The 576,716-nt window shown below is 37.0% G+C and overlaps 9 protein-coding genes, 4 non-coding genes and 1 pseudogene across 17 annotated transcripts; 6 read left to right on the top strand and 8 right to left on the bottom strand.

Moving 5' to 3' along the window:
- Positions 1-101,601: 101,601 nt before the first annotated feature.
- On the bottom strand, positions 101,602-102,114 carry LOC149068965 (dynein light chain Tctex-type protein 2B-like). Its single transcript, XM_089250331.1, has one exon. The coding sequence runs from the start codon at positions 102,112-102,114 to the stop codon at positions 101,602-101,604; it is 513 nt and encodes a 170-aa protein (XP_089106457.1).
- Positions 102,115-104,080: 1,966 nt separating this feature from the next.
- Positions 104,081-104,152, bottom strand: TRNAH-GUG (transfer RNA histidin (anticodon GUG)). Its single transcript has one exon. It is a non-coding gene; the product is annotated as a tRNA-His (tRNA).
- Positions 104,153-110,610: 6,458 nt separating this feature from the next.
- TRNAH-GUG (transfer RNA histidin (anticodon GUG)) lies at positions 110,611-110,682 on the bottom strand. Its single transcript has one exon. It is a non-coding gene; the product is annotated as a tRNA-His (tRNA).
- A 15,374-nt stretch (positions 110,683-126,056) lies between these two features.
- LOC149068961 (puratrophin-1-like) lies at positions 126,057-281,279 on the top strand. 2 transcript variants are annotated; one of them, XM_089250415.1, is made up of 27 exons: positions 126,057-126,293; positions 146,434-147,090; positions 175,584-175,775; positions 230,787-231,432; positions 236,403-236,666; positions 237,898-238,018; positions 239,549-239,648; positions 247,088-247,189; positions 251,033-251,149; positions 252,188-252,435; positions 255,884-256,022; positions 261,782-261,904; positions 263,510-263,692; positions 265,258-265,461; positions 266,446-267,119; positions 269,125-269,328; positions 270,302-270,377; positions 271,462-271,635; positions 271,969-272,058; positions 272,265-272,408; positions 272,991-273,068; positions 273,214-273,393; positions 273,974-274,151; positions 274,268-274,384; positions 274,508-274,714; positions 275,009-275,169; positions 280,876-281,279. In XM_089250415.1, the coding sequence occupies exons 1-27, from the start codon at positions 126,270-126,272 to the stop codon at positions 280,897-280,899; spliced, it is 5,427 nt and encodes a 1,808-aa protein (XP_089106541.1). In that variant the 5' UTR covers positions 126,057-126,269; the 3' UTR covers positions 280,900-281,279. The 2 variants fall into 2 exon arrangements, with proteins under 2 accessions (XP_089106541.1, XP_089106542.1); XM_089250416.1 differs by lacking the exons at positions 126,057-126,293; positions 146,434-147,090; positions 175,584-175,775 and adding an exon at positions 196,412-196,807.
- On the bottom strand, positions 250,659-250,777 carry LOC149068962 (5S ribosomal RNA; annotated as a pseudogene).
- A 6,958-nt stretch (positions 281,280-288,237) lies between the features above and the next one.
- On the bottom strand, positions 288,238-301,502 carry LOC149068960 (low-density lipoprotein receptor-related protein 12-like). The gene is made up of 10 exons (XM_089250597.1): positions 301,376-301,502; positions 298,772-298,830; positions 295,771-295,872; positions 293,393-293,522; positions 292,905-293,134; positions 292,314-292,442; positions 291,971-292,160; positions 291,617-291,771; positions 289,674-289,793; positions 288,238-289,480 (listed from the first exon to the last, which is right to left on the bottom strand). Exons 2-10 carry the CDS (start codon positions 298,794-298,796, stop codon positions 288,651-288,653), a joined length of 1,911 nt encoding a protein of 636 aa, XP_089106723.1. The 5' UTR covers positions 298,797-298,830; positions 301,376-301,502; the 3' UTR covers positions 288,238-288,650.
- A 313-nt stretch (positions 301,503-301,815) lies between these two features.
- On the top strand, positions 301,816-321,957 carry pch2 (pachytene checkpoint 2 protein). The gene is made up of 11 exons (XM_089251079.1): positions 301,816-301,921; positions 303,374-303,545; positions 306,499-306,690; positions 308,552-308,642; positions 309,572-309,708; positions 309,820-309,906; positions 311,121-311,230; positions 314,045-314,198; positions 314,477-314,607; positions 316,151-316,220; positions 320,603-321,957. Exons 1-11 carry the CDS (start codon positions 301,881-301,883, stop codon positions 320,717-320,719), a joined length of 1,302 nt encoding a protein of 433 aa, XP_089107205.1. The 5' UTR covers positions 301,816-301,880; the 3' UTR covers positions 320,720-321,957.
- Positions 321,958-330,310: 8,353 nt separating this feature from the next.
- Positions 330,311-387,307, top strand: LOC149068958 (sialin-like). 2 transcript variants are annotated; one of them, XM_089251244.1, is made up of 10 exons: positions 330,311-330,597; positions 357,730-357,929; positions 366,541-366,771; positions 367,706-367,889; positions 374,336-374,469; positions 374,591-374,740; positions 378,039-378,171; positions 380,492-380,647; positions 383,466-383,551; positions 385,253-387,307. In XM_089251244.1, exons 1-10 carry the CDS (start codon positions 330,408-330,410, stop codon positions 385,487-385,489), a joined length of 1,701 nt encoding a protein of 566 aa, XP_089107370.1. In that variant the 5' UTR covers positions 330,311-330,407; the 3' UTR covers positions 385,490-387,307. The 2 variants fall into 2 exon arrangements, with proteins under 2 accessions (XP_089107370.1, XP_089107371.1); XM_089251245.1 differs by lacking the exon at positions 330,311-330,597 and adding an exon at positions 348,123-348,305.
- Positions 387,308-478,653: 91,346 nt separating this feature from the next.
- On the top strand, positions 478,654-499,609 carry LOC149068957 (tribbles homolog 2-like). The gene is made up of 4 exons (XM_089250852.1): positions 478,654-479,025; positions 480,691-481,228; positions 487,691-487,979; positions 497,432-499,609. The coding sequence occupies exons 2-4, from the start codon at positions 480,949-480,951 to the stop codon at positions 497,922-497,924; spliced, it is 1,062 nt and encodes a 353-aa protein (XP_089106978.1). The 5' UTR covers positions 478,654-479,025; positions 480,691-480,948; the 3' UTR covers positions 497,925-499,609.
- A 46-nt stretch (positions 499,610-499,655) lies between these two features.
- On the bottom strand, positions 499,656-531,539 carry LOC149068954 (endoplasmic reticulum-Golgi intermediate compartment protein 3-like). Its single transcript, XM_089250851.1, has 13 exons — positions 531,313-531,539; positions 528,541-528,699; positions 525,037-525,156; positions 522,115-522,143; positions 520,633-520,694; positions 519,305-519,470; positions 517,750-517,807; positions 516,288-516,319; positions 511,937-512,033; positions 503,886-503,950; positions 503,643-503,779; positions 500,002-500,057; positions 499,656-499,893 (listed from the first exon to the last, which is right to left on the bottom strand). Exons 1-13 carry the CDS (start codon positions 531,410-531,412, stop codon positions 499,817-499,819), a joined length of 1,158 nt encoding a protein of 385 aa, XP_089106977.1. The 5' UTR covers positions 531,413-531,539; the 3' UTR covers positions 499,656-499,816.
- On the bottom strand, positions 508,776-508,847 carry TRNAP-CGG (transfer RNA proline (anticodon CGG)). The gene has a single exon. It is a non-coding gene; the product is annotated as a tRNA-Pro (tRNA).
- TRNAS-GGA (transfer RNA serine (anticodon GGA)) lies at positions 521,731-521,804 on the top strand. The gene has a single exon. It is a non-coding gene; the product is annotated as a tRNA-Ser (tRNA).
- A 302-nt stretch (positions 531,540-531,841) lies between the features above and the next one.
- LOC149068953 (ankyrin repeat family A protein 2-like) lies at positions 531,842-541,864 on the top strand. 2 transcript variants are annotated; one of them, XM_089250911.1, is made up of 7 exons: positions 531,842-532,273; positions 535,291-535,422; positions 535,684-535,756; positions 536,840-536,893; positions 537,961-538,190; positions 538,492-538,639; positions 541,728-541,864. In XM_089250911.1, exons 2-7 carry the CDS (start codon positions 535,300-535,302, stop codon positions 541,775-541,777), a joined length of 678 nt encoding a protein of 225 aa, XP_089107037.1. In that variant the 5' UTR covers positions 531,842-532,273; positions 535,291-535,299; the 3' UTR covers positions 541,778-541,864. The 2 variants fall into 2 exon arrangements, with proteins under 2 accessions (XP_089107037.1, XP_089107036.1); XM_089250910.1 differs by having other exon boundaries at positions 532,196-532,339.
- A 1,135-nt stretch (positions 541,865-542,999) lies between these two features.
- LOC149068952 (U6 snRNA-associated Sm-like protein LSm6) lies at positions 543,000-550,815 on the bottom strand. 2 transcript variants are annotated; one of them, XM_089250592.1, is made up of 4 exons: positions 550,707-550,815; positions 547,892-548,044; positions 547,123-547,236; positions 543,000-543,150 (listed from the first exon to the last, which is right to left on the bottom strand). In XM_089250592.1, exons 2-4 carry the CDS (start codon positions 547,980-547,982, stop codon positions 543,116-543,118), a joined length of 240 nt encoding a protein of 79 aa, XP_089106718.1. In that variant the 5' UTR covers positions 547,983-548,044; positions 550,707-550,815; the 3' UTR covers positions 543,000-543,115. The 2 variants fall into 2 exon arrangements, with proteins under 2 accessions (XP_089106718.1, XP_089106717.1); XM_089250591.1 differs by having other exon boundaries at positions 550,702-550,788.
- Between the last annotated feature and the right edge of the window lie 25,901 nt (positions 550,816-576,716).

Here is a 576,716-nt window from a genome sequence, read left to right as displayed (position 1 = left end):
CTGCTGTGTGTGTGTCTGTGAATTTCTTGCCCTCTTCTTTTTTTCGGAATTTCTGGCCTTTCTGCTATTTTCTGAATTTCTGTGATTTCTGCTCTGTGTCTGTGTGTGTGTATTTCTTGCCCTCTTTCTTTTTCCGAATTTCTGGGATTTCTGCTCTTTTCTGAATTTTTGGTCTTGTTGCTCTTTTCTGAATTTCTGGCCTTCCCGCTCTGTGTGTGTGTGAGAGAGAAAATTTCTTGCACTCTTCCTTTTTCTGAATTTCTGGGATTTCTGTCCCTTTCTGTGTGAATTTCTTGCCCCTCTTCGCTTTTCGTATTTTATGCCACATTCTTCCCTTTTTTGAATTTCTGTGAATTTTATCTTTTCTCAATTCCTGTCTGCTTCTGCCCCCCTCTTAATTTCTCCCCCTTACCTTTTATGAATTTTTCTGCCGTCTTATCCATTTTTTTGAACTTTTGCCTCTTTTGCCTTTCGGCTTTCTTCTTTTCTTAAATATAACATCCTTTTTAGTTATTTAGTTGTGTTTTTCTCAATAATCTGTCAGAATCTGAGCTAAAACAATTGGAGTAAGCTGCGTCGTAGACACGGCCGCATGCTTTGGCGTGAATACGTATTTTGTGCCTTGAATTGCGTGGTAGGTACTGACTTAATGAAATGGGTATCATCGGATTTGTCTTTGGAATACCGAACAGACGATTCCAGTGTCGTCTATTTGAGCTGCGAAACTCTCGAGGTATAGCGTAAAACAATTTAATTACGAAAGCGGGCCGCGGGTCGGTTGCCGAGACCAGAAAAGTTATTAAAACCGGAGTGGTATCACTGGATTTGTTTTAACGAGATCTGCCCAAAAACACTGATATATATTCTGAATACTTCCTGAGATATGAGCGTTTAAAGGATTTCATTATGTATGCAACTGTTTGGGAATGCACCCAGTATCGTCAGATGATTTAAAAGACGGATTCACGTCAAAAATTCATAACATATGTTTCTTTTCCCCATATTGATTTCATTTCAGAACAGTGTATTCACCAGTGTCGCGTTTACTTGTCCCCCTCCCCTCCCCTAAATGAATGAATTCAAATTTCAATAGTATGTTCGGCGTTTACGAAGACCATCTCCTGAATGTAGTGTAATCCTGCTATGTTAATTTCTGTATTATTTTTATAAACACGAAGTCACCATTTTATGATAGCATGTGATAATATTGTTTGATTCCTGGCAATATCTGAAGCGTCCAAAAAGACTGCATGAATGAAGAGATTGTTGTGGAGCTCGAGAGAACATTCTATTAACAATTACAGCACAGCACACAGCTTTCTGTTAACAGTTTTGGTAGACGATTTCGTTGTCTCGTGGATTCACGTTGTTACCCTATAACCGAGTTAGACAGTACATTGAAGTAGTGAACGAGCACCTTTTAAACTCTGTACTAAATTTACGCCTTTAATTTAAAATCCTGAAGATATCCATCTTATCCTGATACGCAAAACAAATAGGCCGAAGAATAGATGGATTCGTATATACATATGAATGTGTGTATCTAATCTCTCTCAGAAGATCTCTGTTCCATCCACACGCAAGATAAATGACGGAATGCGGGATAGAGGATATCTTATTTTTGGTGGGCCTTGGGAGGCCTTATCTTCCCTGATCTCTGAGAGGTGATTCATTAAGCTAAACTCACCAGGTAGAATGCAGTTGAAGGCAACTCCTTAATTCTCCATCTCTTTCACAATGAGAAATAGCGAAAGATTGCTTATCCAAGAGATTTGTCTTTGTGGTACCACCTATTCAGTTTTTTGTATGTTTACGTGCTGTGTGACACGGGCATTGTTGCAAGAGCCTGTAGTCATGACTTCAACCATTACCTCCTAGAGATACAGGAGGAGTGTATCTAGGAGGTAATGCCTCTAGTAGTGCTGTCTCGTAACAATGGCTTCTTTGGATTCTGCCCAAAAAAAGAAAAACTGCATTTATTTTAACATTTTCGTGTCAAATCTGGATGATGCCTTGAAAAACCAATAAAAATTTTCGAACTGAACTCTTTAAAGTTTCCGTCTAGCTGACACAGGGCTGTTACAAGATACGGTAACATAGCTACCCGGGTAAAGCATGTATGCTATGCAACATACCCTCGTAAGGGACACACCGTGTGTAGGAGGTGCACAAAATTCATGTTGGCACTCTGTGGCTCCAGAGTTGAGTGTGGATTTTCCTGGGTATTCGAGCTATCAATATAACTGTAAAAAATGATCATTTACGTTCCACAAAATATTGGAGAAATATTCATCTTTGTTTGGGTTCCGTGTGGGACGCTTTCATTATTTCATCAAGCGTTACACGTGAAGTGAAACGTTTGAAATCTCTGCTTCAGTCAATAATAATTAGTGGTCTGAAGTCGTGGTTCTCAACCTTTTAAGATTCAAGTGATCCTTGGAAATGTGTAGGAGGTTTGTGTACAGTACCCACAGATATGCATGAGAAGCCAGCGTACGGCTTGAAGTACGTAGAAGGCTTCATCGATCTTAGAAATGCGTAGGTGAGAACGTACCGCTTGAAATATGTAGGAGGTTTGCATATCCCTAGAAATGCGCAGGTGGATTGCTTGCTTCTAAACATGTATACGAGGATTTATTATCCTCTGAACATGAGTACAGGGCATGCAACTTAGAATGTGTAGGGGTGTGCGAATCCCTAGAATCCTATCATGGTCTGCGTTCACCTTGAAATTCGTAGCAGGCTTTGATTGCTCCTAGAAATAAGTAGGGAGCGTACCATTTGAAATGCTTAAGAGGTTTGCGTATCTGTAGAAATGTGTAGGGGGTTTGCGTATCTCTAGAAATGTATAAATATGTAGGAGGCTTGCGTATCCCTAGAACTGTGCAGGAGTATTGCTTAATGTGACGTGCGTAGGAGGACTGCTTGCCTTTTAAACATGCGTAGGAGGATTGTTTGCCTTTTAAACATGCGTAGGAGGATTGTTCACATATAATCATACATAGGAAGATTGCTTGCCTTTTATACATGCGTAACATGATCGCTCACCTCTAATCATGCATAGGAGGATTGCTTGCCTTTAAATATGAATAGGAAAATTTCTTACCTCAAGAATATCGTAGAATTATTGCTTATCCCTAATCAATTTATACGAGGCTCACATACTCCTAGAAATTTGTGAAAGGAGTGCGTGCCCCACACTCTCCCATGTTGTTCTATTAACGTTATGTGCTTTTTATCCGTAATTATCGGTCCATGATAATTTTGTTAGAGTACACCTGAGTGGCCCGTTTTAAGAGACCATGTAGTGCGAGCATAACAGGCTGGGAGCCCCTGGTGCGAAGGTAAGGAGACTGCTACTATGCGGGGAGTTACCCCGATTAGCCTTCAAAATCGGAAGTATTTTTGGTAATTACCCAACGTATAGGACTGCAATTGAAGGTGACGCGATCCAATCATTGCCGACTTACATCGGATATCTCAAGATATGACTTGAATCTTCATGTAACAGATATACCCATGATTTTTCCGGTACGTACCAGATTATTCAGACGCCCGGTGATATTGCTGTAACGTTAAGATTACCGTTAGGCTCGTCAAAATTTGAAATTCGAACGATACTAATTCCTTCTAAGATGCGGATGAACTTTATTTAAATATTTCTCACGGTTGGAAGAACACATAATCGTAATTCTAGTATTTTATGGTCAAGATAAACCATACATCAAGAGTCCATCCACCATGAAGAACTCGTTCTTCATTTCAAGAGGGTTAGTTTACAGCCATATCCATAACATAAAAACCCCGCGTCACAGCTGTTATGCACGCCGGATCCGGGAGAAAAAGGAGTCGGGAGTGAAGAACCAACCCCCACAAGAGTTCAATAGATAATGTAACGAACCATGCCACAATTGTATCCGAAAAAAAAAAAAAATCGATGGGAGAAAGACCAGCAGCGGATTATAATCCTTAATAATCCTTACTCTCCTACTATAACTACTGAGTCTCCTCTGTGCCTTCGGGGAACGAAAAAGGCGGGAGTGACTTAAGGCTTGAAGCCTAGGACGGAGATTTGTGGGCTTCACGGATGGTTGTCGATTTATTTTATTACGAATACGGGATTAGGAACTCCAATGGCAAAAAAAAAATAGGGGTGTCTTCAATAATATTTATATGCGAAAGTGGCGCAAATATCAGTCTACCCGTAAAGAGTCAATCGTCGCTGATTATTGATGTACAGGGTGATTATAATTAAAGTTCCCGTATTCTGAGTAGTTTTTGTCAAAAATGGGTGCTTATACAAATACAGCCAAAATTTTTAGGATATCTTCATGAGACCATGGGAGAGAGAGAGATATCTATGAAATAAATAAAAAATTCAAATTTTGACCACCAGGTGAGAAAAAGTGGCGCTTTTTTATTGAATTTTTCTTTCCCCTCCATGGACCATATAGCGTATATATATATATATACCAAGTTTCAATGGAATACGTCCTCCAAAACGGGCGCTACATAGGTTAGAGCAGTGTCAGTCACAGAGTAATAATACTATAGAGTGCGCGCGAGGGGTTACAATGTGAAGCAAAGATCCGGAGTCACGTGACTCCAGTCGAAATACTGGTCAGGGAATCTCGCTGGCAATGCTTTCCTTATGGCTACTCGTATGACGATCTACACGCGCTGTCTTATTTTTGATTAGAATGGCCAACACTTGCGCAGCTTTCGGATGTTCTGAGCGGTTTAGGAAAGGGGGACCAGTATCCTTTCACAAGGGAATACTTTTTTGCTTATTCCTCTTCTTATAAATTAAAAATTGGAATATTAAATTGACGATGCAATGGATTTCTGACGTAATCTCAGTTTTTAACGACTCCATTTTGGATTTAATTCAATTAAAGTTCCAAGTTTTGGTAAAATTCAAATGTCATGAATCATTATTAAATGTTTTAATAGAATTTTTGGCAATAAATGATTAAAATTGTGAGTTTTATGAAGTTTTAACTGAAATATACGTCTCCGCAAGATTTGGCGAGATTTGGCGAGCTAGTGAGTTCATTCGACTTTTGCTCAACTTGGAAGAAAATATGCTTTTCAGGAGGAGAAATTTATGAAAAATATGCTATTTAAATAGAATGTGAGGAAAACTCCCCCCCCCCCCCACTCTAGACAATTGCAGTTTTGCATAAAAGTGCATAACAACCTCTAAAAATAATAGTATTTTTACCCCTCTTCACACCTGAGATAAAACTATTACAGAAAAGAAATTTTTTTATTCATTAATTTATGTTTGTTGTATGTGAAATTGCCGCTTCAAACAAGAAAATTAATTATTCAATTGATTTTTTGAGTCAATATCTGTACTAAGACCTGAAGTCATATATTGTGTACCTCAGATGTTATCTTGAAAAAGAATCATTCTAAAAACGATTTAATACCTTAAATTAAGATTAACATATGCATACTTTTGGAGCGAAGAGATTACATATGTCATATATATATATATATATATGTGTGTGACGTGTGTAAATATTATATTATATATATGAAATTTTATATCCTAAAATATTATATATATATATATATATATATATACACTTTAAATTATTACATATATACTCTACATGGAATTTTAATTCTTATAATTTAGAGAAATTGATGATGAGATTCTGTAATTTTCTTGAGTAAAATCTATTTTAATCCTGAAATATTATGTAAGTGTTTACAGTTTTGTGTGATGAGGTTATAAAAGGTTTTTCAGGAATGTTAGAAATGAAACTTTTTCTTATTGTTTGAATATTATTTCATGACTGAATATGGTATGAGTGTGAATGTGTTACATTATATAACATAATATGATGCATTATAATTAATTATACATTAATTATGAGTATATAGAGTAATTGTAATGTTCTGGAAAGATATATTTTTGTTTTAATAACCTCTAGTATAAATAAATTTTCGAAATTAAAAGCGACAAAGTGAATGAAGAGAATATTTAAAAATATAAATGAATTAGGCTTTACAACATATACGTTGTTCCGTTTTCCAATATTTGTTTATTTTATAGAATTTATTTTTTCAAATCTGATACTCTCTAAATATTTCACATAAAAATGAGTGAAATTCATTGAAAAAATGAAGGAAAGTTTTCATCAACTTGATCGAATTGAGTCAAATTTCGTTACAGCAACATCCTAGCTTCTGCGAAAACGCGCCAAATGTAATAGCGCAGAACCTGTTCTTTCCCCGACAATACTGCTCATCTTTTCTTCACGTTCGACAAGTTTTATGAATAGCGTGCGCGGTCTATTTATATCTTAAGTCTATGGTGTCAGTATACTGAAACTACTCAGACTTATGTAGCGCCTGTTCTGGTAGAAGTACATATTCCATTGAAACTTGGTATATGCCATACATGGACCATGGGAAAATGTAAAACGCAATAAAAAAAAAGAGCCACGTTTTCACCTGGTGGTCAAAAGTTGAACTATTATTTTTTTTTATTTCACAAATCTCTCTCCCATGGTCTCGTTAAGATATCCTAAAAAATTGGCTGCATTCGGATAAGCAGTTCTTGAGAGAAACTACTCATAGTACGCGAATTTCAATTATAATCACCCTGCATATGATAGAATATTGAATATGATAGATCGCCCCCCCCCCTCCGCCGGTTCATGCGTCGCGGCCCCCACCACCCTCTAATTTGCATGTACAGAGCTACCGCTATCTTGTGAAAGTGCCAGGAAACTCTTCAGAACCATTCAGTCGACTACTTGCAGTGATGCAGTTGCTCTATTTCTTTGTTATTTTCATTTACGTTTTAATTTTTCAAAAATAGTTTTTGTTATAACTTGTTACAGTGCGTGAACAGTTATTATTTACGCCTTACGGAAAGTTTTTTTTTTTTATCAGTTAGCGATTAATAGTTATAGATCACTACTTGATGCATTGCATACTCGTGTAGCTGTAGTCGCGTTTAGTCAGGTGACTGGTCCTGACTAAAAAGGCGGGAGTGACTTAAGACTTGAAGGACCAGTCACAAAATTGTAACTGGTCCTTCAAGCCTTAAGCGTGAATTTCTAAATATAGCTAATATAGCCGAATTTCTAAATACGTCGCCTCTGAGCATCAGAGAACAATCATCATGTACGTTCTTATGATAGTCATGTTACCACTACAGCCCGAAATTGGCCAAATCGCGATGGGGCCGACAACTTCGCGAACTGGCTAATTTCGTTAAATATTGACCCTGCCAAATTGATATATTGATTCGTTAAATATGTCCGAATGGTCGGTCAGTTCGCGAAGAGCCCGCTGATCCCTAGCTGAATTTCGATAACAAAAGAAATGCTTCGGGATCATCGCCAAGTTAGCGTTATTTTTTCGTGATAATTATGCCCTCATTAGTTATGGCGACCCATCAAACCAGTCACGATGCGGTAATCATTTTCTCTCTCCAAAAATTTAGCAAGAAAAACTGTGTTGTTTGTACACGTTGGCGATTAAAAAAAAAAATGGATTTGGATACATCAGCGACTCGAGCTTTGGCCAGGGATCTCTGGCCACTTCGCGAAATGGCCGGTCAAAGTTCGAATCATTTCTGCAATTCGGGCTTTGGCCAAAAATCTTGGCCAATTTACGAAGTGGCCGGCCCCGTCGCGAATCAGCCGCACTTCGTGCTTCGGCAGTATATATATTTTTTCCTGACTACACTTAGATTTATTTTGATTGATGTATGAGCACTTGTCGACCTTTTTATATTGTATTTAACATTTCTATGTCTTATTCATGGAAAGGAGGAACGGAGTTAGAGCACCTTTGATGAAAATCAAAAATTTGCGTTGTTTTGATTATTTATTGATTTGTTTCGGTTAGAAAACATTTATTGAATATGTTCACACTTGCAGAGCTATTAGGTATGGAGTTGAGTTACTTAAAAAAAAAATCAGTTTTTAAATTATTTTTAACTCTGAACAAATTTTCAGAATTAAATTTTTTGCTTGGAGGGACCCTTGCCGTTAATACTGAGTTGTGAATAGTCTGTGTGGGATTCAAAATTTTGTTAGTGATTTTCGAGATTTTTACTTGCGAGTTTACTTGTTCACAGGAGATTTAAAGTTGTGAGGTTTGGTGATCAGAGAGAATCAAAAAGAATGAGGTTTGGTAATCAGTGAGAATCAGAATTGTGAATTTATAGTGGTCTGTGGGATTCAAAGTTGTGAATTCATAGCAACCTGTGAGATTCAAAATTGGAAGTAAATGATTCAAGAGAATCGAAATTTAGAGTTTAGTGGGTCGACGGGCAATTCAAAATGATGAGGTTTGGTGATCAGCGAGAATATATATATAAAAACTGTGAGGTTTGGTGATTAGCGAGAATCACAACGATGAGGTTTGGTGGTAAGTGAGAATCGGAATTGTAAGTGTTCCGCGAGATTTACGATTTACTTGTTCACAGGGTATAAAAAAATTTCGAGTTAGGTGATCAGTTGGAATAAAAATCATGGGGTTTAGGATTCGAAATTGTCAGTTTGAGAGTCCACAGATGATTCAAAAATCACGAGTTTGTTGTCAGTTGGATTCAAAACCATGTTTAGTGGTCTATGGGATTGAAAGTAGAGTTTGGGAATTCAAGAGGTATATAATGTGTGTGTCAGCTGGGATTGAAGAGTTGTTGACGGAAGAACACACAAAAAAAAAAAAAAAAAAAAATGTTCCTTTTAATTATTTTTTTACTCGCGCGGCCCTATTTTTCTGTACACGGTGTAGTAATATGCTTTGTATAACGGTAAGCGGTGTTGTATCCAGACTGACCACGTCGTACCGCGCTGAACTAGACAAAAACCAGTTCGGAAGATATCCTCAACCAGTGATGGTAACTTCGTCAAGCAAAATTTCCCTTTTGACTAAATTTTTCTCACACATTCCGAAAATTGTCCTGGCATCTACCGGTGGAAATATGCAGTCAAGTATTTTACACTAGAGAGAGAGAGAAAAGCATTGTTTTGCATTTACATATATTTTTTTCAATAAAAATTGTTTTGTTTGATGAACTCTCAAAATTTCCCACAAACGCCACGAAATTTCCCGTGTGGACCAATTTTAGCCAATTTTTCCCACGAATATGGGAAATTTCCCACGAGTTACCACCAATGTCCTCAACACATCACGGTTGGTTCTGACGGCGAACTGCGCATCTCTGCGCTCAGACGAACAAGATCTAGTCAAGGTCGCCGACACATCAAAGAAATTTTCAGTTTTGTGTGCGCCTTACGTGATCGGCATGGATCCGGATTTAGAAGGAATAGTGCTGAGGAGTGTGTATATGAATATATTAGTCACATTAATACGGTCGCATCCGGTTATGTGACAGCGTATGCGCTGGTATTCGAACACCGAGAAGAACTGTCTTTATGTTAAGAATGTTTCATCAATGCCCGATCACGTATACGGCGACATCAAATTATCCATGACCCCCTCGAATAACTGTCGACAAGAGCTGGGTGGGAAGAGAATTGACGAAGCGGTGCAGATTATGATAATGATTATGACATTGCATCTGCATTGTCATAATCAGTACACAGTTATGAATACGATTTAGTACTTTTTCACGGTCAGCATAATTATTATATATCTTTTATCATGGAAACATGTCGCGTGCATCTCATGAATGAAGTTTATCTTCAGAGAAAATCATCAAAAATCGATATGTTTTTGTCTTGTGCGCAGATACATATTTACGTGATGTAATTCAATGGTCCAAGTTTTGAAACAATGCTCTTGACTAGTGTTTCAAAACTTTGCCCATTGAATTACATCACGTAATTATGTATCTGTTTTAACACCAGTAAATTAATAACACAAAAATGACCATTATATGATATTATCCCCACATATTGTTCATTTTAATGTAGTATATCGGTTCAAAACCAACAACCAATGCTACTTTGTGTTTTATGAAGATAATTTTATAATTATTTGATAGGTGGCAGCAGGGTTCCCAGCAAAACGCCATTTTTCGTATTTAATAACAGAGTAAAGATGAAATATACGATAAGTTAGTAATTGGAAGAAAAAAAATTTCTCCTATCTATTTTCCCGCAGGTATACAAATTATTTCTTCCATTTATGCCGGTCTGTAAAAATTTTTTTTCATTTAGTTTTAACAGCCCGCAATTAATAAAGGCTCATGAACATTGCTTTTGACAGATCATGTGTGCATTAGTGATTGTTTAAATTAATTAATGAGTATGTACTTGCAAAAATTGTTGGTTAAACGTCCATTCGGAGTGCTAATTTTAGCGAGAATTGCCAAAAAAGTCTGTGCATTAATTACATATCACGTTATCTCCGCTTAAAGTTTTGCTTCCCGTCGTATGAAATTTGAACTGAGCCTAAACCAATTGTAGTTCTAAATTTATACATCACATCCATATTTATCATGGGCATCTTTTTCTCAGCCATCTCGTTGGGCATTTTGCCTGTTGTGGCCTTGTATTTGTATTTGTATAAAAGTGATGCAGCTATTTTTTTTATCAGCCATGGGTAAAGACGTGCTCTAGGTGTCTATGGTCGGGCTTTACGGTCTTCAATGGGTTAAATGTTTTTATTCAGCTTATTATCCCTTTCCCTAACGAGCTTGAGGCGACCATCAATAGATGGCACTTTTATTTGGTACCACAGTAAATTGCGATATAGAGATATATCCGGAGCTGGTGTTTGGTGAAGTAGTAGCTTACATTCCTCATGGGAACAGAGCGGGGGGTCGTGGGTCGGTTTGTAAAATGTTGATGATGTCTTCAAATTACTTGAAATGTCTTCAAAAAATGACAGACACGCTGGGCCCAGTGCATACAAGTCAATGAGAACCATTTCAAAAGAAGGCTACGGGAAGCTGGATATTGACTAATAATAGTTGGTGAGCAATAGTTATTAACATCAAAATACTGAAAAATACAAAATGCTAAAAACTCTTGTAAGTGATTTTCTCACATATCTGGTGTAACACTTAGACTGACTTAATCTTATAATTTCAAATACACAAATTCTCAGTTTACCCTTCAGGGCAAGGTGGATATAACTATTGTCATTATCTATAATAACTTATCTTTTTTATGTGTATTGTTGGAAGTGCCTGTATCTTTTTTGCGCGCAACTTGTATAATCGAAGGGGGCTAGAGAGAGAGCCGTGGATATTAAAAGATAACTACGGGGTCCTGGGACTGAAAAGCGTGTCTCTTGTCGTCTTTTGCAACGGAACTTGTCGGCTCACAAACGAATCGAAACACGATACCAGGAGCTTCAAACGGACCCGAAAAGCAACAACATGTACATTCTGGTATAAACAAACACAAGTCCATAATTAACCAGAGATTTATAAACCAAACTCGAGACAAAACAAAACACAAAGGGAGGGTTCGCCGGTCGTTTCTTTAAGGAGAAGAACGTCGAGAGGTAAATTACCTGGACGTAATTCACTCTCGCAAGAACAAAAGAGTAATTTACACGTCTAATTAAACAACGTCCAAAGAAGAAAGCCGTTCGGATAAAAATACAATTTTAAGCTTTAAGGAAGACCTTTTCCTCCTCCTCCTCCCCATTGAAGTATGTGGAGAAAAGGATCGTTTCTTCGAGCGAGCAAAACAGAGGAAAAACCACATAAAACCCTCCTTAATCTCCTCTTTTTTTTTTTTTTTACGAAGCCATTTATAACGCGCCAACCTTCAGTCTACGTGCGGTCTAACAAACGAATTACTCTCGAAAACCCCAAGACTGTTTTGGAATCACTTTAATCTGATTTCTGTTTTGTGGGGATTTTTGAGAGAGAGGAAATGGTATCGTGTGTGGAAAGATGTCCCGTTCTGTGACACCGACTCATCGCATTGGCTTGATGCCGTGATGTCACTTCACATATACAGATAGACAGACAGACATGACCGCTGACCACCCAGAGAGACCATCTTGGGATGGTTTGCGTTCTTTCCTGAAGGGATGGATGGTCTCGGAGAGCTTCACATATACAGTCAAACTCGGTTGTAACGATAACGTCAACTCTTGACGGTATGGCTGATTCCTATAGAATAATATTAAGGAGTCTTGCCTATAACGTCGATGAAATCGCAGCGACCTCGGGTATAGCGACACATTCTTCACCACTTTAGCGTTTGTGCTTTTTTGTTTTTGAAAGAAATTCCTAAAATTAGTTGGAAGTGATCGATTCCAATACCAAGGTTTCAGCAACTTTCATTCAATACAGTGATTTCCAAACTGTGGTACGCGCGCACTTGAGGGTATATGTCGGGATATTAAGTAGTACGCAAAAAATAATCAAAATGTTGGAAAAGAAAACGGATAAAGTAGTAAAAAAAAAAAAGCAAAATATTTTTTAGCAAGCTAACTTACACAAACCCACCATTCTCAATGATACGAAAGCTTCCTACACATGTGAAGTCAATTACTCATGCCTTATACACATTCGTTGGGATATTCAAACCTCATACGCATTTCTGAGGGATTAAGCAATCATCCTTCGTGTTCCTAGTTATGCGCCAGCTTCCCGTGCTTTTCAATAAGCATGCCCACTTTCTGTGCATTTCAAAAGTGTATGGCCCTCACACGGGGAGATTGATACTTACACCAACCATGGCTCCCGCTCTGTCTCCATAGTGGATGTAAGCTGAATACCTCGACGGGTGTGAGCCATTGCCAACGCCCTAACCGAAGAAATCCCCGAACCGAGAAACAGGGAGATTTGCAGGGCTTCAGCTCTAGATTGTGGATGTAAAATCTCATTTTTTTTACATTAGAAATGTATAGGCATCCGTCAAAAATCTCAGAATAGGAGGCCCGGCTCCAAAACGGCCATTCTGTAGGTACACAATCCACACACGTCTTGAGCAGTGATCTTCAAACATTTGCCATCTGTTGCTTCCTTGCTATGTATGATAAGTATTTAACCGCGCTTCCCCAGGGTAGTCTAAAAGACCCACTTGAAAGAACTGAATAGAAAATCATCAATGTCAATCACCATGACACAGGTTGACCTCTAAAAGAGCCGCGACGCACAACTTGAGAAACTCGTCCACGAGACGTACTTGAAGTATTGAGGTTGAGCGTTGGGAACCTCTGAGCGTATAATAGGAGTAAATAATGCATGGCGATTAATTATTTCAAATCGCCTGAGAATCTTAATAATTCGAGCCCACCTCGAGCAACAACATGTTGCCTGCCAATGTCGTTTCTTCAATGCAAATGATCATCTGACTCGAGGCCTAACGAGTTTTAGTTAATGAGTGAGTTTTGGAAGGTAACTCCCCCTCGTAATTTTTTAATTACCTGGTTCATTAGCTGTTAATTACGGGTCCCCTTCATAAGTATAAAGTTGCCTTTTTCTTCGTAATTAGGTTGGCGCCGTCGCGATGGAAGCATTTAAACGGATATGCGACAGGTTTCGGTAATGTTATGGAGAATCACACATGACTCCTTGAGTAATTATTTAAAGTGGTAATAAATTTCACACACACTCACACGTAAGGTGCGCCGAGAATAAATACTCGGATTTTAAATAGTAAAGATATACACACATTGAGCAAGTTGTGCAACCATTTCTAAATAAATTGCGCTTACACAGTGCACACATATAACATCAATTGATAGAAGAGACGTACCGTTGCCAGTATCATCGTTGTGAGGAAAAGAAATGATCTGGCTCAGAATTGGCGATTTCTATGCCCCACATCCAGTCACAATGCGATATTTGTGAGCCAATCAGGAAGATTCTACGTCGAAATAAGAAGAAACGAAATAGGATGCTGTGTTTCAAAACGTGGCAAACTTGCTAGGCAGTCTCTGGCAACCCGTGCGAAGGCTTTCTATCTGTAGGAGGTACTGGTTAAATAAGGCTCACCGAAGGTATTCTGGTGTGGGAAAAAAAGTACGAATACATACACGTAACGTGATATGTACATAGTGTCCTACAATCGACTGATGGTTTTCAAAATGGAATAGCAAGAAAACGGTGATAGACATTAAAGTCATTCTTGCGGAACATAAATTCGTGAAGTCAGGAATTTCAGATACGTCATTCATGTTACAAGGGGTTGTGTAGTCATTGGAATAAAAATTAATACTTTTTTTTTGCGGACACTCTGTTTTGGTTGCCCTGTCTCTGCCAACAAAACAAAAAATTCCGCGTTTCTAAGTGCAATATTCGCAAAGAGATTCAAATTCGAAAAACGGAGAAAATAAGCGTTGTCCGTTACTTTCCGTTGTTCTCTTCCAATTTGCGAATCCAAATACGTATATCGACGAATATTGGGCTTAGAAACATGGTTTTTTTTGGTCTCAGGTGAGACAGGACAACTTTGTAATCCTGTTTCTGAGGACAGGAAGTCCGTACAAAAAGTTATTTTTATTTTAATAACTATATAACACCTTGCAACATGAATGACGTATCTGAAATTCCCGACTTCGCACATTTATATTCCACAAGAATGACTTTAATATCTGTCCCGTTTTCTTGTTATTCCCCTTTGGGAACCATCAGTCGATTGTAGGACACTCTGTACTTAGGATGACCATATTTCCTGCATAAAAATACAGTCAATAACGACAAAAAAGGGCAAAAATGAGCAGTTGTCTGAAATCACCATAACATCGTCAAAGGAGCCAAATAAAGTTCTAATGAATTCTTATATGACTGTAAGGATACCCCTTAATAGTTTAATTAGTGATCACGCCAATAGTGATCTCCAAGATGAAAGAGATGAAGGCCGTTGAATAAAAATTGGGTCTGGTGCTCTACATCACAGTTCACGGCCACGGTCACTGTAATGAATAACAGAGCTAGGAAGTTCAGGAAAAAATGTCGTATAATGCAAAATTCCTTTTTTTTTTCCTATTTTCACTTTTTTTGTAATTTTTTTTTTCCTGCCGTAAATGTCTATTTCGATATTGTTTTATGTTTATTCGTGAATTTAGAGGCCTATATATATATATGGGAAGAACGAAAGGAGATGACGCATAGCAATCCAGTGGTTAGGGAGCTAGCTTCTGATTGTTCAGGTCTGGGTTCGTTAACGGGAAATGTGCACTGACGAGGAGTGTCCGAGGGGGGTTTCAGTTTATAGGAATTAAGTGGAAAAATAATGCATAAAATATCAATTTGGTGCCAATAATTTTGTACAAATTTAATTAGTTCGGATAACTGGATTCCCCATCCTTAGTAGAGACTTGAAGAAAATCCAGACACGGAGAAAATGCAGACTTCTGAATACAAGCGTAGGTTCCCGCCTGATTTTGGCAACTTATTAGTCAATAGATATACTTACTTTTAGGGAAAAAACATAACGTATCCGTATTATTATTTCTCAAGAGAAGTAATCCTCTCTCCCGCTCTAACACGAGCAATAATAATGATAAGAAGGACGGACCGATATTGGTCAATCGCAGATTGACCGGAAACGAGAAATAACAGGGGTTGGTCATGGGGAGTTCTCGAAATGAATGGATCTCTTCCGTCCCGTAATGTTTCCGTTTGTCGTGAAGGAAACAGACACTTCCGGTCAGTGAATGGCCAGTCGAGTGGCTATTCTGGTCCATACTTCATACGTAGTACCATGCACTCCAAAATACAGTATATAAAAGCCGGCCACTCACGTATATGTTGGGTATAAGAGGCTATTTCCACCGATAGGAAATAAGTTCTCCGTCCATCTTTGATGCAGGGCCCTCTTTTTTTGCTGTTTGTGTGTCCTTCCTCGTATATAATTCTTTCTTGCGCGCCCTCCCCCTCCTAAGTGGCTTCATCCTCTCCATTTTAGTTGGACAGGAAATTTATTATTTATCAATTTTTTCATAGGAAAGGCAATTAGATGGATCTCCGATCTATCTTCGAATTTTTTCTGGAATTTTCATCATTAAAAAACTAATATTTTTTTAGGGGACATCTTGAATGGACAGATATCAATAGACCCAATATACGAGGTTTGTACAAAAGTATCCGACCATAATTTTTCGTGCGTAAACCAATGAAGCTAGGGAGACGTCGTTTATTGCAGTGTTTCTTAACCTTTTTTTGCCCGTGGCGCCCTTTGAACCATTTTTTTTTTTTAAGTGGCGCCCTTGTCTTATCCAGAGTCTTCAACTCTCATCTAGAAGCAAGATCCTTTATACGTATTGAAATGATTTTTTCAGTGAATTTATACTGAACGAAAATTTTGCAAAGAAAATTGTCCTCCAGACCACTGGCTTGGAATTTATTGACCTCCCCGCTAGTCCGAGTTCTATTCAGGACCGCCTCAACATCATGGGCCCCCCAGACAAAGTGATGCTATGGTAGTCTCGTACTTAGCTGGAAATAAACAGCCTACATATTTCCTACTTATTTTCAAAATTAATTGTACTATACAAAATATCATAGGGTGAGATCACTTATGGACATGAGGCCCCCGGGCATGACCCCTCACAAGAATGGGACTAACAGAGCTGCAGCCCTGTTAGTCCCATTCTTGATAGCCATTCAGCCCTGCCTGATATGGTTTTCATCATTTTTTGTTTTTCACACTATAATTTAATGTAGAGAAGGGGTCTGTGAAAAAAATCCATCCGGGGATCCGCGAAAAACCCTATCCTAGGGAACTTGTTGCAAAATGTCGGCGGCGAGATCCGGGTGGGTCCATGCCCTAAGACGGCCCTGGTTTAAGGGATTGTTTTGTTATATTCTGCAAGTGTATAGTCACTAATATAAAAGCTTTATTTCTTCACATCTTAATTTTTCTTTTCAGCTCTCTACAGAGCTGTAGAGAGCTCAGCAAATCACCTGTTATGATCCCCTTTCCCCATTTCCTTCTGTGGCCCCAGTTGAAGTATCCACTGACATATGGCGCCCGGTTGAGAACCACTGGTTTAGTGCGCGCATGTAGGCAATCCTAAGGCGCATGCTTGAATTTTTTCCCTGCTAGCAAAAGTTGCAAGTCGGCAGGCCGCCGGTGAGTGAGCGACGTCACGTTTTCGTTTTTTGACAAAAAATGGCAGGAAAAACTTGAACAGCGCTACTGCATTAAATTTTGCGTGACGTTTGGTGATTCCCAAGAGGAAACAATCCGCAAGATTCAACACACCTTCTTAGATGAAGAAATGGGCACCATACCGAGATAAAGGAGTGGTATATCCACTTTAGAGATCCCCGAACAGGAAGACATAGGCCGAACAGAAACACATGGAGAGTGAAGCACGTTCTGCTAGGCCAGAGGTCTTCATTCTTTTTCTAGTCGCAAGCACTGCCTGTATCATCATCAAAACAAGAGCAACCATAAGGCAAGTTTGGAATACGAATATATGAAATCAGGATGATTTTAATCCTTAAAGGCAATTTGTACCACGTGTTTAGTTAAAAACGTTGATCAAGTGCTCTCGATCACGAAATAGAACACGAGAATCGAGCACTCTGGGTGCTTCATGGAGCATCCTGGTGCTCACGAGCAATGGGTTGAAGATGTCTGTGATAGGCCCTCAACATCCAGAAATGAGATCGTTATTGACTGAGTGAGTACTGTGGTGATGGGGGATCATCGAATCACGATCACAGAACTTGCAGAAAAGGCGAGAATCCGCACTCTGGGTTCTTTCATTCTATTTTGACTGACGATTTCGTCTTCGGATGATCCCATGTCAAAAGTCATGCTGTCCGTCTTCTATGACTCCAGTCGAGTGGTTCACCACGAGTACGCACCGCGCACGGCACAACCATCACCAATGAGTACTACCAAGAGGTTCTGCGTCGCAATTGATCCATCATAATTAATGCAGTAGCGTTGTTCAAGTTTTTCAAAAATTTTGTCAAAATTACAGGAAAAATTTTGTCAAAATGCGCCGGGGCTCTCATTTACACTTCCTCAGTCATCGGCGATCTGCCTGTGACTGGTAGTTTTTGCAGAAGGGGAAAAAATTCACGCGTGCGCACTAGGATTGCCTACATACATACACTATATAAACCACGCTTCCCTAATTTCATTGGTTCACCCACGAAGAAATATGGTCAGATACTTTTTGAAAAAAACCACATATACTTGATAATACGCCATGAGTGCGAATTTTTTTTTTTCAATTGCGATTTTTTATCACAAGAACGGTATATTTGCAGTGCACCATCATCATGTGTATATAATCTACATATTTCACTCAATTTAAATCAGTTTTGATCATTGTGATTGTTTTTACTCGGTCCAAAAATCTGTTTTTAACTTCACTAGTTTGAAAAATTGGTGGCAGATGGCAGCATTATAACAAGCATTACACAAAAATAGGGTTCACGTTAGGTTCGCAACACATGCACGCACATTTCCCAGCATGGACCAGGTCTTCGACCACCTGCTATAATCTCTTCATTGAGACAGAGCGGCGAGCCATGATCTGGTTAGCAGGAGGAGGATGTCCAAATCTGTTTCGATTTGACTTTTCTATCGTTCGATTGCCATTGTTCGAGTTGACCCGGTCCTCAATTTTTTTTTTTGGCCATTTTTATTCCGTTTGAAAAGAGTTTCAATTAGATAACGGTTACATATTCACTCATTCCCAACCAGTTTCGATTTGAAATTCCTCTCCGCCCAAATACATTTTGATTTGAAATGGTCAATTTCATTGTTTGAATCAGTTTAGATTTTAAACGGTCGATTTTTCACTCTGCCAACATCAGTTTCAATTTGAAATTGGCATTTTTACTCAGCCCTAAAATTTAAAAAATAGTCATTTTTATTCTGTCCAAAACAGTTCAATTGGACATGGTCCTTTTTACTAGTGAAAGGATGAACGTGTATATCCTCATTGTCATACATACTGCCAAACTTAGTTTAAGACACAATGTGCTCTCAAACGAAGAATACTTGTGCTATTAAGTATGCTCACTCTAGTCTCAAACAAAATGAAACGATAGTGATTTGAGAATTCATAAAAATAACACCATGAGGTTTGAATAATTAGGCTCCTTGGAGACAAAACATAGCTAGACAGCCCTACTCTGAAAAGTCTAAAAGCTGAACGAAATGACACCCCCCCCCCCCGCCCCGTCTGAATTTTCCAGTGTGTTTTCCCCAGAGGAATTCTTAAGAATATTTATGTATAAGGATAAGGGGATTCCCGAATTGAATTTCAGGGGAGGAAAAAAGGGGGCCTTTCTGGAAAAGATTGCGCAATCGTATTTAAAATAAGAACCGCAAAGATACCATCGACGTATACGTCAGTTCAAAAAGGCAATAAAAAGAAAACAATGGTGACATGTTTTTCCGACCTATAGGTTATCCCGCGTGTCGCATAAAAGAAACAAAAAGTGGGAATTTAAGAGGGAATTTGAAACGCAAAAAAATACTTTTCCCCCCATCTTTTGCCCCTAAAATGGTGGCCGAAACCCCGTATTTTTTCTCCCCTCCCTTTTTTCTATTATACGTCGCTCTTTGATTTCAATTTTGTAGGACCCCGTAGTGATTTTTTTTTTTTGTTTCAGCCTTAACATACACAAACGCTTCTCACATCTACCATTTCTCGGTGTAGCTTTGTGTGTGTGTGTAGGTGGGTGCGTGTGTGAAAATCGAACAGGTTTAGGAGTTGCCAATCACTGATATAGAAATACCGGAGCAAAATTGAATTTCCGAAATCTGCTGTGTTTTTTGATTTTTCCGTTTCATTTTTTTTTTGTTCTTTTCCCTTTGTCTCTGACTCTTCCCTATTTCTATTTTTTCTTTCTCATAGCGTTCATTTTTTGAAATTTCAATTAAATTAAATGGATCTTCCACAGAAAAATATATAAAAAAATATGTCTGTGGTGTTTGGTCAGAACATGATAACTGCAAAATCACATTTTTGAGATATAAGCATTTTCATTGTCATTTAAAAATCAAAAATAAAGCACATACACAAATACAAATGAAAATATCATACATCAGCATGTTTTTTAGCCGTACGCACGTATTTGTGCATTTATCTCACTTCTAATTAGTTATAATTAGCAAGACTTACTTTTAGATCAAAATGCCATTTTTTGGAGATATCATGTTCTGACCAAATACCACAGAAATATTTACTTGCTACATGTTATTTCGTGAAATATTTGAAAAGTAGTTAATATTTACTAGGGAGGACTTATATTTTTGCTGAGAACAGGGATTTCAATGCTTATCGACCATTGGTTAATGAAAATATTAATTTTTAGGGATGTTAGTCCGTACGACCTATTTCATTTGGACTTGGTTATTTTTAACCTAATAAGAGCCAGTTCGAATCAGGCAAGGTCATTTCCATACAGGCTTAATTATACAATTTTATCCAGTCCGAATCAGCTTCAATTTGCAATGGCCGTTTGTATTTAGTTCGAATCTGAATCTGACATAAGCATTTTCACTCAATCCTTTATTTCGGATGATCATTCTTGGTCATTCCAAGACAGTTTCAATTGGACATGATAATTTTTAGTCAGGTCTTGATTGGCACATGGTCAACTTTAATCAGTCCTTTACATGATCTATTTTACTCGATCCTCCACATTCGATTCAATGGGTCTCTGTTTTTACTTAGTTAAATTTTTTTCCCGATTTCATGTTGCCAATTTTATTTATTCCCTTAATATTTTAATGGTAATTTTTTTCATCCAATCCAAAACAGTTGCAGTCAGGTATGTTTACTCAATTCAAATCCGTTTCGATTTCAAATGGTCTATTACACTCGGTTCGAATCAGTTTCGATTTGAAAAACGGGCAGTTTTACTCAGTTCAACTCAATTTCAGTTGGACATGATCAGTTTTACTAGGTTCAAATCAGTTTCGATTCGAAATGACCGATTTTACTCTGTTCAAATCAGTTGAAATTTAAAACGGGAAATTTTACTCAGCCCAAATCAGTTTCGATTTAAAATGGGTAATTTTTATGAAGTCTAAATCAGTTTTGATTTTGCATTGCTACTTTTACCCAGCCTTGAATTTAAATACTCATTTTCATTCTGTCCAAAACAGTTCCAGTTGGACATGATCACTTTTACTCTATCATAATCAGTTTCAGTTGGAGATTGTCATTGCAACTCTGTCTAGATGAGCACCCACTGTAATTATGAACGTAAAATCGGACGCAATGCCAACTCATTTTGAAACATTTGGACTTGTTATTTATTCAGTTACTGAAAATTAAGTATTGAAAAAATGCATCGTTACTCATATATGTAAGTAATTCAGAGTTATTTCAGATGATTACTATCGTAAAGAAAAACTCTCTTAAAATTTATTATGAATTAAAATTGTGATTCATAATAAATTTCGAGAGTTTTTCCTTTACAATGGCAATTATATGAAATAACTTTGAATTACGTAGTTGACTAAAGTGACAGATTCGGATTCGATTTTTTTAAAGAAGAATATTACATAAATAATTGGATAGCAAGCATTATTTCTCAAAATCATCATTGGAGGAAAAAGAGCCATAATCGATTCTACCCTTACTGTAGCTCGATTAAAATATTGCTATCGAAAGCCATAACTTATTTATATATATTAATTATGTATAATTTATTCCACGTAAATTAAAATGAAATAAAATCCTCAATTTCCCTAAAAAGAGCCTCATCAATTTCCAAAATATTTTCCTTCCTTAATTAATCTTTACACACACAACACACACACACGTTGTTACTTAAATACTTACAGTATTCACACACAAAAATGATATCATTCTTCCAGTAAAGAAATTTAATTTCTAATTTTTTTTTTCCTGCTCAAAACGCTTGTAATTTGAATCTAGAACGCAACAAACTCGTAACCCTACCCAACATGGCTTCTCTCCGCCATTTAACTTCTAATTAACTTCCCATTTTTTAAGTAGAAAAAAGAAATTACGTCGTTTTATTACATCGTTGGCTACTCATTATTCTTAATTGCTACCTTATACACATATTTCTTTCTTAAGTCTCTCCCCCCCCCCTTTTTTACTTTCCTCTAGTACTAAAGTATATTTAAAACACCGGAAAAATGAATATACACCGCAATTATTTAATGATGCAAAACTAAAGAAACAAAATATGGGGGCGGCACAAAAGAAAAATATAATAATTATACACTTTGGCGTTATTTATATATAAAGAGTCAGCAATTTCTCAGTTTTGTGAAAACTGTAATTTATGTTTTATTAAGCGAATGTTGGTAGTAGAGTGAAGTCAATTAGTCTATACCAAGTTTCACTTAAAAAAAACAACAACATTTGGTGTTTTATTTAATTTTTGGCGTCATTTTTAGCAAGATTTGCTAATTTACCAGCGTTGTTAAGCTTGGATGGCTTTGTTTGGTCCCACTTGTATACATTTGTATACATACCAAACGGAAATGTGGATCCATTCTTAGCCGCTCATTAGCAAGAACAGTTTTTTAATTGCCAACATTAATGCTAATGACTCATTGTAATACTAAAACGGAGGATCAGAGGGACGCAAAGTCGCCAACTAGCTCCAAAAACAGCCAAAGGCGAGAAACCTTTAGAAGAGAAACCTATACGGAATGAGGAAAGGCGATGGGGGGAAAATTTTAATTGGTGGTTAATTAACACGAAACGACATCATTTACGTGATAATGGTTATTTTATTAACATCTCACCACAGGAAAAATGAGAATACAATTTAAAAAAAAAAAATAACGGAAATTTCGCCAACGTATTTTTAAGGGAAAAGTGAAAAATACTTCCATCCAATAGGGAAGTATGTTAATGACTGTTCCAGTGCGGGCTCTAGGGACATGTTGGGGAAATTTTGATGGATGTTTTTACTTCCATATCATTACCTTTTTAAAGTATGGATGAGAAAGTTGAGAGAGAAAGGAGAAAAAAATGACTCTTTTTCTGAGAAACTAGCATTTTCAGCGGTTTCAAATCAAATTTTAAAATAATAATAATAATAAAATGTGTTAAGTTTCGAATTAGTGGCAGCAGCAGCAGCAACACTATAAAGTTCCATTTATCGAGGAAAGAGAGAGAGAAAGACGGTTCAGAGATCCGTATCGAAACCTTAAGAAGAATTATAACACAATTAATGTCAACGGCGGAAAAACCCATTTGCGTTGCGGGAAATGATGAATTTACCTTTGGAGGAGTTGGAAATTTTTTTGTTTTTAAAATTGGGGATTTTTCCGGAAAACCATCGAGATCATTACGCGAGGGAAAGATTACGTCATTCAACATGGTACATGAAAAAGAAAAGGATTTTTTTAAAAAAAGATAATATTTATTGGAGACGGTGGTTATAACATGAATTATTTTTTACGTCTCATTCTAATAGCGGAACTGACGATTTATTAACGCTCTCTCCATGGAATTTGTGATGTTATTTTTTGGTGTTTTGTGTGTTGGCGGGGAAAAAAATTGCTCATTTGTGGAATTGGAATTGTTATCGATGCTTAATTTACTTGTTCGATTGTTCGTGATTAACTTATTGCCTATTGGGATTGTTCGTGTCTGATATTAAAAGTTCATGAAATGTTGTTATGGGCTGGGAGATTTATTGGTTGTAAATATTGAAGCTTTACTTATATTTGGGTATCAGCATAAGAAAAGTGAATGGATATACATTGGGAATTATTTGAAAAAAATATCCTATTTATGAGATAAGGTTTTAGGCAATTATTAGACATTTACGATCGTGATGGTTTTTTTGCATCGTAAATAGTAGTTTGATCCCTTCTTTAACCGACAACTCGGGTTAATCGCTTGAAGCAATTTACGACTTGTTGCAGAATGGGCTGAGTTGCAATGGAAAAAAATTTGCCACATGTTGAGGGAAGGGGGGTAGGAAGAAGATGGGACAGTGTATGAGCATGTTACAGGAAAAGAAAAAAGAACATGATGCAAATAATAATAATAATAAATAACATTACACACAATTACAAACTTTTAATGAAAATTCGCAATTCTACAAGAAAAATTCACCTCGTATTAATATTTATAACTTGTCTTAGAACATGGGTCTTCAACGCTTGACCCATGAGCCTCGTGTGGCCCCTCAGAGCTTTTTACCGTGGCCCGCCGACGAAAATTCTCACAAAATTACAGAATTCACAGAAATGTGTGCTGTCAGAAACCTTAATGAAAGAAGTTATATACTTCAAAATTCGTTGAAAATTCATAATTAATTTTTAAAAAAATGTAATGCCAGAATCCACGAAAGATATAAGTTTACAATCGGTGGAAAAAATTATTTCGCGATTGATGAGAGAGAGAAAATTCATAACTAATGAAAAATGTTTCCAGAATTATTGAAAGGGATTTCGTCAGAACTAATGAAAATTAATTTAAAATAATTAATGAAAAATTATTTCAGATTAAATTAAAACATAGGGGCTCTGAACCCAAGGCGTGTTTGTTCCTCATAAGTTCGGGCTTTAGGTAAACATGGCTTTTTTGGGGAGGCTTTATATATGCTTCTTTGAGGCAGAGGCGTACGGCTCACGTGCCCCCATTTGCCCACGCGAGAAACAAGCACAGTGCCCTAACATAGCCCCCGTTGGAACACCTAGATGCTATTGTCCATTAAATCTAGTCCTTATGAATCCAGGGGGGGGGGGAATCTTAACTAGTCCGATGGCTCCGAGCTCAAACATTTTAAGCCCACCTTCGAGCGCAGAGATTTTATAACTTTCTTTTGGGGGTATCATAAATATCATCCATAGCTATTGAATGCAAAGGAATGCTGAAAAACATCGGCTCAAAAACATCCCTACCCTGAACAGTTAATCAAATTTTAGAATCGACAAAAACAATTTCAGAATTAATAAAAAAATTTTGATAATGTAAGGACTCCTGTATGCATCTGGACCTCGTTGACCCATGAGTTAAGACCAGGGCTGGGCAAATCCCAGGCGCCAGGCCACCATGGCGACCAAAAAAATTGGTATTGGTGCTTAAAATTTTCTTTGCGTAGTTACTAAAATTGCATGCGGAGAGCAGCATAAAATTTTAGGAATTTATAGCAGCACTAGCCATAATATCCGGCAATGCCTGGGCTTTCTTCATTTACTGGGAAGATTGAAAAAGTGACAAAACATTATAATAAACTATTATAAATAATACTGGCAGCATAAAAGAAGTGACAAACCATTGTAAAGGCAGATACATGTCTGAAACGCATTGTTAGGGAACCACGGTAGCCGAAGCAAACATTCCGAAAGTGACTGTTGGGGGCCAGGAACCGTTGTTGCCGGACGGTTTTTTGTCCATTTCAGTCATTCGCCCTATTCTGACAAACTTTTAAAGTAGCCAATTATTAAAGTAGTTTAAAATTATTCATTCATTCACTCATTTCTGAAATATAGATGACAGCACTGAAAAATCGGGCACAACGCTAGATACGCACTCACATTGTTAGGTATATACGCTTACACTTCCGGCACTAGGTATTAAATTGGCCATGGCGATAGACCGGAGATGAGCTTGGTTTTAAAGTTGGGGTTTTTTTTTTATTGCATTTCCCTTTTCCCCAGGATCCGTACAGCGTATATAGACCATAGTTTCCCCAACATTTTTCGTCCCACACACATCATCTCCTTCTTCAGAAATTTTTTTCTCACAGCGCCCCCCAACGCAATCTAACCCATAGAATCTCATGCTATACTCGTAGCTTCTACCGCCCCCCTGGAACAGTCCATCGCCCCCAGGGGGCGTTAACGCCCACGCTGGGAATCACTGGTATAGACCAAGTTTGAGCGGAATACGGTCACAGGACGGGCGCTGCACAGGCCCAAGTAATTTCAATACTTTGACACTGCTCAGACCAATAGAGTGCTCGTCAGTATACTGACACGGATCAGACTAATGTAGCGCCCGTTTTGATGGACGTATTTCATTGAAACTATGTATATACGCTATATGAATCATGGGGGGGTAGGGGGACCAATAAAAACCACCAACTTTTCACCTCGCGGTCCAAAATCGAACTATATTTTTATTGCATAAATCTCTCTCTCAAGGTCTCACTGAAATTTTGAGTATATTCGGACGAGTACGGTAACTTTAATTATAATGATCCGGTACTTTAAAATGTTGTGTACAGTCGCGCGAAACCCTCTCTGCTATCCACGGTTTACTAGATGGCTCCGAAACCGCTACTTTTTCGCTCTCCGAGGTAGTGGTCAGTTTGAGTTAAGAGGAGAATAAAGAAGTAGTAAAAGAAAAAAACGAAGGGTCATTGCTGATTCGGCTCTTTTCTTGCCGTCAGCAGTCTCCTTCGCTGCTAAAGGTGAAGGAGATCCGGATCAATGGACGCTTTTTTTCTCCCTCACAACTCTTATTTTCGAAGCTTTTCTCAATCCCCGTGACAGTATCGATGCGTGAACAGTCAATATACATATATTCGAGGAAACTAATATTTTTGCCGAATTTATAAACACTGAGGAATACGCCGTGTGTGGAGTTATCACACACAATATTTGCTATTATTAGTCTAGTACGATTGTATCGATTGAACGATCCGGTGAATCGATCACAGCTAAAAATTTTAGTTGAGTTAATCGATTCAATCAATCCAATTCAAAATTTGCGTGAAAAGCTTTGAAATTCAACTTGATTTTTGTGTAACTTCTTCAAACCCGAAGCTTCAAAAACAGTTAAAAAAATATTTGTCGATTCTATATCTTTCTATAGTGTTTGTAGACTGTTGTTGAAAATTTTTCTGTAAATATTCGGGTAGGGGGACCTTAGGAATTTTAGATACGCATATGTGAGGATTTAAATGAGTAGAAACACTTTTAAACATAGTGAAATGTATACTTATAGATGTATACTTATTGTTTACAAATTAAAAAAAAACCATTATATGGCATTAAGTCACAACAGGCATAAGGAACAGACATGTGTTAGTTTTATTACACAGTATGGAGCGATCTATTGTATGCTATACATTATATCGTATGACATTTCTCGAAACAATTATTTTTTAAAACACACAAATACATTTGACATCTTCTACCGATCACCTTGGTTCTTGATTTGCATCCTGGTAATCTGCATTTCGATGCATTTTCATCGTCTGTGTATCGGGGGAAAGTGATTCACTCCATCCCAGGTGAATATGGGTTGGGGGAATAACTTTCCGCTGCTTTCACTTAAGCTCTTCCTGATCTTCAGAACTATCCAAAAGAGAGTGGTGGCCTTTCTCTGCGTGGAACTTCATACTTGCAAAGGGCTGACGCAACAACCATTCTATATTCAATTAAAGCCTCATAGGCACTTATCCATTTTTTTTTTTGACACCTAACACACATTACCCAACATTTCAGCCACCTCGTTGGGCATTTTTCCTGTTGTGGCGTTGTATTTGTATTTCGAAATACTGTAGAACCTCTCGATAACGAACACCCATGGGACCAAAAGTTTTGTCCGCTAATGGGGAGGAGGTACGGTATACAATGGGACCTCGTTTATACGATGTTTGGCGCTCCGGGTGCAATTGCTTCCTATATATTTTGAAGTTAAAAATGTATATGTACCTGTAAAAGTGATACAACGGTGGTTATGCATAATCACAAATCGTCTCGATAAAGAAAATTCGATTACTTTTCACTACATTTATCATTTTTACCAGTGATTATGCGTAATTTCCAAGTAAAGTTGGAAAGCCTGATGAATATTGAAAAATTTATAATTTATCTTCTCTTCATTCAACCAATTAATTTCTTTCACCCGCACATCATACGTACACTGCACATATATTTTGCAATACAAATTATATTAAAATAAGTGTGAAGAAGATGAAAGCATTCATAACAGCATTGTCAGTCTTGTAATGTTGGCTTTCTTCACAGGTATCAACAAACAAAACCAACACATTACCATTCGAATTCACCATCCTGGACCATAGTTATGCTCAGTTAATCAAGTAATAAATTGAAGATTTATTACTGATAACGATAATACTTTGAGATTGAAATCTCAAGTTCATGTTAAACATAACCTTAGTTCGGTGTTTCCCAAAGTGGACAATAATCGCTCGTATGGGTCCGCACCTTTGGGTCCGGGGGCGATAGAAGTTACGGGTATAACATGAGATTCTATGGGTTGGCTTGAGTAGGGAGGCGATGAGAGAAGAAAAATTTCTGAAGAAGGGGGCAATGGAACAAGAAGTTTTGGAAACTATGCCTTAGTTGAACATGATAAATTCTTGGTTAATGACCAAAAATGACTAAATTACGGTTTGGGGGAAAAAAAATAGTTTGCTTAATTTTACTGTCTGCTAACGGGGAGTTAAATACATTAAAGTCCTATCCCTCGGGACCGGGGATCAGAAAAGTGTCCGCTAACGGAAGGTGTCCGTTAGGGGAGGTTCCACTGTAACAAGATTGACGAAGTGAGTGAAAACTCTAATAGGTCATTTGTTTGTTCTTAGCACACACCGATGATATATGCCAAGTATCTATCGCACAGATCTATTTCTCCCATGGATGTATTATAGGCTTTGACTATCGCAGGCTGAGGAATGCCAATTTTTTTTCAATGTGAGATCCTTGGCTTTTTATTTATGCTGCTCTTATCAGCAATTGTTTCATCATCTGAACCACATTTATTAAAGTCATCCGCCTCACTAAAAACTGTAGGCCAGTCATCTTCACTGTCATCACAAACACTTGAAAGATCACTCACTATGTTGCAAAATAGCTTCTATTTCACCAGGAGAGACTCATAAAATCTAAATAAATAAAATACATCAATCTGATGATTTCAGTGACTGATAAAGTGCACAATGTGTATGAATTTTTATTTAAAAAGAGGGGCATTGCAATAATATCAGACAGGGCAGTCATTTCAACTTTTTTCGGGGGGGGGGGGCTAAGAACATGTACTCAATGTATTTATAATTATATATATACGTCCCCCCCCCGACCCCCTAAATGACGGGCCTGATATCAGAAAGCTGAGATGACAAAATTCATATAAATTAAAGTATACATATATACTTATAAGTACTTTACTTAATTATAGCATAATAAATCCACATTTGATTTAACCAATTGTTGTAACAATGTATTGCATTTCTTAAGAAAGGTAATATGCATTTCAACAACATAAGCCATGAAAGAGTTGATCGACTTTGCCCAAGAATATTAAGAAGACACCAACGAATAAATCAAATACACGAAAATACAAAAATCCTAATGCATTTCGACTCCAATGGGTGCGTCTTCAGAGGAAAATATTTAACCACTAGCTATAATACCCGGCGTTGCCAGGGTTTTCTTCAATGAGGCTTTTTTGGATCACGTGATATCTCTCTCTTTCTTTGAGGGACATGCAAACCGTGTCTAAGTTCACCAATATGGCGATTTCCTGCGCGACTCATGAAAGAAACAAATCTAGATTTAAAGAAACTTAAAAATAAATAAATATATATATTTTTTCTTTTTTCAAAGGGTGCTAGGTATTTCGATTCCCTCCCCCCCCCCGAACTTCAAGTTATCCATCTCTGCCTGTTTCTGCTTCAAAAAATGCTTAATTAAAGCTGCGGAATTTTTCCGATGTACTTTTTACGGGCCCATAATTAATTTTAAAGCAACCTAAACTATATGAATTTATGCAGTTGAATATCAAAAGACAATACGGAGACATTAATTTTCATGCTTGAGAAGATATAAATAAAAAGTTGAAATCAATGTTATTGTGCATGGATATCCAACTCGAAAGTAGGTCCGGCTAAATACTTCATATCCAATTTTCTGGGCTACGTATATCGCTAAGCGAACTCAATATTTCAAAAATCGAGTATTTAATACAATTTTTAAAATTATTGATATGACAGAAAACACCACCAAATTTCCGCATTTCTACATTAAAATCGGCAATTTTAACACTGATTTCTATGAGAATCACCCTTTTTCTGACCATCAAAGCGATGCTGATGATGATTACGACGTCTATTCAAAAAGCCTCATTACTGGGAGTATTGAAAATGTGGCAAACCATTATAATGGCATAAATATTATACATACATTGGCAGCGTTGAAGAAATTACAAACAATTGTAAAGGCATATACACGTCTTAAACGCATTGCTAGGGAACCACGGTAACCAAAGTAAACGTTCGGAAAGTGATTGTTGAGGTTCAAAAACCATTGTTGCCCTACAGTTTTTTGCCCATTTGGGGCATTTCCCTGCTCTGACGAAATTTTAAAGTAGCCTATCGTTCGAGTCGGGCCCCATTTGGTATATATGCAAAATTTGGCGACGATCGATTTAAAATTGTAGATTTGTATAGAGAACATACACACGCACACACAGATAGAAAATCAATTTTATATATATAGATAGACTAGTCACGCTGACCGAGTTTCCCATTTGGGTTGAATACCAAATCATAACGCTCGGTTGCTCAGCGGAAAAAAGTACGTCTGTGACCAACTCTGACTCTTCACTTTCTAAACACGACGTTCTGAAGGGTCGTGAAGGATAAAGGGACTGTTGACCTATGCACCCTGTATATTATATGGATATTTCTTTCGGACACTTTTGATGAAGCACCCCGTACGTAATAATAAAGTGTACATTTTTGTTTTGAAATGCCGCAAACGGAGGTTTTTCACAAACACCAGGCCAGGGTACGGTCGGTAATTCATTAGGCGGCCCTGATTACTCCCAGACCTGTTAGAAAGGCGTTTTTTAGCTGTGATTCGAACGTAGAACTGTTAAACCAGCGGTCTTCAACACATGACCCGCGGACCACATTTGGCCTTCAGAGCTTCCTGTCGTGGTCTGCCGATCATTTTCAGAAAATTGTTGAAAACTTTAAAAAACGATTTTGTCCCTTTTCTTTAAAATGGTACTGGAGTGAACATTAATAACATTTTTTTGATAGAAAGTGTCTCGAAATGGTGAACACTGTGATAAATTTTGGTCTACCTATGACATTTTCTATGAAAACGTCGTTTTTATGTCAAATTTTAGGCAAAATTCGTGTAATATTCGAAACATGATTTCAAAAGATTTTGTTAATGAAATGCTTTGTGATCTTCACAGTGCATTTAGCTAGTACCGTTGCAGGTTATGAATCAAAATTTAAAGGATTTCATGATATGCTCATAAGTTACATCAAAATATGTTTATGTACGTGTGAATTTTTTGAAATTTCATCCTACATTTTGTCTATAAAACACTGTAGTTCAAAAAATATATGTGATAGACCTTAGATTTTGGTTCATAACCTCAACAATGAATAACAAAATATCACATTAAAATTTCGTAATGATGCAATGAATCAATTTTTTGCAAATCATGTCACAAACTCAAGTAAAATGTCAAAAAAATAGCATTCTTCGTAAAACACGTTTAAAGTCTTTATTCGCGTATTACTTGTATGTAAAAACGCAACACTAAAGTGAACGTAACTTTCGAAGCATCATATAAAAAAAAAACAAGGCCTGTTTTGAAATTACAACAAACAGGGCTTTTATAAAAACTAAAACAATGAAAATCTATATTTTCTTCCAAAATGACGTTTTCAACGTAGTTGGATACCTTAATTCTAGAATTAATTAAAGAGATAGTTTTGGAATGAACGACAGAAATAGTTCTTCAACAAATGAAATAATTCTAAAATAAATAAATAAAAATATATTCCGGAGCAAAACAATGGCAGAACTACCTAAATAAATTATTACAGAAGCATTTAAACTAATTTCAGATTGAAATTAATCTCAAAATGAATTAATCTAATCATAATTATTCAAAAACTTTTGTCAGAGTTATTGAAAAAAAATTATTTCAGAACTAATCAAAATTGATAAATAATTAATAAGTGAAATAATTATAAGCCTGAGAATAAAAAAGGATAAATGAATGCCTTCAATTATTTATGGGCATCTTTTTATCAGCCACCTCGTTGGGCATTTTGCCTGTTGTGGCGTTGTATTTGTATTTCTTTTGAGCCTGTTTAATCCTGGGCCCCGTTTGCCCGCCCTTTCAATTGAGATGTCACTAAATTACACGAGTTGGTGGCCCGCGGGACAAGTGGGGAAGTCAATTTGTCCCGAGTCTGGAAGTTCGAAGACCTCCATGTTAAATCGTAGACAGGGCCTCTGAAGCAATCGAGAAGAGTAAAGTAAGATGACATTTGGAAACTTTGAATTGACAATTGCATTTGTACATCCAATAAATAATGAAAGGCAAATCATGAAATATGATTCCCAAACTGCATTCGCGCCTCACTTTCTCGTCCATCCTTTTCGAAATAGAGGAGGAGGATGATAAGGAAAAAAAGAAGAAGAAATCAAGGAGAGGATGAAAAGATATATCCAGAAGTCCATCTTTCCTTTTGTGATCAGATATAAAATTCTGTTCCGGACAAGTATGAACGGAAAGTTCCGGAGAGATAGAGGGAAAGGGGGGGGGGGGGTCAATGGGTGAAATGCACGGACACACCGGACAGGAGGAGAAGTAAAAAAAAAAAAAAAATGGACAACTGATTCACTTCTTGTCCCTTTTCACTGTGGAAGGCCTTTCGTGTATCCAGTCATGCAAGATCTTAGAAAGGGACTTATACATAATTCCTCTCATCACTTCCGGATATTCGGACACTCGGTCATTCTACCGGAAATGCGGACGTCCATCGTGTGTCCATCTCCTGTCCCTCCTCCTTCCTCCCCCCCCCCCAACACATGATATAATATTCGCTACTGAACTCTCTTTATACTTGTCGAATTTTAAAATGCCTACTATTTTTATCAGGTCTGAAGCCATATTTTAGTGTATACATACATACGTACTCACGGGGTCTTTTACGAATGTTCAATGTCGTGATAGTCATTGGGTTGATCAGGGCTGGACTTCGGCGGGCGCGAACGGTGCAGTCACACTAAGGCCGCGAAATATTCGGGGTAAAAATACATTGACGAAGGCGTATTTAATTTCGACTTTTAACTGCTTTGTATTCTATCAGTTTATGAAAGTGGTTGTCAAACTTTGGACACCCACGGGCTTCCTTGCCTTTGCGGCAATTTATCCACGGCACCCTTGCCACAGGTCATTTTCCTGTAGATACTTCCGACTATTGGTAATTTAACCGTTGTTACGTTGGTCATTTATTTGCGTCCTATCGCCATTTATCCATGAATCCGTTGCCTCATCCTTCATCCATCGATGGGTTCTTTGTCCTATCTGCCCGCCATTTATCCAGAGCTCCCTTGCCCTAGGGGTCATTTATCTTTGACTATATAGCCCTAGTGGTCATTTAACTATTGTATCCTTGTTCCGCAACGCCTTCATGGCAGTGACCAGTTGCGTAAATAGGTAAAGTCCTATTCCTATCAATTACATGTCAGAATACATGAATAATGTGAACCCGGCTGCCTGCGACACCCTATACTTAGTTTGGCGATGCTTCTGCGATCCGTGATGCTCAGTTTGAGAACTACTGGTTAATGGATGTGTACGTACATCATTACAAAAATACGTGTCTGTTGTTTAACTGCTCCAAACCTTTTGGTCCGTACACCGCCCAGGTTCAACAGTTTTAGACATTGCCTTGTTTAAGGTTACCAGTCTTCCTTTTTTTAGGAGGACATGCCTTCTTTTTTGGTGTAATTTAAAGCGTCCTCCTACGTTTCGGAAAATTCGATTTTTTGTCCTTTTTTTCAATTTTAAGGAATTATTTTCTCTTTTTCTGAGGAATTTTTTTTCCCACTTTGAAACATATATTTTCATTCCAACGAGTGTGTTTTTTCCTTCATGGCATTGACCGATAATCGTCGATATTTCTAGAATTTTTTCTGTTTTTGCTTTTTTTAGCGGCTCTGTTTTAAACAGTTGAGAAAAATTATTATTGTGGCCGGTTTTATATTGATCGGAACAGTGGCGCCATCTGTTGTCGAAATTCGAGAGAGTGACGTTACTAAGGAGCCACGCGCCAGCGTCCTCCTTTCTCTTTCTGAATATGATAATCCTAGGTAAAGGGGCTGGATGACGTCGGGTACATTATTATTATGGTTCAAGTGCCGCCACCTATCCTCTAAATACGGAACCGGAAATGAATAAGTATTCTTATGAGTGCAAATGCGAGCTGATCTCCCCGTTAAAAGTCTCGCCACAGAGAGCAACAGTCCTACAACGATAAATCATTCAATCATAACACTTTACTCATAGTTAGAAAACTGGTGGCAGATGGCAGCACTACACATAACAAGCATTACAGAGAAACAAAAAACTTCACGTCAGGTTTCACTACACGTACACGCACATTCCCGCATGTACCGATTCGTTGGGGGTTCCGCGGGGGGGGGGTTGTGTGGGCGGGGTGCATGTGTGGTGTAGCAGTAGTAGGTAGGGCCTCCAAAAAAATGGCTCGGGGATCCATGATGTTCTTAAGTCAGCCACCTCGTTGGGCAATTTGCCTGTTGTGGCGTGGTATTTGTATTTGTAATTTGAATGTTACAATGCCTGTTACGCCCGCTGATCCATGCCATGGTTTTTCGTTTGAAAACGTTCTAGCTTATCAACACGAATTCAAATAATCCCGAAACATACAATGTATTGGAAGGAGAGGAACCGACTCCTTTATTGCTTGACGTCCTGTTGTTCTTTATCAGTTTCCAGCATCTACGAATGACAATACAGTAATTCCAGAGCCACACTACAAAACGGTCCAGGACTTTCCCTTCTCTTGTATATATATATATATATATAATTTTATTTCGCTATTGTGTCTTGTCTAAAGGAGGGAAGGGAGACGACTCACTGGGCGAGAACTAATTGCCTCGAAAATTCTCATCTCTATTGCGGATCCTGATGAGGGTAATGGGCCATGCCCTGGCGTTGTTTCAAAGGCATTGTCACACACAAAAGACAAGAAGGAAGCACAAGAAAACACTCAAAACGCAAAGAAGAAAGAGTAGACAGAAATAAAAGCAACAGAAAGGAAGGAGGACCGGAGAAAAAAAAAGACTAATTCCAGTTAAGAAGACTTCTTGTTGCATGTGGTTTTTTTTTTAAATGTGTTAACATTACCTGTGGCTAACACGTGTAGTACCGAGGACATCCAAGATAGACTTTTTAACATGTCTAAAAAAGAAGAGAAATGGGAATTCCTCGAGGATCCAAAAATGTTCCTCAAAGGAAGATCCCAAAAGGCTGAAAAGTATTCTTTCGAGAATGCGAAGATTCCTGTCTCGTGGTATTCGGTTTGATTAATTTGGCTGTTTTTACAAGGAAGCCTCTACTTTTGTCTCCAAACGGCCCCCCCCCTCCTCCCTCTCCCCCGTCATCAATTGGGTACCAGAGCCCAAGATTAAGTTCACGTTAAGGACTCACCTGATGGTTTTAGTTTCCTTTATTTTTAGGATATTTTTTTTTTTTGTCCCATAAAGAATTGGAATTCTCGTCTTCCCCGTAAGATAAAGCGTCCAAACTTGCGCATGCCAGAGATGGTAAGTTCATATCTTAAGATGGCTTTATAGTCTTTGGGAAGAATTCCTTGTAGATCTCTTTGAGGTTTATAGAGCAAGGTTGTTCAACCTCTAGAAGAGTGCGGGGCCACTTCATTGATTTGAAAACGTGTCGCTTGATCAAGTGATATGAAACTGTGCTGGAAGTCACGTAAATGAATCTAAGAATGTGGCGCGGGACATTTATGTGATCTGGAACAGTGTCGTGGATCACTGAAGTCATCTGGAACTGTATCGCGGTCATCTGTAAACATGGCAGAAGTCCCTTAAATGATCTGGGAACGTGCCACTGGGCACTTGATTAGGTGATATGGAAACTGGAAACTGTGTCGCAAGTCACTTAAATGATCTGACAATGTGCCCGGGACATTTAAGTGATCTGGAGCTGTGTCGCAAGTCACGTAAGTGATCTGAAAATGTGGTGTGCAACGGAGCGCTTAAGTGGCCTAGAAATGTGGCGCTGGACACTTGCATGCTCTGGAACTGTACTGAGACGATCTGTAACGAAGCCGTGAACCGCTAAAATGATCCGGAACCGTGGCGCGGATCACTTGAGTGGTCTTTAAATTTTCTGCGGTTGACTTCGGTGCTCTGGAACTATGTTCTGGAAATATGTCGCTTATTTCATTTTAATGAAATCAGGTTTGAGGACACGGGCCACATCAGATCACTCCGAGGGTCACATTTAACCCATGGGTTGAGCACGTATGGCATTGAAGTTACAATGAAAAAGCCTCAGTATTATTCCTTTTGGAGTTGATTATTTGCTGAATCATCATTTAATGATGTAGCCCTTCCTAAATAGAAGACTTAACTGTGCAACTGTGACTATAACTCTTCCTGGTGAGAAATGCGAGACCTTAACATTGAACGTCTTCAAACCGATCTTTACAAACTCGGTTAGTGAAAGTGACAAAACCACTAAGAAAGGCTTTAACAACGGACATTTCCGTCGGACGGCAATGCATCAACTAAAATGCCTGTTGCCAGAGATAATACACATCCGTCTCATTCTCCTTCTCCTCCTCCGATGATGATGATGATGAAGAGGACCATAATCATCACCATCGGACCATGTTGTTCATCTATTCCATCCTCCCTTTCCCTCCTTATAAACATTTCTCTACATTTGTCCGGGAGGGACTAAAACCCTTCGTCGTTTACAGCAAGCAACCATCTCATCCACACCACCCTTCCGTAGCGTACTAACCACGTCCTTCAGGAGCGATTCCGACTGTTGCTCACTCGCGCAACATCACAAAAGAGAATGGATGGCGATGGTAGAATAGCCAAGAAATTGGCGTCATTCCCCCGTTAGTTCTAAACAATATGCTTTCTCTGAGAAATCTCTCTCTCTCTCTCTCTCTCTCTCACATACACATACAAAGATACAAGGCGAGAACTTTATTTCCTCCAGAACTATGTGGCTTGTGAAGGGAACAAGGGATGCATGAAGAGTGGATGGTGGATGGTAGGCATAAAAGTTATGGATGGATGGATGAACCGCTTGTGCAAGAATTCGTCTTGTGTCTTGTTGTCTGGGATGAGGAGAAGGACAACGACGATGATGACGAACAAGACGGTGATGACGCTCCACTTGGAGGCTGGGGGATCTATTGTTGATCGTCGTGATAGTGAGTCGCGAGGCGCCAGTCACGGGTCCCAGAGGTCAAGAACGGGACTGACCGTTAAGGGGACGACCGTGAAATATATGGCAGGGAGGTCTTGCGTGTGGCCTCCTAGTGCCATGTTTTCAGCGTTTCGTTCTACGAAAATACGTATAATAGAGATGGGGAAAGGTGTTGGTGTGATTGAATGCGATCTCGCTCGCGGCTGCGATTTATCTCGTACTTTTACGACACATTGTCTAAATTAATTCCAAGTATTTTTCCTCGGAATATAAGCTCCAGCCATGAGCGTATTTGCTGGATTTTTTCCTTTCCAGGATGAAGTTTTGATTTAAATATTGTTAATTAACGTTTTACAAATAAATATTTGTTAAAAAAAATGCTTTGCTGATGAATACTTAAACCCAATTTCTACTAGTTGCAAATATTTAGTCACGGTCGTACTCGGTAATAACGACCTAGGTTGTAACGTCAACTCGGCTATAACGTCAATAATTGGCAGTCAGGGCTAATTTCCCTTGGAAAATAATGTTGACCCTTTATGATATTCACTCCAACAAAAAAAAATTGAACAAATAAAATTACGAAAACGGATGTAAATTGGTTCTGTTAGCATGTTTTTAATTGAAACATTACATCCCACACAGCCATTTCATTAATTTGAGTGTCTTTTTTTTAATTAGCTGAAATGGTTAACAACGGGTAAAATGTAGTTTCCCTTTATTTCACCGTCATCTATAAATTGATAAAATCTTGCTTAGTGAAGTCAAATAGTTGTTTTTCCTTGAATTTTTTTATTTCAGATTCCCTAAATAATATTTGGTACGATTTTATAAATCTCTAAACAAGTAAAATTTCAGCTGCTACCAAAAACAAATTGACACCGACAAGGAATAAACTCTGTTTAGATGAAAAAGTAATTGGACTTGTACAGCCATATCTTCTACTGAAGTGGTGCTGAAAGATGCGGCTTGCGAAAAAAGTTATTCGAACGAAGGGGGATTTTTTTCTCCGGCACTGAAAAAAAAAAATTAGTTCAAATTTTCGTCGATAGAGAGCGTTGCATGGAAGTAAATCACTGTAAAGCGCAGGGAGTACAATTAACCATTTCTGAATCCTCCTGTTGCTGGCGCTTACATAAGGTTCTTCATTGTGATGTTGACATTATTGGATAAAGCACTATTTGAGAAAATGCTTAACCTCAGCCACGAATCTGCGGCTGCGGCTTTACGAACGTTTCCGACACAAAAGAGATTAAAGAAAGGTTTCGTGAAGGAATCCTGTGATTTTATTTCGTGAAGCGCTCTCTATCAACAAAAATTTGAACTATTTCGTGCCAAAAAGAAAAACAGAAAACCCTTCGCGAGATTAAACTTTTTTCGCGAGCCGCATTCAAAAATATACCAGTTCCTTCAATTTTTATGAGTTTTTAAACTAATTACGAATTTACGACACATTCAAATATTTCTGTGGGATCGCATTTTCTGAAGATGAATTCAATTAACAGAATTTGATATGGACGTAATGCATAGATAATGCACTTTGCTTTCATTATACATATCAAATTGGCATTCAAGGAATGATGCCATAATTTTCAAAAAAAAAAATTCTCGAACGTCTTCTTGCATACCGACCGAACGCTAACAGACGTATTTCCATGATGTCATTCCCAGACAAGAACAATTTAGCAAAGGTGAGACCTAGGAAAAAAAAATCGATCCAGACACACCACTAAGGAGTTGAAAAAAAAAAGGTAGATGGCGACGCCCATCGTCTCTGTGTAATCCGAGTTGCGCGGCTCAAAAAGACGTACACGTTGGTGACTCTTTGCCAGGTGCCTGTCTCAATAACTGTCATTTGGACAACAACTACTATTCCGGAACAAGATGAGAAAAAATGGGCGACACCTAAGAAACAAAACGAAAACAACGCAAGATGAATCCCTCGAAGGGCGAGCGACTCTTTCGGCCTTAAGCCAAACATTCCCCTTGACGTGTAAAATCTCCCTAATAACTGACAAGTGGAAATGCGTGACATCACAATACGGTACTCTCTCTAGGTGGTATTCAGTTCTCACAAATTCAAAACAGTAAAAAATTGCGAGAGAAATGGTTCCTGTCATTCTGTGGTAGGGTGCTTCAGACAATCTAGAATCGAAATTTTAAACACTCGAGACAGATCAAATGTTTCCATCTTGAGATCAATCCTTCAGACTTATATGGAGGTAAATGGCCGTGAGGAACGTACAAGGTGGGTCAGAAAGTTTCCTTTGCTGGTTTTTAGAGAGGCTGTGATGCAAAATTTGAATGAGCTCGAGATTTCTGGTATTCCGTCACTGCGATGCGCCGGGCCTTATCCGATTGCCGAGATATCTTCCAGGGAACTCTCGAGCACGTGCTAATAATAATTTTTTTCCCTTCAAATTTCAAATCACGGTTTCCCGCGCTGTGATTCGAAACCAGCAAAGACATTTTTTGACCACCGTGTACGTTCCTCACGGCCATTTACCTCCATATAAGTCTCAAGGGTTGGTCTCAAGATTAAATTGATAGAAACATTTGATCTGTCTCGAGTGTTTAAAATTTCGATTCTAGATTGTCTGAAGCACCCTACCACAGAATGACAGGAAATATTTCTCTCCCAATTTTTTACTGCTTCGAATTTGTGAACTGAATACCACCTAGGGCAGTGTTTCTCAACCGCCAGGGCACGGCCCGGTACCGTGCCCTGATCTTATTCATACCGGGCCGTCAGCCAGTGTGATTGGCGTTTAATTTCCCCTTATTCATTTTCCGTTGTTCATGTATTTGACCGGGCCTTCGACTCACAAAAATGAATGAAACCGGGCCGCAGGGCTCGAAAAGGTTGAGAGCCTCTGATCTAGGGAGTACAGTATTGTGATGTCAGGAATTTCTAAGTCTGATCAGTCTTGTCAGTTATTAGGGAGATTTTACACGTCAAGGGGAATGTTTGGCTTAAGGCCGAAAGTCTCGCATCTTTCGAGGGATTCATCTGGTTTTGTTTTTTTGTGAACAACTACTACTATTGAACCGTACATGCACCTCGTACACATTCACCTACGGAATTTCTGATGAATTGGTACATATCGGAATGTGTTCGTACGCATTGTGAACCTAACGTGAAGTTCGCTTCTGTGTAAAGCTTTTGTTATGTGTAGTGCTGCCATCGATTTTTTAACTATGAGTGAAGAATGTGATGATTGAATAATTGTACCGTTGTAGAGAACTGTTACTCTCTCTGTGGCGACACTTTTTAACGAGGAGATCCGCTCGCATTTACGCCTCGAAGTTGGGAACCACAGAGAATGAACTTCAGTCGAACACCACTCCGGCCAACTGCAGTAGGCAGTGGTTATGGTTAAGGTTACGAAATTTCGAAAAAAATACAATTGGCCACATCCAAATTTACCGTAGAATCGGAAGAAGTGTATTGTGAGAAATCATCAAAAAAGGGCATTAGAATTTTCGCTCCTTTTCACAGCAAGGTCTCCACTTTTCACTCACATCTACCGTGTAGCTCTCACCAGAATGTGGTAAAGAAAACCTAGCGAGCTAGTCTGGAGTGAAATAGTCTTAAGTTCAGGGGTCTTCAACGCCACGAGCCTTTTAAGACTTCTGAGTTTTTCGTAGTGGCCCATTTTTAGAAAATAGCTGAAATGGATTGAAAGACGATTAAAAGTAAATTAAAACACATCGCACTTTTCGCAATCGCATTTCCACAACCGTGGACTACTATACATTACCACGGCCATCTTTAAAAACAAACAATTTTTGAAAGCCTTAAAGGGAGTTCGGCATCTAAAAAGGTGTATGTGTAATTATATAAACACAAACATGTTTGAAAACCCCTCATTAAAAAAAACTCTGTTTTAGAATTTTATGAAGAAATAATTTGAGAATCAGTGGTATAGAAATAATATGAGAATGAGTTACAGAAATAATATGAGAATGAGTTACAGAAATAATTTGAGAATTAGGGACAGAATTAATTTCAAAGAATCAGTGACAGAAATAATTTGAGAATTAGTGACAGAAATAATTTAAGAATCAGTGACAGAAATAATTTTAAAGAATCACTGACAGAAATAACTTGAGAGAATCAGTGACAGAAATAATTTGAGAATTAGTGGCAGAAATAATTTGAGAATCGGTGACAGAAATAATTTGAGAATCAGTGACAGAAATAATTTTAAAGAATCAGTGACAGAAATAATTTTGAAGAATCAGTGACAGAAATAATTTTGAAGAATCAGTGACAGAAATAATTTTAAAGAATCACTGACAGAAATAATTTGAGAATCACTGACAGAAATAATTTGAGAATCAGTGACAGAAATAATTTGAGAATTAATGACAAAAATAATTTGAAAAATTTAGTTAAAAAACCCTCTGGTTCCCGCACTTTATTTCACAACTTTTTCGGTGTTTTATGCAGACCTTCTGGACTTGGTGCGAAAATTCCAACGCTCCCAATGGATTTTCCACAGCCTTTATTCCGATTACGAAATAAATCTGAGAGTTACCATTTCAATTTTTCGAATTTTTTTTTTCTACGAATGCCAGATATCTCGAGCGCATGCTAAACAATCCATTAAACCAACACTAACCCAAATTTCGCATCAATCCATCCATTCTCGTGCGGCCTTTCTAACCAGCAAAGAGAATTTTTCTGACCACCCTGTATTTTATACCTCAAAAAAAAAAAAAAAAAAAAAAAAAAAAAAAAATTGTGACAAAATAAGCCTAATATTATACCAAGAGTCCTTCTTTTTAACCCAAAATTGGATATTTTTGTGCCTCTCTCTCTCTCTCTGGTTGTTTACTTGCCGGCAACATCTTTTTGTAATTGCAACTGGCAGTTAGGAATGTTGAAAAGCGCTTGCTCCATTGGTCAATTTTTTTTTTTTTTGGCCTTAGAGATGACGACCGTCCCAATTACCGGACCCTGCAGGTATATGTATCAATGAAGGGATTCGATCTGTAAAAAAAAGTTCCCACATATTTTTTTTTTGTCATGTCTATCGATATATACTTGTAAGAGGGAGTTTTTTGGTATTGACAAAAAAAAAATTGTCTTTTTTTTGGTAGGAGAACTTATGTGGCTTGTTATACGCATCTGAAGTTGTAAGAAAGTTGCGGGGAGAGAAAAATGGATCAGCTCGTGTGGTGGGAGAAAAAGCTACCTAAAAAAAAACGGATTCGAAAAATGTACTGTATTTCACTGCAATACTACGAGAGAGAGGCATTAATTAGAACTCGCCGCGATAAAGCAATGTCTCTTTAATTTTGGCGAGTTGGAAGTGGTGTAAGATAGATTCGATAGGGCGAAGATCTCCACACACACACGGCAGTGCATTGTTTCTTGGTCAATATTCGAACTGTGACTTTCATATATACGTCCATAAATTTAAAGACTATAGCGGAACCTCCCCCTAACGGACATTCCCCGTTAACGGGCAATTTTCTGACCCCGGAATAGGGAAAGATGTGTTTCACTGCCCGTTAGCGGACACTCTCGATAGCCGAGAATTTATCATGTTTAGCTAAGATTATGCTCAATTCCAAGCTCGTGTTGGCACAGATTATAAATCGCCAATAAATTACTTAATTAACTGAACATACCTAACTGTGGATAGTAGATTCGAATGGCAATGTTGGTTTTGTTCGTTAATACATGTAAGCCATCATTACAAGACTGATAATGTTGTTATGAAAATGTTTTTATCTTCTTCATACATATTTTAATTACACGTATCATATACGGATAAAAGTTAATAATTGGTTTATTGAAGAGAAGAAATAGGTTATAAATTTGTCCATATTTATCAGATTTTACAATTTTATTTGGGATGCATAATCGCAGGTAAAAGTGATAAATGTAGTGAAATTTAAACAAACTAACTTTATGGAGACGATTGGTGATTATGCATAACCACTGGCGTATCCCTTTCACACCACAGTAACATCAATAAAATGTATGGGAACCAAATGCAGCCTATCATTAAAATGTATGGGAACCAATTGCGATCGAAGCCAAACGTTGTATAAATGTGAAAGTCTTATAAACGAGATTCTACTGTACATCGTACCTCCCAATTAGTGGACACTCACTACTAGCTGACAAACTTTTGTCCCATGAGTGTCCGCTATCGACTGGCTCTACTGTATATGATTGGCATAGGAATTTCTGATTATTATGCTACAAGAAAATTAAAATTATATTGTCGTTTTCAACGAGAATCTTCAACGGGTAGGGTCTTTATAATTAAAGTTCCGCTTTGAAATGGCCATAAAAGAAAAACTACTGGACAAAATGTTATCAAACTTGGTAATAGTTTACAAGAGGTCATAAGATTCAATTTTCTGCAAAATAAAAAAAAAAATAACCACTCACCACCAGCGGGGAATGGCGTGTATGCAATATTGTTGAACGAAATAAGACATGAAGACATCGGTTTAAAATGTTTTTAATCGCTTCTTAACTTAACGAGGAAAACACGATCTTGCATTTATACAGACATCGTCGACTCGTAACAATGAGAGCTCTGACGAGGAGGCTAAATTTTATAGCTGAAAAACAAACGATGTGTAAAGCGCATTTGCATAATTCTAATTTGCATTCCTTCTGCCGCCGTAAGCCATATAGCTATTGCGATTTTGCATAACTCCACGAACGGTTTCGTTTTAGAAACGATTAAAAACATTTCAAACCGATGTCTTCATGTGTTATTTCGTTTAACAACATTACATTCAGCGCCATTCCCCACTGGTGGTGAATTTTTTAACTTTTTTTTGTGGAAAATTGAATTCCATGACTTCCAGTTTAATTATCAAGTTTGATAACATTTTGTTCAGTAGTTTTCCTTTTATGGTCATTTCATAATACCGGTTACTATCCCTTTATGCAGACATTTTTTTATCCATAGCAAAAAAAAAAAAAAAAAAAAAAAAAAAAAAAAAGCTCTTGTACACCTGCTGCCACCTATGAAATAAAAACAAAACTATTTGTTATGATTCTTCCAGTAAAATGTTGTTGTTTGTTTAAAACCAGTGTGGAGCATGAGAATAAATAGTACATGGTGTGGTAGCATACATTTTTTTATTTTCATGCTACATATTGGTGTAAATTTTATGTGTCATGTATAATACTGGTCACTATATTTTTATGCTTATCACGAAATAATTTGCGGCAAACATAAAAAATAGAGTAACCGATATAACATGATGCGTACGATTTATGTCGATATGCAGCAGAAAAATAAACTATTTTATGTTATCGTGACAAGTTTCCGGTATATAACCAACAGTGAATTTTACATTCAAGAATTTATAATATAGTTTTGTTCCTATTAAATAGGTGGCAGTAGGGGTCCCAGCGCAAAGATTTTCTATTTCAGTATTTATATTTGCCTTTCTCTTCTATGCCTCTTCTCCGCCCCAGATTTTTAATGGTTTTCAATGATTGCTGTTTCAAGACCTGAGGTACACATACGCGTATCCAACTCAAATGATCTTAGTATTATAGATAAAGTATTAAAAGATATAGACCGAAATTAATTAATGAATTAAAAATTTTGTTTTCTTTACGAAGAGCAGTTTGACGTACACAAATCAATCAAATTTTGTTTTGATTGTAAAGCGGATACAAAATTGGTGGTGCGGATTGGTTGGTGCGAAGAGGGTACAAAAATATCGGAGCTCATTCATCGATGTATTAGGGTGCATAAGTTATCATTCTGACTTAGCAATTCCTTCATGTAGCGTAGCATCAATACTTGCATCATCATCCCATGTTTTTAATTTTGTTCCCGAGGAGGTGAGTCTGACAACTCCCGGAGTTGAAATGTACTTTCAGCCAGAAAATTCTCATTTCTTCTTCACCTTATCCATCATTTGATGGTGTGAGATGGCTCTTAAGTTGTCATCATCCCTTTCAATCCTCCCAGCAACGAGAGCTTTTTGAATAGACGCCATCATCACCATCGCTTTGAGGGTCAGGCAAAGGATGATCCCCATATAAATCAGTGTTCAAATTCCCGATTTTACTGTAGAAATGCGGAAATTTACTTGGGTTTTCCGCCACATAAATAATTTTAAAAATTGTACTGAATTCTCGATTTTTGAAATATTGAGTTCGCTTAGAGATACGAAGCCCAGCAAATTAAGTATGTAGTAATTAGTAGGACCTTCTTTCGAGTTGGGTATTCATGCACCAATAACATTAATTTGAAATTTTTATTTGTATGTTCTCAAGCATGAAAATTGAAGTCTCGGTATTGTCTTTTAATATCCAGCTGCATAAATTCATTCATAGTTATTTTTCATATCAACCATGGCTTTAACGCACTACTGCATTTAATGAGCGGAGCGATGATGGAGAGGTATATGAGCTGTTACAGGCTCATCTACGCTACACCGATACACGAATTGAGGTTCACGGTTCCAATTTTTTAGTAGTTGAACATCCGTGTTTCTTTGTTTAAAAAATATATATATTCACGGCTTCAGCGCTGTTTCTGAGATATAGCGCGACAAATTTTCCATTCGATTCCTTTATTTGGTTTTCATTATTAACATGACGACTACTACTGCTCAATCGTACATGCACCTCGTTCACATTCCTCTACGGAATTTCTGCCACATCCCGGAATGTACTTGTTTTGAACCTAACGTGAAGATTGTTTCTGCGTAATGCTTGTTATGGGTGTGGTGCTGCTATCTGCCACCAATTCTTGAAGTGTAATGGTTGAATAAGTGTACCGTTGTAGACGTGTTGCTATCTGCGACGAGACTTTTTAACGTGGAGATCGGCTCGCATTTGCTTCTCGAAGTTGAGAAAACGAGAAAGTTTACCATCACGGCTGCACAAATTTGTTTAACATGGACTAAAACTTCAAAAGCATCTTTCTCATCTCCCAAAAATGCAGCTTTTCCAATCATGTTCAGAAATTTGGCGATATTTATTTATTTTTTGCTCTGTCCACAGATCATAGTTCCTCCCATTTATTTAATTTTTGCGGGTCCCCAAATTATTCTTTCTATTATATATTTTTTTTACCGTCCGCAAATTATTATTTTTATTTTTTTTCGTGGGTTCTCTCTCTCTCTCTCTCTCTCTCTCTCTATATATATATATATATATATATATATATATATAGGGGTTCTCTAATTATTCTCTCTATTTATATATTTTTTTCACCTACCGTCCGCAAATTATTCCTTCTATTTATTCATTTGTTACTGTTCCTGAAATTATTCTTCCTATTAATTTTTAGCTGGTCCCCAAATTGACCCTCCTATTTATTTATTTCTGCTGGTCCTCAACGTATTTCACCTATTTATTATTTTGCCTGTCCGCGAATCATCATTCCTCTCATTTATTGCGGCTCCCCGAATTATTCTCTTATTTATATGGTATTTTACTGCCCACAAATTACTATTCTTATTTATTTATTTTTTTTCGTGGGTTCTCTATAATTATTCTTCCCATTTATTTATATTTTGTGGGTGCTCAAATTATTCTTCCCATTTATTTATATTTTGTGGGTGCTCAAATTATTCTTTCTATTCATATATTTTTTACTGTCCGCAAATTATTCCTCCCATTTATTTATTTTTTATTGGTGTCCTCAAATTATTTCTTATATTTATTTATTTTTTTTATGATCCCCAAATTACTTTAATTAAGCCGATCCGCATATTATTATTTTTCCCTTTTCCGACAGCCCGCCAAATTGTTCAACAACTTTCACCGGCCCACAATTGTAAAGACGTTGAGAAACACTGTTCTTGATATTCTTTCATAAACAAGAGAAAGGAAGCCTGAGATTTAAACTCAGATCGTCCACGGGATCAGTTTTTTGTTTAAAAGTGGGTGGTTCCTTGAAACACATTCGCGCACACGTGTTCAAATTCGTTCATGTGTTCGATTCAACATAAAACGGGAATAAGAAATCAACGGAGAGGATCTTGGAATCTTAATATACGCGGGGTTTGGGGCCGTCTTATGTCGTAAGAGAAGTTGATTTCTTTCTTTTCCATATCTTAAATGACGAGAGAAAGGATCCCGTTGTCGTCGTCGACCTTTCTTTTATATATAAAGGGATTCATTCTTATTTTTAGAAATTTTCTCGTCTAGAAGTTTCTGAGAAATCTGTGAATGAGAGATAAGACTTTTACTTGTCATCTCCAGATGATTTTTTTTTTGGTTTTTAAGATGTTCTTGTATGTTTTACGGAAGGCGGGACTCGACTCTCTCTTTTCTATCATTATCTGCTGAAATAGTTTACATCTTTAATGCGGAAAGCTTTGTTATCCCTTCTCCATACAAAATAATAATATTTTTTTTTTACTATGGAATTAGAATTTTATACCTCACTAGCAATAATTTTCTTTAATGAGGCTTTTTAGATCACGTGATATCTCCCTCTTTCTTTGAGGGACATACAAACTGTCCACGTTAACCAATATGGCGACGTCCTGTGCGACTCGTGAAATAAACAAATCTAGATTTAAAGACGTAGAAATGGAAATATTTTTTTCCCTTTTTCAACTTTTTCCCTTTCTCCTAGGTTGAACTTCAAGTTATCCATATCTGCCTGTTTTAGCTTCCAAAAATGCTTAGTTAAAGCTGTGGAATTTCTGCGACTTCCTTTATGGGCCCATAATTGATTTTAAAACATCCTAAACTATATGAATTTATGCAGTTGAATATTAAAAGAATATACGGATACATTAATTTTCATGCTTGAGAAGATATAAATAAACGGTTGAAATCAATGTTATTGATGCATGAATATCCAACTCAAATGAAGGTCCGGCTAATTACTTCATATTTAATTTTCTGGGCTTCGTGAGTGATATAATGAACATCCCAGTGAGTGAGTAATGGGATGAGCTACCTAGTGAGTGAAAAAGTGATATAATGAACAACCTAGTGAGTGAGTGATATAATGAACAACCTAGTGAGTGAGTGATATAATGAACAACCTAGTGAGTGAGTGATATAATGAACAACCTAGTGAGTGAGTGATATAATGAACAACCTAGTGAGTGAAAGAGGGACCAACCCAGTGAGTGAATAATGGAATGAGTTACCTAGCGACTAACTGAGTGACCATGTGAGTGAGTGAGTGAGCGAGAGCGAGCTAGAGCTCTAGTCACAGGCCGGTTTCGCTCATGTCAAACTGATGCCGGTTAATTTTCTCAGCGATGAATTTTCCATTCAGTGAATTATTGCAGGTGAATTTTCCGGACACCGTTGGTACGTACTATATTTTGAGAACATCCACGTTGTATTTCATTTCTACCTTAATTATGGAATTACAATTGCATACCTGAATCATTTTAGTAATTTTTCATGTACTTTCGATATAAACGTTGAAATGCTTAATCTTTTAAGGTGTAATATTTTTTCAGTATCATGAAAATTGGAAAAAAAAACCCATTAATTTAAAAATTGGTTTTAAAAAAATCTTAATAAATTGAATTAATTAATTTTATTCTGATGTTCGTTTTTTTTTCTCTTCACGTACAAACTGATCTACATGCCCTGTTTGAAAAAGTTTGGAAATTTTTCTGTACAATGATATCAGCGAAATCAATTAAATTAAGCAAAAATTTATGCATGTTCATACATCATGTATCATAAATTTTCAAAATTCCTCAGAAGATTCCAAAACAATTTTTATGCAGTATTAAATTTAATTACGTACTGCATAAGCTTATTTTGTACGCGATAATCTCGATAATGTACTTTATGCTTATATACAACTGTTATAGAAGCTAATTTCAAAAACCTCGCTTATAACATACACCTCGGTTGCAACATACACTTCTCGAATCATCATGGGGGGGGGGGGTACATTATAAGTCAGAGGTCTTCAACCTTTTTGCAGTCGCGAGCACTGCCTGTACTCATCATCAAAAGAAGAGCACCTTCACGGCAAGTTTGGCATACGAATGCGTGCAATCAGGATGTTTCAATCCTTGAATGCAATTTGTACAGAGTGGTTTAATCGGGACGTAGGCCAATTGCTCGCGAGCACGAAATCGGACAAGAGCATCGAGCACTCCGGGTACTTCATGGAACAGCACTGTGTACTCACGAGCAACGGGTTGAAGATGCCTGTTATAAGCGAACTCAACTGCATATGTATAGAAAAAAATAATTTAATTCAAAGATTTCGGGACAAAAACACTCCGAGAAATTATTTTCCCCTCATCACAGGAAATCCAAAAATATAAAGGTGTTTAATTAATTAACAAAAATTCCTGAATTTTCTTAAAAATAAAAATGAGTAATTATTTATACCATCCGTCACCAGAGACGACGTTATTTGAAAAAACCCCTGGCACCAAAATATGACGTATAAATCAATCTCGGCCCACCCACGTCCAAAAAGAAAAACCCCCCATTATACAATGACTTCATTCTCCGAAAATTCACGAAAAATAAGAGTATAATTTAATTTCAAAAAAATCCGAAAATTTCAAGAATTACAGTGTATTTATATGTGGGGAAAAATTGTTTCATGATCGTGACGTCATTATCTTAGTAAGAAAAAAGCAATGCGTATAAGACAAGGAGTTCTGTTTCTTGAATCTTTCCAACAAAACAAAAATATATCCTATTTTCTTACACTTCTTAATTTTTCAACGTCTTCACGGTGGCTTGACATCTTCTGGAAGAACCAGATGTTGCTCCTTTGCTGGATCTAATCCAAGGGGGGAAAAAAAACCATGGATTTATTTTTTATATACATATATAGTTTTTGCGCCCCCGTGGGTACCACCAATCCGACAGCTGAGGTGACGTTCATCTGAAACAACTTGAACCGTGTTTAGATATAAAAGAACAAGAAGTTTGAGATGATGATGAGGAGGAGGAAGGATGTATGGATGAGACTAATATTTCATCATGGCGTGTTTCTTCATCTCTCTCTCTCTCTCTCGCCTTGTTTTTAATTGGCACCTCTTGGATGTCTTTGGTCAGAGAAGTTGACTACGTTGACGAATCGCTTCCTCTTCACTTCGCACTTCATTATGGAATTAAGTTCTTGCAGATTCGGTGGCCAAATATTCTAACTATCGGAACGTGTTTCCTGTCCCGTTTTTTTTTTTAATGAGATACGTGCCTATGGGAAAATATACACCCCATCCCCTCACTCCTGATCCGTCACGCTTATGAATTTGCAATGGTTTAACCGAATTGATGGCCATGACAAATGTTTGTGCACGTGCCAATTTTTTTTGTTTTATTACCTGTTTGGAGTTATTAATGAACTGTTGTCGATGCCAGTGGGGTGCGCAAACTTTTTGAAGCAGGACCCTCTTTTTGACCGAAAAATTTTATCGGCGACTCCTTTACAGGCTGACCATATGTACTGGTTTTCCAGGACATTCCAAATTCTTGCTGGTAAATGTGCTCTACCGAAAGCATCTTTCTTAACGCTTGTTTCAATTTAAATCAGGCGATATTGACTTCCAAAGATATTTAATTTTTTTAATATCATATTAATATTTATTTGATATTTTGATGTACTTGGTGTCCCTTATGCAAGATGGAAGTGTAGCGAGGCGTATGGTCCTTGATTTTTGTAAAGAAAGAATCACCCGATTTCAAAATGATTCTACACTTGAAATCAACCATTAACAAAAATTGTTCATGATACGTAGACACATTTTCCCCCGTATATTCACATATTACTTATTCTATATTCTGTGTTTTTAATTTTTAAGAAATATACAATTTTGAGAAATCGGGTGAATCTCTCTCTTAGTCACCCTGTAAAAGTATTAACTTGATATCATCCGCCGCCTGCCAGAAGCACGAATGTGTAAATTTTCCTTTTTTTAATCAGCTGTTTGTATACCTTGTTTTGCTATCTAAGTTGTGCCTGAAACGCGAATGTGTATCCCTATTGAAAACCAACTTTACAAAGTATTTTAGGGAAAATAACTCCCACACGGAGCATAGCGTTCGAAATCATTGGTGGCCCGATGGTCCGAGACCAGTGATCAAAAAATTGGACCACCGAGAAAAAGATTGTGGTGGTCCGCGGGACCAGTAGCGAAAAACCTCGTCAGTCAGTTTGACACCTGAAAATGCCTTATTTTTTGCTGAATATACTAAAAAAAAAGAACACGTGCATTTAATGTGAAGATATTTTGTTTTAATTATTTCGCAATCAAGTCACTGTTTGAGTTTTCGCAAAATATTTTCTGAAAATGTAATTTAAAAAGGAATTCCTCTTCAAACCTCCACGCCTGTATATCGATAAATTATCAGAATGAAATGAATTTTTTCTATCAAAAAGAAAACAATTTTTGTGAATTTAGATAAATCAGATTTTTTTGAATCCTATCAGACATTTATTTTTTGGAGAAATAGAATAAATAATACTTATAACCATGAATAATACATGTTACATGTACACCCGAAATTATATACTATCAATAGTTTTTTTTTACTTATCGATCAATACAGGCTGTGTCAAATTGTTTGCAAGCAGATATCTTTGCAACCGTTAACTTTAGAAACACTTTCAATTACAAAAAGTTTTCAAATGACGTGCAGTTACAAATCTCAAAATCTGTTTGAGGGGTTACATTACATAAAATGTAAAAAAACTTAACTTTCAACCTTCTGCGCTAAAACTTCCAATTAGTAAAACGTAAATGCGTCTCTGAGAAGTCATGTACGAAAAAATTGAATTTTTTTTAAACGCAATATTAACGGAGATATTTGACTTGTCTCCAATGATTGAGGGTGGGGTTCACGCAAATGACAATTTTTTAACAAGCATAAAGCAAGCTGGTCATAACACAAGCAGATATCTCTGCAACAGTTGACTTTAGAAACATACTTTCAGTTTTTTACAAAAAGTTTTCAAATGACGTGCAATTACTTAAAATCTCAGAATTTGTTTGAGGGGTTACATGCATGAAATATACATAAAAAATTACTTTTTATACAGTCCCCGTGTGCTAAAAGTTCCAGTTATTTAAATATGGATCCCGCTGTGAAACGTCATTGGCAAAGCATTTCATATTTTTAAATGCAATATTTTTCAAGGTATTCAAAAATTTCAAAATACTTAATCACTATATTCTGGTAAATTATCAATCCGTGACCAAGTTTTCTTTGTCTGAAAAGTTGCCAGTTTCAGGGACTGTACACAAATAGAACGAGATCAACCATTTCATTTTTTTATTCACGATTAATAGCATTCACATTTTTGTGACCGTTATTTTGGCAATTGCAGAATTTTCACAACTTTCAATCGTAATTTGTGAGAACTACACCCTTAGTCATTGGAGACATCATTGGAGACAAATGTTTCAAAGTCAAATATCTCCGTTAATATTGCTTTTGAAAATAACCAATTTTTTTGTACATGACTTCTCAGAGACGCATTTACATTTTACTAATTTAAAGTTTTAGCATACAAGGTTAAAAGTTAATTTTTTTCCTTTTTTTCATGTATACGACCCCTTAAAGAATTTCAAGACCTCTTAGAGTTTGAAAACTTTTTGTAATTGAAAAAGTATCTTTCTGAAGTCAATGGTTGCAGAGATATCCACCTTTGCAAACAATTTGGGACAGCCTGTATTTTATGGTTAAAAAACACACACACACAACATCTATATTTTTCGTTCTTTCCAACGTTTGAAATCACAGTGAAAATTTCAATACAATTCAAAATTTTAGAAGAATTCAATTTCTCATAGAAATTCAATTCATTCTGGAGACGTTGCATAAATAAATCTGAATATCGAAGGGGGAAAAAACGGGAAGAGAAGCCATTTCTTTTTCGTAAATGTTTCTCCAGATGTTTCTTATGGTCACCAGAATGAATTCTTTGTTATATTTCGCCGAATATGATGGTCATTTTCGAGATCAACTCATATTATAGTAGTGGTAGTAACCGTCCGGTGGTGGGAAAAGCGGACATTTAAGGCTAGAATACCGATTGTGGTCACTCTTCTTCTTATCCCACTGTTCGGAATGGCCTCTGGTCAGACACAAATGCCTTTGGATACGTGCTTGAAATAAAGTTATTTTTGCTTTTATGACTATGCTGTGATTTTTCATCGTAACTGCCACTTAAGTTACGGCAATAATTTCCCGCGCCTTCCGAAAATAATTTGTGTATCTCAATATCATTTATGGATATGCAGGTACGTTCCAGATACAGGGTGTGTTGTCGGAATAGGTATTTTTGCATGGTAAGCGATCATGGGAATGCATATAAATAGCCAGGCAAATTTTAGCAAAATTTATATTTGATCGGGGGTCATATGCTTATTGTGTAGTATATTTTAGAGCATTTCGTGTGTGTTCATGGGCAAGGGTTTTCAAAGCATGACCCGATGGCCTACTGACGGAAAGGCTTAAATAGTTACAGAATTTATTGAGAAATCAGGAAAAAAATACCTTCAAAGGAAAAAATGTCTCTAGAATTGAGGAAAAAAGCAAGTAATTTATAATTTACTTTTGGGAACGTTTCATAACTAACGAGAGAAATAGTTTCAGAATTAATGAGAAATATTTTCAGAATTAATGAGAAATATTTTCAGAATTAATGAGAAATAGTTTCAGAATTAATGAGAAATAGTTTCAGAATTAATGAGAAATAGTTTCAGAATTAATGAGAAATAATTTCAGAATTAATGAGAAATAATTTCAGAATAATTAAGAAAGTTTCAGAATTTATCAGGAACAGTTTCAGAATTAATCAGAAATAGTTTTAGAATTAATATGAAATAGTTTCAGAATTAATCAGAAATAGTTTTAGAATTAATATGAATTAGTTTCAGAATTAATCAGAAATAGTTTCAAAATTAATCAGAAATAGTTTCAGAATTAATCAGAAATAGTGTTAGAATTAATATGAATTAGTTTTAGAATTAATGAGAGAGAGAGAGAGTTTCAGAATCAATGGGAAACAATTTCAAATTTATTGTAACAAATAACTTCAGAATTATTGGGAAAAAAGCATTTCGCAATTCATGAAAATTCAGAGCAATTGAAACGTATTCCCAGAATTAATGAAAAATATTTCCAGATTTAATAAAAAGTATTTCCAGAAATAATGAAAGTTATTTCCGGAATTATTGAAAAAAATAATTTCAAAATTAATGAAAATTTATATTTACGGAAAAAAAATCACGAGATAAATAAAATTCTCAAGTAATATAGAGACCTCTCTTTGAGTCTTCTGCCTCGTCGAGCCCACCCTTAAATACGCCACTGAGTGAATCTAGATATCGCAGTATGACTTGTTGACCCTCGGGCTTCATGGATCTTTTTTTGGTCGATCTTCAATTTTCATTCATCGTGTTCATAGAAGTGTTTCACCAGCAAAACACGTTCTTGTAAATTCAATGCCATTCTATTTATTGGAGAAATGATAATTAAATAGGAATGCCTTTGCACGAGATGTTTAGGTAACTTGCTTATTAAACTTGAGCGATTTGGTTACAGGCTTGCAAAAAAAAAATTAGCATTTATACTACAATACAGGAAACACCCTCTATTGGTGAATATCTTTTGTGTTCTCTCAATATATTTCTTTCCCATCTCTTCATTAATACATTCTCAAAGTTTTATAGTTTCCCGATTGGCAATTGGGGCAACTGAGGCTTTAGACAGCCCCGAACACACGCAAGTTTCGTTGTAGACACTCACTATAAGAGACTCTGTTAATTGTAACTTTTATTTTACGGAAAAAAACGTGAGCATTAAATAAAAAAATTTCAAGCCTTTCCGAAGTTTATTCTTTGATTAAAACAATTACAATCGATCGCATAGTACTTGAGTGAAGTACGAGCTCCAACAGAAACCCTAACGAGCAAACAACGAACTATTTTACCGAGAATATCAACTTTAATTCGGTTTTACGACGTGCTCTTATTAGCTTTGGTCTGGTATCAAGACGTGTAGGGTATTGATTAACTTTAAATGAAAAACTCTCTCTTTCTCTATAGCCTCCCATGCAAACAGGATATTCGATGCCATAGATATCTATCATTTATGTCAGGGTTGCTCGACCTTTTCCAAATAGCGGGCAGCATACGCGGTTTGATAACTACACCATGGTGTTACATACTTTAACGCGAGCTTTTAGGATTTTAATTGTTGGTAATTTTTTTTATCGAATTTTAACTCCAACAACATGCAACTTTTTTCAAAAATCACCAAAATTTACCCATATTTTGCGCCATAAAACTTTTTTAAACAATCTTAATAAAAAAAATCCTCATGCTAAAGTATGTAACACCATAGTTTTGAGAGACACACAAATCTTCAAGACATTTGAATCAGTGGTGATAAAAAATGTTCCTTATCTAACAAAAAACTTAGTTTTGCGAAAAACGCATTTTAGTGAAAAAACATTAGCATGTGTAATGCCTGCCAGCAATTTATATTAAAATATTTTAAAATATTTTCAGTACACAGGTAGAACAAAAAACTTGAACACAGTTAGACGCAAAACATTTCATAGTATTTAAAAATTGAAAAATGTGTTTTTTGGAAAATTTACGTGCACCAACCCCTTTAATTTACATGCCCGACCGGACAAGTAAATTTTTTCAGACTTGTCTAGCCCTGGTAGCGAGCCATAATGAAATGAACCGACTTATAATTTTCAAAATATTTTGTCCCTATTTTAACTTAAATAACGACGATTTTTAAGCAAAAACAAGCGCTTGTTTTATTGAACTTGTCCCGTGGGCACGACCAACCATTCTGCTAGGGAAATGCGAGCGGCACTGAACTGGACGGTACCGAATTTTGCGTACACCTTGTTCTTTCAGGCAGCAAAATGGATGCTTGCTCGGTATATGCGAGTAAATTTCTTTTCTTAACTGCGGCTCTACAGTTAGACTTTTTTGCAGCATTCATTTATCGCCAGGGCCGTATTAAACGCATGGACCCGTTTGAGTCCAGCTCATGGAGGGCCTTTGATAACCTTGCATAGCAATCCACATGAATAGTGTCGAACTCGCAATGACTCCGGTGCATTACTTTTTCCCTGGGACCCATCATGCTGGTAGAATGGTTCATCAGAAGCCTCTAGCCATCTAAATTAAAAATTACAACGAAAGGCCCTAATTATGATTATCTGTGTTTAATCAAACAGACTCTGGTTCACATTTATAGACTGTCAATACATACTCCCATTTGTTTCGATCAATAATCAAATTAGAGTCTAGGTCACTGGTCATGAATTGAGCATTGTGTGATTTATGTGAGCATCCAAAATAGGGTTACACAACCGTTCTAGTCCACGGGCCAGACATGCGGTATTTCTGCCTTCCGTGGGCCAGAAACTTATATATATATATAGCGTGGGAAAACGAGCATCTTACAACTGCGCTACTCGGGTGATAGTGTACAATGCCTGGTGTAAGTACTGAAAATAAGAGAATTTTGAGAACATTGTATAAAATATCACAAAAAGTTGCACAAATAATTCATAAATGGCACTGGATTTTCTTGTTTTATGCGGTATTATGATTGAAACCACACGTTTTGTAAAAACCCACATTATTTAAAAAAAACAGTGTCCGCACCTAGTCGGTTGTCTTAATACTTTTCTACTGGAACACTTTTCGCGGGCCGGATGGAACTACTTAAAGGGGGCCGCATTTGACCCGCGGGCCGGACGTTATGCAACCCCGTGATCAAAAAACTTCGACAAGCCCAGCTAGATTTTTAAAACACGAAACAGAAATCGTCGCTTTTTCGTTAGATATTCCAGCTCCTCAAGAACTAAGGAGGCAATCCCAAAAGGTGACGAGGTAAGATGATTCTTTTTGAGCAGTTATAACGCGTCAATGAGTTTCTCTTTCCCGTGTTGGGGGAATCTTGGAAACTGGATAAAAGTGTGTGCGCGTGTGTGTGTGTGTGTGTGTGTGTGTGGTAGAGGATCAATCCCTTCAATTCACTGCTTTCCTCACTTCTATGTGTCTCACTTGGAAAAGAACAAAAGTCTTTCCGGCGGGATACACACTCGTCGAAACTCAAACACGAGGAGGCGAGAAGATCAAGCAAAAAGACATTGTTTAAAAATGCATGATTCCATCTGTCCATTAGCAAGAGGAACGCTTGAAAATGTCGGCTGCAAAGCCAGGAAACAGTAGTCCTTTACCTCTCTTTTTCCTACATCATAGCCCATCTCATCATCCCTTCTGAATGTCAATAAATTCCAGAAAGTTCCATCTATCTCCCTTTTTTTCCCTATTTCCGAATAAAGGACTTTTCCGTCCTGGTGTCTCGGGTGAAGTGTGAACTGTGCGTGTGTGTGTGTTCTTTGAAAAGGTAAAGATTCAAGATTCCCATCAGAAAATTTTACATTTATAACTATCTAAGTAAACTTTCTTTGTGAAAGCCATTTTGAATCTTCAGGATTTTGTCGAAAAGTATCGAGATTTTTTTCCCTTTTTACTCTACGAAGAGAGAGAACATGTAAAATCTTTTCTATTTTCACACACTGAATTCTTAAAAGAATTCATTGAAGTTGGATTCATGAATATTTATAGATCATGAATCTGTCGGAGATAAAAATTTCTAAGGTTTTTGAAAGAAGGAGCTGTTTCACTTGAACGGGCAGAGCAAGAGATATATTCGAGAAAAAAATCATAAAAGTCACTATTATCAACTCTTTTATAAGAAATGAAGCAAGAAAAATGTTACTTTGCTTGGTTTCTTTCTTGAAATTGCTTCATAAAATGTCCAAGAATATCAAAAAGATTAGAAAAATTTAAAAAAAAGTCATAGAATATGAATCTTGAAATATTTTATATAGATGCAATCATTGATATTAAGTTTCCTGTCCGCCATCAGATGGCATTGAAGTAAAAACATCTATAGGACCTGTATGATGTCTTTTTAGCAGTGTAGTCATTTATGCAGCAAAGCTCAACTTACAGTAGAATATCATATGTACAGAAATATTTTATACAGTCGATGCTCGTCGTAACCAGTGTTCTTCAGCCTTTCTACAAATGTGGACTGGTTAAAGTAGCTGAACAGTTTCGACAATTAAGAAAAAATATTTTGCGGAATTGCAAAAATTAAATGAGAGGAAGGAAAACGTTGAAAGACCGTTACATTAGATACATTGTCATGCACATATATTGGTTGTAATTGCATTTTTAATTGGGTTGCTGTATTTTTGAAATATATGACATCCATGTTTGTTATGGGCATCTTTTTCTCAGCCACATCGCTGGGCATTTTGTCTGTTGTGGCTTGGTATTTGTCTAAAAGTTATTAAATAAGGGAAACAATTTGTAGACCCGCAAAAAATTAATGAATGGAAGTAATTCTCAGATCTGCCGACGTCTAAGACAAGAATAAAATATAAGACAGTAAAACCCCTTTCACTACAACGACATCCAATATAACGATAAATCCTTCTACGGCGAAATTTTTTCAAATTTTATTTGGAATTGCCTATACAGTGAGTCTAATGTTAAACTCTTCTCAATACAACGATATCCTTTAGCACGGTAAATCACTCTATAATGAAATTTGCTGCTTTAACTGCTACACCGATATTTTTCTTATTCTGCTCAAAATCACCTCCAATATATTTTTTAATTCCTCACCAGTTTTTGTTCTTTAGAAGGTGTCTAATAGTATCGGTATATGCAATATCTATCCTTGAAAGTGTTCATGAAGCTACTTTCTGTGTAGTACGCAATAGCGCTGTGCGGTAAACTACCTCACAAGTAGGTCAACCCTTTAAACTCCATTGACGAAATATCTCGTCTCCTCAAAGGCCACTCATTTCAATATTGACAAGCCGTGAGATAGTTTGTAAAGTTGATTTCTCAATGAAACTTTTCCCAAAACTCACTTGCTTTGCACCTGCTGGAAATCGAAAAAAAGGCTATTTCATTAAAAAAGATATGACATTTCGAAGGGAGTTTAGGGATTTTTGCTATGTCGCTTAAAGGGATAAACTGAATTTTAGTCATCAACAAATGATTAAATTTTTAATTTTTTAACATTTTTTATTTTATATTAACTTTTAATAAGCACTCACAAATGGATTTTGTGGAGGTACTAACAACGCCAATTCAAACGAGATGTCAATAACAGCATAAATTTGGAGGCGTCTGATGGTAATGCTACACCTTCCGATATAACAATAATCTCTCTACAACGATATATTTTTCTTGGTCTACAGAGAGAGTATCTCTATATCGAAGTTTCACTTTATTTATTAAATTTAAAGTTATATAGCAACTACGTGAATTTGTGAAATGTTTTTCGGACCAGCAATAAATTCCCACGGACCAGCGGTTTAAGAACATTGGTTATACAACGAATCCTTGGGGGGACTCCTCATATTCAGAGGTCGTTATATCGAACGTTTAAAACATTAGCTTCTTAAGAGAATTCACATTTGGACGAAATATGAAATTATATTATCAGTTTTTGTTATAATACAGGCAGTTGCAGTGAGAATGTATCTGGCTAGAAAAACAGTAATAAAATTGAGTAATATTAATTACACGCCTGCTTCTGTGTACTGAATTCTCAAACATCAAGAGGTCAAGGTCAAACACAGTCTTAGCAAACAAATAACACGATTTTATTCATTTTTTTCCAAAAAAAGAGGTGGATCAGAGCTGAGTTGGGACGTTGCATTGAATTTGTAAGTAATTATCAGGGATAAGATTTCGATTAATTTGCATAGTTCACTATTTTGACGATAGAGCATATTTTAATGATTTTTTGAGGCATTGCAGCGAAACTTGCACAGGTGGCCACCTCTATTCCCCGTCCAATTTCCCCTTCATGGTCAGTTTTTCTCGGAACGGACAATGGACTCCATAGACGTAATAAAAAAATCAACCCTATTCCGCGGATACCTCTGTATGTGGTCAGCGGTCAACCTGTCCGCGGCCGCTCCCAATGCATTCAGAACTGATGGTTCTCTTTGCATAACCTTATAATCTTTATGCATCAGCATGAATACCTTTTCGGATCGATCTTCGGATTTTCTGTTCATGTGTGATGTTATCAGGTTGGAAATACTTGTAAATAGGATGTGTAGGAGATGGCGAAGGCTAATGTTGTTTCTAGTTGATAACACACTTTGAAAATTTGCCCCCTGGGTGACAGGGTAAAAAAGAGACAAATAACCAATGACTTTTACTGAATAGGTGAAGGACGTGGTAGTTTTAGCTTTGCGGGTACTTTCTTCACTTTTTACTACGCAGAGATTCAGTAGAACAATAGTGAGGGAGTGAAAGAAATGTAGGGGACAGAACATGTATAACTTGTTATTATAAGAAAAGAACAGATCCCTGATAATATAGATTAAGAAATTGATAGGATGATCTAGTATTTCGAGTTACGCATAAAATACAGTGAAACCTCGCTATACATATCGATACCTGACCAAGAGAAAATATCATTGCAGAGGTGTTATCGTTGTATGGAGAGGCAACACTATCATCACTTGTCATCAGATTTATGCTGCTGTTGGCAACTTTTCTAAATCGGCGTCGTTAGTAAAACCAGTACGCATGCATCATAGTCGAAAGCTCGTTATAACGACTCCACGTTACAGTGACCACCCCATTACGTCGACCGGTAGGATAAGTCCCAAATATTTTCATAGAACGACTGTCATATACGTTTTACTTCCGATATAACTACTCTCCCAATATAAAGTCCGTTTTCGGCAGGACAAAAGGGGTCGTTTTATCGAGCGTCGACTGTATTATCGAAACAATATATTGTTACTTTCATGCAAGTGATTATTTTGTAATTGATTATTTAGATTATAGTTTAATGCGAATAAACTAACACAGTTCAACTTCGTTTCACTTCAACTTCGAACAGTTCTTCCTTTTTGTTCGGTTTTTTTTTTTGCAAATATGTAGTCATATTTTCTGCCCTCAATTGAGGAAACTTGTTCAGTGTATTTCCTGTCGATGTATTTAAAAAATTTCGTGCAATAATCATAATTTGTGCAATTTCAACAAAATGTCATATTGAAATGGAATTCAAAGCGCATCAAGGTACGGGCCATAAACTGATTAATTTCGTACTGAACTAAAATTCTCTGTGTAAAAGAAGAGGGGCTTGTAGAAGGGAAAACAGTTCGAAAGTTGAAAGTCTTCGGTTTCCAGATGGAAACTGATTTCCTTAAAATTGTGAAGCGGCTTCCTTAAGATGTTTCGTCATTCCACACACGGTTAATGAGGGGTAGAAGAGAAAAGTAAATGCACTGGAAAGCTTTTTAAATGGCTGGAAGATAAGGATTAATCATCTCTTTCTCTCTCTCTCTTCCACATCTATATTCTGTGTTGTCAAATATACGGTAAACTCACACACACACATACACGGAGAGAAAAAAAGATTGCATCAACACTGCATTCTTTCTGGTGGAGGGGTCTCGAGTACAAACAGATCATTTTCCAGTATCGAAGGGAGAAGTTGAATTTTTTCAAGATAGGGAGCGGCAAAACATCTCTCATGTCTCAAAGACTAATGTTTCTATATTTTGAAACGCCAACCCAAGGTAAATCGTCTTAGGAGGTCCCTGCTCTGGTTTTTTTTTTCAACCATAATTACCGGAAATAATCACCAGGTGCTAAGCGTTTTTTGATGTCGCACATGTGACTTGAATACACTAAAGATATTTTCAATGATATTTCTATATTGATTCCGAAATTTTCAATAATTATGCTCATAATTCAAGAAAAGATTTTCAGTTCATGAAAAAGATGCCAAGGTTTATTGGCTACTAGCTATAATACCCACCGCTGCCCGGGTCTTCAGTCAATTACTGGTAGGATTGAAAGAGCGACAAATCATTATAAAAAGGAATAGACTATTATGCATAATACTTTGCAGCATTAAAGAAGTGGGGTGCGGTAGCCAAGGTCGATAAGATCCTCGCTTGAATTACCAAAGGATGTTTAGAGGTGTCGCGAGTTCGATACCCGGTTCGTCCTTGTCAGAAAACTTTCCTGGCACAAGGCTGCAACAGAAACGGCGAAATGACCGCAGAAAAAACTGCTACCCCATCAAGGGGTTATCGCACCAACCTCTCGATGAGTATTAAAAAAAGGCTGCCGTTCGGATTCGGCACTAAATTGTAGGTTCCGGTCTAATTAGCCCTCGTGTGCAGAAAATGTTCGTGGTGCGACAAAAATGATCAAATGATCATTAAAGAAGTGACAAACCATTGTAAAGGCATATTCATGTCTGAAAAGCATTGCTAGGGGACCACGGTAGCCAAAGTAAACATTCCAAAAGTGATTGTTGAGGCCCAGAAGCTATTGTTGCTCGACAGTGTTTCGCCGCCCATTTCAGGCACTTGCCTTGCTCTTACGAACTTTTAAAGTAGCCTATCGTTCAACTCTGGCTCTGTTTGGTATATATACAAAATTTGGCGACGATCGATCTAAAATTGTAGATTTGTATAGAGAACACACACACACAGAAAATAAATTTTATATACACTGAAGAGCGAAAAAAACTGGCCCACCTGCCTAATATCGTGTAGAGCCCCGCGAGCCCGCAGAAGTGCCGCAACACGACGTGGCATGGACTCAATTAATGTCTGAAGTAGTGCTGGAGGTAATTAACACCATGAATCCTGCAGGGCTGTCCATAAATCCGTAGGAGTAGGGGGGGGGGGGGAGATCTCTTCTAAACAGCACGTTGCAAGGCATCCCACATATGTTCAATAATGTTCGTGTCTGGGGATTTAGGTAGCCAGCGAAAGTGTCTAAAGTCAGAAGAGCGTTCCTGGAGCCACTTTGTAGGAATTCTGGACGTGTGGGGTGTCGCATTGTCCTGCTGAAATTGTTCAAGTCCGTCAGAATGCACAATGGACATGAATGGGTGCAGGTGATCAGACAGGATGCTTACCTGTCACCTGTCAGAGTCGTATCTAGACGTATCAGGGGTCCCATATCACCCCAACTGCACACGCCCCATACCATCACAGAGCCTCCACCAGCTTGTACATTCCCTTGTTGACATGTAGGGGTGTCGCATTGTCCTGCTGAAATTGTTCAAGTCGTATCTAGACGTATCAGGAGTCCCATATCACGCCAACTGCAGACGTAAGACCAGGCAGCGTGTTTCCAGTCCTCAACAGTCCAATGTCGGTGTTGTCGAGCCCAGGCGAAGCGTAAAGCTTTGTGTCGTGCAGTCATCAAGGGTACACAAGTGGGCCTTCGGCTCCGAAAGCCCCTATCGATGATGTTTCGTTGAATGGTTCGCACGCTGACACTTGTTGATGGCCCAGCATTGAAATCTGCAGCAATTTGCGGAAGGGTTGCACGTCTGTCACGTTTAATGATTCTCGTCAGTCCCGTTCTTGCGTGATCTTTTTCCGGCCGCAGCGATGTCGTAGATTTAATTTTTTACCGGATTCCCGATATTCACGGTACACTCGTGAAGTGTTCGCACGTGAAAATCCAAATTTCATCGCTACCTCGGAGATGCTACGTCCCATCTCTCGTGCGCCGACTATAACACCACGTTCAAACTCACTTAAATCTCGATAACCTGCCATTGTAGCAGCAGTAACCGATCTAACAACTATGCCAGGCACTTGTTGTGTTATATAGGCGTTGCCGACCGCAGTGCCGTACTCTGATTGGTTCCATATCTCTTTATTTGCATACGCATGCCTGTGTACCAGTTTTTTTGGCTCTTCAGTTTATATAAATCGCGAAAATAATGATTCTGTTCTATACATAACCGCCGTTACACCTACCTATTTTGACACCTACTTATTCCTGGAATGTCGTTATAGACATTCCAGGGAAAAATTTGATTCCGTATAGTCGATAAAAATAAGAGAACATTCTGAAGAGATTGGAACACAAATTTCGCTCGTTATAAATCAGGGGTGGCCAACCCACGACACGCGTGACACAAATCGCACGCCGTGGTATCAGGAGTGGCACGCGATCTATTTTCAAAAAAGTAAAAAAAATTCTACTCTATTTTCCAATCAAAGAAATTCTCTCCAATTTTTAAGCACCTTTTTCTCAGACCGGGATTACACTATAAAAGCTCTTTAAAAGTTGTTTTATAAAACTTGATTCGCGCGCAACCAATAAGTGAATCGGTAACATTAGAGCGAATGTAACCAATAGGCGTATTGGTGTGCTCAAGTTCCTATGGTGTCCTCAGGTGTCTATGTCCAATATGGTATAGGTAAAATCGATTTATCTACTGATATACGTACATACACAATCTGCATTGCGATAATCGAATTTATGACTCAAAAATAAAAGCAATTTTGAACTAAAAAGGGACAAACGCAGCGTTTTTTTTTACGAAAATAAGAGGACATTTTAGAGAACATACTCTTCAAGAACGCTCGTGTCCCATAAAACGGGACGTATAGTCTGCATGTAAAAATACATAGAGTTTCACGCGTATCGAAAATGATCTTGGTTATGGCACCTCTTGGAAAAAGGTTGGCCAATCCCCTGTTATAAACAGTGTTCGCTATAGCGGGGAACAATCGATACTTTAGTAAATTTTTTGGATTGCACAATAAATATATATTTACCCTTTTATTCTATTCTCTAAAGTTTTTCCTTTCACTTTTATTTTCAGGTTTGCTGAAAAAGTGAAGATGGACATTAGAAATAGACAAATGAAAAATACTTTTAAATATTTTTAATAGAATTTGAATTTAAAAATTTTTATAATTGAAATTTAAAAATTTTTATAATTGAAATTTAAAAATTTTTGGTATGGTTTGAAAATAATTCAGTAAAACCTTTTAAGTATTTTTAATTAAAAATTATTGCATTTAATAACTTTTCAACATCTTTTTAACGCTCTAAAACAAAACCAATGGTGCATTGCTGTAAAATTCTGGATTTACTTGTAGTCTCATACCTTTTAGCATAGTGGAAAACTATGCTCTAATAGAAATAGCATTAAAACACTATTTAACTATCGATTTATTTCAATTTTTTTACACATGTTCTTGATTGTATGTGCTATCCTATGCTGGTATAATGTTTTGCATATCTTTGACACTTCATTTTTTGTAAATTTTCAAAAAAATTCATTTAAAACAGCTTGCTCTTATGATGAAATACCAATGTAATTGAATAAAAATCGATTAAAAATATAGGAAACTGTTCAATTCATGAAATGAAATTAAATAGTTTAATTAAATTTTAATTAAAAAAATTTTTGGAATTTAAAATTTAATTTTAAATAAGATTGAGTCATTGAAATCTCAACCTTTTGCTTCATCTCATGAATTGAACAGTTTCCTTTATTTTTAATCAATTTTTGTTCAATTACATTGATATGGTATATTATCATGCACGCAAAAGCTGGTTTTTAATACATTTTTTTTGAAAATTTACAAAAAATTAAGTATTCAAGATATGTAAAACTTTATACCAGCATAAATAGCAAATACAATCAAAAATATGTGTAAAAAATTTGAAATAAATCGATGGTTAAATAGTATTTTTAATGATATTTTTATTAGCGTATAGTTTTTCACCATGTTAAAAGGTATGAGGCCCCCCTTAATGTTTTCTTATGCGTGTGTTTGTTTTTTATGAAAAAAATAAAATATTTTATTCATTCATGTTTCATTGTATGTTTTGTGTGATATTTCCGAACAATAATAATTTCCTCATTGTCTCAAACACATTACTGAGAAAAAAATGAGAAACCTTACTTTCCATACAAGTTTGAAAAATTGAAGGTTAAAAAATTATAACAATATTTAACGAAATTGAAAATTTTTATAATTTAGATTTTTTTTTTTTACACTTTGAGTTCTATGTTGAAAAAGTACCGAAAACAAAGCTTTTTTTGTGTTCCAAATTCCAATATTTCTATCATAGCAACTAACAAAAATATTTCAAGATAATTTGGAAAAGTTTAAAAATTGAATTGAGATTTTTTTTAAAATATTTTCCAGAAATTTTGTACTTTTTTATATGATTGGTAAATATACCAACAAAGTATTTTGCATTTTGTGCATTTCTAACAAAATTCAACTGTTTATTGAATTCAACATATTTGTAAACAATCATTTTTATATTCAAAATATATTAAAATATTTTCTTTTTTAAAAGTAATGTTTAAAAGTCTAAAAATTTCGATAACTTTTGTTAAAACTATATAATGTTAATATAAGTGGCATGTATTTGAATAATACTTGAACAAAATATATCATATTCTGTTTTACGAAATTCTTACATATTTAAAATGATAATGAATTTAAATAATTTTATCATAATTTGAAAGAAGTTTTAATCCATTAACGACGATTTTGATTTAAAAAAATAATAATAATGAGTGGAACCACTTCCACCATTTATTGGCAAAGAAAACATTTAAAATTTAGAATGGCAAATTTCCTTACCAACCGGCGTTAATGGGTTAATAAAAATTTGAACACCGTTTAACGTTCCGATAAAATATCAACATTTGTGAAATTGCAACAAAATTTCAACATTTGTGAAATTTCAACATCTGTAAAATTGCAACAAAATTCCAACATCTGTGAAATTGCAACAAAATTTCAACATCTGTGAAATTGCAACAAAATTTCAACATCTGTGAAATTGCAACAAAATTTCAACATCTGTGAAATTGCAACAAAATTTCAACATCTGTGAAATTGCAACAAAATTTCAACATCTGTGAAATTGCAACAAAATTTCAACATCTGTGAAATTGCAACAAAATTTCAACATTTTTAGGATTGAAAATAATTTCAACATTTTTAGGATTGAAAAGAATTTCAACATTTTTAGGATTGAAAAGAATTTCAACATTTTTAGGATTGAAAAGAATTTCAACATTTTTAGGATTGAAAAGAATTTCAACATTTTTAGGATTGAAAAGAATTTCAACATTTTTAGGATTGAAAAGAATTTCAACATTTTTAGGATTGAAAAGAATTTCAACATTTTTAGAATTGAAATTATTTTTAGCATTTTTACGATTGAAAAACATTTCAACATTTAGAATTCAAAAGCATTTCAACATTTAGAATTCAAAAGCATTTCAACATTTAGAATTCAAAAGCATTTCAAGATTTAGAATTGAAACAGCATTACAACAGTTTTAGAATCCCTACCAAATTTCAACAGTTTTAGAATCCCTACGAAATTTCCACTTTTTTAGGAATTATCCAAAATTTCAACAATCTTAAAATTGGAACAAAATTTCAACATTCTTAGCATTTCAAAAAAAATTAACATTTTTAATATTTGATATTTGAAAAGAAGGAAATTTTTTTTTTTTTGGCATTTTCAAGATACAAAAAAAATTTGCGCTTTTTTAAAACAATATAAATACTGTTTTTTTAACAGTAATATTGTTTTTTAACAGTAATATTGTTTTTTAACAGTAATATTGTTTTTTTAAACAATAATATTGTTTTTAGCAACAAACAATTTGAAGTTTAACTGAATTTAAAACAATTTCAACATTTCAAAGAAATTTTATTTCTTGTCAAAATTAAAACATTTCCGACAAGGCTCGATAGTTAAAAAAAACAGCATTAAATGAGGGTAAACCGTTTTACCCACATTTAACGCTGAATTTTCCTCTTAACTTTCCTCCGGTTTTCGACTACGAATATCTCGGCCAATATTGCACTTAGAAACGTGGATTTTGTTTTGTCGGCATCAGGAGAAACAAGGCAAGAACTTTTCAATTGGGTTTTTGGGCACGGTGACCGTATAAAAAGTTAATTGTTTATTTTAATAACTATACAACCCTCTTGCAGCATAAATGACGCGTATATTAGTTCTACAACTAATTTGGATACTTTTCCTTAATTGGAAGTATGCGGTTCGCCAGTAAAATGCAGTGCGTACCGAGTGCGATATATAATATATATGCATACCATAAACTATGCAACATCATATCAAATACAACTGAGAATTTATAATTATTAGTAATATGTTTCACATGTCAAAGAGCTACAGTGGATCTCGTTTACAACGTTTCCGCTTATTGCGATTTATTTTTTCGTGGTTTTCAAACTCTCACTACAATAGAACCTCTCGATAACGGACATCCATGGGACCAAAACTTTTGTCCGCTATTGGGGAGGTACGATATGCAATATAACCTCGTTTATACGACGCGACGTTTGGATTTGTTAGCAGTTGGTTCCTATATGTAAAAGTGATACACCGGTGGTTATGCATAATCACTAGAGCCCGGATTATATGCACTAAAAAAGTGGCAAAATATGCTCTAAAAATATGCAAATATGCACTTAAAAATGTAAAAATATGCACTTGAAAATGCAAAAATATGCACTTAAAAATGCAAAAATTTGCACTTAAAATACAAAATGTGCACTGAAAATTCCAAAATATGCATTAAACACCCCAGAATATGCATTAGAAATCTTGAAAAAGTCAAAAATTCCGAAATATGTATAAAAAAAGAGAAAATATCATTAAAAAATACACCATCCAAAAAAAAACGAATGTGTTTTTAAAATACATGTTTTCTATTAGTGCATATGTATTTCATTTTTACCAAAAAATATTCCCTCATATATATGTATACAGCATATGCAAATAACTTCTACATATTTTTTATTCAGGCATTTTTTTAGTTTTCAGTTTGTTGTAGCTGCTCAATAACGAAAATAGCAGTAATAAAAGAATTTCGACACTATTTCTAAAAACAAAATTAACATTTTGACACATCTCTAGAAATAGCCTTACAATAAAACAGTTAGTAGTCGTAAAATACTTTATAAATATGTATTAATTCACTAAATTTCACATACGGGGAAAAAAATCGATGTTATGAAAATATTATGAACAATATTTATTTGGAAAATTATAAAAAAAAAATTGAGTGAGCTTAAGTAAACCTTCAAAAATATGCACTTATACTGGAAATTCTTTGATTTTATGCATTTATATGCATTAATGCTAAAAAAGGCCAAAATATGCATATGCACATATGCATTTGCATATAATCCGGGCTCTAATAATCACCAATCGTCTCGATAAAGAAAGTTTGATTAAATTTCGCTACATTTATTACTTTTACCGGCAACTATGCATAATTCCCCAAACAAAGTTGGAAAGTCTAATAATTATAGAAAAATTTATAACCTTCCTTCTCTTCATTAAACCAATTAATTATTTTTTACATGACACTTGCACTGCACATACTTTGCAATAAAAATTGAATTAAGTGTGAACAAGAAATAAACGTTCAAAACATTATCAGTAATGTTAGCTCTCTTCACACGTATCAACATATGCAAATAAAACCCACCATTACCATTCGCAATCAGCATTCTGGATAATAGTTATGTTCAGCTAATCAAGTAATTAATGGACGGATTACCATATTTACAAATACGAGCTTGGGATTATACATAATCACCTTTGAATACGATAAATTCTCGATCTATGAACAAAAATTCACAAATTAGAGTTTGGAAACAAAAATTAGAGTTTGCCTGATTTTAATGTTCGCTAACAGGGAGTGAATTACACAATTGAGTGAGTTAAAGTCCTATTCCACGGAATCTGTGATCACAAAAGTGTCCGTTAACGGGAGGTGTCTGCTAATGGGGGAGTGTTCCAGTGTAATACTCATCGAAATCTTCAGTTTCAAGCGTTTTCCCGATTACAACGTTTATTTTTTAAGGCGGTAAAACAAAAGAAAACGTTGTAAGCGCGATCTATTGTATAATTCAAAATTTTTATTTTTCCAATTCCAATAAAAATTGCCTAAAATAAATAAATTCACATCTCAAACTGAAATAAAATATAAAAATATTTTATCCTCGATATAAAACGACGTAAATATTACATATAAATGCGCATAAAGACATTTCGAGAATGGAATGCCGCCATGTTTTTCTTTCCAACTGAATCATATTCTTTCCAAGCGGCGAAGACATGTTACAAAAACAACATTCGAAATCGATCATATCATTTTTAAATTATATTTTATATGTCAGTCAGCTGTTCAACCATGTATTGATTCCCCGATGACACACACACAAGTAATATAAAAAAAACATTAAAAAAAACCATAATCTGAAGAAAAACGAAACTAATGTCAAATATTAAGTCGACTGATCGGAAAAGAAATTCCATAATTCAATAAAAGAAACTTAATGAATATTAAATTTATTCGTATATTTTTCTTTTCAATTTACAATGGTTATACTCGCACGATGTATTTCTACGAAGAGTGTCGGAAAGGAATAAAATTTTCACGGTTGTTTCTAAAATTTAGATGAAATATCGAAAAATTTCAGTGAAGCAAAAAGAAAGCAATTAATAATTAAAGCCTATATCCGTGAAATAATAATTTAAATATAAAATTTTTTACGAGCCCCTAGTGGTTAGTTAAAATTACAATTAGTAAAATTTTACACATCTTTTTATAGTACTGAAATAATTTCGTTCCATAAAATTCGGAAAGACATCGGTGATTGAAATTCTTGAACGTCCAAATTTTCACGTTGATATCTTGGAAAAATTTTAGAACTTGTTATTTTCTGGCTTAAAAAAAATTGCAAAATTCTCAATTTTCTAATGACGAACATTTCGACAAATGTACACACAAATTTTTATGTATAATTACGAGAAGAATAAATTAGCTAATTATTATTTTGGTTGATTGGAGGTAGATGTATAAAAATCATAATTTTTTTTTCACTCAATTATAATTTTACTAAAGTACTAGTCTTCTTACCAGGTGAATTTTTTTTTTGCTTTGTCGATAATTTATTATTTTACTGTAATTTTAGAATCGATAGTAGAATTTTTAAGGGTGTCTTTGATTGCAACGATGTTTTTCGAACAATTTCCGTGAAATTTCCTGTATCTATCCGTGAAACATAAATAAATCCGTCTGTTTCCTGAGAAAGCGCACCAAAAATTTGAGATAAGATAATTTTATTCCAAAATACAGATACTGAATACTTTGTGACTAAGCTGGCTTGGAAGCTTCAAAAAACAATCGTTATATGTAAGCCGGTACAATACTTAATATATTAACCTGTTTGCGAGTGACTCCCAAATGGTGTGCCAATGCGAATTAGGAGCCAGTGACCCTACGTGATATTGTGGGTGTAAAAATGATCCGAAAGCACAAATTAGGGGATGTGATTGTGAACCAGTACAAAGTAGAATTTTAATATACTGGGAGATTATGATAGGCCACGATTACACTATAAAATTTATATAAAAGTTATTTTATAAAACTAGATAAGTGCAACCAATAAGCTGATCGGTTGCATTTGCTTGAATATAACCGATAATCTTATTTTTCGTATTTTCAAATTTTATAGAAAAATTCTATAAAACTTGAGAAATGCAATCAATTAGATCATCAGTTTCATTTGCTCGAATGTAACCGATGTGCGCTTATTGGTTGGATTTTTCAACTTTTATAAATCAGTTTTTATCAAACTTTTACACTGTAATCCCGGCCTAAGACATACTTTATTAATTTTAATCCAACTTTCATGGATGCCTCCATATAAAAAAACAATTAAAATCCGTGATTAAAAACTTCATTGCATCAATTTAAAAATAGTTATTGACATCCGATTTTTTATTTATTTTAGAACTTAATGTCATCAATAGTTTTAATTACAGGTCTAAAGGGTTTTTCCGATAACTTATATCAAACTATTGAAACTTTCTTTTTCATTAAATTGAATGAAAAATGATTGTTTTTAGACTTTTAAACATGAACTAAATTTTTCAAATCTTTTCTGTTTGACAATTTTGTTATTTTTTGAATGAAAAATCGGTAATAAATGAAAAGAAAAATTTATATATATATTTTATTTATGATATATATACATATTTGAATTGAAATTTTAAAGAAGTGTATGTGTTCTTCACAATTAAAAAAAAAAACAAAAACTTCCGATTGGGTAATTTGAAATTATTTAAATTCAAATTATATAGTTTAAGACGGGAAAAAATTGAGTAGTTTATAATTTTAGAATTAAATTTGAATATAAAAATCTTTATTTTTATACGAAAAATAGAATTTTATATGACACGTAGGGATACGTAATTGTCGTATTTATTAAATAGGTGCTATAAATGAGAAATTTACAAAAATTTGATTTTTACTACTTTTCCACGAAATCTCAATAGTTTACACTTTCTAAGTGGAAAACGATTGTAATTTTGCTTAGCGCACAATCGACCATGTTCATTCGAACCACTGCTTAAATAAATGGAATCTTTTACCGCCTTATGTTAATTGACTTTTTTATACTTTCACAAATATTACGCTTTCACACGTCAACTACTAATACCATCAACCACAATACACATGTTTTTATTGAATGAAACATTTAGAATTATTGTAAATCATGTTTTTAAATTTGGATAAATTCATTTAGAAGTAGGTACTGTCTTCCAAGTATTCAAGTCGCCTTTTATACGTACACTAAATTATTTTATTTTTGTTCTGGGTTGAGCCAATAGAGAGCGCCACCTTTCTTAATACAAGTAAAAAAAAAAAATTAGGTATTGTGATCATTGTAATTAAATATGATTTTCATTTCATTTTTTATCTCTGATTATTCGAGAAATTTATTTATATCGATCCTTTTTCCATCAGTTTTCAATATGGCAACTATACTAACGTTTCAAGATGGCAATCGAACTGTTTCTTCGCATAAGCGGATGTCCCGCTTGATCAGATATTATGTGCTGAAATCGTTGCGTCGTGCGTAATATAGTGTGCTTAAAAGCAAAGATTTTATTTATGAACTGGATTACCGTACGCGGTTATTTTGCAAAATATGCACCTGGTTCAAGTAACCTTCCTTTTAAAAATGCTTAATATACGAGTTCAGTCGACTTTCGTTTCTGAGCTCTGTACGAAAATTGTGCAATTAATCGACAATTTGGAATGAACAAACAAAAAAAGTTGAGCGTATATATACCAAGTTTCAATGGAATACGTCCTCCAAAATGGGCGCTACATGGGTCGGAGTAGTGTCAGTATATTGACGGGTGCTACATTGGTCTGAGCAGTGTCAGTATAGTGAAACTACTCTTACCTATGTAGCGCTCGTTCTGGAGGACGTATTAAATTGGAAATTTGTATATACGCTATATGGACCATGGAGAAATTAAAAATTCGATAAGTAAGCTCCACTTTTTCCCCTGGTGGTCGAAAATCGAACATTTTTTTTCATTTCATAAATTTCTTTCCTATGGTCTCATTAAAATATCCAAAACATTTGGCTGTATTCGGGTGAACAATTTTTGAGAAAAATTACTCAGAGTACACGGGAACTTTAATTGTAATCTCCCTTTATATTATTGAAAAATTTCTCCAGATTTTTATCGAAGACGTTCCATGGCTCATCATTTTAACAGACAGCTATTTCCAGTAGTGAACCAAGAGACCTCTGTTCATGTCATGCACACGTCAAATTAAAAGAAAGGGTGGTATTTGAAATTTGCAAAGGCTATTCAAAGGCTATTCAAGACTATTCAAAGCCTTCGTTGTCCCTAATACCGGGATGTGTCCATATCCTGGATGTAGAGAGATATTTTAAAAATCTACAACGGCGTTATTACTCGGGAAGGCAAAGGGCTAAAAGCTACTACAATATCAGTTTTTAACTAATTACTGTAATTACATATATATATAATTACATATATATAAAACTTGAAAAAATTGTTCTTTTTCTGAATTTTTCCTTGGTCAATCATACGGCCAATCGCTCAATAACTAACTTGGCCATTCATACGTCACTCACTTGTGACTCATGTGGTCAATCACTCGGTCACTCACTTGGTCACTCATGTGGTCAATCACTCGGTCACTCACTTGGTCACTCATATGGTCAATCACTCAATCACCAACTTGGTCGTTCATACCGTCACTCACTTCGTCACTCATATGGTCACTCACTCGGTCACTCATATGGTGAATCACTCAGTCACTCACTTTGGAACTCATAGAAGAAATTACTAGGTCACTTATATGGTCAATCACTTGGTCACTCATATTGTCAATCACTCGATCATTCGCTTTGAAACTCATACCGTCACTCACTTGGTCACTCATATTGTCAATCACTCGGTCATTCGCTTTGAAACTCATACCGTCACTCACTTGGTCACTCATATGATCAATCAGTCGGTCACTCATTTGGTCACTCATACGGTCAGTCATTTGGTCACTCATACGGTTATTCATATGGTCAATCACTCACTTGGACACTCATACGGTTAATTGCACACTCACAGATACGGTCACTCACGTGGGCAGTCCTTCTGCCACTCACTCATTTGTACTGTCTCTAACACACTCCTGCAGTTTTCTGAACTTTTATTTTATCGAATTCATTATTTGATAATCCGAACATGAATTTGCATATAAGAAGGAGAAGTATATAGTATTTCTGAGAAAAAAAATCTCATCAGTTATTTAAATTTTTTACTTGAATGTGCTTTTTATATGAAATCGAAAAAAATGAAATTAATTACAAGTAAAGCGCACGCTATTGGGACTCTGAATTTCTGAAGAATCGATTGATAATTCTATCCAAAAAACTTCCGGTTGTATGTACGTACAATATGACCCGTTTGATCAAACGGGACGTATGGAAACGAGACAATTCAGTTTTTCTTTCCAACATAACAAGTTACAAAATGTTAAATTGTACATTTGTACAAATGTACAAAAAATGTAAATGTAAAAAAAACTAGCTAAAAAATTGGTTGCATTTAATTTCCTGTACTGCTCTAATTATGGTTATTATCCAAGTTAAACTGATTACAAGTCCAAAATAAAATGCTCGTATACCCTCAGGATGAGGTTAATTACAGGGCTACCATTACCACAGACGCGGAGCCCGTAGGGAAAATGATCTGTGGGGCTCCTTCGAGTTACGAATAATTCTTGTTGTTTTATTTGGAATAATCATTATCACTTGTATAGTTGGAACATAGCTACCTTGTTTTATATTGTGGTAAAAAAAATGTAACTTCTTTTACACTACCACATATGCGAGACTCCTTCAAGCGTGGGGCCCTGTGTGGCCGCATCTGTCGCACACCCCTGACGGCAACTCTGGTCAACTTAATCGAATACTAATTATGTATGTATAATAAATAGCCATGGTTGTGTGCGTTTTTTTATGGTGTAAAAATATAAATAAATAAAATCAGAACAACATGGGCTCCAGAGCCCTGTCTGCTCCTACCCCGCTTGGGTGAGCCATGACATCAACTGATGACCTCTTGGGACAGTCATTGGTCAGCTATGTATATACAATGCAGTTCAATTTTTCTAACACATATGATTCATTTTTCTTTTTTCTTTGAGATAAAATCCTTTTTTTCCAATTTAGAAATTTTGAGAAGTTAAAATAGAACCGTCTAATGTGTACTGCGATTTTTATAATGTGACGTGTTAATATACACGATGAATAGGTAACTGGGCGTATAGCCTTTCACTGGTGAAGCATTGATGCCAGAGGCTTACTTCCAATTAGAAAAAAATATCCAAATAACGTATAGTACGCAGATATGTCATTCATGTTGTAAAGGGTTGTATATATATATACGGACACCCTGTGCTTGAGAACCCAACAATCTGATACCAAAGAAAAAAAAAAGATCCACGTTTCTAGGTGCAATATTGGCTGAGATATTGGAATTCGGAAGAATGGTGGAAAGTTGGGGAAAAAACAGCACAGCGTTAAATACGGGTAAATCGTTTTTTCTTTGGTTAACGCTGCTTTTTTTTTAAACTTTCCTCCGTTTTTTGAATTCGAATTTCTCAGTGAATATTGCATTCAAATACAAATACAAATGCAACGCCACAACAGGCAAATTGCCCAACGAGGTGGCTAACTTAAGAACATCATGGATCCCCGAGCCATTTTTTGGAGGCCCTACCTACTACTACTACACCACACATGCACCCCGCCCACACCCCCCCCCCCGCGGAACCCCCCAACGAATCGGTACATGCGGGAATGTGCGTGTACGTGTAGTGAAACCTGACGTGAAGTTTTGTTGTTTCTCTGTAATGCTTGTTAGGTGTAGTGCTGCCATCTGCCACTAGTTTTTCTAACTATGAGTGAAGTGTATGATTGAATGATTTATCGTTGTAGGACTGTTGCTCTCAGTGGCGAGACTTTTTAACGGGGAGATCGGCTCGCATTTGCGCCTTGAAGTTGGGAACCACAGAAAACCAACTTCAGCCGATCACCACTGTGGGGTTCGAACCCGGATCCCGGATTCGGAGTTATGGAATTTTTTCTGTTGGCATCAGAAAAGACAAGGCCACAACTTTGTAATTGGGTTTTTGAGCACAGTGTCTGTATAGAAAGTTAATATTTTTATTTTAATAATATACGAAAGGAACCATTCAAGTATTACGTCAGCATCGATGGAAGGGGGGGGGGGTTGAACGACGCTTACGTCATCAAACACCCTTTATATAAAATATGAAATATTTTTAATGGCATATCTACTCGCCATTAGAAATATTACTCGCACATCTTACTCGGTGCTCCAAAAATGAGAAAAACATTTCGATAGTTTTTGGGCACTTGAAGTAACATCCCCCCCCCCCCCACAATTGATAAGTGCCCTACAGAACCACTTTAGTGGTCTCTAAATGTCTCGCGGATCCAAGTGACCTGGTAATGCGTCTGGGCCGCTTAAGTGATCTGGAACGGTGCCACGCATCACTCAAGTGATCCGTAATTATACGCCACGAATCACTTAAATGATCTGAGAATGTGCCGCTGGTAACTTGAGTGATGTAGAACCGCACTGGGGGGCGGGTCACTTAAATGCTCTAAAACTACGTCATATGTCACTCAAGGGATCTCTAAATGTGTCAGGGATCGCTTAAGTAATCTGGAACTGTGTCCCGGGTCATTTAAGTGATCTGAAAATGTGCCGCTTAGTTCATTTTTACAAAATTAGGTTTGAGGAGGGGCAGGCCGCAACAGAAACCCCAGGGCCATATTTAGTCCGCGGGCCAAGGGCGTTTATGCGATTTATCATTATCTCTGTACCCCATCTCTGTACGTGTCTGATCCCACCAATATGCGTTAGGAATAAGAGGGGCAGAGCTGATGACGAAATCTTTCTGACGGGGGGGGGGGTCAAAAATGGCTAAAAATTTGCTTACGTAATACTTGAAAAAGTAAAACATAATGACATATACATGCTATTACTACTAGTAAGTATTAGTACTACATGCTATTTGGAGATTTTTCTAGGTGGGATTATGTAGGATAAACGGCTCGCCAGTTAAATACCATACGCCCTGTTACCTATGCACCCTGTATATACACGGAACGTTCAAAATGTATTATTTACACACGTACATATACGGAACCTTCCCTAGAGTCCCTTGTGAAAGTCTTCAGCCCGAAGAACTGCGAATGTGGTCAGCTGGAAGGAACTGGCCGCAAACCGAAGAAAGAAATGAACTTTTTCTTATGTTACACATTCCTTCACTACAGGAAAACCATTGCAAAAAAAAAAAATAATAAAATCGCTACGCATACATGGATCATAGCGACTGTAACATCCCGAGAAGAACACTGTGAAAATGAGCACGAAAATTTTTGAAAGCTTTCTGGACTCCTACATGGTCTTGCAGATTGATAACGATAACTTATACTGGAAAAAAATAAGTCTGTTTCAACATTAACTTCAAAAAATATGCAAAAAGAAAAAACTTTCGACGAAAAAAAAATTGATAACAAAAACCGAAGTACTGAAAACTAAAACCAAATTTTTTCCAAAGTTATAATACTAGTATGTTCCTTACATAGCGGAAATGATAACGACACTCGAATGGCAACATTATCCATGATTCTAATAAGCGGTGTCCATGGTATTGAAAAACTTCAACTGATAAATAACTCAGAGTGAGTGAGAGATTTGCTAACAGGTCTTTGTAATAGACGACACACAATACGTGATTTAAACTTCGAAAAAAAAGAGGACGTTAGTTTCTGATCTCGGTCCACGAACGACCAAAGAACTGAGACAAGTACGTGATTTAAAGGGTTTCGAAGATGTCTATTTTTTTTGTTCGCCTCCTATATGTATTAAGTACGAAAAAAAAGGAGCATAAATCTCTTTATTGTACCAGTAGTAACGTCAATGGAGCTTGAGACCGTTCCAAGAGGATTCTGGCGATATTTATGTTGGATGGGAAGTGATTAAGTGGTGGATGGACCGTTGAGTCCCGCGGACCACAAGCGGAACACCCTCCATCCCTTAAGCTGTCATTCTTACGTCACAGCCATTCTTACATCCTCCGTCCCTTCACTACCATCCTGAGTAATGACCGTATTGTGCAATTTCACCTACGTCGGTCGCTTCTCCCGCTTGAAGCATTGCTTATTGACTCATAGTCGAACCTATTGCTTTATTCCTCTCAACTACGCAATCTGGAACCGTAAACATTAATGATTTATTGCCAGTACTTTTTATACCCCCCTTTTTTGCCCTTTCTTTGATAATACCTATAAATATACTAATGCGATATAGGTATTCAACGTGTAAGCACTTTTCGGTTGCAGAAAAATCCCTTGAATATTTCTAAGTGTTGAAATCCGGCGTTGTGAAATATTATACGCCCGGGGGGGGGGGGGGGGTTGTCACAACCTTTTCAGTCCACGGGCCAGATATGCGGTATTTCTGCCACTGTAGGGCCAGAAAAACTGGAATATGTATAGAGTGGTTATATTTAGTATAGGACAGGGGTCTTCAACCAGCGCGTCTGTTTTGTGTTAGAAAGTGCACTTTCTCTCTCATATCAGCGAAAACGTTCATGAGCCGAATCCGTATTCGTTAGCCGAGGCAGAAAATTTACGAAAAAAAATCTTCGTTTAGGCGAAAAATTCAATATTAGCTTCAAAATATGCGAAAAGAAAAACTTTCCACGAAAAAAAAATTGATAACAAAAACCGAAGTATTGAGAACTAAAAAAAAAGTATAGAAACTAACGTGTGATCTAGGGCTAAAACATAGGCTCCTCTTTTTTTATTTTCAATGCATTTCTTATTAGCTGAATCTTTCGTTTTACATGAAATGGTTCAAAAACCTGTGAGTGACAGTAATTCCGATGATGATTGGATGATGACTAAAATTCAGCTCACGACGCGTCTGTTTTTTGTTAGTGCATGCATTCATATCAACAAAAATGCTCACGAGCCTAATCCGTATTCGTTGGCCGAGGCAGAAAATTCACGAAAAAAAAAATATCTCCGTTAGGCGAAAAATTTATAAGCCAAGGTATTCGTTAGCCGAGATATCACTGTACTCATTAAAAAATTAGACATAATCGTGGAGTAAAAATGATCATAACAACTGATTAGAATTTCCCAAATTATCAAATTAATAAAAAGTTATTGGATATCCCATGGTTTTAAATTACCCAAAAGAGTTATCGTTAACATTTAAAGCCGTGTGAACCGAGAGCTTTATTACAGAAAATTACAATGGTATTAAATTTTTGCGGAAAATTTTTTTCAAAATAATTTCTCTCTCAAGTATCTATTTATTCTACCATATTTTTTCATGTATTTCCTTTGAAGTACGAAACACGAAATGAACAATGAATGACTTTTGAAAAATTTCAAAGAAAATTATTCATTACAATAAAAAAATAAATAAAAAGAATGGATAAACAATTGAATTTTCCTTTGATTTCCTTCTCTTTTGGAAATTATCCGTGAATCGAAGCGTATTAAAAGCGCCAGTTTCGCCCGGGGTTGCACAAATTACCGCGATTCGCCCTTTCAAGTAACTCATTTAAGCGGTTCGAAATACGTACATACTGCTATATCCAATGTCTTTGACTGTTAGATTGGAGTTAATAGCTAATCGCCGAATTTCCGCCTTCATGAATCTCTTCTATGTATGTAACTGGAAGAGAAATGAGGAGAGCTAAACTCATATTACACGAAATATACCCCGGAGGAAACAAGCGAGTAAAGGGAGGAGAGAGAAATTTGTTTCCTCTCATCACTCCCCGTGTCTCCTGTACGTTAGTTTCGGTTTCGGGGCCGCGCCTGTACAACTACTTTCACGGCATCCTTTGATGTCTTGAGGAAGAAGCCAACTTACAGGATGAAGAGGGAAAAATTATCGCTTGAGATGCTTACGAATGGGAAAACAAATTATAAAAGAAAACAATACCGATTATTTTTTTGGTATTCCCATCATCCTTTGATTCGTCACCCGAAGAATAAATAATTTCATGGATGAATTATCATGATTTTTAAGATTTATCTTCGAAAATTAAGATTATCATTAAACACTCCAGAGTTAAGTGAACCAGAAATTTTATCTATAAGAGGTTTTTTTTTTCAGAAATAACATATCGAAACAATTGAAAAATTCCCTAAAAGAATATTTTTCATGAAATATTATCATATCCTATTTTTGCTGATAACGTTAAATGACACTTATACTTTTTTTTTTTTTTGGAAAAATTTCATCAGGAATCTCAATAAAAGAATCTATTTGTAGATTATAATTTGAAATATATTTCAAATACCTTTTCTTTTTAGGATTTTGATCCCTTTCAACATTGTCTTATGCCCATTAGCTTATAAAACCTTTGAACATCTTTTTTTTTTTACATCTTGGCTTATCCATTAAAATACATCTGAAGGTATAAAGCATTTTATGGGGAAATGCGATTTTTTTCCCTCAGGAATATTCCCCGTCGTTTACTGAGCTTGGAAATGTTTCGAATATTCGAAAATAACCCTTTAGATTGATTGTACGAATTAATCCTTTGAGCTCGTAATCCTATCAAATATTGTTAAATCATCAGGACATGGAATTCCCATAAATATTGAGGAATATTATGATTTAAGAATCATTTTAAATAAATTTTTAAAACATTACATTTTTGAAGGTTTATCCGAATGATTCAAATATTCATTCAATTTTGTAATTTCTCTGTAATTTTTGAGAGATGTTTGAAAATATTTTTGTGTTACTATTTCGTGTATTCTGCTATATTAATATTCATAAGTTTATTGTGGTACGTAGTTAGAACGCGGTAGCCCTTGTCGATAATATACCCATCCAAAGTACCAAACGATGATTAGAGAAGTCGCGAGTTCAATACCCGAATGGTCCAGAAACTTTCATGACGCAGTCGTACGACGGAAACGGTGATGATCACAGAAAAAGATTGCTGCAGCAGGGAGTCCCACACAGAGGGCTAAGCCGCCACCACCACCTACAGAACACACAGAGGGGTTAGCCAACAACATCTACAGAACACACAGAGGGGTTAGCCAACACCACCTACAGAACACACAGAGGGGTTAGCCAACACCACCTACAGAACACACAGAGGGGTTAGCCAACACCACCTACAGAACACACAGAGGGGTTAGCCAACACCACCTACAGAACACACAGAGGGGTTAGCCAACACCACCTACAGAACACACAGAGGGGTTAGCCAACACCACCTACAGAACACACAGAGGGGTTAGCCAACACCACCTACAGAACACACAGAGGGGTTAGCCAACACCACCTACTCTGTAGATGGTGTTGGGTTAGCGCACCAATATCTCGATGAGTATAAAAAAAACAAACTGTCGAACGCTGCCGTTTGGAAACGGCAATAAACTGTAGGTCCCGGTGTACTTGGCCCTCACGTGCAGGAAATGACTGGTGTAACAAAAATGATTAAAATATGTTGTTATTTTTAATAGTAATTTTCCCCATGATGTTAAAATATTAAAATATCATTTTTCAAGTGTCGAACTGTTATAATTCCCTTGGAGCGAGTATAATTTTAATGAAATTTGTTTGTAAATTTCCGACGATGAATTGTTAGTGGGTGAATTTTCCCAGCGTCGAATTTTTCTAGCGGTGAATTTTCCAACGATGATTGTTGGTGTGTGAATTTTCCAACAATGAATTGTTGGTGTGTAAATTTTCCCAGCGTTAAGTTTTCCCAGCGGTGAACTTTCCTAGCGGTGAATTGCATGGGGGTGAATTATTGGCGGTGAATTTTCCGTAAACCGTTAGTACTTGATTACTGCATACATTAAACCGAATATGGGTTAACGATTCGGTTACATGTAATGTTCTGGAATTGAAGATGTTGGCTCTTCTTTCCCCTATCAAATATAATAAACACCATCGATTTCCCCCCCCCTCCAATAATAAATAGAGGGATACTACAGATACGGTTATTTAGGGGGAGGTAGGGGGATTGGCTCGTGTATCTTCTCAGTGATGTTTTCCCCAAGGGTAACGCTATAAGAGGAGAGAGTATATTCACTCTGTATAACAAAAGAACTAAACAACAAAGAAACAGATTGTGGATGGAGGGGTTGAAAGTCGTGTTGTGTGTTATCAGGTTTGGATGCCGTCAATTGGGCTAAATTCGATTGTGCTGTTACTGTTAGGGCGGTACCCCTCACCCCCCCCCCCTTTCGTATGAGCAATTGTTTGCCCTCTTCCCATCCGGGAATATAGGCTCTCGGATCGGGGGAATCGAATGGTTATGCGTTCTGAAAGAATGATGAGGGAGGCCATCGACGCTTTATATGACTAAGATCGTCCATGTTTTTTTGTTTTTTTTCGTTGAAATCATAGAGGACTGGCAATTTATACGTTCAAACTTCGCTATCTTTATCACGTGTTTAGCCCGTATTTCTACCATAACGGGAACATAATCGTTTCAATGCGTGATGTTGTTTTCTTTTTCATTTGACATTAGCCAAGAGATGTGAAGTTGGCTCATTTAGCTTGGCTGTGAAATGCCATCTAAAGAAGTGTTCTTCAACCTTGTTTACAACTACGGGCCCTTGAAAAGAAGTTGAACAGTATCGTAAAACCGGCGCAAATAAGAGAAACAATCTGTAGACCTGCAAAAAAAACCAATAAGCTTGGGGGCCAGCAAAAAATAAACAGCAGAAATAATTCACCGACGGCAAAAGGAAACAAATACAAATGGCAGTATACAGGGTGTCCCGTAAGTGCTAATGCAGCCTTTATCTCATCAATCGTCCGTCGCAGAAGTATAGTTTCAATTTAAAAAATGCTCAAAATGCATTCAAAAACTACCCTGTACCAGTTTTGACAGTGAAAATGCAGTGTGTAACAAAATATAAATCTAAATTTTTATACTGTTCCCCCTGTCCTCTAACTTCCAATTATAAAGCTGTTGCCCTGTTTCTCCTGAGGCCAACAGAAAAAAATTCCAAGTTTCCAAGTGCTGATATATTCGATGAGATATTCGAATTCGGGGAAAGTTCGGAAAGGACAGCATAAATGAGGGAAAGGAGAGTTATGGGTTAGATTTTGATGCTTTTCATAACTTTTCTGATTATTAATTCTAATATCTTTGCGAATATTGCACTTGGAAACATGGGGTTTGTTTTTGTTGACCTCACAGGGGTAGACAGGGCAACAACTTTCTAATTGGAAGTTAGAGGACGGGGGGAGGGGGTTTAAAAATTTATATATTTTTTTATTTTGTTACACACTGTAAAAACTGGTCACCCTCAAATCTGGTACAGGGTAATTTTTTAATGCCTTTTGAGAATTTTTTAAATTGGAATCATACCTCTACCGTGGACAGTTGATGACAGGAAGATCGCATTAGCACTTGCAGGACACACTGTATAAATGATTTGCAGACAGATGAAAAATAAGTAAATAGAAGAAAACATTTGAGGACCGATGTCCTCAAATGTTGTCGTAAAGCTGTTGAAGAAGAAAAATAATATTAGGACCCAAAAAAAAAAATGAATAGGAGAAATAATTTGTGGACCTGCAAAAGATAAATGACTCAGAGAAATAAACTCCGGACTGGTAAAAAGTAAATAAAGAGCAGAAATAATTTGATAATTTGCGGACCAGTTGAAAATAAATAAATACAAGGAAGGATACCTGTAAAAATAAATAAATGAATCCTCAGACCTGTGCTGAGACAGCCGAAGTAAAGATAAAATATAAAAGTCGTATATTATTAATTAAATCTGAAATAACGTGAATATATTACTAAGATTATGTTCAGCTAAATACTGTATTTGGCGGACCAGCCCCGGTCTATGGACCAGAGGATGAAGAATACTACAGATTGAAGAAGCTAAGTCCCAGAGGTTTTAGAATACTAAATCTTGGAGAATGAAGAATGCCAAGTCCTCTTGCAAACCGGGCAAGTGCTCTTTCCCGATTTGCAAGAGAACTGAGTTCGATTTCCGCCGGAGACCAAATTACTTTTCTTTCCAAGAACACATCTCGGTATAATGTCCAGGAAAAAGCCTTTCCTACACAACATCTTTTACCAGAAGTTTTCACCAAAGATAGACAGTTGGATTGCTGAGAAGGTGGTTATCATTAATGTGACTTGATGCATACAATTATTAAATCAAATCAAGCATTTATTTACATACAGGCCATTGGCCCGTTACAAAGATTGGCAACACCTTTTAAACATCATAATTGTTCAAAAGAGGGGAAAAAATTAAATATCAATTTTTCGAACAAAAGTAAACCTTGTTGAAAAAATTGTGAATATTTTAAATAAAATTTCTATTGAATGAATTAGTGTATAAATCCATCTGCGAGGTAAAATTAATAAATTCACTTCGAGGCAATATTTTGTTGTGGTGAAAGGGAGAAAAGAACAATCAAATAGGACATGTACAACATTAACATTGAGTACAGAATTACAAAGTGTACAGATCTCGTCATAATTATGATAGAATGGAATTTCATCTCTATTACTCAAAACTTATAAACCAGATCTTATTCAGAAAAATGTGCGAACAACTTCAAAAATGACAACTTAAAATTCAAATATGGCTCGAGTAAAAAATAAAAAATTAAACGTTTATAGTGTGGGAAGTTTGATGAGTTCAGAATATATAGTTATACGGTTAATCCTTATGGTAATTGAAAGTTACAGTATGATTTAAAATAGAAAGAATGGTACGCTTAATTTCGGTAATAAACAGAGATCACACGTAAGAATGGCCATATTCGGATAACATAAAATATGTTTTACTTGAAGACATCCGGTTGAAAATTGTATTATTACTTTTCTGATTGTTAAGAGCAATATAAAATTTCTTGGTCAGCCATTAATTTCTTAATAATAAAGATTAAGAATACGGACCCATGAATCTATAAATTTAAAATTAATTTAATTACTGATTGCTCTAGAGAGAGTAGCTCGTTCGTTTTGTATCGTATTATACTAGGTGGGGAACAAAGTTCTTGACAGAAATGGTAGGTAGCGCTATACGAGCTGCAGTAGTCGTGTTTACAGTCTAATTTATATAATAATTTGGGGACGTTAAAGTGTGTTCTAGTAGTACGGCAAAATTTTGTTTATTGTTTGCAACTTTTTAGATGCAATACGGGACGTGTAAAATGTCTGTAGAAAAATCTAAAATTCATTTGGTTCCACTGGAAATTCAAACTTAGTGCTTTCAGGGCTGCAACCGCGATAGATTCAGTTTTAGGAGCGTAAACTGTTAGTGCCAGAACAGTTGGATACTGTTTCTACTATGGACATTCCAGTCCCATAATAACCCATCTGGAAAATGCCCGATGCGAGGTCTAACGAGGTCTCCAGACACACACTGACACACGAGAGGGTCATATTGTCTGTCTGGTGGGATCACCGTGGAATAATCTTTTATGAATTTCTTCCGAAAAGTTATTTCTTGCACTTTTTCTGCACCTTTTTTTCCAAACAATAAATTTCTGGCAAAGAACTTTGTTCCCCTCCAAATATTCGATCCCAATTGAAAAATTCCCTTTAAGAAAGTTAAAAAAATTAACCTTTTTCAATTTCATCTGGCACACAATTACTGTTTTCGAACGATACTACTCGAAACGGGTCTACCTGTCACACACTCATTGATACTTCTACTGCAGTTTTTCGTAAAACATAAGTTACTAGTAATACACTATGCGCACCTCCTAATCATCATTGCCTTGGAAAATGAGTTCTCCAGAGAATTTGATTAACACTATGAATGCTCCAAAACTTATACGAACGGAAGAGGATCCTACGTAGAAGGTTATGAATAATTAGACTCCTCAAATGTTTTCTTAAAAAAAGCTGACACTTAGTACAGACAGCGCATATTTCACTCAAGAAAAGCGAAACCGACGGAAAAAAAAACAACTAAAAATTCCTCAAACATCTTAACAGAAACGAATGGTGAGAAAAGATCGAATCGATTCGATTTTCCGCTGAGCTGTTAAAACACCCGAAAGGTAGAGAAATATCCTCACAAAGGCATTCCCAAGGATCACAATTTCCTTCAAAAAAAAAAAACCTCCAATTGAATTGAAAATTTTCCCACACCCACACACACACACATACAATTCTTCGGTATCTTAAAAACATTTAAAGTTTTCACCCCTTTGCTCACCAAAGCGAGCAACCAAAGAAGCCGATGCACATCATCACATCTACTTCTGTCGATTCCAGAAAATAGAGAATAAATAAATAAAAATAGAAACAGCCGGAAAAAAAATGCTCTTTTAAATTGAGGAGATGCCCTATTACAGTTGTTTTTTTTTGGAAGAGGTTGGGTACGTACTGGGTACTGTACCTCACATAAAACACTTCCAAGAGAGAGAGAGAGAGAGACCCTCCCTACACATACACATAAATCAGCAGTTCTCGGAGGTTTGGGTAAAGGCCATAAGAGGTATCGTGGTATGTTATACTGGAACGTGCTTAGGCTCTATAAATCAATGAGTGGGGGAGGGTTAAAATCTCCTCCATCGTACAGTATAACACGGAGGATACAGTAGGAGAGTCGGGCGGGTGTAAGATGTGAAAAACAACTTCTTGTCGTGATATTTCATGCATACCTGACTTGATCTGTTAGAAGAATCGAAAAAAAATAGAAGAAAACTCGTATCGGTGTGTGTATATATATGTATTGGAATTGGAAGTATATAAAGTGAAGTTTGACTGGTCCTCGAGGCGGAAGACTGTTGGTGGATGCCTTGGCTTCTTCAAGGAGGAGGAGGGCTTCCACTCCGTACGTCCTCTCTGGTACTGTTGGGAAAAAATTTCTATTCACTCTAGGGTGAAGTTGCTCAAGTCTCTTACTTGGAGGAGAAGTTAATGGAGAAGAAGTTTTTTGTGTGGTATATAGGGGGGAAAAAGAGAAAGAGATTGAACAATTTGTTGTAGATTTTTGTTTTTTTTTAAGTCAAATGTCTTTTTCTTTTCCTCCTGACTATATTTATGACAATGGTGAATCAAATATGATTTTTTTTCTTCTTCTAGGATCATTATCTTTTTATGAGTAAATATTCCGTGGAAATTCACGGAATTATCCAGAAGTGAATTAGTCCGATTCAATTTTTTTGTTTTTATTCAACTCCTTTACTACTAATGACTAATAAATATTCGTTATTATGCACTAGTGGCACCCGCGGCTTCGCTCGCGTGGATTTGGTAATCTGGAAATTGATAAAAATTGTTTTTTCGGGTTCGAAGACCGTCGTCCGTTTAACGGACGACCCGCGAAAACCTTATCAACAATCTGGAAATTGTTCTGCAATGATTTCCTTCATATAAAATTTGGATCCCCTAGGGGGGGGGGGGTAAATTTTCAGAAATCCCGTCGCAGTGATTCTCTGTATTATAATACTGACCAAATTTCATATCTATAGCTTCTACTGTTTGGACTCAGCGATGTAATTGGGCCATATAACCGTTGAAACCCCTCCCCTCCACATATGATCTTCTTAGATGTTGAATTTTGAAAAGTTCCTTTTTAGTGTGTGTTGTGTGTACATTACAAACTAAAACTACTGGCCAAAATTTATATTTATAGCTTCGGTGATATCGGTCTGATTTCTCTATATAACCTTTGAACCCCCTTATGATCCCTTTATGAGTCGAATTTCGAAAAATCTTTTCTCTCTTAGTAGGTCTTTATTTCATTCTATGAAGTAAAGACTCTTTATGAAAGCCATATTCTTTACGATTCCAAAACAGATCTTGTTTTTGCTATGTAATGCTCAGAACCGAAGTTACGTCCACTTCAGTGTTGCGTTTTTTACGTACAAGTAATCCGTTAATTAAAACTTAAAAACATGTTTAACGAAAAATGCTATTTTTGGCATTTTGCTTTAGTTTGAAATATGAGGACTAAAAATCTTTTCATTGCACATCATGACGAAATTTTAACACGATATTTTGATATATTAAATTGCTAAAGTTATGAACCAAAATATAAGGTCGATCACATATATTTGCCTAATTACAGTGTTATACAGATGAAATGTAGGATAAAATTTCCAAAAATTCACACGTAAATTAGCAGATTTGAGTGAAACTTATGAGCATATCATACAATCCTTTAAATTTTGAAAAAATTAGAACCGTAATTCTTCCACATTTATAGCGTTTATTATCGTCATATTAGTGTCATTTATAGCGTTAAGGGGTTTTATTCGTGATTTCTTACAACATCCAACTCATTATAGGGCCCGAATTCAGCGAAAAAGCCTGTAGCGTTAAATCGTGATTCCACCATATGTAATAACATAATATCAGAGGAAAAAAAAAAGACGTTTTTTCCCTGATACTGGTTATGATACTGCTTTATCATCCATACATACAGGCGCTCTGGCCAATTGCTTCATTTACTATCATTTTATTACCGAAGAGGTGGCTGTGAAAGAATTAATTATCGTGGAGACGAACTGCGTACTATTTGCTTCTAAGTTTCAAACCTCCAGTTTTGCTTCTTATTCGTATTCAGGTTCGGCCATCTATCTTTGATAAGCAAAACTGGAAGTGAATGAATATTCCTTCCAATGTCGGAAGGTTCTGTCAGTCACTGTGGAGAGATTTTCACTCATGGGTGATTTATTTTCCAATGACCAGCAAATCCATTGAATGTATAAATCTTTCTTTACCAATACAAGGTGATTATAAATAAACTGACACTACCTCGACCTATATAGCGCCCGTTGTGGTGAACATATTTCATTGAAACTAGGTATATACCAAAGCTGGTTAAAGAGTAACTCTTTGGTGTATACGTTATTTGGAAAATGGGAAAAAAATTACTGCCATAAAAGTGCCACTTTTTCACCTGGTGGTCAAAAATCGAATTATATTCTTATTGGGTCTTTCTTTTTACCCATGGTTCATATATCATATATACCAAAGTTCATCAGAATAGGCGTTGCATACGTCTGAGTAGTATCAGTTTTTCTATAACAGTTTATTTTCCAGATGACCTATAAATTTATGTATGTCTTATTGTTTGTGTCCATTCGCCTACGTCTATGGTGAAAATGTACAGAAAAATCACTTCCGGAGATCAATATACGTATATCGGGCAAGTAACAAACCTCTTGGCAGAAATCTGCAGTTTTTAGACGAATGGATAAGAAGAGGTTGGGTCAAGGATATTCGAAACTGAAAAGAACAAATGTGACGGAGGGGGTTAAAGTATCGATGAAAATCGGGTATTTTGAGGTTTAACTCGGAGATCACCCCACAAAAAGGGAAGGGACGATAAAAGGAATGACACTTCACTTCTCCTCGGTACCACAATTGCGTTTCCACGTGATGTGATTCACCCAACAAAGCTGTCAACTCGAATTCTAAACTCAATCTCTCAACTGGTAAAAGATTCGGCCGCATTGATGCACGACCCACCCGTCGTCACCAACCATTCCAAAGTAAATAAAAACCACAATTCAGATATTATCCGTTCTACCATTTTTACAATATATCTCAGGAATAAAATACTTACTCGGTGAGGGTCCATATTAAATATTTAGTGTTGTTAAAATTTAACAACACTAAGTAGAGACTATTTAAGTAGAGACTATTAATAGTCGATAAGTAGAGACTATTTAATAGTCTATACTTATCAACTAGGAGGAGATCCTCACTGTTGATATTTTAATAGGCTTGAAGAAATCGATGAAAACTGGGAACTGATTGAGGTTCAATTCTCACTGTCTCGTGGTATATCTACAGCCCGTAAATAATCATGAGGGGTACGGGGCCTGGGGTCATGATCACGAAAAGTCAAAATCCTGATGAAGCCAAAATCCAAATCAAAATTTGGTAGACAAAAATCTTGACTAGTCAAAATCTCGACAAGCCTGAAATCCCGACAAATTAAAATATTGACAAGGCCGAAATCCTCCAAAGTCGAAGTTTTGAGAAGGCCAAAATTCTGTGGGCAAAATCATGACAAGGCCAAAATTCTATCTGTGGCCGAAATCTCGACACCGGCCGAATCCTGACATGTACCAATTCGTAGAATCAGGCTGGTTCTTCCTTAAGGATGAAAACTCGAGCGATTTTAGCTCCGTTTTCAATCTGATCGAATCCTTTATAAAGGATGAGAAGCTGGTGCGCACTCGGGTTTCTGCCATAATCCCAACGGTCGAAGTTTCGATAGATCAAAATCCCATGTTTAGATTTTAGCGTGAGGATTGTGAGGATTTCGATTTTTCGGGATAAATAGGATCGGTTGGGATTTCGGCCATGTTAGGACTTTGACTACTAAGGATTTTTTTTGGCCTTGACGAAACTAATGATTGAAATACATTTAATTTATCAAAACTATTACTGAAATATATTGATAAAAATAAAAAAAAACAAAATTATTATTAATACAAAATAATGATTAAACAAAGATTAACAAAATTTGAAGAAAAAACTAATGATTAAAATAAGAAAATTTACCAAAATTATTAATAAAAAATAATGATTAAAATGGGGAAAAAAATACCAAAGTTATTGATAAAAATAGTGATTAAAATAAAAAAGTTACCAAACTTATTAACGCAAAATAATAATCAAAGTAAAAAAATTTCTAAAATAATTAATAAAACATTCACCAGACAAAAAAAATCTACCAAAACTATTTAAAATAGTAATAAAATAGAAGAAATACCAAAATTATTGATAATAAATAATGATTGAAATAAAAATTTACCATAATTATTAGTTGAAAATAATGCTTTAACTTCAGCAGGGACTAGGAAAAAACACATACTGAGGAAAATAATATAATAACATATAGTTCAAACAAGGTCAAAAATTTTCCTGAAATTTTTAAATCAATCTGGAAAAAAACCAGAAATAATCCAAAAACCAACTCAAATTTTTAATAGAAATTTTTCCCATAATAATGATAATTACATTCATTATTTTTTGAAAAGGAAAATTAATGAACATACTTTCTGAAGGAATATAAAAATTCCAATACATGTATTTCGAAAATGAAAGTTCTCTTTCAAGTTATTCATATAAAAGAAAAAGGAAAATCGGGAAAAGGGTCCTTTTAGTCCTGGAAAAGGATTTAGTGCTTTTCAGAGACTTCCCTCGGGGACGATCTATCCCTCTTTTTTTTTTACACAAAGGCGACTACACACACACTACTCCAGATTAGCTTCGTGAATGCACCGCTCCAGGGCGTTCGTTCCATACTTTTCCCGTATCTTTATCCAGGACAAAAAAAAAGGGGAGATATACCTCCTCTTTTTACATCGAGCCCCATTACTTTATTTTTTGATTGGTCGATATGCGGTCGCGTGATGAGGGGAGAAATGGTCCAGAAAAGTGGCCCTTCAAACAACGTGTGTATATATGTGTGTGTGTGTGTGTGTGTGTGTGTGTGTAAGGACGCATATATACGTTCGCTCTCAAGATATGCCGATATAGGAGTTCTTGTTCTTTTCCTCCTTTAGAGAAAGCACGTACGATTTCTCGAGTGGGCTTTTCGAAAGAGTCCTCTAGCGTGGATGCTCTTTTATACGGAACTGACCATCCTTTTAATGGACGCGAGACTGGTGACTCGAGTGGACGATTTTGGAGGAAAAATGCGCCAAATTGTTAACCATTTCGTCTTACTTAAATATGCAGTGCATCTAAATTAAATCCGTGGAGTTGTGGAGAACGTTCTACTGGTCCAAATGACATCGAATTCGGACAACAGACGCTCCAGATTTATTCAATAAAAATACACTGGAACATGGCTAATTCGGATTTTGGATAATTCGATAATATTGTCACAAAAATCAGAACTTTGCCTGGTTTTAATTTATACAAAAATTTGACACGCTTTTAAGACAAATAAAATTTTAATTGGTGGACGCGTTTCGGCTCTCCATTGTAGAGCCGAAACGCGTCCACCAATTAAAATTTTGTATTAAAAGCGTGTCAGTTTTTTTGTAAAAATTCCATAATAGAAAACTCCCCCTTGAGTTTTCTATGTATTTCAATGTCAAAATTTTGTTGCTCATAATTCAATCTATTTTTCGAATTTTTGGATAACTCGATGAATTTGTTAAACAACAATTTTTCAAAGTCAAACAAGAGCTTGAAAATTCTGTTTTTCTTTTATTCTTTTTTGATAAAATGCCAAATTTTAACATTGTTCAGCTGGAGTTCACCGACAATGTGTACCACTTAATACAGATTTTTTTTAACCTATAGATCAAGGCGTATCATTGAAAATCTGATTATTTTTGTCGTCATTAAGAGTATGGAAAGTCTGAGAAAGTTTCCAGATTGTAATACGTTAATGAAAGTATATTCCCTCGATAGCATAAGTATGATAAGCAAAATTTGGGAAACAGTTTCGTAATGGATGATCGTCAACAGTTTCCGTAATGACTTTGAATATGGTCAAGAGATTCTGCAGTGAAGCCGATTCTTCAGAACAGTGGAATAAAGTAACAGCTAAGATTAATCATTAAAATGACAAATTATTAAAATTTGAGAAAAAGTTTCATAATTAAATGATAAAATTGCAACGATTGATGATTATTATCCTACGTGAATGCTGTTGATTAAGTTGCACAATTTGTAGTCATTTTACAGATCCAGGATTGATTAATTGGGTGTGTTCCGAATTTTGGATAATTCGAACTTTTTTCCACCGTGACTTCAATTCACCAAGTTCGACTGTAGTATAAAATATCACCGACAGGTGGTATCATCACTGTACAAATAACTAACTAATAACTAACTCCTGCTTTCGTTTCCCACCCAACTCCACTGGGTGGAAATTGCCGTAAGGCGATATATAACCGGAGTTCGTGTGTGGTAAACTAGTCAGCTTTCCGAATTCAGTTTCATTTGGACCAGTAGAACGCTCTCTCCAATTCTTTGAATTGGGTAAGTTTAATCTTGATTATCAATTCTGTATAAATAAGGACAGTGTTCTTCACAATGGTCTCCCCTCAAATTATTTCTCCCACTTATTTATCAAAGTACACTGAAGTGCCAAAAGTCATGGGATACCTCTTAATATTGGGTAAAAGGAGGTCCCACACGATATTAAGAGGTATCCCATGACTTCTGTCATTTCACCACTGAAGTCATGGGATACCTCTTAATATCGTGTGGGACCTCCTTTTACCCGGTGAAGTGCAGCAATATTAAAGAGGTAACCCATGACTTTTGGTACTTCAGTGTACCAATTTGTTTTTCTGCTCATTTTTCCAACACCTTATTTCCATTACAAAGAAAGATTTTTTTTGGTATTAAAAAGAAATTACATTCATTTTAATCCAATTTTAATCATCCAATCTTGTTAGTTGATGCAACCCCCCCATAGCTAGAAAAGCTTCTCAATGTTGCAAAAACCACAGAAAACCAACTTCAGCAGACCACCGCTGCACCGCCAAAAGGGTTCCAGTGATGCGAGTTCATCCAACACCACACTAAATATATATATCTAGTGTGGTGTTGGTTCATCACGATGCCCACACGACCGGAAAAAAACCAAAAAAACAAGCGGCCATTTCTCACTCTTCCTGGTGTTTATGATAATGGAAACCTCTCGCCAAAACATAAACCTATCATCTCTCCTAGGCCTAGCTTTTTTACCCAGAGCCGCAAAAAAAATTTCCCTGAGTATTATTATATTTTATACGGTATTCCTGCGATGGACGAGCAAATTCAATATTGCCGGGCACGAGAGAACAAAGACCGCTCGAGTGATTCCTTACACCATTGTGCGTTACACTTCCACCCACCGTCCCAACAACACATTTTGGTCTTTCTTCTTCTCTTTCCCCCCCCCCTTTAAATGCTAGGCCAGTGGTCAGTTACGTGTTTGTGTGCATTGCCTGCCTTCTATTCCCCCTCTCGGATGGACGATAGACGCAATGTCCAGTTTTCATCGAATTTAAGCTTTTCTTTCCACCCCCCAAAAAAAAAATGCTTTCCGTGTAACACAATCTATATATGTATACGGTTATACGGGAAAGATTACGGGACCGTGAACGTCTCTACCCGCGGACGTGGTCAGTTTTACTGATGGGACTCGAACTCGGCGTTGAGGAATAAACAAATAAAATGAGTCGGTTGAATAAAGTACCAGAGGTGTGTGTGTGTGAGAGAAAGGTGTATCGATATATCCTCTAACCCAGTGTTTCTTAATATTTTTTTGCTCGTGGCACCCCTTTGAACCGCCTACCCAGAGTCTTCGTCCCTTATCTAGAAGCAAGATCCTTTATACGTATTGGATTTTTTTCACAGTGAATTTATATCGAACGAAAATTTTGCAAATAATATTGGTCTCCGACCACTGGGCTAGAATTTATTCAGCTCCCCGCTAGTCTGATTTCTATTCAGGGCCGCCCGCCCTGGTAAAGTGATGCTACGGTGTCACACTTAGGTGGAAATAAAAAGCCTACATATTCCCTACTTAATTTTCAAAACTTATTGTACTATACAAAATATCACGAGGTGGGGCCACTTATGGACATGAGAGTTCCCCCCCCCCTCTTCACATGAGTGGGACTGACAGAGCTGCAGCCCCGGGGGGGGGCGCGCTGATATGGTTTTCATCATTTTTTGTTTTTTCACATTATAAATTTAATACAGGGGGGCCTGCAGAAAACCCCTATCTCCTAGGGAACCTGCTACAAAATGTAGGTGGTGAGGCCCGGGTGGGTCCATGCCCTAAAATGACCCTGGTTTTATGGGTAGTTTTGTTACATTCTGTAAATGTCCAGTCACTAATATAAAAGCTTTATATTTCTTCACACCTTAATTTTTCTTCTCAGCTCTCTGCAGCGGCCCTCCAAACCACCTGTCATGGCCCCTTTCTCAATTTTCTTCCGTGGCCCCCTTGAAGTTTCCCAATACCACCAGGGGGCCATATGCCCCCCGGTTGAGAACCACTGCTCTAACCCAAGCATTACTCAACCTTTTTCTGAATGAAGACCAATAAAATGTCTGAAACATTTTGAAAGGCCCACTAAGGAAACAGCATGAGATCGATGTGGCCTTGTGACCCGTATTTTCCGGGACGTTCCCGTGTGTCCCGTAATTTCGCCATTTTTCTCTTTGTTTTGAATACGCAAATTTTAATTCTTTACTGAAATCAAGGGATTGAATTATTTTCCCAATTTTTGTCAATCACAGGGTGTCCCGTGAATTCGTAAATAGTTTAACAATTCAGAAAAATTGGTAAGGAATCGGGTGATGGTTTTTTTGCTAGGCCAAGGTACGTGAAATCAATAAGCTACCTGGATATTATGCCGAGTGAACTTCGGGGGGAAAAGTGTCGTTCTCTCCTCCGGGGATCGAACCCAGGGCCTCTTGCATACCACGGAAACGCACCTAAGCGACCCCCCAGTGCGGCTTTACATCATCCAAGTTACCCCCGGCACATTCCCAGATTATTTAAGTGACCCGCGGCATAATTACGGTTCACTTGAATGATGCGGGGCACAGCTCGAGCGTACTTAATCGGCCTAAACACATTTCTAGATCACTTGAAGAGAGGATCCACGAAACATTTAAAGATCACTAAAGTAGCTCTCTGGAAGACTTGTCAATAGGAGATTGTTCAGGTTCCCGCAAACCACAGTTCGGGATGCCATTAAGAATATTTCATATTTTCATAAAGGGTGGTTGATGACGTAAGCATCATCCAAATCCCCTCCACCCCCCTGTCAGCAAATCGGAAACCCCCATCGATGCTGACGTAATACTTCAATGACCCCTGTTTAGAGGGCACGGTAGCCCAGGGTCGATAAGATACTCGCCTGAAGTATCAAAGGATGTTTAGTGGTGTCGCGAGTTCGGTACCAGGTTCGTCCTTGTCAGAAACTTTCCTGACACAGGGGTACAACAGAAACGTCGACATGACCACAGAAAAAGATTGCTACCACAGAGTGTCCCGCATCGAGGGCGTGGGACACCCTGCGGTAGTTTTCTTAGCAGTTTTTCTTATTTAATAGCAAAGTTTAAATATGCAGTCGAATCCCGTTTTAACGAATACCGATATAGCGAAAATCTCGTTTTAACGTACACTTTTCTAATCCGCCATATAAGTTTACATAGCAACTATGCAAAAAACCTGGAATTGCTTTATAACGAAATTTCGTTTTAACGAAGTGATTTCTCTGGTCTTTTGGAGTTCGTTATAACAGGATTCGGTCATGTAAAATATTGATTTGGGCATCTATTATTTTGAGTTACATGCCATTTACATTTTCGGAGGTATATTCAGCCCTGCCCTCTAGGATGAACGATTCACCAGCGTGGGTGGAGATACGGGGGCGTGGGGGGACATTGCCCCCAGCGTCAAAGGTGTAGTCGGCTGATCTAATGTATATATGCATATATGAATTGACATCATCATCATCATCATGCCCCCCAGCAATAATGAACGTGCCCCCCCCCCAGACCTCGAAGTCTATCTCCGCCTATGTTCACCATTAATTAGTGGCGAGAGGAGCTCGATATGCACCCTGTATGCATTATTACAGGGGCGTAGCCAGAAATTTTTTTGGGGGGAGGGCCACATTTCGAGGGGGGACGAAAGTGATAGAAAAATAGATTTGGCCATCTTCCCCTCCCCCTTTTCGGTCATTTTCTCACATTTCGAGCGGGTACCCAAGTCCCCCCCCCCATCTCGCTACGCCCTTGCATTATTACATATTGAAATGATTCTTATACAAATCTCACAGGTGAGACGAAGAAAAAAAACCTTATTTTTATCCCGTCCAAATATCACGTAAGGCTTCCCGAAACCATAATAACGAGCCTCATGACGTGCGGCCTAAAAATAAGAGATAACGGAAAATCCATTTTTTTTCCCCCTAGCGGTTTTCCCATATTTTGTCACGGTTCAATTTTTTTTTTTCTTGTATTGTTCCGCCATTATCCGGTTATTAAGGTAGAAACCTTTAAGGTATCTTCATGGATATGTGGTTATAGGACGGGAATGCCTAATTTTTTTAAGTACTTGTCCAGAACTTGAGGATAATTCTCCGGGACGACAATGAAGTTTTAGTTGTCTTTTTTTAGAATTTGTTCTCTGGCTTTTTAGATAAGATAAACGGTAAATTTTTGGCTGTTCCTGAATTTTCCTGAATCCAGGTAATCGATTTCTGGGGGTTTTTTTCGCCAGTAGATCTTGAAATAGAGTGTTACTGGCGCATACAGGGTGTTCTGTAAGTGCTAATGCGGCCTTTCAACCGTCCGTCGTACAGATATGATTCCAATTTTAAAAAAAAAATGCTCGAAAGACATTCAAAATTACTCTGTACCAGTTTTGAGGGTGAAAATACGGTGTGTAAAACACAATAAAAATACAATATAAATTTTTATACGGTCCCTATCCTCTAATTTCCAATTAGAAAGTTGTTTCCCTGTCTCCCCCGAGGTCAACAAAAATCAAATCCCATGTTTCCAAGTGCAATGTTCGCAAAGATATTTGAATTAAAAATCATAAAAGTTATGAAAATACATCAAAAACTAACGCATATAACGCTCTTTTCCCCCATTTACGCTGTCCTTTCCCAACTTTTCTCGAATATTCGAATATCTCATCGAATATATCAGTACTTGGAAATTTGGATTTTTTTTTTCCTGTTTGCCTCAGGAGAAACAGGGCAACAGCTTTCTAATTGGAAGATAGAGGACAGAGGGACCGTATAAAAATTTATATTTTATTACACACTGTATTTTCACTGTCAAAACAAATACAGGGTGATTTTTTGAATGCCTTTTGAGCCATTGTTTTAAATTGAAACTATACCTCTACGACGGACGTAGTAAAATACAACGTATGTAACAAAATAAGAAATCAAAATATTTTTTTTATACGGTTCTCCTGTGCTCTAACTTCCATTGAGAAAGTGGTTGCCCTGTATCTTCTGAGGCCAACAGAAAAAAATTCCATGTTTCTAAGCGCAATATTCACTACGATATTTTTTGAATTCCAAAAACCGGAGAAAATTTTTGAAAGAACAGCAAAAACTTACGGACGACTCCCCTTTTTCCCCCCTCATTTATATGCAGTCTTTTCCCAACTTTCCTTAGATTTTTGGATTTGAATATCTCAGCGAATATTGCGCTTCGAACTTGGATATTTTTTTTTTTTTGGTTGACCTTAGGAGAGACACAGCAACAATTTCCTCGATGGAAAACAGGGGGACCGTATAAAAATTTAGATTTTTTTTACGCACTGTATTTCCCACTCTCAAAACTAATACAGGGTAATTTTTGAACACCTTTTTGAGAATTTTCCTTGAATTGGAATCAAACCTCTACGATGTACTGTTAAAAGGCTGCATTAGCCTTATACAAAACTTATACAAAAGTTTGTGGAAAACTGGATGACAGGCACGAGTGCGCTGCTCATACGTTGGTCACCTAATGAATCTGGATCATCTGTCATGAAAAGCTTTCTAACATCTATTACCATTCACGACATCCTATAACTACATTTCATCAAGGAAATATATGTAATTGTGATACTAAATACATTAAGATATACACACGACGTTGCCAATTCTCGCTAAAAAATGTTGCCAAAAAAATTGCTAATGAGCTAGGAATTGAAGACTCTATTATGATATGTTACGGGTTCTCCGAGACGGTACCGTCCTTTAGGAAAGAACACAAACCATCCCAAAATGGTCTCTCTGGGCGGTTAATGGTAGTGTCTGTCTGTAGGTTAAGGAGTGCATGGCTCGCGAGCCAAGTAGGGCCCTCGGAGTCATCTGATGTTTCCCGTGACCTTAAACCTAATTTTGTAAAAATGAACTGAAAATGAACATAACATATTTATGGATCACTCGACACACACAATGACCCGCGGCGCATTCACAGATCACTCAAGTGACCCCCACGGTGCGGTTCCACGTCATCTAAGTGGTCCGCGACACTATTTCTAGATCACTTAAAAGACAAGAGGTGTATCTACAAATGACCAACAACACGGCACCTCACTCCCCGAAAAATTGATCACCCTTGGCATGGGCCCTATATCTCTCTTTCTCTCTCTCTCTACAATACTTACACTATGAAAAGTTGAAAGTGTTTCTTGAGACACCCGGTATATTGAACTTTAAAATAATACAATACACAATGTTATTATCATATATCAATCTAGAGGATCCATTGGACATACAATCCATGGGCTCGACCATCTAATCGGAAACACCCTTTTCTCCCATGGTTTATCCTGTCCTGTCTTTTTGGTCTTCCTTTTCACTCACGGACGATTGGACATTGAGCGGACTTCCGATATATTTGGGGAGAGAGAGAGAGTAAAGAGCCCCCCCCCCTCCCCCGGAATGAGGAAATAACAGGAAATCGCGAGTAAGAGCTCCCACAAAAAAAAATGGAGAGAGTATTTTTGAAAGGTTTCGACGTTCTTTTGAGAAATTAAGTGTCCGAAATGGAGAAATATAATTCGTCTCCAGATGAATTATTTTATTCCCAAGATCGCCAAATAGAGACGCCGAGCTTAGCACGGTGACAACAGGGGCCCCTCAGCCCCTCCACCACCCGATTCTTCGACGGGGCAAACGGTGAAAGAGTAAAAACGATTATGTATTTTTTTTCAATAACTTGAAAAAGTACGAAGATCTAAATCAGTGTTGTTCTTTTTTGCCCCATGAACCCTTCGGTTCATATTGATTTACTAGCTATAATACCCGGCGTTGCCCGGGTTTTCGATGAGGCTTTTTTGGATCACGTGATATCTCCCTCTTTCTTTGAGAGACATGCAAATGAACAAATCTAGATTTAAAGAAACGTAGAAATGAAAATTGAAAATTTTGCCCCTTTTTTGAAAGGGCGCCCAGTATTTCGATATCCCGAACTTCAAGTTATCCATCTCTGCCTGTTTCTGCTTCAAAAAATGCTTAGTTAAAGCTGTGGAATTTCTTTGATGTTCTTTTTACGGGCTCATAATTAATTTTAAAACATCCTAAACTATGAATTTATGCAGTTGAATATATTAAAAGACAATATGGAGACATTCATTTTCATGCTTGAGAAGACATAAATAAAAAGTTGAAATTAATGTTATTACATGGATATCCAACTCAAAAGTAGGTCTGGCAAATTACTTCATATTTAATTTTCTGGGCTAAGCAAACTCAATATTACAAAAATCGAGAATTCAATACAATTTTTAAAATGATTGATGTGGCAGGAAACCCCACTAAATTTCCGCATTTACACAATAAAATCGGCAATTTTTACACGGATTTCTATATGGAGCACCCTTTGCCTGACCCTAAAAGTGATGCTGATGATGATTCAAAAAGCCTCGTTACTGGGAGGATTGAAAATGTGGCGAAAATAATTTCGGGTCTTCTCAGCCCCAATTTTATATATATAAGTGTTAATTATCAATGAAAATTAAACATTCTTCAGAGAAAAATATTCCGGAATTGATGAAAATTCATAACTAATGAGAGAGAGAGAGAAAAAAAACATCCAGAATTGATAATAATGAGAGCAAATAATTCCAGAATTGGTAATAATGAGAGAAATATTTCCAGAATTGATAATAATGAGAGGAAATAATTTCAGAATTGATAGCAATAATTGATAATAATGAGATAAATATTTCCAGAATTGATAATAATGAGAGGAAATAATTTCAGAATTGATAATAATGAGAGGAAATAATTTCAGAATTGATAGCAATAATTGGTAATAATGAGAGAAATAATTCCAGAATTGATAATAATGAGCGAAAAAAAACGGAATTGGTAATAATGAGAGAAATATTTCCAGAATTGATAATAATGAGAGGAAATAATTTCAGAATTGATAATAATGAGCGAAAAAAACGGAATTGGTAATAATGAGAGAAATATTTCCAGAATTGATAATAATGAGAGAAATAATTCAAGAATTGCAAAAAATTCGGAATTAATGCGAGGAAAAATCCCAGAATTGAAAATATAAAATATGTAAAATATTTTTTTTTTCACTTCTGTTATCGCAAGTGCGGCCCCCACCAAACCACATGACCCCACCCCCGGTGTGACCACACCTAGCTCACACTTCTAAGGGCGGCTCTGGATTTGGGTGCAATGAGAGAACGTTAGAAAAATTCCAGGAATGCGAGTCTGAATTTCACTTGAGACAACACAATGCAGCTTTAATCGACGTCTGCGGAGACACTCCAGGGTGACACAGATTATTACCAACACTCACACCGCCGGTCAGTCTTTGTAGATAACAAAAGCGATGGCCGTCGCGAAAAATTCATCCGGCCTGGAGTACGAACACTCGACGTAATGGTCCCGGTCGGGGCTCCACAAATAACGGAAAGCCATCTCGATTCCCTGGTCCTGCATCTGACCGATGGTCACGCAGCAAACGAACCTGTAGCGGCCGTAACGGAGGCCCTTGAACTCCTTCCGGATCAGGTTGGACATGTCTCCGGCCAGCCGTTTCGCCGAGGACGCGTCGTAGCTCCACCCGGACAGGTTGTCCTCGAGGACGCGGGTCATGATGGACGCTATCTTGTCCCGTTTGATCTCGGCCGTCGGTTCGAGCCTGTAGCTGTTGTCCGCGTCGGTCTTCTTCTTCAAGAGGTTCTCTTCGGACGTGGACGGGCCGAGTTTGACGTAGTAGTAGGTGCCCGTGTCTTCGACTTCTGGTTCGTAGGCGTCCGGGTCGAACATGCTCGAGTGTCGACGGACATTTACTTCGTCCACTGTAAGGGTTGACATGGTGTCCGAAATCCCGTTTAGAGCGAAACGATTTCAAATAAGAAAATATTTAACGACGATTCTTTCTCCCAAAAACAAAACCACGGTCTCACGAAAAAAGGAGAGGATCGAGCAAATATCGACAGTTGAAGAACCGTTACCATGGAAACGTAAACAATGATTGCCTTTACAACGACTGAGATTAACAACAACAAAAATTATTTAGAAAATAATTGTCAAATAAAAAGTCCAAAATGACTCCATATTTGCGATTTGTGTAATGACCGTTTACTAGTCATTCACGTAAAAAGAAAAGTGCAAGAAATTCAAAATATATCCGAAAACTTTCCAATTTCTAGTGCTGCCATCTATTTTTCGCGGCAGAAGCTACTTGTGACATTGGTCTCCAAAAAATGAGAATTTCTGGATTTTAAAGCCGAGGTGAACTCGGAAATAAAAGTCTTATTCGGTATCCGCCGGTACAGGAACCCGGGCGAATGAATTTATTGCATAGGGGAAACAAAATGGTGTTGATTGTCTCGGATCCCGAGGGCTAGACTTATCAGCAGCACCCTTCCGGCGCGGGGGCGATGAGCAGTGCCGTCATAACGCATGGGCCCACCCGGGTACCTCAGAAAAATGAGTTGAATTTTCTGAGTTTCTGCCACGTAGGGCCTCAGAAAAATCACTCGGCTCTGGTTTGGGGGGGGTGGCATAATGCTCTTGACACGGCCCTGGAGATAAGTGCAGGGCCGTCTTAAGAGCGCCCACACCCCAAGTGATTTTTCTGAGGCCCTAGCAGGCATACGCATCAGAAATTTCAACTATATCTCATTTTTGTGCATACCCCTCTTCTGTTGAGGCTCCCGGGACGTGCCCAAGTTGATCTATGCAGTGCCGTTGATGACGGCACTGCATAGATGCAACGTGTAAATCTTCGGAAACTCATCTCAAATGTTTTAGTGATACTTTATTCATTTAAACGAGACAAATCAAATAATCACATTAATTATTGGGCGGTCGATAGTATCCACCCTGTAGGTACTACCAGCAAGACCGTCTTAAGAGCATCACGGGTCCCCCCGGGCAAAGTGATTTTTCTCAGGTCTTACCGGGCAAGTTTACATGCTTACTCTCAAAAAGTTTGACCAGATCCCAATTTTGTGAGTCCCTCTTCTCTTAATGCCCCCTAACCGTACTCGGGGTGAGCCCACGCGTTAAGACGGCAATGACTTCCTAGTTTGGTAAGGGGTCTCAGGACTTCATTTTGCCCAAAGACCCAAAATACTGTTAGGAATGCGCTGACTTCAGGCCCGTAGAGAGAAGTTTCGTTCGGGGGGGGGGGGGGGACCAAGGCAACAGATCGGTAGATTTGGCCATCTTTCCATCTTTTTCGGACCAGACCCCCAAGTCCACCCCCCCCCCCCCCCCGCAACGGCCTTGGCTGGCGTACAGGCAAGGACGCAACTAGATATCTTGTCGACCGGGGCTCAAAGCCGGAATTTTGGGTTCCCCTTGCATGTAGGAGAAGCAATTAAAGGTGAATTCGGCGCAACTTCTGGTCCAGCGTCCTGGGCACCAGACCCGTCTTCTCCCTCTAGTTGCGACCAGATATTCAGAGGATTATTCCAATCTCATTATTTTAATTTATTACGCTATAAATTTTCATACAGAAGAGCCAAAAAAATGTGAAACATAAATTCAGGTTTTTTAACCTATCGGCGTTTTCATTCTGCACTAAAGGAAATCACGGCTTAAGAGCATCATGGGCCTCCGGGCCAAGTGTTTTTTCTGAGGCCCTGCCTGATAAAGTCTAGGAAATTTCAACCGAATTTCATTTTTGTGAAGCCCCCCGGGCCGTGTCGAGTGGGCCCATGTGTTAAGATGGCACTGCGTGAGAGCTCTTGAAAGAATGACCTACAAGCTACAACCTCTGGTTCGTAGTATTCTGAACTCGTACCTATAAAGGAAAAAAAGAAGCGCCTCATGCCGTGACCAGGATTCGAACCTGGGTTATTGCGGCCACAACGCAATGTACTAACCACTATACGATCACGGCCCAATAACTACTATCGTTCCCATGACAAATAGTAATCACAATAAACTACCAGAACCTAGAACCCATACGTGGTCTCTACTGAGGGTCCCAATTACCGCTGTAATAGCGGTTCATACCCCCTTCGTCTAGGTCCGCCATCTGCTAGCGATTTTGCGTGAAGCTATATTTCTTTTGTGCTGATTAATTATATTGTTGGTACTAGGGCCAGCCTAGAAGCTTGGTCATCCTGGGCAAGCACGCATTTTGGCAACCCCTTGTAATGTCGAAGGAGAGGTTAAAGAGTGAAATTTGCCGCCCCCCCCCAAGTCCGACGCCCGGGCACCAGATCCGCCTGCACTCCCCCACCCCCAGTTGCAGCGCTGGTTGGTACTCCCCTTTATGGGATCGTAATAAACTAGAGCATTGTTGATTGAGCGTGACCGTTATCGATAGAAAAATAACTCAAGATTTGTTTGTGGTTAGCTTTGTGACACACAGGTGGCAGCACTACACGTGCGATTCTCGGAAAGGGTTAACAACTGCCCTCCTTTAGGTCATGTCTCCTTTTTGATGTTATTTCAACAGTCCTCCTACGTTTCGGAAATATTTCGCCTCTTCTCAGGTTTCCGGTGAAAAAATTTTTTCTTCCATTTTGAAACACAAATTTCTTCGTTGATATCAGTGATGTGTTTGTGGTTTTATTTTTTTCCCGACACGCATTCACCAATTAGCCGCCGAAATTCCCGGAATTGTTCCATTTCTGCTTTATTAGCAGTTCTGTTTTAGAGTTACGAAAAATTGATTGCTGTGGCGAGTTTTACTGGTCGGAATACTGGCGCCATCTATTGTGAAAACTGGAATAAGTGACATCACCAAGGGTGAGCGCACAGGCGTCCGTAAAACTGACCACAATAATAATTTTTCCCAACTCTAAAACATAACCGCTAAAAGAAACCGAAACGAAGAAATTCTGGAAATTTAGATGACTATTGGTGAATGCTTGTGAAAGGCGAATTTTCCGAAACGTTGGAGGACGCTTGAAAAGACATAAAAAGGGAGGACATATCCTTCTAAAGGAGGACGGTTGGAAACCCTAAACCAGAGTTTATCAATATTTCCAAACCCAGAAACTAGTAAAATATGTGAGATGATTCGACGGACGGTGCCATCTTAACGCATGGGCCCCACACGATCATGGCCCGGGGCCTCAGAAAAGGAGAAGTAGTTGAATTTTTCGAGAATTAGCCAGGTAGGGCATCAGAAAAATCACTTGACACGGGGGTCCATGATGATCTTAAGACGGCCCTGTCGATGGACCTCTGTTCTTTGAACCAAGCGGAAAATTTGGAAACGCAGACGAACCCCTGGCTTTGTCAAATGTTTTTCTTGTCATCACATAATGTACTTACATGCACACACAAACTGAATCACAAACACAGTCTATACTTTTACCCTCTTCATAGGCCTGACTGGGCCCGTCTGTAACCCAACTAACGGTCCGTAAGGTAGGGCACTGGAGCAAAAGTCTCATGCTGGTCTGAGGACAGATCCTGGCAGTAAATTTTCTCATTCCGGATCCCTAACTTACAGCATGTATTACGTGACCATGTGTCCCGTATTTTACTGGACATTTTTGTATTTTTGTCCATTCCGACTTTACACACAAACAATTGTCCCTTTTTTTTCAACGAAGCAAATTCGAATTTGTAATCTTTACTTGAAATATTGAATGAAGATGTGACTTTAACAACTTATTAGTTATACTATGACAATAATGACTATTAAAAATTAGAATTTCATACTTAGGGTAACCATATCTAATCGAAGAAAATGTTGTAAATTGCAATAGTGAATATGGAGTAAATTGTAGCCAAAAAATGCAATTTGTGACAGATTTGCTGATTATTACTTAAATTGTTGAAGAGCGAGGAAAGTAAAAGTTCCAACATAAAGTTCCAGCAGTCCTTTATTTTCCACTCATTCATAATTTTCAGCTATTACAACAACAATTGGTGATTTTTCCGATTTCTGGCAATGTTGAAAAGGAAACAATTCACAATATCCCGTGTTTTGCCGTACTTCAGGTCACAGATTCCCGTATTTTTCTCAATGAAAATATTCCTGAGCCGTGATGGATGCTTTTTCACGACATACGTTCAAGTTTAATGCGATTTGCCACAGTCCTTTATTTCCCCAATATTCAACAATTGCTGAAAATTGGGGAAATACATTTTATTTTCCAGAACAAATTTCCGCGTTTTCTTTTATTTTACCTGTTGTTTCTCTGCGTACAGAACGTGTGCGTAATGAGAAAATAACACACCACCTTATAAAACATAGGGAACTTTTTTCTGTAAAGTTGCAAAAAAAAAAAAAACCTTGCTATGGAAGCATTCTCAGACGGGGGCCTCACAAAAATGAGATTTGATTGAAATTTTCTAGAATTTACCTGTTAGGGCCTCAGAAAAACCACTTGGCCCGGGGGCCCATGATGCTCTTAAGACGGCCCTGTTCTCAGACCCTAAAACAGACCGTGCTTTGTAAACTTATTTCCCATGCAAAAATAGAGCCTTCCTTTGATACTTCTGTCCATAACCGAGAAAACTAAAAATAAAAGTTTTCAGTAAAAATTTGCTTTCTAAAGAAATAAGTATACGGTATAGGTTAGAAACATCATTGAACTGAAACCTCTTCTGCTACCTATCGAATAAAAATGTTACGATTCTTCGATTAGAATCGGTAAACGCTTTCTGAATCATGTGCTGCAGTAAAAAAAACCAATGCAGTTCAATATTAATCAGTATTTTTTACAAACAATAATGTTAGCTTAATTGTCAGGTTTGCTTTGAAATTTTAGCTGTTGTTATTTGTGTACGGTAAGTTAATATCAGTAATTTCGACAATGTCTTTTAGTAATCGAAGTAAGCTTCCCAGATAATTTTATATTATTCTTCCACAGGCAATCTTTCAGGAAGAATATTATCACACGTGCACCCGGTGCGAGCCTCAGTTCTTCTTACTTTAAGTAACGACATTCCTGCACCTCTGGTAGGAAACATAGCACTTTTTTGCTGACGATGCCATCATACTCACCAATAATAGGAAATCGTCGAGACCATTGAGAATCGGTGTGGCATCAACGCCATTGAGCTCAATCACAGCAAGTGCCAATTTATTTGGTTCACAAGAAAAACGGACCCAGCAAACGCTCCCATCTATATTGGTGGATCGGCCGTGGAACCAGTGAGAAAAGTAAAATACCTAGGCTGTATTCTGGACCGGTCAATGACTTTTGGTCCGCAGATTGACTATGTCAGGAACAAGGCCACCCAAGCCCTAGGCATGTTCTCCAAAATGACATTTCCTCAATCTCGTCTCTCCTTAAATAATAAAGTCATACTATATAAATCTATACTTCGACCAATTATGACATATGCAGCCCTGGTCTGGGCCTACGCAAGTCATAGCAACATGCAAAAACTACAATCTCAGCAAAACAAGATCCTAAGGTCTCTTGTGAGGGCACCTACTAAATTTATACGGGGAGCTGACATTAGGAAAGACCTGGATATACCCTTTACACTGGACTTCATCAAGGAGCTATCTACGACCCACTATGACAAACTACAGAACTCTGAATATGGCCATCTCAATGAGATAGTGGATTACGACCCATTACAGAGAACAATATACCATAGGCCTAAAAGGGTATTGCACTCTCACTAGACTCTCTACTGATAAAAAAAATTATGTATTCTATTATTACGTTTGTTATAAGTGTTTTCGAGAAAAAGAAGGAATTAATTTTAAAAAAATTGAATTGAATTAGAAAAAAGAGGAGATAGATTTGAAAAAATATATATTTATATATATACTGTGCATTTTTTCTATTTTTATTGTTCTGTGTAAGTCATACTATTATATCCCACTTTATCTCCTTTGCCACTGGTATATGGTACTCATTCTTGTATGTGTTATATGGTTTTTGTCTACCAACGATTTTTTTTTTTAAATATTGAATATTTCAATTTTTCCCCCTTATTGTGATCTTTTAGAGCGCATACTACATTTGTGCTTTGGACATGACGTTGGACTGTTGTTTACTCTACACAAACACACACTCATGCTTTACACATACATGTACAAACTTGTGTTTCTCCTTCACAACGCCTCAGAAAGGCTATTTGTAAGTCGTCAAGACAGCCTCATTGGGCTGGGAAACGACAAAATAAATTAAATTCTGTTCTTAGTAGTTGGCATTACTGAGTTTGGAATAATCAGCAACTACCTGATAGTGGGTTTGTTTCCTTAAAATTATCTAGAGGTTTTCATATTCTCAACAAGTTGAGTGATTGTGCTCATGTGTTTGGAGATTACTTATGTTGTAATGGCCATGTTGACTCTGTGCAAAGAGCTTACTGAAAATATAATTGTCTCTTTTTCCAGGATTTTATAATATTCTTATTTTTCTTACATACATCCTTCACAAGCATGGCAATGGAGTTTCCTTCGGGCTACCGACGAACCGTGATATTCAGTCAGTCTTGGTAATTGGAATATATCCTGGATACCAATTTGTTCACAAGGAGAGACAGAAAACGAATCACTTGGATAAGGAACTACACAAAGGTATACGATATCATGGAAAGAATTAAACGTTTGAAGTGGAAATGGGCTGGACATATATTGCAAGACAGGACAACAGATGAACCACAAGTATTCTAGGGTGGTGTTAAACGTCCGAGAAGGTGTTCCCACGCAAGATGGATTGACGAGATCAGGAAAGCATCAGACAGAGCAGAATGAAAACATTTAGAGACTTCATCCAGCAATGGATTGAAAATGGTTAATGATGACCGATTTGTATTTTTTTTTATTAGAATTTCAGAATAGTAATTTCTTTTTCACGTTTTACTAACTTTAATTTACCGTCCACAAAAAATGAATCATTTAATTCAAATTTAATAATTATTGTCGTTTAAAAATATGTCATTAATATCATATTGCATTGAATTTTTGCATTGAGCATATAATCAAGAAACCAGTCACCAATTCAATCGATGGATTATAACATTTTTATTTGATAGGTTGCAGAAGAGATTATAATTCATTGATATTTCTCATATGCAATATAATACTGTGATGTGTAGTTATTTTAAAAAAAAAACCATTTCCTCACTGTTGAAATTTTAGTTTTACCCGTTTATTGGTTGTGGGCAATAGTAACAAAGAAAGCCAGCATTTTTTCCCTGTGAATGGGTTTGCAATGTGTGGACATTAGAGTCCGAGAATGCTTCCCTGTGCACAGAGTTTTTTGCTAAGCAGAGAAAAATTCCCCTATATTGTATAAGTTATTTATATTGCATGTGCTTTTGTCATTACGCACACATATCGAAATTCTATGCGCGGAAAAGCAACGGGTCAGTGCAGGTGAAGTAAAAAGAATGTGCCCCAATCTGGGGGGGGGGGAAGGTCTCTCGTTTATATACCGTAATTGTGTGTGTGTGATGTTTATGTACCACCGAAGTACTTTTTGTCTCAGCTCAGCCGGATTTTTAAGAAGGCTGATGTTTAGCATTTTTTATATTTTATAGATGGCAGTAGGGGTTCCAATGCAGTTGGTTTTCGGTGGTTCCAACCTTCGAGCTGATCTCCCCGTTGAAAAGTGTCACCACAGAGAGCAACAGGCCTACAATGGTATAATTATCACAAAAATTAGAAACTTTGCCTGGTTTTAATTTATACAGAAATTGCCACGTTTTCAAGACAAATAAAATTTAATTGGTCGAATGGTGGATGGACGTAAACATCACCTCTCCACGACTCATTCGTGCGAATTCTGACCATGAGGTCCTGATGACGGCTCTCCATTGGAGAGATGAAACGCGTCGACCATTCGACCAATTAAATTTTATTTGTCTTGAAAACGTGGCAATTTTTGTATAAATGGTACAATTGTTCAATCATTGCACTTCACTCCCTTCACTTCTGAAATATAGATGGCAGCACTGAAAATCCGACACAACACTGTATACGCACTCTCTCTCTCTCTCAGACTACTAGGTAGATACTTACTCTTCTGGCACAACTCCCTAGGTAGTAAATTGCCCGTGGCGATACACCTGAGTTGTGCTCGATTTGGACGAAAGAAAGTGGAAGAACTGCTATATCTATAGCTATAGGAGGTGTTGGTGGAAGGCCCATGAGAAACACACGACCAACGGAACATGAATGAGGATAAATGAAATGTCTAATCACTCAAGTAAATGATGTCAAGGACAGACGGTTGAGAAACACTGATCCAATGTATATGGGTGCATATGATCTGGCAGCATCATCCTCGTACTCCCGCCCCCTCCCCCAGACTTTCAAGACCACATCTCCACCTATGGTTGAGGTCACACAAACCTCGTCTAGAAAATGCGTTTTCTCCGTGAGTTTTACCGATTAACCTAAACAAAAAAAAAAGAACCACCTCTTGCCGTGACCAGGATTCGAACCTGGGTTATTGCGGCCACAACGCAATGTACTAACCACTATACGATCACGGCTTGCAATAGCCGATCCTAAAACAAATGATAATCGCGATAAATTAGAGCATTTCCGATGGAGCGTGACTATTTACGACATAAAATATGTAAATTTGTGCTTATTTAGTTTTGTGACGTATAGATGGCAGCACCAAACTTTTTATTTTACTGTGAAATAATATTCCTAGGGTTAATATCGATGATAACTCATTGGAAATTTCCCATATTCGTGGGAAAAATTGGATAAAATTTGTCCACGTGAGAAATTTCTTAGCATTTGTGGAAAAATTTGAGAATTCATCAAACAAAAAAATTTTGTTGAAAAAAATGAAGAAATTAATGCTGTGCAATACTTTTCTATTGTAAAATACGTATTTTTCCCGCTAAATGGCAGCACATTCTTCAGAATGCATGGGAAAAATTTAGTCAAAAGGGAAATTAAGGAAGGAAAATTTGTGTAAGGGTAAGAAAACCGCAAATATACATTTTGAGAATACGATTGTTTGCTCACCAACAGCAGTTCACTTGCACTAAAGTGGAAGGAAGGGGGTAATGCAAACAACACCCGATGCTGATTCCTTTGACGAAAAAATATAAAAATACACACACTTTCTCAAGAGATTTAAAAACAAAAAGAACTTTTGAGGGTGTAGAAAGAAAACCCCCATCCTTGCTCCCGGAACGAAGTAATAAAATACAAATACAACGCCACAACAGGCAAAATGCCCAACGAGGTGGCTGAGAAAAAGATGCCTATAACCAGTATGGATGTCATATATTTCAAAAATACAGCAACCCAATTAAAAATACAATTACAAACAATATAGGAGCGCAGTATCCCAGGTCGATAAGATACTCACCTAAAGTACCAAAGGATGTTTAGAGGTGTCACGAGTTCGATACCCGGTCCGTCCTTGTCAGAAAACTTTCCTGGCACAGGAGTACAAATGAAACGGTGATATGAACGCGAAAAAAATTGCTATTCTAGGGAGTCCCCCATCGATGGGTTAGCGCACCAAAACCTCTCGATGAGTATTAAAACAAACCTGCCGTTCGGAATCGGCAATAAATTGTAGGTCCCGGTCTAATTAGCCCTCGTGTGAGAAAATGACCGTGGTGCGATAAAAATGATCAAATGAACAAATAATACATATACATGATAAAATATTATACAATGTCTATAAAGAATACTTATGGTTGTTTTATTCTAAGTATAGGTAACTTCTCGATTTTCTCCGACATGTTTATCGTATTTCTTTTTAAACGTGTCGATTGTGTCAGAATTTACTACCTCCGGGGGTAAGCTATTCCATTTATTGACAACCCTATTAGAGAAAAATTCCCTGCGACACCATTGCTTAGAATTGTCCCTTACCAATCGATACTGCGGTCCCCTTGTAAAAGCAGTAGATTGACGGTGTAATAATAATTCAAAGGTCTATTCTATCCAACCCGTTGAAAAATTTTGAACACTTCGATCATATCTCCCCGCCACCTGCGTTCATCCAATGTAAACATATTCAAAAAATGAAGTCTCTCTTCATAACTTAACCCCTTTTCCAGCATGGCCCAGCCGTAAGGTGACCTGCAAGGGACACAAGGGACAGAGCGAGGGCCATGTTTGGTGTTTGCGTAACTCTACCCCTGTGTGCCAATAAGGACACGCGTAGCTCTTCTCTGCACCCCTTCAACCAAGTCTATGTCCTTCTGTAGGTATGGTCTCCAGAACTTTACAGCATACTCCAGTTTAGAACGAACTAAGCCTCGAAAAAGCGGAAGAATGACTTTGAAAACGCGAAGAGACCTTTTCGAAAATGAAACCGAGCATTCTATTCGATTTTTTGACCACCGTTGAACAATGTTCAGAAAAACTAAGCCGCTCGTCAGTGAGAATTCCCAAATCGGTGACCTTGCATCTGGGATAGTGACACCATCCAACTCGTAAGGCTCGTTGTCGCTAAAATGAGCGACCATGCACTTGGCAACGCTAAGCGTCATGCTCCATTCATTTTCCTATGCTGCAATCCTGTTTAAGTTGGTCTGGAGCAACTCCCAATTGTGTACACTGGGAGAAATGACATCATCAATGCTGTGCGCGCAGGTATAGCCACTAGAATAATGTCCTCGTCAAGAACGCGGTGAAATTATTGTGGCAGCGGGTTTTTGTTAGTATAGTGGCACCATCTGGTGTAGAAATTGGGAAAACTGAACTTACGAATTGTGCACGCGCAAGCGTCCTCCTTTCTCGGTTTTCGAATCTTATAACCCTTTACGGGGGTTTACTATCACATTCTAAAAAGTCGCAAGCTTTCGTTTAAAAGATTGTGTGAGGGGGGAATCTTTTCCGCATCAAAATCTTTTGGTATAAATAATTCCACTGTTAGATGGCGACACATTTAGATGGAACCATGATAAGTAATCATTTCCATTTCATCCCGTTTTTTTCTTAAAGACAATTATCCTCATTATTTATTTAACAAAAATTAAATGGTGATTAATTATACATGGCGATATTATGTATTATAATTATGCATGGTTATTAATTTCACTTTCGCGTAATTTTGGCCATGCAAACTTTTTTGTTTCAATGTCCCGTTTTTTTCAAGTATTTTCAACGAAGCTCCCACTTGAATTTAAAAAAAAAAAAAAAACGAAATCAAGAATTAAAAATTATCAATTCATAAATTATATTATGATTATCACTACTATAAATAAGAATATCCATCTCGCATATCAATCATGTTTAAACGTTTTATTTCGTGGAAAATTATTTTAATCTACTCCAATTTGCAGTAATGCTTCATTTCTCACCATTGACGATTTTTCAGTGATTTCGCATCATTCTTTGCGATGATTAGCAATGTCCCGTATTTGAAATACAAATTTCCAGATTTTTTTTTCGAGGAAATATAGTCAGCTTTGCCCAACCAGACACTGCCCTGGGGCCTCGAATGTAGAAGGTTCCCCTCATATTAAAGAGATCTGATAACAGTTTTCAAGAAGAAGCATTTATGATGTTAAGCCACAGTACTTTCTAGCCATGAGGAGTGGGAGGGGGGCAAGAGAAACCATTTCGCCCGTCGCCTATTATGCTCTCAAGACAGCCCTGCCAGGCAGTGGGGATATATCAGGCCAGGCAAACTCAGTTTTCTAGAAAATTTATTGTCTAAGACAGTGGCGTCGGAGCCGGGGGGACTGTTGTGGCGTTGTATTTGTATTTGTATTTGTATTTGTATTTAAAGATGAGCACCCACAGTTTCAAAACACTTCCGACGCCCCTAGTATAAGAAATCTGAAAAAAGAGTATGAGGTTCCTTCAAAAGTGTGGGGTCGACAGTGCTCAAGGTCTCTCTCTGGCGGTGGCCTTCGAGTTAGAAAGTCCTTGGAAATGGACCGGGCCATCGCTCGGTTGGCCAGCAAAGGCTCCCAGGACGAATCTTATCATTTTCTGTTTTTCGACACTATAAATCCATTATGACACGGCCTGAACTGGGCCCCAACAAAGATCCTAGTATAGTGGCCCTGCTAAAGGTGGGGGGGGGGGGTCATGAGGCCAGACCCGGGATGTCGAGACAGAACCCCGTAACTCTCATGACGGAGGCTTTACCGGAATGGTCACCACGAATTGGTGTGCGTGATATCACCCAGGGTGTCGACTGCCGACCCTGCCCCCATAATATTTATATAAGAAGCATGCTATCCACGGCTCATTTATTTCCATTGTCAGACACCAAACAAGCAGACATATTGGCTATCATTTCCGTCCCTCGTTTTGAGCTTCCGTTCACTTCTCGTTAATGACCACCCCGCAAGGAACTGGCGCCAAATATCCGGGTCTTGGTGTCGTTACATGTCGCCAAGAGTGCTATAAATTGCAGGTCGATATCTTTGAAATATATGAAAAAAAAGGACTTAATCCAATATGGCGATGATCACTTAAGGCCTGATGTCCAGGAAGTGAAGGACTATGGATAATTATACGTTGACCTGTTGAAATACGTCCATTTGGCATAAATATATGGTTTGTTCGCCGGTCCAGCCCATTTGTATGGTAAGTACCCAGTCGCTTGAACGATTTGACATAAATATTGACCACAAATCACAGGTTTTGGCGTTTTGAGGAGAAGATAATACTCGCCCAAGTGGACTTCCGCCTAAATGACCATTAGCTAGCCATCACTTTCTTTTTCTTAATGGTGGAAGGAAATATTTATTCGCGAATAAAATCTTTCGAGCCAAAAATGACCAAATTCAGTGGGTTAGCGGGCTTTTGGAATTTTATCTTGAAGATCGGGCTATACCTTGCAAGCATTACCGCTGTATGTCATCTATGGACCCGAACAGATGTTCCAATTGGATTTGTAGTTGAATCATGGTCGCATGATATGGCCGAAGTGACTATAACATCGTGACATAAAAACTATATATTATATGGCCCTGTTATAGGGCTGGACAAATCCCAGGCGCCAAGTCACCATGGTGGCTAAAAATTGGTATTGGCGCCTAAAATTTTCTTCGTGTAGTGACTAAATTATAAGCTGAGAGCAGCACAAAATGTTTGGAATTTATAGCAGCACATCTGCCAACATGAAGTATGGGGATGGGGGGGGGGGGGTCACTATGCCCTGAAAAAGTCAAAAGAAGAATTAATAGTCGGATCTTTTCCTTCTGGTGAAAACTTTCTTTTACAACTACTGTACAAAAATATTTTTGGCTAATAGATTTATTTTGTGATTTGTCCAGCCCTGTTCTATTATAAGGTATATAAAGTGTCCGGAAGGGACAAAAATTCTGTGATTGGCTCTAAAATTGTTGAAAATATTTAAATATTTACGAGCATTTTTTTTTAACACAAAAATATCGGGAAAAAGTAATATTCATCACAACACTGTGGGATTTGTACTGCTACCTATCAAGTAAAAACGAAATTATCCGTTATAATTTACTTATTTATTATAATAAGTGAAGTCACTTATTGGTTTTAAAATGGTATGAAAACGAACAAAATGTGTTATGATTATTTGTTTGTGCTGCATACTGGTATAAATTTTATGTACCAAAGTACCGGTTAATGTGTTTTTTCATATTTTTTATTCGATGACTTTTCATAAACATCAAAATATATATTAACCGGTATTTTGGTGCATAAAATTTACATTGGTATGCAGCACAAAAATAAGAAAAATGTAATTTCATACCATCATGTTGTTGATTTTTATTCTACATATCGGTAAAAAAAAAAAAAAACAACCCTATTTTATTTCAAGAATTATAAGATAGTTTTGTTGTTATTCAATTTGAACCTGTTATAAGTACTAAATACCTGGGAATAATAATTGACAAACGATTGACATTTGTGCAACAACGCAATTATGTAATACAAAGAGCAGACGTAGCAAAATACACTTTGAAACGCATACTTGCAAGAGGATCAACATTAACAATCAAAAACAAATTAAATGTATACAAAATGGCTATCAGATCCATACTTTTATAAGCTGCACCAGTGTGGCTCTACTCGAGCAATCAACACATGGTTAAACTAGAACAATATCAAAACAAAACAATAAGAGCTATGCTGGGAGCCAATTGGTTCATCAGGAATAGAAGTATAAGAAACGATGTAGGAATGCCCACCATACACGCCTTTGCTCAAAAGCTGGCTAATAATCTCTTCCAAAATCTTGAAGAGTCAGAATACCAACATTTTGGGGAAATATCTACTTACCCCAAAGATCAGATATCAGCTTTTTCCAGACCCAAAAACTTTTTGGTTATGAAAAGACCGGAGGTACCGGGATTGTAAAAAATGTATATAAACAAATACAGGGTGATCAGCGAATAAGCCCTTATTTCAAAATTAAATATGTCTACAACAAAGATCAATGGAATTATGCGGTAAACGGTACGTTCATTAGCAAAACTGTAAGAATGTTGTACAGAAATTTCGAAAATTTAATTTTTTTTTAATTTTTTAAAATTAAAAAAAAAAAAAACAAAACTGGAGATTTTGGGGTTCCGAAAATCCTCATTTGTGTGAAGAGAAACGCCTAAAGTTACGGTTCGCCTAAAGTTACTGCATGGGCTGCGGTATGCGCCATGTGTGCTGACAAATTGTTCCAAAATTGTAACGTAACGTTCAGTAGTAATCGTTTCTCGCACGAAGAAGGGGTTTCTCTTCACACAAATGAGGATTTTCGGAACCCCAAAATCTCCAGTTTTTTTGTTTTTTTTTTTAATTTTAAAAAACTAAAAAAAAACTAAATTTTCGAAATTTCTGTACAGTATTCTTACAGTTTTGCTAATGAACGTACCGTTTACCGCATAATTCTATTGATCTTTGTTGTAGAGATATTCAATTTTGAAATAAGGGCTTTTTCGATGATCACCCTGTATAAGCAACTTCTATATTTTGTGTTAATAATTAGATCAACTATAAAATATCAAATTTTTGTAGGTAATATATATTTAATCAAATAATCATAGCTAACCTCTATATTAATAAGATATAATTGCATTTACTAATACAGTTGACGCTAGATTTAAAAATGAGGATGGGTAATATATGCAATATGATGAGTAATTAATGTTTAAAAAAAAAACCCTTCGATTATAACTGAATGACGACTTAACAGGCTGATGAAGTCACGTTCTGTCACAGCCCTGTTAAGTGACTTTCTGTGTTTCGTTTTTTTTTTTTTTTTTTTTATCAACTTCCTGCCTGCTTAAGCTTCCTTTTCCCCTAGATTAATAACCCAATATGGGTAATATTAAACTCTAAGTAGTTTAAAAAATACTGAAATATACAACCATGGCGAAAATCGCACTACTAGTCCAGGATGGCTAAGAAATGACTCAGGGGTATGCACTGTTTGCCAATTTCAGTCGGAACTCACAGGCCACTATGACATATTTAGGATTTAGGATTAGGATTGTTGTTATTCAATAAGTGGCAGCAAGATCCCTTCTAGCTCTCTCTCTCTGTGTGTGACGTTTCTCGTATTTATAATAACACAAAGTATAAATATGGAATGTAATAAGTCAGATGGTTATAGGAAAACTTTTTTCCTCCTTATATTTTTTTTAATTCACCGGTTCGCGAATTATTTCTTCAATTTATACTTGTTCACGAAAATTTCCACTAAATTTCAGCGGTCTACAATGAGAGATAAGATTGAAGAACCGTACTAGAGAGGCCTAGGCTTTTAGAGCCAATAGGCACTTTTATGTATTGGCTTATAATTCGACACTAGAGATCAGGGCCGTAACTAGGCAGGTACAACACGTGCACCCACACAGGGCCCACTTGGAGGGTGCCCAGAGGGGGTCTAAATGGTCTAGAAGGGGCATAAATTCAAATTATTCCACAGGGCACAGGAATGTCTAGCTACGGCCCTGCTAGAGATTTCCGATTAAAGATGTCCCGGTTTTTATCGGGATTTATCCTGATTTCTCAGTCGCATGATCTGGCCACCCTATCCTATCCCCTACCGTAAATCGGCTATGATTCTATACACTAGATGAATTGCAACTTAATGACTTTTCCGACACTGACAACGTTGAGAATTTTAATTAGCGGTTCGACTAATATTTTAGATTTTTAACATTTAAATGCTCAATTTTTTTTTGTGAGCTGATAATTTTTCTTTCATAGTTGATGGCACGTATACAAAGAATGAAAAATCATTTTTAAAAAATCGAGCTCAAATCGCGCTGCTTATTCAGGGCCTTAAAGTTGCCACACGGAGCCCCATAAAATAGATATATTGAAATAATATCACATTCTAAATATATAGCTCCGTTCTCAGTGACTCAAAAAATCGGGTTGATGGGTAAAAAATGATGGGTGAAAAAATCTTCATGGTAAAAAAAAGAAATGCAAACAAAACATTTTAACAAATTAACGAAATCAGACACATATGCTCTGCAACAAATAACGAGTTGTTGTAGTTAATGGAGACATCTACCAGCAAATTCAGGACTTAAAATGGGAAGAAAATGACCATCTTATGTAAAAAGTCGATTCTGAATTTTTATTTTCAAACTGGTTGCTGCAGTAATGAACTTTCGAAGGTAAGTTTGCATTTTTGCAAAGCTACGCATTTAAAGGTTATTTGGTGACCATATTCCATTTTAATTTGCATATTTCTCTCAAAGTTTCGGTTTTTTAAATTATACAACATTCGATACTTTTATATGTAAAAATAGATCAATTTGTTTTTAAGAATTTTTCAGTTTGGTAAATGTAGTGATAATATTTCTCGGCATGTGAAATATTGATTCGGGCATCTATTATTTGATTTTGCAATTTTTGGAAGTTTGACCAGCAATTCTAATTCGTGACCGCGGAACTTGTTGTATTATTTCCGAACCCTAAAACATGTGTTCAAATTCACAGAACCCTGAACCCTTCCGTAGATAACTTTAGTACAGTAATTATTTTCGTCCTACATAACGCCATTTTGGCGATCACAACGGTCTAGAATCCCGCCGCATGGCACCATGATGTCTGGAGGTCTATAAAAGAAGAGGGTGGACTCATCAGACTCACTCCATCAGCAACATCCAAGTATCACAGATGGAAACAATCCCATCGGCAAACCATGGATGGGATCGTTTCCCTCTCCCCCATCATCATCACATTTTCGTGCTGCAGACGCTGTTACAACAACAACAACAACAACTACTACGATGAGCGATGTGGTGGCACTGTAGCCAATAAACCGTTTCTGTTGATGGTCCCGGAGAGGTCTGAAGATCATCATCATCATCACCTACGATCATAACGTTGTATTTCCCCATGGAGTCGTTGGCGTGGGCTGCCCCGTCTCCTCTTTTTCTTCTTTGTTTTATAATAATACACAGTTTTGTGTTTTAAAATCTGGTAGAGACCGTCAGGCTGGAGTCTGGTCCAAGCACGCCATTTGTGAATCAAACACGTGGTTCGTCGCGCAGCATCTTCTATTCAGAAAGAAGAAGAAGAAGAGTTGGCATGACCTCTGGCGCCAATGAATTTTGGTCCTAATCTCTGGTATGGACTATACAAGAATTATGTTTACACGCTGATGGCACGTACGGTTCGCCCGTAAAAATCGCATCGGTCACAGTGCTCGATGAGTGTCAAGGCCTCCCTTAATCGTTAATCAATAGTTGACACTAAAGTTGTTTACTTCATTTATATGGATGCATCTAGTGTACGTGGATTTAGAAACGCGACATTTTGCTCCTGGAATACCGGATGTGTGACTCTGATGAATGTCGGGACACTAGAATCTGAAAAGGGGCAGGGACATGACAGACAAAAATACCAAAAAGGGCAATTCCGAAAATGACGGGGGGGGGGGGGGATAGAAATAATGAAAAAAGTAGAAATTCAGAAAAGGGCAAATGGAGCAGAAATTACAAAATAAAACGCGAGGGTGGGGAAGTAACAGTGTTATCCGAAAAAAATAATTTTAAAGAGATTTCACTGCTCCCCAAAATTTAAAAGGGCATTTTTTTCATTAAAAAAATTACCAAAAATTTGAAGGGGTATTTTCACTCCTCAATGAAATTTGGAGGAGTAAAATCGAATTTTGATGCTTGAATCTCGCATCTAGATGCGTATTTGCAAACATTGGGATGTAGAAATTCATGAGTTCCTGGGGAAAAGGAATTCGAGAAAAGGCAAGTTACGGGCTGGGAGGGGGGAAGGGAAATTAAGAAATATAGAAGCTGGAGGTAATGAAACAAAGTGGGTAGGTAGGGAAAGTAATTCGGAAAAGGGCTCATTCGGGGGGAAAAGGGCAGAAATCAGGACGTAAGTAGATAATGCTGGCATTTAGGAGATGGGTAAAGAAAGGAAAATAATTACGAAAAGTTCTAATAAAGGGGAGAGGGGAAGAGTTCAAGGAAAAGATAGGAAGGGCGGAAATAAGAAAACGAGATAATGCCAGAAATGAAGAAAATATATGATAGAAATTAACCCTTACAGCGGCAATCCCGAAATATCTCAGGTTCTTAAAACTCTCTCAAAACTGCAACCCCGATCCCACATGCCACTGTAAGCTTTCTTCTCCTGATAGAATGTCCCCACCCCCTTCTCCGCCCTGTCAATCAACTGCCAGTGGATGGAGTCAGCTTTTGTTCAAAGTCTGATAACAGAAAGGGAGAGAGAGGCGACCTTTTCCTTTTACCTTCGAGTATTATCGCGTACAGCATAATTAGATACGATAAATAGAATACGATAGTTTTTTTTTTCTTTTTTTTCCTTGTTATTATCATTATTATTTTATGTTGGGGAGGAGGAGCATTTATCAGTTCGCTATCGGAAAACCAAGATTCTTCTTGAAAATAAGTGGAATTTTTAGAAATTTTAGTGATTTCCATTTTGGCAGTTATGATGCGAGTCGGGAAAACTTTAAAAACCACTTGAAGGGTTAAAAAAAAAGGGGGAGAAGATTTCAGAAATTAAGGTAGGAAATACGGAAATAAGGAAAAGAGTAATTAGGGCTGAAATCAGGAAAAGTGCTTCCGGAAAGGGCTAATGGGGGGGGGGGGGAAGGGCAGAAATTAGGATAATGATAGGTAGGACCGAAATTAGGATAATGATAGGTAGGACAGAAATTAGGATAATGATAGGTAGGACAGAAATTAGGATAATGATAGGTAGGGCAGAAATTAAGAAAAAGAGGTGACAGAAATGAAGAAAAGCGCAAGGAAGTGGGGCGGCAGAAATTGAGCAAACAGCGGGATGGGACAGAATTTTGAAGAACAAAACAAAATGGGTCAGAAATTCAGAAAATGATATTTATCAGAATGACTTCAGTAAAACTGTCCCATTTTTTTTTGACCAAATTCTAAATCATGGATATGACACATGAAATACTATACGTCCCAAGACAAAACTTATTAGATGATAGATTATACTTATAGGCATTTTTATTATGTACTAGCAATAAAACTCGGCGCTGCCCGGGTTTTCTTCAATTGCTGGAAGGATTGAAAAAAGTGACCAACCATTATAAAAGCATATAAACTATTATGCATAATACTGCCAGCATTAAAGAAGTGACAAACCATTGTAAGTAACATAAAAATACCTGTTTGCTTTATACGCAAAATTTGGCGACGATAGATCCGAAATTGTAGATTTGTATAGAGAGCACACACAGGACCACAGACAAAAAATCAATTATATTTATATAGACTAGCTATAATACCCCGCGCTGTGTCTAGGTTTCCTGCAATTACTGAGAGGATTGGAAAAGTGACAAACCATTACAAAACAATAAAATGTTATATACTGGCAGCATTAAAGAAGTGACAAACCATTGTAAACGCATATACATGTCTGAAATGCATTGTTAGGGAACCACTGTAACGAATGTAAGCATTGCGAAAGTGATCGTTGAGGCCCAGGAACCATTGTTGCACGACGGTTTTTCACCCAGTTCTGGCATTTGCTCAGCTCTGAGAAACTTTTTAAGTAGGCTGTTGCTTAATCAGGGCACTGTTTTGCATATATGCAAAATTTGTGACGATCGGTCTAAAGTTGTAGATTTGTATAAAGAACAGAAAGACAGAAAATCAATTTTATATATAGATGTAGTCAAAAAAAGACTCCAAAAGAAAAAAAGCCTTAAAAATGTCTCAAACGTCTTTTGGACCCCGGGCTACCTAAAACTCATTAAAACGGTCTCGGCAGTGAGAAAGTTCAGCTCAATCATTGATTAAGAAATGATTAGTGTCTTGTATTGCGAAGGCTCTCAACCATTTAAATCTCTGGGCCTGGTTGATTTTTTTTTGTGACCGGAAGGCCCGATCACACGAATAATAAGAAATAAATGGAGGAAAAATTGAAACGGCGAAACCGCCCCTCACGTCGCGGTTTGATTTATTTCGGGGACCCGGTAGTGTCCCGCGGCCTGACGTTGAGAAACACTGCTCTAGTAGGCCTAAAAATTCTCGGATTCAAAAATATTTCGAATGAAAGCCATACGAAATCGATTCAACACGAAGGTCGGTCTCATAATCGAACATGGGCGTTTCCCCAATAAAAAGCCCCCCCCCCCATAATCCTCAGTAATGACATGCGTTAAAGTCTACCCACGATAATAATCTCGAATAGATAAAAAAAAGAGATAATCGTTTACAAAATACCAATATTGTGTATTTATTGTTATTATACATTCTTCTCAATAGCCGCATAATAATAACCTCGATTTAATCCACAAAGGAAAAGGAGGAAAAACAAAAAATGGCGGCCACGGTGACCTATTACTTATTGACAGGTTGGATATCCGCCATTTTTGAATCATGTACGAATTGTATGGGCTCAATGAGTTCCGTACACGTGAGAAAATTGCGAAACATGTGTTTGAAAAACAAAACATGATCTTTATCGGTTTTAGTGAAAGAGCCAAAAAAAAAAATAAAAGGCCGTTAAACAACTGGTCTACCAGAATGGCCGGATAATAATAATTAACAAGTGTAGACAGTGATGGCCATCGGCCCATCTGATCTGAAGCGATACTTAAAGGCGAGGGGAATGGTTCTGGTGGTGGCGCTCGTGGCTGTAATACCCTGCTTGAAACGCTCTGCGGGCTTGGACATTGCCTGGCTCTTCCAGCATACTCATACCCTTTGGGGTACCCAGCTTATATCTCCCATGGAAACAGAGCGGGAATATGGTTTGCTGATGAGTGAAGTGAAGGTACTTGAGTGAAGTGAAGGTATGAAGGCAAAGGCGTAAACATGGCCCCCCACGTACTAGATCAGGGCCCTAGCCTGGGATGTTTGGTGGGTCCTCGGACCAGACTTTTCAAGCGCCCACTGGGCTCTTCCATGTTGAATTTATAGCGTAAAAAAAACAAGAAAAAGTGATGAGAATTGTCCCGGGCAACGGCACTGAAGCCCTGTCAGATCCGCCCAAGTGGAGGCCATGGGCGTAACGAGAGAGGAGTAACTTAGGAGCAGTGTCGTCTTAACGCATGGGCCCCAGGTGCTTCAAGTGCTGAGGGGCCTAATAAAAATGAGATCTCGTTAAAATTTCCGAGAATTACCGTGTGCATTGGCAATCGGGAATTTCTCTAGCTAGGCCTCAGAAAAATCACACTTTGCCCGGGGGCACATGATGCTCGACGGCCTTGCTGTCTGAGTCACTCTTTTATAGTATAAAATAAATTTTTGAAGACGGCATCGACTATTTAGTGATCTTCTTTGGTTGCTGTATATAAACGGTGCTCACACGACTAGGCAGAAGAGGTTGAAGACCCTTTGTGCTGGATATTATTTGGAATTGTGTATAGATAAAGTGTACACACACACACACACACACACTCGCTCAATTTGCATAAAAGGGTAGTTGTTCCCTTCCTGGAATTTACACCGTATGTTACAGAATAGGAGGGAGAATTTACCCTCCTCTCTCTCAGTGAGAGAGAGAGAGAGAGAGATGTATATTGCCCATCTCTGTCTCATGATGATGATTTCTCATCATCCGAATTCATATTCCCCCCAATGTGAATCAACGGATCCCAACAGATGGACCATAGACTGTCTGGCGCCCACGCGAGCGCCCGCGGCCTCACCGAATATGAATAGGCTCCGTACATGAGGCTAACAAAACGCGTGTGTCTGCGTGAATTGATGCTGCGAAAACGAAGTGAAGCAAACAAAGCTCTTTTTCACAATTCGACTAATTTTTTTAAGTATCTCTGAAATTTAGTTCATTTTTTCCAACTGTGAAAAAAATGTTTTTTGTTGTCATAGGCGCCAAAACCTAGGGCCAAAACCTGTGAGGCTAGTTTATGACCCCAAAATTAATGAATATACAATGCAATGCACCCATAGGCGAACGCAGAATTTTCTCGAGGGGGGGGGGTTCAATTTTTTCTTCTTCTTGTGGGAGGGGGGGGGGTTACGTATTTTCGTGGAAAGTAATACTAAAATCCCGGATGGAGGGAACCCGCCTCTTACGTACGGAATTTGGGTCACGTATATACGGACCAAATCGAAATTTTCAGCCTTTCTTCAATATTTTCGTCATGTCGGAGCCCCTGGTTGTTTTAATGAAAATGCTCTCAAATGTTCTTTTATTTAAACTGCCAGTTATCCAGCCTGAAGTCCCCGGGATGAATCCTGTAATTTATGTTGATGTTTTCTGCACTAAATTTACTAGAAAGGGATCAGTGGAAAGATTCCTGGATAGTCGAAGAAGCCCGCTCGATATAAATTTTATTTTAAATCAGGTTTCAATTTGAAATTTTGTTTTACATTTACCACTTCTTTATAGCCTAGTTGTCTCTACAACCGAGGATGTTAAACCCGAACTTAACCGTCACCATCGTTATCTCTGAGATGTCCACATGGTGGTGACTTAACTATATATATTGCACGAATCCTCCAGAACATTGATATTATTTCAAGGATTGTTCAAACACAAAAAATAAATTTTCCAAAAAAATTAAGTTGGAAAACTTTAATGATTTAAAATTAAATTTACAAAAGTTAGATTTGAAAAAAAATTAAAATAAAATTGATAAAATTTAAAAACATTTAAATTGACAAAATTTAAGTTGACAAAAACCAAATTAACGAAAACTTGAAATTAAATTGAGAAAAATCAAGTTAATAAAAAATTGAAATTAAATTGAAGAAAAAAAATATATACTTACAAAAAATCTAAATTAAATTGAAAAAATAAAAATTTTAATTTAACAAATTAAATTAACAAAAAAAATTAAAATAAAATTTTCAAAATAATTAAAATTAGCAAAAACTGAATTAATAAGAAACGGAAGTTAAATTAACGAAAATTGAATTTAAAAAAAATACTGAAATATTTTTAACAAAAATTGAAATTAAAAAAATTAAATTAACAAAAGCTAATTAACAAAAACTTAAAATTAAATCACAACAATTAAAATTAAATTTTCAAAATGAATCAAAATGACGAAAATTAAATGAACAAAAAATAAGTTAAAATTTAATTGAAAAAAATGGAATTAACGAAAAATGTTACAAATGAATTGCCAGAACCTAAATCGACAACAAAAAATCGAAATTAAATTGGCAAAATTAAAATTGAGAATTAAATTTGCAAATTTTAATGCCATTCAATTTTAAGATCAGTGATTTAAAAAGATCAATTGCTAAAATAATTTTTCGGCTCAATTCTATACGTTTTGAAGAGGAAATGTACATAATCTCTTTCTGTCAATCAGGGAAAAAGACAAATTTGTTTTTGCAAGGGTGATTCAGTTTCAACACGACAGATGGCGCTGACCCTGAACAAACTTTTTCTTTCCCCTCCTCCCACACTCGCAGTGATTGAGTGAAAGGAAAGTAGGTTTTGTTTCTTTTTTTTCTTTTTCACTTGTCACAGAGAGACTTTCTCACGAAGAAAACGTGTGCAGTTGTTTGATTGTTGTTGGAGAGTGTTTCTCGTGCTCTGTTGTTGTGCTTTGTGTTGCAAGGATAACAATTGTTTTATTACGTGAAAGATGACCTTTGTTTCAATTTTTTCTGTGCATAAATTTATGGACTAATTTCGCTTTTTTTTTTTCCTCCATCTACTTCGAGATTCTGAAGAGAAAGACGAGAGGTTTATTCCTATATGACCAGGGATGTTAAGCCCCTTGGAATTTAAGGTAAGTAGGGAAAAAATATATTTTTTCTTATTATTCATTGTTTATATCCATTGTTACATATTTCTCCATCTCCTATCAATTTTTCTTCTCCCCAGTTTCCATTAAATTTGTAAGTTTATAAATCGTATAATGTTGTAGTTTTTATAATTGAATTTCATTTCATTGTTCTTCATTAACTTTTGTTGTTATTAAACATTTTATTATTACATTTTTTTTCAATTGCATTTCTTTTCTCATTTTTCAAATTAAATTTCTTTTCGTTTTTCAAATTGCATTTCTTTTCCCATTTTTCGAATTGCATTTCATTTCGAATTTTCCAAATTACACTTTTTCATTTCCCAAATTACATTTCACTTCTCATTTTTCCAATTACATTTCTTTTCATTTTTCAAACTACATTTCTTTTCATTTTGAATGAATTTCTTCCATAAACGATTTGCATAAATTTTAATAGCATTATAAATATTCAAAATCAATTTCTTTTTGCATTTTCAGCCACCTCGTTGGGCATTTTGCCTATTGTGGTGTTGCATTTGTATAAAAGAAATCATGATAATCGCAGATTATCAGTTATATAATATGAATTAATTGCATCAAAGAAAAATGTTCCATTCGATGAATCACGTAATGTAAATTATAATAATACGTTCATGCAATAATTACCGGCAAGCACAAATTTAAATTTATTTCAAAATTTAATTACTGTAAATTTCAAATTAAATCAAAAAATAACTAATAATTAATAAGTCAACAAGTTAGTTTTTGTGACATATTTAACAAAAAGAAAAATTTAACATTAATCCTATTACTATTGGGAAAGTTTTAATGAATCCTGTTTTGATTGACTCACAAATGTTTAAACATTTGACAGCTTTTCAAATCCTATAGAAATTTTTAACTTTTGATTTTTCATTATTTTATTGAGAAAAATTGGAATTTGAAAGCCATAAATTTTAGTTTTTAATTATTGAAGAGTCATCTTTACGTCAACGATGAATTTTGATCAATAAAAAATTAATTTCCTATCAAGGATCAAAGGCCGTTAAATCTCCTAAAATTCTAGATAAACCCAAAAAATTTAAACAAGTTTCGATCTATTTTATTTGAACTGATAAAAAATTTTAAATCGCTTAAAAAATACATTTTAAGTATCGATACTAAAATATTCAAATATTTTATACATAAAAATTTCTTAATACACTTACTTTATTTTAAAAATATCCCATAAAATCTCGATAATACCATATAAAAAAAATTATTCAAAGCCTTATAAATCTTCCTCTTATTCTCTAAGAACGTATTAATAATAATAAAAATAGGGCAATGAAAATTTAAAAATCTTCCTTAATATTTTTATAAATGATTTCGTTTTTTCCCATGGATAACACAAGAAATCGCTCAAGGTGAAGGATTTAGTGTTGTTTTACGAATGCGATTTACCGGGAAATGACAGGTTTTTCTTCGTCTTAATCCTTTCTTAAGTACAAAATATGTAGATGAAAAGTTGTTTCGATACAAATTTGATGTAAATGTGAAGAAAAAAAAATTTTTTTTTCAACAAGATTTGGGATAAAAACAGTGTTATATTGATCATTTATCAACTTGAAGACTAGAAGTTTTCGTATAATAACCCCGTAGCCATCTTAACGGCAGGATTTGGCAGTCGTGGAATGGCTGCGTTGTTACTGTAAGTTACTGCTTTGTTACTTAAGAAAAAAAGAATGCATTGGGGGGAAAAAATGGATCTCTACCCCACCCTGAAGATGTGTATCTTTCAACGTATATGTACCTGTCCGAATACACCTGCAGAGTCGTCCGTGTGTCCACGTGCCCTTGGGATACTCCCCCCAGAGGGCAATGGATACAGGTGTACCGTACTTTGATGGTTGTTTTCGTCATGAAACTTCAATGGACAATGGCTCTACTTTTACAAAAGATCTAAACAAAGAAAATGCTCTTTAGTTTTTTTTCTTTAAGCATGTTTTCTACAGGATTCAATTCACATGATACTTGATGGAGTGATTTGATTTTAGATGGTGAGACCAGGGCCGTCTTAAGAGCATCGGGGCCTCCGGGCCAAGTAGTTTTAGTCTGAGGCCCTACCTGGTAAAATCTAGAAAATTTCAACCGGATCTCAATTTTGTGAGGCCCCTCTTTTCTTGAGGCCCCCGGGCCAAGTATTTTTAGTCTGAGGCCCTACCTGGTAAATTCTAGAAAATTTCAACCGGATCTCATTTTTGTGAGGCCCTTCTTTTCTTGAGCCCCCCGGGCCAAGTAGTTTTAGTCTGAGGCCCTACCTGGTAAATTCTAGAAAATTTCAAGTTGACCGGCTATCCGATTAGAGAAAGACGTGGCCGATCGCTTTCCGACTCGGCCGACTCGTGGCTGTGGTCATGTTTCATGCGCGTTATGTATATTAAAAATATTCGTATCGGTCCATCGGCTAGTTTGATGTATGTCTCATGCTGTTGAGGAAAGGAACCCCCAACTTTCTTTTAGAGTGGAGAGCTCTTTAGTGTCTTATCCAACCGGCTGAGTTTAAATCATCGTTCGGAACATGATGTTACGAGAGAATGGTAGAAAACCATTGGTTAGAAGCTAATCGATGAAAAGATCTCGCTAAGAGTTGGTGCTGACACCACGACCCCGAATCGGTCTAGCATTTTTATTATTGGGTGATGAATGCTCGGAGTTTATTAAGGAGGTGGTTTCGAAATTCTTTTGGAAATCGGCGCAAAATCATTACTCCTTCCCAAAGTCTCATTATTTCATTATGAAATAGGGGTGGTATCATATCTTTGAACATTATTTTTCAGACTTTTTTAAAAGTCAGTTTTTACCGTAAAATATTCACTAAATTCTGTGGTGTTTGGTCATCAGAACATGATAACTCCAAAATCACATTTTTGAGATATAAGCATTTTCATTGTAATTTAAAAATCAAAAATAAAGCATGCACACAAATACAAATGAAAATATCATACATCAGCATGTTGTTTAGCCGTACGCTCGTATTTGTGCATTTATCTCACTTCTAATTAGTTATAATTAGCAAGACTTACAACTAGATCAAAAAGCCATTTTTTGGAGATATCATATTCTGACAAAACACCACAGAATTCATGTTCTTAGAGTATCTATATAGGTCTACTGTATGAGACATCAGATGATAATTACAGTCGGTCCCCCCCCCCCCGTATTCGCGGTTTTTTTAACCTTTACTGGAAATTTTTTTTGACAAACACTCAGCAATCATCATTCACATGTTTTGTCTACAAAATTTAAGTTGTGCGTGTTTAGGATGGCTCATTCTTCTAGTGCGATTGATAACGCTTTGGAAAGGTAAATAAAAGTGAAAACTTGACAAGAAAAATTGGATACATTGACTATGCTTCGCGAAAGTAAATCAATACCTGCTGTTGTCCACCATTACGGAATCAACGAATCTACGGTGAGATATATCAGGAAAAAGGAATCTGAACATCTTTCAGCCGTAGCTGTAGCTGCGCCTGTGGCAGTCAAAATTTTCCATCGCCTACGGGATCCACGTGTTTCTCGTACAGAAAATGCTGTTTTTTGTGGGTATACAAGACTGATACAAAAAGGTATTCCAATTGACTGTAATATTATAACAGAAAAGGCGAAAAATTTTACTCTTCCGTAAGGAAAGGGCTGGCGAAACGTCTATTTCATCAGAATTTCATGCAAGTAAAGGTTGGTTGCATAGGTTTTACGATTCGGATCACGCAATGTAAAAATCGCTGGCGATCAAGCCTCTGCCGAAAAGGAGCAGCTAGAAAATTTCCAAAGACTTTGCAGAAAATTATCGAAGAGGGGCCGTTCAAGTATTACGTAAGCAAATTTTTTTTGAAATTTTTGACCCCCCCCCCCTCCGTCAGCAAAATTTCGTCATCAGCTCTGCCCCTCTGAATCCTAACTCATATTTTCTTAAAGGGGGGTTGATGACGTAAGCATTATCCAAACCCCCCCCCCTGTCATCAAAAGTCAGCAAATCGCAAACCCTCTCTCCCCCCCCCCCCCATCGATGATGGTGTAATACTTGAACGGCCCCAGAAGGAAACAACACTATTTTATTGGAAGAAAATGCCGCAAAGAAGTTAAGCAAGAGAAAAAAAAAGCGAGCTCCTTGTTTTTAAGGCAAGTAGAGATAGACTTACGTTGTTTTCCGCAAAAATGCGTATGGGTACATGATAAAGCCCACCGTCATTTTCAAATCTGCGAATCCCTGAGCATTGAAGGGAAGGATAAGCCAATGCTCACAGTATTTTGGATGAACAATAAAAAAGCTTGGACTACAAAAACACTTTTCCTTTATTAGTTTAAACGGTGTTTCATTCCAGAAGTCTTGGGAGTGAATACATGCTATTCAAAGTTCTTTTGATACTGGATTGACCGAGAAGGAATTAATGCAGCTGACTGGTCCTGAAACTGAATCTTTCCCGAAACGGAAAGTTCATTTTTAACGGGCATCTTTTTTCAGCCACCTCGTTGGGCATTTTGTCTGTTGTGGCCTTTGTATTTGTATTCCAATTTATGCTTTCTCGTGAAACGCGTTCTTTGGGACCTTCTTGCGGTGTTCTGTGAACCCACTCTGTAGCGGTGTTTTTGCGATTTCAGGTTATCCTTGGAGCCCTTATTTTTCTCAGGGGCCCGATATGAGAATTATGTGATTTCAAAAACCTCTATAAAATTTCGCAGAAGTCACCGTTGAAAAATAATCATACTTTACATGTAGCCATTTTAGCTCTTTACTGGCGGGACAAATGGGAAGCCTGGTGCGCTTTTTGAGCCCATGTTAAAAAAAGGGATTTTTCCTGTACGATATGCTCCTTTGCTGAAGATATTATAACGTATCATTCAATTCAATAATGATAAAATCATTTCATACTGTAACCCTTATAGACCCTGATGCCACAAATGTGTGGGTTGCTTTTTCACACTGTAGAATTTTTTCCTCTTGACCTCAGGGAGTTAAGCCAGGGAGTGAAAGCAAGCATCTTCAATCCGTTGATCCCGAGCACCACGGTGCTCCCAGAATTGCCCAGTGTGCTCAATACTCGTGTTCGATTTCGTGCTTCCGAACACTTGATAAACGTTCCAAATTAAACCACCTTGTACAGATTGCATTCAAGGATTGAAATCATCCTGATTTTTCATGCATTCATGTATCAAACTTGTGGTAAGGGAGTGTGCTCTTTTTTTTTATTAGGATTTTAGGTTGGTTTTTACGGGAGTTTTTAAAATGGCTTCTAGAAGAAAGTGCCTCCGGGCAAAGTGTGATTTATTACGTAAAATTTTGCACAATAAATTTCTGGAAAAAACTGTATGTGAAGACGAATATACCCTACATCACATTGGCAAAAACAATTTGTACAAAGTGAGTAATTTCTTGACAAATAAAAATCTAAAAAAAAAAAATTTTAAATTAAAAAAAAATAACGATTTGATGGCAGCCACCTCGTTGGGCGTTTTGCCTGTTGTGGCGTTGTTTTTGTATTTGTATTTGCGTTTTAATGCATTTTTTGAGCATCTAAAATGCAAAAACATTTTGAAAATTCCCAAAAAATGAATGGTTTTCGGGTCTGTGAAAGGGATAAAATAAACAACATTTTCTTATCCTTAAAAATAAACCTCTGAAGTGTCTTTTGATATTTATTTAGAGCTCTTCTGTGAGATATATTACACACATATTTCACCCTTTCCTGTATAAACTGCATTTTCATCCATTTTCTCACCAAAAAATTCAACCGCAGCTGCATTTCTTTCCTTTCAGTTCATTTTTGTAGAAATTCCAACATAAAAAAGAAGAATAAGAAATAAAAAAAAACTTCCCTTTTGAAAAAAAAAATGGCGGCTTGACCTTTTGGGTGAAACATGGAATGAATCAATGTCTTAACTTCCATATTTTTTTTTTCAAAGTGTAAATTATTATCGAGGATAAGACGTATGGAAGGCAAAACAATTTCTCATGTGCGTGTGGCATGTGCTTTTGCTCATGGGGGCACATGATTCAAGTTGAGAGAGAGAGAGATAGGAACCTTTTTTTAACTCTTTGATGCCTTCTCCTCAACTCAATTTGTTACTTGTGATCGATTCCCCCAGCAGTTTGTAATCCTGAAATTTCTCAGCTGTGAACCCATGGATACACATAAGAAGATGAAGTGTGTATTTTTCTGAACAATTTGACACCCGTGATGTATCCTCGACATAAAATAAAAAAAAAAACCTCTAGATATGATTAAAGACGTGAAATGCGGTGTCGTGTTTGATCGACCCACAAAACCATTCCGACTTGTCGTTCCAGAAAGAAAAACTGGGTTTGAGATTTGAAATATGTATCACATTCTTATATCAGGGCCTATAAACATGGTCGGCACGTGTGTGTGTGTGTATATATATGTTACGGCAAATCAGGATAAATCAGGTTATTGTACATAATAACCGGTTATTATGGAAAATCTCCTGGCATTTCGGTAAGTTTGATAAATTTCCCTAAATTTATCGAACTTATTTCACTTTTACCGGTGATTATGTATAGTACCCAAGCCTCGTTGGTAAATTTAACAAGTACTAAAAAACGTTACCATTTTTACTGGTGATTATGCGTAATACTCAAGCGTTGCGTAATTGGTAAACATGATGAATCGTACTATATGATATACTGAACATGATAATTCTTATATGTGTTGTACGATTATATCGGAGTACGATAGTAAAATTTGTCATTACATCGGGGCCCGACTGTATTCATCACCTCATATACAACTCATTTGGAATTCTTTTCATATTTAGCAAATTCACACTAGGGTGCAAATTTGAACACTAGGGTATTATGCATAATCACAGATAAAGGCTATAAATTTCAAGTGTTTATCAAATTTAGCAACGACACATCATTATTTACCAACGGTTATTATACGTAATCACCTGTAAAAGTGATAACGTTTTCACCATTTCTCAAATTTACCAACGATGCTTGGGTATTACGCATGAGGGGCTATGTACCATTAAAAAGAAACATGCCCCGTATTATTAGAAATCAGTGGTTCTCAAAGCGTTCGTCGCGTCTTCAAGGGGCATCGTGGTGAGCTATTGATATCGATGTGTGACAGTTAAATTTTGTGGAGTGGTGCTTTGATTTAGCAACAAAATGCACCGAGGCAACAGAGCCGTGGATTGCACAAGTTTGAGAACCTCTGCCACAAACGATCCATACAGGTCGCCTAACCTCGTCGAAAAGTCGTGCCACAAAGTACCACAAGAAGAGTGAAAGACACCAGTTTATTTCTGACTTGTCTCTCAACCTACATTTTGAGCTCTTTAAGCCAAAATTTGAAGCTTCAAAATGAAGTGAAAATAATAATAATAAAAAAAAAACCCTTTTCTCTTTAGTCATTTAAAAATAGACATCAATTTGGAAAATTTTGGTTTCTTTTGTTTGAAATTCGGACAATATACAGTTTGTTCTTCTTTCCTGTTGAAAGTTTGCCATCAGCATGTTCATTCTGTGATATAAATGAAAAAAAATGGAAGACTTGATGCAGTGAGTTGTGTGTGTTGTGTGTGTGGGTCCACTTAATTATAATATATACGTTTTCCATTCTCCCTTGTGTGATTCGTGTGGGTGTGTGTTTTCTAAGGTGGGTTTAGGTGCGCGTGGGTAGAGCATGCGAAAAACGATTTAGGAAACTGCAAAATGAAAATCGACTATTTTTAAGAGAAATAGAGAGGTTAGACTCTCTCTCTCTATCTTTCTCCCTTTATAAGAGCCGCAAGATAGATGACCACAGATGCTTTTTTTAGCAAAGAAATTTATTCATTACCGTGGATGTGTTCATTTATTCGTTCATCGCGAGGAGAAAAAAACCTACATTGAGTAACAAAGGGTTTGTCCGATGCTAATCGCACGTGCTTTATTTCCCAGATGCACAGCGGGTCGGGTAGATTGGCGTATGGATATTCGGATGAGCACTCGGACTAATAATTACGGCCCTATGTAAAATCGTTTAAGCACTTGGGGAGCTCGATCACGGAAGATGGCTACTGGAGCAATGACATAACATCTAGAATCGCCCTTGCTGAACAAGAATTCCGCACTAGACAAGGATTGTTAACAAACAAAACCTTACCGATTAAACTACGGAAGCGCCTGATTAAGATGTATGCGTGGTCTACCGCACTATACGAAGACCGGGACCATAAACAAGAGAAACGCAAAACGATAGGAAGCATCGGAAATGTGGTGCTGGTGGCGCATGGAGGTAATAAGCTGGACATTGAAAAGGTCAAATTCACAAGTATTAACACAGGTTGGAGAAAATCACCAAATCCTGGAAAAGATTGAATGCAGACGTCTACACTGGTTGGGACATGCTGTCCGGCACAGCGGATTGCTGCGAGACGTGATGGACGGCAATCCTGCCTGAAGGAGGAAGGGGCTGAAATGTACCATCTATTACCAACTAAAGAATGAATCCCAAGACAGAGATCAGTGGCTTCTGCTCAACATGGGGGGGGGGCGAACCAGTCTTAGGACAAATGTACTATTGATGATGATTGTAAAATCTAACTAAAAGTTAGTAGCTTCATTGTACTTGTTGTGTTTCGGGTAGTCCCACAAATGTACCACACAAGCACGGGTTTACCTTTGATCCACTTTTATGAAACTTCTTATTTAATCGTAAATGTTGTGATAAAAAGACCGAGATTTAAAGTAATTTTTAGATAGTTCAACCCTTTCTCTAAAAAGACTGTGATATAACAAATTCACTTTCTATAATATTTCTATGAAATTTCTTATTTACTTATTATGGGCCGAAATAGCCACGAAAAAGTTAAGGTAACTTTGTGCCAGATCAAATATTTCCATTCGAACACACTGTAAAGCATGCTTGAAGAAGTAACCTATACTCTCTCACCATATCAATACAAAAATATACTTTCTTTACATTGGTACTTTCTGTCAAAACGAAGAAATGTTTACAAATCACTAAACAGAAAAGAGAGAGACACTAAACAACATCAGTCTTGTTAGTCCTAAATAGGTACGGTACCTAAGTATAAGTAGTATCGATCTTTTTAGTACCTTTGTATATCAGTCTTTTTCAAGTTCAAAAGCAACTTTCAATTCTCGGCAAAACAATATTCACAGAAAAAGTCCTCTTTTCAATTATTTTGATGGCCTGATAATTTGTGCGATATTAGACCATGTGTGTAGGTGACCTTCTCTCCGTTGGCCATTTCCTAGCCTTTTTTGTCTGCCCCATGCAACCCACAATACAGCTAGTTTCTGCTATACTCATGAGTCATGACCAAGTTGCGGACAATATTTTTCCTTCCAAGCAGCAACTACAATATCTCCTTTTTCCAAAGTGCCCTTTACTTAGGTTCCACTGAAGCAGCGCCATCTTAACCCATGGGCCTACCCGCGCATGGTGCCGTTGGCGTCACAATCAAATCCGGTTAAAACTTTCGGGGGTGAGCATGTAATTTGGTGGGCCGGAAACTTTCAGTCTCAGAAAAATCACTTTGCCCGAGGGGCCCATGATGCTCTTAAGATAAACATGCAGTCAAGCCTTCAGAATAGAAAGTGGGAGTTTCTATGAATGTTTTCTCACGCTAAATCGGTCTTCATAAACTAATTTGCATATAAACTTGCCTGCTACCAAACGGAGCCGAGTTTCGTTCTCCTAATGCAGGCATCTTCAACCCGTTGCTCGCGAGCATCACGGTGCTCCCCCCCCCCCCCCCCCGAAGTACTACACAGAGTACTCGATGATCGTGTCCGCTTTCGTGCTCGCGAGCACTTGATCAGCGTTTCAATAAAAAAATCTTGTACAAATTGAATTCAAGGATTTAAATTATCCTGATTTTTCATGCATTCGCATGTCAAACTTGCCGTAAAGGTGCTCTTTTGATAATGGGTACAGGCAGTGCTCGCGACTGGGGAAAAGGTTGAAGACCTCTGTTCTAATGCATATCAGAAATAATTCTACGTGAAGATGCAACATACCAGATTCTCAGTAGATTTACAATCGGAAGTAACGCCTGCAGCCTACGGATGTTTCATACGGTGTATTCTTACTCGGTTCTGAAAAGTCCACGCTGAAAGAACTGGGACCTTAATGACCTTGCAGTAATCCCGTTCGTTTAGGATGCATCCAAAAATCCCTGCGGTCCAAGAATTTCTCCCAGCATGTGTTATTAATGAAAAGATCCCCAAACTGGTGATAATGACTCAATTATTTCCAAGGGTTCGGAATCACTTAATCATCACAGAGTGGTTCGTGATAGAAGTTCATAAGGAATCCGAACCCCGTTCCTACCTAGAATACCTACTGTATATTTTATTCACCGTGTACGCTTTTAACTGAAGCACGAAACGTTTTAAAACACGACCAATGCAAATGGAAAACTATTACCAGGGATGACCAGTGGTCACGAACAGCCTTTTAGCGGGTAATAAATAAGAACCTGATCTGAATCCGTGACCGGTTCGGTCTTTTAAGGTGAAGTGGGACCTGTATTGGTTTTTTTCCCACCCCCTCCCGCTCCACTGCGTACACGTTCTAATGATGGAACTTGATTGGTTGTGTTGAGGGATATTAGAAACTTCAGTTTCGGATAAACTTTATACACTGAAGTGCCGGAAAAACTTACCCCCCCCCCACCACCTTATATCGTGTAGGTTCCCGTCGAGCGCTCAGAACAGCTGTAATATGACGTGGCATGGACTTAATTAATGTGTGAAGGTATCCTGGATGCAATTCGCACCATGGTTCTCTCAGGGTCGTCCACAATTCCATAACGGTGAAAGGAATTTTGTAAAGCGCGTTGCAAAATATCTCGTGGACATGGGCGGAGATACGCCCCCCCCTCCCCCCCCCCAGCGTCAAAGTGGAATCGACTGATCTAATGCATATATGAATTGACATCATCATCATCATCGTGCCTCCTCCCTCTGCAATAATGACCGTGCCCCCCTCCCCCAGACTTCCAAGTCTACCTCCGCCTATGCTAGTTGGTGCTCAATAATATTCATTTCTGAGGATGTAGGTGGCCTGCGGGGGATTCTGAAGTCAGAAGAGTGTTCTTGGATCCACGGTAGCACTTCCGAAGTGTGTGGTGTCTCATTGTCCTGTTGGAATTGTCCAAGTCAGTCGGAATGCACGCAGGACACTCACAGTCGTCTGAAGCCCTATCAGGAGGTCCCATATCATGCCAACTACAAGCGTCACATATCACGACAAAGCCTGTACCAGCTCAAATAGTCTCCTGTTGACATGCGGGGCCCCATGGTTTTATCGGGGTTTTCTCCATACCCGTACACGCGTCAACTGAAAACCCGACTCATCAGAAATGGCAAAACAGTTTCCAGTCGTCAACAGTCCAATGGCGGTGCTGGCGAGTCCAGGCGGAGCGCATAATTCTGTGCCTTGCAGTCATCGAAGGTACTCGAGCGGGCCTTCGGCTCCGAAAGTCAATATCAAGGAGGAACCATTGTACAGTTCCCACACTTGCTGATGCCCCCAGTATTGAAATCTGTAGTAATTTGAGGCAGTGCGTGTTCTATCTCGTGAAACGATCCTCGTTAGCCGTCGATGGTGGTCCCGTTACTTCGGGGTCTTTTAGCCACCCGCACTTTTGTGATGTTTTTTATATTTCTAAATTTTCTTGTTTCTAGCATTTACATAGGATTTTCATTGCTATGTTGACCATTGTATTCTATTGTATAGTTTTACCTCAGCCACAAATCGCCGAATTCTACGAACGTTTCGGACACAGAATGGATAGAAGAAAGGTTCAGGTCCAGAATTGTGTAATTTACTTCCCTGAAGCGTCCTTTCTCGAAAAACATTGCAAATAATTTTCTTGTGCCGATTCCTTCAATTTTTATGACTTTTTCAAGTATTTACGAATTTAGGGGACACTGTATATCCTGTTAAGTAAGCAGAAGTTGATGTTTTTCACTCAACCTTTGCGCCAATAACACGAAGGCACGGAATTCCCCTTATCAACAAAATAAAAGTTACGGATCCCTTTACAAAAAAATATTCAACACATAATTAAGCATATGTTTCTTGCCAAAGCCTGAAATTCGAATCGACCGCACTTCGGGCTTAAGCAGTAACATGTACAGGGTGCATAGCAAATAGGGGGGGGGGGTTATGGCATTTTACTGGCGAACCGTTGATCTTAGAGGTATACTTCCAATTAGAAAAAGTTTTGAATAAGGTGTGTTACTTAGATATGTCATTCACGTTTCAAGGGGTTGTATAGTTATTAAAATGAAAAAGAAATTAAATTTTTATACAGTCCCCGTGTGCCCCAAAAACTAATTAAAAAGTTATTGCCCGGTCTCTCCTAATGCTAACAAAAGAAAATTTTCCATGTTTCTAAGTGCAATATTCACTGACATATTCTCGAATTCGAAAAACGGAGGAAATTTGGGAAAGAAACAGAGTTTAAAATGCGGATAAAAACGGTTTTTCCGCATTTAGAGCTGTTTCCTCCCAACTTTCTCCTCCGTTTTTAGAATATCTCAGTGAATATTGCCTTCTCAATTTCAAACAAAAAAAAAAAATCATAATTAGTGTTGAAAAATATTTTCATGATTTTGTGTGAAAAAAGGTAATTTTTTTTCATGATTAAAAAAAATTAATAATTAAAAAAATAGCTTCATAATTTGTGAAAGTATTATTGAGAGAAATAATTTCAAGAAATTATTAAGAAAAATATAACTTATATATTAAATCTTTGTATTACAACTCTTAAATATTTTTGCGTGTTTAATGAACAATTTTTGAATTGAAAATTGTTCTGCTGATGAATGTTAAATTTCTGATTTGAAAAATATTTTTTGCTTATCAAAGCAAAATTCTTGGATTGAAAATTGCTTTGCGAGTGAAAAAGAAATTTTTGATTTGAAATTTGTTTTTTTTTTTTTTTTGTCGGTGAATGAAAAATTTCAAATTTTTTAAATACAGGGTGGGAAAAAAGTCCATAGACACTTTAAAAATTCATAAAAACCGGAAAAATAACCGAAATAAAAAACGGTTTGCAGGGTTAGCACCGCAAAGTCACGGAAATTTTTTTTTAAAACAGGGAAAAAACAGCAAATAGGTGGCGCTAACGTACACAAGTCCAAGAAAAGATACGCAAATAATGAACAGAATGCCTCCAAATCGTTTATTACAGCAGTATGTGTTCCACATGACCACCACAGACAGACAGACATGACCGCTGACCGCCCAGAGAGACCATCTTGGGATGGTTTGCGCTCTTTCCCAAAGGGATGGGAAACCACCACCACAGGAGATAACACATTGCAGGCGAGTCACAAATCCAGCAACGGGAGAGACAGAGTTAAAGTTTCTCCGCACTTTCTGCCCACCCTGTATTTTATTTGCAATCTTTACGTATCGCTATGCATAAAGCCAGAAAAAAAAATTATGAAAAATAATCCAGAATTTTTTACAAATTTGTTAAAATGAACACATCAACACTTTGGATACTTATACTTCGTCCTTGAGCAACATTTAATGCGAAAAAATGCATTTTTTTTATCCGATGCGTATGCGATTAAAGCCTGCGTAGAGTCAAAACGGCCGCGTAATTACATTACAAAGTGATACGTGAATAGATACGAGTATATTAATAATCTGGAGTCGTGACTGGGACTTCTCGGAAATAATATTTTCCGATATTTATTACACGAAGATAACCAACATTTGAGACACAGATGGCCAAGAAAAATAACGTAAAATAAATATATATGGTGATGCCCAAGTCATGCTGACATCGTCACGTCTTCTTGAAGGTCATCCCAATAAATACATGGATATATTCTTCGCAGTGGTCTCATGGCCAATAGGTCGTCACGGAGGGCTATCGATTTACCGTCGAATACATACATCATTGCCGTCCTCTCTCAATGTGCGCCCTGTTCTTCTACGTATCGAACGTTCGAGATTCGATCGGAGTTTTCCAAGCGTTATCTCAATATAGAGTGATCAGTGATGGATTTATAGTGATTCTCCGTACGGACATCGTACGAGGTTATTCGAAAGGGAATTCATGAGAGTTGCATTCGCTTGTGGTTGATTTTGATTTCAGGTAATGATTTTCATTTTCCATTTCGTATTGTAACTATCCTGTTGGTAACGATGTACCGGGTGTCACATAAATCCGTAAGTAGTTTAAAAACTCATAAAACTAAGTGAATCGGTACTTTTGATTGCAGTTTGCGAAAAAGTTATTCTCACGAAGAGAGAATTTTTCCAAGTACAGGAAAAAAAAAGAAGTAGAAATGAGCTATTTATCGTACGTCCTGCATTTTATAAGTTTCTGATTTGTGCATATTTCGAGTGATTTGCGTTCATGCAGCGTCCTCTGTCGACGAAAAATTAAACAAATTTTTTTTTGTAAACACCACATTGAAATACAGTCGAATCCCGATTTAACGAATACCGTTATAGCGAAAATCTCGTTTCAACGAACACTTTTCTCCAGAGAATCCAAAATCTCCAAGATAAAATTGCGTAGGAACAATGCAAAAACCTGGAATTTTATAACGAAATTTCATTATAACGAAGTGATTTCTCCGGTCGCTTGGTGTTCGTTACAACGGGATTCGACCGTATAGCCAATTCCCTGAATTTTTTTTTGAAAAGAATTTTTAAACTATTTACGAATTTATGGAGAATCCTGTACTTTCTTGTAATGGTAACTGATGTATGGTCATAGATTGTCTCTGAACTGTCCGGAATTAACGTTCATTGAAAAGGCAGAGGAAATAATCAATTCGTTAACTATCAGCTTAAATTTAAAATCAGTTTCCCAAACTTTAACTCCTCCATAGCCTCCTTCTGAATTTTGTTTTTCCTCAACCCCCCCCCTCCCCCCACCGTTCAAGCCATCGCATAGAATCATATATTACACCCATAGTTTCTAACCCCCTCGAATCATTTTATCGCTCGCCGGGGGCGATATTTCCCACTTTAGGAAAATCTTGCTTCAACCGTCTCAGTGGCATCAACGAGATATCTCGTCTCCTAAAAAAGCGGCTCATTTCAGCATTGACAAGCCCAGATATTTTGTAAAGGTGAATTAGCTCTATATGGAAAAACACTACTTTTCTGTGCCTATTATTTTGCACCTGCTGCAAATCAGAAAGACCGTCGACAACATTCGGAAAAGTGTCCCCAATAACGGGAGATTTCCACTAATGTTGAGTGTTCGTTATGGGATTCCACTGCATTTGTAAGTTGCAATGGAAATTTAATAGAAACTACGCTTGGGAGCCCGCGAAAGATCCTTCTCTAGGGCAGTCAGTGGTACGCAAACATTTTGGAAGCACGGCCCCTCCTTTTGATCAAAAAATTTATCAACGACCCCTACATCGGCTGACCATATGACCTCCTTTCCCACATATGTGGATATCCATATTTCCGGGACATTTCCGATTTTTTTGGCCAATAAACGTGCTGTCCCGAACGCTTGTTCCGATTTTATTTAGACAATATTGACTTCCAAAGATATTCAGTTTTTTAAGTATCGTATAAATATTTTTTTGTTGTTTGATGCACTTGGTGTCCCTTATGCAAAATGGAAGTGTAGCGAGGTGTATGGTCCTTGATTTTCGTATACACAGTGTGATTAAGATATAATTATCCGATTTCAAAATGATTCTACACTTGAAATTGAATTTTTAAATCGGGTGATTCTTCCACGTACTTTTTTTTGCAAGGACATTGCACATTCGTGAGTCTGGCAGGACGGAGCCGATATATTGATTATTCAACAAGTAGAATTTGATAAAATCACATTGTATGATACATTGTAATTAGCTCAGCTGAATAAAGGCATTCTTTATTTCTAACATATTTTAAAATAAAAATGAATTTCTTATTTGGAAGGTTTTATTTTGGAGACCCACGGTTTGCCCACCTAGGGTATAGGTTCCTGTGGTTTCCCCTCTTCCCTCTATTAACTGATGTTCCGTGGATTCTGGAAGATGTTTTCTGGGGATTCCCGCTGTATTAAAAGCGGTGAAATACTCGATTGATGGCGCAATAGAAGTACATGCATTCGAGAAAAATTTATATTTGTTTGGGTTTCTGTTTGAAAGTCTTAAATCCATCAAGCGTTCCATGGGGACAGTCTCGTAACGATCATGAGATCTGCAAGAACAAGAGCGATGAAAACCAAACTAACTGACCGCCAGGGGCTCCTGAAATGTGGGTCACGGGACCCAAACGGTATTCGCATGGGTTTCCGAGAAAATGGGTTTCCTTGAAAATCCACTTACAACCGGGGATTATTCTGCTAAGGATCACAAACTCGATTCACATGGGCTTCCGAAATGGTCGTACAAATTCACTTATAGGCAGGGATTCTTGAACCAGATCCGTGATTAAGATTTTTGTGTTATTTCGCCGCCCCGGCTCCCAAACATGATTTTGCCACCTCCTCCACCACTTTAAAGTTTGATAACTTTATGTAACGGTGGTTTTTTTTCCCCACATAAAATTTTCCGCCTTCTAAATTTCCCGCTCGGGGCACAGTTGCCCCCTCTGCCTTCCTTTAGTTCCGACCCTGCTTGAATTTCCTTTAATTCGCGACCCACACTAGATTCGCACGGGACTTCTCAGATGAGTCGTACAAATCCACTTATTAAATTTTGTTATAAATACTTATTGCGTCTCAATGGTTTCTCTCACTAATTTCGAAAAACAAAGTCCCCCCCCCCATGGGTCGCGAAACTGATCTTGTTACTGATTTTGGGTCGCGGCTGAATGCAATCAGTCGGGACTGACGTTACAGCTAAAGTCGATACAGCGAAGTTTAACTGTATTGCAAACAGATAGGTAAAAATCACAGAATTTTTCTCTATTTTCCAAAAAAAAAAAAATCGTATTTCATAAAAAAAAAACCCAATTTTTCCCTCAAATATCCCACGGGCTATACAAAGAAAATTACAGTATAAACCTTACATATTCAGGTATATTAAATTCAGTTTCAAAATTCATCTATAGAGGAAATAAGAAATAATACTATATATCGTAAAGAGAGGAGGATAAATTTGGTATATTTTCCCGCTCGTTCAAATAATAATCTTCAAAATATCACGATAATTGTCGGTTTTCTCTTTTTGATGGCCCCCCTCCCCTACTTCTCAGTATAATTTTTAAACGTGTCATCGAGACGTGTGTTGTTTCGTTTTGTATTGTTACAGATATATTCCCAACACACACACACACACGTTGTAATATCTGTATGAGATCGCACGCAAAGGATCAATAACCCTTTTGAGGATTGGAGCGTGACCACATCGATCGCTTCAGAAAAAGACCTTCCTCCGATCACTTTACCAAATAAATAAATCCTAATGTAAATTCATAACCCGAGGGATGAAAATTTTCTTCTCTCAAAATTCGTGTAACAATCGAAAAATTTACCAGTAAAAAATAATAATAATAATCGATATTATTATTCTGTGTTTTTCCAATCGACTTCCTCCTCCATTTTAAACGGAAACCGATACCACATATGTAATTACCACTTTCTTTTTTACCAGAATTGGTAATTTAGTACCGAAAAAATTCTTCCTGGAATTTTTTTTTTTTTTTTTGTGGGTATTGTTGTCTAGTAAATATGTAAGTGAATTTTTTCTCGTGCGGTGTTTGTATTGTTGTTTTTATTGCTATTATTATCGTTGATTTTGAGATGTGTATCGTTGGCGGTGCTATTATTTGTTGTCTCGTTTAGTGTTTCTGTAAATAGCAACGTCGTCGTAATTGAGGCCCCCCCCCCTCGAGGGACATGATAATTTCGGACGTTTTTGTGGTCTGAAATTATTTTCCTTTTTTTTATTCTCGTGTTGTTATTTTTAATGTTATAATATACCGTGTAGAGCAGTGTTTCTCAACCGCCGGGCCGCGGCCATAGGCGGAGATAGACTTGGAAGTCTGGGGGGGGGGCACGATGATGATGATGCCAATTCTTATATATACATTAGAGCAGTCGACTCCACTTTTGACGCTGGGGGGGGGGGGGCTGCCCTCCCGCCCCCCCCCCGTATCTCCGCCCATGACCGCGGCCCGGTATCGGGCCCCGACATCGTTCATGCCGGGCCGCAAATGATTAGTCATTTACATTCCCCCAATCATTTGCTGTTAGTCGTGTGTTTAATCGGGCCTTCCACTTAACAAAAATTAATAAAACCCGGCCGTGGGCTTCCAAAGGGTTGAGAACCACTGGTGTAGAGCAGGGGATCATCAACACATGTCCCGCGGGCTGGACCTCGGAGCTTTTTGTCGTGGCCCGCCGATCATTTTCGTAAAATGGTTGCAAACATTGAAAAATGATTAATTCAAGAATTAATAAAAAAATAATTTTGGAATTAATAAAAAATAATTTTGGAATTAATAAAATAAATAATTTTGGAATTAATAAAAAATAATTTTGGAATTAATAAAAGAAATAATTTTGGAATTAATAAAAGAAATAATTTTGGAATTAATAAAAGAAATAATTTTGGAATTAATAAAAGAAATAATTTTGGAATTAATAAAAGAAATAATTTTGGAATTAATAAAAAATAATTTTGGAATTAATAAAAGAAATAATTCTAGAATAATTGAACGAAATAATTCTAGAATGAATGAACGAAATAATTCTAGAATGAATGAAAGAAATAATTCCAGAAATAAATGATGGCAATTCAGAATCAATGAACGAAATTATTTCTGAATTTTTGAAAAAGATAATTTCAGAATTAATTAATTTAATCAGTAATTAATCAAAAGCTTTTTCAGAATTAGTGAAAAAAACACTTCAAAACTAATTAAAATTAATAAGAAATAAAATAAGTAATTTCAGGATGAATATAAAAGTCTTCAATTATTTTTTTCCGTGTATAACTTGGGTCCCCCCCCCCCGTTGGTCTCCTTCTATTTAGATCTCACTAAATTACATGAGTTGGTGGCCGCGGGCTTCGTGGGAAGCTTCTATTTGGCCCGTCATGTCTGAAAGTTTGAAGACACCTGGTGTGGAGGCCCGTTTTTATATATCATGGTGATTTCTTTTATATTATAATTAAAGCTTTTTCTTTTCTAAATTTGTTTTAAAATTTTATACATGAGATTAAAACTGAGTGATACGTATTTATTTTTTTTAACTTTACCTTATACGACGAGATATTTTGTTTCCGTATGTGCATTCGTATCAATGGAAGTATTTTGTACGTACATTTGCGAGATATGATGAAAAATTATGTTGGGGTGGAAGCGAGATTATTTTTTGGGGAAAAACAGAAGATTTCTGTCATTTATATAATTTGACAGTATTTTTTTTACACGATGGATGGAGATTTTATTTTTTTGACACAATGGACAACGGCTATTTGCATAACAAGATTTTTTTTACGTTACGACGTGGCTATTTACGCGATATGATATTTTTTATATGATGACGGGATTATTTGCATGATGATAAAATATTTTATGCAATGACGAGTTTCTTTTGAATCATGACGGGTGTTACTTCAGAAGCATATATTTACGAGATTTTTTTTAGAAGCCTATATTTTACGAGATTTTTTTAGAAGCCTATATTTTACGAGATTTTTTTAGAAGCCTATATTTTACGAGATTTTTTTAGAAGCCTATATTTTACGAGATTTTTTTAGAAGCCTATATTTTACGAGATTTTTTTAGAAGCCTATATTTTACGAGATTTTTTTAGAAGCCTATATTTTACGAGAATTTTTTAGAAGCCTATATTTTACGAGATTTTTTTAGAAGCCTATATTTACGAGATTTTTTTAGAAGCCTACGTTTGCGGCATTTTTCAGAAATATATTTCATTGACAACATTTTTTGTTTTACTTCAGAAGCATTTATCGACGAGATTCGCGCGTATATAAATGTGGACGAGATATTTTAAAAATATTGACGAGATCACTTACACAATGGGGACGGGATGTTTTGAAAAGTATACGCGTATAACAACGAGATATTTTTATCTCGTTTTTATACGCGTTTTTTAATAGCTTTTTTATTGTTTAGTAATATTGTAAATTTTATTGATGCTTTCATTTTGCGTATTTTACGTCTAGGGCATAAACGAATCCAACAACAACAACAACAACAGCGGCAGAACAACCGACGACGTTCCGCACACAGCAGCAGCAGCAGCCTCGACAACAGACGTGAATTGTAATCTGACTCCTATCGCCCGGGCCCCAAATCACCGCGTCGAACGTACTACTGCTATCAGCCGTACAACCAGTACCACCAGCACACCATCACCGTCTTCGACACGAGATCCTGCGCTTCCTTCACAAAACGGGGATATCCGAAGGGACCAATCATGCGTACGAGATGGCCCATCTGATCATACCAGCAGCAGCAGCTGCGACAAACCCATGGAACCACGTGCAGTACCATCGGCTCACCGTACTCACCAGGTGATACACGGTACGTCTCACCATGACCAGAAGAAGAAGAAGAGCGTTTGCTGCCAGGGAGTACAGACGGACGTGTCGTCACTGTCTGAAGCGCGATGCAGCAGGCATCGACGCAGTGGAATGAATCCTAAGGATAATAACCATGGTGACACCGTGACAGCTAAGAATGCTTCTCGTGGTGCTGCGGGCCCATCTGGGCTGTCCAGATCGTCGTCGGTTAGAGAGTGCACGACAGTCAAATCACCGTTCAGACAGATATGTGGATTTCCAGGAGTTACCTTGTCTAAATGGAGAAAACACAACAGGGTGAGTGACGTTCAATTGCTTTTATGTTATTAGTCAGTCAGAGGAAGACACATGTCCAATCTAAGCTGTCCAATGGGCAGTGCCAGTTCTGTGCCAATTCTGTAATTAGTTACGTCTTTTCCTCACCCCACCTGGGATTTTTATTTTTTTACATTCAGAAGATTTACGGGGTTCTCCCCACAATCCTAAATACGACCTTTTCTGACCATTACAGGACGCAAAATTTTCATCAATACCCAAGGAGAAATCCTGGCGCTACTTCGGACAATTTTCTTATGATAGGAGACCATTGAAGGCATCAATGGTCATGGAAATTTTGTGTCCCGTAATGGTCAGAAAAGTTCGTATTTAGGATTGTGGGGGAGACCCCTTATCTCCTGAATGTAAAACAACCCCGGGTGGTGGGGATGGGGAGGAAAAGACGTGCCTAATTACAGAATTTACCGGAATGCTGGAAAATATCAGAACCAAGAATACGGACAAACGAAACAAAAACTAGTCGGAATTGATGAAGAGAAATAATTTCAGAGCAATTGAACATTCAGAATTGAAACGGGGAAAAAAAATTGTTTCAAATTGACAGTTCAGAATTATCGGAAAATTCAGAATTAATGAAATAAAAATTTCAGTATCACTGAAAATTTAGAAATAACGAACGAAATGATGTCAGAGCCATTGAATATTCAGAATTAAAATGAAGGATGTAATTTTAAAATTTAAATGAAGAAAATAATTATGTGATATTAAAATCAAGGAATTTGTAAAAATGAAGGGAATTATTTCAGAATTATATATATATATAATTCTGGATATAGAAATAAAAAAGTAATTTCGGAATTGAAATACAATTCGAAAATCAAAAACATTGAAGAAAGTAATTTTAAAATATTGAAGAAAATTTAAGAATTAATGTGGAAAGTAATTTTAGAGTAATGAAGGAGATAATTTCAGTAGTAAAAAAAAGAAATAATTTCAGAATTAATGAGGGAAATAATTTTCGTATTAATGAAAGAGATTATTTCAGAAACAAAACAAAAGAAATAATTTCAGTATTGAAAAGAACAAAATAATTATTTCTTCTAGTTAAAGGATAATTGTTACAGAATTGTTCAAAATGCAGAATTGATGTAGGAAATGGTTTTAAAACAACTGAACATTCAAAATTGAAACAAAAAAAAAAAGTTCAATAATTGTATTAAAAGTAAAAAAATTGAGTATTATCTGAAATTTAAAATTATAATGAGAAAAATAATTTTTCAAAATCGATGAAGTAAATAATTTCAGAATCAATGAAGTAAATAATTTCAGAATCGATGAAATAAATAATTTTAGAATTATTAAAAATTCATAATTAATGAAAAAATAATTTTAAAATTATTGAGAATTCAATACTATATATATAATGGTGAAACTAATTCCAGAACGGTCGCAAATTCAAAGTGAATAAAGGATGGATAGATAGTACCGCTCACAGGAATAAAGGAAGTCATTTCAGAATTAAATGACTTCTCAAAGGAAATAATTTCAGTATTAATGAATGAAATAATTTCAGTATTAATGAATGAAATAATTTCAGTATTAATGAATGAAATAATTTCAGTATTAATGAATGAAATAATTTCAGTATTAATGAATGAAATAATTTCAGTATTAATGAATGAAATAATTTCAGTATTAATGAATGAAATAATTTCAGTATTAATGAATGAAATAATTTCAGTATTAATGAATGAAATAATTTCAGTATTAATGAATGAAATAATTTCAGTATTAATGAATGAAATAATTTCAGTATTAATGAATGAAATAATTTCAGTATTAATGAAAGAAATTATTTTAGAATCTGAAAATTTGGAAATAACGAAGGAAATAAGTTTCAGAATTAATGAAGAGGAAGTAATTTTAGATATACGGAAGGAAATGATTTCAGAATTATCGAAAATTCAGAATTGATGAAGCAAATAATTCTTGAACTGAAGAGAAAATCATTTCAGAACTGAAAAGGAAATTATTTTCCAAAATTATCAAAAATTCAGAACTTATTAAGGAACTTGTTCTCGAATCGTCATAAATTCAGAATTTATGAAGCAAATAATTTCAGAACCACTAAAAATGGAAATAACCAAGGAAACAAATTTCAGAATTAATGAAGGAGGTAATTTCAGAATTAATGGACATTTAGAACCCAATGAAAGAGATAATTTCCAAATGAAGAAAGTAATTATAAAAATTATGGAAAAATTGAAAATCAATAGAATCTTCGATTATTTGGTGGCCCTCGTTTGACTTGAGGCACGGGTCCCGTAGGCCCACCCATTAAGACGCCACTGGGTCAAAAAGAGAAATTAATTAACTATTTTTAATTACTTATTGACGATGGTAATCATGAATAATGATTCAAATAAGTAAAATTCATTTACAAGAACTTAAGACTATAAGTAAATGGGATATAACTCTACAGGAAAGACTCTAGAGAGAAACAGATAACCTATTAAAGAAGCAACAGAGCTATCAGTGGCGTAAATCGAACAGTTATTCAGGGCAACTCATTATAGCAACATGAAAGGAAAGAAATGCAATTTGTCTTGTTTCCCATTGTTTTGCCGAACAGCGATCTCTCATTGGCCGTTGGAGGGGTGAGAGAGACAAGGGAGTGTCCAGATGATGGACATCGTGATGGACAGGGGCGATAACGGTACTCGTGGTAATCCCTCTCTGTTTTGTGCCATACTTGGAAGAAGTATCTATTAATAATGGGATGTGATGTGAGCTGTCTTTTTATTTCGGTTGGTTTGGAGCCTGACAATCGCTGAAAGGATTATGTTTGGATGGTTTTTTTTCGCGGATTCGCTAAATGGCTATTGTTTTGTAATAATCACTCATTTAGTTGATGGGTAATGAGTTGATTTTCTTCTTGATCAGAGAGTGAGAGAGAGGTAGTGTGATTGTCAATTGGAAAAATTCGTGAAACTTCAATTTAATTCACTATCACAAAACATTTTCTGGTTGAATACACTTTTTTTGTATATTTTTTTAATGAAAATAAAATTAAATTCAGTCATAAAGAATAATAAAATTAAATTCGGTCATCATGAATAATGAAATCAAATTCATCATGAATAATGAAATCAAATTCATCATGAATAATGAAATCAAATTCATCATGAATACTTAAATCGAATTCAAGGTCATCGTGAATAATTAAACTCTGAGTCATCATTTAATCGAATTAAATCGAATTCTAAATCATCATGAATGATTAAATTCAGTCATCGTGGATAATGAAACCACATTAAAAGTCATCACAAATAATAAAATTTAATTCAAAGTCATTGTGAATAAGGAATTAAAATTCAGTCGTGAATAATTAAATGTAATTCATAATAATCATGAATAATTAAATGTAATTCATAATAATCATGAATAATTAAATGTAATTCATAATTTAGATGGCTTTTTTCTCAGCCAGAGATATCAAGGAAACAGTTATTTTCCGGATATATCATGCTGAGGTGAGCTCGGAAAGAAAAGTCATCACGTCTCCGCCGGGACTCGAACCCAGGCCCTCTTGCATACCGAGCTCACCTCAGCATGATATATCCGGAAAATAACTGTTTCCTTGATATCTCTGGCTGAGAAAAAAGCCATCTAAATCTCTCTAAACCGTCCCACCCGGGGGCCATTTCCTGAAGTTAAGAGAGGCTACTAATGCCTCTACTTCAGCGCCTCACGACACAGTGCGTGAAATTAGGAAGGCAGATTCATGTGTCTCCAGTGGTGTAGATGGTAGCATGCTTGCCCGGTATGCAAGAGGGCCTGGGTTCGAGTCCCGGCGGAGACGTGATGACTTTTCTTTCCGAGCTCACCTCAGCATGATATATCCGGAAAATAACTGTTTCCTTGGTAATTCATAATGATCATGAATAATTAAATGTAATTCGTAATAATCATGAATAATTAAATGTAATTCATAATAATCATGAATAATTAAATCTAATTTCAAGTCATCATAAATAATGAAATTGAATTTAAAGTCATTTCATGAACAATTGAATTCCGAGTCATCATGAAAAATAGAATTCCAAGAATGATCATGAATCATTAAATTCAGAATCATCAGGAGCAATTAAATTTAAAGTCAAGTTAGTCCGCAAATTACTTCTACTATTTAACGTTTTTTTTCCTATTTATTTGCATTCTGTCAGTCCGCAAATTACTCTTCCACTATTTATTTTTCTCCAATTTATTTATTTTTGTGTTGATCCACAAATTACTTCTACTATTTTATTTTTTCTCCTATTTATTTACATTTCTGGCCCAACCGCACGCAGATTATTTCTACTCTATTTATGTTTCCTCCTATTTATCTATATTCTGCCATTCCGTAAATTACTTTCACTATTTATTCCTTTATCCTATTTTTTTTTCCATTCCGCAAATTACCTCCTAGTAATTTTTATCTTATTTATTTTTGTTGAGCGGCAAATTACTCTATAGTATTTATTTTTTCTCTTATTTATTTATATTTCTGCCTGTCGCAAATCACTTATATAATATTTATTTCTTCTCCTCTTTATTTATTTTCGCCGATCTGCTAATTATTTCTGTAATTCCCACCTGTCCGCGAAAATGCTCACCCACTTTCACCGTTCACCGGTTCGCAATTGTAAAAAGATTGAACATTGATGTAGACTACATTCTTGAACTTGCCGATCCGATCATGTAAGTTCTCATGTCCAACGATGTAGTGACCGTGAACATTGGTGTTTTTGTCCTTTTATCATCATGTCCGAACTTATGACCGTGTATGGAACCCGAACCATGGCTTAAAGTTGAACTAGACCCGTATTTCGCTATTTTCTTGTACAATATACTCCGTTATACTTCCCTCCCTCCATTTAATACACGCCCGATTACACGCTCCATTGCCATGTAATACAACATGAGCATTATTCTTGCTACATCCGCCATAATTCGTCATAACCCTTGATCCCAGTCCCGTTATTCCCCGTCTTTAAATCTCCCATTTACCCATAATTCCCCGTTCGAAGGGCGGGAAGGGAGGGGGCACATTACTACAACAGCTGCTATTGTCATGGGGAGTAAAAAAGATTGTTGAAAAATTGTTTTTCGTCTCGGTTTCATTGGTTTCCGGAAATTGCATAACCTCGGCCCCGATTCCTCCTCCTCCGTATATACAGTATAGCAGTGGTTTTCAAGAAGTGGTCCGCGGACACACGGGGATCCGTAAGAGGTTGCTGTGACTGTTCTCATCTCTTTCGAAATATTAGTGCGAAATTGTTATACAACAATATCTGTGCAGGCTGTATTACATGTTCACGACCATTGAACTAAATGAAGAAAGGAAAACTCAAAAATGGAAATTCATGTTGAATCATATTGATATCAGATGTTCATGACCGTTAAGCCAAGTAAAGGAAAAAATCATGGTGCCGGTGAAATGAAGTAAATAAAATAAAGAACATTTTGTACATGACCAATGAGCTGAATAAAAAAAATTGTGCATGATCGTTGAGCTGAATAAAAAAAAAATTGTGCATGATTATTGAGCTGAACATAGAAAAGATTTGGCATGGCCGTTAAGCTGAATAAAGAGAATTCTTTGCATGAATGTTACACTGAATAAATAAAAAATTACGTATGACCGTTGAGCTGAATGAAAAAAAAAATTTATATGTTAAGCTAAATAAAGACAATTTTGCACATGGCCGTTAAACTAAATAAATAAAAAGATTGTGCATCACCGTTAAGCTGAATAAAAAAAAATTTGTGCATGACCGTTGAGCTGTATAAAAAGTTTTTCATGGATAAACGTCAAGCTAAATAAATATTTGTGCACAGCCCATCAAGCCGAATAAACAAAAATTCATGATGAGAAACAGCAGGAGAATCCCGTGTTAAATCATGTTACATATTCATGACCGTTTGATGACTAAATAAAGAAAAATTTATGCACGACCGTCAAACTAAAAAACTCATAACGATCAACAGGAGGAATCTCGTGTTCAATCTTCCATTGTGAACCATGTTTACATCACATGTTCATAACCGTCAAGCCAACTAAAAATAAATTAAATATCGCTAACAATATTGAAACCTCATAGCGCTTAGGTAATGATTATAATCGAAATATACGCGTCGTTTTCGTATTAATAAAACCAACTCGACTAATGACATGCATATAGTTAGCGTTAAATATATTCATCTTCCTCATGCTTAAGCAGGATTAATGACTTATTTTGGCTATTGAAGGTCTTTATTACATGACCAAGAAGATGAGAGAGAGAGGTCATCCCCGAGCCGTTAAGCATCTTCGAGCCTCTGGGCAATGATATATAATGAGGGTTAATTTCCTTTTTCTTCGGCTTTGCAAAGCCGCTAATTAATAATGATCTGGATTATAATGAACTGAGATATATTGGTGGAAGAAAAAATCCTCTTGTTCTGTTTTTTTTTTTGGTAATCTTGTCCTAAATCCATTGATTTCTTATCGCTGGATGTTTTGCGTAATATACTAATTGCAATGGGAGCAATGCTCGAAGAAGCTACATGTGTACCATGTCTTCTTCATTTTTATGGCAAGAATAAAAATGGCGTATATCAGTTTCCCAACACATGGTCCGCGGGTAGATTCGATAAATTAATTATAATTGAAAGAAAAATTATCCTGTTGTTTCAATTGATGCGAGTACAGTGAAAAATTCCTAACGGGCACTACCCGTTATCGGACAACTCCCGTTAACAGAGATTTTTCTGATCTTCGGTCCCATGGAATAGTGCTTCGATGCATTTCACTCCTCGTTAGCGGACACTCTCGATAGCGGACAGTGAAATCAGACAAACTCAAATTTTTTTCGTAATTCTAATTTATTAATTTTTTGTCATAAACCGAGATGTTATCATATGTTATCATATTTAACACTAATATTATGTTTCATACCACAAGCCCGTATTGGTAAATATCATAAATCGCCAGTTGATTATTTAATTAACTAAACATAACTATGGTTCAAATTGTAATGTTGGTTTTGGTTGTTGATAACATGGGAAGAAAGCTAGCATTAAAGGACTAATAATGTTGTTATGAATGTGTTTATCATCTCTTCACCCTTATTTTAATTTAATTTTAATTGCCAAAATATGTGTAGTGCACGTATCATGTTCGGGTGAAAATAATTAATTGGTTCAATGAAGAGAAGAAAGATGATAAATATTTGTCCACGTTTATCAGACTTTCCAACTTTATTATGTATAATCGCCGTTAAAAGTGATAAATGTAGTGAAATTTAATCAAACTTTCTGTATCAAGACGATTGGTGATTATGCATATCCACTGGTGTATCACTGTAACAGTTAAGTTGTGGTATCATAACTACAACTTAACATTAAAATATATGCCACCAATTGCGACTGAAACCAAACGTCGTATCAATGTGAAAATCGTATAAACGAGGTTCCACTGTATATCGCACCTCCCCTTAGCGGACAATCCTTGTTAGTAGACAGAATTTTTTCCCCATGTGTGTCCGTTATCGAGAGGTTCTAGGGTAACATCTTTATGGATTAAAATGAAAAATTAAACCGTCATATTACAAGAGGTTATCGTTTTTTAACACGATCGTATTTAGCGGGACATTCCAATTTTTTTTCCAGTAAATAACCCTTTTTTTCCCCGTATTTTTAATAGGGCTGGTTGGATAAATCGATTTATCGAGTCGGTAAATCGATCGATTGGTGATCGCAGTTAGAAATTTTAGTTGAGTTAATCGCCACTCGATTAATTCAATTAAAACCTTTATTAAAAGTATGTAAATTAACTTGATTTGTTTGACAAAACCGGCTAGAGATGTCTTATATGCTATGTTCCTACACATAACATTTTGGATAAGTGATCATATTTGGAAATATTTTGATCAAATTTTTCGGCAAAGTGAATTTTAAGTCGATTAAACGAAAACCGATGATTACAGTTACAAATTGGGCTTGGTAGAAGTTATGGGGAAAACGAGACCACAATTTATTGTCTCAACTGTGAACAGTGGTTTTTGTATTCGGAAAGCATCGGCTTCTCTTTTTTCTCAGAAGTACCATTTGGGAGGAGTTTCTTGGAAAATAAGCAAGTGTGTATGATCGTAAGTAAATATTCTGAAATTCGAGATTCACCTAAAATAACCAATTTTCTAAACGACAAAATCCAAGTGAAGAAATTCTAGGATTTGACAAATGTGCCCGCAGCATATTAAATTGCTTTAAGCCAGTGTTTCTCAACCGCCGGGCCCTGATATCATTCATATCGGGGCGCGAGTGATTAGCCGTTCCCTTTTTCCTCATTGATTTTCTGTAGGTCGTGTGTTTGACTGGGCTTTCAACTCACAAAAACGAATGAAACCGGGCCGCGGGCTCGCACACAAATGTTGAGAACCACTGCCTTAAGCGGGTAGCTTTAATTCCTTAACCTTACGCGATCCAGAGGATTTTTGTTCACTTCGTTTTGCTACAGTTTGTACTTTAGAGCGCCTCTCACAATGAGGCCCCTGGATGTTTGCCCCTTTGTACTTTTGTATGGCTTATGAGTTTTGATAAGAAGCCGATGCACAGAGGTCTTCCTTAATCGTAAGAGATTGTTTTCTGATGCAGTTCTATGTCGAGTCCGCCTCGACATAGGACCGCAAAGGGTTAATCTATTTCTAAATTTGTTTACATCTGGTGAATAAGTGCGTCGAATGAATAAAATGTTCTTATAGCATCAATTAATTATCATATATACGGTTACGAAAAATATTCGATTAAAATTCGATTACTCAGTCGATTAATTGATTAGCATTTTTGGATCAATCAGTTAAAAACTTTAATCGGTTTCCAGCCCAAATTTTTAAAGAAGCCTATTGGAATAAACATTCTCAACTATGAAATCAAGGGATAAAATAATTGTTTTCCCAAATTATGACTTATAATTATTATCAACACACACAAAAATATGAATATTCATCTCACATATTTTTCCTTGAGTATTTTTTTTTGTAAAATTCATCTTAATCCACTTTTGATCTTAATCCACTGCAATCTGCGGTAATGTATCATTTCTCCGACATTGGCGATATTTTGGTGGATTTCAAAAAATCATTGGCAACAACCGACGATTTCTCGTATTTAGGATCAAACTTATCCATCTTCCTCGAGGAAGTATGGTCACACGAACTGTGAAAAGCAATACTTTCTCCACAAAGGATACGGGATGTAATATACGGAAAAAATCGCGATAATTAATAACGGTGCATGCGATTTTCGATAAATCGAAAATTGCATGCACCGTTATTAAGGATATAAATATAAATGTATATTTAGTGATTATTGCTGAAGGAATAGGAAATAAAGGGCTACTGCAAATCTCAATAAACAAAAATGTATTTCACGGGGAGAAATGTATTTTATTGATAAAAATTTGGGAAATCGGGTTTTTAACCCCTTCGCGTGCAAGCTGCTGGCGATACATTTCAATGATGTTTGTTAAACGTATAGGCGATAGATGTGGTAGCCTTGTTCCACGTTAGTAAAAGGAAGAAAGGGAATGAAAGAAAGAAAAAAAAAGAAAGAAGGGTGGGAGGAACAGCACAGAGATAATTGTGTAAAGCCCCGTTCACATGTGCAAGATTGGGGATCGCTTTGGTGATAATTACCGGCATGACAACTTTAAAGGTGGGAGAGAAGCTCACATCAAAAAAAGCCCATCTTTCTTGGGTTGGATTTGTAGTCGACACCGACCTTCTCTCCCATAATCCTTTGTGCCGCGGAAACTACTGTAAGCTCCTTCGTCAGCCATCTTGAATCAACAACCATTTCCGTTCAACCCACGTAACCAGTGACGACTTCCGGGAAGAAGAGGGGGATTAACGGCATAAACTAAACGTCACATGAGTGGTTTGTAGTGAAAATCCCCGTTACCGGGAACATCCCGGGATGTTTTATTGCACATGTGAACTGGGCTTTAGAGAGTATTAGTACAGTGCTTTACTTTTTCGCCCTTTACACACTTGTTTTGTAGTTTTTTTTTTTACTTGTTCTCTTTCTCACCTCTATGTGCAGTATATAATAGAAGAATTAATTCTGAGAAAGATACATTATATATGTGGATGGGGGGATGGCATGGAGAAGGAGGAGTAGGAGGAAGGTGAGGAGAACTGCCACCATCGTTATCTAAGTTGCTCGAGAACAGAGGGGGGAAACACACAACTTTGTTTCATATGGTTACAATAAATCTTCGTCATGAGGGAAAAAAAAATCAAGAAACAGTCAGATGGATTGAATTTGCTCCACTGGCGTTTGGACGCTATATTACGCCCCTGCTCGTGAAGCGGTTAAATAGTACGACACAAATCCCGGAAATCGCTAATTGTCACAAGTCGGCATAACCATCAGTTCTTCTTGAAATTGCCGAGAAATTAGCAATGGGTGGGTGATGGAGGGCTACAGGAAATCGCAATGAATTGAAAAGTCCACAGAAAAGTACACAATTACTATATTATTACTATAATAGTTGTGAAAATAATCTTCTTTCATGATTTATTCAAATAAGCTTCGTTTAAAAAGCGGTAGAATGTGCTGAAGAATTCAATCAAAAATCGATATTGGTTTTTGGTTTCGTTTCGCTCACCAAACAGCGTTGTGAATCCGAATTAGGGATTGTAAGTTGTTGCAGATCTGTCTTAACCCATGGGCCGACCCGGAAATGTTCCGGGGAACTCAATATAATGAAATTTGGTGCTGCGATTTCCGTTGGTAAATACTGTATAAGACTTGGTAGATTGGCACCTCCAAATGGATAGGGGCTCCAGAGAAATCACTTTGCCCGGGAACCCACGGTTGTCAAGACGGCCCTGTGTTTTAATAGTAACCGTACTTCATATCCGGTGATTGCGATCGATGTGTTGGCTCGTGATGATCGGTTCAAGAGCTATGTAAACTTTGTGAGCAGATGGTTTCGTTAACTATCAACCTGCAGGTGTAGGATTGTGTCAGTGGTAGTTGAAGGTCAAGGAAGGACATTAAAAGTTTCTTTACTTCACTGTTTTGTGAATTTTATTTTGCAAATTTTTCTTCAAGAGTCAATTCTAAGAGTTTAAACGTAACAGAAAATCCTCAAAAATACTTTTATCCCATCAAGTAAAATTATGGAAGAAATATATCTTGGAAAAATTATCAATTCAGAAAAACATGTTATTAAATAGACTAAATAACGTGTAAGAAAGTTGAAAAATCAAAAAGAATAAATCAAAGTTCTTAAGGCAACTAAATATATATATATATACATATATGTCAAAATACATAAGATAAAATAAACATAAAAATCATTTAACAGTTCATAAAATAATTTTGAAAAATATTAATTAAACATTTCATATAAGAAAATTAAAAAAGAAAATCATTAAACACTTCACAAGAAAATTTAAGGAAAGAATCACCAGGTATTTAAAGAAAGAAATTATAGTAAAATTACAAGAAAATTAATTAAAATATTCATAAAAAAATTAGAATAAAAACCATTAAAAAATTCATGAAAGTTTAGAATAATAACTATCTGAAAACTCGTAAAAATTTAGAATAAATATAGTTTTATTTGCTTTTTTTTTTGAATGCTAACATGTCGCATTGAATAACAAAAAATTATGTTTGTAAGCATCACCATGCGATCCCTGGTGTTTCGAACACTTGATGATGTGTAATTATTTGACATAAATAAAAGAATCTGTGAAGAAAAAAAAATTCACAAAAATTTAGAATAAAAACTAAGCAAATTTACAAAGTTTTAGAATAAATAATATTAAAAATTTACAAAACTTCAAAACAAAAAATTTATAAAAAGTTCCAAAACAAAAAATTTATAAAAATTTCCAGAACAAAAAATTCATAAAAAGTTCCAGAACAAAAAATTCATAAAATGTTCAGAATGAAAACCATAAAAGCATTATAGCATAAATCATAAAGCATTTAGTGCTGTAGTGGTGGGTTGGTAAGATACGGGGTTAGAGATGGGAAGAGTTCAGGGTTCGTGAGTTCAAACCCACCCACCTTCAGAAACTTACACTTTTTGCCACTGTGGTGGTCGAGTGGTTATAGTGACGGACTTGCGATGCGAGGATCCGGGTTCGAACCCCACAGTGGTGGTCGGCTGAAGTTGGTTTTCTGTGGTTCCCAACTTCAAGGCGCAAGTGCGAGCCGATCTCCCCGTTAAAAAGTCTCGCCACAGAGAGCAACAGTCCTACAACGATAAATCATTCAATCATAACACTTCACTAATAGTTAGAAAAACTGGTGGCAGATGCCAGCACTACACATAACAAGCATTACAGAGAAACAACAAAAACTTCACGTCAGGTTTCACTACACGTACACGCACATTCCCGCATGTACCGATTCGTTGGGGGGTTTCGCGGGGTGTAGTAGTAGTAGTAGGTAGGGCCTCCAAAAAAATGGCTCGGGGATCCATGATGTTCTTAAGTCAGCCACCTCGTTGGGCAATTTGCCTGTTGTGGCGTTGTATTTGTATTATTAAGAAAATTCTTTAAATCATCAGAAAAAATCATAAAAGAATGTCTAAAAAATTTCCAAAATAAGTAAGTCATCAATTCAAAAGTCAATAGAATTTTTTTCTATTGATTTTTTTAATTCTTTTTTTTATTTTTCAATTCAAAATTTATTGAAATTTCAAAAAAAAAGTCAGATTGTTGGGAATTTAGCAATGGGAGAAAAAAATTTCTGAAGGGGTGAGATGGGGGACAAAAAAGGTTGGGAAACTATGGTATAGAGCAGTGATTCCCAACGTGGGCGTTATCGCCCCCCTGGGGGGCAATGGAATGTTAAACGGGGGCGGTAGAAGCTACGGGTACAACATAGGATCCCATGGGTTAGATTGCGTTGGGGGGGCGATAGGGTAAAAGAGGTTGGGAAACTATGGTATACTATAGAATACGGCATAGTTTCCCAAGCTTTCTTGTCCCATCGCCCCCTTCTTCAGAAAATATGTTTTAGATTATTCTAATCTAGCGTTGGGGATAGAATCCTATGTTAAACCCGCAGCTTCTTCCGCCCCATGGAGCATTCCATCGCCCCCAGGGGGCGTTAACGCCCACGTTGGGAATCACTGGTATAGAGCAAATACATCAAGAATCTCGAAAATGTGTCACACTTTTGTCATTTACAGGGTGTCCCATAAATTCGTAGTTAAAAAATTTGTGAAGAAATTAAAAGAATTGATATATTTGAATGCGGTTTGTAACAAAATAATTCGTAGGGTGGGGGGGGGGGATTTTTTTTGTACCAAACAAAAGAAGAAAACTTTAATCAAGTTTTAACCTACAGAGGGCGCTGCACAATTTGTGACTAGCTTCTGATTTGTCGTACCACTGCAATTCTCCACTCACATCATTTTATTATGGAAGATGGTGCATAAATTTCATGCAACTAAAAGTTTCTGCCCATTTCTATCGCATTCTGTCAGCCTTTCCAGATAATTATACAGAATTTTGTCGATTACCCTTTAATTCTGCACACCAGTTTACAAGGTGCCCCATAAACTGGTAAATAATTTAAAAATTCATGGGAATTAAAGGAATTGGTGTGTTTGTGTGAATGCGGTTTGCGAAAAGGTTATTCTCACAAAGGGAGATTTTTTTAAGTACAAAAAGAAAAGTTAAAATTTCTGTCAATAGAGGGCATTGTATGAAAGCGAATCACTGCCAATATACAAATCAGTCCTGTACAATGCAGGGTGTACGATAAATAGCTCATTTCTGAATTTTCTTGTTACTGGCGTACATAAGGTTTTCATTGTTGATTGGTGGACATTCGTGAGAATAAGTGTTTAGCAAACTGCATTCAAATTTATCAATTTTCATGATTTCTTAAACTAATTACGAGTTTATGAACACCCTGTACATCCCGACTTCTCCGAGATGAATGATCCAGTCCACCATTCCACGAACTCATCGAATATGCATATCCAATCACAAAAGAGAAAAAAGAAACACTTTCTTGTATCTTTTTATTTGATGGCTTCATTATTTACGAGTTCAACGTCCACTTTCGCGTGACCGCGGGCATCTCCGAAATATTACTGTATCTACCGAAATGTCTTCTCGTACATAATTCGGGTCAGTGCTGGCTCTGCAATCCATCTCAGTCGATGAGAGAGAGCCCTATTATCTGATCGTCAACACTCATGTGTCTATCCATCTATCCATCTGTCCGTCTGTTACGGATTGTTGTTGTTGTTGTTGTTGTCCATCTCTGATTTCTTTTTAAACTGTCCGTTTAAAAGTTGCTTTTCTGAAGCTGAAGTGAGAGGCCTGTGTTTAAACACGTCATTCAAGGTCCATTGTCTCAATTAACATCTCAGTCACGGTCAAGAGAAAGCTGCTGACAGCGGGTTTTTTTTTTTTGCTTTTCAATGGGAACCGACGGACAGCCCTACTCACACACCCATGTGATATCGTTATCGGCCCGAATGTAAATTGTATGATGGGATTAGAAGCCGTTTTCTATAAATTCATCACTTTTTTGAGAGTGGGGGGGGGGGGAAATACACGATATATTTTTTATTGAGAAGTACGTACTCTCCCTCCCTATGACATCACCACTAAATCTCTGCGCGAAAACAGGATGCCATTTTGGTAGCACTTTACAGCCCTTCATCTTCTCCTCAATTACTAATATCCTTATTTTGAGAGGTTATATGGTAATATTAGTTTTTAGACCAATTTCGTCCAATTTACAGAAGGAAATCTATGGAAATATGTATCCCGTGTGTTATATATCTCAATGGCCTATAGTTCGTACATTCCTTCGGTTACAGCATCGTTTCTGAGCCTTTTTGCCTTTGTAGGCAGGACCCTTGAAATAATATCAATATTCTTGGGAGCCTTTGAATTTCTACGGCAGTGTTCTTCGAAATTTTTACAGCTGCGGACCAGTAAAAGTAGTTGAACAATTTCGTGGACCGGTGAAAATGTGAGAAATAATTTGCGGGGCGTCAGAAAATAGATGAAATAAATGGAGATAATTTGAGGATCGGCAAAAAGTTAATAAGTAGGAGAAATAATTTGCAGACAGAAAATGAAATACATGAATGGAAGGTAAAATGAGGACCAACGAGAGTAAGTAATGGAAGAAATAATTTTCAGATCGGCAAAAAATTACATAAATTCGAAAAAAAATTTGAGGATCGACGTATAAAAGAAAAAAAAATAACTTCGAGAAATAATTTACGGACCAGCAAAAAATGTATGAATTAGGGAAATTAATGTGAGGATCGGCAAACGTTAAATGAATAGGAGAAATGATTTGCCAACCGGGGGAAAATAAAATGATAATTGGCGGACCAGTCAGGGGCCATTCAAGTATTATGTAAGCAGATTTTCAGCCATTTTTGTCAGCAAAACACTCTGACCCCCCCCCCCCGTCAGCAGTTTAGAATATTTCATATCTTCAAAAAAGGGTGGTTGATGACGTAAGCAACCTTCAAACCCCCCTCTCCCCCTTATCATCAAAAGTCAGCAAATCCGAAACCCCTCCCCCCTCGATGCTGACGTAATACTTGAATGACCCCTAAATATTAAATGCAATAAATACGAAAAATATCTAGACCAGCAAAAAATAAATAAATGTGAAAAATAATTTGTGGGCAGGGAGAAAAAGTAAAAAGCGGGAGCAAATATAATCTGCTGACCGGCAAAAAATAATGCATAAATGTGAGAAATAATGAGAGGACCCGCAAATGAATAAATAAACAGAAGAAATAATTTGCTGACCAGCAAAACAGTAAATAAATAAATGGTAAATAGAATGAAATGATAAAAATAGAAGAAATAATTTTTGAGGAAAGCAAAAAATGAATAAACGTGAGAGATAATTTGCGGATCGACAAAAAATAAGTATAAATAATAAAGTATAAATGTGTATAAAGTATAAATAATAAAGTATAATATGTGTGGACCGGCAGAAAGTTAATAAACTGGAGAAATAATTTGCTGACTGGCAAAAAAAAGTAAATTATTTGGAGAAATAATTTCCGGAACGGCAATAAATTAAGTAAATAAAATTCGCAGTCAGCTTAGAAACAAAAACTGATACAAAAACGGTATAATATTTGAATAAATCTAAAATTATGTGTGTTGCAGCTATATTTAAATTTTCTTTCACAGCTCTCTCTCTCTGTGTGTGTGCGTGTATGAGTGTGTGTGTGTGTGTGTGTGTGTGTGTGTGCGCCCCCTTAACTACCTATCAATTCTTAACTAAAACTTAATTGTCACCCGTAGACTCTTTAGAGAAGTGTTTCTTAACCTTTTTCAGCCCATGGTCCCTTTTGAACCAAGAGATCGTTTTCAATCTTATGAATTGATCTTACTGAATTGAATATAGTCGAAACTGAATTTATAATGAGCAAAAATTTCATAAATTCAACCTGGACCACTGGGCCAGAAGCAGAACCATGGAGGGATGGGGGGGAGAGATCATCTTTCCCAACAGCCAAATTTATTGGGGAAAATTTGTCAGTCCCGTAAAATACGGGACGATCCAGCGAGCCTTCACAATAAATCCCCCTCCCGAGCTGGACCCGTTCCCATCGTGAGCAAGAGTTCAGTGAGCTTCCTCCTTGTGAGGGGTCTATCACGGCTATGGGTCTATGCACAGCCGTCTCAACACCAGAAGTCCTCGGGCAAAGTGGTGTTCTGGGACCCCATACTTAGCAGGAAGTAACAATTAGTATACACAGTATATTCCAACTTACTCGAAAAAAACCATAGTACCATATCTCACCATGTTGGCCTTCTTAATGCATAATGCCCCCGTGTCATGCCCGATTAGGCCCCATGCGTTGAAATGGGTCCAAGATCTATGAGCAGCTATGCATAGTTCTCAATGTAGACACATTGTTTCCCACCATATTTCACTTGAAAGATTATTTCTTCATAGCTCCTTGTGGCCCCCTTAACTACCTTCCGTGGCTTCCCCCTTCCAAATCATTTTTACCCGTGCCCCCCCCCCCCCCATAATATCCTATGACCACAAGAGAGCGACCTCAGGTTTAGAACCACAGCTTTAAAGTACTCTCTGAGTGGGGGCATGTGGCTCCCGTTTGAGAACCGCTGTTTGACCGTATGACCATATAGACGGCATACCATCCCCCTCTATGGCCTCAGGTCAACTTAGGACGCCCCCTCTCATCATAGTGTTAGGGGGGAATTTAATCGTGAAATCACACCAGACTAGAATCGCACCTAGAACGTCCTACATTCTATCACGCCTAAAAAATAAATAAAAGCAATATATTTTATTGTGAATTATTATACTCCTTAATATATTTCGTGATAATATATTTCTCTCTATGGCATTTATCACTGGGAAATTTATTAGTCCATAACCTCGTATATTCTAGGCAAAATATTGCAACCTGATAATTATCACGAGGAAGAAAACAGACCGTATAATACGTGTATAATTCTGTAAATAAGAAAATCCCTATAAGAGATAGGGGGCCAAAAAGAAAAAGAAATTCCTCAGAGATAATATAAGATAATTTTCTCTCGAGAATTATGTTATGGCGACCGTAAACCTGTTTATAAATAATAACTTTTTTTTCTCTAGTGAATCTTGAGAAAAGATTGAAATCTTGGAATTTCTTGGCGATTTTTCATGGATATTATTATATATATATATATCTAAGGCGCGTTCAAGAAAGCGAATATAAATTATTATTAGGAATTTCTATGATATTTAGGTCGGACAGCCAACGTCAATTTTCAACGCCACATGGAAAAAAAAAACAAACAAAGGTCTTAAGAAATAGACCGCGATTCGATTATGGCCGCCGCCGCCGCCGCCGCCGTCTTGTTTTTAGGGTCAATCATCAAACATTGCATGCGATGTCAAGGAGAAAGACACATAAAATAATGGAATGATGTTTGTCGAGTTAATTAATGTATTGGTGAAATAAAACTAGTCGGTACTCAGGCCGGGATTAGATTACACTTAGAAAAAAAAATTAGTTTATAAAACCAATAAGTGTATCGGTTTCATTCGAGCGCATGTAACCAATACGCTTATTGGTTGTTTTTATTAAGTTTTGTACAAGATATTTTATCCAACTTTTATAGTGTAATCCCGGCCTTACTAGAATTCCCTGCGTATGATCCGTGGCGACGTATGATCCGCAGGTGCAAAGTTACGCTGGTTTGAGGAATAAATGCCATCAAATAGTCCCCAGCGGCTTTTATCCCGCGGATTAAACGCAAGAGAATACGATTTTTTCTTCCGTTTAATCCGTGGGTTAAAAGCCGCTGAAAGCCGTTTGAAAGGTTGAACACCGCTGTCTTAGGCAGAGTCGTCTTAACACATGGGCCTACCCGGATACAGCAAAGACCTAGTCCAGTGGTTCTTAAACTGTTGTCACCCGCATCTCCTATACTGTAAAAACGTTACGCCGCGGCTCCCCAGAATAGTCTATAAACGAACCATTTCGAAGCTGAACAGGCATACGTCAATGTCATCAGCAAGCCGCGGCTGCCCTAACAATGGTTTACGATGCCCATAGAAGCCGGACGCACACTTTGAGAATCATTTTCCTAGACTAGTATGGGGTTGAACGTGGTTTATCACTACTTCTTGTAATACGAAGGTTTCAACAGCTGGCTGATGCGAAGATAAATCCAGGAATTGGAGTGCAACTCCTGTGTGGGGGAATCGAACCCACGTCTTTTCAATTTCCGGGCGAGCGTGCTAGACCACTACGCTACAAAGGCGACGAACCTCTTCCCTTGGAGCCTGTATGTGTTGAACGGGATCGTACCTGGATTTATCGTCTCATCAGCTAGCTACGAAAGTAAATAATGGAGAGCGACTTCACCTTCTGATATGATACATTGCCATGTGGTGTCATGTCAGTGTCAGCGATTGTGGTACTTTGAACCGAGTTAGGTCTGACTGTCCATGTACGGTCCCGTTCAGCGAAATTATAGTACATTATAGCGTCGTCCAGTAAGGCAGCGGATAAAATTACTTACTGACACAACAGATTGAGCCTTGTACGATTTAGTTCAGTGTTCTTCAATTTTTTTTCTCATTGTAGACCACTGAAATTAAGTGAAAATTTTCGCAAACCGGCAGAAATGGGAAGAATAATATGTAAACTCTCCCTGGCAAAAAAGAAAAAAAGCAGGGCGAAAATTTTTCCTGACCTTCTGTTTTACTTATACTTCAATTTTCTATTATAAATAAGAGAAATCGCGTAAACTTAGAACTTCTGCTGTCCCCTATCGAATAAAAACAAAACTATCTGTTGTAGTTCTTAAAATAAAATGAATGTTGATTTCAAACTACTGTAATATGAAACATGAATTTACACAATATATATGGTGGGAAAACTATATATATTTTTTTTTTCCATTTTCGTGCTTGTTGAATCTTGTTTTTCAAAAAATCGGTTATTTTCGGTTACTCACTGATTTCAAAAATATTTTCGATATCACACTGTTGCTTGTTTTCCTATAAACTCCTCTCGAATAGCACTTGTGAGGAGATGAGCAAGAATAGGAAAAACTACTGTTTATAGAGGAGACAATAAATGTTGGAATTGTCTCCTAAAACTCCCATAAAAATCATCAAACTCAATGTGAAACTGAAATCAGTTTTCGTTGAATCAAATTTGATCAGAATATTAATTCAAATATTTCTAAATATGGCCATTTATTCAAAATGCTATTGCATGGAACATGATTTATTTGTAAAACATCTATAATCTCGGTTTTTTTCAAACAAATCAAGTTAATTCACAAACTTTTAATAAAAATTTAAATCGGATTGTGATCGAGTCGATCAACTCCACAAAAATCTTTAACTGCGATTAACAATGGGTCGATTAATCGGACTAGCTCTAAAAAAAATATTATGAAGGTCAAAAATTTTCACATGCCTCGGGCAATAGATTTGCCAGCCCTGGCAAGAGCCCCCCCAAAAAAAAACACTCCTCCCGGAGGCCCAGAGTGCTGTTAAGATGACTTCCTGCGCTGCCTTAACGCCACCCGGGCTCAGCTCAGGAGCCCTCAAGCGCAGAAGAGGCCTCATAATAATGAGATTTGGCTACAATTTTAGAGAGTAAGAGTGCATAATGATACACAAACTTCTAGCCACACACACACAGATAACAGTCCCAGAAAAATCACTAACCCGAGGGATGGGGGACTGATGCGGTTAAGAAGGACCTGCCTTCTCATAGCCTCAGTTTCGAGCCTTGTACGTCGTACCAAACATTGTTATTACATTTACCATCATTAACATCCTCTATGCACCTGGGCATCCCTCCCTGGATACAATGCCCACAAACACAATCATAAATCCAACTGGCCCATATAATACGACTTAATAACTACACAACAAGCCTTTTTTTCATGAATATCTCCAACAATGGCTAGCAGCTGAATATATCCTTCAATACCAAAATACTCTCTTCAACATAGAACCATGGCTAAAAAAAACCCCTACCAAAGTTTCAAAACAAGGTAATGGATTAACAATACGGAATAGAGAGAAAAGGCTTTTCTGTGTGTAGCACGTTTCTGGTCATCTAAACATGTATAGAGTCTACCCGTTTCGGCAAGATTTCATTGGTCAAGGTTTCGTGACGACAACAACCAAGATCGTGATGTCACGCCCTAGGCCAACAGGTGGAATTTTACACGATCGGACACTCAACCATATTTTTTATTTTTGTATATACACGTTAACTCTATGGTGTGATAAAATGGTTATTTATTATTAGTGTAATTTTTTTTTTCTCTCTCTCTCTCTTAAAAAAGTCGTGCTGAACACGTACATGTTATTATAATCGTGAGAGTCTGGCATGTTGTTGCGAGAAAGATGCAAAATAATCGGGTTCCCCGCGTGCGTTGCAGCACTTAATTAAGAGAAGAAAATGGCGTTTTGGTTTTTGTCGAATATTCGGGCATTTATATGCTTTGGAGTCAGGTTAATGCGTCCTGATATTATTTCCCGGGTTCTGAATCGGCTTTTTTTTTTCGCCGTTTGGTTAATTCATTTTTCTAGTCCAGTTCGGGTCCGATCGGCAATTTATGGACCGGAAGTACGAAAATTAAATGGCCGTGATAGCCAGTGATTAAATGTGAAAGCGTTAGTGTTCGTGATGTAGGTGCAGGCGCGCGTTTATCGTTTTGCCACCCGCCCGTGGGCTATGTAAATTTTGCCGCGCTTCCGCCATTCTAGTCAAATTTTCTTGACCACTCATTCCTCAAATTTGTCTACCAAAAAAAGGCTATAGCCCGCTTAGCCGCAGCTCCTCTGTCTCTAAGCCACTCTTTTGGTCACTCCCATGCTTGAATAGTCTTTGGTCATTTTTTGATCGCAGTTTTGTTCATTCACTGAACTGGTCTTCGCTTTCTAGGTCACTCCCATGCTCACACACTCTCTAGGTCACTTCCATGTTCATACACCCTCTAGGGGACTCCCCTGCTCACACACTCTTCTAGGTCACTCCTATGCTTACACACTCTCTACGTCATTCCCATGGTCATCCTTTTGATGATTCCCATTTTTATTTTTTCTTGCTAACTTTTTTGGTTGTTCATTGATTTGATACTTGCTACGCTTACACACACTCTTTACACTCTTACTTACATTACGCTTACAAGTCACGCTTTTCCTTTGTCACTCACTGATCTGGTCGTTCACTTTTCAGATGACTTACATGCTTGCACACTATTTTAATCACTCACATTCTTACATATTGTTTTAGTCGCTCACATGCTTGCACACTGTTTTGACAATCCGTAAACTTGCATAATCTCTACATCACTCTTTTCGTCACTTGCGTATCATCCCCTCCGTGGTCAAAGCTCCGCCCACACGCACGTGTACGCTTAAGTATTCGACACTGAATATTTGCATACTTCTTCGCTGGCATTATTAGTACCTTTGGTTCAGTAATTTTTGTGAAATTATACACACAATATGCAAATTATTTTAATTTTGCACACGAGTGTACATCACCACTTGGAATTCCTTCTTCAAAATATAGCCAGTCTTTCGAGGAATCTTGTACAAACAAGTGGAGAGGAAATCTCTACATATATAACTGCAGTTTCACAATGAAAATATTATACATAATTTTGTCGTCGTGATGGTCCGTTTTCTTGCAAATTAACTTTTTTCTGGTTGTTCTTTTCTCTTTCTCACGTGGGTATAAATTCTTTTCTGATTTCGGCATTTTATTTACCACCTTTGTGTGTGTGTGTGTGTGCCTTGACTCAGTTTTTCCTTGAATCGTATAAATATGGATTCAGGAAGGTTTTATTCTTGTTTTCCGTCCATTTTGCTTCCACATTAGCATCAAACAACTCCATTCCCGTTGAATGTAGATGTGAATATCATTCTCTACTAAATATTTATGAAGAAATTATTTATTCGTTTCGTAGAGAGATTTCTGGTTTCCTTTTTTCTTCTTTCTCTTTGTGATCGACATTTTTACTCTAGTACAGCGTTGTATTTGCTTGGATTTTCTTCCACTTTCTGAATTTATCCCGATGTAACCGTCTATGAAATTTTCGGATATTGGTAGTGGAGAACTGCGGCTTATAGTGCAGTGGTGTCGTAGCCGAAGTGCTGTGGGTGTTCGAGCACCCACGGTAAGTTTTGCACTGGTCAAAGTACCTTGTCCCTCTCGGATTGATTCGGAAATCTAATTTTTTCGTATAAAAAGCTCGAGGCTAGCACCCATATATTTAAAACGCTCCCAACTCTCATGGTTTAGTCACAAATATGTTGACTACACATTTGCATCATGGCTGCGAACGAAAGAACGTTTGTGTGATTTCAGGCATGTATGTAGGAATACTTGCGTCAACGAAATAAACTACATGCCCGCTCAAAATGTTTATACAGTCGAATCTCATTATAACGAACGCCAAGAGACCGGAGGAATCGCTTCGTTAAAACGAAATTTCGTTATAAAGGAATTCCAGGTTACCTACATTGTTCCTATGTAAACTTATTTGGGGGGATTAAAAAAGTGTTCGTTAAAACGAGATTTTCGCTATAACGGTATTCGTTAAAACGGGATTCGACTGTATACCCCAGGGATGTTCGGCAATACAGTTGTCCAGCCCTGATGACTTTATAATTTTTTTTAGATTAAGAAATGCATAATCTTTTACACTGTAGATTTACTCCTTGAGTTCTTCGGTCCACTGAAAAGTGAGGGACGGCATCTTTTGGCGGATTCGGGATCAATCAGCGATGTCCAATATTTTCTATCCCAGTTTCTCCTTAAAATCCTCGATTAAAACGTTTCCATGGACGATCCATCCACGCCTTATTCTGACATCTCGCAAACAACAAACACTAAATATACAAAGAAACGCGAGAGAAAAGATCCAATTTTCCAAAATGGCCGCTCCCAGTAGCCACAATAATAATTCAATAACCTTCTTTACCCACTCCCCTTTTAAATTACGTGCCTCTATTGTTACAACGATGCTATATCTGTCCCGAAGGAAGTACGCACAGCGTTATATTAAGGTATAACCTCGTCATCAATGATCTATGACGCAACCGATAACAACGGCATAACTACTGTTATTAGTTCGGTAAGTCCCACCCCAACCTCCTCCCTCTGGCGGTGGAGAGAACAAACAAACGGGCACGCAAACGGCTCAAAATTCAAGTGTAATGTTGTGTAGAGGCCTCACTTTCTTTGTGATAAGCATCGTCGCCATTTTCTGTTGCTATTCTGCAAAACTGCCCCGAGGAAATAAATCTGTTAAGCGTGTTTAAGAAGCAAAAAACTAAATAAATAAAATTGGGGTATTAATATCCGAATTCGGATATAGGAAGAAAAATTGGCAGGCAATGGGCTATTTCCACGAGTGGTCATTTCTTAGAGAAAAGGATTATAGGTGTTAATAACAATTTATTTCCTTCCATTGTGTTCTGTGGATGCCGTTTAGTTTCCTCGACTTGTATCACGTCCATCATAACGACATTTCTTTAATCCCTACTTTTTTTGAAAAAACAGACATTTTGGACATAACAATAGCCAAGCGTGTTCTGGATATTTTTTGAGATACTGTAATTGACTTTGCACTTGTCACTAATGTTGCAGTTGTCACTAATGTTGCAGTTGTCACTAATGTTGCAGTTGTCACTAATGTTGCAACTGTCGTTGGACATGTCATTCAGGTTGCAATTAATTGCTATTCCTGTTACAGTTAATTGCTATTCATGTTACAATTAATTGCTATTCATGTTGCAATTGCCATTCATTCATGTTGCAATTGCCATTCATTCATGCTGCAATTGCCATTCATTCATGTTGCAATTGCCATTCATTCATGTTGCAATTATCATTCATATTGCATTTGTCATTGGAGTTGCCATTGACGTTGCAATTGCCGTTCATATTGCATTTGTCATTGGAGTTGCCATTGACGTTGCAATTGCCATTCATATTGCATTTGTCATTGGAATTGCCATTGACGTTGCAATTGCCATTCATATTGCATTTGTCATTGGAGTTGCCATTGACGTTGCAATTGCCATTCATGTTTCAATTGTCATTGGAGTTGTCACTGAAATCGCAATTGTCATTGGTAGAGCCCGGATTATATACACTAAAAAAGTGGCAAAATATGTTCTAAAAAATTTGCAAATATGCACTTAAAAATGCAAAAATGTGCACTTAAAAATGCAAAAATGTGCACTTAAAAAATGCAAAAATGTGCACTTAAAATACCAAAATGTGCACTTAAAATACCAAAATGTGCACTTAAAATACCAAAATGTGCACTTAAAATACCAAAATGTGCACTTAAAATACCAAAATGTGCACTTAAAATACCAAAATGTGCACTTAAAATACCAAAATATGCATTAAACCCCCCCCCCCCCCCCCAGAATATGCATTAGAAATCTAGAAAAGTCAAAAATTCCGAAATAATACGATTAATATTTTGGAATTTTCGGATCGAATGACCCTCGACGGATCGTACGATCCCTTGGGTTAATATTGGAATGTAATATGTGTTTATGTTCTGCGTTTGTCTTGACGTGTAAATTAAATTTCAATTTTAATATGTATAAAAAATGAGAAAATATGCATTAAAAAAAATCACCATGCAAAAAAAAAAAAGCAGACGTGTTTTTAAAATGCACGTTTTCTATTTCTTAGTGCATATGCATTCGCTTACAAAAAAATATCACCTCATATATATATATATATATATATATATACCGCATATGCAAATATATTTTACATACTTCTATTCAGACATTTAATTTTCAGTTTGTTGTAGCTGCTCAATAACGAAAATAGCAGTAACAAAAGAATTTCGACACTATTTTCAAAAAAATTTAACCTAGAAATAGCCTCACACATACAATAAAACGGTTAATATTTGTAAAATACTTTATGTATATACTTTAAACTTTAAATATGTATTAATTCACTAAATTTCACCTGCGGGAAAAAAAAACGATGTTATGAAAATATTATGAACAATATTTGTTTGAAAAATTATAAAAAAATATTGAGTGAGCCTAAATGAACCTTCAAAAATATGCACTTATGCGAAAAATTCTTTGATTTTATGCATTAATGCTGAAAAAAGATCAAAATATGCAAATGCGTATGCACATATGCATTTGCATATAATCCGAGCTCTAGTCATTGGTATTGCAGTCGTCATTGATATTGCAATTGTCATTAATGCTGCACACACACGCAGTTGATATTTACTTCACGACACTTGCATAAAATGAAAATTCAAGCATTTACCATCTTCACTTCAAAATATGGAAGACAGGCAGCAGCACCAGCAAGAACACGATACATACGCAACTGACAACAGAAATACGTTGGGAACATGCACTCATACAACACGTTCCGATATTTACCGATTCGTTTGAAATTCCGCAGTAGAATGTAAACGAGGTGAATGCACGGTTGAGTAGTAGTTGGGATATAGAGTACGTCCTTGGACACAGGGCCGTAATTTCAACTTTTTCCGGGGGGTGGGGCAAACTTTTTCCAGGGGGGGGGGCAAAGAGCATGTACTCAATGTACGCATATATATATATACCATTTTTAGTGTATTTTCAAAAGCCTGAACCCCCCTCCCCAAATGACGGGCCTGTCTTTGGAGTTGTTTTAGCCCCGTATATACGGGACGATCAGCAGCTTTAAGCCGCCGGCGCCCCCCCCCCCTATAATGGTTTCTTCATATCGGCGCCTATGGACACCGGGACAGGTCTCCAACGTTCCCTTGTCTCACGGGTTACAGAATCGATATATTCGAGCTCATCTTCCCTGTTTCCTGGTTCAAAGCTATTTCTCGTAACCAATCGTTTTGAACTTACCCGAAACCATTTGTAAAAACTTCCGGTATCTGTTCATCAATTAATGTCCGTATCGTGTTCCTTGGCTCATTAATGACCAGAATTTCCTTTATTCAAATGCAAACTGAGCACAATATTAATGTCTCGTTAAGGAAATTCACAGCACACGTCTCAAGAGTTTGTTGCAAGACATGAATACTAATGTGACAGATGGTGTTTTGCATTCTCGAGATCATGTTACGCGAAAGTATCAAGCATGATCGATCCGCCTTCGCCGTAACACCTCATCGGTTTTTGTTGCATACGTGAATGGAAATTGACCATCGGTTATTCAGTGCCGCCGCGGCGAACTGGTGCGTAACAAAATCGCCGTCTATAGCTGTCTTGCGCAAATCGCATCGATCTTCGGTTCAACAGGGTTATAAGTTTGAACATGGATGTCTTTGTCACTTTCTGGAATCGGCTAAGAATTACAGGTTGTGCAGATCCTATTAGACAACAACAGAATAACAAAATGAGTAGGAAAGAATGGTTAGAATAAAGTGTATAAGCTAATCAGACACCTCAACTCAGTTTTTCATTGGCCAACCAGCTTTGCGTTCGTTTTTTTTAGCAACCAATTCCCAATTGTTGTTTGCAGTCAGGAACTAGAAGCATGCGATCTGCTTTCTACGTTCTTTTCAGTAAGAAGCCTTGAAAATACATTAAATTTCACGAATTGTTTATAGTCAGTCACCAGAAAAGTTCAACAGCTTTTCTAATTGTTGTTTTCAGCCAGGAACCGGAAAATAAGGTGATCAGCTCTCTAGATTCTCTTTTTCAATAAAAAATAGAAAGGTGATCAGCTTTTTTTACAATATCTCCAGTCAGGAACGGGCGAAATTGCATTCGTCTTTCTAAATTGTTTTTAATAAGGTACTGGAAGAATTCAACAGCTTTCCTAATTGTTGTTCCCAGTCAGGAATTGGAAGAAGGCGATCAGCTTTCTAGAATATTTTCGATCAGGAACCCGAAGAAAAAATGAGGTTAATAGAGTAATTTTAGTCAAGGAACGAAAAACAATGTATTCAGGTTTCTAAATTGTTGGTACCGGGAAAAAAAGCAACACATTTCGAAATTGTTGTTTTCAGTCAGAAACCAGGAAAATGCAATCGGCTTCTTAAATTATCCTCAGTTTGGAGCCTTGAAAATGCAATATGAGCTTTCCAAATTGTTTACAGTCATTCAAAAGCTTTCCAAATTTCAGGGACCGGAATAATGCTCCGGCTTTCTAAATTATTTTCAGTTTGGAGCCTTGAAAATAACACACGAGCTTTCCAAATCGTTTACAGTCATTCACCAGAATAATTCAACAGTTTTACAGATGATTCTTTTCAGTCAGGAACCGGTAGAATGCAAGCGGTTTTCTACATTCTTTTCGCTTTGGAGAATGGAGAATGCAACACAAATTTTCCAAATTGTTTAAAGTCAGTCACCACAAGAATGCAACAGCTTTCCAAATTGTTGTTATCGGTCATTCAACAGAGTGCAGCAATCAGCTTTCTAAATTCTTTTTAGCGAGTCACCAAAAAAATACAAATACCTTTACAAATCGTTGCAACTTCCCAAATCATTTCCATTAAGGTAACCATCTTTCCAAATTTTTACTTCCGATCAGGAGCCAGAAATACCCCAGTAGGCTTTCCCAATTGTTTCCAGTTATTCACCAGCTGCTTCATTGGGTTAGGCTAAGACGCCTTCATATACATGTGTATTAAGGAGTTCTAGGTTAGGCTAGTCAAACGGGAGCTGCATCCAATTATGTGAACTTGGAGATTTACGTTTCCCCTTAAAAACATTGCTTAACATCCTTCATTACGTTAAGTTTTGCCTTGAATATTAATTAATTTTTCCAAACATTTTATTTAATTTTGTTATCTTTCGTTTGAGTTATTATGATTTTTATTTAATTTATTTTATTTTGAAATTTTATTTCATTTCGGAGATTCATTTACTATATATTTTCGAATTTTATTTATTTTAGTTGTTTTTATTTCCTTTATTTTGTTTCTCTTGATTATCGACACCCAAATCATCAGAAGCCGAGGCAAGTCATGGAACTGATTCAGAGATACTTGGGTGGCTTGTACCGGCCTTACAACAGCGTGAGGAAGCAGCTCTGCCAGCAAGCTTGCGAGGTACTTGACCACGACTACCAGGGCGACGAACAAGCCTTTGAGAGTCAATACCTACGGCCCGTCGCAGGTTTCTTACGTTTCCTCTACGATTCGGTAAGTCTCAAGTTCGACAACGGGTAGAAATTAGATTTGTGCTTTCAACCGAACGTCTTAGTTTGGTTCTCATCAGTTACAGTCGAACCTAATTGAGTTCATAATCCAATCTTCTATACAATGCGCATAAGAAAGTAATATCGACCTGCGGGGAAAAAATCACAATATTATATACGTAGTAATGCTGATAAAAGATATTCATCAGAACTCAAAATCTAATCCACATTATCAGACCTTTCAAAATCAATTCAATTAAACTCAACAATTTTCTATACAAAGTTTGAATTACAGAATTACAGTGAAACCTTGCGATAACGGACACCTTGAGGTTCTCAGCCTTCGACAATGACTTGTGATTGCGCCAATATGACGCACAGTCACGTCATAATAGATGAGCCAACGGGCTCTGAGTGAAACAGGGGCTCAAATTGTTAGAGAAATATGGACTTTTTCTTTTTCTGAGCTCTCAAAATTATTTTTTTTCACGAATTTTAAAAAATTAAATTGATTATTTCTTTTATTAGATCTAAACTTAATTTCATTAATTCTGAAATTTTTTTGTTTTTCTAATTCTGAATTTTTTTTTTCTAATTCAGAAATACTTCATTTTCCTAATTCTGAATTTTAATTTCTTTTCTAATTCTGAAATAATTTCTTTTTCTAATTCTGAAATAATTTCTTTTTTCTAATTCTGAAATAATTTCTTTTTTCTAATTCTGAAATAATTTCTTTTTTCTAATTCTGAAATAATTTCTCTTTCTTTCTTTTCCTAATTCTGAATTTTAATTTCTTTTTCTAATTCTGAATTTTAATTTCTTTTTCTAATTCTGAAATAATTTCTTTTTTCTAATTCTGAATTTTAATTTCTTTTTCTAATTCTGAAATAATTTCTTTTTTCTAATTCTGAAATAGTTTCTTTTTTCTAATTCTGAAATAATTTCTTTTTTCTAATTCTGAAATAGTTTCTTTTTTCTAATTCTGAAATAATTTCTTTTTTCTAATTCTGAAATAATTTCTCTTTCTTTCTTTTCCTAATTCTGAATTTTAATTTCTTTTTCTAATTCTGAAATAATTTCTTTTTTCTAATTCTGAAATAATTTCTCTTTCTTTCTTTTCCTAATTCTGAATTTTAATTTCTTTTTCTAATTCTGAAATAATTTTTTTTCTTTCTTTTCCTAATTCTGAATTTTAATTTCTTTTTCTAATTCTGAAATAATTTCTTTTTTCTAATTCTGAAATAATTTCTTTTTCTAATTCTGAAATAATTTCTTTTTTCTAATTCTGAAATAATTTCTTCTTATAATTTCTTTCTCCTAATTCTTAAATAATTTCTTTCTCCTAATTCTTAAATAATTTGTTCTAATTCTTAAATAATTTCTTCTAATTCTTAAATAATTTCTTCTAATTCTGAAATAATTTCTTTTAATTCTGAAATAATTTCTTTTAATTCTGAAATAATTTCTTCTAATTAATTTCTTCTTCTAATTCTGAAATAATTTCTTTTTCTAATTCTGAAATAATTTCTTTTTTCTAATTCTGAAATAATTTCTCTTTCTTTCTTTTCCTTATTCTGAATTTTAATTTCTTTTTCTAATTCTGAAATAATTTCTTTTTCTTTCTTTTCCTAATTCTGAATTTTAATTTCTTTTTCTAATTCTGAAATAATTTCTTTTTTCTAATTCTGAAATAATTTCTTTTTTCTAATTCTGAAATAATTTCTTCTTATAATTTCTTTCTCCTAATTCTTAAATAATTTCTTCTAATTCTGAAATAATTTCTTCTTATAATTTCTTTCTCCTGATTCTTAAATAATTTCTTCTAATTCTTAAATAATTTCTTCTAATTCTGAAATAATTTCTTTTAATTCTGAAATAATTTCTTCTAATTCTGAAATAATTTCTTCTAATTCTGAAATAATTTCTTCTAATTCTGAAATAATAATTTCTTCTTCTAATTCTGAAATAATTTCTTTTTCTAATTCTGAAATAATTTCTTTTTTCTAATTCTGAAATAATTTCTCTTTCTTTCTTTTCCTTATTCTGAATTTTAATTTCTTTTTCTAATTCTGAAATAATTTCTTTTTTCTAATTCTGAAATAATTTTTTCTTATAATTCTTATAATTTCTTTCTCCTAATTCTGAAATAATAATTTCTTCTAATTCTGAAATAATAATTTCTTCTAATTCTGAAATAATTTCTTCTAATTCTGAAATAATAATTTCTTCTTATAATTCTGAAATAATAATTTCTTCTTCTAATTCTGAAATAATAATTTCTTCTTCTAATTCTGAAATAATAATTTCTTTTTCTAATTCTGAAATAATTTATTTTCCTAATTCTGAATTTTAATTTCTTTTTCTAATTCTGAAATAATTTCTTTTTTCTAATTCTGAAATAATTTATTTTTCTAATTCTTATGATTTCTTTCTCCTAATTCTGAAATAATTTATTTTTTCTAATTCTGAAATAATTTCTTCTAATTCTGAAATAATTTCTTCTAATTCTGAAATAATTTCTTCTAATTCTGAAATAATCTATTTTTCTAATTCCGAAATATTTATTCTTTTCCCCGGGAGTCTGTGATGAGGTTAAGACGGCCCTGTCAATGAGATATTGACGGAGCCCCCAGATTCAAGTGCTACTGTATTTCTGTACTTGTTAAAACGAAATAACTCTATTACATTCTATTATTTTTTTGACAGCCAATTTCTCCAGTTTAATTTGATAGAAAAATTTCTTACGACCAAACTCTATAATAATCTCTTCCTTCTATATACTATACCAATATATTGTTATGGTGTCTACTCGACTAGTCTCGAGCCGAAATTACCTACCTTTAACGACTTTGCTCTCCACCTTACAGACAATTTAAGGGTTAGGCAAGACGCCTTGGTGATTCCCCTAATCCTAACCCACTTAAACTTCTTCACAAAAGCCTTTCAATAAGCACTTTTTCATACCTACTTTGCCCATCATCGTCATTCCGTGCTTCTCGGGTGAAAACTGGTTAGTGTACAATAATATATAACTTTGTAGCTGTGTGCGTTGGGTAAAGTAGAGGTTGAAAGTCAACGAGCATTTTTTGGCAACCCCCTCTTTATTTCGTTTTTTGTTTGTTTTATCCCATCCGAGTTTGTTTTTTCTTCATCATTGAGTTTTTAGGCGAACCTGGGATCATTCTGTCGGGCTCAACCCTCGGCGTAGGTGAGAATCCAGAGAAGCGGTAATAGTCGATCTTTCTTTAACGAAGGTGAAAGTGAGGCAAGACTTTCGACCCACACGGTACTTTTTCTCTCTCTCTCTCTCTCCCCCTAAACAAACACGCGCACACACACACACACGCAACTGTTGCTTAATGGCAATTTGACAGTTTTAAGCCCTTCATTTTTTGCCATTGAACGGAAACTACTTAGAAAAAAATGCGGTCATTTTTGTAATAAATCATTTTATGCGGTATTTATGACGTCATCGTGCATTGTTCTGTGAGTTTGAACGCAACCGGTAGATGGCAGCAGAGTCTATGGATCGAGTTTCTGTCCCATCGGTGGAATGTTTTTCAACCTTTTCCAGTCCATGAACAGTTCTTTCTCCTCGTAGCGCCCTTTCTTCTTCTCCAAGGGCTCCCCCATGGCCCCCACATCCTGAAGCAGGGCCCCTAAGCTGGGATCTTTTACGGGCCCCCCGACCAAACTTTCACGGCCCCCCCCCTTTGGGATGAATTTATAGCGTGAAAAAAGAAAAAAATTATTAAAATCCTCCCGGGCCCCAGGGCTGGAGCCTTGTCAGCCCACCCCTTGTGGGAGCCATGGGGCTCCCCCTACCTTCATCCAAGAGCGAGACCCTTTCTACTTATCGAATTGAATTTAATTAAAAAACTAAGTTTATACTAAACAAAAATCTCTTAAATAAGATCGATTTCTTTAACCCTGGGCCATGAACCGATCCCAAAGGTGTGTGGTCTTCCCTCCTAAGCGCCGAATTATATAGGGAAAATATTCTTATGTGAAATACGGGGTGATCCAATGATCTACACCAGGGCCGCAACTAGGGAAGGGGGGGAGCAGGCGGGTCTCGTGCCCCGAATATCTCAGTGAATGTTGCGCTTGGAAACATGAATTAATTTTTTTAATGGCATCGGGAGAGACAGGGCAACAACTTTCTAATTGGAAGTTCGAGCGCCAGGTGGACCGTATAAAAATTCAGATTGTTTTTATTTCGTGTATTTCTACTCTCAAAACTGCTGCAGGGTAATCTTTGAACGACTGTTGAGCATTTTATAAATTGGAATCATACCTCTAGGACGGACGGTTGATGAGATAAAGGCCGTGCAAGCTTTTTTTCAGGACACCCTGTATATAACACGGTATATATCCCAGCTGCCTTTGACGCTGATATGTTATTATATGAATATTTTTTTCAAACTTAAAATCTAATATATTTCTCTGCTCGGATAATGTGATAATTGTATACGTATATGCAGTATATTTTTTCAATATGAAATCTATACCATGGTATGAAACTGCAATCTAATTGTTCTAAGCCATACTCGGATTTCCCTCTTGAGGGGCCGTTCAAGTATTACGTCAGCAAATTTTTAGCCATTTTTCATCCCCCCCCCCCGTCAGCAAAAGTCAACATGACTCTGACCCCCCCCCCCCTCCTGTCAGCAAAATTTCGTCAGCACTGCCTCCTAACTCCCAACGCATATTGGTGGGATCAAACGTACGCGTGAGGGGGCATAGGGGGCTCGTGCGCCTCCCCCAGACGGGAAAAAAATGTTTTTTAATGCAAAAATTTCAAAAAATTAAATAAAATTGCGCAAGAAATTTCCTTATATGTTATTATAATCAATTTGTGTTGATATTTCAATTGTATTTGAAGGGTAAGAGCTCAAAATCCCTCTTTAAGAAATTCATGGCTACTCACTCTTTAAGCCATACGTGATAAACCCTTGATCAGCAGACCAAATGTGGCCCTGAAGGTTATCTGATGTGGCCCGCCACCTCAAACCTAATTTTGTAAAAATTAACTAAGCGTCACATTTACAAATCGCTTAAATGACCCGTGGCACAATTCCAGAGCATTTAAGTGGCCCTTGGCACATTTTCAGACCACTGAGAAGTAGGCCTCAAAGATCACTTTCACATTCAGAGATCACTTAAGCAACCCGCGACACAGTTCCAGAACACTTAAACGAGCCGTGGCACATTTAGAGGTCCCTTGGGTGACACGTGGCACAGTTTTAGAGCACTTAAGCGGCCCCCGGTGCGGTTCTACATCACTTAAAATATCCGCGAACATTCCCAGATTACTTAAGCGATCCGTGGCATAATTATGAATCACTTGAGTGATACGTGGCACAGCTCCAGAGCACTTCAGCGGCCTCGGAGACATTTCCAGAGCACTTGAAGGATCCGTGAAACATTTAGAGATCACTAAAGTGGCTCTGTAGGGGACTTATCAATAGGTAGAATGTCAGTTGAGGTGCCCAATAACTACGGATAGGGTTTTCCCGTTTTTGGCGCACCGAATAAGATGCCATTAAGAATATTGCATATCTTCATAAAGGGTGGTTGATAACGTAAGCATCATCCAAAGCCCCCCCCCCCTTGCCATCAAAAGTCAGCAAATCGGAAACCCCTCCCCCATAGATGCTGACGTAATATTTGAATGGCCCCCTAATCGGATATTACTGTTTTCAGGCCAGGTATAGGTTTGTCCTGTGCTGAATACCGAAACTGATTTCGGTAAAATCGAAACTTCAAAAAATGGTCGCAATGTCGAATTGATACGAATATAACGCGCGCACACACACACATACACACGGTGCACGCACGCTTCGTTGCTGATTACGACCAACGCTGTACCGTCGTCTCTTGTGTACATATACAGTGTGTGTTTATATCTCGTTTTAACGACTTCCGTTGTATCAGTCGTAGTAATGAGTATTGTGCGTGTGCCTTGTGGGAGTTGGTGATAAACCTTACGGAGGCGCCAAAATGACGACCGCCGACATGTGAAATTAATTACTCATCATTCTCGTAGGGAACACGAGATGGCGGTGGATATAAATGGCATCAGAAGTCTTTAAGCGTAAATTTCAGTCAAATTTTTCATTGAATGCAATGAAGAATTTGTCTGTGTGAGAATTTGAATTCAATGAAGAATTTGTCTGTGTGAGAATTTGAATTCAATGAAAAATTTGTCTGTGTGAGAATTTGAATTCAATGAAAAATTTGTCTGAAAGTTTGAATTCAATGAAGAATTTGTCTGTGTGAGAATTTGAATTCAATGAAAAATTTGTCTGTGTGAGAATTTGAATTCAATGAAAAATTTGTCTTTGTGAGAATTTGAATTCAATGAAAAATTTGTCTGAAAGTTTGAATTCAATGAAGAATTTGTCTGTGTGAGAATTTGAATTCAATGAAAAATTTGTCCGTGTGAGAATTTGAATTCAATGAAAAATTTGTCTGTGTGAGAATTTGAATTCAATGAAAAATTTGTCTGAAAGTTTGAATTCAGTGAAGAATTTGTCTGAAAGTTTGAATTCAATAAAGAATTTGTCTGAAAGTTTGAATTCAATAAAGAATTTGTCTGAAAATTTGAATTCAATGAAGAATTTGTCTGAAAATTTGAATTCAATGAAAAATTTAACTGAAAATTTGAATTCAATGAAGAACTTGTCTTAAAATTTCAATTTAATGAAAAATTTGACTGAAAATTTGAATATTAATGAAGAGTTTGAATGAAAATTTGAATATTAATGAAGAGTTTGAATGAAAATTTGAATATTAATGAAGAGTTTGAATGAAAATTTGAATATTAATGAAAAATTTGACTGAAAATTTGAATTCAATGAAAAAATAATTTCAACATATGAAAAACCTCTAAAATGATAAAGAGCCCCCACTGTGACCCGGAGCCCGCAAAAATTTTATTCGGCCCGCAATGTCTGAAAGATTGAAGGCCCCCCCCCCCCCCCGATACATGCTGTATTTCTATGAACAGTAAGACCTCCATATATAACGTCACTCCACTTAAAAGATGTAATTAGAAAAAATTTAGCTTTTACTCTATTACGAGTATTATCAAGTCACTACATTTTTATTCAGCTCCTGATGATGATGCTATACCGGGGTCGGAATTTATAATAATAATTGCATTACACTCTTTTATTGCGAAAAGCTTTTACATCCGTAAATATCGCATTCCTCAGTAACATACTTGTTTTCATTATAAGTGGTGATCATCTTTCTAAAAAAAATAAATTGCTTCTAAGTACTTCTTAAATTTGAAACTCGATACTAATTTCGTCGAGTAATTAGACTAAATAATAAATTTCTTGAATTAAAAATTTTTGTCAAATTGAAATTTTCCGATGAAAACTAGATTGAATTCCTGTCATAATCGAACTTTTACGAGGGGAAAAATTAAGTTCATGTTATAATCGACGTTTTTCCCCGGATAATTAGCATTTATTTCCCTTCTGGTAATTAAATTTTAGCTTTGAAAAATTGCTGTTAATTTTTTTTCCTTGAATTTTTGCGAATTTTTTAAATACGATTTTTATTGCAATCCGATTTTTCCCCTTTTTTCATGGTTACTACCTGGTTGACCATATGACCCGTATTTTTGGCCGTGATAACGTTTTTTCATTTAATATTGTCCCGATTTTTCGGCGAAGTTTGCGCAAATTCGTGAACTCCACTTACTTATAGTTATGAATACAAATAATAATAATAACCTCTCATATTTTCCTATTTATTGAAAAAAATTCCTTTCTTTTTCAATCGATTTCAGTCATAACTGGCGACTTTTTCTCTTGTTTGGCAGCTATATTGTGTAGAATCAATGATGTCCCGTATTCAAGGTCTAATTTTCAGATCAAATATTGAAAAATCTTCCAATAAATTTCCAATTTATTGATTTGAAACCACTGCTGTTTGACTCCGGGCATTGGGCCCTGGCCACATTGTCTGCCCGTTAAGACACCACTGACTATAAAAATGATTTATTTCTGTACTATCTAAAATTCCATTTTGATTACATTTTCATGTAAAAAAAGCCGCAAAAACAATCCCCCCCCCCTTCCCAAGATGGGGAGTTCTTAACCTTTTGTGTTGTCCCATAAATTCGTAAATAAATTAAGGGGGTTGCGGCACGCAAATTTGCCAAAAAAAAAAAGCACATTTTGCAATTTTTAAACTATGAAATTTTCTGCGTCTGTGTGTCGTTTTTTGTTCTATCTGTACTAAAAATATTTTAATATAAACTGCTGGCAGGCATTACACATGTTAATGCCTTTCACTGAAATGCTAAATTCTCAAAACTAAGTTTTTTGTTAGATAAGGAACATTTTTTCGAGCACCACTCATTCAAATGTCTTGAAACTTTGTGTGTCTCTCAACATTATGGTGTTACATACATTATCCCGAGGATCTGTTATTAAAAGTATTTAAAACAAAATTATGGCACAAAATATGGGTAAATTTTTATTTTTGAAAAAGTTGCACGTTGTGTTGGAGTTGAAATTCAATAAAAAAATAACCAACAATATATATTAAAATCCTAAAAGCATGTGTTACAGTACGTAACACCATAGTGTTGAGAGGCACACAAAGTTGCAAGACATTTGAATGAGTGGTGTTCAAAAAAATGTTCCTTATCTAACAAAAAACTTGAAGTTTTGAGAAAAATGAATTTTAGTGAAGACTATATTAGCATGTGCAATTCCTGCCAGCAGTTTATATTAAAATATTTTAAAAATGTTTTTAGTACAGGTAGAACAAAAACTTGAACTCCCGGTTAGACGCAGAAAATTTCATAATAGTATTAAAAAAATTGGAAAATTAGTTTTTTTCTTTTGGAAAATTTGCGTGCATCTCAACCCCCCTTAAAAATTCATAAAAATGGAAGGAATTGGTACATTTGAATGCAATGTTTGCGGAAAAGTAATGGAGAGGATTTTTTTTTTTAGTATGGAAAAAAAGTAGTTTAAATTTTTTGTCGATAGAAGACGCTACACGAAATGAAATCAGTGGAAATAAGCAAAAATCAGAGTACAATAAAATGCAAGGTGTACAACTAACAGCTCATTTCCGAATTTTCCCGAACTGAAGTTTTACGAACGTTTGAGACACTGAAGAAATTGAATAAAGCCTCGGATCCAATCGTTACTGCTGGGCGTTCGTGCAGCTCCGTCTATCGAGAAAAATTTGAACAATTTTTTGAACAAAAAAAAAAGTCTTCCGTGATAATAAATTTTTAGGAAACAACATTCAAATTTGCCAATTCCTCAATTTTTCATGAATTTTTAAACTTTCCACAAATTTATGGGACACCCTGTGTAAAATGACGAGTTCACTGTTTTTCCATCGAACCTCTGAAATCTCTCTCCATGGATTCGCGGACCCTTAGAACCCCGGCTACTTTTTGAATCTGGTTTATTCTCCCCACTCCCCCCACGAAAAATCACATATATATTTTTTTCTGAATAAGGAATTCGATCCTTTTTTCGGAATTCACACTTTACACAAATGTATTTATTCAACTTCACTGTGCCTATTTGCACAATACATTGTCTTTTACAAAACTTGAAGGTGAACGACATTCAGGTTCTTGTTTCTTCTGTATCCGGTTTATCATAATAATATCCTCAGGCGTCAGTTTCTGAGAATTCAACCTAAATATTATAATACATGTTTTTTTTTTTTAGAAATCCGATGATTCATTTTACACGCATACTGAAATAATCGGAAAACAGAAAATATCAATAAATATTAGAAAATAATTGAATTGGAAATTTCGAATCATTATTATTTTTTCTTTGATAAATAATAATAATCGCTTCCATACACCAAATCCTGTAATTACTAACATTTCTATATACTACAATATAATTTTCCAACCACTAGAAAATTATTATGATTTTACCGTAGCTGGAGTTAAAATTTTCGGTCATAATTGAAAAATATCTATATTTATGGCCATGAGACTATTTTAGTAATGGAAATAGTAGTATTAGTAATAGAAATTATTTTTGAAATAATTTTTTCTGCGTTTATGGTTATATTTTTTTCTGTGTGATTTTGATGTTTTATTTTCGATTTCCATAATCAATTGCACATGGTCAAAGTGTTCTGAGTTTTCATTTTAATGTAATGGTTACGAATCATTTTTTAAAATTAATATTCTAAGATAATGGTCATAGATAATACATGATCGTGTTTTAAGGATTAAAAGAGTCGGCGAATATGTATATCTGAAAAGAAAAGTTCAAACCCAATAATAATTTTAAGAGAAATGCCAGTATAACACTAAAATATTCTTTTCAAAAAAATTTTGTTCTGTATATTTAGATTATAATAATTATTATCGCTTTAAAAACAGTTGGAAAATAACCTTTAAAACAGTCCATTCAAATATCAAAATCAGAATTTAAAAAAAAAATTGAATACTTTGACTAACTGAATGTTGTTTTAGTTACATAATGATTGAAAACTTCAAATAACGAATCAATAGTATTAATGACTGAAATTAGAATAATTACTTATTTAAAATATATCGTAAGTATCAATTTAAAAGAAAAATATTATCGGTACTGTGTCGAATAATTTGTTATTTTTGATTAATTTTGAAAACATGCGAAAAGAAAGAAAAAATTTTCTCATTTATGTCTCAAATATAAAATTTTTGAATTAAAGTGTAATTTGAAAATAAAAGAAATTAATTAAAAAAAATTGAATAAATCGAAAGTAAAAATATATAAACTTAAAAGAATCTACATTAATTTAAATAAGTCTGATATACATACTTTCATTTAAAAAAATTCTTACTGAAAGCATGTACACACACAATATTTTAAAATTTTTAAAAATTTCAAAAGTAGCAAAAACTGAACGTAAAATTGAATACCATATGAATGAAGAAACAACAACAAAAGAAATCAAATAATAATTAATTATAAAATGAATAAATGCAAAAAAGTAAATTCTAAATATAATAAATGGAAAAAGGTAAATTTTAAATACAATAAATAAAAAAAAAAAAGTAACTTCTTTTAAAAAAAGTTGTAAATTGAAAAAAAAAATTTTCTTAAAAAAAGTTATAAATTAAACAAATAGAAAAACTATATTGAAAATGACTTTTTTTCGAATATTTCTTTTTAATCTCAATTTCAGAATTCAAAACGTTGAATAAATTGGGAAAAACTGAACATAAGATTGAAAACTATATGCACCATAAATGAAAAATAAAATAAATAAAAAATTGATTAATCACAAAATAAATAAATACAAAAATACAAATTACAAATTCAAAAAATTAAAAGTTCAAAAGAAATAATTACACTAAAAAAACGACAAATTATTCACAAACTACATAAAAATCAGAAGCTAAATAAACTGTATCTAGAATTGATAATTTTTGTAAGTTCAAACTCATTTAATGGGAAAAAAAACCCCCGTTCAGAATATACTGCATACACTCCTTCAAAACTACATGATGGAAATCAAGGAAGCTAATTCATGTTGTTGTCTCATGTTTCATCATATTGACTTTTTTTCCCCCAGTAACATATCAATACACACTTCATTATCTTCTTCATTAATCTCCATTCAAAGTAACAGAAAAAGAGCAACATAATCTCGTTTTTTCAACATCATAATACACTCATATGCTTTTTTTAACGAGCTCCCAAAAAAATAGTAACAGGAAACCCCAAAACATTTTACTTCACTAATTATAATTAGTGAAAAAAAAATCATAAATAAATCATAAAAAAAAGATCAAACAGATTAAATCTTTCCCTCTTTCATTTTCAATTAACGTCTTAACTTAATCATTAACTTAGTAAAAAAAAGAAAAGAAAATGTTAATAAGAAACGGGAGAAAGAATGCTTAGTTCATTGCCGTATTACCAAAAAAAACTGTAATATAATGAATTCTCGACGAGTAAACGACGGTCACGTGATTCTTTTTCTTTAAAGAGGGGGAGGATATATAAAAAATATAATAGTAATAAATGAAGAAATGAAGAAAGTAAGTAAGAAAAAAAAAAATGGAAGAAAATTCTAAGAAAATAAGAAAGGATTTCTTACTTAGGAGCATAGGTCAAACGAGTTCATTTCGAGTTCTTGTTTCGCTTTATTTTGAAGATGTTTGTTTCTACTATTACAATTTCTGTTCCGTGAAATATTTCAAATTCTAGAGAACAGGGATTCCCACCCGTCGGAATGAGATAATGATTCCCGTCAATAATCTCTGAAATATCTCGCGGTACCCTCGGCAATCCAGACGAACTAGAAGAAATGATGCAAGAACTGGCGAAGGCAAATATTCAGGTGGGCTTGAAAATGAATCTGCAAAAGACTAAAGTTATGTTCAACCCTCTTTGCGTTGAAGAGGACAATCTCACTCAATAACACAGAGATAGAAGAAGTAGAACGATGTGTATACCTGGGACAATAAATTACCACGAACAGCGGAATCATTAATGAAATAAACAGAAGTATCAGGATTGGATGGAGCACTTTTGGCAAAAACTGTGTAATTCTGAAGAGTCACATGCCGTTATTCCTGAAAAGAAAAGAAAAGTGTTTAACCAGTGTGTGCTACCGGCACTGACTTATGGAGCTGGAACATGGACACTCACAAGCAAGACAATACAAAGGCTACAGACAACACAAAGCAGCATGAAGAGATGTATGCTAGGCATCACAAGAAGAGACCCAAAACGAATCATCTGGATAAGGAACCACACAAAAGTATATGATATCATGGAAAGAATTAAACGTCTAAAATAGACGCATATGGACACAAATGGATAGCATATCTAGGGACTTTAGGTCCCTTTTTTTCGTCTACCCTGTATATCAATGCTATTCCAAATTCACGAAAAATTACATTATTATTTTTGCTTGAAACTGAGAACACTTTCCATTAATCACAGATTTATCAGATATACACATACCGGCCCAAAAAAACATAAATAAACAAATACTCTCGACCCAGAACAAACACAAACAAACACAATATAGGAGTATTTCCCGTGAAAATGGTCACAACAATATAAAATGCGTCATTGAATATTTCCTAGAACATAAAATTATACAAACACTATTTGTGAACACTATCCTGAGTATTTTTTTTTTTTTTTTTTCAAATTCTAAAGGTAAAATAATGTCTGGCCCAAAAAAAGCAAAATAAAAACCAGTCATTGACTCCCAAACCTACGCCCTAAATGTGACTTGGCGGGACAGAAAGAAATATCTCGAGAGTTTTTGACCCTTTGAATTACCTTTTTGACCCCGTGGATTTCCCAGGGCCCAACCTTTCTTTCTCTCTCTCTATGGGAGGCTTTTCTATGTATTTTTCTTTTTATATGTATATGTTTTATTACTATTACGGAAAGATTAACGAAAAGCTTTTGCTCTTTTTCCGTTTAGATTTCATTCCGCATGTGGGAGTGACTTTTTGTGTGTGTGTTTCTTTATTTATTTTGTATCTATAATTGGCGTTGGTTTTTATGGTCCGTGGGAATATTCCGTCATCTTGATTTTTCTTTACGGGGATTTTAATGAAGGAAAAATGAAGAATCGTCTTCTTTTGATTGTGTTTGATATGTAGGTTTCGAGATTGTGCTGTGTTCGGATTTTTATGATTTTAAAGATTGTCCACTACATAGGTACATTCAGTTCAATTGATTCGATTGAAACTATTTCTCTCTCATTAATACTGAAATTACACTGCTGGCCACCGTAAATGCAACACCCTGAAGGAAGCATGCAAATAATATGAAATTTACAACATGCATTAGCGGAGGTGAGATATGCAAATGATTAGAATTTCAGCGCAGACGCACATCACGCGCGCCTGTGGTGTCACTTCAAAGCGCTATTTAAGGCTTGGAGATTTCGACGATTTGAAGTACGGCAATTGTGTTTTTCTTGTGGTTTTTTCAAAAAAACGATCAATTACGCCTCGTAGAAAACAGCGATCATCTTTTGATCAAGTATCCGAGTTCGACAGAGGAAGGATAGTGGCCTACCGAGATTGTGAATTATCTTTCAGGGAAATCGGTAGTCGTGTTGGACGAAACCAAGCAACTGTAATGCGGATATGTGATCGTTGGATGCAGGAGGGTACGACGGACCGACGTGTTCGATCGCATCCACCTCAGTGCACCACTTCACGTGATGACAAGCGTATTGTGCGTATGGCAGTGTGACGGATCGCTCAGCCACATCACGAACCATAGCACAGCACATTCAGTCTGTACCGCACCATCCAGTGTCTGCGCGTACCATTCGACGCCGTTTACAGCAGAGTGGTCTGTCCGCAAGACGTCCATTGCTTCGTCTACCCTTGACGCAGAACCACAGACGTCTCCGCCGCCAATGGTGCGATGAAAGAAGGATGTGGACGGCACAATGGAATGAAATTGTCTTTACTGACGAGTCACGCTTCTGTCTGCAACATCACGATGGTCGGATTCGAGTCAGGAGACACCGTGCAGAGAGGATGCTGAACAGCTGCGTTATGCACCGCCACACTGGTCCTGCACCGGGTATTATGGTATGGGGCGGTATTGGATATCACTCTCGCACTCCTCTAGTACGCATTGCCGGTACTTTAAAAAGCCAGCGCTACATCTCCGAGGTGTTGGAGCCAGTTGTCCTTCCTTACCTTCAGGGCTTGCCCACAGCCATATTTCAACAGGATAATGCGCGACCACACGTGGCACGCATTGTCCAAAGGTTCTTCGTCAATCGCCAGATTGAATTGCTTCCCTGGCCAGCTCGCTCTCCGGATCTTTCGCCGATAGAAAACATGTGGTCCATGGTTGCTCAACGATTGACCCAGATTACGTCCCCAGCTGCCACACCAGATCAACTTTGGCAACGCGTGGAAGCTGCTTGGTCTGCTGTACCCCAAGAACACATCCAAAGTCTCTTTGAATCAATGCCGAGGCGTGTGGCAGCGGTGATCTCCAACAATGGCGGCTACTCTGGCTACTGATTTTGGCAGGAACCACACTTCACAGAAGTCTATAAATTTAATCATTTGATGCTTAGTCAACATGTTATCTACAAAATAAATATTGTTGCGATACCTCTTGTCTTTCTTGGTGTTGCAATTTGGGTGGCCAGCAGTGTATTTCTCAAACTAATTTCTTTGTTTTAGTAATTCAGACATTTTTCCCTCAAACTACTTCTTTCATTAATTCTGAAATTTCTCTCATCAATATTGAAATTGCTTCTCCCACTATTTCTCTCATTTATACTGAAATTATTTCTCGAACTAATTTTTTTTCTTTTATTAATTTTGAAATTTTTTCTTTCATTAATTTTCAAATTATTTCTTTCATTAATTTTCAAATTATTTCTTTCATTAATTTTCAAATTATTTCTTTCATTAATTTTCAAATTATTTCTTTCATTAATTTTCAAATTATTTCTTTCATTAATTTTCAAATTATTTCTTTCATTAATTTTCAAATTATTTCTTTCATTAATTTTCAAATTATTTCTTTCATTAAGTTAAACCATTTCTCTCATCAACGCTGAAATCATTTCATTCATGAGCTTTGAAATTATTTTTCAAATTATATATATATATGATAATTATGATGAAAAATATAAATATGGTGCATAGATGCACGGAACTGATGGAAGGGACTACGGCAGAGACTGTACAACCTCCCGGCCCACCAAGAGGCATCTGGCTCGCTAAAGGTGTTATAATAGAAAGTATCGATGCACGTAACACGATAAATACCTAGGCGTATGGCCGTAACTAGGTAGGAGTAGTGGATCTGGTGCCCCGGGTTCTGGACTAAAGGGGGGACGCCGAATTCACAACTTAATTGTTCCTTCTGCAATAGAAGGGATCGCTAAAATGCGTTGATTCCCCGGCTGACAAAATATGTAGTTGCGGCTCGCCTGCCTAGGCCGACTTCCTTCATAAAAATCGGGATCCATACAGAATATTTCAAATTGTCGGCAAAATGCAAAAAAAGTTACCAATTTAGAGCCAAAAAAAAATTATCAAAGAAAAGTGGCGTTGCCATCTGTAGCTAAATTACTGAAAATCTCCAATAGAGTGAAATAGAGGGATACTGTACTGCAAGTCGCAATGGGGAAGAAATTCACCAAAAAAAGCATATGTATGACAAATATGTGAGAATGGGTATCTATATGAATATAATTAACTTTATATGACGATATAATTGGGGGTCATTCAAGTATTACGTAAGTAGATTTTCAGCCATTTTTGACCCCCCCCCCCCGTCAGCAAAAGTCACTCCCCCCCCCCTCTCCGTCAGCAAAATTTCGCCAGCAGCTTAGAATATTTCATATCTTCAAAAAGGGATGGTTGATGACGTATGCAACCTTTGAACCCCCCCCCTCCCCTTTTCTCATCAAAAGTCAGCAAATCGGAAACCCCCCCCCCCCATCGATGCTGACGTAATACTTGAATGACCCTTTACCATTATATAATTTATAAATCATGAAAATAATGTTAATTCTTTATTTCAAAAATTCAACTAATGGTTATATAGCCCCCAACCGGGAGCCATGTAGCCCCCTAGTGGTAATGGGATACTTCAAAGGGGCCACGGAAGAAAATTTAGAAAGGGGCCATGACAGGTGGTTTGAAGGGCTGTAGAGAGCTAAGAAGAAAAATTAAGGTGTGAAGAAATAAAGCTTTTATATTAGTGACTTACAGAATCCAACAAACCAGGGCCGTATTAGAGCATGAACCCACCCGGGCCTCACTGCTTACATTTTGCAGCAGGTTCCCTATGCTGGGGTTTTTCGCAGGCCCCCGGCTAGATTTCCTACAGATTTTAGACACCTTCCTCTATATTAAATTATAGTGTGAAAAACAAAAAATTATGAAAACCATATCAGGCCCCGGGCTGCAGCTCTGTCAGTCTTACTCTTGTGAGGGGTCATGCCCGGGGTCTCATGTTCATAAGTGACCCCACCTTACGATATTTTGTATAGTACAATAAATTTTGAAAATAAGTAGGAAATGTATAGGCTGTTTATTTCCAGCTAAATATGGAACTACCTTAGCATCACTTTGCCGGAGGGGGTCCCATGATGTTGAGACGGTCCTGATAGAACTCGGACTGGCGGGGAGATCAATAAATTGTAGGCCAGTGGTCTGGAGGGCAATTTTCTTTGCAAAATTTTCGTTCAGTATAAATTGACTGAAAAAATCATTTCAATACGTATAAAAGATCTTGCTTCTTGATGAGAATTGAAGACTCTGGATAAGACAGGGGAGCCACGAAAAACAAAATATGCTTCAAAGGGGGGGCCACGGGCAAAGAAAGGTTACGAAACACTACTCTAGACTATCGATACCAAAAGCAACACGGTCACATCGTTGCTCCCAATCTGTGAGGTGACCAATCTGTAAAGGTCACAGCACATTCCAGATTCTAATTTTTCGGTAAAAAACACAATTATATCTTACAAAGAACGTATTCATAAACAGCAGAGAAAACAAAATCAATTTCATAAGATTTGCTCCAAACAGCTCTTTTCTTGTTGGGCAACTTACGGCCAAAAGGTGATTCGGGCCAAAAAACTATACATTGCCCATACGGATTTTCCCTATCGGTAAAGAATATTCGATTATATTCGATCTTGGAAAAGAATTGGACGCCCGGAGAAACGGACCGGAAAAATGCGTCTCCACAATATTAATTCTTATCTGCTTTTTCCCATTGTCTTTTTTCTGCTTGGACTTTATTCAAGTAAATGCAGGAAATAACCCTTTTTTTTTGGCGTATTCAAAGATGGTCTTTATTCCGCCCGCGCGTTTGTACTTGACTTTGAACAAGCCCGTGTTTGTGAGGGTGTTTATTGGCCACCGTGAGAAAGCCGTGTTCCTTTATTTCAGCGGGTCAAACTCACAGAGACGACGATTTTTTGCGTCCAACCTGCTTGGTTAAAGAGATTTATGAAAATTGTCATTTTTATGAGATTTCTACAGTCAAACTCGGTTATAACGGCATTAATTGGCGGTCCGGACTGATTCCCGCGCGTAGAGAATAACGTTAATGAATCTTGCTTATATTATTTTCCATGAAAAACAACCACCTCGGATATAACGACAAATTTTCCGTCACTTTCGTTTCCGTTTCAATGACGTTTTATCCGAAAAATTCCCTAGAGATTTTCATGAACATTTTACGGCACCTTTCCTTATCAAACGAATGCAGTCGACGTTCGTTATAGTGATTATGCGTGTTATAGCAACTGTTCCATTGCCGCGGCTACTACGAACAGTCCCAAATGCCCCCTATAATAACCATTCTATATGTTTTAATTGCGATATAACGACTAATCTATTTGACTTGTCTTTTTAAGGAAACTATTAGCGTGGTTTGGAACAGTTTTTTGTCTGCTTTTACACCATGAATGAAAGAATCCAACGTGTTGTATACGTCTAAGGGTGGTATTACACTGTAAAAGTGATTTGATAAAACTTGAAAAATACAACCAAAAACTGATCGGTTGGATTAGCTTGAATGTAACCCATCAGCTTACTCGTTGTATTTTTCAAGTTTTATACAAGCACTTTTATAAAACTTTTAAAGTGTAATTTCGGCCTAAGAGTGCATGTAGTATCCAATTTTAGGTTTTGTCACGAATTGTGCATAAGTGCCCTCATTACATTATGCCGTATAGCTTTTGGGATGGGTCGACAAACGTAGGTGTATACGTCTAAGATTGCCTTTAGGTCATGGGCGGAGATGCGGGGGGGGGGGGCATTGCTCCCCCATCTTCAAAGGTGGAGTCTCTGATCTAATGTATATGTGTATATATCAACTGACATTATCATCATCGTGCCCCCCCATCCCCAGACGTTCAAGTCTATCCGCCTATGCTTTAGGTCCTCTACGACAGAGAGCAGGCAAACCTTCAATATGATACTTACATAGCATGGATTCAAACATTTATCATCGTACACTAAAGTAGGGAAACTGACTACCGGAATCAGTTTCCCAAAAGGAAATTTTTTCTGTTTGTCATCTTCAATTCAAAATATGGAAGCTGGATAGCAGCACCAGCAGAACACGACAAAATCATAACTCTAACAACTGAATTTTTTTTTCTAATTAACTGAGCGGCACATTTACGCAGTGCCGTAACTAGCCATTCCTGCGCCCTGTGCAAGAATTTGCATCTAGGCCCATTCTGGGCCATTTTTCCCGCACAGGGCGGATTTACGTATCACTTAATTGACCTGCAACCAGCCCACGGCTTTTTTTCCGGATCAATAGCACGGTATATTCATCGCGCTTAATTACCCAAGTATATATACCCACGGCATATTTACCGATCATAGTTCCAACAGTGAGGTCTTAACGCATGGGTCCCTCCGGGGTCCTCAAGAGAAGAGGGCCTCAGAAAAACGAGAAGTAGTTGAATTTTTCGACAATTGGAAAGGTAGGGCCTCAGAAAAATCACTTGGCCCCATGGTCGGAGATACGACCTTTGATGCTGGGCCCCCCCCCCCAGCATCAAAGGTGAAGTCGACTGATCTAATGCGCATATGTATAGAGGAATTGACATCATCATCATCGTGCTCCCCCAGCAATAATGACCGTGCCCCCCCCCCCCAGACTTCCAAGTCTATCTATGCCTATGCTTGGCACGGGGGCCCATGATGCTCTTAAGGCGGCCTGAGATCCAAAGCACTTGAGCGGCACATTTCCAGATTATTTAAGTGGTCTGTGGTGGTGTTCCAGCCCACTCAAGTGGCCCGCGCTCTGGCAAGGTAGAGCATGTGGAGCAAGGTAGGATGTGTACTACGGGGTTGCCGAGTTTACCCTTTCTCCGTTTACAACGGGGGCGTCGCCGAAATAGCTACTTCACTGTCATTAAATGAAAATTCTAACAGCTAGACCATAGTCTCCCAAACTTTTTGTCCCATCGCCCCCTTCTTCAAATTTTTTTTTTCTCTCATCGCCCCCCAACTCAAATAAACCTATAGGATCCTATGTTAAATCAGTTGGTTCTATCGACCCCTTGGACCATTCCATCGCCCACTTTGGGAAATGCTGAGCTAGACGAATACGTTACCGTGGTCTATGATATGAAGCACCGGCTTGCGCCGCATCTTCTCCATCATTTATGAGCATTGAATTCTTCTTCAGATATTTTTTTCTCCCACCGCAATCCAACCCATAGGATCCTATGCTATACCCGTAGCTTCTACCGCCCACGTTGGGAATCATAATTCTAGATTATAATCACAAGAGCATGTTATTATTGCATTAACGCTGTTAGCCAACCACGCGCTGTTTTTAAGTCGACAAACAAATTTTGGCGAAAATTCAGTATAAAAATATCTTTAAATACTATTAACCATTAACAAATTACTGATTTATATTCAAATAAATACTATTTTTAAATTACAAAAAATAATTTTCCAGTAAATTTAAGAATTATTGAAAATTCATGAAAATAAAAAAAATACATATGTATAAACTTTTTGTAGTAGTTTTATTTACAACACATAGATGGCAGCACCAAAAATCAGATCCGGATCATGTCTCATAAAGAGATCTTTGTTTTCCAAGTTCATATTAACAACAGAGGTCTGAGCGTGACAAACTCGCATAACAAGTCTTGCTTATCAGTGGAATGGGAAGAATTAAGAGGATAAGCGAAATAAATAAAATAAAATACATGCGTGCTATTAGCGGGCTTCCGATTTCTACACGTGAGTTCCATCAAGGAATTGACTTCACAAGGACTCATCACTTGTTCGAGAGAAAAGGCGATTCTCTCTCGTGCTAATCGAGGTGTGTGAGTGTTTTTGTTTGTAAAAAGTGCTCATGTGCTCTTAATCACCGAGCACACTAATCCAAAGAGCTCGTCTCTGTGCTCTCTCTCTCATACATTCGTGGGTGTTATTGCAGAAAAGAATAATAATAACAACGGCCTCGTGGTGTTGTGCAGTGATTATACTACTATAATTCGGAAGAAGTTTTATTGCGTGAAGGGGTAAGTGGCTCATAATTATTGTTATTAAAAATTGGGATAATTGTTCTGCTAATAATAATATAAACGCTTTCATTCTAACAATGTTATGTTATTATTACTCGATGTATTCGAGAGGCTAATCAAATTAGCTCAGCCCGTGTTAGAAAGATAAAGTTTTGTCGCGTAAAAACAATCTCATAACATTATAACTATATTATGGTATTTTTTTCAGAATCTTGCTTGGTTTATTTTATTTTATACTTGAATTTGTATTTTCCCGGGATTTGATAATAACTTGCAATGAATGAACGCCAGAACTTTGCCACTGGACTTATCCCGTTGCCGAGTCCCAGGGTTCCACGAGAGCTTTTTCTGGGGTTCCGCGGAATACAACTTTACGAAATACTCTTTGTCATTTCATATTTTAGTGGTTTGGGTAATTTTTTTTGCAATAAATATAATTTTTATGTTTAAATTTTTAACCACAAACTGTTTTTAACACCGTGAGATGCTTTATCTGGAAATTATAAGTAATGAAAAAGATAGGTTTTTTAGGGTATAGAACTCAAGACCTTACCTGAAATTTACGAAGAATTCCCCCATGCACTTTTTTTGGAGAAATACTCAGTTTCTTTGAGGTCCATGAAAAAGTTTCATGACCATAAAGGATTCTATGTAATAACCTCATAACCATTAAGGGTTTCGCGGAATAACCTCAATACCATTAAGGCCCCTTTCATGCGGACGCGGGTCCGCATACCCTTTCAAACGAGCACTGAAGATGCGGACGAATCGCCCGCATCTTTAGTTCGAAATTCGTGCATAAAAACTGTTTTTTCGCAATTTTTGTAATTATTTTTCTCCTTCACCCCTGATTCAGTTCCCATAGGCAGCCTAGAGGCATTCTTTGGTGGTTTAATCTAGAGCCACATAGAATATGGGAATAAAGATGTCTTCATTCCGATCCTCACAAGTAGTCGATGGGAGAAAATGTCTTCGAATATTTTCAAAATATTTTGAAAAAAAAAAAAAATCCGTCTTTTCGGAAAAATATGGAAGAAAAATTCCAAAAACATCCAAAACATTCGATGTTCCAAAAAAAAGAAAAAAAAATTCAGGGGATATCAAAGAATTTGCAACTAGAAAAAAAGGGGAGGGGTAGAGACCTTCAAAATGCCTGTGCTTAAAATATTCACATCACAATTCTGTCTTAGGCCGGGATTACACTATAAAAGTTCGTTTATAAAACTTGAAAAATGCAACCAATAGGCGGATCAGTTAAGTTCTCTCGAATGCAACAGATGTGTTTATTGGTTACATTTTTCAAGTTTTATAAAATAACTTTCATAAACCTTTTAGAGTGAAATCCCATCCTTAGATTAGTCTCACTTCTGAAACATAAAATTTCATTTTTTCCAGTTTATAGACTGAATATCGAGTAAAATAAACTTGTAGGTATCGGGGGAACCACCAAAAATATTCAAGCGCTAGGGTCTTCAAACGACTTAATCCGACCCTCAGTGAACACCGTACGTGGATAACATTGTTTAATAAAAGTATTTTTTTTAAAGTTTAAAATATTAAAAGATTAAAAAATAACAAATATTTAAAATAATATTTCAGATATTCATATTTTTAAATAATTTTAAAAATTTAAAAAGAAAAAAATTAAAATTTTTTAAATTAAATTTAAAAGTTATTGAAGTATGTAGTCAATTAAATATTCGTAATGGCTTATAATTTTGGTCCCGTCAGTGGCCGTTGTTCACAGGTTTTTTGTATAAAATTGTGAAATATGGACAAAAGGCAGTTGAAGTTGCTATGTCTCCATCTCAGAAGGAAACGGAGGGATAGACGTATGTAGGTACATTATATTAATGAGCAGGGACCATCATTTGGTGTTTTTAAGGGTATTTATGGCAAATAATTAAAAAAATTCCGGGAAAAATCACCTTCAAAAAGTAGCCAAAGATGCGGACGAATTCGCTCCGCATCGTGTGAATAGCTCCGAATAAACCTATTGTCAAAACTTCTATGTGCGGATGCGGAGCCCGCACTTAGGTTTTGACACATGCGGACGACGTCCGGACCCGCATGAACATTTCCTAGGTGCGGATATTTTTCGGCTCGTCTGAAAGGCGCAGTATATTCCAATTGTTAAAACTTCTTCCGGACCCGCGTCCGCATTCGCTCCGTGTGAAAGGGGCCTAAGGGTTCCTTCTGGTACTTTACAAACCTCTGACTTAAAGAGATGTGAAGATGTGTGTTCTTTTAAGCAGAAAAAAAGGACTGTTTTGCTTCAAAAAAATATGGCTCCTAAGAACTTCGGCTGGCACCAAAACTTTTCTAATTTATTAAATTGGAGTGTGAAGACAACATAAAATTTTTAGAGGAAATATATTTCAGTGTCTCACCCCAACTTGGAAAGGGGACACCAACCCTCAAAGAAGTCTGTAAAAAAAATTAATTTTGTTCGCTGTACTGAGAAAAAAATTTTTTTTAGCTCCTATATATATATATATATGTTACTGCCAAAGCCCAAAGTCGGCCACTTTGCCGTAGTGGCCAGCCCATTTGACCCACCAAATGTCTGAAATTCGGGCTTTCGCCAGCCCACGTATGGCGATCCCCCTTATACATCCTTATACAGAGTGATTCAGAAAAGATGGGAGGTGATAATACACACCAATACAAATAATTGTCATCAAAGAATGCGTGGTCTAACACAGAGGTCTTCAGCCGTTTCTCAGTCGCGAGCACTGCCCGTACCCATGGCCCCCACAAGGGGTGGGCTGGCAAGGCTCCAGCCCTGGGGCCCGGGACGATTTTCATTATTTTTTGTTTTTTCACGCTGTAAATACATCATAAGAGGGCCCGTGAAAGAGCCCCCTCTGGTCCGGGGGCCCACAAAAGATCCCAGCCTAGGGCCCTACTCCAGGATGTGGGGGCCATGCCCGTACCCATCATCAAAAGAAGAGAGCACCCTTACGGCAAGTTTAACAAACGAATGCATGAAAAATGACGATGATTTCAATCCTTGAATGCAGTTCCTCTAAGATGTTTACTTGGAACGTTAATCAAGTGGTCGCGAGCATGAAAGTGGTCATGAACGCGGAGCACTTTGAGTACTTCAGGGAGCACTGTGGTTGAAGATGCCTGGTCTACCATGAAACGCGAACGCGCCAGCGCGTTTCGAAACAAGCGCTCCGCAAACGTTAAAACGGCATTCGTGTTGAAATTTATCGGGAGAAAAAGAAGACCATGCACGCAAATGCGCGGACGCCAGCCCTGTGAATTTATTCCGGCGTGAAACTGTGTGTGTGTGTGTGTGTGATGGTATAATGGCGTAATACTGAAAAAGCAGACATGCATTTCAGTAGGAAAATACTTAGCGTAGATTGCTCATGTTAGACCATGCATTCTTTGATGACAATTGTTTGTATTGGTGTATACTATCACCTCTCAAAGTTTTTCTCCATCTTTTCTGAATCACCCTGTATATGTATTACAAAGGTATCGACATTTAGATTCTTTGATCAACGTTAAGGTTGCCATAGCTAACCATGATAATCATGGTTTGGTTTGCTATGGTTAATTATAGATGACCTTAATTATCACAAAAAGTACACCAACGCGGTGATGACCCCGGATCATAGGGATGTATAGGGCCCGAATTTCGAACATTATCCGGGCCAACTGGGCTGGCCAATTCGCGAAGTGACCAACTTCGAACTTTAACAGTAATATATACATATAGAAGCCAAACATTTTTGTTTCTCAGCAGAGTGGACCAAATTAACAGTTTTTTCCAGACTTTTCTAGGGCTTGGTGTTATCTTTCCACGTTGGGAAAAACATGTTGTAAGACAATGAAATTGATTCCAACAATTTTATGTCGCCCTCAGACACCATTTTAGTAAATTAGAAATCTCTTGGCTATGGCCTAATATTTGAGTATCCAAAAACATAACCCCCCCCCCCCTCCCCAGAAGAACTGCCCAAAATAGTTTTTTTCTTCAGACTTTTCTGGGGCTTGATGGCCCCTTTCTACGTTGGAGAAGACATTGGTATAAATCTCAGAACTTTTATGTTGTCCTCAGTAAGTAACATATATATATATAAGAACTTTAACTGACACCAAAAATTTTCTAATTTATAAAATTTGAACCTGAGAACAACATAATTTTTTTTTTAAATTAATTTAATTGTGTGTGTTACCCTAACTCGGAACTGGGACACAGGGCTCCAGGAACGTCTGAAAAAATTATTTTGGACTGTTTTCCTGGAAAAAAAATGTTTGTCTCCAAGAAATTTGACTAGCGCCAAAAAATGTATTAAATTGGAATCTGAGAATGACATAAGGTTTTTGGAATTTATACCATTGTCTTCTCCAACATGGAAAGGGGACACCAAGCCCCAGTAAAGTCTGGGGGAAGAAATTATGTGGGACCGTTTTCCTAAGAGGAAAAAATTTCTGCCTCGTAGACTTTTCCTGCCATAACCCTAAGGAACCTCTAGCGAAGTCACGGGTGGTTCCGCGATCCACCTTATGGAAACCACTGCGATAGCCAATGATCATTGACGATCGGAAACATCGAAGGGATGTATTATTTTTTAAGCTAATCTATTTCAGTAAATCATTTTTCATCTTGTCGCCAAAGATTGTCCCAATGACCTTTAGAACGGCCTTCATCATCATCATCTTTATCTTAAGGGAATCATACCCGAGAGTTCAATTATATGTGGGGGCCTCTTCTTTTTTTTTTTTTCCTACCGAGATCGTGGCACAGTATCCTAGAAAATAATAATCACTTACTAGACCTAGTTTCGAAATCCATTCATACATGAAACATGGACGAGCGTCACTCGAATATACTATGTCCATAGCACGTGGGAGGGCGTGGAATCATCAATCACGTGTCGATTATAGATTCTCTTAGATAGTCATGATAAAGCGTTACGGGCTCTTCTTATCCCAGGATCCGTACCTAAGAAGTAGATAGAATGGTCATTTGGTCACTTGTATCTATCTAATCGACTAGAACAGTGGTTCTCAACCTGCTGCCCCCTTGGGGGTACTGGGATATCCTAGGGAGGTAGGGGAAGGGGAGGCACGGTCAGAGGCGGATCCGGGACAATGTGTCGGGAGGGGCGAATCGCTTCGTTGGATCGTCCCGTCTATTACGTGATGGACAAATTTTCCCATATTATTCGGCTCTTGCGAGGACCGATCGTTCCTATCGCCCCTCCTGCCCTCAGGATTCATGCCTTAGCTAAGGCAGGCATCTTCAGTTGCGAATGAAGCCAAGACAAGATATCTTCAACTGCGAATGGCGCGGAGGCAGGCATTTTCAGATTCAAATGAGGGCATAAATCTTCAGCTGAGCTAATGCAGACATCTTCAGCTGAGCTAATGCAGACATCTTCAGCTGAGCTAATGCAGACATCTTCAGCTGAGCTAATGCAGACATCTTCAGCTGAGCTAATGCAGACATCTTCAGCTGAGCTAATGAAGCTGAGGCAGATATTTTCAGCCGCGAATGGAGACGAATTAATATGTGAACCTGCGAAAAATAAATGAATATGGGAATTAATTTGCGAACCTGAAAAAAGTAAATAAATAGGGAAAAAATTATATAACTTAGGGACCAGCAAAAAATATAATGAATATGATACTGTATATACAGTTAAACCTCGTTAAGTCGTCACTCCGGTTAAGTCGTAGTTTTTCTTCAGACCCTTCCAGCTTTCATAGACAATAATGTTATTAAACCCTCGTTTATTTGTCGCTAATTTCGGTTAACTCGTCACTATGAAAACGTTTGAGAGAGCGGAACAGATTATTTTTATGGCTCCCTTGTTAACACAGGTTATAGCAGCATTGCTTAAAATTTACCATAAAAGCCTATGCACCAAAACGGAACAGTTTAAGTAACGAAAATGAATCTGGGGAAATCCATTTGCCGACTAAGGTTTTTGAAACGTTAGGGACTATTCGAGCTAGACCTGATTTCTCCATGGGCCCTACTAATTTAGGGCTTCAAATTTAAACCAAATATCTGTTGAAAAACCAGGCATTATTTCTGAAGTTGAGGTCTTCTTATGTTTACTTCCCATGCCCAGGGCTCCCCTCAAGTCAAAAGTGGGTCTTGTGTTCGAGATCACCTTGTATCATGAACTACTGATAAGGAATTAAAACACTGAAATCAAATTTCCTGATTTCATGTGTATGTAAAATTAATGTGCAATAGTTATGTTTGGAAGAGAAGATAACTATTCTAATAGTTGCTCTGATTAGTCTAAATTGAAAATTACTAGTATAAATCAAAGTGTGTACCAGTATACTTTAACGCAATAAGTTAAGTAATAAGAGTCTTAAAAAGGTAAAAACTTCAATTTTTTTTTGCAATCTATAACTTTTATGAATATTGTAATTTTTATTTATATTTTGATAAATGTCATAATATTTTAAATTTATACGATTTTTACAATATTGCGCATTGAAATTGACGGCACTTCACTTAAGTCGTCATAGTTTTTCGATGACTTATCGAGGTTTTACTGTATAACCATTTTATAATATAAATGAATATGAATAATAATTTGCGGACCTGCAGGAAATGAAGGACTCAGAGAAATAATTTTGGGACCTGCGAAAAATAAATTAATAGAAGTAATCTGGAGACTTGCAAGAAACTAATTGATAGGATGCGGACCTATAAGATATAAATGAATTGACGGAATAATTTGGTGAACTGCAAAAAATAATAAAGAAATAATTAAAGAAATAATTCTCAGGTCTGCTAACAGCTAAGTCTAATGTAAAAAACATAACACGGTATAATATTTATTAATTCTAAAAAGTAGTAGATAATATGAATACTTAAAATGTTTAGGTTAGGACCAGCGGTTGAAGAAGATTGGACTAGAAAGTCTCCAGGTATGACTGAGATCAGTTTCTATAAGAGGACATAATTCATGTCTGGGATAAGCTACAAGCTACACGTGTGATGGAACTTGGAAATGATTGCTCCGGCACCATTCGATCAATGTCACGATTCGACCGAGCACCCTGAGACACACCTCTCCGAAAATCGTGTAATTGCTCGTATCGAGTGACTCGAACAACAGCAAATCACCCCCGAGGTGAGGTAATTTGATCAGTAGTTACCACACGGCTTATACGAATTTATAATATAGAGAAAGAGAGAAAAAGAAAATAATAATAATAAATCTGGTACCAGTTTTTGTGCGGCCCGCCAATATCCGCACATGCATTTATTTTATCTGTAATAACTTACGAGAGCCGAAGAATGACATCGAATTGGGACTCGACCGTAACGAATCCTTGGATTCGTGGATTCTTTCCCCCCCCCCCCCCTCTCTGCCAGTCTTTGAATTGCTATCAAAGGAGAATAATATATTGGGAACTTTTTCTCTGAATATTATTTCAGTGGTTTTATGTGTTGACTGTCATCAGTATGGTCACCGGACTCTCCACCATTTCCGACTTATTCACCGCGTGACATCAAAGGGAGGTTGAAGAAGGTCCGATAATGTTGAAAGTTCGTGTCCTGCATACGAATAAGGATATGATGTGCTTGAGCATGTCCGATATTGAATGTTGAGGTTGAACCACATCGACATAAACAGCAATCGAGAATTGCCTTATGGTATTATGGCATCGATGTTAAAATGGCTTGTCGGACATACACCGCATGTGTTTAGAGAAAATTCTGCCTATTTGCTTTGATATCACGTCCCGAGCATAAGAAAACCTCAACGAATATCTCTCTATATCATGGATGGTGCAGCATGGCCTTTTTTTTTCATATATGAGAGAGATAGTCCGATGTTCTTCAAACTTTTTATACAACTGAGGACCGGTGAGAAAATACTTGCAAAATTTTGCATGATGGCGATACTAGGAGAAATAGTTTGCGGACCAGCAAAAAGTAAGTGAATAGGAGAAATAATTCGAGGACTGTGGGAAAAAAGCACATAAGCAGGAGTACGCACGCCAATATAATTTGTACACCGGCAAAAAATAGTACATATACAGGAAAAATAATTTGGGGATTGGCAGAAATACATAAACGAGGGAAATAAATTGCTGACCACCGGGAAAATACATGAATAAGAGAAACAATTTGCAGACCTGCAGAAAATAAATTAATATCAGAAATAATTTTAGGACTGCCAAAAAATAAGTAAGAGAAATAATTTGAGAGAACCGGCAAAAAATACATAAACAGTATATGACCAGCTTGATTTTAAAAGCGGACTTCCGCAGTTTTGAATGCAAAAATGCCAGAAGTCTTCTTTTAAAATCATGCGGTTCATGTAGACCAGTGATTCCCAACGTGGGCGTTAACGCCTCCTGAGGGGCGATGGAATGTTCCAGGGGGCGGTAGAAACTATGGCTATAACATAGGAGTCTATGGGTTAAATTGCGTTGGGAGGCAATGGAAAGAAAAATTCCATCGGGGGCGATGGGCCAAAAAAAAAACCATGATGTAGACTGTGTTTTATTTGGTGAACGAGACAAAGTGCGATACAGTAAATGCAGTTAAATAGGTGTGTGTGTGTGATATTGCAAATTTTTTCGCTAAATTATACACCGGCTTCACTCCTAAAATTACAAAATTATGCCGTCATTTCAGTCAATCATTCTCCCAGGGATGGACAAATCCCAGATGCCAGGCCGCGCGCCCGAGTGGCGTGTTGGTAAAATGCTCGTCTACCACCGTGAAGGTTGCTGTGATGGTCCCGGGTTCGAATCCGAGGGAGGATATCAATAAGATATTTTCCCTAACGAGAGCTTGAGATGACCACCTACAGACCACGCCTTCATTTCCATCTCATTAATGGCAGTAAATTGTAATATAGCGATATTGCTAGAGTTTGTGTTTGGTGAAGTAGGTGCCAGGTCACGATGTGGTGGCTTGAAAATCGGTATTGGCGCCTAAATTCTGTGTTTATAGTTACTAAATCAGAGTTAGCTCAACATTTTCTGATTTCACAATAAACTGCTTTTCAACATAGGAAGTCCCGTATTTTACGCCACATATCTGTATTTTTGGTTGTTCCGATAAGTCGAAAAAACGTTATTTAAAAAAGCAGTTTTTCTTCCAAAAAACTATCCTGGGCTCGTACGAAATTCAGCTGGAGCCTAATTTACTTATTTTTTTTCTGATTTGTCAAGCCCCGCATTTTCCAAATTGTGTGGTGGCCATGCATACTGATATTGTAGAGGGCGGCAAAATCCTAAATTCCTACACCCTGACCATATGTTTGAAGTTTTTTAATTAAAGCATCGTGCCCATAAGTTTTTAATTAAGCCATCTTGACAAATAATTTCAATATAATAATATCTAATCGTTTCCAGATTGATTCCCACTCTGAGAATATTTAACAGAAGGGTGTGACGATCTGCATAATTAAGGTAACGTGCCTACATCAAAAAGCGGGGCCCTCGTATTCATTAGTGCATGGTGTCATCGCAGTTTTCCTCTATCAGTCGAAACTCGCTAATTAGGAAAATACGAGAATTTTATCAACTACATAGTCTATACCAAGCCAGGGATATGAATGGAAGTCGGTGTTAAGTTAGTATTAGATAACTAGGCTTCCACTGAAAGGCAGACATGTGTGGTTAGTTTTGGCTTTTTTCATGCTGGGGGCCTAGGGTTGTTGTTTTTTTTTGTATATGTGTTTGTTCGAAGCCGGAAACCGCTTAACAAAAGGAAGTCTCATCACGCCCTTTTGTAGCCGTTGATGCTTAGCGGAATTCTTCTGGTAATTGCCTCTTGCGGTTCTTTTCTTCGTCCTAATGGCATCCTGTCCTGCCTGAAGAATACGATTTCACTTTTCAGATCCCGTTATTTTCTTCGTTAACACACGAAGCTTTCAGAAATACAGTGTGATAAGCGGTATACCAGTGTTTCCCCCCAACCTTTCTGAAAGGACCAGTAAAATGTCTGAAACAATTCGACAGACCACATAGCGTGAGTATTGTGACCATATCTCTCCTGCATAGGCGTACGCAGAATTTTCTCGGGGGGTTACGTTTTTTCCTGCAAAATAACACTATAATCTTGGCTCAGGGAGGGGTTAGAACCCCAAATCCTCCCCTCCGTTTGCGTACGCCAATGCTCTCCTGAAAAAAAAACAGTACATATAAATTTAGGTTTGTCCCGTATTTTACGTTACATATCTGTATTTTTGGTTGTTCCGATTTCTTTACATAATGTTTAAGTTTTTTAACGAAACTAATTTGAAATCCTAATTTTCACTAAAATTGTGGAAAGTACTCATTATCTCTTACATAATCTTAATTATGTTCAACGTTTTTCTCCGTGTGTGTGTGTGTGTACTGTTTACGCATTTAAATTCAATGCAATATCCAGTAACCCCCCCCCCCCCGTCATTCATGTTGCAAGGAGTTGTGCAGTTATTAAAATAGAGAAATTAACTTTTTATACAGACACCTTGTGCTTTAAAAGCCCAATTAGAAAGTTGTTGTCCTGTCTTTCCTGAGGCCCACAAAAAAAAAACTGTTCCTCTGAGAAATTGAATTTTCTGGATGTTATTGCCGAAACTAGTATTTGGAAAGAAAAGTGATTTGTCCCCTTGCATACCGGGCAAGTGCGCTAACCAATAACACCAGAGATATACTTTCAATTCCTTATAACACGCATTAGTAGCGTGAAGCGCTGAAAGGAGACATAGCAGCCTCTCTAACTACAGCAATTTTCGCCCCAGTTGGCGTTTTTGTATAAAGAGATTGTATTTTTTCGGGCCGAAATATACTGGAAAATTGAATTTTCTGGATGTTATGCCGAAACTAGTACTTGGAAAGAAAAGGAGGAGACACAAATCACTTTTCTCTCCAAAATACTAGTTTCGGCATAACATCCAGAAAATTCAATTTCTCAGTATATTTCGGCCCGAAAAAATATCATCTCTTAATACAAAACGGTCCCTCGTTTCTAAGCGCAATATTCGCAGAAATATTTGAATTAAAAAATTTGGGAAAAGTTGGGAAAGGACAACAAAAAGTAACGGCAACGCTTCTTTCCCAATTTTACCCCGATTTTGGAATTCAACAGATATCTCTACGAATATTGCACTTGAAAACGTGGAAGGTTTTTTTTTTTTTGGCTTCAGGAGAGACAGGGCAATTCTGTGAAGATGTTACTGTGTCGTTGTAAATCTGAAGGTCAGCTTATAATTCCAAATATGTACCTCAGTAATGAGTTGGTGCGCCGCTGTGGTGGTCGAGTGGTCATAGTGGCGGACTCGCATCGTGAGGAAACGCACATTTCAACATGTACGAATGCGTTAGAAGTTCCCTAGAAGAATATGGACGATGTGCGTGTGGGTGGTTTGATAGTAATCAGTTGTGGTGGCCCGTGGGCTTCGTGGAGAGTTTCGATTTGACCCGCGATGCCTAAAAGATTGAAGACCCCTGGTCTAAAGCTTCCCACCCTCCCCCAAAAAATGCGATTTCTATTGTTTTTTTGAGTAATCCGAGTTTTCAATCAGAGGTGGTCTCGGTCCCGTTCACCTCGGATTATCATGACTCTACTATACATCCTGCGGGGTTGCACAACTCTTTTGCCCCCCCCCCCCCCGACATGCCCGGGGCGCATATTTCGGAAGTGCATCGCTATTTCGCGATTGTACGGTTTTTTTTTCCATACAACCAATCACTTGCCTTTCGCAAAGACGAAAAACAACGTGACAATTTCTCGTCAATTCGCAAAAACTGCACGATCTCTTCTTATTTTCCGTATCTAGTGGTCGAACAGCTACGAAGACAAGATAAAATATAGATATTTTTACATCATTCCTAAAAACATTTCAAATGTGCTATGTTTATTTTATTTTATTTTTAAAAAAAACCATACTTCAATGCACCAACTCACCGAGACGCCTCAGGGAGCTGCGACGCACACTTTCAGAACCATTGCTTCAAAGCAGCGGTTCTCAACCAGTGCTCCGCGGAGCCCTAACGGCTCAGCGTGAACTCAAGGGGGACCTCCTCGGCCACTCGGGGGGGGGGGGGAATAGCAAATTTTAAAAAATAATTATTAATATTTTTGAATAATAAAAGTAAGTCAATAAGTTTGATGAATAAATAAAAAATAGGCTTACGGGGCTCCGCCATAGGAATTGAAATTAGATTGAGAAACGTAAAGGTACGCGTACTACATAGCATTCGTAACCGCTGATTCAAGATATTTTTCCGCACAGTGGGATTATAATTAACGTTCCTGTACTCTGGGCAGTTTTTCAAAATATATGGGTTTTTTTTTAATATATTCAATACAGCTAAATTTCCAGGATATCTTAATGAGACCATGGGAGAGAGATTTATGAAATATAAAATTAGTTCGATTTTCGACCACTAGATGGAAAAGTTGTCCTTGTTTATAGCATTCCAAATATTCCCATGGGCCATATAGCGTATATACCAAGTTTCAATGGAATACGTCAACCGAAACGGGCGCTACATAAGTCGGAGTAGTTGCAGTGTACTAACATTGCTCATATCAATGTAGCGCCCGTTCTGAAGGACGTATTCCATTTACAGTTGGTATATACGCTATGTGGACCATGGGAAAATGTAAAACGCGATAAAAAGCGCCACTTTTTCACCTGTTGGTCGAAAATTGAACTATTTTTTTATTTCATGAATCCCTTTCCCATGGTCCCATTAAGATATCTTAAAAATTTGGCTGTATTCGGATAAGCAGTTTTTGAGGAAAAACTACCCAGAGTACGGAGACTTTCATTATAAATCACCCTGACAAAAGGTGAGGCATATCGAAACATCACGCGAAACGATGCCTAAGAAAACGAAACTATTATAATAATTGCGTGTTAATGAAACCGAAACTTTTCGATTTCGTTTCATTTTTCAATGAGATTTTTTCGCAAGTGTATATTTCCGTGCTATTCGAATCATTAAGAGAGCTCATAGAATAGACTAACGACGTATCCAGTTGCGTGTTATACGTTATATTATACTTTCAAAATGATACATTATCTGAAGAAGAATGGAAGTATGGGATACAGGCTGGTATTTTTAAGATTATTACCAGGGTAAAATCCGGGTCTTACACCGTGTAATTTTATGCATAAAAGAAATTATTAAGGATTTAGCGTGTACGCATACCATTTCATAAACTGTGCTTCGAGCTGTTGGTTGTCATTTCCGATTCTTCTTTATTACGTGGAGAAATAATATGGTCTGTCTGTAAAAGAAGGGTCTTCAACCTTTCAGACGCTTTGGGCCAAAATTCATGATTGGGTATCTAGATTCACTTATTGGCGTCTTTATGGGTGAGGCCCAGCGCTCCGATTCAGACTGGGGGGGGGGGGGGGGGGCTTTATTTTATTTGAAAATTTTATTTATTTTGAGATTATTTTTCCCATTGAATGTGAATTTCACTAATTCCGAAAGTATTTCGTTCAATAATAATATTCTGGAAATATTTATAATTTATTCTGGAAATATTTATAATTTATTCTGGAAATATTTATAATTTTATGGAAATATTTATAATTTTATGGAAATATTTATTCCAATAATTGTGAAAATATTATTCCCCAACTCTGAAAATATTATCAAATCTGAAAATATTTCTTTCAATAATTCTGAGCACATTTCTTTCAATAATTCTGAGCACATTTCTTTCATTAATTCAGAAAATATTCTGTCAATAATGCTGAAAATATTTCTTTCATTGATTCTGAAAATATTCTGTCAATAATGCTGAAAATATTTCTTTCATTAATTCTGAGCACATTTCTTTCAATAATTCTGAGCACATTTCTTCCAATAAATCTGAACACATTTCTTTCATTAATTCTGAGCACATTTCTTCCAATAATTCTGAGCACATTTCTTCCAATAATTCTGAAAATATTTCTTTCGATAATTCCGAAAACATTTATTCCAATAATTCTGAGCACATTTCTTTCAATAATTCTGAGCACATTTCTTTCAATAATTCTGAGCACATTTCTTTCAATAATTCTGAGCACATTTCTTTCAATAATTCTGAAAATATTCTGTCAATAATGCTGAAAATATTCTGCCAATAATGCTGAAAATATTTCTTTCATTAATTCTGAAAATATTCTGTCAATAATGCTGAAAATATTTCTTTCATTGATTCTGAAAATATTCTGTCAATAATGCTGAAAATATTTCTTTCATTAATTCTGAGCACATTTCTTTCAATAATTCTGAGCACATTTCTTCCAATAAATCTGAACACATTTCTTTCATTAATTCTGAGCACATTTCTTCCAATAATTCTGAGCACATTTCTTCCAATAATTCTGAAAATATTTCTTTCGATAATTCCGAAAACATTTATTCCAATAATTCTGAGCACATTTCTTTCAATAATTCTGAGCACATTTCTTCCAATAATTCTGAAAATATTTCTTTCGATAATTCCGAAAACATTTATTCCAATAAATCTGAGCACATTTCTTCCAATAATTCTGAAAATATTCTGTCAATAATGCTGAAAATATTTCTTTCATTAATTCTGAATACATTTCTTTCAATAAATCTGAACACATTTCTTTCATTAATTCTGAGCACATTTCTTCCAATAATTCTGAAAATATTTCTTTCGATAATTCCGAAAACATTTATTCCAATAATTCTGAGCACATTTCTTTCAATAATTCTGAAAATATTCTGTCAATAATGCTGAAAATATTTCTTTCATTAATTCTGAGAACATTTCTTTCAATAAATCTGAACACATTTCTTTCATTAATTCTGAGCACATTTCTTCCAATAATTCTGAAAATATTTCTTTCGATAATTCCGAAAATATTTTTCTCACAAATTCTTAAATAATTTTCATCGTTTCTGAAAATATATTTTTCATTAATTATAAACATTTTTATCAATAATTCTGAAATTATTCCATAATTTAAATAATAAGTCAACTAATTCTGAAAAAAAATTCTTTCAATTATTCTGGAAACATTTTTTTAAATTAATTATGAATTGCGATATGCTAATTTTTCCACTAATCCTGAAGTTATTTCTTTCAATAAATATAAAATCATTTCTCAATAATTCTCAAATTATTTCTCGTGCGTGCTTGTGTTATGAACTGTTATCTGGAAAAAAAAACCCCTCGAAATTACTTCTTTAACCCATTCTGGAATACTTTACAATTCAATTAGGTTTATTTTTTTCAGCATTCCTATAAATTGAGTAACTATTTCAGACTTTTCGTAGGCGAGCCACGGCAAGAAGCTTCGAGGACCACATCATGCGTTCCAAACCCCTGCCCTAAAGGCTTATGGGGGGCTCGTTTACTGCCAGAGAAGATCCGCCACGACATGACGCATTACGGGCATCTTCTTGCATGTTTTATTTAATAGATCTGGTCTGTGTATCTTTCCACCTATTTTGCCATTCGCTTTCTCTTAAATCTTTATTTTTCTTTTTTTTCTCCATGGGCAGATCCATTTTGGTTTGTCTTAATGTCATCTAGGCAGAAAAAAAATAAGAAAAAGGTAGAACAGCACCTATATCTCTGCTTTTTTTTTTACATCTCTTATGGAACGGGTTTGTCTTTCTTAAGAAGTGAATGTTGGTGATTCAGCAAATCGGCCCGATAGCAATGTTTGTTTCACGTTGATGAATTTTCCATGATTCCGGTTTCCCGTTGACAGAGAGGATTTTCCGATCTTGTTTGATCTTTGGCGATTGATTGCATTTTATACGACAAAATTTCATTTTGCGGCAGTCACCTTTGAGACGTCACAGACTGCGAGCTGATTTGTTTGTTGTTTTCGTACCATGCGGTCATTTTATTGGCCGCGGTGAACTGATCGGAGCGGGACGTATAGTTGAGAGTCGATTTCGAAAGACTGGACAATTGCAAGCTGGCTTTTTTACTCGATAATGCATTTCTAACTTTTTTTTTTGGGGCAGAGATTTTTAACATTTTTTGTTACACATCGTCCTCATCTTTAGAATTTTTTTTTTTTCGATTCCCCTGATTTTAGCTAATCCGTAAGATCCTATATTATGCCCTTAGCTTTTCCGCCTACTTTGGGAAACTTCGCGAAAGCCCCCGTGAGCTTCCAAATTATGCACGTGCCCACCTGAGCTTGCAAAATTCCCACGTGCTTCCGTATGCACGATCTCTATCACGGTAGGGCCTGAATGCAGCTCATCACTGAGCAGTTTTAAAAATTAGAAATTCTCTGTTCCCCCCCTGCAAAACATCGAAGCTACTTCATTTGAAATGAATCTAGAATCATGGATAAAAGAAATTTTTAAATAGCTTTGTTCAATACACATTCAATTAGCCGAGTGAATTCTCGTTGGGCGTTTTGCCCATTGTGGCCTTGTATTTGCATTCGTATTTGTATTTGAAGAGAAAACAGTAATTTATCTCATTATTTTGTTAATTCTTCGAAAAGTATACTGGGACATACTTTAGTCTTGTTTTTGGCTACTTCTTTTAAATATTATTTAGGCTAAAATACAATATTATGGCCTTAAACTACAGAATGAGAACTACAAGATCTCAAAATTGACAAAAACGGGCATACGATGGAATGGTTCTGAGGTACGAATATATAGATTGTATCTCTGAGTAATCCCAATGGCTATTATTCATCAAATAATACACATTCAGATACCACAAAACAATACTTATTCAAAAAGTAGTCGCTCTCTTCGATCCATATATACACCCCTATCTTGGGAATTCAAATCCTTCTCGGCACACCCAGAAAAATAATTATTTTCCGATTCACGATACATAAAATATTACCAGATTCAATCCCATCAGCTAGTTTCGGACCTTAAGACCGAAAACACAACGGGTAAAAAATGATTCTTATCTAAAATTTGTCCTATTTAGTTCACCCCGAGAAATAATGAAGAATCGCATTTGTCTCAGTAGTAATTCCAGACTTTCACCAGCAATAACAAAATCATGTTAAAGTGAACTCCAGCAACAGTTGGCGAGTTCAGTTTTCGCCAAGCTATAATGAGGAAGGATATTATGCATAATATAATCTCGTGTTTGGTTTACCGTGGGAGAATAATATCTCGGTTTCAAGGGAGGTATTCTTCATCAAGAATCTTTTTCAATGTGTCCTGCCTTTTTGCTCCCAGACTTGACCCATAACAAACATTACTACAGTATATTACGTTGTGCTTCTTCCTCGTAAACTTATCATCGCGGCCTTACTGACCGCGATTTCAAATTTTTCTTTCAAAAAAAAAACAAAAAGGAATAAAATGAATAAACCTCTCTCTTCTTGTGTGTTGATGTTTCAAGTGGAACGAACTCTTAATGGATATTATTATAAATTTAAATTATGTTTCTTTTTCGGCTTGGAAAGATTTATTCAACGTAAAAATCCGTGGGAAATGCGATGGATATCAACTCTCTGGAAGTTATTATGGCTTTATTTCGGAAATTATTATCGGATTTTTTTTTTTTTTTTAATGGTCATTTTGGTGGAATTTATTTTCTGTTGGCGGGGTCAACATGGTGTAGACACCACAACCTGTCAAAAGTGCATTCATTTCATTGTAGCATGCTATGATATGTGTGTACAGTATAACATTCGATGTGGAGGGTACTAAGTTATTTGTCAATTGACCGCTTGGGACAGCGCAAAGATAGTTGGATTCGGTTATAAAGAACTTTCCGCGAAATTTTGTCGTTATTACCAGGATTTAACGTTTCCGAGACCTTTTTTGATTTGGAAAATAAAATCAGATGTGACGAAATACAGTCGGCCCCGTTTAATCGGATAACGGATAACTCCGCTTAAATGGGTAAAATCTTCCGGCACCAAACTTCCTTATTATATGATAATTTCAACGAATTTTCTCCCCTTGATCGAATATAACGCTTCGTACGCCAACTGTTAAAATACACATCAATCATTACACACAATGTTTTTATTGAATGCAATGACTTTACAGCAATATTTTCGAAAATGAGATAGCATTGTCTTCTTGTAGCTTTCAAGGCGTACTATTCCCACGTGCCATCATTTTTGGGGTAAAACGACTTTAAAGCCGTGAAAAATAGCTATAAAGTTTTGGTTTTGATGGGGGAGAAAACCATTATAATCCAAACTTTCAAACTCGTTTTTCTCACAATATAATTTTTGCTGTAAAGTCGTTCTTTCCCTGGACCCTTCATTTGGAATTGATAGAAAATATGTTACTAGGTTAAGATAAAGCATTTAAGAATGGTACTGGACTCCAAGTATTCAAGTTGTCTTCAATACGTACATTTAATTACTTTCTTTTCTTTCTCTGTTGGACGCGGTAGCCCAGGTCAATAAAATACTCGCCTGAAATACTAAAGGATGTTTAGAGCTGTGTCGCGAGTTCGATACCCAGTTCTTCCTCGTCAGAAACTTTCCTGGCACAACAGATGTATGGCGACATGACCACAGAAAAAAATTCCTCTCTACCGCAGGGAGTCCCACATTGAGGGCTCTCGATGAGTGTAAAAGAAGGGCTGCCGTGTTCGGAATCAGCAATAAACTGTAGGTCCAGGTCTAATTAGTCCTTGTGGGCAGAAAATGACCGTAGTGCGACGAAAATTATCAAGTGATTTTTCTCTGTTTAGCCAATTTAAGGCGCTAACTTTCCTAATGAAAAGTAAAAAACTTAGGTATTGTGATAATTAAATATAATTTTTATTTCATTTTTTATGTGTGAGAAGCTTTATTAATATTGATCCTTCATCAATTTCCAATATGCAAACTGTACTAACGTTGTAAAATGGCAATTGAATTGTTCGACGCATAATCGGATATTGTGTGCTGGAATCGATAACCGATTGAACAGCATTATTGTAGCGCTTCCGATTGAACGCCAACCCCACTTAAGGGTACGAACAAAATGCCCACTATCACCAAATATACTCCTGCTCTGTCTCCATGAGAGTTCCTTTGGCTGGCACCTGGGCCGGTCGGCAACGCAGAAATATGGAAAAATATGGCAGCAAAAGCTCAACCGATCGTTGGGGCTCACCTGGGAGCCCGCAATATAAAGTTCCTTTGGCCGGCACCAGGGCCGGTAGACAACGTCGAGACACGGCTGAAAAGCTCAGTCGAGCGCTCAGGGGTTCAGCTGGGAGCCCGCAACAAAAGTTACGTTGGCCTGCACCTGGACCGGTCGACAACGTCGAGACATGCCTGAAAAACTCTACCGAGTGCTGAGGTGCTCAGCTGGGAGCCCGTAAGTCCCTTTGGCCGTCGAGACATGGTTGAAAAGCGTATAATCGCCGAATGAGGCCTCTGTTCGCGTGGCGGTGATATTTGAGACGTTTTGTGAATCTTGTAATTTTTTTCTATTCCCCCATTTGTATTATTATTATTGTCATCTTTTATTTACTTATTTATTTGTGTTTTATTGTCGTGTGTGCACATATGTAATGACCTTATGGCTGGGACGAGTAAATTTTGGGTACATATGTAATTTACACATGCATAATAAAGCGCCCGACACAGTCCTGAGCCCTTCATCCGGGGCAATAGCTGACATTGACAATGGTCGATAGAGCCTGGGCGGTATACGGCATGAAATGAAAAAAAAAAATGAAATGTCTCCATATGGGCGATATAAGCTGGTTACCCCGAGTATGCTGGAAGAACCGGGCGAGGACAGCGTTCCACGCAGGGGGTACTACGAAACCCTTCCTGGTACTACTATCTATCTAGGAGGCTTTGGTACTACAGCCAAGGCCGCCAACCCCGGATCCGCCTCCCATACCCCCCTCACAACGACACCTTTGCGTTTATTGTATTTTGAGAAAATTACCAAACTCACCATTACTGGCGGGTGATGATCACAATATAATAATATTTAACCAATAATATAACCACGTAATATAATTCCCGCTGGTCTCCGATTCTGCGAGTCGGTGCCGTTACGGATTGGTTATTCAGGATTCATTATTAAACTTGAAATTCAGGTTTTTAACTAATCCGTAACGGCGCCGACTCTCAGACACCGGGAGCCAGCGTTCGTACCCCTGACGACCGGAATTTCCATGGATTAATCAACTGATTCGATATAACGAATACATGGGAACTCACGACTCTCCAGAAGAAAACGGGAAAAAAATTTCCCATCAAATTTATTTTTTCCCTTAAAAAACACGAGCCCGGTACTCGTACTGGGTACGTGAGACTGACTCATCGTCAGGGTGATGATGGTTATTGAAAATGGCAGGGCATCCACTTGCCCGTTGTTGTGAATTGATTAATCACAATGGTATCGTTGTGAGCCCCACATCCTGTTTGTCCCATTCCCCCACAAAGAAATGGAGGAAGAGACATGGGTTCGGTTCATTTACGCGATCAACATCCGGATTAGAATAAAGCTGGTGCTTGTTTGTGGTCATCTCTCGACGCTCAAAATATATTAGTTTTGCTTCCCTCTCTCGGCTTCTAATTTGCCTAAAATTTGTTTCATCCACAGGGTGTGGTGCCATAAATTCGTAAATACTTTGAAAATTCATAAAACTTGGAGAAATTATTAATTTGAATATGGTTGAGAAAAATTTATTCTCACACGATGGGGATTTATTTTTCTTCTGGTTCATAAAAAAAAAAATTCAGTTCAAATTTTTGTCGATCGAGGGCGTGGAAACGCCTCCGGAAGGAGTGATCGAACTTGAACCTTTCTACGATATTTTCTGTGTCCGAAACGTTCGTGAATCTTCCGCGGGCGGTTCGTGGCAAAAAAATTTCACCAAATAGTGCTTTATACACTAATGAAATCCTTACGTAAGCACCAGTAATAGGAAAATTCGGGAAATACACTGTTAATCATACATGTTTAATGTAAGTTAAGGACTCTGATTTGCAGTCGACCCCGCTTAATCGGATGGCGGATAAACGGTTACCCTGCTTAAAGGGATAAAATCCTCCGGCACCAAAATTTCTCCAATAGAGACAATGCTCAAGTTCGCCCTCGCTTAACATCATAATTTCAACGACTTATTCCTCTTGGGGCCGTATTCACCGTCATGGTTTAAACTGTAGTCACAATTTTTGGATAAGAGATCAACATAGATTGGTTAAAAACCTGAATTTAACCAATCCGTGTGGATCTCTTATCAAAAAATTGTGACTAGTTTAAACCAGCGGTTCTCAACATTTTTTTACTCGCGGAGCCCTTTTCAGTACTATATAATTTTTATGGCGGACCCCTGTAGACCTCTTTTTTTTATTTATCTATCAAATTTACTGATTTATTTTATTTTCCTCGAGTCGCCGCGGAGCCCTTGGGAAGTGCACACGGAGCCCTAATTGAGAACCGCTGGTTTAAACCAGTTTCCCAACCTTTTTTTGTCCCATCGTCCCCTTCTTCAGAAATGTTTTTCTCCCATCGCCCCAGCGCCGTCTTAGGGCATGGGCCCAGGGGGCCTCAGGAGAAAAGGGGCCTCACGAAAATGAGATCTGGTTGAAATTTTCAAAAATTCGTCTGGTAGAGCCTCAGAAAAATCACTAGGCCCGGGGGCCCATTATGCTCTTAAGACGGCCCTGCATCGCCCCCAACGCAATCTAACCCATAGGATCCTATATTATACCCGTAGCTTCTACCGCCCCACGCCCTTGGAACATTCCAGATGTTCCAAGGGGATGGGGGGCGTTAACGCTCACGTTGGGAAATACCGCCCTTAATCGAATATTACGCTTCACACGTCAACAGTTAATACACATCGACCACTATACACATAATGTTTTTATTAAATGAAACATTTGAAATAATATGAAATATGTGTTTCTAGGTTAAGATAAATACATATTTCAGAGTAGGTACTGACCTCCAAGTATTCCAAGTTGTCTTCAACACACGTACATTTAATTATTTTATTTTTATCCTCTGTTCAGCTAATAGAGGGCACTAAATTTTCTAATGAAGTTCAAAATCTTTGATACTGTGATCATTGAATATAATTTTCAGTTCATTTTTGATGTCTGATTTATTCGAGAAGCTTTTTTAATATTGATCCTGAATCAGTTTTCAATATACAAACTATACTAACGTTGTAAAATGGCAATCGAATTGTTTTCTCCCCTTAATCGGATTTATTGTTTGCAAAGCACACAATATCCGATTAAGCGGAGCCGACTGCGTTTCCAGTGATTTATTTGCTTTCGTGCTACGCCCACTGTCGACAAAAATTCGAACCAATTTTTTTTTCAGTGTCGACAAGAAAATCCCTCTTGGTGTGAGAATAACTTTTTCGCAAACTCACATTCAAATATGAAGATTCTTGCAATTTTTCTGAATTTTTTAACTACATATTTATGGACACCCGTATTCTTAGTGACTTGTTCTTTTTTCAAAGTTTCGAAAAATCCTTTTCTGGCAAATTTCCAACACATTCCACTCTATCTCACTGATGATCAACATTGAAGTTAGCAACCAAAGATATTCAATTTGATGTCTCATGGACTCGTATAAAAGACCCCTTTCACGTAGCGGAGTTCAAGTGACGTGTGAAACGGCTCCTTCTCTTTGGATGATTAGAAAACAATGGATCGTTTCATGCTTTGCTGCTACTAGAGTTGAGATAGAACTTGTGTATCCACCGTCTATGATTTCCAATTGACGCCATGTGCTACTGATAGCGCTATGTGTGTGGTGTGCATGACTCTCGCACTAGGGTAGCGCTGACAGGGCTCCAACCCGGGTGCCCGAGACGATTTTTATCATTGTTTTTTCACATTATAAATTCACAATATGGGGGGGAGGGCTAGAATGGGAAATCTGTCCTTGGGGGTTCATTAAAGATCCTAGCCTAAGGGCTCCTGCTGTAGGATGTGGGGAGCCACGATGGTGTGCAGGGATGCTGGAAGTAAAAAAAATGAGAACAGAAATCTGGAGAAAGTGTAGGAGAGCAGCTGAAATTAAGAATGTAGGAAATGCAGGGTAGAGCAGATATTCAAAATAGAGTAAGAAAGGGAGGGGCAAGAAAAACAAATAACGTCTATAGACCCTCTATGGCAGGGCTTGACAAATCGAGAAAAAGTTAGGAGCCAAGCCATGTTATTTCTTTCGCCCCGAATTAGTAATCCCACACAAATCTTTTAGGCTAAAATATCTATATATATTTATTAGTTGAAACTAAAAAATATATCTATATACATATTTTTAGATGCCATGGTGACCTGGCACCTCGGATCTGTGAAGACCTACCCTATGCACGTGAGGTGCTCGTGTGGACCCATGCGTTTATGATGCTTCTAGTTCTACGGGCAGCTCTGGCAGATTCTGAAAGCGAATATATATATATATATTGTTCCACAGCTCTTTGTGCCCCCCCCCCTTTTCTTAACCGACAACCTCCCACTTCCACTTCATTTTCAACCGTGCAAAGCCCCCCCCCCCCAATCCGCCTTACACTTTGCCAAGACCGCAAGGAAGTACCTGGTTGAGAACCCCCGCGTTAGGCAAGTGTTTCTCTACCGCCGAGCCCCGACATCAGCCAAACTGGGCCGTGAGTAACTTGCCCCATATCACATTAACAGAAAATAAATTAACGTACTTAACCGCGGGATTCGAAAGGTTGAGAATCGCTGCGTTTGAAATTTGTTCCAGTCATGATTGCGCATGTGCGTGAAGTGGTACGACACGGTTTCCAGCTACCTGGAAAATAAGGGAAATGAAAAATGGTCGGGGGGAAAGTCGGGAAAAATGTAAAATATTTGTCAAAAGCAAAATATTTGACGAAAGTGTCAGGAAAAATGTGAAATATTTGGCAAAAGTCAGGAAAAATGTGAAATATCTGTCATCATGAATTCTCATGAATATGATGGCTTCAATGGCATTAACGAATAAATTGTATGGCACTATAAAACAAGCCAACCCTCGTGTACACAATTTTGATGCTACTGCAGAACAACCTCTTGATAACGGACACCCATGGGACGAAAAAGTTCGTTCGATAACGGGGTGTGTCAACTGTCAGGGTGGTACGATATACAGTGGAAACTTGTCTATACGACTGTCACACATGACATATATATATATATATATATATATATATATGTGTGTGTATACGGCATTTGGCTTCGGTTCCTATACATTTTAAATGTATACGTGTTATTATGCATAAAAGTGATATGCACCGGTGATTATGCATAATCACCAATCGTCTCGATAATCGTCTAAAGTTTGATTAAATTTCACTACGTTTATCACTTTCACCGGTGATTATGCATAATTCCCAATTAAAGTTTGGAAGTCCTGTAAAAAAAATTGATAACCTTTCTTCTTTTCATTAAACAAATTAATTATTTTTACCCATGCATGATACGTCCACGACACATATTTTGCAATGAAAATTGCATGAAATTAAGTGTAAAGAAGATAAAAACATGAAAACCACTATGTCTTGTAATGTTGGCTTTTTTCACACGTATCAACGTGTGCAAACAAAACTAACATCACTATTTTCTGAATCAGCATCCTGGACCACAGTTATATTTACTTAATCATGAAATTAATTGGCGGATTATGCATAAGATTTTCTACTTTTTTTTAGTTTACCTAACTTTATTGTCCACTAACGGAAAATAAAATACAGTGTGGGAAAAAAGTCGGTAGAAAATTTTAAAATTTATAAAAACTAGAAAAATAACTGAAATAAAAAATGGTTTGAAGGGTTAGCATTGCTAGGTCATGGAAATGTTTTTAAGACAGGGAAAAAAAATAACCAAAAAATAGCCGATAGGTGGTGCTAACGTACACAAGTCAAAGAAAAGACATGCAAATAACGAACAGAATACCTCCAAATCGTTTGATACAGCAGTATGTGTTCTCCACATGACCACCAACACAGGGGATTAACACATTATCGCACGTTATACAACACAATATACACATTATGTGTTATCCCCTGTTGTGGTGGTGGTCATGTGGAGAACACATGCTGCTGTAATAAACGATTTGGAGACATTCTGTTCGTTATTTGCATATCTTTTCTTACACATGTGTACGTCAGCGCTACCTATCAGCTGTTTTTTTCGGTCAAAAAAATTCCCGCGACCTAGCGATGCTAACCCAGAAAACCATTTTTTTATTTCCGTTATTTTTCCGGTTTTCATTCATTTTTCAAGTTTCTACGGACTTTTACTACCCACCCTGTACATTAAAGCCCTATTCCACGGTAATGGGGGGAATCAGAAAAGTGTCCGTTAGGGGCCGTTCAAGTATTACGTAAGCAAATTTTCAGCCATTTTGACCCCCTCCCCCTTGTCAGCAAAATTTCGTCATCAGCTCTGCCCCTCTGAATTCTAACTCATATTTTCATAAAGGGTGGTTGATGACGTAAGCATTATCCAAACCCCCCCCCCCCTTGTCATCAAAAGTCAGCAAATCGGAAACCCCCGCCCCCATCGATGATGACGTAATACTTGAACGGCCCCTTAACGGGAGGTGTCTGCTAATGAGAAGTGTTCCTTAGGAGAGGTTCCCCCGTAGTACCAAAATTTTGATTTGACCGCTACACCTCCCCCCCCCCCCTTCCCGAATCCGAATTTTCGCAGATAACGATAACCATGCTTATCGACGAATAATGAATGATAAGGCTATATAGGGTACCGGGCAAGTAGGGTATACACGTAACAAACCTATCTCTTACTCAAACCATATAAATCTGGAAGACAGAGATGTGAATGAGCGGAAACAATACAGAAAATACAATGGGATATTTAAAAAAAAAAACAATAACGATCCAACAACAATGCCAGATTGTTCGATCAAAGACCAATCAGATCTCGAGTTGAAACGTAGAAAAGAAACAAAAAAAAAATAACGTATATAGTGTCTCATATATGACCACTGATACGAAAGACTCCACCTTGACTTGACACTCATCGGCCGGTAATTGTCCAGCCAAAACGGCACGGCCATTAATTATTATCCACACATACAGGCATTATTATTATTATTACGTGAAACGATTCTTATCGTTTTGGCTAATCGTTCAGAATATTAATCCGTTTTTTTCCCCCGTGGTTTATAGCGTTAAAAAAAAAACCGTGGGATTCCCGCGCATGCGTCGCTCATACTCAATTTTTTTTGTGTGTTTGGCCATCACATTATTCACACCTGTTCACGTGAATAGAAATCGTGATCGGAGGGACTTGTTAATGATTGTTGTAAGATGGGGAGTTGGTTGAACTGTGTGTGATCGGTTTTTATATATATATATATTCCCACCTGTTTAACCGGCTTGGTTCTGTTTTCTGGCGGGGTTGAGAATAAAAACGAAGCTAGGCCTTGTAGTAGATTGTAATCGGCAATTTGTCAATTTCGTTTGATATCGATTCATTATCGAGGTATGCAGTATAAACTGAGTATGATTGTTCCGTGAAACGGTGCAAACACTTTGATAAATCTAACAGGCCAAGTTCAGGCTTGTTGAAACTGCTCGGATGTTTTGCAAAGCTTGGCGAGTGCTGAATAACTTTTATCAGGGGCATACACGCAGGATCCGACCCTTGAAATGGGGGGGGGGGGACTAAGGGCTTGGAGACAAAACAAATCTCTTCCTGAGAATTTTGGGGGTTACCAATCGTCGAAAAGCATTTACATAGCAGTCTTGGGGGGGGAGTGAGCCCTCTATGGCCCCACCCCTGCTTACGCCTCTGAGAGCTTTATGCCTATTCCTCAGAAAGCCGGGTCTTCACAGCATGGCCCTACATCTTTGTTGCTGTCCCTCCCCCGGCTTTCTTTTCTTTCTTTCAAACAGCAAAACTCCGGTCTATCACCATGAGCAATGTACTACCGATTGAGTTGTGCCGGAAGTGTGAGTATGTGTACCTAACAGTCCGAGTGCGTGTATATATAGCAGTGTTTACCAACCTTTTGAAGTGTTCGCGGCACCCTCGGGAATAAGATTAAAATCTTGGGGCACCCCCCTTCCTTGAATACAGAATGCAGTTCATTACAACAAAAATCACGGAGTACAAATCCATCGGTTAAATTTTGTTCGATTAATCATTAATCAATATGAAACTTGTGATTGAATGCTTAGAGCGTAGATACTTGAAATCAGGGCCTTACAGTTGGCAACGAAACACGTAAATTGTCCTCAAGATCTTGCAGTCTATTTCTTGACAGATGGCCGCACTACACATAACAAGCATTACACAACAACAAACTTCCCGTTAGATTTACAACATATACACGCACATTCCGGCATGTACCAATTCGTTAGAGATTCCGTAGAGCAGCGGTCCTCAACCTTTTTTGACTCGCGGAGCCCTTTTTAGTAAAAAAATTCTATGGCGGAGCCCCGTAGGCCCATTTTTAATTATTCATAAAGTTACTGGTTTATTTTTACTATTTAAAAATATTTATAATCATGTTTTAAAATATTAATGTTTTTTTCCTAGAGCGGCCGCGGAGCCCCTGGAGAGTGCACAAGGAGCCCTCAAGGGCTCCGCGGAGCACCGGTTGAGAACCGCTGTTTTAGTGTATATATATACGCGTGTATTTTTCGATACTTTGATTATTCACATCATCTGGACACTTACTACCACCGTCATACTCTTGTTTACCCCGGGCGGAGACCTTATAGGTTAGAAATTCTTCGGAATATGGACTGGGTCGCCGTTTTGATTAGTAAGTAAGTATATCCAATGACTATAGGTGAAATGGACTTCTCAGGCCAAAGCTCACATTGCTGACACTGCCACCAGATGGCGACTTATTCTATGAGTCTGTCATGCATAAGAGCAATTAATTCGAGTTGTAATTGTAAGACCTTAAGTGGACTGTTATGTGTGTTTTATTTATTTATCTCTATAATATCTAGCGGCACCCCTTAGCCGATATCGTGGCACCCTAGGGTGCCGGGGCACACTGGTTGGGAAATACTGGTGTATTGTGTTGTGTGAATTTTTTGGAGGTGCCATTTATATTAGAAATTCTGAGTGAAGTGTGATGGAATATTTTTACTATTTGAGAGAGGCCTGTTACTTTCTGTGGTGAGGCTTTTTTAACATTGAGATCGACTCACATTTGCGTCTTGAAATTGCGAACCACTGTAGAGGCGGCGCTCACTATATTTTCACTCTCGAAACTGGTGCAGGGTAATTTTTGAACGCCTTTAGAGCATTTTTTTTAAAATTGGAATCGTACCTCTACGACGGATGGTTGATGAAACATAGGTCGCATAAGCACTTACAGGACACCCTGTATGTTAATTTTTTTAATTTTAGCTAGCACTATTTATCATGTCAGAAAAGTGCATATTGAGTATCCAATTAAATCAAACTCCGACCTACCCTTGAAGAACCACAAACACTTTTTTTTGTGGCATATAATCTGTTATTGAAATTGTAGATTCAGTGAGAGTGCGGGCAGCAAAATTCAGGGCGCGGCAGTTTTAGGTGGGTACAAAGAACACCGCTAAAAAATTATCGAATTTTAAAATTGGGGGAGGGGGTAGCAAGATAATGTTTGCCCCGGGCTGCAAAAATATCCTAGTTACGGCCCTGGTGCAGCTTATTTTTAGCCAGTATTCGGGCCTCTTAATATCGTGGCTTTTAGTTACTTCCCCCTTTTTCCATTAATTATAATTTTTTTTTTTTTGATTGACTATTTTAGGCATTTTTAGTGCCATTGCCTTTTGCCAAGCATTGCTTTTTGCCAGGCATTGTTTTAGGCATTTTTAGTGTCATTGCCTTTTGCCAGGCTTTGCTTTTTGCCAGTAATTTTTTTTAGGCATTTTTAGTGCCATTGCCTTTTGCCAGGAATTCTTTTAGGCATTTTTAGTGCCATTGCCTTTTGCCAAGCATTGCTTTTTGCCAGGCATTGTTTTAGGCATTTTTAGTGTCATTGCCTTTTGCCAGGCTTTGCTTTTTGCCAGTAATTTTTTTTAGGCATTTTTAGTGCCATTGCCTTTTGCCAGGAATTCTTTTAGGCATTTTTAGTGCTATTGCCTTTTGCCAGGAATTCTTTTAGGCATTTTTAGTGCCATTGCCTTTTGCCTGGAATTTTTTTTAGCCATTTTTAATGTCATTGTCTTTTGCCAAGCTTTGCTTTTTGCCAGGCATTGTTTTAAACATTTTTATTGTCATTGCCTTTTGCCAAGCATTGCTTTTTGCCTGCCTATTTTGATCATTTCTAGCACTTCATTTTTTGGCATTTATTCAACTTCCGGGCTCTAATAATGATACTGAATGGAAAGAATAAAGGACTACCGTGTGATAGGGATCCAACGACCCTTATTCATATCTCAATCATACCAAATTTAATCCAATGTCAAAAAAAAAAAAAAGATCTCCATATAACATCCTCGGGTCAAAATAAATCACGGCCCACAAACCACAGGGCCAATTTTAACGGTTCCCGCGCTCATCGTTATTACCGCTATAATCTACCCGTAAAAAGTCCCTCCCTGTGCCGACATTACTATATACACATAAATCCCTTCTTCCTCATTTTTTTTTAAACTAACAAGACCAGGGAAATATAATCATGGGTAAATAAACATTGTAACCATATATATATATTTTTTTTAAAAAAAAGGACCCCTTGGCAATTTCCACAAGGTCAAGGAGGAAGGGGACGGACTTGGACTTGTCTTGACTTTTAAGGAGAGGCAATGAACTCTCACCTCAAATGTGTTTTGTCACTTCTTCCTCATTTTTTTTAGCTTATCTTTTACGATTTTTCTCGTATATTTAAGAAAATTTTTCTTATTTACTAATTTATATTCCTCCGTTGTGGGAATTTTATTTATTTATATTTAAAAATAATCTCCTCCAATGTGTTTTTTCTGATGACCGACCGCATTGCTATTCCGCGAGTGTGTTTTATATTCCGTTCGAATGGTCAGCTATTATTATCATGGGTACTGACTCCACACCCTTAGGGGTGTTGGTGGTGATGATGGTGTCTCGTAACCCGTTCCGAACCAGTTTATATATATATATTATAATAATGAAAGGTTGCAGACCTTCATGAGATATCGGAATTTTTACCGCATGTAAATATTGTATTATTCGCATGTTATGATCGATGTTTGATCTAATTAACCTTGTATGATTCGGGTCCGCACCCCCCATTGGATGGATGCCCATTAGATTTGATTAGACAATAGGACTTTTTGTGTGTTTGTGTGTGTGGAACGTCAAGGACTTTTCCTCGTTCTTTGTTCGAGATAATGACGGCCATGTTTTGTGATTAAATATTAATTTATTCGATTGAATAATCTGATATAGGAGGATATCGATTCACGTTGATGTGTAATGTTGGTGGATGAAACAATAGTTTCAATGATCGACAGTAAGTCGAATCGTTCGTAAGTGAATTATCTCGTCAATTTAGCAAGAATCCCCACCCCCGCCAAAAATCTCTGTCCATATAAGTGTCCTCAATTTACATCAAATCAAGAGACTCCCTGAACACCGTGCCAAACCGATCCTGGGAAGAAAAGCCTGTTGTCTCCACGGAGAATCAAACACAGGAGCATCTCTACTGCCATCTGTAGACCTATCGCTGAAGTTAAGATAGACTGCAATGTATCTACTCAGCAAGTCACGTTACGGTGCATGTTTTAAAGGAAGAAAGGTCATATCTCTGTGGTGTAATAATCAGTGCGCTTGACCAGTTTGCAAGAGGTGCTTGGTCTGATTCCGAGTGGAGACAGCAATCTTTTCTACCCAGGTTAGCCCTCGGCATGGTGCTCGGAGAGTCTGTTGATTTGATATGTCGTGGGTCAAGGGAAAGTCATCCTCCTGATTGTCCTCACTTTGTCCCATCAGATGTCATGTTGATAATTTTGATCATTTTTGTCGCACCACGGTCATTTTCTGCACACGAGGGCTAATTAGACCGGGACCTACAATTTATTGCCGATTCCGAACGGCAGGCTTGTTTTTTATACTCATCGAGAGGTTGGTGCGCTAACCCCTCGATGGGGGACTCCCTGCGATAGCAATTTTTTGTTGCGGTCAGGTCGCCGTTTTTTGTAGTACACCTGTGTCCGAAAAGTTTTCTGACAAGGACGAACCGGGTATCGAACTCGCGACACCTCCAAACATCCTTTGGTACTTTAGGCGAGCATCTTATCGACCGGGCTACCGCGCCCCTCAGATGTCATGTTGCGAGTGACATGCGCAGCAAAGAACCAGTCAACTTTAATTGGCCCAAATATATTTTTTTTTCTTCCCGGGGTCACCCTTTTGACCATGTTTCATTTCTGCTGTCCCTACATCCAAAATCAAGCTTTGTTTTGCTATTTAAATAGATTCTTGTAGCAACTTTCCTTCAACTTGGTTTTTTCCTCGTGGGCGCCCCCCCCTCCCGAATGCCCCAAGGGGTAATAGACATATTAGTTGGAGATTAACATATCATCAGGACATATTATTCCAGTTGAATAATCAATGCTATACGTATTACACAAGCGAATTCATACAGTGTTGAAATCAAGATGGGAGGGCGAGAGTCTGGTTAAAATACGGGGTGATTATAAAAAAACTATCCCGACATATGGGCCCCTAACTATCATACCATTCACAGAAACTGAATGAAATTTTGGCATAAGGTATTTTGAGGTATGCGTTCAAGAATGATATGGAAAACAACAGTGTCACTCTAACAGTTACGGTTACAGTGAGAAAATTTCGAAAATATCAAATGGCAACACCAAGTTTTTTGTATTGGAATGCGATCTCCATACTGAAAAACACTAAATAGCGTTGGAATGGCACCTGTAGCACAAAAATCCCCGGAGCTAGGCAAGGAAAAAGTAAAAAGGACTCTGCCGTGCACCAGAGCATTAATGTTCGTTTCATTCGTCACACCGTTTCTTCGGCTGAAATCCCAGCCTGATTAGTCATCCACAAGGTCATGTGGAAAATTTGTGAAACACAATAAAATGCTTTATTTTATGCTACTTCTCTGTCCTTATTGGTTGTCCTCACTTTTAGCCTATCTACCGCCGGTGATTTTCATTCTACAGTTGCCGTTCGAACGCTATTTAGGGTTTTTCACAATGGAGATCATATTCCAATACAAAAAACTTGGTGTTGCCATTTGATATTTTCGAAATTTTCTCACTGTAACCGTAACTGTTAGAGTGACACTGTTGTTTTCCATATCATTCTTGAGCGCATACATCAAAATACCTTATGCCAAAATTTCATTCAGTTTCTGCGAATGGTATGATAGTTAGAGGCCCATATGTCGGGATAGTTTTTTTTATAATCACCCTGTATATAGAAGTAACCAGTAACAGGATGATTGAGGTTTTTGCCATTGTTCCTTTATAGGATGTGTGGCAACTAAACTTCGTTTTATCTGAAGTCAGTTTCCTGCGGCTTTTCTGACGCGAATGGAGCCGATCGCCCATTTGCAAAAGACTCTTCTCAGAGAGCAGGCAGACCTTCAACATGATACTTACATAACATGAAAATTCAAGCATTTACAGTAGGCCCCGTTTAATCGTGTAACGGAGAAGCTGATATACTCCCACTTGAATGAATAAAATCCTCCGGCACGAAAATTTCTCCCATAAAGATAATGTTAAAGTTTCCTGCTTAAAATATGATAATTCCCACGATCGCCCCCCCCCCCCATAAGTGTACTTCGCGGCAAGTTGGGGATATTGATTTTTTGTGTGCCTATATACTTAAACTTCCAAGTGGTTCTTTTATAGGTGAAAGCATCTACTAAACCATAACTTCTAACTGGGGTTCCGTGAGAGCTTTTTTGGGGTTCACGAAATCAAACGTCATGGATCCCTAAACAATTTTGGAATCCAGTGAGGTTGCAAATAAAATAAAAAGTCCTTGTTGCTGTTCTCTATTTTGCACTTTGACGAAAAAGTGTCACATATTTCAACAAATTCAGATGACCAAACTTCAGTGAAAAAGGTAATAGTAGTTTCATCTCCTCCGACCCGGGTAGATTTTCGAGCGTAAGTATGTAAGTTGTTACTTCCAGCTAAACAGGGGGGGCCACAGAACATCTCTTTGCCCAGGGAACCCATGATGGGTAACCCTTAATATTGAGACAGCCATGCATAAAACCCCCGCAACAAGAAAACTCATTGAACCCTATCCCAGGATAGGCATTGACAGAGCCGCAACTAGGGGACGGCAGAGGAAGGGGCTCTCCAGAATAGTTTGTTAGATATTTTCCCCATAAAAAAAAAAAAAAAAAAAGAATCCCTTCAAAGCATAAATAGGGACAGAAACCAATATCCCCAGATTGGCGTGATGTCTCTGACAAAGTTTGGCGACGTACCTTGGAGCCTTGACGCACGCTTTGGGGAAACACTACCATCAAGGGTTCCACGGAAAAGTCTCATACTGATCAAGGGTTCCGCGAAAGCTTTTACGTTGGAAACCCCGTGTACTAAACTATTCTGGGGGAAGCCACAGACGAATCATGAATTTGCCGAGGGAGCCACGAGTGACAAAAGCTTGAAAGTACCCAGATGAAAGGTTATGCGATTTCTCGTGATTACCCGTGATGGCTCTGACAAAGTTTGGCGATCCCCCCTTGGAGCCTTGACGCACGCTATGAGCAACACTACCATCAAGGTTTCCACGGAAAAGTCTCATACCGATCAAGGGTTCCGCGAAAGCTTTTACGTTGGAAACCCCGTGTACTAAACTATTCTGGGGGAGCCACGAGTGACGAAAGCTTGAAAGATGAAAGGTTAATAATTTTTAAAATAAAATAAAAAATAAAAAAAAGTTAATAACTCAACCGCACATTGCATACACCAACCATACATTGCTACAGCTTCATAGCCATCTATGATTAATGCATAGCATCACAAACATGCCCACGGGAAACATAATCCGGGAGGGTTTTTGTATAGACAGTTTATGTCAGCTTAGATTAATTCTTCGCGATGCTTGCTTTCAATTTTCGATGTTTAGTGAATAAATGTACTGAAAGTTTCTTTCCCGTATTTCTACAGGATGCCGCTGTGCCCAGCTCTTTCCGGCACTACCACAGGAGGTACCGTAAGAAGAAATCCGGTTGGCCGCTCTGCGTACGCAACTCAGTGATAGTCCAGCTCTCGGCGATCGACTCGTGTCTCCTGGGCGACGGGGATTTCTATTTCCTTGTGGACGTCCGGCAGGGAATCCTACTCGTCCACAAGAACAAGGGTCGGATCCAACAGCGAGCCCTAGATGCCGAGATGTTCTGTTCGCTCATGTCCGGCATGTTGTCCCCGGACGAGGAAGAAGACTTTCCCGACGACGAGGAAAGAGAGGATGGCGTCGGTGAAGATAATGATGAAGATGGTGACGGGAATAGGACTGAAAAGGACTTGTCCAGGATACTAGCACACCTGCTAGTTTCTCTGGAAAGAGGTTTGCAGCGGATCGAACTCAAACAAGTGGCTAGGGACCTGTGGAGATTCGACGGCTCGTCCAGTGAGTGCAAGACCCGGAAAGTGCACAGGAGTACTAGGGACAGTTGGGTTCAGACGGACGAGGATGACGAATCACGAACTTACGCTTTGGATACACCTGATTCGTCTGGTTTCGCTTGTGGTGGGGTATCTGGGACAGTCGATTGTGTGGCGCCATTGGCCAGTGAAGAAGAATTCTGCTCTGGTAAGTTAAAAACTAGGCTTTTGATGGTCCGCATATTATTAATTAACCCAGCGATGGGTTGAGCCGAAATCGTTTCCTGCGGTTTTGCGTGCCTGAGTCGTGATTGGGAGACAAATTTCAAAGTCTCGCTATTGCATAGCTACAGTTATGACACATGAATAAAGCCATTGCGACTAGCAGGCCCGCAAGATGACACAGATCCAACTAACACACATTTCAGAACACGCTCATTTCTGCGCTGAGGTGTTGAAATACTCCAACGAGAAACATTGCTTAAGATTCACAAAAGCTTAAGATCAGGCTTGTGGGTGTGCATATTATTGCTACAAGATGCGTCGGAAGCTTGAGTATCACTAGATATGCGCAGGAGGGGGCTCTAGGGCAATGCGGCAGAACGGAGCGCCGCTAAAGGAGGGACGACAAATCGGGAAAAAGGGGGAAAAATTACTAGGATTTCTCGGGAAAAAACATTTTGTCTGCAAAATAAATTCAATCCATAAATGAATCGGATGAAATAATTTACAGATGATGAAGCCTGTAATTTCAGATACATATTCATGGTGTACACAGATCAGTAAGTTTATGGGTCGTTTTAGAGGTGTGGCTTATATGCCGGATGTGGGCCGAAAAGATGTCTCTCACGGGTGACAATTATGCCACGAGCTGCCGTCGTAGGTGCGTAGGACGTTTCAACGTCACTAAAACCGAGTAGCATCCTTACTTGCGTATCACTACAAATGCCGGGGAGGTTTACGTATCACTACAAATGCCGGGGAGGTTTACGTATCACTAAAAATGCCGGGGAGGTTTACGTATCACTACAAATGCCGGGGAGGTTTACGTATCACTACAAATGCCGGGGAGGTTTACGTATCACTACAAATGCCGGGGAGGTTTACGTATCACTACAAACGAATGGTAGGTGTGCCTAATGCCTGAGAAGTTTGCTTGCTTACTCGTTTGTATATTGTGTCCATAGTCCACGGCTTGACAAATTCGAGGCGCGTTTGCCATGGTGATTCAAAACAAAACTGGTATTGGTGCCTAAACTTTTCTATGCGTGATTATTAGCTTAGCCTCCTTAAATCATTTTTCTGGCGCCTAGATTTTTTTTTTTGATTTGTCAAGCCCTGCAGTTAAGTTGTTTTTCTGTATATCCTAACTTCGAGGCGGGAATGCGAGCCGATCTCCCCATTAAAAAGTATCGCCACAGAGAGCAAGAGGTCTACTACAACGGTACAATTATTCAATCACTACACTTCACTCATAGTTCAAAAAATAGATGGCGGATGGCAGCACTATAACAAGCATTACCCGGAAACAAACTTCAGGTTTGGTTCACAACACGTACACGCACTCGTTTATTTTTTTATTACTTGGTTTTTTCCCCGCCATTACTGATTATTTTCCGCTTATCAATGGAAAGACCATCAACGTACTACATGCATGGCCCCGAGATCCTGAAGGGCCCCTAGGCTGGGATTTCAACCTGACCCCCTTTATGATGCATTTATAGCGTGAAAAAACAAAAAAAAAAAGATTAAAATCCTCCCGGGCCCCAGGGCTGGAGCATTGTCAGCCCACCCCTCTACATAACTACATATCAGGACCCACTCCCCTCCCTGAATAATGGTAATTCCGCCCTACGTACACACTGGAATGGTCTATGCGTGTCTACGTATTTCTTTGACAAACTGAACACGCGGAATTTGCTAAATATTGAAACTGATCACATACACAGAGGATAAATTAGACAACGGAAGGAAAATAAAGGCCGTAAATTGACCTCACCCTGAAAATATTTTTGTTTTCGTCAGTTTCTTTCCTGTATACTAAGAACGGATCAAAAAAAAAATCAACATACCATACATAGGAACGGTGCAATAAAGGGCCAGGAAGTTAATAATGAATCCGGAGCACGTTACGTGTTACGTAATTTACGGCGTTCGATAAAACCAGCGATAATGAATGAATCTCGACCTCCCTCTATGTCTCTCATTATACATAGCAAAAACGCGTGCTGGAGTGTGTGTGACCAACATGGCGTGTTACTTGAAGTTTGTTACGCTCGGATTGACCTCTTATTTTTATTACGTGATACACAACAAAAACCTCTCTTTTCTCTTGTTTTGTTTTTTTAACAGAGAAAGGAAAATGTCTTACAAGGAACGCGCTTTAAGAGAAAAGAATACATAGAGTTATAATTAAAAGAGGATACGATGGATATATAATAGAATCCGCGAGGACGTCTTTGACCTCTTCGAGAACAACCGACGAGGTCGATATTCTGGTCGTGACCTGCTGTGACAATGTCACGTGACATTTGTGACGAATTTTATGCGAAATTCCCGTGTCGTTATTACCAATAGTGGAGGGAAGGACGCCGTATTTCAGATGAAGGACCCAAACATTTTTTTCCTCTGTTAAGAATGGGGATGAATTGGGAAGGGAGTTGGCAGGGCTCCGAAAATAGGTCCCCACACGGGTAGAGACTTTTTCTCTAGCAGGTGTTAAGTGGCCATAGCAGGTGTTTTAGTTAAGACACCTTCATATACTAGTATATAGGGTTTGCGCGCGCGCCACAGAACTTTGTAGAACCGGTTTGAGCACCTTTAAATCACAAACGACAATACAATTTCTTTGCTTTAAAGCTCAATCTTAGCACCCACAGGTCTTGAAACACTTCCGACTCCTACAGTTTTTGCTCAAAACTGTCGAACATACTATGTAGGTGCGACTTTTGAGATGAGATGCTCATTCTATTGAGTTACGTTAACGCATTGGCTCGCCTAGGCATTGCCCGGAAGCTACTGGCTTATATGGCCCATGTTAATCTTATTTCCTAATAAAGGACAATATTACCAGAATGGTGAGAAGCCGCGGTTTATTACGCTGCTCGTGGGTGGATGGTGCAAAGAAGGTTTTTGACTCACAAATAATCTCGGACCATCAAACTTTTCAAACAATGTCGTGACTAACAAACACAACACTTCCAAACAATGCTAAGGCCATCAAACTTCCGAACGATGTCGAAGCCATAAAAACTAGCAAAGAATACGCAGACCATTAACAACACTTCGAACAATGCAACGATATGGCCGGGATTACACTACAAAAGTTTGATAAAAGATCTTTTACAAAACCTAAAAAAAACAACAACCATTGAGTCTATTGGTTATATCCGTTCCAATGCAACCGATACACTTATTGGTAGCATTTTCAAGTTTTATAAAAAAGTTTCTAAAACTTTAATAGTGTAATCCCGGCCTTAGAAACCTTTCTGAAAAATGCTGCATCCAAAATGACTACCAAACAATGCTAATGACAATTTCAGACAATGTTGAGGGCACTATCACTTCTAATTCTCCAAATAAAACACTTTCAAACAATGTCAGATCTTAAAATATATTCAAACGATGCCACCACCAACAATATACTCGAACAATGTTGAGGCCAAAAAGACTTTCGAACAACGTTGAGGCCAAAAAGATTTTCGAACAATGTTCAGGCCAAACAGACTTTCGAACAATGTTCAGGCCAAAAAGATTTTCGAACAATATTGAGGCCAAAAAGACTTTCAAACCATGCTCCAAGCAATAAAGACTTTTAAACAATGCTCAAGCAATAAAGACTTTCAAGCAATACTCAAGCAACAAAGACTTTGCAACCATTCTGACAACACTTAAAACAATGCACAATTCACTAACAATTTCGACAATGCTCAAACTATAAAATTTTCCAAACAACGCTATGACTAACAACAACAAAAAAAATACTTTTAAACAATGCTACGATTAACTACATGGCCAAACAGTGCTATGGTTTAAAAGCACTTCTAAACAATGCTGAAGACAATGTGACGTTCAAACAATGCTCAAGCAATAAACACTTTTAAACAATGCTGAAGACAATGTGACGTTCGAACAATGCTCATGCAATAAACACTTTTAAACAATGCTGAAGACAATGTGACGTTCGAACAATGCAGATCAGATTTGCATATTTCCAGTGATTGGCTTGTGTGCAGCGCCGTCTATCAACAAAAATTTGAATTATTGTATCCTGTACCAAAAAAGACCTTTCGAGAGAATAACCTTTTTTGCAAAAAAACTGCATTCAAATTTACAAATTCGTTCAATTTTCATGAATTTTTATACTATTTACGAATTTATGGGACACCTGGAATATAGAATAGTATTTTTCCAATTCTGAAAAATTAGTAGAAATTCATTTTCAATAATAGCCAAATGCATTTCCAATGGATTTCTCATCAACAATTGAAATTGTTCTATGAATTCAGTTTATATATTCTTAAAACCGCAAACGAGTAATTTTCCCACACAATCTTCTGTCCTCAACACAACTATTACAGCATCACATGGCCAAACATAAGAACAATAATATAATAAAGCTATTGAAACAATTAGACTATTTTTATCATAATAACTTTCTCAAAATCAAAACAGTTTGCGTAATCGCAACAATAACTCTACCCTTAAACGAAACCATTCTCACTTAATAATGATATACTTCCATTGTTATGTCTGAAAACCTCAACCGAAATTCTTCGGGGAGCACTGACAGCAGCACACGCGATTGCGCGTGTTATTATTATTATTATTATTATCATTATTATTATAACATATGCGCGTAATCATGACACAAGAGACCGACCGAAGGGCGCTCGAACAATAGCCTGGGAAAAATAATTAAAGAAGAATTCAATTAACGCCCCCGTCTTACTTAATTAGAAACAGAGCGTTGGCGAAGCCTCTCATTATTGTTATTACTGTTACTCTTCGAAATTCTTTGGCGGCGGAGAAAAAAAAAGTCGTTTGGCGACTACACCCTTAAAAAAATAAAAAATTGAAAAATTGCATTGTTGTCTTTTAAGAGCAATAATAATTATCATTGTGATGACTATTCATAAAAACTATATTGACGCTATTGATTGTTATTACCGTTTTCAGATACTGAGGTGAAACTCAAGCAAAATTCAGAAAGCAGGAGGAGAATAATCTCGTGCCCACCATCATCGTCGTCGACGGTTCAACATCAGCCACATCCGCAGCAATGTTACCACCATCACCACCACCATCATGAAGCGGTTCCTCCAGCTCACGCTTCTTCGTGTAATGGCGAAGAATTCAGTGAAAGCAAATTACTCAAGGAACCCGCCACCCTCGGTGATCTCAGCGACGAACTGCTGCGATCCCAAATCGCTATCATACCTGGTAATCAATTACGGTCTTGAGAATCAACGGGTTCCGATATCAATTACTTCTAATCGAAGGGTTGCTTTTTCAAATAGCAATTAGAATCGCCGCCTGGTTAGTGCGCTAACCTCTGATCCCTGTGAAGGGCGTAGTTGATTAGTAGTTAGTAATCGGCTTTAAACTATGGGTCCAGATCTAATCAAGCGTTCTGCACACAAACCAACACCCCCGTAGTGAGATATAAAATGTTGGGTCGCATGGAAGTACGCATGGCCAGGAGCGGCTATTGAAGGTACGAGCATCCCTAGCAAATTTTAGGAAACTAATTCTTCAAATGAATTTAACACCCGCTTAATTACATTGAATTCTGTGAAATGAATTTTTTATAAAATTAATTAAATTTTAAAAAATTGTGTCCCGTAAAATACGGGTGGGTCATATGGTCACCTGATATGCAGAATGGCGTACGAGGGCCAAGCACAGAGGAGGTATAGAAGCTTATACCTCCTATAACCCGTCTAAGAAGCCAAACGCAGAATAAGATAGCCTTGGTTTATTAGAATGTGGGGAGAAAGGAGTAGTTTCGATTACACCGGTAATTATATTACTTCTAGGCGCTGGGGAATAGGTGCCTATGGATATTTCATGCTGCCATTCATATTTGAAATTAGAATGCATAGTATAACGGGTATGGTAAATAATATAAGAGTAATTAGTAATCAACTTCCAACTATGGATTCAGATCTAATCAATCATTCTGCACATAAACTGACTCACCGTGGAGAGATAAGAAAAGTTGAAATAATGTGTTGGGTCTCTCACATGGAAGTACGCAGGACTAGGGGTGGCATTAGAAAAATTCTAATCACTAATTTAATTCTTCAAATGGATTTGGATGCCAACTTAATGGCATTGAATTACATGAAATGAGTTTGATAAATAAAAGGACTATTTTAGAAGCTCAAAAGAAAAAAATCGTGTCCCGTGAAATGCAGGGCATATGGTTACGAAATATGCAGAATGGCGAGCGAGGGTCAGGCGCCGAATGGTTGGTACATGGTGGAGGTTTCTTTTCTTGGAGGAATATTAAACTTTGCTTCTTGTTGTTAATTAATAAACACTCAAGATTTTGACTGTTGATTACTGTTGCATTACTCTTCCATATTTCGCAAAATTCAGAATCACTTATGTTAGCTGTATTTTGATATGTTATTGTAAATACAATTATTGCATAATGTCATTGTTGCAGGTTGTAGGGATCTTTGTGGTAGGAGCGTTGTTTACTTGTCACTGGAGCGATTGACTCAACATCCATCTGCGACTCCTTTCCAAGTTGCGCAACTCATCCTTTACTTCACGAAGATCCCAAAGTACGTATACGTATTTACTGTAAAGCAGGAATTCTTAATCTCTTGTGTTCTACGCATAGGCGGAGATAGACTTGGAAGTCTAGGGGTGGGGGGGGGGGGTACGCGGTCATTATTTTTGGGGGCACGACGATGATGACGTCATTTCATATATGCATATATACATTAGATCAGTCAACTTCACCTTTGACGCTGGATAGGGAAAGCAATGCCCCCACGCCCCCGTATCGCCGTCCGTGGTTCTACGGGCACTTTGTGACATTGAGATGCAAGAAAGGGACCCCTCTTCGACATTAAGATCAGGCCTCGAACTCTTACAGAATAACACTTCAGCACATAATAATGTAAAAATAATGTCAACTGTTTTTCCATCTAAGCCAGTGTTTCCCAAAATGGGCAATATCGCCCCCTGGTGGGCGATGGAATGGTCCAAGGGGGCGATAGAACCTACTGATTTAACATAGGATCTTATGCGTTTACTTGAGTTGGGGGGCGAAGAGGGGAAAAAATTTCTGATGAAGGGGGCAATGGAACAAAGCTCACGAACTCCCATCTGAAACCACCCTAAGTATCCTAAGGAATTCGTGAAATACTGCAAAGAATGGGAGAAATTTAGAGAAAATCCGGCTGGGAGCAGAAACTTGGACAAAAGCTGAGGTAAGCAGAAATTGGGAGAAAAGATAAGAGAAACAGAAATATCTTTTTTTCACAGAAAGGTAAAGAAGGACACAGAAATTCTCTCAGGAAAATCCAAAGACGGGTAGAAATTCGGAAAAAGGGGTGGAAGCAGAAAAAATTCAGGAAAGAGCAGAGTGATCTTTGAGACACATGGCCGTAACATCCCATTAGCTGTGCTGGTAATAGTAATTAATCGTAAGCAAAATGATCTGCAATTAATAATACACTGGTTTACTGCACGAATTTCTGGTGTAATCATTTCCAGAGTAAGGGTATTGACTACAAAACGCGCGCGCATTAAATAGCACCCATGATGCAACCAAAAAAAATTATCAATATCGGTAAAATCAAAATAATCCAAAACGATAGATTATTTATAATCCTAATTATTTATTCATTAGCTAAAAAAAAAAATCCAGTACAACAATGCATTAATTTCCCTTGTCCTCAAAAATGATGTAAGTTATTCTATCTTTAAAGATTCGATCAATTATTCCTATTATTCGGAGCTGAACGAAAACATTCGCAATCGAATTATCATAATGATAAACCATTTTTTACTTTAAAAAGACGCCATTTTCCTAATCCTTCTTATCTTAAACGAGAGGCCTTGAGAAACCAAATTGGTGTCATCAGAGACAGGTGTAGTCAGTCATCATCATGGGTTTTCTTTCTTGTTACGGGTGTCTTTATCTCACGATTGTCGTCCTCTTTCGGACTATTATGCAACGTCGGGTGTTTTTTTTTTCCTTGATGGATTATTATTTTAATTCGGAATCATTTGCATATAAGCGAATTTATTTTCTCTCTCCATGTGTTGGTAGTGATTTAATCTTCGTGTTTTGTTTTCTACAGGAGAGATGTAATGCGATTGGGTTTCCAGTTCATTGTCGACGGCCAAACTGCAACGGACAAGGAATGCGACTTTCTCGAGAAAACGCTGTCATTGGTCGAGGTTAGATGTATTTTCCAATTTTGTTTGGGCAATTGATACATTTGAAAAATTAAAAAAAAAATGAATTCGCGTTGAAAGGGATAAAGGAAGCGGAAATTCAGGAAAATTCAAAGCCAGGAATTCTCTCTCGGGAAAATTCAAAGAAGGGCAGAAAGTCAGAGAAGGGTAGAAGCAAAAAGAAACGCAGAAAAGAGGTGTGCTAATATCACGTCCCACCATGATAATTGGCCTTGATACAATAAATAGGCTACTTTATAACCATCGAATTATGTTGTCTTGAAAACACAATAGTATAGAGCGTTCCAACTACCATTCTAGAAAAATGTGTTTCCGATTTATGCTTATTCGAATACACCCTTGGTTGCACTGTTAATGAATCGAATACCCCCTTTGGTTATATACTGAAAGAGTCAAGGACCCATTGGTTACACTGTCAGAGAATCGAAGATCCCATTGGTTACACTGTCAGAGAATCGAAGATCCCATTGGTTATACTAATACTTCACCAAACACCAACTCTGGCCATGTCGCTATATTGCAATTTACTGCCATTAATGAGATGGGTTGGAAATGAAGACGCCATCTATTGGTAGTCGCCTCAAGTTCGCTAGGGAAAATATCTTATCTAGATCTTCCCTCGGATTTGAACCTGAGACCGGGGAAAACAACCGGTGGTAAACGAGCATCTTACTCATTACGCGGGAGTCATTGGTTACACAGTCAGAGGATCGAAGACCCTCTTGGTCACACCGTTAGAAGATCGAAGACCAGTTGGTTTCAGACTGTCAGAGGAACAAAGAATCCTTGGTTGCACTGATAGAGGATCAAAGGTGGATCACACAGGTAGATCAAACAAAAAAGATCACAGAAAAAGAAATCTATCTGAAAGAATCGAAGATCTGATTTTATATAATCAGGGTATAACACCCCGAAAAAATCAAAAGCCCGTTGGTTACACTGTTGGAAGATCGAATACTCCCTTTGTTACACTTTCAGACAGTCGAAGACCCTCCCTCCCTGGTTGAACTGTCACAAAGTCAAAGATCCCTTGGTTACACTTCGAAAGGAACGAAGATCCCTTAGTTGCTGCTAAATATCAGAGGTTCGTGAACAGGGCCGTGTTGAGAAAATCATGGGCCCTCGAGCATAGCGGATCTCCTGACCCCCCCCCCCCCCACTTCCCGGCGGGAAATGCTTGCCTATCAATATACATGCTTAATCTCGAACATTTTAACATGTCATTTTAATATTTTCATGACCCCCCCCCCCGCACGGGCCGTGCCGAAGCCTCCTAGATAGTACTTATAGTACTGAAACTACTAGATTACACTATATGAGGCTTTGACCGTGCCGGGCGAGCTTATAAGTGGAAACGGCACTGGTCTGTGTAAAGGGGGAAGTCGAAATGCATAGATTTCGCGATTCATTTCAACAAGACAGGGACTTTCTAGATCTGGATTTTTGACGTGAGACCCAAGCCGAGACTTCCAGCAGAGGGCCACCTACATCGATTCCGGGACCTAAAGCCCTGTCAGCGTCTCTTCTGCAGTTTGACCGAAAAGACGTCCAGAGCCAGACTTAGGTATTTTGCGACTCTGGACTTGTCATCAAGCATCTTTTCGATAGATTTGTGTGAACGGGTGTTTGAACCGATAATACAGACAGAGAACGTACGATGGATATTTTTAAGATAACCATCGTCAAAAAAAAAAGATGAAAACTTTTCAATTCGAGATTCGTGTTGTCTATTTAGCAAAGAAGTTGAAGAATCCATCAACGGGCTCGCTTATCTGGACGTTGAAATCTTCGTTCCGCGGTCAGAGGAAGAGTTTGACGTTCACAACTGATTATCTTATTGTAGAGACAAGTCTCTCTCCCCCAGCAATGATTGGCTGTTGTTGTTGTTTGTCTCTGACTGTTCTTTCTCTTTGCCCATTTTCTATAATGAGATAAAAGAAAATATTTTGTTATCTATTTTTTTTTTTTTTCTTTGGAGTCTGACTGGTGAAAATTCCTGAGATAACGGACCGTGGGAACAGTATTATAGGCTGCGGCCCTTTTTGTTTGGATGTGAGGGGAAGAAGACATTTTTCCTGCCCCCCTCTCCCATTAGTTTACTGACACAACCGAGAGATAAGCTACGAGAACCCGTATTTTTTGACGTTGAGAAATGATGATTTAAAAATCACGTGACCATAAAAGTCCCCAAAAAAGAACGTGACTGAGACTGACTTTGCGTAAAAGACCACGTCTCAATCTGTCAAAAATGGGTTGGGTTTAAAGCCGGGGTTTCAACTTATTAGTCGAGACCAGGGCACCCACATGCCCGACTCGGGCGTATAAAATTTTATTTTAACACTTTTTTTGTTCTCATAATTTTTTCATCGACGATGATGGATGACATCGTCTTACGCGCATGCGAGAAATTCCACAGAAATTCTTTCTTTGGAAGCCATGTCGCAAATGTACAGTCAACGTATTTTGATCAATTTTCATAGTCCTAATATTTAGCGACCCGGTGCGGTCATACGCCTATACTAAGGGTGCTTTTTTGGAGAGTTCGGACCATCTCATTGGTTTTAAAACGTGCTGCGGGCCTATTAAGTGATCTAAAAATGTGCTTTGGGGCCCCGCTTAAGTTGCTTGGACATGCGCCGCAAGCCCCTTAAGTTTGTCTGGATGTGTACCGCGAGCCCTTTAAGTGCTCGAAATATGTGTCGCGGACCGCTTAGGGCCATTCAAGTATTACGTAAGCAGATTTTTGGCCGTTTTTGACCCCTCCCTCCCCCTTGTCAGCAAAAGTGAGCAAAACACTGATCCCCCCCCCTCCCCCCTTGTCAGCAAAATTTCGTCAACAGCTTAGAAAAATGCTCCTCCCCCCTCGATGTGACGTAATACGTGAATGACCCCTTAATTGAAATGATGATATGCTGCGGGTCACTTAAGTGATTTGGGATGTGCTCCGGGCCACTCAAGTGATCTGAAACAACGCCCCAGGCTACTTAAGTGATGTGGAACTGATTTGGGAAAAAATGTGCCGCTTAGTTGATTTTTACAAATTTAGGTTTGAGACCACATCAGATGACTCCTAGGACCCGCGTGCCATGGATTGTATTTTGGCGCATAAAATTCCCACCAGTATTCAGCAATAAAATTAAAAAGCTATAGATTTATAATATATGTTGTCCTTTTTTACTCTACGCGTTGTCTCTTAAAGCCAACAGCTTTTTTATTGTAAGAATTATAATAGAAAGTTATGCTTTCATTCAATAGGTGGCAGCAGAGTTCTTATTTTTAACGTGTTTTCTCGTACTTATAATAACACGGTATAAATACGAATTATAATGTCAAAAAGTTAAGACGTTTTTCTAATAATATTTTTGTTTTTTTTCACCGATTCGAAAATTATTTCTCCCATTTATGCCGTTTCGTAAAGATTTTCACTTAATTTCAGCAGTCTACAAGTAGAAAAGATTGAAGAATATTGAACTAAAACCCTACGAGGCCGAGGATTTTTAGCGTCAATAGGTAATTTTATCTATCGCCAACACTAAACCCGCGTATGCCCAAGTCCGGTCCCGTACCGCAAATCGGATATGATTCCAATTGCAAGGTAAATTGTAACATGGTGACTTTTCCGACACGGGAAAATTGTAATTAGCGGTTTTAATAGTTTTAGATTTTTAATTTATGACCACATTCCTTTTCAATTTCGATATCTCATTTAAAATTTCGATTATTTAAAAAAAATTGTATGACTTTCGAAGTTTTTAGGCAAATTGATCAATTTGCTTTTTTTTTAAATTTTTAATCAAGTATATCCAGGGATTGTCTTTTTCGGGCATGTCAAATTTTTTGTGTGTGATCCTGGCATCCATTATTTTAAGTTACATGCCCGGTTTTGCGGGTAAAGTTTTGGGGATTCGTCCAGTCCTGGTATCAATCTCTCCAAAAAGATGGGTTTGATTTAGAGCAGTGTTTCCCAAAGTGGGCAATATCGCCCCCTGGTGGGCGATGGAATGGACCAAGGGGGCGATAGTACCTACTGATTTAACATAGGATCCTATGAGTTTACGTGAATTGGGGGGCGATGAGAGGAAAATATTTCTGATGAAGGGGGCGATGGAACAGAAAGTTTGGGAGACTATGATTTAGAGTGACGGAATTTCTCCCGGAGTACACTAATTTCAAAATAAACTATGTATAATATGGCGCAGTGTTTCTCAACCTGTGGTCCACTGACACTTGGGAAGGGGGGGGGGACGGTCCGTGACTACTTTCGAAGGTGTCCGCGGAACCCATTTTCAATCACTACCATTTCATGAATTACATATTTTCTTGAAAAAATGTAATTTACTTGTGTGAAATTAATTATGACGTATTCAGTTCTTTGTGGTATGCAAATTATATAAAATCTTGCATTTTATGGGAGCGGGGGCGTTTAAATTGAGCACCTAAATGCTACAGGAGATTCATGGTGCCTTGACCTTCATTACAAGGGGTGCGAGACATTAAGAAGGTTGTAAATCTGTGCGAAAATTCCTTGGCATACTTCAAAAACGAATAGCAAATCAATCGACATAAAAAAGGGCGTAGTTTTGCGCTAAAATACTTACCATGTCGTAGTTTTTTTGGGGTTTTTTTTTCGATAAATTCAAAATGAATAGTTAAAAGTTTTACTTCAGATTGTGCTGTATCACATGAAACTCAATATTACGCATAATATGTGACACGGGATGCATGACTATTTTTTTATTACGATAAGAGTTTGATATGAGCACCCTTTATCTGCAAGATGCTCAATTCCAACCCACCTATCTGTAACATCGATTGTGGGAGTGTCTCAATCATTTCCGTGATTCTTGTCCGCAGTTCCGTGATGTTGGTTAAACTGATGCGTAAAGTTTGTCTTCGACATATCCCCACAAAAAAGAATCAAGGATGGTCAAATCTGAAGACCGAGGTGGCCATTACAGGGGAACGTTTCGTCCAATCCATTGGATAGGAACTTTTTGATTGAGCGAATCGTGTCTAAATGAACATGTTTTGCTACAGTAATAAATCATTTAGGTGACGCAAATCTTAAGAAGCGTTAATTATGCACTGCTTGTGTAGCATTATATACGCAGATTTTTTTTTTTTTGATGTAGCACCATCTGTGAGTCAAATTTTAAACTACTTTCTAAATTTATGGGGGGAAAAAAGCCACACGGTATTTAATTGCAAATCACACCGTTTTATGTCAATATTGGTCGGTTTTATTATTATTTTTTTTTTATATGTTGCGCAATAACTTCACGCTCACTATTTCTACTGTCGAAATTATCTGTTCATGTAAACTGAAAGAACAAAGCATTGGATCTAAATTGATATAAAACTTTTTTACCTGGACTTCATTTCTGCATTTGTGTCCCAAGACAGCTAATAAACACTGTCCACCATACAATCTTAGCACATGGCACCTTTACAGAATAATATTCACAGTATAACGATGCAAAAACAATGTGTTAATTGTTTTTTTTTCATATAAATTCACGAACCCTCTGGAATTTCTCGTGGACCGCACTTCCCCCTTCCCCGTTTAGGCGTCCGACTGCGTTGTAAACGTCATTTTGGAAGAAACTATTGATTTTATATTATCATTAGTTTTTCATTTTTTATGAACACCCCCATTTCTTGTATTTCCAAAACAGGCCTCTCTTGTGTTTTGTTAATATTAAGCTTAGAACCTTGGAGTTTTTACATCAAGGCCGGGGTTACACTATAAAAGTTTTAATGAAAGTTCTTTTACAAAACTAGAAAAAACAACCAATAATTCTATTGGTTAAGCCGGGATTACACTATCAAAGTTTGATAAAAAATCGTTATCAAAACTGAAAAAAAAAAAAACGAATAAACGTATTGGTTACATTCGAGTGGATGTAATCGGTACGATTATTTAAAGTTTTATGAAAGAACTTTTATCCAACTTTTATAGTGTAATCCTGACCTATCATTCATGCTGGAATGTAAGTTTTATAAAATAACTTTTCTAAAACTTTCATAGTGTAACTCCGGCTTAAGTAATACAAATACAACGCCACAACAGGCAAATTGCCCAACGAGGTGGCTGACTTAAGAACATCATGGATCCCCGAGCCCCTACCTACTACTGCTACACCACACATGCACCCCCCCCCCCGCGGAACCCCCCAACGAATAGGTACATGCGGGAATGTGCATGTACGTGTAGTGCAACCTGACGTAAAGTTTGTTTCTGTGTAATGCTTGTTATGTGTAGTGCTGTCATCTACCCCCAGTTTTACTAACTATGAGTGAAGTGTTATGGTTGAATGATTTACCGTTGTAGGACTGTTGCTCTCTGTGGCGAGACTTTTTAACGTGGAGATCGGCTCGCATTTGCGCCTTGAAGTTGGGAACCACAGAAAACCAACTTCAGCCGACCACCACTGTGGGGTTCGAACCCGGATCCTCGCATCACGAGTCCGGCACTATAACCACTCGACCACCACAGCGGCATAATCTGTGCATAAAACTTTAAACGCGTTTTTATAAAAGTTTTAAAAAAGTTCTTTCATAAAACTTGAAAATGCATCCAATAAGCAAGGCTAATTATTATTTTTTTCAAGCTTTGTAAAAGATATTTTATCAAACTTTTCCAGTGTAATCCTAGCGTATAAAAAAATGCTATTTTTGACATTTTACTAGAGTTTGAAACATGATTTCTAAAAAATCAAATGGTTGTATCATTACAAAATTTTAATGGGATGTTCTGCCATATGTTGTTAAGGGGGTTATGAATCAAAATCGAAGGTCTATCACATGTTATTTGTGTAATTATAGTGTTTTATATACACTTTCTCCCAGCAAATTCAACTCCATTTATCCAACCTATGGACCAGGGCATAATTGAAAATATGAAGCGATGTTACAGAGAAGCTTCTATCGAACGAAGGCTTGCTTTCATCTGATGATGCCATGACTGTTATATTATAAAACGGTAATAGGACATAGCACGCTATTTCCAATATCGCCACTGCCTAGGCTGACCTTATACTGAAGTTTATAATGACCGGTGTGTGTGTGTGTGCGCGCGCGTGCAAAATTGAATATTGAATACATTTCAATATACATACGATGATTTTATTTTCATTTTCGTCCCAAGCCCGAAGTGAAATCACGTTACGTCATATATGTATTAAGTGATTTTTGTTATCCCTATTCGCTTATCCGTCACAGCCCTGGTCCGGACGGTGACGGTTAATCGAATTTTTACTGTATACACAATCCTAATGCGCCGTGTTTGCTGCTCCAAGATGTTAACGGAAAATAATATGGAGGAAGACTAATCTTCTCTAACAATGCTTTATAGTATAAATATAACGTATCTGAATACTTTATGCGTATAATTAAAGAAACAAAATTTTTTCTATTTGCAGGCTTACTCACCGAGGACCGTCAGCCTCCTTCTCATCCTCCAGAGGCAGAACCAAAAACCTGTCGTTCAGCCGACTTCGCCGCTGTACGCAAAACACATCCGGGTAATAACCGAATAGTACTTTAAAAAATAAATAAAATAAAATCTAGAGTTCTACTAATTATCATATAATGTTGACCTGAATGCTTCAAGTGTATCTTATATTTAAAATAACTGCACGACATGTACGTATAATGATGAGCTTGACATGGAACATGCGATGGAAAATTTTCCAATCACGGATGAACTCAAATTTCTTTTATAATAAGTTTCTTATGTATTTATTGGAATTTTTATGAAATAACACCAACATCCTACAGTAATGAGAAGACATCACCAGAATGATGTCATAAAAATTATACACGGGAATGTTCACGACGTGTATGTACGGTTCAATGGTGATAGTAGTGATGTCACTGACGTGTTATAGAGCGTCAAATACCAAAAAGAAAAAGGATGAGTAAAAATTCATTCGCTATCCAATGATGTACTTTTACTAGTCAAGGACCCAGGTTCTTCTACAACTTGGGTTTCACCGGTCTCGGAGAAGTGATGTCACTCTTTTCTGAGTGTTACTCATCTTGTCTTGATCCAGAGATGCTTGTCTACTGCCTTACGACTGGGCCAAATGCAGACATCTCTTCCCACGAGCACCGAAAAGTACTGAGTACCTAGTAAAGTGATAGTACCCGAGTTACTTTTCCATGTAATGATCGTGAAAGACAGTAGCTCTTGGTGTTATTGGCCCTTCACGGAGCACGCGAAAAATCCTCAGAAATAGCATGCAAACAAGTAGCGTACAGTGGTAGTGTGGAGTTCAAGGGAGAAATAATTTCTGAATCAGAGAAAATTCAAATTTCAAGGGGGAAATAATTTCCGAATCGGTGAAAATTTAAAATTCGAAAAAGAAATAATTTCCGAATCAGTGAAAATTTAAAATTAACAAAAGAAGTACGTAACTTCGGAATCAAGGAAAATTTAAAATTAACAAAAGAAGTACGCAACTTCGGAATCAATGAAAATTTAAAATTAACAAAAGAAGTACGTAACTTCGGAATCAATGAAAATTTAAAATTCAAGGAAGAAATAATTTCAGAATCGAAGAAAATTCTGAATCGAAGGAAGAAATAATATCGGAATCTGTGAAAATTAAGAATTAAAGGGAGAAGTAATTTTCAAGTCGGTGAAAATTAAGAATTCAAAAAAGAAATAATTTCGGAATCGGTGAAACTTCGGAATTCAAGGGAAAAAAATAATTTTAGAATTAATAAAAGACAATATTTTGGAATTAATGAGAGAATTTTCATAATTAAATGAGGTTTATCATGAAATGGCTTTATTTCAACACGGGCTCTGTTAACCTACCCATTAAGACTCCAGGGGCTGCAATCGCAAAATATTATTAGGTTGGGAACGAAGTTCTTGCTAGATTGCTTTATTGCTCTTGCTTTATTATTTTTGGAAAAAAGGATACATAAAAAAAAGCAAGAAATATCTTTTCGGAAGAAAGTCATATAAAACAGATTATTCCACGGTAATCCCACCAGACAGACATTATGACCTTCTTGTGTGTCAGTGTGCAGCATCTGGCGACCTTGTTTGCCCTCACACCGGGCAATTTCCAGCTGCCTTGTCGAAGGGAATGAATGTCCATAGCAGAATCCAACTGTTCTGGCACTTACAGTGGACTCTTCTAAGACGGAATTTATAGCGGTTGCAGCCCTGAAAGCACTAAGTTTGAATTTTCAGTAGAACCAAATGATGTGACGAATTTTAAATTTTTCAACAGACATTTTACGCTTCCCATATTACCAGTGGCGGGTTAAAGTCTGTCGGGGCCCTGGGCGCAAAAGAAAATATTGGGTTCCCCCCCCCTAAATTAGAAAAATGTGTGAAGTTTATTTTTTTCGAGGCCCTTTAGAACTCAGGGCCCCACAGGCGCTCCCGCCGTTAAATCCGCCTCGGCGTATTACACCTAAAAGTTACAAACGACGAACAAAGTTTTACGACTACTAGAAAACACTTTACCGTTTCCAAAACGATCACGATTGTGCAAATTAGACTGTAAACACGGCTACTGCAGCTCGTTTGACGCTACTTATCATTTCTAGCGAGAACTTTGTTCTCCCATCTAATATTGTATTCAGCAACAAATCGGTTTTGCACTACGATTAACACCCAGAATTACGAAATTACAGACAACAAAAATCCATATATGGCCACCTACATTGCATAATTGCTTTCCACTGTGGTAAAACACCGACTGTCTCCCCCCCCCCCCAGTGGCAAATGCCGTAACTATATTTCTGCTTCACTGACCAGTTATAAAGCGTGAAATACCCAAAATTCAAATAAAGAATGAGTAAAACTTCATTCACGGACCCAATGATATACTTGTACTCGTTGAGGACCTTGTCTACAACTAAGTAGGTTCTACATCTTGGATTCCAGAGACCTTGGAGAAGTAATGTCAATATGTGACTCCTTTCTTAGTGTCACTGATCTTGTCTTGATCTTGAGATACATGTCTACTGCATTACGGCTTGGTGAAATGTAGGCATCTCTTTCCACGATCACTGAAAAGTACTGAGTACCTTGTAAAGTAAAAGCACCTGAGTTATTTTCCATGTTATCATCGTGTAAGACGACGCTCTTGATGCTATTGGCTCTTCACAGGCTACTTCAAAAATCATCAGAAATAGCATTGAAATAAGTAGCGTACAGTAGTGTCACTCTATTTTAGGTCCCTAAAACTATTTTGGCTCCTCCAAAAATCCATGTTTTAGAAAAACCTGGGTAAAAGGGGGTATATAACCGTGTGATTCGTGAATTAAATTTTTACACTTCGTTTCCCAAAATTTTCGGAAAGAAACGCTGTAAATGACGTCACCGGTGGTTAAAACATAAAGACGTTATTCAATGTACAAGACGAACTGCACATGTCACAAACGCCCGTTAAGAGTGTGGATAGATAGATAGAACCGCTCACAACCCTGGACTGATGCAAAGTACCTTACTTCCGTTACATCAAAAGAGGCAGAGTTGTGTCGGAAAAAGTTAGCAAAGATTTGCAGTGGTGGCTCCCCTTGCCCCGTGCTCGCAAGTATCGAATCACTTGCGTCGTTCTCCCCATCAAGACAGCCATCAACTTGATGCAACGTACAAGCCATTTGACTAAAATGGATAGCTGAACCCAATGAATAGGGAGAAAAATTGCACCTGTGCGCCCAGTGACACAAAAGGGCCGGAGACCGCAGCCTGGGATTTCAAAAGAAGTGTTGAAAAGACTTGTGAGGCAAGTAAGAAGAAGATATGTGAAGCGGGAGAGATTTTAGAATGTACAAAATATATATACAGCGCCTCCGCTGTGACGGGAAACGAATAAATAAAGCCTCCGTCCACAGTGCTGGCAATTTTGTTTCCCTTTCACGGAATATGCAATATACACACACAGAGTCTCCACTGCGACGGGAATAATCAAACAGAGCCTCCGTTGACAGTACTGACCATTCACATTTGAATTACTAAAGTGATGCCAGCAGCGCGTGGTGTTCCCAGGTAGTCACCCTCCCAAGAACTAACCGCGCCTGATGCTGCTTAACTTCGGTGATCGGACGAGAACCGGTGTTTTTAGCATGATATGGCCGTTGGCAAAAGTGTTGTTCCTCTCCACCGGGAATCGAACTCAGGAACCTCTTGCATACCGGGCAAGCGCACTTACCATTATCCCATAGAGAGACAAATGTCGCACTTGGCAGCGGTAGGATAAGGGGTTTTCTTGGTGGGTGCGTTAAGAGTGTACTTGAAGCGTCAAAGGTTGAGAATCTTTATAAGAGATTGAATCAGAGACATTACATACTAATACTACTGACGTTAATTAGGAACTTCTTCCACATTGGTATTTCAGATCGAGAGCATCATCAACGTCAACCAACTTCTCAAGTACATCAGGAGGAGCCAATTGATACCACAATTCGGAGGGAGCTTCGTTTATGACCACGAAGAATGGCTGGACTTCTGCAAGGTAAATATGTCTCATATAAGCACTACTGGTTAGAAAAAGCATTGCCAAAAATTAATTGAATTAATAATCTTAACTTCAGTGTGATCAGTCTCTATAAAATGAGACAAGTGAGACTGCACAAGTACTGCTCTTTCGAGCAGAGGTGCAACTTTGGCATTGTGGGGAGGGAGTCTTGGGCAAAGTAGGAATTGTCAGGGCCTTTGCAGCTAGAGTCAAAGATGTTGGTTAGTCAGAGATGAATGTTTAAATTTTGAGAACTTGGCTAACGTCGATCTATCTCATGCAGAGCTCAGGTCTTGGGGGGGGGGGGGGGGAATTAGGAAATTTGCACTCGCGGTAATAAAACGAGACCTTGCTGTTACTTTTAATTTTCCTGAAGCACCTCTTCTCTTGAGGCCCCCGGGCAGTGTCCGGGTGGACCCATGCGTTAAGACGGCACTGCCCCCCCCCCCCCACATCCCTCAAGAAGAAAGCTCACTGAACTCTAGCCCTACGTAACCAAGTCTACCCTGTTCCTTGGAATACGGAAACGTTCCATTGGCCAGCCAGCCCACGGTGAGTTAACCCAGGGTGATGCGTCTGAGGGGGTGATTTATTGTGTAGGTTGTCGGAACATTCCGTATTTTACAAGACAGACCAATTTTACCCATATAGCTCGGCTCCTGAAAAGGGATCCCGTCTGGATCCCTTATTTACAAATTTTTTATTCCTTATGAATTGAGTTTCGACTAAATGAAATCCAATAAGTAGAAAAGGGTCCCTCTCTTGGATAGAGGTAGGATGCTTTGGATAATGGGTGGGGGCATGAAAGAAAAAAAAGTTGGTTCGAAAGGGGGCCATGGACTGAAGAGGGTCCAGGTAAATAACAGGGGATCGGCAAAAATCATTCTTATCATAAAGGAGGGAGCCCTTGAATTATTTTCTCATCGCGCATGATAAGGGCAGCCTTGGCTGTAGTAAAAAAAAAAATTTCAACACGGTAGTTGAGAGGGAAACTTGGATAAATACTTGATATTTTGCTTCCGTGTCTGTCCATAGTTGCTGGACCCGTTCACGACTGGATGCCGCGAGACTGGCCATCATCTACTGTCGGTGATGCAAGAGCTCCGGGGCCATCAGCTGCCGTCCTCGTCCAGCCTCAGCTGTCAGATGATAGACCACCACAAGAAACAGATCATGGAAGCACTGGAGGACGAGCAACTCCGCCATCTGGAAGCCGAAGGCGATTCGTTGCTGAAGCAGCTCGAGTCGTACCAGCGCAGGCATCCCCACAACCACGATTACAGGTGAGAAGGCACGTGTGTTCAGCTATCTGGTTAATACACGGTGATTGGAGTTGGAGAGTTCCTATTTTTAAAAATTGCCTGAAACACAAGAAACACGGGTCAGAATGTTTAGAAATTTTTCAGCAGCGTGATGGGATTCTGTGTTTCGTAGTATACAGCCAGAATACATACAATTCGTGACAAAATTTGCCGCTAGGAACACAATCGGTGCTTTATAATAACTTCCTTCTAATCGCGGAAAATTTATACTTGCTTTTTACGCAAAAGAAATAATTTCGGGATTGGGGAGAATCTAGAATTAAAGGAAGAAATAATTCCAAAATTGGTGAAAATTCAGAACCAAAGGAAGAAATAATGTCAGAATTGATGAAAATTTAGGATAAAAAAAATAATAATTTCAAAAATTGGTGAAAATTCAGAACTGGAAGAAGAAATAATTTCAGGATTTCGGAATTTTTTTTTATATATGAGTATATGGGATTAATAAAAATTCAGACTTATTGAAAGAAATAGTTTCAGACTCGATAAAAATTCAAAATCAATGAAAGAAGTAATTGTAGTATTAAGGGAAAATAAGTTTTGGAATTGATAAAAGTTCAGAAGAATAAATTTTTTACGATTTAAAAAAAAAAATTCAGAATTAAAGAAAGAATCAATGATTTCGGAATTCATAGAAATTCAGAATCAAAGAGTAATAAATGATTTCGGAATCTTTTAAAATTTAGAATTAAAGAGAGAAATTTCAGAATTACTAAAAATTCAGAAATAAATTTTCATAATTTTTTTTTAAATTCAGAATTGATAAAAATTCATAACTAAAAGAAGTAGATTCAGAATTGGAGAAAATTCAAAACTAAAGGAAGGAATATTCTCAATATTGGCGAAGCTAAAATAAGAAAAAAAAAGAATTTTTTTCAGAATTTATAAAAATTCAGAAGTAAATGAAGAAATGATTTCGAAATTGGTGAAAAGTGAGAATTCAAGAAACAGTTTCAGAATTGGTTAAAATTTTGAACAAAAATTTAAAACAATTTCAGAATTGATTAGAATTCAGAATTAAAAACATAATTTCAGAATTCAATAAAAATCAGAATTAACTTCAGAAGTGATTAAGTAATGAATTCAGAAGGTAATGATTATATAAGAAATGAATTCAAAAGTGATTAAGAAATGAATGCAAAAGTGATTAAGAAATGAATTCAAAAGTGATTAAGAAATGAATGCAAAACTGATTAAGAAATGAATTCAAAAGTGATTAAGAAATGAATGCAGAACTGATTAAGAAATGAATTCAAAAGTGATTAAGAAATGAATGCAAAAGTGATTAAGAAATGAATTCAGAAGGTAATGATTATATAAGAAATGAATTCAGAAGGTAATGATTATATAAGAAATGAATTCAGAAGGTAATGATTATATAAGAAATGAATTCAGAAGGTAATGATTATATAAGAAATGAATTCAGAAGGGAATGATTATATAAGAAATGAATTCAGAAGGTAATGATTATATAAGAAATGAATTCAGAAGGTAATGATTATATAAGAAATGAATTCAGAAGGGAATGATTATATAAGAAATGAATTCAGAAGGTAATGATTATATAAGAAATGAATTCAGAAGGTAATGATTATATAAGAAATGAATTCAGAAGGTAATGATTATATAAGAAATGAATTCAAAAGTGATTAAGAAATGAATGCAAAACTGATTAAGAAATGAATTCAAAAGTGATTAAGAAATGAATGCAGAACTGATTAAGAAATGAATTCAAAAGTGATTAAGAAATGAATGCAAAAGTGATTAAGAAATGAATTCAGAAGGTAATGATTATATAAGAAATGAATTCAGAAGGTAATGATTATATAAGAAATGAATTCAGAAGGTAATGATTATATAAGAAATGAATTCAGAAGGTAATGATTATATAAGAAATGAATTCAGAAGGTAATGATTATATAAGAAATGAATTCAGAAGGTAATGATTATATAAGAAATGAATTCAGAAGGTAATGATTATATAAGAAATGAATTCAGAAGGTAATGATTAAGAAACGAAGGTAATGATTAAGAAATAAATTCAAAAGTGATCAAGAAATAAATTCAAAAGTGATCAAGAAATAAATTCAAAAGTGATCAAGAAATAAATTCAAAAGTGATCAAGAAATAAATTCAAAAGTGATCAAGAAATAAATTCAAAAGTGATCAAGAAATAAATTCAAAAGTGATCAAGAAATAAATTCAAAAGTGATCAAGAAATAAATTCAAAAGTGATTAACAATAATTTCGGAATAGGTGAAAATTCAGAGAATTCAGGAAAAATAATTGCAGAACTAATAAAAGACCGACTTTGGAATTGACGAAAAACATCATTCCAAAATTAATGAAAGAAATAATTTCATAATTAATGAGATTGGGGGGCCTCATTCCGAACCGGTCTCTGTTAGCCTACTCGTTTAGATGCCACTGGCTGGAATCCTGAAATATATTCAGCGATAGATCGAAGCTTTGCCGTACGATTAACACCCAGAATTACGAAATTGCAGGCAGCAAAAATCCATGCATGGCTGAAGCTACATACATTACATAATTTCTTTCCACTGTGATAAAACACCGATTATCTCCCCCTAGCGGAATTTTTTTGTACATATTAATAAATATAACGAATTTATAAAATATAAATTTTCTATATATCTGCTTCACTGAAAACAAGAATCTAGGACTCTCACGCGAAATTACAAACATTCTGCGTCTCCCATTCGACATCATTTTGGCACCTGAACGTTAATTATAATCACCGTGTACTTCACGGAAGCTGCTTCTAATGTAACGATAAAACATGATCATGTTTGATATATCTTCCGCATCTTTTGATGGCAAGTCTCATATGACTGGATCGTCCTTCACTTTTTCTTTTCTGAAGCCACAGCTGCTAAAAAACTGCGTTTTTTTCCCCCCTCCTCGTCCTCCATTGATTAAAAACAAAATGGCGCGCGGAACCTGTTTTACATAATAATGATACAAGAGTTTTCTTTTATATTCACTATTAGAGTATTATCTTGATGATGATGATGATTATTTTCAAAAATGTTTACAAACAAAAGTAGACTCAGGTGTTTGGTTTTTTTTATTTTTCCTTGTTCCGTATTATATTGACAAACGATATAATTAGTGTCATCATCATTATGGCTAAGATCATTTCTTAGACGTATCCATGAGATTTGGCGTTAATGTTTTCTCTTATGAAAATTTATTAACAGTAAGGTGATGTCATCATTATTATCATGCTGTTGGTGGTTTCCTTCTAATAACCGATTCTGTCAGCTCAGTTATTATCGTGTTATGTTTTCTTTGCGACTGTGAATTACATCATTTTACCTCGACCGATTTCTTACTATAGTTTGTAAAGTGTATGTGTACTGTATGGGTTTTGGAATTTTCGTCGCAGGGAATGTGTCGAGCGCTGCACTCTGCTGTACAAGCAGCTGAAGAAAATCTTGCAGAAGCTGACGAAATTGGCCAATAAACGTCTCGGGAAGTTGCAAGAATGTATGATGCTGAGGTCGTTCGAAGAAGAATCTAGTCAGGTAATGTCAAATCTGAATAATTTGATCATGCAGTGAAAACTCGCTACTACGATACTCGATATAACTATAAATCCTTTAAAAACGATATTTTTTCCAATCTTATTTGAAATTGCCTACATTCTAATGGTAAACTCCTCTACAACGATAAAACCGTCTATAACATTTTTTGGAGAGATTGTATAACTGCTACCACGAGAGTTTTTATAATTCAAATATATAAAAATTATTTTAAAATAATTTAAAAATTTTATACTCAAAATCATATGTTTTTTTTCTTTCAATAGTGTTTAATAGCATCGGTATATTTTGCACTAATACCTCTGAAAGTGATAGTGAAGTTACCGTGAAGCTACTTTCTGTGTAGTACACAGAAATTTTATGAGGGAAGCTACTTTTCAGGGTGAAACAACCAACTAAATTTTATTTATCAATTAATCAACTAGAATTTTTTCCTGCCGAATAAATGCATATCAATGCATTTTATAGTGGTACTAACAACGCCAATTCAGAGGAGATGCCTACAACACAGCATGAACTCGGCGGCGCATGATGATAACGCTACCTCTCGATATAAGGATAATCTGTCTACAACGATATTTTTCTTGGTCTGTAGAGATTCGTTGTATCGTGGTTTCACTGTATTTGAATGAAAAATTATGAATATGCATGTACTGTATTCTAGGTGTATGGTATCAGCCTATCGTTTTAATGCACGTCCAGCGGTTTTGAAAATTCCATCGGATGCGAATTTTTTGATGGGCCTGGCAACAGGACCAAGGCCATGCACGCCATACGCGAAACTGGTTGCAAAAATAGTAGCGGGGCCAAGAACGTCTCGAAAATTTCGATGTTTCAAATAAGTTTGATGTGTGTGTGTGTGGGAGGGGGGGGGTGTTCTGGAACCCCGATATTATGTATTTTCTGGGGGGGGGGAAGAATCATCATCCGCGAATTCATATATTATTACAGAATATACAATAATGCTGTGAAATATTCATACAAAAAATGACACACAATTAAATTCAAATTAGCGCAAAAATTAATGAAATATATTAACGAATTGCTGAAAATTCAAGTTCATGAAAAAAATATTTGTTCTTAACTCATTTGCGTCCACGAGTATGTACTTGGCACATCAAATTCACACCAGTCTGAAGCATAAAAAAGAAATGGTATTATATCACATATTATTCACTTTCATGCTGCACACCTGTTTAAAACCATCATTCGATGAACTCGAACGATCTATAACAGGTAGTTTTGTTTTTATTCAATAGATGGCAGCAGAAGTGTCATCGTAAAGTATTTTAAGCAATATTTATGCGACTTGACTTTGATTCCACCTGATATAGGCAATTACGCATCATTGAAAGTAAAAGTACGTCTGTGGTGCCCTTGCCCTTCGTCGTAAACATGCGCCATACACCTCTAGCGGCTGATTAAAGCAGTTCATGCAGTAGTAGCAAACAAAACTCGAGAGGAAAAAAAAAAAGCAGCTTTACACGGAATCTCTCGTAAGGATATGATGATAAATCATCGCCATTCAGTCGCGTAATCGCTGGCCACGATTTAAACTGATCTCGTTATAGATAAGAAACCCTTTCCATCAAAACTTATAACGCGGAGACTGTGCAGTTATCCCGAAACAAAACATGGACACAACCAACTTTCTCACGAACTTAATCATAATAAGAAACAAAAATAATAAATGTCGACGAATATATATATACCTGGAGGTAATGAGACTCTGTGTAGCATCGTATCGAATACACAATAACGAAAAAATAATAATAATAAATAGGCATTTTGTGTCTAGTTGGAAACGAGTCCTGGATGCCTAGAGGCGATGACGAAGCCTTAAGGCTCTTCCACGATGACGATGACTTCTTCTTTATCGCATGTTGAGATCGAGCTCAAGAAGGAATGCTGCCGCTGCTATAATTGCGCTGAGAAGTGATTAATGAAACGACATCCGGCGCATGAATATTATGTCTGCGTGAATACATGCTGCGCGTGTATGGCAACCATTTTCTGTTCGGTGTGGCACTCATTACCATCACGTGGATTATTTTTATTCGTTTATTTTTAGTTTAGTTAATCTTTCGAATCACATTGATGTGTGTGTGTGTGTGTGTGTGTGTGTGTGTGTGCTCTCTCCCTCCCTTCCCGGTTGTTGAATCATTACATTCTTGTTTTTGTTCAGGATTGTTTGATATGGCGGAAGGAATGAGTCATTTATAAGGTTTTGTTTTCCAACTGGTTAATATCTCAGTGTTCCTGTTACTGGATTGAATGACTTATAAGTTCGTAGGTTATTGTACTCCGCCCAGCTAAAAATCATTTAATACGTTATAAAACATTTGTCATCAGTGATGCTCTAAAACAGCGGTTTCCAATGTTCCCTTGGCAGCGGACCCTTGCAGTCCTGGATACTCTGAGGCAGTAGTTTCCTTGAGAACTTTTTAGTCCGCGGGCTCCACCTTCGGGCCATATTTTCTTCTTGTGGCCCTCTGCTTCCCTAAGTGCCTCCCCCCCCCCATCCAGGAGCGAGATCCTTTCTACTTATTGAATTGAATTTTGCCAAAATTAAATTTATAATGAACAAAAGCCTTATAAATAAGATCGATCTCCGAAACCCTGTGGGAGAGTCACGGATCTAGAGCGTGAGGAAGTGATGACCCCCTCCCAATAGCTATAACTCGTTATCCGAGGATGATGTCACTCCCCGCTATCCATACGAAGGTTTATAACAGCTGGCTTATGCGAAGATATCTTTAGGAAAGAGAGAAAGCTCAACTGCCCTTGCGGGGAATCGAACCCGCATCTTTCCACTTTCCGGGTGAACGTACTAGACTAGTGGTTCGCAACCGGGGGCCATATGGTACCTAGTGGTACTGGGATACTTCAAGGGGGCCACGGAAGAAAATGGAGAAAGGGGCCATGACAGGTGATTTGGAGGGCTGCAGAGAGCTAAGAAGAAACATTAAAGTGTGAAGAAATAAAGCTTTTATATTTTTTAGTGACTATACACTTACAGAATCCAACAAAACCACCCATAAAACCAGGGCCGTCTTAGGGCATGGACCCACCCGGGCCTCACCGCCTACATTTTGCAACAAGTTGGGATGGGGGTTTTCGCAGGTCCCTCGGCTAGATTTTACACAGACCCTTTCTCTATATTAAATTATAGTGTGAAAAACAAAAAATGATGAAAACCATATCAGGCCCCGGGCTGCAACTCTGACAGTCCCACTCTTGTAAGGGGTCATGCCTGGGGGCCTCATGTCCATAAGTGACCCCACCTTATGATATTTTGTATAGTATAGTACAATTAATTTTTAAAATCAGTAGGAAATATGTAGGCTGTTTATTTCCAGCTAAGTATGGGACTACCATAGCATCTCTTTGCCTGGAGGGGCGTGATGTTGAGAGGGTCCTGATAGAACTCGGACTAGCGGGGAGATCAATAACTTTTAGGCCAGTGGTCTGGAGGCAAAGTTTTCGTTCAGTATAAATTCACTGAAGAAATGATTTCAATACATATAAAGGATCTTGCTTCTAGATGAGGGTCGAAGACTCTGGGTAAGGCAGGGAGCCACGAGAAAAAAAATATGGTTCAAAGGGGGCCATGGGCAAAAAAAAAGGTTAAGAAGCACTGTACTAGACTACAAAGGCAACGAATATATCAATATTCCCTTGGAGCTCGTGCGCACTTAACGGGACCGTACTGTGAAAGTACGAGGGTTCGATTCCCCCCAAGCGCAGTTGAATTTTTTTTCTCTTTCCTAACTATATCTTCGCATCAGCCAGCCTTCGTATACTGCATTTATCTTGACGCTCCCTTCATTGGGTGATACCACAGACTAACAAAACATTTCATGTTGAGAAAAAAAATCATGTTCGACGGTCCAACTTACTTATTAACATGATCCCTATTTTTTGAGTAAAAAATTTTTCACTTTTCAATTTTTTTTTCACAAAAAAAAATGTCCCGTTTTTCTTTCTTTTTTTCCAACAAAGCTTTTTTTGATTCATAATCGTTAATAAAACCGGGGATGAAAATAAGTTGCAAAATTTATAAATTGTGTTTTAAGGTTGTAAATATTTATCTCACTCGCGTAATTTTCTCATTGTAATTTTTTTTTCATCTTGAAAAATACATTTTAAATCACTGCAGACTTTCTGCAGTACTGTATTTCTCACCAAAGGTAATTTATAATAATATTAATAAATAATATTAATTATAATATTGATTAACATTGTCGAATGTATTTCACTTCTAATCTAGACCTTTTTTACATTAAAAAAATGTCTTGAAACCACAAACTTCGGTTATAACGACAAATGTATAATGTATACAGAATTTTTTTTCGGAAATCACATTCAAATATACCGATTCGTTCGATTTTTATGAATTTCCAAACTATTTATGAATTTATGGGACACCCTGCATATCCCACCAAGTTTTTAAACGTTATTCCAATACAGAGGTGCATGAAGCAGAAGCGACATCGTATCAACCGATATATTTCACTGTGTATCCGATTTTTTTTTTATCGGATAAGTAATTAAGCGGGCATTACGTATCAAAACAATCAAGTATTTTGTAAATTATTGAAGAATTGATTTTTCCGATAAAAGAAGTGATAGAAATTATAAAAATATCGCGTACAAAAATTAATCAGAGAGTATTAAAATTAAAATCACTATTATATATAAGACAGTATTATACTTAAAATCAGAGAGTATTATTTAAATCCAAAGATAGATGGCGCTAAAATACGAAACTAATTAATCTTGACGCGTAAAAAAACCGAAACTGGAACTGTCTTGATATGGATCAAAATCTGCCCACTGCAATGTAAACAATATATGTATTAATCGATATTTGACTGCAACAAATTTCTGTATGATTGAACTCAATTGTGATAAATTATATTAAAATAATGACTAACAACACATGAACAACTTCGAATGAAAATTTATTCCTATGGTATGCATTGATTCAGTAATTAATGTTCCAAATCAACGGCAGAGGACGCTAATGAAAACATTTTTTTCTGTCACGCGTGAATACATTTTTGATCGCTCTTAACCGAATTGCACATAATTTTAACGTATGACTAATGGTAACATACAATGAATGACATGTTTGAGAAGTTTCAAAATCAACCCCCGCCCGCCATCACATATAATAACGAAAATCAGACTGAGCGCAATCGACCTGCTGCTGGACCACGTTGAAAATTCAAACCCTTCCGTTTTGTGGGCAACCGATCGAAAATTTTAAGTGAGAACAATGCACCGTTATAAAATCATCGAATTTTACTGTGTTGGGGGGTGGCAAAATCATGGTTTGCGCTCCCCAAAATCCTAGTTACGGCGTTGTTTATGATCCCCTATTTCCCTCGATCAAATATGGTCACTAATCATAATGAAATACTACCTTCATGCAGTGTTTGAGATAGAGAGAGAGAGAGAGATTGCGTCGAATATATTTCACTTCTAATTTAGACCGTTTTTACATTAAAAAAAGGTCTTGATGCCACAAACTTCGGTTATAACGACAAAATTCCACGGAAGCGTCGATGTCGTTATAACTGAGTTTGACTGTACCACAAATTTTTATCGCCAATAATTATTGAAAATAAATGTCTAAAAATTTCTGTATATATAGAAAATTTATGTTGTCAAAAAAAATTACCTAAATACGAAGAGAAAGTTTTTTATTCGAAGTATATTCTTTTTCTTGTCTGCAGATCCTGTCATGGTTGTGTCACAAGGGAGACGAAACCTTGAAATGGCACAAAAACATGTCAGAAAACTTCAGCGCCATCAAAGAGCAAGTCAACGAGTTTGAAAAATTCTACTTCTTGGCGATGGCAAGTAAAAATTCCATTTCTTACGACACACATGCTCAACCCGAGGCCCGTGGGCCAAATGTGGCCCTCGTATTCATCATCTGATATGGCCCGTGAACTCAAATCTAATTGTTCTAAGATATTAACTCGATCATCGCCATCCATTACTTTTATGAATTTTTTGGTTGTTTTTTTTAGCTACTTCATTGGGCAATTTGCCAGTTGTGGCCTTTGTTTTTGTATTTGTGTTGTTTGGTTAAACATTGGTTGTCTATACCTGTATACCACATTGCGTGCAGCATTCCCAGATCTATTAAGTGGCTCGTGGATTTTAAAAGATTCCCCAGCGTTGCTCACCGAATATTTCCAAATTACTTAAACAACCTGGGGCATATTTTCAAATAACTTAAGTTTCCCGAGGCATGCTTCACTACCGCTTGAATGGCCCATGAAAAACTTCCAGATTACTCAAGTGGACCCTGGTACCTTTTTAGATCACCTAAGCTGCCAGTGAGATATTTCTAGATTACTTGAGTCGCATCTATGGCGCGCTTCCAGATTACTTGTGTGCCGCGCGACACGTTTCCAAACTAATTGAGTGGCCCGCAATCTCAAAAAGGTTGAGCACCCTTGTCTTATAAAAAATATTCCAAGTAACTTTATTCATTAATCAAATGTATTTCTCTCTTTTCACTGTATATTAAAAACCACATAATACTATAAGCTCTATACAAAAACTTTGTTACGGGGAAATGCTTATTTAGAATTAATATTAATTTTATACCATCAATTATAGTAAAACCTGTCTAAGTTAGACACCTATGATGAATAAAGGTTCCATCCAAATCTGTCCAAGATATAGAGCGAGTATCTTCAAACTTTCGTGAGCACTGCCTATACTTATCGGGAAACGAAAAGCACCCTTACGGCAAAGTTGACATACGTAGAGGAGCACCACGGTGTTCGCGAGAAACAGGTTGAAGTTTGGTTGATAATAGAGGTATAAATATTGTGTATATTTTTTTTCTGCGGCGTAGAAGATCATAGCCGATTCCATTGAAAACCGTGCGATGTAGGTAGGTGTCTTAACTGACAAGTTTCACTGTACCGTAGGTTTTTCAATGCTGACTGTATTTGGAAGCCTAAATCACCCGATATCAATTTGCGCAAAGGATACGAATTTCCATGTAAATCACCAACGGGGGCTTCTGTGAGATCGACCTTTGAAGGCCGTGGGGGGGGGGGGGGTTCCAAAGAATTTTATCTAGAAAAATTTTAAGTTACCGACCTTCAAAAAAGTATTTAAATTAACAGAAATTGATTAAAATAGCTTATAAAAAGCATTTTCTGCCGGTATTTCATTTTTTTAATGATATTTAAAAAAATGCATGGCTTGAGGAGAAGGACAGGAGCTCCCTATTGCCCTCCTAATCTGCCTACTCTTCTGACCAACACTATTACCCTATATACGCGAAACATATGGTGATAGCTATACGAGCTTTTCATAACTTAGAAAGCTGGCATGTTAATTAACTTCTTCAGAGTGTTCGAGCTGAAAATTTCATCTTTTTAAAACGTCTTGTAGTTATATTTACTCTGTGCTAAAGTGATATTTACTCTTTATAGCGACAAATCGAGCGTGGAAACGACCTATTGGACGAAGCACCAAAGCCTAAGATAGTGTCTGTCGCCGGCATAAATGGTATGACGTGTCTATTGAAAAATCAGTTGGAAGAATTCACTGACCGCTTAGAAGAAGCGAGGGAAAGACTAGAAGACACCAGCAGGTGTTACAACCTCCTGGATAAAGTAAGTCGATGGTATACAGCATATACACATGCTTAACCCATGGTCTTCGGAGTCATCTGATGCGGCCCGCTACCTCTAACCTAATTCTGTAAAAATGAACATTTTCAGATCACTTAAGCAACCCGTGGGGCAGTTTCACATCACTTGATTGGTCAACGGCACATTTCCAAAGCACTTAAGCGACCCGCGGCGCATTCCCAGATCATTTCGGTGACCCGCGACTCATTCACAGAGCACCCGTCATTTAGAAATCACTTAAGCGACCAGCGGCGCATTTAAATGTCACTCAAGTGGCCCGTGGCACAAGCAATTTTCGTCACATTATGCATGACCGTAACGCAAGCGGTAAAACCACTAGACGGCGCTTTCATTGAATGTATAAAGCCCTTATCGCCATTTCGATCGTGTATTGCAGAAAGAAAGGTTGATTTCCTGAATCATGAAAAAAGGCGAACATGCATTTTCATGTATGGTGTTGCGGGCGAAAAAGCTTTGGGAGCTCAAAAACACTACGACGGGAGTGTTTTTCGACATGTTTCAAGCCAGATCTGAAACCTTTGAACGATCGCACAGGTGTCTATGTGAAGGTGCTGTCGCATGGCTAAATCGGCAGCACTCATTTTATTTCTTCTAATACGAAGGCTGTAGAATTGTCAACGAGAGGAGAGGATGCATCTAGCCAACAACGGGGAGCGTTCAGACATTTGCTGACGAAAGCCTCAGGTAGAAGTTGATGAATGGACGTCCTCGCGTGTTTTTGTCCTTGATTACCTCTACCACGTCGATATAAGAGAAATCTCGCGTAAGTTACCCTGGAATATGTTTCGCACCAAGGAAAGAAAACATTGTGGCCTTACCCAGGGCCGCAACTAGATACATTCTCAGCCAGGCGAGCACACATTTCGGCATCCCGTTTGATGTAGAAAGAGCAGTTAAAGAATGCATGTTTGACCCATGGGTAGCGGTTTGACCAAAACATAATTTTGTAAAAAATGAACTAATCGGCACTTCCAGATCACTTAAGTGAATCGTAATGCAGTTTCACTCTTCTCCAGTGGCCCACGGCACATTCCCAGACAACTTGAGTAACTCGCGGCACAACCCCAGATCACTTCAGTGCCTTACGGCGCATTTTCAGATCGCGCATTACAGATAACTTGTGCCTCGACATTTAAAGATCATGGATCATTTCAGTAACCGACTGATATATATCCTTCTAGATCACTCAATTAAGGAACCCGGGACATACTTTTTCAAATCCATGAAGTGGCCCAAACTCTCCAAGAGGTTGAACACCCTCGAGTTAACGGGTGAATTCATCGCCCCCCTCTAGATCCAGCGCCCGGGATACCAGATCCGCCTGATCTCCCCTAGTTGTGATCCTGTCCTTACCCGACATCATACATCTCTGGACGATGGCATGCACAGAGGCTAACTTTGTCTTTCCTCTGCCAGTCTGGACTGTGGAAAAGTGCTAATGGCGGAGTCGGTGACAACCGATTTCCCTCCAGATTCCCGATCGGTTCGATTGGGAAGAAATTAATTGCATTGCATTTTCTTTTCAGTCTTATGAATGGGCACTAGACACGATGAGATTCGTTTCTGTAATGAAGATTGATCCCTCAGCGCCATCTGATGAAATCAGCAGAGTCGTAACACAACTGGAAGATCATCTCAAAGATCAAAGTCCAATAAATGAAGACAGGCTTGATGAGCTTTCTGTACTCGCCAAGAAACTGAAGAATAAAAGGGTATTAGAACAATGTCAAGTGAGTTTGGTTTTACCCCTTCAATATTGTTATTTAGTTTCCCTTCACCTCCACAAATAGCAGGCAATTCAAACCATCAACTGACATACGTCATAAACACAGGGTGTCCCATAAATTTGTGAATAGTTCAAAAATTCATAAAAATGGAAGGAATTGGCATATTTAAATGCGGTTTGCGAAAATGTTGTTCTCACAAAGGGGAATTTTTTTCAGTACAATTCAAGTTTTTCTCGATAGAGGGCACTGCACGAAAGTCCGACAGGGATAGTTGAACTTGAATACTTCAATCTCTTCTGTATCCGAAACTTTCGTAAAGCTTCAGCCGGCGATTCGTGGCTGAAGTAAAACTGCTTCACCCAATAGTGCTTTATCCACGAATTTCAACATCACAATGGAAATCTTATATAAGCACCAGCAACGGGAAAATTCAGAAATGAGCTGTTAATCGTACACCCTGAATTTTATAAGACACTGATTTGCATATTTTCAGTTATTTTCTTTCGTGCAGGGCTCTCTATCGGCAAAAAGTTAAAAAGTTGAACCATTTTTCTTTTCCCTAAAAATATCCCTTTTCTCGTGAGAATAACTTTTTCGGAAACCGCATTCAAAAATATACCGATTCCTTCATTTTTATAAATTTTTAAACTGTTTACGAATTTATGGGACATCCTGTATAGTGTTGAAGGTCTGCATTGCTCTCCGAGACGCTCGTTATAGCGACCATTACATTACTGATAGGATGAATACCAAATGTTTTCTATAACGAGTAGGCCTATCCTATATGTTTTCTTTAACGAGTAGACCTATTTTATGTTTTCTTTAACGAGTAGACCTATTTTATGTTTTCTATAACGCGTATCCTATATGTCTCCTTTCGATATAACGTCCATTTTTGAAGGAACGATGTGAGTCGTTATACGAGCCACATGTCGTTAACGATCTGCGACTGCATACTAATGTGCTTTTTTTCCTTTTTTTTTCCAGGTAGCCAAAAATAAGTGCCATGAAACTGTCGATCTCGTTCAAGCCCGCGTCTCCACTTTGCGCAGAGCGAAGGAGCAAATAGATCAACGCGCTTCCAAACTGAATAGTGACTGCCACAGCAGCATTCGTACGCCAAAGTCATATGCATGGATGCCAATCATTGCCAGTACACCTTATAGATGCTCTTCAAATATTTACTTGCAGGAGAACAGCCCGATCTATGGTTCGCAGCAGATATTCCGCGAGCCGACTCGTTCGTACACTGCGTTCCCAAGCAGTTACTACCCCGCAGTTGGACTGAGAAATCACAGCACCTCACAGAAGGATGTTTTCAAGAGGCTACTGCCTTTCACGCGAGATGGCTCTCAAGAAAACCTCACTTTCTCCAATAACTATAGTTCGGCCGGGTATAGGAGATCATATCCATCAGAAAGTACGGGAATCAATTCAAACCTGAAGATGTGCGGTTCTGCCAGTGCAGAGAGCAAAGAGAAGATGAATGATGACTCTTCTAACAGTACATTGAGCTCGGTATCTGTGCACAGTATCGTCCATCTAAAAGAGCTTAATCCCGATAACTCTTGGAAAACATGCGAGGAGGCTCTGAACAAAGTTGTTGATGAAGTCAGAGAGCAAAACATACTGATGGAGGAACAGAGACAACTGATGGAAAAGTAATTAGTATTTTCTTCGTTCATTCAATATTCAGATCAAATAATTCAGGGGGGGGGGGCTTCAACCTTTTTAGACATTGCGGGCCTAATTCAAACTTCTCACGAAGCCCGCGGGTCAACAGCTCATAACTATTTAGAATTCCAAGATGGAATTCAAAGAGGCACTCATAGGGTGACCGCACGTCCCGTATTTTCACGTAATTTTGACCATTCCGACTTCTTTTGTGAAAACGCCATTTTTTCACGTATTTTCAACGAAGCCTTTTTGATTTTTTTTTTCTTTACTGAAATTATTTTTCACCTCATGAATTATTTTATGATACTGTAACTACAACTGTAAATGCTGACATATTCTTTCATATTAAACGTTGCATTCCGTGGAATTCATTTTAATCGCCTGCAATTTGGACTAATGCTTCATTTCCCGCCGTTGGCGATTTTTCAATGATTTATGCAGCGGGAAAACTTTGCCGTAGTTACGATCCCGATTTCCCGTATTTTTTCTTGAGGACCTATGGTCAGCCTAGGAGGTCGTGCCTAGGCACCCGTAAGATGCAATGGTGTTTCAACAGGACACAACAGCCCCGAGTTGAACAGTGGCCCCGAATCATTGAAGACTTCTCAAATTATTTCAGAAAAAGCTGAAAAATTATTTTTTTCAATAATTATTTATTCCGATCAATTCCGAAATCATTTCTTTCATCAATATTGAAGCAGGTTTTGATTTGCTAATTCTTTTATATATTCTGGAATAACTTTAAATGATTCTCAAATTATTTTTTCAGTTATTCTGGAAAACAAATTCAGTAATATTTTTGATTTATTTCTTCATTTATTCTGAAATTGATTCTTGAAATTATTTTTGCATTTATCCTGAATTTTTTTTATTTCAGTAAATTCTTAAAAATATTTCTCTCTCCCTTTGAGTAATTCTGTAAATATTTTTTCATTCATTATGGCATTGTTTTTTCTTTCTTCAATTCCTGAAATTATTTCTTTCTCCAATTCTTAAAACTATTTCTTTCATCAATTATGAATTACCATGAGAATTCATAAATGATTAGGAAACTCTTCTTTTTTTTCAAAAAACTATTTCTGAATCATTTCTCTCATTATAGCGTTTTTGCAGTATTTCTGTAGATTCTGTAATCATGTATGCCTTTTTGGGTGGACTTTTCTCTCCTAAAATATATAAGAAATCAGGGCCATCAAAAAGTTTTTGTCCCCCCCCCCATACTTATTATAATACTAATTTATTAAATGTAGAATGTTACTGTTGAATCTGGAAAAGATCTCACGACTGGCTTTACCGAATTATTTTTTAGTTTAATCGTCTTTCAATGCTTTTAGATATTTGCAAAAAATAATCTAATTTTTTTTTTTTTTAAATTTCTGAAAAAAAAAATGCGAGGACCACGTGACCTGCGGGCCATGCGTTCAAGACACCTGGTTAAAATGAAAACATTTAAAAAAAATGCAAATATAGACTTCAGTGACAGATCCTGTTCCTCGCGTGGGCAAACGAAGCGCTTGCCCAGATCTCACAAGTTTTTCGGGGCCCATTCGGATTTCAACAGTGGCATCTTCTTTCGATATTTTAATTTTTCACGGAAATGTCAGCGAATACTTTTAATTATAGATTGCCTTGGGAAGGGGTTGGCACGGGCCTTCTATGCCCTTCTACCCATAAGTAAGCCTCTGCCTCGAAGAAAGCTTCATAAGAAGTACCCAAAAGGTTTTGTTTGCCCAGGGCCAGAACATATGAGAAACAGACATTGCTAAGTGATAGCAGCAGTGTATGATTTGTTTATCCAATTTTACCCTTACTATGAAAATTGGGGGAAAAGAAATATTTTTATAAAATGCCTCCTGTTTCTCATAAGTGATACCCTCTATCCTTTTTCATGTTTGTCAAAAAGGTATTGCCTGGGATGCAAATTTAAAACTATGTGAATTTATTGTCCTCACTTATGAAATTAATGAACAAATTTCGCTTTCATTCCAGTGAGAATTATCAAGACGGCATAGATACTGAAGAAGAGGAGGAAGACGAGGAAGCTGATCCCGATACTTCTGATGCTCAGAACAAAAAACTATCAAAGCCAGCACCTGTCAATATGCATTTGCTGCGCTGTGCTTCCTGTTCTGATTTCGAGGAATTGCTGTCCACCAAAAATGCGGAGTTGGAAGTGGAAAAGAAAAACAAGAAGTGAGAATGATTTTGCAAATAATTTTAGAAACAAAACATATCACCATAGAACTGTGTAATTTTAAATTTAATTGAATCATTTTTTCCCAAAAAAAATCATTTTTAGAGTAGGGTTTCTTGACCGTTTGTAATTGTAAACGGGCTCTTTATGTCAATAAGATGAGCAGTGCCGTCTTAACGCATGGGCCCACCCGGGCACGGCCAGGGGGCCTCAAGAGAAGAGGGGCTTCGCAAAAATTAGATCTGGTTGAAATTTTCTAGAATTTACCAGGTAGGGCTTTCGAAAAACCACTTGGCCCGGGGGCCCACGATACTCTTAAGACGGCCCTGAAGATGCGGGCCAGAGACCCTTTTCGCCAATAAGATGAAGTTTGTGAACGTCTTTACAGAATTATACTCAACACTAATGTAATGAGTGCTTTTTCGTCCATGCTCGGGAAACCCCATGAAACCTCCTCAAGGGATACGTGAATCCCTGCTTAGAGAACAAACTGTTTGATTACACAGAATCTGCTCTTAGCGGCTTCTATGATGTGTGTATTTGATAAAAATTTTCTTTCATCACCCTTGTTTAAAAAGGAAACAAAAACCAAATTTAAATCGACAAGATGACCATAAAATAAAAAAATGACTCCAAAAATAAAAAGATGTCCGTATCACATCAATCAATATTGTAAAATTAGTACTGAGAAAAAATGTTCAGTAACTGTACATGTAACTGTAATGTAATCTTTTCTCTCGGGGACGAGGAAATGCATGATTAGCGTAGATTATGTATAGCAGGCAGAAATCACATATCATAGTTTCACATCTTCTAATGATAATCACTGAAAAATGTATCTAGGGCGTGGCTTGATTTGTATCTACGGCAGCTTCTCTTCCATGAATTTTAATAATACAATAATTTTAAACATCAGGAGAATGACTACATTGTATTTTAACTTTTCTTTCCTCTCTCGCATACATTTTCCAGGTTGCTTATGCTGATAATGCGTGAAATGATACAAACAGAAAGAGACTATGTTGCATCGTTGGAATACATCATTGAGGTAAAAATCCTTAACTATGTGATCAAACATGTTTCCAACTTATATGAATTAAAGTTTCACATAAATATTGCAAGGGTACCATGAAAGTTCTGTCTATTTAGATACATCTCTCAGAAAACTGACAAAAAGTAAATGTGCGTGCGTGCGTGCGTGCGTTAACAGTTTTTCGAATAGCAAATAAAAATACATGGCACAACCGGCAAAATGCCCAACGAGTTGGTTGACAGAAAGTTGCCCATAAATAGATTAATCGATGCAAAACTATTCATATACAGTGGAACGTTCCCTAAAGGGCACTTTCCTTATTCCGGTCCCGTGGAATAGGACTTCAATGTATTTCACTCCCCGTTAGCGGACACTAAAATCAGGCAACCTCTAATTTTTTTCGAAAGTCAAATCCATTCATTTTTGGCCATAAAATAATAATTTATCATATGAAGCCGATAGGTATGATAAATCGTCAATTAATTGCTTAATTATTGAACATAACTATGGTCCAGGATGGTAAACTCGAATGGTAATGTTGGTTTTGTTCATTGATACATGTGAAGAAAGCCAACATTACAAGATTAATAATCTTGTTATGAATGTTTCATCTTCTTCACACCTATTTTAATTCAATTTTTACTGCAAAATATGTGTAGTGTGCATATCACGTACGGGTAAAAATAATTAATCGGCTTAATGAAGAGAAGAAAGGTTTTATAAATTTTTCCACATACATGTACAGTAGGCTATTACATCAGACTTTCCAACTTTATTTGGGAATTACGCATAATCGCCGGTAAAAGTGCTAAATGTAGTGAAATTTGATCAAACTTTTCTTATCGAGACGATTGGTGATTATGCATAACCACCAGTATATTACTTTTACGGTAACTTATGCATTTTAATAAGAGCCAATTGCGACAAAAGACAAACGTCGTATAAATGTGAAATTCGTATAAGCGAGGTTCTACTGTATATCGCGCCTCCCCATTAGTGGACAAAACTTTCAGTCCCGTGGGTATCTGTTATCGAGAGATTCTAATGTATTCGTTTTTTAAGCTTTGACGAAACTTATCATATTCTTTGACCTTTCCAGAATTACACTCCACTTCTTCAACAAAGTGAAATTCCACAGCCACTGAGAGGACAGAGAAACGTTCTATTCGGAAATATCGAGAAAATTCATGAGTTTCACAAATGCTATTTCCTTCAGGAATTAGAAATGTGCGAGTCGTCTCCATATTCTGTAGGGCAATGCTTCCTGAAATATGTAAGTTAATTTCCAAATGATTTTTATTCACACATTCTACCATACTTACTCAAACCTAATGCATGCACACTCTATTTCTCACCTACGAAAAATACATGTTTTTCTTTATACTTAAGGGCATTTATCAGTGATCATGATGCATACCCAAATAAACAGGTTTTATTTTGAAGTGGATGATTTGCATTAGATTCGTGTAAATACAGATAAGCAGGATAGAATACCACACTTGAATGTGAATAGTTCAGAGTATCATTTGATTGCTAACAGAGTTTTACATCAGAAAATTGAGTTACTTACGCACTACTCTTTTTAATATACTCTTTAATCCTTCAGGAACCTCAGTTTTACCTCTATGCACTGTACAATAAGAATAAACCCAAATCTGATGAACTCATGGCTGAATATGGCAATAACTTTTTCAAGGTAACTATGAATATTTTTTCCCAATCATTTTCGTTTCCCAAAGAAACAATAATGTTTTGCTTGAATAAGAAAAATTCTAGTTGACTCGGAAAAACATTCCAAAATCAATCACAAAATGTGTGACTAAAAAAAAGATGTCTATAAGTATATGTATGCTTATATATGAATAAATTTAACAAAATTAATTTCGTTTTTGTAATTAATAGGACAAGCAGAAAGAACTTGGTGACAAGATGGACTTGGCAAGCTACTTGTTAAAACCTGTACAGAGAATGGGCAAATATGCCCTGCTTCTGAAGCAACTGCTGAAGGAATGCCCCACCACTGACTGCGATTATAATGATTTGAAGGTTTGTCTCTCATGAAAACTTTAGTACATTTATTTGTGAAAAAGTCGCTCCACAGAGAGAGAGCAGGCATTCACCCCAATAATTACGTAACACAAAAAGTTCAAGCATCTGCCATTTTTCAATTCAAAATATGGAAGACGGATGACCCCACCAATATATAACACACGTAACTACTATTACAACATAAATACACCAGGACTTTATAATACACACACACACGCATTATGGCATGTACCAATTTGCTAGAAATTTCCCAGAGGAATGTTTACGGGGTGTATGTGCAGTTAAGTAGTATAGCAGTAAATTTAATTTTGCTAAAAAAACCATCAAAAAAATAATGATGTCAATCATCACTAATTTTTTTCCTATTGATTAGAAGAAATGTATTGGTTTCAGATGCAAAAAAAAATTATAATTCCATTAATTATTTTATCTCAATAACTTCCATTAATTATTTTATCTCAATAATTTCCATTAATGAAATCATATTTCAATTTATACCAGTTGAAATTTTACTTTTAAATTTCAATTTAATTTTTAATATGTGTGTAAAATAATAGGGGTTTTTTCCATCCTTTCAAGGCTGCCGAAGAAATGGTTCATTTCCAACTTAGACATGGTAATGACTTGCTAGCTATGGATGCTCTTCGAGAATGTGATGTAAGTAATTCATTGTAGCCCTAAATACTTTTTTTTCTCTTATTTTTACATTGATCAAAAACGAGATGAAGCTTGAATTATTAGAATATTTTTTGTATGAAATATTTTTCGCTCTAGCAGAGAAATTGTTCTCCCCCATAATTAGGTTAACGTAAAAGAACAAGGGAGACTTCTCAGACAGGATGAATTTCTAGTATGGCAAGGCAAATCCAAGAAGGCTTTGCGTCATATATTTCTCTTCGAAGATTTGATCCTGTTCAGTAAAGCTAGGCGGGATCCTGTTTGTAAGAACAATGAGTTCTTTCAGTATAAACACAGCATAAAGGTAAGAGTTATGAGTGAGTTTTTAGTAATTTAAGAGACGGGAAGGTCTTGAACGCATGGCCCGAGGGCCAAATGTGGCTCTATTAGGACCTATTATGTGTCACAGTTAGCAGAAATGCTTGAAACCTCTTAATAAAACAATAGTTTCAGAATTTTTGAAAAAAATAATTATTTCAAAATTTTGGGGAGGAAGTAATTGCAGAATTTTTGGAAAAACTGATTTCAGAATTAGTAAAATAAATTATTTCAGAATAAATGAAAATCTTCAATAATTTGGGACCCTTGTTTTCATTAGTGGTCATGTTTGCCAATCCTTCAAGATGCCACTGCACATAACATCGAGTACTAGCGGATCTAAGGATTCCATCTTGCAATTCTAAATACCACAGTATGACTGAGTGCAGTGGCTAGCAGGCTTCATGATAAGTTTTAATTTGGCCAACGATTTCTGAACGGTTTAAGAACCCTGATTTAAGAGAAAAATGACGAGAAATATTGAATAGTTTGAGAAATGTTGAACGTACTCTTCAAAATTTCTCGTACTCAACACACACTTTTTTTATACCATAATTCTATTATAGACTACCGACATTGGACTAACCGAACAAGTTGGTGAAAGTCCAACTAAATTTGAAATTTGGTTCAGGAAAAGAAAAACTCAAGACACATACACACTGCAAGCACCATCTGCGGAGGTGAAAAACGCTTGGGTGCAAGAGATCTCGAAATTACTATGGAAGCAAGCTCTTCGCAATAGAGGTATATGCAACTATTTTTTGAATTTGTTTATATCTTTAAACAAGTGACACATATGATAGAAAATGCACCTTTCAGTTCATAATATAATTCATTCTTCAATTTGTTTACTCACACAGAGTTGCGTTTAGCTGAAATGTCATCCATGGGTATTGGAAGCAAACCATGTCTAGATATCGGCCCAAACCAAGATCAAATCTGCGACAGGTCAATAAGTATTCAGAAACTGAACAAAGGTACGGAATATAATATTTTATAATGATAATAAAACCTCCATCTACAGCCTTTTATATGCATAAAAATATTTAAATATTATATTATTACCAATAATTATGATTAATATTTTGACTATTTCCCAGCTCCACGATTCCGAAATTCTATTGCTGTGTCTGGATGCGATAACTTCACAAGCAACACAAGACCTCAGTCTATGGCATCTGTTGCCAGTTCCTCGAACTCTAGTTCCTCGTCTGGGGGCCCTTTATGCATTCCGGCCACTTTGATAGAATCTAACGAGAAAGAAAATCGACGCCTTTCCCTAGCGGACCAATCCCAATGTTCCGCGGGTAAGTCATGCGTTTTGAAATTATCTATCAGAGCCATAGTTTAGCATTCACAAATTTCATGTTCAAATGAAAGCTACAAGTATCTGGTTTTACACAAAAATTCATCCTTAAAATCAGAAACTGAAAATTACGAGTTTAAGGTAACAATGATGGTGACAACATTTGCATGATGATGTCATTTATGTTTTATTTGCAAGTGCATGCTCATTTAGCATGAGAAATAAAGATTTATTTTAGAAAATGTTTTATTTTTTTACACCTTGCATGTTATAAATAATTTTCATTTACTTAAAGAGAGTGGAATCTTCACTGATGCCAGTATGTCCGGTGACAGTTACACTGAAAACGACTTCAGACAAAAAGACATTGAGCATAATGATGTTATGCATCAAAAGTCTGCAATTATTACTGCAAACTGCACCGATAAAATTGTTGTGCCTGTGCAGAATGATCAGGTGAATTAATGTTCTGTTTGGTTTTGGTCAAGTTTTTTTGTTTTTTTTTTGCTTAATTTTCAACTTTATCATTATTTTTCCCAAACTTTCTCCTTGTTTTGTATGATTTCAATTTCATTTTACGTTGAGGCTCTGATGTTTTATTTTGATTTGGAACAAAAACTGAAGCTCGGATTCCTAGCAAGCATGCATACAAATACGAGCACATAAGCATAGCATTTACTGTTTGTAAACAAAAATATATTATATGTATTATACAGTAATTATATTTTTATTTTTCAGAAAATAAAAAATTTCATTTCCATATAGAATAATGTTTCAACCTTAGATTCACTGTGATATCAGGGCATTCAAAGCATTCTGGGAGGATGGGGCAATTCTCCAACAATTCTTCTAAGAACTGCACACAACAATGGGAATAACCCAACCACCAAACAATCCAATCCTTATTATGTTCCCATGGGCATCTTTACTGACATGACCCACCTTGTCTTAGATTCCCTGAGGACTCATCTATTCGGGAAATGCGGTAAAACCCTAACCTGACTATTTACAAGAAGCAATAGCTGGATCAAGAATTTTGGCGATTTAAATGCATGGTTAAAGGCAAAATAACAGTCGATTCCTGTTTTAACGAATACTGTTATAGGAAAATCTCGTTTTACCGAAAACTTTTCTAATCCTCCCAGATAAATTTATATAGGAACAATGCAAAAATCTGGAATTCGTTTATAATGAAATTTCATTTTTCTCCGTTCTCTTGGAACAGGTCTCCACTGTTGATCCCAATGAAGACGCATGAGAGAAGTGCTAAACCGTGTGCATTTACTAGTAAAAAAATTAAAAATTTAAGATAAAATTTATCTTCCTCACAAATTTTGTGTACACAGGGTATCCAATAAATTTGTAAACAGTTCACAAATTAAACAAATTGGTATTTAAATGTGGTTTGTGAAAAAGTTATTTTTTTTTTTCTCTTGAAGGGAATTTTTCGTTGCAAAAAAAATTTCAGTTCAACTTTTGTCAATAGTGGGCGCTACATGAAAGTAAATCACTGGACAAGCATATCAGAAACATAAAATGCAGGGTGTACAATTAACAAATCATTTCTAAATTTTCCTGTTACTGGTGCTTACATAAGGTTACATTGTGCTGTTGATATTGGTGAATAAAGCATCGTTAGTGAAATGTTTTACCTCAGTCATGAATCGCATGGATAAAGCTTTACAAACGTTTCAGATACTGAAGAGATTGAAGAACGGTTCAGATCCAATCATTACTGCCGGACTTTCGTGCAGTGTCCTCTAGAGATGGGACGAATATTCGGCTGCTGTTCGGTTTTCGGCCTTTTTTGCCGAATTGTGATTTAAAAAAAATCACATTAATTGGAATTTTTTACGTAAATTAACAATTTAAGTATTATATTTTATTTTGTGTGTTGCATAAGTATCCTTTTCTGTGCAAGAAATTATGTCAGGGTGAAATTCTAGGCTAAGTAAAACATGAAACTGAAAATTGAATCCTACATCGTACTGCAATAATGTGGAAATGAGTATGAATTACACAAGTTCACCAACTGAATTATGTACCTAGAAAAAAATGTATTGATCTACTGAAAGAGGCAAAGAACATCTAGAGTAAAAATAAGTCGTAAGTTTTTGGGATGCACTAATACTTAAGAGTAAATAATGGCTGACATGTTCTTAATTAAATGTACAGTTCATAATTAAAAGACCCTATTTTAAAATAGCCTCAGGCGAAACCAATCATCAGAAAATTGTGAAATTTTGTTCGAGGACAATTTGTTTCAGGGGGAAAAAAGTTGCACATGTCGTCACTTTGAATACCTGTAGTAACTATGTAAATTTATGTGATGTCACGTAGCAGCTTTTATAAAACCTAGACACATACGCAGAGATCTTGTTTCTCAATGTGTTAGCTGCTCACAATCACGATATTTATGAGATCGCGCTTTCTTGGTCAAATTTTTTTACCAAAACGGTAATTCTGCAGTAACTGCTCTACGGAACTTGGAAGAGGATTTGAAAAGCTCCTAAGGAACGTTAAAAACCTTCGGAGTATGATAACGAATTGTGAAACCACGGGATCGTTAGCTGTTCGCCCTGGAAGAAGAAGAAACCCCGTTTCTATAGACAGGGCTGTTTTAAGAGCATCGTGGGCCTCCGGGCCAAGTGGTTTCTCTGAGGCCCTAACTGGTAAATTCTAGAAATTTTTACCGGATCTCATTTTTGTGAGGCCCCTTTTCTCTTAAGCCCCCGGGCCCATGCGTTAAGACGGCACTGTCTACAGACGCAGTACAGGAGGTTTCGCTTCAGGTGGTAGAGGATAGAGTTTCAAATTCTCGTGGTAGCAGCACTAGCGTCAGGCGTTAGCACAGGCATTGGATAGGCCCACGTTCAACTGTCCATAAGATCATGCGGAATATCCTCCGATATTACCCGTACAAACTTTCACTTGTGTAGCGGCTGCTTCCACATGATTATGACGCTCGACTCCGGTTCTCACTGCAGTTTCTAGCTCGCGTTGAGGTCGATTCAGAATGGCCTTGGAATATCCTCTGGACAGACGAAGCGCATTTTCACTTGGATGGTGCAGTCATTACTCACAACTGTCGAATTTGGGAACCAGAAAACCCGCACGCTATCTTAGATGTTCCGTTGCATTCACCAAAGGTGACGGATGGTGTGTGTGGATTTACTGCATCATTTATTCTCTGTCCCTACTTCTACGACGAGTTACGTTCTACAGTTCCAGTGACATGTTCGATTGGGGCGCGGTAGCCCAGGTCGATAAGTTACTCGCCTAAAGTACCAAAGAGTGTTCAGAGGTGTCACGAGTTCGATACCCGGTTCGTCCTTGGCAGAAAACTTTCCTGACGTAGGAGGTACAACAGAAACGGCGACATGACCGCAGAAAAAAATTGCTACCGTAGGGAGTCCCCCATCGAGGAGTTACTGCACCAACCTCTCGATGAGTATAAAAGACAAGCCTGCCGTTCGGAATCGGCAATAAATTGTAGGTCCCGGTCTAATTAGCCCTCGTGTGCAGAAAATGACCGTGGTGCGACAAAAATGATCAAACATGTTCGATTAGCGGGAAGCGATATGCATTGCTGTTACAGAACGAAATTATTCCGGTTCTGCAAGCACGTCACTGCTTTGCAGCCACAATCTTTATGCAAGACGGAGCTCCTCCACCCATTGCGGTGTGTGCTAAGAATGTTCTTAAAATATATTTTACAGAAGAACGTGTCATCAGCCGGCACTTTCCTAACCTATGGCCTCCCCCATCCCCGGACCTTAATCCATTCGATTTCTGGCTTTATAGCATTTGAAACGTCTGGTAAGTCGTGACAATCCAAGAACTTTACCTCAAAGGCAGCATTTCACGCCACATGCTGAACATTTCCATGCACACACTTCGGTCAGTTGTGGAACATGCCATCTTGCGATTTCACATGGTATCTGAAAATGATGGCGATCATGTGGAACATGTTTGTAAACGTTTACCTAAATGTGTCATTTCTCAAAAAATAAACGTCCTTTCTTTCTTTCAAACTGAGCACAACTCAGGTCGATCATCATCTATGGGTGATTTACTACCTAGTGAGTTGTGCCGGAAGTGTAAATGTGTGTGTACCTAACAGTCTAAGTGCGTATATAGTGTTGTGTTTGATTTTTCAGTGCTGCCATCTATATTTTAGAAGTGAAGTGAGTCATGTGTTATGATTGAATTACATTTATACTGTTTGTAGGTCTGTTGCTCTCTGTGGTGAGATTTTTTAAAGGGGAGATCGGCTCGCATTCGCGCCTTGAAGTTGGGGGGACCACAGAAAACCAACTTCAACTGACCACCACTGCGGTGACGGTGGGGTTTGAACAAAACGCCCTCTGATGGCGACACACGTGCAAATAATTCCCATCACACTTCATGAAGTCCTCCACAAAAATACACAATTTTCTGATGGCTGGTTTCGCTTGTGGGCTACTTTAAATAGGGTCTTTTAATTATGGACAACCAATTGTAACACGTGTTGAAAAAAAAAAATTGATGCTATAAGTATATACAATACTTGCGAATTTTTCTACCTCGGCTAACAAATTACAAATTCAGCAAACGAACATTTTCGATGTTATGAATGTGCGTACACTTAACATAAAATATCCCCCGTCGTGAGCTGAATGTTCGCACCAATCATCATCGAAATTATTGTCACTCTAGAGCCTGATTTTAACTCATTCCACCTCATTTTTTTTTCCTTCAAATGTACTAAACTTCTCTTTTTGAAATTGTTTGAACCATTTCATATAAAATGAAATATCCAGCCAAAATAGAAAATGCTTGTGGGGGGGAAAAAAAAGAGAGCCTATGTTTTCAGAGCAAACGTTCTTTCAGTGCTAGGCTGGGAGAATTAGCATTATGAAAAATATACGCTTGAAAAATATAGGCAATAAGCATAGCGAATGTAACCAATATGCTTATTGGTTGCTTTTTTCAAGTTTCGTAAAAGATCTTCAGTGTAATACCAGCCTAAGAATCTTAGCATCAAGCTAAACATTCTAGATAATTTTTTCCACCTGCATGTATCAGACATAGCAATGAGCTGACAAAATCACAAATGGACGGGGACTTTCGAACTGGATTGGGTTGTGTCAATACCAAGTCTACCAGTGTCAATTTCAGTCTACTAAAGCTCATGTTGGTTGAGTACATACTTGGAAAATATCTCTCGTCTTCCTGAAGATTCTCATTCATCCAATTTTTAAGATGTCCATTTTAATCTCCAATCAATTTATTTTTCATGTTGTTTTCTTCAATGTTGGTATTTCAAGAAACTTATCAAAAAATTTTGGGCAGAAGCTGCAACGAATAGAACAATTTTTTATACAAACCTATGGGAAATCACATTTCGGCTAACGAAGATTTTGGCTAAGGAACGTGATTCTGGAACACATCATCTTCGTTAGCCGAGGTATCACTGTAATATTATAAAATGCAATATAACATCGTTAAATTTAATTGGCGGTATCGCGGAAATAAAAATCTTTCAATTACCAGTTGTTTTAATATTTATTTAAATAATAAATTACATAATTAAAATTCAATATCAATTATTTGAAATTACCATTAAATTTATTTTCAATTAAAAACGCCAATTTTATTTATAATTGTGAATTTTAAGAAAATTGGTATTCGGCCAAGCCGAATATTTGACATTCGACCAAATCACTATTCGTCCCATCCCTAGTGTGCACTATCGACAAAAATTTTAACTAATTTTTTTTTCTGTACTGAAAAATCCCTCTTCATGAGAATAACTTTTTGAAAACCGCATTCAAATATACCAATTCATTAAATTTTTAAACTAGTTGATCCCGCTTATAACGTTTTCCAAAAAACTTCATGAAAAAAAATTTAAGCGGAAAAACGCTCTAAATGGGGGAATATGAGTTAGTAAGAGTTAGGAACAAGAAAATGGGTCGTACTAAGTACGAAAATGTTCTAAATGGGAACGTTATAAGCGAGATCCACTGTATGAATTTATTGGGTACCCTGTAAATATATTATATATGAGGGAAAGAGATCAATGTGTAAAGTGTAGCAATTTTTATGATTTCAAAACCTTGATTATTAATCAACGATAATGTGGTTTCATACTAGAAATTTTGTTTCCTTTTTGAACAGGATACATGTGCTCCTATAGTATAACGTGGAGAGACAGTCTAAATAATATCTGTATATGACGTAGCAAGAAGATGTAAAGCTATTGCAGTGTGCCATAGTAGGCAGTGTGTCTTCATTTTCTGTGTATATAAGTGAAACAAAGAATGAACTTTGTATGTTTGGCAAAATTGGCATCATCATCTACTTTATATATAGCTAATACATATTATTTTTTCACTTTTTTATTTCCAAAATATAACACTGTATTTATGAAACATCCTAGAGTTTGTAATGTATTTAAAAATGTTTTTTTTTTTTTTAATGAAAATTTTAAATTTCTGTATTTCTAGCATGTCATATATTTTTTTTTATCCGTTGAAGAAAGTTAGATGTAAAATTTTTGAATAAAAATATTTGAACTTCTGAAAATTGAGTTTTAATTATAACCAAGCAACTATGGTAAATAACCTCTTTATACATTACAAGTGTAATTATGTTCTGCATCCGTGTCATAACTTATACTGTAAAACCTTTCTATGGCCGGGATTAACTATAAAAGTGCTTGTATAAAACTTGAAAAATACAATGAATAAGCTGATTAAACGGTTGCATCTGCTCGAATGCAACCGATCAGTTTTGGAGTGTTCGGCTAATTGGGAGGTACGATATACAGTGGAACCTTGTTTATATGATGACTTGGATTCGGTCGCAGTTGGTTCTTACACACATTTTAATGTTAAAATGTATACGTTACTGAAAAAGTGATACACCCCAAAGGTTATACATCATCACCAATTGTCTCGATTAAGAAAATTTGATTAAATTTCACTATATTTTTCACTTTTACCTGTGATTATGCACATAGGCGTACGCAGAATTTTCTCGGGGGGGGGGGGGTTTCAAGTTTTTTCCTGCAAAATAACACTATAATCTCTGCTTTGGGGGGGGGGTGGTAGACCCCCGTACCCCTCCCCTCTAAGTATGCCAATAATTATGCATAATTCTTGAATAAAGTTGAAAAGACGAATATGAGAAAATTTATAACATTTCTCCAATTCCCCATTCATTAATCCAATTAATTATTTTCACCTGTACATGTGTATACTGCACATATTTTTCAATAATTGTATAATGATGGCTTTCTTCCCACGTAAAGAACAAACAAAATCAGCATTACTATTTGAATTCACCATCCTGGATCAGTTATGCTCAGTTGATTAAGTAATTAATTCATGATTCATCATATTTATCAACACCAGCTTGAGGTTAAACATAATCTCGCTGAAGTTGAATATGATAAATTCTTTTTTTATGACCAAAAATTAATAAATTAGCTTGGAAAAAATTTAGAGCTCGCCTGGTTTTACTGTCCGCTATTAAGAGTGCCCGCAAACGGGAAGTGAAATACATCAAAGCCCCTATTCAATGGGACCAGGGATCAGAAAATTGTCAGGGCAGGTTCCACTGTATTTGCAGTATCACGAAACTATTGAAGTTTCATCAATTACAGTAGGATCTCAAAAGCTTGAGTTTCTGGACAATCCGAGTTGCATTTTTCAAAGGAATTTTCAAAATTCCTTTTCAAATCTGTTTTTTGCCAAGAAAATTTGATTCTTTCAATGAATGAGAGTAATTTCAGTTTAAAAGGTTCTTGATCCCTAGGCCAGGCTACTCTATAGAAAATTTATAGTGTGAAAAATAACATTCATATCAGGGACCCAGGGATATGAGAGCCTTGGTTTGCCTCCCTTATAAAGAGGTTATCAGTCTTGGCAGCCCTGATCTTAATGAATTAAGCCAGGGGTTCTCAAACTGTGTGCCCCAAACTTTGTTAGGGGCACCACAGGGCAGCCACCCTGACAAGGGTTTTTTGAAAAGATTCTTTGTTAAACTGCTCTGGGAAGCCACGAATAAGCTTTGATTAGGGAAAGGGGCACGAGTTAAAAAAGTTTGACAACCCCTGAACTAAGCTGTTGAATTGAGGACAAAATAGGTCAGAGTAAGTACGAATACATTCTATTGTTTTACATTTGTCATACATTGTCATAAACTGAAGAGCCAAAAAAACTGGTACAGGCATGCGTATGCAAATAAAGAGATATGGAACCAATCAGAGTACGGCGCTGCAGTCGGCAACGCCTATGTAACACAACAAGTGTCTGGCACAGGGTCGCCTTAAGCGCATCATGGGCCCCCGGGCCAAGTGGTTTTTCTGAGGACCTACCAGGTAAATTACAGAAAACTTTTAACCAAATATAATTTTTGTGAGGCCCCTCTTCTCTCGAGGCCCGGGTAGGCCCATGCGTTAAGACGGCACTGGTCTGGCATAGTTGTTAGATCGGTTACTGCTGCTACAATGGCAGGTTATCGAGATTTAAGTGAGTTTGAACGTGGTGTTATAGTCGGCGCACGAGAGATGGGAATCTCCGAGGTAGCGATGAAATTCGGATTTTCACGTACGACCATTTCACGAGTGAATATTGGGAATCCGGTAAAAAATTAAATCTACGACATCGCTGAGGCCGGAAAAAGATCATGCAAGAACGGGACTGACGAGAATCATTAAACGTGACAGACGTGCAACCCTTCCGCAAATTGCTGCAGATTTCAATGCTGGGCCATCCATAAGTGTCAGCGTGCGAACCATTCAACGAAACATCATCGATATGGGCTTTCGGAGCCGAAGTGTATCCTTGATGACTGCACGACACAAAGCTTTACGCCTCGCCTGGGCCCGACAACACCGACATTGGACTGTTGAGGACTGGAAACACGTTGCCTGGTCTGACGAGTCTCGGTTCCAATTGCTTCGAGCTGATGGACGTGTACGGGTATGGAGACAACCTCATGAATCCATGGACCCTACATGTCAACAGGGGACTGTTCAAGCTGGTGGAGGCTCTGTGATGGTATGGGGCGTGTGCAGTTGGCGTGATATGGGACCCCTGATACGTCTAGATACGACTCTGACAGGTGACAGGTACGTAAGCATCCTGTCTGATCACCTGCACTCATTCATGTCCATTGTGCATTCCGACGGACTTGGACAATTTCAGCAAGACAATGCGACACCCCACACGTCCAGAATTGCTACAAAGTGGCTCCAGGAACACTCTTCTGACTTTAGACACTTCCGCTGGCCACCTAAATCCCCAGACATGAACATTATTGAACATATCTGAAATGCCTTGCAACGTACTGTTCAGAAGAGATTTCCACCCCCTCTTACTCCTACGGATTTATGGACAGCCCTGCAGGATTCATGGTGTCAATTACCTCCAGCACTACTTCAGACATTAGTCGAGTCCATGCCACGTCGTGTTGCGGCACTTCTGCGGGGGTCCTACACGATATTAGGCAGGTGCACCAGTTTTTCTTGGCTCTTCAGTGTATATTAGAATTGTCTTTTCCTTTTTTTGGATAATCAGACCCCTTCAAACTCAAATTAATCAAAGTCATAAGAAAAATGCAACAAACTGTGTTCCCATCAAAAAAAAAAAAAAAAATAGAAGTATAAAAGAAGAATCTAAAAAAATCCAGTACCTCAAACTTGAGACACAAGTTATCAAACCTATATTGTATCTAATAGAATCAAAGCAGTCAGTTTGAAACAAATCATTGGTTTACATCAAAAGGTTTTATTCATCTACAGCTTACAAATTGGGTGTCTCATGTCAACAGTGCGTAGAATTGCAATCAAAATCAAACTATGAACCATATAAAACATATTAGAACTACATGATCAAAAAAGTGGATGCTATCATCATATGTTGCATTTGATCATTGGGCAATATACAAGGAAAGAAAACAAGATATTCACACATTTTTAACAATGTAAAACGCAACTAACTGATGATAACATTATAATTAGAGGAAATAACTCAAAATTCAAAAACCAGATACCTCAATTTGACCATGAATAAGAGCAAAAACTTATATGAACTTCATGGGAGAGTTTTAACCAGTCACCTGGCCATGAAGTTCAATTCCATCATGGTAGCATAGAGGGAAATTAATTAGCCAGATGACTGGTTAAAGCCTATGCCAATGAAAATAATTATTACACTGTCACAGCCTACAAAAGTTAAATTTTTATATTTCCACATAATATTTTCGTTGAACATGTGTATCAACAGCCCCAGAAGACTGAAAAAATTGCATAAAAAATTAGCTGTGTTGAGGTAAATGCAGGATAAAAAAAACACACATTAAAATAGGCTGTAAAAAATAAAAGGTTACATTTTGAGCATCTCGTGTATGAATATAATTTTCTTTTTTCATACATGAATCAAATTTGACAAGGCACTATGACACGAAAACTGAAAGGCTGGCTATCTGCTGGAGTTGACTACATGCTACAAACAGCATGAGAGACTACTGCCGACATTGAGTGTGTTTGTTGGCAATGTATAAGAGACATTGAAAATTAACAATTTTGTGAAATACATTTAGAAAAGATCTGTACTTTTTGAGACTTGGCAAGCCTGTACTTGATGATAAGACTGATACAAACTTGGAGAAAGCAAAGTAGTATTCTGACCAATGAAAAAAAAAGAATGAGTGCCATGTAAACTGATTTTTAAAAAAAATGAAATATAAAACTTCACTAGCACCTATGCAAAAAATATGACTACAAGGAGATCCTATTCCAGCGCGGTCAGCTTCTTATAGTCTGAAGTCTGCTGCATAATGCTATTTGTAATAAAAAAGTCTCTTCACTTGTTATGCATTCAAATCATTCTCATGTGCACATGCAACTGAAATGAATAAATGACAGAGCTCTGCACACCAGACTTATTCCATAACTGGTATGAACTTTGGGGTTTTAATCAAAGGGCAGTACTTGTTGAAGCAAAAGTTGAAGTTTCAGGGGGTTTTTAAGATGGCCTCCAGGAGAAAGTGCCTTTGGGAAAAGTGTAATTTATTACATAAAATTTAGCAATAAAATTCTGGAAAAAATTATATGTGAAAATGAATATACCTTGCATTATCTGGACTGAAAAATTTGAATCTTAAGTAAATTAACTCTTCTCAAAACAATAAAAATAATTGAAAAAAATAAAGATTTGCTGATATTTGTTTTTAATGTATTTTTTGAGCAACAAAAATGAAAAAAACGAAAATTACAAAAAATAGGGATGCTCAGGTCTGAAAAGGATACTGGAACATTGCACACAGACAACTGTGCATGATTTGCTTAACACGCGCCCGTAGGTGTTTCCAGTTAAAAACCAGATTCAAATATCATTTTCATATTCTTGCATAAAACACAGTTGAATCCATAAATTTCTCTCATTCAAGTATATATTACATGATTTATGCCACTAAAATACAGTAAAAAATTGAGACTGATTTGAGAAAAGCTGACAAATTTACGAAGTTCAAAACTTGATTTCACAACAATAAAGTACACAAATGTCAAGAAAAAAGCATAGCTGACTTAAGTAATTCATCATAATTGGAAGGCAAGAAGCTTACCCACCAAACACACAAACTCTCAAAAATGCAGTAAGAATATGAACACATACAAAATTAATATAAAATGAGATTCGTGAATGAAACAAATATATTTTCTCAGAAATAGAATGTCTATTATGAAGAAATTAGAATTATCATATATAAGGACCAAAACAAATCCAAAAATCCATCATTTTTAGATGAAGAAACATCATGAAATTTTTCTGTAATCAATTATGAGAGGAAAAGTTGAATTATCTATCGTGAGGACACAAATCTAGAAATCCTTCATTTTTTAAATGAAGAATCATTGTGAAAATAAAGTTAAATTAGCAAACACATGGGGACACAACAAATTTAGAAATTCTCCATTTCAAATGGAGAAATCATCATGAAACTATTCTATAATTATCAATTATGAGGAAGAAAAATTCTCAAACATGTAAACACAACAGATGTAAAAACCTTCAATTTTTTTAATGAAAAATCATCATTAAACACACAATGTTTGCCAATACTTATCTAGATGCATAATTCAAGCAGCAAAATTCAATTTTACTCCAAATTTTAAGTAATTTTTTTTATTGAATTTATTAATCATCGTTTTTTATTAAAAACATTTCCCATACTTTTACAAAATTACCCCTCAAGATTGTGGGGAAGAGTGAAATTACTCTTCAGAATAATTTTTTTCAAATAACACTGTTCTATAGTTTACGACACAAAATATCTAGAAATGATTCATTTTTTAATGAAAAATCACCATGAAACTTTTCTGTAATCATCAATTACAAGGAAAAAAAGTTTGATTATCAATCATGAGGACACAAAAAATCTATGAATTTTTCATTTCGAGTGAAAAAAAATCCATCATGAAACCATTTTAATCCAACAAGAAATTTTGTGACTTGCTTAAACTCAACACAATATTTTATACCCAAGAAAATGAAACCATGAATCTGTGACTAAAAATAATTGCGACCAAATGAAAACTTGAAATAACCTAATTAGTTTCACATAACAATTCAATCCAAACAAACAGAACTTAAAGGTAGTGAGGGAAGGGGAGCCATTCAATTATGCATGTTAGCCCTTTAAACTTTTATACGCACTAAAAATTACATATGCAGGTTTGAGTTCTATGAATTGTGATTTTTTTTACACATTTTCTCCTGTCTTTCATTTCTTTCAAAAGACAAAAATTAATCCCATATGAATTAGCATTATATACAGGTATCCCTAGATTTACGTGATTAATTGGTTCTGTAAAATAATTATGAAAGGCAAACTCCTAGAAGTTTAATTTAACACATAGGTAAGATAAGGAAAATATTTTTTTTTCAGAAGGACAAATAAATTAAATGCAGCATTCTTCCTCTCTATGTAAAAACTTTGCTACTAAATCCAGCTAATTCTGAATTAGCTCTTGCAAATATGACAATTTTAATCTCAATAGGATTTTATTTTCTTCAAATAAAATTCTGATGGCATTGTTCATTTGTTACCAAAAAGTATTCATTGGTGATTTTTGGATGTTGAATTAGAGCGTTTTATTGTCACATTTGTCCCCATCTCTACATTCTCAAATTCATAGATTTTGTCACTTTAACTATGTATAGCTTTTAATTTTAATCCTGAGAATGAGTTCACAACTTAAACACCAGTCAAAATTTAACAGGTTAGAAATTCTGTTATAGTGAGATCGCATAAAGCAAAGGGGATACCTGCATTTTAGGACTTTTATTATAAATATTATTCCAATAATGCAACATTTTCTCATTTCCAACAAGGAATAATAAATAAACAAATACACCATAATTCAGTTTTTTTCACTTATATAAAAACCATATAGTAGAGAGAAATACTATTTCCTGGCAATAAATTTGAATTAAGCTTTTTTTTTTTTTCTTTTCATTGTTTCTTTTTAAACTAAAGTGGAAAATTCAATTTCAAAAGTGAATTCTAAACAAATGCTCAGTTTTTTTGGTAAAACAGATTCAAATCAGAAATTTATAAGTTAAACACCCAACAACAGAACAATGCAATAAAAACATGTAATTGATTGAAAACTTTCATTCATGCAAAATTCAAAAACAAAGAATTTTGTGATCCACTGATCTAAACATTTAACAAGAATATACGTATGATTAATTACATAAAAATATACATTGTTTGATTTTTTTTATTATATCATTATTTTTGGCTCGTTTGAAAAATAAGTTTACTTTAAAAAAATAAATTTTCTTATCATAATAACATTTGTATGTACAAATATAATTCTCAAAATCATGTACGTGTATTTTTTACAAACATTGTATATTACTCGCAAAAATACTTCACTACAAAAGTTTCTGAGTATCATTATCACAGACATATTCCGTGCAATTTGGAGACTCAACAGTGACGCAAGATTCACGGTCACTAGACGAATCTGTGTTTTGGAATGACGAGTTATCACTTGTATTCATCTGGCTTTGATTTCTTGAGTCTTGTTCTGATACGTCTGGAATGACCACCCTTTCGGAGTCTTGTATAGACTCTTCTACCTGTCTACCCGCAACTTCAGTGAATGAAGATTCGGCATTTTTATGACCAGTGTCCCGATCTTTACTGTTTTCATCAGTATCTTTTACAGCTGGGGAAGGTATGCAAAGAATGGACTCTCCAGTACCCAATGGATCTGGTAATGGAAATAAGCTTCTATTCACTTGGTGACTGGGTACCATTCTTCTAGGTGGTCTTTCAGACACATTTGATACAGGCACAAGAAATGAAAATTGCATATTTGGAGGAAGAGGCGGATTTGTCATTTGACCAGCGTGGTTGCTTATGGCATCCATTGGTGGGATTGCTGGTCGATGGGGATCACGGCTGCGACGGGCTCGTCTGATTCTTCTCCTGTTTCTACGTGCAGAAGGGTTATAATGAATGTTTTCAACACACAAACTTCGTTGATGCTCTCCAACTGAAACAGCATATGATGGAGGTGGTTCCCTGAATAGAAATTCTTGGCTCACGCGAGGAATTATATTTTCTTGATCTCCCAACATACGGTTTTCATAACTGCGTAATGCATACAACCTACAAATGCAACTAACCGCTATCACCAAAAGTAAACCACAAATCAATGAACCCAATACTGCTGCAGTCAAAAAGCTATTACGAATACCTGGAAGTTCAGAAAAAAATTGAGATTATCAACAGAAATGGTATAGCAATCGAAAAAAAGGGGCAAAACAGGTTTTTTTTTTTTCTCATATTACAAAGCTATTTCATCATTGCCTTTACCAGCAATGCAAACCTCGTCTATGAAATTAAAATTTCAAACTAATTTTTCCTATAAAACTGAGACTGATACTTACAATTGTGTTCATCTGACCCATCTCCGCAGTCGTTGGTGCGATCACATTTCCAAATTTCCCTGATGCAACGACCATTACTGCACAAAAAACCTCCTCTTTCATAGTTACACAAGTCAGGACCTAATGATAAAAAAGAACTATTCAACAGTTCGTACTTCAGGTATCAAAACTTTATATCTCTATACTTATTTTTAATGCATGCAGTCCCTCAAACATTTTCTCACATTACAGGTAAACTTGTAAGATCAAAATCACACTAACAATCTAATTGTAAGAACAATCACAGGTGAATTAAAAAATGGTATTGGCAATCAAAATTTTTTGTGTATGATTAGAAAACTGAAATCTGAGAACAACACAAAGGTTTTTGACTTAATATGACACATCTACTGACATGGAAAGGTGTTGCCAAGTCCTGAAAAAGTCCAGAGAAACATATTTTGAACCGTTTCTCTGCTCCTAAAAAATTTGGCTGGAGCCTAGATTTTTCAGATTTGCCCTGCTCTGCATTATGAAATCACCCATCAAACTGACTGACTGATGATTCGATCTCAAATCTTACATTCTAGAAGGAATTATAAGAAGCTTCGATTATTCAACATCATTGGAACAGAACTTACATCTATAAATCTAAATTTACAGATAATGTGGGGCCCCATATATTGTACCCATAAAGCAATATACAGTAGAGCTACTGCATCTGCAGTTTTAATTTATCTACAGTTTGGAAAATGATGCACATGCTTCTAGCATGTAATACACAACAAGCAACAGCATAAAATCTTGTCAGATCCTGCCCGAATAGCAAAGTTGAGCAAACCAGTTTTATATAATATATATCAAAATTTTGAAAAGATGAATAAACTATTTATGTAGCAAAATGGCATATTTTTCATTACATCACATGAAAGCATGTCTTTTATTTTTTTTCCTGATCCAAACCTGCATAATGTTAATAGGTTATACAAACTGTTTTAGGTTGTAAGCTATACTTCACACTGGATTACTTATGCAGGCCACATAAGAGCTAAATTGTTCTATCAAGGCACAAATATGAATGAGCAACACTGATGAAATATAGGCACTAGTTTCAATCAGTGCAGTGAGCCTAATGAATAACAATTGATGTTCATATTTTACCAAATCCAATTTTGTACTCAGGCACCATTCAATTTAACTTTCATTATTCTATGGTGTATTTCACAATGAAGTATTTTGGAAATGCCACAGAAAACATTTTTGAGTGAGTAAGGCATGTTAGCCAGATTTAATTTTATGCACCTGCATTTTATAAATACTCAGTAATGGTCACATAGCAAGTCCACAAAGGTTTGTTTTTTTACTATTGGTAGCGTTAGGTACCCCTAGAGGTACCTGAAACCAATCCCTCTTCTGATACGACAACAAAAAAATCAAGACAATTATTAAATAGTATTAATTTTTTCTTGTTATTTTAGCAATAGTTTTGATAAGTTGCAATGTTCTTGTTGCTTCAACAAAACAAGATCTTTTGAGAGAAGAACTCAAAAGTACCTACAGTTGTGTAGTTTGCAATAGCAAACTTCCTGTTTTATCAGCAGAAGAATTTTTGAATACAGTGAAAATTTTCTCATAACCAAGGGGAGAAAAGTATTACTAAGGAAATGAATGTCGAAAAATAAGGGTTGAATAATTAAGGTTTTACTGTGTATGACGCATGAAAAAGTATGATAAATTTATGATGCAATGATACTTTCTGAGGACATCATATAACGAAAAAAACTGATATGACAAAATACTTCATCTTATTTGTTTTTTTTTTTTGATTGAAACACGAAATGATAGATAGAAAATATGAATACCAACTTAATGAAATTGCATATTTATTTATTCATTGTTTATGAATGTAAAGACTATTATAAGTTAGAAATGATTTACAGAAAAAAGTGTATTTGTTTATTTACCACAATCCTTTTCGTCAGAAGAATCGCTACACTGTGTTATGCCATTACACCTCTCTTCAGGAGCATAACAGCCTACACCAGAGGCGCACATTATCTGGCCTGGGCAGCCATGAAGGCAGTCTTTTTCATCTGCACCATTCAAACAATCCATGACCCTGAAAGTTTGAAAAACCTCATTAGGTGTGTTCTAAAAAGTGTCTCCCATTTTCTCTTACAAACCCCAATGACAAAAAAATACAATAACTTTTTAGATACATCATAGACCCATATTTAATTATTTGAGAACTAAAAAAAACAGGATAATTACTGAAAAAACTTTAAAGTAAACAAAAATCATTATGAAAAGGCGCTTACCTATCACAACGCTGTGTGAATGGATTATAACACTGCTGTGAATCACTGCCGCAGTGTGTTTCATTAGCAGAACAAAGACCACAACCCAGTTCATCACTGAAATCTGGACAGTTGAAATTTCCATCACAATGTTCATCGTTGCTGTAACAAAGAAAAACTGAGGCACAAGTCTTTCCTGATGGACAAATGCCTATGATGCAAATGTAAAATAAATCACAGTCATCAAAATTTTAAATTACGTATAATAAAAATACGTGAATCTCATAAATTCCCAAAATAAAAAAAATTGGAGCTAATCCGCCTTATGGTAAGGGGGAAAAGAATTGCAACATCATATTTTTACCTGAGCAATACTTTTCATCAGAGCCATCACTACAATCATTGAAGCCATTACACTGAACATTTTTGGGAACACACTCAGAGTTCGAACATATAAAATCATTTGTGTGACAGAAAGGCATTTCTCTTTTGCCTAGAAATGAGAAAATGAAAACTAATTTATTAAAGTAATTTAAATTTAGTTATGCTGCTCTTGTGACTGAATCATAACAAAACTATCAATGAATCATAACAAAATTGTCAGTGAATCGTAACAAAATTGTCAGTGAATCGTAACAAAATTGTCAGTGAATCGTAACAAAATTATCACAATGAATTCTAACAAAATTATCACAATGAATTAGAACAAAATTATCAATGAATTAGAACAAAATTATCAATGAATTAGAACAAAATTATCAATGAATTATAACAAAATTATCAATGAATTATAACAAAATTATCAATGAATTATAACAAAATTATCAATGAATTATAACAAAATTATCAATGAATTATAACAAAATTATCAATGAATTATAACAAAATTATCAACGAATTATAACAAAATTATCAACGAATCTGAACAAAATTCTGACTTTAAAAAAATTATTACCAATAGAAAAGAACAATTTGAATCCTCTCCCACCATTAATGACCCTCGATACGTGAAATTTTATTGAAATCTTGGACGAATATGAAGTAAAAACTGGATGAGGATTTACATTCTGGCCACAGTACTGAGCTTCAGTTCCATTCACAGATGGACCAATCTTAACCCAATTGTAATCACAACAAGGAGGATTCTCACATGAACCACTCTCCTCAATATCCAAATCATGAAATCTGAAAAATATTCACATAAAATATGAAAATATTTTTTTACATTGAAAATATTCTACATAGTAACTTACATGCCAAATTTAAAAAAAATTATATTCACCCTTGACCATAAAATAAAAATTTCACAAGTTTCATAATTGCGACAAATTTTATACCAGTGACAAGAATAGAAGCCATTCAATTGCGTCAGAAGATTTTTAGTTATTTTTGACATTGAATTACAATGAAATTTATTTAAAAATCAATAACAATAAAATTTACCTGATAGTAACAACGTCTCTCATGTTATTAGCAATATGCCATGTGCAGGATATGTGGCTTGGGTACTGACTTGGATACATGGGACTAATGATGATTCCTTCACTGTGATCAACCACTCCATCAGAACACACTGTAGTTCAAAGTGAAATATTATACGAATACAAATACAATGCCACAACAGGCAAAATGCCCAACGAGATGGCTGAGAAAAAGATGCCCATAAAAATATGGATGTCATATATTTCAAAAACACAGCAACCCAATTAAAAATGCAATTAACAAAAATTATAAACAATATATACACGTGATAAATACCATACAATGCCCATAAAGAATACTTATGGTTGTCTTATTCTAAGTATGGATAGCTTCTCGATTTACCCCAACATGTTTATCATATTTCTTTTTAAACGTGTCAATTGTGTTACAATTTACTACCTCCGGGGGTAAGCTATTCCATTTATTAACAACCCTATTAGAGAAAAATTTCCTGCGACACCATAACCTTGCATTGTCCCTCATCAATCGATACTAGTGTCCCCTTGTAAAAGCAGTCGATTGGCGGTGTACTAAAAATTCATGGTCCATCCTATCTATCCCATTGAAAATTTTGAACACGTCAATCATATCTCCTCGACATCTGCGTTCATCCAATATAAACATATTCATAAAAAGAAGTCTCTCTTCATAACTCAAGCCCTGTGTGCCAATAAGGACACGCGTAGCTCTTCTCTGCACCCCTTCAACCAAGTCTATGTTTCTCTGTAGGTATGGTCTCCAAAACCTTACAGCATACTCCAGTCCAGGACGAACTAAGCCTCGAAAAAGCGGAAGGATGACTTTAGGAGAACGCGAAGATACTTTTTTGAAAATGGGACCAAGCATTCTATTCGCTTTTTTGACCACCGCTGAACAATGTTCAAAAAACCTAAGCCACTCGTCAATAAGAATTCCCAAATCGGTGACCCTAGTTGCATCCGGGATAGTGACACCATTCAACTCGTAAGAGAACCGTGGGTTGTTTGAACCAAAATGAGTGACCATGCACTTATCAACACTAAACGTCATGCTCCATTCATTTGCCCATGCTGCAATCCTGTTTAAGTTGGTCTGGAGCAACTCCCTATCGCTTTCATTCTTCATTACCCCCATTAGCTTCACATCATCGGGGAATTTGCTAGTAAACCCATCGATACCCTGATCGAGTTTATCGATAAAAAGTGAAAAAGGTATGGGCCAAGGACACTTCCTTGAGGAACTCCAATTGTGACGTCTGTCCAACCAGAGAATTCCCCATTCACCATAACTCGTTGCGACCTATCTCTTAACCACAATTCTATTCAATTCAGCAAGTTGCTCCCAATTCCAATCTCGTGTAAACGCTTCAAGAGTTTACCATGTTGGACCCAATTGAATGCCTTCTGGAAATCAAGGTAAACAACATCTACATTTTTGCTCTTACCCAAAGCCTTAGTCACGTGATCATAGAAGCAAAGGAGGTTAGTTACACATGACTTCCCCTTCCTGAACCCATGCCGATTATCTGACAATACATTATTCTCGTCTATCCACTTATTGATTTAATATAACAAATGGCATCACATATTGTAGCTCACATAAAAAAAGGAAGGAATATTTTTTTTTATGAAAAAAATTTAAAAAAAAACCCATTTCAAAAAACAATATGATAATACAGACAGACATGACCGCCCAGAGAGACCATCTTGGGATGGTTTGCGCTCTTTCCGAAAGAGATGGACGGTATCAGAGAGAATATGATATAATACAGATGTATATATTTTATATTGTAAGTTTAGGACTGGTTTTCAGGAGATGCCTTCTAGTCAGACACCCCCCCCCCCTTGCATGCATCTTCAGTTAAATTGTGAAAAATTGTAAAATTGGGAATGCTTAGAGAAAACTTTTCTCATTGCAAATCCCTTCACTTTCCTCTGAGTATAGTTGTTTCTAGTTTATAACAACAAGTTTCTAGCTTATACAAGTTACAAGTGGTGCAAAAAAAGCCTCAAATATCACTCAGGGTGGATGTTTTGTGTCTATCATCAAATTTTTCCTATATTCTCAGGCAGGCTCAACCGCATTTGATCAAAACAATGAGAAAAATGTGACATTGTTTTTGAAAATAACTATTTTAAGCATTTTTTTGTTCTCATCATTAAAATTCACGAGATCTCAATGAGCATTTTAGATGCAGAATTTCGTGAAGGGTCTAGAAAATGGACCCGAATTCTGTCTAGACAGACCTGTAGTAATGAAGATTTCAGCTAAGAGAGAGAAATGTGATTCCAAAACAAATTATATTTGTTGGTCAAGCTAAGACCGTACTTATAAAAATAAAAACCTCTATAGATACTAACTTCGGTCAACTGAACTTTTGGAATATGGTCTTGATCCAGTCAGCAAATCTAAAATACTCTCTGCAGTTATTGAGCTCACATGTGCTGCCAACCAAGTCAAATCTATAATACAAAATATAATTAATTTTAGTACAAGGATTAATGATTTAAGTACAAAAGAGAGATACAGATGTAAAATGTAACTCCAAATCAGTGTTTCTCAAAGTGGGCGTCCTGGCTTCTAAGAGCATCACGACCAGCCAGAGATATTGATTTTGGTTATCTATTCATATTTTGAAGTGGTTCTTTTTAAAATTAAAAATATAGGCTATATCTTAACTACTCTGGTGAGCCGCAGATGAACCACTAGTCTAGGCAAGAAAGCTGAAGCTGACAAAAGTTACCACTGCCCAGATGCAATGAATTTCCCGTTTTAAGCCTGTGCGTGTGTATTGGTGATCATCCTGGCTAGGGCTTCACAAATCGTATTCGCCAGGTTCAACATGGGGACAAAAAAAAATGAGTATTGGTATATCTATGTATCATCATCATCAACAACTATTTTCAATCCACTGCTGGATATGACGGTCTCCTCTAAATTTTTCCAGACATGGCCCAAGTTCTGTCCCATGGGGGATGTAAGCACTGTAACCCAAAGGGGTGGGCCATGTGAACTCAGGGATCTGGAACTGTGCCCCACATCACTCAAATGACATGTAAATGTGCCACAGGCAGTGGTGCAAGTGCCCCTCATCCATTTTGGAGCAGCAAGCTTTCATTTTTGGAACAGAACTAAAAACGAACTATATCTGAAATATAAGGAGTAATTTTTCTGTGAAATGCCAAAAGTTTTGCCAAAAGCATTGTATGGACAGATTTTTCACTGTTTCAATATACTTTTGTTAGCACTGAACTCTTTCACTGTCTGCATTACCATGTGCTAAAGATTAAAAAAGCCTTCGCCAAAACTGGCAAAATTTTGAACTTTGGGCTGCTTTCAAGGTTACAAAATTTGAATATGTCTGCCCAATGTCTGTAGGCCCTATTCTCTGAACCGATTTCACTTCTTGTAATTCTTTGCATTATAGTGCAACCCATTCATCACCTAATTGATAGTTTTGTTGGTGATACAATGTTATGCAACATGCCAGCAATATGTGAAGGAGTAATGTACTATCCCAGCAATGCACGAGAGGGAGTGCGAAAAACAAGAGAGGGTGCAAACATTTCGTTCTCTCCAACAACATGTTTTGGAAAGGTAGGATATTTATATATAATAGGTATCTCACTAAAGTTATGAAAAATGAGCATGCTCCTAGTACAAATTTGTTTGACTATTGTTAAGAGCATGCCCCTCCCCCGCCAATGCAGGGGTGGACCGTGCGGCCATATTGGGCGCCGCTCTAGGAGGGGTGCCAAATGGAGTTGAAAGGGTGAAAAAAGCTTTGTCAACCAAAAAAAAAAGTGGTCAGTAGCACCAAAAATAGGTGCTGCATGGGTGGAGATATTTTTCCTCGAGCCGGCCCTGTTCACCTCACCTGGGGATTCAACCCACATGGGTAAAAGGCTTATATCCCGGGTGGGACAGAGCCTGTGTCGTGTCTGGTCTATCGGCCCTGTTCGCCAAATCCGGATTTTCGCAATGTGAAATTGTCACGATCAGCAACTGCTGATGATAAAGACAACTGCATAGTAGCTAGACGACAAAACTATGAATATTTTTTTCCAACGCTTTCCGAAAAATTTAAATTTCCAACGATTTTGGTAATTTAAACGAGTACACCAATCTACTTTTCGATTATTCGCAAAGGCGCGTGTGCAATCTTGTGGGAAATAAAGCGAATTTACAGCGTAGATATGCTGTCTTTGAATGCAGGTTAGTAGCAGCAAAATTACCGTTACTTTCAGTATATAACCCGCAGGAGAAAAAATGCTCTCCGAAATCTGAAAATTCAGCATATTCATTCAAGGACTTTGATAGACCGCGGGTTATACCAATAATGGTCCTGTACCGTTATTGGTATAACCTGAGGTCTACTTCAAATTAGACTACTTCAAAGTCACCAAATAGTGTGATAGTGGTAGATGGTGAAAAAAATTGAAATTTTCCCCTCCATATCTTTTTCCTTGTCTCGGAAAGAACGCATCCCGTGAACAAAATTTTCATGCTTCTTTGTCCTAAATTCCAGATATGTGACGCACTACAGTGAATTAGCGGGAACTCCACTTACCACAAACAAGAATTGGCACAAATCTGCAGGGATTCCGTGCACCATGTAGCAAGAGAACCATTTCAGCGCAACTCTTGCACCCCTGCACAGGTCACTTTAATTATATTTTTTATTATTTATTTATTTATTCAATATTGATTGGCCGAGGCCTATACAAGAGGATGCGGAATTATACATGGCGAAAGTGACGATTAATGGTATGAGAGAATTCGGAAATTGTGGTGCAATCTACAATATTTGATGGTAGGTTGTTCCGGTCGATAATAGTTCTTGGGAAAAAGCTAAATTTGTGACAATCTGAAGAGGCAAAGATGGGCTGTAATTTTTTGGAATGATTGAGTATAACAGAGAAATGAGAAGGTTTGATTAGAATATTGGAGGTGTCAATATCAAAAAACCCATGGAGAGAGGATTTTGTAAAGAAAAGTACTATACCTGGAAATATAACATCAACTCACTCATGTGGAGCTGTAAATCAGATCACTTGAGTGATCTTTTTATATTTCACTGTTTATTTTTATGAAATTAGAATTGAGGTGGCACGCTACATCAAATTACTCTTGAGGACCACATCTGGCCCACGGGTCATAGGTTGAGCATGTATGGTTTAAGCAGGGCTGACTGTGTGTGTGTGTGTATATATAAATATATGCGTATTTCGAGCCATTTTTCCCAAAGAAAAATTTTGTTTTTGTTGAAAAAAAAAATGTTTTTCCTTGATTTAATGAATTAGTCCCATCCGAGAAGGGTTTGAATGTATTCAAAAAATTATTAAAGAAACTCATACTTACAGATTCTTAAAAACAGAATATCCATGAGATTCTTGTACTAAGTCAAAGTAAAACTATGCCTGCAAAATAAAGTAACTCTTGTGAGTTAAGGGAAAATGCTTAAAACACAATTGAATGTTCATGTACAAACATACAGTAAGGCTGGGATTACACTATAAACGTTTTTAGAAAAGTTTTCATAAAACTTGAAAAATGCAACCAATGCGTGATAGTGATAGGAACCGAGAGACACCCAGGCTCTGTCACACTCTGTGATATAAGCACATTGTCCCTGGGGACTCGGGTGCTTCCGGGGAACCTAACCATTCACTGAGCTTGAGAAAGATATATTACATACATGGGCAGGTGCCACTACGCACCTCTCCAGTAAACAAGTATAAAATTTATGATCGATTGAATGAAGTCAATCATGAAATGGTGATTCATGTTAATAAATCTTAATTATAAATCACAGGCTATAAATCATGAAATCATCCTAACAATCATCATAATCGAGGATAGTTCTTGATAAAATTTGATTTGATTGTCTTCCAGGGATTTTCGTGGAATCAGTAACTATCACATCAATGAAAGCTGTCAATCTGCTGCTGGGTTGATCTAATCGCTGCACTGTGGTTTGATTTGGTCCAAAGACATTCGTGAGTAATTGCTGCCTGTATACAGCTTTTCGATAAGCCCGCGCGGATCAAACTATTCTCGACTACTCAGGCTCCTCTTCTCGAAACAGATGTACGAGATCGCTGTCTGGTGTAGTTGACGTCGGATTCTAATGGATCTCCTAACTGGCATAGGTGCCTCTCTATCTAGTTCTGGCTCCAGGACTGTAGCTCTGATATCCTCGGGGTGTTCCTCTGGAAAGCGAACCAGTTTACGTATTTTACTTTTCGAATCTTCCTGCTTCAGAATGCACTTAAGCCAAGGTATTCGCAGATGTTCAGCTGGCTCTCTGAAGTGAGAAGCTGTTGTCTTGGGGCATAGAGTTGTGTAGTGAAAAGGCGTGCCTATTGCTGAACAAGCACATTTATCACTGAGTATAAACCAATGAGTGTATATCAGTTACACAATAAGCTTATTGGATGTTTCTTTCAAGTTTTGCATAAGAACTTTTATAAAGTGATCCCAGTCTTATAACCCATGTAGATACTGGTCAGTTATCAAGGTGGTCACCATCTGCACTTTTTTTTCACAGACACTCTCTATTTTAAGTATCACCCATTTAATGCTTTGTCCAAAAATGTGTTTACATCCGCGTGATATACGGTGCCTTGGAGAAGTTTGCTGAAATTTCACATCATTAAGTCAATCTGTACAATGTGTAAGTTACACATTTTACAGAAGTCCCCCCTTTCCCCTCCTTGGAAAATTAACCCTCCCTTCATATAACAAGGTCAGAGGCCAACTCAGTATGGGCATACAATACAAATAATAGTATAAATAAATATTCTCGAAATGAAAAAAATAAAACCCTGACTCTCTTTAAAATAATAAATCGATCCAGGCATAAGTTTCTCTGGGTATCCAGACTAGTTTAAGAATTCCCTCTTAAATAAGCTACAGTCCTTCCAGTTGTGAAAATGAAACCCGAACTCTCTTTGAAAAATAAGCCGATCCAAGTCACTCTGGGTATCCAGAATCTGTAAAATAATAAAACTAAAATAATGGCATTTCTTTACGACACTGAAAACGGAAGGGCAGTAGTTGCAAAAAATAAGAATAAATATATCGGGAAGAATACAACCTGATGGAAACATAATCCTAGCGAGACAAGGCGACACTTTTAAACAACGGAAAATGAAATGACGCTATTTCAAATACTATTACACAAAGGGAGACGTCATTTGAATAGCCCCGCGTTACTAGCGCCACCTGGAATGGAGAATCTACAAAAAAAATTACATTAACCTGACATCATCATTATACCTGCCTTGCAAACTTACGGCACCCTTGGTGGTCTGGATTGTACTGCATATATATAAATGAAAAATTTTCAAAGGCACAATGAAAAATTTTGAAAGTGCTAAGGCAATCAATTGGCGACAAAAAATAATCGCCAAAGGCTCGACCCTGTCATGATGTTAGCCGACCATGCCCATAATACAAAAAAATAGCCGATTTTGGGGCCCTGAAAATTTGCGACGGGGGGGGCATGTGTCCAGGGCCGCAACTAGACGCTTGGTCGCCCGGGGGAAGCACGCATTTAGACGTACCCTTGTAATGTTGAAGGAGAGGTTTCAGAATGAAATTTGCGTCCCCTCGGGTCTAGCGCCCGGGGCACGAGACCCACCTGCTTTCCCCCCTTAGTTGCGTACCTGCATGTGTCCCGTTTCTCATGGGAGAAACAGGCCCTTTGGTGTCAATGACTAGGCCCCTAGTAGTTTGACCCGTCATTATTAGAAATTGGGCCACCACAAACTGTGGAGGGAGGGCCAATGTTTCCATTTGCCCATACGGAAATCGACCCAGCCTTACACGCCCATTCAATGTATTCACGCTGCTGTTTCATGAAAATCCCCAATGTCCCAATACCTCAGTGTAACGTATTTGTTTTAAAATCAATCACAAGATTTTGATCCAATTTTTTAAATACCAAGGGATATTATTTACCTTTTCTTTCATTCAAGTCGACATCATTTAATGTCTTTATTAAAATTATACACAAAAAGAAATAAAATTAAAAACGTATAAAATAATTTAGTTGCAACACTAATAATAGAAACATCAAGTTCAAGTTTTCAGGTTGAAACTGTTAAGGAGAGATAACCACGCAATCACATCTTTTCATCACATCACTGTAACGTATGTGACCATATATCCTGTTATTTCTGGGAATAAATTAAAAATTTTTTCATGATATTCAGTTACCTCATGATTTTGGTAAAATTAAAATTTCATTGAATCTGTTGAAATTTTTATTTTTAAAATTTTTTTAATACTGAATTCGCGTGAGTTCTGGAACAATATTTTTTCGTCCTGTTATCTGGATATATGGTCATGATGTTTCTTTCCATCACAGAGGACTCTTGCTATTTTGATTTTTAGAGATTGGCAACATCTTCAAATTGTGCTTTCGCGGGAAATTGCAAGCTGACAAAATAAAAACGCTTTCAAAATGTTGACAGTTCACGTCGAAATTATGATCCATCCGAACTGGTATGTTATTTATTTATTATATTTCTATTTATTTGTTTACTAATGGAGCTTTGTTCCAACACCCCTCCCCTTTACAACATATCACTTTGTAAAAACAATGAGATTCATTAAGGACCCCCCCCCCCGAAATGAAATGTCAACTTCCCCCATGTGGGAGCCCTTTCGGACCTCCCCCCCCCCCCCCGTGAGGGGCTAAGGAAAAACTTCATTTGTATTGATTTTACCAACAAATAAAATCCTGGGCCCTCCCCCATGCAACAGTCGAGACTAATACGATTTTTGGAGGTGGGGAAGGGGTGCTATTACGAATTTTACAATGTTAAAGCAATTAAAAAAAGAGCTGCGATTGCGTAAGCGCGGTTGTGCCAAATTTGGCGATTTACAATTTCGTCAAGGTTTTTGGGAACATCTGTCCTATAATCCAGGGACGGGATTATAGGACAGATGTTCCCAAACGACGCCGGACACGTCTGACGGCCTAGAGAAAAGTCGCCAAGGCTGTAATGGACAGCGAAAAAAAATCCGCAGCATAGAAAACATAACGGTCATTCCTGTTGTATAAATAAGCGTCTGCATAAAAAAGAAAAACTCTGACACTCTTTCAAGTAAACAATTGATCAGGACATAAAAGTCTCTCTGGGTCACTGAGCTGTAGAAAAACTGAAGCGAAGACAATAACACACAAGGATGTGCTCGAGCTGACACAGAGGAATGCAAAAGTGGATGTGACAGAGCAAAGAAGGCGAAACTTTGCTTTCTGTATGTGTAGTTCAGAATATAAACTATAAGGAAACGTACATCTGCAGTATTTTTTAGTGCAGTCTTTAATTTCCTTATATTGTTTCATATTTTATTAGCATAGTGGTTCATCTGCACATATACAAATGGTGATATCATGTTCTGTGACAATCACAGTGACCAATACACCATACCATGTTTTCTTTATTGCGGCACCTCTTGGTCTTCCTTAAGCTTATGTATAATTGTGAAAATACCTATTTAATAATTTATGTAGAGTTTTTGGGGTTTTTTTTTGGATAGTTCCGGGTTCATTTAAATTCTAATGTATTACCTAGGAAATATCTTTTATTGAAATATTGGACTACCACCTGGTCATCTTCCTTAACCTCTTCACGATCAGGGATGTAATATTGCATTCAAACGCAAGTGGAATAAATTTGATTCATCTATTTCTACAACCTTTTTTTCCTGATCGCAAAAAACTCTAACCTGGCAGCATGCATGTTTCAACTTTTTCCAAGAAAGGGGGGGGGGGAGGCAAAGAACATGTACTTAGTTATATGTATATTTTTCCTTGTTTGTGTATTTTCTATTGTTATTTTCAAAGCTTGGGGCCATAACCCTCTTCCCCGCAAATCATGGGTCTGCCTCGCAGGGAAAACATGTGCCTTTTATTAATTTGCTAACTTATTACACTTTTTCTTTTTGTAGCTTGCTGGATAAAGACACATTGAAGCAAGCTTGCTCTAAAATAGTTTGGGAGACACCATTGATCATTGGAGAGAATATTGTGATAGAAGATTTCATTGGTGTTGGAGAAGGACTGCTGGAGAAAAATGTTCTCAGCATTCTTGTTTCAGCTGAGGAAAAATTGGAGGGAAATGCAAGTATAATTTATTGCTCAATTGGAAAATGAATAATTTTTGAATTTTTTCAGAACATCTTAATATGTGTATTGTCATTGGATATTTTTCTGTGTTCTAAGTATCGGTGTTCTATTTCTCCATCTGGATGGAGCACTGATATAGTACCTACATCAACTATAATGTGCATTAGCTGAATTCATTAGTATCCAATTCAACGTGCATTAGCTGTTAGTTATCTGAAATGTAAAAATCACAGGAAAATTTTTTTGACTAACAAAAATGTCCGTTAGCTGAGGTACCACTGTACTTCACTTCTGAAGATTTTGTGGGGTGAAAATTCACACACACACACATGCACCCATGATAAAATTCCAGAGTGAGTTAATGGTTTTTTTTTTTCAAGTTATATGCATCTTATGTCAATATCGTCTTGTATGTGTTACTGCCAAACCCTGAAGTGTAGCCAATTCATGAAATAGCCGAAGATCCTTGAGAAAAACTACAAAAATATTGACATAATTTTTCTATCAAATTTTGAAAAAATATATATATATTACAACATCATGACTGTGGTTTGATGTGTTGCCATAGCTAACATGGACATAATTATCACAAATAAATACACCAAATTGGCAATGACCCTGATTCATATCTTTTGTTATTGGACTTTGGCCAGTGACAGGGTTGGTTTGGTACAGTGTGGTTTCAACCAAGTGGTTTTTTTAAAAAAATCAAATGAAAGTGGCCCAAATATAATTTTTTCCTTGAAAAATATAATATTGGTTCATTTATTAGCCAAAATTTTTCATTTTTACCACATTTTATATTCTTGGGGTACATTCTGATGGTATATCTTTAAATGGCATAAAATGGTCTAAATGGTTTTTTTTAAAGTCTCATAAAAGTGTGGCGTAAATATATATATTTTTTTTTCATATGAAGTATCTTAGTTATTTAAAGTTGTATAAAGAAGCCAAAATTTCTCATTCTTACCACATTTTCTAACCTTTGGCTGCATTCTGGTGCTCTATCTTTACCAAATTCATGAATAAGAATTGTATCATGCATCTAAATGTAGTGGTGTATTATCTCACAGGATTTCTTTTTCTTTTCACAAAGAAGCTGACAGTAGTGACACCATCATGCTAGGGGCAGGTGGTCTTATAATCCAATAAAGACATCAGCTGTTCCTAAAGGACAAAGACCAGTGTACACACTAGTAGTTACATTACCTCACAGACATTTTCATTTTCTTTCCCCATAAGAAGTAGCACATCTCCTACTGTATATCTCCCAGTTTTAATATTCAATGGTCGGTTTTTTTTCCCCCATATATACTTTCACTGTTGAGCCCAGTTCATCAAGGTTCTACTTTATAGCAGTAACAGATTTATGAAAAACAATCAGCTATATATAGGGTGATTATAATTAAAGCTTTGATTCCAAAACTATACAATAAGTACTGGTCAGAATGACTTGAAAATTTGCATGGATACTCCTGAAGCAATGGAAGTTTCTTTCGTAAAAGAAAAAAAGTGCAAAATGTGCAAGTAGATGATGCTGTACTTGGCCAGCAGTATAATCTATTTTGTGCAACCACATCATTTCGACACTTTCACAGCATCAGTGTGTGAATAGAACAACTTTTATCAAGATGCACATTGCAATACCAGCAAAGCAGCTGCTGAAGACCCATTTTGACAGGATGCACCTTAACCGTTGCAACTTTTGGCTGTGGGGGGTACCTAAAAATGTTATGAACATTTGTCAGTCAGATTGCAAACTTTGGTGAATTGCAATCTCCAACACATCCCCCTATATATTACAAATTCCTCAGGAATATTTATGTGGGGGGGGGGTGCATTTGGTTTAATAAAGGTGAAATTGCAAGCGCATCCACATCATGACCATGCCATACTCTGATCTGTTGTTGAACAAGAATTTTTGTGCTTTCAACCTCATAGCCAGAACACGGTGGACAACATATTTAACATTTCTTAAGTAAGTTGTATTTATTTGTTCAATTACTTCGTTTTTTGTGATGCTTCCATGAATTATGAAATCGTGCAATGCTATAATTAAATTATCATTTCGCCATGACTGGCTATCATTTCAATTGTGCAAGCAAATTTCCCACGTGTTGGATGTTGTCATTAATTTTATGTTTTTAAGTATTTTTTTACCCTTTACCAAATAAAATTGCATGTTTCGAGGAATATTCATATAAATTTTCAAGTCATTTTGACAATCATTCTTTTTTTTTACAGTGTTTTGAAATCAGAACCTTAGTTATAATCACCCTGTATATCGTAAATAATCGCTAATTAATCTGCATTATTTATGCTTCATTAAATACATTATATTCACCTAATTTTTATTATAATTTTTGCAAAATATCTTCCTAATTAAGTATACCTGGAGAAAACATCTTTATATTATATATATACGATTAATAATAACATTAAAATAATTTTCAAACACGAAGTAATCCATTGAATTAAGTAAAAAATAAATGGCAAAAGTTGGTTGTTGTAAAAATTTAAGAAATATTTATTGATTAATTAATATGGGAATAGTGTTAATTACATTAATAAATATTTTATTTTAATTAATTATTAGATATTTGAATGATTTTTCAGAAATTTTTTTGTTTTTAATGTTAATACTATTTAAAACAAAAAAATTGATTTAAACCAAAAAAACCCCCGGTTTTTTTCGGTTTTTTTACCAACCCTGGCCAGAGATCTCCGGCAAGGAATTGGCTGAAAATGTGAAAATTGATGCCAAAGTCGGAAATTCAGACTTTGGCTAGGTTAATTTACAACCAAAATTTGCTGATTCGCAAACTGGTCAATTTCTGGCTTTGGCAGTAACATATGCATTATGTAACTTCAAACATCTTATCAATTCATTTAAAATTGTTTGCTTTTCAATTTTTTCTTAATCTTCATTTATTATACCACTTTACAGATTTTTATTCCATCCCCTGAAAATTGTAAATTAGCTTTTCATCTGTATTGCCTGCACACAGAAGGTCCTGAATCATTTGAATTCGGTCCAGAAAATTCAAATTCAGAAGCGGCCACACATTGGAATCTGCCAAGTGCAGATTTTCATCAGTTATGGGAAAATCTGATTTTCGACTCTGAAATTAAGAGAAAGGTAATGCTTTTCTCAAAGTGTGTGTGTGCATTCTTTTTTTCTTTTTTTTTTTTTTTGTCACCTTTCCTATATGTATTGGAATGAAATTTGAATTGTTTTTAAGGTGTTTAAATGCCAAATACAGTTAAACCTCTCTTTTATGGACTAAGGTGGGACAAAAAAATGTCCATAAAAGAGAGATGACCGTTAATCAGGGGTTCAAAATATATACTTTTATTATAAACTGGAAAATTATTATTTTGCCATAAAAGAGGGGTGACTGCATCTGAGGGGGTGTCCGTTCAGAGGTTTTTACTGTATATAAATCAGAGCTGGAAAAATCCTGGATTGATATCATGGCAATTATAAAATCTGTATTGGCGCCAACATTTTGTTTATGTGTAATTGCTAAATTAAAATCTGAGGATGGCAAAAACAGATTTTATGACATATGTCTGCCAACATTAGAAATCATTGTCCGGTAAAATTAAAAAAACTAAAAACAATGGGACCAATTTTCTTAAGGAAAAACCATCTTCGACCATTAAGAAATCTGACTTGGGTCCTGATATAAGTTATGAATGATAAGTCAGCTCTTGATATATTTCAATGATAAAGGGAAAAATAAAAGTTGGATGAAAATTTTTTCAGGGTTGTTTTATATCTAGTGAAGAGTGATCTCATTGAGCATTTTTTGTAATGACACATTCTTCTTTGACCTTTTTTTTCAAAAGAGTTGTTTCTTTGATTTCTCCCTCCCCACCACAGATTCTTCTGATTCAGTAGAATGCTTACATATTCTAATTTCTGCATCTCTATTCCTCTCTAATCTTCAATGTGTTTGACTCCTTCAATAGCAGAACTTAACAACTCCCAGTAGCCAAATCCCAGTGGCAACTAAAAACCTGATATTGAGATCTAAATTTTCCTATGGCTGCTATTGCCAGTGTTTGAAATCATTGGTGGTCCGCTGGTCGAGACCTTTGGTTAAACATTCGCACCACCAAGAAAAAATTTGTGGTGATTCATGGGATCTGTAGCACTTTTGCCCCCTAATTCTGGAATGATACACCGATCACAGAAGAATCTCCTAAAGAAGAATCACAGATACACCAAATGATTGACTACAGTTCTAATTGTTTTTTTGCGTTTTTTTACACTCTTTGGTGGTATATATCACACACACATTCTTCTAAATAATACAAGTAATATGTTACTTGTATGTATTTAGCAGTAATACATGTAATATATTTAGGAGAAAATTAATTATTCAGAGCAGATTTCATTTAGCAGACCACTCTCTCTCATGGTACCTGCAGACCAGTAGGTTCTTTTATTCACTGGTTCCAGGACCAGTTGAATACTTTTATTTTCCAATTCTAACGCTGATCATACTATAAAAGTTATTTTGTAAAACTATAAAAAGGCAACCAATAAGTGTGTTCGAATACAACAACGACTTATTGGCTTTTTTTTCACATTTTGTAAAAGATTTTTTACCAAACTTATATAGGTAATCCCCTAGTAATAACATTGAGAATTTTCAAACACAAAATATTTCTTTGAGTTAAGCTGTAAAATAACTAAAGTGCAAAAGCTGGCTTTTATTGAAGTGTAAGAAATATTTATAGATTAATGTGGGAATTGTGTTAATTACATTAATAAATATTTATTTTAATTAATTATTAGAAGTTGGAATGATTTTTCAGAAATTTTATTGTTTTTAATGTAAATGCTATTAAAACAAAAACAAAAAAACATTTTAAACCAAAAAAACCTAGTTTCTGGTTTTTCTACCAACCCTGTAAGAAACACTGTTAGAGTATATATGAGTGTGATGCATAGTAAATGTAATAATGTGGGTTTTTTTTTCTTCATGAAGTTGTTGAATTATGTGTCAAGTACACTTCTGTTCGCTGAGAAGAAAGTTGATGTGAATATTGTTCCTTGGAACAAGGTTGTTCTTCTTCATGGTTAGTTACTTTTTGTTATTACAGTAGAATTTTCAACTCTCCAGCCTCGGGGAGGACAGGCTGGATAACAATAAAACCAGATTGGCCAAAATTTCTATAAATGCTGAAAAGAAATAACTGAAAAATTGCCAATTTTAAGAAATGATGGGTACTGCAAGTCAAAATTTAATTCACCAAAAAAAAACTTATGCTTGACAAGTATGTTAGATGAATATATTTATACAGCTATAAATGAAAGTCATAATTATCATATTATAATTTATTGGTCCTGAAAATAATCGTAATTCTTGATTTCAAAAATTCAGATAAACTTTGTTGAAAATAGGAGGGGGGGCAGACTTGCACATTTTATAAAAAAGTTGGTACTGCCAAAATTATGGGAACATCCCATAGAATATGGGTCATATGGTCACTCTTTTTATAAACGTTTCTGGTATGCAAGGGGCGGAAATACCACATATCTGGTCTCATGGACTGCAAATGTTGTGCACCTTTGCAAACTTGCAGTTGATCCAATTTGCCATTTTACTTTTCCCAAATTGAGGGGTCCCTATCATTATGTCATTACTCATATAAATGCAGAGCTCTTAATTTCAGAGATCAAAATTTGAAGGAAGAAAAAAAATCTTGTATTACAATTGGTATGTTAAATGTCTTTTGTGGCATGACACAAATTGATGAGGCATCACTTTATATATAACTATCAAATTTATTAATGCAAAGACATTAACGGAAAAATGACATTCATGCGAATAAAATTACAGATGAACGCAACCATGTTCGCACACCACACACTACAACCATCACTCAAAACTGTGTGACCTCTTTTCCTCTCTCTCTCTCTCTTTCTTCCGGGCAAAAGCTTGCACATGCAGCACCATCTATTGATCCTAAAACATTAGTTCTTATCTTATTACTTTTCATTGTAGGTCCACCTGGAACAGGCAAAACATCACTGTGCAAAGCATTGGCACAAAAAATTTGCATTCGCTTTGAAGACAAATACCAAATGGGGCATCTCCTGGAGATAAATTCACATAGCCTGTTCTCAAAATTCTTCTCAGAGGTATCTTAGTTTTTCATTCATCCTGATGTACTGAATATATTTACTTTCTTTCACTGTTAGCTTTTTTTAAGGCCAAATAATCCATAACAATTTTTTTTTCAATTCCTTAAGAGTGGCAAGCTGGTGACAAAAATGTTTCAAGCCATACAGAAAATTGTAGAAGATTCTGATGACCTGGTGATAATACTGATTGATGAAGTGAGATTCAAAACTGGATAGTTACATGATATATGCTAATGCATATCCTATGATTATGTTAAATCAGTAATACTTCAGATTTTTTTTGTTTAATTAATTTTTTTGTATGAATATGATAATTACACTGCTATTGCTGGAGTTGTTGGACCCCATAGAAGTCATGGTTAATAAAGGAAAATTCTTAAATTCAGACAAAAAAAAATTATTCTTTTTTACCAGAATACATAGCTGCCAAGTATCCAGAATTTCTACTCCATCTCCCAGGCTCTCGAAAGATGCTTATATCTCCAGAATTTCGACTATGACTAAAATTCTCTATTTTAGGAGAAAAAATTATTCCCAAACAATTTACCTGGAAAAAAAAGAAGACTGCATTTTGAATCCCCAAAATACTACACCCATGATGTAAATTGCGTCATTGCGTCAAATCACAAACAATATTTAATTTCTGGGGGGAAATACAAAATTCGCCAAACAGCTAACGTCGATTCTACCTTTCAACATCCAAAAATTGGCGAGGTGACTTGCATGTGCTTTGACCATGCGTCCCGATAAGTCTGCATGTCCCGTTTCAGGCCTGATGACAATTTTTTTGTTGGCAAGGTTTGGTTAAGGAGTACAATGACAAGTAATTTAACTACTGGTTGGTGATAATTGGCGACTTGGTATTAATTGGATGGACTGCATGATTTGAAAAGGGAAAAATTTTACTTTTATTAACGAAAAATCACATATCGCTTCCCAAAAATCCACCTCATAATTATTTTTGTACGGATTTTGAATTCCTATGAAAACCTCCGTAATTCTCACTCTCCAAAATTGGCAGCTATGAAAATATTAAAGATTCATTTTTATACAAATTTATTATGGAAAAATATTTTGATTCAAATTCCTGGAATTCATATGGTGTACTGAATATTCTACACACAAAATAACTGTTTCAATCAGATTAAAAATAATTATGATTGAAATATGGGACACACACACATATGATTTTCAAACTTGTTTTTTTGAAAAATAAATTAAACACACATTCAATGTAAACATGTATTTAATAATTTTTCACAAAGCAACTTGTATCTAGTTCTTATATAAAGTTCTTATTAGCATCAAATGATTTTATTTCCAATTCTGCTCTTGAAAGAGACAGAAAGTTGAACTACCACAATTAAGCTTCCAGTATTACACTAAAATATATTGTATCTTTTTTTTAGGTTGAAAGTTTGGCTCATTCTAGAAAATCATCGTTCGCTGGGGCTGCAGAACCATCGGATTCAATACGTGTAGTGAATGCTTTGCTTACTCACTTAGACAAAATAAAGAGGTAATTTAAGAAAAAGTATATATACTGTGCAACCAATTACATTTTAATAAGAAAAAAGTAACATTTTTTCTACACACCTAAATGAGGTGTAGTAGAAATTGTTTTTAACATGTAAAAATGTCGTGCAAGTTATATTATATTTTGCGCAGCATATTACAATCAACTATCGCAGGGGTCTGTCCAAAGTTTTTTTAGGGTCATGTTATTGTGAAAATTTCTCTTATTTTTTTGAAAAGGGTTATTGATATTTTTTGTGGGAATCAAACTAAGCTATAGTCCGTTTCAGGTTAACTGCAGTGCTGAGAAAGGTAGAGAGTGTATTCCTTCGCCGCAAAATATAGTTCCCATATATCGGAGGCTTACGATGATCATTTATGTAGAATATTTAAATTTTTTGAATGATTGAAAAAAAAAAACTGAAAAAATATTGTTCTGAATCGATCTTTATTCATTTAAGAATTTTAAATTAGGTCACCATCATACGTTTGAAAAAAAAGATTTTTCTCAGTGAGATTGGGGTGAGAATCAGGTATACCTCACCATGATCGTGCATCAATACATTGGTTGAAAGGCTTTCGCTGTCATAGCAACATGTGATGCGGTTCCCTCGTAACTTCCCTTTCACTGCAAAGTTAATTTGAAACGAACTATAGTTAAATTTATCACAAAAGAAATGAAATGTCAAATTATGGTTTCATTAATTTGTATTTTGTAAAGGGTCTGTTTTTCAGATCCCGAATTTTGCGACAGGTTCATTTTTCAGGTTTGGAATTTTGTGATAGGTTCATTTTTCAGGTTTGGAATTGTGTGATAGGTCCAGAAAACAGACCCAAATTTCGGCTGGACAGACCCCTGTATCATATATTTTCAACAATACAGGGAACAAGAAAAGTTGTGTTAAAGAATTTTCAGGGTTATTTGAGCAATATAATGATATTTATTTCAAAAATTTGTTTCACAGCATGTTTTAGTGATGTCTCTGCTAATGGTTTTTTTTTTTTCTGCGATACTTCTACCTTAGCTAATGAATGTTTTTGTTGGCATAGATGTACACATTAACAAAACACAGCAGATTCAGCTAAAAAGAATTGCATCAAAAATCAGGGCCTAGAATTAGATGTTTTCAGTGCAAGGCTCGTAGCAATAAATTGACTGATCTGGACATGTTAGAAGCTTATCTTTTCCTTCTGCATGTATTTAAGCAGAGAAATAAGCTGATCACATCATATGGGGGAGGGGCGGAATACCCATGAACCTGACTGGGTTATGCACATAGTGTCAAATAAAAATATCTTCAGTTTCTCAACCTCCTATTAATTTTCATTTATACAAATTTGTAGCTGTTTTTTTTCAGCCTTGAGTCAATTTTTTGTCTTTTTTATAATGCTTCTTGGTGTTTCATAAAACTTCCAATTTCAATTTTTAGCAGAATGACTTTCCTTAGAAACTTATGGGAAATCATGTTTCAGCTAATGAATCAGGGTTTGTACAGGTCATGGGAAACTGGAAAACCCTGGAATTATCAGGAGGAAAATGTTTACTAAAAAAGTCAGGGGAAAATAGTCCATTTTTGTTTTAAAACCTGGGAAATTTCTGACAATGGACCTGGAAAATCACTACGATTGTCATCTGATCGAAAGCAAAAAATAATAAAGAAAAAAGTTTATTCCTCAAAAAGAAAAATCAAGAATGTAAATTGCAATTTGATAAAATCATAAATCTTAATACTGCTGAGTAGAAACTAGTATTTTGTAAGTCTGTGTGGAAAAGTGTATTGCTGTGATCTTATCATAGCTGTATACAAAGTGTTTCTTAAAACTTATTGTTTAGACACATCATACAAAGCCATGCATAAAAAGTGTTAGGAAAGTTCAGGTGTGATAATTTCATAAGATGACTTCAGTGAGCAACAACAGATGAAGCATGTGTATATGATGATTTCCTGTGGGTATTTTTTATTTCAAAAATGAGTGGTAATAAAACTTTTCAATCTAAGAATTGGTTGGAGGGAAATAAAAGCCTGACTGTTCAGTGGGCTGATTGGATTGAAACAGTAAAAATTACCCACATAAAGCTTGGTGTCAGCTTTGCAGCAAAATGCTCAATTCGAGCAACACTGACAGACAAGCTATTCAGAGTCATGTCAAGCATGCGAAATCAGAAAAGTTTTGTAAACAACCCCTGAGATTTTTTTGAACACCAACTTTTTGGTTCCAGCGCTAATGTGAGTGTAGAGTGTTTAAGCCAACTGCAAAGAGGTGTGATGCAGCGAAGCCAACTAAATCTTCAATTAATTATGTCACAAAGGAAACAATAGTGAAGTCTTAAATGTTGGGGCCATTGAAATTAGTAATGGCCCACTCAATACTAAAATGGATGCAAAGATGTTGGAGAAATTTTTAAGGTGATGTTTTCAAACAGTGATATTAAAGAAAAGGGAAATTTTGTAGTCCTTGATTGTGTTCCATTTTCCCATCAGGTATATTTGAAAAGCAGAAATGTGTGTGTATAATAATTGTAATAAATAATAATCTATGATTGTGATGCTATTATGATACCTACAGTATAAATAATTTTATAATTAATTTTTATTTTTTGTAATATTTTTGATTAAAAAATTACTTGGAATTTTCGGAAAATTTGAGTGGAAAACCTGGAAAAGTCAGGGAAGTTTTTAAGAAAATGAGTGTGAACCCTGCAAATATGATTCTGAAACAAATTAGCTTCATTAGTCGAGATATCACTATTTCTATCAATGTTTATTGCTCTTTTTACAGCTTTTTTTTTATCAAAAATGAATTAAATTTCTTTCAGGTATCCTAATGTTCTCATTCTGACAACATCAAACATTACTGAGGCCATAGATATTGCATTAGTGGATCGAGCTGATATTAAGCAGTATATTGGTCTACCCTCAGCAGATGCCATTTATCAAATATTCATCAGCTGCATTGATGAGTTGCAAAAGGTCTCTTGTTTTTCCTTCACTTAAAATTTAAAAATTTGTGTGTGAATTTTTCTGCACTTAATGTGTAGCAGTGCTTTGTTCAAGGATTTTTTTCACAAAATAAACTTGTTTATTTACAGTAATATTGTTGATGTAATCAAACTTTTAGTCAAATTTTATTTAATTACAATAAATTTGTTCAGCGTTGCAACTATATACATATTTTCCCCCAGATCATTTTGAAATTTTTTTCTTTTCAACATTTTAATTACAGATTTAATTGATGCTTCTATTTTCAGGCTAATATAATCTGGAGCAGGGAAAGACTGCTAAAGCTCTCAGAACTGAAGCCAATGCTTGAATCTAAGGAGCATATGGACCAGGGAGATGATAGCCTGAATTGTAGCCTGTTATTGATGGACATATCCCGGTATATATTGATTGTTTTTATTACATTTCTCCAGATATCAGAAGATGCTTATCATTTTAATGCACCATAAAATATGTATATATGATCAATTCATATAAATTATGTAACTAAAGTTTATTTCTATGACTGTTCAAGTCCAATGCTATCTACATTTGTATTTCATTTAAATGCATTGTATACAGAGTGTTCATAAACTGTTCAAAACAAATTGAAAGGTGATAGTACCCATCAAGACAAAGAATATTTACAATGGTAGCAATCCACTCAGCATCAGAAAAGCATAATTGTCTACGTTGAAGTTTCAAAATTGAAAAGAAGAGACATAATGAAAATGTTGCAATCCTGTGCAGATCAGTGAACGACTCAAAGGAGATGCTCAAAGTGATGTCGAAGGGTGTCGATGCACAGCTCACATCGGCAAATAAAAGATTGGTGCACCCTCTTAGATATTTCCCCCCCCCCCCCCACCCTGACAAGAAATCCACAGTGGATTTAGGTCAGTGAATTGTTACTATAGGTTTCTATTGTAAATATTGTTTGTCCTGATGGGTACTGTCACCTTTCCCAGATCTGCCAACTCTCTGGATTTAGGCAGGAGACTGGATTTTTCACCCTTCCTCATGCTCTCCGTATTTGTTAAAATTTCTCCACATTTTGGTATAAAAATACATATTCCGCGAGTTTTCACGTCGTGACGTCAATGACTAACCGGAAAACACCCATAGAGGGCAGCCATGGTCATTTCCATCAAGCAGCCATAAAAAAGTGTCTTGGTGATCGCATTTAGGCAACTGGCAAAGACATGACTTTGTTTACTTAGCGTTTATGTGCAATAATTTATCAGGAGGATGACCTCAGTTGCCGAAATTCCTGTATGATCATTATTGCATCCCATTAACAGCCATGCTGTAAACACAATAAGTTTTTTCATCAGCAGCTTTGTATTTTGAAGTTTTTTAATTGTTTCCTTTGATTAAATATTTTGTCAGAAAGAAAATATGCAACTTCTTTTAAGAGTTCCCAAGATTATCATCCACGAAAGGAAACACATATGTGTTATGAACAGTATGTATATGTGATTTCTCTGTTCTGCATGGAAAGACTGACATTAAATTATATTCTGCTCAGGGGCAATGCAGAACCTGCCTGTGTTGGGATTGGAGCTTTTTCTTAATTGATTTAAAAAAATTCAATTTTTTTTTTTTTCCGTGAATTATTATTTTTTTAATTGGGTATACGAGTGGGGTGGGATCTCCAGATTTCTGGATTCCAAAAGTTAGCACGTCTGCTTTCAGATTTTTTTTTCTTTAAACGGTTTACAAACACCCTGTATAACCTGATTGAATTATATATCATTTTTTCAATCAAATCTTCACAACTAAAACTAATCTATAAATATTCTGTGTGCTTTCTGTGTGAATTGGTGTTTTTTGGTTTTTTTTTTTTGGTGGAATGGTTCTTATTTTTAATGCCAATTGTGTGCATGATGAGATTCAATAATTGTCAGCCAGTTTGGATAATTAGTTTATATTCACTGTTTCAGGAAAAGTGTTGGTCTCAGCGGTAGGACGATAAGAAAATTACCATTGATGGCTCATGCCCTTTACATAAAGGTATAAATTCAGTATAAATTTTTTTTTTTTGATTCATTCATTGATTTGAATTTGTTATCAACTTAAAATTAATATGCATTTGCTAAATGATATATTTCCCATAAATATATGTTACATGTTTGTTTTTGATTCTCCCCTTTCCCAAGAAAGTTTTCTGTGAAATAAGACATGGGTTTTTCCTTAGTTGTAATACGAAATACCAATCAAATGTTAATCTCAGTTAACAAATTTTTTCATGTTAATTAACATGATTAATCCAACTGAAATTTTCATTAAAAGTTTGCTTGAAAAATTTGTTAATTTGATTTATTTGACGAAACCCATTATATGTTTTAAATTACGTTTTTATAGCATGAATTAATATTATATACACAGTCAAACTTAGTTAATTCAAAGCTCTGAAGAACTGCTTAAAAGCTTGAATCATCCAAAATTTGAATTTTCCAATTTATCAATATAAGATAACACTGGTTCACAAAAAATCAAAAACTCTTATAATTATAAAAATGTATTTATTGAATGCTATCACTTACTATGCATTTTTCTTGTTGTTGCAACTAATATTTGTATAAAATGTAAAGTGATTACAAAAAACGTCAAGTATTCTATTTGTGAATTTGTAATTACCATCTGTGGTTTTCTTTCTTGTTTACTCTTAAATATTGTACAAAATTTATCTAACATCTCTATAACCTCTGCAAGTGCTGAAATTAGAGACCTCCATTGCTTTCTAGATAGGTTTTCATTCTGTTTATCAGAAGATTCAATGTGACTTTATTTTCAATTTATTTTCCAGTAGCTGCATTTGTGAGTCAATGACAACTTTTCTTTTTCTAAAGGCAAACAAGCACTTGAACCTTGTTTGGATATGGTAAAATATGTTACCAAGCTGCATTTGATATTCCAAAATAAACACAATATAGCTAAAGAGACATGAATCTCTAACATTCTACCAGACAATAAACTATGATTCTAGCACTCCAGCTGTGATTCTAGCACTCCAGTAGATTACCACACACAAAAACATTTTGTATTTCCCAAGAACTATAACATTTGCAGATGTTAATGAAATCATCCAAAATCCATCAAAATAGCTGCAATAAGAGAAAAAGGCCAGTGTGTGACAATGAAATCATTGCTTCCCAGAGCTAAAACAAATTTTCAGATTTTGTTGAATGTAACTTTTTAATTTAGACTACATTGCTATATTCTGTAATAGATCAGTAAACTGCAGAATAAAGAAAAAGATGACTAAAAGTTAGCCAGGAATTTTGAAAGAAAAGACATTTTGCAAATGATCTACCTACTTGAATCAAACTTCAAATTATTTTAAACATTTAAAAAAAATTGAATTGAATGGGATCATTTCAGCATTCAATTAAATAGAAAACTTAAGGGGGAATTCCTAAATTTAAATGTATCAAAAAATTTGCATTAACCAAGTTTGAATTATCAAGTTTGCCTGTAGTTACCAATGCTGCATTTCTTAGAAATGGTTAGCATTTGAAAATATTCAGTTAAAATTGGATTAATTGATTGAAATTTTTTGATTAAGCAGCTTAAAGTTTCAATTGATTTTCATCCGTTGTTATTATGCTATGGCCAAGAGTTAGAACAGTGGTTCTCAACCTGGGGCCATTTGGCCCCCTTGCAGTCCTGTGATATTCTAGGGAGGCCACGGGAGAAAATCAGAAGAAAGATGATCCACGACAGGTGGTGAAGGGAGTCATAGAGAGCTGTGAAGAGAAAAGCTTTAAAAGTGAAACATGGTTGAAAAATATTACTACTTTCATAATTCATCAGATCTGTCCATAGAACCAGGGGCATCTTAACCCTTGGGTCTATGTGTGCATGACCTGGGTCTTCATGTCTATAATGGATGGAAGGGTACTGCACTATATGGGATCTGGTACTATGATTTTCATATGTAAGCTGTTACTTCCAGCTGAGTATGGAGAGCTGCCAGGGCAACGGTTGATGTGTTGGGAGGGTCGATTTATCGTGTGTGTTTGTTGGATCGATTTGATTTATTAAATTTTCATTCATAATAAAAAAATAGAAAGGGTCTCACTCTTGGATGAGGGTAGAGGAGGCCCTGGATAGGACAGAGGGGCCACGAGAAAAAATGTGATCCATAGGGGGCCATGAGCTGAAAAAAGGTTAAGAAACACTGAGTTCAGGGCTCCCACTCGTCCTACTGTTTGGTAAAATGTTCTACTTTTGTCCTACTTTTCCTACTTTTTTACCAAATCCTATCAACAAAATTTGTGTAATTGATTTTAATTGAGCAGGAAATCATTGTATATTGCCAAATATTACAAATGTTGAAGAATGCAATTAATGATTCTGCCAAAGCAGAAATTTTATCATTTTTAAGGTTATTAGAGGGGGGGGGGTGATGTGGACCATTTGGTTGATTAATTTTTCATTTGCTTAGTTTGAGGGTTCAACAAGTATAGTGGTCATTAAAAACTTCTGTCTGGATGGGAAAAATAATTTTGTATTTATTACTTTATGGTCTTGGACAGTAACTAACATTCATCATTCAAAATTACAGTGCAAATAGGTGAAACAACAGTTTGCATTTCAAAGAAGTTGGATACATAAGGCTATTCTAGGTTTGGTGATTCTGATGCTACCCAATAGCATTCAGTTGTCTTCTGTATTTTTAAGTCATGAAGAGGCATAAACAATATTTACAATGCTCAGCAAAGAGCTAGAAATGGAAGTGCTTCATTTGTCAAAAATGAAGGCAGTTCCATGCAGTTCACACTGGCATTGAACAGTAAAATGTGAACAAATCCCTTTAAAAAATTATTGACAACGCAGTAAAACTATCTGGTTCACCTTGCCTTATTTATATCGGATCTTGTAATCTATACATTTTACACACTGTGCTTTTTAAAGTGGTCTCGAAGGAGCGTCATTCTTAAAAAACGTATGTCTTCAAAATTTGCTGTGCATTGTCGAAGAGAGTCGACAAGCTGTGCACTTTGGAAGACTCCAAAAAAGAATGTAATATAATTATATGAGGAGAGACAGCAAAGAATTATCTTTGGTTGCTAGTGCACTGTTTTGGCCAAAAATTGGTTTTGTAACCAAGTCATTTATCATTTTGCTTTGGCTTGAGTCAATCGTATAGGAAGCTGAAATATTGTTTAACTGAAGTTAATTGAAAATTTTTTTTTAATTTGAAATTTTTTTTCAAAAAAAAATTTTATTTTAGGGATTTTTTCCATTATGCTATGATTATGTTATCTAAGGGTTGATAACATGATTATATTATCCATCCTACTTTTTAGTCCTGCATTTTCCTACTTTTTCTCATTTTTTGAGTGGGAGCCCTGACTGAGTTAGAACATGGATTGTTGCAAACATTATCAGTGACTGTATCCAAATTACTGATCATGAACGATTGAAGATTTTCTTTTAGTTTCTCTGACATCAGGAACAGGTTTTTTTTAGTCTGTGTGATGCCTTTTTTCTATTTTTATATATGAAGCATCTGGTTATGTTCTAAACTCTGGACTAAAAAGTGCTGATACATTCAAAAATTTCTGAGAGACGTATGTTATTTTTGAAGAATGAATGTGTGTGTACATAGAAACTGTTTATTTGGTGCTTCTTTAACTACACTGTGCAATTATGAATTTTTCCGTTAATACAAAGATGTAAATGTGAATTGCAAGCTTTTTCTGTGACACCCTCCAGCGCCCTCCTGTGTGCTACTCTTCTTCGGAACCTGGGAACCATTGCTCTTTAAGTAAATTCTTTTCCCAAGGTAAAAGTCACATGGGGCAAGATCGGAGAATAAGCTTGTTGTAGAAGTATCAATGTGATGTTTTGACAGGTAATCTGATAGTTGGAGGGACCTGTGAGCAGGTGCATTGTCATGATGGAGCACCCACAACTTGGCCTTCCAAACATGTAGCCACTTGCATCTCACTTAGTCATGCAGACGTTTGAGGACTCCTTGTGGTGCCAGATTACCTGTGAAAACATTACATTCTGATACTTTCACAACCAGCTTATTCCCCTGATCTTGTCCATGTTAATTTTTCCTTGGATAAAGAATTTGCTTAAGGGGCAATGATTCTTAGGTTCTGAAGAAGTACAGCTAGCAGTGATGAAGACACTGGAGGGTGTAACAAAAAAAAAATTCTTGCAATCCGCATCTACATCTTTGTATGAAAAATTGCAAAAATGCATAATGTGAAGTTACTGGAACTATTTGATGATAATAAACTGGCAAAACCATCTTGCATTTCAGCCTTTTTTTTATATGTATAAAATCAAATATATGCTTATTGATGATACATGCTTCATACAAGGATTTCCCAGTGACGCCTCAAACAGTCAATATTTTTCCTCCCTCTCCCCAGGATGAAGTTTTAGATGTCAATACATTTCTTGTATCATTGGAGAAAGCTGTTGCCCAACAGCTGCATGATAAAAATTGTATGGAAGAACTTGTTGGGACTTTCAAACAGTCATTGTAAATTTATATTTATTTTAATTATAGGCTTTGACACTGCCATTCTTACATATTTTCATTTAGGTGAGATTTATTTTCAAATTTATGTAAATAATTTGTGATATCTCATTTATTTATATTTTTGAACACTGTATCATAGTCAAGTTCATTGTATTATTAAACTTGAGTGACATTTTGTTTTGGTCATATTTTTCTGCCTTTTATAATCATTTTTTATTCATTCCTTCCCCCCCCCCCGTCTTGATTAGAGCCTGTATTATATGAACTGAAAAAGTGATGAAATATACTTTAACAATATGCAAAAATGTGGTAAACAAATCCCTAAAAAGGCACTACAAATAGCAAAACATGCATTAAAATAATTTAAACATGTTTTTAAAATAGATTTTCTATTAGTGTATATTCATTTTTCCAAGAAAAAAAATATCAAAAAATATCCCATGTAAATTACTTTCTCATGTTTTCTTTTTCTGAAATTTCTGGTTACAAGTAGCTAATAGGAAAAAAGAAAATAACAAAGAAACTAAAAAAAATAACAAACATTCACACTGATAACAAAACAGAAATAGCATCGAAAGTGGCAGATTTTTCGACTAAGAAAAAAAAAGATAAAACCCCAGCCCTTTGTTGCGAAAAGTTACTGAATATTGAGTTGTCTATATGTCAGTTCACCGTATTTTTATCAAACCATTTAAATTTTAAAACGCAGAATTTTCTGTATACTTGATTAACTCAACCTCATAATTATTTTTATAGCATTATAAGTGCTATGATAGTGTTAAAATTTGCTGATATGCTAGATTTCATGGGAAATGTCTGTTAAAATTTTTTATTATAGCTTTATTTAACGGGGGGGGGGGGGAGAGATAAAATTTGCTCTACCAATTCTACAATTCACTCTATTACCAAAACTCTTCAATTTTGTGCATTCATACTGAAGTATAATCTTATAATAATACTGAAAAATGTGTGTGTGCCAAAATATACATTTGCATGTAATCCGGGCTCTAGTCATGATCATTACAGTCGAAACTCATAAATAATAGTTGCATATATGTTTCTCTTGTGTTTACGGCTTTTGCTATATATATTACTCTTTTGCATATACATTATGCCTTATTAATCTAATTCCTGTATTGATAACCAAGTACACTCCTTGTAAATTTTTATACAGTCATATCAAGTTCTGATATGTTCAATGTCAAGTTCTAATTTGTGCCAATAAAAAGTTTGTTCATTGTTATTTATTTGATTTTTTGAAAATTTAATTACTGCATTTGTTGAAAAGTGGGCACTATAAACCAAATTCTCAAAGAGCACATCCATGTATAAAACCCAACTCTCTGAATTCAATATGGCCTAAAGTCATAGAATCATTCTATGACTTTAGGCCACATTCTAAGAATGTGATAAATTATTTTTTAAATTGTTGAAATTTTATTCAACACTTTTCTGAAGTTTCAGGAGCTTATTTTAAAGAGAAAACATTTCCATTTTTCCCTAAATGTACTTTTCAACAATTTCTGTATATTTTGGGATGAGGTCTGTCGGATTATGCAACAGCTTTTATTTAAACGAATGTTTTTGGTCGAAATCACAATGTACAATTGGTCGTTTCTACCAAAAAAGAGCATGTTCACTTGATTCATTTGCTTCGGTATTTTTCATTCAAAAAGGAACATGGCAAAGCAGTTGTCCTATTGGCGTTAAGATTTTTTTTTTTCAAAATGGCACATTTTTCAGAAACGCTTCCAAAGTAATGTTCTACAGTAAAACTTTTCGATAACGAACACCTATGATACAGAAAAATTTTTCCTCTAATAAGGATAGTAAGATACATCAATGTGTAATTAAGTCCATCAGCAGAGTTGTCCACTAATGGGATGTTCCACTGTAAAATAATGGTACTTATGTTACACATCTTAGTATTAATTATTATAAGAAAGCCCCCCCCCCCCATTCTTATAGCTCGGTGTTTCCCAAAGTGGGCGATGGAATGGTCCGGGGGGATAGAAGCTACGAATCTAGCAGGACTCTATGGGCTTGTTTGGGGAGCGGGGCGATGAGAGAAAAAACATCTCTGAAGTGAATTGGGTGATGGAACAAAAACGTTTGGAAGTTCTAGTCCTAACGTGAATAAGTGCTGAGAGATAGAAAACTGGGTGTTGCCATGCTTTAAGTTTTCTGTAACCAGATGTGATGTTAGACATGAATGTTTTTGTTTCAGACAAACAGAAAAATTAGAAGTTTGTTTCTCCTTATGTAACATATCTTGCTCATGCATTGGATAGCATTGCTTATGGTTTCTGCGAAAGCCCGAAGTTTGCCATTTCGTGAACTGGCCGGCCCAGTTGATCCAGCCATTTGCCGAATTTCGGGCTTTCCCTGGGCTTTTGCCGGTCCCTAAATGTCAATCTATGTATCCTTATGTATGGCTCACTAAGATATTCCCCTCGCTACGCCCTTGCAATATTCAATGAGATATTCGAAAAACGGAAGAAAGCTGGGATAACAGCGTTAAATGCGGGTAAAACGGTTTTCCGCATTTAGAGCTGTGGTTCCCCTCCCCCCAAACTTTCCTCCGTTTCTCAAATTCGAATATCTCGGTGAATATTACGCTTAGAAGCATGAAATTATTTTTGTTGGCATCAAGAGAGACAGGGCAACAATTCCCTAATTAGATTTAGGGGCACACGGGGACTATAAAAAACTAACTTTTTTTAATTTTTTTTTTAAAGTGATCAGCACGTATTCCCAAGAGATCTTTACATCTGTTCAGGGAATTTGTTAGTGTTAGTAGACATCCATGCCCGAACCGGGATTCGAACCAGACCTGTAGTCAGAAGCTAGCTCCCGAACCACTGGACTGCCAGGCGGCAAGCCTGGCATTTTTTATTAAAATAAAAAAATACAACCCCTTCATACATGAATGACATCTGAGTACTAAACGTTATTTGGAAACTTTTTCCAACTCTATAGGATCAACGGTTCGACAGTAAAATGTCGTACACCCCCACCCACTATTTGCTATGCACCCTGTATAGCTGACCGATCTGAGTCCCAAGAGGTCATCAGTTGGCATCTTGGCTTACCCAGGCCACGCACGAGTTGAGAGGGCTCTGGCCGTGCAGCCTATACGGGCTCCAATATACCACAAAAATGCACTGTAAATAACCACTGCAAGTTATTTTAAGCGTTCATTTGAATTTACCAGAGACGCACTCAGCTTAGTATGACAGGTTCAGCCATGCAAGGGGCCCCGCACTTGAAGTATATTATGATGATGTCAATAAAAAAAAAAGTCAATTTTTTTTTTTTTTGTAACAGTAAAAGCACGGTTTCCAATATAAAAATGATAATGAATTTTTCAAATAATACGAAACAAATAAATGAGAATCATTCCTAAGGGACAGTTCAAGTATTACGTAAGCAAATTTTTAGACATTTTTGACTCCCCCCTTGTCAGCAAAAGTAAGCAAAACTCTGACCCCCCTCTCTCCTTGTCAGCACTGCCCCCTACCTTCTAACACATATGGGTGGGATCTGAAACGTATGAACTTCAGGATGTTTCTAAGAAATTCATTGCGACCCACCCTTTAAGCCATTTATATTTCAAACCCTTGACCAAATGTGGCCCAGAAGGTTATGTGATGTGACTTGTCCCCTCAACCCCAATTTCGTAAAAATGAACTAGGCGGCACATTTACAGATCGTATAAATGACCCGTGGCACAATTCCAGAGCATTTAAGTGGCACATTTTAAGATCACTTAAGTAACCCCGCGACACAGTTCCAGAACACTTAAACGATCCGTGGCACATTTGGAGATCCCTTGAGTGACATGTGGCACAGTTTTAGAGTACTTAAGCGGTTCCCAGCGTGGTTTCACATCACTCAAGTTACCCGCGGAGCATTCCCAGATTACTTAAGTGATTTGTGGCATAATTACGGATTACTTGAATGATGTGTAGCGCAGTTTCACAGCACTTAAGCGGCCCGGACTCATTTCCATAGCACTAAAGCATCCCGGACACTTCCTGAGCACTTGAAGGATCCGTGAAACATTTAAAGACCGCTGAAGTGACTCTGTAAGGGATTTATCATTAGGGAAAATGTTGGTTCAGGTGCCCACAAAGTAGAGAAAGATTTTTCTCGTTTTTGGCCCACCGAGTAGGATGCCATTAAGAATACTTCATATTTTCATAAAGGGGGTGTTTGATGACGTAAGCATCATCCAAACACCCCCCCCAACCCCTCATCAAAAGTCAGCAAATCGAAAACCCCCCTCCCCCCGTCGATGATGACGTAATATTGAATGACCCCTAACTCGAAGGAAGCCCACAATCATCATCTCTATGGACTCCGCGTCTGGCAATGTTGGCTCTGGAATCGACTTAATCCTGAGGGACTACAAACACTTCATTTTTGGCATAAAATCAATTTAATTTTGAAAATAATGTCGTTATTATAAGCTATAATTGAAACAGTAGACGGAGTAAGTGCAACCAATTTTTTTATCCGATTTTCGAACACTTGATATCTAGGCCAGGGGTTCTTAACCTTTTTCAGCCGCGACCCAAAATCAACAACATGATCAACTTCGCGACCCATCGGCTATATTTTATGGTTAACAAAATGTTTGATTTTCGAACCTAGTACCCAGTCCATGGTGTCTTAACAGGTGAGCCAACAGGGCCTGAGCCCATCGAACTGAATCAAGCGGGGGGGGGGGGCCTCTAAGGTTATTTTTGAAGCCCTTAATAATTTTCTCAAAATTATTTCTTTCACAAAATATGAATTTTCATTAATTCTGGAATAATTCTCCCTTTAATTTTCAATTATCTTTCCTTAATCTTAGAATTAATTTTTTATTAATTACATAATTATTTTTCATCAGTTCTGGAATTACCATTAATTGACCATTTTTCAATAATTCATGAGTTATTTTTCACCAATTTTGGAGTTGATTCTAATAAATTCTGGAATCATTTTTCGTATATCAATTCTGAAAAATTGTTTCTCTCTTCAACTTTCAATTATATCTTTCATTAATTTTTGAATTATTTTTCATCAATTCTGAAATCATTAATTCAGAAGTGTATTTCATTAATCCTGGATCATAAGTGGGTTCTTACGACCCATATCAGAAACCCCTGCGACCCAAGTTTGGATCATTACCCATCGGTTAAGAACCCCTGATCTAGGCTTGAAGTCATTTTTTACTTTCTCCCATTAATTACAAATGCCTCTTCTAAGTGCCTATTTTTTAGTGTCTTTTTGCCTGCCTATTTTTACTATTTTTAGTGCCTAAACTTCCGGGCTCTACTAATTATTACGTTTTAAAAATGGAAGATTGTTGTAATTGAGGTGAGAGATTGTAAGTGAGGGAAAATAATGTCGTGACATCAAGTGTTTCTTCTCTTTTGACTTATTTAAGAGTTTATCTTCCACTCATCTATGGAAGATTTTAGTGATTCCATGAGGTTATACCGAAACCACGAGAGTTGTTTCGTAGTAGATAAAAAAGACAAGGACAGTCAGAGAGAGGTCATTACGGCCCATAAATCCACAACTGCTGATTACAGTTGTAAAATGCTTGGCAGATGTGACGTGTTAAAAGATCTACTACATTTTTTTTTTGTTACTGTTTTATCATCTGTCAGAACGTAACTCTACGAGCTTCAGATAAGAACAAGGCAAACTTCGAAACCAAACCGGTAGCGGGCAGTACAGAACTTATCATAATCGAATAAAATACAGTAAAACCTCGTAAAGTCGTCACCCTAATAAGTCGTCACTCCGGTTAAGTCGTCATTTTTCTTCAGGCCCTTCCACCTCTCATAGACAACAATGTTATTAAACCCTCGTTTACTTGTCGCTAATTTCGGTTAACTCGTCACTATGGAAAAAATTTGAGAAAGTGGAACAGACTATTTTCATGGCTCCCATTAAAAAAAGAGCTTGTTAACAGCATCGCCATATGCTTAAAAGTCACCATAAAATCCTATTTACCCAAACAGAACAGCTTAAGTAACGAAAGTTACGCTGGGGGAAGTTCATTTGCCGACTAAGGTTTTTGGAACGTTAGGGACTGTTCAAGCTAGATCTCATTTCTGTATGGGCTCCACTGGAGAAACTGGACAAACCGCGAGACACTCAGGCTCTGTCACAAGAAGCAACGTAAGCACTTCGCCCCCCCCCCCCCATGGCATCTCCGGCAAAACCAAAATTTATTGATACGTCAAAGACTACACATAGTGCAAGGAAATCAAAAATTATGTAAATCGAAGAATGAAATTAATCAAGTCAAAGTGCAACGGGCACGGATAATAAATAATCATAGAAAGCATGGACTCTACTAATTTACGGCCGTATTCACCAACACAGTTTCAACTGCAATCGAGGTGGAAAGATTAAAGTGAAACGGATTGGTTAAATTAAGGATTTTAACCAATCCGTGTCGATCGCTGATCGTTTAACCTGCGATTTCAATTGAAACTGTGTTGGTGAATACGGCCGTTGGGGCTTGACATTTAAAAAAATATCTTTGTTGAAAAAAATTAGACATTCTTTCCTAAGTTGAGGTCTTCTGTTTACTTTTCCCTGCCCGGGGCCCCTCCACCAAGTCAAAAGTGTTCGAGACTACTTTGTACTTGTATCATGAACTACTGATGAAGAATTAAACTACTAAAATTAAATTTGATGTCTATGTAAAATTAATGTGAAATACAGAGTTCTGTTATAAAGAAAAGCTACTTATATATAGCTTTAGACTAACAGTTGCTCTGTTAGTCTAAATTAAAAATTACTAGTATAAATCAAAGTGTACAGTACATTTTACCACAATAATTTAAGTAATAAGAGACGAAAAAGGTAAAAAATTGCTATTATTTATTCTTTCGCGATCTATAAATGTTATTAATATTGTTATTTTGATTCATACTTTAATAAATTTCATATTACTTTAAATTTATACGATTTTGACAACATTGCACATTCAAACTGACGGCACTCCGCTTAAGCGGTCATAATTTTTCGATAACTTAAGGTGACGACTTATCGAGGTTTTACTGTATGTCATATTCATCGCCGATATTTTCTCACTTGTTGTCACTGTGATTTTCAGACGCAGTGATGGTAACCTCTTCCAGAAAAATTTCCCTTTTGACCAAATTCCCCCCCCCCCACGCATTCCGAAAAATGTGCTGCCATCTAACGGAGAAAATACGCAATCAGGTATTTTACAACAGAAAAGTATTGCACTGCATTAATTTATTTTTTTCAAAAAAAATTCTTTTGTTTGAGGAACTCTCAAAATTTCCCACAAATGCTAAGAAATTTCTCACTTGGGCAAATTTTGGCCAATTTTTCCCAAGAATATGGGAAATTTCCCACCAGTCACCATCACTGTTCAAACGGTATTCCTCGGCATCCTTGTGGGGATATGATATCAGGAGGAGTGCTCAATCTTTAGGAGAGTGTGAGCCATTTCATTGGTTTTAAAAATTGTCGCGATCCACTTAAGTGATCTGCAAGGTTGCCACGGGCCACTTGAGGGAATTGGAGCTGCGCAGCGGGTGACTTACGTGATGTGGACCTGTACCGCGGGTAGCTTAAGTGATCGGAAACTATGCCACAGGTCACTCAAATGATCTGATAATGTACCGCTGTCCGCTTGAGTAATCTGGAACCCCCTACGCATGGCCAAAGATACGTCAATTAAATTTTTGTTTAGTGAGTAAAAGTGCCTGAGCAGTAAAAAAATGAGTAATTTACATTACGTAAACATTCGTCTCGCAAAGGGGCAAGCAGAATAATTGTATATTTTTTCCTTGTTGTGGACTAAAGTGACGCCCAGAACCCTCAACCAAACAAGAGATCCAAAAATTATTGAATGTTTTCTTCCATTCTCAAATTATTTCTGTTATTATATCAGAATTTTCATCAATTTTTGAATTATTTATTTCATTTATTTTGAATTTCCATTGGTTTTTGAATTATTTTTCTCATTAATTCTGAATTATCATTATTTCTGGAATTATTTCTTTCATTAATTCTGAATTATCATTAATTCTGGAATTATTTTTCATTAATTCTGGAATTATTTTTCATTAATTCTGGAATTATTTTTCATTAATTCTGGAATTATTTTTCATTAATTCTGGAATTACCATCAGTATAAAGTATTTCTTTCATTAATTCTGGAATTATTTCTTTCATTAATTCTGGAATTATTTCTTTCATTAATTCTGAATTATTTCTTTCATTAATTCTGAATTATCATTAATTATGAATTATTTCTTTGATTAATTCTGCAACTCTAAGGAGATTTTATATATTTCATTAATTCTGAATTTTCTTTCCATTATTGTTAATATTTTCAATGTATCAACCCTAACTTTTCATTACTTTTCAGACTTTTTCTTTCATAATGTCCTAATTTTTATTATTTTTGGAATTATTTCTTTCATTATTTTAATCATTATTTTTTTGCGTTTTGAATTTTCATCAAATTGAAATTTTTACTATTTTTGCATTAATTTACATGTAAATTTTGTGCGTTTATATAGTATATATATTTTGCATGGATATTTTTCAGCATTCTTATATGTTCTGTGATAACGTATGAATTTTTGGAGATGTCGATATCCTTTCCCACCCCCGAAACTCTTAAGACGTCCCTCTAACGCGCAACTATTTTCGCACCGGGCCCCGCGACTGGTAATTGCGGGCCTGGCTCCGCGGCGTACTAAAACAGTCAGAAAAGACTCGACTTAGTTACAGAAATAAAAATTCTAAAAATAAAAATTTTATTCAATCTTTCATAAGCTGTATAAGAAAATCTCAATTATTACGAAACGCGGCTTAGTTTTTACTGTTCTGTGAAAGAAAATTATTTTGTCTACGAACTTTTAGAGGCTATTTTTAGCATTTCTGGTACCTTTTTCAAGAAACGCAATAGTCTCGTCAGCAAGTAGCAATGAACTTTTGATTCTTATACTTATATATGTAATAACATTTTTAGATACTTCTATTTTCTCGTCTATCATATCAACGATTTAACCACAGAATGAGTTCCATGAAGAAATGACAGAAATGCGTAAAATTTGTCGATGTCGGGTAAACACGGTAAGAAATGCGTAGATTTTTTACGATCGATGCGTAAAAATTTGGCAAGTCTGGTTTGAGTGGTGTCTAATAGACAGACAGGGCTTAGAAGGGATGCGTCAGGGATAACGTGATTTTTCATATCACAGAAGTTTGGTTAGGACTTGACGATAGTTGCACCACTCTTATCTCAGTTGCTTAATAAATCATAAGCTACGCCATGCGGTAAAAAACTAAACAAAGGAACGAAAAAGAGTCTATTTTATTTTATTTTATATTTTGACAATTTCTGACTTCCAGTTATGAATAATTTATGAATGCAAAGAAACGATAAGATTAGTAACGTGTGACTACTGCATACCGTAAATTTTTACCATCTCTGACATTAAGTAACGTTATCACCGTCTACAACTCTATTTTGTACGTAAAGGGACAATTTTACGAGGCTTCAGCTGGCATTAAAGTTCACGCTTCACAAAGAACTACGATTAGGTATATAAGCCTTTCACTTCCACCGGGTCGAATTTCGCTTTGTGGTTCCGTCCCTTTATTTTCCTGCAGCCAAACTCTTTCTGTGGCCTCAAATGCGAGTAGCGGTCGAGAATTTTGTCCGGAGGCGCACCCTATCAAACAGCAACGACATGGATTCGCAGAAACTCAGCAAGAACATCGTCATGGACACCGTGGTCGTCAGCAAGGATCCCGACATCAAAGAGCCACCGAAGATCATTGACGTCGAGGTACTGGCGAAGATCAAGAAGAAGTCTCTGGCCGGTAAGCCGAACCAAAAAATAGCCTTATCTCTTCATTATAGAGTTAAGAAATTGTAATTATTGATATCCTAAAGAGAAAGGACTTGGTAGGGACTTCCTTTTCCGACATGCTTCCCGAATAAGGAAATACTACTACTGCTTAACCGTACACGCAACTCGTAAACATTCTTCTAGGCAATTTTTAACGAATTGGTACATGTGGTGTTTGTGTATGCGTGGCCGTAGGTTCGTGTTGTCAGAGTTATGTTTGTTTGTTATATTGATGTTGCCATCCGAATAAATCACTGGTCACCAAAGTATAGCATCATCGGTTAAGGTGGGGGAGGGGGGGGGAAGTTCAATGCAGCCTTGGACGGCCATGACTGCAACTCCGCAAGAAATTTCAAATTAACAAAACCACTAAATGGTTTACTAATAGTTCTCGCATTATTTTGGGGGAGATTTTGAAAAAACATTTTAATGTCTCTGGCCGTGAAGAAATAGAGAAAAGAAAGAGTCTCAAAACCGTTCTTCCCAATGTCAACAAAAGCTGTTTTTTAGCCAATGTGACTCAAAGCATTCCTTTTTCCAATGTTGCCCAAAACAGCTCTCCTCTTCCAATATGACCCAAAGCAGTTTTTCTTCCAGTGCGGAACCAAAGCTGCTCTTCTTCCAGTGTGGACCAGAGCTGCTCTTCTCCCAGTGTGACAAAACAGTCTTTCTTCCAATGTCACTTAAAACATTTTTCTTCAAATTTTACCCAAAATCGCTTTCATCCAGTGTGGATCAAAGCTGCTCCTCTTCCAGTGTGACTCAAGCTTGCTGACAGGGCACCAGCTCTGGAGCCGGGACAATTCTCATCAGTTTTTTTTTATTTTTACACGCTATAAAGAGCCCGTGAAAGTCTGGTCAAATTTGTTTTCCTTCCAGTGTGACTCAGAACACGTCTTTTTCCAATGTGTACCAAAACTTCCTCTTCCATTGTGGCCGTAAAACAAGTTCCTCTTCCTATGTGCCCCCCGCCCAAGAAAGGAAACAACATACAAAACCAAAGCATTTTGGATACACATGGTTTAGGAAATAATATTTTGCTAGGAGAAGATTGCAATGGGAATCCCCATCATGACATTTCATAAAGTATTACAACTTTACCGTACATGCACCTAGTACACATTTCTCTGCTGAATGTATGTGTATTAAGAGACCGGCTTATCGGGATCCGGCGTATTACTGATCAAAAGCAAGTTTCGGCCCATAGAGCCAAATGACCTGAGTAATGCATTTTTAATTGTTGTTTATTTGATGCAGTTAAAATGCAGTTTTAATTTATGTTTAATGCTTGTTAATTGCATTTTTAATTAATTGAGTTGCTGTATTTTTGAAATATATGACATCCATATTTTTATGGGCATCTTTTTCTCAGCCACCTCGTTGGGCATTTTGCCTGTTGTGGCGTTGTATTTGTATTTGTATAATCGAGCTAGAGTTTGACAGCTCGATTATGATAGTATATCTTATGATATATCACTGCCCTTTTTGTCCGTGACGTAGTAATTGCTTAAATAAATATTTTATTATGTTCGCAGAATCACAATATAATTTATCAACAACATCAGCTCCCCCCCCCCCTTCTTTTTTCATATTCTGTATGATTCTCAAACTTTTTTGCCACTGGTATTCTTGAAAATTACAACTAACTGCGAGCTCTTCGGTGGCATCCATAAATTGCCTAGTATACCAGTTGATAGTCATAGCCCCATTACCACGTTCAAGATAGTTTTATCGCTAGAATACTACCCATGACCGATTTCACTATAAAATGGGGAATCCTTGAAAATCCTATGTCCTGGGGACCCTTCAGGGGATCTCGACAAACTGCAATGAAAAATTTATTTCTAAGATTATCAAAGGAGAAGATGAGTAAAGAATTTCAGTATCAGGTACAACAGCTGTAAATCAAAGCCAATAAGATTAGGATCCATATGCCTCAGAAAATTTATATTACTTGGTAAGTTCGACTGCCATATTTGTTCTTAATGGCTAACGAAAATTATCCCCGTGAAAAACCATGAAAGTTATCCGCACACATGGAGTAGTCCGAATGAAATTTGCATGTTAAAAAAAGAAACGAAGACGGCGTTATGTAATACCTTGGGGCGGGAAATACAAAGTAAAATGTCGTCCAATAACAATCCTGATCCAAGGACTGCCACATTGTTTCTGAAGTTTGTAAACATTGCATAATTACGGAGTGAATACAAATTCTGCGCATCGTAAAGAGGAAATAGTAGCAGGTTCGTGTTTCCGCGGAATTTTTAATTTTGGAAATCAAAACGGAAACACGACGTCACGACCTTGTCCATAACAACGGTGTTGTTGACTAGACGAGCTTCGTTGACGGTCGGATCAATCGATCATTTATTATGTTTACAATCACGTTTTTCAACACGTTGAGAAAAAAACACCCACAAAACGGCGTCCGCTTGGCCGAACAATCCGAAAAATAACAGTCTGAGACGTTGTATTGCAAATTTTGTTTTTGACGGAACAGGTTATGGAATCTGCGTTTTAAAATCATCTCAAAGGTGTTGTTTTTGTAAATAATTACCTATTTTCCTTTCCGATTGGGAAATTCCGTACAAAATACGATTACCGACGCCGCATCTTTACATCCTGTACATTTGACAAAGGCGCCAGAAGAATGTTTTCTAGTCAGAGTACGTTATAAGAGAGATTTTAGATATTTTTTTTTTCAGATTCTGCTAACATAATAAACATCTTCAATGTTGTGAGGTGCTCACTGAAGAACACGACAGTGCTCCATGCTTGAACCCGATTCGGCACTCGCGAGATACTTATTGTCACCCTCAATCAAATAAATAATCCATTCAAGTCGCATTCGGGGGATTAACGTTATGCTGATTTGAGTTTTATCAAATGCTAGACTTCTGATGATGGAGTCAGGAGACTTCATAGACCAGGAGTCTTCAACACATGGCCCGCTGGCCAGATGTAGCCTTCCGAGCATTTTCTCGTGGTCAGCAGAACATTTTGAGAAAATATCTACTTCAAATTAGAGAACAATTAAATTTAAAAAAAAATCGTAAAGCCCGCTTGTGCCTCTGAGAGCCGTACTGCGGTTTCTGTAACTGCGAGGTGCTTTTAATGCACTAAAGAGCAACTAATTCGGTGAAGGTAGGCTCTCGGGGACCCAAACACTTTTGATTTCATATATTGTGAGAAAGAAAATTGAGCACCCAAAAGATTTACGCAATTACAGAATTTTTGAAAAACACAGAAAGAAATAATTGTAGAAAATTTTGAATGATTTAATTAATTTTAGTTAATCTTTATACTTAATTTTAGAGTAATTGTCATTTTCTATAATATTTCTGCTATAATTTCTGAAAGAAATAATTTCATAACTATTGAAAAGAGGAAAAATGATTTGGAAAAATGTAAAATATTTGGCATAAGTTAGGAAAATATGTAAATACAGTAAAAGTCCGTTATAACGATTGCGGATTGTACCGAGAATCTCTCTATAATGAGTGATTTTTGCAAGTGATCGTCAAATAGCTAACTTTAAAGATACGAAAAATATTCGTAAATTTTATTCGTATTTCCTATGGTAAAGTAGCAATTTTCTGCAATTTTATAACCTGACAGAGCAAAATATGGAAAGTCGCTCATACAACGAGAAGTCCTTTATAACGTCAATTTCCCTCGTGATTGTGAACTTTCGTTATAACGGACTTTTGCTGTATACGGTAAAAGTGAAGGGAGCATGCAAGTATTTGGCAAAAGTCAGGGAAATATGCAAATATTTAATGAAAGGCAGGGAGGGGAGGAGAATTCTGCGAAAACGGGAAAAGAAATTGAAAAAAAATGTGGAAATGATAAGGATTTTGAATTATATTTCTTTCTTCGGGAGTTTTGGATCAGAAAAAGTCAAAGAAATTTTTCTGATGAGGGAAATTATAGAGCAGATTTTTCTGGGAAACCTGTATTAGTGTTATATGGCCATTCCCTTCCTTTAGGGCGGTATTCACCGACATGGTTTAGACTAGTCACAATTTTTTGATTAGAGAACGACCCGGATTGGTTAAATTCAGGTTTTTAACCAATCTATGTTGATCTCTTATCCAAAAATTGTGACTACAGTTTAAACCATGTCGGTGAACACGGCCCTTAGAAAACTGGATGAAATTTGTGTTTACCCTAAAATATTGATGCCAGTGAAAAATGACTTCACTATCGGGATTTTAAATTTTATTTTCATTTTGGTGATGTTACAATGAAATTCAATTCAAAGGTTCGGCATCAAAATAAAATAACACTATTAGTCGATAAAATGAACACGGTTTCGATTCGAAGAAAATGTTCATCTTTCGAGTCATCAGGTCTATTTATTGTATTTTTCTGTCGCTGCCCTCGTTGTGGGATTTCTTGTAACACTTGACGTTCGCGCAATTGCCCTCGTCGACGAACTTTACCAGGTCCTTCACCTTCAAGGATTTCAACCACGAATCGCCGGCGTACGGTGCGACGAGACGCAAGACCCTCTCGGCGATGGTTTGTTGGTGCCTGGATCTCTTGGTGGTGTCGCCGGCTTTCCTGTCCACGAGCTCGCAGAAGATCTTCATCATGCAATCGGGATCGCTGAGTCCCTTCGCACCGATCCTGGCGACGGATGCCAAAACTGCCGGTCCATGCTGGAGAAGGGGACTCTGTTGGACGTCCAGATTGCGGAGGAAGAGGCTACGTGCTGCGGCGCCTGCAGTGGCGGTCGTGATGATGGGTTGGGTACCGTTGGAATTCTTGTTCATGAAGAAAGTGATCAGAGACGGGAGGACGGATGCGAGGATCAGGGACAGCGGTAGGGTGATGGTGAGCATCGCTTTGATGGGATCGTCGACGAACTTTGACAGGAATCCTCCGCCGCTTGAGGACGGAGTAGTATCCTTGGCCGGTTGTTTCGTGGCCTGCTGCGGCATCTGTTTCATGGCTTTCATCATCAACAAAGCTTCGAGTCCACTCGGTTGATATCCTTTTATCGGATTCGTGACTGAGCCGCTGTTGTCAGCACTACCCGAACCATAATCGCCATCGTTGGTCGGTGGCTCCTGATACCAGCTTTTTCTACCAACGTCTTTATTACTGTTGCCGTATCCGTCCATGGTGTAAGGAGTGATTATGAAGTCATCGGTGAATTCCCGGCCACGTCTAGAAGGCAAGAGTCGAGAGTCGTTCGCAACTAGTGAGCCATTGGTTACGCCGCTGCTGCCGTGATTCGGATTCGATTTGTCGATTGACGCGCTTTCAACCGCCGCACACAACAAGACGACTACGATCATGGTTGCAAATGTGGCCATTTCGATTGAAGGAGAGCAGATACAAACTGATTGAAACCACTGCTGTCTGTTGTGATGGTCCAAGTGACTACTCGCACTCTTTTTATACCTAAGTTTTTGGATATAGATATCTATGTCAAATAACTTTCACGCAAAAGTAATAACTCCGCATGAACACGAACAAAAGACAAATGGAAGAAGGGAAGTCATAATTCACTGGGTATAGAAAAGAATGGTCCAATTTCATCGTTTTCTTCCACACGAAGGAATGACAACCAGAGCCAACGCCTCACATCGTAATATGTGTCATCACTTTAAATGAACAAGTGAAAGTTTTCCGAATTCTTCACCTTCCGTTTCGCACCGGTTGCCATCTTTCAATTCAAGTCGACTGTGTCATCATTAGAATGTCATGGGAACTATTTTCAGTGTCGTAATTTACGAATGAAAAATAATTTTACTTTACCACTCCTTTAGGTGCATCGGATCCCAAGGAAATTTTTTTACGCATTGGTGCGAAAACAATTTTGTGGCCCTCTACAATATGTACATTATGTGGCTCTTACCACTAGACTCAAGCTTTGCTCAAAACAAGAGGCCAGGAAAAAATTATAAAGCCTTATATAGTGTTTTTTAGTTAAATTAATTGAGTAACTATCCTGGTGTATTGCTGACTTTGAAAACAACATGACAACCTCGTTACCATCTCTCAATTTTCAGGGACACAAAAAAGAAATGTTTTGGGGCACATGGGAAATATGGGAAGAATAAATATACTGGGACACAAGAAAAGCAGAAATTTTTTGCTTAGAAGAAGAATTTTTTGCGGCACACACATTGGAAGAAGAGGAACTTTTTGTGAGACATATTGGAAGAACTTTTGTGGCACACATTGGAAGACGGAATGTTTTGAGACACGTTGGGAGACGAATTGTTTTAAGATACATTAGAAACAGGGGAAGGAGATATCTTGAGTCTTGAGGGATACATGGGAAGAAAAAATGTTTCAAGAATGCATGGAAAGAAGATACGTTTTGGGACACATTGGAAGATGAAATGTTTTAGGCCAGCGTTTCCCAACATATCTGTACCCAAAGAGCAGCAATATGTCTAAAAAATACAACGGACAATTAATTTACAGTATAAGTAGAGCCCGGGAGTTTAGGTAATCAGAATAGTCAAAATAAGCAGGCAAAAAGGCACTAAAAATGCCCAACTTGGCATTAAAAAGACATCGATAATTAATGGGAAAAAGGTAAAAGTAACTAAAAGCTACGATATTAAAGGTTCGAAACTGTATCAAAAATTACTGCAGTCACGGAATCTATTGTTTCAATAATAAATTATAATAATTTGTGTGGAAATATAAAAAAGTATAGCAAATATATAGGAAAATAGTATAAATAGAAAGTCCACGCCGATGAAAAATGGTACAAGAATTCAAAATTATCAGGTTCATTATCACAAGCCCGAAGATAATCTCGAGACAAATAACAAAGTCGATCGGGCTTATAATGTTTTTCAAAAGCCATCATGCAAAAACGTTGTAAGCGGTTACCCTTTTTAGAAAAGTTTAACAAAAATTTTAGGATACATTGGAAGAAAAATTGTTTTAAAACACATTGATAGATGAAATGTTTTGGGCTAAGTTGAAAGAAGAATTGTTTTAGGACACCTTGGAGACATGAGAAGAAGAAATGTTTTAAGATGCATGGAAAGAAGAAAAGTTTTACGCTGCATTGGAACAAGAATTGTTTTGAGACATATTGGAAAGAAAAAATTTTTGAGACACATTGAAAGAAAAATAATTTTGAGACACATTGGAAGAATTGTTTTGGGACACATTGGAAGAATTGTTTTGAGACACATTGGAAGAAGAATTGTTTTGGGACACGTTGGAAGAAGAATTGTTTTGGGACACATTGAAAGAAGAATTGTTTTGTGACACATTGGAAGAAGAATTGTTTTGGGACACATTGGAAGAATTGTTTTGAGACACATTGGAAGAATTGTTTTGGGACACATTGGAATAATTGTTTTGAGACACATTGGAAGAAGAATTGTTTTGGGACACGTTGGAAGAAGAATTGTTTTGTGACACATTGGAAGAAGAATTGTTTTGGGACACATTGGAAGAAGAATTTTTTTGAGACATATTGGAAGAATTTTTTTGAGACATATTGGAAGAATTTTTTTGAGACATATTGGAAGAATTTTTTTGAGACATATTGGAAGAATTTTTTTGAGACACATTGGTAGATGAAATGTTTTGGGAGCAAATGGAAAGAAGAAATGCTCGAAGAGACATGAAAAAAAGAAATGTTTTGGGCCAAGTTGAACGAAGACTTTTTTGGTACATAATGGGGAAGCAAAAATGGTTTGGTACACATTGGCCGAAGGGATAGGGGATAGGTCTTGGGATGCATTAAAAGAAATTGAACTGTTTTGATTCACGGGGAGGAAGTAAAATTTCCAAAGTACACTTCTTAAATGTATATCAGAACAGTTGTTTTTTCAATGTGTCACAAAAATACTTTTTCAATGTGTCACAAAAATACTTTTTCAATGTGTCACAAAAATACTTTTTCAATGTAGTCCAAATAGTTTTTCTTTCAATGTGCACCTAAATAATCCTTATCCCAATATGTGTACTAAAATGAAGAAATATTTTGGGACACGTGAAAAAAATAATTGTTTCCGGATGAATTTGGAAGAAAAATTAAAAAATATCATTGTCAGGTCAGCAATTTTCTCATACCCCAAACTCAGCTATTTTCCAAGTTCACGTGTACTACAACATTTATATTCTGTATGCAAGATATTTTCTATCGTAAATGAAGGCATCATTGAAATACATCTAAAAATCTTTGAACTTTGGACTGCCGATTGATAATCCTAAGCAGAAAATAGCGATGATTAATAAATAGATCATCGTTCGTCACTATTATTAAATGATCAGCTAATCTGAATTCTAGCAACCTATGTGTTTGCCTTGTATCTTCGGATCACGCACGTCGGGTTTATGTATAAATTAGCCTGAGAAAAAACGAGTAAATGACTCAAAATCGTGATCTCAGCCAAGATTAAACCACAATATAATTTTTAATACATTGATCTCATTTGTAATCTCACAGTAGTGTTGACTGATGGAGCAATTATTAAATCCATTGCATTCCAGTCCGAAACTTTTTCTTTTATCAATTTCCTGCACACCATGTGGAGTTTGTTTCAAAAGAAAGCATGTTGCAATGAAAAAGTTATTGTTGACAAGAGAACATTGTTTTGAAAAAAAGAAATTCCTGGAGAATATTTTTTTCGATTAGGCCATAGTTATTAGGAGGACATTGTTCGAAAAAGTAATTGTTGCCAGGATTACACAGTTAGAAAACGTCTCTTTTGTCCGACAAACATTGTTTTAAAAATCATTGTTGCATGAAGGACATTGTTTGTAAAAGTAATTGCTGCCAAAGAAAATTTTTTTTCGAAAGGTAGTTGTTGCCAGTCATTGTTAAAAATACCACTGTTGACTGTAGAACATTTTTTCAAAAAACATTGTTGACTGTAGAGCATTGTTTCAAATAGCATTGTTGCATGCAGAACATTGTTTGCCGTAAGAGCATTGTCTGAAAAAGTCTTTTTTTCTGAAATGATTTATCCGAGAAAGGATCTTACTCATTCATAAGAATTATCAGAAAATCGATTGTTGCTCTCAGAATTGCCATTCTCTCATCATTCTAAGACATGTCATTGTTGCAACAACAATATTATTGTTAGCTTCAAAGCTCATTGTTTCCAAGAAGTCACTTTTCATTCAAGTATTTCATAGACGATTTCAGTTTCTTTTCATCACGATTGATGTGTTAGTTAACCCAAATGGTGCATGCCTGGTTTTTCATTGCTTCTTCGGCTACCTTGATACTAGTCCGCCTAGTATCTTTCATATTATATTCTCAGGAAGTGCTGCCATCTTATCGGGAGAAAAATTACTGAATATTTTCTTGACGTTTCTGAAAGGGTTCTAAAGTTTACCGAAATCGGCAAAATACTGAAAAAAAAAGCTGAGCTTAATCGAATCCAAAGTCCAGTTCAACAACACACATCTCGGCTGAATCCGAAGACTGAGCTAAAAATGAAGCATGAGTCATCATCAATGAAAATATTACGACACACAGAAATGGTGTCGGTGTCTGTGTCGTATTACCCCCCCCCCCCACCACCCCTGAAACTAAATGGTATATAATTACGTGTATAGATAGATAGAGAGCGTATGTCGGCTTGTTGCACGTGAGGAATTTTGTTTGCTTTCCTCAAATCTCTTTAAGTACACATTTTAAAAGCACCGTGTGTGCACAGAAGCTGATAAATCCTACCGAGTTGTTCGCTTTTCGAAAGTTCTATTTGCTTTTCTATCCGATACAACATAAACGTTAGAGTTGACGTCACGTGACGGACGTATATATATATATATCCTAACGTCACGCAATCGTTGCGCAACCACTTGAGAAAGTGTAAAAGCAAAAACAAATGCAAATCTTGTTATCGATATCTACTTATATGAATGAGATAGTACGCAACGAGAGTTCTGTAGATGGACATTAGCATTTCATGTACTGTTGATCCCATCAAAAACATTTCGTGTAAAAAATAAAGCCAAGTCTCGAGATTCTTTGACAGTAAAAAGTTGCGACATCTGATATCAGTCAATTCCTATGCTGTTATTAACTGTCACATTTTGATTCACAAATCGCTCCAAGGCTTCACACTTTTAGTTGAAGGACATTTTGACTTGGCAATTACGCAGCACGAGAATGTGTCGTCCGTTGTCTAAGTTTTACTATTCACGTTCATTAATAAAATTCCGTCAAATAATATTCATGTAAGAATACGTGCATTTATAGAGCTGACTTGATTTTACATAGCATGGTAAGGTGTAATATGTAATATGAGCTGTGTAATTGCCATGTCGCAAAATGTTCTCAACTAAAAGTGCGGAGCCTTGAAGGGATTTGTGAAGCAAAGTGTCACGGTTAATAACAGCATTTGAATTAGAATTGACTCTACATCAGCTATCACTACTGTTTACGGTCAAAGAATCTCGAGACTTGGCTTTATTTTTTGCATGAAAAATGTTTTTGATGGGATTTAGTTATTGACATAGCACTAAACCAACACTACTATAGTTTATATATTTAAAAGTCCTTCATTTCCTATCCTCAGCAAATTTTGAGCAATTTCAACAAGAATTGGCAATTTGGCGGTGTTTTTGGTGACAATTCCTAATATCTGGAATTTTCCAGAACTTCCGATCTCCTGAGAGGAAATTTCCCGAATTTTTCCTCACTTTGTATCCCAAACACTACCTTCATACCAAATTTCATGTTTCTAGGGCTTCTAGAAGTGCTTTGGATTTTTGATGATCTGTGAGTGAGTCAGTGTTAGAATAATGGAACTTTGAGTTAAAATTTCTCACGAACTACGAATAATAGTAATGTGAAATTCAGAAATTTAATTAAGTCTGTAGAAAGCTCTGGATATGTAAGTTTCACATACCCGGACTTTCCCGATGTGGAGATACAGGGCCTCAAAAGTACCCCGAGTTGCTTTCAGAAAAGGATGTTACGCTCGACTTGGCTGGGGCGCTGCCGTGCCCCCCCCCCGCCATAGTATTCTCTATCGAAGTCAAGACAGCACATTAAAATAATAGACGCCCCCAATTGAATCTTCTTGGACTCACCGGAAACTAAAAAAGCTGGCCGTCACGTTTAGGAAATTGATCACTCTTCAACTATGTTGTCTTGGGAAAATTGATGTACAGCCCCGTTTAAATGTATATTAACGGTTTCAGCACATTATATCCGATTAAACGAAGTTCCGATTATGCGGGGAACAATTTAATACCGTTAGTATAGTTTGTATATTGAAAACTTTCTGATGAAGGATCAATATTGACTCATTTGAGTACCAAATGTATGTGTATAAATTGTATATTTATGCACATAAAGCTTCCGGAATGAACCAGACATCAAAATGAAGAGAAAATTATATTGAACTACAACTAGGGTTGCCAGACGTCCTTCTATAGTTTGATATTATTTATGTCAACGATCCTCGTACGTTTTTTCCCCTTTTTTTCAGGTTTCCAGAATTATTTTTATTTTTCTTCCGGGGGAAACAATTTTTTTCATTCTGAAACACATATCTTTGCACTGATATGTGTGTTTTATTTCCACACACGTTTACACGCTTTCACTAATGGTGGTCAAAATTCACAGAATACAAGATCCCAAGTTGTTTTCAAGCGGGGTAGATGCTATTCTAACCACGGCCTAGCTTGCTCAATGATGCAAAAGAATTTCGGACTGAAAAAGACAGTCCGAAAAACAGGTCTGGACGAAGAAATTCGCAAATTACATTTTTTAAAATACCATTGTTTGCTCACCAACAGCTAATGTCGTGTAATAAATTGGATGAAGGCTGGGGTGTTACCTGTGTTCTATTCGGAAGTAAAGAAAATTAGGATGCAAACACACACACACACAACACTCAATGTTGATTCTTTTGAAAAGAACCAGTACTCCCAAAAGAAAAACCTTCTAAGGGTAGAGCTTAAAAAGGGATATGGAAGCTTCCATAAATTCCAATTTCTGTTACAGTAGAGGAAATAGTTGGCCAAATAAAACCTCTCGTCATGCTCCAGGAAAAGCAATAAATTTGTTCAAACGGTGAAAACACCTTATTAGGGAGGCGGATTGTTAGTTGTTTCTTTTTTGTTTTTTGTTGCTTTTTTAGTTAGGAAAATTGTGGGGAGGTGTTTATTTTTCGGTCAGTGTAGTGGAGCCATCTGTTGTGAAAATTAAGAAAAGTTGTTTTACCAAGGTTGCGTGTGTGCAAGCGTCCTCCTTTCTGTTTTCGAATCTGGTAATCCTAATTACAACTATCACAATACCTAAGATTTTTACTTGTGATTGTGGAAGTTAGCCCCCTCTATGGGCTCAACAGAGAAAACAAAAATAAAATAATCAAATTCACTGTATGTACTGAAAACAACTTGTACTCAGCAGCGAACTATTGAAGCTCAGCCTTGGTTCATTTTTTCTTTCAATAGTTCAGCCCATCTAGATTGCATTTCTGGACTCGAGTCAGAATTGTTAAAAATGTTACTTACACCATTCTAACTTTACGAGCGTACACGCTGCCCTGCCCAGCGAACAATGCCCTCAAGAACACATGCAAATGCTTTTTACAAGCCTGCATACATCCAATAACGCATCGTCCCAACACAATGATTTATTGCGGATGCTATTTTTGTAATAAGTGTTGCGGAAACGCATCTGACAAAATGCTCTACGATGTTGCTATTTTTAGAAACATTGTTGTAAATAAGTGTATACACGTGCGGTGCGTTTTATTGCAGTGGTGTTGTTGTCTACACACGTGTTTATTGCTCGGATGGATGAGAACGAACCTGAATTCAAACTCCTCTTTATTACCTATTGTTAGTTTGTCGTTGTTTAGCTTTTTGTTACATTGTTATATTCGATTTTTATAGTTTCTGTTGTGTAAATGGAATTTACATTATGGAATTGTTTTATTTCTTATGTGGTTTGTTTGCGATATATTTACCTAATTATTTGCCTTCGAATGTTTCTTGGGGATATTTAGCATGATAGAGTAAATTGTTCGAAGAATGTCTCAGATAACAATGGGCTTGAAATAATGTTTTTTCTAAATAATGTCAGTCCCAAGGATGATACGATCCAAAGACAATATTTTAAAATAAATGAAAGAAAAAATTTCAAAATTGAAAAGAAATAATTAAAGAAGTGCGCATGTAAATTTCGGAGAAATTATTCGTAAATAACAATTATTAAAAATTTCAAATTTACGAAAGAAACAGAATGAATTGAAGAAATTCGGAACGAATAATAAACAATTTCTGAAGAAAAGGAAACAATTATAAAATAAGTAATTTGAGATTTATTGAAATTTTCGGAGAATTATTCAAAAATCAGAATTATCAAAACGTCGGAAAAAAATAATTTTATTAATGAAAGCAACAATTCTCTGCAGAATGAAGAACAAATAATTCCAAAATTGAAAATGCATCCACTTCAGAATTAAAAGGGGCCGTTCAAGTATTACGTAAGCAAATTTTTAGCCATTTTTGACCCTCCCCCCCCCCCTCCTTGTCAGCAAAATTTCGTCATCAGCTCTGCCCCTCTGAATCCTAACTCATATTTTCATAAAGGGTGGGTGCTGACGTAAGCATTATCCAAACCCCCCTCCCCCCGTCATCAAAAGTCATCAAATCGGAAACCCCCTGCCCCCCCCCCCATCGATGATGACGTAATACTTGAACGGCCCCTCAGGAATTATTTAAAATTTTCAGAAAATCCTCAAAAATTATAATTATCAAAACATCAGAACTCTTACAAAAAGAAATAATTTCATTAATGAAAGAAACAATTCCAGTATTAAAAAGAAATTACTGAAGAATTATTGAAAATGTCAGAGAATTACTGAAGAATTATTGAAAATGTCAGAGAATTACTGAAAAACGAGAATTATTTAGAAATCTAGACCAGTGTTTCGCCGGGCCGCGGCCCTGTACGGGAACCTGGCATCAGTCAAACCGGGCCGTGAGTGATTCATCTTTTAATTCTTCGCATTTATTTCCCATAGTCGTGTTTATGTCCGGGCCTTCCACTCGAAAATAAAAAATACTCAACCGGGGGCCATATGGCCCCCCTAGTGGTACTGGGATACTTCAAGGGGGGCCACGGAAGAAAATGGAGAAAGGGTCCATGACAGGTGGTTTGGAGGGCTGCAAAGAGCTAAGAAGAAAAATTAAGGTGTGAAGAAATAAAGCTTTTGTATTAGTGTATATACACTTTTACAAAATCCAAAAAACCACCCATAATACCGTCAGACCAGACACAACCCAGGCTCTGTCCCTCCCGGGATATAAGCCTTTTACCCGTGTGGGCACCCATAATACCAAGGCCGTCTCAGAGCATAGACCCACCCGGGCCTCACCGCCTAAATTTTGCAGCGGGTTCCCTAGGGTGGGGTTTTTCGCAGGCCCCCCCCCCCCGGCTACATTTTTCACAGACCCCTCCTCTATATTAAATATAGTGTGAAAAACAAAAAATGACGAAAACCATATCAGTCCCCGGGCTGCAGCTCTATTCGTCCCATTCTTGTGAGGGGTCATGCCCGGGGGTCTCATGTTCATACGTGACCCCGCCTTATGATATTTTGTATAGTACAATACATTTTGCAAATAAGTATGAAATATGTAGGCTGTTTATTTCCAGCTAAATATGGAACTACCATAGCATCATTTTGCCTAAGGCGCCCATGATGTTGAGACAGCCCTGAATAAAACTCGGACTAGCGGGAAGCTCAATAAATTCTAGGCCAGTGGTCTGGAGGCCAATGATATTTGCAAAATTTTCGTTCGGTATACATTCGCTGAAAAAATCAATTCAATACGTATAAAGTATCTTGCTCCTAGATGAGGGTAGAAAACTCTGGGTAAGACAGGGGAGCCACGAGAAACAAATATGATTCAAAGGGGGGCCCCCGGGCAAAAAAAGGTTAAGAAACACTGATCTAGACTATTATAAGTTCCGAATTTACGATAGAAATAATTTCATTCTTGACAATTCTAGAACCAAAAAAAACAAAAACATTTCCAAAAGTGAAAAGAAATTCTAATTTCTTTTAATATATATATACAGGGTGGGCAAAAAGTCCGTAAAAACTTTAAAAAAACCGGAAAAATAACCGAAATAAAAAGTTTCCACGGATTTTTTCCCCAACCTATAGTACTTTTACATTTAAAAAGAAATAATTCTAGAACATAAAAAGTAATAATAATAATAATAATCAACAATTCAAAATTTACGAAATACATAATTTTATCAATGAAATAAACAATTTCAGATGTAAAAATAAATTACCTCAAAATTTTTAAAATTTTTGGAGAATCATCGAAATTCCGAGAGATTTAAAATATATATAATAATAATAATAATAATAATTTTAGAATATATACAAGTCGTCAATAATTTTTAACTCAGTTTGACTTACGGCCCTGAGCCCGAGCCCCGTTGGACCACCCGTTAAATTGCTACAGTCGGTAAATTTTCGGATAACATTATACAGCAGGGGTGCAGAACCTTTTCAGTCCGCGGGCCAGACACGCGATATTTTTACCGCTGGCAGGACAGAAACTTGCACATAAGGGGGCCATTCAAGTATAACGTCAGCAGATTTTTAGCAATTTTTGACAAGCCCCCCCCCCACCACCTTCCATTTGTCAGCAAAATTTCGTCAGCGGCTTAGAATATTTCATATCTTCAAAAAAGGGTGGTTGATGACGTAAGCAACCTTCAAACCCCCTTACCCCCCCCCCCCCCCCGATGCCAACGTAATACTTGAATGACTCCCAAAGCGTGACCGTGTGACCCGTATTTTAAAGGATCTTCCCATCATTTCTGCCGCCCCAACTTTTTCATAAAGAAAACGTCCCGTTTTTTCCCTTACTTTTGTGGCGACAGCGTCCACCGCTGGATGGCGCTGTCCGCTTAATAGGGAAAAGAGCGCGCCTGCGCGATGGTGGAACGAGACAGGCACGCGGTACACTCGTTCTTGTAGGTTCTGTTTATTTGTGTTTAATTGTTTAATAAATGTTTAATTATATCTTTGAATCGTAGAAGGAATTGTTTGTCGTCAACCGCCTTATGCCTTCTACGACACTTTCAACAAGACTTGGTTGAATTTTTGAAATCAAGATAATTTTCATGACTTATAAATTATATATGATAATTGTGAGTGTATATCACAATTAATTATAGTCAAATAAATATAGTATTCATTTTCCATATTTGTGTCAGTATATACGCGATTTTTTTCATTTTGACTTGCAGTACCCATCATTTTCCGCGATTGGCAACTTTTAAGTAATGTCAGCTATAGTTGACACTTTATTTGCTTTTTGCCTTTGACAATTTTTTGGGCTTTAATTGACAACATCACTTGCCCTTAAAAGTTTTTGGGGTTTAATTGGCAACGTACTTTTACTTGCCTGCGAAAAAAATTTTGGCTGTAGATTTGTTGAACGCTTTACCGCCAAAATTTGCAAAGTTTTTTGCGTTCACTGCCAACTTCATTTAACAATTCCTTTGAGGCGATATCCCGTATTTTCATGAAGGAAATATGGTCAGCCTGGATATTTATCGTCGTGTATATTGAAACTTTTCAACCGGAACACACAACTTTTACGGGCTGGACTGGAACCCCTTGGAGGCCGCATTAGGTCCGCGACCCGGAGGTCGTGCACCCCGATACACAGGAAAAACCACTTAACGGTCCACTCCCCTTTTTTTACGGACGAATTTTTTTTTTTTTTTTTTTGCCCCTCCGGTGTCCGCAAAAGAGAGGTTTTGCTGTATTAAAAAATATTTTTGAAAGTTGATGTTGCCAGGGCAGTGTTGCTTCAAAGTGAGCGTCGCGGCTATTGTGAGGCATTTGCGCTCTTAACATTGTTCTTTTATAAGTGTGTGTGTGTGAAAATAACTATTCTGGGGAGTCGCAGATAAACTATGAATTGAGCAAGGGAGCAGGCGGGTGACGAAAGTAGTGCTAGGGGACAAAATATTTTACTGCATAGGGGCTTGCGATACTAAATATAGGTCCCTGGCTTAGGTACCAAAATCACTCATTTCATGTGAAAAAGAGCGATGAACTCGAACATTCTAGAACGGTTTCAAGGTATCGACGCAAATGCGTATTTAAAATACATCCAGTGACGACCTGTTTTTTCACCTATTAAATAAACACACTCTTTTTTTCGTCTGTGAATCGTAAACACGCTTGTGTCGGCAATTTCTGGGGGCGCCTTGGGTTCTATCGTTGCCACCGCATCCCGATCATGTTTATCTTTTAGCACATTTACTGCTTGCAATACGCCGAAGGTCAACTTGTAACCTTTTTTTTTCGCTCCTCTCTCTCTCTCTTCTCGCCGATCAAAGGACCATCCAACCGAAATTACGATACCACGTGCAAACATTAGTCCACTTTCTTTCCTCTTTTATATTACGTCGGCAGCGGCGCGATTTCGCAATCAGTGGCGTAAAAAGAAAAAAAAAATGACGGAGAGAGTATATAAGCGGCGTCATCTCAGAGTCACGGTTTTGCATCATTGATACGCATCCACGAGAAGAGAAAAAAAAGAAAGTTACTTGAGAAATTATTCTTCTATCCGAATATCTGTAAGACATGGGTTACCAACACTGGCCGATGGTCATCCCCGACGAAGAAGCCCAATACCCGCTGTTACCCAAGAAGAAACGGAAAAAATCGATCAGAGGCAAGTCTCGTCAGTTTTAATTTGAGTATTTATGAGATAGAGCATTTCGGGTCCACCGACCGGTCGGGGGTTCCTTGGACAGGATTTTGACTTCCGTGACCTAGAATACGGATAAAGTTATCTCGCTGTTTTTATATTGCTAGAGCAGGGGTTCCTAACCTAATTCAGTTTGAGCAGTGCCACCTTAACGCATGGGTCCACCCGGGCACGGCCCGGGGGCCTCAAGAGAAAAGGGCCTCACAAAAACTTCGAAAATTTTCCAGGTAGGGCCTCAGAAAAATCAATTGGCCCGGGGGCTCATGACGCTCTTAAGACGGATCTGAGTTTGGATCGTCACCCATAGTTCAAGAATCCTGCTATAAGCGGAATCTAGGAAGCCCCTGGGAATTAAGATCGGGTCGTGACCCATAGCTCAAGAATCTCTGACTGTAAGTGGATTTTTCGACCCATCACGGAAGCCCTCCTGCAGATTTAGTTCAAGAATCCCTGCTTTAAGAGCATTCGTACAACTAATCTCGGAATCCCTTGTAAATTATTCGTGACCCATAGCTTAAGAATCCCAGACTGTAAGTGGATTTTGTACGACCCATATCGGAATCCTCTGCGAATTAAGTTTGGGTCGTCACCCATAGTTCAAGAATCCTGCTATAAGCGGAATCTAGGAAGCCCCTTGCGAATTAATCGGGTCGTGACCCGAGAATCTCTTACTGTAAGGGGAGTTTGTACGACTAAACTCGGAAATCCCTGCGCCCGCCATTGGGTCGCGACCCATAAGTTAAGAACACCTGTTCTAGAGACTGAAAAATTTATCAGAGGCAAGTCTCATCAACGTCTTCTTTTGTCTTAATTTCATCTTTGATAGATATGGATGGGGGGGGGGTCCACGGGGCCCCCTGGGAAAGATTTTAGGGTGCCCGTGACCTAGGATTCGAAAAAACATTGTTTTTGCATTGCTACGTACTGAATATTATTCTGAGAAATCCATCACAGGCAAGTCTCAATCAATGCATTTTTTGTTTTATTTCTTTCATGAATTATGAATTTTCATTGTTTCTGAAATTCTTTCTTCCGCTAATTCTGAACTTTCATTGATTCCGAAATTATTTTATTCATTCCGAATTTTTGTTAGCTCTAGAATTTTTTCTTTCATAAAATATGAATTTTAATTAGCCGTGGAATTTTTTTCCTTCTATTAATTTTGAATTTTTGTTAGCTCTGGAATTATTTCTTTCGTTAGCCCTGGATTTTCATTAGCTTTAGAATTTTTTCTTTCATAAAATATTAATTTTAATTAGCTCTGGAATCTTTTCATTAATCAATTTTTCATTTTCATTAACTGTGGAATCTTTCGTTTTATAAATTTAAAATTTTAATTATAGCTTCGGAACCTTTTTTTTCCCACAAATTATTTTTTCATCGAATCTGGAATTATTTAATTCATTAATTCTGAGTTTTCATTAGCTATAGATTTTTTTTTATTTCATCAATTTTAAATTTTCATTCACTCAGGAATTTTTTCTTTCATGAATTATGAATATTCTTAACTCTGAAATTATTTCTTTCGCTAATTCCGAATTTTCATGAGCTCTGGAAATTTTTTCTTTCATCAATTCGCTTTGAAATTATTTCTTTCACCATTTTGAAATTTCATTTGTAATATTGTAAAACCCCCTTAACGGACACCCCTCAGATGCGGTCGGCCCCTTTTGCGGCCAAATAAATATAATTTCCCATATATAAATAAAAGTATGCATTTCAAACCCCCCCGATTAACGGTCAACCCTTTTTTACGGATGAATTTTGTTGTCCCACCGGTGACCGCAAAAGAAAGGTTCTACTGTATATTTTTAGGACCAAAATATTAGTTTTATTAATAACTAATTATTTCTTTCATTAAGCCTAACCAATGCAGTTGAACTAAATCGATCTGAGTATAATGTCTGAGTACGAAATCTGAAATCTCTCACAAGCAAAGAGCATTTCTAAGTGCTCCAGGGAGCACCGTATCGCTCGCAAGTTTGACCGAATTACCATCTTCGAATTACGTCAAGCGAATTCTCGCCAAATACTACTATCACTTAACCGTACATGCACCACATTCCTCTACGGAATTTCTAACCAATTGATATATTCAGGAATGTGTCTTCTGAATGTATGTGTGGCACTAACGTACAGTGGAACCATCTCAGCTAACGGATAGTCCCCGTTAAGGGACACCTCCTGTTAACGGAAACTTTTCCGACGATTGGTGATTATGCATCACCACCGGTGTATCGCGTTTACGGATAGAAACCAACTGCGACCGAAAATGAACGTTATATAAATGTGAAAGCCGTTTAAAAAAGATTCCACTGCCTATCGTACCTCGCCCATTAGCGGACACTCCCTGTTAAAAGACAAAATTTCTGGTTCCACGAGTGTCCGTTATCGAGAGGTTCTACTGTATTTATGTTGCCTGAATATTGCTTACTAGATATAATACCCGGCGCTGCCCGGGGTTTCTTCAATTGCGGCAGAGGATTTAAAAAGTGACAAACCATTATAAAGGAATAAACTATTATACATAATACTGGCAATATTGAAGAAGTGACAAGCCATTGTAAAAACATATGCACGTCTTAAACGCATTGCTAGGGAACTACGGTAACCAAAGTAAACATTCCGAAAGTGATTGTTGAGGCCGAGAAACCATTGTTGCACGACAGTTTTTCACCCATTCCGGGCATTTGCCCAGTTCTGACAAACTTTTAAAGTAGCCTATCGTTCAAGTCGGGTTCCATTTGGTATATATGCAAAAATTGACGACTAGCAAAGTCTGGACCTAAACGGTCTTAAATACGGTCTAATTTGAGAAAAGTGTCAACAATGTATTTTGTTCTAGAATATTCCTCATTGAGGAAATAGACCAGATATTACGGCTCGGATTTACCCCATAATCCTAACTGGAACAAAACACTGTGTTCTAGACAATCTTATCGACCTTATTTCAATAATAAAGTGAAAACGTCTTTTTTTTGATAAGATACGGTCGAAAACAAAACCGTTCCGGGATTACGACGTTGATAAAAACGTCTAAAACGTCGTTGAGAGATTAGAGACGTTTTTTGTTTTTGCTTTTACGATATGAATGGATTATAGCGTCCTTGTTTACGTTTCTTCATTCAGAAACAATCAACTAGAATGATCGATCCCCCTAATTTTTTCTGTCCATTATGGTTTTACGTCGCGAGCACCGCGGTGCTCAATGAAGCACTCAAGGGTGCTCGATGGTTATGTTGGATTAATTTTTCTCGCGAGGTATCGAATGACTCTCCAACTAATTTAGTGCTGATTAAATTCTGATTGAGATTAAAATTAGGGAAAATTCTAATTGAAATATTTATAAAAAATTTAATGGAAAAATCATTGTTCAAAAAACTTATTGTTTACTACTTATTGTTTACTATCTGGGTATAATCTGTATTATTAGTGGGTATAATCTGATGTATTCGAGAATCATTGCTTCACAGAGATCCCGTTGTTACCTAAAGCATTGTTTAAAACAAATTTTTTTTCTCATTATTGGTTTTTTCAGATATTTTTTCATAATTTCTATCGTTTCAAACGCATTGTCGGAAAGCTACGTCATTAAAAAACGTGCATCGTTATTGAAAACGTAGTGTGAAACACATTGCTATTCGAAATATTGTTTGAAACACATTGTTATCAAAAAACTGTTTAAAATACACTACTACCCGAAATTTTTCACCCTGTGCAAAATACAGTTACCCAAACTTTTACATTCTGTTCAAAATTTATTGTTATCCAAATTTTTCCATTCCGTTCAGAACGCATTGTTATCCAAACTTTTCCATTCTGTTGAAAAAAAAAAACATTGTTACCCCGAAATTCCGTATTCTGCTCAATGGACCCTACATTTTTGTTAAAAATCCGTCGTTCAATCATTCATTCTGTTTAAAATCCGTTTAAAACATATCCATTTGTTTTAAACACATTGTTATGCAAAATTACCTGTTCCATTAAACACATTGTTATGCAAAATTATCCATTCTGTTAAACACATTGCTATAAAAGATTATCTATTCTGTTGAACACATTGTTAAGAACCATATGTTGTCCAAAAAGTCGTTAAGAACACATTGTTGTCTAAGACATTGTTAAAAAACCATTGTTGTCTAAAACACTGTTAAGAACACATTGTTGTCTAAAACACTGTTAAGAACACATTGTTGTCTAAAACACTGTTAAGAACACATTGTAGTCAAAAACATTGTTAAAATAGTTTTTAATGCATTGACGGTGACCCCATGCCTTTAAAAGACTATGTTTGAATATACGGAATTCATTGGTGCAAAAAACATTATTTTCAATCGATTACTATCCAAAACAGTGTTTAAAACTCGTTGTTGACTAAAACATTGTTTAACACTCATTGGGTACCAAAACATTGTTTAAAACTCGTTGTGACTAAACATTGTTTAAAACTCGTTGTGACTAAACATTGTTTAAAACTCGTTGCGACTAAACATTGTTCAAAATTCATTTTTGACTAAAACCTTGTTTTGACCGTTGTTGACCAAATCATTGTTTTGACCGTTGTTGACCAAATCATTGTTTAAAACCCGTTTTTGACTAAAACATTGTTTAAAAACGCATTGTTATCTAAAATATCGTTTGGTAACCAACGATAAAAAAAAAATCATAACCCAATTCTTTTTACAAGTATGTACCATATGCAAAAAACAGTTCTCAAAAACACATTATTTCCAAAACATTACATAAAACTCGTGGTAATCTAGTAAAACAATGTTTGTCCATAGTCAATGTCAGAATGAGCATTGTGCGAAATCCTCTACAGCTCAGCGCATTGATCAACACTCAGTATATGAACGAGTTCTACTCGAAAATCAATTTTTACAATTCCCCGAAAACCTTAGCTCTCGGATAATGCTTGTTATTTTTCAGTTTTGTATTAAAAAAAAAAAATCTGGTGAAATTTCAACAATATGAAAAGAGGAAATCATGTCATCTCGATATTGTTGTCGCTCAACAAAGAATTTCCTCACGGAAAAATAACCTCTCCGAGTTCCTTATACGGTTTCTATTACGGCAGAAACTTGCAGCACGTCGGAAGGAAATGTGGCAAGGCTACCAATCTGCCTTGCCGATGGCTAATTCATTATTTCGACGAGAGATGGCGATGACGTTTCGGCGCAATTTTTCATGAATAAACAAATCATTCATGAAAAATTCATCGCGAACATAATACGTCATTATCAAGTCACAAAGAGTTCATTTCGACCAATTATATTTATCATCGAAATCGTAGAAAATAATGATTCCCAGGCTGTTGGGCGCCGTTAGTTGTCCCCCCACAGAAAGATTACGAATGCAGTTGCGTAGTTCGAAACTCTACACAATAACACGGGCGTACGTCACTTCTTTACACCGCTGTGAACGAGATTGAACCAGAAATCATTAATTAAAAAAAAACAACAACAACGACCTCGATAGGCCTTAATGCCAAGGCCGCAGCCAAAATCGTCTTCAATTATTATTATAATTCGTTTTATTTTTGTAGTTTGTGAATAGAAAATACTCTCTCGCGCAACACAAAAGTTAAGTGTGATTTGTTTACTATAACAAGTTATTACTTATATATTACGGCGCCATTTATTTGATAATACAATGCGTACAATTTAGAATGTATTGCGTTCATGCACACTGTGCAAAGCGTAAAAAGCGTGTTTACCTCTAGAAGTGCGTACTTCTTGAAATTAGCCGTCTTGAAATTATTCTAACCCTTACAAATGTCCACATAAAGCGACAGGGGGGGGGGGGTTTCAAGGTTGCTTACGTCATCAGCCACCCCTTTTTTGAAGAGATATGGAATATTCTAAGCGGCTGACGAAATTTTGTTGACGGGGGGAGGAGGGTCAGTGTTTTGCTGACTTTTGCTGACGGGGGGGGGGGTCAAAAATGGCTGAAAATATGCTTACGTAATACTTGAATGACCCCTAACCAATCATCGTCACTTTTTTTTTCACCGATTTTTTCAGCTGTGATAACCCACGTACCCCGAATGGCACGTGGCAGGTATCTCTAAATGGTAATGGCATGTGACAGGGGTACGCGTACCGCTGGTTACAGCCCACATGCTCTAATCCATAGTTTCCCCAACCTTTTTTGTCCCATCGCCCCCTTCTTCAGAATTTTTTTTCTCCCATCGCCCCCAACGCAATCTAACCTATAGGATCCTATGTTATACCCGTAACTTCTACCACCTCCCTGGAACTTTCCATCACCCCCAAGGGGCCGTTAACGCCCACGTTGGGAATCACTGCTCTAGAGCATAGTTTCCCAAACTTTTTATTCCATCGCCCCCTTCTTCAGAATTTTTTTTTTCTCACCGTCCCCCCCCCCCCCAATGCAAGTGGATCCATAGAATCCTATGTTAAATCCGTAGCTTCTATTGCCCCTCCCCCTCGACCATTCCATCGCCCACCAGGGGGCGAAACACTGTTCTAGAGCATATTTCCTCAAACTTTTTGTTCCATTCACCCCCTTCTTCAGAATTTTTTTCTCTCATCGTCCCCCCCCCCCAACTCAAGTGAACCAATAGGATCCTATGTTAAATCCGTTGCTTCTACGCCCCCCTGGACCATTCCATCGCCCACCAGGGGGCGATATTTCCCACTTTGAGAAACAATGCTCTAGAGCAGCGTTTCTTAACCTTTTTCTGTCCGTGGCCCCCTTTGAACCATTTTTCTTCTCGTGGCTCCCCTGTCTTGCCCAGAGTCTTCGACCCTCATCTTGAAGCAAGATCCTTTATACGTATATCGAATTGATTTTTTCAGTGAATAAGATTGGCCTCCAGACCAATGGTCTAGAATTTATTGAGCTCCCCGCTAATCCGAGTTCTATCCAGGATCGTCTCAACATCATGGGCCCCTTAGGCAAAGCGATTCTGTGGTATAGTCCCATACTTAGCCAGAAATAAGCAGCCTACATATTCCCTACTTATTTTCAAAATTTATTATACTATACAAAATATCATGGGGGGTGGGGGTCACTTATGGACATGAGACCCCCGTAGGCATCACCTCTCACAAGAGTGGGACTGACAGAGCTGCAGCCCGTAGCCCGAGCTGATTTTCCTCATTTTTTGTTTTTTCACTCTATATTTTAATATAGAGGGTGGGGTTTCTGTGAAAAATCTAGCCAGGGGTCTGCGAAAACCCCCATCCTATGGAACTTGTTGTAAAATGAAGGCAGTGAGGCCCGGGTGGGTCCATGCCCTAAGACGGCCCTGGTTTTATGGGTGGTTTTGTTGGATTTTGTAAGTGTATAGTCACTAATATAAAAGCTTTATTTCTTCACACCTTAATTTTTCTTCTCAGCTCTCTTTAGCTAAACCACCTGTCATGGCCCCTTTCTCCATTTTCTACCATGGCCCCCTTGAAGTATCACAGAACCACTAGGGGGCCATGTGGCCCCCGGTTGAGAACCACTGCTCTAGAGTCCATAGGGTTTAGACAACACCCACTATAGATAAGATAAGGGATATAGATAAGGATCTTATCTATAGGGGGTGTATAGGTTTAGGTCAAGAGATCCGGCTGGTCAATTCAAACGCCGAATATGCTAACTTTCCAGATTATCGTCCACCAGGTGAGCCCGATGTGGACGAGCGTTGTCGTTCATGAACAGGAATCGAGGGCCAACTGCGCCCCTGAAATGTCGAACATAGGGCTTTAAGGTCTCCTCTCTATACCTGCTAGCAGTCAGGCACCCTCTGTCAAACACATGGGGGGGGGGTAATGTGTGGCCGTCCAACGTGATGCCTCAAATAGACACAATACGCAAATTCTCTTCATTTTTCACACGAATGTATAGTTGGTGATGTCCCGTATGGATCCCGATATTACGTATTTTTATGGCGGAAATGTGGTCAGCCCAGAGATGAGTATATTGTGATGTATGTTTTAATTCTTTTCCACCGGAACACCTATCGCACCTAGGCGGGCCGCTTCTGGCCTACTAATCGGAAGCTACGTATTGCTGCTTCAGACCAGTGTTCTTCAACTTGCGGACCGGTGAAATTAAATGATAGTGATAGGAACCGAGAGACACGCAGGCTCTGTCACACTCGGCGATATAAGCACATTGTCCCTGAGGACTCGGGTGCCTCCGGGGAATCTAACCATTAGAATGATTCGGTCAACGCTCGTTATAGCGACCGCTCATTGTTACGGCTGTTCAATTACAACGACCGCTACGACAAGTCCCAATATTTTCATTTTCATCAGGTATAACGACCCCAGAAACACTGTTCAATCCAATACAACGTCCGAGAGAACTATTACCTTATTCCTACTCTTTTTTTTTGCAAAAATCTGCGTTTTCCGTTTGCCAAAATTGCGTTTGACTGTGACCCTTGATATTTTAGAATTCAGTACACATAGAGCGTGCCATGTAATTAATTATTACAGTTTTATTATTTTCCGACATTTCTACTCCAACTGCTTACGTTATGACAAAATGAATGATGTAATTTTTAATTGCGTCAAAAAATATAAGTTCTCTCAGGAAGTTTTTTTAAACGTTCGATATAACGACCTCTCAATATTACGTCCATTTCCCGTGCGACGATGCGGAGTCGTTATAACGAATGTTCACTGTAAAAAGAGGAAAATTTCCTCACCTTCTATGTATTTTCACACTTCGTATTTGTACTCAATTATAAAACATGCGAGAAACAGCGTTCTGCTGCCACCTATCAAATAAAAATAAAACAATCTTTTAAAATTCTTGAAGTAAAATTAGTTGTGGTTTAAACCCGGTGTGTGGCATGAAAATTAGTAATGCAATGATATGAGATTATGTAACACGACAATTTTATGCAGCACAAAACTTGTTATGTTTATGTTTGCTGCAGATGGGCAATAGGATATTTTGTGGCAAACAAACCACAAAGACATGCAGTTTTTCTAAATTTTTTTTGGAGATGGCAGCAGGAGTTTCAGTGGAACAATAACATACTTTATTATTATACATACGGAAAGCAGCATTACATTTTTTACCGGGACCTGTGCTGCCATCTATCGAATAAAAACAAAACAATTTGTTATAAACCGTCACAAAAACTTTAACTTTTATGGTTGCCGTAGAATTTCAGGTATTACTTTTTGCGTGCCGAATATGAATAGTGCAAACGGGCATAGGATACAGTTGAATCCCGTTATAACAAACTCCAAGAGACCCGAGGAATCACTTCGTTGTAACGAAATTTCGTTTTAATGGAATTCCAGATTTTTTGCATTGTTCCTACGTAAACCTTATCTGGGAGGAATTAGAAAAGTGTTCGTTAAAAACATCTACCTGTATATTACAATTTTTATTATTCCTTGTCAATTATTTGTAGAACGGATGCCGGCCCGGTACGTGCTGACCATGCTGACGTTCCTGGGACTAGGTATCCAGTACACCCAGCGGGTCAACCTCAACGTCACCATGGTGGCGATGGTCAACTCGACTTTCATCGAAGCCAAAGAGAACGACACGACTTCGGACGAGTGTCCAGCATTTGAGTCCGTCAACGCGACCGTCACCAACTACCAGGAGGTAAGACCTAAATAACCAAGTAATTTAAGGTACAGGGATGACACCAAAAAGTATAATCCATTATTTGAAGAATCATTATTGTTATTATCATTATTATTTACGTAATCTGCATGTATAGTTATTATTTTTTTTTGTTCTTCTCTATGCGTTATGTACTTCTTACATTTTTCAAGGAATTGAAAAACCCTTGAGCACCCTGTGAATGCGAAAATAAATGCGCACCACCGCATTTGTGTACTATTATTGCCCCCACTGTTTCGAGGTGCAGTGAGGAAAACGGGCGAGTTTTATTGTCTCTCTCAATGCTCATCTTTATGTTTCAGATCTCATAAACGGTATGTATCAAGTGTACGACAACCATTATTGTCATAAATATGTAATATGTAACTAATAATGTATGAAATATACAATTTGAGAGACACGAGATAAAGCCTAGCAGTTATTGATAACCATATATGTCCTGTTTTTTTTTACATTTTTCGGAAGTTTTGAAAACTTTTAGCTAAAAGAGAAGTGATTTTGTCATAAATGAAAGATTCGTCAATGCCAAATGAATGTGTGTCACTTCATGGGTATCAGTAGTACGCAAAATAAATTTGATTTAATTAATTCAACAGGAACGGAAAGGTAGCCTTTTAGTTGGTCGCTGCTTAATAATGGATGTTGATGTTTGACACAATTTTTCGACAAATCACGATGTTGCTATCTCACGATGTTTTGTGGTGTTCGGCGTGATTTGGCGGCATATTATGTGATGATCGTTGTTGTTGTTTGGTAACAATTGGTGATGTTTGGTAAAGAAAGACGATCTTTTTGATAGTAATTGGTGCCGCTCGGCGATTATTGCCTCTGTTTGGCGAAATTTGGTGCTATTTGGCGTGAATTGGAGATGAATCGGTGATATTTTGCTGGATTTCTTTGTCTTCAGTGTCAATGAAAGAAGCTGGTCGGTGGGTAGTCCCGTTTCGTATTCGTCCCAAAAAAATTGTTTTCACTGCAGTTAAGCAGGATCGCCATACTTCAGACGTATAATAAGAATAAATACTGTATAACCATTCAGCCAGTGATTTTTACATTTTTTCCATCACCCAGTTATTTCTACGCGAAATGTCCCATTTTGTTACATATTTACAACGAAACTACATATTTCGACATGGAAATTTCAAACACAGTATAGTATAACTGCGAGGCTTTGTCTCTGTGTTTGACAAATTTTGACAATGGAGTATAATTCATTATTATGTACAGTGTAATTTGACCATTTTGATGCCAATGACAGATCTGTCGTATTATTCCAACTATCCAAGCACGGATCTAAATAGTGGTGGATTTCCCCCCATCACCAAGATCCTGTTAGCGAAAAATGCATTATATGGGGCTAAATATTTGTTTTGTTCCGCAAAATACGGGACATATAGTGCGATTTCCACGCACGTCAATCATTTAAAAAAGTCCCGCCATCGAGTGTTACAGATTACATATCAATCAGAATAATCGCTCAAAAAACAGTGACTTCCGTTCCGGAAGATAGATGGACATAGAAGCATAAAATGAACACACTTATGCACGCAGTTCATCGGCATTGAAAAGGCAATTTTATGTGCATGAAAAATTTTTGGTATAAATTTATATCAGAGTATGAATTGTATGCAGTTACAGTTCGGACAAGGGGGGATCTTGCTATTGAAACTTATAGAATGATCTCCTTGTGTGGCATCTTAACAAGTGGCCAACGGGCTATTTTTCCGCCCATTAATTGCGAATTTTCGTAAATTTTGAAATTGTAATGCATTAAATTAAAATTGTTTTCTCATTAGTTTTTAAAATGATTCTTTCACTAAATTTCAAATTAATTTTTTCCGGTAATTTTTCAAATTAGTAATTATTTTTAATAATTTTTAAATTAATTTTTCTCTTTTTTTTAATAATTTTTAAATTAATTTTTTTTCTTTTTTTTAAATTAATTTTTTTTCTTTTTTTAAATTAATTTTTTTTATTTTTTTGAATTAATTTTTTCACTATTTTTTAAATCATTTTTTTAAATAATTTTTAATTAATTAAAAAATTTTTTTTTCATTATTTAAAATAATTTCTTTCATCATGTTTTTTGCCCTAAATTTGAAAGTGAATTCGCCTTTATTTCTTACATAAGTTCTGAAATTATTTCTTCCATTAAATTTAAAATTATTTCTTCCATTAAATTTAAAATTATTTCTAAAAAATTAATTTTTTAACAATTTCTATCCTTAATTTTGAAATTTCTTCTTCCGTTAATCCGAAATTTTCATTATTTCCGAAATTATTTTCTTCCTTAATTACTCAATTTCATTATTTTTGTTTTATCAAAATTCTGAATTTTTTATAATTAAATTCTGAATTTTTCAAAGTTAAATTCTGATTTTTTTTAATGAATTTTTTTTTCATTGGATAATTTTTGTCATAAATTATAAAATACTTTCTTACACCAATTCCGAAATTGCTTCTTTTATCAGTCAAATTTCCATTGATTTTGAAATTATAACTTTTATCTGAATTTTCATTAATTCTAAATAATTTCATTCATTGATTTCTCCATTAAATATGAATTATTATTAATTTTTTGTTTAGCATGCGTGTATATTTTCTGGAATTCTGTAAATTTTTTAGTTATTGGACAGTTTCCCCCGAACACTAATGTATAAGGCAGGGGTTCTTAACCTATGTGTCGCGACCCAAACTTGGGTCGCTCAAACCCACTAACAGCCAAGGGCTATTGAGCTATGGTTAGTGACCCAAACCTGATTCGCAGGGATTTCCGATATGGGTAGTGACTAGTCCACTGACATCCAGGGTCTCTTGAACTACATTTCATAACTATAAATCAGTGTTTCTCAACTACTGTGATGCGGCCCGGTACCGGGCAATGATATCACTCAAACCGGGTCGTGAGCGATTCACCGTTTCATATTTTCTCTTTTATTTCCTATTACTCGTGTGTATGACTGGGCCTTCAACTCACAAAAACAAATCAACCGGGCCGTGGGCTTCCAAAGGTTGAGTGCCGCTGTTATAGATCATCGACTCAAACTTGATCCGCAGGGGCTTTCGAAATGGGTCGTACGAATCTATTTCCAAGCGGGGATTCTCAAGCTATAGATCCCGACCAAAACTTTATTCGCAGGGAGCTTCCGAGATGGGTAGCAGAAATCCACTGACCAGCAGTGCCGTCTTAACGCATGGGCTCACCCAGGTACTGCCCAGGGCCTCAAGAGAAGAGGGGGGGGGCCTCACAAAAATGAGATCCGGTTGAAATTTTCTAGAATTTACCAGGTAGGGCCTTAGAAAAAAACAACTTGGCTCGAGGGCCCATGATGCTCTTAAAACGGTCTTGTTGACCAGCCAGTGTCTCTCGAGCTTTGGATCTCGACTCCAACTTGATTCGAAGAGATTATAAATGGATCGTACAAATCCATTACAGGCATGAATTCTCGACTAATATGGGTGACGACCCAAATCTAATTGGCAGTATCTTCCTAGATGAGTCGTACGAATACATTAACAGTCCTGTTATAAATGTACTTATTGCGTCACTATTTTCTCTATTTCCGATGAACAAAAGTCCTACGGGTCGCGAAGCCGACCATGTTGTTGATTTTGGGTAGCGGCTGAAAAAGGTTAAGAATCCCTGGTATAAAGTCATAGTACAGGGGGGGGGGCCCTGGTGAGGTCAGAATCGGAGGAGGTAAAAGATACAATTGTCCCCCGGGTGACGAAAACAAAAGCACTTGGCCCCGTGGACCCCGGGATCCCTAACTTGTTAAGATGGCCTTGGAGATGAAGAGAATTAACCAAATGCAACAATCGTTACTGTCGCCGAAAGACACTAGCAAGATGCCCTCCCGTGCCGAGCTGCAGTGATAATAATATGTAAATATTTCTATTGTTATAGCGGTGGTGGTGGTGGTGATGGTTTTTTTAAAGGAGAAAATATCCAAAAAAATGTCTGTCGGTCGCTATTTAAAAATGTTATTGCCAAATGTTAAAAAGGTATGTGACGATCCATCCATTGTGTATGCAAAACGTGGTTGGGTGCTCGTCGCCTATTTTTTGTCGCAGGTAGGTACCGCAAACCAATATTTGTGTGACTGACTAAGTGATGATTACCATGAATTCTGATTGTTTCAATCGATGGCATGACTGGCGTGCAAATGCAATTCATTATGGATTAGTAAAGGCACGTAAGATGTAATTGAAATGTACGGGACACGGTTTCTTCGTCAGCTGCTGACTCAAAAGATAGATGGCAGCAACAACATCTTTTCTGTCAGTTATTGCCAAGAATACGGCAGTGACGTATTTACGGGGGGGGGGGACATAGCGATCTATAGCCCAGGGCGGCAAGCTCAGGAGGGAGGTGAATTTGGGGAATAAGTGACCAAGACAATTAGTAGAACGGGAGAAGGGTGGCAGAATTTATACAATCCTAAATAAACCTGCCTCTGCCGAGATAGTAAGCGTCTAGGTTGGTGGATGGGTAAAAGTGACTTGGAGCGTGAGCAAGCATGTGATTGACCTACAGAGCGAGGGAGCAGGTTAGTGAGTGACCTAAAGGTTGTGCAACTATGTAAATGCGACCAAAAGAGTTGTCTAAAGCGCGTGCAAGCATGTGAATGATCAAAAAATAAAATAAAACGACATAGAGCATGTGTAAACGTGTAAATGATCAAAAGAGTGACCTAAAAAGCAAGGAACTATGCTAATGAGCGACTAAAAAATTGGCCCAGGGCTTGTGCAAGCTTGTGAGTGATAAAAACAGTGTGCAAGCGTGTGGGTAGCCGAAAGATTGACTTAGCGACACTGGCGTGATGTCGAATTCGAGGAGAGAGATTAGTCAATGAAATTAGACTAGAATGGGGGGGGGGGCATGGGCGGCGGAGATACGGTACCCCCCCCCCCATCGTCAGAGGTGAAGTTGACTGATCTAATGTACATATGCATATATGAATTGACATCATCATCATCATCGTGCCCTCCTCCCAGACTTCCAAATCTATCTCCGCCTATGAATGGGGGAGGGGCGGAAAAACTTGTGTAGCCCACAGGTGGCAAAACCATAAATGCGGCTCTGGAACCAGACGTCCTCCTACGTTTCGGAAGATTCGACCCTTTTCTCCTCCTCCCACTGGGTTCCGGAGCCGCTGTGGTGGTCGAGTGGTCAGAGTGACGGACTCGCGTCGCCCGGGTTCGAGCCCCACCGTCGCCACAGTGTTGGTCAGCTGAAGTTGGTTTTCTGTGGTTCCCAACTTCGAGGCGCAAATGCAAGCCGATCGCCCCGTTAAAAAAAAGTCTCTCCACAGGGAGCAACAGGCCTGCAAACAGTACAAATATTCAGTCATTACACTTCACTTCTGAAATATAGATGGCAGCACAGGAAAATCAAACACAACACTAGATACTCACTCAGACTGTTAGGTACAACGCATACTTACACTTCCGGCACAACTCACTACGTAGTAAATCGCCTATAGATGGCGATAGATCTGAGTTGTGCTCGGTTTGAACGAATGAAAGAAAGGATTTCGGAATTATATTTTTCTTAGAATAATTTTTGCCCCGCTTAGAACCATATATATTTTCATTGATATAATTTTTGTTTTTGTTTTTCCATTGACCACGAGTCGCCGAAATTCCCAAAACTGTTTCCTTTTTCCCTTTTTTTAACATTCTGTATTAATGTGAAAATATTATAGCAGTTGTTTTTTTTTTTTATTATTTTTTTATTGTTCGAATAGTGGCGCCATCTGTTGTGGAAACTGTTAGGAAAATGGCGTTACTAAGGCTGTGCGCACAGGCATCCTCTTATTTTGATTGGGAATTTTATTGTTTTCAAGTATGGTGGCGCCATCTGTGTTTAACATAGATCAATGAGTCGTTTCGTGTCCACATTTTGAAAAGGTGAACCTGGTAGCCTTACACATGTTTCCTGAAATTTGTCGTAAGTTGTTTTCCACTGTCTGCAACAGGTGGCGCGTTATTGGAATATTTAAACTGAGGAAACTTTTTTTTTTGTCTTGCTTTTTTTGTCCAATGTACGTATCACTAACGTATGTATGAGTGTCTTGGGAATGCATGTTGCATGTGTTTGAAATGCAGCTATCTCTGTCTCAAATTTTCTCTAATGGGAGAATTGGAGATTGCGTGTTTTCTTTTCATGCGAGAACTTTTCGTTGCCAATTGGCAATCTTGGTTAGGAGATATGGGAGGGGAGAATTCTTTGCTTTGTGCGTCTGACAATCATTGTCAGGCAGGTTACATGCCCCCCCCCCCAAATGACAAAGCTTCATTCCGGGGACGATTTTATATATCATCATTATATATGTCCCATATATCATATTTTGTTTCTCACCGCTATAAATTCACTACACAAGGGCAAGTGAAAAACACAGTCTTGGTCCCAGCCTAGACACCCTGCTGCAAAATGTGGGGCCATGACACAGGCTTAGTAGGCAATCGTAGGATGTTCCACTTGTGTCGAAATTAAATGTGGTCAACCAGGGACATTAGCATATACACACAAGAAGTGTGTGTCTGTGTGTGTGTGTGGGGGGGGGGGTACGGCGTTAATTCTCCCTTTCTTTTGAATCGAGTGGTACTCTGTACTATTACGTGGGGGGGGGGGGTGTATGGTGTATTATTAGGTATTATTCTAGTACCCATGGGCGGAGATACGGGGGGGGGGGCGTGTGGGGCATTGCCCCCCAGAGCCAAAGGTTGAGTCGACTGATCTAATGTACATATGTATATATGAATTGACATCATCGTCATCGTGCCCCCCCCCCAGATTTCCAAGTCAATTTCCGCCTATGCTAGTACTTAAACCCAATTTCCTTAGAGTAATATGGACGAGGTGCGTCATAGTAGCAGTAGTAGTTCTTAAACCACCCCCCCACCCCGGAAAGAGAAAAAATAATTTGGACACCCACCCACCCCTCCGACTTGAAAAAATCCTGCGTACGCTACTCCCGTGGGTGCAGTGTTGGGAAATACGCATCTGGATAATTGTGATTCACCCATTGAAATTCAATTTTAATCCTCCAAATTTTTCGTTGAGGATTGCAAATACTACTTCAAATTTCTTAGGGGGTTTTTTTTTAACAGTTATTTCTCACTGATAAAATAAATATATATACTCCTCTTTTTACAAAAATACCCCCTTAAAATTTTGGAGAGGAGTGAGAGAGGGAGAGAGAGAGAAATTACTGTTCAAAAAAGAAGTATTCCGCAATAAAGTATTGTGCCGCCATCTATGTTCAAAATAAAACAAGAATAGGTTTTAGTTTCGGTTTCATTTTGATAAGCAATTTTTTAAAATTAAGTGTGTTTTCTTTTTGTTTGATGATTTAATCAAATAAATTTCAAGAAAAAAAATCCAAAAATGAAATAAAATTTTATTTTTACTATTTTTTAATTTTTCATCGAGACGACCCCGCACAACTAAAAGACCCATAAGTAACCCTTTCGCTTACAATCTATTGGCAAGGAATTCCCATGATCTCAATTTAACGAATCGGCGATAAATATGGCAACCTTTACCTAACCTAACCGCACGTTAGAAAAAGAAGGAGAAGGGGAAAAAAAAGAAAACAAATGAAAAAGGAGAAAAACAGTATATAATAGATAAGTTGATAAGAGAGTACGTACGAAGTGGATTTCTCTCTTTCCACACCGGTGACTTTTGGCCTGTCCCTATATATCGATCCCTATATCGGTCTCTATGATTCTGGGGTCATCGCCACATTGGCGTATTTTTTGTGTGATAATTATGGCCATTTATAATTAGCCATAGTTAATCAGAATGACTGTCGTTAGCTATGGCAACAATATCGATCAAAGTAATCTGAATACCAATATCTTAGTGATCCATATATAGGGATGTATAGGGATCGATATGTAGGGGGCCGGTTAAAGCCCGGAGAAAGCCCGAATTTCGGACATGTGCCGGGTCAACTGGGTTAGCCCCGTCGCGAATTGGCCAACTTCGGGCTTTGGCAGTAAGACATGTATATGGTAGGAGGATAAATCACGTGTGTGATAAAAAATCACTGATAGCAGTATAGAAATAAACGGAGGTAAAAAGAACAACTTTTTTTCCCCTACAACAACACAGCTTTGCGATGATGAAGAGAGAGGAAAGAAACCAGAGAGAACTTTTTTGAATTTATTCCACTCGCGTTTGGACGCAATATTACGTCCTTGATCATAAAATGGTTAATAAATTCTGAAGAAGATGTGGAAAAAATCTTACGTGCCTTTATATACTCGATATTTTATCTGAAATTTGTTCATCTTTTACTGAAAATCAAATTTTTCAACTTTACAAAATTCAAATCAAATTTTGTTAAAATAATTTTGTTCAAATAATCCATTTTCTTACGAGGACTATAATTACCATAGAGTAGAGTTGTTTTCTACGCCGCATGGTGGGTTTTCACGATAAGATGAACAATTTTTAGGCATACGAAATTCAATTTTTTTAAATAAATTATTGATTTTAATTGATTTATTTAGATTTTTCCCGATCTCATTAAGGTGTGAAATCTATAATATTTTTCGTTTGTCTCCAAATTTCCAGGGTGAATTCACGTGGAACCCTTCGACCCAAGGAGTAATACTCGGCGCATTTTACTACGGTTACATCTGTACGCCACTGTTGGGTGGACGTTTGTCCGAGCTGGTCGGTGCGAAATGGCTCCTCGGTGGTGGCATCCTCTGCACGTCTATCCTGACCCTGCTTACGCCAATGACTGCACAACTCGGTGTCGCTGCGATGGTCGCTCTTCGGGTCCTCATCGGAGCTGGACAGGTACTGTATAGTCCTGAACCGAAATTGTAATCACTTTTAAGTTTTGGAATCGGGAAATGTATAAAGTAGAACCTCCCGTAACGGACATCTTTCCGATTCCCGGTGTCGTGGAATAGAGCTTTAATGTATTTTATTCCCCGTTAGCGGATGCTCTCGATTGCGGACGGTAAAATCAGGCAGACTAATTTTCTTTCAAAAAAACCTTAATGTATTAATTTTTGGTCAAAAACTGGAAATTTATAATATTAAACTAAGATTATATTTAATTATATAATTTTTTAGCTTTTGTCATTAGAATATTTCATTGGAAATTTCCAAAAACATTTTTCATATTTAATAGAAATTTTTGAAACTTCCGTTGATATTTTATTAGAAATTTTTACAATTTTTTTTTCATAATTCATTGCATTTTTACAAAAATTTCAAAGATATCTTATAAGCAAAAATTCGCAATTGTTTTAATTAATTAATTTAAAAAAAAATTTCTTCACACATATCTATATTCCATATTTTTCTCCATATTTATATTTTGGAACAATTTTTCCCACATTTTATTGAAATCATAATATTAATGAATTTAATGAAATACGTATTTTAATGAAATCATCATATTTTTTTATTGAATATATTTTCCATATTTTATTACGTTTTTTTAAATTTTTGATCTTTTATTGAATTTTTTTCATAGTTTATAATAGTATGTTATAAAATTTATTTTCAAATTTTCAATGATGATTTAACAAATGTACTTAAATCAGTAATTATGATTAGAAATAGATCTTGATAGTAATTAGAAATAGATCTTGATAGTAATTAGAAATAAATTCAAAATTTTTATTAGTCATTCTATCACAGACTCATGATCATTTATAATAATGTATAATCACTTCCCTTGGTAATCACTGATCTCTCATCCTCGGTCCATCACCCACAGGGAGTCAACTCGGCTTCAATGTACGCAATGTTCTCACGGTGGGCACCAACCGAGGAGCGCAGCAGGTTACTGTCCATCTGTACCATCGGGTCACACGTCGGTACCATCATCACGATGCCGGTCACGGGTTTCCTCATCCAATACGAAGTCGCTGGAGGATGGCCATCAGCTTTCTACGTCTTCGGTAAGCCATTAACATCCTAACACTTGCACAGGAGTATTTAAAGAGGGGCTTTTTGTGGGCTATGGCTCAGGGCAGCAAGTTTAGAGGGGCGGCAAATTTGAGGAGGGGTTGGTCAAGAAATTAGTAGAGTGGCAGAAGGGTGGAAAAAATTTCTGTGGAGACACAGGTGGTGTAAACATAAATCCGCCTCTGCCTAGATCAGGGAAGAGTTATTGTTCTGAGGCCCTACTTGGACTAGAAATGCCTGCCTACCAACTTACAGGTTTACTTACGAAAGCTTTAAACAGAAATAATAACAGATATAATTATGTTGTTAATTATTATTATTTTTTGGTGATATATGCTTTTATATTGGGTTGCTGCATTTTGGTTATACAGGGCGTGCAAAAAGTCGGGGTGTGTAGAAGCTTTAAAAATTCATAAAAACCGGAAAAATAGCTGAAATAAAAAACGGTTTGCAGGGTTAGCATCGCTGGGTCACAGGAATTTTTTAAGACAAGAAAAGCTACGCAAATAACGAAACGAACAGAATGCCTCCAAATCGTTTATTACAGCAGTATGTATTCCACCACCACAGGGGGATAACACATTGCAGGCGAGTCACAAATCCAGCAACGGCAGAGTGCAGCAGGTCCACTTACACGGTTTACATAGGTGAAGTGGTTATGGATTAGGAGCGCAAGTTCTTATAACCATCTCATTTGCATATTTCCACCGAAGTCACTCGTACCAGCGCCACCCATTGGCTGTTTCCTGAGGGGTTTTTTCCTGCCTTAAAAAAATTCCCGCGACCTAGCGATGCTTAACCCTGAAAACTGGGTTTTATTTCGGTTTTTTTAGGTTTTTATTCATTTTTAAAGTTTCTGCGGGCTCTCTGCCCACCCTGTATTTGACATTCATAATTTTTACAACCACCTCGTTGGGCAATTTGCCTGTTTTGTCCTTTGTACCTGTAACTTTCATAAGCCCATTCCCCACCCCCCTCTCTGCACTCGAGGCCCCCGGGCTGTCTCCAGGTATTTCCATACGTTAGGACAGCAGTGGGAATATGTTAGTGAGTGACAAAACGGGAGTGACGCTTATAAATTGCAAGCTCGTAAGTGAATAACAGATTGACCTCGAGAGTAAGTGAGCAGGCAAGTGAGTGATTAAAAGAATGGCCAAGAGACGAGAGATTGGATAGGTGATTGAGATATAAAGTTTGCAAGCATGTGAGTGACTAAAAAGTTTGCTAGCATGTGAGTGACTAAACAGTTTGCTAGCATGTGAGTGACTAAAAAGTTTGCTAGCACGTGAGTGACCGAAAGAGTGACCTAGAGAGCAATAGACAAGGTCTGCGAGTGACCAAAATTGTGATTCAGAGCGGATGCAATTATGTGAATGAGCAAAAGAATGCGCAATCACGTGAATGAGCAAAGAATGCGCAATCGTGTGAATGAGCAAAAGAATGCGCAATCGTGTGAATGGTCAAAGGAATGACCTGGAGAGCGTGGGACCAGGTCAGTGAACGCTAGAGACTGCATAAGCATGGGAATGACCAAAAGAGTGACCTAGAGAGCAAGAGACAAGGTCACTGAGTGACCAAAAGAGTACTCCAGAGCTTGTGCAATCACGTGAATGAGACCAGTATATGAGAAAGGAGGCAAAACGTGTGTAGCCCTCGGGCGGCAAAAACCACATAAACCCGTCTCTGAACACTTGTACTAATTCGAAACGATTACGTACATTAATTTCATAAAAAATAAAAAAAAATGAAAATCAAAAATCAAATCACATTTGCATGAAACATAGAAACTAATAATCAATTAAGATTTTGTTTTTATATTATTATCATTATTATTCTCCATCATTTTGAAACAGTTAAAAAAAATGTCGAAAGCACAGACAAATCATAACGCATTAATACTGCAGATCCCTTTTCCAACCGCACAACTTCGACAAGGTGTGGCAACACTCTCATCATGGCGAAAGAGTTCAGAGGAATTCTTTGCATCACTTTCCGATCACCGTAATGGGATTTCAAAAAGCAGAATAATAATAATATTAACAACAACAACAAAAAAAGATTGGTTTCGGCCGTCAGTGTGTGTGTGCGTGCGCGTTGCGCCATTTTGGAGTCTCGAGAAGAAACCTAAACACTTTTGTGTGATCTGATTTCTTTTCCTCTTTTTATTAACACTTGCGAAACCGAAACTAAACTTCTCCTCCCTCTCCTAAGATGTCAATGACCCGTTTCTGCGTGTGTAATTTTTTTTGTTTCCATTTTCTTTTCTTTGTGTAAAAACGAATTCAAACGGTTAGTGAGTGAGTTACCGTTTTTTAATATGGATAGACGCTAGCGAGGTCAGCAGGTGGAAGGGATAGGACGTTTTAGTTTATAGTCACCGCCACCAGGTGGAGTGTTCGTGAAACCCGCAAGTTCCGTCTTCCTAACAGTTTTTTTTTTGCGCCACGTACAACGTGAATCGTCCATCGTGAGACACCGTCCACTCACAGTAGCCTTATGAATGACCGAGTGTGTGATCGTACGACTTACCGTATGAATGTCCGTGAAAACGAGTGATTGATTGAGTTGAATGATGAGTGGCAAAGTGATTAAGTGACAAGAGAGTGAGTGATTAAGTGACTATGGGAATGAGTGACCGTATGAGTGACAGAGATTGGGTGAGCGTTTGAGTGACAATTTAGAGAGCAATCGTTAGAGTGAGTGACAATTTAGAGAGCAATCGTTAAAGTGAGTGAGCAATTGAATGAATGATAATGTCAGTGTGTGACCATATGAGTGAGTGATCACGTGATTGAGTGAATGGCCACGTGATTGAGTGAATGGCCACGTGATTGAGTGAATGACCACGTGATTGAGTGAATGACCATTTGAATGAGTGGCGGATTGGGTGAGCGATTGAGTGAGTGAGCATGTGACTGAGTGACCAATTGAGTGAGTGATCGTGCTAGTGAGTGTTCATATGAGTGAGTGACCATATGATTGAGTGAGTGACCATATGAGTGACAAAGTGGGTGAGCCATCGAGAGTATGCCCGTGTGATTGAGTGAATGACAGTGTGAGTGAGTGACCATATGAGTGACAAAGTGGGTGAGCCATCGAGAGTATGCCCGTGGGATTGAGTGAATGACAGTGTGAGTGAGTGACCATATGAGATTGACTGTATGAGTGAATGACCGTGTGAGTGAGTGACCATATGAGAGTGACTGTATGAGTGAATGACCGTGTGAGTGAGTGACCATATGAGAGTGACTGTATGAGTGAAAGAGTAAGTGATAAACCACACGAAGGGCTCATATGTTCACTCATTAGCTCACTCACCTACTCTCACTTGCTCACTCACTACCTCACTGGCTCATTGCTCACTCACACACTCCGTGACTCAAAAACGATTAATCCTCCCTCGAATTCATTTCGGAAACCGTCAAGCATTTCAACAGACATATGAAACCGCTCGAATAGCGGACGCGCCACGCTACGTAAAACACAAACGCGCAACGCCATAAAGATGTAGTACGTTTCTGCCAACGTGAAATGACCCTATTCGGTTCACGCAAAAACAGAAAAAAAAACAAAAACAAATTCCGCTTCTAAATAGGGAAACACGACTCAAACCCGGACACCAGTGCCGCCATCTCTCGGGGATGAGCGTTAGTTTTCGTTAACGTGTGGGTCACGCGAATTGGTTGTTTTTTTTTTCTTTCTCTTCCCAGTTATTATTACGCAGCGATCTCCGTCCGCACGGCGCGCGGTCGTTTCTCAATCAACCTCATTGTAGAAAATCGTGAAATTGAGTTGCGAAATTAGTTGCGACGATGCAATTTGGTAATACATTGAAACGTGTATGTGTGTAGCCTATAGTTTTTACCCCCACTGGTTGATTCTCTCTCTCTCTCTCTCTCGGGCCTATTTCTCAACTGTTGCCAAATTAAAAAAAGAAACTGAAAGACCTGAGAAGTCCCAGTTTTGAGAACTTTGGGTCATTTTCTCTCGAGATCACACCCGATATGTGTTTCGAAAATAATGTATACAGAGGCGTGAGAGTTTTTGAATCAAAATAAAATTAGGCAAACTTTCTCTCCACGATTATTGATTGGGTTGTACCGAAAATTCTGGGTGTTTTTCTTTTTCTTCTGAGTTATTCAGCTTGGACTTTCAGCTCTGTACTACTTCGAAACGCTTCCAGAAGTTATGAAGTGTTGTTCACAGTTCGCTTTGGACGGAAAATTAATCTGCGTGGCATTTCGGTCGCATCACTTCAGTGAATTTATTCACTACGGTCAGTTCCTCGGTTATATCGCGGTCTTCTTCCCCCCGTTTGTGAGAAAACACTGTTCCCGCGTTTTTTTTCTGGTATTGGAGCGAAGCATGAACAGGGCCGTCTTAGGGCCGTATTCACCGACATGGTATTAAACCGTAGTCACAATTTTTGGATAAGAGATCCACATAGATTGGTTAAAAACCTGAATTTAGCCAATCCGTGTCGATCTCTTATCAAAAAATTGCGACTAGTTGAAACCATAGTTTCCCAACCTTTTTTGTATCATCGCCTCCTTCTTCAAAAATATTTTTCTTCCATCGCCCCTAACGCAATCTAACCCATAGGATCCTATGTTAGATTGCGTAGCTTATGGTATACCCGTAGCTTCTACTGCCCTCCTGGAACATTCCATCGCCCCAGGGGGCGCTAACACCCACGTTGGGAATCACTGGTTAAAACCATGTCGGTGTGAATACTGCCCTTAAGAGCATCATGGGTCTCCAGGCCAAGTCATTTTTGCGAAGCCCTACCAGGCAAATTCTTGAGAATTTCAACAAGATCTCATTTTTGTGAGGCCTTCTCTTCTTCGCTTGAGGCCCTCGGGCTGGGCCCGGGTGGGCCCATGCGTTAAGACGGCACTGAGTATGAATTGTACATGTTTATTTATTTAATTTTTCATTCATTTAAAACGCAAGACAACATGTTGAAACCCAATTACAGCTTGCAGTGAAAATAAAAATTTGCCCGGAATACGAATAAATAATAAAAAATACACAAAGTACAAATAAAAAGTAACAAAAATACAAAACCTCTACACAAAGATATACGTGTTATTGCCAAAGCTCAAAATTGGCCAATTCGCGATGGGCCGGCCACTTCGTTAAATATTCCGAAATTCGGAGATTGTCCGGTCAGTTCATGAAGTGGAAGTTGGAAAACCATGGAAAACGAATATATTAGCAGACCACCACTATGCCGGTAACGGAATTCGAACCTGGATCCAAACATCTGCACTCAATGTGCATAGAAAACATTCCCTAGCAATCAATGTTCTGATTCTTTTTGCTCTCAGTTTTTTCAAGGGGTCTCATACCTTTTAACATGGTGAAAACTATGCTGTAATAGAAATATCATTAAAAATACTATTTATGTATATACCCATCGATTTATTCCAAATTTTTTACACGTGTTCTTGATTGTATGTGCTATCCTATGCTGGTATAAAGTTTTACATATCTTAGATACTCAAGTTTTTGTAAATTTCCAAAAAAAGTGCATTAAAAACAGCTTGCGCTCATGATAAAATACCATGACATCAATGTAATTGAATAAAAATTGATCAAAAATAAAGGAGACTGTTCAATTCATGAAATGAAGCAAAAGGTTGATATTCCATTAACTCCAAAGAGGTTGAGATTTCAATGACTCAATCTTATTTAAAATTAAATTTTAATTTTAAAAATTTTGGAATTTGAATTTTAAAATTTAATTTTAAATAAGTTTGAGTCATTGAAATCTCAACCTTTTGCTTCATCTCATGAATTCAACAGTTTCCTTTATTTTTAATAAATTTTCATTCAATTACATTGATGTCATGGTATTTTATCATGAGCGCAAGCTGTTTTTAATGCACTTTTTTTGAAAATTTACAAAAACTTGAGTATCTAAGATACGTAAAACTTTATACCAGCATAGGATAGCACATACAATCAAGAACACGTGTAAAAAATTTGGAATAAATCGATGGGTATATACATAAATAGTATTTTTAATGATATTTCTATTACAGCATAGTTTTCACCATGTTAAAAGGTATGAGACCCCTTAAGACACTTTCAGACTCAGTCTCATAACTTTGTGTGGAATAGTTACGGTTTTAGACAGTTCTGCATAGATGAGCTTTAATTCTGTATACCCTGTACATGGATTACGTTAAAAATCAGTAGATTTTCAACACCCCATGTCACCATAAAATCTTCATTTTCATGATAATAAAAAAAAACACATCCACATTCGAAACATGCACCTACCAAAAAAGCCTAGAAATAACACGGAAAATTATTCGCATTCACCACTCTCCCAAATTTTAAGACGCCTTTCGTACAAAACAAAAGTAGACGAATAATTGCATAATTAAACAGAATTTAATTGAAATTCTTAATTTGTTTCCGAATAAATTAGGTTCCATAGGAATCGTTTGGTTTGTGTTCTGGTCGTTTTTGGTTTACAACAACCCTTCGGAGCATCCAAGGATTTCCAAGAAAGAATTGATGTACATTATGCAGAATTTGCCCCATTCGTCTTCGCAAAGAACAGTAAGTTCGATTATAGAGCTTATATAAAGTTTATTCTCAACATTTTATTTATTATAGCGGATAAAATCGATTCTTTTATCGATCAGTGTTGATTTTTAATTGTTGCTTCTCTAATTTCCAGGCTCGTCCGATCCCATGGAAAAAGATATTGACCTCGAGGGCAGTCTGGGCAGTCACGGTGGCCAAATTCGCAGGGACCTGGGGATTCACGTCACTGTTGACCAAATTGCCAGCTTATCTTTCGGACGTTTTGCATTTCCCTATACAAAAAGTGAGGAAAACTTCTATTATAAACGAGATATTTGGGGAACCTCCCGTATAACGGACACTTTTCTGATTTCTGGTCTCATGGAATAGGGCTTCAATGTATTTCACTCGCCTTTAGCGGGCACGAAAAACAGGAAGACTAATTTTTTTTTTGCTCCAAACTTTAATGTATTAATTTTTGGTCATAAAATCGAAAATTTATGATATTGAACTCATAGGTGGAGATAGACTTGGAAGTCTGGGGGGGGGGGACGATGACGATGATGTCAATTCATATATACATTATATTAGTTGACGCAAAATTTTGACGATGGGGGGGGGGGGGAATGGCCCCTCCCCCCCGTATCTCCGCCCATGGTTAAACTGAGATTATATTTAATCCCAAGCTCGTAGTGGTAAATATAGTTAAACCTCTCTTTTGCGGACACCGGTGGGACAAAAAAATTTATCCGTAAAAGAGGGGGTGACCGTTAATCAGGGGGTTTGAAATGCATACTTTTATAATACAAAGGGAAATTATTTGGGCTTAGGCCGCTTCTGAGGGGTGTCCGTTAAGAGGGCTTTTACTTTATCATAAATCGTCAATTAATTGGTGCACCTATGGCCCAGGATGGTCAATTTGAATGGTAATTGGTTTTGTTCGTTGATACGTGTGAAGAAAGCCAACATTACAAGACTCATAATGTTATGAATGTTTTGATGTTCTTCACACCTATTTTAATTTAATTTAATTTTTATTGAAAAATATGTGCAATGCACGTATCATGTACGGGTGAAAATAATTAATTGGTTTAATGAAGACGAGAAAGGATATAATTTTTTCAATATTTATCAGGTTTTCCAACTTTATTTGGGAATTATGCATAATCACCGGCAAAAGTGAATTAAATAGTGAAATTTAATCAAACATTCTTTATCGACACGATTGGTGACTATGCATAACTACCGGTGTATCACTTTTACACAGTGTAGCACATATGTATTTTAACATTAAAATGTATAAGAACCAATTGCGACCGAAGCCAAACGTCGTATAAATATGAAGTTCGTACAAACGAGGTTCCACTGTATATCGTACCTTGAATTAGCAGACACTCTCAGTTAGAGAACAAAATTTTGGGTGTCCGCTACCGAGAGGTTATACTGTATAATCTTAATATTTTTACTTGCTGGTTATAATTACATGAGTCGGGTAAAATTCGAATTCGCCTTAAAACATATTGACTTTTAATAGTTTTAAAATGTTAAATTTTGCTGAAATTTGAACTGATGATAAATTCTCAAAATAAGGAAACAAAAATTACAGTTGATCATCTCAAACAGCGTGAAAATCATAAACTCTATAAATTTCTTCATAAAAGATAATTCAAAATTTTTTATATATAGTTTGTAAAAAAATTTATTTTCTATTGATTTCTGGGAAAAATAATAAAATTTTTGTAAATTTATAAAACAAATTGCTTGAAATTTGTAAAAAAAAATTGAGTTACCTTTGTAAATTCACTATATAGTACAAAAAGTTTTCAAATTTATACAGATTCTCATTAAAAAAATAAAATTCAAAATTGTTTATGAATTTGTAGAGAGATTACTATCTAAAAATTCAAAACTTGTACTAAAATGTATTGAAAATTGCATTCTATAAATTTTAATTAAGAACTTCAAATTTTATAACAATAAAAAACTATACTCAAGAGAAGTCGTGGATATTTATTAATTAATTAAACTTTCATTAAATATTTTCGAACTTGAACCCAAACATACATAAGAATTTTTTTCTTTTTTATTCTATAATTTTAAATTATATATATAAATTTCATTGTAAAAAAAAAGTTCTTTTCAAAAAATATAAAAATTTGAAATTTTTTGAATTTTTAAAAATGAGAAAATAGAAAATTACTATTCGTTCATAAAACGAGATAATAAAAAATTCATAAATTAATTTAAGTTGAAAAAATAACAATTTTTTAGCATTTAAAAATTTTCACATAAATGTCTAAATATAGAATTTAAAATTTTGCACACAGCATTTAAAAATTTAAAATTTTCCACATAAATGTCTAAATATATAATTTAAAATTTTCCACACAGCATTTAAAATTTTCCACATAATTGTCTAAATATAGAATTTAAAATTTTCCACACAGCATTTAAAATTTTCCACATAATTGTCTAAATACAGCATTTAAAATTTTCCACATAATTGTCTAAATACAGCATTTAAAATTTTTCACATAATTGTCTAAATACAGCATTTAAAATTTTCCACATAATTGTCAATACAGCATTTAAAATTTTCCACATAATTGTCTAAATACAGCATTTAAAATTTTCCACATAATTTTCTAAATACAGCATTTAAAATTTTCCACATAATTGTCTAAATACATCATTTAAAATTTTCCACATAATTGTCTAAATACAGCATTTAAAATTTTCCACATAATTTTCTAAATACAGCACTTAAAATTTTCCGCATAATTGTCTAAATATAGCATTCAAAATTTCTCACATAATTGCCTAAATACAGCATTTAAAATTTTTCCACATAATTGTCTAAATACAGCATTTAAAATTTTTCCACATAATTACCCAAAAAGCAGGTAAATTTCTCCGAATCTAGAACAAAATTCGAATAAGTCCTTAACAGCCATAAGGCAAAAAAAAATAAAATTTCCAGTTTAGTCAATATTTTTCATGGCAAATAATGTTTGTTTATACTGAAGGTCGCGGAATCCCAAGAAATTTGAATATCCCGTGACATATATTCTTTTCCCGGATTGATTCATTTGACCCAATTTCCCACGATACACCAAAAAAAGTGTAAATATACACAAATTACCGAAGGATACGGCGGCGTATAATATATACGTATCAATATTGGTTATAGGTTCCACCCACTCGATCGATCTAATGATTCTAACCTTGATCGAACGTAATCCGTTTCTGCGTGTAGAAATGAATCATTGCTCAAGATATTGTTTTCGGCCATGATTATTTCCCATGATAGTAACATAAAAAAAAAATCAACTGCATAATATTATGAGACGATATTATTTTTGGAGGAAACGTCCTTCACAAAGTCTATTCTAGCGGTTACTTCTTTACATGCTTGACTTGAAATCAATCGATTTTCGTTTTCACTAGATGGTATTGAGCAATTTCGAAAAATTTTAGAATTTTAATTAATTATTATTATTAATATTATTTTTGTACGTGTAGTTTTTTTGAATTTTTTGTCTTGGAATATTAATTTATAAATACTATAAATTTATTTTGAAATTTTTTTTTGAATTTCTCAGAACGGCTTGATTAACGCTTCTGTGTATACTGCCGAGATCACTATGATGTTTCTCTCCGGTTATTCGTCGGATTATCTCAGGAAACGCAATTTATTGAGCAATACTAATATCAGGAAGTTTTTCGAAACGTTTGGTGAGTGTTTCGGTTTATTATGATTTTCTGTGTATAAATCCTCGGATTATACGTTGAAAAAAATATTTGAATATTTCTTATACGAGATTATAGACAGCTGCGTATTATCTGAAGGTGGTTTTTTTTTAAATAACGTGATCTTCACGTGTTCCCAAGGCATAGCTGCTGCCAACTTTGGGGGAATTAGAATTCGGGAGATTTTTACGCAGATCCAAATTCTGTGTGTATAAAAAATCAATACAAAAAGGATTTTTTGGAAAATAATGTAGGGATTCTCCAGTAATAAAAGTAAAATTGTAGGGATTCCCCCCCCCCCTTTAGCAAAAACGTGACATCGTGCAAAGGCATCGCACCAAGTCGCCAACCAGTAAGTTAAATTACCTGTCATTACCACTTTCCAATGAAATCACGCCAACAAAACAATTGTCAACGGCTCCAAACGTGACATACAGACGCAACTGGACGTATGGTCAAAGCATAAATACAAGTCATCTCGCCAATTTCGTATGTTACAAGGCCGAATTGACGATGGCTCTTGGCGAATTTTCTCTTCCCCCCCCCCCCATACATTTATTTCATTTTAAGCAATGGCGACAATTTACATTACGTTTGCGACGTCATTTTGGAGGATTAAAACCGAAAAAACATGTTTTTCTTCCAAGTAAATTCTTTGGGAATAATTTTTCCCCTAAAAGTAGGGATTTTTTACAATCACGGTCGAAATTCGGGAGAAATAAGAATTTTTCTTGAGTCCGGGAGATGGAGTAGAAATTCGGGAGACTTGGCAGCTATGCCAAGAGATCAGCATGATCCGTCCAGATAATTTGTTAGTGTTAGGTTACTAGACATCCATGTCCAGATCGGGATTCGAATCCAGACCTGCACAGTGAGAGACTAGCTCCCTAAATGCTCGACTGCCGGGCGGCAAAAATTCCCGAGTGAATGTTGGAAAATAAATAAATATTTTTTGATAATAATCCACAAAAAAGTAATTTCATCAAAGTATGGAACAGCATACGTGCGCTGAAGAGAGAATCCATTCTATTCTATTAGAAAACCATTTCTATTAAAAAATATTCATTGGCATTCAGCACTGTAATTACGGAATTTAAGAAATAAATTGTGAACCGAATTAATAAATCGAGAATTGAAGAAAGAAATTGAAAATTGAAGAAAGAAATTGAAAATTGAAGAAAGAAATTGAAAATTGAAGAAAGAAATTGAAAATTGAAGAAAGAAATTGAAAATTGAAGAAAGAAATTTAGGATAGAACAAGAAAGCAATAGTTTCAGAATCGAAGATAGAAACAATTTGAAAATTGAAGAGATAATAGTTTCAGAAGTAGGGAAAGAAATAATTTCATAATGAACAAAAGAAATAATTTAAAAATTGAATAAATAAATTGAGAATTAAAGAAAGAAAAATTGAAACAAATAGCTTAATATACACAAATATTAAATATATATTTTTAAAATTAATTATAATAAATGTTTTAGTATTAATTGAAAAAAAATTACTTTAGAATTAATAATAAAAATAATCGCAGGAAAATTAAAACATAAAATTTCAGAACCAATCAAAGTAAATAATTTCGGAATTGGCAAAAGTCTGGGACTCATAGAAATTTTCACTAATTTGGATGTTCTATGGGAGGCCTTGGGGTCCGGTTGCCCACATCGGCCCATTTATTAAGACGCTGCTGTCAATCCTTAAGATTTCTCTCTCTACTCCACTAGTGGTCTTACCACTAGTAGAGTAGATACTGCAAGCAGCAGTATCTGAGGCCGTTGCCAGAAATATTTTTTTCTAGTATTTCCAGGGAAGAGGAGAACCAAAATTTGGTTCAACCAAATATCTATATCATTTCATATCTGTCATTTCTCTTATTTCGGGGACCCCCCCCCCCCACAACCCTTGCTACGGCTTTGACCTAGAGGGACATCAAATGTAAACTCATTTAGGGTGATCAAGACAATGTGTCGTCCCCACACATAGTTCGTCGTACTCTGTTGACTTTGGGTCGTACGTAGCCCCCCATGCATGTTGAGAGCGGATTAAAATTTTTCAGTCCTGATCTGAGTTTTCTCCCATGACCAACCAATACAGGAAAGAAGAGATTTGAGCAGGTGGGATTTTTCATTGTCGCGTGGAGATACTGATCATTTGTTTTTCCCTTGGGACATCTCTGATGGGACACCCTTCATCCTTCCCCCCTCCCCAACTCATGAAATATGAGTCTGACATGATGATTAAAACGAACTGATTGATTTCATGAGAAAACTTGAAAATATATCGATTTTTCCTCCCCTTTCTTTTACAGCATTGTTGGGTCCAACTCTTTGTTTGATCTTGGTGCCGACCCTTGGCTGCGACCACACACCCGTGGTCATTCTGCTCGTCATGTCCATGGGTTTCTATGGGATGGTCGGTGGCGGTGACGTCCCGGCTTTCGTCGATATCGCCCCTGAACTCGCAGGTATGTATACTTAATTACATTGATTATTTCCCGTTAATTCATGTCTCATGGTCAATGTTCGCAGTTATTTGATTTCGCGAGTCCTCCGGCTAAAACCTGAGGTTATCTTGTTCGCATATCCCGGACTTAACCAGATGGCTTTACCGATTCGTGAACTGACCAGACTTTGAACATTGGCCGTGACATGTATTTGCGTAGTGGTTTTTACGAGGTGGTAGGGGTGCTCAAAGACAAATTGGTGTCAAGCAATATGGGGCCCCTCACACGCTATTTCAATTGCTGGACCGAGTTTGTTGCTCAAACATCCAAGTTCTTGAGGATACCGTCTTTTGCAATGATTGAGTTTGCACACTGACCCACCCTTAAGGGTATACGGAAAGAAAGTAAACCAGATGCTGCGCTAAAATCCTACCAGTCTCTACTGGTAGTACCCAGACGAGCAGAACCCCGTGAATCGAGTGCCAGCGTAGTGGTGCCGCTCTTTTAATTTGCCGGGTCTGCCCTTATCTATGATACAAATCATGCACCAGCAGGCGGCATCCCATGCACCATACCGACATAGTGAGTCACAGTTTTTTGTTTTTTTTTTGTAAACCTACCCGACACACCCATCAATAGGCAAGGTGACTCAATTCATGAAGGTGTAAAGGAAGGGTTCTGTGCTCTAAGTGATGTCTAGGAAATTGAAAAAAAAATCGGGATAAGGAACAGCGATCGGCTATAGTGACAATACTGACGTCATGCTTTTATTCAAAGATAGCAGTTGAGTCAGCTTATACCTCTAGAGCCCCGTTTACATGTGCAATAAAATATCCCGGGAAGTTCCGGGTAAAAGGAATTTTCGCTACAACCCGTTTACATGTCATTTAGTTTATGCCGGTAACCCCCTCCCCCTTCCTTCTTTTCGGATGTCGTCACTGGTCACGTGAATTGAATGGGTGGTTGGCTCAAGATGTCCGACGAAGGAGCTAACTGCAATTTTCGCGGCATAAAAGATTATGGGAGAGGAGGTCGGAATCACCCACCATTATTCCGCAACAAAGATAGGACTCTTTTGACGGATCTTCGTCCCTCGTTTTTTTTCCCTCCATGAGGAAAAAAGTTGTCATGCAGGCAATAATCACCAAAGCTACCCCCCAATCTTACACATGTAAACGGGGCTTAGGCATTATGGACCCAGCAATAGCTAAGATCCAGGTTCGAACCCTGTCGCGGTACAGTGACAGTCGGCTCAAGTCTGTTTTCTGTGGTCTTTCCCAACTTCATGGCAAGAATGCGAGCCGAGAGAGATCTCCCATTTGAAAAAAAATCTCTCTCCGCAGAAAGCAGGCAGACAGACCTTCAACACGACACTTACATAACACGAAAAATCCAGGCACCAGCCATCTTTACCTCGACACAGGGAAGGCAGGTGGCAGCACCAGCAGAACACAAAAAAAAAAAGCATAACTGCAACAACATAAAATACGTTAGGGCCATTCGCACACACATCACACGTTTCGACATTTACCACAGTTCATTAGATATCCTCCTGAGAAATGTTTTCAAGAGCTGCATGTATGCTGTTAAGTAGCAATATTGCTGTGAGATTCCGACACGTCTTTGAGCACATTACCTTCCCTAAAACACGTGTATTTCGGAGACAAGAATTTAGAAATTCAATTTTGAAAAATTCAGAATCTAATTAACTTCAATATTATCTTTGTATTGCGTTTCTCTGGACACGATTTCGTTTCCACAAAAGAACGAAAACACGTTACGAAAACCGTGACGTGTGTCATGCGCTGTCCCACCAGCTGCGGCATCATGATGTCTCCTTCTAACTTGCATATTATGATTAGGGGGAGACAAAAACTTGAAGAGAGAGAGAGAGATTATTTAATCAGAGACTGTTTGCTCGACGGAACGTTTCAATTGCAGGGAAGAGGAAACAAACGCCCACGACATTACGAAACATGTGATGACATGGCCATTAACAAAATAACTATGCAGTCCTGTACTAATTAACACGAATGACCTTCTCTGAATGCTCGACGATCGATTAGAAAACCAACGGCAGGTCCGGATTAACCCATATGGAGGCCCTAAGCCAGGGATTCTTAACCTACGGGTCGCGACTCAAACTTGGGTCTCGGGGTCTTCCGAAATGGGTCGTATAAACCCACTTGCAGCCGCGTATTCTTGATCTATTGGTCAACGATGGAAACTTTATTCGCAATGTCTTTCCAAAATGAATCGTACAAATCTACTTTCAGCCAGAGATTCTAGAGTTACGGGGGTCATCTTGAGCTATGGGGGTCACGATCCAAACTTGATTCGCAATGGCTTCCGATATGGGTCGTACAAACCCCTCTTAATACCATGGATTCTCGAGCTATGGGTCACGACCGCAAATTGGTTAGCAGTGGAATTCGAGATGGGTAGTGTAAACCCATCTACACAGCCGAGTAATCTTGAGCTATGGGGTCACGGCGAAAATTTTATTCTAAAACGGGTCGTAAAAATTTATTTACAGCCGGGGATTTTTCAGCTATGAGTTGCGACCCAAACTTGATTCGAAGGGGCTTCCGAGATGGGTCGTACAAACCCCCTCTTAACGCCACGGATTCTCGAGCGATGGGTCACGGCGAAAATTTTATTCTAGAATGGGTCGTAAAACTTCATTTACAGCCAGGGGGTTTTTAGCTACGAGTTGCGACCCAAACTTGTTTCGAAGGGGATTCCAAGATGGGCCGTAAAAATTCATTTCTAGTATGAAAAAAATTTAAAAAATGCATTCCTAAAACATATTCACACTAATTTTTGTTGTTTTGAACAGGCACAATATTTGGACTAGCCAATGGCCTCGCTGGTGCTACCGGTTTCCTCTCACCTCTGGTAGCTGGCGTTTTCCTGGACAAAGACGTACGTATTCATTATAACAACCATTATATCGTTAGTTCTCTCGTTTGTAATGTACACACACACACACACACACACACACACACTAGTCCTTCAAAATAAAAATATGTTTTATCCCCCATTTTTAAAAATAGCAACACTGTTTTCATTTGGTGAGAGAGAAGATTTCTGTGCTGAGTGTGTGTGTCTAAATAATGCCAGCGAAGCGTTGCTATTTCTTTTCTTTTTTGCATTTTCCTGTGTCTTAAGACATTTCTTTATTTTTTGCCGTTTATTTATTGTGCAAACAATTGTCTTACGAAATGAATTTTGTTTTCTTCTCTTCTCTCTGTATTTTCGAAGAGAAATATCTTCGTTTGATATTTCCTAATAGGAAGAAAAAGAACAAAAAATTTTCTGTGCGTATGGTGTATATATGGCGTGTGTTGTGTATGCGCAAGCCCTTGGGCGAAGGACGCGCGTCTTGTCCTTTTCTATCAAAAAAAAAAAAAGCAGGATGTGATTATGAAGAAATATGCGCAGATATTTTTATAATAAGTACTGGCTTTCAATATTACAAAACTTTGAGCAGCCCCCGAATCAATAGAAATTGAACCGATCACTCTCCGTGACGAGTTTCGATCGTTTCGTCATGCCTAAAAATGCCAATCTCGAAAAACAAATGTTGGATCGTCACAAAAGTTTCGGGCATTTTCCTTGTAATTTACAGTCGATCCGCGATGAGTCGAACTCCGATGACTCGAATGTCTGTTCAAGTCGAAGTTTTCACTCAGTTTCAGAAATTTTTCTGCGTTAAAAATTTTTCTTTTAACTCGAAGTTTTCTACCTTTAAGTCGAAGTGAGAGAATGAGAGAAATTTCAAAAAATGACACAGAAATAGAATTTAACATTTATCAATACAATTTAGAATTTAGCAATAAAATCTAGAATTTAGCAATACAGTCTAGAATTTAGCTATACGATTTTTATGTTTGCACTTAAAGCAGAAACAAAAAATGGCTTCTTTCCGAATTTTGCTCCCCACTGACCAAAACCTTTCTCCGTCACTGATCGGTGGATAAAGCACTAGTGCTTAAGTTTGCATTGATCTAGGAATAGCCTGCTGAAGATTTACGGACGTTCCTGGCACGAGTAAGAGATTGGAGAAAGGTTCGGGTCCAGAGAATTCTGAGTTGATTTCATGTAGCGCTCTCCGTCGACAAAAATTTGAACTATTTTTCCTGTTTCAAAAACAAAGAACTTTGTTTGCGAGAACAACTTCCTCGCAAACTGCACTCAAATATACCAAATAATACCTTCAATTATTATCAATTTTCAAACTGTTTACGATTTATAGGACACCCTGTAAATTACAATAAGATATCACATTTTTTAGTTGAAATTTTTCCTTTATCTCGAAGGTTTTCTACCTTTAAGTCGAAGTTTTCGAGAATGAGAGAAATTTAAAAAAATGACAGAAATATATATATATAGAATTTCACATTTAGCAATAAAATCTAGAATTTAGCTATACGATTTTTGTTTGCACCTAAAGCTATGCGAAGAAGATTATGAAGGAAGCAGCCAAAAACACATACAACTGCCCCAAAACCGCACAAAACTCTAGAGTCGAATAACATTGACAAAGACTTGAATTACTGTATTTGCTACTTAATTAAATTTGCTTATAAGTTTGAACAATTCTGTTTTCTCTCTTCTGTTTAGCATGGTGGACTATTACAATGGAGCAAGGTCTTCTACACGTCATGCGGCGTGTACGCAGCCGGTGCGATCGTCTTCTTGCTGTTCGGGTCGGCCGAACCCGAACCCTGGGCTGTGACAGAGGAAGAACCTCAGAATGTTATCGGGTCGATCGGTACCGGAGACCCCATCTCTAGGAAAGCGTCTGTGAGATCCGACATCGAGATATCGCTCAGTATCCACGCGTCCGGTCCTCGGTGACTTTATGTGACCTCACTACCACCATCATCATCGTCTTTGTCGAACGCAGCCGCTGATGCTGCTCCTCGTGGCCTCGAGCCGGCCATCGCAGCCGGTTTTGTCCGAGGGAACGGGCCGCCATCGTCACCTTCGTGATCATCATCATCACATCAAACGGACTGTCTGCTGACCACCATTATCCAGAAGGATTTGCCGTCATTGTGAAGGTGATCGATGATGATGATGATCATGATTATTATACCAATACCATGGTTGGACAGTGTCCGAAGACTGTGGTCATTACATCGAAGCAAATCCTTGAGAGGCGCAAAGGTTCGAGAGAATCCCCGGGAGAGGGGGGGGTGTTCAACGCACGGGCCACATGTGGCCCCTCGAAGTAGAAACTATTTTAAACTAATGAGAAAAATAATTCCAGAATTGATGAAGAAAAAAAATTTAAATCAATGAAAATTGATATTTGATTAAAAAATAATAATTTCACAAATAAATAGAAATTAACATTCATCGAAAAATGAATTTCAGAATTTTTCGAAGAAAATTCATGTTCAATGAAAAAATATTTTCAGAACTAATGAAAATTCATTTTTGATGAAAAAATAATTCCGGAATTAATGAAAATTCACATTCAGTGAATCCAAATAATTTTGGAATTTTAATGAGAGATAAATTTCTCATAATGAGTTAAATTTCTTTCAAATGCGATAATAAGTTTCAGAATTATTGATAGTAATAATTTTAAAATGAATGGAAGAAATCATTTCAGATTTAGCGGGAAAATCTAATTCGTAATTCATGAAAATTCACAATTAATGAAAAAATAATTCCAGAATTAACGGAAATTCACAATTAATGAAAAAATAATTTCAGAACTAACGGAAATTCACAATTAATGAAAAAATAATTCCAGAATTAACGAAAAAAAATTCACAATTAATGAGAGAGAAAAATAACTCCAGAATTCATCAAAATTCATATTCAAAAAATGATAACAATTTCAGAATCAATGAAAATTCATATTCAAAAAATGATAACAATTTCAGAATCAATGAAAATTCATATTTAATGAAAAAATAATAGTCTCAGAATATATATAAATGAAATTCTTTTCAACAACATAGGGCCTCCTGCTTGGACCTGGGCCCCATTGTTCCCACCCGTAAATACGCCACTGTGTGAATCTATACACCATAGTTGTGGGAGCTCAGGCTTCACAGGAATTTATTCGTGGCCCGCAATGTCTGGAAGGTTGAAGACCCCCTGATCCGAAAAACGGAATCTTGAAGGGAGAAATAGATGAAGATCTATAAGAATGGTTATAGCAGCAGCGCCATCTTGTCTTCAATGGTCGCCATCAAGTTGGCCAAAAAAGTATTGAAAGAACCATGTCATCGCTATTCATCATTACCTTATTCATATACGAGTAGTACAGTGTACGTCAGAAAACTAGTCATGGTCATTGAATATCATGACCATTATGACCGTATTAAAAAGCATAGTATTTCATGATCATGTGTCATGTGTATTTCTCTGTTTAGAAGTTTTGTTTAAAAATTAAAATTCGAAAAAAATTATTATTATTTGTGATGGAATCAATTTATATTATACTCAGGATAATGGTAACTGGATTGCCATAAAACTGGCTATTATTTATTTCATTATAATGAGTAACGAGTTTCCAGCTAAGCGGGAATTAAAACTTTAGTAAGATGATATCTATGTCTGTATTTAGTATTAAGTAATATTCAATGTGATATAATGTCCATTTCCATGTAAATATTTTTATTCATGATGTGAAGAAAGAATAAAACAATTATTTGACATCTTGTTTTTGTCGTTTTCTAATACAGCCAGGGCCGTCTTAAGAGCATCACGGGCCCCCGGGCCAAATGATTTTTCTGAGGCCCTACATAGCAAAATCTCAAAAAATTCAACTGCTCATTTTTCTGAGGCTCCTCTTCTCTTGAGGCCTACCGGCCGTGCCCGGGTGGGCCCATGCGTTCAGACGGCACTGAATACAACTATAAAGGCCACAACAGGGAAATGCCCAATGGCTGAAAAAATAGTGCCAATAAAAATATGGTTGCCTAATCTAAGTATGGATAGCTTCTCGATTTATCCGAATATGATCCGCGTGTCAATTGTGTTAGAATTCCCGACCACCGGCGGTAGGAGAGCACAACTCAGGTCTCGCCACAAGCTTAAGCCCCGTGTGCCATCAAGAGCACGCTTGGCTCTTCTTTGCACCCCTTGACCCAAATCAATGTCCCTCTGTATAAGTTATGGTCTCTGAAACCTAACGGCATACTCCAATCCAGGACGAACTAGGCTCCCCTCAAAAAAAAAAAAAAAAAAGGATCGCTTTTGGGAGACCGTTTTTAGAATGAAATCGAGCATTTTGTACTCTTTTTTTTTTTTTTAACCCCACTGCTGAATAATATTCAGAAAACCTAAGCCGCTTGTCAATGAGAAATCTCAAATCGATGATAACCGTAATGACATCACCATTCAACTCTTAAAATAAACGAGGTGAAGAGTGACCATGCACTTGTCAACGCTAAAAGTCATGCTCCAATCCTTATCCCATGATACAATCGTATTTAAATTCGTCTGGAACAGTGATTCCCAACGTGGGCGTTAACGCCCCCTGGGGGGGAGCGATGTTCCGGAAGGAACATTCCATCGTTGGAAGATACGGGTATAACAAGGATCCTATGGGTTAGATTGCGTTGGGGCGATGGGACAAAAAAAAAAGGTTGGGAAACTATGTATCTGCAGCGTCTCCCTTTGATTCCCGACTACCCTCCATAAGCTTAACGTCCTCTGCGAATTCGATAATAATCGCATCGATACCCTGATCAAGCTAATCGATAAAAAGTGAAAACTACACACAATGCTAGATTTCAACTACTGAGTATTTTAACACTTTTCAGTAAAAGACTACAGCCGGTTTTTTATTTAAATGCAAAGTTTTTGATTTGAACTGTTTTATTTTATGTGAGAGTTGTTGCTTTTTTTGTTGTTGTGAAATTTACGTATCTCTAATGATAATATATACACAACTAACACTTGAATTTTGCAAATTTAAAATTCTCAGAAACTCCCAGTTCTGAAATTTTACCACTTTGAAATTAAGATTTTTTTTCTGAAAAATTAAGTGTATTGAAAAATATATAAAAATATACGGGTGGGAATTATATACAGTATACATACATACAAAAATTTAGAAAAAAATATTTAGAAATTCAAATTAAAACTTTTGGTCAAAATTTAAAATTTTTCTGGAAATTTTTAGTTTCGAAAATTTTTATTGAAATGCAAGAAAATAAATTATATCAAAAGTAATTATGATTTTAAAAAATTCTAAAAAATGAATTTAAATTGTTAACAATATTTTAAAAACAAAAAATAATAATTTAAAATATATTTCCATTTAAAATTTTGAAAAATATTTCTATTTAAAATTCTGAAAAATCAAACATCTTTAAATTTGAAACTGAAATATATATATATATATATATATATATATATATATATATATATATATTTTTTTTTTTTTTTCAATTGATAAAACTGGGAATGAAATGAGAAAAAAAAAAGTTATACATTTTTTCTAAAAAAATGATTATATAGGTTATATAAAGAGAAAAATAATAAATTCAACATTTTTGAAAATTTAAGTAAATTTCCAAGAAAACAGAGAAAAATTATAAATAGTAGTAAAAAATTTGAATATCGAATACCGAATCGCATTGAAGTTTTCATTTTTTTTTTTGTTTTTATGAATTTGTAATTTATTTAAGAACAAAAATTTTTTGATAGAGGGCGCTGCAAGAAAGATAATTTTTTTTTGATTGGATCTGAACTTTACCTTATGCAACAGGAAAATTGAGAAATGAGCCATTAATCGTACACCCAGCATTTTATAGGATTCTGATTTGCACATTTTTAGTGAGTTGCTGGAAACGCCCTCTTTCGACAAAAATTATAAAATTTTTGTACCAAAAAAAAAAAAAATTCCCTTTCGTGAGAATAACTTTCCCTCAAAGTTTTTTGAAGACTTTTTCCTTTAACGGTAAAAAATTCTGTACATAAAACCGAAAATAAATTTGAAAAAAAAATTAAACTACAATTTCAAGAAAATTTCATTATTTCTCAGAAAAAATAAACTTGAAAATTCAATGGGATGAATATTTTAATAAAAGACTGCAGCAATACTGAATATTTAAAAATAATATATTTAATGTATTTCAAAATGTACAGGATGCTCCATAAATTCGTAAATAATTTAAACATTCATAAAAATTGGACGAATTATTAGTTCATTTGAACGCTGTTTGAGGGGAAAGTTATTCTCACTAAAGGGAATTTTTCTTTTTTTTTTTGGTACAAAAATGTTATAATTTTTGTCGAAAGAGGGCGTTTCCAGCAACTCACTAAAAATATAAAAATCAGAATCCTATAAAATGCTGGGTGTACGATTAATAGCTCATTTCTGAATTTTCCTGTTGCATAAAGTAAAGTTCAGATCCAATCAAAAAAAATTTTCTTCTGTGCCTGAAACGTCCGTAAAACTTCGGTTGGTGATTCGTGGCTAAGAAAAGAACGTCACTGATACGGTCGTATCCACCAATGTAAACATGACGATGAAAAGCTTACGTGAGCACTATTAACAAGAAAACTGAAAAATGACTTGTTAATCGCACACCCTGCATTTTTTATAGGACTCCGATTTCCATATTTCTAGTGATTGTTAAGTGCAGCTCTAAGTATCGCCCTCTGTCGTAAAAAATTCAAACAAATTTTTTTTTCTATATAAAAACTTTCCATGAGAATAACTTTTCCGCAAATCGCATCAAATATACAAGTTCCTTCAATTTTTATGAATTTTTCAACTGTTTACGAATTTATTGCACTATATATTTGAATTATTACTACGTATTTGAATGTATGAAAATACGGTGGAACTTTTTTATGCAGGATGTCCAAATTTAGAATTAGTTTTTGTGGAAACTCGGTTTAAACTTTAGAATTTATTCTGGAGATTTTCAGTTTTATAATTCTTTACTGAAATGTCAGAAAATTAATTTAAAATTGAAATAAAATTATATAAAGTATCCGATACGTTAGAGAGCACTTCTCTATAAAATGGCACTGGAGTGAACTTTAATACCATTTTTTGATACAAAAGTGTCTTAGGCCAGTATTACACTATAAAACTTTGATAAAAATTCTTTTATAAAACGTGAAAAAAAATGTAACCAATAATCACATCTGTTACATTCGAGCGAACTTAACTAATCCGCCCATAGGCTGCACTTTTCAAGTTTTATAAACGAAATTTTATCAAACTTTTATAGTGCAATACCGGCCTTAGGCCGGAATTGCACCAAGAAATTTTTATAAAAGTTCTTTTATAAAACTTGAAAAATGCAACCAATAAGCATATCAGTTACATTCGAGGGAACGTAATCAAAATTGATATTGGTAGTTGTTTTTTTTTTCAAATTTTGTAACGTTTATCAAAGATTATAGAGTAATACCGGCCTTAAAAATGGTGAAAATACTAATAAATTTTGGACTTCTTGTCTATGTCATTTTCTATGAAAAATGTTTGCCCCTTCCCACCACAAAAATTCATGGATATACAATGTAATTGTATATGTATTACAAAATAATGTCCCTCCTTGCGAACAATCCTGAATCTCGTACACACAGGGACGTCCAGCAACTATCCCCAAAGATGAAAAACCGAACGGAAACGCGTCGAATATAAAGTCATCGCATAGTTTATTATTTTAAGAGTGCCTGTGCCGTACTAAATATAGATTTTTCAGCCCTACAAAACCATCATTCATAAGAAAAGGATTTGTTTAAAAGTTGGAGAGAATATCTTTGATTGAAAAATGGAATAGAATTTTTCTTTGATTTTTGGAAGGCGCGTTTGCGTGACGCTCCTGATATCATGGCGCTCCACTTGTAGCACGCGTGCCGCGGGTTTGTCACCCCTGCGCTTTTTGATTAGCGCAGGGGTGACAGACTAGTGACACACACTATCTATACCCTATACACATTCGATACTTAGTATCAAAATCGTTTAGTATCGAAAATTTTTTTTAAATTTATCTTAGTAAAAAAAAAAAATAAAAACATCCTTGAGCCACAAAAAAACATCAGATTCAACATATTGAAGAAAAATGTTAAATTTATATCGTTTTGTGTTTCAAAAAAGATGATAATCACACATACACAGTACATACGCACGTAATAATAATAATACATCGTATTTCACCGGCCATAAAATACGTGCCAAGGTTCGCGTTTCTCTCTCTCTTCACACAACATCATCTTAAGACTAGCACATTTTTCGAAGGAAACAATCAAAATATCAACCGATGACAAACAATGGAAGAACCAAACAAAGAAAAAATATACTCCAGGTCCATCCTTGAATCATCCTCTCAAGAACCAAACACAAAAGACGGCGGCTCCGAAAAGAGAATACGCAATGGTGCCATCTCGTAGTTTTTAAGATATCCCATACATTATAAAAGAAAAATTATATTACTATATATTATAGCCTTGAAAAATAAAATGTCTGTCGTAGAATTAATATTTCGGAAGTAAACACTGTGAATGCGTATACATACAATACGCGTGGATTTCCGTGCGTGCGAAGTACCTACGAATACTGGATATATTTCTATTAAAGGTCATGTTGCAAAATGAATTCGAATTTTGCGTTGAGAGAGATAGAAGAAAGGCAGACGCATATATATGGAAACGTGACCCAATGGCTTCCTGGTTATTATTGTATTTTATTTTCGTTTTTCTAAAGCATGACCTTCTTCATTATATTGTCCTTGTTTTTGTGCATGAAGTGAGAAGAGAGAGAGAGAGAGAGAAATGTGTGTAATGCGTATGGTATTCCAGTGGTTGTGAGAATAAGACAAGACGCGATGTCGTTGACTGACTTGGCTGACCGTGACAGTCACATGAAGATTGTGTCCCTTGCGTACGTACTGTATTATAACCATTAGAATGTCGTAGGTAGTTTTAGTAAAGGTATACGTGGTGGGTGGCGAGAAATTTTCGCATGGTACGATATGGATGACGCGAAATCGACAAAAGTCACGGTCGATTTACTGGGCTTACTTGTTGGCATCGTTCCGATGAGTTTTTCAGTCTCGTAGCATTGGATTTTGGTTGGATATTAATAGTGGTGGGTGCGTTTCCTTTGTTTTCAGAAACGCACATTTCACTACTACTTTTGTCATACATATCTAAAGGTAAGCAAGAACCCCATGACACTTGCTAAACGCATTTCTTGAACAACGCATTTCTTGGAGTAACCAAGCCTTCTACACATTTCAGAGGATATACATGCGGTTTACGGAAAATCCACCGCCAACAATTCACCGCCGGAAAATTCACCGACAGCAATTCACCGCCATGCAATTCACCGCCATGCAATTCACCGCTAGGAAAATTCACCGACCAACAATTCACCGACCAACAATTCACCGCCATGCAATTCACCGACGACAGTTCGATGCGAGTCAGTTAGCGAGGGAATGAGCGATTGAGTTACTGAGTGAGTGAGTGACCCAGTGAGTGACTGAGTGACCGAGTGAGTTTAAGTAATTCAGTGAGCGAGTGGGTTACTGATTCAATGAGCGAGTAAGTCAGTCCGTGAGTGAGTGAGCGATCTAGTGAGTGAGTGATCTATTGAGTGAGTAAGTGCTATGTCCTAAAGATATGGCGGAAAGTTTAAATAATGACTTTATGAGAAGAAATTCAGATGATACGGATTATGGTTGCTGTATTTTTTAAATATATGACATCCATATTTATTGTGGGCATCTTTTTCTCAGCCACCTCGCTGGGCATTTTGCCTGTTGTGGCCTTGTATTTGTATAAATTACAAATTGCTGTTGCCCAATACAAGATAGTATATTCAACAAAATTCCATTAACTCTGTTTTACTCAGAAACTTCTAATGAAATGTTAAAAGGGATAGTAACAGAATTAAAAGATAATAAAGTAAGTGGATACGCGATGAATTAACTTCCTAAAAATGCTTAAAATCATCTCCTGTTATCACTTTGATGTTATAAAAAACATCGTTGATCATCAGTAACCAATGGATTTTTTTTATGATGAACTAGCTGTTACCCGCGATTTCACGTGATGGATTTTCAGGAATCCCGCCTTAGTGCGTATCTAGTATATGTACTCTATATTTACTATATACGTATATATATACTTCCTATGCAACGGAAATTAGTGAATATTTTTTTATTACGGGAGTCGGTGACGTTTTTTGAGTGATGGAAATCTGTTACGTTTTTGTGTTACGGAAGTCGGTTAAGATTTTGGGGTCAAGTTTTCATTTAACTCTTGCATATATCGGGACCCATTTGACACATCGGGACCAAGTAATGTGCATGTACCCCGAGTTTCCCACATCCTACAGTAGGTCCCCTAAGCTGAAATGGATGGCGGGCCCCCAAACCAGCTTTTTCACGGGCCCCTCTGTGCTTAATTTATAGTGTGAAAATATCAAAAAGCGATAAGAAACGTTCCGGCCCCTGTCAGCCCTGCCCTCGTGGGGGTCATGCCGAGAGGTATGTATACGTAAAATATACATATATCACCAGTGCTCCCAACATACAGGGTCGGGGTACCCGGGGGATTGCACATATACCTTCATGGGGAAATTAAAAGGTTTCATTTCCAGGGTTCCTTGCGATAGTGGAAGCCCAAGGTATATCCAGTCTGGGACCCCATAAAATTTCGGAATTCGGTCAAGGGTAAATTCTTTAATCTCTGCGCAGAGTCCCGGTATTTCTTTCTCCTAATCAATGTGATGGTTTTGTCCACTTACAATTTGCTCCATCCGAACTTCATTCAAACTCTGTTCTCTTTTTATGGCACCGATGAACTTCCATATATCTGGGTGGTGAGCAGATAATTGCTGTTGGAACGCTCGATGCCATCCTTCTATAGAATTGTTGGTAAATCGTTACGCGTTCCTTGAAAGCAGTTCCAAATGTCGATGTGAAAGCGCTACGACCACCACGACGAAGAGGACGCCCGATCCAAGTGTCTTCAAATCTATACTTCATCATAAATACGTTTTCGGAACAATCGGATTTTTTAATCATTTGTGACACTACTAGGTTAAAAACTAACTAACCAACCAATTCACTCACTCCCTCACTCACTTACTGACCATTCACTCACTCCCTCACTTACCAATTCACCCACTCCCTCACTTACCAATTCACTCACTCCCTCACTTACCAATTCACTCACTCCCTCACTCACTAACCAATTTACTCGCTCGCTCAATCATTTACTCACTCGGTCACTCAGTCACTCACTGGGTCACTCACTCACTCACTCAGCCACTCAGTCACTACTGGGTCACTCACTCACCCGCTCAATCACTTACTCACTCGGTCACTCAATCACTTACTTACTCGGTCACTCAGTCACTCACTGGGTCACTCACTCACTCACTCAGCCACTCAGTCACTACTGGGTCACTCACTCACCCGCTCAATCACTTACTCACTCGGTCACTCAATCACTTACTTACTCGGTCACTCAGTCACTTACTTACTCGGTCACTCAGTCACTCACTGGGTCACTCACTCACTCGGTCACTCAATCACTGACTCGGTCACTGGATCAATCACTCCGTCACTCAATCACTTACTCACTCGGTCACTCAATCACTGACTCACTCGGTCACTCAATCACTGACTCACTCGGTCACTCAGTCACTCACTGGGTCACTCACTCGCTCACTCCCTCGCATTGAACTGTTGTCGGTGAATTGCTAGTCGGTGAATTTTCCTAGCGGTGAATTTTCCTAGTGGTGAATTGCATGGCGGTGAATTGCATGGCGGTGAATTGTTGGTCGGTGAATTTTCCTAGCGGTGAATTGTTGGTCGGTGAATTTTCCGGCGGTGAATTGTTGGTCGGTGAATTTTCCGGCGGTGAATTGTTGTCGGTGAATTGCTGGCGGTGAATTTTCCGGACACGTATGCATGCACCATATACACTACACGTTTCGAGGGATATGCACCGAAGACATGTAAGTCTATGATGTGCACGCATCGCATACGACATATTTCGCGGGATATGCATGGAATTACAGAAACTTACTCTCCGACATAGCGTCCCCTATATTTCGCCCCTAGCACGCAGGGCCGTCTTAAGAGTATCATGGGTTCCCGGGCCAAGTGATTTTTCTGAGGCCCTACTTGGCGAATTCTCGAAAATTTGAACCGGTTCTCATTTTTGTGAGGCCTCCTCTTTCCTTGAAGCCCCCCCCCCCCCCGCTCGTCCCCGCTACATTTAGCTCCTGACATTTTCCCCAGACGTTTCGCCTGTCGCGAAGCAACCAAGTGAGTGTGAGCGTTCGTATAAGTGACTCTATGAGTGATCAGGTGAGTTGAACATTTCACCTTGACATTTCGCCTGTCCTGACCGTATGAGTAACCAAGTGAGGGACCGTTGGAACGATCAAATGAATTGGGCATTTCACCCTGACATTTCGCCTGCCCTGACCGTATGAATGGTGACATAAGTGACCAAGTAAGCAACTGTAAGAGTGACTAAGTGAATGAACGTATGAGTGACGAAGTGAGTGACTGTATGAGTGACGAAGTGAGTGACGAAGTGGGTGACTGTATGAGTGACGAAGTGAGTGACTGTATGGGTGACCAAGTCAGTGACTCATTGAGTTGGACTTTCAGCCCCGGATATTTCTCACCCGACATTTCGTTCTTTGAACAAATATTATGTGAGTTACTCACATAATAACCATGTGAATGATCATCATTCACATGGTTATTCACTCAACCATACAGTCACACACTCACATACTCATACGGTCAGCGCAGAACGTACCAGGGGCGAAATGTCAGGTGCGAAATTTCCGGATCCCATATGCACGCAATTTACGTATTTCGAAAGATATGCACAAGCTTTCTTTCACATATTTCGAGTGATATGCATTCTACGCATTTCAAGGGACACACGCATCCATTCTACACGTTTCGAAGCATATGCACGAATTGCACAAATTTCAAGGGATGTGTACGCTGAGCGATTCGCATAGTTTTAATGATAAAATTTCAAATTCTCAAGGCTCTTCAATAACAAACCCCCCTTTTTATACAGTCACTCCTCCCCACACTTTCATGGACGAATATTTTGTCCCGCCGGTGTCTGCAAAAGAGGGATTTTTACTACATTTTTTCATAGTCCACAAACATGGGAAAACCTAACATAGCTCCAACCTTATATTTGTTATTCTTGGCACAGTAAATTTACTTATGAAATCAATGAAATACACTGGTGTAAGAAATTAAGAGAATTTGCAGACTTGGTCGATTATCTCTAGAACTACTGTACCGATTTTAATGAAATTTGATATGTACATACATTGATACAATACTAAAACCATTTAATAATTGTAATCCACACGCATGATCATGAGTAACACTCGTTGGAGTCGGAAGGTATGAAACAGCGGTTGCAGAATAAACAAAAAAATGGGTTAATGGGGGTATGGTCCCCTCTTACAGATATACAGGATTTCATACTTGAAATAAGGCAGTTTATAATTTCCTGTGGCAATTGGTCCCACTCGTTCAGTAACGCTGTTTTCATTCCCTGGATGGTTCCCGGAGAGGGGTTGCGAGTTGCAAATGCCCTCCCCAGAGCGTCCCAGACACGCTCTATAGGGTTAAGGTCTGGAGATCTGGCTGGCCAACCTCACTCTCTAGAAAATCGTCGAGCAGAAGAGCTCTATGTGGCCTCGCGTTATCGTCCATTAAAATGAACTCAGGGCCAACTGCACCCCTGAAAAGGCAAACATAGGGCTCCAAGACCTCACCCCTATACCTCACACCAGTCACAGTGCCTCTTTCAAAGACATGGAGAGGTGTGCGGCCATCCAACATGATGCCTGCCTAGACCATTAAACCTCCTCCGTCATAATGGTCGATTTCGCGGACATTGGAGGGTAGGTAGCGGGTCCCTGGTTCTCTCCATATGAACGTACGGTGAGAATCGGTGCTTAGGCTGAACCGGGATTCATCAGTGAAGAGAACGGTCGCCCATCGATCCATACTCCAATCTCTATGCTCTCTGTACCATAATAAACGGATTCTCCTGTTTGTAGAAGTGAGCGGGACGCAAACAGCAGGTCTTCTTGCAAACTACCTTCTTTCTCTTGAAGTCTCTTGGAAACAGTCACCCTTGATACACGGGTTCCTGTGGCTGCATACAAGTCACGAGAGAGCTGAGAAGCTGTAGCACTCCTGTTACGCACGACGTCGGGCGTTAAATTGAACTCTCTACAAATCTGGACTTGAAATTGGCCTGCTTCTAGCCTCCCCACAATTCGCCACCTCATTCCATCATCTAAACGTTGGTGGTTACTCATTTTTACTGTTACAATTTGAAATTAACCGATTGCTGCAAAATAACACCAAGAAATTCGCCGAGGTGTGCTAGCGAACTAAATGCGTCTTAACTTACGCGCGCTTATAAAGCCTGTTTCTCTACTGGCTCCGCCTACACACACGTGTATGCTTACGTATTTGACGTTCAAGATTTGCATTTTTGTCTAGAAGCAGTGGTTTTACATTCAGTTCAGTTCTTTTCATGAAATTCGATAAAATATGCAAATTCTCTTAATTTATTTCACCAGTGTAGAACCGGAACGTTGTTGACCTTTTTTATTAGGAGCACCGTCAGTAGGGCTCGGACCAGCACCTCCTAGAGATAGAAGGGCTCTGCAGTGTTTGCCATAAACGTCATTCAGACTACCTAGCAAGTTTGCCACATTTTGAAACACAGCATCCTATTTCGTTTCTTCTTATGTTGGAGTAGAATCTTCCTGATTGGCTCACAAATACCGCATAGTGATTGGATGTGGGGCATAGAAATTGCCGATTCTGAGCCCGATCATTTCTTTTCCTCACAACGATGATATGAGCACGAGCAGGGAATTTTTTTTCCCTGAATATTCTGATCGAAAATGGACTGCTTACTGACGTCACAAGCAGACTGCGGAGGCCTTCTATCTCTAGGAGGTGCTGCTCGGACACAGAGCTAAGAAAATTCAGGAATGACGGAAATCCAAATTAAATGAAACCAATAATTCTAGAACTGATTAAAATTTAGAATTCATGAAAATTCGTTATTGATAAAAGAAGTAACTGAAAATCAATGAGAGAAATGACTCCAGAATTTGAGACCAGAATTAATAGAAAGCTCTCAATAATTTGGGAGCTTCATTCAGGACCGTCTAAACATCATTATAGGTTCCCGGGCGAAGTGATTTTCTAAAGCCCTCCTACCCTGCTATAAATATTTACTAGCCAGCTTACATAATTACTCTCGAAAATTTTAATTAGATCTCGTTACCGGGAGGCGTCTTCTGCCCTCGAGGCTCTCGGGCTGTGCCTGGTTAGGCGCATACCCTCGGGGGCTCTGGTCCGAGATATTGTAAGCTTACCCATTAAGACGCCACTACCTGTGAAGTGTCCTCGTGTCTGGTAAGAGCTGCCCATGAACCTCGCGTGTGCATTCTTTGTGGAATTTCTAATAAATTGCCGGGTGTTGTATCAATACCACCTATAGAAGAAGGCCCCCCCCCCCGCACGAAGCTTGTGACGTCACGGAAGAAGACCATTTTACATATACCCATTGGATATACTACAAAAAAAGGGGTAAAAGATGGCGCATGCCATGGATTCAACATCCAATGGCTATAGGTGAGATGACCTTCTTCAGTGACGTCACGAGCTTCGTGCGGATGCCTTCTTCTAAAGGTGGTGTTGGTTGTATAAGTCCACCTAACGTGTTCTCTGAGAAATGCTCGTTGCGTGTTCAAGGTGTGCTGCCATCTTTCGCCCGGATCCGCAAACAACAACTTGACAGGCTATTTTGCCTGTACATATTATGCGTGAATTTTAAATGTCGTGGGGCCTTACTGTTTTTTATGGAGAGACTTAGATGAGCGTCCGGTTCGGCCTGTGACATGCAACAGATGTAAAAGGTCTACACTGCCCCCCAAAACACGTGTCCGTACACATTTATAACATCAGCGTAAATTTTCTAAAAATTCGAATTTCCGCCACTCGATCATGAACTCTTACAGCTGAAAGAAAATTTCCCGGAGAAAAAGACGTCTACTAACCTACATTTTGTTCCACTTTTGATTCACAAATGAAAACAAAATAAGTAAATAAGTGGAGGAAATGTTACATAGAACACTCTCACACGTATTACATTTAATATACGTATACAGTACGTATACGCGCGAGAGTTTCTTTCCTTTCATCGTAGGCTTTCACTTCATTATTAAGTTCCTCGTTTGTGTTGTTTCGGCCTTTGTCCGTCGTGCACCATTTGCCTTTTAGTTCTTCCCTTAAGTGCAATCAATTTTCCTACTTATCCCTTATTCGATACGACGTATTGGGGAAAAAAAAATCAGGCTGAATATCGATTTTAGTATTATTATAATTCCTTAATATAATCAGAAAATCCGTGATGAATGTTGAAAAGTTGTATTGATGAGCTTCGTTCTGATACACGTTTTCGCAATTTAGACCAAAAAAAAAAAGTTACACGAGTTGCTAGAAGTTTCCTTTTCTAAAAATGTTTCAAAATACAGTGAAACTTCATTACAAAGATACGCGATATAACGATATTTTTCAAATCTTGTTTGGAGAATCACCATAGTCTCTCTCTCTCTCTCTCCATACAACGATTCCTTTACAACTATAAACCCGCTCTATAAAGATATTTTTAGGAGATTTTGAAACCACTACAACGATATTTTTTGGAAATTCCTTCAAAATTATTTCAATATATTTTTAAACTAGCCATTTATTTCGGTTCTTTCGAGGGCGTCTAATAATATCAGTATTTGGTGCCATCTGATCACCAAAAGTGTTGATGAAGTTTTCGATACAATTTGCGTGTGATGCACCAAATCTAATTGAATTTTGTTTATCAACTAATCAATTAAAGTTTACTAAAAAGCATAAAAACGTGAAATTATATTTTCCCCAATAAATTATACATTAAAACGGCCCTATCGTGCAGTACATGAAACGTCCGAGAGAGAAAAAATAATTCTACGATTGATCCTAAAATTGTAGAAAATATTTACTCCCCATTTCTCTCTTCTACACAAAAATATATATCCATCACAAAAATATGAAAGGGAGGGGGGGGGGGACCCCTACCTTATCGAATATAAATTAAACTATCTGTTGTAATTTTTGAAGTAAAACTTCTTTAAATTGAATTTTTTTGTTTCAAACCGGTATGCAACATGAAAACGTGTTATTATAGAGATTGATAGATGGCTTTGTCTCAGCCCAAGATATCAAGGAAACACATATTTTCTGTGGTTATTATACTGAGGTAAACTCGGGAAGGAAAGTCATCTTGTCTCCGCCGAGACTCGAACCTAGGCCCTCTTTCATACCGGGCAAGCATGCTACTATCTACCCCACTGGAGACACGAACCTGCCTTCCTTATTTTACGCACTGTGGCGTGAGGCACTGACGTAGAAGGTAGTAGCCTCTCTTAACTTCAGGAAATGGCCCCAGGTGGAACGGTTTTAGAGATTGATAGATGGCTTTTTCTCAGCCCAAGATATCATGGAAACATATTTTCAGAATATTATGCTGAGGTGAACTCGGAAAGGAAAGTCATCTTGTCCCCGCCGGGACTCTCTCGAACGCAGGCCCTCTTGCATACCGGGCAAGCATGCTACCATCTACTCCACTGGAGACACGACCCTGCCTTTTTTATTGAAGTTAAGAGAGGCTACTGTCTCTACTTCAGTGCCTCACGTCACAGTGCTTGAAATAAGAAAGGCAGAGTCATGTCTCTCCAATGGTGTAGATCAGTGATTCCCAACGTAGGCGTTAACTCCCCCTGGGGGGGGCGATGGAATGTTCCGGGGGGGGGGTGTAGAACTACGGGTATAACATAGAATTCTATGGCTTAGATTGCGTTGGGGGGCGATGGGACAAAATCAGGTTGGGAAACTATGGTGTAGATCATAGTTTCCCAACCTTTTTTGTTCCATCGCCCCCTGCTTCAGATATTTTTTCTCCCACCGCCCCCCAACGCAATCTAACCCATAGGATCCTATGTTATACCCGTAGCTTCCACCGCCCCCCTGGAACTTTCCATCGCCCCCAAGGGGGTGTTAACTCCCACGTTGGGAATCACTGGTGTAGATGGTAGAATGCTTACCCGATAAGAAAGAAAAGCTTTCCCGGTTGAAAGATCAAATGATTGTCAGACTCATATGATGATATGTGAATGTATATCTATAGTGTGATAATTACAATGTAAAATATAATATTTAAGTGAAGTAATTATTATAAACCTCAGGGACACTAAATTGCTGCTCGCGAGTTTTTAATGGTTGCTCCCTGGGGTAAGATGTGAAATTGGTTTTTTTTCTTGTGGAGAAAAATAAATGCTCCCTTCGGGGAACCCCGTATAGCGAACTATGTTTTGGCCCGGCAAACATAGTTCGCTATACGGGGGTTCGGTATATGGCCGGGGGTTAGTATCCCTTAAGACTTCACCTCAGTATAATATCCAGAAGATATCTGTTTCCTTACAAACGTGTTATAGCACCATTGATTTTATTTATTTATTTTTAATGCTGCACACCGGTCTCAAATTTTAAGCATCAAAATACCGATTGATATGGTTTTTAAGCTTGTGCTAAATGCATTTTTGTAAACATCGAAAAACACAATAAAACCCGTATTTCGTTGCATAAAATTTGCAATGGTATGCAGAAGTAAAAAAAAAAAAAAAGTATAGTTTCATATACCACCACGTGTTCATTCTGCATATCGGTTTAAACCAACAATCGTTTTATTTTGGGAATTGTAACAGATAGATTTTTGATTTTATCCGGTTTTAACCAGTTTTTTTGGCTCCTCAGTGTATATACGCTCATTGACCAAGATCACTATTACGTCACTAAACGACAAAGTCATCTCCGTGAGTTTCATAAATTTATCACTTTTACCGGCGATTATTCATAATACCCAACATCTCGCAAGTAAATTTGATAAGGAATTAAAAAATTCGTTTTTGCAGGTGATTATATGTAATACCTCAGTTTGCGTGGTTAACTTGATAAATAGTTTAAATTTATCACTTTTACCGATGATTATGCATAATATACCAAAGTGCAGTTGATGAATTTGATAAATATGAAGTAAATTCCCAAATAAGTCTAGTATGATTGACCTACCCTGATTTAAAGGGGTGTCATGACACCCTGAACTCGATTATGCATAGTCGCTGGTAAAAGCAATAAATTTCAAGTATTTATCGAATTAACCAGGTACGCTTGAGTATTATGTACAATCCAGAGTGGTAACTAGGGTTTTGGCCACCCGGGGCAAACATGATTTTGCAATTCCTCACCCAACACATTAAAATTCCACAATATTTTATAACGATGTTCGTTTTTTTGGCAGTTTTAGGTGACCTATCTCACCTGACCTGTTCTCACCTGAAACTGCCGCCCCTAAATTTTGCCACCCGGGGCAGTTTCCCCCTTGTCTGTCCCGCTCTGGTTCCGGCCTTGGTACAATCACAAATAAAAATGATTTTTTTTTTTATTGTTTACCAACGAGGCTTGGGTATTATGCTATTAGGGGCCGTTCAAGTATTACGTCATCATCGATGGGGGAAGGGGGTTTCCGATTTGCTGACTTTTGATGACAAGGGGGAGGGGTTTGAATAATGCTTACGTCATCAACCACCCTTTATGAAAATATGAAATATTCTTAAAATGGCATCGTACTCGGTGCGCCAAAAACGAGAAAAACCTTTCGATAGTTCGTGGGCACTTGAAGTAACATTCCCCTCCCCCTATTGATAAGTGCCCTACAGATCCCCTTTAGTGATCTCTAAATGTTTCGCGGATCCAAGTGGTCTGGAAATGTGTACGAGCCGCTTAAGTGAACTGGAACTATGCCACGCATCACTCAAGTGATTATATGCTGCGGATCACTTAAATAATCTGAGAATGTGCCGCGGGTAACTTGAGTGATGTAGAACCGCAATGGGGGCCACTTAAGTGCTCTAAAACTACGTCAAATGTCACTCAAGGGATCTCTAAATGTGTCACGGATTGCTTAAGTGTTCTGGAACTGTGTCCCGGGACACTTAAGCGATCTGTAAATGAGCCGCTTAGTTCATTTTTAAAAAATTAGGTTAGAGGAGGGCAGGCTGCATCGGATAACCCCCAGGGCCATATTTGGTCCGCTGGCCAAGGGCCTTTATGCGATTTATCATTATATGGCTTAGAGGGTGGGTCGCAATGAATTTATTAAAGATAAATTTTCAGTTCATAGCCTTCAAATAACATTGAAATTAACAGAAATTGATTATATTAAGATATAAGGTATTCTCTTCCGAAATTTCAAATTAAAAAAAAAAAATTTTTTGCATTAAAAAATAAATTTTTGATCTTGGGAGGGGGGGGGGGCACGAGCCCTCCATGCCCCCCTCTGTGTATGTTTCCGATCCCACCAATATGCGTTAGGATTCAAAGGGGCAGAGCTGATGACAAAATTTTGCTGGCAAGGGCTTTTGCGGACTTTTGCTGACAAGGGGGTGGTCAAAACTGGCTATAAATTTGCTTACGTAATACTTGAACGGCCCCTTATGCATTATCGCCGGTAAAGTGATAGATTTATCAAACTTATACGGAGACGATTTTTGGCAATCATGCATAATAACCGTTTATTGCATTTACCGTAACTTATACTGTCTACCGAATCATTTTGAACCTATTTCCTCCTTTAGCTCCGCCTTATCTTTTAATGACGTAATAGGCCAATAATCTTAGCCAATGAGTGAAACCCCATGTTAAAATCCTATGTATAGGATGGAATTACGCGACCGGGCATCGGAATTTTTGGAGAAATCTGAAATTTGCCCACCCTGCTACACGGGCAAATAAAAAATTATCCCGAAACGGCAGAATTTCGTTTATAAACTTTATAATTTATGGTAAAATTTTTCTCAAAGTAGATTCTAACGCGTCATATTTGAAACAAACGTTTCAACAGATCAAGTACGCGTACGGACTCAAACGCGTACAAATTTTTTTTGTTTTCAATGAAAAACGTCACATCCTTCACGTGAAAAAAAAAAATCACGGAAGAGACACAATCACCATCCATTACCAAAACACACAAAGTCACGATTCATTTTTCCTCATAGTAGTGTTTCGGTGCGGTAAAGTCGTAACAAAACCAACAATATGTTATTCTGGGGGGGGGGGGGGGAAAGGAGAATGAAAAACATTCCGTACGTACTGTGCATTTTTTTTTTTTTTTCACAATGGTACTGTCTGTGGGAGGATGAATAATGATATTTTTCTTCATCCTGTACATACTCCGACAGGGAAAAAGGAAATGAGAAAACAAATTCGTATATATATCGATCTTCATTACACATGCTGTATTGCAATATCTATAGGAAATGCGGTGCAATGATGAATGGCCATTAACGAGCCCCGTGTCTTTTTTTTTTTTTCAAGGAAGACTATCGATATTTACCCGTTCGTGTAATATTTGAATTGACGTCGTATTTGTATTATGTCTATGATGTCTATCCGAGAAAAAAAATAGAATGGTCTAAGTTGAATTCAAAATGGACGCTTATAACCAATAATACCAACAACTGAATTTCCTTTTTAAATCGAAAATTTTAGATTTAGTCTTTACATGATGTAAGAAAGTCATCGATCGGCAGTTGAAACATAAGTTCTGTGTAGTTCAATGGTTCCTGAAGAAAATGCATATCAACCGTAAATTTTTGATAATTCTCAAAATACAAAGCTGATTAACAACCATAGTACAACAGAATGTAGAAAACTCACAACACAGGGTGTCCCATAAACTTCTGAAATTTTTAAAATTCATTCAAATTTAAGGAATTGGTATATTTGAATGCCGGTTTGCGATGATGTTATCTCTAAAAGTTCCGCTCCCCGTACAGGAAAAAAATTAGTTCGAGTGTTTATCGATAGAGGGCGCTGCACGCATGTTCGGCAAGAGTGAATGGATGCAAGATTCATTGAAAGACTGGTTATTTGTGGAGATGAAGATATATATATATTTATATAATTATTCTTCTAGATCAGTGATTCCCAACGTGGGCGTTAACGCCCCCTGGGGCGGTGGAATGTTCCAGGGGAGCGGTAGAAGCTACTGGTATAACATAGGATCCTATGGGTTGGATTACGTCGCGGGGCGATGGGAGAAAAAAAATTTCTGAAGAAAGGGGCGATGGGACAAAAAAAGATTGGGAAACTATGTTCTAGATGGATGATTAATCTTCATCTCCACAAATAACCAGTCTTTCAATGAATCTTGTATTAACAAGTGGAGAGAGGATATTTCAGTGCTCTCTATCGATGAAAATTTGAACTAGTTTTTTTTCTGTGCCGAAAAATTCTCCTTTAGTGAGAATAATTTTTCCCCAAACCACGTTCAAATATACAAATTCCTTTAATTTTTACGAACGTTTAAACCAGTGGTTCTCAACCTTTTTTTGTCCATGGCCCCCTTTCACCCATTTCTCATTCCTGTGGCCCCCCCCCCTCTTGCGAACATGAATAATTTTCTACTCCCCCTTCCTTCTCCCCCCCCCGTTTTCCCATTAGAAGATAGTTATTCAAACATTGTCTGAAGTATAAATATGTTTGAATTTAATTTGATTAATTTTTAATTTATGAAAATAATGAAACAGCAAAACAAACATAATAGAATACAGTAAAAAATAGAATAAATTATTTTCAATCAATGTAACAATACAACTCTGCGCTTGAAGACGGCACAATGTCATCAAGTTACTGCGCGGGATGAAATTTGTATTCTTTCCAAATTAGTTTTTTTTGTGTGTAAATGGTTATGGTTTTAATGAGAAATTGTGAGAAATATGGTTTCAGTTGTAGCTTCCAAAATACGCATTCTTATAATGATAAAAATCTCAAAAAGTGGTAGCAAGCAGTTTTATTAATTTTATTCTCTTCATGCGGATAAAAGTAGTTAAGAGTAGCCACACGAATGAATCACAATTGAAAAGTTCAACCTTCCGCATCGTTTTCAACAATAATACATGCATCAAGGATATAGGTTCATGTTGTAGCCCTACTATGAATTTAAAAAAATGAACTAAAATACGTGCGAAACTTTTTTAATATTTGTTTGAACCATTCATTCCAGAGAGATCGTGTACGCAGTGACAAAACTGTTCATGTGAACATAATATTGATTAAATATAAATAATGAACATAATGAAAATAATGAAAATAATGAACATAATGAAAATAATGAAAATAATGAACATAATATTGAAAATATAAATGAACATAATATTGAAAATATAAATGAACATAATATTGAAAATATAAATGAACATAATATTGAAAATATAAATGAACATAATATTGAAAATATAAATGAACATAATATTGAAAATATAAATGATCAGATTTTAAAATAAGAAAATTATCAATTTGTTGACTTCAATTTTCATACGGTCAAAATCTGATATTTCGTTGGATGACAAGTTACCTTCAAGTGGCTTTTTGGTTCATAATGTGACCACTCTCTAGCAGGCGAACGAAGCAACATGAGTGTTGGCTTAAACACAACACAATATTTCACATAACAACCCGTACTATATTTAATATACAGGGCGCATAGGTAACGGGGCATATGAAATTTTACTGCAGTGGTCCTAGAAGCATATTTCCAGTTGGAAAAAGTACCCAAATAACGAGTAGTACTCAGATATTTGATTCATGTTGCCAGGGGTTACATGGTTATTAAAATAAAAATTTTAACTCTTTATGCGGATACTCTGTGCCCCAAAACCCAATGTGAAAGTTGTTTCCCGGTCTCCAACAAAAAAATTCGTTTCTAAGTGCAATATTCACTGAGATATTCGAAGAAAGTTGGAAAAAAAAAAACAGCATTAAATGAGGGAAACCATTTCACCCGCATTCATTGCTGTTTTTCCCAAATTTCCTCAATTTTTCGAGTTCGCATATCTCGGTGAATATTGCACTTAGAAACGTGAATTTATTTTAGTTGGCATCGGGAAAGACAGAGCAACAACGTCTTAATTGGGTTCTTTGGCACACGGGGGGGACGGTATAAAAAGTTTTTTTACTTTATAACTATGCAACCCCTTACAACATGAATGACATATCTGAGTTGGACACGTGATTCGGATACTTTTTCTAGTTGGGTATGTCTCTAAGACTAACGGCCCGCCAGTAAAGTACCATACGCCCTGTTACCCATGAGCCTGCATATACACGTAAAAATGTAGTTTGATACGAAATAAAGTCGATTCTCGTTTTAACGAATACCGTTATAACGGGAAAAAATATCGTTTTAACGAAAACTTTTCTAATCCCCGGGTAAGTTTACATAGGAACAATATAAAAATCTGGAATTCTTTTGTAACGAAATTTTGTTATTACGAAGTGATATCTCCGGTATCTTGGAGTTCATTATAATGGGGTTTGACTGTATTCCTCTGCCCCCCTTCCAAAAAAATATCTGACATTTTTGCGCTAAAGTAATTGAACTTCGGCAATTTGATCTGAAAACGGTCCTTTTTATAATGATTATGTCCTTTTTACTTTTATAAATTCAGGAAGGAAACAAAAAGAAGAAAGGGTGGGGAGAAAAAAAGAAAAATGACCAAGAGAGGCTCGGTTGTGCGTAAATGTCTCGAAATTCCACTTGTGCGCAACGAGATTCACGCCCCACTCTCAGTTTTATGACAAAATTTGACATTTATGAGACGTTTGACTACGGTCACGATTAATCTCTATATATAGCTTTCAATATTAAAATATTTCATTTATACGAAGAACAATTTCAATTATTTGACATTTTCATTTTGATTCGAACTCTCCAAATCTTTGGCATTTAGACATCATTTCAAACTATCAAATCCACACAGTTTTTGCAGATTGTGAAAACGCGTCGCTGAATTGGTTTTGCATGCGTATTATCAACACTAAAAACCATAAATTTTAGGTTGACAGATACAAAGATACGCATTGAGTGGGTTATGGGCATTTCAAAGTGAAGACTTACGTGAGAATTTATTGCACTTTTTTTAGAAATCAGCAGACGCAGTGAGTCTCAAATAATAATACGGATTTAAATTGCTTAAAATGTGGTCATACGCCCTTTCAGAATTTTTTTTCTAATGTCCACAACATTGTTCTTGCAGGATAGGAAAATTACATTGAAATTATTTGGGATGTTGCAGGCCAGTAGTAGGCGCCTATCGACATTTTGTACTGATGAATGTCTGATCAACTTGTAGAAATTGAGATTATATATATTATATCTCAACAAGGCTATGACCACAGTGTCAAGGGACGCTGTTTAGAGCGCATGGACGCTAGTGTTCATCTTCGGATGAATTTTTGAAATAAATATTAAAATTTGGTCATTTAAATCTAAAAAAAATCACACCTCTACGCAAAAAAATTTAAATGAATAAGTTATCTTAAACATAATTTACATGGATTTGAAAGAAACGTCACAAAAAAAAACGACCTATTAAAATTTCATAAAAATTTAAAAAATTCTCGAAATTAGTTCTTAATTTGAATACGTTTTATCCAATTCTCATTCACAAACTCGTTTGCAATTTCAACCGTGACCACGCTTAACACTTGTCTATATTATTTTCTTCCTCGTTAGGTTTCCATTCCTACATGATAATATCACTGTGACGCCCCCATTATTGATACTTTTCACTGAAGCTGGAGCATTATCATTAAAAAAAACACAATGAAAGAAACTATTGTTACAACTTATGTTACTATCAACAATTGTGTGTGTGTTTTTTTTTCCCTTACATTACATATGTATGTCTGCTTCTATTGTAGATCTAGATAATGAGCATGAGAGAAATAAAAAGAGAACATTTTTGTGGCAGTGGCAGACCGGGCAGTGCCTGGCCTTTTTCACATCAACAGATGACCTCTATTGCACGCGTGTGACACTATTAAATTATATATGGTCTGATTCGACGGCCACAGGTCAACGCTTTTTATATTGATATTTAGAAAAAAATTTGCAAACGAAATGAAGTGTCGAGCTTTAGTATAATTGTTTCTTTGCATACTGATTATCTCAATACTTCAGGGAACTGTTATCAAAAAAAAATTTTTTTGATGTAGTTGGTTTGTGAATTTATTTCCCATTAAAATGTTCAATTTTGGTGACTTGAAAAGTCATTAAAAAAATTGAATAGTAAAAATTTTTAGTGAAAAAAGTAAAAAAAAAATTTAAGTGGAAAAATTGAAAAAATGAATATTAAAAAATTTTGAATCGAAAATTTATTAATTTTCTATTTTCTGTCTAACTTTATAATGTTAAAAAAAAAGTTTCTTATAATTTTTTTATCTTTTATCTGTTATTTACAAAATTGATAAAAATATATTATATTTGCCAAAACTATGATAATTTTTTTCTAATTTTCTTACGGTTATTGCATTTTAGTTTTGTTTTAAAAGTTGTTTACTGCTCTCTTTTTCTCAATGTTTCTTATAAATATTAAGTATATAAATGTTTTTAATATTTATATCATTTTAAAGACTTTTTAGAATTCCGTAATTATAATTTTCCTTCCAATATTTTTATTTTATTTTATCTTGCAAATTTTTGAATGCATGTTTTATTCAGATATCCCAAAATTTCAACTTTTTTTTCCCCTATAAATGCACTATTTCTTCAAATAAAATTTTCAATTATTTATGCAAACTTGAAACACTTATTTAAAAAAATCAATTATTTAAACAGAATTTTCTACAAATTTTCCTAATTTTTTTTTGTTGTTCAAAAATAACTTTTTGTAACTGTTATAAAATTTTTTGAATCAATGAATTCATTATATCCTGTTATAAATATTCATTAGCTATTTTCCCGAATACTCCATTTGTGATTCTAAATCAAATATTTTTTAAAACATTTTGCAACTATTTAAATACGTCTTTTTCCAAATACGTATCATATTTTCAATTTTTTTCTCCAAATAGTATTTTTCGAAAAAAAATTAATTATTTATAAAAGTTTGAAACATTCATTTTTAAATAATTTAATTATTCAAATATAGAGTTCCCTAATAATTTTCATGTTTCTTTTTTTCAAAAAAAAACCATCTTTCATGAATATTAATGAATTTTTTCGAATGTTTATCTCATTTTATAAACATTCATTAGCCTTTTTCCGAACTCCGCATTTCTAAATTTAATGCAAATATTTTTTATAACATTTTCCAAATACATAAAAATCGTCTTTTTCCAGATATCACTTTACCCTTGTTCCCCTAAACATTTTTTATAAATTTTTAAGTTACTTGTACAAACTTGAAATAGTTATTTTTGAAAAATTAATCATATCCATGTTAGAATTTACCGCAAATAAAAATTTCTACAAATACTAAAAAAAACCATTTTGCAAATATTTAAATGCGTCTTTTTTCTGTTATTAAATTATTTTCTTAAAATATAAATAAAATTTTCAATTATTTATACACACTTTAAATATTTATTTAACTATTTCCACAGCGTAGTAGAAATACCCCTAAACCGCCTGTTAAATTCCATATCCTTCTTGATCAAGTAGGCTTTCTTTCAGTCTGAGCTTTTCAATGCGTAAATAAGAGGCATTTAAGGATGCGAGATATCTCGTCAATGACATTAAAAGGTTAAAAAAAAAATCACAAATTTTTGTGAAATTTTTTTTGAAATACATTGTTTTTTCTCGAGTATTATAATTACATTTTCAGTTTTATTTTCCTAAGATTTGTCTTAATTTTCTTTTCAAATATTTTTCATAACATTTGGTCAATATTTGAATGCGTCATTTTTTTTAGACATCGCATTTTCTATTGTTCCTCCAAATATTTTTTTTAAATAAAATTTTTAATGATTTATGAAAAAAACTTTAAATATTTGTTTAACCCTTTATGAGCAAAAATCATTAAACACCTTGTAAAATTCCCTTTTCTTAAATAAAGTAGACTTTCCTTTTCAATATGGGCTTGTCAAAGCTAAAATAAGAGACATTTGAGGAGGCGAGATATCTTGTCAATGCCACTTAGGTGTAAAAAAAGTCACGATTCTTTGTGAAAATTTTAAATTAATAATTTTTTAATCATTTAAATTTTTATTAATTTTTTCTAAAATGCATTGTTCATTTTTCCAAGATTTTTTTTCAATTTTCTTACGCCATCAAATATTAGGTGTGGAACAAAAGTTCCTGCCAGAAATAATAGGTAGCGCCAGATGAGCTGCAGTATCCGTGTTCACAGTCTAATTTGCATAAAGTGTGAAAACGTTAAAGTGTGTTCTAATAGTACGCAAAATTTTGTTCGTCATTCGCAACTTTTAGGTGTAATACGGGACGTGTAAAATGTCTGTTGAAAAATCTAAAATTCGTCACATGATTTAGTTTCATTGAAAATCCAAACTTTCAAGGCTTCGACCACGATAAATTCCGCCTTGAGAGAGTCGAGTCCACTGTAAGTACCAGAGCAGTTTGATACTGTTTCTGCTATGGACATTCCCCTCGACAATCGTGATGGAAATTGCCCGGTGCTAGGGCAAACAAGATCGCCAGACGCACACTGACACACAAGAAGGTCATATTGTCTGTCTAGTGGGATCAATGTGGAATAATCTTCTATGAATTTCCTAACAAAAAATTTTCTGGCAGGAACTTTGCTCTCCCCACCTGATATTTTACATCTTTTCAATGATTTGACAATACTTCCAACGTATTTGCTGACCTTTAATTACGTCCGAGAAGGCGTCCTCAAACAAGATGGATCGACGAGATCCGGAAAGTGGCTGCTGGACCACAAAAGCATCAGACTAAAATGGAAAAATTTAAAAACCTTCATCTAGCAATAGATTGCAAATGGTTGCTGATGAATTGCGTAAAATTTGAACAGATTTTTTTTTTCGTATTTAAATATAAATTATATTTTGCAGTATTTCGTCCTAATGGTGCAACACATGCCGTCTATCTTCCCTATTGATAACGGTGCTGACTGACAATTGAGTTCTCTGCGAAGTTTTCCAAAAAAATTTAAAAAAACTATCTTTTTCATAAATATATAAATATTTTTTTTTTCAAAAATATCTTTTCATAAAGATCTTTTAATAAATATTTTTTTCTGAATACCATATTTTTTTTTAATACAGTGTGTTCCAAAAAGAATTACCCGATTTGAAATGCATATAATAGGAAAAATATTGAGCATAGACACTTAAAATTAATTTTACATTACATGGCTAATCAAAGTTTTTTTTGCAAACCAAATTAAAGGCGCTCAATATGTCCACCTTGGGATGCACGGCATATATCTATACGGTAGTCAAATTCGTCCCAAACTTTTGTGCAAACTAGCATTTTTGCATCCACTGCGAGTGGATTTCTGTGGTTTCTGTGCGAAACTCTGTCGGATGCGCTCCACAATTTTCGTCTGACATGCGGGGACGTCCAGGGAATTTCTCTTTACACAGACAACCCGTGTCTCGGAATTGTGCCGCTGTGGTGGTCGAGTGGTTATAGTGACTTCAAGGACCGAATGCGAACCGATCTCCCCGTTAAAAAGTCTCGCCACAGAGAGCAACAGGCCTACAACGTTACAAATATTCAATCATTACACTTCACTCACAATTTGAAGTATAGATGGCAGCACTGAAATATCAGGCACAACACTAGCCACACACTCAGACTGTTAGGTGCACTCACTTTGTTCCAGATTCTGCCACGAAGCTGGGCTGGAAGAGATCTCGGCAACCGGATAAGTCAGGTGGCAGAGACCCTGGCGTTCATTCATTCATGTCTCGGAATTGTTTATACCATCGCCTAATGCTCTGAGCGGTAGGAAGTTCAACACCAGGGTATTGTAGATGAAAAGCCACGATGGACAGTTGTTACGGACTCACACTTCGCGAACCTTAGAACACAAAACGATTTCCGTTGTGCAGTGATCATCTTGACATACACCGAAGTGGCGGCCGAAGGAAGAGCGTTAGCGCTACCTGTCGGCAATTTCGGGAAACTCGAGATTTCCCTCTTTCTACCTATACATTATTCGACCAAAACGGATTAAAAGCTGAATAGTTATGTTTTTTTTTAATCGGATGTGATTCTTTTTGAAACACTTTGTATTTTGCAAATATTTAAATGCCTTTTTCCAAATATCACGTTTTCAATTTTTTTCCCCCAAATGTTTCCTTAAATAAAAGTTTCAATTATTTATGCAAATTTGACATATTTATTCAACCATCTCCACAGCAAAGTAAAAATCCCAAAACCAGTGATTTTTTTTTTTCTTTAAATCAGTGAAAGTATATTTTTTAATGAAGTAAGGATTTCTTTAACTCGGGGCTGGTCAATGCCAAAATAAGAGAGAACGAGATATCTCGTCAATGCTCATCAACTATGACGGTTAAAAAAAATTGATTTTATGAATTTTTCTAAAAAAAAACACATTGTTTTAACGTGAGTTTTTTCAATGAGTTTTCCAATATGTGAATCAATTTCCTTACGGCGTCATACTATTTTACACGTTTTTTTTTATTTCTTAATGACTAGACATTTCCAACGAATTTACTGACCTTTAACTGCGTAAAATTTGAACTCCGATATATTTTCTTTTAGCATTTAAATATAAATTATATTTTTTTCCAGTATTTCACCCGAACGGTGCAACACTTGGCGTTTATCTTCCCCGTTGATAACGGTGCTGACTGACATTTTGCACTGGTCAGTCCACCTCTTCTTATCTGCATCTCTCTCTCTCTCTCCCCTCGCGGTCAGACGGCCATTAGCATACATACGTATCCTTCGCAATAGCCTTTGGACGCTCGTTCGGGCCGGCATTATTATCGACGAAAAGAGAAGAAAGACAGACAGATATATACGATTACCGTAACCCAGGCATAAACAAGAAGGGCACACGGAAGTTTGAACCTTTCCGTTTGTTTTAAAATGGCACACAGAAGCACTCTTTTCAGATGCGTATCTCGCTAAACGCTATTAGGTTGTGTTGAATTGAACCAGTGTTTTAGAAACCCTTCCATGAACTTTTTTTTTTTTTAACAAAGGGGGAAGAGTAATTGATATTTGCTCTTTATTTGAACCGGAACCGAGAAGAAAGAATGTCATGCATCAGAAGCATTTTAGTTTCAGTTTCCCCCCTTATCGAATTATTCCTTGGTATTGATCGATCTTCTATGACGTATAATGAACAATGCTCATTAACGGAGAAATAAATGATTGATAAACTTGTACACAGGGTAATTTTGAACTACTGCTACTGCTCAGAGCCGTCCTTATGCGGGTGTAGAGACGGGACGGGCCTTGCACTTACGGTAATATGATAATTCATTTCATAAATTCAGAATTTTCGTCAATTCTGGAATCGCGTTTTCATCTAGTAGAACGGTGTTTCCTGAAGTCGGCAATGTCTCCCACTGGTGGGAGATGGAATTGTCCAGGGGGCAATAGAAGAGAGCTACGGGTATAACATATGATCCTATGGGCAAGCTTGAGTTGGGGGCGGAGAGCGAAAAACATTTCTGAAGAAGTTGGGGAAGGGGAGGTGACGGAACAAACAGTTTGGGAAATTATGATCTAGAAAGATATAATTCTGAAAATCTGCATTTTCGCCTAGAAAAAATTAATTCCGGAATTATTTTTTTCATAAATTCCGAACTTTTATCTGAATTTTCATTGACTCTGGAATTGGTTTGAGGTTGCGGGGGCCAGCCACATCAGGTAACCCCGAGTGCCACATTTAGCCCGTCAGCCATGGGTTCAGCATGCATGGCTTGGAGGGTTGGTGGCAAGGAATTTCGTAAAACGAAATTTTGAGTTCTTAACCTTCAAATAGCATTGAAACTAACAGAAATGGTTTATAGTAACATAAATATATAAGGGTTCTTTGATATCTCCTGAATTTTTTTTTTTTTTTTGGAACATCGAATGTTTTGGATGTTTTTGGATTGGATTTTTCGAACATTCGATGTGTTTTTGGAATTTTTCTTTCATATTTTTCCGAAAAGACAGATTTTTTTTCAAAATTTTTTGAAAATATTTCAAGATATTTTCTCCCATCGACTACTTGTGAGGATCGGAATGAAGGCATCTTTATACCCATAAGGGGCTCTAGATTAAACCCAGAATGCCTCTAGGTTGCCTATGGGCACTGAATCAGGGGTGAAGGAGCAAAATAATTACAAAAACTGCGAAAAAATAGTTTTTATGCACGAATTTCAAACTAAAGATGCGGGTGTTCAACTTAAGTGCTCGTGTGAAAGGGTAGGCGGACCCGCATCCGCTCCGTGTGAAAGGGGCATTTGCGGCTTAGAGGGTGGTTCGCAATGAATTTCTTTAAAAAAAAAAATTGTGTTCTTAGTCGTCAAATAGCATTGAAGTTGACAGAAATTGATTATAATAACATATAAAAGTATTTTCTTCCCAAATTAAATTTGTTTTTAAATGTTTTTATTTATGCACCAAAAAAAAAAAAAATTTTTTAATCATCAGGAATGTGGAATGAGCGCCCACTATGCCCCCCCCCCCGCGTACGTATCTGATTCCAGTATGTGTTAGGAGGCGGGGAGTGGAGTGCTGACGAATATTTGATGACAACGGGGGAGTCCGAGTTTTGCTGACTTTTGCTGACAAGGAAGAGGGGGGGGGGTCAAAAATGGCTGAAAATCTGCTGACGTAATACTTAAACGGCCCCTTTACAATGACCTAAAAAGCAATATTGAAAAGAAAGAATAAAATAGAGGGTTTTTTGAGCATGACATATATTATAATTATAAAAAACTAACTATCCTCAACTAAATAAAATCTCAATAAATAAATTACTATCTGGTCATGAACTAAAATAAATCTTTAATTTGAAATAACATGATACATTCAATCTGATTTCAATATTAACTGTCTTATAAATTTTTGGGGAATCGACATCGTTGACCACGTGGTTGAATCAGTCCTTGGGAGTTTCTTACCGATTATAAATTCAAATTTAATTTGCCAGTCACAGAAACAGTGCATTTATTTCATTTCCAAATAAGCTATTATCCAATTATCGAAATAAAGATAATCAATTCACACCGAATGAACACAATTCTTCAAACGGAATTACATACATTATTTCACAGTAGGACATGGTCCGAATGCTTTCTCAACAGGAAGAGATAGCACATAAGTAACAACGAGAGAGAACCTAGATCTACGACAATAAAAAAGGTTCGAGAGTATCTGAACCAGGAAGATGTAATATGTCCATACTACTGTGATGATGATGATGATTTTCAAGTCTGCTTTTCGTGTAAATGTTAGTAGTAGTAGTTTTCTCGATCGTGTATAATAATTTTTCTTTTTAGTGTAGCTTTATACGGATATGTAATATTATTACGTGTGGCCCTTTTTTCTCATTTTTACTTCCGGTTATCCGTATGTATTGCCCTGTTTTGTTGTTCTATGATGGCCTCAAAATGAAAAGAAACCAGAACTGAAAAATTAAAAACAAAATGATTGGTTTTTTAGTACGATTATAATTACAATTGATTATCCTCAACTAAATGAAATTTAAATCAAATAAATTAGATAATTCATTCTAATTCAATTAGAATAATTCATTTATTTGACACCAGACATGATACATTCAATCTAATTTTGATATTTACTATATTTAAATTGTTGGGACTCGACGTTGCAGCCACCCTCTATGTGGTCGAGTCCTACGGAGTTTCTATCTGATTTGGGGAAACTCGCCAACAACTGCATTCAAATTGAATTATCATTCACAGAAACAACGTATTTATTTTCATTTCGAAATGAGCTATTATCCATTTATCGAAATAAAGATAATCAATTATCACCGGAAAAAAAAAACACACACACACACACACAATTCCTCAAACGGAATTATATTATCTCATTGTAGGACATGGTCCAAATGCTTTCTCAACAGGAAGAGATAACAACAGTAACAACGAGAGAGAACCTAGATCTATGGGGAGAAGAAAAAAAAAAGGTTCGAGAGTATATCTGAACCAGGAAGGTGTAATATGTCCATACCAGTGTGATGATGATGATGACTCAAGTCGTCTGCTTTTCGTATAAATGTTAGTAGTAGTAGTTTTCTCGATCGTGTATAATAATTTTTCTTCTTTAGTATTTTTTTATACGGATCTGTAATATTATTACGTGTGGCCCTTTTCTTTTTTTTTTATCATGTATACTTCCGGTTGCCCGTATGTATTGCCCTTTTTGTTATTTTATGATGGCCTCAAAAGAAAAAGAAACCAAAACTAAAATATAAAGAAGAAAAAAGAACGAAATGGTGGGTTTTTGAGTAGACGACGTTTGTGCCCCGATTTCGTGCCCCAATTCATATCGTTTCCTCCTTAGCACATTATTCTTTTTTTTTGAGGAAAAGGAGGCTTGGCACAATATGTCTTCTCTCCTATGTACACACGATTTCATTTAATATAACCAGTTGGTAGAATAAAATAAAAATCCGTATCTTTTTCTTTTTTTTTTTTTGCTGAATGAGAGTTGAAAAGGAAGGGGAAAAAAAAATATGGCGGCGCTTTCACCGACATCATGATGGGGCCTTTTGTGGGTCGTTGTGGGTTGCTTGTTGTTTGTTTTGTTAACTTTACTCATTTATATGTAAATTATATTTTTGCAGTGATTACTTCCGTCTGGTGATGAGCGTGTGTTTGCGTATGTAAAACAATTTAATATATACATGCTATATGTTTTTGATGTATTATATTTAAAATATTACAGGATGTCTGGACTATGTATATAAATTATAAATTAAAAATGCTGATTGAATCAGAATGAAAATTAGTTTATTGCAGTTTATGAGTTTTTTTACTTAATCAATGAAAATATTGATGAATTTTGTGTAAAAACTGAGCTTACATAAAACTAAGTAAATTGAGATAATTAATGTTGATGTTTATATTAGGGATCCGGACGTAATCCGACTAACCAGTATCCCGCTACTGTACGATGCTACAGAAATTCCAATAGTCTGTGTAATATTAATAGTCAAAATTTTTGACTTTACTAAAATTGTGAAGCTACCGAAATCCCGATAATCTAAAATCTCAACGCTAGCAAAATCCTAACAATCACAAATCTTGACAGCTTTTATTGTTACCAAAATCCTAACAATCTGAAACCTTGACGTGGCACTTCATGCCACCGTAATATTAACAATATTGAATCCCGGCGCTACCAAATTTCCGACCAAACAAAATCATATCAAACTGAAAATCTCAACGCTACCGAAACGCTAACAATCGAAAATCTTGATTGCCGAAAAATTTCGGCTGTAACGAAATCTCAATAATTCAAAATCCTGACGTTACTGAAATCCTAACAATGGGAAACTGACAGCTTTGATAGTACTACTGAAAAAATTATCAACATAAATCCTAGCGCAATCCCGATACTACCGAAATGCCAACAATATAAAATCAGGTACTACCTAAATTCCCATATTTCTAAAATCTTGAAGCTACCGCAAGCAAATTGATGTTTTGATCATGCATACGGTGGGGGATCCGGGCAGGAAAAAACCATTAAAAATTCTGACACTACTAACATCCAAACGCTCAAAATATTCCCTGCTGCAAAAATTCCGACACCACCAAAAATCCTATTGATGAGAAAATGTTTATATCGTTAAATCCCCATAACCCCTCAACCGTACAGCAATGTCAAAAACGTGACAGCCCTCGATGTTACCAAAATATTAGCACCAGAAATACTGGTGTATTTCACCAGTATCACCAGTGTAACACCAGAAATTTTTACCAAAATCCCGGCACTACCGAAAAATGCTAATAATCTAAAATCAGACACTATCCCACATTCCCAGAACCTAAAACCTGACGCTACCGAAATCGTAACACTCGAAAATCTTGGCTCTATTGTTGTCTTACAAATTTATGTTTGTATTTGATGCATAAGTGTTATCAGGACGAGAAGAAATCTCAAAAAAAAACCAAAGTTCTGACACTAATGAAATTTCACCACTGAAAATCCCGACTCCACCGAAATTCTGTGTGACGCTACCAAAACCCTCTAACACTCTAAACATCTTCACAGCCGAAAACTCCCGGCTATGTCGAAACCTCGATAACCTAAAATCTTGGCGTCACGAAATCCTAAAAATCAAATCTTGACAGCCCTTGATGTTACTAAAATAGTAGCAACAGAAATCTTGGCTAAACCGAAATCCTGCATTACTGAAATGTCAATAATCGAAATCAGACACTAATCGAAATCCCATTAATCTAAAGTCTTGACGCTACCCAAACCTTAACTTTCATCTTCACGCTATCGAAATCCTAGAAATTGATATTTGAATCTTAGGCCAGGATTACACTATGAAGGTTTCATAAAAGTTCGTTTATAAAACTTGAAAAATGCAACCAAAATAAGGTTATCGGTAACATTGGAGCAAATGCAACCAATAGCCTTACTGGTTGGATGTTTAAAGTTTTATCAAAGGACTTTTATGAAATTTTTATAGTTTAATCCCAGCCTTGTACATACATAACCCGAACGAGAAGCCCCAAAAAGACTCTGAAGCTACCAAAATCTCAACGCCCAAAATCCAGGTTATACACCCCACACACACACAAAATTCCTTCACTACCAAAAATCCTATGAATGAGTGTTTGTATAAGGCCGGGATTATACTATAAAAGTTTGATAAAAGTTCGTTTATAAAACTTGAAAAATGCAACCAATAGACCGATCAGTTAAGTTCGCTCGAATGTAACAGATGTGTTTATTGGTTACATTTTTCAAGTTTTATAAAAGAATTTTTATCAAAGTTTTATAGTGTAATACCAGCCTCAGGCCGGGATTACACTATAAAAGTTTGATAAAATCCCTTTTGTGAAACTTGAAAAATCCAAACAACAAGGTTATTGGTTACATTCTAGAAAATGCAACCTGTGACCTAATTGTTTGCATTTTTAAGTTTTATAAAAGTTTGGTAAAATATCTTTCATACAACTTGAAAAAACAACCAATAAGAGACTGTTGGTTACATTTGTGAATGTAACCGGAAGGCATACTGGTTGCATTTTTCAAGTTTTATAAAAGGACTTTCATGAAACTTTTGTAGTGTAATCCCGGACGTACATCCAGACGTAATTTTGAGGAACTAAGATCCCAATAGTGTATAATATTTAACAAGACTTCTTATATTAAAAAATTTTCCTTCAAGAACCATCCACTTCTAATAGTCTATTATCACAAAATTCGTAAAAATAGTTAGAATAATAAGAATTTTTAAAGATTGAAAGAATTTTTATATTTGCGGTGTTTTTTTGTGAGAAAGTTATTCCGGCGAAAAGAGGAATTTTTTTTTTGATTTAGTTCACATTTTTGGCGATGGAGGGCGCTGCACGAAAGCAAACCACTGGAAATATGCAAATCAGAGTCCCGTAAAATGCGGGGTGGACGATCAACAGTTCATTTCTTAACTTTCCTGTCACTGGCGCTTACCTAAGGTTTTCATTTGGATTTTGGCATTGGTGGATGAAGCACTATTGGTGAAGTCGTTTCACCTCAGATGCGAATCGTCGGCGGCTGAAGCTTTAAGAACGTTTCGGACGCAGATGAGATCGAAGGAAAGTTCAGGTCCAATCTCTCCTGTTGGAATTTCGTGCAGCGCCCCCGTCGAGAAAATTTTGAACTAATTTGTTTTTCTTTACAAAAAGGAAAAATCGCGTTCGTGATTTTCGCTAACCGCATTCAAATATACCAATTCCTTCAATTTTTATGAGTTTTAAATTTTTTATGAATTTATGATACACTCTGTACACCGGATAATAAATGTTTTTTGTTCAACTTTTCCTGCCGTAAATGCCTATTTCGACATTGTTTTATATTTATTCGTAGATTTTAGCAGCCTTATTCTATAGAACTTGTATACAGTAGTATTGCGAACAAAAGAATGTCTATGTTTAAAATCTTCACAACCAGTACAAATCAATTAAGTGTGCTCGGTCGATTGCCATCAAAATGGAAGGAATTGAATTTCCATTTTCACGCCGACAGGTCGATTGTCCTGTCCGATCTTTATCACTGTAGGCCAGTGTTTCTCAACCTATGGTCCGTGGGTCAGAGGTGGTTCCGTGACGATGGCACTAGTGGTACGCCAGAAAATGATAATTTAATTCTGAATGAAAAATTATTCCATTGTGAACACTGATATCAGTAATATCCTTTCGGATTCAAATACAAAATTAATCCTGCGTACTTCGGGTAATTTCTTCGGGAAAAATACGGGAATTGTGAGATCCTAGATACGGGATATTGCTATTTGCCGCCAAAATATTCAAATAAAATAAAACTGTCAATTCATTCTGAAATTACTGGAATCAAGGGATATTACAAATCGGAGAAAGCATAAAATGTTATTCCCCTCCCCCCTTGAAACAAATTCCCATCACTTCATGAAGTCCTCCACAAAATTTCACACTTTTCTATAATGACTGGTTTCTCCTATAGGCTACTTTAAAATGGAGTCTTTTAGTTTTGGACGCCCTGTACTTTACCTTAGAACGGAATTTGTATGACCGGGGTGATCACATTTCCTTTCACGTTCCTTCCTTTTGCGTTTCAATTTTGTGCTTGTCAAAATAAGTTCAGATTTTTAACGACATCTATCTTCCACTTTGGATATCATTTTCTAATTTTACACGTATAAATTTTGGCCATATATTTTTTTAATTTTTGCCATGTCTTTTATCCGAGAAATCAATTTCACAATAATTTACAGAACAATTCATTATTTTGTTAAGTTGTGTCTAGTTGTAAAGGAATTGGATACAGAATCAGTTAATGTCATGTGTGTGTGTGTCTCTCTCTCTTTGCTCTTCTGCTATATATTTCTATACTTCTATTTCCTCACCAGTTATTACAGTAGACGCTCGTTTTAACGACCATTCCGTTACAACGACCGGTAGAATAAGAGTCCCAAATGTTTTCATAGAACGACTAGCATATATGATTTACTTTCGATATAACGACCCTCCCGATATAAAGTCCGTTTCCGACGGAACGGAAGGGGTCGTTATATGGAGCGTCAACTGTATAATCTATCACTGAAACAGTTGATTCAGCGAGAGCGGCCAGTTTTTGGACCGTTATTATCGTAGCTTTTAGTTACTTTCCTCCTTTTTTTCCCTCATTAATAAATGCCTTTTTTTAATGTCATTTTTAGTGCCTTTTTGTCTGCCTATTTTGACCATTTTTAGTGCCTGAACTTCTAGGCTCTAAATGTTATTACAGTAGTGTAAATGTATACATCTATATCACAAATACGAATATTACTGATCAATTTTTTTTTTTTTAGTTTCGGTTAATTTATCAATTATTTTTAGCTCTAAATATATAAGAAATCTGTGTGTGTGTGATCAGAAAATTTTCAAATTTTCAATTTATATCCCATCTCAGACAACTTGATGATAATATTTCAGCGTCCTTGCAAGAAAGTAGATCCAAAGAATCGCTGTATCGGAGTTACGGATCTGAAATGTGCGATCCACGAATCCGTGAAAGGATCAACACCAAAATTGATATTCTCTGTTCTCGAGTGAACTTGAATACGATCAAGTCTTGATAGAATTTCCTTCCTCTTAAATTCCATTAAAAAAAAAGTGAGTATGATGACCTTCAAAGTTAAGGGTCGTTCAACTTTAACGGCCATTTACAAGGAGATATTCATAGGGAAAAAAAACAACAACAACAATAAACGCGAGCAATCGGAAGCGTGAACTGGAAACCTTTTAGAGACGATACCTTATTTTTTTTTTCTCACACGCTTACAACATACAAGCATCTTTAATGACAAAGAAAAATCCTCATACAAGGAAGTATGTATGTATGTATGTATGTAAGTCCCTCCTATATAAACACCACCCGCGTATAACGTCAATGTAGCATGGCGTCGTTTTCCTCGTTTTTTAACGCTCCGGATGATGATGATGACGCGTCGCAGACATACAACACACCATTTTACTTCTTTTCCGATTCCAGTCGGGTTAGCACACGCAGATTCTTTGTTGAAACAAAAAATCGGTATCGAAGCAGGGCATCATTGTTAATAAGGCCAACCATGCCTTTCATTGTATTAACAATACCCCTCTGAAGAGTATCTTTCTTCTTTTTTTTTTTTTTTTTTCCTTTCAACGGCGACGCCATTTCGTGTTGACTGTTGCCACAAAACCCGGAAGAAGATGATCGGAGAAGAAGAAGAACATTACCGTCTTCTTTTCTTTGTTGTTCTGCAGACAATGATTTTTGCACCCCATCAACATCATATGGGAAATGATCTTTATTTCTTTCTTGGCACAAAAGGATCTATTTTATTATCTTCTTCTATATGTATGTAAATACGTGAATCATATTCACTGTATATGTGTGTGTGTGTGTATATCCGTATCTTAGCTATACAATTATCCGGAAGTTCAGATATTTGGTATAATAGAAAGGATATAGAATATTTTTTTTTGAGAGAGAATGAATTAGGATTCATATAATATTTTGAATTGTGGGTTTTGTTTTCGTTTTTAATATTATCAGGGACGTCATTTTTAATAAATGGAATAAATTCAGTTATGACATTTATTAGGGCTGGGAGTCGAATAAAAATTTTTAACTGGTTAATCCAAAGATTTTAATAGAATGATTAATCGAATTTTAATCGAACATTTTTCGTATTCGTATACTTATTAATTGAAGCTATAAAAATGTATTTCATTCATCTGGCGAACATAGGAGGAGATAGACTTGGAACTCTGGGGGCGCTCGGTCATTATTTCTGGGGGGGGGGGGCACAATGATGATGTCAATTCATATATGCATATATACATTAGATCAGTCAACTTCACCTTTGACGCTGGGGGGGGGGGGGCAGTGCCTCCACACACACACCCCCCCCCCCCCCGTATCTCCGCCCGTGCTGGTGGCCCTATTTGCAGATGTAAACAAATATAGGAATAAAATTAAGAAATTAATGCTGCTGCCCACTTAAAGCAATTCAATATGATGAACATATTTTGTCAAAATCTGGAATTTCTTCACTTAGATCTTTCCTGTTTTCTTTTGCTTATTTTTTTATATCGGTTATTTTAGGTTATTCACTGATTTCGAGACTGTTTCCTATCATTATCATACTGTGTGTTGCTTGTTTTCCTTCATAGATATTTCTCCCAAATGGTACATATGAGGAGAGGATCTGATGCTTCCAGGAATATGAAAAACTGCAGTTCATAGTGGAGACAATAAATGTTGGTCTTGTCTTCTAAAACAAATATAAAACTCCCATCAAATTCAATTTGAAATTTAAACCATCAGTTTCCGCTGAGTCAACTTTTCAAAAAATTTTACCAAATTAGATTCAAATATTTTTAAATATGATTACTTGTCCAAAATGTTATGTATAGGGCCGTACACAGGATTGACCTTTTGGCTTAGGAAGGGTACAAAAATTGTCTTTCCGAGAAATTTTGAGTTATCACCCTTCAAAAAGTATTCAAATTAACGAAAATTGGTTAAAATAGCACATAAAAGGTATTTTCTTCCAATATTTTAATTTTTTTTAAACCAAAATATATTGAATTTTTTTTTAGTTCCCCCTATTCCCCCATGTTCAGGGGTCTCTGCTCTTAATATACATAGTTAATGTCATAAATCATTGTGATAGATCTTATCGTGGTCTAGGGGTACGATTCTCGCTTCGGGAGCGAGAGGTCCCGGTTTCAAATCCCGGCAGAGGCCACGCATTGTTTTTGCTCCCGAGTGACGCAGTGGTAAAATGCTCATCTTCCACTATGAAGGTTACCATCAAAGTCCATGGGTTCGAATCCGGGCATCAAGCGTCAGAAGCAAACTCTTTACCTTCCGGGGCGATCACCGATGGAGCCTTCATTTCCCACCCAACTCCACTGGTTGGAAATTGCAGTATGGCGATATATGACCGAAGTTGGTGTGCGGTAAAGTAGATCTTATCGTGGAATCCCCCCCCCCCCTATTCAACTGAGGTCCCAGCACGGCCCCTACAAGGGGGGTGGGGCTGGTAGAGCTCCAGTCCGGGGAACAGGATTATCCTCATAATTTTTGTTTTTCACACTATAAGATCATAATGGAAAGAGCCCGTTAAGAGTGTTACCTGGGAGCCCACCAATGATCTCAGCTTAGGGGCGGCCCTACTGCAAGATGAGAAAAGGGGCATGGGTCTCCGTGCCGTACCCGATTGAGCTCATGGTTGGGACTCAAGAGGTTGGAGACCCGTCATCCTACTGGAGGCATAATCACGAATATAGGGAGCTTTTATTATAACCACCATCAGAGCTCCCGTGAAAATGCTTGAAATAATCATGATCATGGGGTGTTTATCTGAGTTGTCGGTTTTTTACACTAAACTCCATATTAAGGAGGATATTTACCCACTAAATATCCGAGTCTGGGGGAGGGGCCTGGCTCAATGATGTTGGAGGGGGTGTATAATGAGCACAGAGATGCTCGCGGGGAAAGGAAAAATTTTATCTCCCCACATGAAATGTGTCTTCTAATTTTATTTTCTTCCCGATGGGGGCATATTGCCTTTTATTTCATCTGCACTGACCTATTTCTCTGCACATAGAATTTCGATATCTGGGCAGAATTTCAAAATAGCATGTTACCTAATACAATATAGGGAAATTCTTTCTACATAGCAAAAAATCTCTACGTATGTACACGGTAGTATTCTCATAGTCATTCCCAGACTCTAAATGTCCATATTTTGTAAACTTTTAAACCATGAAAAAAATGATGTCATTCTTAGTTTGCTTTTGTTCATAACCAACAATCGGGTAAAACTGAAATTTCATCAGCCATAAAATACGCCTTTCAGAAAACAACTATATTGTACAGGATGCACTATATTGAGAAATATCATTTGATCATTTTTGTCGCACCACGGTCATTTTCTGCACGCGAGGGCTAATTAGACCGGGACCTACAATTTATCGCCGATTCCGAACGGCAGGCTTGTTTTTTATACTCGTCGAGGGGGTTGGTGCCCTAACCCCTCGATGGGGGGACTCCCTGCGGTAACAATTTTTTCTGTGGTTCGCCGTTTCTGTTGTACCCCTGTGTCAGGAAAGTTTTCTGCCAAGGACGAACCAGGTATCGAACTCGCGGCAGCTCTAAACATCCTGTGGTACTTTAGGCGAGTGTCTTATCGACTTGGGCTACCGCGCCCCTTGAGAAATATCATTGTACACGTATAAACTGGAACCTTTTCTGACACCTATTAAAAGAAAATTATTCTACAAAATAGAAGTGATGAAGTCAAGTGTACATAAAAAACAATATAATATGATAATAATATATTTTTTTAAACATGAATAAATGAACGCCATTTATAAGCAATAATATTAATTAAATTTTTAAGTTTGCTTCAAAATTTTAACAGTTGATACTTTTGTAAAGTAAAATACTATCAGTAACACTTAAAAAGTAAAAGGTTTTAAACAGATAAATGTAAATCGCGATGGAACTATATTATCCGATTCCAATCGGGAGAGTTACCTGCTTAATTAATATTTACTCCATTTCCTGACCCTCGTGGGCAATCGGACGGGCGTGTAAGTCAGTAGTGTAGTGAAAGAGAAACGCCATTGGTTAAAAACAGAGCTTCTTTCCCTATTGGTCGAGAGAGTCTTCATCAAATATTTTAAGTTGGAAGATGTTGATCAGAAATTCTTGGTCTCTCCAAAGTAACTGCCTACAGCAGGAAAAAAGACCAGACCGTGAAAGGCTGTAAAACCCCCCAAAAAAAAAACCCTTACGGCCGCATTCACCGGCAGAGTATTGCCGCAATACTCTGCCGGTGAACAACCGCAGATTAAAGGATCAGAGATCGACACGGATTGGTCGATCTCTAATCCTTTAGCTTGCGATTTCAGTTAAACTTTGTCGATGAATACGGCCGCTGGAGATTTTACAGTCGCCCCCCGTATTCGCGGGGGTTACGTTCTGGGGGTGACCTCGAATAGCTAAAACCGTTGTTTTTTCTTGTATATCTCGTTTATTGAACAGCATGAGAAGAGCTGGGTAACGCATAGGTATGTTGGAACATGATGACAAGGCTTCCTCTACCAATTTTTCTACATGTGAACAGCGTACCACAGAGGGATCTATGCCGTGAAAACAATCTATTGCTGATTTGAACGTGCGAAGCCCTTCCGCTATGTTACTCATGGTGAACTTGTTTTCTCTACTTCTTTATCTTCAGCTTCTTCATCTGGTACCGCTTCAGTTTCAAGAGAAGTCAACTGCATTAATTACTCCTCGGTCAATACCTCTGAATTGCTATTAATTAGTTGTTCGACTTCTATATCCATATTATTCAACTCTTCTCCAACCACCTGTTTCGCTAACGTGACAATGTCCTTTATAGTCTCTTCAGTTGGCTCTGTAGAAATGGTTGTGTCCTTTAGCGCACATTGTGGCCAAAGGTTAATCCAACCCGAGGTGACTGTTTCTCTCTTGGGAGCTGCCACGGCTCTAGTGATGACAGTAATGTCATTAGCGAGCCATCCAAAAATGAGCGATCCTAAACATGCACGACTCAAACTTTGTAAACAAAACACACATGAATGACGATTTTTAAGTGTTGCAAAAAATTAAAAAAAATTCCAATATATAAAGGAAAAACGCGCATACGGAAACCCCGCGAATACGGGGACCGACTGTAATACTGTACTGTATCGTTATTTTCTAAAAGGCATATTTTCGCTGATTATATTTTCTTTTTCCCCGTTTGTTGGTTATGGACTAAGAAATGTTATACTACGTTTGTATGTAACTAAGAAAGACATTTTTTCACGGTTAAAAAGTTTACAAAATATAGACATTTAGAGTCTCAGAATCACTAAGAATCAGAGTACTGCCGTGTACACAGTGTTTCTGCTGCACAGAAAAAAAATTCCCTACATTGCATGAAGTAGTATGACATTTTTTTTTTTCATTCTGCAAAGATACCGAAATTCTGTGGGCAGTGAAACAAATGTCTGTGCAGGTGAAATTAAAGAGAATGTGCCCATTATCAGAATAAAAAGGACTGTTGGTACCACAGAAATAAAATAAAATTATTCAGCTCTGCAGGGTTTTTTATTCTTCATTTTTCAGCCTCATTTTCCTACGAAATTCGAGAAATTTACTGGGATCACATAATTTTAGGACCTCCCCCGGATGAGGATTCATCGTTTTGTGGCCTGTGGGCTAGACAAATTTTGCCGCAAGCGATTCATCCAGTTCTTAACTATTCATTCCCCTCAAATCAGTCGCCTTGGACTATAGTCTGCTTACCCCCACTTCCTACCGTAAATATGTCTGTGTATCACTATCTTTCGGTCGTTCAAATGCTCCCACACCTTCTAGGTCACTGTTTTCATCCCTCTCTCACCAGGTCATTCTTTTGATCACTCACGTACTTGCACACTGTTTTGGCTACTCCACATTCTCTAGGCTAGTCATCCAAGTGGTCTGGATTTTTTTGAACGCGACAAATCTCGTTAAAATTCAAAACAAAGATCAGCTCTGGGAATATCACCAACAAGAAAGTTTCATCTTTGAAAGTCTCCAGTATCCGGGATATTTCAGTAGTCCGTGGTGTTTGATCATGAGGAATCCCCGAAAAAAAACAACTGTCCCGGAACACCAGTTGGAAACCCGTGAACTAGACCATTCTGGGAGTCTATCTGTTTTTAACCCATTAAGCGGCATTGACGTGATATCTCGCCTCCTTAAAGGCCTCTTATTTCAGCATTGATAGGTCTAGATATTTTGTAAAGTTGATTTCTCAATGGAGCACACTTTTACCCTATGCGCCTTACTTTAAACCTGCTTAAAATCGGAAGAAAGCTTACTTAAAAGATGGAGTTTTAGTGATTTCCGCTGTGTCACTTGAAAGGGTTAATTCAATGCTTCTAATTATTAATACGTAATGATAAAAGTCTCAATGGATTTATTAAAATCAGGCAAGCTAAGGAAATGCATATCATTGGTTGTATTACCATCACAGTTTTTATTATGCCAAAAAAAGAAATATTGCTGATGTAGACCATAGTTTCCCAACCCTTTTTGTCCCATCGTCCCCTTCTTCAGAAATTTTTTTTCTCCCATCGCCCCCTAACGCAATCTAACCCATAGAATCCTATGTTATACTCGAAGCTTCTACCGCCCCCACGGAACATTCCATCGCCTTCCAGGGAGCTTTAACGCCCACGTTGGGAATCACTGATGTAGATCTTAGATTACTTTTACTAATTTTAAGAGCATTCTACGATACTTTTTTTAACCATTAACTGTTTTTTTTTATCTTTCCGAATCTGCTTCAGGAAAAATCTCTGAAGCTCATCATATAGCCATAAGTACTACTTTCCATGCTATTTTTAAACGGAAATGAATTCTAAAAACCACTTTCCCGTTTTCCTGCCATTCTATCCAAAGCTTTCAACAAAAATCATTTAAGCTCACCTTCAAGATAGAAAAAAAAAATCGATTCCACATTAAGTACATCATAAAAAGGGGAAAAAGTCGATATTTTTCCCGCTACTACTATAACAGATATAGCAGCAATATTTATATTGGTATATCCCTGACACCTTTTTTCCTTCCTGAATTATCAGAAGATAAAATTAATCTGAATGGAACAACAACGAGGTTGGTGGCCGGACATTTCCTGTATCTTCGAGAACGCACTCAACATACATTTTCTTAGGTTTTTATAGTCAGTCTCAAGACATTTGTCTCCAATAGAGCTTCAAGATTGTAAAATTACAACTTATACACCTCATTATCATCTTCCTTTTTCTCGGAAATATAATGCATGCAAAACATTTTTTAGGCTATAAGAACCTTTACGAAAGAATAATGTTTAATTGCAGTAGGATGGATTATGAGTCCAGTCACTTCCCATCGAACTGCCTCGATATATCAGGGGGTTCTTAACGTTTTTCCAGCAGTGACCCAGAGTCAACAAGATCAGCTTCGCGATGTGGGACTGTTAGTTTTTCGAAATTAGTGAAACCAGTGACGTAATAAGTGCTCAGGAATCCCTGGCTGGGAATGGATTTGTACGACTCATCTAGTAAGCCCCTGAGAATCAAGTTTGAGTCGTGACGCATTGCTCAAAAAATCCCTGGCTGTAAGTGGATTCGTAAGACCCTTTTGAGACCCCCCCCCCCCCATGCGAATCAAGTTCGAATCAGAGCTAATAACTCAAGAACCCCTGGCTGTTAATGTATTTGAACGACTTGCCTAGGAATCCCCCCTTCGACCAGCAGGGTCTAAGTGACTTAAAATTAAATTTTTTAAGTCACTACCCATACATGTGAGGAACCCCTGCTATACCCGAATTTTTTTTTTTTTTTTTTTTTGTAGATTTAACATTAGCTATATGACGATCACTTGCGAATCACTCGTTATAAGCCACGTACTCATCACATCGTACTTTCATTATACATCACAATAGGGAAAAGTCGATATTTTCCCCGCTATTATAACAGATCATATTTATATTGCTATATATCCCTGACACCTTTTTTTCCCCCTTCCTGAATTGCTAGAAGATAAAATTAATCTGAAGGGAACAACACAACGAGGTTGGCGGCCGGACATTTCCTGCATGTTCGAGAAAGCACTTCAACATACATTTTCCTAGGTTTTTATAGTCAGTCTCAAGACATTTGTCTTCAAGAAAGCTTCAAGATTGTAAAATTACAACTTACACACACCTCATTATCATCTTCCTCTTGCTAAGAAATATAATAGTCCATTTTTTTTTTTAGGCTATAAGAGGAACCTTTCAAGGAAGAACCATGTTCTAATTACGATAGGGATGGACTTCAATTCACAGATCACTTTCGCCGAGAACTGTATCGATATATTTGGATTCATTGTGTGGCTAGTTTTCGGCAATGAATCCCACAACCAAAAAATAGAAAAATACTGGTCATCTTTTTCGACGCGGACTTCATTTTATTTTTCCCGGTTCCTCCGAGGAATCGATTTTCTTTCCTTTATGGATGTTTTCCTTTTCTAAGATCCTCGTATGTGTTGTGTGAAATCTTTCCTTTAAGGAACACGTACGAGATGTTCTATTGCACGTATATATAGAAATAATAGTGTCTCCTTGATCAGGTGTATAAATAATAAATTCCGTGGTTTCCCTGTTCCCTGCAGAGGACTTTGCTCTTCTTTTTTGTGTGTGTGTGTGTGAAGTTGTTAGAGATTTTTCATCCTGGTGTGCGATTGGAGGATTTTCCTCGTTCTAGCATTTTTCCGGTGTCACTGTTCGCGAAAATTCTTAAAAAAATCCAATTAATTATTTGTTATTGCTATCGTCTACAGTAGTTTCTCAACCATTTTTTAGTCCATGGGCCCCTTGTCTTATCTACTTATCCAGCCACCTCCCTCCTAATCCAGGATTGAGTCTCTATTTAAGGAATTGGATTTAATTGAAAGTAAATTAATTAATAAAATTTTTATAAAAGATTGATCTCTGGATCCTGGGGGCCCACTTGCAGATCCGGGGGCGTGTGGAACGATGGGGTGTGATCATCTATTTCAAGAGTCAAATTGTATCGGGAAAAATTAATGTATCCTATAAAATTGGATATAATATAATCCTATAAATATTGGATCATCCTATACGGGATGATCCAATGAAACTGCACAGTAAGTTGCTCCTCCCGGCATATCACCCAGAATTCGAACCTGCCCTGGGCTGAGTTAGACTTCAGTGAGCTTCCTTCTAATTGTAAAGGTTCTATGCAGAGCAGTCTCAATATTCATTTGGGGGGGGGGGGGGGGCTAAGCGGGTAAAATTATGTTTTGCGGCTGTGTATGTTTAGCTGGAAATAAGAGCTTATTTGGAAAGATCCAAATACCAGATCTCAGCATGTAAGCTTCCTATGGGCATGGGGCCCACAGAATCATGCCCAGATGGACATGGTCTCTTCCTTGAAATGTTACAGATTCTACGGGCATCTCTGTTGGATTCTGAAGCAGGGATACACCCCTTCCCCCACTCCCATATTTTATTCTTTACTTCCTCGGTCTTTTCCCCCACAGCTCTCTGTGGTCCCTTGACACCTTTTTCGGGCTTCCCCTTCCATTTGATTTTCAACTGTGGCCATCCTATAATATCCCAGGACCACAAAGGGCGGGGGGGGGGAGGGGTTATATGGCTCTGGGTTGTGAGATCCACTGGTCTACAGCAGTGGCTCTCAAAATGTGCGCGGCTACTTTGTCGGGCCATCGCGGTGTGTCGAGGGGAATTGGCGTAAGCAAGGCAGCACCCGCCCTCCATCCTTGAGACGAGATTTCAGTACCCTTTTTCAGTAAAAAACAAGCACCCCACGGGAAGAAATGAATGACCATTCCCCCTTCCCACCTAAAAATCCTGCGTACGTATATGGTGGGGGATATTGATTTGTTATCCACTCAGTAGTTAGTAAGAAATTAAAAAAATTACTTGCGAATATTATATATACTTTCCTCTGAAGCAGTAAACTGTTTGGAACTTTTCAATTTATAAAATATGTAGAGAGAGATATATATACACGGTCGACGCCCGTTATAACGACCACTGTTCTGTGTTATGTGTATTCAAATTGTGTTTTTTTACACATTTTTGTTGAAATATATATTGTTACAAAATGAAAGAATTTTTTTTTAAATTCCATCAATGCAATACACGATTTTCCGAAGAAGCTAAACTTTATGATTTTTTTAAACGATATAATATTTTTTAAACGATGATATAACGGCCTCCCGATATACCGTCCGTTTTCCGTGGAACGAAGGGAGGGGGGGGGTAGTTATAACGAGAGCCGACTGTATTATTTTCTCAGCACACAACACATCAAAGAAAGAAAATTTCTGGATATTGAAGCCCCGAGACGAGCATTTGGAGAAAAAAGTTTGTTGTCTCCTCCGGGGGAATCGAATTCTGGTCCTCATGCAATAACCAATGCACCACAAAGACACAACTATTTCTGTCGTTATTATAACACGCACAGTAATATAGTGCGCTGAGTAGAGACAGTGCACGGAGTAGCTTCCTTCAACTTAGCGATAGGCCCTCAGGTAGCGACAGCAGAGATGTTATTTTGTCAGTCCACAACACCATCAATGAAAGATACTTTCTGGAAGTTCAGAGATGGCCCAGTGGTTCGATCTCCGTCTGAGACACCAAAATTTTATTTCCAAAGCTCATCTGAGCTTAATTATCTAGAAGGGGGTCTCTTAATCTATTTGTAGCAGGGGATAGTTCCCTAGGGCAGCGTTTCTCATCCTGTGGTCCACAGATCAGTGGCGGTCCGTGACGATGGCTCAGGGCCGCAACTAGATGCTTGGTCACCCGGAACAAACGCGCATTTTGACGCGTGAAGGATAGGTTTCCGAATAAAATTTGCGCCCCTTCGGGTCCGGGGCATGAGACCCGCCTGCTCCCCCCTAGTTGCGGCGCGGCCCTACGATGGCTTATCTGGTTCGTAGACCGACTTGATAATTCAATTTGAACTTGCTAACGTTGTTCCGATATTTAAGAAGGGTAGTATGGAAGCGGTGTCAAATTATCGTCCAGTGAGTTTGACGAGCTCCCTCTCGAAAATTTTGGAAATTATCATCAAAAGGCAGTTTGTGAAGTGGATAGACGAGAATAATGTATTGTCGGATAATCAGCATGGGTTCAGGAAGGGGAAGTCTTGTGTGACTAACCTCCTTTGCTTCTATGATCACGTGACTATGGCTTTGGGTAAGAGCAAAAATGTAGACGTTGTTTACCTTGATTTCCAGAAGGCATTCGATCGGGTCCAACCTGGCAAACTCTTGAAGCGATTACACGAGATTGGAATTGGAGGCAACTTCCTGAATTGGATAGAATCGTGGTTAAGAGATAGGTCACAACGGGTTATGGTGAACGGGGAATTCTCTGGTTGGACAGACGTCACAAGTGCAGTTCCTCAAGGAAGTGTCCTTGGCCCCATACTTTTTTCACTTTTTATCGATAAACTCGATCAGGGTATCGATGGGATTACTAGCAAATTCGCAGATGATGTGAAGCTAATGGGGGTAATCGGGAATGAAAGTGATAGGGAGTTGCTCCAGACCAACTTAAACAAGATTGCAGCATGGGCAAATGAATGGAGCATGACGTTTAGCGTTGATAAGCGCATAGTCGCTCATTTTGGTTCGAACAACCCACGGTTCTCTTACGAGTTGAATGGTGTCACTATCCCGGACGCAACTAGGGTCACCGATTTGGGAATTCTCATTGACGAGCGACTTAGGTTTTCTGAACATTGTTCAGCGGTGGTCAAAAAATCGAATAGAATGCTTGGTCTCATTTTCAAAAAGGTCTCTTCGCGTTCTCCTAAAGTCATTCTTCCGCTTTTTCGAGGATTAGTTCGTCCTGGACTGGAGTATGCTGTAAGGTTTTGGAGACCATACCTACAGAGGGACATAGAATTGGTTGAAGGGGTGCAGAGAAGAGCTACGCATGTCCTTATTGGCGCACAGGGCTTGAGTTATGAAGAGAGACTTCATTTTTTGAATATGTTTACATTGGATGTACGCAGGTGTCGAGGAGATATGATCGAAGTGCTCAAAATTTTCAATGGGATGGATAGGATGGACCATGAACTTTTAGTACATCGCCAATCGACTGCTTTTACAAAGGGACACCAGTTTCGATTGGTGAGGGACAATGCAAGGTTATGGTGTCGCAGGGAATTTTTCTCTAATAGAGTTGTTAATAAATGGAATAGCTTACCCCCGGAGGTAGTGAATTGTAACACAATTGACACGTTTAAAAAGAAATACAATAAACATGTTGGGGTAAATCGAGAGTCTCTGTCCATTCTTAGAATAAGACAACCATAAGTATTCTTTATGGGCATTGTATAATATTTTATCATGTGTATATATTGTTTGTAATTTGTGTTAATTGCATTTTTAATTGGGTTGCTGTATTTTTGAAACATATGACAACCATATTTTTATGGGCATCTTTTTATCAGCCACCTCGTTGGGCATTTTGCCAGTTGTGGCGTTGTATTTGTATTTGTATTAATTGAAAAAAAATATTCAGTCGTTGTAATAGATATTAGTAATATCTATGTGGGTTAAAATAAAAATTTTACCTTCATACTTTGATTCACCATACCTCATCAAGGAAAACGCGGGAAAATTGCGCTCTCAAACACGGGATATCAGCCAAAAAAGTGCAATTTATGAGGAATTTGCTATTTACCGCTAAAATGGGTGAACGGTGGGGAAATAAAGGGCTGCTATATGTATACAAGTTGGAGTACAGTTGTACTCCGTTTATACGACGATGAAGGAGCTGAGCCATAAATGTCTAAGTCGAATAACTGAGACTTTTTAAAAATAAATGACTCCCACAGACATACAAAATACTATGAAATTCAATGTGTTTGATTGCATCTGCAATTAGCTTATTACAAAAATATCATTTCAATCTCACTTGAAGGGGAAAAAAATTTAAATTTAATTTCAAATCACTTGAAGAGATAAAATTTAGTAGAACATTAACTTTTTGGGACACGTCAAATACAACGCCTTTTTGTTGCAAAAGATTGCAACAAAAAATCTACTCGAATCGGAAATTTTCTTGTCTTTCTTGGGCTCCAATTTTTTTTTTTGGCATTAGATGATTTGCAACCAGCAGTTTTTTGGTCGTTGATTTTGTTTCTCTGCTTTATAATCGTGTTCAAAGTTGACACAGGAATATTCAACTGTTTTGCAAGATCAACTTTCGTCATTAATTTGAAATTCTCGTCGAATTCTTCCAAAGTTTAGTTTTTTTCTTGTTTAAAGGTACCGCTTTTCGTTTTCTCGACATTACGAACGGCGGACTTGACACGGACAGCAAGCAAAGCACCACAACGAAAAAAAATTCTACAGGAAATAATCGAAAGAACTTACTGTGTGTGCGCGCGCATGCATGCGCATGTGTGTCTTATCAGCAGACCCATCCCCTCCAAATGCTTGCAATGTATGTGTGTGTGTAGACTTTCTTACCCTCCGGGATAACATTGAAACCATTGGGAGAGAAAAAAAATTCTGGACGGACATATGGCCGCCAAAACAATTGAAACCCGCTTTTTTGGACTTGCAACGCTTGCGTATTCTCAGAAACAAGCAATAAACAAATCATTTAAGTGTTCATTCCAAAATGGTCATCAGCTATCTTCGTGTACGTCAGCAATCACCATAAAATTTATGGCCTTTGCGGTGACAAGAAGAACTGTTGTAGCAACACGTTTTCACTACATACAAAAATTGTGCGCATTTGATGGATATAAAATAAATGGCGTTTTTTCCCCGAAAGATTCAGAGTTGAAGTCGAAGGAAAAACGTCGAGTAAACGAGGTTCGCGTCAAATAAATCAATTACTTCAACATTAGAATGTGTTAGAATCAATTGCAACCGAAGCCAAACGTCGTATAAACATGAAAGTCGTATAACTGAGTGACGTAAACGGTGTGCCACTGTACTTAGAATTCCAATAGAACTACTCGTATCCCCCCCCCAAAAAAAAGATAGGCTGAAGAGCCAGGCGTAGGGGGGGGGGGTAACGTCCGAATATCAATCAATTTCATAGAATTTTTGTACAATATAATTTTGCTCAGAAATAATCTAAATAAGAAGAAAGGATCGCCCCCTCTTGATATGGGGCCCTGATCAAGACAGGGCGTCCCACGAAAAAGAAAATATAACCAAACTTCCAAAGGGTGCCGTGGGGAGAAAAAAATTCAAGAAACACCCAACTAGACGAAATTTGATCTCTCCAAATGTTTCGGGCCGACGCTAGATTGGTTAGTTTTACCCTACTTTTGGGTAATTCGTTGCCCTTGCCTGTAGGGTTTCAGCTTGGCACTACCGTTACGCAGTGCTAAGCCCTTCAGAATCGAAGGCTGTAGATTTGTATTTACAGCATAAAACCCACGACGGACATTAAGAGAGTGGCGCGTCTCTCGAATTTGATCTTGTTGACACTCGACTCGGGGATTTATCCCATTTCGCCCTGAAAAGTTTTCCTACTGGGCAGGACCATGGCCCCCACTTTTTGTAGTGGGGCTCCTAGGCTGGGATCTTTTGCGGGGCCCCTCTGTCAGACTTTTAACGGGCCCCTTCTGTAGTTAATTTATAGCATGAAAAAGCAAAAAAATGATAATTGTCCCGGGCCCCAGGGCTAGAGCCCTGTCAGACCCCTTCCCATGTGGGGCCATGGGCAGGACTGCAGCGTCAGATTTACTCAATTATCCTGTCTACCACTTAAGGGGTGGGTCAGGAGTGCATCAACGAGATCTCCAAATGTTTCATCCACAACTATATTAGACACATCGCTATCGAATTAATTTCAATGTGACCGCCCAGAGACGTCAGCCGTCTGGTTCTTAAACCTTCTACAGTAATTCGAAGCGTAAAAGGCATATTCATGAGAGTCACGATGACGTAAACAATTTCCAACTCAGGAACTCTTACCATAAATGCCATAAATTCCCTCAAAAAAGAGTAAAAACCAATCTCGTACAGGGCGTCTTCTTCTCGAGTGAGGAAAAAGCCACACTGACTCAGAAAGTACGTACTACGTGACGCATCTTTCTTAAAGGACAGGCAACCGAAAAACCTGAAACACTGCACGCAGCAAGAAGCCTTCTTACTACAAAGAACTGCAACAACGCCTTGTTATGGAAATTCCACCTTCGATATTATATACTACAACCTGTTCTTCAAAACGATCCACAAAATTCATGCTGTAAATTGAAAAAAGTCATCTTTTTTAGTGGCAACATCCTGAATGGGGAAAAATACAAGGGAGTGGCAAAATCACTGCAAGCTCTAGAAAAATAGAGAAAAGAGGAACCATATAAAAAGTTCTTACGAAATAAGCACCGGAAACCATTTTTTTTTCGTCATCATTATTATTATTATTTTCTGTTCTTTTGCTTCAACTCATTCATCCAACTGAGCAATAACCGGCTGTGACCCAACATGAGACAGTTGAAACACTTCTCATTGCGAAAATAACAATAATAATAATAAAATTCTTTCTGGCTCATCCTTTTTTTGTTGAGAAGAAAGAACAAAAATTCTTTCTTAAGTGAATGACAAGGAAGAAAATTGCTCAACTTTGTTAAAGTGGTCATAAGTAGATAGACTGTGAGAGAGAGGCATGAAAGGGTTGAAGCAACACACGCACAACTGTGTAAAATGGCGCTCGGTCGGAATCGCTGTTTTGGAACCCGAAAGTCATTGACCATAAACTTTCTTTCGTCTTTCTTTTTTTCCTGTCGTGATGACTTTTTTACGTTTTTTTTCCCCCCCTCTTGGAAATTCCTTCTAGATGACTTACATCCTTTGACCTCGGATTTCAGTGATGTTCATATTAATGCATGTCGTTATATGCATGTATTCAAGTATTTTACATGATGAAGCGTACAACTGAAATGCACGTGAAGAGTTATGTAACATCCTATATAGACAAGTGTTTCCAATAATTTTTTGCTTGTGGCCTGTTCTGACCATATTTTATGCTCGTGTCCCACCCCCGTTTTATCTGAGGCGCCCCCACCCTCATTCGGTAGCAAAAAAAGACCCTTTGTACTATTTAAATTAAATTTAGTCCAGTGGTTTTTTGCTGCAAATTCAGTTTTCGTTTTTACTAAAACTGAATTTACAGCAAAAACTAAAACTGAATTTACAGCAAAAACTAAAACTGAATTTACAGCAAAAACTAAAACTGAATTTACAGCAAAAACTAAAACTGAATTTACAGCAAAAACTAAAACTGAATTTACAGCAAAAACTAAAACTGAATTTACAGCAAAAACTAAAACTGAATTTACAGCAAAAACTAAAACTGAATTTACAGCAAAAACTAAAACTGAATTTACAGCAAAAACTAAAACTGAATTTACAGCAAAAACTAAAACTGAATTTACAGCAAAAACTAAAACTGAATTTACAGCAAAAACTAAAACTGAATTTACAGCAAAAACTAAAACTGAATTTACAGCAAAAACTAAAACTGAATTTACAGCAAAAACTAAAACTGAATTTTTATATTAAAAACCGAAACTGAATTTTTATATTAAAAACCGAAACTGAATTTTTATATTAAAAACCGAAACTGAATTTTTATATTAAAAACCGAAACTGAATTTTTATATTAAAAACCGAAACTGAATTTTTATATTAAAAACCGAAACTGAATTTACAGCAAAAACTAAAACTGAATTTACAGCAAAAACTAAAACTGAATTTACAGCAAAAACTAAAACTGAATTTACAGCAAAAACTAAAACTGAATTTACAGCAAAAACTAAAACTGAATTTTCATAGTAAAAACTAAAACTCAATTTTCATAGTAAAAACTAAAACTCAATTTTCATAGTAAAAACTAAAACTGAATTTTTATAGTAAAAACTAAAACTGAATTTACAGCAAAAACTAAAACTGAATTTTCATAGTAAAAACTAAAACTGAATTTTCATAGTAAAAACCAAAACTCAATTTTCATAGTAAAAACTAAAACTGAATTTTTATAGTAAAAACTAAAACTCAATTCACAACAAAAGACTAAAACTCAATTTACAACAAAAGACTAAAACTCAATTTACAACAAAAGACTAAAACTCAATTTACAACAAAAGACTAAAACTCAATTTACAACAAAAGACTAAAACTCAATTTACAACAAAAGACTAAAATTCAATTTATAGTAAAAACCAAAACTCAATTAATAGTAAAAACCAAAATTCTATTTATAGTAAAAACTAAAACTCAATTTTTATAATAAAAACTAAAACTGAATTTACAGCAAAAAATTAAAACTACAAAACAAAAAGCAAAGGGTAAAGCTGAATTTTTGGGAAGCATTTCTAATCCAGACAGAGGCTTCAAAAAAATCGCTCTACCCATAGGCTCATGATGTTTTTTGGATGGTCTTGAGCCCTGAGAACCCTGAATCAAAACAGGACCCCACTTTGTTAGAAACTTTCACTAATTCTGAAATTATTTCATAAATCCTAGATTTTCACAATATCTTCCAAAGTCGCAAAAAAATAAGAATTTCAATCCATAGATATCCTAGTAAGTTTTTATTTGAACGGTACCCTAACTTAATCGAATCCCTGAGAAATTCCAATTTTTTTTTTCCATAAATTGAATCTGCGTATCAAACGCAAGAAAATACGGATGAAATACGGAAAATGATTTCATGGGCTGAAGCTGAAAAGAAACTGTAATTACGACTCCCTTTGTCAAGAAAGCATGGCTTTTTCTCATGTTCCCGATCTCTCTCTCTCTAAAGAAATACAATGACACCAAGTTGAATAATAAATTCTTTTATACAGGGTGATTCCTTTAATTCCCTTTTCAGCATTTTACTGGAGTGCAGTTGGTTCTAGGGTATACTTCTTTCCCTTTTTATGCTGTTCTTTCCCTTTTTTATGCTGTTCTTCCCCAACTATTCCTCGATTTTTGAAACCAAATATCTGATGTTCATATAGAAAGTCTTTTTTTTTTCATTTTAATAACTATACAATTGCTTGCAATATGAATGACGTATCTGAGTTCTACATGTCATGTTTGATAATTTTTTTTTCTAACTGGAAGAATGCCTCTAGCATCAACGGTTTCTCCAGTAAAATGTAGCCTAGAAACTTTCCTTACTGCCCTGTGTATACACCTTCCCTCAAAAGATTTCACTTGACAGTGAAGGAGAGCAAATTACCACATTTTGGCAAAAAAAAAGTACTGATTTAGTTAAACAATTCTTCAAACAGATCTCATTTGGCTAGAACTTTACAAGTCTAGTTATAAATTTGCTTATATAATAGGCGAAACGCGTAATAACGAGGTTATAACATCGCACTAAAGGAGAAGCATTAATCGTAAAAGAAAAAAAGCCGAACTAGGTTTCTAACGGGATTGAATATTTCCGTTAATTTTCAAACAGCGTCGAGACCAGCGAGACCTGGCTTGTAGCGAGCCAGATTTGCTTTAGGTAGGTGTTTAGCGTGTAACTGACCGTTACAAAACTGACACGTCACAAAAATTCAAAATGTTATAACTCCCTAAATATTCGTATTTTAATAATTACACAACCCCTTGCAATATGGAAAGAAGTATCAGAGGTCTACATGGTGTTTTGATCATTTTTCTAATTAGAAGTATGCCTCTAGGATCAACGGTCGCCGGTAAAATGCCGCAAGGGGAATTAAGTAATAACCCTGTATATAAAATATTAACGTTTTACGTAGCTTCAAAAAACCTGTAGTACGTATATGATTAAATTGCCCATGGCGATAGACCTGAGTTGCGCTCGGTTTGAAAGAAAGAAACGTACGCATATCATCTACCAATCACAACCGAGAAAATCAATTGAAATGACGACATCATACTACTTCTTGTGGGGGGGAAACGCACAGAAAATTACCTCAAACAGAATAAATTGCAAGGAAATAGATGTTCTGACGAGAAGAATCAATCTGTGATCGATGGGTCGGAAGTGATTTTGTACGTCATTTTTTGAATCATATCTACAGCGAGAGTAAACGATGTTATATAACGGAAATGTCTTCTTTCTCATTGTTTCCACTGAAGCTTCCTTATTCTTAAGAAATGATTTGTGGATAGGAAACACAATATACTGCAATATATATCGGAACAACAAACTGGTATATCGAGCAGGAATCGTTATTGCAGGAAGGAAGCAAGGCAATCCTGACCTGAAATTCCTAATAATTTACTTTCAAGGAAGAAATACTAAACCCATCGGAGGAATAAAATCTGTAAGAAAAATATGACTGTATTATAATATATAATAATAATAGACATTTGAAAAATAATCAAAATTTTAAGAATATTTCAAAAACAATCAAAAGAATGATGATATATTAATAATAATAATCAAATAAATAAATATATATAAAGTAATAAAATAAAGTAAATAATAAAGTAAATTAAAAAATATTCAAAATTTTATAAGAATATTAAAAAATAAAAATTTTGAGAATGTTTCAAAAATAATAAAAATTCTAAAAATATTTCTAAAATAATCGAAGTTTTAAAAACATTTCTAAAATAATCGAAGTTTTAAAAACATTTCTAAAATAATCGAAGTTTTAAAAGCATTCATTTCAAAAATAATTGAAATTTCAAGAATATTTCAAAAATAAATAAGATTTTGAAACTATTTAAAAAAAAATAATAATTTCAGAAAATATTTGTTAATTTTTGTTTCAAGTTCTGGAATGTGTGGAATTTAAAATGCGATTTTTCTTTTCCAACCGATAAATTAGGTGGGAAATAAATTCAGTTTTTTTCCTTATTTTTTGTATTATTGATTAATGTAGTAATTAATAATCAGAAATTTATGAGAAGAAATATTGGAATGGGAGCAATTAATAAATCTTAATAGAGAACAATGAATATTTAACCAAATATATAAGGAGAAAAATTTCTTTCATGGAGTCTCAAATTTTATTATTTATATTTATATATTAATGATGTTTCTATTTTTTATACAAATACAAATACAACGACACAACAGGCAAAATGCCCAACGAGGTGGCTGATAATATTTCATTTTATTATAATTCATATTTCATATGGTATTTCAATACAATTTCTATTTTTTGTATGCATATTTCAATGCAATTTTTATTTATTATATATTTTTTATGATTTAAGGACTGTATAAAATTTAAATTTTTATATATTTCACTCATTTATTGTTTCAAATGGATAATACTGTTGCACTATATTTCTCTATTTTTCCGATATTTTTCTTTTCTCATTCATTTTAGAGAATCATTCTTTGAATCTCCATCTTTTTCTGACAAACTCTGTGAAACCCTTTATCATGAATTATAATGAATTGAATTTTCACAATTTTTACTGCAACAACTTATAAACACAGTTATATACCGATGTTCCTCAAACTTTGTTCAACTGCGGACCGGTGAAAATAGTTGAAAAATTTCACTGACCGGCGAAATGAGAGAAATAGTTTTCGGACCGGCAAAAAATACATAAATAGAATAAATAATTCGCAAATAATTGTTCAAATAATTCGCAAGTAATTGTTCAAATAATTCGCAAATAATTGTTCAAATAATTCGCAAATAATTGTTCAAATAATTCCGGCAAAAAACACGTGAATTGGAGAAATAATTTTCCAATTTTGCCGCCGCGGCTGCAAAAAAATACCTAAAGAGGGCAAACGCTTTGCAGGTCGAAAAGAAAGAACTAAATAAATAGGAGAAAAAGAAATTAGAAAATTCTTCAGACCGGCAAAAAACACATAAGTGGGAGAAATAACTTGCGGACCGGAGTAAAAAAGGAGAAATAATATGCGGACCGGAAAAACAAAAAAATAGAAGAAATTCTTTGTTGACCGGAATAGAAAGGAGAAATAGTGTGAGGCAAATTAAATAATCGATAATAAAGTAAACGAATAAATAGAAAAGAAAATTCCTTACAGTAAAATGACACATAAATAGGGGAGGAAATAATTTGCGAACAGGGGTAAAAGGAAGAAAAAGTCTATTTACCGGCAAAAAATACATAAATAGGAGAAATGGTTTCGGACCGGCAAAAAAACGCTCAACCTCTTCGCTTCAGAGGTACATACTTTCATTTCTAACGGTTTTTAATGATTCCTTTTTGAAGATAAAGAACTTAGGTACGCCTAACTCAAATGGTTCTAGTAAAGATATCGACCCCAAATTAATTAGTTAATTTAATTTTTTTCTTTTTGAAGTTCATTTTGACATACAATAAACAAAATTGAATTGACAATCTACCAAAAACACAAAAAAAAAATTTAATCGTAATTTTTTCTCAGATGTGAAGAGGTCACATAGAAGAAGAAGTAATTCGCATATGCAGGTAAAAAAGTAGAATAATGTGCAGACGCACAAAATACATGTAAATAAGAGAAATAATTTGCAGACTCGTACAAAATATGATCCCGGAGGAAACACACAAACAGTATGTAGACTGAAGAACCAGGCAGGGCCCTTGCTCTGTCCCGCTACGGATGTAAGCCATTTACTCAGCTGAGTTGGGTCATGCTGGAGAGTAAACAGTAGGTATAGACTGTGTTTTATTTATTAAATCTAAAATTACGTAACGGCTACATGAATTGCACAAAGTTTCCCAAGGTCCGGCACCGGTCCGCGGACCAGCTGTTGAAGAACACTTATATACAGTATTTTATTTATTTATTTTTTGGTAAACATCAGATTAAATCCTTTCTTATACAATTTGAGACATTGATTCTGACTGGAAAAAATTCGTATACGTAAAAATAATAGATAAAAATAAGTATTCTGATTAGATCGTTCTTTTGATTTTCATTATCAATTCATCACGGTTCCATATCCGTCCCCGGCGTAATTGACGCACTAAACTAGCCGGGTACGAGCAATTCAAAAAGCTAATCCTTCGCTTCCTGTTACAACATCGCCGCAATATAACATTTAAAGGGGAACAAGTAATAAAAATAAAATACGCATCATATATATACGCAAGCGATAAATAAAATTTTCATCTCCTATTATGCAATGTCCTAAGATGGCGTCACGTACATTTATCTATCTATCAGCTCTCTCTATATATATACTCGTATAAAAGATGTGTGTATTGCGACACATATTGTTTCATAATTCCATGGCTGTTTTAAAAGTGGAGAGAGAGGAAAGCAAACACGTAAACTTTGCCTAAAGATTAGAATAAAAATAGTAAACAAAATACAAGAAAAGAGTAGAATTTGCAAGAAAGGAGTATTCTCGCCCGGGTTTTGGCGTCGAATCTAAAACTCAAACTAAAGAGATTTCGTAATATGGCTTCTTTTTTTTTTTGTTTTCTCCTCCTACTTGCACAAACACTTTTTATTTTTTCAAGTAAAAGTGAGAAGAAAGACAACATGGATCTTTTGGAAGAAAAGTCTTAGTCGGGAAATGAATAATTATATAAAATCCGAGTATATTGTTATCAGTGTTTAGAGCTTTGAAATGGAAAGCTTTATTTATTTTTTTTCGGGTTGCGTAACGAATCTTAACTCATAAAGTTCTATTTTATATTTTAGAAGAATGTAATTGAGCTCAAAGGTGTCATTCCTCTCTTATTTCTTTCTACTTCTCTTTGCATTGTTTACAATGGTTCTCGTAAATTTTGACGTCGAATGAACTGATAATGGAGATAAATGTGTTTTTAATTTCTATTCCTGTGAAAGAAAATAGGAAAGGATATACTAAATATCCTTTGATATATTTATAACTTAGGTTCGCCGACGTAAATAAATTATCGAAAAAAAACAGACTAGTTTAAGAAATAAAGAAAAATTAGTTTAGAAAAGGAAATAATATAATAAAAGGTGAATAAATAATTAAAAATAAAATTTAAAAACATATATTTGTAGAGATATTGAGACAAAAGCTAAAAAAGAAATTTTTAATAAAAAATTGAAAATAAATATCTAAAAAATTAATAAATAATGAATTTGTAAAGCAGTATAATAATTAATTTATCCCTGTTAATAAATGGAATGGCTTACCCCCGGAGGCAGTAAATTGTAACACAATTGACGCGTTTAAAAAGAAATACGATAAACATGTTGGGGTAAATCGAGAAGCTATTCATACTTAGAATAAGACAACCATAAGTATTCTTTATGGGCATTGTATAATATTTTATCACGAGTATATAATGTTTATAATTTTTGTTAATTGCATTTTTAATTGGGTTGCTGTATTTTTGAAATATATGACATCCATATTTTCATGGGCATTTTTTTCTCAGCCACCTCGTTGGGCATTTTGCCTGTTGTGGCGTTGTATTTGTATATTTGTATTTGTATATTTGTATTTGTATATTTGTATTTGTATATTTGTATTTGTATATTTGTATTTGTATATTTGTATGTGTATATTTGTATATTTGTATATTTGTATATTTGTATATTTGTATATTTGTATTTGTATATTTGTATATTTGTATTTGTATATTTGTATATTTGTATTTGTGTATTTGTATTTGTATATTTGTATTTGTATATTTGTATTTGTATATTTGTATTTGTATATTTGTAAATTTTTTGTATAATTGTATATTTGTATTTGTATAATTGTATATTTGTATTTGTATATTTGTATTTGTATATTTGTAAATTTTTTGTATAATTGTATATTTGTATTTGTATATTTGTATTTGTTGTATTAAATATGTGAAAAAAGTAATTTTATAAATGATGTATAAAAAATGCATCAAAGAACATTTCATAATACAATGAATCATATCATATATTATCATATTCAGTAAGACAACGTACAAATTGGAGAAAAATGTAAAATGGATCAGTTCAAAAAATAATTGTGAAATGAAATAAAATAATAAAAATGAGTAAATAAGCAATAAAATTTAAAAAAATATTTATACTTATAGAAACAATGAGAAAAATAATCAAAAGGTTGAAAATGGATATTTAAAAACTAAGAAATTCAAAGAAATTAATTTTTTTGAAAAAGGGTGGAAAAAAACATGATTAAAATAAATTAATAATAAGTATGTACATATAATAAATAAAATTATAAAAATTTAGTACCAAAAACATTGTAAAACTACATGTGTAATTAAATTAGTAATAAGTTTAGAATTGAATTTCCGAATTATTAGAAATAAAAAAGAAAAAAGTGAAATTATTAGTGAAAAATGATTAAATAATTGAAGAAATGATGAACAATTGAAGAAATCAAGGAAAAAGTTATTTTCCGGATATTATGCTGAGGTGAGCTTGGAAAGAAAAGTCATCACGTCTCCGCCGGGACTCGAACCCAGGCCCTCTTGCATACCGGGCAAGCATGCTACCATCTACACCACTGGAGACACATGAATCTGCCTTCCTAATTTCACGCACTGTGTCGTGAGGCGCTGAAGTATAGGCATTAGTAGCCTCTCTTAACTTCAGGAAATGGCCCCCGGGTGGGACGGTTTAGAGAGATATAGATGGCTTTTTTCTCAGCCAGTGATATCAAGGAAGCAGTTATTTTCCGGATATTATGCTGAGGTGAGCTTGGAAAGAAAAGTCATCACGTCTCCGCCGGGACTCGAACCCAGGCCCTCTTGCTGAAGTTAAGAGAGGCTACTAATGCCTCTACTTCAGCACCTCACGACACAGTGCGTGAAATTAGGAAGGCAGATTCATGTGTCTCCAGTGGTGTAGATGGTAGCATGCTTGCCCGGTATGCAAGAGGGCCTGGGTTCGAGTCCCGGCGGAGACGTGATGACTTTTCAAAAATGTGTAAAAAAATAATATTTTTTGGAACAGAATATGGAAACTGGAAAAATTTCAGCAAAAGTTTAAAATAAAGAAAGGTTTGTTAAATCTAACCCAAATAGAAAAATTGCTATATTAAAAAAATTAATTTAAAAATATTTGATTGAATTATTTATTTAAAAGTAATGTAAAAAAACTTGAAAAATTATTTTAAAAAATCAAAAATTATTTTAAAAAATCAAAAATTATTTTAAAAAATCAAAAATTATTTTAAAAAATTATAAATTATATAAAAATTAGAAAATTTTAAAGATTTAGAATTAAAAAAATATATTTTAAGTATCAAAAAATACTCAACAAATTTACAAAATCAAATAAAATTTCCCAAAATTTAAAAAATTAAAAAAATTTCCCAAAATTTAAAAAATTTAAAAAATTTCCCAAAATTTAAAAAATTTAAAAAATTTCCCAAAATTTAAAAAATTTAAAAAATTTCCCAAAATTTAGAAAATCAAATAAAATTTCCCAAAATTTAAAAAATTAAAAAAATTTCTAAAAATGTAAAAAATCAAAAAAACATTCAGAAAATTAAAAGCAAGCCAATAATTTTATTACAAAAAAAAAAATAAAATTCTTGACGATATAAATCAACAATTTCCATTCACCATTACTTTAAAATACATCGAAATTTCCAAGAAACCTCGGTGATGAATACAAATTTAAAAAAAAACCTAAAAGTAATCAATTCACAAATTACATATCAACACAGCAGTCCATACTCCAGCAGCAACATTAATAATATCATAATAGGTCAAATTTCTCAAAGAAAAAAAAAACTACTACACAAAAAGAAACAAAAAAAGCCAATATCCTTAAAAGATGTTGCCATTCATCTTTTTACAAACAAGGAAAGAAGACGATGAAATTCGAATACGAACGAGGAAAGGAATAAAATAAAATGAAACGGATCATCATTAGAGATCAAAGAATAAGAGATCCGATTCTTCCTCTTGGTCACACGAGACGATTTTCCAACCTTCGAAGGACCCAAATTCATTTTATATAGGAAAAAGAACCAACAAAACAAGGTTTTGATGTCCGATCCTCAAGTTCCTTTTCGTTGTTCGAATGAACCAAGAAGAAACGCACCAAAATGTAGAACAAGCATTAGAATAAAGCAGGAAAGAAAAGGAAGCCAAACTTTTCACGAAATCTTGCTCTCAATACTCCAGATAATTCAAATAATGTTCTGTCTCTGGTTTTCTCTGTCTTGTAATGTATATACAATTGTGTTGCGTCTTTTCTTGTCGTTCCAATTGATCAGAAATATACGTGGTACTTATTTCATTTTTCCTTGTTCTTTTGGGTCCAATCGAGGGAAAATCCTCATCCGAATGATGTCTGAGAAGAAAACAGGAAAAATTTTTTTTTTTTTTGTTGTTGGGGATATTTTCCCTTGAGGAAAAGAATTAAGAAAAATCGATATTTTTTTGACAACATTTTCACGAATAATGATAATATTCATGATAATATCTACTTTTTTAGCATGGTAAAAAAAACTTTCTTACGTAGAAATATTATTTTTCTCATTGATTTATTTCAAATTTTTACCACATATATTTGATTGCGTGTGCTATTCTACACTGAAGAGCCAAAAAAACTAGTTCACCTGCCTAATATCGTGTAGGGCCCCCCGCGAGCCCACAGAAGTGTCGCAACACGACGTGGCATGGACTCGACTAATGTCTGAAGTAGTGCTGGAGGTAATTGACACCATGAATCCTGCAGGGCTGTCCATAAATCCGTAGGAGTAAGGGGGGTGGAGATCTCTTCTGAACAGCACGTTGCAAGGCATCCCAGATATGTTCAATAATGTTCATGTCTAGGGATTTTGGTGGCCAGCGGAAGTGTCTAAAGTCAAAAGAGTGTTCCTGGAGCCACTTTGTAGCAATTCTGGACGTGTGGGGTGTCGCATTGTCCTGCTGAAACTGTCCAAGTCCGTCGGAATGCACAATGGACATGAATGGGTGCAGGTGATCAGACAGGGTGCTTACGTACCTGTCACCTGTCAGAGTCGCATCTAGACGTATCAGGGGTCCCATATCACGCCAACTGCACACGCCCCATACCATCACAGAGCCTCCACCAGCTTGAACAGTCCCCTGTTAACATGTAGGGTCCATGGATTAGGTTGTCTCCATACCCGTACACGTCCATCAGCTCGAAGCAATTGAAACCGAGACTCGTCAGACCAGGCAACGTGTTTCCAGTCCTCAACAGTCCAATGTCGGTGTTGTCGGGCCCAGGCGAGGCGTTGTGTCGTGCAGTCATCAAGGGTACACGAGTGGGCTTTCGGCTCCGAAAGCCCATATCGATGATGTTTCGTTGAATGGTTCGCACGCTGACACTTGTTGATGGCCTAGCATTGAAATCTGCAGCAATTTGCGGAAGGGTTGCACGTCTGTCACGTTCAATGATTCTCGTCAGTCCCGTTCTTGCATGATCTTTTTCCGGCCGCAGCGATGTCGTAGATTTAATTTTTTACCGGATTCCCAATATTCACGATACACTCGTGAAATGGCGTACGTGAAAATCCAAATTTCATCGCTACCTCGGAGATGCTATGTCCCATCTCTCGTGTGCCGACTATAACACCACGTTCAAACTCACTTAAATCTCGATAACCTGCCATTGTAGCAGCAGTAACCGATCTAACAACTATGCCAGACACTTGTTGTGTTATATAGGCGTTGCCGACCGCAGCGCCGTACTCTGATTGGTTCCATATCTCTTTATTTGCATACGCATGCCTGTACCAGTTTTTTTGGCTCTTCAGTTTATATACAAATATATATATACATACATTGAGTACATGTGCTTTGTCTCCCCCCTTTTTGATATAAATTTTCAAAAAATGCATTAAAAACAGCTTGAGCGCTTGATAAAATTGCATGAAATCAATATAAGTGAATAGAAAATTATTCAAAATAAAGAAAAAAGCTGTTCGGTGCATAAAATGACGAAAAAGATTTCAGATCTATTCATAAATTCTTGGGTTATGAATTTTCTTTTTAATTTTTTAAATTAAATTTTGAATAAGATTGAATAGGTAAAATCTCAATCTTTTCCCATCATTTTATGAACTGAACAGTTGGATATTGAAGATACAATGCAGAATTCGGCAGAATTCGAAATTAAATCAATGGAAAATAATATTTATAATAATATTTATACATAAAAATTTTTTTTGCCATGTTAAAAGGTAGGAGACCCCCTTATATGAATAGACTTTAATTCAGTTTTTTGTTGTTTTCTTTCCCCCCCCCCCTTCCAAAAAAAAATTTACGGCCTTGAATACTATAAATTGATTCAAGATATAACCTTTATATATTCATAATTAGTCACTATAATTCATACGTAAACTACCTCGTTGGGCATTTTGCCTGTTGTGGCGTTGTATTTGTATTTACTGAGAACATAGACGTACACGCGATTTTCGACATGGGGGATGGGGGAATATTGCCATTTTTTTTCTTCTGGGGGGTGGATTCGGTCTTTACTACAAAAAAAACGCAATAATCTTGACTCACAGTGGTGGGGGGGGGGGAATCCCCTCGCGTCAACACCTTCTATAGCATACACATTCTCTCTAGCTGTTGTTGCTTGCGTACGCCAGTAATTGAGGAATATAATTGTAATGTACGGGATTTCTCTCAAACGGTTTGGTGTAGCCGCTTTACAGAGCTTTAGAAATCTATACGTATTTTGAGCTTTAGAAATCTGTAAATCTTTACCCCCGAGCTTCAGAAATCTGTGTGTCAATCCTATAAACTGCGTGTCAATCTTAAAGAGAAATCTCTCCGTGTATCCCCGAGCTTTCAAAATTTGCATGTGTTTTTCCCATGAGCTTCAGAATTCTGTACCCCTGACATTTAGAAATCAGCACCTATTGCTCCTGAACCTCGGAAATCTGTACGTTTTAACTCCTCAACTTTAAAAATTTGTACGTGTATTCCCTAAGCTTCAAAAAAATGAACGTGTTTCTCCTTAGATTGAAGAATAGGCTCGCTCCTTCCTCGTGCCATAAGAGAAAATTGGGAGGGTTCGGAAAGATTCAAGGTGTTCAAGCCCAATACATGCTTTAAAAAGCATAATTAAGATTATGGCAAATATTGAGGGATTCTTCGACCCATGGACTCAATATAAGTTTTTACGCCTATGCCTCGTGCTGTCAAGGCGTATGGTAATTCATCATGGGTAATTTTAAGTTTATTTTTTTAAACAAAAAAAAAAAATGTTTTATGGTTTTCATGACCTAATCTGAGAATTTATGTTGTTTTTTGTACGTTTTTTCAAAGCTTTGAGGTTTGACATCCCCCTGTACACACTCCATTTCTGAATTCTTCATAAATTTTTAGGTACTAATTATAGCTATAGATAACTCGAAAACAAATGTTGGAATTCAAATGGCTGCCTTGTTATCCCGATGAGAAAAAAACATTACGTAATAATCAACAGGCTTGTCTCCTAGTGTCTTCTCCAGCATCATCATGGTAATTAGGATACAAGAATTTGGCCCTACTCCATTGTGATAGCAATCTACCAAGAAACTGATGTCGACACGGGCGCTCGTGTCTATTTACCAAGTCTGGCCAAGAAAAAAAGTGAAGGGGAAAAAAAATTAATTAAATAAGGAAAGCAAAAAAAAAACACACACACACACACACACACACAAACTAGACGCCTAAAACCCAAATTGTCCCAAGGAAATTCTTTGATATAATTTCCTCTTCCGCTCTATAAATGAAGAAGTCAAAACATGATGAAAGAAGATGGTGATGTCGACGGCGATAGCGTTCTTCTGGCATTAATTACTAAATGCCAAGGGATGGGGAAATGGAAGGAATGATTCAAAACAAACAAGGAAAGCAGGAGGGGAAAAGCCTTGTGCTTTCTTTGTTCATTGCTTCCTGCGCTGAAATGGACGAGAAGGAAATCCACCAGATCTTGACGTCTAAACAAGAGATCAATTTCCGACAAGATAGGCAATTTTATTGGTCTCAGTAAAGGAAGGTATCACTCGGCTGGCTAAAATTCCCAATTGAGACTGATCATTTCACAGACTGCATTTTAAGTAATGCAGGTGCTCTAAAATAGTGATCTGAACCATCTCAAGTGATCTTGTGATCCGCCCCTAGAGGCATACACGTATTCTGAGGATCGACACTGCGACAGAGATCCGGCCAGTACAAGTTTGTTCGATTAAGTAGGGGTCAATTTATTTATTTATTTATTATTTGCTACCAACTGATCTGAAGCATATGCGGAGATAGACTTGAAAGTCTGGGGGGGGGGGGAGGAGAGGAGCATGATGATGATGATGATGATGATGTCAATTCATATACAGTAGAACCTCAATTATCCGAACACATCGGGACCGAAGGGTGTTCGGAAAAGTGAAAACTTCGGAAAATCGATTTCGAAACTAATTCGATGACGCAAATGACTAAATTCAATTTAAGATGAATTCGTCAGAGACGAAAAAAAAATATGACAGTTAAATCTGCTCCCATTCACACGTTTCTTTGCTCTTGTGTGTCAATCGTTTATAACTACATAAACTGTACGCGGATCCACACACCCCTACTTACATCTTTAGCTTACAGGTACGGTATGTACAGTTGTTTGGAAGTTAAATATTGCACAATAGAGCGAAGCTACCGAGTTGGGAGGAAAGAGGAGTCAAGTTCCAAGAAAATACCAATTGTTGAGCATCGTTGACTATAGAAAACTGAAAATTAGTTAGGTTGAAAAGGTGTTCGGTTGACCGAGTTTTTCGCAAAATTGATGTTCGGATAAACGAGGTTCTACTGTATACTCAAATACATTAGATCAGTCGGCTTCACTTTTGACGCCCCATGCTCCCCACCCCCGTATCTCCGCCCATGATCTGAAGCAGCTGTGGACCGGCAAAAGCAGTTGAAAAATTTCACGGAACGGCAGAAATCTGAAGAAAACAAAATAATCTGTAGACTGGCAAAAAATAAATAAATGAGACCAAAATAATTTAGACCCGAAAAAAATAAGTAAATATAAATTATTTACGGATCGGTAAAAAAATTAATGGAAATAATTTGAGAACCGGTAGAAATGGATGAAAATAATTTGAGGATAGACAAAAAATAAATATAAATAATTTCAGGATATGTATAGGTTAAAAATAAGTAGTATAAAAATTATTTGAGAATATGTAAAAAATTAACAATGAAAATAATTTGAGCACCATCCAAAAAAAAATTTAAAATAGGTGAAAAATACATAAATATAAATTAATTTATGTTTATTCAAATAATAATGTTTATAATTTGCGTTGAGGCGAAAAAAATAAATGGGAGAAATAATTTGCTGACTGGCCAAAAAGTACATAAATAGAAATAATCTGAGGATAAGCAAAAAATAAACAAATATAGCAGAAATAATTTGAAGATAGGCAAAAAATAGAAATAAATAAATGCAAATAATTTGAGGACCGGCAAAACAGGCAAATGTGAAAAAATACTTTGAGGGCCGTTAAAAATGAAATGGTAGATCTAATCAGCGGACCGGCAAACAATAAATAAATTGGAGAAATATTTCGTGGGCAGCAAAACAAAAAATATGCATATAATTCGCAAACTTGGTTGCGGTTATACAGATATACAGAATACTTGTACGGTATTAATTAGACGGTAATACATAACATTTATACAGGGTGTTCCTGGACTCATGGGCTCTACACGGTGCAGCGATTAGATCAACCCAGCAGCAGATTGACAGCTTTCATTGATGTGATAGTTACTGATCCGATGAAAATCCCTGGAGAGAAGCAGATCAAATTTTATCAAGAACTATTCCCGATTATTACGATGATTTTGTGATTTATAACCTGTGATTTACAATTGTGATTTATTTACATGAATCACCATTTTTCGATTACAAATTTTATACTTCTTTACTGGCGAGGTGCGTAATGGCACCTGCCCCTGTATGTAATATATCTTTCTCAAGATCAATAAATGGACTCTAGGGCTAAATTTTAAGGGAAGGTAAAATACACATAAAGAAGCATTTTTTTGTATAACAATGTGGGGTCGGAAATGAAAAAGTGAAATGAAAGGAGAAATTGTGAACCTGCAAAAAATGGCAAAAAAAAATATTTATTTTTTTCAGTGAATTTTTTGCCAGTCCACAAATTATTTGTACTATTTAGGTATTTTTTTTTTTTTTTGCTGGTTTGTTAATTACAGTATTGTCTTCCTTGTGTATTTTTTGCCGGTTTGCAAACTATTTCTCCTACAAATGTAATTTTTCTGGTCCGCAAATTATTTCTCCTGTTTATGAATTTTTTCCTATTTCTCCTAGTTATTTATTTTTGCCGGTCTACAAATTATTCTTCTTGCTCATATATTTTTTGCCGGTCTGCAAATTGTTTGTCCTGTTCACGCATTTTTCCTCGGTAGGTCAGTAGGTTCCAGTATTCTCATTTTTGTGCATTATTCGCCGGTCAGCAAATTATTTCTCTTGTTTATGTATTTTTTGCTGGTCCGCAATCTATTTCCCCCATTTAATGTATTTCTGCCAATCTGCAAATAATTTTTTTTTTCACCCAGGTCAGCAAATGCTCTTATTTATTTATTTTTTTTTTTTGCCGGTACGAAATTTGTTTTCTCTTATATACTTATGTATATACTCGTAAATCTAACATTATATGAGGGTACATGAATGGGTCAAATGTTAAATGTTTCCTCGGACCGGCGACTGAGAACAAACACACTGCGACTTCACATGACTCGAATCATAGATCTTCTTTGGTTTCTTGTTTCAATCTTAAAAGTTCCTCAAGGATCCGCGGTGATTTTCGCGATCTGGAAACGTTCGAAAGTTGCTTCTGAAAACAGGTAGACGATGATATCATTGAGGAACAGGAAAGAAGAGGAAAAATGTATAAATGGTCGTCGTTTTCTCGATCGTGAATAAAAATAGCGAAATAAAGAGAGAGATTTCGTTTCTTTGTGTTCCAGACACTTATTAACATACGCACGCGGTAAGTAAGTGACTGACAATATTTATTGCGAAGATGGAGGGAGAAAAAGAAACACTTTACCGCTGCCATCTCATGATTGTGAAATAATTTTGCCTTTCTTTTTTTTCTTTTCCTCTTTCCTAATACAGAGTAATCTAAAAGTTTGAGAAACGCGCAATTCACTGAACACGTACCTCATGCGCGCGCGCGTGATAACAAGAGAGTTCTTTTCATTACCATTTTCTTTTCTTTCTTTCTTTCTTTTTTTTGTAAAAAATCATTTTTGTTATCCTTCTATCTTCTCTTTTACGCCAATCTTGGACCGCTCACTTTGCACCTGCCTATAACTCTCAGGCAAAATTTAATAAGTGATAATAATTGGCTAAAAACACTGCGCATGTGCTCTTTAATTTACTAATTTACCGAAACAGGGAAACAGTCACGATTACTCAAAAACAAAGTTTCTTTCTTGTTTTGTAAGTTTACAACAAGAAAGAAAATTTCGTACAATTACAGCTTCATACATTCCCCCCCCCCCGCATTTATCTACGATATCTCTCCAGGATTAATGAAGAAAGAGACGTAGAGATGGTGTAATCCCTACATTACAACTAACAGCAGAGATTTGAATTACATTTATTTGGTTGCACAATTAATTGGAAGCTGTGAAATGCTTTCGATCAAACCGCATATAATTAATGTTTCATAAATCTGTTACCCCTCATGATTCATGAGTGGAGTTCAGTTAAACTGATCGCTTGAGCTTTGATCGTCAATTGAACTTGGGGGGACCACCTTTGACCCCCAGCGTCAAAGGTGGAGTCGACTGTTCTAATGTATATATGTATATATGAATTGACATCATCATCATCGTGCCCCCCTCCCCGGACTTCCAAGTCTATTTCCGCCTATGATTTTAAACTGCTCAAACGTGCTTTGGTTTCATTTTAAACTGCTCAAATGGGCTGTGATATTCAATTAAACTTCTCAAATGAGCTCTGATGTTCAGTTAAACTGCTCCAATGAACTGTGATAAACGGTAAAATCGGTTGATTGAACTGTAATGCTCATTCAAACTGCTCGAGTGACTGTGATGTTCAATTAAACTGCTCAAATGTGCTATGAAGTTTAAATAAACTGCAAAGACGCTGAGTTAAACTGCATAAGTAAGCTGTGATGTTCAGTTAAACTGCATAAGTAAGCTGTGATGTTCAGTTAAACTGCATAAGTAAGCTGTGATGTTCAGTTAAACTGCATAAGTAAGCTGTGATGTTCAGTTAAACTGCATAAGTAAGCTGTGATGTTCAGTTAAACTGCATAAGTAAGCTGTGATGTTCAGTTAAACTGCATAAGTAAGCTGTGATGTTCAGTTAAACTGCGGAAGTGAGATGTAGTGTTCATTTAAATTCTAGATTTGAATTTTGTGATGCTCTTATTATATATTCGGTTAAACTGCAGATTTAAGCTGTGGTGTTCAATTAAGCAATTTATTTGAGCTGTGGTGTTCAATTAAGCAATTTATTTGAGCTGTGGTGTTCAATTAAGCAATTTATTTGAGCTGTGGTGTTCAATTAAGCAATTTATTTGAGCTGTGGTGTTCAATTAAGCAATTTATTTGAGCTGTGGTGTTCAATTAAGCAATTTATTTGAGCTGTGGTGTTCAATTAAGCAATTTATTTGAGCTGTGGTGTTCAATTAAGCAATTTATTTGAGCTGTGGTGTTCAATTAAGCAGCATATTTGAGCTGTGGTATTGAGATGAACTACAGATTCTCGATCTATGATTTTTTTATCAAACTCTGCAACTGAACTGTAACTTTTTGTTTATACACACAATCGAGGGAACCCCTTTCTTAATGCAAGTTTTGTGAAATTCAAGTGGTTTTGTGAACTTTGCAGAATGTGAAACCTCATGTCAAACAAGTTTTGTTTACTTTTTGTAAAGAAGACAACAATAAGGTAGGCGGCTTTTCTTCATGTCGAGGAAAGAAGAGATTGGCCGTCAGATAATTCTGTCTACTTCTTTTTCAGGAGAAACGAAAAATTCTTTATCTTTCTACAGTATATCATAGAGTGGAAACAGGACTCTTTGTGTAGTAGGTTTTGTTTACCTTTTAAAGCAAAATATCAGGGAGTTCCATTGATATCGCTAAAGGGAAAACATTATTTCATTCCCGAGTGCAATCTCAATCTTTTCGAGGACACGCATTTTTTCATTAATTTTACAATTGACGTTAAAATTGAAAAAAATTCTCTGTGTGTTATGTTTTCCGTTCACTTTCAAGAGACTACGTACCGTGTTCCCCCACATTATCCGGCATGCCGTAAGTAAAAATTGGTGCAACTCGATGCAATTGGTGCAGCTTTTTTTTGAATGTTGGAGCCTGGTCGATTAACGGAATGCTGGGAAAAGCGAGGTTCAATAAGAATCGCACAATACATTCACAGGAGACCGATATATGAATATACTAAATATTAAATAAATACGCGAATAGGGATAAAATAAATCAATTGGTTTAAACTATTGCAAATGGGTTTTACCTTAGAATTCAATAATCATAACTAGAGCCCGGATTATATGCACTAAAAAAGTGGCAAAATATGCTCTAAAAATATGCAAATATGCACTGAAAAATGCAAAAATATGCAGTGAAAAATGCAAAAATATGCAGTGAAAAATGCAAAAATATGCAGTGAAAAATGCAAAAATATGCAGTGAAAAATGCAAAAATAAGCACTTAAAATACAAAAATAAGCACTTAAAATACAAAAATAAGCACTTAAAATACAAAAATAAGCACTTAAAATACAAAAATAAGCACTTAAAATGTCAAAATGTGCACTTAAAATGCCAAAATGTGCACTTAAAATGTCAAAACGTGCACTTAAAATGCCAAAATGTGCACTTAAAATGCCAAATATACACTGAAAATGCCAAAATGTGCACTTAAAATGTCAAAACGTGCACTTAAAATGCCAAAATGTGCTCTTAAAATGCCAAAATATACACTGAAAATCCCAAAATATACACTGAAAATCCCAAAATATGCATTAAATACTCCAGAATATGCACTAGAAATCTTGAAAAAGTCAAAAATTCCGAAGTATGTACAAAAAATGAGAAAATATGCATTAAAAAAATTACCCTGCAAAAAAAAGCAGATGCGTTTTTAAAATGCATCTTTTCTACTTTTAGTTCGTTGTAGTTGCTCAATAACGAAAATACCAGTAACAAAAAATTTCGACACTATTTCTAAAAAAAATTTAACACGACATATCTCTAGAAATAGCCTTACAATAAAACGGCTAATATTCGTAAAATACTTTATAAATATGTATTAATTCACTAAATTTCCCCTGCGGGAAAAAAATCGATATTATAAAAATATTTATTTGAACAATATATTATTTATATGAACAATATTTATTTGAAAAATTATAAAAAAAAAATTGAGTGAGTTAAATAAACCTTCAAAATATGCACTTATACTGAAAATTCTTTGATTTTATGCATTTATATGCATTAATGCTAAAAAAGGTCAAAATATGCAAAAGCATATGCATTTGCATATAATCCGGGCTCTAATCATAACGTTTACGTATCGCTTTAACTTAATTATCTTCAGTCTAATATGAAATACAGTTATTACTGTATTCTGCATGTTCAAAAATGGAAGAAATACGATGTCGGAGTTTTTATATCATGTTTAGCGGTGCAATTCTTTAATTTTTTACTCTGCTTATTCAAATTTAAAACACGTGACCAAAGAATGCAAACATACCTAGTCTATAATTATACGAGTCTATTAATTTTTTTTCTCCATTTATCTAATCTACGAGAACGAATATGTTTACTACCCGACATTTGCAATAAATTAAGATTTGTGGTGGAAAAAGAAAACTTCTGAAGTTCGAACTCAGAATCTCCAGCGCAGTTCCAAAAAACAGAAAAGATCCTAAAATGCGGGTAACAGACGAGTTTCGAATCAACCAATCAATTCTTGCCGTATAGATATTCAAGAATTTTCAGGAACCCGTGACTTGAATTTTTCGGCATGATGGTCTTTCTCGATGTTTTCCGGCATGCCGACTAATCCGGGGTGAATATGGTATTTATACTTTTTGGAAAAATGCTTTTTTTTGCGTATCAACTTACTGATTGCACAGAAACATCTCAATAGCTTCATTGGTTCATGAGAATAAACACTGCATTTCGACATTATCAGGACATTGATGTCAATCATCATGGATATAAGATTATCATTAACCCCCTCCCCCCACAACCCAGGTAAGCATCTAGAAAGCCCGGCTAGCAGTTGGAAAAATTAACCATATAATTCACGTCCATTCAGGGATGTCGGAAAAGTGTTTTTAGAACTGAGGGTGCTCGCCTTTAGCTCCATGCAGGAAAAATATTATTTTCTGAATTAAAATCTCTCAACCAACATGGAAGAAATCCCTAAGCCCCCCCCCCTCCTTCCTGTAAAATATCTTTTTATAATGAATTAGGCGTTCTTCCGATTTTCAGCAGTTGCAAAGTAGAGTATGAGAAAATGTGTTCCATTGAGAAATCAGTTTTACAAAATATCTGGGCTTGTCATTGATAAAATAAAAGGTTTTTTTTATATAAATATAACTGATATATGTGCGGCCTTGCCCATTGCAGGGTTCCTGGGGGTGCCCGAACTCGTGCTACAAAATATCCCGGCTTCGACGTCGTAATTATCTCAAAAGCCAATCGTTGTTTCCTTGTCCAGCTTTTTTTTAACGATTTCCACATCACTTGGAGCAGCAAAACTGATTTTGCTCAAAGATGTACGACGAGTCCACTCTACTGTATAAGCGGCTTAGTAATGATATACAGTAGATGCCGCTTATTCGAATCCCGGATAATGTAAACGCTCTTGGGTACTATTTTCCCCTTCGTCAAGTACGAAACGTACCAATATCATAACATAGGGGGGGGGGGGAAATCGTATATAGTTAATCAGAAAACTATGGTTTAAATTATTAATTTTTTTCTTCGTCGGAAGTTTTTTCTCGTTGCATATTTTGAAAAGCTAAAGTTAAACCAGACTCAATTTCCCCCTATAAGTTATCGTTATCAATTTGCGAGACTATGTAGGAAGTCAGAAAAGGCCCCCTTGTTGGCAAAAATTCCAGTACTCAGGTTCACAGTCGGGCCATAATACAAATACAAATACAACGCCACAACAGGCAAAATGCCCAACGAGGTGGCTGAGAAAAAGATGCCCATAACAAATATGGATGTCATATATTTCAAAAATACAGCAACTCAATAACAAACACAATCACAAAAATTATAATCAATATATACACGTGATAAAATATTATACAATGCCCATAAAGAATACTTATGGTTGTCTTATTCTAAGTATGGATAGCTTCTCCATTTACCCCAACATGTTTATCGTATTTCTTTTTAAACGTGTCAATTGTGTTACAATTTACAACCTCCGCGGGTAAGCTATTCCATTTATTGACAACCCTGTTAGAGAAAAATTCCCTGCGATATCATAACCTCACATTGTTCATTACCAATCGATACTGGTGTCCCCTTGTAAAAGCAGTCGATTGGTGGTGTACTAAAAGTTCATGGTCCATCCTATCCATCCCGTTGAAAATTTTGAACACTTCGATCATATCTCCTCGACACCTGCGTTCACCCAATGTAAACATATTCAAAAAATGAAGTCTGTGAAGCCGCTATGATCCATGTACGCGTAGAGTTTCTTTTGCAATTTCTGTTCTATATGTCTTATAGTGTAAGAGAAGACATGTGTAAGGTAAAAAAAGAAGTCCCCTTTCTTTTGTTCATGGTCAGTTTCTTTCAACTGACCACATTCACAGTTCCTGGTTCGGAAGATTTTTCACAAGGGAGTCTATTGAACATACCGTATACAGTATTATGAAACGTGTTGTAATACATATTAGACAGTTCCATTCAAACTCCTCGCAATTTCTGAATTTAAACAAAAAAAAAAAAATGATTCCAGCTCAAAAAAGGAAGAAAAAAATCCTATTTTAGAAAAACTGAAAAAAGCACAATTCAACGTTTTTGAAATCTTATGTAGGAAAGGAAAACGGTTTTGTCCCGTTTCCATGTAGCCCACATACGACAAAACGGGACATATGAGTCATTGTACTTAACAACCGATTTTTTCCGGATATAGTTATCACAACTGGTTATAGTTACGTCCAAGTCCCGATATGGTCACATTTTGTATCATCAGCAAAAAAAAAAGAAAATCAACCTTATGTACAAGTCACTAAGTAAAGCAATTTGAATGAGTTCACGCGCATTTTTTGGACGCCATCGTGAACACGTATCAGATATTCATCGCTCCATGTCATCACTTGAAGAAGATACTTTACGTATTTATATATGGTCAGACAGAAAATGAACGCCTGTGGGTACGTCAGCAATAATTACTTACGTAACCAGCAAAAAACAAAAAGAAGAAAAAGCCTCCACACAGCTTACAATCGAGAAGCATTACGCACCTATAATAAGCAACGGAGTGGATTTGAGAATAATCTCGCATCGTCATGGCAAAACTCACGTCGAATTACGTCATTGCGAATGACGTTCCATAAAAGAAAAAAAAAAGATGAATTTCTTCTCGTTTCCTAACGTTTTCTTGCTCCTGTTATTTTTAGGTCACGTGAAACACCATAATTGTGTGATAAAAGCTCTCTTGTCCCACCTCTTTTTCATTTTCAACTTTGTGTGTGTGTGTGTGTGTGTGTGTGATGTGCAATAGCCGGAGCAAAAAAAAAAAAAAGACCTTATTGCAAAACTGCTGAGTTAGTGTCGCTTCAACATCGAAGCCGGGAAAAGAGGGCGCAATTTCCAGCGCAATTACAGTAGGAGAGATACATAGAGATACATTCGAGAGTGTATTTCATAGAGATGGAATTCACTCTCGTGAAAAATCCGTCTTTCCCAATATCTCTTTGCATGTGAGGCTGTGGCAACATCGAAAAAGTAGCTGAAATCATCGGATCGTTCTTTGAATACAGTCAGATTCGCATTTATGGTTTTGGCGCCCTTTTCCCATTCCAGTCTAATTTCCTTGAATATACTTTCCTCGAGTTCGACACCCCTGTGCTATAGCCCGCTTGGCCTCCCTCCACTCCTGCAAGTACACCTATCAGGGGAGTAGCCAGAAATTTCGTTCTTGGGGACCAAAGTGATAGAACAATAGATTTTGCCATCTTTTTCCCCTTTTTTCGGCCATTTTCTTACATTTCGGGGGGGGGGGGAGGACCAGACCCCAATTCCCCCTCCCCCGCTACACCCTTGACACCTATGTCTCTAAGGGCCGTATTCACCGACGTGGTTTAAACCATAGTCACAATTTTTGGATAAGAGATCAAAATAGATTGGTTAAAAACCAGAATTTAACCAATCCGTGACGATCTCTTATCAAAAAATTGCGACTATGGTTTAAACCATGTCGGTGAATACCGTCCTTAGTCACTGTTTTGTGCACTCCCATGCTCACACACTCTTTATGTCACTCATTTAGTCGCTCACGTGCTTACACACCGTTTTATCATTCACATCCTTGCAAATTGTTTCGGTCACTCACGTGCTTGAACAGCATTAAATAGAAGATGAGCACAGAAGCACATTTATGTTTTGACGCCTGCGGGCCACACGAATTTAGGTGCCCTTCCTCCATTCTAGTCTAATTTTCTTGACTATTCTTCCGTCCTCAAATTCGACACCCTGTGCTATAATCCATTTGGCTTCCCTCCACTCCTGCAGGTACACCTGTGTTTCTAAGTCAATCTTTTGTACACTCCTATGCTCACACACGCTTTAAGTCACTCATTTAGTCACTCCCGTGCTTGCACACTGTTTTGGTCACTTACCTGCTTTCACATTGTTTTGGTCACTTACCTGCTTTCACATTGTTTTGGTCACTCACCTGCTTGAACAGCATTAAATAGAAGATGAGCACAAAGGGGCATTTATGTTTTTTCCTCCTGCGGGCCACACGAATTTCGGCACCCTTCCTCTATTCTAGTTTAATTTTCTTGACTACTCTTCACTTCTCGAATTCGACACCCTGTGCTATAACCCGCTTGGCCTCCCTCCACTCCTGCAAGTACACCCGTGTTTCTAAGTCAATCTTTCGTTCACTCCCATGCTCACACACGGTTTAAGGTTTAAGTCACTCATTTAGTCACTCACGTGCTCGCACACTGGTCATTCACATGCTTGCACACTCTCTAGGTCACATTTTTGAACATTCACGTGTTTACACATGCTCTAAGTCTTTGACTGACCTGGTCTCTCATTCTGTATTTCCCTCTTTAGTCATTCACATAATAATAATAACGTGATCTTCACGTATTCCCAAGGGATCAGCATGATCCATCCAGGGAATTTGTTAGTGTTAGTAGACATCCATCCCCGAACCGGGATTCGAACCCAGATCTGCACAGTGAGAAGCTAGTTCCCTAACCACTCGACTGCCAGGCGGCAACTTTCGACATGCTTTCACACTCTCTAGGTCACTCTTTTGGTCATTCCCGTGCTTGCAAGAGCTCTAGGTCATTCAGTAAATACTGGTCCCCTCGTTCGGTATTCATTCACATGCTTGCTCACGCTCCAAGTCACTCTTTTAATCATTCATATGCTCGCAAACTATCTAGGTCACTATTTTGATCACGCACTGACCTAGCCCCTCACTGTCTCGGCAGAGGCGGGTTTATTAAGGGTTATACAAATTTTGCCTCCCTTCTCCCGTTTTACTAATTTTATTGGCTAATCGTTCCTCAAATTTGCTGCCCTGGATTATATCTCGCTAAGCCCCCCCCCCAACCCGTAAATACGCCACCGAATACACTCACACTCGGTTATAACGACCTCGTTTGTAATCGCACTTTGGCTATAACGTCAATAATTGGTGGTCTGAACGGATTTCCATAGAGAACAATGTTAATTAATCTTGCTTTTACGTCGAGAAAAAGCAACAACCACCCTCGGATATAACGACAGAATTTTTGTCATTTTTTTCCTTAAGTTTCAATAACGTTTTCAAAGAAATTCCAAGATAAGAGATGATCATATATCCATCAGAGACACCGACATGATGAAAACATTTGGAGGGTTGAATGTTGTAAGTCGTCCCGTATACACAGGACCAAGTACATGCACCGGAGAAAGGGTGTCTGTGCATTGTGTTGTATATTCATTCATTATTGGGGGGTGGAGCTCAAATAGCCTCAGCGCCTATACTTCCAGGGAATGTTCGTCTATTGTTCTATTTATACCTAACGTTAGGAAAAAGATTCACTGCATGTTAGACCTTCCGGCTTGCTCATTGGCACGATATACAGGGTAGACAAAAAGTCCGTCTAAACTTTAAAAATGAATAAAAACTGGAAAAATAACCGAAATTAAAAACGGTTTGCAGGGTTAGCATCGCTAGGTCACGGGAATTTTTTTTACACAGGGAAAAAAATAACTCAAAAAACGGCCGATGGGTGGTGCTGACGAAAACAAGTCAAAGAAAGGATACGCAAATAACGAACAGAATGCTTCCAAATCGTTTATTACAGCAGCATGCGTTCCCCATGACCACCACCATAGGGGTTACTCATTGCTAGCGAGTCACAAATCCAGCAACGGCAGAGTGCAGCAGGTCCATATGCACGGTTTACAACGGTGAACTGGTTGCATAGGCGGCGACAGACTTGGAAGTCTGGGGGGCACGGTCATTATTGCTGGGGGGGGGGCACGATGATGATGTCAATTCATATATAGATATATACATTAGATCTGTCCACTCCACTTTTGGAGCTGGAGGGCAATGCCCCCCCTCCCCCTCCCGTATCTCCATCCATGACTGGTAGTGGATTGGGAGCGCAAGTTCTCATAGCCGTCTCATTTGCATATTTCCACCGATGTCGCTCGTACCAGCGCCACCTATCGACTGTATTTTTAGTTATTTTTTCTCGTCTAAAAAAATTACCGTGACCTAGTGATGCTAACCCTGCAAACCGTTTTTTATTTCGGTTATTACTTATTTTTCCGGTTTTTATTAATTTTTAAACTTTCGACGCACTTTTTGCCTACCCTGCACAATCAGACTTCAGTATCGATGATTCGGAGAACAATTCAATTGCCATATTACAACGTTAGTATAGTTTGTATATTGAAAAGTAATGAACGATCGATATTGATGAAGTTTCCCGAATAAAATAGAAGTAAAAAATGAAATTAAATTTTACATTCAATTACAATGATCACGAGACCCACACAAGACTTGTTACTTATTATAAGGAAATTTGGCGCCCTCTATTGGGTCAACACAGGACAAAAGTAAAATAATTAAATGTACGTATAGAAGACAATTTGAATACTCTTGGATGCCAGTACCTACTCGCTCTTAGCGACCGAGTGGTGCAGTGGTAAGATGCTCGTCTTCCAACAATGGGTTTGAATCCGGGGAAGAACACATCAGAAATAAGTTCTTTACCTAACGAGCCTGTGGCCAGCACCAGTAGATGGCGCCTTCATTTACCACCCAACTGTACTGGTTAGAAATTGCCGTATGGCTAAGGTGACCACATACGTCCCGTTTTCCCGAGACAGTACCGGTTTTTCTGGCTATCCTAATTTTTTTGCAAAAATGTCCCGGTTTTTCAAGTATTTTCAACGGAAATAACTTGGCTTTTTTTTCCTTCAAACCAACTATTAAAATTGCCTTTCCCAACTCGGAAAATACATTACGATAATTACAACTACAAGTACGAATACTCATCTCACATATTTGTCTTGTTTTTTTTTAAATTGCAATTTAAAGTGGCACTTCATTTCCCGCTATTAGCGACTTTTCTGCCATTTCTCCACAAGTTAGCAACTTTGTTCACTTTTGGCCTCATTTTTCGCGATAATTAGCATTGTGCCGAATTTTCCCGTATTTCGAAGCCCAATTTCCAATATTTTTCTCGAGCGAAATATGGTCAGCTTACGTACGGCAATATATGCCCGGAGCTGGTGCAGGGTAAAATAGTACCTGCTTTCAAATGTATTTGAAAGTGGGCATAGTGCCTACATATAATCATTGTAGTATATCTTGACTTTGCAACATATTTTCCATTATTCCAAATGTTTCATTCAATAAAACATTACGCGTTTAGTAGTTGCTGTGTATTAACAGTTGACGTATGGAGCATAATATTCGATTAAGCGGGGAAAAGTCGTTGAAATTATCATACTTAAGCGGGAAGCAACAATACCCCTTTGAAGTGGGGTATCGATTATTAGATTAAGCGGAGCCGACTACATTAAAGCCAACAGACTAAATTCAATTCAACAAGTATAAAAAAACTAATTTATGAGGGGGGGGGGCCCTGGATAAAACGGGAGGGGGGCTTCACAAGAATTTAAAATGATCCAAAGGGGCATAAGTTAATGAAGGTTAAGGAAACACTGCGCAACTATCGCACTGAAACACTCTTATTTTCATGTCGCTTAGTTTTCGGTCCAGGGACCTTTAAACTGAAGGACGTTCAACTTCAAAACGACTGAATAAAAGACCCCGACGATTTCAGCAAGAATACTAAAGTATTTTCGTCCTGAAAGGTTTCGGAAACCGAAAAAAGAAAAAGAGCTTGCGAAACCGTGTTGTCTTGCAGTACAAGCCTCAAAAGACCAAGCATTTGAAGCACAGAACCAACGACCTTGACCATGGATAATGATAATAAAAGAGGGGGGGGGAAACAATAGGATTTCCCAATTTCCCCTCGATTTTATGTTACCGAAGACAGAAAAGCAATATTCCGCTCGTGCATTTCATTTTTCCTCGGTTTCAAGCCCGCGCGAAACAAAAAAAAAACACAAGAAGACCGCCGTGGTACAGCTGTTAAGCTGTGCAAAGTTTGTTCGTTAATTACATCACGTATACATTTCCTCGTCTTGCAAAAATTGCACCATTTTACTCAAAGTGTTTGGCCATTAAATGCAAAAACCACAGGAGAAAAAAAATTATCTTTCCGCGTCCAAGTTGGCGTCCACGATAACGACTACGGTGATGCAATGTTTCTCACTCAGCACATCATGCCTATATCATAGACATGGAAGCAGGGCCGCCCTCGGGGCCGGAACTAGAGGGGCAAAGGGGCATCTACCTCGGGTGGCAAATTTTAAGTAGGAACAAAAGCACTGTTATAAATCGTCATTTACAGTGATGGAGGCGACAAAAGTCATGTTTGCACCTTCCACAAAAATCCTAGTTACGGCCCTGACCACCCTTACCATAGTAGCCCCTATAACTTCGGGTCGCCGTAGTGTCAATTGTACAGTCGAATCACGTTTTAGCGAATACCGTTGTAGCGAAAATCTCGTTTTAATGAACATTTTTCTAATCCTCCAAATAAGTTTACTATAACGAAGTTTCGTTATAACAAAGATTTCTGCGGTCTCTTGGAGTTCGTTATAACGGGATTCGACTGTATTGGTTTTGTAAGGGGAGGCGAATTCGACCTCTAAAAATTCGTACATTATCACATAATACAATGCAATGTATAAGGAATGCTGAAAAATATAAATGCAAAAAAAATATAGACACATTTGTTAATGAAAATTAACACAAATATTAATGAAAATTTCGAATTGAGGAGAAATGAAAAAAAATACGATTAATAAAAGAAATAAATTCACAAATTAATGAAAATTAGTACGTAATGAAAACAAATGAAAATTTGCAGTGGTGAATTAAAAATAAGAAAAACAGTTGAAAAATATGCCAGCTGAATATCCAGAATTAATGAAATAAATAATTCCAGAATCGATGAAAATTCAGAATTAATGAAATAAATAATTCTAGATATCGATGAAAATTCAGAATTAATAAAGAAATAATTCCAGGCCACCAGTCAAAATTCAAAATTAACGGGAAAAAATAATTCTAGTATCGACGAAAACTCTCAAAATTTCAGAATTAATGAAAATTCAGAATTCCAGAATTAATGAAAATTCAGAATTCCAGAATTAATGAAAATTCAGAATTCCAGAATTAATGAAAATTCAGAATTCGATAATTAAAGAAAATTCAGAATTCAAGAATTAATGGAAATTCAGAATTCAAGAATTAATGAAAATTGAGAATCCAGAATTAATTAAAATTGAGAATCCAGAATTAATGAAAATTGAGAATCCAGAATCAATGAAAGAAATAATCTTACAGTGAAAATCCAAAATTAATGAAAGAAATAATCTTACAGTGAAAATCCAAAATTAATGAAAGAAATAATTCTACAATGAAAATCCAAAATTAATGAAAGAAAAGATGGAATTTAGAATTCCAGAATAAAATATAGATATAATTCAGAATTTCAGATCAGATAAAATTCAGAATTTTAGAGGATATAAAATTCAGTATTCCAGAATTTATGAAACCAGAAAAATGAAATGATGAAAGAGATGATAAACACACGATTACGATCACGGTGATGCAATATTTCTCGCTCTGCACATCATGCCTAGATTTATGAGACATGGAAAGACGCTGGACATGTTTTACATTTCAATTGGCATTCATGATTCCCGGCGCAATAAAAAATAAAAAAAAAGGTTCTAGAAAGTTCTATTCGTATGAATATATGCTAATTCGATCTCCAAAAATAACAAAAAAAAAACTCTCAATATCATTAACAGAATCAATTATACATGCAATTTTTTTTTTTAATCGTAGGGCAACCAAAAGAAACAAGGGACGTGACGCCATTACAGCGTCTCTCTCTCTTTCTATCATTGCGTCATAGGAAATATATTAAAATAGCGATAATAAAACCCTTGATTGTTTTGGCATGATTTGGCAATTTTGTACATCATTTTAATGGACACGCGCAAAGGAAACAGAAATCATTTTCTGTATCGAAAAATTTATTACAAAATGATCAAATTTAGAATTTTAGATCAGATAAAATTTAAAATTGAAAAACATATATAACTTTTAGAATTAAAAAAGATAAAGTTTTGAATTGAAAAACAGAAAAAATTTAGAATTAAGAAACAGATGAAATTTGAAATTTAAAAAAAAGATAAAATTTAAACAGATAAAATTTGAAAATGAAAAACATAAAATTGAGAATTAAAAAAGCAGATAAAATTTAGAATTCAAAAAAAGATAAAATTTAAACAGATAAAATTTAGAATTTAAAAAAAGATAAAATTTAGAATTAAGAAACAAAATTTAGAATTAAAAAACAAAATTTAGAATTAAAAAACAATATTTAGAATTAAAAAACAAAATTTATAATTAAGAAACAGATGAAATTTGGAATTTAAAAAAAGATAAAATTTAGAATTAAAGAAAAGATAAAATTTAGAATTAAAGAAAACATAAAATTTAGGTGACATGAATGTCACTCTCCACTTGTTAATACAAGATATACGGAAGACTGGATGTTGTGAAGATATTTATTATTTGAGATGTTAATTTTTTAAGGAAGGAAAAAACTCATCTCTGCCTCTACCGGGAGTCGATCCCGGGTCCCTCGATTGGCGAACGAGTGCTCTGACAAAAAAAAAAATTAACATCTCAAATAATAAATATCTTCACAACATCCAGTCTTCCGTATATCTTGTATAAAATTTAGAATTAAAAACAGATGAAATTTATAAATAGAAAACAGGTTAAATTATAGAAATTAACTTAAGTTTCAAATAAACTTAAGTTAATTTCAATTGTTTGTTGTTCAATTGAATTGTTTTTCAATTAAACTTAAGTGTTAATTAATTTAATTAAGTTTAAATTAATTTAAGTTTAGAATTATAAAAATATAAAATTCAGAATTAAAAAAAGATAAATTTCAAAATTTTAGATCAAAAAATTTCAAGTGCAGCGAAAAGACAATGTTCGGGAAAGACATATTCAGATATTTAGATCCAGAATTGGTGAAAACTCCAAATTCAAGAATTGAAAAATTTAGAGTGGTGGAGAATTCAGAACTGAAGAAAATCTTAAATTAATAAAAAAAATAATAATTTCAAAACGAATGAAAAAAATGACTTCAAAACTAATGAAAATTACGACCTAATGAAAGAAATTATCTGAGAACCAAGGAAAATTTACAATTGGTGAAATGAAAAATAACAAAATATAATGTTTAAAGAAATAATTCCAGCTCAAAAATTCAAAACTAATGAAAGAAGTGTTTCTAGAATATAAGAGATAGAATTCAGAATTCTAGAAATGATAAAAATTCAGAATTAATTAACGAATGATAAGAAATAATTCAGAATTAATTAACGAATGATAAGAAATAATTCCGGAATAAATGAAAGAAATGATTCCAGAATTCCAAAATTAATGAAGATTCAGAATTTCAAAATTAACGAAAAAAATTAATTCTAGAATTAATGATAGAAATGCAATAATACAGTCGAATCCCGTTTTAACGAATACCGTTATAGTGAAAATTTCGTTTTAACGAACACTTTTCTAATCCCCAAAATAAGTTTACATAGAACAATGCTAGGTAACGTGGAATTCCTTTATAACGAATTTTGGATACAACGAAGTGATTCCTCCGGTCTCTTGGCGTTCGTAATAACGGGATTCGACTGTATAGGAAGATAACATTTTTGACTTTTGATTTGACATTCGTGGTCCCCTCAGTGCCGTCTTAAACGCATGTTCCCATCCGGGCATGACCCGGGGGCCGCATGTAGACGGGGAGCTTCAAAAATTGAAATCTCGTTGAACTTTTAGGTAATGCCAGTATAGGCGGGGATAGACTTGGAAGTCTGGGGGGGGGGGCACACTCCACTTTTGACGCTGAGGGCATTCCCCCCGCCTCCCCCCCCCCCGTATCGCCGCCCATGTTTGCCAGGTACGATACGACCCCAGAAAAATCAGTTGGGCCGCTGGCCGATCATGCCCTTAAGATGGCCAGGGGCGTATCCAGAAATTTCATTCGTGGGGTGGGGGGACACTTTCATTTCGGGGGACCAAAGTGATAGAGCAATAGATTTGGCCGTATTTTTCCTTTTTTTCCGTCATTTTCTCACATTTCGGGGGGGGGGAGACCAGACCCCCAAGTCCCCCCCCCCCCTCGCTACGCCCTTGAAGACGGCCCTAGATCCCGGCGAAGTGAATATAAAATATTCTAGAAAGTTCTATTCGCATGAATATGCTAATTCCATCTCCAAAAATAACATAAAAGGGGGGCTCCAATATCATTAACAGAATCAATTATACATGCAATTTTTTTTATACGGCAGGGTTGTAATCTAAAGAGACAAGAGACGTGACGCCATTGGCGCGTCTCTCTCTTTCTCCCATGATTCCATTGCGTCATAGGAAATATATTAAAATAATAATAAAATCCTTGAATGTTTTGGCAGGATTTCGCAATTTTCTGTATCACTTTTTTTTTACGGACACGCGGACCGAAATAAAAAGCGCCCTTTTTTTTTCCTACCAAAATTTCAAGAGATGATGATGATACGAGAGGGTTTGAAAGTCGATAATATTCACACATCCAATTAAATGGCGATAGTGTAGAGAAAAAAGTAAAAAAAAATGGCTGTCGATAGATAAAGTATTGCAAAATGATTGCAAATCATTATTATTATTATTTGGACGGGATGTGGCGTTATATTATTTTATTTCATTGTCCGTATTCATCATGCGTCGGTTGTTGACTTCCCATAATGCAATCCGATTGCAATGAAAAACAAAAGAAAAAGCAGGTTTTTCGGCAGTTTTTATATTCGTAGGGATTTTATTTTTCTTTTCGTTCCTAACGTCTGGGCATTTTAGGGATTTTTTGGAATTATTTATTTATCCCTATCTTTTATGTAATTTTTTTTCCCCCGATTTTATTATTATTATTATTATTAATATTGTTATTGCGTGGTGTGGTGGTGGGTTTCCATTGAATATTTCTTTGATGTACGAGAGACATTTCCCCCCAGTAACGGTTTATGAATCCGTTGTGCAATGGTTTAATAATTGTGACTCATGGAGACGGATTTGCGGTGACTTGAAGGTTCGGACGTGGTGACCAATTCGAGGAAATGACGATTAATGAATTAAAATATAAAGGAAATGATTATCATGGACGGTGATGAGACAGAGGTGGGCGATTCATTGACTTTTTCTAAGGGGGAGGTATATTCAAAAGTGTATTTACTGGGGTGGGGGTGCTAAGATGAGTATAGTCCAGGGCGACAAATTCGAAGGAGCGGAAAATTTGAAAGATGAGTTATCAAAGAAATTAGTAGAATGGGAGAAGGATGACAAAATTTGTATAGCCCACCATAAATCCCCTCGCCTCTACCCTGAAAGTGAGGAGACTAGGTCAGTGTGTGACCCCAGAGAGCAAGGGACCAGGTTGGTGAGTGACCTAAAGACCAGGTCGGTGAGTGGCCGACCAAAAGAGTGACGAAGAGAGCTGGGGGGGGGGGGACCAGGTCAGTGAGCAACGAAAAAAGTGACCCAGAGCGTATGCAAGCACGTAAGGACCAAATAAGTGGCTTAGAGAGTGAGGGACCAGAACAATGGTCAACGAAAAAAGGGACCTGTGTGTACATGGGAGTGACGAAAAGAAATAAGACCGTCTAGACAGCGATGGACCAGGTCAGTGAATGACCAAAAGAGGGAATTAGAGCGTGTGCAAGCTTGTGAATGACCAAAAGAGTGGCCCAGACAGCAAAGAACAAGATCAACGAGTGACCAAAAGAGTGTGTGAACATGGGAGTGACCAAAGGAGTGACCTAGAGAGTGAGGGACCAAATCAGTGAGCAATCAAAAGAGTGATCCGGATCGTATGCAAGCACATGAATGACTGAAAGAGTGATTTAGCGAGGGACCAGGAGAGTAAGCGAGCTAGAGAATGTGCTGCAAGCACAAGAATGGCCAAAAGAGCGAGGGACCACGACAGTGAGTGACCAAAAGAGGGATCTAAAGAGGGGACTAGGTCAGTGAGTTACCAAAAGAGGGACGCAGAGCATGTGCAAACGCGTAAATGGCCAAAAGAATGACGCAGACAGCAAAGAACCAGGTCAGTGATTGACCAAAAGAGTGACTTATAGAGTGTATGAACATTGAAGTGATCAAAAACGTGGCCTATAGAAGTGTGTGAACATGGGGAGTGATCAAAATGACTTGGAGAGTGGAGAGCCTGGTCAGTGAGCGACCAAAAGAGTGATCTGGAACGTGTGTACGCAAAGGATTGTCCAAAAGAGGGACTTAGACTCAGAGGTACATATTTACAGGGGCGGTGGGCTATCCGTACTAGGGACCAAGGCGGTAAAATTGAAAAATGAGGGATCAAGAAAATTATAAAAATGAGAGAAGGGAGGAAACATTTGTGTGGCTCACAAGTGACAAAACCGTAAATGCACCTCTGGGTCAATGAGGCATACTCTTGTGGTCAACGCTGTCTGTCACCAACGGATAAGTGTTATTGTCTCAGGATATATTTCACTTGTCATGTCCACCTTTTTGTTAGGATTCAGCCTCATTAAAATTGTAATAATGTTATGAAGTCATTCCCAATAAAAGTTTTTTTTCTCCTGAAATTTCTGGCTCTTTTTGCACGTTTCTGGATTTCTCCGACCTTGTCTTTTTTTGATTTAAGCCCCACTTTTACACTTTAATGAATGTTGCTCCTCTCGCTTCTTTTGCTTTTTCAGAAATTTCGCCACTTCTGTCCTTTTTCCTAGTTTCTGTCTACCCTTTTCTTTTTTCTGAATTTCGGCCTCTTTACCTTTGCTTTTATTCTAATTCCAACCCCCCACAATAGAATACGGGAGCGCGCACACACAGCATCCCTGATAATAATGAACTAAAGGATGACTGAAACAGGCGCGGTGCATTACGCGATATCTCAAGAAATGGGGTCAATATTGAACAATTAATCACGATCGTTGCTTAATTGCCAAAAAAATTGCTAACCATTAGAAGAAAATTACCAATGAGCGTTAAAAATAAAGCAATAAGCTCTATTTTGAACTCAATCCTACCACATCAAATCGACGGTGAATTAAAATGATTTGCAGATCCCGCTTATAACATTTTCAAAAAACCGTCATGAAGGGACGTTGTAGGCGAGCAAACGCTTTAACCGAATGTCTTACTGAGAATTAGTTTGAGTTGAGAAAACAAGTGTCGTATTAAACGAAAAAACGTTCTGCACACTAATGTGGCTGAATATTCCGTTTTTAATATAAAAAAAAATAATGCACACAACACACGAGAGATAAGTATGCTTAGAATATTTCATATCTTCAAAAAAGGGTGGTTGATGACGTAAGCAACCTTTAAACTCCCCTCCTCCCCTTGTCATCAAAAGTCAGCAAATCCGAACCCCCCCCCCGATGCTGACGTAATACTTGAATGACCCATAGAAAAAGGGTAGCTGGAGGAGGTGGGGGGAAACGGAAACCTGCTCACCTCTCATTTTTACTTCATTTCCCCCATTTGTCAACAATGATACCGGGTTTTGACATTTATCTCAGCTAGTTCAACTGCATGACGTTCATATTATTGTTGCCAAAAGCTTGTACGTGAAGTAGGTTTATAGATTGAATTAATATTCACGAAAACGTTCGACAAGAAAAACTTTTCTCTAATGAAAACTTATCTTTCAAAGAGGTTTCATTCTATTTCTTTTATAGTAAACAAAGTTTTGCGAATGTTCCAAAGGTTTAAGATGGGCAAAGTGTAAATACGGGACAAAACGGGGGAGGGGGGACATTTACACCAAAAAAAAAAATAGAGGACGACTAAAATTATGAAAAATACGGGACGTATGGTCACTCTGTTCGCATTTGTGTTACGTAGAGAAAAATAACCATTTCATGATTTTCACATTTCATGTAGGAAAAAATCATATCGAAGAGCTTGTTGTGATAATTAATAAAATATTAACTTTTTTCATAAAATATTATTATCTCATACTTTGACTAAATTAATTAACTAATTAATAATTATCAATACTCCTCCGTTATTTGAAGATAAACATTGGAAGAAGAATAACACGAGAAAAAATTAGTTTCACTTTGCAAATTAATTTTCTCACAATCGTCTGCTTGACCTCGCTCAGTCGTCTGCTTCCACGCATTGATCGTTAGTCCGTTATTATTGATGAGCGAGTGGCCAATCGCAGCGGAAACTTCCATGGATTTCTGGAGTGTAACGCGTTCGCGGATTCGTCGGCGCGTCGCTGTAGGCGTGGCTCGGAATGAGTTGCATAACTGATGCAATTTTTCTAACATTGCGTATTGCGTGACTGTGAAGCTATGTGCAATACCATTACTGTATTGCGAGCAGAGTCGTTTTCATTCAATGACCTGCATTCCTCGACCGGGAACTTCTCCTCAACAGATGTACGAATTGGATCGGAATTTTATTGCTGGTAAGGAAAAAGTTATAATTTCACCACTGTAATAATTATTATTTAAGTGTTTTCTTCTAGTTCGCCACTTATTAACGGAACTTGTCGTCGAAATTTGAATGAAATCGTTGAACGTTGATACCATTGCTCGCGATAAATTTGGATTGGGGGTAGTGGCGTCGGAGCCGGGGGTGCTGTGGGTGCTCGAGCACCTACGGTGATTTGTGACATCGGTGTCGGCACCACCAGAAAAGATTCAGAAATAAAAATTTTGTATGTAAAGGCTCAACCCACGCGCGGCGTCATTTAGAGGGGTGCAACGGCCCCCCGACCTTTGAAAATACACTAAAAATGGTGTATATATATATATATATATACATTGATTACATGTTCCTTGCCCCCCCCCCCAGAAAAAGTTTGCCCCCCCCCCCCCGGAAAAAAACGAAAAGTTTACGGCCCTGAACCCACGGATGTATTCCGATACCCTTGCATATGAATGATCAAAGGAAGTAACTTGGGGATAGTGGCTTAGAGGCCGGGGATGCTGAAGCAACAACGGTAATTTATGGCATAGGTCTGAGCACCTTGAATTGATTCAGACCCCTCTCCCTCTCACAGGGCCTCTGGGGGCCTTAAGATACGGTAAGCAATTAGAGAATGACCTCAGTCCCTAGTCTATGCATCAGGACTAAACAGGGTAAATTTCAAATTATAAAACCATGATTCAGAATCTATTTTGAAGGTATTCATAATCTTTTGGCATGAAAACCATCCGTAAAAATTCCTCAAAGAATGTAAGGCCAAAAAATTCATGTTTGCTCAGGGTCTGAACTTATGAGGAACTGTACCAAGAAACAAGTCACGATTTCGCATGGGCGATTGGGACATTTTTACCCAGGACCCCCATATTTTACTGAACCCCCCCCAAAATTTGAGTGGCAAACACTGACAAACTTTACCACCCATGCGTGGGCCCTCGAAGTCATCTGATGTGGCTCGCAAATGCACAACTAATTTTGTAAAGAATTTACAGATCAATTATCACATTTACAGGTCACTTAAAAAAAAAGTCACCCGCTGTGCAGTTCCTCATCACTTTAGTGACCCGCAGCTCATTTATAGACCACTCAAGTGGCCTGCGGCACATCTTCCAATCATTTAAGGGATCCGTGGCATATTTACATATTACTTAAGTGACCCGCGGCATATTCACGGATGACTTGAATGACTCATAGGACAGTTCCAGATCATTTAGGTGGCCCGTGGTACCTTTCCAGATCATTCAGGCTGCCCATGGTACATTTCCAGATCATTTTAGTGGCCCGCTGTACTTTTCCAGATCACTCGAGTGACTTGCACACATCTTCAAATCATTTAAGTGATCCGCGACATATTTACTTGATTGACCCGCGGCACAGTTGTATATAACTTGAATGACCCGCAGTACATTTACAGGTTACGAGTGGCCCGCGACACGCTTTCAAACCAATGAAGTGGCTCGAACTCTCATAAAAGTTGAGTGCCTTGAGCTAAACATTTCGGGCCATAATCATAGGGGCCATACTAATTAATTGCTTTGCTAAGGGAGCCCTCCTCGTGTCGAAGTCGGGCCATGCCTAAATACAGGGCCACAACTAGATGCTTGGTCACCCGGGGCAAGTGCGCATTTTGGCACCCTATTATAATGTTGACGGTAAGGTTTTTGAGAATGAAATTTGGGCCCCCTTTGGTCCAGCGACCGGGGCACGACACTCGCCTGCTCCCTCCCTAGTTGCGGCCCTGGCTAATTAATTATACTACGAATTTCGAACTGATGTGGGGGAAAAACACACAATTGTACAAAAAAAAGACCTATAAATTCTTCATCAGTCCGTAGACAAAAGAAAATAAAATTCAATGACGTTAGTTTTTGTTTTACCATTGAGTTCTTTCTAAAATGTTTCATACACACACCGCAAATTCCCACAAAAAAACGTCCTTTCTGCTTAAACATACTAGTTCATGACGTCACTCCGTACGCGACCAATCGACGTCGTTGTTATACGCTGTGGGGAGAGGAAGGGGGAAAATTTCATTCCATTGACGTAAGAGCGGAATAGCTAAAACGCATGCGCAACGGATCCTCTCTCTCCTCACTGGGCTGTTCCGTGAAGCTGGCAGCAGCCGCGCTTCGAATTCGATAACACAACGCTCCCTCTTTTGTGCACGTACAGCACCACAATGGAGTTCGTTCCGAGTTCGTGGGTTTCTTCGTCGGTGAAGGCTGATTTAGGGATTGGCCTTTATTATTAACTCCCCCCCCCCCAAATTTATTAATTGAGAAACATCGGAAACAATTAAGAACTTCTTTACATTTAAATTATAAAACCCTACACAGTTTCAACGAAATCGAATTCGAACGAACCCTGAGGAAAAGATAAAATATTGGCTTTTGTTCTCTCGTTGTGTATTTTTTTTTTTTGTGTTATAAAGGAAAAGAAGCCACACATACATGTCCGGGGTGAGTATCTTTCTTTGTTCCTGGTTTGATTTTTTTTTTTACTATGGGGATGACGTTGCTCATTATTCGACTAAAGGAACAGCAGACTAAATAAATGAATCAACATTCATTTATTTAGTGGGGAATTTTTGAGATTTCCTGGATGACCTTTCGGAGGGATTTTTTTTTTTTAGTTTTAGTTTCCCCGCCAATTCCAACCCAACTAAGGAAGGTTTCTAGTCCGGGTTGTAATCATTCCGAACCGGATGCGGTTTATGTTACTCTTTTAAAAATTGACTGGAGTTGTTATATTGGTTCCCTTGGTGTGATGAATTTTTATGAATATGTGTGTGTGGGATTTATTGGTGTGTAAGAGGTAACTTCGGAAGCTTCTTTGTTTGCTTTGTTGTTTGTGTGAAACCTGTTTTTCTTTTGGAAATGGGGGAATTCTTTGTTTTATTGTTATGATTTCAGCTGCAATGATTTTGTTTTAATTGGATTTTTGTTGATTGAAATGTGAAAAAGCAATGTTTGTTGTTGATGTATGGTAGGAACACCTCTTGTTAATATAAGGGGCTGGTAGGAGTAAACATCTGTAGAGGTGTAACAATGCACAAATTAAGGTGTCCACAAAAGAGAGATATTACTGTACTCGCAGGTCCACCATTCAACCTTTTCCAGGGTAGGGGCAAAGAACATATAATCAGTATATATATATATACTGTTTGTAGTATACTTTGTAAAGCCATGGGGCGATTGCCCCTTCCCGACCTCAAATGACAGGCCTGTGTAATTTTTTTCCTTTGCAACTAGATGGAATTTTTTCCCTACTAAATTGTTTTAAAAACATATAGCTAAAAAATTAACACCAAAGGTAAGGGAGATATATCCAGTATTGACTCGTTTTGCTAAGATGGACCCACATAGCTAGGGCTCCATTGTCAAACTGAAATGTGTATGTATTTCTACCATGATTTGCCCACAATTTAATGGATGCTTAAGGTTGGGAACATGTGGAAAATGTGTGTCCACATAATGAGGGGTTGATTTCAAGATGACCACTTACCAGGGCCGTCTTAAGAGCATCTTTGGGGGCCCTAGGCCCGGTAGATTCTCCTGATAAGTCCTCAGAAAAATTACTTGCTTGCTCTTGAAAATTTCAACCAGGTCTTTGTGAGGCTCCTGAAACCATACCCAGGTGGGCGCATGCATTAAGACGGCACTGCTACCTGTGTGCGAAGAAAATTCTGAGGGTTTGAAAATATTATGAAGGCCTTAGTCTTGCACCAAACCATTATTATAATGGGTAAAAATTTTACTACTATGTGTTTTTCTCAGTCTTGCAAGATGTGTTGGTATGTTATAAATTAACTTTATAATATGGCAGGTTTTTTTTATGGATTTATTTATATTGTGGAGCCATGCTGTAGGTATTTTGCATGGCATCCCCTGCACTAATTTCTCATTACATCGAGAAGATTTGCATGTGGAGTCATTTTATTTTTGCTACATGCACGTGGAAACAGTTTTGTTGTGAATATGAGGTTTTTATTTTACTTGAGATTTCATTTATTTTGTTATAAATTAGAAGCCTGTTTTGTTTGGATGTTTTCAAATGTAATTAATGTTAAATATACTTTTTGTAATATCTGACAACATATATATATTTTTTCCTTGGTGTTATAGATATCTTGAAAGACCCATCGTGCTAGTGATTAATCATCTTTTGTGGATACTGTGATCATTCTGCCTACATGCTAGTCTGACCAAGCACTAGAGGAATACCAAAATACAAAGCATCAGTAGAGAGGAATACAATTTGTGTCTCGTTTCCTGCTAGGATATCACTTTGGAAATTTGTTTAGTTTCAAGTTTTTGTTTGAACAATTCCAATAGAATTGTTTTTCTTTTTTTTTTTATTTGTGTGTGATCCTTTGAATCCTGATGAGTTGTGCCACTCGACCACCTAAAGCGAACTTAAGGTTAGATTTACGTCATGCCAGGCATAAACAGCAACAGAATTTCGACAAACCTGGAACTGATGGGACTGGAAGCCTCAGTCCAAATCTACAACCTGCCACACCTCCTACATATCCCGCAAGTGAAGAGCCTACGGCAGTTACTAAAATCGCAAATAAATACCTACTCTTAGAGCATGTAGAAGGAAGTCTTCTTCGGAGGTGTGTGTCCTTAGAATCTAACGAGGAATTTGTATGTAAGGTAGGTAAAATTTTATTGATCGGTTTTTAAAATAAATTTTAGAAAATTTATAATAAGTATTTCACAAATTATGCCATGGTCATGATCCTTGTTTGGATTATTACTTTGGTATGTGCCATTAAATTTTTATTATCTCTGTCAGCAGAACTGATGGATATCACAAAATGTTTCTTTAAAACATGGTTTTATTCATAAATGATTTGTTTGACCACTGAAGTACTTGTGCAAAATTCATAATTTTTCACCAGAAATTTTACAAAATGGCACATAAAACATTTAATGTACCAACTCCACAGTATATTTACACTTATTGAGGACCTGGATTCCAGGTGCTTGAATGAAGAGTATATTTAGACACGGAATGGGCAAATCCCAGGTTGCCATGGTGATTAAAAAAACCAGTATTGGCGCCTACAATTTTTCTTTACTAAATTGTAGGCAGAGAGCAGTGCAAAATATTTGGAATTTATAACGGCATATCTGCTTACATGAGAGGGTCACTATGCCCTGAAAAAGTCGAAGGAAGCATTATTTAGACATTTTTCTCTCAAGTAAAAAAAATTTTTTTGCGATTCCTCCAGCTCTGATTGAGACCTATGCAAGAACAAATTTTGTGATTTTTTTTTGTTAATTAGTTTGACTTTTTTTGGTAAACTTGGAATATTATATATTGATTGCCATGGCAACCTATCTTCTGAGATTTGTTCAGCCCCTGATTCTTACAGTTTGACCAATACAACTTCAACAAGCAACACACCAGTACAACAAGCTTCACACTTGATCAATGCAACTGACTAATCCATGTTGATTTTGTTATGTGTCAAAGGCTTGAAACTTTGTGTTGATTTCAGGTTTTTAACTGATTCGCATCAATTTTCTGACATGCTGTGGTGTATCACAAGTGTCAGTCCAGTGTGAATCCAGCCTAATATGTAAAAGCATGTATTGCAGTGGGAAAGGCCATGAAATGTGGGATTCACAAAGTAGGTTTTTACATATTTTTGGGTGTAGCACATCAATGAAAGATAATCTTTGGTCAAGAACATGGCAATTAGAACAAGAAGAGGTGGTAAAATTAGGAATTCGCTGTTGAGCAGGGTCATGTATCATGAGCCTCAGGCCAAGTGATTTTCTTTACACAGCAAATTTACATACATGCTTTCAAAATTTATCTTATTTTGTGAGGCTCCTCTTCTCTCTTGAGATCCCGAGCTGTGCCTTAAGACAGCCATGGTCCGCACATCCTGAAGTAGGACTCCTAGGCTGGAATCTTTTGCAGGCTACCTGATTAGACTTCCAGGGGGCCCTTCTATAGTTAATTTATAGCGTGAAAAAGCAAAAAATGGTGAGACTAGTTCTTGTGGTGGAGGACATGAAGACTGCACTGCTGTCGAGTAGGGCAGTCAAATTTGTATCATTGTTCGTTTTTGTGGCGATTTATATCATTATGGAAATTCCCGGGTCTGTTCCATTTTTCAATAATAATTTATAAATAGCTTCTTTTTGGCAAAAGAAATCGAGAAAAAGTTTTCTCACTTTATGGGGGATGCCGAGGTTGAAATTCACGGACGCTATGATGGTAGTGCCACCTGTCGGCAGTTTCGGTCATATAGAACTAATCTTCCTTTTTTTTTCATTTTTGAGATTTTAACGGCCGTATTCACCAACACAGTTTCAACTGAAATCGCAGGTGGAAGGATTGAAGATCGAACCGAATTGGTTAAATTAAGGATTTTAACCAATCCGTGTCGATCGCTGATCGTTTAACCTGCGATTGCAGTTGAAACTGTGTTGGTGAATACGGCCGTAGGCGTAGGCATCTTTCTTTTGTGTGTGGAATTCATCTGGTTTCACCAGTACCGCGCTTTCAGTGCCGTCTCAACACATGGGCCCACCCAGGCCTCGGGAAAATGAGATCTGGTTGAAATTTTCTAGAATTTACCGGGTAGGGCCGAAAAAACTACTTGGCCCGTGAATGCTCTTGAGACAGCCCTGCGATCTTATCTTGTGTTTCTTTCCTCAGTAGTTTTTCATCTTAAAGAATTTATCATAGCTATCCCCCCCCCCCCTTCCCCGATTCATCACTACATAAATGTATATGGCCCCGAGATAACACTGTCCTTCAATCAACGAGACTAATTTCACCTTTTTGTGTGTTTGGGGATATAGACCAGTTATCGGTATTGGAATAATGCGTAACGTACGGTTGTGTAATGAGATGACGCTAACAGTATAAGGCTTCGATTTACCGAGAATCAAAATGACTTTTCAGTATAATTGGTTAAATTTGGTCGATTTTGAAATCACAGTTCATAGTACGTTCCAGGGCCGTCTTAAGAGCACTGTGGGCCCCGGGGCCAAGTAGAGTATGAAAAACATTTAAAAAAAAATTGAATTTCTTTGAAAATTTACTGTCTATTAATTCAAACAAATCTTGTTAATCATTACGAATGCGTATTTTCATATCGTCTACTCTTTAATCTATCCAATTTAATGAAGCATGAATGAGCAAACTACAAACGAACTGCAAGCAAAAAATATGAACACCAAAATTCTGTGTTTATGTAACATGAAAGGTTGAGCCCAAATTCACTTCATGGATTGTACTTTTCTCTCCTTCCTCTTAAAAGTGAAACTGGTGGCGATTCAGGATCGCATATGGTGCAAGTTTACTCAATGCACACAACCAAAGCATCATTTAGCATCAACTAAATGAAAAATATTGACAAAATTGTCACTTGCGCAATTGATGGATGCATTTATTATGTGTTTCCGACCTTCATAATGTTACTTAATAATATATGCACATTATTATTCGATTTCCGCCTTAAAATTTCAAGTCCAACAGTATTTATGTCCGTACATCTATTATTTGAAATCAGCAATTAGGGGCGTAGAATTCAAGGATTTGTACAGAAACTAATTTATCTTTAATCAGGGGGAACTCTTTATGCCACGTTGTAATGCATTGCAAATGCTTAGATATAAGTTTAGTTCTCTATTTTTATTCTGAAATTTTTCATGCACAAAATATAGAAATAGAACAGCTATCTTACTGCACTGTATTTAAGGATTAGATTCAAGTCTATTTACCAGATCCATGTTTCTTTTAATAACTTCACAGCATTTCAATGACACGCATACATATTAGGTTACTTCAATATCATTGAAGTTAATGCAAAGGAAAAATGAAATTAAATTTTATTTATTTATACAATATTGTTTATCCGAGGCCTATACAAGAGGGTGCGGTGATAAGATTACCGATGATGCTACATACAAAATCAGAGATTGAAGTGATTTGAATCAACAATTTTTTAAAGAAAGTGATTTTAAATCGGGATTTTAATCATGGTTTAAATCAAGCTGAATTAAATCGGCGTACCGAGGGGGGGGGGGCAAGTGATTTTTCTGAGACCCTACGAGGCTAATTCTTGAAAACTTCAACCTGATCTCATTTTTGTGGGGGCCCCTTCTCTTGATGCCCCTGGACCGTGCCTGGTTGGGCCCCATTCCTTAAGACTGCACTGATACGTTCTTGTGAAAATTATTGTGAATTCCCCTTTGTTTTTTTTTATAATACAGTTATGTAATGGGATCTGAACTCAGGGCCTTGATCGATTTTTTTTTTTTTTAATTTCAACCCATAGGTCTTAGCGCTTGCATTTGGTTCTTTTCCTGTGCGCCTATCATCTCCTGGATGAGGATGGAAGTCCTGCATGTAATGTATTTCATCCTTCCTGTGAGGTTACATTACTCTCCCATCATTTCCCTCTCTTTGCCAGTGAGTCATGTTCCCCTCATATGGTATTCACTTCATGTTCTGGAATGTGCATGGCCTTTTCTTACTCGACGGGAAGTGTGGGGGGGGGGGCTTTCTTTATTCTCCCTCGGCCTGGAATGATTATTTTTATAGGGTGCTTTGAAACCAATATCTTGCGGAAATAACTTTTTTTATTTGTTGGAATATATTCCGCCGAAAATCAATTATTCCGATTGAGAGGAAAGGGCATATTCTGACGCATGGTCTTGGCCCTGAGATTATATTGTTGGGGTTGTATGGACGTGACTCTCAATCGTGCGTCGTCTTTGAGAGAGATGACAGAGTTTGAATTTTACTTCTCTCATAATTTAACCTTCTGCCGAGTGATGACCATCATTATTGGGGGGGGGGGTGTCAAAAGAAGTTCTTATAAAAAAGAATGTATTTAACATAAAACTAGAACAAATTTTGCTGAAATTGATGACCTACCATCAAATGGCCGCACTGTGCCTATCAGATCAAATGCGCCTGACGGAAACTTAAATGTATAGTTCCATCTTATTCGGAGACCCATTTACGGAAGTTATTTTGTTTCAAAGTCAAAGTTGGTTTCTCCGATGACAATGCGTTAGCCAAATCTTGAGACGCGTACGGAAGTGCGCCTGAAAAAAGGGTTGAATGGAACGGGCGTTGGCGTAAGAAGGCGCCCATTGTGTGTGTATTTTTTACTGCTAATCATGTTATCTTATAAAAGCTTCAAATTACGCTTCTTTTTGCCTTTCGGTGTATAGCATCCTTGAGGAAAGGCAATGCTAGGCTTGCATTGTGTCCCGTTTCCGTCTCAGTTTGCATCGGTGAAAAGATACGCTCGTCATTCAAAAAGGGGGTATTCATTTCAAGGTGGAGCACATGGCACTCGTTTTTGTTTGTAAAAATCTCGCTTTGGTGACGAAAATCGATCTAGATAGTGTTGTATTGTTTCTTTAAGTACGAAAGCACTGAAAGATGCAGCGGCTCACGAGTGGGCTCGATTTGCATGAGATATCGATTTATCGAGTCGTTGCGATGCGCTGCGGTTGGTGACATCGACGTGGCGTTGAGGAGGAACTGCGTATGTAATTATGGGGAGAGCTTCTGTTCTGTAGTAAAGAATAAAATAGTAATGAAATAGGCTCGAAATCCTTGTTTTATCAGCTGCGTGCAACGTTGTTGGGAAAGTTATCTGTTTGCTTCACGGAGAGGAAGAAAAAAAAACGTTGCGACATCTTCAGATTTCGTCGACCGGGATTCAGTACTAAGATATCGATGTCATTATGGGAAAGCAATGTAATCTCTGCGCTTCTCCCCCCCCCCCCCCCACACACACACACACACACACACATACATTTTTTTATTTTTTTTCATTTGAACCTTGCCTTTTGCTTCTTTGGGCTTTAGATTTTCGTGGTCTAAAGTGCGGCAAAGAGGAAATGCTGTGCTGGACAAATCGTATCTTGTGTTGGTGGAGGCGTTTCTCGTGGGAAAAAAGTGGTCGATCTCTAGGGAACATTTCGGTGGCACCCCTTTTAAGTGCCGTTACACATTGATTTGCGAATCTCAACACTTCATTCATGTTTATTAAATAATTATTTTGAGGTTATCGGGGGGGGGGGGGGGGGCTTGAAAAATCCCGGCACCAGAATTTTTCAGGAGCAAACCTTTTTCTTTTTGGGAAAAACTGGTGAAAACAATGTTTCTTTCAACTTCTTAGAACTTGGCAACCTCTTTCTATGTAGGTAGATGCGCTGATATTAATCCCACAAATTATTTGTTCGCCTACTCAGATTTAGTAACTGCATTTAAAAAAATTTAAGGCGCGAATTCGTTTTTTCTGGTGGCGTGGTGATCTGGCGCCTTGGATTTGTCAAGGCCTGCTTTACATTGAATAGGTAGCCTATGGTTGAATGGGGCTCATGTACCTTAGGTACTCGGCACGGGTCACTTTTTTTCACCATAATATAATGTAAAAAATTTCATTTGAAGGAGGGCTCAAATGGGATTTGTTGGGGGGTGATGCTTCCCCCGATAATATTGAATGTACAGTGCAAAGCAGGCCTCCTTCCGTGTGTAATCCTGTATATACGGGACGTCTGGAAATTCTAGCGCTCCAAATCAAACCCCCAATTATTTCTTCGTATTTGTGCCTCGACATCGTTAGAACATGCGGACGTCATATATGAATCATCGTTAAATACAGCGGGTGTGAGAAGTGGTTCGGACTTTGTGGGTATACTCAGTTTGAGCGTTATTTGAGTTATTTCGGTTAATTCTGGGGTTTTTCGGCCGTGCTCCACAAAATGCCGGAATACGGCGTTACGGTTTGGAAATCACTGAATTGCACGAATGTTTGAATTTTAATCTTGTTCACGATTTCGAAAATCAAATCGCTATTAGTCAATTCCCGCTTTAACGACTACCGTTATAGTGAAAATCTCGTTTTAACGAAAACTTTTCTGATTCCTCAAATAAGTTTACATAGAAACAATGTAAAAATCAAGAATTCCTTTATAACGAAATTTCGTTATTGCGGAGGGATTTCTCCGGTCTCTTGGAGTTCGTTATAACGGGATTCGACTATATGAAATGTGTATACTTTTTATTATACTATACTTTTGAATATTCAAAAAAAAAAAGTTATGCAATTTTTCTTTTTTTCGTAGGTAGTGCCAAATAACAAATACAGGGAGACCCTGATGGGCCACCTGCGGTTAGACCTGCATCCCAACATCAACTCCGTGGACGAGGTCCTCGTAGGCTCGACCCAGACCTACATCATCTTCCCCCGGTGTTACGGGGACCTGCACTCGTACGTGCGTAAGAAGAAGATCCTCAGGGAAAGCGAAGCGGTCGCCCTGTTCCGACAAGTCGTGTCCGCAGTGGCCGCCTGTCACGAGGCCGGCATCGTTCTCAGGGACCTCAAGCTCAGGAAGTTCGTCTTCAAGGACCCCGAGAAGTAAGATATCTATCTGTAGTCTTTGCTTAAATTTATTTAGTTGACGTCCTCGACTCGAGACGTTTCCTCTTGATTATTGATGAATTTTACTTGCACTGCTTTTTCCGAGGAACAACGTCTTGAGTGGGTTCACTGGATTCTCTTGATGTGCAGTAATTGAATACGCGGCACGTATGACATATTCCTGTCGCGATCGGATTTCATCTTGACGAGAGATCGGAAACTCTAAAGATGTGCCTTTCCCCCTAGACATATGGTATTCTGTGTCTCGTGCCTGTAGCGAATTCCTGATTACAATCTGACTCTTTTCATCCTCTGGGTTTTTTATTTTATTTCTGGGGTTTTACAGAGGACCCATACGTCCGGATGCAGTCTTTTCCTGTCATTGCAAGGAAAAGGAAGGGATTATTATCAGGTATAACGCGTGTAAGAGCTGATCTAGGTAATGTGGGGGAAAGTGCAGAAACACATCCGATTTTTTTTTCCTTCAATATTTTTTTTTTGAAAGCGTGTTTCTCCTATTTTTAGGTGTTTGGTCGGATATGAAGCATCCCATTGCGGTCGCGTGCGTTATTTTTGTCGCCATAGAGAGGGGACCATTTAGTCGTCCTCCTGCTCTTGCCTCGGATTATGCTGAATAAAGAAGGGTTCTTGAGTCTTTTTTATCCTCGATTTCCATCTCGTACATAGGAAAAACTCCTTACGAGGGGGATTCCGTTCTTGCCCGTTTTTTTTTCTCTCTACCGGTGAAAATTAGTGCCGTGATGTCAGTGTCTTGGCATCCAGACTGACTGTGCAGCAAACGTTTCCTCTCTCTTTCACTATATGACGGCTGTTCGAGCTTGTTTATAATACCCGAGGTCTTTTTTTATTTTCTTGTAGCTTTCTGTGGAAGTTGCCGAAAAAACATGACGTTCGGATTTTTTTTTTCCTCATTGCTTTTTAAGAACTTTTCGTCGTGAATCATTGGATCGGGTTTATATAATTACAAATGTTCGCCTCTCGTCTCGTTTTTCGGATGTGATGGTTGGGTTCGTTGCTCGCGTCGTCTTCGAGACTGAGTCATCGGCGAGTCACACACAATTGTGGGATTGATGACTGTTTTCGTGTGTTATCGGGTGACTAGTGTATGTGGGAGAATGTGCTGTGTGGGACTGAACCGTCTAGATCACGATTTCTACAAACCAATTAAGAGTGATTGATAATTAACCTAGTAATAACAGCGTGATTCACTCGAATGAGGTTTTATAATGTAGTCTATATAAAAAAACGTTGCATTATGCAATGTTATAACACCAATGTCACAATTACGATGCAAAACAAGACCATGGATGAGGGGCAGTGGTCTTCCACAAGCGCATTTGAATGCATTTTTACAAATTCTGCAAATGTTTTCTTTTTCAAAAGTTTATCGCTTTTTGTTTTTGTTTTTCCAAGTATTTTTGGCTTCAGATTCCTGCAGACTTCTTTCTTTGGATCCTTGAATGGCCTAACTCAACAAAGTCATATTCTACCGTGACCGATCGAGCGCAATATTTACAGTCTGTGCCAATAGTACAAATTTGGTCTGAAAGCTGGTACTCCAATTACCCCAAATGCAACATCGTTTTTTCCTGAAAATAAGCAAGACCACACAGCTTCAAGCACCTATTCAATACGAAATCTTTCCCAAGGGCTGGCGACGCCTAAGACCAGACCGTCGAAAGGCACAAAAGAATTTGTAGAAAAGTCAATTGTGCTTGGATGTGTGGGAGACCATTTCCAGCATCGGTTATGAACACGTCTTTTTTTTTTTGCATCGTTCAAAATAAGTTTACGCGAATTTCAAGTCCCCATAATTTTTCAGCAGATAATTAGCGCCTCTAGCGAGGGAATTTCTGTTCAATGTTACTTGCAAAGTCTTGTGACGTTCGTAGGATAGATGAGTCGGGATCGATTGCAGTTGAACAAAAGTTTTGATACCAGTAGAGTGAATATATGCGGTCCGCGACCTTTCTTTTTTATATTTTTCTTGACGGCCAGAGTTCGAACATTTATAAAAAGAGCGGACGTTGGATTGGCAAGGACGCGGAGGAAGTTGCTGCTGCGATGCGAAAACGGGTCGTTGAGACTTGGAACCGGATTTGGGCTTTTTCTTCAAATGATGGCAATCATCCTACCCGACCGACCATCATCTCCTTTCCTCCGGTTCCGTTTCAGTTGAGAAAGGGGTAAAAGAAAACGCCAAGAACTTGAACGAGCTTTATCGAGAGAGTGTGTGTGACGGTGGTTGTAGTTTTACCCCTTTAATAACACAATAACGTGGCGCTGCTGGATGAGGTTGAAACCACGTTTGGGAAGGGTTGATGGCATCTGTTGTTGCGCCAGGACCTCGCGATGGAATGTCTGGAGGAAATGTAATTCTTTCACCTGCTGAGTGGGGAGGATGGAGAAGGATGTCGGCCCCCTCTAAGATCTAGTATATTCTAGTAATACGAAAAATTTATGTGCAAATATTGTGCCTTAATTCATCTTCCCATAAGCTTTGGACATTGTTACAGGTTTCTTAAAGGAAGGGTTGTAATTTCGGCAAGTACACTGGTCAAAACTTTTGAAATACATTGAAATGGTCTTAAAACGGATGTCGATGAAGTGGCGTTTTAATCGTTTCTTTCGTGTTAAATTTTAAATTGAAATCAGTTTACTTTCAACAAGTATCAGAAAACAGGGTTGCATTCATTTTAACCAGGGATGGTGTTAAAAATGCATGAAGCATGTTTCAACCGTCCTAGTTAATATTAGTTTTGACGATTTTGAGTTATTTACCATAAGCGTCTTCAAATGGTCGAAACAAACAGCAACCAATTGTTTTTCCAATTTCATGTTTAACTGGTTACAGATATTTTAACCTCATTCTACATTTTCGTGTATGGTTATGAGGTGGAGGGTTTTGGACAGTTTAGGTTACAAGGTTTTCGTACAACGTTAAAAACCATGGTGAATGCTCTCCCTGATTTGTATTGGTTAGCCTGTTCTTTGATTTTTGAAATTTTTTTACAGCTTGAATTCAATTTTATCCAAGTTAATAGTAAATCTTTACACTGAAATACAATTAGATAACTAATCTACATTTAAATATTCACACTATTTCTTGTCATTAATTATAGTCAAGTCTCGTATAACTATTTTTAAGAATTAATGATTAATTTTTTTTATGAAGTTTGGGTTTTGACCACCCCACTCAGAACTGATACAGAGTATCAGCATATTTGCTCATTTGTGTCTTGGAATGTGTGGGGTGAAAGAACGTGTCGTTGGGAGAGAAAGACGCAATTCTCAAAACCAGGTTTTTTTTTTCTCTAGGATATGCGTGGATTTGGGTTGTTTTATCCGTTGAATATTTCTTTTTATCTCTCACATTCATTCTTCGAGGGACGTTGGGTTCCAGACACTTGGAATGCGTTGGTCGTCGGGATGGAACCGGTTTCGGTGCTATCCTCGTGTCTGAGTTTTGTGTAGGCCGGTTTTTGCTCCTCATCCTGCCATTTTTGCATGTGTGTGCATCAATCTTCGTGGGAAAACTATCCCTCGTTGCCATTCGTGGAAATAAGACTCCGGACCACTTTTTCCGAGCATTACGTGAGCATGTGTTGCATTCTGTTGACCTTCACAAAATAAAAAGACCAAAAGATATCTCCTCTTCGCATGTTTAGATAAAATGCATGGATTTCACGTGGATGTTGTTCTGTCGGTAACCGGATCAAGTGCTCCCCTAGTTATAATCAGCTCCTACACTTTACGAAAAGTTGGAAGTGGTGAGAAACATGTTCTACTTTTCTTGCCCGGATGAAAAATAGCCCTATGACCATAAATCACGTGGCACCACACGCTGATTTTGAGTTTGTTTCTGGCCATTTCAAAAATTATATGTGGATTTTATGAGCCTCGAATTCTGCTATTATGCTTATGCACCCCATCGGACATATGGAATGTTGTCTCGTCTGAAAAATAATCTTGTAGTAGAAATCAGTTTCCACGTCGATGACAGCTAACATTTCAACCAAGTTTTTCTGATATCGTTTTTATACTTCTAATACCACCCTACGTGGCATTACTGAGTTTTAATCGCTGTTACTACTGCTGTGAAATTTTGGTTATGCGTCCGTAATTCGTACGTCTTGTGATTGAAGCTCGCGTGATGCGTATTTCAACGATGATAAGCCACTGTATGTAGATTTGTGTGTTTTAAGCAGGTGCTTCCTAACCAAATGCGGTGAGTCATTTTCGGAAAAGTAGTTTGTCTGATATTCGTTTTTCTTTTTTCGATAGTGATAAGCTTTTTTTTTTTTGTGGCAAGCACAAACGAGATCATTGATCTCAAGCAGAGAGAGACGATCATAATCTGTTTGCGATGAATGAACGCCGCGTCAGGTTATTTTCCGTTGCCTTCCCCCCGTTTCAGGAAAATGGCATCTCCTGGGTTTGTGCAATCGATTCCTGCCAGAATCTAGAGATATATGTGTGTTGAGAATGTGACACGCGCACACATAACTCAGTGAGGAGAAAGTTGGTGGATAGGCGGGGAGGCTGTGGTAGTACTAACGTGCATACACGAAATGCCAGAGCTCGAGATGAGAGGGGAATCTCGAGCTCATCAATGCAAACACAGCTGTTTCTGCATTTTCCGAGCTTTGGTCAGAGCCCTCTGGTGGACAACAGCGAGCTTAGTCCTGTGAAAATCGAATGAATCCGCGGTATTGAACAGCCCCGAGTTTTCCGAGTGGTATATGGAAGTTTCTCGTACCTCCAAATAAACTTTCATTTCTCTCAAATAATGTGCATATCTTGTATTCGTTTTTTCGTCCTACAGTATTAGTAGTCAGGACTTGAAAAATTGGAGGAAAAAAAAAAGCAATTCAGGTGCCAGTCAAATTTCTTAACGGTAAAGCATGATTTTTTTTCCTTAAGAAAACTCCTGCAAGTAATGTTTTTTCAGAAAAAATTTGAGACTCCAATTAGCAATACGACAGTTTCACCATTTTTGTCGCACCCTGGTCATTTTCTGCACGCGAGGGCTAATCAGATCGGGACCTACAACTACAATTTATTGCAGATTCCGAACGGCAGTCTTTTTTTTTTATACTCACTGAAAGGTTGTTGCGCCAATCCCTCGGTGTGGGACTCTCTGCGGTAGTCCAGTTTGCAATTGGGCAAAAATTTTAAGCGCCAACACAGGTTTTCTAGTCTCCGTTGTCACCTGGGATTTGTGAAGACGTGTTATTAGTTTTTTTTTTAAATCAATCGGGACGCCCGACGATTATTCCATGCTAACGTCGAGTCAAATAGCGACCAGTTGTGACTAAAAAAATAGTGTTGGTGCCCAAGACATTCTATATACAATTACCACCAAATTGGAGTCAGATGTGACAAAATTTCAGAAAAATTGGTGATTGCCAAGTTTGGAAAACTTGGGAAATTAAATTTAGATAGTTTTTTCTGTAAAAAAAATGTGTTGGGCTTCCAATAAATTTTGTTTGTGCCCTTTTTTGTTTTGTCAAGCCCCGTTGAAAGGCGTTTTTAGGGGGGGGGGGGGCTTTTACGAAATATTTTTTTCGTTGTTTCTCGTGAACTTGATAAGACAATACTTGTACGTGATACGCAGAAAGTTTTACTCCTTGGGAGAGGCAAATACAGTACATACTTCGGTGATTCTGAAAGACGCCCGAGCTTTGAATATTTTTACTGGTATGTTTCAAGTTACTAATTCTTGTTTTTTTTTCACTCGTGTTCAGACTGTACTCGTATGATCCGGACCGAATCGGTATTTAGTGCAATAATTTTGTTTGTGGTCTTCCGGGTGCTTTTAAAATTCTGGCACAATGTCGGTTATTTTATCTCGCTCTTTCTGCTGCCATTCGCCATCTGGAATGTTTGTCTAGTGAAATCTTTTCGTATGGAAATTTACTTGATCGCGTCGTGTAATGTATGTCAAGGCTGAGGAGAAGCAGGAAGTTTTCTATTTCGCACCCCCCCCCCTCCTCCTTTGTAAGAAATCGTACCAACCACTACCGCCACCACAGTCCGCCACTCAAGTCATATTCTTTTTCTTCGGTAATATATTTCGGTCGAAGCGGGATTTCCAATGGCTTTTCGCGTTCTCCGAGACGCTTCCGATGATCCAATTTCATTTTAATTTCCCGGCCTTGACGTTTAAAAGGAAGAGCTCGATCTTTCTCTCCTCTCGTCGTATTTATAATAGTTTTGCTATTGCGTAGGATGACGCGTGTATAAAATGACCGCTCGTGGCCTTAATTTATTCGGTTGGAGAGAGGAATACGTCCTTGCCGGTTTTGTCGATGCGACCCCCAGTTTCTCATTTCCGATTTAAATTATAGTTCTTGTTCAGATTGAAATGACCGTGGTGTGGCAAAAATAATCGTGATTGTGAGGGGTTTTCCAAACGACGGAGATTTCTTGGATTTACCAACGCAAGCTACTTAAGTGGGGTTTTTTTTTTTAATATTCGGGAGGCACTTGTAACTTTTAGAAACTCGGAGGAAAGCTAAAACCTCTGGTATAGCAGAATGATTTCGAACTGTAGGTGAAAAATTTAAAGCAGCGGTTCTTAACCTTTCATGTCTTACGGGCTCTTTGTGCCAATTAGAAGGTGGTCGTGGACCCTCTCCACTATTAAGGTGAAGGCAATGCATCCCTTTGCAGAATATTTACAGGTAATATTCAGCACATAATGTGTAAAAACAATAAAGTTGGTTCACAGGACTTGACAAATCGAAAAAATATTTTGGCACCAGCCTAATTTCTCAGGAGCTAAGCATGGTATTCTGCTCAAGAAAAACGGTCCTAAATAATTTCTTTAACTTTTCCCATGTTAAAAGACGTAGCGGAATGAAATTAAAATTTTGTGCCGCTGTTAGACTCAAATTTAGCAACCACATTTAGAAAATTTTAGACTGACCTCTCCATAGACCCCCCTGGTTAAAAGCTACTGTTTTAAAGGAAGATAAAGCACACTAAAACAGTGTTACCCAACTGCCGATCTGTGAAACCTTTCGTTCAGCTCATGTAGCCGCTGATTTTAGATTTGATAAGATAACGACTTAATATTGGTCTACGAATTATTTATTACATTTTCGCTGATCCGTGAAATTGTTCAATTATTTTCACCGGTCCGCAAGTAGCCTGTAAAAAGGTTGAGCATTGCATTAAAGCATTTCTTCATATAGTGATGCATGCGCACAAGACTTTAAGCTTTCGCAGTTTATTTATTGAGGCACTGGTGAAAATATACGCGAAATCCTTTGTAGCATTCCTCATTGTTCTTTTCATTCATCAATAGATGGCACTGTTTTTTTAGCATGCGTAAATTTTCTAACTCCCCCCCAAGGAATATTCATCCTTGGAAATTAGCGTGATCATTTGTGTGTGTGCGACTGTGATTTTGCTCATGATGTATTCGAAAATTCTAAGAAGCTGTTAGACGTGCTATTTTTAAGCAGGCTAAGTCTAACGGCGCCCTCCACCAGTGAAAAAAAAAAACTCATTGTGAGACGTGAATGAGGGTTCGTTGCAGTTCTTGTGCTCTTCATTCAATTGCGTGAAAATGGTTGTCACAAGCCTCAAAGTTGTCACTTGCATTGTTGTGCAAAAAATGCAAGTGAGGTGGCTCAAGCATAAAAGTTCGCGTTGAGTTTGGAATCACCCTGTATGCTCCCTTCGGCCCCTCTAAATCGAGTTTTCACTCGCTCAAATTTGATTAGGCATCGCTTAAATGCGATTTTTTTTTCGTGCTGTAATTTTTTTTTCCTTGCTATACATCGAAGAAATACAGAATCCATCTCTCTACTTTCCTATAATGAATTCATGAAAACCCGCAAGGACTGCTTAGCCGACGATCGTTGCTCTGCATTCATTACGACTTGTGATTACGCAACTGTGGGTAGCATCGCAAAATAAAACGTGCCCGAATTGATGCAAAGCGTAACGTTTTTTGCGTAAAATGTGCTCCAGTAGACCTGATAGCTTCGTAATCGCTGCTCGAATTTTCTGTTTAATACGTCGTTGTGTGGCTGTGAGCGAGAGTGTGTGGCAATCGGCCAAATCGATTGCGTAAGGCGCTATTTAGCTCGTCTTCCTCGGTTGTTTTGCGCGGCGTACCGATGCAGCGAAAGTGGGTGTGGCACCCTTCCATCGGGTTAGAGGAGCGGACGGAAGGGTATGTTATAACGTCTGAAAAATTGGCGCCGTTTCCAAATTTAGCGGATCTTAATCGTTCAAAAAAAACCATCGAATATTGCGCCTCACAAAATTGATGATGCAATTTATGTAACCGCTTTGCGTACAATATGTGGCAATGCTTCCAATTTTTCTTCATAGAAAAATTGATTATGCTTCGGTTGAATGAAAAAAATCCCTAAGAAAATAAATACTCTTTCAGTCCTTGTAGTTCCAGACTGAGCACATTTCCTCAGTGAAAATATGGGAAATTGGGATTTCAAATGCGGGAAACCGACAATTGTCATCGAATATGATGGCAAAAGTGAGCAAAGTTTGCCAATTATTGCTAAAATTACCAATGCCGGGAAATGAAGCGCTGTTGCAAATCGAAGTTGACTGAGGTAAATTCCCTATGAAACAAACATTTAATGATAAACAGGCCTTGACAAATCCCGGGGACCAAGTCGCCATGCCATGGTGACTAAAAAATTGGTGGTGGCGCCCAAAAAAAAAACCATCTATTTTACATAGTAGTAATGCCTAAGGGGGCCCTGAGAAGGCACGCTTTCTGGCACACTACGGCTCTGATATTGACATCTAAAGTTTTCTTTGCGTGGCGACTAAATTGAAGTTTGAGAACCGTACAAAATGTTTGGAAATTACGTCAGCATGTCTGCCAACATGAAAGAGGGTCACTGCCTTGGGGGAAGTCAAAAGAAACAATATTTGGATTTTTTTTTTCCAGGGGAAATTTTTAATAAGTCTAGGATTTTATAAGTCTAGGAAATGATTTTTATAATTACAGTAACTTTTCGATTAACCGTCGTCATACTGACCAGGGCTGTGACGGATAACAGAAATCTCTGTTATCCGTCAGGTGAAAGCAAGCCTTCGATAAAAGCTATTCTGCTTCATATTTTCAATTATGCCCTGGTCCATAGGCTGGATAAGTGGAGTTGTATTTACTGGGAGAAAAAGGCATCAAACTGACTTAATCGAAGTTTCACTGTATATAACTTCGTCCAATATCAACGGGACATTTATATATTAAAATTGAGACGGCTATGCAGTCCTAAAAAAATTTTTCTTTTCTATTTGTATGACGTGTTTTCTTCTTTGCAAAATATTTCTGAGATAAACTACAATAGCCTAGGAATAGGCAGATATGATATTTTGTATAAGTTATCGCAAAAGATCGCCTCTTATACTCATCGTTCATTTTTTTTCCCCCACTCAAGGACTCAGCTGAAACTAGAGACCCTTGATGACGCTGTGGTGTTGGAAAAGGACGACGATTGGCTGAACGACAAGCACGGCTGCCCTGCCTACGTCAGCCCCGAGATCCTGACCACAGCGAGCAACTACTCCGGCAAGGCGGCCGATTGCTGGAGCCTGGGCGTGATGCTGTACACGATGCTAGCCGGCAGGTATCCCTTCCACGACACGGAACCCACGGGACTGTTCAGCAAGATCAGGCGCGGCTGCTACTCCGTTCCGGAATTCCTATCGTCGAGGGCCCGCTGCCTGATCAGGAGCCTGCTGCGGATGGATCCGACCGAACGACTCACTGCCGAAGAGGTCCTCGACCACCCTTGGTTCAAGCTGGCCTCGCGTCGCAATTCTAGTTTCCTCGACTCGTCGCCGTACGGTTTGAGTAACGACACGAACGTACCTGACCAGACAGTACCCGACATGGATACTGACGAAGACAATTCATCCCTGTTCATATAAACATTTTCATCAGAACGACATGCGCGCGCATGAATTTACATACCATACATATTTTTTCTTTGTTTTTTTTTAATTGTTCACTTATTGTTTCTCTCCCCCTCCCCTTTTTATGTAAAAAGGGAAATGGTGTGAAAGGGGGACAACTCCAAAAAAAACATTTTTTTTCCCCATATTGTGGGAACGCAGCATCATTATTTTTTGTTCCACGTCGAAAATCAGACGTGGGTTTTGTTTCTCTTCTGTGAGGCCGGCGTGTCTTATTGCTGGTTCTTTACTGAATTTTTCCTTCGAATTTGTTTTGAATAATTAGACTTTAATTTTTTCACAATCCTTTGTAATGTAGTTCCTCGATAATTATTTTTTTGGAGTTTTGTAAAGAAACTGGTTTTTTTTTATTTTTTGTGCTTCGGTGATCATATTTTCAATCGTATAATCATTGACTTTGTTGCCCAATTTGTTCATGTTGTCGACACCTGAATTGATATTTTTTTGCTTCTGCCTTTTTCATTGATGATATTGCAGCTCTCGAATCGGTTTCTTCAGTAAATGATTTAAAAAGTTGTGAATCGAAATGTATTTTTTACGTGTATCAAGGTCGTATCTCAATCTAATAGCTGTTACACTCGATGACGATGTGTTTATTGCATTTAATAATCTTTTTTTTTTGGTGAAATTCTGTCGTTTTCCTTGCACTCCACTCGCTGGGCATAATGCAATTTCAACGATATCGTGTACAAATTTTGACTATATAGTAAAATGTTAGGAAGTTGTTCCTGCAATAAAGCTATTGTTGGTAACGAGATTCAGTTTCTAATCATGCTCTAAAACAGTTTTGTTATTGGTGTTAATTGGTAAATTATAAAAAAAAAAACTAAACTGTAGGTCGATGTTTGTGAAGACTAATTGGATAGGGTTTTTGTGCGAGGTAATATGTTAAAAAAATTACTTTTTTTGTGGTGTATGCCGATATGAATTCTGTAAATATTCCATGGATGTTAGTTTGTCCGCTGTTGATAGTTATTTGGTAGATTTCATTCACAGACGTGCTTGCTTTTTTTTGAGTTATCAGGAGCGTTAAGTTTTAAAATTACCTGTGAAACGAGGGGCCATCTCTTCAAGTTTTTAATTAGGGAATTAAACGCTCGCATCGTTTGATTGTGATCCTTTGATATCCAATGTGATAGACAACATACTATGCAATGTTTGTGATAGGTGGTGGCTAGTGAGAGTGATTTTGTTTCTCCTCCCTCCCCCCTTTGTATAACGTGGTGTTTGGTCAGTATTGGACGTAGACAGAGAGAGAACCTGTTCTGTTATTTTTCCGATCTAAAGATAGACATTTTCATAAATTCTGTATCGCATTTCCTCAACCTCCCGTCTAATCAGAATCGGGCTTTCCTTGGCTGTTGTGAAGCTGGGATATGACAAACCTAGTCGTTGTACCTCTGTTTTCATTATATTTCTGGAAAGAGCAAAATCTGTGTAAAATGTTTTCTCCCTTCCTGTTTATGTATGTTTGGGTTTTTTTAATGTCTGTCATTTGTACAGTATCTCTTGGGGTCATTACCGAGAGTTTTTTTTTTTCATAGGTTATATTATACTGCCAAAAAAATCTTTTTTCTGTTTCGAAAGAGCCATAGTGTGTGTACTTTTCCTGAAATAAAACGAAAGAACTAGAACTTGAATAGTGTTTGTGTTATTTAAGTGTTCATGAAATTACGTGCATTCGACTTCGTTTTGAAAAGAATATTTTAAAAGATAATAAATACATCGAACATATTATGTACATGGAAAATTTTCTTGTTTTGTACATTGAATCGAACATAAAGGTTACAAATTGCATGTTATGACAAAACGATTTGGAATGGCTGTCGCAGACTTGAGATCAACAATTAGTTGAATTTGCCTAATTCGATCTTCTTCAGTACTTTCGAGGAATGGTATATCGCTGAATCAATCATACCAGCAACTGTGTAGAAGAAAAATTGTATATTTAGATATCATTTTGATGGTTGATTTACAGATAGATATGTGACTATACATGAAACGACAAATCCATGCTGAAAAAAATATTCACCTGTGAAAACTCCGCCGATAATAGCGCACACACTGGTCATGAAATGGAAGAAAGACCTGGGAAGATAAGAACAATCACTGTACATTAAGTTTTGATGATAACGAACAAAAGAGTTTAATTTAACCACACTTCCATTTTGATGCCATTTCGTTTTATAAAATTCTCTGTTCTTCCAGGATTATTTTCCTCACGGGGAAATTTTCACTTTCAAACATATCTGTATATTTTCGTTAAAATACAATACTATGGCCATAAACTACACTTAGAACTACAAAAATAGAGTAATATCTCAAAATGGACACGATCGTATGGTTCTGAGGTAGGGCCAGAACAAAACATCGTTACCGAATTTAAAATTGTGAGGGCGGCAAGAATCCTAATTATGACCGTCTGAAGTATAGATATAAACTTTTTTTTCCTCGCATTTTAGCTAGCTCCACGAAAATATAAGAAAAAAAGCCAGCCCTGGGGAGGAACAAAGCCGTAACATCCATATTTACGGATACCAATGTTAGCGCACCAACGGCTAATACCGTGTGCTGAAGTGGGTGGGGAGTGGGGTTTAACCTCTTCCACACATTCAGAAATAAAAAAGGACGCTATGGCGATTCCTATGGCGACAAACAGAAGATAGGAAAATAGATACAGAATCGAAAACCTCTCGCTTTGCTCCAGACAAAATAATAAAACTAACCAGACACTGTAAACAATTCATTATAAGTAAGGGGAGACGGATCGTTTTTTGTTCTTTTTTCACTTTTTAGCGGTTCTGAGCAGTGGCGGATTGAAGTCGGTCGACTCCCCGGGCCTAAAAGTAAGTATTGAGGCCCCCATAAATTGGAAAAAGTTTTGATTTTTCGGGGCCCGCGGTTAAATCCACCTCTAGTTCAAGTTTCGAAAAAGCAGCAGTTTTTGTTGGTATAGTGGCGCCATCTGTTGTCGAATTTGAGAAAACGGCGTTTCCATGGGTGAGCGTCCCCTCTCTTCTAATCTGGTAACCCATTTACAGTAAAAAGCATACAAATCAGGGGATAGAATGTATTTATACGCCAACTACATGTGAACTTAAAGCATTGGTGCAATGAAACGAATTTTTGGGGGCAGTTTTCTTAAACATCCATATGCAATCTCAGAAAATCGCGTTCAAAGTCTTTCTTCCTGGTATACGTTTACACTAATTCAGTATTTCTTTAATTACAGTCGAATCCCGTTGTAACGAACTCCAAGCAACTAGAAATTACTTCGTTACAATGAAATTTCGTTATAAAGGAATCCCAGGTTTTTCGCATTGTTGCTATGTAAATTTTTCTACGGGATTGTAAAAATGTTCGTTAAAACGAAATTTTCTTTAAAACGGGATTTGACTGTAGAAAAGGACAAATCAACCGACTGATGCGAAATTTTTAGTATTTTATTCGCAATCGAATGAAATATTTTTTGAGAAGTCATTTTTGAAAATTAGACTTCAAGGGTTGTGAGAGACCCCCTTAAGGGGCCGTTCAAGTATTACGTCATCATCGATGGGGGGTTCCGATTTGATGACAAGGGGGGGGGGGGGAGGGAGGGTTTGGATAATGCTTACGTCATCAACCACTTTTTATGAAAATATGAAATATTTTTAATGGCATCTCATTCGGTGCGCCAAAAACGAGAAAAACCTTTCGATAGTTTCTGGGTGTAGTAACATCCCTCCTATTGATAAGCGCCCTACAGAGCCACTTTAGTGATCTCTAAATGTTTCGCGGATTCAAATGATCTGGATATGTGTCCGGGCTGCTCAAGTCCTCTGGAAATGTGCCACGCATCACTTAAATAATCTGAAAATGTGCCGCGGGTAATTTGAGTGATGTAGAACCGCACTGGGGGCCATTTAAGTGCTCTAAAACTACGTCACATGTCACTCAAGGGATCTCTAAATGTGTCACGGATCGCTTAAGTGTTCTGGAACTGTGTGTCGGGTCATTTAAGTGAGCTGAAAATATGCCACGGGCCGCTTGAATGTTCTGGAATTGTATCACGCGACACTTAAGCGACCGTAAATGTGCCGTTTAGTTCATTTTTACAAAATTAGGTTTGAAGAGGGCAGGCCGCATCAAGTAACCCCCAGGGCCATATTTGGTCCGCGGGCCAAGGGCCTTTATGCGATTTATCATTATATGGCTTAGAGGGTGGGTCGCGATCAATTTATTAAAGATAAATTTTATGTTCATAGCGTTCAAATAACATTGAAATCAACAGAAATTGATTATGATAACATATAAAGGTATTTTCTTCCGAAATTTCAATTAAAAAAATTTTTTTTTTTTTTAATTAAAAAATTAAATTTTTGATCGTGGAAAGGGGGCACGAGAGAACCCCCCCCCCCCCCCGTGTACGTCTCTGATCCCACCAATATGCGTTAAGTTTCAGAGGGGCAGAGCTGATGACGAAATTTTGCTGATAACGGGGGGGGGGGGGTCAAAAATGGCTAAAAATTTGCTTACGTAATACTTGAAAGGCCCCTAAACAGTAAATTTTTCAGTTTAGTTTTTGAATTTATTTTAAAAAAACAAAAAAAATTTAATTTATAATATTAACCCATTTTTGACTGACGCAACACTTTGTTCAAAAAAAAATTTCAATCGATTTTTATTCAAATTTTTGTATGAAATTAACATTTTTTGGAAATTAAGAAGTTCAATGAGTGCATAGAATTTTTTTAAAATTTATTTACAAATAAATTTAATTTTTTTATACCATTTCAAAAACAAAATTTTTGGAAATTTTATGACCACGAACAATGAAATAAATTTTTTAAAAATAGAAAAAAAAAAATATTTTTTCTTAAATTTTCATTGTCACACGATCATGAGGTCATAACCACTAATTATTCTAATTAAATTAAGTTTAATTAATTGGAAAGTTTATTAATTGTAAATTTACATTAATTGCAAAGAAAAACAGGCTAAATTAATATTTAAATATATTTTTTGAACTTCTCAAATATGTTATTTAAGTAACCGGTTATCATGTATAAAAAAATTGTGCAATTCGGCCATGAATTTGAGGAGCGGCCAAAAAATGGGTTAGCACTAGCCGGAAAAAAAGGAATTGAATAATAGAGTTTATAAAAACTAATAAAAAAAATATAATTATCGTAATTCGGTTATTATCAATTAATTAATTTTGATGATTAATGTAATTGATAGCAGGATGTAATCAACTATTGGATAATTATCCAAGGGGAGGGAGGTGCGGGATGGGGATAAGATAATTAGGATCTATTGCTGTATATCATAGTCTCCCAAACATTTAGTTCCATCGCCCACTTCATAAGAAATTTTTTCCTCTCATCGCCCCCCAACTCAAGTAAACCCATAGGATCCCATGTTAAATCAGTAGGTTCTATCGCCCCCCCCCCTTGGACCCATTACATCGCCCACTTTGGGTAACACTGCTGTATATGAATGCGCCTACAGGCACACACAGGGCCGTAACTAGGCCGGTGCAACAGGTGCCCCTGCACAGGGCCCACTTGGAAGGGGGCTCAGAATAGGCCTAAATTCAAATTCTTGCCCGGGAACGGATCTGGGCACACATCAGTCCGGACATCGACGCGCACTTTGAGAAACACTGAATTAACGTATAATGTTTTCGCTCACTTTTCTTTTTCGGTGTACCTGACCATGAGCGGCGCCAGCTCGTAGATGACAAACAATCCGGGAAGACCTTGCTCGCTGAGCATTGTTGAAATCGGCTTCTGGTGCTGAGTCACCGCGAACTGATTCGTGTGTAGAGTCTAAAAAAGAAACGGCAAACGAATGGCAAAAAACATGAATGTGAGGGCAATCAAATACAATTACCAATAAATGAAATGTTTTTGAATTAAAAAGCCTAAAACTTACGGGGCCGTTCCGCCGGACGTACATCGTCGGAACGATCTTCGTGTAATACTTGAACATCATGGCACCTAAATTAAAAATGCATTCACATATTAACATTGTAATATCAAATACAGTTGGGCTCGCTTGTAACGAACACTGATATTACGAATTTTCACATATAACGAAGTTTTCCCACGTCCAGTGAATTTCGTATTGCTTATCTATTTTGATTGCTTCTAAATAAGGTACTTTAAGCAAAGCACGCCTATAGCGAGTTTCCAACCGGTTTTAATACCCTAATTTCTTTGTAATCTTATCTATCTTCTTATCGGTAAATTTACCTTTTTACAACGTGTAGGTGTAGGCGCAACTAATATAATGCCCCCAGGACCGTCATTTCAACTTTTTCCGGGGGGGGGGGGGCAAAGCACATGTACTCAATGTATGTATATATATATACCATTTTTAGTGTATGTTCAAAAGCCGGGGGGGGGGGGCAACGGCTCCCCTAAATGACGGGCCTGAGTGCCCCCCCCCCCATTTCCTGAGAGACATTCTATTAGGACGTTGCCAATCTTTAGCTAGATTCGGAGCATCTTAAGAGCATCGTGGGCCCCGGGCCATGCGATTTTTCTGAGGCCCTAACAGGCGAATTCTCGAAAAATTCCATTACTTCCCATTTTTCTGCGGTCCTTTTCTCCAGAAGTCCCGAGGTAGCGTTATTCCGTCCTACTATTCCGAATACATAAAATTTTAACATGGGGTTACGATCCTTGGCTAAGATCCTAATTACGACACTAAGAAGCGAGGCAAACTGTGGCTTTTGCGCCATCTGGATTAGCGTTCAAAAATAAAACCTGCTTCCCTGCTTATATTATTATAGTTACAGCGTGCAATTTCTTGAAATATGGGTTCCGACTGTCGCAGTCAGAGATTGAAAAATCGCCCAGCAAAATTTTTCTTGATAAAACCAGCGATTATGCGTAATCACCGGATTTATCACGTTCACCACATAATATATGTATATACAGGGTGATTCAGAAAAGATGGTAAAAACTTTAAGAGGTAATAGTGCACACCAATACAAACAACTGTCATCAAAAAATGCATGGTCTAACATGAAACACAAACGCGCTATCACCTATTAAAGTTTTCACCCCGTCTTATTATAACATATTATATACTAAAACATTTTGAGCACCGCTTCCCCTTTTAGTGACGTAATAGTGATATCGGCCAATGAGCATAACCCCATATTAAAATCCTATATATTAGATGGAATAACGCGCTCAAAGTGCCCGGTAGGGCAGGACCGTCTCAAGACCATCATGAGGGGGCCCCCGGGACAAGTGATTTTTCTGAGGCCCTCCCTGGCAAAAAAATACAAGAAAACTCGAAAATTTAAACAAGATCTCATTTTAGTGAGGTTCCTCTTCTCTTGACCTTAACCCCCCCCCCCACCCCCCGGGGCAGTGACCGGGTGGGCCCATTAAGACGGCACTGGGCTGTGTTAGTGTTGTCGTGTACGAGTTAAATTTGGTGGATTTCAAGAACAAAAACGCGATTCGTTGCTTCAATAATCGAAGCTACACAGTCGTTTACAAGCGAAAAATGTGTGTGTGTGGGGGGGGGGGGAATGTGAAGTAGCAAGCAGCAGAGCCCCCCCCCCCCCTCTACGTTAACCTCAACGCATGGCTCAAGACCTCATGACAATTTGATCTGGCTAAAGTTTTGGAGAGAGAGAGTAAGTACGTAAATCGATAGGCAGGATATTCATAGCTAGGTCGAGGTGGGGGACTCAAAAAAATTTGTTTTACCCAGGAACCTATGATGCGGTTGAGAAGGTTCTGGGCTTACTTTATGGTAATAGAGTAAATTTCAATCCAAAAACTGAGCATTGTCACACGAGTTCTTGTTCGCCATTAACTTAGTTTCTCTGCTTTTGCGTCACCTTCAGGGCCGTAACTACAAACTAAAATTTACCCCGTTACTTGGGGGAAATCTGTATCCATTTTGGTAAATCCCATAATTTAAAAAAAAATAGAGGGAACTTAGCACCTTTCCTGGGCCATTGAGAAGAGCTAAGAGAGGAATCTCGAAGAAAAATTGTTTGGATGGCAAAATGAAAATCTCCAAGGAGAGATTCATAAAAGCGCTTCTTTTTTTTTAAATCACATATTTTACATCTTTTTATAGTCGCGAGCACTGTCTTTACCCATCATCAAAAGAGCACCATTATGGCTAGTTCGAGGATGATTCCAATCCTTGAACGAAATTTGTACAAGATGTTCAATTGGAACGCTGAACAAAATGCTCGCGAGCACCAAATGAGGTACGAACATCGAGCACTCTGGGTGCTCGCGAGAAACGGGTTGAAGATGCCTGTTTTAAATGGTTCGAAAATAAGGGACGAAAATTTCAATAACCGCCCCCCCCCACCCCCTTTTGGTAAAAAAAAAAGCATCAAATTTGCATGTTTATGGGGTAACAATGATTTGAACGCAAAACCTTCAACGTCTACAATCATATTATCATTAGGGGATCATCATTAAGGGGAAAAACAACAAATACTGTATTTTCATTTACGCATTTATTTAATTACGTAAGATTTCAATTAAAATGTTGACCTCTTTTGATCAATTTAGTCTTTATTTTAGGAAAATTTTTAGCATTTGAATTATGTCTCATTTTGCTCAAACACATTATTTTTTGAGCCGGTACGGATATGAAGGAAAAGTTCGCGTACAACGAACAGTTTCGCCAGTTTTCTCCGACTTCGTTATAAGCGGGTTGTAACAAGACAGGAATTTTAATTAAACAAAAAATGTATAAAAAATATTGATAGACCACTAATTTTAAATGATTGATCAAGTAATTGGGGGTCATTCACGTCAGCATCGATGGGGGAAAGGGGGGGGTTTCCGATTTGCTGACAAGGTTGGGGGGTTTCGATGATGTTTACGCCACCAACCACCCTTTATGAAAATATGAAATATTCTTAATGGCATCCTACTCGGTGCGCCACAAACGAGAACAACCTTTCGCTAGTTTGTGGCCACCTGAACTAACATTCCCCCATTGATAAATCCCCCTACAAAGCCAATTTAGTGATCTCTACGTGTTTCGCGGATCCAAGTGCTTTAAAAAATGTGCCGCGCTTCACTCAGGTTATCAGTAATTATGCCGCGGATCACTTAAGTAATTCGGGAATGTGCCGCGTGATGTAGAGCAGCACTTAATCGCTCTAAAACTGTGCCACATGTCACTCAAGGGGATCTCTAAAAGTGCCACGGATCGCTTAAGTGTCCTGGAACTGTGTCGCGGGTCACTTAAGCTATTTGTGAATGTGCCACGGGACTACTTGAATGATCTGAGAATGTGCCACGGGACTGTTAAATGCTCTGGAAAAAAGGTGCCATGGTTCCCCTAAGCGATCTGTGAACGTGCCGCTTAGTTCATATTTACAAAATTATGTTCGAGGTGGCGTGCCACATCATCAGATAACCCCCAGGGCCACGTTTGGTCGGCGGGCCAAGGGTGTACCATATATGGCTTAGAGGGTAGGTCGCAATGAATTTCTTAAAAAGAAATTTTGAGTTCTTTTAGCCTTAAAATAGCATTGAAATTGACAGAAATCAATCAATTATATCTTATATATAAATGTGAAAACATGTATGTCTCTGTATGTATATTCTTTATACAAATCTACAGTTTTAGATCGATCGTCGCCAAATTTTGCATGTATACCAAGCAGGACCGGGATTGAAGAGCTGGGCAAATAAATGCCCGAAAAACCATAGGGCAACAATGGTTCCTGGGCTCTCCCCCCCCCCCCAACAATCACTTTCGGAATGTTTACTCCGATTACTGTGGTTCCTTAGCAATGCGTTTCAGACATGCACATTCCTTTATAATGGTTTGTCACTTTTCCCACCCTCCCAATAATTGAAGAAACCCCGGGTAGAGCCGGGTATTTTTGCTGGTTAACACATATAAAGGCATTTTCTTTCAAAATTTTAATTGGGGGAAAAAAAAATATTTTTTGCATTACAAAAATAAATTTTTGATCGCCTGGTGTGCCCCTTCCCCCACCGTGTACGCAGGGCCCCTAGTCTGGGATCTTTTGCAGGGCCCCTCGGTCAGACATTTAACGGGCCCCTTCTGTAGCTAATTTATAGCATGAAAAAGCAAAAAAAATGATGATACTCGTCTCGGGCCCCAGGGCTAGAGCCCTGTCAGCGCCCCCCCCCCCTATGTGGGGGCCATGCGTGTACGTCTCTGATCCCACCAATATATGTAAGGAGGTAGGCACGGGGGGGGCAGAGATGACGAAATAACGAAAGAGGTCAAAAATGGTTAAAATTTTGCTGACGTAATACTTGAACGGCTTCTTAATAAAAATTAAATGAAAATCTTCAATAAAACATATTTATATCAAAATTTGAATTTTTTTTCAGTTGAATAGAAAAAAATATATTATTTACAGCATTGTGATATAGATGGCCCCACTAATCAGATAAAGACTCCCGTTTGTAGTTCACTTAAAACGGAGTAGGTGGCAGCACTATACAGAGCTTGCTTTTTCCATATCTTTCGCACAGTAATGAAACAAAATTTTATTATTCACGAAATTAATATATATTTTCCTTTCAATTTGATTCCAAACCCACGCTTAACGGTCAAACATATTTGAACACAATTATTTCGACTTTTTTTTGTACATTACTTTTTTTTTTTTTAAAATGGACGATATTATTTCCATTGTTAGGATATTCGGCATTTACATCAGAACGTTTAGGAATAACGGGATAATTTCGCAAAAAAAATGACAAATGATATCTATTTTGATCATAATAAAATAAATATATAAATAGCATGATAATGAAAATCGGAAAAAAAAAAACCACACGAGGGCTCAGCCGGGATTTGAACCCGGGACCTCTCGCACCCGAAGCGAGAATCATACCCCTAGACCACTGAGCCGACACATCAAATGATCTTATTCATCATGACAATTGAAATCATGAATACTATTTACAAGTTTATGTTAATGTATACCTACTTTCCATTGCAAATACTTTTTTTTTAATTAAAATAAACACAAAAGCTTAATCTTGCCCACGGGGCAGTCAAACCCGCATTTGAAATTGTGTGATCCAGTTCTCTCAACTTTCTCTTTTTCTTCTTTCAAACTGAGCGCAACCCAGGTCTATCACCATGGGCAAACAAGTGTGGGGCTAACACCAGCCCTGGTGTTCGGAGACAATTCTCATCATTTTTGTTTGCCCACACTATAAATTCTTCATAAAGGGTCCCGTGATAGTCTGAGACCCCATGCAAGGAATAGCAGCTCCTGGATGTGGGGATGCGGGGCGCCATGGGGCAATTTACTAGCTAGTGACTTGTGCTGGAAGTGTAGGTGTGGCTACCAAACAGTCTGAGTGCATATCTAGTGTTGTGTCTGGTTTTTCAGTGCTGCCATCTTTATTTCAGAAGTGAAGTGCAATGACTATGTTTGTACCATTTGTAGGCCTGTTGCTGTCTGTGATGAGACTTTTTAACAAGGATATCAGCTCCCATTCGCGTCTAGAAGTTGGGAATCACAGAAAATTAACTTCAGTCGACCGCCACTGTGGTGCCAGTGGGAGTTCGGGACCCGGGACCACGCCATGCGAGTCTCTCACAATGACCACTTTACCACCACAATGGCTAATCCAGTTTCACTGATGACTAAGGATTATGAAACTTTGAAATGAGGATGCAAGTGCACTCAGCAAGAGTGGTTCCAGAATGGGGTGATCGCACCCCCTCACAAAAGCCAAATAAAGTGGAGGCGAATTTGTCTGTCCCGTAAAATACGGGATGATCCAGTGTACCTGCACAATAAGTCGCTTACATGACACGTTCCCATTTCGTAGTAGCACTACACATGATAAGCATTACGCAGAAAAAATATTCACAACACTTACATGCACACTCCAACATGTATGAATTCATTAGAAGTTTTACAAAGGAATGTAAAAGAGGTGCATGTGTGGTTTAGTAATAGTGGTAGTATGTTGCAGATACGGTTTTCAGGGCCATCGACAGATGAAGATTGGCTTTTTGGGTTGAAGGCTTTGGTTTAAGTTTGCATCACAAATGCTTTTCCAATGTTAGTGGTTGGCATCAACAGGAGCAAACGTCATACTTATACTATAAAGTAGGATCATTTTAACTTACAGACGGATTTTGAAGATGACATGAATTGAAGGTTCTATCCGATTGTCATTCCTTTAGCAGGGCCATCATTCGGGAGGGTCAGCCCCCCCTCCCCGACTTTTGAAAATATACTAAAAATGGTACATATATATATGCATACATTGAGTACATGTTCTTTGCCGCCCCCCTGGAAAAAAGTTTAAATGACAGCCCTGTCCTTTAGGGCTGACTATTCAGTCACAAAGTAACTAACAAAGAACCCATGAAGGTGTATCCAATGCAAGTCAGTTGGTGAGAGTGGCATTGTTGCGTGTTTTCGACATAATTTCCCCCAATATTTATGCACTTGTCCCATAATTTTATCAGTGCCCCAATACCAGCTGCATGAAATTCTTATGAAATGAATGTCATAAAGATGGATGATGCTGTCGTCTATTAACATTGTTTGAAAGTATTTCTTACTACTAAAGTATTTCTTACTATACGATATATCATATCAATTTGTAACTTAATGACTCATCTTTGTATCTTTATTCCCATATAAACCTCATTTTCATGTTTTAGTTCCCCGAAAATAATCTTCATGATACAATTGGACTCGCTTATAACAAGGTTTTTCCATGTCCCATAATTTTTGTATTGCTTATCTATGCTATTTTAACTGCTTACAGCGAACATTGATTTCAGCAAAGTATGCCTACAACAAATTTTTACCTGACTCCACAGTTAATCATGTATTCTTAAATATATGAAGCATATATAACCACTAAAAACCCAGCACTCCTCACATCTGAAAGTTATCGGATTTGCGAATATCAACCTGTACTCACCAATGAATAGGATATGCATTCAAAAGTGATATTGCTGATGGTGCCCAAAATGTTACACTCAATAAACAATTTGAGTATTTCAGACAAAATGTTGATCTTATTTTTTACTTCATAAAACAAGAAAATTAAATAAATACTGCACTAAAATAAATATTTGTACTGGCAGATTTCAAAATGGTGTGCACTAAAAATCTTGAAATATGCTATTCAGGAAAACAACCTGCAGGACCATTTCCGGTCAGAACAGCATTATTGGGATGGCAGGGAAGCAATGGATGCAATAGCACTGATTCAAAGAATTCATTGCATGAGCTTTCAACATGTCAGTATGGTTTGGATAACTACGCCGAACTGATAAGTCTTACTTACATTAAACGCCGCTGTGGTGGTCGAGTGGTTATAGTGACGGACTCGCGATGCGAGGATCCGGGTTCGAACCCCACAGTGGTGGTCGGCTGAAGTTGGTTTTCTGTGGTTCCCAACTTCAAGGCGCAAATGCGAGCCGATCTCCCCGTTAAAAAGTCTCGCCACAGAGAGCAACAGTCCTACAACGATAAATCACTCAATCATAACACTTCACTCATAGTTAGAAAAAAAAACTGGTGGCAGATGGCAGCACTACACATAACAAGCATTACAGAGAAACAACAAACTTCACGTCAGGTTTCACTACACGTACACGCACATTCCCGCATGTACCGATTCGTTGGGGGGTTCCGCGGGGGGTTGTGTGGGCGGGGTGCATGTGTGGTATAGCAGTAGTAGGTAGGGCCTCCAAAAAATGGCTCGGGGATCCATGATGTTCTTAAGTCAGCCACCTCGTTGGGCAATTTGCCTGTTGTGGCGTTGTATTTGTATTTGTATTTTTTTTTTAAACTAAAATTAGTTTCTTACAGAGTACTGTTTCAATATTATGAACAGAAGGATTTCAATATTTTTCCTAATTTGGAAAATTTTTGAAAACCTTCCCCACAAGTTAGTTACCACTAGCACAAACCATCAATAAAATAGCTATCAGATAGGCATAAAAATGTCACATACCTTGTTCGGCGACTTGAAACGTACCATCCAAGGGATTCGCCTTACCCGGGACACTCTTTCCAAATGACAGATGCTTTATTCTATGAGTCAAGTTGAACTGTATGAATGTTATTATTAACATATAACTCACTGACTTACAAATTTATTGTAAAACATGTTATAAACAATACACACAATACAAAAAATTAAGACAATCGAAAAAAAATATATATTAATGAATAACTTTTTTCTCTGTTCGAGTTCCTAAGTGCAATATTTGCTGAGATATTCGAATTCAAAAATCTGAGAAAAGTAGAAAAAGGGCAGTATAAATGAGGGAAAAAGTGTTTTCTGTTAGTTTTTGCTATTCTTTCATAACTTTTCTTAGATTTTTGAATTTCAGATATCTTAGCGAATATTGCATTTGAAAACATGAAATTATTTCTGTTGGCCGCAGGAGATACAGGGTAACCACTTCCAAATTGGGAGTTAGAGGACAAGGGAACCATAAAAAGTTTAAATTTTTTCTATTTTGTTACACACTTTATCAACACTCTCAAAATGGGTATAGGGTAATTTTTGAATACCTTCTGAGCATTCTTTTAAATTGGAATCATACCTCTACCACAGACAGTTGATGAGATAGAGGCCACATTAGCACTTACAGGACACTCTATGTATTGGCGAATTTTTATCAAATACATCTTTTAAAGCCGCTATTAAACAGTTGGGCTTCTATGCTTCTCATTGGTATTTGTATGAAGACTTTTTGAATTGGAGGTAAGTGTGCCAATCACTTGGTAGAACAGAAGTAAAAATATTTTTTGGGGCTTGTGAAAGAACTTGTATGTTTATCCTTCTTGAATGTACAAAAGGCGCACTGGAGATGACTATTAACGTATCTTCACACACATCCGTCATGGCTTGTCTCCATCTCATGTCAGTTTGAAAAAATATTCTTTTTCCCTCCACTTACTAATAAGTGTAGCAGCCGGAAATAACTGATATGAGACAGAGACAAGTCATGACAGATGTGTGCATGTGTGAAGATACCTCTAATGTTTCACTATATACACAAAAATATTTGGAGTAATTCTTAAAAGAATTGATATTGTATCTCAACAACACATATGAACATATACACTATACAGGGTGTCCTGTGAGTGCTAATGCAGCCTTCATCTAATCAATCGTCTGTTGTATAGATGTACGATTCCAATTTAAAAAATTCTCAAAAGGCATTAACAAATTACCCTGTACCAGTTTTGAGGGTGAAAATGCAGTGTGTAACAAAATAAAAAATCTAAATTTTTGTACCATCCATTTGTCCTTTAACTTCCAATTAGAGAGTTGTTGCCCTGCCTTTCCCAAGGACAACAGAAAAAATTCCAAGCTTTTAAGTGCAATATTCGCTGAGATATCTGAATTCAAAAATCGGAGAAAAGTAGGGAAAGGAGTGTTGCCCGGTTTTTTCTGTTCGTTCATAATTTTTCTCTAATTTTTGAATTCAAATATCTCACCAATTATTGCGCTTAGAAACACTGGATTTTTTCTGTTGGCCTCAGAAGATACAGGACAACAACTCTCTAATTGGAAGTTGGAGCACAAGGAGACAGTATAAAAATTTAGATTTTTTTTTATTTTGCGACAGACGGTATTTTCACTCTCAAAACTGATATAGGGTAATTTTTGAATGCCTTTTAAGCATTTTTTAAATTGGAATCACACCTCTATGATGGAGGGTTGATGAGATGAAGGCTGCATTAGCACTTACAGAACACCCTGCACAGCTGTAAGTCAGTGTCCACTTTGGAATTCAGACATATTCTTGAATTCACAGAAAAATACTAGATGAATCATTCTGAAATTTCTGTCATGTAAACCCCTGCTTAAACTAACAATATACAGTGAAAATTTAGTCACGAGTGTATTTAGGGAACCGTCAAATAATTAAATAAGGAAAAAAGTTTTTGATCAACCTTTTATCAGCAAAGGCTACAAATGATTTGTAAGTTTTACAACATATGTCACTTGATATTTTCAATAATTGTATGTATTTTCATTGAAATTGCACACATTTTTTCAAAAATATGTTTTTTTAAAGTTCTGATTTGGATTGCAAATGTTTTGCTTATAACCATAGGCAGAGATAGACATGAATGGCGCTTATACCAAACACCAACTCTGGTCATATATATTGCTATTTACTGCCATTAATGAGATGGGTTGGAAATGAAGGAGCTGTCTATTGGTGGTCGCCTCAAGCTAGTTAGGGAAAATATCTTATCTATATCCTCCCTCAAGTTTGAACCTGGAACCGTGACAGCAACCTTCACGGTGGTAGACGAGCATCTACCTACGTGAAAGGCTGGGGGGGGGGGGCATGATGATGAAAATTCATATATATGCATATACTAATAGAATTTTAAATGAAACAGTTAAATATTCAATGAGATACAAGCATTTTTAGAAAATTATTTTCAAGTATGCATGCGTGAAAAATACCAATTTTACTCGTTTTTTCATAATTTGCTTGCTTTGATCATTTTTGTCACACTACAGTCATTTTCTGCACATGAGGGTTAATTAATATATTAAATTATTGACAGAGACCTACAATTTATTTCCAATTCCGAATAGCAGCCTCTTTTTTTTATACTGACAGAGAGGTTGGTGCACTAACCCCCGATGTGGGACTCCCAGCGGTAGCAATCTTTTTCTGTGGTCATGTCACCATTTCTGTTGTACCCTGGTGTTAGGATAGTTTTCTGACAAGGACGAACCGGGTATAGAGCTCCGGGAGGAACAGAGCCTGGGTCGTGTCTGGTCTGTCGGGTATAGAACTCATGACACCTCTAAACATCCCTTGGTACTTTGGGCAAGTATCATCAACCTGGGCTATAGTAGCCATAATTTGTTTGCAAAATTTATCGGGCAACATACAATGAAACCTGTGTATAATGATACTGTCTATAACGATATTTTCTTTGGTCCCAGTAGAATTCATATTCAATAGGAAATAGCGCAAATGCTTAAACAGGGCAGATTTTTTCTTATAAATCCCCTTCAAGGAGGTTGTTATGCAAAATAAATGTAAATTTTTTGTGGGACCCCCCACATTTAGCTCAGGGCCCTGCCTGGTTACTCCAGCCTAATTAAAGGCCTGCCTCAAACTGCTTACAACGATAACCTGTCTATAACAATATTTTTCTAGGTCCCTACAGTATTGTTATAGACAGGTTTTACTGTATACGAAAATTCCAGTTTACAATTCAGAGAGATATTGGCAATAATGTGAGCGAAAATAGCTGAATGAAAAGGGGTTTTCTACAAATTGGTATTTCAATTATTTTCTGTCATTTGATTATTTTCTTCACAGTTTGCTCATTTTCATATCATATGTATATATGTGTATACTTATATATCTGAAGTACTTCTTTTATTTAAAATCAGACACGTGCCTTTATCAAAAATAAAATCATATAAAGTTGAAATGATCAAATGACAGAAAATAATCAAAATAGCAATTTGAGGACAATCCTTTATCATCCGGCAACTAATTTCAGCACATGTCAAATTAGTGCTCAATATATCAATGATACCTTTCTGAATTTTCATGATATTCAACTGTAATTTTCACAAAAGTTGCTCTTTATAATTGGCAACAAATTATGAAAAATTTGACATCTTTTGTGTGTGCATACTCAAGAATAAGTTGAATTTCCTTCAAATGCTCATACCTCATGAAATATCAAATTCTTACATAACTCACATAGAGTTTGACAACCTAAAAATTACACATATAATATTTAAATTTTAAATGAAATGAATTGATTGAAAACTCCACCTGTTATAAGCAAAAAAAAGATGAAAATTAACATTTTTAAAAAAAAAACATTCATATCTTTGTGAAAATGTGTAATTTTCACGAAAATGCCCACAAATACTGCAAATAGCAGGTAAAATATTCTGTGACAGATGCAAATTATTTGCAGCTTTTTCTGATACAAGGGATGATAAAAACTTTTTTCCTTATTTAATTTTTTGCCATCCCCCCTGAAAACACTTAAGACTAGCATAGAGATTACATAACCAAAATTTCAGAAGATTCATCCATTATTTTTTTATAAATTTGAGAAAATTTTTAAAGTGGACAGACGTGTGTATGTAAATAGTGTACATTTTTTAATTCTGAAATGTCATATCATAATGCCCAGTATATAATTGAAAAATGCACAGCTCTGACAATGACTAGGCTAACCAATATCAACTGATAATAAAGTGCAGTGTTTATTGGATTTCATTCATGTGGGGGGGGGGGGGGACAAAAACTTAAGATACTGAATGACTAGAAAGATAGTGGGACACATACCTGTGTTGATGAAAATGGCTGCAGATCATGAACTAAAATAAAATAAAAATTCATTAGAGTAATTTACATTTGAATATTTTGAAAATTTTTACATTTTTATTAATATAAAAAAAAGATTATTACATAACGATATAACAGGTATTACTTGGAACCAGAGACACAATTTTTTAATTATGCAAAACAGATGCAATTGTGCATTTACACAACTGTAAAACCAGTGAATTAAAACCTGTGTTAGAAATCTGTGCTCTTTAATTGTAATTTATACACTTCATGAAAGTTTTTACGAACTTGAAAAATTAGTTCATAAAAATTGTTGTAAATGGAAGATAAGTTCAAAGAATACTGTTTTGGACCAGAGAATTGGTTCATAACAATGTGTTAGACAAATAGCTAGAGAAAGTATCTCCGCTTACATTTCCACGAAAAGAAGTGTTTAGTCAAATGACACACTAAAGCGAGCCAAGAAAAATTTAATCAACCATAGCCTGAGTCAATAAAGGTAGTATTCACAACATGTTTTAAACTATAGTCACAATTTTTAACTAGGAGATCAACACAGATTGATTAAATTCAGGTTTTTAACCAATCTCTGTGTCAATCTCCTATCCAAAAATTGTAACTGTAGTTTAAAACATGTCATGAATACCACCTTTATTGACTCAGGCTATGGTTGATTAAATTTTTCTTGGCTGGCTTTAGAGTGTGTCTGTGTCATTTGACCAAACACTTCTTTTAATGGAAATGTAAGCGGAGATAGACAAATACACACTAGCTAGAGAAATGCATATCCTTAGAGCTAAGAAATAAAGTGTGCATTAGATTCCAGAATTATGCGCAATGCATTCTGTTCTTGTAATGTGACATTGCTAGTAATAGCAGAAGTTGCTCTGATGATAATGATTATATGGTAACAGAAAATCATGAGAACTCGAAAAATTGCAAACATAAAAAGATATATATATACTATAGTAAATATATATATATACTAATCTGCAAAAAACTTCTTTGTATATAGTCAGACTTCAATATAATTTCACCCATAAGGTTCGAATAAAAATGATTACATATAGGTGAGGTGACTTAATAAAATGAGTTAAACTGTTTGTAAATTTTACTGGTAGGACTTCCTCAAGTAATCCTACATCATAAATTAAACCAATTTCTATGATCATCCACATGGCCCCAAACATCTCTCAAGAATGCCCTAGGCTGAGATCTTTAGCAGTCATCCCCCTCCACTATAGCAAATTTATAGTGTAAAAATAAAAATTGACCCCAGACTGGAGCCCTGTCAGCCCCACACTTGACGGATTCATGATTACCCACCACATTTCTGATATGAACCGAAAACTAGTGGAACTTTATTGCAAAAAAAGGAAGAAAAAAATTATTGTGTTCACAACAATGATTTGGATGCACTAAATTAATCACTATAATTACAATATAAAACTATAGTTACCATGAACATTATACTGTTGATACGTTTTACCAGGAGCGACATGGAAGTTGCCTGCAACCTACATTTTGAAATATAAAAAAATAATAATGTACAATACAGTCAACGTGGTGATTAAAATAATTTCAAATTGAAACATGAATACATTAACTCTTGGGCTGCTCCCAACCCAATACTTATAGACAATGGGCATAGCAGCCTCACCAATCAAATCTTTGTCTTGTTTTTACTTTCTCTAGCTAGAGCTCAAAGGATTAGCAAAAATTGGTTTGCTGGCAGCTTGAAAGTTGTGAAGCCTTTTTTTGTGCTATCTACCTCCTCCAAAAGGAAGTGAAAACTTCTTCCCAAACAAAAGTGGAGGGGATGAAACTTGTACCAATGTGTTGGAAAAGTATGCTTCCAATTATTTGAGCAGTTAAAAGGTTAATAAACACTTAATTGGTAGTTTAGCATAGAAAAAATATCGGATTGTTGATCAGTTTAGAAATATAATGTACAGTGGAACCTCAATATAATGATACTCTGCAGACCAAGAAAAAGTATTGTTTTAGAGCATAGTTTCCCAACCTTTTTTGTCCAATCGCCCCCTTCTTCAGAAATTTTTCTCCCATCGCCCGCTGTTTTAGAGGAATTATCGTTACATTGAGAGGCAACATTGCAATATCATTTGTCACCAAAAGTTTGCTGTTGACATCTTAACTAAATCTATGGTCTTGGTTTTTTTTTTTTTTTTTCCAAACTGAACACACAACTCAGGTCTATCACCATGGACAATTTACTACCTAGTGAGTTGTGCCAGAAGTGCAAGTGTGTGTATCTAACAGTCTGATTACATATCTAGTGTTGTGCACAATTTTTCAGTACTGCCATCTATATTTCAGAAGTGAAGTGAGTGAAGTGTAATGACTGAATATTCCTACTGTTTGTAGGCCTGTTGCTCTTAGTGGCGAGACTTTTAAATTCACCATGAAAAAAAGAAAATAAATTATTTGATTAATAAAAATCAATTGGATGCATTTCTCATGTAAAGAAATTTACTGTATTGCATTTATGTGTCTTACACAGAAAGTAGCAATAATAACCATTCATGAACACTTTTGATGATCACATGGTGTAAAAAATTGATATTATCAGATGCCTCCCTGGAAGAACAAAAACAATTTACAAAGTCAAAATTAAATTCAAGTTGATTTGGAGAAAAACATTTTAAAAAAGTACTGATGTAGCAGTTTCAAAATCTCTTTAAAAATATTGTTATAGACGGATTAGATGGATTTATCACTGTAAAAGAATATTTTTGTATCAAGAAGAGTTCAATATTAGACTATAGGCAATTCCAAACAAGATTTAAAAAATAGTGTTATAGAGGGATTTATCATTATATCGAGTATCATTGTAGCAACGTTTCACTGTATAAGTTCAACCTTTGGAGGCAGAAAACACGAAACCCAAAAGCATAAAACAAGTTATCGTTTTCTCAAATGCTCACATTTTCACACATGTCGATTTCACTGTTTATTGTCACTGATACTCTTTTACAAAAGAAAAATGAGCTCACCCTGTTCACTTCTAGGTATCCAAATATTTGGCATCCTTCTTTGTCGATGGCTTGAAGTTTGTCATCACTCCAACCTTCTCTTCTGCACTGTTCAAACAATTTCGGTTTGAAGGCCCATCCTCTCAGCCTGTATGCATTATGTACGTCTTCACAGGTGTTGCAGCAACTGAGAAGAGAATGGGGAAAACAGATTAAACAAGTTGTATCTTAGCAATGTCCTCATTTATTCAGAAAATTACCTATAATTTGGACTATTTGATATAATTTATACATCAACAACATGAATAATTCATCAAACTGAGTGCCAAAATCATAGATCTCAGACCACATGGATTAAATCCACTTGAACATATTTCCTAATAATTCACAGATAAACAACGCAACACACAGCTCTCACCCTTCTGGTATATATGTCTATGTGTGGGCATATATTAATTAATCCTGTATAGATTGTCTCAGCAACAGCTTTATAAACTTCTAGGAGCAGTATGGTATACCTAGATAAACTGGAACCACAAGCATTGTAGGGTCTGAAATGCTTCCCTGATGTGGTAGCATATACAGAAACCACCAGAGGTGAAAGGACAACATGTAAGTGAATAGCCGTTTTAATAATAATTGTAGGCCTACATCAACAAAAGTAACAGAGGGCAAAGGTGTTCAAAGTATCACCCACAAGCTGTAATGCAGGTCTCACATCTCTTGCGCATGGAACTCCACACATCCCGAAAGATTCCAAGCATTTCTATGAAGCTTTTATGCCTCAAACATTGTCAACAGAGGTGTCGTATACCAGTGTTTTAATATGTTCCTAATCTGGAGGCCCCAGAAGAAGTAATCAAAACATAATAGACCAATCAATCGAGAAGACCAATGCACAGAATGCCTAGAACTCTCACTCTTCTGCAATGCTATCTACCAAGTCAGGAAAGCATTTCTAACCCTGCATAACTATGTGATTCCAAGTCATCTGGATCAGTGATTCTCAACCACCGGGCCCTCAACATCAATCAAATTAGGCTATGAGTAATTATTTAATTTTCCTTCATATATCCCCCATTACTCGAGTGTAGGGCTAGGCCTTCCACTCACAAAAATAATTTCATCAGACTGGACTTCCAAAGGTTCAGAACCACTGGACTAGATGTACAATGCCCCTCCTATAAATTTGTAACCCTGGTGTTGAGAGAACCTGTAAATGAAACCCTATGAACACATTGTTATCTGAGCAGTGTACCACTGCAGTTGAACCTTATTTACATGAAACCAAGAATCTTATGCAGACATTAAGAGATCAACAGAGCAAAAATTAGTAATGAAACACCTACTTTCTCGGTGGAACTTCTGCACCGTAACAACTTTCACATCGATCTGGATTTAATGTTGTCGTCTAGATAAGTAGATTAGAAACTTCATGAAAGAAATGGGTATGGAGAATCAAAAATGATACAAGGCCAAAAAAATTAAAATATTAATTTAAAATTATTAACAAGACATCAGTGTCACATTCGAAAATGTATTTCTCATAACTTATTCACTGCTTGGTATGCATTTTTTTTTTAATATCCAAGAAAGCTAATTGCTCAGTTAATGAAGAGAATGCCAAACTGTGCATACATTTTTGAATATTTTTACAGACACTGTTTCATGAGGGAATGAGCACGTCACTAACTGGAAATTGTGACAAGAATATCAAGGTAAACCACCTATTTTTATTGGATCTTTTCAACAGGGATGCACCAAACAGTTAATTTTCTGAAGTCTTGTCATGATTCCACAGATTTCGAATCTCTTGCCACTGAAAACCAGTGCAAGAAACTGGAGACCAACATTGCCAATGCATCCACTCTCCTATATAGGTGCAGTAGTTTGGGCTATTCTATTTTGTTACAGAGGGTCATACAGGCCCATCCTCATATGAAAAAAATATGCAATCACACTCTAAAACTCTTTGGAATGATAGAATACTTGTATGTGTGATGATTGGGGAAGCTCTACTTCCCGCTTTGTCTGGTTCCAAACTAGTCTAGCCTTGAATATCATTACGTATTTTGATATGTTGAATCTAGGATGGCGAAAGTCTGCTTATTCTGAGTTGAAGGTTTTTTAACAACTGGCTGTTGCGAAGATATATTTTGGAAAGAGAGAAAGTCTAGTGGTCTAGGGCGTTCACCCGGAAAGTGAAAGGACGTGGGTTTGATTGCCCGCAGGGGCAGTTGAATTTTCTCTCTTTCCAAAAGATATCTTCGAAACAGCCAGTTGTTAAAAAACCTTCGTATGGTAGCGGAGAGTGATGTCATCCTTGTATAAGTCGCCATCTGGTGGCAGCGTCAGCAGTTGTGAGCTTGGTCTGAGTCTGGTCCGGTCGTCCATGTACGGTCCCATTCAGTGTACACGAGCTCCAGGGGAAGATTGAGAGATTCTGTGCCTCTGTAGTCTAGTGGTCTAAGGCGTTCACCCGGAAAGTGAAAGGACGTGGGTTCAATTCCCCGCAGGGGCAGTTGAATTTTCTCTCTTTCCAAAATATATCTTTGCAACAGCCAGTAGTTAAAAAACCTTCGTATGGTAGCAGAGAGTGACGTCATCCTTGTATATTCTGAGTTGGTTATGGTCCCAATTAACTTGGATGATAAGAGTTCTTCTACCTACTTGTTTTAATTTTAACCACATCTGTGGTAAAAGATTATGATTATTCACAAAACATGTTCAATGAAACTTGTATTAAGTCAAAATGTGGCTAATATTCAAACGAACAGCAACAATAACTCATTCAACACAGAATTTCATAAGATATCTATGTGTTTACTTACAGTGGAGACTTCTTTCTTTGTACCAATATCTAAAATGTAAATAAATAGATAACATGCATTAGAAAAATTATCAAAACAACATAAAACAAAATATTGAGCATTTGCATTCAAAACTATTCTGTTCTTACATGCAACAACAAGAAATCATGAATACCCGAACATTTTCAGGTTGTTCGAACATGGTCCTTCTTGCATTTCCCCCTATTGTTTGGCCAGTTGCTCAGACACATAAGCAAGGAAGAGCAGGGGGAGGAGGGGGGTTCCCCCAACAAGGTGATCAGAAATTTAAAAAATATATTCAAAGAAAATATATGCTGTTTTTATGAATAAAATTTTTAATTTAAAATGTTACTTTTTGAAGGTTAGTATTTCTAAATTTTGGCGGGAGAAAAACCATAGGTGCAAAACTCTGGAGAATGGTTATTAGGCAGGTTTCCGCGTGGATTCAAATTCCATACAAAAATTAATATAAAAGGATTTTGGAAAACAATATAGGGGTTTTTCTGTAACAAAAGTAAAATCGTAAGGATTTTTCCCCCAGTGCAAAAACATGACATCATACAAGCAACTGTCAATTAGCACCAAGTCATCAATCATTGCCACAACCAGTAGGTTAAATTACCTATCAAAACTATTCTCAAATCAAATCTCGTTAACAAAAAAAAATCACAGTCAAGCCTGAAACTGGACATATCATCAAAGCAGATACAGGTCATCTCACAAATTTCAGATGTTGAAAGGCCAAATTGACACTGGCTGTTTGGCGTATGAATTTTGTTTTTTCTCATGAAAATGAAATATTTTTGTGATTTGATGACAATTTACATTATGCTTGTGACGTCATTTTGGGGATTAAAAAAAATCAAGTTTATCTTTCTGAGTAAATTCTCTTTGGGAATATTTTTTCCCTCTAAAAAATAGGGATTTTTTACAATCATGGTCAAAACTAGGGAGATGTAAAAAATTTTCAGAAGTCTGAGAGATGAAGTAGAAAATCTGGGGGACTTCGCTGGGAAATGTAATATTGTCCCTTTCATTCAATCCATCAGTGTGTGCCCCTTCCCCCAAAAAGTAGATCCTGTGAAAACCTCTGCCACGGCAAAATCTTCAAGGATGGCATAGCTCCACTGTTGACTTGAGAAACAGAAAATAGATTGCACAAGTTAATAGATCTTTCATTTATAAGCATCTCTGGCTTGCTCATCATAATCAAACTTCCCATTTATTTCTTTTTATCCCGATGTTACCAACTTGGCAGCAGAGCCGGGTTCATCCTAACCGTTTATCAAACTCTCTATCTGCTGAAGGAGCATTTCTCAACCTAAGGTCTGTGCACCGGAGGTGGCCTTCAAAGATGGGATATGTGGTCTGTACAAAAACTTGCTAATCAAATTTTGATTGAATGAAGAAATATTTAATTGTATGAAACTGATATTAGCGATATTCTCATGAGTTCAAGGGAAAAACCAGGATCTCATAATTAGGGTGACCATATTTGATCAAGAGAAAAAAAAAAGAAATATCCAAGGATGAGAGAGAGAGAGATGTCACTTTTCACTATTCATATGGTTTTCAACAGCTAGCGGATAAAGGACTCTTTAGGTCAAACTGTCCATGTACAATCCTGTTCAGTGCACATGATCTCTTAGGAGAGAATGATGTTTGTTGCCTTTGCAGTCTAGTGGTCTAGGGCGCTCACCTGGCAAGTGAGAGGATGTGGGTTAAATTTCCCACAAGGGCAGTTGAATTTTCTTTTCTTTTTTCCTGAATTCATCTTCGCATCAGCACTGTTGAAAACCTTTGCATGGAATATCACTAATTGTCACCAAATAAATGAAATTTTCAAAATAATTGAAATTACCCCAAATTGCAGTGAACTGAAATGTATTTCACAAAAAAAAAGTTCAGGGTGACCATAATTCATTACGAAAAATACAGGAAATTGTTTCTTGAATACTGTAAAATATGGGACACTGCAAAAAATTGCCATGTGCCAGAAAAATCAATAAATATAGCTAAAACGGCTAAAAGTATACAAATGGGTGGAAAATAAATAAATTGCATTCAAAATTGCAGTGTAGTTCAAGGAAAAAATGTTGAACATGATCAAAAATATAAGGTGAATATTTACAGCTATTATTATCAAAAAAACTGAAAAGTAAAAATGGTAAACGCTGTAAGAGCCAAAAAAAAAATTCAAACACCGCTTTTTTCATGTTAAAGGGTCAAATGAGCAATGCTTTATAATGTTGTCAATGTGAAAAATGCCAGGTAGTCCTTTAAGTGGTTCAACAGAACATGTAAAGAGGTCGTAAATGTGAACTTCCCTACGGGCTGCAAAAACAGTTTTTTTTTTAAATTTCCTAACATTTTCCCCTTTTGCCATTTAAGGCATTAAACACTTTCGCCCTTAATTTTATATGTTATAAAAGCTATCTTCATTTACCATTTTAGTAAATATTATGAATTGAAACAAGCTTTGTTAAAAGAACAGAGCAACATATATTAAAGAAAATTGATATGACTGAGAATACAGTAATGTCCCGTAAATACAGATCACACTGTTGGTTACTCATGTCAGACCTTAAGTTGGAGGTTCATCAATTTGTCATTTTGCTGGTAGTCTACTTGGGTTTAGAAAGGCTGGGAAACACTGGGCTAAAAGTACATATATTTTGAGAAAAATCCCACACTATCAAAAATCTATCAAAAAACCAAAGCAATAATAAATCTTGTTTCAAGGAAACTTGAAATGTCTTTCAATACACTCATGATTTGTTACAAAGGTGATCAAAATCATCCTGGGACCTCTACACTCTCTTTGAGGCAATTCCAAAAACTGCTACATAAATTTATTTGGAAAAGTTATATTAATTGATTCAAAATTTTTGAGTGAAACAGATTCCATCTCAAAATCCTTACTTTCGTCTTTCTCCGGTTCTTCAAGCGGATTCCCATCAGCATCCAATCTTCGTTTGTAAATGTTATGTTCCAGATTAATGTGCTGTTCTCCAGATACATCCATGGCATCCAGTGACAGAACTAAACAAAAAATCAAGTAGACAATTATAATCACACTTTACAGTTGAAGCAGCAGAAATCTTATCACATATAGGTAAAAAAAATCTAGCCTAACGAGAAATGATCTAGTAAAAATCAGAGTTCTAAATGGAAGATGACTGAGCATTCCCCAGTCTTCTCTGGACAACTGAAATTGCATTGAATTTAGTCCCGTTCATTTAGCAGAATATTGCAGTCTACTGAAGTCATGGACGAAACATTTCAAAGTCTCTCTTCCTCTGTACTAGGGATGAGTGGGCTGAAGTTGATTTTCTGCAGATTTCCAGCTTTGAGGCAGTCTGCCATTTAAAAAAAGTCTCTCCACAGAGAGCAGGCACACCTACAACTCGATACTGACATGACATGAAAATTCAAGAATTTCCATCTTTACTTCAGAAAATGAAAAACGATGGCAGCGTGAACACGAAAAAAAAAAATGCAACTCAACCACATAAATACGTTAAGGCCACATATACACACATTCCGGCATGTACCGAATCGTTAGAAATTTTTAATAGAGGAATCTGTATGAGGTACATGTACAGCTAAGTAGTAGCAGTAATAGGGATAGGATAAATAGTGATTTGGCTGAATAACCAAATATTCAGCTAATGTTTTGGACGAACACCAATTTCCTTAATATTAATCATGATTATGAATAAAATCACTGGTAATTTTAAATGATTGAAATTGAATTTGAATTTATTATTTGTATGAATATTAAAAAACTGGTAGTTGAAAGATTTTTATTCCGATGATACTGGCAATCAAATTTAACGATATACTGTGCATATTGTATTTTGATATTACTCAAAGAATCAATTTTTCTTTCAACATTTGTTAGTTTTACAACCAATTAAGAACATATCAATCATTATTTACTCTCGACTAGTAATGCATCATAAAATTTATGACTTTTCTTTTTCTTCCTTTTTTAGATGTTCTTTGCCCCCTTTTGACTCCTTCAAGTAGCTCAATGCATATCTTGTCTAGGTACATCCTTCAGTTGGTAAACTTGTGTAATTAATGCTCACTTCAACAGTTATTGCAGTAGGATTCTATGTTCAGTTTCATGTTTTCCTTATCCTGGGAATTCACCCCGACATAGCCACTTTTACAGAAAGGGGGGATATACACCCCTAGAGATGAAATTCTTGAGAATAATCTTTAGCAGAACATCCTCATCAAGAATATTCTCTGGAAGGACTACTATTATACAAGTAACTTGAAAATATTGTTATTATTCTCAATAGGAATGCTCTCCAGTAATTTATAATTGTCGTCCTTCCAGAGAATATTCTCTATCCTTATCTCTCTTCCCCCATCAAGAAGATGGGTAAAATTGAAGTTCGTAGCTCACAATATTCAACTTTAAAAGCAAGAAAATGAAACCAACATGGCTTAATTGCACTACTTGCAAAGAAATAAGTTTGATTTAATTGAATGTACATTGAAGAAAAATAACAGTTCTGTATCTACTTAGAATGAAGGTGATTATAAGAGTACCTTCCTTTGCCAATCAACCTGGGTTAAATTTTTTGCTTTGAACTTATTTCTGAAAATCTATCTCATTTTAAAATAAATTTTAATAATCCTTAAAGGTTTGCAAAAACCTTAATGACAAAATCTTTTGAAACTTCTCACTATGACCAAGAATATTCTCGGAAATTCTGAAAATGTCCTCAAACTAAAAGTTGTCATTATGAAGTGATTATACCAAAAATTGTCTTGTTTTAAATGTCGTTGGCAATGAAAACTGAATTATACTTTATAATAATACAGTCGATACTCGTTATAACGACCCGGTCCAAAATATTTCCCTATTTGCAAATACAAATACAACGCCATAACAGGCAAAATGCCCAACGAGGTGGCTGAGAAGTGTGGTTTTCTGTAGGTGGGTGGGTTTGAACCCATGTGTGTACCCTGAACTCTTCCCATCTCTAACTCTGCATCTTGCAAACCCACCACTACGGCACTAATTTGTAGCGTGTTAATTTTTATCCAGCATAACGACTGGCAAATATCATTCAATGAATTACAAAACGGCAGAACTCTGCTTGACACACCGTTTTTTTATTTTTTCCTGAAGAAATGCACAAAATCTGTCATTAAATGGGCATTTAAAACGTTTGATGCTTGAAGAAGAAATTGTATGGAGCATAGATGGTTAACTAGCGCCATCACTAGAAACTTTGCTCTTATTACGTTATCATTCTGTTTCACTTGCGCAGGTGGTGGCTCACTTCCAATTCTCCCATAATTTTTTTTAAAATCTTATTCTAAATGTTATAGCAAGATTTTACTTGACTTTCCCAGAGGAGAATATAAAGGCAAGTGAATTTTTTTTATTACTGCTGCACGCAGTAAAAAAAAATGTAGTTTTTGGTCATAATATATCATTTTCGTAAGTGTAATGTACATATTGTAGGTGTTTAAATCGGTTTTTTTTTTTTTTGCTCATTTGTGTTGAAATATTGTAACAGAATGAAGGAATTTTTAAAAATTCCATCAATACGATACAAAATTTTCCGGAGATGCTATAAACTTAATTTTTTTAAAACATTTGATATATAACGACCATTTTCCGTGGAACGGAGGGGGGGGGGTCGTTATAACGAGCGTTGACTGTAAAACCAAAATTAGAAAATTTTTCATTATTTAACCTCTTTACGATCATAGGCGTGATATATACAAATGCCAGTGGAATAAATTCAAACAAGTTCCTTGTGCATGTTTTCTCTCCCCTCTCTTCGCCATTGTGAAGCTTTATTGTAACCATATAAAAAAAATTCCCTACCCGTTTTTTTTATTCTTGATAGTTATATTTTTTACCAAAATGTAACTATCAATTATCTACTATGTACTATATTCTATTGTACTATTATTTCTACTATGTACATAAGTAAGAGCGAAAGAGAAGAGAGCATATAGGAAGAGAGTGAAAAGAGACTCTTAAAAAAACTCACTTATCTACCTTAATTTTCTAACATGCGGTTAGGTTAGGGTGAAGTTAACAGAATAATCACTGATTCGTCGAACGGAGATAATCCAAATTTCTCTACAAAAGCGTGCACGTGAAGTTGTTAAAAGAAAAATTAATATTCTTGATTATTCTCTAATTTTTGCATCCAGGAGAATATTTTCGTTCTCACTTCACATCTCTACAGTAACATAAACGTAAAAAAAATATTGTGTTGTCAGACTCCAATTGGTAACGCCACACTAAAAATTATGATGTCAATGCTAATTTTTTTTATTTTTCCATGGTCACCAGAGATTTGTAAATCCCTCCTCTCCTTCCCCCCCTAAAAAAAGATTACACAAAATATTTGTGCCAAACATTTATACTCATTTAGTACTCACAAGGACATGAAATTTTTGGAAACACAAAATCTATGTTTATCCTCAGCTTCTCGCCTCTAGAAACGTCGACGAACAGTTCCTCTGTGATTTCGGGTGTGAGGTAATAACTGAGCTCCGATACAAACAGTATGGTCATGATGATTCCGCTGATGATAGTGACTGAAATTGAAAAATAAAATTAGTTACATGTGTGTTGAGAGGAAAGTTTAAATAACCTCAACGCAATGCCCTACAAAAACAAGATTTATTTATTAATAGTGCTGCGATCAGGGCTGTTTTAAGAGCATTATGGGCCCCCGGACTGTGATTTTTCTGAGACCCTACCTGGAAAATTCTCGAAAAATTCAACTATTTCTCATTTTTTGAGACCCACAGGCTGTGCCCAGGTGGGGCCCCATGCGTGAAGACGGCACTGGCTACGATTACTATGACTTTTGTATATTTTACTATTTTATGAATTTTTTTCATGATTTTCAGTAATTTGAAGGCATTTTACCATGATCTTCAGAATCCAAGGCATATTTTCATATTTTTGAACATTATTTTGCATATTTCAGCATAACAATGAAGAGGGATTTCTCCCCCCACTCCCATAAAAATTTCTCTCTGCCCTAGCTTCATTTCCCACAATTGGCAATTTTTAGCAATAACTGGCAATTTTACTTTCCTTTGACATCATTTCTGGTAATGATTAGCAATTTTTCGATGATATTAGCAAGTATTGGCAATTTTATTTGTGTAGCTTTGGCATCATTTTCGACTATGATTGGCGATTTTCCGTATTTTTCTCGAGGAGAAATATGGTCAGTCTATTTATAAAAGCATATTTTTAGTTTTTTTAGGGCATAAATGCATTTCTTTAATGCAGCATATTCTGTCGGTTTTAAGGTCATAAAAATCCGTCCTACTTATTAATGCATAAACCCGAATAATTAAATATATTGTTTTTTACCAGCTTTTTTTTTTACATCAAACCCAATCCCAGCCTCCCACCCACTCGATAGCATGTTACTGACATTCAAGCTATAGATGGGGTTGAAACTATGATAACCCACTTCTAATGGAGTTACGAGCAAAGACCCAGTAACCATTCGAATTTTTCAACCCTGCACAGTCTCCCAAGCTTAGATCAGAGCTTTCCCAAAGTGGGCAATATCACTTTTTTCATGGCCTGCAGCCCTAGGGGGCTCACAACAATAACCATTGTTTTTCATTTTTTCATGCTGTAAATTTGCTAGAGAAGGGCCCTGAAAAAGATCTTGGCCTAGGGTACTTGTTCCAGGATGTGGGGACCATAACCCTCCTTATTGGCAATCAAACATACCTGAGGAAGAGCGGGTAATACAGTAAAATATCTCTTTTGTGGACACCGATGGGACAAAAGAATATTTTCCATAAAACCCATGGTGACCTTTAATCAAGGGTTTGAAATACATACTTCTTATTAAACAAGGGGAAATTATTATTTGCCGCCTGGTAGTCCAGCGGTTAGGGAACTGGCTTCTGACTGCACAGGTCTGGGTTCGAATCCCGGTTCGGGCATGGATGTCTACTAACGTTAACAAATTCCCTGGACAGATCGTAAAGATCTCTTGGGAATACGTGCTGATCACACTATTTATTTAAAAGAAAGATTGACAACATCTGGGAGGTGTCTGTTAAGGGTTTTTTTACTGTAGTTAAAGATAAAAAGATTCTAATAGAATTGCTCAGAAAGGGAACGCAATGACAAAAAAAACAAACAAATTTTTGGGCGAGGTGGGGTGATGAACAAAACAGTTCGGGAAACTATGGCTTAGGACCACAGGTGCACAACATCTGTCTCGCAGGCCAATATCCCTTTCATCTCTTTCTATTGTCTTTTGTACATAATTTTTCGTCTTTTTATAGTCAATTTTTGATTTTAACAGCCATAGTATTATCCTTTTTTGGCGATGCTTTGCAGTTTTTTTCTTCAGTAAGAAAGATCTCTGAAAGCATGACTCTGTTTCACTCTTGCTGACTTCTCGTCATGCTTTTGGACATTTTTCCTCGCCAAGGGGAAGAAATCACCATTAAAAACTCTGAAAGGGGAAGGGTTCACAGGTCAGGTGGATGCAACACCACCCTTGGTCAAATCAATCAGTCTACCCTCTCGCAGTGTCCCTTGACACCCCCCCCCCCACGTCAGCCTGGGACGAGCACGCGCGAAGGTGGCTCTCCCGGATGATGAAGTAAATCATGTCCAAGGCTAAATCACTGGTTGGTCTCTGAGGTCAGCTAGTGGTAATGGTATACTGGCCATACATAGCCATGACAAAAGCTGACGGAGAAATTAACAGGGGTGGTACCTGCATCCCAAACTTGCTTCTGCCGGTAAACCGATTCAGGGATACACTTGCTGTTGTCCCCTCCTGGATCTGCACCGGCAGCATCAATTCATCAAAAAGCCTGAATGCCCCTAGATGGTGGGACAAGGTATGTACCCATACATCTCTAAAAAGTTATTATACTGCAGCTGTTCCCATAGTTGAAGGGTATATGATACTGGTAGATATAAGGCCCAGAGACCCACCCAATACCTATGAGTGAGGGCTCCATGATAATGCTGAGCCGGCCCGGCCCCCACTGTGGTTTAGCCATTAGCATCAACATCCATATTGATAATTAAGCTTCAAAGACAACGAATTTTCAAAAACAATTAGTGAGGGCATTTAACATTAACCCGGCAGTGTTATCAATGACTCAGCATGTGCAAACGGTTGTTTTTGAACAAGAAAAACGCTCGGATACCGGCAGCTCCGCTAAATGTTTTGATCCGGAAATCCTCCAGAGTTTTCGGATACGCATCGAATCCCCTAATTTTATCCGCCACGGACCTTGCATTGAACATTCTTCATGCAATTAAACAACGCTCCACACACACACACGAATAATAATTCGCGTCACTGGCGAATAAATAGCCGAGATTATAAATAGATCCTTTCAAAATTTGTTTGCAGTACGGCTCAAGCTGTGGAGGATCGAACAAGGAGAAAGTGACGAGCGAAGGTTTACTTCTAAACAACATTTTCATTCTTGCTGTCATCTATCGGCGAATTTGAAAACCACAAATTGAACTGGTTATAGAACAGCAGCAGTCATCTAGTATTGATGAGAAAGAAAAATATACTCTAATATGTGACATCTTTTAACAGTAGATGGCAGTAAGCTCATCATCAGGCACTGAGATATAAGTAACTTATAGCTCAGTGTTATCAGGAACATATTTTTCATATGAAATTATATAAGTCAAAGCCGTATAGCTTTTTAAAGAAACTACAGTAAGTCAAGGCCGACTATGATTACATTAAGTAATGCACATAACGTTTTAACTTGGGGGGCATTCAAGTATTACGTAAGCAGATTTTTAGATATTTCGACCCCCCCCAATCAGCAAAATTTCGTCAGCAGCTTAGAATATTTCATATCTTCAAAAAGGGTGGTTGATGACGTCAGCAACCTTCAACCCCCCCCCCCCTTCCCATCAAAAGTTAGCAAATCCGAAACGCCCCCCCCCCGATGCTGACGTAATACTTTAATGGCCCCCTTGTCAGTTTGAGCACTGTTCAGTAGTTTTAGTAAGCTTTTTGAATAACAGATGACGGCATAAGTCTCATTTTCTGTTTGTGATTCATTAATGAAGTCCTGAAATTTCGGGATAGATGACAGCAAAAACTCCGATCCAAGATGGAAAGTCCTATACTCTCTAACGGTCTGAACGCGCATTGATTTTGTTTACAATCATTTGTTTTCGATTTTTAGCCATGATTTTTGAAGAGTTTGTATACAATCAACATTTATTTCACTAATTCATCCAATTATAACGTACATGTGTCATGTTAACGTGCTTTTACTTTAGTGATTTTTTCATTTCGTTTCTTCTTCCTAAGAAATTTTCATTCAACTAAATGCAAATCAATAATCTTAAAGATATTCAACTGATTCACAATCAATTGATTTCCATTAGAATTTAAATGATTGTGAATCGCCTGAATTTCATAATGGATGGATTTCTTTTTTTCAATATTTCGAAATTTTAACTAGAAATTTTCCGGTCAATAAATTTTTCTTAAGAGAATTGACTATTAGAAATCTTCATTCATGAAATCTTGGTTTTAAGGCAGTGATATAATTCTAATGAACAATCCTTTGGCAAATTATCCATTTTGATCTAAATTTTCTCCATTGTTATCTCAAAAACCAATGCAAGTTTAACATTTATAAGTATATTAAAAATACATTGTTATTATGTGTATTTAGGAAACATTGACGGGGGCGATAGTATAAAATTGAAGGCACCCCCTCAGGATGAAGAATGTTTACATTGGAACCTATGATCACACCTATGAAGTTTCAACTGAAAAAAAAGGGGCAACAAAATCTTAATAAGTTTCATAATCTGGTCCAGATAACCGAAAGACTCAAAGGAGATGCTCAAAGTGAGGTCCAAGGGGTATCATTCTACAGCTCACATCTGCAAATGAAAGACTTTCATATACCCTCTCATAGACTGCTAATATAAAGTACATGTCAAATTTGTTGGGGGGGGGGGGGGTTGTTAAAGTGGATTTTGACTATGGGTTCCATTGTGAATATTCTTCGTCTTGATGGGTATTATCTCACCCCTCCAATTTTTACTAAACAGTTTATCAAAGCCTGTATATACCACCTCCTGATCTTTGATGGAATTCCAGTTCTTAAAGTGCCAATGCGAGCTTGTCTTTTTTTTAATCATACAGATTTTTAACATTATACTTACGTCAACACAAAAATATCCTTTGATAAAGATTCATGATTTTGGAAGTTTAATAAAAACCAGTGGTTCTCAAAGTATATGCTTTGGCTCATGGGGACATTGCAGCGAGCTGATAACAGGATTGAATTCAGATGGGAGAAAAGTGATCCCCCCTCCCAAAAGCTTGATAAATATAGGAAGAAATTGATCTGTTTCATAAAATATGAGATAATGTAATAAGAACCTACACATTAAATTGCTCCACTCCTGATACAGTGCGTTCTAGATCTGTGCTTGACTTGCGATAATGGTGAGTCTCTCTCTCTCTCTCTGTTTAATGCTTTTAATTACTTCTTTCTTGGACCCATTCTAAAGAAACAATGGCTGAGGCAAGGAAGCCACTATTCGAAAAAGTTTGAGAACCACTGTAATAAGATCAGACATAGGAATGGGTAGTTTCACTGAACCTAGTATCGTGACCAGAGGTCTACTGTATTATTCCTAAAGGAAAAAATAAAGTTTTCAATACAGATCTGTAGCTGAAGCAAAGTTAAGAGAAGATCAAACAGAATGCTGCTGGAGTTTTCTATTGTATAGGCCTATATTATGTATGATATTTCACATGTATCACACATATGATATACTGAAAGCATGATGCAAGTGGCAACTTCATCCAAGGTCTAATGTTAGTTAAGTTTTAAATGGCGAAAGATTAGAAGCAGAAACAGGCTTTATAGGCCGGGGGGACCTCACTCCTGTATCTCCACCCTTGAGTAAAAATTTAAAAATGTGCATTATAAGGAGTAGAGATAGGATTTCTGTGATTTTGTTTTTCACATTTCACTATTTTTATGTGATAGAGCATATTTCAATGATCTTAAGGCATTATTTTGCATATTTCTGTATGTTAAATGAAAAATATTTTTTTCTCCTTGCCATATGATCTTCTGAAAAACTTATATAAGGTCAAGATAAAAAGAAAAAGAGAATCTCAGTGTTCAGAACATCTGTACATTCGTCCTAGTGTGTGACAATACCAATTTCTTCTTCCTCTTCAAACCAGAGACAGAATTTTATGAAGTAGATTTGTTGCACGCTAGTCTTGTCCTTGAGGTTCTTTGATGATCTCCCAAGTTCTCCTTCCACTGTCCTCTTCTCCCTCAACAATAGTGTGACAGTAAATTGCTGTATAATTTTTTTGTTGATTAAATTGATCCATCATTTATGTTGTTATGTGTTCAAGAAGTGCTGCCTCTTGAAATCCGGAAACAAAAAATCAGGATGTGTATATCAATGTTTTGCCTATATGTATTATCACATCAATACAAAAAAGAAGATAAAATACAGCCAAACTTTGTTATGAAGTCAAAAAGATACAGAAGACATTTCTTACAAAACGAGTTCTGTATTAACCAACAAAACAGCAAATTAATCATGTACAACATGAAGAATATTTGATTTATATTAAGCCAAAACTATATTGGACCAGTTTGCCTTGAGTAGTTTGACTATACGTAAGTTTATAGATATATTGTATTATTTTCAAGTTCCCCCCCCCCTCCCCCCCATGGGATATACTTTACAACAGTAAACTTTCAGTTTGGAACAGAAACCAAAATAATTTAAAACATTTGTTGTTAAGATAAATTTTAGTTAAAATAGTTTTAATTGCATTAAAATTTTGGTCATTGGTTATCATTTCACTAAAATTAGCTTTGCTGGAAATGGAAGAGGAAAAATTTTTAGGTCATTTTTCTTGTTTTATAGAGCATATTTTTAGGGGTATAAATACACATTTTATAGAGCATTTTCTAGCAGTTTTTTAGATCATAAAATCCTATCCCTAATAATGAGATAACGTCTAACAAGGGCTACCATATTGAGAATTTTCATATTCAAATTTAATTTTTTCAAATTCTGTACGCGTGTGTGCGAGTCCCTGTTACATATGTGCATTACATATGTACATATTATATTGAAATAATTTTTTTCAGAAAACTGTGATGGAAGAACAAAAAGAGGTGAAGGAGAAAGTCAAAGATGAAAAATCATTTGCTTCAAAACCCTCTATGAGAATCCAAAGCTTAAACAGAGATGGTTCTAGGAGCGCTTTCACACCTTATAAAGTGAGCACCTATATGATGAAGTAATGTCAGTTCTACGTATCCCTGTTTATCATAATATTAAGTATAATTTAAATAATTATCATTCAACTTCATTGTTGATGAATTTAGAAATTATTTGTTCTTTGTAATGGATTTTTTTTTTATTAAATGTTTTACATCTGCGCTAATTTTTATTATCTGACATTTGTGTTTATATCAACTGATTATGGTCTGATTTGAAACTGCTCTTCACAAATTGACGAGTTTCTGTTTTTAATGCAGCCCTTCACATCTACAGTTCTCACAAATCTTCAGCGAGGGAACGTTCAAACACAAACGCCAACTGTCTTACCTGGTAAAAAGAATACTTTTTCTCAATTTTATATTTTATGTATAAATTTCCTGGTAATGTCAAAACTACTTAGCATTACCCAAAATGTGGTAAATGCTCCAAGAATGAAATAATGCCTATTAGAATGAAGTAGAACCTAGATTACCTGATGTAATGGGATGGCTTTTGTTGGGACATTGAGATTTCTAAATGTGCAGCTATCTTTGAAAACATACCCTTTCAATAGCCCCTGCTTTTAGGCAGATTCTGTGATTAAAATTGGTTTTTCTGCTCTCGAGAAGAAAATGACTTTCTTTACATTCTGTTACAACAGGGGTCTTCAACCCATTGCCTGTGGGCCACATTTAGCCCTCTGAGCCTTTGTCATGGCCTGCTGGTCATTTTCAGAAAATGGTTGAAAACATTGAGAAACGATCAATTATAGAATAAATGAAAGAAATAATGTCAGAACAAATTGATAAAAATTCAGAATTACTGAAAAAAATAATTTTTTCACTTTTTGAAACAAATAATTTCATATGATTAGGGGAAAAAAAACCTTATAAATCAGTGAGACAAATAATTTCATAATTTTTGATAAAAATTATTTCACAATCAATGAAAGAGTAATTGCATGATTATTGAAAGAAATTGTTCTGAGATATTTTGAGAAGGAAAATAATTTCAGAATTACCGAAACAAATAATTGCAGAATCATTCAAAGTGATTTCAGATTAAAATTAATCTCAGAAGTAATTAATTTAATCAGTAATAAATCAAAAACGTGTTTCAAAATTAGGGAAAAAATTATTTCAGAACTAATCAAAATTGATAATTAATAAAAGAAATAATTTCAGAATAAATGAAAGGCTGCAATTATTTTTGTCCCTGTTCAACTCGGAACTCCCACTAGCCAATTCTATTAAAATGTCACTAAATTATGTGAGTTGGCGGCCCACAGGCTTCCTGGAAGTTTCAATGTGGCCTGCTGTGTCTGAAAGGTTGAAGACCCTTGTTGTATTACAAGTTGTATTACCTTGTTGTTGAAGACCCATTAACTGTACGATGAAATGTTGATAGTTATTTTCATCTGTCTTTTTTTTTTAGAAAGGAGCATTCATCAACTGGCAGCACAAGGAGAATTATTCCTTCAGAATCTAGGTATTGTAATTCAAGTAGTTCATACAGGGTGTTCAGAAAAAATTGGAGAGGGTGATAGCACCCATCAAGATGAACAATATTTACAATGGAACCTATAGCCACAATCCACTCAGGGTTGAACATGGTACATTCATATTCTACTAAATATTGATTTTAAAAAGGTCCATTGAAATCGGGTCCCTTTTTGATCCCCTCGAATGGCTACAAGAGCGACAAACACTGAACACAGTGCCATGTGAATCACATCAACTTGGATGAGCGTAACTGTTGCTAAAAATTGCAAAAATTTGTCTGTTTGGCCCTTACTATATCTTTAAAGCTTTGATGAGACATTAATTTCATTGTCGTAAATGTATCACATATATGATAAAGCGATAATACTGCATCCTAAAATTTCTATAAAGATAAGCTAACAGAGATAAGTATTTACAACATAACATAAGATATATAATGGACAAAACACCTGAAATTAAGGTAAACTAATCTTGTATCATTTCATATAATATCAAAGCCTACTGTGATTCCAGATATGAATTGTATCACACTAAGTATCACTGCAAGATCATTCACTGATGTCTGTCCGCATAGACTGAAATTCCTTACACATGCACCTTATTGGGGGAAGAGCAGGAAATTAAACAAAACTAAGAACTAAAGCCTACTAGCCATTACAGGTGAATTTCATAGATCAAATTTCATTAATTATATTAATATTAGATCAATATACAGATCAAATTTCATCTTGACTCTCCTAACATTGACTTGTGGCTTTGCATATGATTCCCACACCAACTAAACTCTTCCATTTTTTTTCTTTTGTTTTAGTAATATCATTCATTTTATTTTATCAAAACCCTTAAGCACCTATATAAATAATTTGAAGTGTTCTATGACCATTGTCATATTGCTTATGTGACCTATGCTCCTTTAAATGTCGAGCCCTCCTGTGATATGCCATAAAAAATCTATTTGTTCAAAAACACTATTCCCAAATTTAAGATAATTTTATATACGCATCTCAAATGTGTATAACATGAAAGAACAAAGTATCCAAATATTAATTTCAGATGATACTTTCAATGCGAACTGCACTGACGAGAATGGATACACTCCATTGATGTGGGCAAGCTCTTATGGCCAACTAGCTACAGTGCGAAATTTATTGGAACACGGTGCAACACCTACAGCTAAAGGCAAACTTGGCGAGACTGCTCTGTTATTTGCTTGTGCCAATGGACATGTTTCAGTTCTGAAGGAGCTGTTGAAACACGGAGTGGATGTCGACGAGAAAGACGAGGCAAGTTACACTAAAAAAAATAGTATTCTCTAAGTATTTTTTTATCATAATTTTAAAAAGTTTTTTGATGATAAACCAAACTATTGACCAGTCATTTTGAAGATTCAGTCATAAAAGCTATCTCTGCAACAGGATAAGTCCAGTAGCACAATTCTGGCATTCATTCATTCAGTCATAAAATTGTATTAATTGAACAAAAGGTATGGATGATGACAAAACATGGAACGAACACTTTCATGAAGCTCTGAAATTGTGCATAACACGTGAACTTCAAAAACTTTATTTTCTGTTTTTATTGCAGGAAGGAAACACAGCTCTTATGTATGCAGCTTATGGCAACCATCCTCACTGTGCTCATGAATTGTTAACGTCTGGTGTGAATTTCACTGCTGAAAATAGCGCTTCGGAGAATGCTTTTGATGTTGCTATCAGAACAAGAAGCAAACTAGGTAGGCTTTGACTATGCCTACGTAGCTTTTTGAAATAATGTTAGACAAGTTGAATGACACCAATTTTTGCTATTCATCTTACCTTTTTTTCATACACAGTAAAATCCCTCTTTTGCAGACACCAGTGGGACAGAAAAAAAATTCTGTAGAAAAAAGGGGGGTTACCATAAATGAGGGGGCTAAGGATAATCATAATTTGGCTGTAAAAGAGGGGTGATCGCTGAGAGGGGTTTCACTATACTTTTGCATAAACGTTAGTCAAATCTCAAACATAATTAACACATTTCCCAATAAGGATTCGCCACAAACTTATATGCTGCAGCGATTGAAAAAATTAAATAACCTTTCTTTTTATAAAATATATATATTTTTTTAATTCTACAAACATTTGATATGAATTATTTGCTAAATGAGTAGCATTAATTCACAATACAGTGAAAGGGCTGCATGAGAGAGATGATGATACCCTCTATAATAATGTCGCGCGCCGTGATAAACGCGATCATATTAAGTTTAGATATATCGACATTGCTCAAAAACGTACTCAAGATAATAGTTGTGCCGCATAAATTTTCTTCTTAACTTTTCATATTATATTATTATGTATCAACATCATTATCTCACTCACCCTCACAGACAATATATATAAAAAGAAAATATTAATCACTCACCAGACACCACCTGGAGCGATGGCCTTTTACGCCATTCACCGAGGTATCCCTCTTTGACGGCACCTCACATATTAGTTTCCCTCATCTCACTCCACGCACTGAGCGCATTTTAGCGCTTTAAGAAATTAAAGACACATCTTCGCAAAAGCACCCGAAGTGCCTAGCACTTCAACACTAAGGACTACACCCTCATTGAACTCACGAGAACGAACGTGTTCTCTGCTAGAAAACTTGGTGAGCTCTGTCTGTCTCAACAGGCGAAATCAGAATTACTTTAGTTTCAGTTTTCTTTGTTCGCATGAACAACTAATGTGATTGGCTAATAAGGTGCTTTTGCACTCATCACATATTAAGAAACCAAAGAGTGAAAAGGAGAAGGTGTTTTGGATTTCAACTGGTAAAATCCGGATCGTGGCATAGCAATGATTCATAAGATGAAACGTCGCATCTTTTCTAATGCCAGAGATATTTTGAAAAACAAGTATGTTATGGCGTTACGACTTCTATGTCATGATTATGCTTTCATATATTGGCGTCAATGTTGTTGATGGATCCCAGCAAGTTATATCTAATATAAATGAAATGAATGCGCTGCAATTCTCAGTGTGAGAAAGAATCTAGGAAGATGTTAATGACCATGTTAACTTTAAATTAATATTTGAAATGGGATTTTAGATTTTTAGAATGAATACTTTAAAGTGGAAATTGCGATCATGACAATAATAATTGCTGGTATAATGATATTACTTCCCAGTCCCAGCACACTTTTCACAGTGTTAATATATGATCATGTTAATAATAATCAAATGATCAAATATATTCCATCTATAGTAATAAATCTTGTACATAGATATTTTTCTCTGGTCACTCGAGCATCGTTATATGAAAGTTTCCACTCTGCTTGAAATCTAATCCATTACACTTGTATTTGAATGTAATTAGATATTGTCATTTTTTAAGGCATTTTCTTTAAACTGCCCTTTTTAAAAGGAAAAGGGTAATGAACTTTACAACTGGTGTATTGCAGGACTTTAGTGCACAGTGATATCAGCTGGTAGTGCCATAAGATATTTTGGGAAAAAAATTTACGATTGTTAAAATATTTTTTTATCCATACGTACTAATACTAAACCACACATGCACTTCACAAACATTCCTCCGAGGAGCGATCCGATTGGCTCATTCTTCATGCACTAAATCTGTCATGTGCCTAAAGTGAAGTTTGTTTCTATGGAATGCCTAGGCTATTTTGCGTGTTGTATTATTATGCAGGAATCATATACCATAGCTGCCAACTTTGGAGAATGAGAATTAAGATTTCCCACACAGATGTGAGATTTCTGTATAAAGATAAATTTGAAAGAGAGTTTCAAAGAGAGTTTACAAAGTAGGGATTTTTCATTAATGTAAAATCATAGGGATTTGCATGTATGGTCATCTAGGGCCACAATCTCATCTCTCCAATTAGATTGTAGAGAGGCCAAAATGACACTAGCTGTTTGGGAAATTGTCTTTTGCCTCACTAAAACATTTCTTTGTAATTTTGAGACAATTTACTTTGGGCCAGGATTACACTATAAAAGTTTCATAAAAGTTCATTTATGAAACTTAAAAAATGCAACCAATAACATAATCAGTTGTGTTTGCTCGAATGTAACCAATAACCTTATTGGTTGAATTTTTAAAGTTTTATACATGAACTTTTATGAAACTTTTACAGTGTAATCCCAGGTTTAGGCATTTGACATCATTTTTGGGGACAAAAACACAGGCTAACTTTTTCAGAGTAAATTTTTTGTAAGTATCCCTCTCCATCCTCCAAGAAAGTAGAGATTTTTTCAATCACAGTCAGGAGATATAAGAATTTTTTGGAAGTCCGAGAATGGAGTATATATATATATAGAAATCCGGGAGACTTAGCAGCTGTGGCATATAAATGCATGCAGACCCATTTCAGAGAAGATAAATAGATACAGGTGCTTACAGGACTGACAGTTGTTTAAGTCGCTGGTAAAACTCACTATAAAATTTCTTTTATAAAACTTGAAAAATACAACCAATCAACGGTTACATTCAAACAAATGCAACTGATAAGCTTATTGGTTTCATTTGTCAAGTTTATAATGTAAAGTTTTAGTAATGTCAAGTTTATGTTGTAATACTGGCCTCAAACAAATCTCATTGCACTGACTGAAATATCATCATTCATTAATCTCAGATTCCTACAGCATAGAATATTGTATTGCTTTCAATTATTTTTCTTCGTATACAACATATTTTCCCTTCAAATATTAGTTCGTACAGATAATAAGTTATTACTCATGTGATGTGCAATTTAATGAACATAACTTTCATTAAAAATAATGGCTTAACCCTTTAATAATTTGCATATGTTTTTTTTTTTTTTAATCTTTCAGTGCAAAATGTAATCGAGAAGCATATGATGAAGATTTTAGTGGGGAACTGAAACAGATGATTTGTGTATATATATATATATCATCATGAAGTTTTAATTTAGATTTTTATCCAATAAATTTATCGTTTTGTTCTTTTATGCTCTTTGCTTGAATATCAAAATAATTTGCCAAATGTTTTTTGGAGTATTTGTAATTCAAATATATGAATACTAGATGTTATCCGCGGCTTCGCTCGCAGGGATTTGGTAATCTGAAAATTACTCTGGAATGATTCCCCCCTATTTGAATGCCTCAGGACCCCCTCGGGGGGGGATGTTGAATTTTCAGAAATCCCGCCTTAGTGGACATCTACATTATAAAATATAAAACTCAACAAATTTCATATTTATAGCTTCAGTGGTTTTTGGCTTGACCATAATTTCCCTCACATAACTTTTGAACTGCTTTATAATCCCCTTAGATGTTGAAATTTAAAAAGTCCCTCCTCAGTGAGTCTTTAGATTATAAAATAAAACTACTAAATTTTAAAAAAAATATTGGAAAAACTACTTAGTCTTTGTCATAAAATAAAACTACTGACCAAATTTCATATATGTAGCTTCAATGGTTTCGGTTTAGCAGGATTTCTATATGTTACCTTTGATTTCCCTTAAGGGTCGAATTTAAAAAAAAAAACCACCTTAGTTTTTACGTCATGAAACCAAAAAACAAAAAATTTCATAATTATAGATCCAGTGGTTTTGACCCGAACTATAGGGTCAAATTAACCCTATATTTTAACCCCTATTTTTTTTACTACAAAGTCTTTACATCATGAAATTAAACGAACAAAATTACTTATTTATAGCTTCAGCGATTTAGACTCAGCAATGATGAATCAGTCAGTCAAGACATGTTATTTTATATACAGATATAGATTGACCATTTATTTGTCCTTTGACAATTTTTATCAAACTACAACCATTTTATCTCCACAAGGAAGCTAATTAAACCATAGCCTTCAGTTAAAGCTGACTCCGAATAGCTATTTACTCTTCCATGTCTTACACTGAGATCTGAACCAAAACTGGTAGCTAGAGAAACAACCACTTGTATTGCAATTGTATCTAGTGAGCCTTTAAACAAGAAATCTGATTCGTCATTATCTTTTATCCATTATTGATTAAACTACGATTGCAAGTCATCTATGGCAATTTATTTTGAACCCAATTAATTGTCAAGAAAATGCAAATGATTGGCTTAGTTGGCTTTATTCAATGTATGAGTCAAAAATAGAGCAAACTTTATATCAAAATTTAATTATGTATGAAAGATGGCACATACATACACAAAATGAACTTTTTCAACCATAACATGGCAACACAGTTGAAAAAAACACAAATCTGACGTCATATCCTTCGCTTTTGTGTGCTTATGTATAGGACTGAAATAAAAGAAAAAAAATTAATGCACTGAAAGTGTTATTAAGCATTGATACATACATGTGTGACGTCCTGGAATATATAAACTGAAGAGCCAAAAAAACTGGTACAGGCATGCAAATAAAGAGATATGGAACCAATCAGAGTACAGCGCTGCGGTCGGCAACGCCTATATAATACAAGTGTCTGGCATAGTTGTTAGATCGGTTACTGCTGCTACAATGGCAGGTTATCGAGATTTAAGTGAGTTTGAACGTGGTGTTATAGTCGGCGCACGAGAGATAGGACATAGCATCTCCGAGGTAGCGATGAAATGTGGATTTTCACGTACGACCATTTCACGAGTGTACCGTGAATATCGGGAATCCAGTAAAAAATTTAATCTACGACATCGCTGCGGCCGGAAAAAGATCATGCAAGAATGGGACCCACGACGTCTGACGAAAATCATTAAACGTGACAGACGTGCAATCCTTCCGCAAATTGCTGCAGATTTCAATGCTGGGCCATCAACAAGTGTCAGCGTGCGAACCATTCAACGAAACATCATCGATAGGGGCTTTCGGAGCCGAAGGCCCACTCGTGTACCCTTGATGACTGCACGACACAAAGCTTTACGCCTCGCCAGGGCCAGACAACACCGACATTGGATTGTTGAGGACTGGAAACACGTTGCCTGGCCTGACAAGTCTCGGTTCCAATTGCTTCGAGCTGATGGACGTGTACGGGTATGGAGACAACCTCATGAATCCATGGACCCTACATGTCAACAGGGGACTGTTCAAGCTGGTGGAGGCTCTGTGATGGTATGGGGCGTGTGCGGGTGGCATGATACGAGACCCCTGATACGTCTAGATACAACTCTGACAGGTGACAGATACGTAATCATCCTGTCTGATCACTTGCACCCATTCATGTCCATTGTGCATTCCGACGGACTTGGACAATTTCAGCAGGACAATGCGACACCCCACACGTCCAGAATTGCTACAAAGTGGCTCCAGGAACACTCTTCTGACTTTAGACACTTCAGCTGGCCACCAAAATCCCCAGACACGAACATTATTGAACATATCTGGGATGCCTTGCAACGTGCTGTTCAGAAGAGATCTCCACCCCCTCTTACTCCTACTGATTTATGGACAGCCCTGCCGGATTCATGGTGTCAATTACCTCCAGCACTACTTCAGACATTAGTCGAGTCCATGCCACGTCGTGTTGCGGCACTTCTGCGTGCTCACAGGGGCCCTACACGATATTAGGCAGGTGCACAGTTTTTTTGGCTCTTCAGTGTAATAGAAACAACAATAGTAACATAATTTGGAAGTCTGTGCTACTGTAGTGTCCCTGTATTGTTGTTATTGTGAGGATGTCCTGTATTGTATTATCCTATCTGCAATCACTTGGACCTATAAGCAACTGTTATTGACAGGGCCACACAACTAAGGAGGGACACAAATTTCACCCTTCAACCTCCTCTTCAACATTACAGTGGGGGAGGGAGCATTAAAATGCATGCTTGTCCCGGCTGACCAAACATCTAGCTGTGGTCCTGGGTATCAACAGATATATTTTTAAATTACTGTATTTTCCATTTTACAGCAAATAATCCACAGATTATACGCTAAAAAACACCTGGGTTTGTTGATGCATAATAAAAATTATAGCAGTGTCTCATTTGTATTTTTTTCCAAAAGACTAATAGAAATAAATATTTTTGAGAATTGATTCTGAAAAAATAATTTTTTAAAGATTTATATATGGCATGTACACTTGTGAGTACCAAAATCAACATTTTTCCTGCAAAAACATGATAAACAACCCCTTCTATTCCTCAGAGATTTAATTATTGGGGAATGAAATTTGCACATGCGGATTACCCAATGGCATTTCATCTCAAGGTAGTGAAATTCACATCTATGTAAATAACCTAGTGCAAGGGTTCTCAAACTGTGTTCACTGCCAACCATCATCAATAGTCATATCCCTTGACAAAAGTTCATCGAAGAGACTCGGTTAAACTGCTCTGGGGAGCCGTGAATAATTACAACATTTTTACAAAAAATATTAACCCTTATAACATTTTTCAAGCGAGAAATTAAACAGGAAATCTTAATGAGAATTTGTTAGTTCAGACCACCAAAATAAATCGTACCAAGTAGGAAAACATTGTAAGCGGGACCGACTGTACTAAAAAAAACACTCTGCAAGTCAAAAAACACTGAGAACCACTGCACCAAATCAAATAGTTAACTGAAGAATCAAACTTAATCTGCATGCTATTTGATGACATTCTTGCTTATTTAGGCTATGCTCATAGTGGAACGAAGAGGTATGAGTTACAATAATTATGACTAGGAAGAAAAAAATGCATAGGTGTGCAGGAAGAGATGTCCACACATAGTAAAACAAGAGGGTGGTAAGGAAAATGGCTGGAGGGGTTCTGAAATGTAAGGGTGTGATGATCCCTCCTCAGAAGAGGTAAAGAAAAAAAAAGGGAGAAAAAGACCAATCAGCAGATCAAGGTGAAAACAAGTAGGTTCGTTCAAATTGCGCACCTTGTTGAGTGTCCTATTTCGCCTTGCTTCTCGAGTATGTGAGGTGTAGAACAAAACAATGCAATTGTTTTTGTCAATAGTCTTTATTATGCATTCCCATGCCTCTTGGTTGCTGCACTATTTGCACGGCCTAAGGGTCAGATCTGATTATGGTGCAAGACCCAGCTATAATGTTTTTATGCACTGCCGCACAACCACCAAAAAAAAAAAACTCTGCAGAAACACAATATGTAAGATGGTTATTAAGTATCCAATAAATTCTTCACTCGTGCGAGATGTGTGCATCTTCTGAAGAAAAAAAACACCCTTAAAGTTTGTCATTAAAAGCTTTGTTGGGTACGATCACCTATTTTTATGCATAGCCAAGTAATCAGAGCAGTGAAAAACCATGAACAATGTTGGAATGATACCTGTATCACAATAAAGAGGATTTGTGAAACATATCAAAATATGTAGCTGATCTGTCACTTCTCTGTCCCCATTGGTTGTTCCAACACATCATTTCTGCATCTTGTGCCGACATTTATCACGCAACCGATAGCATTCCAATGCTATTCATGGGTTTTCACTGTGCCTATCACTTGGCAATGCATAAAAATGGGTGTCCCGTTTGAATTTTCATTGATGTGATCATAATACCAACAGCTAGGGGGGGGGGGTTGATTTTCTTCCCTACTGTCGAACGTATACTTTGAAACACCTATATCTCGAATTTTTTTCACAATCATTGATTTTTATAGCTGCCAGGGCGCTTATATATGGACAAAGTTGCTTCATTACTGCTCTGTATACATTCCGGGCTGCTCTTACCAGATGCAAGGCCTTGTGTGAATATAATAGTGAGGTTTGGTACGATTAACTTTGTTTTGGGGCACCAAAAATATTTGGGACCGCCTTTGCCCTGATTCTATATATTTCGTGGGGGAAGGAAATAGTATCTATTATTTAAGAATATACAGGAATGCTGAGGAATATCCATATAAAAAACTTTAAACACACAATTAAATTGGATTAACACAAAAAATTGGTAAAAATTCAGCACTGAAGATAATTTTAAAGTGAGATAAACAATTCCTGAAACTGGTGAAAATTTTAGAATTGATGATTTGAAAATAATTCAAAGAAATTCATAATGTGATGAAAAAATTCCAGAACTGATGAAAACACAGAATTAACAGTAGACAAAAAATAAAGAACTGATGAAAATTCAGAATTAATGCAAGAAATGATTCCAGAGTCAGTGCAAGCCTCCAATAATTTACTGTTAGTGCGGGGGGGGGGGGGCCCATGAAGCACGAGGCCTGCTATGACTGCACATCACAGACCCCTAAGAGCAGCTTTGTATACATCAGCTCTACTGGAAATAGCTGGGGAAAAAAACAAAACTAATGCAATAAATTCACATGTTTTGCTCACCATTATTTCCTCGGATGAAAGCATCGCCATATTTATTCTTCAACTGGCCGTTCACATATTCCTCCGTTTGCTCAAGTGCAATGTTCATATATCCATCAAGACAAGCAAGGACACCTAAGCAGAAAGAAAATATCATAATCTCTTAGTAACTGTGATGATACATGCTTGCTAAAATTTGAATGTTAAATAAGCATAGCTAAAGTAGTCGATTGTCAATAAATCAAACTGAGGCGAGTCAAATATTTGTTCAAGTCAATAATTTCATGTAGTCCCAGAAATTTGATAAATTATCAAGTTTTCCATTGGCAGCTGCACATTCAACTAATCAAGATTTGACTGGGTGTAAGCTGTTGTAGCAGGGATAAAATAAAGTTAGAGGGAAAATCCTAATCACAAGTGTCATTTCAACAACAAGTTTGCGAACTCAACACAAATTTGGTTTCATTTGAATCCCATCACTGTGTTTATTTTATCGGGAGGTCTCACTACATTATGAGCACATCCTCATCGATTTTTGTTATGTTAGTCATAGTTGAAGAGCAGCCACCTTCTTTTATTACAAAAATAAAATGAAAAAAGGTTCACATTTTTATTATCCCAAAGTGGGTGGCCCCCACTGGACCCACGCACCCTGAACGGCAGCAGTTGCCAAGAACAAACTCACAGGATAAAGTAAATGAATCCAACACTTGTGATGATTATTTAAAATTCTATTCCTGTCTGGAAAAAAAAAATCAATATTTTACCCAGATGCCAACCAAGTTCTTACCTCGATAATCGACACCAGAATTGAGCTTGACCATAACCGGGCGACCTATTATCTGCTTCAGGAACTCACTCGGTGTCTGTCTACGACTCATGCTCAGAGTTTCAAGAATCACTTCAATTAAAGTCTGATGGCTTCTCGTTTCGGACTTATAAACTGAAAGTGATGATATATTAATGCACAGATTACTATTGCATATATAACGCCATATAAAAACTAAAAATTTTAAAGATTTTTTTTCCTGTCAATCTCCCCAGTAGCACAATGATATAGTACAATATCTGGACCATATTGTTATATATCGAAATGTCAGAGGAATATCAGATGTCATAACTATGATATAGAACGATCTTGTCCTATATGGTGCAAACTATCTATGATATTAATTGATCAAGTCTAATTTTTCAGTCGAATATGTATTTGATTCCATGTGTGAATAATCTCTACTTTGAAGGACAACAACTTGGGACAATAAATTATTTTAATATAGTTTGAAAAACATAGATCTATATCGTGCCCCTGACAAAGATCTATATCAGATTCTCTATATAGACCTGATATAGATCTATCAAAGAAGACATAGCTCTATATCCTGAACATGACATACATCTGTATCGTGAACCTGACAAAGATATATATCAGATACACAATATGCTGATATATCAACATATCTTGTGCCTTTAAATGAAAATATTGCCTTCAAATAAAAATTTGGAGAAAATTTAAAGTCGCCATACAATTTTTTGTCTGAATGGAAATTAAAAACATTTGAGTGAATAATTTTTCATATGAAATTTCAATTTTAATAGGATTAATTATGTTGATATATCAAAATCATTTCATCAGTTATAATTGAATCCTTACTGTGTATGTTTTACATAGTAGATTTTGGTATTTTAGGAGGAGCAAGAATTTATTCACCGTAACTTTAATTGCCACTTTATAATTGCACACATTTTTTTAATTTAGAAAAATTTGCTCTTATTTTTGTTGTATATGTGTGTTTTTCTTAAAATAATTTATTAGTTATTTTTTTCCTTTGATGTTTTTATTTGTTACCATACTTTGAGAATTTTAACTTGAACCAAAAAATAAATATTTGATAAATTCCAAAAAATGAATGCTCTACTTTACCACACACCAACTCCAGTCATATATCACCATACAATGATTTCCAACCAGTGGAGTTGGGTGGGAAATGAAGGCACCATCCATCAGTGGTCGCCCCAGGCTCGATAGGTAAAGAAATTGCGGTAAAGATGTAGTATAATCCAGATCGCCAAGGCAGGCACAATAGTGCCAGATTAATGTAATTTTTTTTTATTTCTCATTCCAGGTGGCACTAGTTACGTGGGCTATTCAAATGCAATCTACCTTTGTGTAATAGTATTTGAAATAGAGTCATTTCGTTTACCGTTGTCTAAACGTGTCATTGTCTTGTCTCACTAGGATTATGTTTCTGTCATCCGTCAAGTTGTATTTTTCTGATATATTTGTTCTTATTATTTTTCGTAACTTCTGCCCTTCTGTTTTCAGTGTCGTAAAGAAATTTTATCTTAGTTTACTATTATTTTAGAGTCTGGATACCCAGAGTGACTTACGCTCGGATCGGTTTATTTTTCAAAGAGAGTCTGGGTTTTACTATTTTATGGAGATTATTTACATTACAACTGGAAGGACCATAGTTTATTCAAGAGGGACTTCCTAAAAGAGTATGGAATCCCAGAGAAACGTATGCCCATATCGATTTATTATTTCGAAGAGAGTCTGGGTTTTATTATTTTCATACTGACAATATTTATTTGTAATATTATTGTTGGTTTCCGCTTTTTATATGTTTTCTGCAATGTTTTTTTGGCATCCGTAGTCAGTCATGGCCTTGACGACTTGCCCCGGGCGTGTTTGGCACCGAAAAAAAGTCACCAAGGGATCTGGATTATACTGCACCTGTTCCAACGTCCAGCTCTGTATGGCCGAAAATCGCCAATTTGGCGGCAATCTCGCTTACAGAATCGTAGCTATAAAACCCACACAAAAAGGGATAATTTCGAGGGTAAAGCCGGGTTTTCTTAGGAATAGGTTTCTTGCACCGCGTGAACCGAATTAGACCATTCCGCGCCGGCAGAAACGTGTTACGTAATTACGCTACGCGTTTGCGTTTTCCTAGTGTGGCGCATCAGATCAAGACGGCTATATTATAGAATATGGCCTGAGCATCAGCTACTCTGTCGTCTGCATGCTCCGGTTTGAAGGGAAGGGAAAGAAAACACACACAAGAGGTGAAGAGAATATCGGCAAAACGCACGACGCATTTGACTCCTCCAGAAGCAGTCGGCTAATCACGCCCGACGTAAAGCGCTGTCGTGAGGCGTATTGCGCTCTGTAGGAAAACAAGTCATGCTGCTTTTCCTAGTGGTGAGTGGACGGCGTGTCGCGCTGGGCGATTCACGTTGTAAGTGGCACAAGAAACCTCCTAGGAAAACCCGGCTTTAATTTCAAAAGACAAGGTTACCATCATTGCCCAAAATTTGTTTTTGCCGGCACAATAAATTCACTACGGGGGTTTGACCTTAAACATTCTAGCACTCTAAATAGTTTCATTTGCATTATTCTCTGTGTAATTATGGATGCCATTCATTCCGAAACTCGAATTATATATATTTCTCATATCAACTCATAATAACATACTGAACTAAATTTTCCAATTCCGGTGCGAAACAAATTATATTATCCAATATAGACTTTCTTTTTTGTAAAAATAAAATGTCTATTGTTAATTTTAAAAAACATTGTCAATAAATTGTTTATTTTACCTCACCCGTAGGAAACTGCGAAATTCGACCGCAAACCACTCTTTCAACGAAAATCTTTTGTTTACAAACATCCAGTCGGGAACCGCGAGAACGAGGAGCTGATGGAAACAGAACGCTATTAACCAGTTATACAAAAAAAAAATTATTTCTTTCCTCCCTTCCAATTAGATTGAGTTGTTAGTCTGCCACCTGTTGACATAAGTTTAAACTAGTACAATCAGGCTGTAAAAGCAGAATTTAGGACAGAATAAATTGAGATATAAAAAACTTCAGAATTGCAATAAAAGTCCGTTAGACCGGTATGGCACTATGAAAGTTTAATAAAAGTTCTTTTATAAAATTTTAAACATGAAACCAATAATCGTATCAGTTACATTTGAGCGAATGTAACCAATAGGCCCGTAGAGAGAAATTTCGTTCGGGGAGGACCACTTTCATTTCGGGGGGGGGGGAACCAAAGTGATAGAACCCGTTATGGCTAACCCATTTGGCTTTTTCCCTTTTTTCGATCACTTTCTCACATTTTTTTTGGTGGGGGGGGGGAAACCACACCACCAAGCCCTCCCCCCCCCCCCCGCTACGGTCTTGAATAGGCTTATTGCTTATTGGTTTTTTTTTTTTTTTTCAATTTTTGTAACCGATCTTTTATACACAAATTTTTTTGCGTAATCCCCCCAGCCTTATACACACAGTTCACAATCACGAGGAAATTCTCGTAGAAACAGACTTCTCGTTATAAACGAATTTACTTTTTTGGTCAGGTCAGGTTATAAAAGTGCTACTTTATCTGCATTATAACGTTTTTAAATCACTGTTTCTCACCGTTTTCTCCTCCATGGCACCCTTGTCTTATTCACACCCCCCCCCCCATATCAAGGAGCGAGACCGTTTCTACTTATTGAATTGACTTTTTCATCAAATTGATATAGAAGAATTATTCCATGAGTAGGGCCGACCAGGGCCGTCTTAAGAGCTCATAGGGCCCCACGACAAGTGATTTTTCTGAGGGCCTACCTGGCCAATTCTCGAAAAATTCAACTATTTCTCGTTTTTCTGAGGCCCTCTTCTCTTGAGGCCCCTGAGCCGTGCCCGGGTAGGCCCATGCATTAAACGGCACTGAGGTCGACCCCTGATTCGGGGAGGGTCTTCGTGAGGTATCTATGTAGTGCCGTTTCACCTTCATGGGCCCTGGGGGTAGAAAAATTTTGTGGATCCCCTCATTTTAGTTGGAAACAACAAAAGCTTTCAGTATTTACAGTAAAATTTCTTTTTTTTTTGGACACCGGTGTGACAAAAAAATTCATTCGTAAAAGAGGGATAACCAGTTGTTCGTTAAGAGGGGTTTTACTATACTTACTCTCTCAAACCATGGTACATCAGGTGCATCTATGAGCAAATGTTTTAAGATAGCCCTAGTTCTATGCAGGCCATTTTGGCAGCATCAGGTGCATCCTGCCTGGCTGGAAGTGAATGTATACAAATTCACATACTCATTCTCGAAAAAATACTACAAAGCCTCACTTTCGTGGTACCCTCCTACGCATTCAACGCCCCGGGCTGTGTCTGAGTGGGCGCATGTGTTAAAATGTCCCTGGCTTTATGAAGAGTTCTGTTTCATTCTGAAATTAGTCACACTTTTTCCCACGTTATTTCACTTGAAGTTTCATTTCTATACATCTTTTTTTACAGAATTTTATGGTCCCATTAGCAGTCTGTCATGGCTCCCCTTCGACTTGATTTTCACCCGTGGCCCCATTGGAGTTGCCCAGGACAGCTGGAGGGCCATATGGGCCTCAGGTAGGTTGAGAAACACTGTTGTAGATCAGTGGTTCTCAACCTTTTTTTGTCCATTGCCCCCCTTTCACCCATTCCTCATTCCTATGGCGCCCCTCTTGCGAACATGAATAATTTTCTACCCCCCCCCCCCTGTTTTTCCATTAGAAGATAGTTATTCAAAAATTGTCTGAAGTATATGAATACGTTTGAATTTAATTTAATTTTTAATTTATGAAAATAACGAAAGAGCAAAATAAACGTAATAGAATACAGTAAAAAAAACAGAATAAATTATTTTCAATCAATGTCAATTCTGCGCTTGAAGACGACACAATGTCATCAAGTTACTGTAAATACAAATACAACGCCACAACAGGCAAAATGCCCAACGAGGTGGCTGAGAAAAAGATGCCCATAAAAATATGGATGTCATATATTTAAAAAATACAGCAACCCAATTAAAAATGCAATTAACACAAATTATAAACAATATATATACACATGATAAAATACTATACAATGCCCATAAAGAATACTTATGGTTGTCTTATTCTAAGTATGGATAGCTTCTCGATTTACCCCAACATGTTTATTGTATTTCTTTTTAAACGTGTCAATTGTGTTACAATTTACTACCTCCGGGGGTAAGCTATTCCATTTATTAACAACCCTATTAGAGAAAAATTCCATGCGACACCATAGCCTTGCATTGTCCCTCACCAATCGATACTGTTGTCCCCTTGTAAAAGAAGTCGATTGGCGGTGTACAAAACGTTCATGGTACATCCCATTGAAATTTTGAACACTTCGATCATATCTCCTCGACACCTGCGTTCATCCAATGTAAACATATTCAAAAAATGAAGTCTCTCTTCATAACTCAATCCCCGTGTGCCAATAAGGACACGCGTAGCTCTTCTCTGCACCCCTTCAACCAAGTCTATGTTCCTCTGTAGGTATGGTCTCCAAAACTTTACAGCATACTCCAGTCCGGGACGAACTAGGCCTCGAAAAAGCGGAAGAATGAACGCGAAGAGACCTTTTTGAAATGAAACCAAGCATTCTATTCGATTTTTTGACCACCGCTGAACGATGTTCAGAAAACCTAAGCCGCTCGTCAATGAGAGTTCCCAAATCGGTGACCCTAGTTGCATCCAGGAACCGTGGGTTGTTCGAACCAAAATGAGCGACCATGCACTTATCAACGCTAAACGTCATGCTCCATTCATTTGCCCATTCTGCAACCGTGTTTAAGTTGATCTGGAGCAACTCCCTATCGCATTGATTTCTGATTACCCCCATTAGCTTCACAGAATCTGCGAATTTGCTAGTAATCTAATTGATAAAAAGTGAAAAAAGTATGGGGCCAAGGACACTTCCTTGAGGAACTCCACTTGTGACGCCTGTCCAACCAGAGAATTCCCCGTTCACCATAACTCGTTGCGACCTATCTCTTAACTCCGATTTTATCCAATTCATCAAGCTGCCCCCAATTCCAATCTCGTGTAAACGCTTCAAGAGTTTACCACGTTGGACCCGATCGAATGCCTTCTGGAAATCAAGGTATCTACATCATCTACAACATCTACATTTTTGCTCTCACCCAAAGCCTTAGTCACGTGATCATAGAAGCAAAGGAGGTTGGTTACACATGACTTCCCCCTTCCTGAACCCATGCTGATTATCCGACAATACATTATTCTCGTCTATCCACTTCACAAACTGCCTTTTGATGATAATTTCCAAAATTTCCGAGATGGAGCTCGTCAAACTCACTGGACGATAATTGGACACCGCTTCTCTACTATCCTTTTTAAATATCGGAACAACACCAGGAAGTTTCCAATCCTTTGGGACGATACCCTCAGCAACACTGCTCCTATATATCTGTGAGACTGGCCCCAACAATTTATTAACACATTCCCTGAGGACCCTGGGATAGATATTTCCTGGTGCTTTGCTTGCACATACAGTTCTTAGAAGATTTAGGATCTCCACGTCTTCTACTTGAATATCGTTGAGGGTTTTATTGCCCCATGCAACACCCGTATATCGAATATCATTATCTCCATTAAAAACCGACGCGAAAAAGTCATTGAAAGCACTACACATGCCTACATTGCTCTCTAACCCAGAGCCTCCTATCGGGAGGGGGGGGGGGCAATCGTCCCATTACATCCATTATTGACGTATCGAAAAAACGATTTTGGGTTAGAGATAATGTTATCTGTCAACCTAGATTCAACTTCCTTTTTACTATCCCTTATCACTCTCTTCAACACTCTTCTTTTATCAGTAAACAATGATAGGTCACATCGTCCACTTTTATACTCTCTGAATGCTCTTTTTAAGATAAAGGTTACGCACGCTATCCGTGAACCATAGAGGATGTGATGTACAAATACGCTTTTTTTGAACAAAGGGTATGACATCGTGCAAAACAGAGGACAGCTTCGTACTAAATTCTTCCCATTGACTTACCACCCCTACTGATTCCAACCGGTCTTTGAAAGCTTCCGCTAACCTTTCTCTCAAAACATCAAAGTTAGTTCTTCGAAAACAACTAACCAGTCTTTTGTTATCAACCTTACCCAAAGAAAATTTAGTGAAATCTGACTATACGATGGTCACTGGAAGAAAACTCTTCCCCCACCGAAACATGTTCAACAAGACCCTAAGAACTAGTAAGAACTAAATCCAAAATAGCATTACCCGTAGTGGCTTCTGATACATGCTGATATAAAAAATTTTCGAGCACCAACTTAAGAAAGTCTCTTTCATACTGATTTCTAGATGAAAGGTTCACCCAATCAATACCTGGGTAATTGAAATCCCCTAGTATGACAACCCTCTTACGCTTTTAGATATGTAGGAAAATTCATCATGGATGAAATTTGTATTATTTCAAATTAGTTTATTTTTCTGTAAATGTGATTATGGTTTCGTTGAGAAAATATCAGTTGTAGCTTCCAAAATACGGATTCTTGTAGTGATAAAAATCGCAAAAAGTGGTAGCAAGCAGTTTTATTAATTTTATTCTCTTCATGCGGATAAAAGTAGTTAAGAGTAGCCACACAAATTAATCACAATTGAAAAGTTCAACCTTTCACATCGTTTTCAACAATAATACATGTATCAAGGATATAGGTTCATGTTGTAGCCCTACTATAAACTTAAAAAAATGAACTAAAATACGTGTGAAAAAATATTTAAGTATTTGTTTGAAACATTCATTCCAAAGAAATCATGTACGCAGTTACAGGGCCGGATTAACCATTAAGCAAAATAAGCACGTGCTTAGGGCATCGGTACAAAAGGGGCATAACAAAAAGATATCATATGGTATTTCTTTTAATGCGCGATTTTTTTTTCAACATCGATCATCCGACGAAGATTCTAAAATTTTAAGAATACTTGATTGTATAGTTAAAGGTGACTATCACAAGGGATGGCACAAAAGATGAGAAACTAATAAAACTAGACCACATTATTTTGCTGAGTTTTTTGATTAGCTTTTCACAATTTTCATAAAGTACGCCCAGGGTTGTCTCTTAACATTATCACACGCCCACATACAAAGTGACTTTTCTGAGAGAGGCACTGCAACCTAGCTAAAAATTCCTACCTTCCTATTTGCATATTTACTCTTGAAAATCGGAACCAGATCTAATTGCCACTTGGTTGCCAGAAGTTGCTCAGGTGGGCCCGCGCAGTAAACCAAGTTCTACAGAATAAGGACATGATTTTTGTGGGTCATTGTTTTGTGGTTACATCATCTGTGTAGTTTGATCTATAGAAGGAAAAGAAGTGCTACCAGGTGTAAATTACGAACTTGAGAATGTATCTAAAAATAAAAAATACCCAATATATATATAACGGTGATTCGTCAGAAATGAGATGCCTACTGGCAGGGCCGCAACTGGATACTTGGTTAGCCGGGGCAACCACTCATTTAGGCACCGCCCTCGTAATGCTGAAGGATAGGTTGAATGGTTAAATCAGCGCCCCCTTTTTAATGCGCCCGGAGCGCTAGACTCGCCTGCCCCCCCCCCTCCCCAACTACTTGCGGCCCTGCCTATTGGTAATATTATGGCCATTCTAAGATTCAATGGTTTCTCCTTGGAGTGTTGTTACAGCCTTTATCTCGTAAACCGTTCGTCGTAGTGGTATGGTTCTAATTTTAAAAATTCTCAAAATGTGACCAGAAATTACCCTGTACGAGTTTTGAGGATGAAAATACAGTGTACACAAAATAAAAAATGAAATTTTTATACGATCCCTCCCCCCCCCCCCACCACCTCTTACTTCCAATTAGACAGTTGTTACTCTTTCTCTTCTGAGCCGAACAAACAAATTACATGTTTTTAACTGCATTATTCCCTGAGATACTTAAATCCAAAAATCGGAGGCAAATCCGGGCTTAGGAGAATTTCACGGCTAAATGCAAAAAAAAGAAAAAAAAAATTGTGGCCCCCCCCCTCTAAAAATTTTTTATGTAGTTGCTCACCGACTTACAAACTTTTCGAGTTACGAACATAAATCTTGAAGGGGAAATTTTGTTTTCACGAAAAGAACTAATTCTATCATACTCATTTTTTTTTCATTATTTCAGGAACGCGTTGATAGTCTGGATCGTAATCAAACATGATCCATTGAGAGGGAATGGCATTTAAATTAAAATTAAATTCATAAATTATTAATAATAATTAGCACGTGGTCCACCTGCTGACACTTCATCGTGGCCCGAACCATATTGAACAGACATAGTTTTGTCATCATCTCTTTATCAAATATACGTTGGAATTCGATAACTTTGATCATTTTTCGAATTTTTTATTGATGTTTTTGTTTAATTAATGTAAATTAATAGAAGTAAAGGAATCAAGTAGGAATTCCATTCATACTGGAATTCCTTTCCTAATGGAACTCCATGACCCCCACAAGGGTGGGGCTGACAGGCAGGATCGTCGTAATAGCATCATAGGCCCCCGAGCCAAAGGATTTTTTTGCAGGCCCTACCTGAAAAATTCTCGAAAAATTCGTAAATTGAATCTCGTAACCATATCTGAAGACCACATAATCCGTATTTTCACTTATTTGTTCGATCATCCATATTGTCCGAATGTTTTTGTGGAAAGAAATAATTATTTTTTCTACATATAATCGATTATTGCAAATGTACAATTTTTGTTACCAAAATTTTCGTCTTATAAAAAAATTTTATGCCAAAAAATAACAAAGAGAACTTTCTCTATCTCTCTTTCATCATCGCATGAGTTGCCTGAAATTTTGAGATTAAATGGCAGCGCCAACAGTATATAAATCAAAAAAAATAATTTTCAGCATGGACGAGATAATTCCAAAATTAATGAAAGTTATAATTTCAGCATTAAAGAAAGATAATTTCAGCATTAATGAAAGAGGTAATAATAAAATTAATGAAAGAGACAATTCCAGAATTAATAAGATATAATTTCAGAATCAATGAGAGAAATAATTCCAGCATTAATGAAAGGAATAATTTCAGCATTAATGAAAGGAATAATTTCAGCATTAATGAAAGGAATAATTTCAGCATTAATGAAAGGAATAATTTCAGCATTAATGAAAGGAATAATTTCAGCATTAATGAAAGAAACAAATCCAGAATTGATGAAAGCAATTATTTCAGAAGTAATGAAAGAAATAATAATTAATAAAGGGAATAATTCCAGAATTAATGAAATAATATTCAAAAAATAATGAAGGAAAATCCAGAATTGATGAAAGAAAATTCAAGAAATTATGAAAGAAATGATTCCGGTATTAAATGAAAATAATTTAATCTTTTTTCACCTTTAGATGAAAGTTCTTTATCCTTTTTTTAAATCTTTAAAACCCAATATTTAGAGACCGAACTGTCCATTTCTAAGGGCATATTGCCAGGCGGGAAGTTTGTTTTGACCGAGTGACGTATTTCCTTGCATTTGATGTCGCTGCAGTCGCGGTAGCTGGATGCTCCCTCCAGTAATAAGTCCGACCAGTAATGTCGTCTGCTTCTCTGCAGGTTACTTGTTTTGGGCGTCTCCTTGTGTCCTCAAAAAATTACTGAACTGGCAGTTCGAACTTCCAGTTCTGTTTGTGAGCTTAGCTTGTAGGGAACCGACTTCTTCTCTGTCGTCTGCTCATTAAGAGGCTCTTTGTTTTGGACGCCTCCTTATGCTCAAATAAAATAACCGAACTTATAGTTTAAATTTCCAGTTCAGTTTATGAGCTTTGTTTATAAGGAACTGAGCGGAATAAAGAATATAGTTTTTTTACTTTAAACTTCATCATCACCACAAGAGTCGCTTTTAAATTTGACATTAGATGGCAGCACATTACTATAAAGTGGAGCTTGGAAAAATTCACTTTTTACGATCTTACTTGTCGTTTGCTCATGTGGAGGATCTTTGTTTTGTCTCCTTGGTTCTTGAAAAAATTACTGAACTGGAAGTTTGATCTTTCAGGTCAGTTTATAAGCTTTGTTTTTAAGGAGCAAAGGTGAATGAAGAATTTAGTTTTTTATACCTGAGCTTCGCCATCACCATATAAGGCACTTCTAATTTTGAAAGTAGGTAGCAGCACCAACAATATTTTTAAAAATGAATTTCTTAAAGTATTCTAGAGTATTAAATATTAATTTTAATTCCCTTAAAATTGTTAGTGTCATTGTGAATTCGCTGTAAATGCTACAAGGTAAAAAAAAACAGCTTTGGCGGCGTAACATTTCGAGTCACCCGGTATATACGGGTCATTGCGTAACGCAGTGACAAAACTGTTCCTGTGAACATAATAATGATTCATTATCAGGATTTCAAGCCCATCGGGAAATATAAATAAGGGGCCCACTCAAGTATTACGTAAGCAGATTTTCAGCCATTTTTGACCCCCCCCCTTCTCAGCAAAACACTGATCCCCCTTCCTCAGGAGGAAGGGGGCAAATCCGAAACCCCCCCTTAGCAGTTTGTTGACTTCAATTTCGGGAAGGTGAAAATCTGATATTTCGTTGGATGACAAGTTACCTTCAAGTGGCTTTTTGGTTCATTATGTGGCCGCTCTCTCGCAGGCGAACGAAGCAACGTGCGAGTTGGCTTAAACACGACACAATATTTCACATAATAGTCTGTACTATATTCAATATACAGGGCGCATAGGTAACGGGGCATATGACATTTTAATGGCGAACCATTGGTCCTAGAGGCATACTTCCAGTTGGAAAAAGTACCCGAATAATGTGTAGTACTCAGATATTTGATTCATGTTGCAGGGGTTACATAGTTATTAAAATAAAAATGTTAACTTTTTATGCGGACACCCTGTGCCCCAAAACCCAATTGGAAAGTTGTTTCCCGGTCTCAACAAAAAATTCATCGTTTCTAAGTGCAGTATTCACTCAAGTATTACGTAAGCAGATTTTCAGCCATTTTTGACCCCCCCCCCCTTCTCAGCAAAACACTGATCCCCCTTCCTCAGGAGGAAGGGGGCAAATCCGAAACCCCCCCTTAGCAGTTTGTTGACTTCAATTTCGGGAAGGTGAAAATCTGATATTTCGTTGGATGACAAGTTACCTTCAAGTGGCTTTTTGGTTCATTATGTGGCCGCTCTCTCGCAGGCGAACGAAGCAACGTGCGAGTTGGCTTAAACACGACACAATATTTCACATAATAGTCTGTACTATATTCAATATACAGGGCGCATAGGTAACGGGGCATATGACATTTTAATGGCGAACCATTGGTCCTAGAGGCATACTTCCAGTTGGAAAAAGTACCCGAATAATGTGTAGTACTCAGATATTTGATTCATGTTGCAGGGGTTACATAGTTATTAAAATAAAAATGTTAACTTTTTATGCGGACACCCTGTGCCCCAAAACCCAATTGGAAAGTTGTTTCCCGGTCTCAACAAAAAATTCATCGTTTCTAAGTGCAGTATTCACTGAAATATTCGAAGAAGGTTGGAAAAAAAACATCATTAAATGAGAGGAAACCATTTTACCCGCATTTAATGCTGTTTTTTTCCCCCCAAATTTCCTCAATTTTTCGAATTCACATATCTCGGTGAATAGAAACGTGAAATTATTTTAGTTGTCATCGGAAAAGACAGAGCAACAACTTCTTAATTGGGTTCTTTGGCACACGGGGATGGTATTAAAAGTCGCTTAATTTTATAACTAGACAACTCCTTATAACATGAATGGCATATCTGAGTTGGACACGTGATTTGGATACTTTTTCTAATTGGGTATGTCTCTAAGACTAACGGCTTGCCAGTGTAGTGCCATACGCCCTGTTACCCATGCAGTCTGCATATGCACGTAAAAAAATAGTTTGAGACGAAATACAGTCCACTCTCGTTTTAACCAATACCGTTATAACGGAAAAAAAATATTATACAAAGATACGCATTGAGCCGGTTATGGACATTTCAAAGTGAAGACTTACGTGAAAATTTATTACACGTTTCTGAGAAATCAGCAGATGCAGTGAGTCTCAAATAAACGGATTTAAATTGCTTTAAATGTGGTCATACGCCATTTTAGAATTTTTTTCGAAGGTTTAGTAGTAGACTCATACCTCCTACGTGCAATTGAGCTGCGAAGTATCAAACCGAGAAGTGGGCCACCACACGAGATATTAGCGATATGTACAACGCCACGCAAGCATACAAAATCCTGCAGAAGTGGAATTGGTAACACAGACTGGTCCACAACCAAGATGATTATAATATTATTTATATATATTGTGAAGAACATTACTGGCAAACCAAGTGCTTCTTCGGTTGTTCGAAAAACATTCATTACACATCAATGGGAGACCAGCAGGGGAACCGATAAAGTCACTGTCACTTGGATGACATTTCATCCGTTGGAAAGTCGCAGTCATTCTGTAATCCTCCATTAAATTCGATAGATCAATACACGTGGAAATGTGCAGGATCGCGAAGCTGTTGCTGAGTACAATATGGATGTCTGCAAATATGTTTTGTGTGTAACTATTTATTGTTTTGACTTACAATGAAACTCAGGAAGGGGCGGGATGGTTCTGGGGGCGGGAGAATTCGGTCGTGGGGAGTGATGTGGGTGTTTGGGTGGTCGGGTGGCGGCTGTTGTAGCTGAGGATGTTTAGTTGGGGTTGGGGCGCAAACGTCCTGGTGGTGCCGGGCGGAGATGCAGGGCTATTGTTGGGTTGGGAATGTGAGGGAGGCAGGGTAACGAGAGAGTTGGTGAGGGGTGCCCTGGGGGTTTGGATTTTCTTGGGGTGGCTTCGCTTGGCTGAAACACCTGTAGGTTTTCCCGGTGCGTCCGCAGTCTTATGACCACTGTGCTTAAATTGCAATAGCGATAGAGCCTGGACGTGCTCGGTTCATTCTGTATTCTCAGTACAATGTGAGGCAAGTATCTTACTATTCGAAACACCACCAGAACAATGATGTGCAGCGGCATCAGTGCGTCTGCATTGTACTTTTATGATATATAAAGCATCTACGTTTCAGTTTCTTTGTACTCGAGAATTCCAATCGCCAAGCAACATGCGAAGAAATAAACAAGATTCAAGACGGAGAACATACGCACTCGTTTCACGAGAACTCTCCTACGTCTGTCATGTTTCACGGTGATCCGGTTCCTCACTTTCCGAACGGATTGTATTAGAAGTCGAACGAGCTTGCCACGTCGGTAGAGAGAGTAACTGAGTCCCAAAATCTGGAGAAGCAAGATATTATGACTGCGATGGCCCTCGTCCGAGATACTCGACTAGATACTATCAGAAGATGAGACCCATAGTACAATTTTCACCACAGGCTCGATAGTCATTATTACACTCAACATGATCGTTAAGATTTTGCTCACCAGCCCGCGTTTCTTGCTAATGCTGAACACGAACAGCGAGATTGGCTTCACGGCTACCTCGGAGAACGTCGTTGGGGGTCCTGATTCTGCTCGTGCTCCATTTTGTATTTCTACCCTGTTCTACTTTCTTAGAGCTTAAGAAGAATTGCTTCAAGAAATTCGACTTTTTCATTTTGATAAGAATTATATCGTTTTTGCGTCGAGAGAACTAAGTATTCAATATCCAGGGTACTGTTATTCTTCCAAACAGAAATAACAAAAACGGAATGTCAGTTGTCAAATATGGAGCTCCTGAGCAGAATGAAAGTAATATCTATCGGCTAATCTATTGATCTCTTATAATGTGAAGGAGGGAATGAGTTTCCCAATTGAAAGGAAACCATTGAAATTTCGAAACGTGTCTTCGTCGAACACGATTTACGTACGAATGCAATTAATTTCTTGGAGGATCTTTTGTTCCCCCCTTTGTAGTGAATGCGACTATAAACTCTATTTGTTCTGTTCGTACATTGGCGTATCATTGACATATCTATTTTTATGTGTATTATTTTTTATTTACTCTAGAGTCCAGACTTTAACAGCTTCATTCATCTCTCATTTACTCACAGAAGATCTATGTAATGAGAGCGAATGTATAACGGCTCATCATCTTGAAGTTCAATACAGGTTGTCCCAAATTGTTTGCACAGCAAATACCCCTGCAGCCGTTCACTTTAGAGAGAGAAATATACTTTTAATTACAAAAGTTTTCAAACGACGTGCAATTTTTCAATGACGTGCTAAAAATCTCAAAAATTGGTTGAGGTATACTTAAAAAAAAATAAAGAAATTAACTTTTTAAACACACAGTTCCCGTGTGAGCTAAAACTTCCAATTATGGAAATCTAGATCCCGGGAAGTCATTTGCAAAAAATTTCATATTTTTGAATGCAATATTTATCGAGATATACGTATTGAATATTTAAAATCGTTATGTTTTCGAAACTTATCACTGTGTTGACAAGTTGTCATTGGCTCAAAAGTTGCCGTTTTTTAGGAACTTGTACACCACGAGTTTCCACATGGTGTTCCACGGAACCCCTTGTTTTGAAATTTTAACGAGATGGTTTCACTTTAAAAAAATCCAGACCACTTGGAGGACAGAGTGTGGAAGCATGTGAGTGACCAAAAGAATGACCTTGTGAGCGACGGATGAAGAGGGCGAAGAGTGACTCAGAGGGTGTGAAAACATGTGAACAACCGAAAGAGTGATTAAGGATGCGAACATAGCGCGTCCGTATTTCAGATTCTGGAAACCCGCGTCGTCTCCGATTATGATTCCATAAGCAAAATGAACAGTAACTCACAGACTTCTTTTCAGACACCAACAGCATGGAGAATTACAATTGACTGTTCTTTCAATTGGTGACAGCACTAATTTTTATGAGGATCAGGATCGATAGTCCGAAAGTTGATCAATTTTACCCTAAATCTAAAACAACTTCTGACAAAAGAGACAGTAACACTCTTTGGGAAACTGTTGGTTTTCTTCATATCAACAGTCACAGCAGTGGTAAGGCAGATTCATAATGATTTTTTTTATTTGAATAAGATTACGGTATGAGAATAACAATTACATGAAACTATTTTGTGTGTGCATTATTTTTAACAGTGAGAAATGATTTTTACAACCAAACAAGTAAATCTGGAAATATTTAGGAGTATTTTTCCTAGTCATATGCCTGACAGCGCATGTAAAGTTTTGGAGATTTTTCCAGCTCGGAAACATATGCTACAACAGATCTTCCTGTATTACCGAGAAAAGATTCCCTAAGAATCCAACACAAAGAGCGAAACAAGATATATTACAAGAAATTAATTGAATTCGTGCATACATTACGTCATTACAAACATGCGTGTTTTGAAATATCAATTAATTCCTTTCTGTTGAGAAATCAAAGCCCTTCTCCCATTGTAACAAGTCGATGGTATAACGGTATATTAATTAACTCTTTTCCTGCTTAAGAGCGCCATCTTTGTAAATTTTTTTTAATATTTGTGTTCGGTACAATTCGTTTAGACGAAGAAGAGGAATAGATATCGGATATTTAGATTTGAGTTTTTGTGCTCGTGTTGCTGTTCTGCCTGTTTTATCTGTAAATGGGACAGTCAAATAGTACTATGGAATGAAAAAACTCTGTATATACATACAGAAATCAAACACGAAGAGCGAAACAAAAGATGTCTAAAAACTAATCGAACTCTAACATAATTTGACGTAATGAAAACGTGACCATTGAAGTCTCAATGAATTCCTTTTCATTGGGAAACCACACAAAGCCTTACTTCCATTGCAATGGATCGATGATATAATAGTATATTACTTTTTTTTTCCTGCTTACGAGCGCCATCTTCGAGGAGTTTAGCTATCGAATATCTGTATAGTCAAAACAGGACTTGTATCGAAATGAATAAGTCGGATAAGTCGGTTTTCCCGAGACATCTCGCGTTTTACTCCAAGAAAGTGGAGAAAAAGGTTAGCAATGGAAGATGGGGCATTAACAAAATCGGAATCCCAACAACATACACCGAGGTAGCCCTGAAGCCGATATCGTGGCTCGTGTGTGGCATCAACGGTAAACGTGGGCTAATGAGTAGAATCCTAGTGATCGTGTTCAGTATTATAATGAACATCGAGCCTGTGGTAAAGATCGTGATGTGGTCGAATCTTCTGGTAACATCCAATCGAGTATCTCGGACGACGGCAATCTTAATCTTGATTTCTGGCTTCTTGAAAATGGGACTCAATTATTCGCTGTACCGACGTAGCAATCTTGTCCGCCTCCTAGTAAGAGCCGTTCGGAAAGTAAGAAACCGAATAACCGTGAAACATGGCAATAGTAGGGGTGTTACAGTGAAACGACTGCACATGTTCTCCGTCTTGAATTTCGTTTACTTCTCTGCATGTTGCTTGGCGGTTGGAATTCTCGAGTACAAAGAAAGAAACTGGGACCAAGATACTTTATACGTTATTAAGGCGTTCAGACTAGATGCGGATGAACTGATGCCGCTGCAGATCACGATTCTGGTGATTGTTCAAATCGTAGGATTTTTACCTCAGATTGTGCTCAGCAACTGCTTCGCGATGCTGTACATTTCCGCTTGCATTGATCTATCGAATTTATTGGAGGATTATAGAGCGATTGTGCTGTCAGCTTTTGATCGGATAAGAAGTCATCCAAGTGACGGTGACGCGATCGATTCCCTGCTGGTCTCTTATCGGTCCATAATTGGCGTTTTTCGAACAATCGAAGAAGCTCTAGGTTTACCGGTGCTGCTCTTCACGATGAATAATGTTGTAACCATCTTCGCTTGGGTGTGCACAAGTCTGGGCTACGCGCTTGACTACTGCTCGGTTAAATCCGACTGCATGAAGTTGTACTGCTTGATGATTGCTCGTGCAGTGTCCCACTATTCAGTTTGCTACTTCGCAGCTCAAGTTTACGAAAGAGGCATGAGTCTGAAGGATGTCGTGATCCAGATATACGAACACGAGTGCGGCAGTCACGACGAAATTTCAAATGGGAAAACCAACGTGTTGAGAGAGGCAATACAGAACGGATACGTTACCCTAACCGGCTGGAAAATTTTCACTTTCAAGAGAAATCTGGTCATCGGTTCGACGGGTGCAATCCTGACTTACGGTCTTCTGGTGCTGCAATTAAATCTATGATTGATTTCTTACATACTGTATACATATTTCCTCTATCTGTAGTAATTTTTAAATCAACTCTGAAGACATCATTGTAATCAGGGTTAAAAGTCACAGGAGGAAAAACAGCCGGATTTGGGCTTGGTATAGAAGAAAAATTAAATGTGAAATCTCTAAAGGTTACATCATGCTTTCACGTACGTACATTGCAACGAATAATTTTAACACAATAAATAAAATGCAGTTGATAATGCCCTATGTTGTTATTAGGGCTGTCTTAAGAGCATTTGGGCCTCAGGCCAAGTGATTTTTTCTGAGGCACTACCAGGAACACTTATATGCGGTCTCTCGAAAATTTCAACCGGATCTGATTTTGTGGTGAGGCCCCTCTTCTTTTGAGGCCTCTAGGACGTCCACGGGTGAGCCCATGCGTTAAGAAGGCACTGGCTGCTACTGCTACTGTCGTTCGTGAATTCATTTGTTTGCCAAGTCTTTGAATTATTTGTTTCTTTAGAAGTCTGAATATTAGGCATATCTTGTTTGTTGCTGCTTCCGATACTAGAAAAAATTCAAAACTGCGAAAAAAATGGTAATAAATAAATGAGCATATTAAAGGATGGAAAACATTGAATTAAGTATGTCTTTCATGTTTTGTGATTTATGTAGGGTAAAATATTGTTATTAACAAATTCGCAGATGACGTGAAGATAATGGGGACAGTCGGGAATCCATTCGATAGGAAGTTGCTTCAGACGAACTTGAATATGATCGCAACATGGGCAAATGAATATTTTTCGAAACGCACTTTTCAGCGCTTAAAAGTGCGTGGTCCCTCATTTTGGTGCGAACAAATTTACTTCTACGGGTAGTGTTGCCAGATTTTTTAACTCAGAATGTACGAATATTGTGGAACGTCAAAACGAAATCACAAATAAAAATTTACGCATTTGCAACTAGAAAAATGAACGTTTGGCCAACTTAGGTACAGCAAGGCCTCGGCTGACTTGTCGGCCATCGTTTAGCTATTTGAAGTCAGTATCATTGATAAGAAAAAGTGAAAAAAGACTACATTTTTTTCACGATAAAGGTAAATTCACGTCTGCAGACACTCACCGTGCCGTGTCGTGCCAGACACGGTAACCATTCCTTTTTAGCATAAAAATGTGTCTACGCCTGGCAGCCACAATACGATAGATACGAATATGTTCATTGGATTTATATTAAACCGCAATTGGTGTAGTGGTTAGGGGCCATTCAAGTATTACGTAAGCAGATTTTCAGCCATTTTTGACCCCCCCCCCCCGTCAGCAAAATTTCGTCACCAGCTTAGAATATTTCATATCTTCAAAAGGGGTGGTTGATGACGTAAGCAACCTTCAGACCCCCCCCCCCGTCATTAAAAGTCAGCTAATCCGAAACTCCCCCCCCCCGTCCCCCTCGATGCTGACGTAATACTTGAATGACCCCTTAGCGTAAGAGCCTCTAGCATCGAAGGCTGTGGGTTCGAATCCCATTCAGGTCAGCTATTGCTTTTTTTGGCCGCTGTGGTGGTGGAGTGGTCATAGTGACGGACTCGCGTCTCGAGGCCCCGGGTTCGAACCCCACCGTCATCATAGTGGTGATCGGTTGAAGTTGGTTTTCTGTGGTTCCCAACTTCAAGTCGCGAATGCGAGCCGATCTCCCCTTTAAAAAGTCTCGCCAGAGAGAGCAACAGACCGACAAACAATACAAATGTAATCAATCATAACACATCACTCACTTCCATTCTGAAATATGGCGACACTGAAAAATCAAACACAACACTACATATGCTCTGAGACTGTTAGGTACACACACAATTACACTTCCGGTACAACTCACTAGGTAGTAAATCGCCCGTAGATGGTGATAGACCTGAGTTGCACTCGGTTTGAAAGAAAGAAAAGAAAGCTTTTATAATATTAAAGAATGCTTGCCGTGTCTGTAGATGTGAATCCACCCTGTTATTCGTCGCTTTGAACAAAAGACCGGTTATGCCGCTCCAAGATAGGGAATGGGGAGACCACCCGCCACTCTAGATGTCTTCAACCAGGCTCCTTGAAACTGCCTGTCATCGTTAAGCCAGTATTGTCGCTATAGCCGAAGACTGCTCCCTATCTTGCTTTTTTTTAACGATTAGACGTCACTTTAAACAAAAAAACTGGTTGTGCTTCTCCACGATTGAGAACGATGAATCCGCACACCCGCCTCCCTAAGCGCCTTTGATGTAACTAGGGCTCTTTAGGCCAATTAGACTGGCACCTACAGTTTACTGCCGAATCCGTTCAACATTATTTTTCCATAATATCTTATACCTCATTTTGCCGGGGGTTGATGCGCTGACGCTTTGGTGGTTGGACTTTCTACGGTAGCAATGCGTCCTATGGATATTTGCTAACCGTTTATGTTGTGCGTCCTCGTCAGGAAGGATTATGACAAAGAAGAATCGGATATTGAACTCGCGACGTCACTTGGAGGGACTAAACCAGTTTTTTGTTCTAACATTTTCAGACAATCTACGCACAAATGGGATGGTGGGGGAGGGGGGGGGGAGGTTCTCGTTGAAGATATATTTACAGTCTCGGGTAGCTCAGCCCCGACTTCAAGGATTATGGGTGTTTTGTCGTGTAGGGGTGGTATTTACACCTGCAGGGTTTAAAATAGATTCACAATTTTTGAGTATGAGATCGACACGGATTGGTTGAATTCAGGTTTTCAACCAATCCGTGTCGATCTTATATCCAGAAATTTCGACTATAGTTTAAACTCTGTTGGTGAATGACATCCGAAGTCAGAGCTGAACTCCCTGAGAACAAAAAAAAAAATATCTACACGAGAAAAAAACAACAACCCCTATGATTACGAATACTGGGTCTCCTTATGACCGTACATGCACCTCGTACACATTCCCCTACGGAATTTCTAACGAATCGGCACATGCCGGAATGTGCGTATATGTATTGTGCACCCATGTGAAGTTCGTTTCTGCGTAATGCTTGTTATGTGTAGTGCTGCCATCAATTTTTCTAACTGTGAGTGAAGGCGTAATGACTGAATAACTGTACCGTTGTAGGCCTGATTCTCTCTGTGGCAAGACTTTTTAACGGGGAGATCGGTTCGCATTTGTGCCTACCCCCACTGTGGCGACAGTGGTCTCCCTATGACTACTCTCTATGAGTCTGCTGCCCTCCTGTCTAGGCACTTTACGATTGGCTATAACGACAACTAGCGTACACGCTTCTGATCAACAATGACGGATGAGTCAGCCTAGTATTTAAGGTGCTCTATCCTGACGTATGCCTGAACATAAGAGGTGTGTATCGAAGGAGTTCGAAGAGCTGCTATGCTGCTATCTCTCTTCGAAGTCTATATTGATAATTTTCAGATGCTTGAGTTTTTGTGTTAAAGTAATCTTCGTGTTACGGTTCTGCCTCTGTTTCTTGTAGAGAGGCATAACTCAGAACAGTGGCATTACAATGCCTCAGAAGGACCGTCTTAAGGGCATCATGGGCCCCCGGGCCAAGTGGTTTTTCTGAGGCCCTACATTGCGAATTCTAGAAAATTTCAATCGAATCTCATTTTTGTGAGGCACCCTCTTCTTCTGAGGCCGCAGGGCCCATGCGTTAAGACGCAACTGTGCCTCAGTCAATCTCTCTATGATAGCAATTAAATGTTCACATGAGTGAATGCTCTTCTGCATTGAATCCCAAGATGATGAACCATTACCCACGCGCAACTACAGTTGATTACACTTATAACATACCCTGGATATAACACACGGTTTTGTAATCGCCGATTTCTGGCCCATTCACTTCCATACATTTTTACCTCTGTTAGTGCACATACCCCGCTTAAACATACTCCATGAATATAACATACCAAAAACAGTGAGATAGATGGCTTTTTTCCCAGCCCGAGATATCAAGGAAACAGTTATTTTCCGGATATGATGCTGAGGTGAACTCGGAAAGAAAAGTCATCACGTCTTCGCCGGGACTCGAACCCAGGCCCTCTTGCATACCGGGCAAGCATGCTACCATCTACACCACTAGAGACATGACCCTGCCTTCCTTATTTCACGCCCTGTGGCGTGAGGCGCTGAAGTAAAGGCATTAGTAGCCTCTCTTAACTTCAGGAAATGGCCCCCCGGGTGGGACGGTTTAGAGTGAGATAGGTGGCTTTTTCCTCATGGCTCCCTTGATATCTCGGGCTGAACCTGCAATCCATCGCGGTGGAAATCTCTACAGGCCTAAGAGTTACCATCTGTTCCATTTATTTGCCACCAAATGACACCATCTTGCAGAGAGATCTAGAAGATCTGATTGATCAATTACCACCACCATTTTTTCTTCTTGGAGACTTCAATGCCCATAACATGATATGGGGTTCTAACGTTCTAACAGCAACACCCCTCGTGGGGAAATGGTTGAACGGCTGTTAGACGACATGGACCTCGCCATCATGAATGATGGTAGTTTCACTCATTTCCATGCCCCAAACAATAGTTTCACTGCAATAGATTTATCGTCATGTTCACCTTCACTCTTGTCCAACTGGTCCTGGTCGGTTGATCCGGACATCCACGGGAGCAATCATTTTCCTCTAGTGGTTAAGTGCCTTGATCGAAGCCATAGAATACCTGAGGGACCTCCTCGGTGGAAGCTTGTGGCCGCCCGATGGGCTGACTTCACGGTCAAGGCAGAAATCACGGAGGATATGGTCTAGCAACCCGACGTTGACCACTGTGTTGCCCTTGTGACCAGTTGCATGATCTCTGCAGCAAATGAAACAATTCCGAAAATCTCCTCGAAACTTCCTAAATTTCCTAAACCTTGGTGGAACCACGAATGTAATCTCACTATTAAAGCTCAAAAGAAAGCATGAAGTAGGTTCCGGCGGTGTCCTACCCATGATAATAAGTTGGCATTTGTAAAAGCGAAGACGATAGCGAGAAGAACCAGGCGCCAGGCTCAACGCGAGTCCTGGCAAAAGTTTACGACGGGAATCAATTCATCAACTTCATCCAAAATCATTTGGGACCGGATCCAAAAAATCAATGGTCATTATCAGTCTCATCCCATCACCATTTTAAATACCAATGGCACTATCATCAATACCCATCAGCGATGTGAGGGATATTGTGGACACCATAGCCGCACATTTCGCCACTGTCTCCAGTGATGCGAATTATCCCCCATCGTTTCAATGCAATGTGTACACCTTCCGGCCTTTTACACCGGAGGGGTACAACTCATTGTTCACCCTTCATGAACTGACGACGGCCTTGCAGCGAAGTCCTGACTCGGCTGTAGGGCCCGATGCCATTCATTATTCCATGATTCGGCATCTCTCACCAGAATCACTGTCACATTTACTCATTTTATTTAATCGGATCTGGTTCAGTCATTCATTTCCTGACACCTGGCGAGCAGCCATTGTTCTTGCATTCCCGAAGCCTGGCAAAAATCCTCAGCAACCTAATAGTTACAGACCTATTGCTTTGACCAGCTGTCTGTGTAAGCTCATGGAACGCATGGTCAACTATCGCCTTATGCACTACCTTGAGGTTAACAATATTTTATCGACACATCAAAGTGGTTTTAGACGGTTCAGGTGAACAACATGCAATTTGTTACGCCTTGAGACTTCAATCAGACAAGCATTCGTAAAGAGGGAGCATATGATAGCCATATTTTTTGACATAGAAAAGGCTTACGACCGTACTTGGAGGCACGGAATTCTTTCCGACCTCTATAACTGCGGTTTGCGGGCAACTTGCCCATTTTTATTAAGAACTTTCTGGCTCGCCGCATCTTTCAGGTACGGATCGGAAGCACGTTATCAGCTCCCCAAATTCAAGAACAAGGTGTACCTCAAGGTAGCATTTTAAGTGTAACACTTTTTATTTTAAGACTCAACGGGGTGTTGAACCAACTCCCGTTCTCAGTCACTGGCGCACTCTACGGGGATGATCTGTTGATATCTTACCAATCAGTGAATATAAGGACAGCCGAGAGACAATTACAAACCGCATCAACAAGATCAGCAAGTGGGCTCATGATAACGGCTTCTCTTTCTCCGCCGACAAAACTGTCGCTGTGCATTTTTGCCGGCGTCGTGAGCTTCATGATGACCCACAATTATTTTTAAATAATAGTCAAATACCTATCGTAGAAAATACAAAATTCTTCGGCGTTACATTTGACATGATACTTACATTTAAACCTCATAATTCACAGTTGAGAGCTCGTTGCATGAAGACGATGTACATCTTGAAGGTCATCTCTTCTACATCATGGGGAGCAGACCGTAAGTCTCTCCTTCACTTATATAAAGCTCTAATAAGATCGAAACTCGACCACGGCTCCATCGTATACGGATCGGCACCTCGGAGCTATCTGAGTGTGCTGGACCCAATCCACCCTCTCGCCCTGTGGATTTGCTCTGGAGCTTTCCGGACATCTCCAACGGAGAGCCTGTATGTCGAATGCAACGAGCCATCACTGACATCAAGACGCCAGCAACTTTCCTTGAAATATTATTTCAAGATGAAGTCTTTACCAGATCATCCACTTCATCGTGTCATTTTTAATCCCTCATTTCATAGACTTTTTGCTGCTCGCCCTTCATGTGTTCTGTCTTACGGTCTTCGTATGAGGGCACTTATGGAAGAACTACAATTAGACATCAGTCGTGTGGCCCCAGTTGCTTTGCAACTGGCGCCATGGGAGCAGTCTCTGCCAGATGTCTCTCTATCATTATCATCATACTCTAGAGCCACCACAGCAGATGTCGTATATCGACAGATATTCTATAGGCACCGGGGTAGGTACAATAGGTACCTCCCCATATATACCGACGGCTCTAAGAGCCCTGGGCATGTTAGTTGTGCCTACATCTGTTGTGAGGAGACATCTTTCAAACTTCCCAACACATTCTCTATTTATTCGGCATAGCTGTACGCAGTTCTTCAGGCTCTACGTCATATACGACGCAAACGCCACCGACGATGCATCATTTATAGCGACTCTCTCAGCGCATTGCAAGCACTGTATTCCTTCAGTTTTCACACTCATCCTTTCATTCATGAAATTTTTCATGAATTACATTACCATCAGTAAAATTCTACTGGGTACCAGGTCATGTAGGAATACCGGGCAACGAAAAAGCAGACACCGCAGCTCGAACAACAACCAACATTGATAATAGCCTTTTGGTACCTGCCAGTGACCACTTCTCAATCCTCCGGGAAGTGATGCATCGCCGCTGGCAGGAGCACTGGAATAATCAAGCTAATAATAAATTACATGCCATCAAGCCGACACTTGGCCATTGGCATTCGAGCTGCAGAACTAACCGACATCATTTTACGACCGACTTTGGTCAAAGTCAACTTTCACTTCATGACATTTTAAATGACCATAGCGATGCATCTGGCATTTTTAAATTCATTAAAGCCATTTGTTTTTATAACAAATTATAGATTTTTACAATTCATGTTATTGTTTTATGTTTACGTTGCTTTTTATCATGCATAGTTTTATTATTTTGACATGACAAAAGGATGATTTTTCTTATTTTTATATAATCATTTGTTTTGGCGCAGTTTGACCATATTGGTCCTTGCGCCAATAAGTCCAAAATCCAATCCAATCCAATCCATTATTTGGCACACCAATGGGCACAAGTACTTCAGAAACACTGTTTTTGTAGTAGCTAAATTGTTCAGGATTTATGGCAGGAAGTGTACCCAAAGCATTCTTCCAGATGATGGTTTGAATTTGAAGGTATGCTCTCTTTTTAAATTCTGCATAAAAGCTTCATTAGTGAATGGCAATGGGTCTAACTTTCATAAAACAGCAGATCTGCTGTCGCTGAACATGCTTTCCTCAAGGGTCATGGCATCCACTTCCAAGACACCGACATTCCCTCTTCAGAAACCAAAAGCTATTGAGATCGTTAAGCACAGAGATAATTTCAACAGGAAGGAAGAAGGGCTGCACAATTGAGCAAGATATGTGGCACCCGACCAATCCGAAATACCAAGATCAGGCATTACCTCCTAGAGAAACATCTGTAGGAGGTAATGAATCAGGACGGTTAAAAAACCAACTCTTCCGAATTCGGACCCCGCATTCAAATTTGAAGACTCCGATCCCCACCCGCCAATCAGAAGTCGCCACGTCCCATCGATATCAACACGTCACTTGATCGCGTCACAACGACGAAGTGTTGATCCTCCTGCGTCTCCAGCGAAAGCATCAGTAGACAACGGTCATCCAAGGAGGCGGTTTCGTCTCCCCGCTCACAAAAAACAGCACGGAAGACGTCCACCGCAGTAAGGGATGAAACGCCTGCTACAAAACAGCTTGGAACAAGCCATAATAGCCAGAAAGGTATATGAAATTTATAATAAGCCTATTGGTTACATTCACTCGATTGTAATCGATACGCTTATTGGTTGCATTTTTTTTTCAAGTTTTGTAAAACAACTTTCATAAGGGGCCATTCAAGTATTACGTCAGCAGATTTTTAGATATTTTTGACGCTTTGCAGGGTTAGCATCGTTAGAGGTCACGGGAATTTCTTTTTAGACAGAAAAATATAACTAAAAAAACAGCCGATATGTGACGCTGGCGTACACAAGTCAAAGAAAAGATACGCAAATAACGAACACAGAATGCCTCCAAATCGTTTATTACAGCAGTACGTGTTCCACATGAGCACCAACATCACAGGGGATAACACATTGCAGGCGAGTCACAGATCCAGCAACGGCAGAGTGCAGCAGGTCCACATATCTGCTTTCCCTCCATGTCTTAAAAAAATTCCCGTGAACTAGCGATGCTAACCCTGCAAACCGTTTTTTATTTCGGTTATATTTCCGGTTTTTATCCATTTTTAAATTTCTGCGGACTTTTTGCCCACCCTGTATGTAATAACATATCCTGACTGACATCGCCGAGCCGAAACCGCTGAAGCTATAAACACGAAATTTGGTCAGTAGTTTTATTTCATGACGTAAAGACTCACTAAGGGGTTTTTCGAAATTTGACGGCCTGAGGGGATCATAAGGTGGTCAAAGGTTATATAGAGAAATCGTGGCACCGCGCTGAAACCGCTGAAGCTATAAGTAAGAAATTCGGTTAGATTATATGTATTATAATGTAGACACCCACTAAGACAGGATTTCTGAAAATTCAACCCCCCCCCCCCCCCAACGGATCATGATAGTTTCAAATGCAGTATGGTGTAATTATCGCCGAGTAATTTTCAGATAACCAAATCCACGCAAGCGAAGCCGCGGGTAACGGCTAGTATCGTATATATATATATATTTGCAGTTTTGATTCCTTTCTTATAGCAGTAACAAGGCATGTCTGACAGTCAGACTTTTGAGAAAGCGATTCAAAGACTTTGCCGAATGATTCAATTCCCGAATAACAATAAAAATATACAACATGAACATTATCAACAGCATTTTATTTATCGTGTCAAAACTATCCGTTGTAATGTTTATGTACGTGAAAGCGTAATATAACTTTAGATTCTACATTTACTTTTTCTTTTCTATAGTGAGCGTAGATTCGATACCCACCAATTGTTTTTCCTCGTGTGGCAACCTTATTATCGTGCAAAAAATTGTATCTTAATAAAATTACACACACAGTATGTAAGAAATCAATCATATATTTAACTGCACCACCAGGAGGCTGTAAGTCAAGATTGCACTCGTCGATCCGACGACCAGATACCTATTAAAAGTAAAAATTTTCCAGCCGCTCAAAGTGACGTCTCCGTTCTGTATCGCCTCCCTGAGCACGTTGATTTTCCTCTTTGTATGCTCGTCGTGACTGCCGCACTCGTGTTCGTACATCTCGTCCGCATCATCTTTCAGGCTCATGCCTCCATTGTGCACTTGAGCCGCGAAGTAGCAAACCGAGTAGTGGGACGCCACACGAGATATCAGCGAGAAGTACAAGGTCACGCAGACGGATGTAATTCTGCAGTAGTCCATCGAGTGGCCCAGGCTTGTCGAGACCCAAACGAAGAAGAGCAAAATATTATGAACCGTGAAAAGCAGCACCGGCAAACCGAGAGCTCTTTCGATTGTCCGAAAGGCGTTTATTACGCACCGATAGGTCACCAGCAGGGAATGGATAACCTCGGAGTCACCTGGGTGACTTTTCATCCGTTGGAAAATTTCTATCACAGTCATTCTGTAATCCTCCAGTAAATTCGATAAATCGATGCACGCGGAGATGTACAGGATCGCGAAGCAGTCGTTGAGTACAATGTGCGACATGTATCTTACTATTCGGTATACCATCAGAATCGCGATGTGCAGCGGCATCAGCGAATCCGCATTTAAACCCAGTGCCTTGATGACATATAAAGCATTTTTGTTCCAGTCTTTTTCTTTATACTCTATAAATCCTGTCACCAAGCAAAGTGCAAAGAAGTAAACAAAGTTCAAGACGGATATAACATTCAGTCTTTTCACCGGAACTGTCCTGCGTCCTCCATGTTTCACGGGTAGTCGGTTCCTCACTTTCCGAACGGCTCTTACTATAGATCGGACGAGATCACCACGTCGGTACAGCGAGTAACTAAGTCCTATTCTCGAAAAAGAAGAAATCAAGATATTGACGCTCGTCG

Source organism: Pholcus phalangioides, unplaced genomic scaffold, assembly GCF_987345545.1.
Source record: "Pholcus phalangioides strain wild (caught in Gottingen) unplaced genomic scaffold, Ppha-v1.0 ptg000024l_1, whole genome shotgun sequence".
In the NCBI taxonomy this organism is placed as follows: domain Eukaryota; kingdom Metazoa; phylum Arthropoda; class Arachnida; order Araneae; family Pholcidae; genus Pholcus; species Pholcus phalangioides.
The sequence above is the reverse complement of the archived record's forward strand: the minus strand, read 5'-3'. Positions and strand labels throughout refer to the sequence as shown.

Coding starts and splice junctions, on each gene's coding strand:
- LOC149068953 (XM_089250911.1), top strand. CDS start 535,300: ATGGAAGAACAAAAAGAGGTGAAGGAGAAAGTCAAAGATGAAAAATCA. Junction 536,894..537,960: donor ATTATTCCTTCAGAATCTAG/GTATTGTAATTC, acceptor TATTAATTTCAG/ATGATACTTTCAATGCGAAC. Junction 538,640..541,727: donor CAGAACAAGAAGCAAACTAG/GTAGGCTTTGAC, acceptor TTAATCTTTCAG/TGCAAAATGTAATCGAGAAG.
- LOC149068958 (XM_089251244.1), top strand. CDS start 330,408: ATGCGAGTAGCGGTCGAGAATTTTGTCCGGAGGCGCACCCTATCAAAC. Junction 330,598..357,729: donor CAAGAAGAAGTCTCTGGCCG/GTAAGCCGAACC, acceptor AATTATTTGTAG/AACGGATGCCGGCCCGGTAC. Junction 378,172..380,491: donor GAAGTTTTTCGAAACGTTTG/GTGAGTGTTTCG, acceptor TTTCTTTTACAG/CATTGTTGGGTCCAACTCTT.
- LOC149068954 (XM_089250851.1), bottom strand. CDS start 531,412: ATGTTCAATGCAAGGTCCGTGGCGGATAAAATTAGGGGATTCGATGCG. Junction 528,700..531,312: donor AACATTTAGCGGAGCTGCCG/GTATCCGAGCGT, acceptor TTTCAATTTCAG/TCACTATCATCAGCGGAATC. Junction 499,894..500,001: donor TATCGGCGGAGTTTTCACAG/GTGAATATTTTT, acceptor TCTTCTACACAG/TTGCTGGTATGATTGATTCA.
- LOC149068965 (XM_089250331.1), bottom strand. CDS start 102,114: ATGTCAACCCTTACAGTGGACGAAGTAAATGTCCGTCGACACTCGAGC.
- LOC149068952 (XM_089250592.1), bottom strand. CDS start 547,982: ATGAGTCGTAGACAGACACCGAGTGAGTTCCTGAAGCAGATAATAGGT. Junction 547,237..547,891: donor TTCTGGTGTCGATTATCGAG/GTAAGAACTTGG, acceptor CTTTCTGCTTAG/GTGTCCTTGCTTGTCTTGAT. Junction 543,151..547,122: donor TTTCATCCGAGGAAATAATG/GTGAGCAAAACA, acceptor CTTTTATTTCAG/TCCTATACATAAGCACACAA.
- LOC149068960 (XM_089250597.1), bottom strand. CDS start 298,796: ATGGATATTCTGTTTTTAAGAATCT. Junction 292,443..292,904: donor CAAATTGTTCTTTTCTATTG/GTAATAATTTTT, acceptor TCTCATTTCTAG/GCAAAAGAGAAATGCCTTTC. Junction 292,161..292,313: donor TGATGAAAAGTATTGCTCAG/GTAAAAATATGA, acceptor TTTGCATCATAG/GCATTTGTCCATCAGGAAAG.
- LOC149068961 (XM_089250415.1), top strand. CDS start 126,270: ATGTTAAGCCCCTTGGAATTTAAG. Junction 126,294..146,433: donor TAAGCCCCTTGGAATTTAAG/GTAAGTAGGGAA, acceptor TTTTACGTCTAG/GGCATAAACGAATCCAACAA. Junction 147,091..175,583: donor AATGGAGAAAACACAACAGG/GTGAGTGACGTT, acceptor CCAAATCATCAG/AAGCCGAGGCAAGTCATGGA.
- pch2 (XM_089251079.1), top strand. CDS start 301,881: ATGTTGACAGTTCACGTCGAAATTATGATCCATCCGAACTG. Junction 309,907..311,120: donor TGATAATACTGATTGATGAA/GTGAGATTCAAA, acceptor TCTTTTTTTTAG/GTTGAAAGTTTGGCTCATTC. Junction 311,231..314,044: donor CACTTAGACAAAATAAAGAG/GTAATTTAAGAA, acceptor AATTTCTTTCAG/GTATCCTAATGTTCTCATTC.
- LOC149068957 (XM_089250852.1), top strand. CDS start 480,949: ATGAGTTGTGCCACTCGACCACCTAAAGCGAACTTAAGGTTAGATTTA. Junction 481,229..487,690: donor GGAATTTGTATGTAAGGTAG/GTAAAATTTTAT, acceptor TTTCGTAGGTAG/TGCCAAATAACAAATACAGG. Junction 487,980..497,431: donor GTCTTCAAGGACCCCGAGAA/GTAAGATATCTA, acceptor CCCCCACTCAAG/GACTCAGCTGAAACTAGAGA.